The sequence below is a fragment of the Thermobia domestica genome, chromosome 10, assembly GCF_964235325.1.
Source record: "Thermobia domestica chromosome 10, izTheDome1.hap1.1, whole genome shotgun sequence".
NCBI classification, from domain to species: Eukaryota; Metazoa; Arthropoda; class Insecta; order Zygentoma; family Lepismatidae; genus Thermobia; species Thermobia domestica.
In genome coordinates, this window is record NC_137463.1 from 110,063,903 (window position 1) to 110,570,618 (window position 506,716).

Genomic DNA, 506,716 nt, shown 5'->3' on the forward strand with positions numbered 1-506,716 from the left:
GGGCTGTAGGACGGCTGCGGAAGCGTTGGTATGCCGACCTTGGTCAGGTAGCTGTTCACAAGAAAGGCGGTGTGAGCCGGGGCGTTGTCGTGGTGCAGCTTCCAGTCGGCTCCGATGTCTGGTCGGACCCGATTGACCCTTCGTTTAAGTCTCTTGAGCACTTCCACGTAAACGTTGGCGTTGACGGTTTGTCCAGGAGGAACAAATTCATGGTGGACGATGCCTTTGATGTCAAAAAAGACAATGAGCATCGTTTTCACTTTGGATTTGCTCATTCTTCCCTTTTTTGGGCGAGGAGACGCCGGCGTGTGCCACTCGGAAGATTGCCTCTTTGTCTCGGGATCATACTCAAAGATCCATGATTCGTCACCTGAGATTACCTTATTCAAAAATTTGGGGTCACTTTCACACATGTTCAAATTTTCTTGGCACAATTCCACTCACCGCAATTTCTGGTCGTCAGTGAGCACTTTTGGGACAATCTTCGCGCACACCTTGCGCATGTTCAAATGCTCCGTCACAATTTCATGAACCACAGTTTTTGGTAAATTTAACATCTGGGCAATTACACGAATACTTAATCGACGGTCTGAGTTCAAAACTTCGCGCACACGAATCACATTGTCGGTGTTTGTCGAAGTCGAAGGTCTTCCAGCACGGTCTTCATCGGCGACCTCTTCCCGGCACTCCGAAAAGGCCTTGTGCCACCGAAACACACCACTTCTTGCTAAAGCATCATCTGGGTAAGCCTGCTTGATCATATCAAACGTCTCTATCTCAGATTTACCGAGTTTAACACAGAATTTAATCGCGTACCTCTGCTTTAACGAACGCTGCATTTTCGGCTTATACCACTCACAGAAACACGTCGCGCGAAAAAGCCTGTCCTGACTCTCCGTGTGCTTGGAGACAACTGACCAGCCGCTCGTTCGTTAGCTAGGAACGCCCTCTATCGGATCCAGTCGGTGCGCGCACGCTCCAAAGTACAGTCATGGCGGAATAAAATCAGTCCTATTACTTCCCGGACAAACCCTGTACGCAAAACGTCAAGTATATTTGATTATTTGAAGAATATAGCCGGTATTAGACCAAGGGCCATACTCTCGAGACCCCTAAAAAGTGGAAATAATCAAGCCACAAGAACCAACATCATTAACTTGTAAAGTGAAATTATGTGGAAGTAAGACATCTTCATGCTCTTCTTCTGTACAGATAATTATACTCATATTTATTAACTTAAAAAGCAGAGATGGAAATGAAATAAAATCTTTCAATTTAACATCCCACGATAATGTTCTTTAAGCTAATGAGACGAATGATCAAAACGATTGGGTTATGTTGAATTAATTAGTGGAATGAAATGTGATAGAAACGGAAATATCCCGAAAAAAAACCATGGACACGATGTTGTCGACCACAAACTTGACCGGTTCTAGAGCCAGTAACCTCACACATCCAGGTGAGCGCTTTACAACTGAGACACAATCTCTCCCGAAACCAGAGATAAAAAAAATACACAGAACTCTAGCTAGAAGCATGTATGTATATTTATATAGAACGAATATTAACGAAGGAAATTCTGAAGTACGGTAGAGATTCTGAAATACATAATATTATATGAATGTATTTCTTGTTAAATCGACCGTTTCGTATTGGAAAATTACTTTTCATTGTATTGGTTACTGTATATGAAAAGATTATTTTCAATATATTCAATTACTTTCAATCAATTTTCAATTAATTCATCATAACCTAATTGTTTTGATCATTTGTCTCATTAGCTTAAAGAACATTATCGAGGGATGTTAAATTTACTATCTAACCCAATAGCTTATTCTCTATAGTACGGTTTCTTGTATTGTACATATTCTTTATTATTATTATGTTATTACTATTATTATTATTATTATTAATAATAATAATAATAATAATAATAATAATAATAGTTTTCATTACTATTATAATTAATGTCATACAATTATCCTCCGAGGCTAAGGTGAAGCTATATGCAGTATCTAACCTCAAGAAAACGGCATCTTGAAATTACCTCTTCTATACTTTGGCATATTGCGCTTTTGTTTTCTTTTCATAATCACAACACACACAAACTAGAGACTCTCCGAAATGTATACTCTCGGCACTCTGAAAAGTTGAGCCATATCCACAGATATATACACACTAGTCTATAAACAAAACCCATCAATCGAACTCATCCAATCTGGAATAAACTTTGCATAGTGAGAAACCTTGACCTCTTGTATAAGTGTCTCAAATATTTTGGTGTTTCTCAATTATGGCAACTAAATTTGAGATTAGTTGTAAAATATTATTAACATAATCTTATAATCATATATCATAAAATGTTTAAAACAAATATTCTCCTTTAAAAACTCAATTGAGGATAGTCTTTCTTCTGCAATTGGGAAACTTTCGTAAGCCTCAATAATAACTCCAACGAAAGAAAAGAATATTAATAACATCTTTATCCTCTTTATTTTTGCTACATATATAAGAAATTTATATTTATAAGGTATGCCTAAATTTGTTGTTACCTTCAACATCGTACAGATGTGGAACACAACCACACTGTTCAAGATAGGCATCTACTTTACATTCCATAATACAAGAATTATAAGAGTATTTTCTTGCCACTTTTAGTTTTTTCTCATCACTTAGAAGACATTTCCGTTGATTTGGCGTCAGTGATTTTGCAGATGGTGAAGTGATAATGGCAGTTAACGAAAATCTATCAGACAAACTTACAGAGTTTCGTTCAAAAGAAGATTCTATATCTCTGCTTGACTGAGGATACTCTATCGGGGAGTGAAGATAAACCTGAAACATACAACGTAATTTAAAAATGTTTATTCATTTAACAAGTTCACCTTACAGATGCGAAAGGTTTAAGTAGATTGTGCTTTATATTCAACAACAATTATTTATCAGTTGATAATATTAAATACGATAGTTTTAAATCATGAAATTGAGACTTGTAAATAAGATTTGTGTGCCTAAATATTGTCGTAACATGGTTACTATGTAAAGAATATCCGTTGCTTGAAGGCTTATATCTGAATAATAATAAAATCCAATAACACACCTATAATTTCTATACGAGTATAAACTACCGCCTACTAAAAATTCAAAACCCAAAAATAATATCTGTAATGATACCAAATTTAGAGGATGAGTAGAACAGTGTTCTAGCTGTAAGTGATTAAAAGCCCCAAGACATGGCGGAAGCATAGATCCAGCAGAGCCCTCTTTTGTATTAGTGTTGCGCCTTCACTGGTGGTAGTTTGCGCAACGCTCAGTCAGTAAAAAGCCATCAAATTAAGTGGAAACGGCAATGGGAATGGCAGTATGCCTCCTGGACATCAAAGAGCGTAATATCAGCATATTAGTGACTGCGAATGTTGGACAATGATCAGTCAATGAAAAACGCAGAGAGCGACCAATATATACACGACAACTCAATGCGACTGCAGCACATAATGATTATCATATCGTTCACATGACCATAGTGAACCGTACACTTTGATCTAGAGAGTGGTTCGACGCTGGATCATTCTAACGGGTTTGAATTTGTATGATTCAATAGTACAGTGGCATCCCCTACAGGCTGGACTAGTGACATCCATGTCATTTTCTCGAGTGCTACTACGTTCAACGAGAAAAGCTTCAAATTGCAATGGTCACATCAAAGTCGTTCTGGTGGCAACATGTAGTGCTTTTTGAATCCTGCTTCAACCTACCATACAGTTATCGTTACACAGTGTTATACGTAATGTAGTGGGCGCATTGTTACCTTGCATTATGCAGCGGCATAGTGGACAGAAACCAAGTGCGATGGTCTATGGCGCCATTCACTACAATGTCTGATTTAGCCTACTGCTTATTGCTGGCAGAATAAAAGGCAACGCCTGGATCAGGGACATTTTAGAACAATTCCTTCACAGAGCTCCGAATGCCATATTGAATAAAGGCCAAATAATAAATGAAAAGAAAGTTTCACCACATCCACTATATCGTACTTGATCAAGTAATAATTTTCAATTTCATTTACTAGGAGATTTTTCTTCAATCGTCTCCTCTACATCATAATTATCTGTTTTTCTAAGGTTATTCGTTTATTAAAGAGAAAATGTTTTAAAATGTTTTGTGCACAGTATTAATTATATACTCGTTACACATGTCTCCATTTCATTTTTATTATCATTTCCAGTTGTTCTTTACAGGAATTAATACAATTGACAATAACTTCATGTGCATCCTTTTTTAAACGTTGAATGTAGATGATATACCACTTGTTATCGCACTTCCAGTAGCTAAAGACTAGAAATGTACTAAAAAGACAGGAAGAAATGCATTAGTAAAACCAGTCGTTGCAGACAATAATTCTTATAAAGTGATTAATTTATGTCATCAAGTGATCAAGTATAATTTCTTCTTTAAGTTAAACTGTAATTTTCGAATGATGTCTTCTATTATTTTTTTATTTTCTTTGAACATTTATAGGTGAATTGGACTCATTCATTATTATAGAGTAAGTAATCAATACGATTGTGAAATTGATTTTACAATGAATTAATTAATAGTAATAATGACTTAAATGTAGGATTGGATGGTTTATAATACATAACTCCAAACATTAGAGAAAGAGGAAACCTATTACAATATAGTTAAAAATAATTACTATTTCAGAAGAGCAATTGACTTAAAGAGCCGTAAAGAATATTTAGAATCTTAATCAACAAATACAACATTATCAGAAATTAATAATAAAGATATAACGATAGGAAATAGAAATATTGTTCTTGGATTTGAGTTCGACCAAGATTACAGAAGAAAAATACACATATTGGAAATAATTCACCAAACTTTCACTTTTTCATATGGAGCTAAGTCTTTCTAATTCGGACTCCACTCATCCATATATCCTGTTAATCCGGATGGAATAAACAAAATAGGATTTGGCACAAAAGCGGGATTAATTCCTAAATTACATATTTTGGACGCCCTCAGTTGTAAAGAAATTAATGATTTTGTGCCAAAACTGTTGCCAAGACAGTCAAGGCAACAGAAGCACCTTAACGAAACCGAGAATAGAAATATTAGCAAGGTTTAAATGAAAATTAGATTATCTAAAAAAAAAAAAATCATGTGTTATGTGCTTTTTAAAGCAGATTCTGTTTAATTCAGACTTTGTGATTAGGTGAGGATCCGGTTCTATCTAGTCTGAACTAACATGACTCTACTGTAGCATTTAGTATGCTGTTAAAAATAGCGAATATGCTCATAGAGAAACAGGACTCACTAAGTTTGTTAAAAGGAGTGAATATGTTCAGAAATGTGAAGTTTCTTATGACATATGCAGAATTTGAGCAGAGATTTGTATATAAACCTTATTATTTATCCTTTTGTATAACAAGAGATAAAGTTGGTATGGTCGAAATAAGAACAATAGATGAGGATGATAATTGGATTGATTTTGGTGGAGAACTTACAACAGATTTAATGAGAACGAAGATTTTCTATTTAATAAGTGGAAAGTATTGAGAGATATAAATTGCTGTTTTACATCAAATAGATGAACATTAATAACTTGAGTCAGCCTAAAAAGACATTGAGTTTTAATTTTGATGACGGGAACGCGTTTATACATCCTTATACATTGTTATATGAAATTTAAAGATGTAGTGCATTGGCTGGAGAAACATTCTGTTCAAAAACACGATAAAACTGGTAGGTAATTGTTTTTGTTTTTCTTTCAAATAGAAATTCAAAGCATGAAATTATTTTGGATAATAAAGAACTCAAGGAATAACTCCAGTAATAAGTGGAACTTTGAAAATCTGTAAACCAGAAGCATCATACTTTCAAGCCAGTTTCGAAGCAATTAATAAGCTTGGATTAAAAAAAAATTACTGATCTTTATTTATTAAGATCTAGCTCTGGCTTCTTTAATTGATTATAAAAAATAATGTGTAAAGAAACATCGAAAATTACATTTACACACACTAAAAATATAAATAATGTTTTCTATAAATGGATATCAATATGAATCGGCCCAACTGAACCTCACGGTGTAAAAATAATGATAAACTGTATAGAGATAACAATACCAATAGAAGAATAAGAATATAATTATGAAAATTGAATATATTAACAAATACAAATATTACAATTTTCTTTTACACGTATCAATGTATTCAGAAGCAGTAACAGGCACTTTCTTCGAATTTGATACATCAAGACAATTTTATATGCCTGAATTTCTAATTGTAATATTTCAAAGCGATAGAAGTAAAAGTTAAAGTAGATATAATACTAAAATTGACCAGTCTAAACTAGGGATGGCCACATTTTCCGGAAAAACGGAAAACGGAAAATATTTTTTTCGGAAACCGGAAAATTGAAACTGGAAGACGGAAAATTTTCCGGAAAACGGAAGACGGAAAAATTTCCGGAAAAGCGTAAGACGGAAAATTTTCCGGAAAAACGGAAGACGGAAAATTTTCCGGAAAAACGGAAGATGAAAATTTTCCGGAAAAACGTAAGACGAAAAATTTTCCGGAAAAGCGGAAGACGGAAAATTTTCCGTAAAAGCAGAAGACGGAAACTTTTCCGGAAAAACGGAAGACGGAAAATTTTCCGGAAAACGGAAGGCGAAAAATTTTCTGGAAAATGAAAATGTTCACTTGGAATAGTAACATTCGTTCTCTTACATTAAGAAAAATAACGAAAAATGCTACGCGAAAACAAGTAAATGAGGCAATGCTTTTCACCATCTAGTGCTATAGAAACGCAACTCAAACTTAACAGTGGATAAAAGAGAAAAGGTCGAGTAAATCAGCGACGAAACATTCCTTCCTGCTACATCTACTTGTTATACTTCCTTAATCACGTACTTTCTCTGTTTACGTGAGGGCTTGCGGATCATTCGTTTGCACCGGGAAATTCCGATCATGCGTGTGTTTCGAAGAATCCCCGATTATGCGTGTGCCTGAGGGCACAATCCTGGCAGTAAAGAGAGCTGGCAGTGTGTTATTAGTGCAACTGGTATGTTTATATTCCAACCATTTCTTCATTGCTTATCATGATCACGGTGATTTGTCAAGGTCACCGACCCTGGGGGGCCGGGGGCAGTCCCCTCAAAGTTCATGTGGACCCCGCATTGTATTAAAAATATATAATATTTTGCATAATTTGAATTCAATTTGTCTTAAAACCCTCATATATGTCTTCTGCATCTGAATGGATCCCCAAAGTTACAGAGAAATCGGCGCCCTAGATTCTATAGAATCCGCATGCAGTAGTCTTATACCATTTCATGGGCGGGAGTACACTACGCATTCCAATTGAGCTCAGGCGTTAGAAAATCGGATTAACATTCAGAAGACCGATGTTCGATTCGAGCGCCCTACCGTCCCGACTGTTTTTTTTTTCTGTAAGTTTATTACTCAGTTACACTCGACCTGTGTCATAGACTTTTTAAACCCATAAGATAAATTCAATTCTACTGATATAATTCAATTTTACGCTGTACTCTAGTATTACGATTTTGCAACTATAAGCGTCACGAATTCCAAATACCGGTTCTATTGACTATACATAGTATGTAGCACTACTTCAAGCTAGTGCCAGCTATTCACATAATGATCTATTCCACATAATTCTCTTCATAACTTTTTCCGCCAATTTCTCTTAAACTGAAGGACGATTCCAGCTAGTCATCGGTACATCAATTCAGTTCTCAATGCTGACTTATTATCTATGTTTTTGTATGCATTTGAATGTTTTACTTATTATTCTACATTCATGTTTTGTTACTAAATTGTCAAATCCTAATGCAATACAGTGTGTATTTTTTTATTTCAGAAACGTAGATGATAATGTAGGTGATTCTACCTCTATATCTCAGAATATCGCTTCACGTGGTGCAAGCTCAAATGCATGTAAAGTAACAGAAATATCCCAGGAAAAATGTTTTACAAATAAGGGAACATAGTAGTGCGTAAGAAACAGAAAAGAATTCTGTCTTATCTCAGAGAACCTAAACCTTGTTCTCCCGCAAGAGCAGAGGTGCTTCATAGTAAAATAAGTAATATGGTACCAAAGGATCTTCTTTCTTTGCCTTTCGTTGAAGCAATTCGGTTTCTTGAATTTACGAATGAAATAGGACCAAGTTACCAGTCACCATCCACGCAAACTGTGACTCGCCGTATTGAGGCCTTGTTTTCTAAGGAGAAGTGTGGCTGCGAAATCGATTGCTTTGACAACAGATAGCTGGACTTCGCATGCTACGGAAAGTTATATTAGAATTACAGCCCACTATATGCTTCCATCTAAGTTTAATAAGTTCAGTCCTTCAAATAATTGAAATAGAAGTGAGGCACAGAAGGATAAATCCAACTCAGCACTTAGCACATGTTGCATAGTAGTGGAACATTTCAGATAAAATACATGCAATTGTCTATGACAATGCTAGTAATATCACAAGTGCGGTACGAGAACTTCCGTATGCAAGCATATGTTGCTTTGTTCAGACTCTACAACTCTCTATAAATAAAGGTCCTGCAATAGAAAAAATCGAGAAAATGTTAAGTGTTGCTAGTCGGATTGTTTTCCACTTTAAACATAGTAAGTTGGCAACATCAGAACTGGAAAAAACAGTAAAGGTTATTAAGATCGGCAGTACATTTCCTTATACAGCAAGTTAAAACTCGGTGGAACAGCATACACGGAATGCTTGAGAGACTAATAGAACAAAGAAGAGCTCTTAACAATGAATTATCGGATAGAAATGTAACAGTGGCGTCAGATTGCAAGACCCTTTAAGGATTTCCACTTTCAGAGGTAAATTTTAGACTTTCACTCAACCAGCTACTGCTTCCTTACTATTTATCGTAGGATCATGGTTCATACCTCGTTTTTCTTCAAGATAGAGCATACTTACCAACGGTACCACGTGTCCGTATCATAAAACTTAACCGGAAAAATCGGAAAAAAACGGAATTTTTCTAAAACAATTACCCCTTAATAACACTTGCGCCCCTCGGACCCGGCCTTGGTTTCACGTAGGGATCTAAAACAAATTGAAAAATACCCAAAGGTACACACAAACAATATTTAAAGTTTCAATCTGCTATCTTGAAAACTAAAGGCGTGAAAAAGTTTCGAAATTTGATTTAAGTAAAAACGTCAAGCCCCTTGGTTTCATTTGGCACCGCCAAATTGACCATCTGGTTTCAACACGCATCTGCGGTGTTCTTTAGTCCATCCCTGACTTGAAAAATAAAAAAACAATCCCGGCTTAAATACCTGCTATAGAACCTAAATAAACGGTCAAAGACGATAGTACGCCATGGTATATAAATATACCAGAACTGTTAAAAAGGTTAAACTTCCTACAGACTAGGGATGACAACATTTTCAGGGAAAACGGAAAACAATATAATTCTTCCGAAAACTGGAAAATTAGAAAGGAAAGACGAAAAATTTTACGACAAAACGAAAACGGAAAATTTTCCGGAAAAACAGAAGACGGTAATTTTTGCGCCAAATCAGAAGACGAAAAATTTTCCGGAAAACGGAAGACGGAAAATCTTCCGGAAAATATGAAGCGGAAAATTTTCCGGAAAAACCGAAGATGGAAAATTTTCCGACCTGTGCCATAGACTTTTTAAACCCATAAGATAAATTCAATTCTACTGATATAATTCAATTTTACGCTGTACCCTAGTATTACGATTTTGCAACTATAAGCGTCACGAATTCCAAATACCGGTTCTATTGACTATACATACCATAGTATGTAGTACTACTTCAAGCTAGTGCCAGCTATTCACATAATGATCTATTCCACATAATTCTCTTCATAACTTTTTCCGCCAATTTCTCTTAAACTGAAGGACGATTCCACCTAGTCATCGATACATCAATTCAGTTCTCAATGCTGACTTATTATTTATGTTTTTGTATGCATTTGAATGTTTTACTTATTATTCTACATTCATGTTTTGTTACTAAATTGTCAAATCCTAATGCAATACAGTGTTTATTTTTTTATTTCAGAAACGTAGATGATAATGTAGGTGATTCTACCTCTATATCTCAGAATATCGCTTCACGTGGTGCAAGCTCAAGTGCATGTAAAGTAACAGAAATACCCCAGGAAAAATGTTTTACAAATAAGGGAACATAGTAGTGCGTAAGAAACAGAAAAGAATTCTGTCTTATCTCAGAGAACCTAAACCTTGTTCTCCCGCAAGAGCAGAGGTGCTTCATAGTAAAATAAGTAATATGGTACCAAAGGATCTTCTTTCTTTGCCTTTCGTTGAAGCAATTCGGTTTCTTGAATTTACGAATGAAATAGGACCAAGTTACCAGTCACCATCCACGCAAACTGTGACTCGCCGTATTAAGGCCTTGTTTCCTAAGGAGAAGTGTGGCTGCGAAATCGATTGCTTTGACAACAGATAGCTGGACTTTCGAAGTTTCGAAATTTTACAGAAAAAGGGAAAACAGAAAATGGGATTTCCGGAAACCGGAAAACTCTTTTTACGGAAATGGCCATCCCTAGTCTAAACTAAATAGTGCATGCATTAGGAATAATAGAAATTGTCTTCAAGAAAATAGAAACTTAGAAATTACACATGAAACACTAAGTTAAAGAAAAGCATTTTATTTGGCTGTGAGGAATTTAAAATGTTTCAGGCTTATCGATTTGCTAAACATATGAAAATAAAACTATAAATGATATAATTAAAAATGAGTTGTGTATTAAATATACTGGGTTAAAAGATGATTAACTAACTTTAGAATTTTGTGTATAAATTTCCAAGATTTTCTAGTATATAATAAATGATAAATGTTTTCAGAATTATACGAGAGCTATAGTAGTCCTTAAGAACATTAATTTAGAAATTCCAGAATAATGCAAAAATTATGACATAACTATATAACAATTAATTCAAACAAAGAGAACTTATGAAAGAATATTAGTACATTCATATGCAAATTATAAAACAATATTACCGCAGAAATATAATGAGGGCAAAGAACAAGTGTTAAACGGAATGTACAGTAAAAAGCTTGTAATAAGATAAGAAGTTTGAAGGTTATAAGATGCGCCAAATCTTTTTTAAAAATGAACCTATAAGAAATTATATGAAGTCTACAAAGATTAAAAGAGATGGTAATACAGGATATAAAAAGGAAGTTTTACATACTAGTAGTTTGAATATTGTTGTTAAATACATTCAAGGCAATATCCAAATCGTATTAGAAATTATCGTTGAGTTTTACGTCCCACGGTTATGCCGGTTAGGCTAAAGGAGACGGTGATTATGAGAAATGAATGAAATTGTGGAATGAAGAAAGTGGGAGGAAACGGGAGAACCCCGAGAAAACCCACGCACACGGTGTTTGTCCACCACAAAGTTCACTTGGCGGGGGCTGGGATCGAACCCGGGACCCCAAGCACCAGAGGTGAACGCTCTACCACTGAGCCACCGCGGCCCCTTTATTAGAAATTAATGGATGTCTGGTTATACTAAGCAATAAGCAATGAGCACAAGTTAAAAAGTTATTATTTATAGTTAAGAACGAAGCAAGTGGAAGATTGATATTATCAATATACGAAATTGTTATTAACATGTAAAATTTAGATAGTTCTCTATAGTTAAAGCTATAAAGAATCTCTCCGATCTTATACATGATTTCATTCTTAGAAGTAATCAATGATTTATACGTAGGAGAAATTACGTTTTTAATTCTCTATTGATATTAGTTTGAATTTTGGAAATAGGTTTCAAACTTTTCGACACTACTAATCAAATATTTCAAGATTTTTACCGTTTTCGGGGTTATTTTCCAGTTTGCAAGGAAGTGCTTTTCTTTGAAAGATGTTAAAATTTCATGCAAATTATTCTAGTGTTATTTCCCTTTCAAACCCGATAGAAAATAGCGAAAGCTATTAAAATGTGTGATTTTATTGATAGAAGAATGAAACTTGCAATACATTTGCAAATAGAATTTTTAAAGTCCTATTTCGAAATTAATTTGAATTTTCTAAAATCAAATTGTAAATAAGTATTTTATAATATCAAAAGTGTAATGTTTAGGGTTGTTAGTCCATTTTTTGATTAGAGCATTTCCATAATCTTTGTTTTTAGAGGGTATCATTTCGAAACTTGTAAGTGAAATTTAACACCGTAGAAATATTAGGGGGGAAAAGTTATAATTTTCATCGAGTTCACTCGCAACACTGCTAACATTTTATATAATTATTCATAAGGTTTGTTAATAGTAAATGGACATTATAGAGTAATTACCGATTACAGGATGGGATATTGTTAGTTGTATATTTCATATGCTTTCCCAACACCAAAGGCTAAAAGAGGAGGCAGATCAGTCAGTAGTAAGTTTCTCCCATGTGCATTGTCGTTGTCGTTAATAGTGGAACTTACATGTAAAAGAGAGGTCATGTAAGTATAACATGAAGAAATCTTGCTGTCAACTTAATGCAATTCTTTGGAGTAGTTGCGTTTGGTGATAACTACAGAAAGGAAAATGAAGATCTACGATGTTGTCTCATTTGGTGAGAATACATTCTCGAAGAACGACTACAAGATTCTACTTTCATGACTAATAATTACATCATCGAAAAAACTTGTGTATGTGAAACAACTGAATGCAATATTCATACAATCCTCTTTGCATAAGAATGCTCTCTTGCCCTCCATGTAATGTTTTGATCTGATAAAAGTGAGTTGGAGTAGTGTCTAGTGGTATCTAGATGTGTAATGATCTGTCTAAATCATCTGTCTAAAATAACAAAATTAAGAATTTTATATAGAAAATTTGAGTCCGGATATCTTATAGTCATTCAAAATTCAATCGATCCAGTTGTCCAAAATCATTCGTCCCCGCCAAATGTATCGAAAAATTTTAAGCTTAAAATATATAAAACGATAGCCATCCCGGTTGTGCTGTATGGTTGCAAAACACATCGCTTTCTGTGAGGAAAGAACTTAGATTCAAAGTATTTGAGAACAAGGTCTTGGGAGAAATATTCGGGGATGGTGAATGGCGGAAACTTCATAACGAGTAAATGCATAATTTGTACGAATTTCCAAATATTGTTAGTACCATCAAGTCTAGAAGGCTTCGGTGGGCAGATCATGCAGCCTGAATGGAAGAACATAGGAACCCTTTCAAAGTTTTAACTGGAAATACAATCGGAAAACAACCATTAGCATGAATTAGGCGCAGATGTGAGGATAAAATTGAAAAAGATCACGCCGAAATAGGATATAAACTTAATCTTGTTGGTTAAGATCAGAAGGAAATGAAGATTTTTTGGGACAGCGGCACGTGATTTCCCGGTTCCATAGACCATAGATCAATTTAGATAGCTAGTTTAGCTAATTTTTGGTATCGTATTTTTCGTAATATGTGCTTGTGTAATACCTATACATAAATTGATTTTAAATCGGGGTTTTCAACATAAAAGTATATCTTCTTGCCAAAGTAACTCAGTGAGCGTGGCAGCGGGACGCGTCGAGACAATTACCCCCTTGATTTTCTAAAGAGGGCTAGTCCTTCGAGATACATGTAAAATGCACTACATTGCCATAATGGCTGGACACCACTAATAACATGTTCATGATACGCTGGTATAGCGTTACAGCGCTATTAGTAGACAGCGGAATGTCTTTACTAAACACTCCATCAGAAAAGACATCCTTATGAAATAGGTTGTATGATCGTTGTCTGGCGGGCGTCGGAATATGTTTACATTCTGGGAAACGACTTTGCTAACACAACAGCCAGGAACACCTTCTTAGCAGATATTGCAACGAAGCATTATCTCCCGCGATCGAAACTGAAGCTGTTTTCTACAATGTATCTATTCTCAGTGGCAAGCGAATTCCAACCGACAACAAGAATAAACTTCACTCTATAAAACCTAATTTGACAAACCTCGTCGCATACTGATAGCTGAAATGAAATTATTTTGAAGAGCTTGCACATCAGACACACTAAACACAGACGTTTTCATTTAGTGTTTGATATAAGCCATACGCATTGAAAATTATATGGCCTCGCTGATTACACAGGTCTGCAACCAAAAAGCTGTTTGCATAAGTTTCACTGATTTTTACGCTTCTTGCTGCACCGAAATTCAAAATGATCCCCGTTTCTTCCTGGGACGTGAAATTTTTGCACAATCGAAAAGTAACGTGGTCAAACAGGTAACTGGAAATCGCTAAATTACAAATGTATCACACGAAAATAAAAATGAGAATGGAAGATTAAATGTATTTGTGCCTCCCGAAACATGAAAGTACATGTATATTGGTCCCAACGGGGATCACTGACACATATCGTAATATGTCATGAATAAAAGTACAAGAAAAACAAAAAAAAAAAAAAAACAATAAATCTGTTCATAAAACGAATTGAGTAAGATTACATCTTAGATTTGTAAAACGTTGGTAAGTAATTCTGGCTACACTGTTTGTTGCTCAAATATCGACGAGTACGCCAGGACGAGGGCTTTGTTGGTCCTGATATTAGGAGACTCATATCTGACAAAGACATCATCAGTTCAATGACTCCAACTCAAAAAGAGGTTTGGGTTGCCTTTACTGTGGTCATTAAAAGGAACGAAAAGAACCCACAGCACAAAGTAATGGTGGAAACAATGTTGCACGCGTTCCGAAAACGGTTGCTCGATGAACTTGAAAGTCTATTTTCTCAACTCCCACCTTGACTACTTTGCTGACAATGTGGAGAGCAGGGAGAGCGTTTCCATCAAGATATCCAAGAAATGGAACGACGCTATCAGCCGAACCGGAGTGTTACGATGATGGCAGACTACTGCTGGATTTTGTTTAGGGACTTTTTGGCAGCCACCTACAAAAGGACAAGCTCCAAACGAATTTTTACCTTTAAAAAAGACGATTTCACAAACAATCTGATTGACGGTGGTATTAATTTTTTTGTCTTCACATGTGTGCGTGTTTCTGTACATTAACTTGTGTTACGCTGTTAATAGTGTTTCTGTACATCGCATATTTGTGTTCATATTTTTTTCAACAATGACCACCCGTTTGTTCGAAACCCAGACGTGGCAGGACAAATCGGTTGTCATTCTTGGATTCATCACACCCCAACACATACGAACCAGTTAACTAAACCGAAACAGCTTAGCATTATTTTATTTTTGCTGACCTGTGTTGTTCATCATGTTTTTATTATTATTATTTTTTTTAATGCACAGTACAGTTAGACCTCCGACAACGGTTAGGATTTTAATTTGGTTCTAGAGAATAATACAGTTTTGTCATAATATTTTCTTTTTCATTTGCGAGATTAAAATTCTACAACATTAGTGTTCACTGAGTGTTTCTTTCTTTTCAAATTTAATCACTTATAAGTTACTATTATTGATCTTTCCTTAGTTATTTTCTTCTTATATCTTTTGTTGTTTTAGTTTTTTAACCACCACTTTTTTCATTTTTACTGAATTTTCTTGTTTTGTTCTATTATTTTGTTCAACTTATATGTGATTGACTCTTGATTAGAAATCTTGTATTTTTAATAAGCAATATGATTCGGCCATCAGTGTTTTCGTGGGGAAATGAATAGTTTCGCTACTCTAACATCTTCATCAAATCTAAAACAATCGATCCCGATATGGACATTGAGAAGTTTGATGTAAGTGGATTTACGATATAAATTCAATGTTTCGTGAGCCCAGATCTCTGGGATAGCTCATGTTCCCTCAATGACAAGTGCTTATATAACTTACAATTAATTACGTCCCAAATTATCTTAGGTTTCACTCATTAATATAATTGACTTTCATAACCGTACGTCTGCTTTCTAAACCACTATGAATGTAACTCACTCTAATCACATGATAAGCACTCTACGCATATTACCTGTCCAGCTGAAGAATCTTCATATACTATTACTGCTGGAAGATCTTCACGTCTGCTGTAGTTAAATTTTATTAAAATATCCGTTCTTTCAACACCTTCTAAGTGTGACGTTTGGCTGTTAAAAGAGGAAAAACTAATAAGTGAAAACCTTAAGTAAATCATATTATATTCATTTTTCTATTAACTGAGTTTTTGAAATCTATTGTGAAATTTATTTCATACTTTGCTTATAGGAACTCAAATTTCTTTTTTCGTTAGTTACAATCTTTTCTAAGAATTAAGCATCTTCGAAACACTTTCCAACAAATGCAGAGATATAATGAAAGATTCCGACAAATGTCATACGCACATACATAGTATGCAATATTTTTCAATAGTCTGAGGGACTGAAGTCCCTCCAAACACGTCGATATCTGGAAATATTACAATCATATGTTCCGCACAAAAGTAATACGCACACACAAATATATTTATATAAAAAGAATACGTATAAAATAAGCAGGTTCAAATTTATTTTATTGCTTGAGAGAAAGTGGTATAAGTTGGAAAAGGTCATATAAATATTCATATTCCAGCGAACGTTGGTCAAAACAAACTCGTGTGTATTCCTAAATATATTTAGAACCCATTCTTCAAAATAGGATCTTGAGAAATATTGGTTAAAGGTAATTTCTGCAATTGCATGTTATTACTAAGCTTTAAGAGTTCAGAAGAACAGATGAAACACATCTAGAGAAGTTTTCAGCTACTTACATTATTTCCAAAAGTCTTATCTGTATCCTTTGTACCCTGTTAACTACTAATGCCTACGCAAAATTAATTACTATTCCATCTACTAGTACTACTAGTACAGTTTCTATTACAAAACAAATTCCTATTACAATCCGTAAAACTCTCAGGCCCTTCAGAAGGTATTGTACTGATATTTATTGATAGCTATCTCTTGATACATGGACAAAGAAAAATATTCACAATATACTTTCTTTTCGTTTAGAATGACACTTTGGGACTCGTCGGCATTTAGTCAATTTTTCCAGTTAAAAAACTAGTGATGACGCAAGGAACACTTGTACTTCTTATACATCTTTGGACAAGTCATTCAATGATAATATCTTATATTCAAGCACTTGCTATTTGATGGCGGAGAAGAGAAAAGGCAGAAGGAGAAAGTGCTTGAAAACTAGCAGAATAGTGTATTAGTGTATATGATAAACTTATAAGAAAACAAAAAGAAACATTCTATACTTGACAGTTTAGATTGTAAAGTGAACTATAATACGAATTATGAGTAATTGCTAAAAATTCAATGTTGATAATTATTAACAAATAATAATACATTAATTACTTTACTCGTTGAAAACAACACAACATTCATTTTACATATAGATATTGTAGAGTAATGAGGACAGAGGGTTGACATGATATACAACACAAGAAAATCTAGGCCTCTCAGTTGGTAGATTCAAAAGGACGAGGATGTTGTAAATGTTAACTTCCATATTTTGCAAAATTTTATAAAATGCAAAATAACATAGCCAGAAAGCGAAAATTTAAACCTTCACTTATGGATATACAAATTTACTTCCAGATATTATGAGTGAAACTCGAATTGTTTTTCGTTTATTTCGAAGTAAACACGTATGTCACCTCGTTCATAAAAATTCGTTGTGTCTTTCGAACCTTTTCAGTAATGCACTGTATTCAAAATGTATTCTGATTTTATTTGTGTAAAATATTCTTCGTGTTTGAAAGATTTGTATGTTCCAATAAATCAATTAGCAACCAATTAGTCAAAACAATTGGGTTTTATCAGCTAATAAATCCAATTTTTTATATTGTAGAGTATCGTGTTATTTATATTCAAAGGTACTATGCATATAGCACGATATAAAGCAGATATAAGGTGGTGTTGCGAAGAAAGGATGGCGCAAGTGTGTCTTACCTATCTTGTCTCTGTACCACTTACGCTAATAATCGATTGTTTAGACTGTTGTTTTGGACTTACACCTTTGGATTAGTTTCCCTTAGACTACTTAGTTTCCCATCGTTCGAACTTCCAAGTAAGGATTTTGTTAAGGCGTGATGCTGGGCAGAGCTTAGTTAGCGATTCTAAATCTGGGTTTGGAGGTGGAGATGAGAACGAAAGAAACGAATCCGGCACCGTAAGGTAGGTGTTGCCCGGACGAACAGGAATGTAAGGTTTACTATTAAATTACTAATGAGTGTTTCCTTGCAGGTGGAATAATCGGAACTGACTTATTTATTGTTGCACCTAGCATTTAAACCTACTGCACGCTATGAGGTAGAAGTGAGTAATTTCAAGTAATTATCTAGAGTAAATGTCGTTGTGTCGTGTTCTATTGTTGCTTGTTAATATGTCAGACAATGAGAATTTCAGTTTGCGGACATAGCTTAAAGCAGTCAATGAATCTAATAACTTTACCATCCAATTACATAAAAGTTGGAAGAAATATTTTAAAAATCATGTAACGATGTCTTGAAAGATTAGCAAAAGCTTTTGTTGAATTTTAGGAAGGTTTGGAAATGCAAACTTGTAAGCTTATTAAGACAACTGAAGTTGATTTGAACATTTTAAGTACAGGAGTCGAAGGTAAAATACAAAAAGAAGTGGGTAAAGTAAATCATGCTTGTTTAGATAATTTCGAAAACTTTTCTTTATAGTTTCAAAAACAAATTCATAATGAAAAGTAAAAAATACATGTAAAAGAGAGTGTAGCGAGTAATGTGATTAAAATTGAAGCTGTTGACACCAAAACTAGTCTTTCGGAAAGTTGCGTCCAGAAAGTAAATCACTTTGTAGAAACAAAATAAATTAGTGCCCAACAATTTAGGTATAAGGACAGTGTAACAAAAGAAAGTGTTACTTGTAAACTTCATTAACACAAAAAACCGAAAGGTAAATTTGAATTTTCTCTTAAAATAATTTTTAAAGTATCAATTACATTGTACATTGCACATAATTTTCAGGGAGATATAGTTAAAAGCGTTAAATTTTGGCATTATCTACGTGTGTTATTTATTTTGTTTCAACTTAGTTTCAAACACACTAACTACGCTGCAATCAGAGTTTTAGAATTGTTTTACAATTAGTACGATATAATTGCAATATCTTATGACGTTATATTTCAATATTAAGCAATTAAATATCGTTGTAATGCACGGTTTTATTCAAATTTATAATATAATCGTTTTCTTAATTATTATTGTTATTATTGTAATAACATATTCCAAAATAACTCAATTTTAAACCTTGCATTCTAATCAATCTGCTTCCACCTACATTTATTTTCATTGCTTCCCTTAATAATATTTTAAATCATGGTTGTGTGTGCATATAAATAACATATTTTCAATGAAATTGTATTTTGTTCTTCTACATACATTGGAAAAATACGACAAACAGTCAAAAACAGAAGCGAGGAGTATATAGGGTTAAATCAACCAGAGAAATTACCATTTGCTCAATATGCATTAGAGGAACGAGATAATATTTTGTTTAAAAATGGGTAGATACACTCACGAATATAAAAGATTATCAACCCTCGGAAGATTAAACTAATGCGCGTTTTAGGTTGGATCGAGGGGGGTTAAAACGTTCATTGTAATTTTGTTTTAAATCGTGGTCTTATTGGTCAATTATTCAACACATTGAACACTTCGCATTTGTATGTAAAATTATCTTGTACGCATGTTCTCTAAGAGCTTTGTCATCAAACCGAAAGGCTTTAAGAAGGCAACGGAATCTGCTCCGATTCATGTTTGCAATATAACCCCTTAGGCCATAAATCGTGATAATCAAAATTATTTTTATCAGGTGCTCCCATCAGACTCAGCACATCCATAAGCGCAAGAACTTCAATTCCATTAGTAGGTTCAATATTTTCCCTCGGTGCTTCCTCGATGGTATGTTTAACGATCTTTTAAACTACACTGAGAAAAAATGTATGTGGTGCACATAAAATCGTATGTTACATTTGTAAATCCTGTAATTTTTGGACTTAACACACAACAAACGTATAACTGAAAACGCGTGTTTTATAATATTTTCTGTATAAGTATTCCGTCTGTACGTACTTTCCGTATGAAACAAAATAGGTAGTTAGGATCTCACATACAAATATACCGTTGTCCAGAGAACGGATATTTCTCATTGTATTTTGTCTGTAAAAGATATCAAAAATGATACATAAACACTTGTTACAACATCGTTTGGATTTAGTCCAGGTCTTTCATGTATATTTTGCTTTGTTCTTTGTACGGGAGTCGGTGGTTTAGCAACGTCCACTGCCCGTTTTACTCATAAACTTTCCAGATACACTTGTTTCCTGAGTGTTGTTCGCAGTTGGAATATCCCTACCGTTCGACATTATAAATTATGAGTCACTCGTATTGTAAACTTCATCATCACAACCGTAAATGTCCTCAGTGTCAAATACATGTCTCTCAGAGTCAATTACCGCTTCTTCGAGACTACTTTCTTCTTCATCTTTACTCAAATCAGACAGTTTATTTGCTATTTTTCTTTCTGAGAAGTATTTACTTATTCTTTTGCTATACACACACTCAAAAGTTCCCAAAACTACTCGCAGTCTGGAAAACTGTTCTAGAAACTAGTACTATTCTCTATGTAGTTATGTAGACAGTCATTTGTCAACTATATATCAACAAGTCACCAGCTAAAGACTATAATTAAACAAAAAAGTCTTAAAATTCCAGATCCATAGTTGGACAGAGGGGCGTTACTTTGTGTCCACCATCGGATTTCCACATTATATTCAGAAATACAACGGAGGAAACACAATAATCGTACAACAATTTTCAAATTAGTGGAACTCTAGTCAATGTAGTCAGTGTCTTTGAAACGTGAGTTGAAAAAAAAATTAATAAAACATGGATGGAATATAGAAAATTGAACTTTTTTCACTATCAACAAACTTCTCTAAAATCATTGAAAACTTATTATATCCTATTCGATGTAGATATAATTATCTTGATCTCATAAAACATATACACGAAGGATTCAAACGGTAATAAATTTTGCACTAAAATAGGTATTTTATTACAAATACTTATTTTGTAAGTCTTTGTTTATACTTCAATTTAATCTATAAAAATGTTCTAATGTCTTCATATACTTTGGAATATCAATAAAATCATTGAATTACTCACCTTTCGTAAACCCCAAGAGCATTGTTATGAGTATAGCACATTCCATATTCATTTCTCAGGATCTTACCTTCGTAGTATTTTTTGTCATCAACGTTATACGATTGGCCTGATCCATTCTTTTTAACCTAAATAAACAATGAAACATAACTAATACATTTATTCGCTATGCATATTAAAGTATTAACATATTTTATTATATTATATGATGTAAATTTAGTTAATTACAAATATGAACATTACTACCCACTTAAACATTTGTATCATCTAAACACAAACACAACATAAATAATACCTTTTCCATATTCTTCAATATTACAAAGATATTACCTAAATCGGAGTTATTAGTGTCAAAGCAAAGCAATACAAAACGTTGTGAAACAACAGTAATCTTCCAAATTAGGAAAATTCAATATTGTAACCGGAAGTAATTGATTATAACTTTCGGATGCCACAGAGGAATAAAGTCAGAGATTGAGCCTGTTCCTCGGTCACTAAATCCATATGAAAAGCATGTCCTCGTTTATCTTTTATAACTACTACTATACCGGTATAATAACCAATACTGACTCCGGAAGTAGTACTAGTTTTTAGTGGTTTTGGTTTCAATAGATGAACGAGAAATGAGATAAGCTCACTGTTTTTGAAACCTCTTTAAAAAAAAACTATTTCTTGCCATTTTTCCGTTTTCGACCTACAGATATCAAGACTGAAGCGGAACGTGGTCACCTCTAGTCTTTTTTATAAAGAAATAAAGTCTAACCTACTTATTTAATATCAAAAAATTGATTCTCTTTATTAACCCGTTATGGCAGTGATCAGAATTGAAATCGAAGACTGTAGATTTCTATCACTTTCGGTTTAAATATAGCTTTAGTGGCATGAGTATAGGTATAAATGCATATAATTTATTATTAGTATACTGAATCAATATTTAAAGGAAAACATTGCTCTTTATTTCTTTTGCTGTTTGTGCCCTGTGAAGATCAATATTGAAATCGGGGGGTGCAGTGAATTACTAATTTTAAAATGTACAAAAAATGTATTCTTTTTGTGATGACTTCGTTTACACTGGCATTGGCTAAAATTTCGTGACCATTCTACATACTCATTATGGTACTTCCGCAGTATTTGACGCTCGTCAAAACGTCTCGCACATATTTTGGAAAACACGAAAAATCACAGAGTCCGAAGTATTTTACGCATGTACGTCAATGGTAAAAGGTAGTTCACAACTATATTGTTCATAAACGGCCTATCTGGAACAAAGTGATCAATTAATTGAACAGAGAGTCATACTCCATGATATATCCTATCCTCTAGTAAAAATAACTAACCTATAGACATGAATAAAGACAAAGCAGACACATTAGTCACAGCCATAGAGTTTCCAAAGATGCATTAATCCAATTACTTCAGTCTTCCATCCAGGAGACTTAAGAATCCAATGATCCTTTGACTCGGGAAGACACCTCCAAGTGACCTCCAGTCTGTCGCCAAACAGAAATGTACTACTGTCCCTGGATTTGATCAGATATCGTACAGACTCCTTATGGAATGTTCGATCATTCTTTTATTTTTCTGTCCACAGTATATACATTTACTTCTCGAACTGGTTTCTATTCTCTCGATTGGAAGGTATCTAAAGTATATATGTTTCTGAAGCCAATGAAATTGTAGTATTCAGTACAATCATATCGCCCAATCCAATTAATTTCTACATTGTATATTTTTAAAAAATACCTGTTGTACATTTACACCCGTATATTACTGATCAACAACTTTTACCTCTCCATTAAATTAAATTTTGACCTCATTACAGCATACATACTCAATTACTTCGCCTAAGTGCCATTATTACCAATAACTATAAAATATTTCTACCGTCCTCTCTCGTTTTGATGGACTTAGGAAAGACATTTGATCGAATTTTGTATTACGCAATATTTTATGAACTTCTTAATTTGGGTCTTCCCCTTTAAAACTTCCGAGTCATATTTTGTTTCACATTCAGTCACATAGTCTATGGCAGTATAAACAACTCTTTATCACATCCAGTTTTCCCTTACACAACAGTACCGAAAGTCTCTACATCAGTGGTTGCCAAACTTATGAAGTTTCTGACCTACCATACCGATTTTAATCCTACTGTGTGCAACCAACCGGAAGAACTACCAACTATTTTTTTAAAAAATCTTACATTTGTTTAGTGCCTATCAAATGTTGGAATTAAGGTTAGCCAAACGGAACGTTAACACGATCTACCGAAAATGTCCCAGCGAGCTAATAGTACCTCGCGATCGCGGTTTTGCGATCACCGTTCTAGTCTATCTTCTCTTCTATATACTTTATACTTCAGTTTCGCCATCTCCATCGCCGTTCACTAATCTTTCTTAATATGCTGATGATACAGCTTTCTTGACACTGGGAAACCCGATACAGCAGTATAATACCAACTTGCAGATTGCAATTACTGACTTCATTCATTCGTGTAGTTAACGGAGACTCTCAGTTAACGGAGTAAAACACAAATACTTGTTATTTTACATTCTTAATTCCATAGCAAAGTCCGGCCAAATACAAATTTACTACATATATAAATGGGGGTCACCATCACCGAGCTAAAACTGTAGGAGTTACGTGTGACAACAAGTTTCGATGGACACCTCAGCTTCAGAAACTTATTACCAATGTTAAAAACCGCTTACAAGTTCCTCGCCATCTTGTTAGTTACAACTGGGGTTAAATTTTAATTTTTTACTTAACACATACAAAGTATTTATGCGGAGTATATTTACATGTTGCCAGTTTATTTACATAGACTGGTACATAGATTCAAGGTTCAGTCCCTCCGAATTTTACATTACGCTTGAGACTTTGCCATTCGTCTTGCATTAGGGTGAAACTTCCATATCACAATACTGACTTTTATCCTAAAATTAGCTTTCCTTCGCTTGCTCAACGCGTAGCACACTTGTGTCATAAGTTCATAGCTACCAGCCTCCATAGTTGTACAGATTTTTTGGATACCATAATTACAGATTTACAACAAGAATCTCTTTACAAATACTGTTATATTCCATTCAGAGTATTGGTTTCCATATACTCTTCCAGCAGATCATCACCATACCAACTTCTCCTGTCACTAATTAATCCATCAGCATCTTTCTAATCTTTTTTCAATATAGCACTGTCTCTCTACGCCACTAATCAGAGCTTACTCCATGTTTCTCATTACTCCTGAGTCGTCCCGGGACAGAAGATTATGTGTTGTGGCGTTAAGAAAACCTCACTCATCCCCATTCATCCATTGTTACTTTTGCAGCACTATCATATTTCAAGAACTTCACTCGCACATTCTACTACCTTTTATTAATTTCATATTTGATACTCATATTATTTTCAGCACCTTTGCAATCTTTCGAATGGGCACCTCTCTTTACTAGTTTGTTGTTACTGAAATAATATTAGTTATGTTATTGATATTTAATTTCTTTACACATTTGATTATCGTTTGCGTCTACATAATATCAATGTTTATTTCGCAGATCCTTGGCCAACTTGAATTTATAAAGAGTAACTGATGCTCCTGCATCCCTGGTCGTGGCTGATACTTTGAACCTATTACTTTCTAAGTATTCCACCAATTTAAAATGCTTTTCCAGAAATTGATCGCCTTCAACTTCAGACTCAACACATGAAGTACGGCTAGCACCCACCCCTCAACAAAACGTCACATTTTAGAATAAAATAGCGGAAATGTAAAGGTATAGTACAGGGTGCGGCACGTAAAACCGGCCCGTAAAGTGAACACTAACTAACTAACTAACTCTATGGCCTATGGAACCCGGAGGTTCAGTGCCGCGTTCACAAAAGCTCTCCACTGACTTCTATCCTTAGCTAATTGCATCCAGTTTCTACTTTGTATTCCAATCTCTGCGAGATCCATCTTAATATTGTCCTCCCATCTGCGCCTAGGTCTTCCTAATGGTCGTTTTCCTATGGGTCTACCAGTCAAGACTTTGAAAGCGTTTCTACTTTCTTCCATTCTAGCTACATGACCTGCCCACCTAAGCCTCCTAGACTTGACGACCCTAACAATGTTGGGTAAACCGTATAAACTATGTAGTTCCTCGTTATGAAGCTTCCGCCATTCCCCAGTCTCGTTCCTCTTGGGTCCGAATATTCTTCTCAGGATCCTGTTCTCAAATACTTTCAGTCTATGTTCTTCCCTCAGAGTAAGCGACCATGTTTCACAACCATACAGAACAACAGGCATGATTATCGTTTTATATATTTTAAGCTTCAAATTCCTCGACAGAATTCGCGACGACAAGAGATTTTGAACCGAATAGTAACACGAATTCCCTGCTTTTAGTCGACATTTAATTTCTTCGTGAATATGATTTTCGTCTGTTAATATTGCTCCTAAATATTTGAAAGTATTCACTTTATCAAAAGCATTATTTAATATTTTAACGCCTCCACAATTTGCCGTATTACGGTCCCGACGCACTTCCATGTATTTAGTTTTGTCTGCATTTACTTCTAAGCCCATGTCCATGCCCCGTAAAGTGAACACATAAAATGAAATGTAATGTATTGAATATGATTAACTACAACACATAAATGAAATGTAATGTATTGAATATGACTACTCACCTTCACAGCAGGTGCTGAAAGTGTCCTCCGCCCACTTCAACACATATGTTAGCACGATTGAGGGGATTCATATATACCCTTGTCAGTTCCTGGGAGCATTTTGAACCGATCCTGTACGCCGCCTTTTTCAATCAATTCCTGAATGGTGCTTTTTGCTGGCACAGAACGTCCTGGAAATTTCTCCCGAAACAAATTCTTTGTTTTCACAAAAGATCCAGTGAGAATGAACCCTTCAACAATGGCAACACGCTCGGGTATCGAATACGGCATTATCACACACTGACACTCACCCGGCTTAACACAACGAGGCCTTTTTCTCAACTGGTTTCGACAAGTTTCACTGGCTGCGGCTGCACGTGACTGCTGCAGGTCACGTAAGTCGACCCGACCTCGACACGGCATCTCTTGGTAGGAAGGTAGATCATTTAAGTGTTGCCAAAAACACAATATACCAGAATATTACGACGGGCCGGTTTTACGTGCCGCACCCTATACTAATTTGAATTACTTGGATCGTGCATTTAGCATCAGTATAAGTTGGTATTGTAAGGAGGTATTACCGCATTTCCAGAAATGGGCGTAATCGCTTGGCTGCCATATTCATGATATCATTTTAGATCATTGCACAAATTCTATTTTCGGCAAGTTACAAGTTATTCATGTAAAGTACCCCAAAGTAGACTTGTTAGTCTCTTCAACAAAGTTTTTCTTCTGGTAGTTCCCAGCAGCATTAAGTTGTAAAAAGATGTGACACACGCGACTGCCAGTAAACTATTTGTAACATGGGGAATATGGTTAGAGGTAGTATATATTCCAATCACTTCATATCAATCCAAAATGTGTTAAGCGCTCTAGATTCAGAAAGTGCTGTTACGATTCAATCTGCTATATTTGTTGTTAGTGAACAGAAGTTGATTAATCGTACAGCATATCTGAATTAACACCTCTCCAGAATCAAAACGTACAACTGAATAGGGGCCTTGAGATAGTGGAAAATATTAACTAACACCTCAATTGTAATATTGGAGATGTCGCAGAAGTAGTGTGAGAGAAGTTCAACCCAGTGTTAGTAAACAATCTAAGTTACAGTGATGTAAGTGCAATCAATGCAATCTTAAAAGATAAATCAAATATAAAAATAGATGTAGATTTAACGCCTCAAGATATTGCTAACTTCTAAATTACCCTTTATTGCTTGAGATGTAGGACGATCGTTCAGTCAGTACAAAGAATAATGTGAGAAAGTAGACGAAATGTCACATTCAAAAACTTTAAACACTGTTTTGTAACGCATTGCTTTCAAATAGGCAATCCCAGTAAGTGATTTGTTACAATATATATTTGTAGAACCTCTAAAATGAACGTGAAATAGTGAATTTGTGCTTGCTTAAATAGATCACTAAAAGGAAACAAATAATTGAGAGTTACCAATGTGTGCAGCTATTTGTGTGCAAAATACATATTGATTTATTCATTTTAGAACTGACTGTGTACATAAAAAATAACAAAAACGAAAAGCATATGGAAAATATATTACATTTGCAATAATTGCAAATTTGGAGCGAAGCAATCGAACGTTATTAATTATTATTCATATAATTTCTTAGTGCGTAAAATGTTTTCGTGAACGAACACGACATACAAATAATTGAATTTGGCATATCAGCGAAAAGCATAAAAGCTGTGAAAACTTTTGTTCGCGGAACAAAACGAAAAGGACTTCGCCCTATTTCTTATGCTAAAAATTCTATTTTCCATTGTTTACAATGAGAATTCGCGCGCCAAATGCTTTTCCAAGGTTAAGGGTATGGGCATCTCATTATTCGGTGATTATTCCTCAATGGTACGTCCAATTGCCACATGTGACTCCAACGACTCTTAGTCAGCACTCTCAAATCATCATGTCAAATTTGATTAAGAATCCAAGGTTCAGGCATCTTGGAGGAGTATACGGACAAACGAACACCAAAATCGAGTAAAAAGGAAATTCGCTTTGAAAAATTGTGTTTCGAAAACAAAACCAAAAGAGCTTCTCCCTATTTTTAATCCTGAAAATTCTATTTTCCATTGTTTACAATGAGAATTCGGGCGTCAAATGTTTTTGCAATGTTAAGTCTATGGGCATTCCGTTCTTCAGTGATTATTTCTGAATGATATGTTCAATCGGGAAATGCGACTTTTTAAGGCACTCAGCGCAAGATCTCTAATCAGAATGTCACATTAGGTTAAGAACGGTTCAGGCATCTCGGAGGAGTATCGAACAAACGAACGCCTAACTCGAGTAAAGAGGAGCTTCGCTCCAATTAAGTTTCCAACAATGTACGTTTTACAATCTCTCGTATTTGTTATAGCACGGCCAACAAGAGATGGTCTCTGACGTTTCTTACTACATGTGGTGGGACATTGCAACCCCTACTTTGATACCAGCGTTACCAACCACGATCACTCTGTCTTATACCATTAATTAAATTGCCACTACAGTTGCACCGAGAAAAACCTTGACACGCGAGTAGTGGCAATGTCACTGCGAGCTGTCAGAGACGTTCTCTTACTGGACGCACTATAGGTAAGGTTAATTATATGTTGATTGACATTTTAAAATTAGCACATTCCAATAATAAATTGTTTATTTTTAGAAAACATCACATTCAAATTAGGAAATTACTGTGAAAAATCATTATTTACGCATCTGTTAGTCCGTATTTTGTCAAATTTCAACCCATATATATTTAAATATAAAGCCACTTATTAGTGCATATAATTCCTAGCCCTGATAATCATATCGCATAGAGAGATATATTTGTAAATAACAAAATGCACATTCAATATAACAAACGTATTATTATCTATATACTGTAATGGTTTAGCACTAAACAGTAGTGTATATCTTGTTTGTTTACATAGTGCCATAAATGGCATGTACTCATATGCAAATCAAACTCATCGTTCCCATTCATGTTTAAAACAAACGGGCTCATAAGCACATTATAATTCGACCACGTCGTTTACCCTTGAAAACATGGAAGATGAGTTACAAACATGTCTACAAGTGAATGTTCAGCAATGTTTGTGTGCAAGAAGTAAATCAAAGTGCAGTTAGTAGTCTATTCAAACTGATAAGGTAATATATTCCAAGTATTACATCGCTAAGAATATATTACTAGCTTGAGAGAGTTATTCAATGCTTCTCTAAATTAAACTACCTTCTGTCACTAATACTGATACAAATGACTTCAATACAAGTGTTAATCGAGTTGTTCTGAGCAATACTAATAAGTAAAATCGTCTATTATACATTCGTAGTGATGGTTTTCCATTCTGACAGGTGTTCCATTGCATCTTTAACACGCTTAATCTGTAATATAATATAAATATCATTAATTGGAAAGCGAAAAGCTTGATTATTGTTAATTCAAAATACGCACCCGCTGGATACTTAATTTTAAATAGGTACATGCATAATTTAGCTTACCTTGTCCCATACATCATACAATGATATATTAGCGAACTCTGGATATGCTTCAAACTTCTGCAGGCTCTTTAGTCTCCCCATGTTTAGATTCGCCACAGCAACAACAAACTCCTCATATAAAGACTTATTCGATTCATTAGCAGCTGGAAAGTTCCTTTAATAAAAATAAACAAATCCATGTTTAGTTATTCTACTTCTAAAATCTCGTTTGGAACAATTTTAATAACTAAATGTATTTAGGAAGTTCCATTACCTTGTTCGAAGCTAAAATTAAATCAGACAATAGCGTATAGTTTTCATTTCTACAACTTTTTCTTGTAGGTAAGAACTTCATTTTAGTGTAGAAGTAATGACTTCTAAGAAGAAACCAATGAATACATAAGTTTCTTGTGCCTGTGTTTCTTCTTAACATAAGTATGCACTTTGATTGCATTAAACAGTACAACTTCCTTAAGAATAAACCCAGGATCAGGATAAAATTTGTATTTTCAAACTCAGGCTAACTGTTTAAGTGATAAGTTTCTTTCGTTTGTTAATAGAGATATAAGTCACGGAGACGGAATTTACGCACAGGGTCTTTCAAACCTATACGTTAGAAAAATAGAATCCTATAGACTGAAAGATTGGTACCATTTCTAATCAGGAAATTAATATATTTCTTATGATTTACTGCACTTACAAATGTCTTATTAGATCTAGTTTTGTATCTGTCACTTTGTTCTCTCCTTACATATTCACAGTAATATGAAGAAATAGACATCATTTTTTGAATAATTTACTGCTACCCTTGTGAACCTGCCTCCCCCCCACCTCTCGGTACAAACGATTTCCGCATATCAATAAAAAGTACTTCGTTTGTACCGGTTTGTACCGCAAATATTTTTGTTTGTACTGTACTGCAGAATGAGAAATTAAGAAAACAAAGTGGGGGGCCAAGTTCACGCAGCCCCCCCACATTGTCCTAGAATCGATTTAATTGGCTGATTTGAAAGACTTTCGTTTGTACCGGATTGTACCGTAGTTTGTTTCGTTTGTACCGTTCTGGATTATGAAAAATTAACGAAACAAAATGTGGACCCAGATCAAACAGGCCCCCAAATCACGACTTGATCCACCGGGTACACATCATTTTTGTATATCATAATAAAGTACGTGGTTAGTACAGGATTGTACCACAAAGAGTTTTATTTTAGCCATAATAGATTATGAAAAATTAAGAAAACAAAATTGGGGGGGCTGTGTGAACCTGGCACCCCCACCACGTTGTACAAACGATTTAGTTGGCTCATTTGAAAGATTTTCGTTTGTACCGGATTGTACCGTAGTTTGTTTCGTTCGTACCGTTCTGGATTATGAAAAATTAACGAAACAAAATGGGGGCCCAGATCAAACAGGCCCCCAAATCACGGCTTAATCCACCGGGTACACATCATTTTTGTATGTCATATGAAAGTACGTGGTTAGTACAGGATTGTACCACAAAGAGTTTTATTTTAGCCATAATAGATTATGAAAAATAAGAAAACAAAATTGGGGGGCTGTGTGAACCTGGCCCCCCCACCACGTTGTACAAACGATTTAGTTGGCTCATTTGAAAGATTTTTGTTTGTACCGGATTGTACCGTAGTTTTTTCGCTTGTACCTGGTTGAGGAAAAGCTGACCCGGACAACACCATTTCTTTACAATTTGAATGAAATGGGACAAAAATTTGTACTAATTATGCACTGATTTGTACCATCAAAATCGAATTAGCACCCGCACCAATACTTAGAAGTTTGAATTTTTGATTGCAGTTCAAGCTGTCACGCATAACTTACTTTTCTCTCGAATAGTAATCAAAACGGTATCAAAAATTTGTAGGCAATATTTACCAATTTGTAGTCGCAAAATTTGAATATGTACGTACAACCACCAATTTTGAGAAATTTGGATTTAGGTTTGCGGGTTACACTGGCCCGCACAACTTATTTTTCATTAAAATTCAAATCAAAACGGTACCAAACATTTTTACCCTATATGTACAAATTTGTTCCCTCATCAATTTCGAAAAAATTGGATTCTTGATAACCGGTAGAGCAGAGTCGCTTAACTTTTTTCTTTCCAATTCGAATCAAAATTACACCATAAATTGGTACCCCATACTTACCAATTTGTACAACCAAAATAGAATTTGTACTTCCACCAATTTCGAGAAATTTGAGTTTTCGATGGGGGGCAAACTGGATTTCGCAACGTATTTTTCTTTCAAATACGAATCACAACGGTACCAAAAAATTGTATCCAATATGCGTCAACTTGTACCACCAAAAGTAAAATTTGTACAATCTACTTTTTTCGACAAAATTTGAATTTAATGAAGGACCAGTATGACGTCAACATGACCTACACAACACATATATTTTTTTTTCAATTCGAATAAAAACGGTCCTAAAACTTTGTAAACAATGTGTACCAATTTGTACCACCAAAACTATGATTTGCACACTCACCGATTTCGCGAGAATTGAATTTTTAATGGCGAGTCAAGTAGGCTTGCACAACACTTTTTCTTCCCAATTCAAATCAAAACGGTGCCAGAAATTTGTACCCAATGTGTACTAATTTGTAACACCAAAATTGTAATTTGTATCCCAAGAAATTTCGTGAAGCGTGGCAGGTCATGTCAGACAGAATTTTGTTGGCAGGTCAACTTGCCCACACAACTTATTTTCCTTTCCAATTTAAATGTTCAAAAATTTGTACCCGATATGTACAACTTTTGTCACAAAAATTAGAATTTCTAGCCTCACCAATTTCGAGGGACTTGAATTTTTGATAGCGGGCCAAACTGATCCACAAACACTTTGTTTTCAATTTTAATCAAAAACCTTACAAAAATTTGTACCCATTATGTACCAATTTGAACTACCAAAATAAGAATTGGTATCTTCTAGATATTGGTGCGGATGCTAATTCTAATTTTGGTGGTACAAAATGTTGGTCCCGTTTTGATTCGAATTGTAAAGAAAAATAAGTTATGAGGGTAACTTCGATCCGCCATCAAAAATTCACAATTCTCGAAATTGGTGGAAGTACAAATTTAAATTTTGTGGTACAAATTGCGTACAATTTTTTTGTTCCGCTTTGATTTGAATTGAAAAAAAAGCAAACTGTGCGGGTCAGCGTGACCCATCAAAAATTTAAATTTGTAGAAATTGGTGTGAGTAAAAATTCTTACAAATTTTTGGTATTGTTTTCAATCGAATTGAATAGAAAAATTTGTTGTGTTTGACTCGCCATCAAAAATTAAAATTTATCGAAATTCATGGGGGATCAAATTGAAATTTTCGTAATACAAATTAGTACATATGGGGTACAGATTTTTGGTGCTGTTTCGATTCAAATTAGAAGAAAAAATAAGTTGTGCGGGGCAGTTTGATCCGCCAACAAAAATGCATGTTTGTTGAAATTGGTGGTAGTACAGATTAGTATATATTAGATACAAATTTTTAGTTCGAATTAGAAAGAAAAGGAAGTGCGTTCCAGCTTGACCCGCCAATTAAAATTCAAACGTCTACACCCTGGTAATAGTACACATTCTTATTTTGCTGTTACAAATTGCCATATATAGGATACAATTTTTTTGTACCGTTTCCATTCGAATTCAGAAAAATATGTTTTGTGGATCAGTTTGACCTGTTACCAAAAATTCAAATTTCTCTTTATTGATGGAGGTACAAATTCTATCTTTGATGCTATAAATTGATACATATTGGGTACAAATCTTTGCTGACGTTTTGATTCGAATTGGAAAGGAAACTAAGATGTGCGGCCCAGGTTGACCTGCCATGCCAAATTCAAATTTCTCGAAAGTCGTATGTATCTAGTGTTTTAAAACTTGATTAGAATGTTTGCTTGAATTGGGCTCCCAGTTTGGTCCGTTAATTTTTCATAATCCAGAACGGTACAAACAGAACAAACTACGGTACAATCCGGTACAAACGAAACTCTTTTAAATGAGCCAACTAAATCGACTCTAGGACAATGTGGGGGGCTGCGTGAACTTGGCCCCCCACTTTGTTTTCTTAATTTCTCGTACTGCAGTACAGTACAAACAAAAATATTAGCGGTACAAACCGGTACAAACGAAGTACTTTTTATTGATATGCGGAAATCGTTTGTACCGAGAGGTGGGGGGGGGGCAGGTTCACAAGGGTTTTACTGCTCTTACATTTTTATCAAATCTAGTTTTATATAAGTTATATTTTCAGATGCTAAATATTTTAAATTGTTTCCAACAATCAGACTTGGTGTTTCTGGACACTGCACATTAATGCAGTGTTGTCTCTTCCTCTGAGACGTCAGAAAGGATTAATATTCAATCGGAACATAATGGTAGTCGAGTCGATAGAATGATAACTCTGATATCACAATTATATGTTGCTGAGCAGAATTGAAATCACATATGATATTTTGAAAATAAAATGAAATTAAATCTTTGAGTTTTACGTCCCACGATTATGCTGTCTAGGCTAAAGGAGACGATGATGATGAAATAATAAATGAAATGGTGGAATGAAGAAAGTGGGAGGAAATGAGAAAACCCGAGAAAACCCACATACACGGTGTTTGTCCTACACAAAGTTTACTTGGCGCGAGCTGGGATCAAACCAGGGACCCCAAACACCAGAGGTGAACACTCTACACTCAGCCACCGCAGCCCCATGATTTTTTGAGAATTGTAGAATATTCATATGAGATTTGAATGTTTTCATTTCTAACGTGAAGAAATATTGTTTTCAAATTTAGCTTGATAAGTTTATGGAAACGCTACACACTACTCTTTACAATTAAAGGGCTTTTTCAGGAAATATAAAATGCCCCTATCAACGGAGTTAACTAAGTTACTACCGAAGGATGTTTACATTGTGCCATGTTTCGGAAAAAAAAAAAAAAAAAAGATTGTACCTACTTTCAAGAATCTGGCTTTTAATCTCAACAAACTATATGCTCTGAAAATTTAGCTTAGAAATTTAGATTGATTAGAAAAATAACTAGCAACGAGACACAAAGATTAATTGAATCTTTAACAATCATATGGTGTGCATTTTATCTTCCTCTGCTTCGTTAATGTTCCATGTTTCTCAGGTTACAGAAATAAATGAAAGTGGATTATGAGCCATCGACATCTAGTTGAAGGAATATACAAATATTTAGGGGACAACTTAGTCTTCACGGCATCTTATTGAAGATTATTTTAATGTAAAGGTACCAACACTTTTGTCGGAACCAGGAAACTCCGACTCTTCTATGTTCTTCTATGTAATCAGGCTCTTCTATGTTCTTACTTGAAGCTTTCAAAGTGAATCTACAGGAATTAAAATGAAATATATCTGTGCCACTAACATAATTTTAAGCCGCTTTTAACACGAACACACATCATAACAAAAACTCTTGCAAATTAATGAATTTAGAAAGAAACGAAGTAGTCTTAAGCTATGTAATGCTCCGTAATAAGACACATGCATTACAGCTTGCTTTCTTAAGTCCTAGAGATGTTACAATATGTGATTATTTTATGTATTTGTTACATTCGCTAATTATTACTCAGCCTCACCCTATTCCTAATACAAAAAAAAAAAAAAAAAAAAAAAGAACTCTTGGGAGGAAAATCTCGTATTGGTAAAAATTGTTCAAAATAGTGAAGGCGTATCTAGAATAACAAGAAGAATACCATACACTGAAATTATACAGAATTTTTCCATTAATAGTTTTAAAAAAAGGATTGAAATTCTCAACTTTTAAAGTCAGTAAAAGCAATTATTTAAATCTAAAGACAGAAGACAGAAACTAAGATTACGATAAGACAGAAGTTTGTTATATTAATTGATTTTGTTGTGTTCAAGGAAAATCTTAACATCATTGAAAGTTCATCAACTGAATGGAATCTGAAAATAAGTGGAGATAATAAACATAAAGAAGTAAACCCACAATTGTTAAATGAATATCAAATAAATTTATTTATGAAGTTTTGTAAGTCTAATTCAAGTATCTTTTAAGTCTAATTAATTAACAGCTATCCTTTCGGTAATGTACTTAAACAGTGTTTAAGTGACAAGTGTTGGTAAGGAAGGTTTTCCTAATCGTTATTTAATAAGAATAGAAAGCATTATGCGAAGGAGCTATAACACTATCATTTAAAAGTGTTGTGACTGATAGATAATCAAACAAAAGTAGTAGAAACTGGAAAAATAATTGAATATAACAAGTCAAAAAGTTGGTTCCCTTCAAGAGCATGAAGATGTCGGACGAACAATTTAAACATTTTAAGTGATCAAATAGTAAAATAGATGTGTGAGTAGTACAAGTAACAAGAAAAAGTCATAGAAAACAATAATGATGCTGGTCGTATGAATATAATAGAAACAAATCTAATTCAAAATGATGGAAATGTTCCGGAAAATGAAAGAACATTTTCAGGAACAACAGTCTACATCAGGAACTAATAAGTGTGCCTACTTTCTAGGTTTGATTGCTCTAAGTTCTATCGAGAAAAAACATAGAAAGGTGCTATAGATTGGGCTGTTAACTGTCGAAAGAAAAATGTTAAATCACAAAAGTTTCTGCACAGCAAAAGGAAAGAAGTTTTATATGGTCTTACTTTCTAATGTTGAATTGTATTATTTGCATTATGAAATTATATTTTTAAATAACTTATTTACATGAAAATGTGTTATATGAAACTTATAAGCGAAAATATATTTATACAAAGCCATGTTGTTCTATAAAAATAGCAATGGAAGAATAGAAACTTTTGAACGATTGAGATATATTTTTCGTTAATTTTGAATTATTACATACATGAACAGTGGGCCACAGAAATTCTTGAGGTACAAAGTCCGTGAGTTAGGTAACCCGACTAACGCCTGCTAGAAGATTAATTATGCCTGGTAGAGTAGCTAGAAAAGCAGCATGAATTTGCCACCAACTGTTAAAAGAACAAATCGTAAAGTGTGTTTTTGTGCAGGAGTGAGGAGAAACGCTGGCTGACGAAATGACAAAAGGAAGCCTTTGGATACTTGTACTCACAGTAAACAGCACAATACCAGAAAAAAATATACGGACACCAGAGGCGCCAATGAGTAGATAACAGTCACAAGACTTAAATAAGCTTATAATTAACTCAAATGAGGGATTATAAACAAGCTAACTTAATTCAAATGACTATACATATATGCGTATTAAATAATATACGGACAGATTATGCGGTATATGTAGTACGATATTTTATTAAATAAACACAAGGCCTTGCGCTCACTTTTGAAACTATTAACAATAGTCCTAACTGCAAGTCAATTAAAATATGGATCGATAATTCGGGAAGAGTCCAGCCTCGGATGAAAATTTTGGGGTCTAACAGGGCCTGAGCTCCTTGGTTCCGGCTCCAGTGATTAATACGTAATACTACTTCGAAAGAAGAACTTGTCCGATTTCATTATGAATTTTGAAAATGTTAAATATTGGTACGCAGTAATTTATTTGTAAGGATTAAAAATGCAAAATTCGATAACACTCAAACGAGTTGGAGAACTTATCCGTACTAAGAGTATTTTCCTCTAGGTTGCAAATATAACTGAAGGTTCCTGATTTGTATAATATTTATGAAAATTTACACATTGAGACACAAGGAGAAAGGGGGAGAATACAGTGTCAATTAAGAACTTAAAAATGCACGAAATTTACAGATAATATCAAATATAGAATCATTAACAGAATTAACTCTGTAATTCGTTTTCTCCATTCATTTTTCTTCCTTTATTTTCAGGATTACATCATCACTGAATTTCTCCACTTGAGATTATCTTCGTTTAGCAGCATCCAACTGGAGGTCAGCCTTGTAAATGAAACATTTTAAAAAGAGTAAATTGTGAGGGCAGGAATCGAACCCGGGCCAGGTAATTGGCAAATCACAACGCTAACCATTCACCAAAAGCGTTATTTACTCTGGCTCGCCTAAATAAAGTGTATTTTCTGTTCCCTCAAAACAGTAGCTTGTTTATAATCAAATAGATTGCAAAAACACAGGAATATGTAATTGAGAACTCGCAGGACATTATATCATTGTATTCACTAAATGATTAACATTACAGATTTTTTTTAAAAAATACAAACCTCCTTTATTTTGAATCAACTACGGCGCATATATTATCCCTTTAATTGGCAAAACGTGAACGAGTTGTGTTTAAAATTTCAAATTTGGTTGATTTGCATATTTTAGATACAAAATCCAAAATTTAAGTGAAAATTAATTTATTGTTTACAATGAAATATGATACATTGCCCACAAGCAACCTTTCCAATTTGAGGTATCTTTTATGCCGTGTTACCTCTCTCACAGTTTGTGTATAATTTTTTTGATGGCTATGATATTATACAATATCAAGCAATTATTATATGTTCAAAATAAGAAACGAATTGATAATTAGAGCACAAGGTGTTACCCTGTTGTCATACCATGAGTATTCTGTTAAGACATCCGATTTAACTCCCTTTTGCAATGAAAGGATAATTATACAGAACGCTTCAGCGGAATACTCATGATGAGGGAACAGGGTTACCACGTCGTGATCTAAATCAATTCGTTTCCTATTTTGAAGAGATAATATATATATATATATATATATATATATATATATATATATATATATATATATATATATATATATACTGTATACACAGGGTGTAACATAAATGCATGGCCAAAAGTGACAAAGTGATTGAAGACATCGAAATAAGTAAAAATACTCCAAATAACATGGGTCTGATGCTGCTTCGTTTCCGAGATATAGGGTGTTCACATGTCAGGTCCCTACGTTGGCCCACTATGAAAACGTACATGGAAATGTTCAATATTACAGGAATAATACAATCAAGTGGAATTATGCCTGTGCAAATACTTTTATACTAACATAGAGAACGAAACTAATCAATATTTGAGCTTACTGGGTTTGACAATGTTGCCAACCTGGTACAAAATGTTATGTTTTCATAAAGCAGTAGACGTCCACAATTTAGCCTATAATTGCTGACATCAAAACATTCCTAAATATGGGACACTGCCTTCCGAACTTTATATTTGGCATAAACGAACGCTGCGTCAAAATCATCAACCGGCGGGAGTTCACGTGGTTCGGTTTTTACGTTAATCAATATGTACACGTCCCATATAGTCTTAGTGTTGAAAGGGACGTTAAACTCCAATCAACTCAACTCATTAAGAACATAGTTCTGAGAGAAATATCAACTTGAAACCTTACTTACAAAATGAAAATTATTCATGCTCCTGGTGTATATATATATATATATATATATATATATATATATATATATATATATATATATATATATATATATAGCCAGAGAGGGAGAGAGAGAGAGACAAGGAGAAGAATAAATATAGTTGTATTTTTCATAGGTACGTGGTGGCTTAGTGGTAGAGAGTTAACCTCTGGTGCTTAGGGTCTTTGTTCGATCCCAGCTTGTACAAAGTGAGATTTGTGGTGGAGAAACACCGTGTGTGCGTGGGTATAATCAGGGTCCCTCAGTTTCCTCCCATTTTTTCGTTCCATAGTTTTCATTTATTCATCATCATCACTGTCTCTTTAACTAGCTGACGTATGCATGGGACGTCTAATTTAAAGTTTTAATTTCATTTCATTGAAAAAATAGTATAATTCATAATCTCTATCCTTATAAAGAAACTTGAACAACAATATAGATATATAATGCTTCAAATTGAACTAAATCACAATTTTAATAATCTGTAATATCTTAGGTTTCTCATTTATTCACATCAAATGCTTAGTTATTTTATACTTTATAGCAAGAAACATAAAATGAAATCTTTAGATTTATATCCCACGGTTATGCCGGTTAGCCTAAAGGAGACGGTGAAGATGAGAATGAATGAAATGGTGGAATGAAGAAAATGTGAGGAAACAGGAGAACCCCGAGAAAACCCACGAGCACGGTGTTTGTTCACCACAAAGTCGATATTAGCTGCTATATAAGACACAATTACCTATACCTTTGGTGAGGGAGGCGAGACCTCATTTCGTTCGGATTCCATGTTAATCAGTAGGTCCCGTTTCATATAGCCTCGCTGCTGAAAAGGACGCTAAATTCAAATTCAACTCAACTAAACATTATCTATACATTGAATTTAGTTAGGAAATCGGTATTGTTATCATAAGAGCAAGTTTATGATAATGAAATGCATAATAATGGTTGTATATAAAATAGAGTTTGCGTAATGTTGTAATGCCCAACTACGGTTGCAATAATGAACACTTCAAACTGTTAATCCCATCATTCTAATTATTTCACATCAATGTTCATGTTCCAAAGTTGTGCCCGATTGATATGCCAACAAAAGCAGGCAAATAGTCGCTCCTCAGATGGTGAAATCATGGACTACTAACGAAGTCATTGACTCCGTGTACGAATCTCGCTGCGGTCATAATTGTTCAAAGACGGGATTCAATTGCTACGAAGCATATTTTTACTTTGCTGAAGCATTTAAATCTCTTCTGTTTCTAGCAGTAGCTTCTATTTCTATTAGTATGTGCAGTTGGTTGCTTCGGCAGCTCATAAAAAAGTATTTTTTATTTGTTAACAGCCAGAATCCACTCATTACATCTATATATGCTGTTTGAATTGAAGTGAGCACTGCACAACTGTTTAGTACTCTGTTCCAATTTCCTTCAGGCAATTTTTATACGTTAACAGACAATATTATTCTTAAACTCTACATGTTTAACATGTAATACTTCCCAAGTGTAACGGCCCGATTTTGATAAATTTAGCAAGTAGATATTACACATAAACGAATACGTGTTTTTTATTTTCTGCGGAAAATCAGTTTAAGGGGTTAAAACTCCCACCCAAAATTTTGAAACTTGACGTCTGAAAGGCAAGAAGAAGTGGACTGAAGTGAATCAAATTGTGCACAAATATTGTAGACATAAAATGAGGGAAATTGTGCTACACATTTTCCTGGAAAAAACAGTTGGGTCAGCCACGGACCATCCAAACCTTTGATAACGAAATATCAAAAGTGCTAAAAGCAGTTTGTCGGAAGTGCCTAAAGAACATGAAGAATTGCAACGAAACGTTGTATAGGGACAATATGCAAAAATAAACAAATTCGTTTTTTTTCTGTAGAGAGACGGTTTTATGGGCAAAAGCACCCACTCAAAAGTTTAATATTTGACGCTCGAAAGGCAAGAGTGAACCAAAGAGAATGAAATTGTGTACAGATGTAGACGTAAGATGGGAAAATATGTGATTCTAATTTTCCTGAAAATAATAATAATAATAATAATAATAATAATAATAATAATAATAATAATAATAATAATAATAATAATAATAATAATAATAATAATAATAATAATAATAACAGTTGATTAGAACGAAGCGTTGGGTGGCCGGGGAAGAGTGGACCGAAGCGAATGAAATTGTGTATAGATATTATATATGTAAAATAAGGCCTTTCTTGTTCAACATCTGTCCTCATTCGAGTTCTTCAAATTTGGTACATCAACACTAACCGCAAACAGCATAGCGTATTTTATAGTATTTCGGGAGGCGCCTTTAACGTGTTTTTTCCGCATAAACAGAAAGACGTGTCGATTTATTTCCTATTTACTGTTGACGTGCCAAATTTGAAGCAGATCGGATGCGGACACTTGGGAAAAACGAGAGTCCTTATTTAACATATGTAATATCTACACACAATTTCATTTGCTTCGGTCCACTCCTTCCTGCGCTACTACGCTAAATTTATTTTTTGGAAGGAGCGTTGGTCCCGAAAACAGTATTAGGTCCAAGGCCCCTCTGAATTACACTTTTGATATTTCGTAATCAACACTTTAGAAGATCTCTGTCCCGCCCAACTCCTCTTTTAAAGGAAAATTCGAAACAGTATTCCCTCATTTTAGGTTTACAATATTTGTGCAGAATTTCATTCACTTCGGCGCACTTCTTCTTGATTTTCGGGCGTCGATTTCCTAACCTTTGGGTGGAGCTTTCGCCCCCTGAAAGCGTTTTTCTGCAGAAAATAAAAAACACATATTCGTTTATTTTATGTGTAGTATCTACATTGCAAATTTTATCAAAATCGGAGTGTTATATTTGGGAAGTGTTACTTGTCAGACAAAATTAGTCAGACAAACCTGTTGTATTTTCTCCGCTCCTGCTTCTATATTTGACACCGGTCACTTCGTTCCAATCACCACGGGTTGTGTCTCTCTAACATTTATTTTCATCCTATATTCTTCACAAAGTCTTCTCAAGTTTTTAATATCTTATTGATTTTCTTTTTATATTCTGCAACAACAGCTATATCATCCCCAAACCGTATACACCTAATCATTTTACCTCCTAACGAAATAATATCTTCATTATGTACACTCCTCTTCGCTATCTCTTCTAGATAGATATTAAATAATGTCGGAGAAAGATATCATCCCTGTCGAACTCTCCTTCCAATTGTATCATTTGCCTATTGTGCATTCACCAGTGAATTTCCGTGACAAATCTTGAACAATTCTTATACTTTTATATAATATTTATGGACGAATATGTAATAGAACCTGTATCAATACATACATCATTCCTCCAAGTAACAAATACGGTGAACATAAACATACGATCAATAAACATATTACGTCAGGGTGAAATAGGCTTAATCTTCAGACACTTCAAAATACATTTCATTTGGTCTCCCTGCCGGTCTAGTGGCTGGCACGTGTGCCTTTGATGTACGGCGACCCTGGTTCGATTCCCGTGCGGAGAATTTTAACTGTCTTTGATGTTTGGTGTTTGTGTCCCTGTCGTTCATGATGATTGGAAATAAATGTAAAATGTTTATACCGAGTAGAAAAAAAGACACAAGTTACTGAGATACGTTGAGTGAATCAGTTAACTTAAAGAAAAGAAAAAATGGTCAAAAGCGCTTGCGCGTAGATCTTTCTTAAAGGTTAATTCGAGACCCATCGAAGTAAGATTTGTCTTTTACCTGTTCTCGAAGTTTCTCTTTGTGTTTCTATCGAATTCGTTTAAATAGAACTTCGAAAAAGACGTTGTGGAATTCATTTATTGACTAAGCCAGAAATTCTGATAAATATAACGACTATGGTTTTATTATTAATAATAAAATTATTATTATTATTATTAGTAGTAGTAGTAGTAGTAGTAGTAGTAGTAGTAGTAGTAGTTATTGTAGTATTAGTAGTTAAAGTTCACCATACATTTGCGAGTTTCCTTTAGGGAATGAAGTGTATACAACATTGAATAGTAAAAATATTACAATAAAAATATATTATTAAAAATATTGATTAAGTAATTGGAGTTAAACATGGCTTTCCAGTAAGAATTATATATAAAGAGGATTTGCTTTAAAGTGCAATCCACACGAATTTTCTGAGTTTCAATCCGACTAGAAATCGATAACTTACACGATAATATTTACTTCATTACTTCTATAATTCTTTATTCTTGTACGTATTATAATTCTCTTTTTAAGTTACGATTTTGCCATTAGAAACGTGGAACGAGAAATGAATGTAATATTTTATTTGTTAAGAAAACCTTTGAAAGAGTGATGATTTCAGGGGTGACCTGAGAAAGAATTTGAGACACTGTCGACCTAAAAAATTCCCCTTCGAAGCCATATCTTCGATCATGCTCAAAGTGGACTAATAGCTGTTTTGGCGGTTTTCCGTCCTTCATATATTGACAATCCCTCGGGAAGAATTTTCTTAAATCATCAATGGTTATAAATAGTTTCTCATTACAAACCAAAGAATAATAATGAAATATTGAACATACTTAATACTTTTTTTCTGCTATGGATTTTAGATTTGCAATTCATATAAGTTCCGTTCTAATCGAATTTGAAAGAAAAGTAGTTTGCAAATACTTATTCAAAGAAATGTTCTCAGTCCTCTGATGAAATAGGAACACACTTATAAAAAGACGGATACTACTTACAGTTTTTTCATTTTCTTTATTGCAGTAGTTACACATAAAACAAAATACAGTCAGATTACTTGAGTATCAGAGAACAGTTCATTGTTTTCCATTAGTAGGGTAACAGAGATCAGAATGCACAATTACATAGTGGTAAGATGTCCAAAGGTGAGGGCGTTAGTTATAAGCTTGAACAAAAGCTACATCGAGGAAATTTGCAAAGAGGGTTTTTCTTCTGGTTGGTGGAAAATGCCTATATCTGGTATACAAGTAATCCTGGTATTCGATGATACGGCGTAACTCAGGACTAAGGATATAATGAACAGTAGTCAATATTAACCACAGCACTGAGTTGTATTTAGCGCTGGGAAAGAGACGGAAATCAGGAAATAAGACGAGATCACTGATAACAGAAGCTGACACTGTATGGCAAATAGTACTGATCATCCTTTGAAACTTCGCTCAAATATAAACTTTATTACAACAGTATGTTAATCGATGTTCCAAATCATCGACACGACCACACTTGATACAAAGGGCGCTGTCACTGAAGTGTAAGCGATGTCGTTTAGCACAAGTGTTCACAAGGTCGTTCACCATAGCGTACCAACTCAAGATTGTCGGTCCACAAAGGTGAGAGGCAAAGATATTACTCCACACTCTCGTCCGTTCTCGTGTGGGGTGCTTTTCGTAGAGGCGGTGAGAAGAAAGAGAAAGTTGGCGAAGTAAATACTGATACAAGTCCTTCACTGAACTACGCATCGCAGCAGTCAGAGCTGTAAACATATACACACAGGAACAAGTTAAATCACTATAATACCTGTAAACATTAGGAATATCGCAGATATTAAGTGGAAATGTATATGAAGCAGTTTCAAGACAGTAAGAAAGAAGGGTATGGCTGATTCCCGTAAGGCTGGTAGTAAGGCTCTGGAAGCCTTGGAGCAGAAACATAGCCCGAGCTTTGAGACCGACGTGGATAAGGTTGAGACCACCAGCTTTTGGTGAGATATGTGAAGGGATACTTAACTCTAAAGACGTGACAATGCGAAAGAAACCAATTAACAACACTCGTATTGCGTTGAGCAATATCACTGGGCATAGGAAGCAGCTGACACACATACCACAATTTCGATAGATCATAAGTATTCGGAAAGTATATCCGAGACAATAAACACAACTGGCGTGATCGATGTGACTGGAAAACATGCCAGATACTGTTTACAAGTAAGTTATAGTTCACTTGGACTGTTTCAAGAATGGTAGAGGAAAATGTAATGCCCAAGATTTTTAACTGAGGAACAACGTTAGTGATAGTGGGATACTCAGAAGTGTGTATGCCAAGAACCAAAAGCTTAGTTTTCGACTGATTGATCTGAGTGCCAGATAAGGCGGTGTATTCCATCAAACAGGTATCAAGGATGCGAATATCACTGGAATCATGGATGCAAACTGTCACATCATCAGCATAACTGCAGACTCGTAAGGGATGACCATAGAAGAACGGCCAGAGACACGAGCCTTAATACTATAAAGAAGAGGGAAAAGAGAAATGGCAAACAAGCTCATACTCAGTGGGCACCCTTGACGCTCACTTCGTTTGATACGCACAGGCTCAGTGGGAAATCCAGTAATTTTGTTTACTTGGAGCATTGTCGTGCAAGATACGAATCCAGCGAATGAACTGCTCCCCTAAGGTGGAGAGTGTACGCCACGACGGACGAGGTCAAAGGCTTGGTGGAAATCAAGTGACAGGAGAGCATGACAGGCAGAAGAGTCTTCAAGGGTAGCAATAATGTCACAAATGCACTGTGAAAAATGGTAGATCTTGTTTTCAACACACGCATATTGGTGAGGACCCACTAACTTGGCTGAAAAGGGGCGCAAACGATTGTTCAAGCAGCGAGCGAGAATCTTGTAGTCAAAGTTCAGCAAAGTGATGGGCCTGTAATGGGAAACGGTAATAGGATGTGATTGCTTCGGTAAAACGATCACGGCAGCCGCTTTATACGGGGTTTGTGCAGCAGGAGCAAAATGTTCGTTCACCATAGCAGTTAAAGTATCGGCAATAAGTGGAAAGAAACGTTTGTACCACTCTGCTGGAAGGCCATCAATTCCAGGAGATTTTCCAGACGAAGCACCTCTTCATGCTGTTTGCACCTCTTCATTGGTGAATGGAGTTTCCAGTGATTGCGCTTCACGTTGACCGAGCACACATGGGAGGCGATCTAGGTTGGAAGATGGTATGTCAACGGTGTCCGATGTTCCATATAAACTGGAATAATAGGTGTGAAACGTCCGCTTTATACCTGCAAAAGCATGATGGTTGTTACCTTTGTCATCCTTGATGTTGAGGGTCGATGACTAGATTTGGTGTGGATTTTCGTTCCTTCCATTCGACGGCGACTCAGACACAACAGATTAGCTTGATACTGCTTCATGAGAGGTAAGGCAGAAGGGTTATGGGGAACAGCGCTTTTAGCATCAGCCAAACAACGATAGTAGAAATGGAAAAAGAGATCGGTGATCATGCTCCGCTCAGCACAATACCAGCAACAAAAGCTGACAACGCGTGGTTTGAGATCTTGATACCACCAGTCAGTAAGAGTCCAAAAATGTTTCTGCTGGGTTAACCACATGGCCAACTTTGTTGCAAAAATTCGCAAATTTAACAAAGAGGAGAAGTATTAAAATGCCAATAACCAGGCCCGCGTTCAACCTTGACATCACGTATACGCAAGGTAACAATATAAGCAGAATGATCGGAAAATATGGTAGGTACGATTTCAGCGTCAAATATGTTTCGGATCAGCATGGGACACATATATATGCGGTCGATGCGAGAAGCACTATTACGACGGCCATAAGTAAAGGTCTGACGACGTGGGGAAGTAGACAGCCAGCTATCTTGGAGTTGAAGTCCTTGTGTTAACTCCTGCAAGGTCCAACTATAATTAAACCCGGGAGACTGGTCTCCAGGATTTAAAACACAGTTAAAATCACCAGCAAGAAGAAGCATGTCACTGTTGGGGAGAATACAGGAAGCCACATCAGACGCAAAGAAATTGTTACGATACACACGTGCCTGAGAGCCACTAGGAGCGTATAGATTGAGAAGATGAATATTACCGAGCTGATCGCTGATAATACGGCCAGTTGGATGTAGCATTATGGGGAGAAATCAACATGATGCTGAGCAACAATTGCCGTTCTAGTGCAGTGACAGTAAAATTATTGTAAACAGTAAAATTAGGACCAAGGTATAACACTTTCAGCTCAACTTCTTGCAATAACGTGATATCAATAGAGAGCTACTAGGAAAAAGTCACGCAGCGAGAATAGCTTGGTACTACTATATAAATTATTAATATAAATAGTAGCAATCTTCAAGGTCATTGAAAAGAGAAAAACATACATAAAAACGAGAAGTATGCATGACAGACATGCCCACATCACAGAAATTTCAAGTAGGCACTACAAACAAAGATGGAGCACAGATATTGGAAAAAAGGCAAATAATAACACGTTTGTCACAATTTGCACTAAGCGTCAGCACTGCAATACACACACATAAAAAGCAAACACCATTATCATGACATGTACCAAAGGAAAACATGATTACCTATAAATATTAGAGCATTAAAGTTGATTCTGCGAGGACTCATCTGATTGAGACTCAACAGCAGCAGTGACAATTAGAATGTCAACATCAGGAAGGATATCAGCCTCTTTATTTTTCTTGAACAGTTTGTCACTGAGGTCTTGCCGCCTCGAATGTTTAATTCCAGACCGTTCGCCAGTACCAGAAGCAGAAGTAGGAGAGTTTACATTAGGGCACACAATTTGAGGTTCCACAACGAGAGGAGAAGGACCAGTAGCTACAATGGAAAGTGCAAAATCTTTATCACCATCGACACTCTCTGGGTTGCCAGATCCGAGCACGCAGGAACCCACAGGGACCGCCATAGAGCTTGTAGAAACTGGCAAAACATTCACAGAAGGGAACGTTAGTGCACTGAACTCACTATCACTAGTCGTCGTTCATGTGTTGGTTGAAGCAGAAGGAATCGTAGTGGCCAATCAGACCTCGGAAGTTGACGCTGGTGTAGCACAAGTATGCGGAGAATCAGTGAAGACCAAAGATGACAAGGATGAGGAGACTATCGGTGGACGATCATCGACAGATTTTGATAAACTGAGCGTTGAGAGAAACGGAGCTAAAAAGGCGTCATCCGGTGGGATGGCAACAGAGGGGAGAGGGGGTAGTCGCTGTCCTGAAGACGAAGTGCATGCGGCTCATGTAGATTATCTGTTGTTTGAGGAACAGTAATACACATGAAGTTCTGATGGGACAGAGGTGCCTCAGATTGCAATTGGTTGAGAACCCGAGACTGAGACGTGACTAGTAGGCTGGAGAATTGAGGAACAAAAGAATTCACTGCAGCATCCAAACTAGAAGCAGAAGGAGCCACTTTACCCTGTAACGAGATGTTTATTTAGAGTTTTTTTAAAAAAAGTAAAATCAGCTTCGTATTATAACAGCGCCCACAGCGGAATTTGTGCAAACTATCTTCCTACGTTTAATTTCTGTCTATAGGCAACAGCACTTTAGCTGTTGAATCCAAAGGTAGAAGTCTAAGCTATCCTGAGTTTCGAATTTTGTTCGAAATGGGTAAAACCCATTAATAATTAACCAGTTGTTAGTAGTAATAAAATGAGGCTTCTGCGCCACTGACCCTCTACCCACTTTCTCAGTCCCGCCTGAAGCAGACAACGAGTTTCCCAGTGCCGCCCGACACACTATGCCGGGGGACATATGGGGGATACGAGAAATCGAGCATCGTGAACCGTCAACCCACGGTCTTTTACGACCTCCATTTTAGGGGTGAATTTGTTCCCTTTTAGTGGGTGTACTCGTTCCCTTTTATGACCTCCATTTTAGGGGTGAACTCGTTCCCTTTTATGAGCATATTTTCCAACCCCTATGAACACATAACAGAACATAAGACTACGTAACATAACGAACATACAGCAAAGCAGATTCAACTCGTTTTCTTTTACGAGCACTTTTTCAGGGGTGAACTCGTTCTCTTTTATGAGCACATTTTAAGGGTGAACTCGTTTCCTTTTATGAGCACTTTTTCAACCCCTATTTTAATTACGAACACATAGAAGAGAAGATAACATATAACACTACGTAACACACAGCAGAGGAGATAACACATAAGAGTACGTAACATAACAAGGGTGTACTCGTTCTCTTTTATGAGCATATTTTCCAACCCCTATTTTAACATAGGAGATAACACATAAGATTACGAACACATAGAAGAGAAGATAACACATAACACACAGCAGAACAGATAACACAAAAGAGTATGTAACATAACAAGGGTGTATTCATTCCCTTTTATGAGCTTATTTTTCAATCCCTATTTTAACATAGGAGATAACACATAAGATTACGAACACATAGAAGAGAAGATAACACATAACACTATTTTAACATAGCAGATAACATATAAGAATACGAACACATAACATAGCAAGGGTGTACTCGTTCCCTTTTATGAGCATATTTTGCAACCCCTATTCTGAACATAGCAGATAACACATAGAAGAGCAGATAACACATAGCACTATTTTAACATAGTAGGTAACATAAGATTACGAACACATATAAGAGCAGAAAACTACATAACATAGCAGGACTCCATTTTAGGGGTGAACTCGTTCTCTTTTATGAGCATATTTTTCAACCCCTATTTTAACATAACAGAAATGACATAAGAATACATAACTCATTCCAACCCTTATTTTAACATAACGAGCAAAGATTACAATCGAACACCCACGGTCTACAGATAATCATTTTAGAGGGTGTATTCATTCATTCTCTTTGATGACCATTTTTTCCACCCCTAATGAAATTACATAGGAGAGCAGATAATACATAAGATTCGTTCCCTTTTATGAACACTTTTTAGGGGGTGAACTCGTTCCCTTTTTTATGATTACTTTTTCAACCCCTATTTTAAAATTTTAACATAGCAGAAATGACATAAGCATGTCCTCAAACTACTGACCATCGTGAACAAAGGTCAAACTCGAAAACGAAACAACATATCGAGGTGCTGTTTCCACATTTAGCAATTGGTCATCAAAAAAGTACTGACCATCAAGGTCAAAAATTAAAACTCGAAAAAGGAGCCACATTTAGTAATTGGTCATCAGGTACTACATGTCCCAAAATTAGTGGCCATCGAGGTCAAAGGTCAAAACTCGAAAACGGAACCACATACTCAGGTGCTGTTTCCACATTGAGTAATAGGTCATCAGGTACCACAAGTTCCAAAATAGTGGCCATCGAGGTCAAAGGTCAACATACTTAAAACCTAATTACTCGAAAATGGATCCACATATTGAGGTGGTGTTTCCACATTGAGTAATAGGTCATCAACTAGTGCAAGTTCCAAAATAATGACCATCGAGGTCAAAGGTTAAAATACTTAAAACCTAATAATTCAGAAACGGAGCCACATATTGAAGTGCTGTTTCCAAATCTAGTAACTGGTCATCAACTACTACAAGTTCCAAAATAATGACCATCGAGGTCAAAGGTCAACACACTTAAAACCTAATAACACGAAAACTGAGCCACATATTGAGATGCTGTTTCCAAATTTAGTAACTGGTCATCAACTACTACAAGTTCCAAAATAATGACCATCGAGGTCAAAGGTCAAAATACTTAAAACCCAATAACTCGAAAACGGAGCCACATATTGAAGTGCTGTTTCCAAATCTAGTAACTGGTCATCAACTACTACAAGTTCCAAAATAATGACCATCGAGGTCAAAGGTCAACATACTTAAAACCTAATAACACGAAAACTGAGCCACATATTGAGATGCTGTTTCCAAATCTAGTAACTGGTCATCTACTACTACAAGTTCCAAAATAATGATCATCGAGGTCAAAGGTCAAAATACTTAAAACCCAATAACTCGAAAACGGAGCCACATATTGAAGTGCTGTTTCCAAATCTAGTAACTGGTCATCAACTACTACAAGTTCCAAAATAATGACCATCGAGGTCAAAGGTCAACATACTTAAAACCTAATAACACGAAAACTGAGCCACATATTGAGATGCTGTTTCCAAATCTAGTAACTGGTCATCTACTACTACAAGTTCCAAAATAATGATCATCGAGGTCAAAGGTCAACACACTTAAAACCTAATAACACGAAAAGTGAGCCACATATTGAGATGGTGTTTTCAAATCTAGTAACTGGTCATCATCTACTACAACTTCCAATAATAATGACCATCGAGGTCAAAGGTCAAAGTACTTAAAACCCAATAACTCGAAAACGGAGCCAAGTATTGAGGTGCTGTTTCCAAATCTGGTAATAGGTCATCAACTAGTACAAGTTTCAAAATAATGATTATCGAGGTCAAAGGTCAACATACTTAAAACCTAATAACACGAAAACTGAGCCACATATTGAGATGGTGTTTCCACATTTAGCAATTGGTCATCAGGTACTACAAGTTCCAAAATAGTGACCATCGAGGTCAAAGGTTAAAATACTTAAAACCTAATAACTCGAAAACTGAGCCACATATTGAGATGCTGTTTCCACATTTAGTAATCGACCACTAACTAGTACAAGTTCCAAAATAATGACCATCGAGGTTAAAGGTCAACATACTTAAAACCTAATAACTCAAAAACGGAGCCACATACTCAGGTGCTGTTTCCACATTTAGCAAGAGGTCATCAATTAGTACAAGTTCCAAAATAATGACCATCGAAGTCAAAGGTCAAAACTCGAAAACGGATCCAAGTATTGAGGTGGTGTTTTCCAAATTTGGTAATTGGTCATCAACCACTACAAGTTCCAAAAATAATGACCATCGAGGTCAAAGGTGAATCTCGTAAATGAAACCACATATTGAGATAACGTTTCCTCATTTAGTAAATTTGTGTGATCTATTCAATTTTGTACAAAGCAGAAAAAAAGGTGAAGAAGGAATAAATTTGAAAACACAATTTTAACTAGCGCAGAATTTCTGTACCTTGTTGGGCTATTCAAAAGAAAGCAAAGATATGCCATATTAACTAGCTGAGAATTATTTAAGCAAAACGAAGAAAGGGAACATGGACCATTTTACTCAAATTTGGATGGAGTATTTATATTTGTATGAACCAGAAAAAAATGAAGAAGTTTCAATATTTCTGTACAATTTTGTACTATCCAAATAATCACAAGAAATTCAAAGAAGGGTCATTTGTGCTATTCAAATAATAGAGGCAACAAATTTCAGTGGTCTATTTTATTTTTGTACCAATCAGAAGAAAAGCAAAGATATGCCATTATCAGACTTGTATACCATTTTGTACTACTCCAATAGACGAAGGAATACCAATCAGAAAAAAAGAAGTGAAGATCAGGTGGATTACTTTCTTTTGTACCAACTGGAAAAGAGAAGAAGAGCTACTTTAACTAGCCCATTATGTACTGTTTAAACAAACGAAAATTGACCATTATGTAACTTTTGAAATACTGAAATGTTCTATTTTTGTATCAATCAGAAAAACCCGAAGAAGGATCATTTTAACAAGTTCATAATTTCGATGTTCCACTTTTTATACCAACTAGAAAAAAATGAACTAGCTGAATATACGAAAGAATAAATTTAAGTGACCTATTCAATTTTGTACCAAATGCTGAAATGTCATTTTTAACTGGTTCAGAATTTTACTACTCAAATAAACAATGGAATATTTAGTTTTGTACCACCGAGAAAAAACAAAGAATATTGTACCATTTTGGAGTTTTCAAATAAACAAAGGACTTATAATTTGTGTCAACTCTAAAAAGGATCATTTTCACTAGCTGAGTATTTTATATCATTTTGTATTATTTCAACAAGCAAAAGAAAAAAGCAAAAAAGGATCATTTTAACTAGTCTAATAAACGAAGGCATAAATATGAGTGAGACCAGAGAAAAACCGAAGAAGGCCGATTTTAACTAACTGAGAATTTCTGTACCTTTTTGTACTATTTAAACAAACGATGAGATAAATTTGAGTGACCTGTTTTTTGTACTAACCAGAAAAAGCGAAGAAGGTACCTTTGTACTAGCCCAATGAACGAAAGAACAAATTTGGGTGTTCTACTTTTTTATACCAAACAAAGAAGAACCATTTTGTACTACTCAAATAAACGAAAGAATAAGCGAAAAAAGACCTTTTTAACTAGCGCAGAATTTCTGTAACGCAAAAATTAATTTGGATGGAGTAACAAGAAAGAAAGCAAAGATATGTCATAGTAACTATTTAAATAAACGAGGGGATAAATTTAAACGATCTATTCCATTTTGTACCAAGGAGAAATGCCATTTTTATCTAGCGTAGAATTTCTAAACAAAACGAAGGGCTAAATTTGAGAAAGCGGACAAGAACCATTTTACTCAAATTTGGATGGAGTATTTAGCTTTGTATGAACCAGAAGAAAAAAGTAAAGAAGATCCGTTTTAACTAGTTCAATATTTCTGTATAATTTTGTACTATCCAAATAAACGAAATTTTATTTTTGACCAATCACAAGAAAATCAAAGAAGGGTCATTTTAACTAGCCAAGCAGAAAAAAAGGAAAGAATTAACACTTTGTACTAACCAGAAAATGAGAAGAAGGATCAGCATTCTATACTTTTTGTGCCATTTATTGGGGTGTCCTATTTCATTTTATACCAACGAGAACCATTTTTAACTGGCTCAGAATTTTATGCCTTTTTGTAAAATTTGTATCAAACCAGAAAAAAGCAAGGAAATACCATTTTAAATAGCTCAGCATGTTATAGCTTTTTGTGTTTTTGGTTTGCCCAGTTTCTTGACCATGCTGTACTATTTAAAGAAACAAAGGAATAAATTTGTGTGACCTATTCACTTTTATAGCAAGCAGAAAAAGGAAAGAATACATTTGAGTGGCTTAAGCAAAGAAGGTCAATTTATACCTTTTTGTGCTTGACCTATTGAAGAATGAATAAATTTTGTTTGCAATTAAAAAAGCGGAGAAGGTCTACTTTCTGTACAAACCAGAGAAAAACAAATTTGTCTAACCTATTCACTTTTATAGCAAAGCCCCGTTTAGTTTTATACCAACCATGAAGGTCCATTATACCATTTTTGTAACAATTAGAAAAAAGCAGCTCAGAATTTTATACCTTTGTGGTGTTACATTTTGTATATTTTTGTGTCATTAACTACATATTTGAACGTAAGATTTAACCAACCAGAATTGCGTCATAATTGTGTAGAACAGACTACATAGCAATTAGCGTTCTAAAGAAAACTGATGAATGACGACAAATCATAACAGCATACTTGTCTATTTTGAATCACAGCAGAAGAAGAGATTATATCAAAGTAAGAGAATTTTTCAAAGCTCCATGTTGCTGCGGATATTTAACATTTGTACTGCTAGTATAGTGAGGGTCCTAAGGTATTGGCTATTGCTCGACGATTCAATTATTTTTAGACTTTCCTTCCTCGTCTAAGAAAAAAAGACAAATATATATTTTTGCATTTATGTATTTTATTATAATGGAATATAAGATTATGGAGTATATTTTGAAATAATAGAACATACATCATGATGTTATATTGCTTTGAAACATATTATGAAACACGGAGAATGCATAGAATGTTTTTATTGTAGATATATAAAATTATTTATTGATTGGTTTTTGCTGAAGAGCAGAAAAAATGACTAGCATGGGAATTGTTTATGTTTCTCCTAGAGAAAAAGAAATTCAGCGTGAAAACGAAAAACCTATACTGTTAATTCACCCGTCTGACCCCGATTTGCCAGATGAATTACGTGATAAAGTGAGAATCATATATCCAACACAAGAAATAGAAGAAGTGTATTATTTTAGACGCTATAATAGATATAATGATGAAATACTCCTGGAAAGTGATGATGACAGTGTCTCAAATATTACCTGTTTTGAACTGGAAGCTAATGAGTGCGGGTGTACTAGTGAAAGTATTAGTCATACATGTGTTATACAATTATGTAATGAGTATACACCAAATTCAGTATTATTATGTAAAGCATGTTCTAAACATAATGAGAATGAAAAAGATCACAACTGTTTGCTGCAGTATGATTACGAATTATTGCAAAAGGTGTGGCCGATCTTAATTAAAAGTGAAATGAGAGAGAAAATCTATAAACTTTATTTAAAGAAGCATTTTAAAGGTCGTAATATTAAGAACACTTATACTGTGGAGAAAAAATTTAATCTGGTATATGAATACATTACAGAGTGTGATTATTATATCAACAAAATAGTAGAAATGTTTTTAGAGAAAGATAAACAATTATTTAATTCTGTAAATGAACACTGAGCCCACTGTAGCATATGCATTTGATTGTAAAAGAATAGAAGAGCTTGAACTGTTAACTGGATCAATTTGTAGTACTGTAATATTAAGAATTTAATAGATAAGTAACATTGGACTCTGGCAACTGAATTGTCAGGGAGAGTCAATTTAAATTGTTCTCTGGATAACACAAAAATATACAAAATGTAACACCACAAAGGTATAAAATTCTGAGCTGTTTTCTTCTAATTGTTACAAAAATGGTATAATGGACCTTCATGGTTGGTATAAAACTAAACGGGGCTTTGCTATAAAAGTGAATAGGTTAGACAAATTTGTTTTTCTCTGGTTTGTACAGAAAGTAGACCTTCTCCGCTTTTTTAATTGCAAACAAAATTTATTCATTCTTCAATAGGTCAAGCACAAAAAGGTATAAACTGACCTTCTTTGCTTAAGCCACTCAAATGTATTCTTTCCTTTTTCTGCTTGCTATAAAAGTGAATAGGTCACACAAATTTATTCCTTTGTTTCTTTAAATAGTACAACATGGTCAAGAAACTGGGCAGACCAAAAACACAAAAAGCTATAACATGCTGAGCTATTTAAAATGGTATTTCCTTGCTTTTTTCTGGTTTGATACAAATTTTACAAAAAGGCATAAAATTCTGAGCCAGTTAAAAATGGTTCTCGTTGGTATAAAATGAAATAGGACACCCCAATAAATGGCACAAAAAGTATAGAATGCTGATCCTTCTTCTCATTTTCTGGTTAGTACAAAGTGTTAATTCTTTCCTTTTTTTTCTGCTTGGCTAGTTAAAATGACCCTTCTTTGATTTTCTTGTGATTGGTCAAAAATAAAATTTCGTTTATTTGGATAGTACAAAATTATACAGAAATATTGAACTAGTTAAAACGGATCTTCTTTACTTTTTTCTTCTGGTTCATACAAAGCTAAATACTCCATCCAAATTTGAGTAAAATGGTTCTTGTCCGCTTTCTCAAATTTAGCCCTTCGTTTTGTTTAGAAATTCTACGCTAGATAAAAATGGCATTTCTCCTTGGTACAAAATGGAATAGATCGTTTAAATTTATCCCCTCGTTTATTTAAATAGTTACTATGACATATCTTTGCTTTCTTTCTTGTTACTCCATCCAAATTAATTTTTGCGTTACAGAAATTCTGCGCTAGTTAAAAAGGTCTTTTTTCGCTTATTCTTTCGTTTATTTGAGTAGTACAAAATGGTTCTTCTTTGTTTGGTATAAAAAAGTAGAACACCCAAATTTGTTCTTTCGTTCATTGGGCTAGTACAAAGGTACCTTCTTCGCTTTTTCTGGTTAGTACAAAAAACAGGTCACTCAAATTTATCTCATCGTTTGTTTAAATAGTACAAAAAGGTACAGAAATTCTCAGTTAGTTAAAATCGGCCTTCTTCGGTTTTTCTCTGGTCTCACTCATATTTATGCCTTCGTTTATTAGACTAGTTAAAATGATCCTTTTTTGCTTTTTTCTTTTGCTTGTTGAAATAATACAAAATGATATAAAATACTCAGCTAGTGAAAATGATCCTTTTTAGAGTTGACACAAATTATAAGTCCTTTGTTTATTTGAAAACTCCAAAATGGTACAATATTCTTTGTTTTTTCTCGGTGGTACAAAACTAAATATTCCATTGTTTATTTGAGTAGTAAAATTCTGAACCAGTTAAAAATGACATTTCAGCATTTGGTACAAAATTGAATAGGTCACTTAAATTTATTCTTTCGTATATTCAGCTAGTTCATTTTTTTCTAGTTGGTATAAAAAGTAGAACATCGAAATTATGAACTTGTTAAAATGATCCTTCTTCGGGTTTTTCTGATTGATACAAAAATAGAACATTTCAGTATTTCAAAAGTTACATAATGGTCAATTTTCGTTTGTTTAAACAGTACATAATGGGCTAGTTAAAGTAGCTCTTCTTCTCTTTTCCAGTTGGTACAAAAGAAAGTAATCCACCTGATCTTTACTTCTTTTTTTCTGGTTGGTATTCCTTCGTTTATTGGAGTAGTACAAAATGGTATAAAAGTCTGAGAATGGCATATCTTTGCTTTTCTTCTGATTGGTACAAAAATAAAATAGACCACTGAAATTTGTTGCCTCTATTATTTGAATAGCACAAATGACCCTTCTTTGAATTTCTTGTGATTATTTGGGTAGTACAAAATTGTACAGAAATATTGAACCTTCTCCATTTTTTTTCTGGTTCATACAAATATAAATACTCCATCCAAATTTGAGTAAAATGGTCCATGTTCGCTTTCTTCGTTTTGCTTAAATAATTCTCAGCTAGTTAATATGGCATATCTTTGCTTTCTTTCGAATAGCCCAAAAAGGTACAGAAATTCTGCACTAGTTAAAATTGTGTTTTCAAATTTATTCCTTCTTCACCTTTTTTTCTGCTTTGTACAAAATTAAATAGATCACACAAATTTACTAAATGAGGAAACGTTATCTCAATATGTGGTTTCATTTACGAGATTGACCTTTGACCTCGATGGTCATTATTTTTGGAACTTGTAGTGGTTGATGACCAATTACCAAATTTGGAAAACACCACCTCAATACTTGGATCCGTTTTCGAGTTTTGACCTTTGACTTCGATGGTCATTATTTTGGAACTTGTACTAATTGATGACCTCTTGCTAAATGTGGAAACAGCACCTGAGTATGTGGCTCCGTTTTTGAGTTATTAGGTTTTAAGTATGTTGACCTTTAACCTCGATGGTCATTATTTTGGAACTTGTACTAGTGAGTGTTTGATTACTAAATGTGGAAACAGCATCTCAATATGTGGCTCAGTTTTCGAGTTATTAGGTTTTAAGTATTTTAACCTTTGACCTCGATGGTCACTATTTTGGAACTTGTAGTACCTGATGACCAATTGCTAAATGTGGAGACACCATCTCAATATGTGGCTCAGTTTTCGTGTTATTAGGTTTTAAGTATGTTGACCTTTGACCTCGATAATCATTATTTTGAAACTTGTACTAGTTGATGACCTATTACCAGATTTGGAAACAGCACCTCAATACTTGGCTCCGTTTTCGAGTTATTGGGTTTTAAGTACTTTGACCTTTGACCTCGATGGTCATTATTTTGGAACTTGTAGTAGTTGACGACCAGTTACTAGATTTCAAAACAGCACCTCAATACTTGGCTCCGTTTTCGTGTTATTAGGTTTTAAGTATTTTGACCTTTGACCTCGATGGTCATTATTTTGGAACTTGTAGTAGTTGATGAGTTACTAGATTTGGAAACAGCACTTCAATATGTGGCTCCGTTTCTGGGTTATTAGGTTTTAAGTATGTTGACCTTTGACCTCGATGATCAGTATTTAGGAACTTGTAGTAGTTGATGACCAGTTACTAGATTTGGAAACTGCATCTCAATATGTGGCTCAGTTTTCGTGTTATTAGGTTTTAAGTATGTTGACCTTTGACCTCGATGGTCATTATTTTGGAACTTGTAGTAGTTGATGACCAGTTACTAGATTTGGAAACAGCACTTCAATATGTGGCTCCGTTTTTGAGTTTTGACCTTTGACCTCGATGATCATTATTTTGGAACTTGTAGTAGTTGATGACCAGTTACTAGATTTGGAAACAGCATCTCAATATGTGGCTCAGTTTTCGTGTTATTAGGTTTTAAGTGTGTTGACCTTTGACCTCGATGGTCATTATTTTGGAACTTGTAGTAGTTGATGACCAGTTACTAGATTTGGAAACAGCACTTCAATATGTGGCTCCGTTTCTGAATTATTAGGTTTTAAGTATTTTAACCTTTGACCTCGATGGTCACTATTTTGGAACTTGCACTAGTTGATGACCTATTACTCAATGTGGAAACACCACCTCAATATGTGGATCCATTTTCGAGTAATTAGGTTTTAAGTATGTTGACCTTTGACCTCGATGGCCACTATTTTGGAACTTGTGGTACCTGATGACCTATTACTCAATGTGGAAACAGCACCTGAGTATGTGGTTCCGTTTTCGAGTTTTGACCTTTGACCTCGATGGCCACTAATTTTGGGACATGTAGTACCTGATGACCAATTACTAAATGTGGCTCCTTTTACGAGTTTTAATTTTTGACCTTGATGGTCAGTACTTTTTTGATGACCAATTGCTAAATGTGGAAACAGCACCTCGATATGTTGTTTCGTTTTCGAGTTTGACCTTTGTTCACGATGGTCAGTAGTTTGAGGACATGCTTATGTCATTTCTGCTATGTTAAAATTTTAAAATAGGGGTTGAAAAAGTAATCATAAAAAAGGGAACGAGTTCATCCCCTAAAAAGTGTTCATAAAAGGGAACGAATCTTATGTATTATCTGCTCTCCTATGTAATTTCATTAGGGGTGGAAAAAATGGTCATCAAAGAGAATGAATGAATACACCCTCTAAAATGATTATCTGTAGACCGTGGGTGTTCGATTGTAATCTTTGCTCGTTATGTTAAAATAAGGGTTGGAATGAGTTATGTATTCTTATGTCATTTCTGTTATGTTAAAATAGGGGTTGAAAAATATGCTCATAAAAGAGAACGAGTTCACCCCTAAAATGGAGTCCTGCTATGTTATGTAGTCTTCTGCTCTTATATGTGTTCGTAATCTTATGTTACCTACTATGTTAAAATAGTGCTATGTGTTATCTGCTCTTCTATGTGTTATCTGCTTTGTTCAGAATAGGGGTTGCAAAATATGCTCATAAAAGGGAACGAGTACACCCTTGCTATGTTATGTGTTCGTAATCTTATATGTTATCTGCTATGTTAAAATAGTGTTATGTGTTATCTTCTCTTCTATGTGTTCGTAATCTTATGTGTTATCTCCTATGTTAAAATAGGGGTTGAAAAATATGCTCATAAAAGGGAATGAATACACCCTTGTTATGTTACGTACTCTTTTGTGTTATCTGTTCTGCTGTGTGTTACGTGGTGTTATGTGTTATCTTCTCTTCTATGTGTTCGTAATCTTATGTGTTATCTCCTATGTTAAAATAGGGGTTGAAAACGAGTACACCCTTGTTATGTTACGTACTCTTATGTGTTATCTCCTCTGCTGTGTGTTACGTAGTGTTATATGTTATCTTCTCTTCTATGTGTTCGTAATTAAAATAGGGGTTGAAAAAGTGCTCATAAAAGGAAAAGAGTTCACCCTTAAAATGTGCTCATAAAAGAGAACGAGTTCACCCCTGAAAAAGTGCTCGTAAAAGAGAACGAGTTCAATCTTTTCTGCTGTATGTTCGTTATGTTACGTAGTCTTATGTTCTGTTATGTGTTCATAGGGGTTGGAAAATATGCTCATAAAAGGGAACGAGTTCACCCCTAAAATGGAGGTCATAAAAGGGAACGAGTACATCCCCTAAAAAGTGCTCATAAAAGGGAATAAATTCACCCCTAAAATGGAGGTCGTAAAAGAACGTGGACTCACGGTGTACGGTGCTCGATTTCTCGTATCCCCCATATGTCCCCCGGCATAGTGTGTCGGGCGGCACTGGGAAACTCGTTGTCTGCTTCAGGCGGGACTGAGAAAGTGGGTAGAGGGTCAGTGGCGCAGAAGCCTCATTTTATTACTGTTGTTATTTTGTATCTTGAAAGCATAGTTCTGAAAGTTAAAATCTTATTACGTGATATTATTATATTCTAAGAATTCAAATTGAGGATCGGTGTATGTGTGAAAAAAGTTATAGTTATTTGGTGCTACGTTAAAAAAAAGTGTTTTTTTTTTATTTGATCCTGTTAATACATGTTCTATGTGAAGTTCCATGCCCATAGTATACAAATAGCAAGGAGGAATATTGTATTCAAAATATTGGTGAGTTAATTACTGTATTAATTAAAAATATAGAAATAAGTTTGATATAAGTAACTAAGAATCGTTCTGATTTGAAAATTCTTACAGATGATACGTAATTTTCTAATAGATTACTGTCATGAGCCTAATTTCAAAAAACAAATGTCTATTGAAGTAGCTTCTTTGGATGGAATTCTTCATCAGCAGTCATTATATGTATTACTTTATTGAATTTGTTATAAAGTTAATGAATAGAACAAAGAATATTATTTTCCCGATTAACCATACTATTAAGTATATTTATGAATAGTAGCTGCATTCGCTCTAATATTTTTGAACTCAGGATTACTATATATTTAATTAACATTGTTTATGCATTAAATAATTTAATTTCTGAACCTGCTATACGTTGTAAGTGTGGATGTGCCCGAAGAGTACATTTGTTCTACCTAACGACGGCTCCATTCAATCGTTTCTACGAGTAAAGGGTGGAGGTCGCGTTACAACCCGCATAACTATTAGAACTGCGAGGTGCGTTATTGGAATGTTGGGTAAAGTTCGAATGTGAATGCTGGGTACTGTGACACCGTATGCAAGTTTTCTCCTGTCAAGGATAAGTGACCTAGTAACGGTGCTGTTGAACCATTACGGAAGATGGAATCGCTTTCTTTAATTCCATTCGTATTAAATTCCTCCCAGTTCGAATTTGGTAAACATGGTCACTAGAATATAGTTCATCATGAATATTGTAAATAGTACCATACTGACTCATAACGTCCTTAATGGTGCCATTGGAAAATTTCATAGGAATTACATGTAAGCGCACAGTAACAACCCGAATATCAGCCCAGGTAATAAGTATATCATATATCAGTAAATTCAACTACACTACTAGCATCATTCAAAACTTGTTCACATAAATCACGAGACGAAAGTTTGAGGAAGATACACTTCCGGTAAATATCCAGTTCAAGACTCAAAACTTGTTCAACAGAAAAGACAAAACGATCATATAACCATTCATGAATTGTCAGAGAGGTAGGCCGCTGGCTAACCACTCCGAAATCAAATTTCAATGTATTCACCGACGTGTAGACATATTCAAGATATTCTCAGTCACAAACCACAAGAAAACACCATTACAGTGAATAATAACACGAAAAAAAAGAAAAATGCTTTACTTAATGGGTGAGTTTGACTCACTTCACACAAAACAAGTGTAGCAGCAGAGAGCACAGAAAACGGGTTTACTCGACAGCGTTCACAACGCGAATGGGTTTCAACACATAAACTTCTGATTGACAGATTATTCACTCAAACCACTCCACCATTTCACATGCCTTCAGAATGTCTGTTTTGACTTTTGTATAAGGTGGTTTTCTGCTCCACACTCGCTTTTGTTTATGTTGGTAAACTATGCGTTTGTGGTGGATATTTGGACGTTACAGGTCTTGCAATGTATAAAAGTCTTCTTCGTATGAATTACATTCGACTTTACGTCCTAATAACTTATATACAACAGGTTGAATCTGTGAAATGATTGGTGTTGGAGTGATCATAAATGTTTTCATAGTTATGGTTTGTATATGCAAACCCGTTTAACGTGGGGACTTAGTTATATGAAATTTGGTACGAGTATAATAGAATCAAAATAAAGAAATTCTGTATTTTGTTTTTTTTTTAAAAATCTGTAATGTTGATAATTTAGTGATTAATCTCTGAGTCCTCAATGGACATTTAAACTGATTTGTTTTATTGGTCTAAAAACAACTCCAGAGCTAGCTGATTACGGAGAAAACTTCCGTTCGCTCATGCGACGATTCTAACTAGTCGAAATTTGCGATTGAATTCCGGTCTGCTACTAGTGCACTTAAAACAAAGAGCACCGTGTTTGTAAGTCAACCGACGGCATTTTTGCCGATCCCAAGCGTTTTAGTATTCTTACCAATTTGATGTTGAGAACAGAACCCAAACAACCCCTGCGGGGCTTCTAACCTGTTCCTACTACTAATAATAATAATGCTAATACTAATACTGCTACTACTACTTTTACTTCTATTACTACTACTTTTGCCATGGATCACTATAGTAAAAGGACAAACTTATTTTAATGAAAGAAGTTTAATGAAATTTTTTAAAAAATAATCGTTAAATCACTATTTGACTATTTGAAAAGAAATAGAATTTAAGGTTTGTTTAAAAGGCAAACTATTTATTTATTTATTTACTAATTATTTGAATATACTTGAATATCTTAGGACAAAGTTGAAGTGTACTAATTTGCTATATTATTGATATTGTTCGAAGCCTGAAGTAAGAAACTAATTAATATTCTCATGCAAGGGCGCCGATTTCTCTGTAAATTTGGGGGCGGCATACACATGCAGAAGGTATATATATATGAAGATTTTAAGACAAATTGCACTCAAATTATGCCAAATATTGCATATTCACGGGCCTCATGAGCTTTGGGGACCCGGGCCCCCTCGGACTTCAGGATCGGCGCCCTTATTCTAATGTTTCGGTAACCGACCGACCTTACGAAGCGAATTTTATTCATTCTTAGGGGAAAAATCAACAATATAAAATCGTAGTTATTTGGTAGTAGAGTGCTAATTTCTTATATGCAAGTTCAACCAGGATTCGATAGTTATGCGCTCAGGAGGAAGCCCAAGGAAATTAATACATGAAAAAACATTTCTCTAACTAGTAAGTAAAAGTAATCTAAATTGTCTATTGAGTTCAACACTAGGGCGCACATGTTTACGATGATAATTATGTTCACGAGCATTCTGATAATTTACCAATGCTATTGTCGAACTACTTTACACATTACCAATATTACTTCATCATAATACCTTCGCGCGTATTGTAGTTTTCTTTAGAAATGGAACATACTCGTAAATTGTTTATATTAGTCCATGTGAACATTTTCAAATTGGCTGAAGTGTTTTGAGCACATGAGTTTATATCTAAACCTACAAATAAACAGATGTGGTATCACAGTGATGAAAGTAAACTAGTTATATTGGCTTATTACTGACTAAAATAAAATGAAGTTTTTACTTTTATGTTCCATGAATATGTCCTGTAGGGAAAGGAAACGGATGATTAATAAAAGTGAATGATTATAAAAGAATGTCCTGAAACTCTGGATTTGGAAGCAGGAGATATTCTTATAATCAAATATCAATACCGATTTCATAGGAGGCGAAGTTCACAAAATCGATTTTTGACCGCTTTTTCCGTTCCCGACCACTATGCGGCGCGTAGGTCAGAAGAAAAATTCTCGAGCACTTATCTTATTTATGATGGTCTTTCGGCAGCCTAACCATCTGTCTGCATCTATTCGCTACAGCTTCCTTCAGCTTTGAACCACGGAGTGACCACAAAAGCATTTCTCTTGTAGAAATATATGAAAGTAAAGCGATATATAATACGATTCTTGTAGCATTAAGATAAGAATAGTTGTAACAATGGTGTGGGGTGACCGATTGCTAATGTGCAGAGTAAATAGTAGAAAAATGAAAGGATGTAATAGAATATGAATATTTTTCTATGCATTAAGAGCTTTATGGTGCATAAAGTACTTATTTGTAGCCGTAGCATAATAGCATGAAAATTATCGACAAATCTTCAAAACAAAGGAAAGCTATATGACGGCCTAGATATTCACAATCTGCGCATGAACTGTTTAGGCTCTGTTTTTGGGGTAATACAATAGTAAAGTAATCCTCCTTAAGTGTATAATTATCTAAAATATTTGTAATAAAACAATATTACAAATGACCATTAATGTATTTCAAGCTATGAAAATAGGTCTTATTAACACTTTACGTTCATATACAGTAAGTGTATTTTGCTATTTTTCCTTTCACTATTCTACTAAATTTATTTGAAGTTTGCAGTGAGAAATTGCAGTACGAAAAAAATTCTCTGAAGCTTCCAATGCTACTCACAGCGCGCTTACGGACCTGTGACGTCACACCAAAACCCTTGTCTGTGTTGCCGTGACGTAAACAGCTCATTTTTCCATTGTTTCAAGCATTATATCTCCGTAACGAAGAAATATTTTTCTGAGATTTTTGGTATGTGGTATATTGAAGACCAGTTCTACACGATGGTGTCTTTAAATTACAACCTTTCGTCAAAAAGGAAATGTCCATATATACTCCTGTTGTTTGCCAATTAATTTGACTATTATCAAGCAATTACGTTGAACTAACTGAAAATGCTCTTTATTTAGGCAAGCTAAAATAAGTAACGCTGGGGATGAGTGATTAGAGTTTTGCGTTCCTAATCTCGCAGTTCGAGTTCGATTCTGATCCTCGACCACTTTTTACTATGTTTCATTTACAACGCTCAGCTCCAGTTGGATGCTGCAAATGAAATATAATCTGCAGTGGAGAAATTCAGTGATGAAATAATCCTGAGAATAAAGGAAGAAAATGGATGGAGAAAACGAGTTGCAAAGTTAATTCTGTCAATGGTTCTATATTTGATATTATTAGTTAATTTCGTGCATTTTTAAATTGTTGTTTATTGACACTATATTCTCCCCCTTTCTCTTTGTATCTCAACGTGTAAATTTTTCAAAAAATTATACAAATCACGAATCCTTAGTTATATTTGCAACCTAACGGGAAATATGTTAATATGGATAAGATCTCCAACTTGTTTGAATTTTGCACTTTAATATTTACAAATAAATTACTGCTTACCAATATTTATCATTTTTCAAAACTCATTTAACGAATAATGAAATCGGACAATTTCTTCTTTCGAAGTATTATTACGTATCAATCAGTGGCGCCGAAACCTAGGAACACAGGCCTTGTTAGACTCCCAAAATTTTCATTGGAGGTTGGGTCTTTCCATCCAAATTTTTAATTCACTTACAGTTAGGACCACAGTTAACAGTTTCAAAACTCAGCACAAAGCCTTGAGTTAGTTAAAAAAAAAAATAACTACCATATATACCGCATAATCTATCCGTATATTATTTGATACGCGGATATGTACAGTTATTTGAACTAAGTAAACTTGTTTGTATAATCTCTCATTTGAGTTAATTACAATATAAGATTAACTAAGTCCCTCGACTCTTATCTACTCATCGGTGGCTTTGGTATCCGTATATTTTTTCAAGTGGCTGTGTATAATTTTCACGTGTGTATCATACAAGCAAAAATTATTGTGAGTACAAGTATCCAAAGACTCCCTTTTGTCATTTCGTCAGCCAGCGTTTCGCTCCACTTCTACACAAAATCACTCTTTACGATTTGTGCTTTTAACAGTTGGCGGCAATTTCATGCTGCTGTGCTAGCTACTAAAAGGTGTAATTTATCTTGGAGCAGGCGTTAGTTGGATTCCTATCTCGCGGAATTTGTACATCAAGAATTTCTGTGGCCCACTGTACACATTTATACACTTTTTTCTATTTTGTCTTATAAACAAAGATAGGTAGCAAGTCTACATATTAAGTAGCAGGCACATTAATAGAGAAGTGTTTAATAAGGGAATAATATATTAAACAGTCATGACAATTGTTAATATTTAATGGTGGACAAGCTCGTGTGCATAGTTTTTTCTTTGTGTTCTGTCGTTTCCATCACTTCGCTTCTTACGCCATTACGTTCATTCTCATCATCGCTGTCTTCTTTAGTCTTATAGCATAATCATGAGATTCTATGACAATAGTAGCAATATTAGTCAAACCCTACTCACTGCTCTAGTAGCTTGGGCACGCGTCTTATTGCGCCGTATTTCAGGTTCAATTCCCTGTAGGACATCTTTCAAATTTTAACGCGTCACGTTGGTCAGGATTCCAGAAATCGTTTAGAGCTCCTCCGTGGCTAAGCGGTTAGCGTACGCGCCCTTGGCGCGGGAGACCCGGGTTCGATTCCCGGCGGGAGCTCATGTGGTTCGGATTCCACGTTCATCAGTAGGTCCACGTCTCACATAGCCTCGCTGCTGAAAGGGACGCTAAACTGAAATTCAACTCAACCACAAATCGTTTATCTATATCCCATAGCATTACGATGCGGAAAAGTACGTAAAATTCCAACCATTCATCTAAAATAAGCGAAGTCATAAATATGCATCATATCACAACAGTAGACTCGTCATTATTTCAAATTACCGCTTGGAAAATTATTTAAGGGAACAGTTAAACTTTGCCTCGATAACGAGAGGTATTTTGCTTAAATCCTGTGATCAATAATCTGATTACTATTTTTCCACCTCCTGCTTCAGTTTCACATGTACTGTAATGAGGTAATACCTATAATATCTAAAATAGAATCGACTACCTACCGAACTATTAATTTCATTTTAAGTTTTTTTAAAGATTCTCAATGCTTATATTTTCTTTAAAAAATCGTCATGGAAACTGCATCAAACATAAATCTACTAATTGCTTTACCATACAACCTAGTAACTTTAGGAAAGGCTTATCTAATTATCATAATTACGAAACTACCCAGACGTGATATAAATAATTAATGAATCCTACGTAACACTACGCTATTACTATCTTCAAATACTAACCTTAGAAAATAGACGGCAACGAAACAACAAAAACACTCCAACAACCGATACTTGACAAATAACGAACTGTATTAAATTGTAATGTTTGCATAAACTCATACTAGAAAGCTATGTTATGTAATTACTCAGGATATATTATTTTATTTTTGTTACTTACAAATGCAATATTCTGTCTTAATTAACTCATACCTTGTTTATTGTCAAGAATAACCATATAATATTGTTATTCCAACTAGTGTGTTCGTAATTCCTTTCGTGGTTATAATTGATAGTGATTATGTCTCGAATGTTCTTGGAATCTATTAAAGAAAAATGCAAATCCATGCAATATTAACAGTAGTATTGACCCTTCTATATTGAGCCGAGTCAGCAAAATTTTTTGTGACGTCATAGGTCAAAGATCAATGCACTTGGTCCGGGGTTAATGACCTAGGGGTACATACGACCATCTCCTCTAGATTTTAGTAGGGGTACCTTGGCCCACCCTAAATTTTGGCAGGGGTACAGAGAACCATCCCCCTTAATTTTTGGAAATTGCCAAATTTAAAAATTGGATATGGTAGCCTAGGACCAGGGTATGTACCTCTATCAGTATTGGGGGTCCATTCCCTTCCCTTTCATGGTTACAAAATTGCCAAAAATTCAAATTTCGGAGGTTCTTGACCTAATTTATCCCCTTTGATGAGGTGTTATTACCTTATATAGTTATATAGTTGTATACAGGGGCCCGTTACCTTTCATCAGATATAGATATATTAATGCATCCCTTTAAAAATTGGGGAGGGGTACCTTGGCCTACCCCTAAAATTTTGGAAATTGCCCAATTTAAACATTTGGTATTATAGTACTGGACAGTGATATGTACTATGATAAATTTGAGTGGTCCACCGTGTTCCCTTTCATGGGTACAAAATTGCCAAAATATAAACGTAAGCAATACGTTGTACCACATGTTCGGTTTTTGCCCTAATTTATCTCCTTGGATGAGGTCCTATTACTTTATATAGTTATATGGTCATGTATAGGGGTAAATTCTCTTTCATAAGATGTGGGTATATTGATGCACTCCCTTTAAAAATTTGGGAGAGGTACATTGGCCCAAACCTAAAATTTTGGAAATTGCCTAAATTTAAACACTTGGTATTATAGTACTGGACCCTAATATGCATTATGATAAATTTGGGTGGTCCACCTCGTTCCGTTTTAGGGGTACAAAATTGCCAAAATATAAACGTAAGCAATACGTTGTACCACGTGTTTGGTTTTCGACCTAATTTATCTAATGGGATGAGGTCCTATTACCTTATATAGTTATATGGTCATGTATAGGGGTTCAATCCCTATCATAAGACATAGGTACATTGGTACACCCCTTTAAATTTTTGGGAGGGGTACCTTGGCCCACCCTTTTACTTTTGGAAATTGCCCATTTTAAACATTTGGCATTACAGTATAGGACCCTAATATAGATCGCTATAAATTTGGGTGGTCCACCTCGTTCCCTTTTAGGAGTACAAAACTGCCAAATTATAGTACAACCACGTGTTTGGTTTTTGGCCCAATTTATTCCCTTTGATTAGGTCCTATTACATTATATGGTTATATGGTCATGTATATTGGTCCAATTCCCTATTACAAGACATTGGTATATTGATGCACCCCTTTAAATTTTTGGGAGGGGTACCTTGGTGCACCCCCTATATTTTGGAATTTGCTCAATTTCAACATTTGGTATCATAGTATAGGACGCTAATATGTATCATGATAAATTTTGATGGTCCACATCGTTCCCTTTTAGGGGTACAAAATTGACAAAATATAAACGTAAGCAATACGTTGTACAACGTGTTTGGTTTTGACCCAATTTATCCCCTTGGATAGTGTCCTATTTATATGGTCATATGATCATGTATAGGGTCCACTCCCTATCATAAAACATTGGTACATTGATGCACCCCGGGAGGGGTACCATGGCCAATCCCATAAATTTTAGAAATTTTCCAATTTAAACATGTACATGACCTCAACATGTATCATGATAAATTTGGGTGGTCCACCTTGTTCCCTTTCATGGGTAAAAAATTGCCAACATATAGACATAAGCAATATGTTGTACCACGTGTTTGGTTTTTGGCCCAATTTATCCCCTTCATGTGTTCTATTACCTTATATGGTCATGTATATGGGTTCATTTTCTATCATAAGACATGGGTACATTGATGCACGCTTTAAAATTTTGGGAGGGTATCTTGGCTCCTCCACTCAGTTTTAGAAATTGTTTAATATAAGCATTTGGTATCATAGTACAGGACTTTAATATGTACCACTATAAATTTGGATGGTCCACATTAATCGCTTTCATGGAAAAAGAAAGATCAAAAATCAAATTTGGAGGTTATTGATCCCTTTGATAATGATTTAGGACGTTATATAGGTATGTAGAGAGGTTTATTACCCTTATATGTTCATGTTCCCTTTTAAATTTGGGAATTATCAAATAAAAAGTTTGTGTCCCTCTTATTTCCAAATATTCACATTTTAAAGGTTATTGACCTATTTTATCTTTTTTGATACGGTTTTATTATTGAATGAGTACATGATTTACTACTTTTTCATAAGACACAGGTGTATTTGTGTACAATCTTAAATTTTGGGAGGGGTACATTTCTTATTGTTAAATTAATAATTGGTAATTGTTCTTAGAATTGGATGGTATCTCATTCTTTGGGTAAATCATTGTCAAATAATTTAACGTCAAACTTTATCCGGTTTTTAACTATTCGATTAACAAATAAACGGTTTTGATCACATTTATCAGTGATTGTAAAATGTTGAACGAAAATGTTCAAACCAAGATTTTTAAATGTTAAACAAAACTTAAAACTGAATGCAGCAAAGATTTGAAAAACAGAGACCAATCAGATTGCGTGAAAGATAGTGATCAACCAATCAGATTGCACGAAAGATAGTGATCATCCAATCAAATTGCATCAACAATAACTTAGCCAGTGTCAGATTATATCACCTTGTGACTAAATTTCAGTGTTGTAGCATGTATTGCCTTTAGACTATGAGTCATAAGATTCCATAAGGTTAGCTATCAGATTTCTAAAGCCCAAGGGCAAATGAAACACCACCAGTGATCTTAGACTATGAGCTATGACTAAAGTTCAAAGTATTAATTCAAATTTCGCTTATGTTAAAATTCTGTTTATCACAATTCCCAAATTTAAAGAATAGTTCTCTCGATATACCTAAGTCTAAGAATTAATCATACCATTTTATGTTCAATATGGTCAATCATGTCCGTAAATTGTTTACCTTAGTAGAACCAACCGTTTTCTAGAAGTGTGTACTAAAACTTAAAAAGTACCACAACAAAGGAAATGAATCCCTTTACACTACCTCATCAAGGTCAATCACATGGTACATCGTGTTGCTTACGTTTATATTTGGCGGGAATAATCAAAACAAATGACGTAATTTCATTTTAACAATTCTCAAATTATACTACAAATTTTCAATGTACCAATGTTGTGGACTGCTAATCCCATCATAGGTCAATAACAGATCACGTGACCAAACTCATATTTGAAATGATTTACCCAAAGAATGAGATACCATCCAATTCTAAGAACAATTACCAATTATTAATTTAACAATAAGAAATGTACCCCTCCCAAAAATTTAAGATTGGTACACAAATACACCTGTGTCTTATGGAAACGTAATAAATCCTGTACTCATTCAATAATAAAGCCGTATCAAAAAAGATAAAATAGGTCAATAACCTTTAAAAATTGAATATTTGGTCATAAGAGAGACACAACCTTGTTATTTGATAATTCCCAAATTTAAAAGGGAACATGAATATATAAGGGTAATAAACCTCTGTACATACCTATATAATGTGCTAAATCATTATCAAAGGCATCAATAACCTCCAAATTTGATTTTTGGTCGTTCTTTACCCATGAAAGGGATTGATGTGGAGCATCCAAATTTATAGTGGTACATACTAAAGTCCTGTACTATGATACCAAATGCTTATATTAAACAATTTCTAAAACTGAGTGGAGGAGCCAAGATACCCTCCAAAAATTTTAAAGGGTGCATCAATGTACCCATGTCTTATGATAGAAAATGAACCCATATACATGACAATATAAGGTAATAGAACACATGAAGGGGATAAATTGGGCCAAAAACCAAACACGTGGTACAACATATTGCTTATGTCTATATGTTGGCAATTTTTACCCATGAAAGGGAACAAGGTGGACCACCCAAATTTATCATGATACATGTTGAGGTCATGTACATGTTTAAATTGGAAAATTTCTAAAATTTATGGGATTGGCCATGGTACCCCTCCCGGAGTGCATCAATATACCGATGTTTTATGATAGGGACTGGACCCTATACATGATCATATAACCATATAAGATAATGGGACACCATCCAAGGGGATTAATTGGGTCAAAACAAATACGTTGTACAACGTATTGCTTACGTTTATGTTTTGTCAATTTTGTACCCCTAAAAGGGAACGATGTGGACCATCAAAATTTATCATGATACATATTAGCGTCCTATACTATGATACCAAATGTTGAAATTGAGCAATTTCCAAAATATAGGGGGTGCACCAAGATACCCCTCCCAAAACTTTAAAGGGGTGCATCAATATACCAATGTCTTGTAATAGGGGATGGACCAATATACATGATCATATAACCATATAATGTAATAGGACCTAATCAAAGGGAATAAATTGGGCCAAAAAACCAAACACGTGGTTGTACAAAAATTTGGCAATTTTGTACTCCTAAAAGGGAACGAGGTGGACCACCCAAATTTATAGCGATCTATATTAGGGTCCTATACTGTAATACCAAATTTTAAAATGGGTAATTTCCAAAATTTAAGGGGTGGGCCGAAGTACCCCTCCCAAAAATTTAAAGGGGTACACCAATGTATCTATGTCTTGTGATAGGGATTGAACCCCTATTCATGACCATATAACTATATAAGGTAATAGGACTTCATCCCATTAGATAAATTAGGTCGAAAACCAAACACGTGGTACAACGTATTGCTTACGTTTATATTTTGGCAATTTTGTACCCCTAAAACGGAACGAGGTGAACCACCCAAATTTATAGTGATCTATATTAGGGTCCTATACTATAATACCAAATATTTAAATTGGGCAATTTCCAAAGTTTAAGGGGTGGGCCAATGTACCTCTCCCAAATTTTTAAAGGGGGTGCATCAATATACCCATATCTTGTGAAAGGGAATGGACCCCTCTACGTGACGATATAACTATATAATGTAATAGGACCTCATGCAAGGAGATAAATTTGGTCAAAAACCAAACACATGGTGCAACGTATTGCTTACGTTTATATTTTGGCAATTTTGTATCCATGAAAGAGAACGAGGTGGACCACTCGAATTTATCATAGTACATATTAGGGTCCAGTACTATAATACCAAATATTTAAATTGAACAATTTCCAAAATTTTAGGGGTAGGCCAAGGTACCCTTCCCAAATTTTTAAAGGGCTGCTTAATATACCCATATGTGATGAAAGGTAATGAACCCCTGTATACAACTATATAACTATATAAGGTAATAACACCTCATCAAAGGGGATAAATTGACGACATTGTCACTGGTCCCCAAATTGTTTCTTGCGGTTTCTTTTCCATTAGCGTATTCACAACTTGACTACAATACTTTAGTTCGGAGCTCCTTCGTGGCTAAGCAGTTAGCATGCTCGCCTTTGGCGAGGGAGACCCGGGTTCGATTCCCGGTGGGAGCTCATGTGGTTCGGATTCCATGTTAATTAGTAGGTCCACGTCTCATATAGCCTAGCTGCTGAACGGGACGTAAAACTCAAAAATCAATCAATCAATCAATATTTTAGTTGTCACATCAGTTAAGACTGCCTAGGAAGATACCAAGATATTCCGATTTTTGTTCAACTGAAATGTTCCATTTTTATGAATAATCAGTTATTATATTTTACATAATGAGTGTTATTCATTCTTAAAAACTAATAAAGTTCACTGCTAACTTTTATAATTTAATGTATCACATATACATCCTCTACCAAAACCATGATTTTTTTTTTTTTAGCATTAATGCTATAACTACTCTGTAGTGGTGGTAAGGAAAGTCAAAGGATATTAAACGGAAACCATTGTTTATTATATTTATATACAACAATGTTTCTTCTAAGAGTTAAATGAAAGCTACAAACAACCAGCTGTTAGTAGCAAATGCCATGATATGCCTTTTGAATCAGCCTAATTGGTGTAATTTTTTCCTTAATTGTCATTCTGCGGCCTCTTTGCCTTGTGATCTCGGTAGTTTCTCTGCTTTGTCTCGTGGTGAACTTTCCTTTTTCATATCCAGTGGCTTAAAGTGGCTGGTATCTGTGATGATACCACAAAACGTACTCTATGACAATATTACATACTTTGATGTGGAACGTAATGTACAATTGGAAAATTTCAAAACAATGTTCCTATTTCATGCCCTGAAAATATTATTAATCTTCTTCTAGTTATTAAATGTATTTACGTTGTTAAAATAGACAGTGTGTATTTCAACAGAATTGTGAACACAGCTTTTCATTCCGTTTTATTTTATTTTATAGCTTACAATATCCGTACATGACATTATCGGAATTGTTAAATAGTAAAGGAATATTAAACGGATATAATGAGCTAGCAAGAAAAGAACACTATATTAACTGCTACGGAAAGAGAGCTTGATAAAGAAATTAATACTTTATAATCAGAATTATCAAAATAAGCTTAAAACAAATGTGACATTGAATATTACTCATTGAACATATTGTTCAACAGTATAATTTACTTTTCCTTAAATTTGAAATAACTTTTGTCAGTATGACGTCAATAGTAAATATAGTCGTACAATCAATACAATACACTGATACGGTCTGCGTTACAATTTTGCAAAGGTGGAATTTTCAGGAATTTAACAAATATTGAAAATATTGATATGACGATAATGTGCAAACGGGAGACCAAAATATTATGCACTGCGATTAATGTTGCTGATAAAAAAATATTCTGGCTTTATATTCAGAATAAATAAATAAATCATAAAAATTATTAATGTTACCTATTTGTTGAGCGTAACTATTAATGATTCTTACTTACTCTGCAATATAGCCAATAACTTTATCCGTATCTTCTACTTTCTTTCTGCAAATTGTTATAGCCGGGAAATCGAAATTGTGATCTACTGGAGTTCTGGCATATACTACTGTTGTAGGGTTTTCCATGTAACGCAATACAGAGCCAAAACCTAATATGCATCCACAAACGAATAAACTCAAATAGATTCCTATCCAAATGAGCCTAAAACAAAAATAAATAATTATTACAGCCTGTCAAGCAATCAGATATTTTTCCAATTTACATTTAGTGTTATTATTCATAGAATGAGATAGGAATCAAGGATGGATGGTTGACTGACATTTAACATCCTATTTTAGCATTTAGGCTACATGAGACGATGGGGCTCGTTGAAGCAAGTATACCGAGATTCTACCATTCGACTCAATGAGTGTGTCCATTTATCTGTTCCACAAAACCTGTAAATCTTACCTAACTCTAATGAAGTCTGATATGGAAACAATCTCCAATCTACTGAAATAACTTTATGGTTTCAAGGTTGCAACCAATCAAGAATAAGGCAATAAAATCCATTTCATGCTAAAATTTTGCAAATATACATTAAAACCCCACTGCAAACTACTTGAAAATATTCTTCGAATTTGTCAAACAGAATGTACGTTGACTATAGGAGATTCTAATGATTTCTGTTGATTGTGGCTCGAATTCGCCATTGATACATTTCTGAAAAGGGTAGGTTCATTATATCTTTCAAGTGTTTTATTTAAATAATATTAAAAAGACATTTTCGTCAATAGCTTTTGACAAAATTATTCGATCTCGATGCAATATGACTCATATTCCTTTGCATACTTACCAATCATGAAATTACAATGAGTGAAGATTAGAGAGGTGCATCGCGGAAGGTGCAGCTAGTTCCTTTAAGAGAATTCATTCCGGAATGTTAATCAATGAAGACTCTTAACGGAGAAAATGGGCATCATGTGTAATCCGTAATTGTAAACATTCGCCAATGTGGTGAGTGTAGAACGGGAAAATGTTTAGAAGAAGATCTACAGCAAAGAAGAAATCCAATTTTGAATGTAAATTGGAAAAAATATCATTCTTGTATTTCAGAAGGGTTTTATTTAATATTAAGATATCGTGCAAATGATGGTTAAAAAATTATATTAATAGATCGAGTGACATGTAAATGAAGTGCGAAGCCAATTATATAGTATGATGTAGTTCACATGGCATTGTATTCATGTTGATAAACTCAACAATTTTGGATGTTTTGGGTTAAAGGACATTTTGCAAGGTATGAATAATATACACATGCCCAAATTGCTCCAAAATGTAAAAGGAATGACAAGATTTCACACTTGAAGCTCATTCTGCAGTGCTTGACTAATCGAAACAACTATTGTTGTGTTTACCATGCCTAATAGTTCGATCTAATACTTATTCATTTAATTGAATGAGTTAGATGTGTGAAATATCTCCATTGGTGCCACGAAGATGTCTATTTGTTACCTACGAGACGGCAGGAAAAGAGAAATAAAATTTCCCAGACTCTTCTCGTAAGTTTCTGTTGAACTCTCGTCTCATTTACATTTTTGAAAATTTCTTTCTTGTATCATCTTCATTCTCTCCAATCTTCGCGTCTCGTGTTGAGAATTCCTAGTCTGGTATTGAACATTTCTCGTCGCGTTCCGTAAATGCATATCTTAATATTTAGAAATAGTGGAAATAGTAGTTTGGTAGATTAATTTAGTAATAGGATCAGCAGCAGCCCATGGCTAAATTCAGAATGACTAAAGTAACACAAAGTGAAAACTAATCATTTTCCTGGAGGTTTCCAAGCATATAATATCCTGATGGAAACCAGGATATTTCTGTGTCCTATTTGTTTGAGTTGCGTTAAATTAATGTATAAATTCAGATTCTTTTACTTTCAGTACCAGTGTCAATACAACAAGCTGGATGTTTACCTTGTTAATACCATTTGAAAGCTTATGTCAAGTACTATGTAGATATATACATAAGTCATACGAAATATCTGTGCATTCGTCTAATTTGATACCTGGGAGGGTAAGGAATCAAAGCACGATTTTCACAAAATACACTTGCCGTAGACTAAAGCACTTAAGACATTAGGTTTAATTTCTAAGAAATAAATAAGAACATCGTAAGAATTGTTTGTTGCGGAAATATAATACATCTTTATACCTACACAAAAAAGAACTTCTAAGTGACTGACTGATCAATGCCCAGGCCAAACGATTTAAGCTAGAAACTTGGTATTTTGGCAGTGCATGGGATTTTTAAAGTAAGGTACCACTAACGAAGAGTTTTAGTAAATTCGAGAAGAGGGACATAGGAGTAGCAATTATTATAGCAAAATGTTCATATCTCCAAATCTCTGAAGAGTACAGACATGAAATTTGGTGCACGAAATACCCATAAAAAGCAATCAGACACGTGTTTTCATACTTGTCCTACAAGGAAAAAATGTCGGGTAAAAAGAGGGTGGGGTTGCAATAGTCATAATAAGATTTCCATATCTAAAAAATTCCTAAGGTTAGACATGACATTTGGTGTTCAGATATTTTTCATTTAAAATAATTAAAGACGCTTTGTGCAGTGTTTGAACATACTTAAAACACTTTTTAGAAAAGATGTTTCATAATTGTTTAACATGTCAAAAAGTGAAGCGTATTGAAATATACTCCCCTCCAATAAGTGTACTTTTAGAAACTACGTTTGAATATTGTTGCGACAATCAAATATTATCAACACCGTTTAAAGTACCCAGTATGGCAGTTATTGACACCTTTTAGGTATCTGACATGAAATATTTACTTATTATTTATTTAGTTGCCATCAAAACAAGAGGCATAATCTCAATTATAGTGTTGGTGTATTACATAATACATTTACAATAGGTTTCTTAAACATAGACTTCATATTACATATGGCAAGTTCTTTGTGCTCTGTACATATTTGTTGTAAGTACAGCACAGATTGGTGATTTCAATAATACGTTGGCCTTGCTTTTTTGCAATTGAACAGGCCAGAGTTATCAGAACTAGTTTTGAGTGACGGGAAATGAAAATTTAGTGTTGATATGAGATCCGTACAAATAAACTCGTTTTGTACTACTTTATGCAGAAAAATCATCTATCACATTTCGCCTTTGTTCAAGTGTAGGAATACAGAAGTTGTCTATTAATATTAGATCATTTTCATAATATGGATAGATTCCAGTACTCTTTTACGTCAAGTATTTGATAAATTCAGATTGGATCTTTTCCAGTTGGTGTCGGTATTGCTGCTGTGATGAGTTCTAGATCACAGCAGTATATTCCAGTTTTGGTCGGACAGGAATAATATATTTTTGTTAATGTGGTACTATTGTAAAATTCCTTTCCAATTCTACCATAACATCTTGAGAGATTCATTAACTATGTTCTCTACATGGTTATTTAATGGCGACAGTTTCGTATCAAATGTAACTCCAAGATCTTTGACTGAATTTAATCTATTTGGTAAGATCTGATTCATTGAATAATTAAACTTTATATGACTTTTGTTTCTGGTAAACGATAAAATGTTACATTTGTTTATGTTTACATTAAGTTGGTTAGAATTACAACCATAATAATAATAATAATAATAATAATAATAATAATAATAATAATAATAATAAGAAGAAGAAGAAGAAGAAGAAGAAAATGAACAGATTTTAACTAGCTCTAATGTTTTACATTGGTGACATTTAGCTTGCGACTCTTTCGGGAGAGTAATACTCCTGAAAGTAATTTTTTCGCACGCTACCCTAGCCAGCTGTTTTAAGTTGGTCACAAGCAAGCAGTTGAGGTTAAAATTTATATCATGGGAGTAAAGGTGGAAAAAAACAAGCCCTGCGAGCATTCTAACCCGTTGTTACTCCTCCTCCTTCTACTACTACTACTACTACTACTACTACTATGGATCCGAATAGAAAAACTGCATGTGTAACGTAAGTAAATCACTTTTTTGAGTATTATTTTCATCTTATTTTAATGAAAAAAGTGTTGTGAAAATTTAAAAATTAAAAAACTTCCCTTAGGTCGGGTTTGAACCCATGCCAGAAGCTACTTTCATTACCAGCCCTCTCGACTACGAGGTGCAACAGCATCTGGCGTTTTCTTTCTGCTATATGTATGCTACGTGGCGAGAAACGGATAATACCAACCAATTAGAACCGTGTATTTAGTTCCTACTTTAGGAAGCATTACTTTCATAAAGGTGTATTTTTAGCCTTTTCATGACATTTTAGATCTTCATAATTAACTTTTAATGTCAAGATTAGAAAGATACCTTTAAACATACAAAGTAACAATTAGCATCAATTTTCAACCAAATTGTTCCATAACTAAAAGGAAATCTCTGAACATTGTCTAGGACTTTAAAATACAAACACAATTTTACTGGATACTCAAAATTATTATTATTATTATTATTATTATTATTATTATTATTATTAGTAATAGTAGTAGTAGTAGTAGTAGTAGTAGTAGTAGAAGTAGTAGTATTTGTAAAAGAAAAATGTAGCATTTGAACTAAACATAGAATGTATGTAGGTTTCAGAAAGATATGGAAATGTAATCGCTTGTGACAAGTCCAGCAGCCTCTCGCTTCAATCATTGTTGAAGGGGCGGTTTATCCTCGGTTCCCACTCTGGAGACACGATAGTTTATATCTAATCTTATCTTCAGTCTAACAATCTAATGATCAAGTTTGTTGCCTACGGAGCATAACACTCTATCATATGAATATTAGAAAATATGATACAATCTGTAATTCTGTTATTAGACATGAACTCACTATCCAAAGACATAACAGCAATTCATGAGCACAGTGTCTTAGTTTAGCAAACTTGTCACATTTAAGAACAAACTTAAACAACATTTACTTCCGTATTTATTGTTTTAGGTCTTATTAATTTTAATATGGACACAATTCTAATATTTATACAAAGGGAGGGGAAAAGTAGGAAAGGGGAATAGGATTCGTCCAGAGTAAAAATGTTTACCTTCGTAGCTCGTCACACTATCTATTACACCACTTTAACTCAACTGAAGCAATTTACATCCAAGCAAATATGTAAGTTTTCAAGCCGTAGCGCGTCCCTTCGAGCCTCAAGAAAAGTTTTTACTTTACATATTACTGATACTATGTACAATACTACAGTGTAATAAAACAAAATACTTAATTGAAATGGGAAAATGTATATAAAATAGGCAATGCATGAAGTGGAGTCAGTTTGAATATTTTTAGGATTCATAATCCAGTGGAGAATTTAGAATGTTTTGACTTTTACAATGCTAATGACTGGCTATGACTTTTAAAACTAGAAAGGTTTACAAAAAATATGTCAAAATGTTAACATGACGAAAAAATCATATAAATATTCCTGGATTCTCTTCCGGGTAGAGAGAGTACAATTCTAACGCCGAGACTGTTAGATTATTCATCGTTAGTGATTTCTACGCCGTCATTCTGTTAGTCAGAGTTCCACTCATCACCATTACCAAAAAGTAACTGATCATGTATTGTCAAGCCTAGTCTTAAAAGTCATACCAATCCTTGAGATGCTCTGTAATTATTTAATTATGTCTCTTATTTTCGAAACATCAAATTATTAAATTCTTCTTCTAAATCATCCCTGAACTTTGCACTTTAACTCTGAACTTTAATTTCCATGTTTATAGTCAATTCTGAACTACGTTTTCTACGCCACCAGACGTGCATTAATTTACATTACTTCTTCGAGAAACTGGGTAAACGTCAAAGGCATTCAGTAATTTCATATGCCAAAATGGTTTGGGGTTCGCATCCTAAACAAAGGTCTCCTTTTAGTATGCCTCCTGGAGGTTTCAAACTGTCTTTTCTGTACCATAAATGGTCACGTTTAATGTAGATTGCAAACTTATTATGTATATATATATATATATATATATATATATATATATATATATATATATATAATCTTACATAATATAATAAAATAGAGAGTTTGCTTAGTTACCAAGTAGACCAGTAGACGATGGGTTGCCAAATTTTGTTCGCCGGTACCTTGTTCCAGGTCCCTGACCAAGACGAAGCGTTTTTATTTTTTAAAATATGCGAACCAGAGGGGTCTCAGACGGGTCGTTTACCGGGACATGTAAAAGTAGTAGAAAATGGCCGATATTAGTGTCAAATTCACAGTTTTCGCGATCGCTAAGATCAATCGTTAACCTTCGATCGCATTAACTTCCACATTCACCCCGTTCGGCTGCAGGCCAGGAGTAACCGAGGGGATACAAAGACATGTAAAAATAACTCAAAAAGACCGATATTAACTAGTGTCAAATGCATTAGTAAAATAAGAGGGTATTTTTTTTCGTTGTTCAGTTTGTTTACATAGATATTTTATCTGACTCGTGCGAAGTTCGGGCACTTCAGCTATAGTTATTATGTATATTTGGGTACAAAATCTTAATTACGGAACTCAATATTTACTTGACAGAAAATATAGACACGAAGTTTGAAACAAGAAACGCTCCATTCCAGTTCTCTTCTACTTTACTGTGTTTCTTGGTGGTGCTACACTTTACTGGGAAATACATCAATTTTCTGAGCAATCGGCTACAAAAATTCCTGAAAAGTATAATTGTAAGGATATACTCAATCTATATATATAAAAGAGAACGTACAAAATCCTTTGTCCGCTCATCACGCTAATACGGCTGAACCAATTTCTTTCATTTTTGGGGGGTTATTAGGATTTGGACCCTAGGTGGTTTTTATCATATCACTTTAATTTTTAATTACCAGTGTCTTGAGATAATTGACCATTCAAGTGTCCATAACGTACAAATCCTTTGTTATTAGTTCATCATAGGTAAAAATAAACGTATTTATATGCAACCCGCATGACCGTGTCACTCGGCGGGTTAACATAAATGACAGGCGATATACAGCGGAAAATAGCTTGAATCTTCTGTTTAAAATTTTTTAATTGATTTGCTTATTTTTACAGACACTTTTACAATATGCCAGCACCGGGATGACCGCAGCGAAGCGGGGCGGGTTAACATAAATGACAGGCGATATAATGTTAAGATTTACTGCAATCTTCTATGGTTTTTATCATATCACTTGAAAGCGAAAAAGTAAAAATTATCTAAGTAACAAAGTTTATTGCGTTCCGGGGTGACCGCAGCGAAGCGGGGTGAACGCTGCTAGTCGAGATTAATTTTGTTTTGTACTTACAATTTTATTACTTTTTTAATATTTTGGTATTTTCATACATGGAATGCTTTCTACTGTCTTCACTTACTAATCACACAAATTTAACCAAGACGGAACAGTGTAATAATTGCGAAAAATCGTGAATTACGGTACAAACATTTTTTTACGCAGGAATGTTCATAAATATATGTGCATATATAAAAATTTCCAAACTATTACCTCTCCAGCAGAGAAATTCCATGTTTTACAAACATGGGAAACCCATGCAGATTTGTTTCTCTCATAAATTCAAATATGAAATCCATTATGATGAAATCTGTAGAAAGAAGATAAACATTAAGATGAATATCCTATTTTAAATATAGTTTCATAAACATTCTTAACACAAATTGTACTGCAGTTTTCAGTATGTGAACAATAATGATCAAATCATCACGAAACAAAATCAAAAACAATAGAAAAATCCATTTTTGTTCGATAACTAAAATCAAACATACACAGCTTTTTGTGAAAATTAAGGCACATGCGAGGAGAATTAAATTTATTAACAAATTTAATACTCAATATAAAAGGTTGATCATCTGTTCAGAAATGTACCATACTTCTATAAAATAAAAGATCCCCACTTTAAGCAGGTTTGCATATCCAGACATCTAACTACGAAAATTTCCAATTACTTCAACCTCAATCATTTCACAAATACAACCTGCTTTACGTAAGTTATTAGGATGTAAAATTGAACGTAATTTATTCTAAGAATACTTGTATACATTGCAAAAAGCCATAGCAATACCGGACTAAACAAAAGCGACTGTGGAACAGAAAACTGCTTCACACAAAAGTCAGAAGAAGGTTTGTGGCTGCAGACGAAATAGTCGAGTGGCTAGGGTCAACAGCCTTGTAATCAGATGTTTATATGTTAAAACTCAGTACGAAGTCTCTTTAAACTATGTCCCTATTTTCATCCAGAGACTGACAGTATTTCTTCGAATTACTCTTGGGCAACTCCTTTTGTTTCAAATTTGAATTGAACGGAATATGAATCGCAAATCTAAAATTCATAGCTGTAAACAAAATATTAAGTATGTTCACTATTCCATTATTATCCTCTGATTTGTAACGGAAAACTTATAAGCAGTAGTGATTTTAGATTATCCTCGGAGGTATTGTCAATATGCGGGGGGAACGCTGCTAAAGCACTGGTAGCCCACATTCAGCATGATCGAAAATATGGCATCGAAAGGGGAAATTTCTAAGTTTGAGTGGGGTCTCAAATTCTTCGTCAAGTCATCCTCTAAATTAATAACACTAGCAAACAGTGAAGATGTAACTGGAATTAAATAGATGTTTAACTATATCGACCACGCTGATAACGAAAACGACAATGAAAAAGTCGAATTAGCTCTCGTTTCCAAGTTAAAGATGGGAGTGCATTTAATTATAAGCACTATATTTTATTAGCATTCATTGTCAATCCCTTCCCATTAGGCTTCGAAATCTCGATGATGGTGGACAGACTGACTAAGTTTCCTACAGGCAAAAATAGCAATGTGTATTTTGTTGCTATTTTTAGCCCGGGCTCATAGCAACTAGGGAAGGGGAAGGAGAAGAAGACGGAGGAGCGGAGCATGTTTCCTTTAAGCGTAGTTTCAGTTTGTTACAAATTGTGTTCTGTTTGTGTTCTGGAAAAAGGTATTACTCAAGTGTAGTTAGTGTGTGTGGTCACTAATTGTTGTGACTCATTATGCCTCGCAAATATGTAAACAGTGCTGACAATTTTTGCTACAGAGCAGACAGGCTACATTGAGATCGCAAAGGAGACTAATAACGCCATATATTAGGAACGTGTACAGACCGTACTTTGGCTGTGAAATTAGGGACCACGACAAGCTATGGGTTCCTCAGGTATGTTGCAATTATGTGTCTCGAGTCTTCATTCGTGGTTGAATCGTAAAGGATCTTCCAAGGACTTTGCTATTCCCATGATCTGGTGAGAATCACCAAACCATGTGAATGATTGTTACTTTTCTATGACAACTCTATGAACATGGTATTTCTAAGAAGAGAAATCTTTCTTCATATATGCTGACATACCGTCGGCCATGCGACCAGTGCCTCACGCAGACGGACTTCTTGTTCCTGTACCAACTGCCTTTGTCAAAATGTCAACAAACTTTCCAGGAAGTAAGAGGGCAGGAAACTGTAAGGATCTGGTGGCAAATCTTTTGCACTGCTGCGGTAGACTGGGGAGGAATGTGTACTCGAAGTTACATTTCTTAGAATCGCAAAAGGACTTCTTTCCTAACGACTATGGTGCTGTAAGCAACAAGCATGAGGAACTCTTCCACCAGCAAATTTCGGACGTGGAAATGAGATACCAGGGAAAGTGGAGTGCATCAATGTTAGCCGATCACTGCTGGACACTAATCAGGGAATCACCAGCGGAAAACTACAAACGCCAGGCAAAGCGGTTGCGTTTTCAGTAACCTTTCTAAGTGGGATAATAACAAAGAAAGTACATGCATAAGTTTATATAGGCAATAACGTAAAGTTATCGTAACTTAAAAACGAGAGCTAATCTTGCATTTTCATTAACATTTTCGCTATCAGCATACCCGAAAACATAAAGATTATTTGCTTTTATGCCAGTTACAGAAAAAAGTGAAATTTTGTTGCCTAGTGTAATCAGTGTTTTCAAGTTTTTCTTGAGAAATACTCGTAAAATATTGCATTTCTTTCTCGTTATACTTTTCAAATGGCAAAATCATGACTTACAAAGAATTATAATAAAAGCGTAAAGAAACATTGTGCAAGTTACCGATTTCGGGTCGGATTAAAGCTCGAATATTTTTAAAGATTGTACTTTAAAATAAGTCCTCTAAGTAATCCTTGTTGGAAAGGCATGTATAACTCTCATTAATTAATTAATTAATATTTTACTAATATATTTTGTTTGTAATATTTTTACTATTTAATGTATAAGCTTCGTGTCCAAAATCAAAATCTCGCAAATGTATATTGCATGAGTGTGTATGTGCAGAAAAAAACCTTATCTTTATTGTATGTAAATGCTGGATCGCTTCGTTTGGAACTTCATGCCTTAACAAGTAATAATAACAATAAAATTATAGTTATATATTTATTACAAATTTCGGGTGTAGTCAAGAAATGAATTAAACGAAATCACATGCTACTTGTTTTCTACATATATATCTCTTTAGTCTATATTCGAAATTATATTTAACTAAATCCCCCAGAAACACAAATAGAAACATCGAGAACCAGCATTACAAAAAAATTGCACTCTAGGGTAACTCGAATTAACCTTTAGTGGTGCCTTACGATTTATTACTGAAGCGTTAGACCCGTCGCCTAGAGCAACAGCTTGCTATTGCATCCAACGTGTTTCGAGTAGCACCACTTGTTATAGGATGAAATGTAGTTTGTATTGTCTGAAGTTTAAGCCTATTTTGTCCTTATGTAATATGATTATTGAATCTTTTTATGTTTAAGGTATTCGTTACTTTTGCAAATGGTGTTTGTTATTTAAATAGGTTCTATTATATATTCGTTCAAAATAAGTATTATAGAACTTATCAAGATAATTTATGATTCTTCATGGATATTCATAATACTCACTCAGTAAAAGCAGGAACTTGTAACAGACTGTCAGAATGTCTCACTCAAAAGGAAAAGTTCCCAACCGTGGACGTGCAACCTCTTTCTGGGGAGACATGAAGAGGGAGTATGCGTGCGCAAGCTACTGGTAGAAATAAGCTGTGATATGAATAAAGTATTAACTTGTAACGACCCTTTACAATTTAGCTTGACAATTTTGTAATGATCATTTACAAGAAATAATCTTGCAGAACATCTGGTCGTCGGCTCTTGATAAACTGTTTAAGAAGGGTCTTATTATACTTGGAACTTATACGATGAATATTAAGAAACACTAACTTAAAGGAATTTACTGTTAGCATTCTAAAATTTCGCAAAAAGAAAACAAAAAGCAAATACAAAGGGGAAAGGGAATATTTCCCATGCACACTGTAATAAATTTACGTATTTTGAAACTAATATGACAGAAACTGATATATGTAAAAACTTCCCTTTCCGAGAACAAAAACAAACACTGTAATATAAAAAAACACAACATCCAATGCTGACAAAAACCTGGAAAACAGCTGTGAAGGTCAATACCGAAGGTTAAACACACCACACCTCAGCAAAGTTCTGGATCAGATATTGCCCGATGTTGTGATCGTAATTATCGGGTCTCAGTTTGACCTGCCTCGAGGAAAACATCAAGGACACACTGTTCTTTTATCGCGTAGAAGTTCTAGTCACTTTTCTCCTTTTTGCTGAGAAGAAAAGTCACATTGCAAGGAAGTAACGAGATCTTCAGTTGGAGACGGGGCAGGGTTGTCTTGTACTTCAGGTGAATAACCAATCAGAACTGTAAACACTTCCTGCGCCACGGACGAGAGCAATCAAGATTCATGACATTGACAGGCGCATCCTGTAAAGGCAGGGGTGCCAGGTTCACTTCGGGATCTCCCGTAACCTGCACCTTATCTGTTATGGATAAATTCACTGGCGGGTTCACACTGAAACAGGAAACTGTTATCAGTCAAAGAAGGTAACCCTGATGAACTCTGGGCGGGAATCAGAGGCAGTGACAGAGAGCGAAACCAATCCTGAAGAGGATAAAGAGCGTTGCACTTTGCCATATCTCTGACATCTGTAGAGGCGTCTGGTCAGGGGCGGCTGTAGCTGGTTTTGCGTGCTTCAGGAGACAGTTGGCGATAGTGTGAAAATTTGATTGACAGCGAAAACAAGTAATAGGCTGCCCCTCATAAGTCACATTCACTTTACAACCTTGAACTATGATACGCGACTGTATTGCTTATGTATTTCCATATAAACAATACGGATGTCACTGTCTATACCAGGGGAAAACGGGACACTTCATAACTGCGGTTCCACATTGCTCACTTTACCATAAGTTTTAAAAAAGGTCCTTCTAAAGGATAATCGTAAACACGGATCAATCCTATCGGTCAACAGCGGCTACGATCCTGACTGCGCTGGACTCCCCCGGAGCTCTGGGACACTGCCACCAAGGAGACCGATAACAATACGTCTATAATATAACAATAAATAGAATAGTACCATCAGTGCCCCTCCGGAATATTTTTTTCTGAAAGAACGCATGCTTCCCAGTCACGTGCGTGAATTCGAGAGAAGGAGCTGTTGCGGCAAAATGTTCACAGGATTGTAAATCTTTAAACTATATATATATATATATATATATATATATATATATATATATATATATATATATGTGTGTGTGTGTGTGTGTGTGTGTGTGTGTGATATGATTCCGCATGTAACTGGAGCGCACAAACATTATCAAATATACGAGGAAACTTATTTTCCAACTACTGATATACTTGGCTAGCATTAGGTTTGCAGCGTCTACATCTTCGGTCAAATATGAATTGAAATTGTAAGTCCTTCTTACATTCCATAGTAGAACAAAGTGTTAAACCGCAAAGCACTGTACACAGAAGATGCTAAGCACCAATCACACACAAAAAGCACCAAATTAGGGGAAAATCACAAGTCTTTCCAAAGAATGAAGGAGTACAGATATCAGGCACTCTAGCGGAACCAATACTACTCACGATGTTAACAGTTCGAGAACACAAGCTCAACTGTTTGCCTGCCTTCTCAGGCTCTTTTGACCTTTATGTAAAATGGTTTTCTTGCTCCACATTCGTTTTTGATTATTTCGGTATGACAATGAGTTTCCGGTGAAAATTTGGGCGTTACAGATCTTGCAATATATAAAAGTACTTTCCGAATAAATCACATTCGATTTTACGTACTAATAACGTATATAAAACAGTTTAAATTCTTGAAATGAATGTGGTTAGAGCGATCTTAAATACTTTCATAGTTAGGAATCTGGATATGCAAACACGCTTTACGTGGAGATTTACTTGAGTGAAATACGGTACTGTAGAGATTTTTCTATGCATATTTTCCGGTGCATTCAAAATGTTAAATAAATACGTAGTTTGATGCGTTTCCTGTAAACGTATCCTATGAAAAAGTTAGCCAAGTGACTTAAAGGATATATTATTAATGTGAAATTACGTTATTTCGAAACTACAGTTTTCTCTTATCCCATCTGCGATTTGCCAAGTGTTTATGACTTCAATTCACAAAAAGAGGAAATAGCACTTGGCTGACTTATTTGATTTCAGTACTTATCGTGGTGGTCTCTTGGCTAACGTTTTGACAGGTTCACTGTTTTTGATGGGATATCACTCCTTTTTGTAAGCTTGTATCGGCATAATGCTGATTATCATGTTAATTTAAATGGTCTTTTCCAAACCGAAAGCAATGAATGTTTACGTCATTTCTAGACAAGCAAGACGATCTACCGCATATATCGTTTTTGAATGCGCCGTACTTCAGTTAAGAATTAGATCAGTGGTAGAATGGTCGGTTGACATTCCAGCAGTCAGTGGTTCGATTCGTGGTCACGCCTCTTTATTTTTCTTCCTTTTCTGTACTAGAATAATAAACGCGCCGTATTTGATTCAGAATAAACAAGTTTGGTATTTTGTTTTAAAAAATTTGTAATGTTGATAATTTATTAACTACAATGATATAATGCCCTCCGCATTCTCAATTTAATATTTCTCTTTTTTGCCAATCAATTTGATTATTAACGAGCAACTGTTTTGAACGAACAGAAAAGGCTCTTTATTTAGGCAAGCTAAAATAAATAACGATTTAAATGATGGGTTAACGTTGTGGTTTCCTAATCTCCCAGGTTCAATTCTCCTCACCATTTACACTTTTTAAAACGTTTCATTTACAAGGCTGAGCTCCAGTTGGATGCTGCTGAACGAAGATAATCTCCAGTGGAGAAACTCAGTGATGATATAATCCTGAAAATAAAGGAAGAAGAATGGAAGAAAAATGAACGGAGAAAACGAGCTACACAGTTAATTCTGTCAATGGCTCTATATTTGATATTATCCATCAATTTCGCGCATTTTTAAATTGTTGTTTATTGACATTATATTCTTGTCTTTTCTCCTTGTGTCTCAAATTGTTAATTGTCACAAATATTATACAAATCAGGAACCCTCAGTTATATTTGTAACCTAAGTAAACTACGCTTAGTACGGACAAGTTCTCCAACTCGTTTGAGTGTTATCGAATTTTGCATTTTTAATATTTACAAATGGGACATTCCATGTCAAAACAACAAGTCATCAGACTTGACAATCAGATTTTTGTATAAATTGGTGTACAGCTTTATTACCCTGACAAATGAAAAAATCCCAAACATTATCTCTCCAACCCTGATTGTGTCCCCATACAGGGTGTTCAAAAATGTCCAAAAATTGCATTTTTTGTTACAGTGATTACTAAAAATTGTCATAAAATGGTTAATATGTGCACTAGAGACATGAAACAAACACCATTGGAAAGCTTAAAGATTGCTCTACAAGTTGTATTATATTGAAAAAACCTGTATAGCACTTCAAAAATAAAAGGTAGCACTTCAAAAATTCAAATTAAAATTTGAATTTAGAATTTGGCGTAGAAATGTCCCTTCTGAATTTGTTCAAAATTTTTCAGATTGTATTCTCATAGGTGTACTAAAACACCACAAAGTTGGATTTTGGGCACTCATTGGGATCCAATTCAAAATTCAACGTAAACCAAGCATTGCACGCTATTGACCATGTGAATATCTGGGTTCAGATCTATAACCATTTGCCTGGAGTTATTTACCTGCAGCATCAAAAGAATTTATATTCAATTTCATCTGTTTCTTGATGTATTCATTTGAATTTACACAATTATGCACCTTTCGAGTTATTTAGAGAGGTATTACGTTTCCGAATAGTACTCAATACAAGTCATTATTCTTGTTAGTCAGTATGGATGTTTCTAAATTTATATTGGCTACATTGAGATATGTTTTTTTCATTCCTTTGTTTCAGTATTGCTGTTACATACGGTACATGTGGAAGTGCATCATTGAAATAACAAAAAGAATTTATTGACTAAATGTTTGTGCTGAAAGTGTGTGAAGTGATTGTGAGCAGTGTCACTGTGCTTCATAACACATTTGATACAAATATTGTGAAAGGGGAGCAAATGTATCCCTCCCTTTCATAATATGTTCTGTAATAGCAATCCTGAAACAAAGGAATGAAAATAACATTTATCAATGTAGCCAACATATATTTAGAAATATTCATACTGACTAACAAGAATAATGACCTGTATTAAGTACTGTTTGGAAACGTAATACCTCTCTAAATAACTCGAAAGGTAGATAATTGTGTAAATTCAAGTGAATACATCAAGGTATAAATGAAATTGAATATAAATTCCTTTGATGCTGCGGGTAAATAGCTCCAGGCAAATAGTTATCGATCTGAACCCAGATATTCACATGGTCAATAGCGTGCAATGCTTGGTTTATGTTGAATTTTGAATCCGATCCCATTGAGTGCCCAAAATCTAACTTTGTGGTGTTTTAGTACACCTATGAGACTACAATCTGGACAATTTTGAACAAATTCAGATGGACATTTCCAATCGAAATCCAAAATTAAAATCTTAATTTGAATTTTTAAAGTGTTATCTTTTTATTTTACAGGTTTCTTCAATATAGCACAACTTGTAGAGCAATCTTTAAGCTTTTCAATGGTGTCTGTTCCACGTCTCTAGTGCACATCTTAAAAATTTTATGACAATTTTTAATAATCAATGTAACTAAAAATGCCGTTTTTTGGCATTTTGAACACCCTGTATGGGGACACTTTCTGAGTGGGAGAGGTAATATTTGGGATTTTTCATCTCCCACTGTAATAAAGCTTTGCACCAATTTTTACAAAAATCTAAGATCGTCAGGTGAGATTTTGCCATTTCATTGGTTGATTTCGCATGGAATGTCCCAAATATATTACTGCTTAGCAATATTTAGCACTTTCAAAAGTCAATTAACGAATAAGAAAGTCGAAAAATTTATTCTTTCTAAGTAGTATTACATCAGTAGTAGCAGTATTATCAGTGGCGTCGGAACCTAGGAACTCAGGCCCTGTTAGACCCACTAATATTTCATTGGAAGCTGGGTTCTTTCCCCAAATGATCCATCCATACCTTTAATTAATTTGCAGGTAGAACTACTGTTAATAGATTCAAAACTCAGCACATAGCTTCGAGTTTATTTTAAAAAATAACCTACTATATATACCGCATAATCTATCCGTATATTACTTGATACGCACATATGTATAGTTATTTGAAATAAGTAAACTTGTTTATATAATCCTTCATTAGATTTAATTATCAGATTAACTGTCCCCAGACTGTTATCTTCTCATCAGGGCCTCTGGTATCCGTATATTTTTCAAGTGCCTATGTATAATTTTACGAACGAGAAGTATTGTGAGTACAAGTGTTAAAAGACTCCCTTTTGTAACTTCGTCGGTCAGCGCTTCGCCCTACTCCTGCAGAAAACAGTCTTTACGATTTGTTCTTTTAACAAGTGGGGGCAACTTAATGTTGGTGTAGCTACTATCAGGCGTAATTAATCTTGGAGCGGCGTTAGTTAGGTTGATTATCTCACGTATTTTATACCTCAAAGATTATTGTGGCCCAGTATGCAGATGCCAAAACACTTCAGCTTGGAGGAATCTTGGCTTGCTACGATCCATGAGGAAAATGTTGTTTCACATTGTAGCATCCGACTTACATCTGCCAAAATTAAAATTTATACAAGGCAAAAAGAATTGCAGTAAATCGTTTATGCTTTACGCAAATTTAGATACTTTCCACTTAATTAGAAATTTAAAGTGTTCATAGTGCCAAATGCCTTATATCATTAAACACATAACCTGACAAAGTGGTCATATATAGAACACTACAATCTCTCTCTAGCCGAGTACAATTTTGACATGTCATACAGAAGGTATCAAAAACATCCAGCGGATATTATTAGCCGTTTAGAACAACGAAAATAGTAAGAAGAATAAAAAATCCAAGACGACACAGACTTAAAACAAGCACTTTAAGATCTACATGCCTATCAATCAAATACGTTAGATGAATTTCTTCAAATACATCAATAGAACAGATGGAAAATTTGCGCGAAGAACAAAACAAGGATGACTCATAGGTAGATATAATTACCTTTTTAGAAGGAAAGAATCTAAAATATTGGACGCTGAAAGTTGTTAAATGCTTCCACTTAAAAGATAACTAACTTTATCATACGGAAAGGCGTCCAGAATTAGGATTATTCCATTTTTATATATACCAAACCATTGGGCAGGTCATTTGTTCAATTTAATTCACAAACATCCGTCAGCAACTCATTTTGTCAATAGAAAAACGTACAAGATTGCTCTCAAAAATATTGTATGCCAAATACGAAGTCATGCACTAAGCTTTTAAAATTAAAGCATGTGAAGAATGTCAGCTACTCAAAAAAGCTACCGTAAAAAACGCAAACAGAATTCTTACATCACTCACCCGATATTATAGGAGAATGATGGATTTTTGAGCCTCTAAGACCATTTCTCACTAAAGAAGGAAAGGCTAAGTATATTTTACCAATTATCAGATTTGCTCTAAATACATTTGTACGGTGAGGGACGTAGAAATTAAGTTTCTTTTTTTTTTACATAGGTACGAGAAACGAACGATTTCTGACTGTCAACTACTAACAATTCCCCATTACAAATTGAAAGAAACCATCTAATTAAAATAAGATTTTAGTTAAACAATCTCTTGTAGATTCACGAGAAGCAAAAGAAATATTTCGACAGCAAACACACAGATTACCTTTTATCCTAGTCAAAAAGTGTTTCTTTACTTCCCTTTTGGGCGAAAACGCAAATGAGAACAACGGACGAATCGTCAAACAACAACGCATACAGAATTCAAATGCCTGAAAGCTTTAGAGATAAAATACAAGACATCTCGATTGACAAAATAAAGCCTTACTGTGGTGACGACGAACATACATAAAAAGGAAAAAAAGATTCGAAGAAAAAACTATATCTGTGGAAATAACAGCATAGTAACATGGGTCTATCATACTAACGATGTTTTATCTGCATCGAAAAAAAAACACAATATATGATACGGCCTATCTTTAATGATATAAAAATCTTGTACCTACCTCAGTATTCAGTAAAACTGATACTTTGCTTATCGATTTTTTCCTCTCCTTCCATGCCTCATTGCTATCTGTTCCTCAAGTTGCCTGTAAAATTACAATTCCATTCAACGAATAAAATTGCAACCTTAACATTTCCTTTTGTTTCCCATAAAGTTAAGTTCTTCCGCACGACAGCAACAACACTACCCCGATTCCATTGCTGCGATCTATATCGTTGTCAACGACACCATATTCTATAAGTTATATACATAATGTCCAGAAACTCAGGCCCATCATTTGACAAACTTTCTTCCAGGGTGAATGCACTACTTATACCAGTGATTTTAACAATCTTCATAGTACTTTTCCTTAATTGTTCATAGACGTTTCAGGAACTGACACGTAGTACAACCTAACCCTACCGTCGAGATCTCTAGGCCGATCCCAATGGAGTTATTTCGTTTAACATCTTTAATTGACATGCAAACCTCGGCACAATGTTCTACCCGAATACTATCAGTGACCTAGTGTATAAATATTAATCGAAAACGCCATAGTTTCGGTAGTCACTCCTCTGAGAGAGATGATGTACTGTATTCTACTGATCCTGCTTAGGACAGAGGACAAACTGCTGATCGCTTCTACTCTCAGCTTTATTTTTTGGTGGAAGTGTTACATCCAGTGCGGCGTAAGTAAACAGTGCTTCTTTATTTCGTACTCTCAGTGTTCAATGTCTTCTTTCCAATGCATACGGCAACCAATGTGCAGTTTCAAACAGAAACATAATTATGTGGCTTATTTTTATTTACGCCACGGGGGTGCAAAGTTCTACACATGTTCCCAACATGATATGTGCAGACTGTAAGCATACTTCAAACGACAACCACTAAGAAGGCATCGATATCCATCGTCAACGATTGGCAAGTGACGAACATTATTGGTCTGCAATATTTCTGGATAAAAGGAGCCAGAACACCGCAGAAGGCATCAATCTCCACCGATTGATCATTACCTCTACGCTCTAATCTCTGAGAGCTCCTTTATACATACTATTTTCTAGGATCTATCATCTCTAAGAGTTCCTTTTGCTAGGATGTCCGGTCTGTGCCAAACACCTCACCACTCCTTTGGGTGCATGGCCTCTGAGTTTTATCCTTCTCTCTAGGACACCTGGTCTCTGAGAGGTACATATACACACTCCTTGAGCGCACAAAGCCTTTGAATCCTGTCACTCTAAGACGGATAGTCTCTGGGTTCCTATAAACTGACCAACAAACCACCAAATATCCAAGAGAATCTTATATTTGAAGTGTATTTATTATTACTAATTCATATAAGAAGAAATTTTATAACAAAAGATGATCAGGAAAGTCCAAAATTCCCGTGTACCACTTTTAGCTCTACACTAAAAGACAAAATTATACATTATACACAGTAGTAAACGTTCAAAGTTAGGGTCAAATCGATCAGTCTTAAGATGCCACTGACGCCATCTTTGAATGTCCATACAAAAGTAGATATTTTGGGACGTTACATTTGCATATAAGGGAATTGTTTTCATATATTCGTTAAACAGAGTTATAAACATTAGCAATACACTATTTTTTTTCCTTTCTGATTCTAAACATTGCATTAAATAACAGTTTCAAGAGAATTTTCATATTAAGAACCGATTTCCGTCAAAAGTGATTTCTTAAAGACAAATTCGATTTAAAGCGGTTTGTTTTACGTATTTCATTAAATTCAGTTTTGAACTAATATTTTAAGCTTTTTAAAATAATAATTGCAAAACTTAGGAGGAATATAAACATTACTTCTAAGTACATATTCTTCTATTATTATGTACGTGTTCTTAGACCAAAATTTCATTGTGACATTTGAGGGGTAAATATTATGTTGCTTGCACTGCTTCATTTGGTTGCTTTGTTTATGCTTTTACATCCCGTTAAGCACGAACGCCATTTGAGACCTGGGTCTGCAGCTTAATGTTGAATCTAAAGCACATTGTAATCGTTCACTACTTCGCAGTTCTTAAAAAAGAATGCTGAATGAGCGCCGAACTCAGTTACTCCTGATAAGCTTAAAATTATGATTTGTCCTGAAAGAATAATAAGTATTACAAGCCTTGGTGAAGGTAATCTCTGGTCGGGAACCAAGTATGTTAAAAGAAAAATTTAAGGAATACCTTGAGTGGTCGGTCAGTTGGACATTTAAATACAGAGAGAAAAAATTGTTGAATTTTAAATATGGAGAGGCTAACATTCTTTTTTCTCCAAACCGGTAAATATCATACGTGCAATAATGTAAGAGGCGCATGAAAGATCAACAACCATATAAAGGAAATACGAATACGTTACTTGTGTTCTGAATATTTATTGTGTATATATCCAGAACACTGTATACAAAAACATGTCCTGAACATTTGCATGTATTAAGTGCAATATTATGATTATAAGTGATTAAAAAAATATGTTATCACCGTTATGTTCTTTCGCGGTTGTTCTCACACTTCAATCACTGAAAGACACTGATATATATACTTCACAAGGAGGAGTATAATTCGAGGGATCACAGGCGTAGGGAGATTGGCAATTATCCCAAACTATGGTGAATTCCACTCCATGCAACGTCTTGCCCTCCAAATAGCTTGGGGAAGAGTGGCTGAACTATTAGAATTGTCTCCGATATTTCACTCCGTGTAGCTATAACTGGCGAACAATGTAAGAAACGATTCAACTTTCCCGCAATGCAAAATATTAATCGCCGTTTCTGCGCATACTTACAGCCCTTTCTCATTTGGTGGCGAACTGCCGCGTGTGGCGGCGGCGAATTGCCGCGTAGGGTAGAAAGACATTGCAAACAATTGAGCTTTTCATATATGCGCGGCGGTCAGCGCAAATTTACGCGGCGAGGAAAATCAGCCGCCTCTCCCTGCTAAAAAGCGGCGCGGCAGATTGCCGCGTACAGCCAAGCGGGACATTGTAAGCAATAGAGCTCTTTACATATAGGCGGCGATCTGCCGCTTGGGTGTTGGAGGAGGGAGCAAGTTTTGCCAGGAAAGAGTAGAGAGGGGTTGCGATAATTTGTATGTTTGTATGTTTTGCGTATATATATGTGTGTGTTTGTGTATTTATGTATGTCTTTATGTTCTACCCTAGGACACCTCGAGTGCTTTTAACCAGATTTGTTACATACAATTTATAGGAAAAGATGGCATGTAAAAATAATCGAAAACGACCGATACTACCGAAGTCTCGAATCCAAAGGTCGTTGATTAAAACGTGTCCAAATCAATACAAATTATTTTTTTCTATGTAATAGAAGATTGGGATGTTTGTGCGGGCAGCGCTGGGCAAACGAGCTTCTAATTTTATAAATTTCTGGTACCCCAAAATTGAAATATGTACTATCAAATATTTCAACAATATTATATATTTTATAGTCTTTTGCTATATATATATATATATATATATATATATATATATATATATATATATATATATATATATATATATATATATATATATATATATATATATGTGTGTGTGTGTGTGTGTGTGTGTGTGTGTGTCGGGTGTCAAAAAATTCCACTGACAAACGTCGGAAGGTAAATCCTCTCATACGAAGAAACAAAAACGCTTAGTAAACATGGATCCGGAAACGCGTTGTTTCGGAGGTTTAAGGCGCCGAAACCGTGGGAAATGAATCTTCAAATGCATATATTTCAGAAACAATTCAACGTAGACGGTGCGGTTTGAAAACTCACCAGCGAAGTCATACCTGCTCTTGTTAAACATGCATGTTTCATCATCTTGCAATGCCTGCGGAAGGGATTCCCCAAAGGAGCATAGGGATTCCCGGATAATGTGCCGAGTGAAGATGGCTCGAAAGGGGTATGAATGGACGACTTCCTCACTTGTTAACAGTACTTCCTTGCACCAAGACGATAACTCAAACGGATAAAAAATGGTAAACACTTGTATACCTGCTGTGTGTGGTTGCATAACCGCTGCATACGTATGGTGCCCAATAATGAACTTCGGAATATGAAGTACTGTCGAAGGTACGTAGTGAGGCACGTGCGGTGTTGCTACAGCATAACACATAAAGCAGAGTGCTTGAGAGCTGTTAAAACTAGATGCAAACCCGCTATCAAAATGTACATAAATTATCGTGAACAAATGTATGTTATGTATATATGTATTGTTACATAAAAATTAGAAATCCGGATTTTAGTAATAATACCCTAACGTACCTTAGCAAAGCAAGAGAGAATTCATTACGTGATATTTGATAAATGTACCGTATTTTATTAATTTTATAACTATCTTAGCACTTCTATGGTTGTAATTTCTTGAATAGTCGTTTGCATTCAGGGACTAGAGCAGTGCTTTAGAGAGACTTGAGTCAATAGTCGGAACGGTTAAAACAAACGAATAAAACAGAATGCGTCTGTCCATTGCAACCACCACAATACGATAAGAGTCACAAGGTTTTGTTTCTTCAGTTGCACGGCAACCCTGCTCACATATCTATTATTCGCGGCAAAACGCAGCGTAATATGAAAGAGTACACTTCTCACGCGGCAAACTGCCTCGAACGGCGACGGCAAATCGCCGCTTCAATGTGAAAGAAGCGTTACTATTTGCACCACAGATAAGTGCTGAATGTTATTACACTATTTTGAAATGAAGAACAGTGTAACAAGACTTCAATATTGATGAAGACGCGAGTGCACGTGTCTCTAAAAAGATATAAAGTTTCTCAGTGTTGGACGGCGTTATCAGTAAACTGGAAAATCCTGGCAAAATAGTACATAAATATATAGCAAAAGACTGTAAAATATGTAATATTGTTGAAATATTTGATAGTACATATTTCAATTTTGGGGTACCAGAAATTTATAAAATTAGAAGCTCGTTTGCCCAGCGCTGCCCGCACAAACATCCCAATCTTCTATTACATAGAAAAAAAATAATTTGTATTGATTTGGACACGTTTTAATCAACGACCTTTGGATTCGACACTTCGGTAGTATCGGTCGTTTTCGATTATTTTTACATGCCATCTTCTCCTATAAATTGTATGTAACAAATCTGGTTAAAAGCACTCGAGGTGTCCTAGGGTAGAACATAAAGACATACATAAATGCACAAACACACACATATATATACGCAAAACATACAAACATACAAATTATCGCAACCCCTCTCTACTCTTTCCTGGCAAAACTTGCTCCCTCCTCCAACACCCAAGCGGCAGATCGCCGCCTATATGTAAAGAGCTCCATTGCTTACAATGTCCCGCTTGGCTGTACGCGGCAATCTGTCGCGTCGCTTTCTGGCAGGGAGAGGCGGCTGATTTTCCTCGCCTCGTAAATTTGCGGCGACCGCTGCGCATATATGAAAAGCTCAATTGCTTGCAATGTCTTTCTACCCTACGCGGCAATTCGCCGCCAGCGCACGCGGCAGTTCGCCACCAAATGAGAAAGGGCTGTTAGCAGTATCCTCCTTGAGAAAAAATCAATAAGTATTTCTAACGACTCACAATTTCCATTTTCCAACTAACTTCCATGATAAACGTAAGGAGTTAATTAATGTTTTATGTTAATATTAATCAACATTAACATGTTTTTTGTTAATATTAGGTTAACAAAATAAGGCCAGTTCGAGAAACAATAATAAATTGGCTATTCTGAATGTGTTATCGTTTGTTTTGCCGATTTGCCCAGTTACGCTTTGAAAATTACAAAATGTTATCGTTTCCAGGCACATCAACAGTTCGCTGGCGATAACCATCTGGAGAAACACCTTTCTTCCACAAAGATTATGTTGTTCGTTGAAAAAAGCAAAAAAAAAAAAAGAAAAGAAAGAAAAGAAAGAAAGAAAGAAAGAAAGAAAGAAAAAAAAGAAAGAAAGAAAGAAAATCAATGATTTCAGAATGGTTTAGCTTCTGTGTTTGTCACAGAAAATGAGAAATTTTACGAACAAATAAATAGCGGTTAAAATGTTTTGTAGACTCGGATAAAAATTAATGTAATTGTGGATCAGCTACAACATGAACTTCTACCGGTAATCAAACTCGGGTTTTCCGCCCTAATGGTGCGTAATTCACCTTATAGCTACGATACTGTTCTTGCTTGTATTGAATCTCGCTCTGTTTCCACCCACACTGATTTGAGGAAACAATCCTGCATTCGCTTTCAATCATTTAATCAGATTGTGCACATGCGCGTGAAAATGCACGACTAGAAAGGACGTAAGTAGAATTTATCTTACGGATTTCATAATAATCGTAAAATTTTTAGTATTCATATGTGGTGTTTTCTATAGGCTTTTTTTCTTCCTAGAGCTAGTGAGTTTACTTTAAAGAGAACATTCTGCTGAAGAAGAAAAATACATACAAACACGCAAGGCCATAAAGAAGAAATTGGCCTTTAGACCAGTGGCTCTCAAACTTGTTGTTACTGCGACCCACATTAAATAATAAAGAAGTATTCTGTGGCCCACCTACTTTTATTCAAATACACATTCACATTCTACGTAATGGTAGTGTATTCCAAAACAGTTAAATATCTATAACTTATTATTTCCTAGACTAAAAAATAGGAAAAAATACGCATGATATACAAAAAGTTATGGTATATCAAAGTATTTGTACTGCTGTTCATCATGAGACGCATGCGATGCATGTACTACTTGTTTTCGATATTTATTAAAAACTGCATTAATGTCCACGCTGACACTACGAGTTACTTTCAGCCGCAAGGAATTGGACACTTGCAGTCGATTTCTGTATTTAATCTTTATCCTCATGATTGTTGAAGACTCAACTTCAAATAAGTAGGAAGAACTACATAGGAGTAGCACTTTCAAAGCTTCAGTAAAACGTTGTGGATATGTTTGCTGAACTGACAGCCAAAACAGTGCCAGCTTCTTAGGGTTAAAATTCATATGAAGTGAGCTATCTTGTGATAGGACGATAGTTTTCCATCGGCCTTGACTGATATTCAAGTTGAAATGCCACTGACAAATGGGTTTGAAATCCACTTCTGTTGCTTACATTTTTCCATATCTTCAAGGAAGTAACATTCAAAATTTTCTTTCAATGCCTCCAAATGTGCGGGTATTCCAGAAATTACGGAATCGTCTGGATTCACTTCTTTTTCGATTACGAATGTTTTTGAAATGTTTAGAAACAGTCATAATTGTTGTTTTCAGTGTTACTCTTCCACAAGACTTCTCCAGGAAATTAAAGAATATTGAACTACTCATTTTAAAAATTAAAGATATTTTGTTTTTACAAACATTAAATTTTCCAAATTTGCTATCAGGAGCTACAAGGAGACAGCTGTATTTATTCCAGTTAGTTCAATAACAGGCCGTATAAAAGATTAACATGAAATTTATTTTGCAATGTTGTAAACACCCCGAGCGACCACGAATGTAGCAAAGTTAAGCTCGATGCTTATTTTAATAAAGCAAAATTTAGTTGCTTTCTTTTATCGTATTGTAATGTAATTTTTTGAACATAGTGGCCAAGTTGGTAGGAGAATATCAGTCGGTGATGATAGTGCAAGTGTAACGTAAATTTCTTTTTCAATAACTTTATCTATTATATGAAATTATACGCATGCGCATAGATGGTTAAAGTGCTTCCATGGAAAGAGCTAACACTACTTCCGACGCAATGCCCTTCCCTGTAACAAATTTTGACTCACCCACTTTCTTTCCATACTAACCCAACACTCTACTGACTATACAATAGGACAGGGCTTTGACTAACCACTTACTCTACAACTCATTAACAAATGCTTCCAATTTTAATTTTCTGAATAGTACTTTACATATTTCTCCATCAAAATAAAATTTTCATAATTAAAAGGAAAAACTTCTCGCGACCCACCAATCAATCGCGACCCACACTTTGAGAAACACTGATTTAGACTGCTTCGAACCCTTGACAGGCAGAGTGCCGTGCCGTGAGGGTAGAAAGCGGGGCTACTGCTCCGGGCACCCAAGTAAGGGAGCACAAAATTCAGGAGGAAAAAAGGAAAGAAAAGAAGGAAAAGTATTAAAAGTGATCAAGATCAAGGAAACGTTAGGTTTATTTTGAACATTTTCTTACGCAAATCATAGTGGCGCTTCACGACTTTTCTAGAGACCTCACTCATATGTATGGAAGCGCTGCCGTATGCTCTCGCCTGGGGCCCTGATTTTTCACGGCACGTCACTGAACAGATACTCATATTGATTGGAATCTGGTGATTCAGGGCACTGGATTATTTTTTAAAAGTTAACTAATTCAACGAACCTTCCTCAGTATGTTATGGTTACTATTTTTACGCGTTTTACTTAATTTTACGTTTTATTCACTTTTAGTATTTCCAGTAACTCTTTAAGAACAGGGACAAAAACACAGAAACATTGAGGACAGTAAAAATCACAAATACTATTCGCGCGTTTTTTCCTTGCCTGAAGTAAAACAACAAAATGGTGAACATATTTGGTGTTCCATCTTCTACGTGTTGTCAAATCTGTAAAACCAATATTAATACGCAAAACGTTCAACACCTAGCTATTCATGACATAACTATTACATAATCCGAATAATTCTAGTATATCCACAAATCATCATTTGTCATATTTTACCGAAATACAAAATGACTTTTCCGACAACCTGATACTTTAAATGTTATTAATACGCAAAGTTAATTGATTTCATCACTTATTCACTTACTCTCTTATGATCATCAAAACTTTTAGGGTACTTCCCGTAGATATAGAAAGGTGAAATGTAGTATCCAGGCTTGGTGTAGCATGCAAGTAAACAAATAAAAAGCAACAGGATGATATTTCCCTCCCTTAAACCTCCTACAATGGAGTGTGTTGATTATTCCACAAAAAGACTTGAAATCCAATCACAAAATTCATAAAATATAAAATATGTAGCCAAGTCTCGACTTTGCAATAATAATAATAATAATAATAATAATAATAATAATAATAATAACAAAGAAATAACAGAATTACAATATCAATTACATAAACAATACCTTACAGCATGATGTTTAAAGAACCTTCCTGCCAAATGTGCGATACTCAAGTAAATCTTACAGTTTCTGGGGATTAGACCCCCACCACAGCCTCTGTTCCTTGGAACCCTGTGAATGTGTGACACCTCTATACCCCCTTTCATTGCTTCCCCTTCAATTTCCTGAAATTACGATCCTGTCAAGAGAGCTAGACATCTTTTGCTTGAGGCTCAAAATCTGAAGAGCCGCCACTGATCAAAACAGGCAAAAAATACCATTAATCAATTATCATGTCAAGGAGCGTCTATCTGAGGAAATTTGGAAAGGATCCCGGCTACTGTTCAGGGCCTAGTAATCAGGTGTTAAGTAACTTCATCCAGCTGTATTCAATATACCTGATAAAAATGACGTTATGGCAGTTCTGTCCTTTGGGATTCATTCTTTTTAAAATAGACCTTTAGACTTCGCCTGTCAAAATGAAGTCCTATTGTTATTGGTACACATCATTTTAGGAGAGCGTAGCCAGGCATTCGATAAAACAAATTATAAGGGCCCATCTGGCCATGGCCGTACTCAAGGGGGCCATACCATGTTTATCTGTTTGCATGGAATTTGTTCTACTTAAGTGCTAGTATGTGAAAATAATAATAATAATAACATTTATTATTATTATTATTAAGTCACGGGGCCCAGGCGGAAATCCTCGCCTTTCCACCCGGGCCAATCTGCCCCTGGCAGCGATGACTTCGTTTTGGTCGCGCTCCTTTGATTCGTCTCCAAGAAAACCGAAGGGACCAATACGAACTATCGCCAGTCATGTTTGTGCGTTTATTATTATATATTACTTTTTCCAGACGAATTGTTTCTAAAGTGAGCTCCGGGGAAAAGAGTAACCTCTGCCTCTACATAATGAAGTAAAAATCTTGAAATGAGTGCGTATAACTGTATGAATTTCGATGGCAACTGCTGCCTATAATTAGCAAGTGAATATGGGAGAACTATGAAGTAAACAGATGTGCGTAATTTTATTATAAAATAATATGGCGAACGCATTTCCTCTGACCCCAAACAGTTATCGTCGAATATACATGGTCAGGAGCACTCAAATTGGTCAAATTAAAAAGAACTCAATGATTTATCTCTTTACATGCGATATTGCCTCCGTGGCGAAGTCGGAAGAACACGCACCTTTGGATCGTAAAGTTGGTGGTTCACACCCGCGTCGGGGTACTATTTTTGTGTTTTTAGAGTCACTGTAATGTAAATAAATCACTCATATAAGTTAGGAGATTTAACATATTTTGGGAAAGTAATTTTGTGATTCATTGGTGTTTCGTTGCGTCTCTGCCGCTGGTGGTATAATTTTCAAAACGGAAGTGGGGCCACACGGGATCGCCGCTGCGGGGCATCTAATTTTTGCCGAGAGGTGCTAGTTGCCCATCGCTGGTCTACCGACGCTTTCAGCATGGGATAGCTTGAGTTTCAGGTTGTTTACATTATCAGATTTCGTTTTCTACCTTTCAAAAAAAACTTACATACAAAATAACGTAATTTAACAGAAAAAAATATATAAAAAGTACGTTTGAGTGTTCGAGTTACCCGTCTTCGAGGGCCAACGGTTAGAGAGTTTTATTTCCCCAATATCGAGTAACCTGGATAAAACGTTGAACTCGACAATCTGCAATACATGTTACTGGCTCGTGACAGAATATAATTATAAAGAAATACTCGAAGAGACATATAATTAAACTATAGTTACACATAACATTAGCCTCGATGCTCAAGCAGGACGTTAAACTTCCACATATCTAAATGCTGCAACAACATGCACTAATACTACCTCAATCACTTATTTTAAACAACTTAGACAATTTAGATTTGAATTCTCTTGACCATTGTTTCTACACAACACTCTCTACTTTATTATGACCTAAACAACAGTTTTACAACATTGAAATGGTAAAAGTGTCCAATTTGTTTAAGACACTTCACACCAAGTTTTACCCCTCTTAATTGACAGCGATGTCTCAGAGTAGTGAAATAAGCGTTCGTTTCACATTCCAGTGGCCTTCGGTTCAAATTCCCGTTGGATAATTAAAGGAAATTTTTATCATTTTTAATGCTGATACCCGCAACATAAGATAACAGAAACTATTCAGTTTCTCTCGGTCTTATTATTAATACGACTTTCTTCAGTGCACTCGCAATAGAACACTGGTCTACAAGATGACATCAGTCGTATTACCTTGATTCGTACTGTCTGGGAATGTAACGTGTTTAGCGAACAATTGATGAATACGTAAGGCATATCGTTAATATAGTTCAAAAATACGACTGATCAAAAACAAAGGTAATAATTTCACATAAATTGCTTGTTTCTACTACTTCTTCGTCTTCTTCTACTACTACTACTGCTACTACTACTGCTAGAAATATTAATGTTTTAAGCAATTCACCATTTCAGATACGTTCCATATCAACAAATAGAATTCAAATAGAATAATCAAAAACTTTATATAATATAAAATATGTAGCCAAGTCTCAACTTTCCAATAATAATAATAATAATAATAATAATAATAATAATAATAATAATAATGAATTAACAGAATTAGAATAGCAATTACGTAAACAATACATTCCAATTAAGAAAAAACTGATTGCCACGACGGGATTCGAACCCTGTCTCTGCCATACGAGTTTCATAATTTGCCAATCTACCATAAATTCCTCATACAATGATAAGAAAATAAACTAGTAGTTACGGAAGATAAAAATTAAAACTTTTTTGCACGTTTTGATGCAATTAAAAAAATGCGAAAATAATGTCTGTCGGCTTTTCTTCTTTGGAAATTAGAAATAAAGGTGGGGAAGAATAGTAGTAATGTAAATCGGGACCAGTTAAAAACGATGAGGTAGCCTCAACTTGAAGAACATTTTGCGATATTTTCCTCATTGACAAAAATCTATATAACTTGTTTTTGAGTTACAGAAGGAAATCTCGAGTAAGTCATTGTGACCCTCATAAGGAACGTTTGCTTATACGAGCATTAGTATTTTGTGTATATTCTTCCATGCATCGATTTTAACTAGCTAATAATTTAGATAAAAAATGAAGTGACACGGTAAGAGTGGTTAGCGCATTTAACTTCTATTCGGCGGACATGGGTTCAAATCCAGGCCATATTCAAACTTTTTCACATATTCCAATTTCAATTTCAATACATACTCAGTGCGACAAGCAAGATCTCTCCTCCAGAAAGGAAAAGATGTTTGAATGAGGAGAATTGGAGAAGATCTGTCAGTGGAGGCAATCATTTACAAACTTATTTGCAGGATTCGTTCTAGATTTGGTATTTTCAGCTACTTTCAAGCATTTACTGATTCTTGCGTGCTCAGTATTTTTATTTCCCTAAACATACAGTATATAAAGAAATAATACAATACATGCACAGCAATGTTAAGATTAATATATGGTGTTCTTTGGAAAACAGGATTCGAACCATAGAGATTCATCTTAGAAAGGGGAAGTGTTTCGTTAATAAAATACTTTACAATTTTATCTGTATAAACGCCTGGATCAGGGCTACCAACTGCTTTCAGTGCCGAGAAAAGTTTAGTGTAAGTTGGGTTGTATCTATCTAGGCGTTCTTACAAATACAAATTACCTGAAAACCAAGTAATAGACTTAGAGCACTTAGGGGGAGATACTTTGGCGGTTCAGTGTACAACAAGAAGAATAAAAGAAGAGTGTCCAGTTTTGTAGTACCAAGAAACATTAATTGCTTAACTTTTCGCACATTTAGTCATTATATGTCACTTTCAGTTCTCAGACGTAGTGTCCTAGATGTAAAAGAGCCAAGTGTTACCGAAACTACTGGTAGTGTAGTAATAAACAGTGAGAAAATCAAGGAATGCATCGTCAATAATATCTCACAGAAGAATCGTGTAAATGATTCGATTATACAATTGAAATAAAGAAATACATTAAAATCGAAGATTAGGACTTTTCAAAGTTCTGTAATATCATTCAAGAGTAAAGCGAAGAACCTCTTTGATACTTGTAATTGAAAAAAAAAACAACAGAACTGTTCAAGTGCACTAACGAAATGTGTAGGAAAGTCCGAGCAACAGAGCATCGTTTTCTCATTGATCAGACACAAAAAACTTTATGGCAGGTTTAGGTACGTAAGTGTAGTATAAGATGATAAAAGAAACGAATGGAAAGAAAGGAAAGAAATTTGAAAATAATGTGATTCAGCCGGAAACTTGACAAGATGTAGAGTCAATCTACTTTATGTCTTCATCTTCTCAATCTCAAACTGAATTGGAAGGCTCTTACTTTGGCCTGAATTTAATGAACAGACGCCACCAGAAATTAAGGAGGAAATATATAATTTAGAGATACCTGATGCTACATCTCAAGTGCCTATTAGATTATTTGCATTTGCAAGTGCACGCGACTCGATAGGAATGTTTACCAGGAATCCATCTAAAACTGCAAGTTTCCTGTTAAAATACAAGGCGTTAACAGAGTCCATTAACTAAAGATGATCTAACGAAAGTGGATGAAAGAATTAAAGTACTAAGAAGGATGCTGACAATACGTTGAAAACCAATTTGATGAAATTCTCAACATAAAAGCTGCCTATTTTACTGGAAGGAAGAATATAGCTGGACAGGTGAAAGGGTTTGTAATGTGCCATTACAGTTAAGGCAGAAAAATTTGGGGGGACCAATATTTTTTGAACATACTGTGTATTGTAAATTTTTAACATCATTTTCGGTCTATGTACTAAACCCATCTGTTTTTTATATAAACCAAAATTGACGTAGGAGCTTCAGTATAATTAAGGAAAAATTATATTTCGGGGAATAATTTCTTTATTTAAATATAATTTCATCGTAAATTTCTGCATATGGGGATCTCAAATGGGATGATTATGAGATTATACATTTTATTGCAATCAGTGGCGGTTTCTCTTAATGTTTGCATGTTTGTACAAACCTCCTTCGAATATTTTCATTTTTTATTTGTGCTAAATCACTTTTCCTTTTTCTTGTCAATATCATCTTTTCTTAAACAAGTGCATTTGAAACGGGGCTGGCTAGTTGCTTTGTGCTTGATAGTTTGCCAAACTCCCCAGCTTTAACAGCTTCTGGGCCATTGAGGGGGTTGCGCAGTAAGAGGGGGTTATCACGCCAGGCACTGCCTCATAAGGATCCATATGCTTGCACATCTTTTGCAAAACAAATCTACCAAACAAAAACAGCCTTTCCAAAACATAACGCTTGGAACTGGAATTTCACTTCCGTCCCTCCCCCTGCAGTATTGGTTGACACGGTTCTTGCCTGAAGGGAAATAGTCTGTTCCTTTGTGACAATATTGCGTACCATAACCAAGTCGCTACAGAGAGAGCGAGAGAGAGAGAGAGAGAGAGAGAGAAAACTTGCGCCCTGCCTAAAAGTGAGATTGCCAAGTGGTCATAACTATTGGCTCTGTCAACCAAGTAACGTCAAGGCAGCTATGAAGACAGTAAAGGCGACCCCGTGAAGAGTGAAGACAAATTGAGGGTGTTGATATTTAATAGACTCGTGTCTAAATAAAAGGAATTTGGCAGCATAAATAAATGTTTTCCTTTTCATGTGTGCGTGAGTGAATGAGAAAATTGGAGGGCAGTTTTTTTTAGAAAAAGGGCGTTAATTGGGGAAGGGGTTAAATTTTAAAGCGGGTAGCGGGCTTTGTTGTGTTGTATGTTTGTGTGTGTGTGTGTGTGTGCCGGTCTTTGTTGTTCATTGGGATATTGTTGCTGTAATTGCATAATTACGTGTCTGTCCCTGATATACGTGAACTAGCAATCCAGTAGCAATGAATTCTGTAACGTCTCTTTTGAATTAGCCGTTTTCGAAAAGAACTTCAAAAGCAAACCTACTTGTGAAAGACATCGGAAGACCGATTCTGACTCTCAATATAACGCAAGTAATTAGAAGTCAGAAACGAACATTTACAAGGAAGTTTAATCTCAACTTGTATGAACAGCATAAGTGGTTATGTGAATGTGAAATTTAAAATGCTTTGTTTTGTTTTCCTTGTTTGTTGTTCCGGGCGGAGGAAGATGCATGGAGTAAAAAAAGGTGCGGATATCCAGCTCCGTACGGCAAAAAAAAAAAAAGTCAGGTCATATAAGACACGTTCTGATCTCACTGTGTTGGGAAACGTGAATATTGCTGCTCAACTAAATGCTGGTTATAGGCGGTCCATTGAGAATCACAATCGAAAAGTGACGCAAAACAGGTAGGCCTACGTGCTCAATATAATCAGCAATTCCATTTGGTTTCGTGGCACCTTCAAATTGGCTTTAAGAGGACATGATGAAGAACAGACTCGTCTTCAAATCGAGGCGTTTTTCGTAGATTAATTAATTTCAGTGCAGAACTTGACAGCGCTCTCAAGAGTCATTTAGAAAGCGCAATAATTTTCAAGACTACGTCAAAAATAATGCAAAATGAGCTTCTCCATTGCATGCTTGAAGCATGCCATGAAGAAATCGCTATTACTATTTATAGTAACTATCAGTGGCGTATTTAGGGGGGCTTCCGGGCTTAAGCCTCCCCTAAATCTTACTTACTATAGTAAAGTATATGAAATATCTTGCAGAATTTTCAGGCAAAGCCCCCCGAGAGTTAGCAAAGCCCCCCGAAACAAAATCGTGAATACGCCACTGATATTATTATTATTGTTATTATTATTATTATTAATATTATTATTATTAATAATAATAATATTATTATTATTATTTATAATAATAATAATGAAAAAGGAGACGTCATCTATTGTGCACCACCTAAAATTCAAAGCACCAGCCGCCACTGATTGCAATGTAAAATATAGGTCGATAATTGGACAGAATTTTCTTAATCTGTCCACCAATCTAATATTTGATAGAATAATTTAGACCCCCTTCGTCCCTCTGAGATACCCATATTCTCTTATAATCCGGTTTCATCCATTTTATACGATTTTTTATTCGTTTTGTACTTTACGCCGTGAAAATTCCTTTGCTCTGATTGGGAACTATTTTTCCGCCTTAGTAATCTGGCGCGTCTTCATGTTGTTCTTCGTGTACGACTGTCAGGGTCGTAGCTACTGTATTATCTTCGCTCTTCCAAAAGTGGATATTTGACAAGAAAACAAACCAGAAAATCAGGTAACAATGTACTAATCGCTAAATGAACTAGTTGGAAGGATCTAGAGTCCCAAAATATTGGAATCCTCTTCGAATACAGACTAAAATCAGTGAAATATGGATTTCCAAGCACAGCATCAGGATCGTCATATTTGATTACAAGAACAGACATGAAGTGAATCAACTTTCGGATTTTGTGTGAGCTGCAAATTAAGATTTGGTGTGTCAAAAACGTTTAGGATATTCCTTTACCCTTCCAAAGTCAACTATAGTGCGGTAGCCTGTTCTTATAGATAGTTCTGTGTACGTAGTATATGTGATTTTTTTAACATGGTGGTATATGACATAACTGTAATTAGGTTAATTCTTATTATGTTAAATTGTTGACAAAGTATCCGGATGACAAATTGTTAAAATGAGATTTATGTTTCATAATTCAGTTTACATACTTGCTTTGTAGTTTGAAGGTTCACTATTTTGAGATCATCAAAGGATATGAATGTTTACAATATCGCTCGGTTACTCATTCTTTATATAGTCGAATTTATTTTTGTTGTATGTAGTGTTGCAACCTGAGAATTTTACTGAATGGGGTAATTGGCTTAAAAGATTAAATGATAATTGAATATATGTATGTTGAAATATAAATACGTAACGAATATAAATGTGATGTTGAAGTAAAGTATATACTGTTAAATTACATGATAAATATGTTTAAAGAGTCTCACTCCCTTCCCCAAACGGTGAAGTTTATTGCCATAATTTTATAAAATTCGACTAATGTAAATTTAAAAGATACCGTCCTATGTTAAACATTATCCTTAATTCTTGTAATGTGGTTAACCTGTATGTGTATATATTAACATCTGTTATTGTACTAATCGCATGTGGCATGTTAAGGCTTGTTGTCGTAACCCTAAATTACCATTAAAATTATCCTCAAGTCCATAAACATAGAATCTCCTGTACTATTGTTTCCCATTTCATTCGTCCCTTACAACCTTTGATCCTGAATAGTGCTTTTCCAAATTAATGATTGTAGTCTTGATACGAAAGTGCTTACCCCGAATCCTCTCCAAATTCAGGAATTTTGTGTCTTCCTTGGAATGTTTAAACACTATAACTACCTATATGAGAGTCTAACGTGATATGATATGATAGTGATCTAAAATTTAGTGGATGGACTAGATAACGAAAGGAATCGTGAAATGAGTGATATATTCACAGAAAAATTAATGGCAACAGTTTGCTTTCGTAAGCCATGAATTGTGAAAAATGCATAAACGAATAATTCTACGAACTGAATATGTGTAATCCCGAATACATAAATATTATTTCATATGTGTGCCTATATAAAGTTAAATTACTTGCATGGACGCCAAAAACGGTGCATTATGGACACGAAATATAACATATTATCTGAAATTACGAGAAAGGACTCGTTTAACGGTCATATTAATATTTTTTCTCTTTCCTCATATGAAATACATTATGATGTAACTAAATTTTCAACACTGTGTTATATCGTCTTTTAAAATATTTTTCCCTTTCTTTATCATCATTCTGTTAATATTGAAGCTATAAATGTAATTTAAGATTCCATATAAAACTATATATCTAAATGTGTACTCATTGACATGTTACGAATATCTTTTTTGTGCTTATTTTAATAGGTGTAATAAATGTTGACAAAATGTAGTTATTGATAGTTTCCTTTAAAACTGATTTACCTATATCAATACATTGTCCTGTATGAATGCTGGTGTGTGCGTGAATGAGTAATAACTTTAGTTTTAAGTGGTAGCTTTTAATTTAGATTATGATAGTACTTATCATATGTGTGAATACTATAATATGTGTGTACTGGTTCGTGGCCGAGGTCATGAACGATAACTAACTCTAAATTAATCCAAATCAGCTCTGAAAGGAAAGCCGAAACAACAGAATGAGCTAGGATAACGACAGTCTCTTCAAGAATTTCGAAACTCCTATTTGTGGAAAATATGTAAATCACTTTGAATTTTTTTTTCTTGGCTAACTCAAACGGGTGTTCCCCGCCAAGTGAACTTTGTGGTGGACAAACACCGTGTGCGTGGGTTTTCTCGGGGTTCTCCCGTTTCCTCCCACTTTCTTCATTCCACCATTTCATTCATCACTCATTATCACCGTCTCCATTAGCCTAACCGGCATAACCGTGGGACGTAAAACTCAAAGATTTCATTTCATTTACAAACGGGTGTTCGATCTCTGCTATGGAAATTCAGTTATTGGATAAAGGTTATTCAACATTTGGAAATAACAGACAAACGATTAAATCAATACTTCTCATCATCTGGACTGGGCCAGGGTAACTCCCACTTGCGTAGTTGCCTGGATCCAGGAATGAGTAGTATGAGGGACCATGTGTCACATTTGGATCAATCCAGAATTGATTCTCTAACAATAAAATTCCGGTATGAATCATCTTTTAATATCTATTTGAGCACTTTCACTAAATTTCTATAGTTATCCACTACCTCTATATTTCTAGTTTCTTCTTTCTTCTATTTTCTCTCTTGACTTTCATATAACTTTTCTTTACTCTTTCTTACTTTTAAATAAAACTAAAAAGAGGTCGTGACTGGGAGTTGTCGCTATAGACACGGTCAATGAATTCAGTTGATCTTCTCTTCGGAAGTCTGATATTAATTAACGAATAACATAACATACGTATAAAGCAAAATTCCGAAATTCATTTTAATTTATTTATTAAAATTATCAAATTATCGACTCCCAACCAGGATTTTCGTCTACAGTTTTACGGGTTATGTAGTGTAGATCATATTTTCTTGTCTAGGTAACATCACATTTCTTTTAAACAAAACACTTGTTTCGTTTATCACTAGAAATTTCACACAGTCTCTGTTGAAATTTGCCACATTTAACAATGAGGCTCGTACTTACTTCATCCTTTCAGTTAACTGATTATCTAGATCTGGTTTTTGTGTCTATGTTTTCTTTTTCTTTGTTTTTGGGGGAGAGCAAAGTGGCTTCCATCACTGTAATTTTCACCCGTCCACCAATTAAATAAGTAAATACTGGAAGAACATTTCACATGCAGGAACGTGTTCTACTTGCAGAACCACAGTCGAAATACATTCATCACATTACATCGCTTTCTGTTACATCCATCGATATCAAAATCAGTATTATGGACTATTTAAAGGCTTTTAAAATGAAAACTGAAAATTTAAGGGTTCTTTGTTGTGACGTGCTGTGATAAATACAAGATTAAAGAGGCATACTATTCGGCTGATACTGTAGAAGAAGAGAAGAGAAGAAGGGGAACCAATACAATGGTACATTTGCAATGTGTTTGGGAATAAGCTTCCTCCTGCTGCATTGTCTAAATAGAAATTTAATAGTATCTTACTCAATTACATGCTTTGTGGATAAATATCTGAGTTGTGGTACAAACTGACGATATTCAAATTTGAAAAAAGTTCAGGGGGTGACTGGCCAGGGCTGCTAGGCTTCAATCGCAGCCTAGGCCCTCTCAGAAACAATTAATGAAAACAATAAAGAAAGAAAGAGAAAGAGAGAAAAGTTAAAACAGAAGAAAGCTAAATAATTCAGTAGATCACTGGTTATTATGCTGTCAACACATACCCCTCTTCAATCCTTCCATCAGTAAGTTAACTTTTTTAATAGGACCCTTTTGTTAACGGATTTGTGGCTAGGCCCATCTTTCACTATGGTCTTTTATTATTGGAAACTGTGATTTAGTTTGTGCCTGGGACCTTGGGTCCTTCTTTCAATATATTGGGTACTTGGGGCTCTTCGTTCATTACATTGAGCAGTTGGGGCCCTTTTCTCATTGTGTTATGCAGTTGGGGCCCTAGAACCTTTTTCATTATGTTGGACTATCTTTCATTACATTGGGCAGTTGGGGCTCTGGACCCTTTTTCATTATGTTGGCCCGTTGATGTCCTTTCATCGTTAAAGACTGAGGTCTCGTTTGTAGCTGGGTCCATATTTAAGTACAGGCTGATTGCTCCTTTTTGGATGTTAATACATCTTGTAGGTCTATAATTATTTGATATCTCAAAATTGGAAAAACAGCGCAATTTTTAAAAATGTATTTACTTTTGCCTAGTCCAAATATCAAGTTCGTTTAGAACATAAAACATGCTTCGTTTTTGGAATTATCCGCTGGAGCTTATGCTACAGTGTTGACAAGGATTTTTTTTTTTTTCGCCTGCATAAATACCAAAATTCTATCCAGCTCTGGAATAAAAGTGCGATAATGCCAATAAAGTATGAGATTGATTGTGTAGGTACAAGTACTTACTACAGTAGACCCAAAATAACGTGATTACTAATCAGAAGACAATGCACACCGTTTTAAAGTAGGGTCTACAGTGAGTAATGCTTCTTCCTTATCGGCCAAGTTATTATTTTTTCGCCTACTGTATGAGGTTGATCCATGTTACGTAACGAAAACTTCAAAAAGTTGGTTCAACACGATTGTGGAGCAAAAAACAAGGCATTGAATGCGATATTAATTGACAGTAACTAGTTTCGCTACTGAACAGGAAGCCAAGACGGGGACGACTGTCCATCATCATCAAGATTTCTTACATTTTTACTGTTCCTCAATGATGTGCATCACAGGCGTTTTGATGCGAAATCAAAATTTCAAGCTGAGATCTTGCTGAATAAATGGACAGAATTTAACACTCTAATGATGTGCTCTGCATATCAGTACTTGTTTACAGAAATGGAGCCTGTTTCAAAATACCTGCAGTCTCACGGATTGGACTAACTTACGGTCTGAAGACTTATAGACAATTTGCAGCAGCAGCTTCAGAAAAAAAAATAGAGGCAAAAGATGTCTGTTTAATGCTTTACGAAAATACAAAAATATTGTGAGAGGATAAATCAACAGCTTGCGCAATCTGGTGTTGAGATAGAAATGGAATAAGGCTTTCAACCCAAAAGAATTTCAAAGAATAAAATGCCAGGAGAGCTTGCCGCAGGTGAACTGGAAAAGAACTTAAATGCAAGTGAATATGATTTATTCAGAATAGAAAACTTCAATGCAGGCACGTAGCCAGGATCACACCAGGGGCTCGATCATTCTAAACTATTTTACTGGCAACATATATTGGTTCGTTTAGCCAGGATTTCGTAATGGGGGAGGGGGGATTGATATGAAACACTCTGGTTATCACACCAGGAGATCAATCAATCTAAACTGTTTTACTGGCAATATATATTGGTTTGTTAGCACAATAAAATGAGGATATGTGAGTAATTACTTAATAAAAACTACGAAGAAATCTCAAGTAAAAGAACAAAAAAAGTATTGAAAAAGATTTTACAATATCTACATTTCTTCCTCTGTTCATTCAAATATAACAATTTTCCTTTCATTATGAGCTCAACTATTATAAAAAAAAATATCCATTATTATAAAAAGTACATACAGTAAAAGCTCTTTATTCGCGGGGTGTTCCATAAATATGCCGCGAATACAGTAACCGTGAATACGGAATGGTAATTTATATGGGATTATAGGGGATACGTTCCTAGGTGACAAAATAAAAAAAACAAATACATATATAAAAATCAATTTACTGTAATTGAAGTTTTTGAACATATTGATTAATTATTATCTGCAGGCTTAGGCAATGGTTTGAAGAATTTTGTAATTTTTTCTTGCTTGCCAGTTTTTAAAAGCTCCTTCAATTCAGACTGATATTCAGCAGTGGCATTAGCAATTAGCCTCTTAAAAATAAGACTTCGTTCCATAGACGGATCAATTTTCATAAAGAAATCACAAAGCTCATTTGCTATTCTTAAACCTTCACTAAGATTTTTCAAATTAAATGTCACGTTTCCAGTGCTTGTTGAAGCCTCTTCTTCAATGGGCTGTGAATTTAACATTTCCTCCAAGTCAGTTTCAGTCAAATCTTCATCTTGCGATTCAAGCAATTCCTGAATATCACTTGATTCTATCTGTTGGAACCCATCTGGTCCTATTCCATTCGCAATTTCGGCTATGTTTGCAGTCAAAGTTTGAATGTGCACACATTCTTCGTCATTTTCCGCAGTCAGAGCAGGCCGCGATTTCTTTCAGCATGGCTTCAATGTGTGTGGCTTCAGTTCTTCCAATGATTCTTTTATGTTTACGATGTTTTGCTATGTCAAATTTCTTCCAGCATTCCATAACATTCATATCAGGATTACATTCCATATTATCCAATACGATTTTGAAGGTTCGTCTAATATAATAGAGCTTAAAGGCCTGGATTATTCCTTGGTCCATAGGTTGAAGCAAAGCCGTCGTGTTGGGAGGTAAACATGTCACTTTTATATTTAGATGCATAGTTTCAAGTTCGCGAGGATGACCTGGTGCGTTGTCCAAAACTAGAACTGTTTTAAAGTCTAAATTCTTTTTTTTAATAAGTTTCAACTTCAGAAACAAAACAATTCCGGAACCAGTCACAAAAAATAGCGCTTGTAACCCACGCGTTCTTATTAGCACGCCAAAACACTGGCAGGTCGTCCTTGTTTTCATTTTTTAAAGCCCGAGGATTTAACGATCTGTAAAGCATCAGTGGTTTAATGACACAATCTCCAGATGCATTAGAACATAGCAGCAGTGTAACTCTATCCTTTGCTGCCTTAAATCCAGGAGCAGACTTTTCGCAACTTCCAGGAGCAGACCAGGAAATTGGGTTGGATGCCTATTGGAATCCTTTTTATTATTATGTATGTACGTACTGATTAGATCCGCGAATAAAGAAATCTTTAGCCGCGAATATAGGAATTGGGTCCCATTTTTTTTTAATCCGCGAATAGTGAAAACGCGAATGAAGGAAGCGCGAATAAGGAGCTTTTACTGTATTCAATAATGTCTTGTAAAATATTTTTAAAATCTGCGTTCGTTTCTCTGTTGGTTAAAACGTTAACAGAACTTTCTTTTCACATAACTTTTTGTTTTTGTTATTCCGTCAACTTTACTGTCTGTTCCAAATGACAAGTTAAAGGAGCAGTAGAAAACTGTTTCTGAAATATCATGTTTGATACTGCAGAGAAGCGATGACAAAAAATTATGATAAAAAATATCCACACTGTTACCGAATGGCACTATGCTTTCGAAAGCTTGAAATTTCCCTTGACTAATAGCAGCAATTCTGAGAATTCCGTAACTTTTCTAGAAATTTCAAATTTCAGACTTTTCCAGGATATCCCGCTCATTCGCTACCGTGTATTGCAAGTAATACAAATCTCCCCATAAGAAAAAGTAACCAAAAGCTCGCTGTAGCTTTTATTTTTAACGTTGATTCTTATTTTCCTCGTTTGTTTTTGTTTCATCCTTCCTTAATTTTTTCATTTCTGGTTTCGAAGGAGGGGGGTTCCGGACTCCCCTTGGCTACGTGCCTGATTCAATGAAATTCTGAATACAGCTGCTACATGTATCACTGATAGATTTCAGCAACCAAAAGACTTACTGTGTGAAATTCAAATGCTGGATCCCAAGCACTTTCCGGAAATCAAGGAGAATGGTGTGCATGCAGGAGCTTTCAGAGTTGTTGCAATATATATGATTATGATTGTGCACCTGAGCCTGCTATGAGAGATGGAACATCTTTAGGCGGTATTCACGACAAGAGTGATAATGATACTGCAAACACCTTGTGTAAAAATTGTTTGTCAATTTGCAGAGAAAATTTTGTACCAATTTCTATGTCAATCTAGTTGTTTTAATAATTGATACATTGTATACAAATATGTGTTATCTTTACCATGCACACAAGTGACATGTGAAACGTGCTTCTCAGAGTTAAAATTGGTGTAAACAAATCTCAAAGCTAGTTTGTCAAAATACATTTTGGACACATTTTTACTAATGAGTATGGAAAGAGACATGTTAAATTTAGCATCCGAAGACGAAGTTATTTACAAACTCTGCAAATCATCATCTACACTGAGAAGAATCTAGGGGTGGGCGCGAGACGAGTCGAGACAGAATTTTTCTCACAAAATTCGAGTCGAGACAAAGCTCTTTCAATAGAGAAATATACATTTTTCGAGTCGAGACATCGCTTTTACAGCACATTTTCGCTTTTACATACAGCCTCAAATCTTGCCTCATGCGCATCCCTAGAAGAATCTTAACTTCTTAAAGTTATTAGTTGTTTAGTGTTTCAGCAGTGATTTCCATTTTCAGTAAAACTGTCATGTTCATTCCACAGTCAACAGTAAGCTGTCTTGTTCATAGCATAGTAAAATGTTATTGGCTTTGTGTAGTGTTTCAGCTACTATATGGTAATACAATAATAATTATAAATTATTCTTTCGAAACATTATGTTTCTGGAAATCCTGTGCTTTGCTGTTTGATTAAAACTTGCTGTGACATCCAATTTCCAATGATAAATCATAGCTTGCAAAAGCTACCAAGTAACAACGAATTTACAACTGCATTACGCGATGGCTCATTGCAGATGTTCATTGTACGCTATTTTAGAAATTCGTGTTATAGTCTGAGGGCCCTCCTTGGTAACTGCGGCCTAGGTCCTAATATACCCAGTCCGCCCCTGAAAAAGTTTAATCTCATTCCGATCTCATTCTATCTTGACAGGTTGTCTGATGTGAGTTCCGAGTTATTAACTCTTAGCTCTTATGTGAGATCGCAGTAGTACTAAATATAACTCTCAACGGATCAGCCATGTTGTTCAAAGTAGAGATTCAAATTAAACTCTGGTCGAAAGGGAGAAATTGTTGAAAGGGAAGAATTGTTGAAAGGGAGAAATTGGAGAAGTTTGTAGCAGAGAAGAATTTTATTGAGACATCGAACTGCTAATATTAAAGATGTGCAAAGCATGAGCGGTTGGGCTGTACATGGATAGATAATCACTTCTGTGTAGTATCTATTTAGAGACATGCTAAAAGATGTATAATCAAAGGATCACACAGAGATTTATCATTTGTAAATAAAGAGCTTTGAAACCTCCTGAACTCAGTATTTTTGCTTTGAAACGATTTTGACGGGAATAGAAAGTTAAAATAGCAATATTTTTGAAAATGTTACGTAATCAAACGTTTAGAACCAGAAAAGAAAAACTTTAGTGTATTGCTTATGGTTATAACGCTGTTTAGCGAAAATATAAAATTCTCTTGCAAAAATCTAAAAATGCATAATTTACATGGGCACCAAAATATGGTGCCGGCGACGCATTAAGATGTTGACTGTTTTGACGCAAACTTGGCACGTTTACTACATATCTGTACACAACTTTTCCGTACAAGGTTATTCTCAATTTCGAAAAAAAAAAAAAGTATTGAAAGTGCCATTTTCGACCCACCGTAACTGTCAAACCAAATTTATTGTCTTGACAATGTCCTAAATTTAAGCGTTGTTCAATGCACCCCTTCCCAATATTGAAGGGCTGGACCAACGTAACGATTGCAAAGATTTATAATTGTGATCGTATGTGACCTGAACCGCGACTATCGGGCCAGGGACCCAGAATAACTAATTCAAAAATTTTCAAATGCATCACGTCATCCACATGATATGGGCGGGGCCAAAAATGTAAATTTTAGTGCCTGAGGGGAAGGAACATGGGCTAATAGTACGTAACCCGTAACAACCAATCAAATTGCTTTAGTTTCTTTACTGACATGGCGAGATGGAAGCCAGGGAGTACTACCTTCGACCGAAGTAATCGCTTTAGCTATTACAAAAAGCAGAATTCAAAAATTTACGTTCATTTAAAAGTTATCGTGTAAAGTAATGGACGGACGCACTAACATTACAATCAATGGCGCATCTAACCAGGGAGCCTAGGCCCCTCAGTTTTTGAGTGACACAAATAATTTTATATTTAAATATTTTTAAAAGTGTATAGTAAATTCATGATATACTTATCATAGTGTGGCTTTTAGCTGGCTCCTTATTTTTACCTTCTAGATCCGCCACTGATTGCAATCTTGTAAGTTCCATTTGAGTGATCCTAATAACGATCATTTTCTATAGTGTTCCGTCCCTTCTACATCTTACAGATTAACTTACAAACAAATGTAAGGTATCATATTAACATACTTACTACGTTAAGCCTATGTAAGGAAATCCACATATACCTGTCTTTTGTACTACTTCGAGTTTACTGGACTTTAGTAATGACGAGATTCGTTTATCCAGTAATCAAAAAGTCCATTTTGAAGCAGTGTTTTGTATTATATCCTAATGAGACAGATTAACTACACACTTAGCTAGAGAATATAATATTGAAGATTACAGGTTTTGAAGAGCATATGAATTGACTCATACTTACTACACATGTATACTTCTCGAAACCAAGGTTCGTATATACACTACCTTTTTACGTATTTTGTATTTTACGTATTGCTCGAAACTACGTATTTTGTAACCCACGATAGACGTTGCATGGCCAGTGGAATAACGAGATACACACCATTTGTCACACATTAGAAAATAGGGTCGTTATAAAATTATTACTTGCCTCATAAAACACAAAGATTACTACCTTTAAGGAAATGCTGAAGCAAAATTACAGCTATTAAAATTAATATAAATAATTTATAAGGAATCGTTGATAACTGATCAACTCTTGTTGCCATGGTAACAATAGAAACAACGCCTACATTCAAAAGCAGCAACAAATTCAGAGTAAGCAACAATGGAAATTACCAGAAATTCTTATGTAGCCTATAATAACGCACATAATAATAGGATACATGATAATCAGATAATCACCAATGATTCTACACTGTTTCCACCAATTCAAATTTTGTATCACGAACAGATATTAATGACAAGCTGTAGAAGAAACTCGTATTAAAATTCGCTTCTTAAAAAAAAAAAAAAAAAAATCGAGAATTAAATTTAGAGAACTGCTTGTGCTGTATAAACGTCCATAAGGGAATTCAAGTCAATCAATATTTTCATTCTAAATTTAATTCTCCAGTTTCTTTTCTTTATTTACGACTTCAGCTCGTCAGCAAAATACAAAGACTTGTACCCTTTTTCTGCAATCTAGGCCGCTGTGAGGATATTATATAAATTAGACCTTGAAACACTATATCTCCGAAAATCCTACGGGCGCCCACCTATATAGGGCTATGGCGTATATATGCTTCCAGCTTGTGCCAAGTGAAGTTTGTGGTGGACAAACATCGGGTTCGTGGGTTTTCTCGGGGTTCTCCCGTTTCCACTCACTTTCTTCATTCCACCATTTGATTCCTCATCATCAATGTCAAGAACAATTAGGTAAAACATTACGCACCACACTATAATTTTTTTAGAAACCCAATTTCATATACTAGTTGTCTTCACAAGCCTTCGGCTCGCTGTACCCTATACGTTAAAATCATCCTTAATTAAAAGTTCTATACATTTAACATTTTTTCTTTTAAATTGCTCAATTAACTTGCAACTATAACAAATATTAATGCTCAAATCTAAAATATGGTTGTGATCTGTTCATGGTGGTAGGCCTATGTTTCATGTAGATTGTGGTAGAGTTTGTTAATTATTGTACTGTAGTAAAGGTAAATGGCAACAACTGTCTGTGGTTTAAATACTACGTTCACGTTGATTAGTTAATATATTCTATTATTTGAAGAGGAATAAATACTTAAAAGATTTTATATCAGTAATTCCAACCGTACTTACACTTACTACAGAGTAGATCCTTTGTCTTAAGAATAAACAGCAAATCATGTTTATGTTCTGCATCACCATTATCCATTTCAAATAAAGACAGACAGGTAAACGGGCAGCGAACATAACGGAGCGGCATTTGTTAACTATTAGGAATTAGCGTTACTCACAGACTGAGGTACATAGCTACGTATAGTAGACCATTTATCTTGATACCCCTTTAATGAATAAAAATTGCTGAAATTTCGTCCAATCAAATATTGACCCGGGACCATTGTTTGACATATTCAATAAAACCACCAAATTAACAGTAAAAAAATAATAGTGTAACGTTCCATGCTCATACTCATTGGACTAACTACGGATGTACTTGAACCTGAACCTGAACCCACAAAGTGGGGGTGATGTATATATTTCCTAAAAGCTTCGGTCAAGATAAGATCAAAACCGGTTACCAAAATTGGGGAGGACTCAAGCATTCCGCTTGACTGCAGCACGTTACTCATTTTTATAAACACATTTAAGCGTGTCTTAAAGTCCGTTGCAACCCCGAAAAATCTGAAACGGTGAGACAGATATGAAAACAGAAAAACATGTATTTCATCATTTCAAAAGTACAACGTATCAAAGTAAAATAAATTGTCCCATGGTCACCCGCAGGGTTCCAGACGGGGTCCAACTCAAAACTTTTAAATGGAAAGGGGATCAACTTGCATATCGTATGAAACTTGGGGTTAAATAAAAGAAGATAAATCAAGTCGCGACTCTCTATGATAAGTCTGTGCAAAATAATGGTGGGTCAAAATATCAACACAATCTTCATTGTAAAGTCTATGGGCACTCGTATGAATCTGAAACGGTGGAATAGGTGTAGAAACAAAAACACGGATATATCATTATTTCAAAAGTATAATGATTCAAAGTAAAAAAAAAAAAAAAAATGTTCCAGCTTCCCTCGCAGGGTCCTAGACAGGGTCAAACTCAAAATATTGAAATAGGAATGGGTTCAAATTGAGTATCGTATGAAAGCTTATGTTAAGTGAAAGAAGAGAAAACAAGTCTCGACTCTTGATGAAAAAGTCTATGAGTAAGAGACGAATGATTACTGAAAGTAAATATTTTGAAAATAAATTCCCGTCTCTCCCACCGGGAACCGAACCCAGCACCACGTTGACCAAAGATACACCTGCTAGCCACAGAGATCTGGGAGAACCAGATTAAAAATGTTGCCAACCCAACATAGTTATATATATTTTTTCAAATGTCACTAAGTCATTATAGAGTTGAAATCTACGCATAAAACCAAAAATTGCAATAGCAAGCTTATTATTCAGTGATACAAATTGCTAAAACTACTGTCGGAAAGATTCGAAATTTCAGTGCTCTACAACAATAATAACGCAAATGAAAAGACTGTGCAATCCAATCCAAGCAAACGATCGGATAAGAGCAGAAAAGAAATCTATTTTTTCTTATTTACTGTTGTTTAGCATATGAAAATAAGTGCTTAAGGAATTGAAATGATTTTATTTCGGAACAGTACTTACTAGGGATGGCCAAAACTTTCCGAAATCCGGATTCCGGAAATTTTGTTTTCCGGAATCGGAAAATTTACTTTCCGGAATTCGGAAAAAATCCGGAATTCAGAAATATTCCGGAATTCGGAAAAATTCCGGAATTCGGGAAAAATCCGGAATTCAGAAAAATTACGACATTCGGAAAAAAATCCGGAATTTAGAAAAAATTCGGAATTTTTCCGAAATCCGGAATTTTTCCGATTTTACTTTCCGGATCCCGGAAAGTAAAAATTCTGGAATTGGCCATCCCTAGCTAGTAGCTGTTAAAAGAGAAACACAATAATGAATATATATATTGTATTAGTTTCTTGTAGTTGGATATGTCTTTATCACTTACGTACACAATTGCTACTGCAGTTATTTATGAGAAAGGTCTTATTTTCACATACAAAAAGGTCGCCGGTATGTCTCAAACATTATCGCGTTCCCAGCTGCAGCTGCTCCAAAGCACTGCAAACTACTTTTAAACCAGGCGAAAGGCAGTGAAGGAAAAGAAATCTCAACAAATATTCTAATAACATTCGCTTATTGTCAACATACCTACAGTGAGCGCAGAAAGTGTTCGTACACCGTGCATACTTTATATTGAAAACAGCTAGCATGAGAACGGGAGGTGGAAAATATATATATAACCAGAATTAAGACTACACATTCATACATTTTATTTCTATATACAAGAGAAAGGCCAAACAAACACAATCACTGTTTTGTTCAGAAGAAAAGAGAGAATTCCTTTTTTGTAAATGCAAAAAGTCACCTACCTTATGCCTGAATTAATGCTTATAAAGTATATTACGTTATTTAATATTTTGTGGGATTATCCTGTGCGTTAATGATTGTCTGTAGTCTTCGTGGCAATGATTTCACCTGTAGTAGTTCGTAGTTCTGTAGCTTCGGGACTGATTATGTCCCATTCTTCTTGAATAGCTTTTCTTAGGCCTTCTTTAGTAGAGAAGCTGTGCCTTCTAATTCTTGTCTCCAGAACAGACCATAGATGTTCTATGGGGTTCATGTCTGGGGATTGGGGAGGTGTGCGAAGCTGTTTCAAGGTATTATAGAGTAGCCACAATCGAGTATTTTCCGCTGTATGTTTGGAGTCGTTGTCTTGCTGAACAATAAATTGTTTTCAAGAACCATCTTCTGCGCACTAGTATGGAGATTTTCCTTTAATATGTTAATATACACTTTGTAGATCATCACTCCATTGATAAGGTGGAGACGACCCACTCCTGAGGCACTCATACAACCCCAGACGAGCACGGACCCTCCTCCGTGTATTACTTTAGGGACGAGATTTTGAGGATTCATCTCTGTATTCACCTTGCGCCATACCATACGCCTCCCATTGGACTCGATAAAATTAAATTTACTTTCGTCCGAAAATATGACCCTATTCCAGAAAGAAGCCTGATCCCTTATCTTTATACTCTTTTTCAAACTTTAGTCTCTTTATACAATTTGTCTTGTTCACCCAGAACATTTTCCTGGCTATCCGACCATGATACCCTGCAAATATTCCGCACTGTACTGGCTGATACTTCAATACCGCGCGTTTCCAGATCCGTTGCCAATTGCACAGCACTACTTTTTCGAACCTTTTTTCTTTCCCTAATAATGTAACGTTTATCTTGTTCACTCAACACTCTTGGTCTTCCAGTTCTTTTTTCTTTTTTTCGCACAGTGATAGAAACATTATACATCGCAATTATTGTTTGTACTGTTGAACGAGGCCTGTCTGCAAGGTTTGCTATCTTTCTCAAAGACTTACCCTTCTTATGCAATTTAATAATTACTTTTCTTGTCTCCTCATTTGTTTCTGTTCGGTTGCTTCCCATTTTGACAGCCCACCGTGCAGTTTGTTCACTCCTATTTACAACTAAACTCATTCTGCTACTCGTCATGCTATACAGAGGTGTATACTCAGGTGAATACTAGTGAACCCCAGTTGTGGTATCTTTGTTTCGTATTCGTACGTCAGGTGTACGATCACTTTTTGCGTCTACTCTATACACTTTCTACGGAATTTATTTACTTTCTGACCATTAAACTTGTCTTTGTGGTTCTTTATTGATATATTCATAAAGCTTAGTTTTCATTATTCATATTGTGTGTGTTATTACACTTCTTAAATTTTCTGTTTCTTTTTCACAGGCATTCTCGTTTCAATAGCATAGGTGTACGAACACTTTCTGCGCTCACTGTATGTACAGTAAATACAAATTTATAATTTTTGACTTTACGAAGTATACAATGTAATTGTTCAATAATTAACATAAGCAGGCATTCATTAATTTATATTAATATAATAATTAATAAAACTAATAAGCGGGTGATTGATGATTCAGTGGTAGAGTTTTCATCTATGGTATTCTAACCCAGGACATGTGGGTTTTCGATGGCTAATTTTGTGTTCGAAAATTTTCCCGGTGGTAGGCCTACTCTTGGTTCCCTTTCTTATATTTGTTGCATCATAACTCATTAACGAATTTAGTTTATCAAAACCCTATAGCCATATATTCATTCTGTCCGTCAGTGAAACAGTCTCAAGAACTATCTGATGGATTACCATCAATTTTGGCCACGATGTACAGAGTCAATAGTTAAGAATCGAGTTTCCTGATGAATGTAATATTCAAACCGGAAGCGGTACAAATCAACCATTTCCGGTTTTAACGTTGATCATTAAATAGTAAATATGGTAATAGATAGCGAGAAGCGGTTTCCAGTAATCGACATATATAACATTCATGTAGATAGAATGTTATCCAATTTGTGCATCTGCTGAAAGTAATGAGCTTAGGTATTTAGAGAGCATTTTCCGCTTTAGAAAATGTGTGCTTGGTAAAGAATGTAGAGAATTAGCGGAGTCGGGCACGTAGCTAGAATATGGTAATAGGAAGTGTGGGTCTGTCACGAAATATTGTGGTTATTTACCAGGGGCTCAATCATTCTAAACTATTTTATTGGCAACATATATTGGTTCGTTTAGCCAAGATTTCTAATGGGGGGATGATATGAAATACTGTGGTTACAGACCAGAGGCTCGATCAATCTAAATATTTTACTGACAACATACCCATATTGATCGGTTAGGACAAGAAAATGAGAATATATTAGTAAGTATTTTAATAAGAAGCTATGAAGAAATCTCGAGTAAAAGAATATAAAAAAGTATTTAAAAAGATATAGTCTTCCGAGGTCATTCGAACGGTGTCGACAATTTTGCATCTGGGAAATTTGCGCCCTACCTCAAGAACAGGGAAAATTGCGCCTGCGATGTACCTCTACCGGGAAGTTTGAGCCCTGCGAAATAAAAGAACCTATTGGAGCTTACGCATTTGCTCGGAGGGGCTGACATTACAGCATAAACAATCCTCCCCCCACAACCATGCCATTTGTCATTTATTTTCATTGTGGCTATATAAGGCGAGAATAAACTTCAATATAAGCCAAAAGAACACAACGGATCAACGCAATCACTGCTTCTTCCAGAGATTATTTTGGGGGAACACTGGTCTCCTCAGAGCTCTCAGAGTGCGCCCTTGGAGGAGACCAAAATAATACGTCTATAATATAATAATAAATAGAATAGTACCAGCAGTGACCCCCCTCCGGAATACTAAGTGTGCCCCCCGGAACATTTTTTCTGAAAGAACGACTGAACGCAATTGTGTGTTTGAAGTGTAATTCCAGCAAGTAAACACACTGTACATAGTTTTCTTGATAATATTACTGAACTGATTTTACATTCACTTTACATTTTCTTTTCTATATTTTGTGTCCTGAAAAGCCAAACAACTCGCAAGGATTGTGAATAGAGATATCTGGGTAGAGCCAAACAGCCTTTTGTAAATTAAATTATACTCTTTGATTATATTAAAAAATAATTATATATCAGTCATTTATACTTTTATTGTAAATTTTGTAGTATAATGAAAAATTGTATTTCACTAAAGGATTGCCCTTTAGTGAACTAAAATTGTATTTTTTTCATTTGCTTGGAATATTATAACGGATGGAGTAACTCACTGAGACGATGAGAGGCAAGCCTAGTTCAAGTGTGAGTAAAAGTTACTTTACACAACACAAAAATAAGTTGAATTGTAGGGCGCTAACATCCCAGTGCAAATATATAGCCGGCGCATTTTCCCCTCTTTTTGGGGTAGAGCGCAAACATCCCAGTGCAAATATATTGCGAGCGCATTTTTTCCTATTTTTGTGGTAGGGCGCAAATTTCCCGGGCGCAAAATTCTCGCATTCAAGGAAAATATAATGTCCTTGAAGTTGACAAGCCACTTATGTCAGACTTCAATTTCAACTTTAAACGTCGATAGTGCTACGTTAGTGTTCGATAGTGACGCAAATCGTTAGTACTCCACAGATAACGTGTGCTTTTTAAATAATGGATATAAGTCTTCTAACTGCATGCCAACACGCCCACTTCTAAGAATCATCTAAAAAATAAGGTTAACCGTTAGAGCAAGTAAGTGCTCATTAGTGCCATTAACATTAACGTTAATGCCTCCATCGTACGGCCCTTTGAGTAATAATAACACCACGCTCTTTGCTAGTCTCAATGCGTCCCTATATTCTCGCGAACATTCTGACGTGCCCAAGTTAGTTACTTTTTTTTGCAACTATTGTTTATCTGTTATTGTTTATTGCTAGTTTGCAGAGTAGTCCTTACATTAATATGCCATTGTCCTTGATAAGCATTGCGTATTTACAAGCAGTTTATTATTACTGTTAGAAGATATCAAAAAACAACAGATAAAATCTACTACTTAACGGTTCATATTTTTCTTTTATAGTACTGCGGTTATGCTATGAGTTATCTATGATCTACATAGAACGGGGCGTACGCAAGAGGTTTCATAGCAATAACCAAAACTTTCTTAATAATCTAGACATCGATAAGTTGTACACCAATAAATTCGTCATTAATCATTTCGGTTGAAATAAAAGAATAGGATCTGTGGGGAATGTTTTTAATGTGTGTAGTTTTGATCAGTAGCGTCTATTTGAAACTTACCAAGCACTGACTCATGACTAGGCATTGACAAATATGAAACAGGTACATACCTTTTCTTACTGATGTAGTCTAGATAAGCAATATGATCCACACTAGGAACTAGGTGTTCCTCCTGATAGGTTTTCGAAGCTACTACTCCTGACTTTGGAAGAGCCCAGTAGTTTTGTTACTCGACTCGAGACGAGGTTATGGAACTTCCTGTACTCGTGGTGGAATGCGTAAAGACGTAAACCTCTGAAATTCACTTCTGTCATCATATTTGTCAATGCATGGATCTTACGTGTTGAATTGTGAAAGCTAGCTGACTTCAGTGCTTGGCAACGATTTCAAAGACGGAATTACATAGCAGTTTTACAGATAAAGAATTCATTAATTAAACACAATTTGATTTTGAAATACCCATCATTTCCTTTCGCTGTTCGTTGAATGTCCTTTGAAGAATATTGCACTGAAAGTACAATCACGGACAAAGTTTAACGATGATATCGATGAGCATCCGTGACACCCCCACCAGAAAATCTGGCGACACTCGTGCGACAGAAAAAAAATTGAAATACAAAGAGACATAATTAAAATGAATAACATACAGAATGAAATAAATTATAAAACGAGTAAACATGAAAAATCGAAATAAAATCCCATTATACAGTGAAATAAACAAAATTATTTGCAATGTTCGCTCATCAATTCTGGTAATCGACGAGATGAAAACAGAAGGCAATGTCTGGTCGCAACCAAACAAAGTCCACAGAACGCAAACAGACTGATGCTGAGTTCGCAGTTGACTGGAAGAGAGCGGTTACGCAACATACATTCATGTATCACAGCGTTTCCATCTGCCATTCTGAAGAATGTTGGGATAAGAATAATGACCACTACACAATAACACAAAATAAAGCACAAAATCCATAATTCAAATCACCATACGTCAAAAGATAATGAAATATTATATATATAAATGAATAACATATATGCCGCACTAAAGCACTAAAATAAAAAACACATCACAGTAGTAGAAAATGGATCGATCTGGATCAGTTTTAGCCAACTCACAAGCCCCTGGGAAAATGACCACCATGCACCGTGAGCCCACGGTCTTTTACGACCTCCATTTTAGGGGTGAATTTGTTCCCTTTTATGACCACTTTTAAGGGGGTGTATTCGTTCTCTTTTACGAGCACATTTTAGGGGGTGAACTCATTCCCTTTTATGAACACTTTATCAACCCTTATTTTAATATAGCAGAAATTACGAACACAAAGAAGAGAAGATAACACAACTACGTAACACACAGCAGAACAAATAACAGATAAGAATATGAAACATAGAAGGGGTGTACTCGTTCTCTTTTATGAGCATATTTTTCAACCCCTATTTTAACATAGCATAGAATACATGGAGACTATGAGCAGATAACAAACACAACCACCTCCATTTTAGGGGTGTATTCATTCTCTTTTATGAGCATATTTTCCAACCCCTATTTCAACATGACAGAGACTACGAAACATGGCGGACATAGCACAGGGGGTGTATTCATTTTCTCCACCCCTAATTGAACATAGCAGAACTAGTAAAAGAGTATGACTTATTTTTCAACCTTAATTGAAGACAGCAGAGAATAGATAATATTCAACCTCTATTGGAACATAGCAGTGAATACATAAGACTACGGGGGTGTATTCCATAGCAGAGAATGGGGGTGTATTCGTTTTGGATTCCACCCTTATTTGAACTTCGTTACCTCTTACGAGCATATTTTAGGGGTGTACTCGTTTTAATGTAACATAGCAGTGGGCCTATTTTTCCACCCTTATTTGAACATAGTCCATTTTTAGGGTGAACTCGTTTTCAACCCCTATTTCAACATGACAGAGAGTACGAAACATAGCAGAGGTGAACACACAGCAGATACATAAGACTTGTTCCAACCCTATTTGAACCCATGGTCTTTTAGGGGGTGAACTCGTTCCCTTTTCCAACCCTTATTTTAACATAACAGAGAATACACTGAGACTATGAACACACAGCACAACAGATAATACATAGCTACAGAGGGAGGATGTACTCGTTCTCATTTTTCAACCATTATTTGAACATAACAGATAATACATTCGAACCCTATAGCAAAGATTCTTTTAAGGAGTGAACTTGTTTTAACCTATATTTGAACATAGCAGAGATGATTATTTAAAGAATGCGAAACTTCCGTGTTTTGTTATCAGTTACATAATAACTTCCGCCATATGTAGATAATTCTCATTACGTCATTTATCCGGATTTGAAAAAACATTGACCTAGTTTTCTCTTTAACAGACAATAACTTGTCATTCAACGATAGGAATCCCTGAACGTAATGTAATCAATCACAAAGGTATAAAAAAAAAGAGGGGAATTCCCGAGGATGACTCATACTATTGCGCAATATGACGTAATCCTGTCAGACAGGTATAAAAGACTGACCGACATGTTTTTTTTGTAATCACTTCATGTTTACCGTGTGAAGCGTAAAGTTCAGATATTTTTTGTGTGTGTGCGTTTATATTATTAGTGTGGTTTATTAATAGTGTGGTTTTGTTTTCTTTTGTAAGTAAGACATTTTATAATAATACTATTAATATTATATTATAAAAACTCAGTTCAAAATTATTATAGTAACTTTGAAGAGTTAGTTTAAAAAAATGGCAACAAAAAAGGTCAAATCAAATATTATCAATTCTGATACTCTATTTAATAATAATTTAAAAAATTTTATTTTAAAATGTGATACTGATTTAAATGAGGATAGTGGATGTTTTTTAAAGAATAAAAGAAAAGACTGTTTAGATATATTACAACAAGAACAAACTAAGACATCGTTTAAAGTAAATTTTTCGTTGGCTACAACTTTTGTAAAACCAGTAGATTTAGAAACATGTCGATTCTTTGTAAATAGTGGTAACGAAATTATTTTGCCGAGTACAGATTTGAATTCTATAATTGAAAAACTATTTAATAAAATTTTAGTTGAACAAGAAAATAGGGCAATTAAGAAATCAGGGTGGTCTTTATGTTCTGAACCAAACCATCACTTAGAAATTAAAATCAGTAAATATGATCCGTTTTCCGCTTCTTCTTTTATAAAATTACCTCAATGGATTTTATCCAAAAAGAAATGTGTTTTAAATATTCAAAATAATGATAATAGATGTTTTATGTACTGCATTCTAGCTGCGTTGCATCCAGTAAAAGAACATCCAAATCGTGTGAATAATTACATACAATATAGTAATACTTTATTACCATTATTTGAAAAAACCAATATACAATTTCCCGTCGAAGTAGAACACATAAGCAAATTTGAACATATGTATAATTCTGTATTTCCTAAGGAACAAATTTCCATTAATATATATGGCATTAACTATGATCATGAAACTATTTTCCCGTTACGTATAAGCGAAAACACATGTGTAGGTAAACATATAGATTTACTGTATTGTGAAGAAAATTGCAACAGTCATTATTGTCTTATAAAAAATATCAATGCGTTATTGAAGAGTCATAAAGAGAAAACTTATGTAAAATTGCCTCAATGGATTTTATCCACAAAATGTGTTTTAAATATTCAAAATAACGATAATAGAAGTTTTATGTATAGTATTCTAGCTGCTTTATATCCAGTAAAAGAAAATACAAATCGTGTGAATAATTACATACAATATAGTAATACTTTATTACCGTTATTTGAAAAGTTTCCAGTCGAAATAGCACACTTAAGCAAATTTGAACATATGTATAATTCCGTATTTCCTAAGGAACAAATTTCCATTAATATATATGGCATTAACTATGATCATGAAACTATTTTCCCGTTACGTATAAGCGAAAATACAGGTGTATTTAAACATATTGATTTATTATATTTAAACTCTCATTATTGTTTAATTACAAATTTAAATGGTTTAGTCAGACATCAGTTAGGTAGTCATCAAACATTTATTTGTAGACGATGTTTAATATCTTTTTATAACAAATCAAAATTAGATGAACATGACAAATTATGTAAAGAACACATTCCAACCAAACTTAACATGCCGAAACAAGGAGAAGTTTTAAAATTTCGAAAATTGAAATTGTTATTACAGAATGATGTGATAATAATTGCAGATATGGAAAGTTTATTAAAACCTATAAATAAACAAAGTGGATCTCATACAATACAAATTCACCAACATATACCATGCAGTTTTGGTTATATTGTATGTTGGAGTAACAACTATATGAAATCAGATTTAGTTATTTATCGGGGAGAAAATGTATCGATGAAGTTTATGTCTGCTATGGAGAATGAATTAAGAAAAATCATAAACATATTAGATCAAGAAAAACCATTAATACCATTAAATAGTTCTCAGTTACAGGAGTTTAACCTATCCACTGAATGCTCAGTTTGTGATAGTAAATATACGAGTGACAATAGAAAAGTTAAACATCATAACCATTTAACTGGTCAATTTATTGCCACGGTGTGCAACAAGTGTAATTTACAAATTAAGCGTCAAAGTAATTTTATCCCTGTCTTCTTCCATAATTTGTCTGGGTATGATGCACATTTATTTGTGAAAGAATTAGGTTGCACCCCTGGAAATATTTCGGTAATTGCTGAAAGCACTGGGAAATACATAACATTCTCTAAGCACTTTAATTTTAATGGTAGACCTATCGAGTTACGTTTTGTAGACTTATTTAAATTCCTACCGTATAGTCTCGAAAATTTGGTGTCAAAATTAAAACCTGAGCAATTTGTCTGTACAAAGCAATATTTTTCTGATGAAAAGTTTCCTTTAATTCTCCGTAAGGGAATTTATTTTTATGAATACATAACAAATTTAGATACATTTAAAGAAACTGAATTTCCTGGAAGAGAGGCGTTTAGTAGCAAATTGAATGGAACACAAATTTCCGAGACTGATTATCAATATGCAAAACTGATTTGGCGTGTGTTTAAATGTGAAAATTTAGGGGACTACCACGATCTATATTTAAAATGTGATGTACTTCTCACAGCAGATGTGTTGGAGAATTTTAGAAAGACATGTTTAAATGCTTTTTGTATTGATCCGATTAATTGTTTTACTGCACCTGGGTTGGCATGGCAAGCCATGTTATATAGAACAAAAATTGAACTTGAACTTTTATCAGATATCAATATGTATATGTTTGTAGAAAAATCGATTCGCGGAGGTATTACTCAAGCTGTGTTAAGATATGCCAAAGCTAATAATCCTTACGTACATGATTTTGATGTGGAAAAAGAAAAATCTTATTTACTGTATATTGACATGAACAATCTGTACGGACTATCAATGATTGACTATTTACCATATGGTGGTTTTCGGTGGGAGGATAAAATTGACAATTGGCAAGACAAACATAAAATTATCAATTGGCCCACGGATAGTGAATGGGGATTTTTTCTAGAAGTGGATTTAGAGTATCCAAATTATTTACACGAATACCATTCTGATTTTCCGTGTGCTCCAACTAATGAAGTTCCACCGAATGGTAAATATTCAAAATTACTATTGACACTTAAATCGAAATCGAATTATATCTTGCATTATAGAGTATTACAATTTTATCTAAAACAAGGTTTAATATTGGTAAAAGTACATAAAATATTATGGTTTCGTCAATCTAAATGGCTTGCATCTTATATTCAAGAAAATACTCAACGCCGTGCAAATGCTACAATTGAATTTGAAAAAGATTTCTATAAGTTATTAAATAATTCTGTATACGGAAAGACAATGGAGAATGTACGAAAACGAATTGATATAAAATTAATTAACAATGAAAAAAAGTGTAAAAAATTAGTAGCGCAAAATCAGTTTGAAAATTGGGTAAAATTGGCTGATAATTTGGCATTGTTTCATATGGTAAAAAAATCGGTAACCCTTAATAAACCAATTTACGTAGGAGCGACAGTTTTAGAATTATCAAAATTAGCTATATATAACTTCCATTATAATATAATGAAACCGCGATATGGAGATAAAATTAGAATTGCATATATGGATATTGACTCTTTCATTTACCAAATTAAAACTAACAAATTAAAACGTGTTTATTTTGTATGCTATATAAAGAATTATTTTCAGGATAATTTGAGGTGTCAAAATACTCATTCATATCTTTTATATCGTTATAAATATTGTTAGTTTTAATTTGGTAAATGAAAGAGTCAGTATCCATATATGCAATTCTAATTTTATCTCCATATCGCGGTTTCATTATATTATAATGGAAGTTATATATAGCTAATTTTGATAATTCTAAAACTGTCGCTCCTACGTAAATTGGTTTATTAAGGGTTACCGATTTTTTTACCATATGAAACAATGCCAAATTATCAGCCAATTTTACCCAATTTTCAAACTGATTTTGCGCTACTAATTTTTTACACTTTTTTTCATTGTTAATTAATTTTATATCAATTCGTTTTCGTACATTCTCCATTGTCTTTCCGTATACAGAATTATTTAATAACTTATAGAAATCTTTTTCAAATTCAATTGTAGCATTTGCACGGCGTTGAGTATTTTCTTGAATATAAGATGCAAGCCATTTAGATTGACGAAACCATAATATTTTATGTACTTTTACCAATATTAAACCTTGTTTTAGATAAAATTGTAATACTCTATAATGCAAGATATAATTCGATTTCGATTTAAGTGTCAATAGTAATTTTGAATATTTACCATTCGGTGGAACTTCATTAGTTGGAGCACACGGAAAATCAGAATGGTATTCGTGTAAATAATTTGGATACTCTAAATCCACTTCTAGAAAAAATCCCCATTCACTATCCGTGGGCCAATTGATAATTTTATGTTTGTCTTGCCAATTGTCAATTTTATCCTCCCACCGAAAACCACCATATGGTAAATAGTCAATCATTGATAGTCCGTACAGATTGTTCATGTCAATATACAGTAAATAAGATTTTTCTTTTTCCACATCAAAATCATGTACGTAAGGATTATTAGCTTTGGCATATCTTAACACAGCTTGAGTAATACCTCCGCGAATCGATTTTTCTACAAACATATACATATTGATATCTGATAAAAGTTCAAGTTCAATTTTTGTTCTATATAACATGGCTTGCCATGCCAACCCAGGTGCAGTAAAACAATTAATCGGATCAATACAAAAAGCATTTAAACATGTCTTTCTAAAATTCTCCAACACATTTGCTGTGAGAAGTACATCACATTTTAAATATAGATCGTGGTAGTCCCCTAAATTTTCACATTTAAACACACGCCAAATCAGTTTTGCATATTGATAATCAGTCTCGGAAATTTGTGTTCCATTCAATTTGCTACTAAACGCCTCTCTTCCAGGAAATTCAGTTTTTTTAAATGTATCTAAATTTGTTATGTATTCATAAAAATAAATTCCCTTACGGAGAATTAAAGGAAACTTTTCATCAGAAAAATATTGCTTTGTATAGACAAATTGCTTAGGTTTTAATTTTGACACCAAATTTTCGAGACTATACGGTAGGAATTTAAATAAGTCTACAAAACGTAACTCGATAGGTCTACCATTAAAATTAAAGTGCTTAGAGAATGTTATGTATTTCTCAGTGCTTTCAGCAATTACCGAAATATTTCCAGGGGTGCAACCTAATTCTTTCACAAATAAATGTGCATCATACCCAGACAAATTATGGAAGAAGACAGGGATAAAATTACTTTGACGCTTAATTTGTAAATTACACTTGTTGCACACCGTGGCAATAAATTGACCAGTTAAATGGTTATGATGTTTAACTTTTCTATTGTCACTCGTATATTTACTATCACAAACTGAGCATTCAGTGGATAGGTTAAACTCCTGTAACTGAGAACTATTTAATGGTATTAATGGTTTTTCTTGATCTAATATGTTTATGATTTTTCTTAATTCATTCTCCATAGCAGACATAAACTTCATCGATACATTTTCTCCCCGATAAATAACTAAATCTGATTTCATATAGTTGTTACTCCAACATACAATATAACCAAAACTGCATGGTATATGTTGGTGAATTTGTATTGTATGAGATCCACTTTGTTTATTTATAGGTTTTAATAAACTTTCCATATCTGCAATTATTATCACATCATTCTGTAATAACAATTTCAATTTTCGAAATTTTAAAACTTCTCCTTGTTTTGGCATGTTAATTTTGGTTGGAATGTGTTCTTTACATAATTTGTCATGTTCATCTAATTTTGATTTGTTATAAAAAGATATTAAACATCGTCTACAAATAAATGTTTGATGACTACCTAACTGATGTCTGACTAAACCATTTAAATTTGTAATTAAACAATAATGAGAGTTTAAATATAATAAATCAATATGTTTAAATACACCTGTATTTTCGCTTATACGTAACGGGAAAATAGTTTCATGATCATAGTTAATGCCATATATATTAATGGAAATTTGTTCCTTAGGAAATACGGAATTATACATATGTTCAAATTTGCTTAAGTGTGCTATTTCGACTGGAAACTTTTCAAATAACGGTAATAAAGTATTACTATATTGTATGTAATTATTCACACGATTTGTATTTTCTTTTACTGGATATAAAGCAGCTAGAATACTATACATAAAACTTCTATTATCGTTATTTTGAATATTTAAAACACATTTTGTGGATAAAATCCATTGAGGCAATTTTACATAAGTTTTCTCTTTATGACTCTTCAATAACGCATTGATATTTTTTATAAGACAATAATGACTGTTGCAATTTTCTTCACAATACAGTAAATCTATATGTTTACCTACACATGTGTTTTCGCTTATACGTAACGGGAAAATAGTTTCATGATCATAGTTAATGCCATATATATTAATGGAAATTTGTTCCTTAGGAAATACAGAATTATACATATGTTCAAATTTGCTTATGTGTTCTACTTCGACGGGAAATTGTATATTGGTTTTTTCAAATAATGGTAATAAAGTATTACTATATTGTATGTAATTATTCACACGATTTGGATGTTCTTTTACTGGATGCAACGCAGCTAGAATGCAGTACATAAAACATCTATTATCATTATTTTGAATATTTAAAACACATTTCTTTTTGGATAAAATCCATTGAGGTAATTTTATAAAAGAAGAAGCGGAAAACGGATCATATTTACTGATTTTAATTTCTAAGTGATGGTTTGGTTAAGAACATAAAGACCACCCTGATTTCTTAATTGCCCTATTTTCTTGTTCAACTAAAATTTTATTAAATAGTTTTTCAATTATAGAATTCAAATCTGTACTCGGCAAAATAATTTCGTTACCATTCTTTACAAAGAATCGACATGTTTCTAAATCTACTGGTTTTACAAAAGTTGTAGCCAACGAAAAATTTACTTTAAACGATGTCTTAGTTTGTTCTTGTTGTAATATATCTAAACAGTCTTTTCTTTTATTCTTTAAAAAACATCCACTATCCTCATTTAAATCAGTATCACATTTTAAAATAAAATTTTTTAAATTATTATTAAATAGAGTATCAGAATTGATAATATTTGATTTGACCTTTTTTGTTGCCATTTTTTTTAAACTAACTCTTCAAAGTTACTATAATAATTTTGAACTGAGTTTTTATAATATAATATTAATAGTATTATTATAAAATGTCTTACTTACAAAAGAAAACAAAACCACACTATTAATAAACCACACTAATAATATAAACGCACACACACAAAAAATATCTGAACTTTACGCTTCACACGGTAAACATGAAGTGATTACAAAAAAACATGTCGGTCAGTCTTTTATACCTGTCTGACAGGATTACGTCATATTGCGCAATAGTATGAGTCATCCTCGGGAATTCCCCTCTTTTTTTTATACCTTTGTGATTGATTACATTACGTTCAGGGATTCCTATCGTTGAATGACAAGTTATTGTCTGTTAAAGAGAAAACTAGGTCAATGTTTTTTCAAATCCGGATAAATGACGTAATGAGAATTATCTACATATGGCGGAAGTTATTATGTAACTGATAACAAAACACGGAAGTTTCGCATTCTTTAAATAATCATCTCTGCTATGTTCAAATATAGGTTAAAACAAGTTCACTCCTTAAAAGAATCTTTGCTATAGGGTTCGAATGTATTATCTGTTATGTTCAAATAATGGTTGAAAAATGAGAACGAGTACACCCTCCCTCTGTAGCTATGTATTATCTGTTGTGCTGTGTGTTCATAGTCTCAGTGTATTCTCTGTTATGTTAAAATAAGGGTTGGAAAAGGGAACGAGTTCACCCCCTAAAAGACCATGGGTTCAAATAGGGTTGGAACAAGTCTTATGTATCTGCTGTGTGTTCACCTCTGCTATGTTTCGTACTCTCTGTCATGTTGAAATAGGGGTTGAAAACGAGTTCACCCTAAAAATGGACTATGTTCAAATAAGGGTGGAAAAATAGGCCCACTGCTATGTTACATTAAAACGAGTACACCCCTAAAATATGCTCGTAAGAGGTAACGAAGTTCAAATAAGGGTGGAATCCAAAACGAATACACCCCCATTCTCTGCTATGGAATACACCCCCGTAGTCTTATGTATTCACTGCTATGTTCCAATAGAGGTTGAATATTATCTATTCTCTGCTGTCTTCAATTAAGGTTGAAAAATAAGTCATACTCTTTTACTAGTTCTGCTATGTTCAATTAGGGGTGGAGAAAATGAATACACCCCCTGTGCTATGTCCGCCATGTTTCGTAGTCTCTGTCATGTTGAAATAGGGGTTGGAAAATATGCTCATAAAAGAGAATGAATACACCCCTAAAATGGAGGTGGTTGTGTTTGTTATCTGCTCATAGTCTCCATGTATTCTATGCTATGTTAAAATAGGGGTTGAAAAATATGCTCATAAAAGAGAACGAGTACACCCCTTCTATGTTTCATATTCTTATCTGTTATTTGTTCTGCTGTGTGTTACGTAGTTGTGTTATCTTCTCTTCTTTGTGTTCGTAATTTCTGCTATATTAAAATAAGGGTTGATAAAGTGTTCATAAAAGGGAATGAGTTCACCCCCTAAAATGTGCTCGTAAAAGAGAACGAATACACCCCCTTAAAAGTGGTCATAAAAGGGAACAAATTCACCCCTAAAATGGAGGTCGTAAAAGACCGTGGGCTCACGGTGCATGGTGGTCATTTTCCCAGGGGCTTGTGAGTTGGCTAAAACTGATCCAGATCGATCCATTTTCTACTACTCATCACCAAAATAAAATCACTGACACCACATGTAAATTTAAAAATAATGGAAGCACTGAAAACATCATCTGTAGCAAGGCAACTCGGCTACACAAATCAAATTTCTGCGGTGCTCAGCAGGGCGCAGAGGAGAAGACGAACGTTCCAGTGGATGGTGTCCGGAAACATTCTCATCCTGAGAACTATGTTGCTTATAGTTGAAACTGTCCGTCAAATGTCCTTGTAACTTAGAAAGGTCGTGCTGTGACAAATCCCCAAGAGATGGATACTGAATAGCACAACGTGGTTGTTGTGGGAAAACATCGGCGGATGGGACATACCTGTTACCATTTGAACAACGACCGATAGTCGGGAGGTCAGTACTTGGGTTACGTGGGAGTGTGCGTGTAACAGTGGCGTATACAGGGGTTGTTGGTGGGTCAAGGGTTTGAATATCAGATAGGGCGGAAATGCTCGAATTAATTGCGTCGGTTGACAGATTCAAAGGTTTATCATCTGTGTCTCTACTGAGAATGTCACTGGGATTATTTTCTCCTTTTACGTGAATTGGAATGTAATTGTATTCCTGTAATTCCAACGCATACCGCAGTAATTTGGACGATAGTTTGGGTGCTGTCTTTAAATATGTAAGAGCCTTACAGTCAGTATAAAGTTCGAATTCATTTCCATATAAATAGAAATTAAATGCTTTACACGCCGATAAAATTGATAGTAATTCTAGTTGTACAATATGGCGCGAACTTTCGAACGGTCTTAACAAACGACTGTAATAACCTAACGGCGTCCATTCTCCATTTTCCTGTTTTTGTAACAAACAACTGCCTATCGAAAGACTCGAAGCGTCTGTCGCTAATCGTAGAGGTCTATGTGGTACGTAGGGTGATAAAAGGGGTGCCTTCATCAAAGCGTCCTTAAGCTTCTGAAAAGCAGCTTCATGTTCTTCTGTCCACTGAAACTTTTTGCCTTTCCGGGTCATCAATTGTAGCGGCTGGACTAAAATAGCGTAGTCCTTGCAGAATCTCCGGACATAATTTGTGAGACCAAGGAAAGATTTGAGATGTTTAGGCGATTTAGGTGGTTTAATTGCGTTTGTTTTATCACTTACTTGGTAACCAACGGAACTAACTATGTGTCCTAGCGCAAGTATTTGTTCTTGTAAAAATTTGCATTTTTCTACTGACAATTTCAAACCTGAATTTCTCAATCTTTCAAATACAGTACCCAGAATGTCTACCATTTGGTGTTGATCGTTCCCGAAAATAAATACATCATTCATGTAGAACAAAACGTTTGCTGGTGCTACATTCGCTAAAGTAATAGACATTATTCTTGTGTAAACAGCGGGCACTGATAGATATCCCTGTGGTAAAACTCGAAGTCTAAAACTACCCTCACCTGGGATATTAAATCCAGTATAATCCCTAGATTCTTCACTAAGAGGAATTGTATAGTAAGCAGATTTTATATCGCAAATGCTGTACCACAAATGTCCTCCCATTGTTGATAGAATATTATGTATTGGTGGTAATGACGTGCTATGAAAAACTGCGTGATTGTTTAAAATGCGCATATCCAATACTGCACGAATAGAATTGTCTGGTTTCTTTATGAATAACATAGGACTATTGTATGGCGACGCGGCCCTCTCGATGATTTTTTGTTCTAACAGAATATTGAGCTGTTCTCGAACCAACGGCTTCAGAGCTATGGGGATTGGATACTGGCTACGATGGAAGGGAACTTTAGCTCTTAATTCTATGTGGTGTTCGTAATTTTTCACTCTTCCTATCGTTTTAAAATCCCACGCAAAAACATTACTATACTCATAGCAAAGATCTATCAATTTCTTTCTAACTTCAGGATCCGCCTTTTCTCCTATTATCAATTTGTTTGCATCAAATTTTAATTTTTCTCTTGCTAATTCTTCCTCTTCCGACTCTGACATATCTGCTATATTACATTGTTTCTGAGTGATATAATCCTCACCATAGCCTACAACTGTGTTCGCTTTTAGCGCTACTTTCTTGTCTAATAGGTTTGTTATTTCTAACAAATTCTGATCTTTTGAGAGTAATGATCTAGGAACTAAAATTTTATACTGATCTTCTAATTTCTTGTTTGGTTCCAACAAGTATTCATTTCCCGACCAAGAATGTTCTAATTTTACTGGTACGTACACTTTTGTCCTAGGTGGGAAATAGACGTTTCTACTAAGTACAAACTTAGGCACTAAACACGCTTTTAATATATTATGCACTGTTTCTGATACAGATACTGTGATACTATTCACTTGTGATAGCTTGGATGGTGGTTTTCCAAATCTATGTAAGGCTATTGTTTTACCTTCGTAATCTAACTTAACTCCATGTGGAAATAAGAAATCATTTCCAATCAATAAATCGTGTGAAAACTCAGGAATAACTCTAAAAGTATGATGGAATGTTTTCCCCACTACAGAAAACCTAATTACGGCTATTTTATTTACTGAAATGGAATTCTGTGTAATACCTTTAATTCTCGTTTCGATATTTCTGACTAGAGCTCCTGGCGGAATTAAATTCTTGTTAATAATCGATAACTGACTCGCAGAATCAATTATAGCTCTAACTGGTTTATTTTCTATATTTACAGTTAAAAACACCATGTCGTTTTCACACTGGATTGAGGCTAATATTTGTTTGTGTTTCTGTGCCCTATACGCTGTAAATGTGCCCCTTTCATTTACAGACGTTTCTAGTTTAAATTCTGGGATTGGCCTTGTCCTTGGCAGTTTTGACAATTTGGGCATGGAAAGGAACCTTGATTATACGGAACAAAAGGTGCTACATTGTAGTTTAAATTTGATTGAGGTTGTGGTTGCGCGTGATTCTGTTGGTAATACATTGGAACAGCCTGTGGATTCCAATTATTCCAACCTTGTCGTCCATTATTATTATTATAATATTTCCTACCTCTACCTCTGTTCGGATTATGATTTCCTCTACTTTGACCTTTGTTATGGGAATTCCTACCCTGATTCCAATATTGTCCGTTCTTGCCATTTTGATTTCGAAAATTCTTACGTTTACCCCCACGAGCACTATTTTGTTGTGGTTGTGATTGTTGTTGTTCTTGGCTATTAGTATTCTTGCTGCCTGACTTGTCATTGACTTGCATTTGACTTACCATTGAAAGTTTTAATTCCTCAAGAGTTTTCTCTATCCTAGCCATATATGAACTAGTCGACGGTTCTACTTTAATTTCTTTTTCTTCGGGCTTTTGATTAACATGTGATTTTTTCTTTGGTTCCTTTGCTACCACTACATCATCGTCTGAATCACTATCTGACGAATCACCTACTTTTACTGGTTTTCTTATTCTACTTATCAATTCCTGTACTGAAGTTGATTCTGAATTCTGTCTACCTTTAGCACGTTGTTGTCTACGTTCAATTTTACATTTATTCTTCTCCACCTTTAATAAATCTATAAAATCATCTAGATCATCACAGGATTTTGTCCCTACCTTGTCTATGCAATATGGCAAAAGACCTGACGCGATTAATCCTATCTTTTTAGTGTTTGTCATGTCCTTGTCAAACTTCTCTATTAATGCTAGCATGTCGTAAAGAAAATTTATTATAGGTTCACCCTCTTTTTGTAACCTATCTCTAATTCTTTCTTCTATGTCTAAAACGAAACTGGAATTTCGAAACTCATCTATCAGTTCCTTTTTCAATTCATTGTATGTTGTTTCGCCTATATTTTCCTGTCAAGAAAAATCTCAATCCACTGCCTACTCTGACCTTTAAATACAACTGGCAACAACGCTTTTTTTCTGTTGTCATCGTATCTGTTTATCTCACAGCAACCATCAAAGTCCTGAAAAAATGAAACTATATCCTTTCCGGATTTAATATCAAAACGCGGCAATTTACATAGTTCTGTCTGGACATTAACACTAACTGGATTTGCCTGCATGTTTGTTGAATTTTGCTCACCTTCGCTTCGAGAACTACCAGCTGATATAAATCGTACTCTCGTGTCAGGAACCTGAGTGACTGTGTATTTCTGTGCGTCTGCTTTTCTTTCTTTCCTTTGCCTAGGCGGTGTTACACATTGAAGTATCTGGTCTAACGTCGCATCTAATTCATCAGTTATACGTGATTGCTTTTGAATTACTTTCCTAAAAGACATGCCATTAATAAATTTTGTTTGAATCGAAAACAAAAAAACGAAGATGCATTATTTTAATTCTAATGGTGTTGGGATCGATGCTTGACTAAGATAATTAAAGAAAACTAAAATCGCTAAGTTTTCATTAGAAATTTTAACGCCTCCACCATGCGGTTATGCTATGAGTTATCTACGATCTACATAGAACGGGACGTACGCAAGAGGTTTCATAGCAATAACCAAAACTTTCTTAATAATCTAGACATCGATAAGTTGTACACCAATAAATTCGTCATTAATCATTTCGGTTGAAATAAAAGAATAGGATCTGTGGGGAATGTTTTTAATGTGTGTAGTTTTGATCAGTAGCGTCTATTTGAAACTTACCAAGCACTGACTCATGACTAGGCATTGACAAATATGAAACAGGTACATACCTTTTCTTATTGATGTAGTCTAGATAAGCAATATGATCCACACTAGGAACTAGGTGTTCCTCCTGATAGGTTTTCGAAGCTACTACTCCTGACTTTGGAAGAGCCCAGTAGTTTTGTTACTCGACTCGAGACGAGGTTATGGAACTTCCTGTACTCGTGGTGGAATGCGTAAAGACGTAAACCTCTGAAATTCACTTCTGTCATCATATTTGTCAATGCATGGATCTTACGTGTTGAATTGTGAAAGCTAGCTGACTTCAGTGCTTGGCAACGATTTCAAAGACGGAATTACATAGCAGTTTTACAGATAAAGAATTCATTAATTAAACACAATTTGATTTTGAAATATCCATCATTTCCTTTCGCTGTTCGTTGAATGTCCTTTGAAGAATATTGCACTGAAAGTACAATCACGGACAAAATTTAACGGTGATATCGATGAGCGTCCGTGACAGTACATAAACGATTAATAATAATAATAATAATAATAATAATAATAATAATAATAATAATACTATTCCAGCATAAGAGTTATCAATTGCATCACACTGGCAACAAGCGACGCATATTTTAACTTCATAAAAATTCGTTTTTCACGATTTTCTGGAAACCTACGTATGATAACATCTTCATTATGTCAAGTTGTTTATCTCAGTGTGATTTATGTCTTACCTCTGGACAATATCACAGTAAAACAAAAATTAAATATTAGGAGTACATCGTACTTTTGGACTACATCTCATTATCCATGGGAAGTAAGTTTCAGCTTAACTTGCATCATACATTCTTAGGATTACAAAAAGGAAATTTGTTCGTTTGCATTTGAACAAAATTCTTAGGATTACAAAAGAAAAAAATAATTTTTCCGAATTCCGGATTTTTCCGAAATCCGGGATTTTTCCGAATTCCGGATTTTTTCTGAATTCCGGATTTTTTCCGAATTCCGAATTTTTTCCGAAATCCGGAATTTTTCCGAATTCCGGAATTTTCCGATTTTACTTTCCGGATTCCGGAAAGTAAAAATTCCGGAATTGGCCATCCCTAGTACTTACACAATTATCACATCCAATCACACAGATGCTTTTTAGTAGACCAAACTTTCATAATGCCGTCTATAATCCTTGATCCTAATGTACCAGTTAATGAAATAAATTGTTATTTCCACATTATTTAACTATAGTTTGTATTATATCTTCTTTATGACACACAATACTTAAGGTTACCATTTATGTTAGACAGTTGAATTGAAAGTAGCTTACTATTGTCTGATGTTATTTTTTGTACTTCTCTTCCTTTCGATCTATGAGTAACTAAAACCACATACAGAATTTTAAAATACTTGCAATTGAAAATCTCGAAAGAAAACCAAATAATGTAGTCCTCTTGAACAATATTATCACCCTTATTGAGCACTGAATTGATGTTTTGGCCTTGCACAAACGGATCACCATCGTAAAAACCTTCACACAATATAAATTAACTCTATTTTTTTAATGCTAAAATAAATTTCAAGAAAAGCTTCGTAATTTCACATAACGTTGTTTTATGTTCATCAGAAAACTATTTAATACAACTGACTCAGACTGTTACAGCCTCAAGTAAGAATATAAATTATACATGTTCTACTCTTGTTATTCGTCTTCCGTAAGATTAAATGGTATTTAGGCCTATTCCGAAGTTGGTCGTGCGCTTGGTTTTCGACGAAAAGCGTGATAACAGCTAAGCAAATTTAAAAATCGTCAGTTTTTTAGGACTGTTTCAAGAGGGTATAATACAGTAGGGTAGAGTATAGTAGAGTAGAGTAAGGTAAGTATACATATAAATAGGGTAGGGTAGGGTTAGATTAGGGTTAGGGAATTTTGGATCCATTTTGTTAAAATTAATAGAGTGTACGTGGGCAACGTCTTAGGGGGCTTAACACAGGTGGGGACCGACCGACTCCCAGGATAAGGAGTCAGCTTCTACCAAGTGCCAACTGCCGGGTAACACTCATAAGTCCTAAACGGCATAAGACCTAAATATATAGGCACTAGTCCTAAATTTTAGGTCTTGTGCCTTTTAGGACTAATGCCGTTTAGGACTTGTGCCTTTTAGGTCTTATGCCATTTAGTACTTGTGCCGTTTAGGACTAGTGCTGTGAAATGATTTTTAGGTCTTGTGCCGTTTAGGTCTTATGCCTTTTTCATTTACCTGCTGTAGTTCTGAAATTCGCCACCACCACACGAAATTGCAACGACGCAGTAACTAGTTAGCAATAATGTTACGAACGTAGCTAATTCCGATGATAACAGCCTACTACTAAAATTATTATTATCATTATCTGTTCTGCAGTCATACATGAATTACATTATATAACCTATTTCATTCTAAGAATTAATTATGTAATTGATTAAGAAATTTGTGATCTGACATCCAGCGAAGAGCAAACGAACTTTTGCAGCTTGATTGTTGTTATTAATTGCCGATGGGTCCAACAGTGAACTTTCCTACTGCGCCGCGTTGGTCCGATGGACCGAACATTGTAATATTGAGTTTATGACTCTATTCCCAGCCGTTGGCCCACAACAAAAGCTACTTATTCGTACTGTCGAACCAATACGGCGCACGAAAGTATACCAGAACTAATGGTCTGTGAAAAAGTTTTTTGCTTAGGGCCATTCCATCGTCACGGGCAGGACATTTACACTACATTTTTGATGCTTTAAAGTTGTATATTTCTAAAAATACAACATAAATTCTGCTAATTGTATGATACATGAGCAGTACAGACCAGGGCCGTGCTGGGATACTAATGAGGGCGGTGGACAAGTCTACTAAAAGGACAAGTCTACTAGAGAAAAACTTTTTAGTTCCTCTAATAATATTTCTATCACATAAAAAGAAGCTAAATGTATCAACAACTTAATATAGCTCTATGACCTATGGACACAGGAGGTTCAGTGATGCGTTTACAAAAGCTCTCCATTGATTTCTATCCTTAGCCTACTGTACCCAGTTTCTACTTTTTCCACGCATCTGCGCCTCGGTCTTCCTAATTTTCGTTTTTTTTTATTTGGATTTCCAGTAGAACTTTGAAAGCGTTTCAAATTTCTTCCATTCTGGCTACATAACGTGCCCATTTGAGCCTCCTAGACTTGATGACCCTAACAATGTTTTTGTAAACGGTATAAAATTATGCAGTTCCTCGTTATGAAGTTTCCGCCATTCCCCATTCCCGTTCCTCTTGGAGTTCGAATATTGGTTTAAGAATCTTGTTTTCAAATACTTTCAGTCTGTGATTTTCCCTCAGAGTCAGTGACCATGTTTCGCAACCACACAGCACAACAGGCATGATTATCGTTTTATATTTTAAGCTACAAATTCCTCAACAGATTTCGCGACAGCAAAAGATTTTTAACTGAATAATAACACGAAATACCTGCTTTCAGTTGACATCAATTTTTTTAGTAATTATGGTTTTGGTCTGTTAATAACGATTCTAGATATTTGAAAGTATCCGCTTTGTCAAAAGAAAATATTATTTGGTATTTAACACATCCATAAAATGCAGTATTACAATCCCGACAAACTTCCATTTATTTAGTTCTCTCTGCATTTACTTTTAAGCCCATATCTCTGCAAGCGTTAAGTAAGATTTCTGCATTCATTTCTATTGTTCTATCATCCCCTATTAAATTTACATCATAAGCATACGCCATAACCTGGTAAATGCAATTCAGCTCTAGAACCTGATTCCTGTCTTTGATTTTCCTTATAGTGTTCTCCAGAATAAAGTTAAATAATAATGGTGATAACGAATCTCCTTGTTTCAGGCCATTCTCAACGTGAAAACTCGTGAACAAGAATTTCTCTACTCGAACCTTACTTTGGGATTCATTTAAACATACTTAATTAATCTACCTTTTTCGGTATTGCAAATTCTGTAAGCATTTTGTACAATGTTTCCCCCCTATCCTAGTCTAAAATCAATAATTGATGTGCCAGAATATTGTATTCCCATTTCTTTCTCAAATATTAGTTGAATAGTAAATATCTGGTCGATAGTTGATCGATTTTACCTACATTCGCTATGATAATCTCCAATAATTTCATCTGTGTATGGAGTCAATCTTGCTAACAGATTGTTTAAGAGAATTTATTGGATGTTGACAGAAGAGAAATGCCTCAATAATTATTAAATCAGTTTTGTTGCTTTTTTTCTGAACTGGAACAATGATTGATTCTTTTCACTCTTGTGGTAAGTCCTCCTTGTTCCAGATAAGGAGAATGAGTTTGTATATCTTGTTTCACAATTTTTCCTCTCCAGCTAAAATTAAGTCAACCAGAATTTCGTCTACACCCGGAGATGTGTGTTTCTTTATTTTTTAATAGCGATTTCTATTTCTGTCTGGTTAGCTTCTGGAATATACGGTTATGCTGTATGCATTTCAATTTCTCCACGCACATTAGTTTTTGGCTATGTGTTAAGCAAATCGTCAAAGAAATCTTTCCACCTATTTAAGATGCTATCCTGATCAGTGAGAACTGTTCCTTTAGTTTTATTTAATATATAAGCACGAAATTGATAGCATTTCTTAAGTCCGTTAATGCATTTATACATGTCCCGAATGTTTTTATTTTTACTATTATCTTCAAGTTAATTAATTTTAGCTTTCAAAAATCGCGTTTCTTTGTTTTAAAAGTTTTGGAAGTTTTCTGCCGGATGACAGTGAAGTTTTATGTAATTGTTTCGTTCGGATTTTGTAGCCAACGCTGTTTCTTCTGTTTTCTCTTCTCTGCTACTTTAGTGCATTCCTGGTTGAACCATGCTTTGTTCCTACGTATTTCTGTGTGTCCCAATATTTCTTTTGCTGAAATCTTAATGTTATCTCTAATTTCAACTAAGTATCCTGAACACTAGTGCACTCCCAACCTTCTAAAACCGAGAATATATTCGACACTTCAATCTGGCTCCTCTCTCACCTGACTCTCCTCTAATTTCTTTAAATTAAACCGCTTCCTTTTCAGATATTGAATATTTCCTTTATTCAACGATAGTCTCTCTCTTATTATCATAATCAACTCCTCTGAACGACTGAACATAAGTTGTGCTAGACTGTTTTCTTCTTCTACTAAAACGTGATCGATTTGATTATGTGTTTTTCCGTCTGGTGAGGTCCAAGTATATTTATGAACGTCGCGATGTGGGAATTTGTAATCATCACGATAAGGTTTCTGGATTTGCAAAGTTCACGAGTCTAACGCCGTTGTCACAACCTTCTTTATGTAGACATTTATTCCCTGTAATCGGTTTGAAAATACCCTCTTGCCCTACCTTCGCATTGAAACCGCCTAATAGAATTTTCATATAGTATTGCAGGAGATGATCAAATGCCCGTTCTAGTCTTTCGTAAAAACTTTGTTTATTGTCATCCTTATATTCTGTTGGGATATGTACATTTAAAACAATAATATTACACCACCGACCCTTAAGAGAAGTAAAAGAAAATCTATCATTATCAAATTCAACCCATGTAATTGCTGATATTACGTATTCGTTTGTGAACGAAAAGTCCTGTAGTTGGTAATTTTTAATTCGTTCCCCGTAAAAGAACGTAAAATTTCCCGACTTAACTCCTCTATTTCCTTCTAATCTAACTTCCTGATATCCCACTAGGTCCATCTTCTTTTCTAAATTCATTTGTTACACATTTTAACGCGCTTGCCCTATAGAGACTTCTTCCATGTTCCAATTCTCATGTCGATTTTACTTTGCTGAGTTCGTGCCAAGTTATCAGTTCTGATCTGAGGATTCTGCGAATATATCTGAACAAGCCTTTTTTTTTTTTTTTTTTTTTTTTAAGAAGATGAGTTGTTAGCCCCACACCAAATCCTCAAGCTGGAGGATCACCCCTTGTCTGTTCGCGACTGCTTATTCAGTATATTCGCAGCTAACCTCTATACCCCAGAGGCCTTCTCCTCGATCCACAACCAGAGAACGCGCCGTGCCGTGGTGACAGGAAGACCACATTTTACGGAAATTAATATAGCTATATTTTAGAATTACAATAGATACTGATTATCTGAACACTGATTTAAAACACACAGGAACAATTAGTATGCTCAGATATATGGATGCATATTAAACGCCCCTTGTGCCACCAGTGACCCACTTTATTTTTCACTACGTTACACGGGCTATATCATTCATTTAGCCAAACCACCGTTGTTCCACTTCAGGCACACTACCCGTTCTCTTGTTGTACGAATTTCGTTCAGTTTTCTTCTCAGGTTTTCGATGTAACACGGTATTGTTCAGGCAGTTGCTAACGAATAAAACTGGTCTTGGGCGTTTGTGGGTTAAGACTGTGAAAGCTTCGATGCCGTAAAAATCGTAAATTAGAGACTAGTGTCAGTGTAGTATTTCATGAATGCATCGTACGTTTGACTATCCGAACTATTCTTCATAAATTACATCGTTTCGTTTTATAGGTACATAACTTTATAATATTTTTGTAACTGATTATACTCTTGACCTATTCTCTGCCAATAGCAACTGCATGAATTTATAATACAAAACTGAAATACAGAAGAATATATATATATATATATCAGTGGTGCCCACCCCCCCTTATGTCCATGACGCACCCCCCCCCCAATTGTCTATCCGTAGGTGTTCTTCCATGAAAAAAATCTTCTTTTCGATTAATTTTACCCCCCCCCCCCCATCAAACATATTTATATAGATTTTTAACCCCCCCTCAAAATTTCAATGACGCAGTTTGCGTCATAGCCCCCCCTTGTGGGCACCCCTGTATATATATATAGTTATATATATAGTGATATTTCGCAGGGCATCTCATGTAAAGGGCGCCTTGTATTCTTCACAGCTTCTTTATTAACAATTACTATTCGAATTTATTATACAAAGCTGGCACACAGGATAACTAAACCACTTATCTATAATGTGATGTTTTGTAGGGCGCTTTATGTAGAAGGCGCAGTCTGTATGTGTTTATTGTACAGAACTGTAGTATACAGAAGAGTAAATAAATTCGTTCATCTTTGATGTGGACTCGCAAGGGCGCCTAATGTAAAGGGCGCACTGCACCTTTCACGGGTTCTTTACCAATAAAACTGTAAGAATTTATTACTAAATCTTGTACCTTTAACCCTCGCACTACGAAGGTATTTTTTGTAACGCGGACTACCAAGGGGGGGTATTTTGTGCCCACCTCTTAAGATTAAGTTTATCTCACTACAGCCTTGAATAACATCTATATTTTTGGACTTACATTCGTAATACACAATTACTAAACACATAGTACATAAATACTTCATAACTGTGGAAAAAAACGAGCAAGAAATATGTGGCATAATAAACATTCTAAAGTAGTATATACTTATTGTATAGCTGCTTTTGGACTGCGAGTTTTCCTCACGGTTCTACACATCACTGTCTTTTTTTTGGACTTACATTCGTAATACACAATTACAAAACACATAGTACATAAATACTTCATAACTGTGGAAAAAAAAACAAGCAAGAAATATGCGGCATAATAAACATTCTAAAGTAGTATATACTTATTGTATAGCTGTTTTTGGACTGCGAGTTTTCCTCACGGTTCTACACATCACTGTCTATTTTTGGACTTACATTCGTAATACACAATTACTAAACACATAGTACATAAATACTTCATAACTTTGAAAAAAAACAAGGAAGAAATATGTGGCATAATAAACATTCAAAACTAGTATATACTTATTGTATAGCTGTTTTTCGACTGCGTGTTTTCCTCACGGTTCTACACATCACTGTCTTCAGATTGCGTGTTTTGTTCACAGTTGTTACAGATCACTGTTTTCTTACTGTGCTTTCCACAAGTGTGTCTTTTACACAGACTACAAATAATTGTTGTTTTGTTGACTTTGTTGTACTTCATCTTCTTCGTAGGTGCATCTCGAGCGCACATATGGCACCTTCCCCTACCTCCACACACTTCCTTGCTTTGAGCAACTTGTGCCACCTTCCGATCTAAGATTTCCTCCATGGCAACAATTACCCTTTTCTGAAGACCTGTAGCATTATTTGATCTCTCTTCAATGGATGGCATTGTGAGTTCCTTCGCAAGCTCTTGAAGGTACCTAGTCTAGCCATAAATATTGTCACAAACATTTGGCTTTGACTGTAGAACCTGTTGAGCAGGTGGCAAGGTACAATTTAGCTCAAGGTCAGCTCTGGCCAGTGTGTGTCGAACAGGGAAAAAGAACGGGTGGATCTGCTTCGCTTAAACATGGAATGGAGTGAGTACAAAAATAGAGTTGCAGTGTTTGCCTTGCATAAGGGTGGAAATTCACCAAGTGAGATTTTCAAACTGCTGAAACTTCTGAAAATCAGCAAAAGATTTGTTTACCGCACAATCCAGCGGTTTGCTGAGACCGGCAGTGTACGTGGCCGGCGAAGGGATGGTCGTCCTCGCAGTGTGAGAACAGTGGCAGCTGTTAAAGCAGTGGCTGCTCGTGTGCGGCGAAATCCACTCCGGAAGCAGAAGATCATGGCACGGGAGCTCAGCATGGTCCCAAGATCAATATCCAGGTTACTTTCTGAAGACCTGAAGGTCAGAACTTATCGGCGGAGCACGGAGCATTTCTTGACACGACAGCTGAAGCAGCAGAGGAAACTGAAGCAAGACAGCTCCTACAGCGGTACGCCAACAATGGACATCGGCAAATCCTCTTTGCCGACGAGAAAATCTTTACCATTGAAGAGAGCTTTAACTGCCAAAATGATAGGATATATGCAGCAAGCTCTCGAGAAGCTCGTGGGAGAGTTCCTAAGGTTCAGAGAGGTCATCACCCCTTTTCAGTCATGGTTTGGTGGGGATGAGCTATGAAGGCCACACCAGACTTCACTTTTGTGAGCAAGGTGTAAAAACAAGTGCCAGGGTATATTTGGAAACTGTTCTGGAGCCTATTGTGAAGGACGTGAGTGACACCATGTTTAACAATGATCACTGGACCTTCCAGCAGGATTCTGCGCCAGCTCATAAGGCAAGGATGACACAACAGTCATTGGAGGCCAATGTATCAGATTTCATCTCCAGTGCTGAGTGGCCTTCTGGTAGCCCCGATTTAAACCCTCTGGACTACAAACTGTGGGCAGTCTTAGAAGACATGGTCTGCAAGAAAAAACACCCTTCACTTGAAAGTTTGAAGCGTTCCTTGGTGGCAGCAGTGGCGGATTTTCCGATTGATACTCTCCGTACTGCAATAGATGACTGACCCAAGAAACTCAAAGCCTGTGTGCGTGCCAATGGTGGACATTTTGAAGTTTGATAGGTGCCAATTTTAAAGAATATATGTGGTTATAACATATTAAAAGCAGATTGAAAAATCTCAAACCGTATTTTATATATTCACAAAAAAGTGTGTGACGGAATTTATGGCTAGACTAGGTACAGACGTCTCTTGTTGGATTTCTTCTCATTCCAAGATGGAAAATTGAGACGAAATATAGTGAAACCATTCACTCCTGCTATATCGACCAAAGTGTAGAATATGGACATAGGCCATCTTCTAGTTGAACGTTTTACTGAATATTTCCTTACCATTTGGTCAATTACATCCACACCTCCCTTCGTTTCATTGTAATAAAGATTGATCACTGATTTCTTCTTGGGAGCACTAACAGAGGCAATTGTTGCATCTGAATGTTGGGTAGACAAGAAAAGAAGCACCTTTTTTGGTTTCTCGCGTGGAATGTACGACTGTAATGTTACTGGAGGATTTCCAGTAGATGGATCCGTGAAATCAAACTTACTGGAATAGAGCTCCCTACAGGTTACTGTCTTTAATTCTTGAGGAATGTGTTTTCTATTAGACTGAAGCGTTCCCACGAGGGTTAGGCCATGGTTGTTCCACAATTCTTCGGCCAAGTCTACTGATGTGTAGTAGCAGTCTGTTGTAACGTTCCGCCCCGAGTTGTTTATTGGAGCAACTAAGCGTTTTACAACATCTGCCGAAGAATTTGATTGTTCGCAGTTCTTTCCAGCATAGGGCTCCATATTTAGAATATACCTTGTCTCTGAATCAGTAAGCATACGAATAAGAATGCCGTATTTTCCTGGTTTCTCTTTCATAAATACATTGAAAGAACAGTTGCCCCTAAACAGAGATAATATTTCATCAATAACTGTGTGCATACCAGGAGAGAAATAATGCGGAAACGTTTCGTTCATAGCCTCGAACAGTTCGCGAATAGCAGCAAATTTGTGTTTTGCTCTTCGAACCTCTCTAGTATTCCTGTCGTCAAATCGAATAATTCTGCATAGCTGCTGAAATCTGTCTCTGCTCATAGTAGCTATATAAAGAAATCTCCCACAGGCACTAGACCACAAATCAGCTACATCAAATCGGGTATCACCATTTGCTCCCATGTGAATGAGAAGACCTATGTATGCCATTATCTCTTTTTCATTCGTTTCAGGAATGTGCAGTCTTCTTGCTTCCTCGTTTGTATGCTGAACAATTATAGTAAGAATGCGCTTTGTAAAAAAACATTCGAAAGATTCACGAACTGTCTGCACTTTACCGTCAGTTCTTAGACCCTGACGTTCTCTCACAATATTTTGACTCACACTTCTCGTTTGGCGTGGAGGCTCAGACACGTATGTCCGGCCAGATTTAGCAATGAGTATGTCACCATGTAAACGGTCTTTTCTATACTCGTCACACAACGTGTCATCTAAGTCACTGAAGCACTCAGTGTCGGAACTTTCTCCACCGATATCTTCACGAGCCAGGATGAAATCTTCGTCTTCACTCACTGCTGAACCATTATCATCATATTCTGGTGCAGAATCAGATGATAGCTTTCTCAATTCTTCTTCTATTTCATGTGTCTGTAACTTTTTAGAAGCCATTTTGCCAAAAAATCTTAGAAGCTAAATAATTACTTCTAACAACGTACAGAAACTCTCACAACAACCAACAGCGACTAAGTGAACAGTACACGCGATAAGACTGACCGCCAAGTTCAGAAAAGGCGGGAAACGGCTATTTATTATACTGCCATCTGTACATGACAGTTTTAAATATGAGTCACGCCTACTACCAACGGGGGGGTACTTTGTGCCCACCAACATAAAAAAACAAATTTGAGACAAACTAACGCTCAATTTTCACCAACGCAAGCTATATGCTTTAGCTAAACATGCTCGATAATAACTTATTTTTCCACAATTTTAAAGTAATAATCAAAATAGTAATTACAAGAAACATAATGTGGTGGGCACAAAATACCCCCCCGTTTGTAGTGCGAGGGTTAATTATACTGTGATGTTTCAGAGGGCGCACCGGGACACGTCCCGGTGGGCCAGCACGGGCCTGGTACAGACTTAGGACTGTATGTAGCTCATGTTTTCAGTATTTTTTTCTGTTTAGAGTAGAAAATATTAATTCCTAAACGTCTGTCACGGGCGGGGACAAAAAAGAGAAGTGACTTTCGACACACCAAGTGAATGTTACAAAATTCTGTGAATTCTTAGCTCAAAATGTTTTTGTTTAAACGGAAATGTATAAATGATTAAATTTTTTACCAAACTTCACTTAAGAGAAATTTGCCAAATATTTATATTAATAAAAAAATTCAACTTTACTGTGTCACGGGCGGGACACATGGTTGTCACGGGCAGGACACCGTGTGAATCAACACACAAAATCTCAATAAGAATGATTTGAAAACTGAAATAAAATCGAAAATAAGTCAATTTCTGCTGTTCTGTTATATCATTGTACACAAATAATTCTATTTACTTTACTTGGGGTTCGCTTTTATCACATAAAATGAAAATATATAGTACACTTATTTCTAACCACCTACACTTTAGGAAATGGTTTTATTTGCCCATTTACACCCACCTTGTACGGAAATTCGTACAAAACACTGTCTAACAGTATATAAAATAGGTGCTGGTATCCAGTGCCCGTGCCGTGGAAAATCAGCGCCCGGGGCGAGAGTATACGACGGCGCCCCCGTAAATATGAGTGAGGTCGACAGACCAGCCGCAAAGCGTCACATGGTTGGCGACATGCGTAAGAAAATTTTCAAAAATAAATCCTGCTTTTCCTTGATTTTGAGCACTATTTAATACTTTTTCCTTCCATTTTTATATATCTTTTATTTTTTCCTCCTGAATTTTGCGCCCCCATACTTTGATGCCCGGGGCCGTCGCCCCGCTCGCCCCTTCCCCCCAACGCCACGGCACTGCTGGTATTACAGGTATTATTTGATTGAAATGCATGTAAGACACATCTTCAACTGTCTTGAAAATTTTACCGCGCTTACGGTCTTCATACGAATTTCCTTGACTTCTTCGTCCTCTTCCACTGGGCTATGTGCGATAGTTGCATGTCTATGCTTTCTTTTTCTGTCCACTAGACAAAAATTTCATCAACAAAAATGTTCCTTGTGTTATATCTTCAACAGCTGGCCTAACACAAGCCTTGTTAACATGCAAACCTAAGTCGTCGCTCAGGATACCTTCATGGCTTTCGGAATGATCATTTTCAGAATCTGATTAAAAGTCTGTTAGGAATTTAAAGATTTTATACGGATGAAGCTCTGATTTAAAAGTTCGACGAACTACTCAATTTTCGTTGTCAAATTGCAGGAAAAAAAAAAAGTGTTTCGATTGGAGACATTCAATTGAAAAGAACATTTTCCCACCTTTTATTCAAAGATTTTTTTTTAAATTTCTGCTGATGATACTAGTAAAACAGATATATGAAACGAAGAGCTTAAAGCTGCTACGAAATCAGCAGCACATTCTACAATTACTTTCTTTTGTTTCACAAAGTTCCATACTGGCCTTCTTGTATATACGTACTCCAATCCCATCTACTTCTCCCTTGAAATGAACAAAGAGTTGACGCTAATAATAATATTTATATGACACTTATTTTACGTTAAAATATCATACTGACAGTAATAGATAATCCTCTATTTAAGTAAATAATGTTCATGCTTAGAAAACGTTATTTTAGTACACATGGAATCATTTCCTATCATGAAAAACCAATGTACACAAACTTTCTCACCAATGACATGCCCACTGTCACGGGCAGGACAAGTTTTCAAATTGAAATAAATCGAAATATATCATTAGCATTAGTCCAAAATTTGGTAAATGTGAAGTACACATGCAAATTGTTACTTCTACTAAGTACGAACGACATTCTCGAATTTAGTATTGCAGTACAATAACTTTTGGTAGTTTTCGGTCACGGGCAGGACACTCAAGTTGACGTTCATATCTTTAATGATATTATGAACAATTTTTATGCCGTAAACACTTTTTCAACTGCAGCTTGTAGCAAAGAGAAGGATCTTGAATAGTTCGAAGTTACTTCAGCCAAACATGCACAAATTACCGTAAAATGTTGCAGATAACAAGAATAAAAAATTTCCTCGCAGCTGACAAGTTACAAATTCACAACTTAGATTTAAAATTTTACGTGAATTCTAAGTATAAATAAGTTTTTCTTTATGGAAAAGTAAATTTCGTTCTATTTACTTCATATATATATATATGTAAAAACGCATTGGTTTTGACAGTTTTCGAAAATTTGGGTTCAGGCTCACTTTCGCATGGAATGGCCCCTTACTAACTTTATGGGAGGAGGATTATAGCAACCAGTGAATATTTCAGTGAGAGTTACATAATATTGCATCAATGGCGCCTGGGGCCCAACCAGCTAATTTTGGCCGGCAGTTAACGTGTTAACTTTCTTCGTTTGACTGCAACACACTCGATAATATAGTGGAATATTTTGTTTAGAAAAGTATTTAATTTTACAGAAGTTGTCTTGTTTGAAGCAAGTGAAATGAATATAGAAGATATATCAAAAATTTTAGAAGAGTACAGTTTAGATCCCGTTCGGAAGGTGAGATTGACGATTCAGATTTAGATCCTGATTTCGAAATTTAAAAAGCAGGTGAATACATGGCCAATTCCGTGCTGTGGAAAGTCAGCGCCCGGGGTGGAAGTTTACGATGGCACCCTTCTCCCCGTACATATGAGTGAACTCGACAGACCAGCCGCAAAGCGCCACCATAGTTGGTGTGAAGCGAGAAAATGTTCAAAAATAAACACTGCTTTTCCTTGATTTTGAGCACTTTTTATTACTTTTTCCTTCCATCTTATATATATAGTATATCTTTCCTTTTTTTCCTCCCGAATCTTCACAATAACGGAACTCAGCGGTCAGTTCCCGCAGATTTCCCGCTCCTTATTACACACCATTGACACTGCTGCACTTCACACGCAGTGGGAGTATTATTTTTCTATTGTAAATTTTTTTTCGTCAGTTCAAAAAATACATATTTCAAACAGCAGTGTAGCGAACTATCTCTTCTAACATCACCTAATTATATATTCATAATAAAATCTAAAGTCCAAAAACTTGTTTGTAATGTTTTTAGTGTGCTTATTATTATTTGGCAATGTGCTATTTAAAAAAAAGCCTAAAAACCCCAGGATACTGGAATAAACAAGGTCAGATTAGCCCAGGATCAAAAGTGTTAAAAAAAATCCTCATTAGTCCTAGAACCTTCCGAAAGGTAGGATACTTAATAATAATAATAATAATAATAATAATAATAATAATAATAATAATAATAATAATAATAATTTCTCCTCCTTGCGTAAGGATAACAACTGGAGTATCTCTGTACACCTGCAGCCATGTTCAGAATACAGATGCTCGTTACTTTCCCACAGTCCAACCATGCGGTATCTTTGCTCAAAATAGTTTCCTCCGCTTGTCAAATAGCTCTATCCGCTTATAAAAAAATAAACTCAAGTTCCGCTCTCCTTATATATTATTAAGCTCACAAACGAGCAAATTATCAATTTCTTCCCTGTAAATTTTCGATTTTTTTCTAGAAACGGATGACCAACTTTGGAACTAAATCCGATTAAACATATCAGCCGAAATCCAGACACATCCATGATTTTCCCGCTTGACAATAACTATACTATTTATTTTCGGTATCTGATTTACTTATTATTGACAATGTTTGACCTTTGATTTTCCGGTTATTCCTTCCTTCGTTTAACTAGGAAACTTCACATTATCTTACATATAGGCCCTATATATAGCATTACTCGTGCAGACGGTTCTAACAAATTTTGACACATTTCTTACATTTTCAGGTTAGGTCAAAGATTTGTATTTCTTTTTAGCAGAACATATAAACTAAATGCGAAGCTCCATTACTACTTGCAGATTAACTTCAGGAGGGCTTAGTAAATAGTGTGAACATTTGGCATAAAAACTGCAGTGCATAATATGAACCAATTTGTGCTAGGTGGCCACTAAAAAGCAGAATGATACCTAACCAAGTCAGGGCAGTAGCGCAACAGGGGGCCCGAGCGGTAGCAAGGAGGGCACGTCCGTAGAAAGCAGGCGCGTCAGTGACGGGACTTTCCCGTAAACGAGGGTAGTGGAAGAACACACTTATACATACAAATATTTTTACAATCACTCAATATTCATTTCAATTTGTCAATATTCATTTCAATATGCTGTGCACTTACTTATATTTACACTAACTCTCATTCCTTCACGAAAAATGTTTACCATCGTATTTTACCTTTAAACTTTCTAACTAGTGGAACCATCTTCTGCTCGAGTGAACCCAAATATATATATATATATATATATATATATATATATATATATATATATATATATATTAGAGTGTCGGTCAACCGAACGACCGCTTAACCGAACTGTGTACTCGCTCGCTTAAAGGATTTTTTAAACGTTAATTTTGTGTACTGTGTGTATTCATGTAATATGTACATATTTTTGTTTAATAAACTGTACCACATACTATATATTCCTACTAAAGTTGCCTTTGTACGTTACTTTGTAATACTTAAAGAGATGTCTGTTTTTATGAATAAATTTACTGTACAGTACTTCTTTTTGGCAAATAAACATGTACAGTTCGATTATCCGAACAAACCAGTTTTCCGAACACCCATGTCCCCCAATTACTTCGGATAATCGACGCTCTACTATATATATATATAGGGAGAGAGAAACATATATAATAGCAAGTATAGGTGGAATATTGATTATCATGTAGTACGTAGCATTTTAAACTTAGTTGTTTTATTTTAGTGGCAATAACATTATTTTATGTTTTAATTAATTTCTTCTTCACTTTCAGGTTCGATGTAGATTCTACACGACGTCTCCTTCGAAAATCCGGTTAAAACGAGTGGTAGGTAGTATGTATAGCAAATGTACTCCTACTTCTTAATTAACGTACATCTCTTTTATTATAAGCAGGGATGTTATAAGTAGAGGATCTGCCCATATTTATCTTCATCCTATTAAATCGATAAAGCCAAAAAACAACCGAGCATCGGCACGTCTGATTGGCTACTCTCGTTTCTGCCATCGTATAATTGGCTACTTTCGTTTCCGCCATGATTGTTGGCTCAAAACATTGCGATCCTATTGGACGGAGTGGGCAGAGAAGGCGTGGCGAAACTGTAACGTATGGCTTCAAGATTTTGTTGTAAGAGCAGATCCTCTATTTTATAAGATCCTTGATTATAACTAGAGACCTGATGTTAGGCAAAATGCCTATTCTTTAATATTAAAGATATGATCAAAAGTAACGTTTTAAAGTTTATATGGAAGATTATAGTTTTGACCTAAGGCAATTTTATTTTGCCTATTTTGCCTATTTTGCCTATTTCGATCTTTACTGCCTAAATAATTGCTTTAGTGGCTAATATTGCCTATTCTATAAATTTTCTTCAAAATAAGCATTCATTGGGAAAATATGTAATTTATATAACATAAATAATACACACATATATAAGCATATTAGGTGTTAGTAAACACAAGCACGTGGTACGTTACAATATATATACAGGGTGAACTTCAAAGATGTGCACATACTTCGGGAGGTGATTAATGATATCAAAAGAAGACAAAAAGTCCTCTTGTATTTTGTCGAATTCCGTGTCGTGTACGAGTGACAGTGGTGCCAACTTGGAATCGAAAATCGAATCCTGTCAATTCGAACGGAACCATGCGCACATAGTTTGAGAGGTGATTCGTAACATGAAAGGAAGACAAAAGGTCCTCTTGAATGTCACGAATTACCTTCCGAAGTATGCACACACCTTTATGTCTCGTTCCAATAGTCAGGATTCGATTTGCGATTACAATTGGCCTCCTGTCACTCGTACACGAGGCGGTATGCCACAACATGCAAGAGGACTTTTTGTCTTCTTTTGATGTCAGGAATCACCTTCCGAAGTATGTGCACATCTTTCAGGTTCACACTGTATATATGGGATGCATAACAAGCTTCGTTTTTATATATACAATAAAAGAAGATATTAACAAACAAGTATGTTTCTGTCCGAGAAGTCCTTCCCTGATTACAGAAATTGATAACTCAGGCTAGAAATAAGATAGAAATATGAAACTGGTGTTGAATTGTTTACAAACTATAAAAGTTTTTGTCTGTGTTAGGTTTGTTCTGTTTCACCAAGTCTTTTTTTTTTTTTTTTGTTTTAGGTTTGTAGTACGTAAGTAAGAAGCCCAAGAAGCCATGCCAACCAACCAGGAGAAGGCACAGTGTGTCCTGTGGTACCATGAGACACGATCACCAACCACGGTGCAGAGACGGTTCCAGACAACATTTGGGAGGGCTCCACCTGATGTCAAGAGCATTAAAGCCTGGTATGAAAAGTTCAAGAACACAGGGTCGGTTGCTGACCTTCCGAGGTCTGGTCGACCAAGAACCTCAGCAGACACGGTGGAGGCTGTGCGGCAGTCTTTTCTGAGAAGTCCTAAGAAATCGGTGCGCAGGGCTTCACGTGAATTACAGATGCCAAAAAGCTCTATCCATGACATTTTACACAAACGTTTATTGTTTCGTGCTTACAAAGTGCAACTCGTTCAGGCCTTGTTGCCCGACGACGGTACACGTCGATATGACTTTGCGGTCGAAATGCTATCACGTATTGAGGACGATAATGGTTATCTCAGACGAATTGCCTTTTCCGACGAAGCGACATTCTTTGTCAGTGGAGTAGTGAATCGCCATAATGTACGCATTTGGGGTTCAGAACCCTCCAGGGAGGTCAGGGAGTTCACCAGAGGCAGTCCAAAGGTGAATGTTTGGTGCGCGTTATTGCACGATCGAATTATCGGGCCATTCTTCTTCGCTGAGGATACCATCACATCTGCAGTGTACCTGGATATATTGCAGCTGTATGCTGTTCCTCAGCTGCTTCAGTATCGCCCCGATGTCGTTTTTCAGCAAGACGGTGCACCACCTCATTGGGGTTTGGACGTCCGTGCCTATCTCGATAGGTCATTTTTTGGGCGATGGATTGGTCGTGATGGACCAACAGCTTGGCCTCCACACTCTCCTGGCATAACCACATTAGACTTCTTTTTATGGGGTTATGTCAAGGATGAGGTCTACCGAATACGTGTACCAGATCTTGAAACCCTGCAGCAACGAATAACCACAGTCGTTGCATCGATCCCTCCAGTGATGTTGGCTAATGTGTGGATGGAAATCGAATATCGCCTAGATGTGCTACGTGCTACCAAGGGTGATCATGTGGAAGTGTACTAATGTGACCAAAACTTTTATAGTTTGTAAACAATTCAACACCAGTTTCATATTTCTATCTTATTTCTAGCCTGAGTTATCAATTTCTGTAATCAGGGAAGGACTTCTCGGACACCCTGTACTTTGAACATTATCTATTACTCGAATCTATTTTTTAATGGTATTGAGTATTTATCTTCATTATTTCGAGATACAGTTTAGTGCCTATTTGCCTGCCTATTTTCCTGGTTTTTAGTGCCTAAACATCCGGTCTCTAATTATAACAATATTTTATATTTCTTTCTTTTCTTATACATATTAACTTTATTGCTCTATACATCATAATTATTATATTTTAACACAAATACACACACATATTATATATATATATATATATATATATATATATATATATATATATATATATATATATATATATATTCTTAATTTTTTTCTTTTTCTTTTCTCTTGTTGTATTAATTATGATAATATTTTATTGGCCTCATTCTGGTCAGACAACTTCCACTACATTGATAAATACGAATCTCCAGATAAATCAACGTAGGCCCTACTTGGGGTAACGAAACTTTTGTATAACTTACTTTATAAACTTAGGATTATCTACTTATAAAACATTACATCAATTGTTCAATGTACTACTCAGCTATTGAACTTAATTATATAGAGTGGCCCTAAAGCAGGTATGAAAACCTACATATGTAAGATATAGTACCTACTTTTGGGCTACTCTGTATAATAAAAGCTCAACTTGGTTATCTCGTATTACTGTTTATTATAGCCGATCAGAAACTCACTGCCATGTAATGACTCAGCATACCTGTAACCCAGAATTTCGGAGTTTTGATGAAAATATAAAATTCTGAATAATAATAATAATAATAATAATAATAATAATAATAATAATAATAATAATAATAATAATAATACAGAGCGGCAGATGGTTTAGGGAAAGGGAAAGTCTCTCCTGATCTAAGATTTGAGATTAGTGTTCTACAATTTATTATTGTCTTCTGCTACAAAGCAACACACACACATCACTGCTTTATCACGAAGTGAGTTATCAACTCTGCAGCAGATGATGGAAGTAGCCCCGTTTCGCCATGTTGGCAACAACTTCGCGAAGAGTAGAAATGTTCTGAGTGTTACTGCGAATATTCGTTTTCAAGTTTTGTGTAGTTCGACGATTGTTCTTGTATACCTCTTGCTCCCATAGAAATGAATAGCAGTGTTGCCGGTTGCATGTAAGTAAAAGTTTTATCATTATAATTTCAGAGTTTCTTTTTCGTTGTTTTCAGGAATTGCATAATGTAAACAGACCCTTAACGCATCTTTTCATGCACTGAAACATCAGCAGTGTTGCTAATTCAGAATATAAATTTATAAAAAGTACGATTTTCCTAGTTCCCCTTTACAGAGGAATCATCCGATTGGTTATTGGTGGAAATAAAAAATTCTTTTTCTGCTCCGTAGTTTCCAAGCTGCTCCAACTGAAAATTAACGGCAGAACATTCATACGTTTAAGCAGTGTTGGGTAAGTTACTTGTAAAAATGTAACGCGTTACAAGTTACTTTACTTTCTCTTAAAATGTAACGCGTTAGTAACGCGTTACTTCCCCCAAAAAGTAACTTTTACTTTTAGGTCCAAAACTTTAAATTTGTGAAAAAAAAGGACTTCAATTTTCCGTACTACTATTACTACCGCTATTATTATTATTATTATTATTATTATTATTATTATTATTATTATTATTATTATTATTATTATACGTTTTGAATCGCTTTATGTAAATGCAAGGACAAATTTTTACTTGATATATGAACATTTTCATATAATGTAACATTGATAAAATGCCATACTGCGTTACTCGTAGGGATGGACACGAGCGAGTTTTCTTTGACACTCGATTCGACTAGAAACAGACATCTTTGAGTTCGACCCGAGATTTGAGTTCGATTCGAAAAATTTCCTCCAACTCGACTACAATTGGGGTCGAGTTTCGAGTCGACTCGAGCCAAATCCGGTATGTACTTTCGAGTATATTCTTTAAGTATATTACATAGACAGTATAATTATTATCAATGACACTACTACTACTATAACTCATATTTTATTATTATTATTATTATTATTATTATTATTATTATATTATTATTATTATTATAACACTGTATAAAAAGAAAAATAGGCGGTTTGTATTTGAATACTAAAAAACTAGTTGATTGCCAACCTCGGTAGTCGTGAAGCCTAGGAGTCAAGGACATTGTTCACGAGCTTCTGAATTTGGGTTGAGGGTCTAGGTTGAGTATTCGGGCTCGAGCCAAACTGTTAAAAGTTAAAGGGCACTGGCCAAATATCTTCAAAACTGCTGGGCCCGGGTTTAGAATTGTCAACGACTCGAGCAGCTCAGCTCACAGCTCATTCACTATCGACCCGAACCGAGAAGTGAGCCGAGCCAACAGCTTACCCAACTGACTCGGCTAGTCCTCGGCTCAGTTGAGTCGAACCGAGCAAATGGCTCATTCCTACCAAGCCAGCTCGAGCCGATGGTTCACCCCAAGTGAGCCTGCTCAAGCCATCTTCTCAGTTGAGCCGAGCCGAGCTGAGCTTGTTATAAAAATCTCTTGTGGTCTCGCTATCGAGACGAGACGAGATGCGAGCCGTGTCCCCTCTCGTGAGCAACACTAAAAGTATTCCATATTACTGTTTAGCTTACATTTCTCATGGCTTTCGTTTTCCAGCGTAATCAGGCCATGATTTCAAGACGACTTAAAACGAACGAGCCATTTATCAAAGTCGACTGGACTCGAAACTCGACGCGAAAAACTAAATCGGCTCGGAACTTGACTCGAGGATATTAGCTTTGACTTGACTCGAAACTCGACTTGAATTCGAGTCGAGTCGAGTTTCAGCTTGACTCGTGCTCATCCCTATACGTTAGAAAAAATGGTTGCTTATTATTATTCTGTTAAACTAATTATATAATAATAACAATGTTATGTAAAATTAAAAATAAAGAATGTAGAGAAACATTACACTACTCTATAATCAACGGGACTCTAGGATAAGCAAACTGATCTGAAAGAACTCCAATATTACATACCATCAGCAAACTATTTTCTAATAATAAAGTAGGCCTGCTCATCAGAACACAGTTTATTCATATTAACACCTTACTGTAAATCGTTAATTATGGCACCCTAGTTGTTGATAAATATTTTCCGCCGCAGCACTTCAGACACTTTGCTTTTAAATTCTATCCACCATCATCCTCAGCTTTTAAGAAGAAGTATCTTTCAAATGTTCGAACAGTAAAATATTTTCGTTCTCCATCTTTACAAAAACAACACCAATCAAAGTAAAATAGACTACCGGTATCATTGCACTCTTAGTTCACTCACTGAATGTATTGATTTGGAGCTGTCAAAATCTACGACAAAATATTCCAGGTGCTTGCAATCAGTACACGTGATTTCACTAAAGTTGTCCTCATCTTCAAAAAACAGGAAGTGGCACTAAGAAATTATCTGTTTCTCTGTGTGTCTGTGACTGTCGGTCACTGACATACGTAGTTCATGCTCGATTGTTTCATTCTGAGAAATTCACTTACAGGAAAGAAACATTTGTTTCCGAAAAAATATATACATATATTGTAGTTACTCATCCGAAATGTAACGCGAAAAAGTAACGCAAACTAGGTACGTTACTTAAAAACTTGTAACGCGTTACCGTTACAGTTACTTTGGAGAAAATGTAACGCGTTACTAGGAAACGTTACTTAAAAAGTAACGCGTTACTTGCGTTACGTTACTTCCCAACACTGCGTTTAAGTTATGAGTCAATTTACGTGTTTGTAAAAGGAATTGATTTACACCTTCGGTTACATCTGGTGACACTGTGTGATTCCTAGTATACTTCAATTGTTGCTTTCTACTTTAGAAGTATATACATGAACAAGGCTTCATTTTGGTATAACCATTATTTGGGTATCGCTTCACGTTCAAAAGTTATATTATCCCAAACTCCGGGTTGCATATAAGCGTATATAGGTGCATATAAGTGCATGAAAGTGTATCAGGTAGGCCCAGTTCGCGTTCAACGTTCTGATTAGCTCCCTGTTTGTGACGTCTTGTGGAGGAACTTTTGCCCATCTTGAAACAGTACTATAATAATTAGCGTAATTGCGTATGCAGTATTTAACTTGTTCTCTTGAATGATACCTCGCAATACCCAAAGATGTTATAAAATAGAGGATTTGCCCACATATATCTTCATCCCATTAGGTAACTAAATGTCCGCTATATATCTTGGCTCAAAACATTGTGATCTTCATTTATAGACATGTAGCGTAAGGCCCTACACTACGAGATAAATCCTAGGAAATATCTTAGGATTTATCTTCGGAAAAATGTGACATATCTCGTAGGAAATCGTACCGTTTTGTGCCATACACGTGAATTTTCCTGCCTGACCGAATGACGTTTTTCAATATTACGAAATTGTTCTATTTAATAAAAGTACAAAATTGATGAATTCCTATGCTAACTACACTGCACATCCTACTAATATTAATACTGGACGCAATATTGTTAAATTGGATACCTCTACAAAAAAAGAGCATAAAAATCAGAAGGATACTGTGGACTTTAGGTGCACCACATTTTAGAATATTTATAGGTAAAATTCAATACTTTGCACGAAAAGACATATTTATAGAGCACAAATGTCTCCAAGCAATAGAATTAAATGTAAAGTAATACTCCTAGATTTCACATTTAGCCTACAAGTACAGATTTACTAGTGTAAAATCATTATAAATGTTTTACGACGGATAAATAAGTGAGGAACAATGTTTAGCAGAAGGGATCCAGATACTTTTTCCAAGAAATGTTACATTTTCGATAGTCTCCGTTCACATTAGTTTAGTTTAGGTTAGCCTAGGTCATGTTATGTTAGATTATATTAGTACAGGAGTCCAGCATAATTTTCAAAAAATACAGAATTTCGCTTTTTTCTATTAATATTAGGCTAGTTTATTTTCATTAGGTTAGATTTGGCTAGGTTGTGTTAGGTCTGAGTACTTGAATCTTCCATTTCTCCTGTAAATGTTGTATTTTTTACGTTCTCCTGGACGCATTCTGCGAAAGATTTACGTAAGTAGGTGCATATAAAAGATGACCGTTGATACTATTCCACCACCGTTGTATTTCTGTACAGTTTACAGAAGCTGTAATTTGTGTTTACAAGTGGAGTACTACTAGCATGATACCATAACAAGTGCTAAGCAAACTCGTACAATTTCCAAACTCACACGTTTTCACTACCTTCGCTGACGCGCCTCCTTCCTTCGAAAGCACTCCCTCGCTAAGGCTCAAGCCCGCGCCTCGCCCTGATCTGACTCGGTTAGGTAGCATTCGTGCTTTCAGTGGCCACCTAGCACAGGTTAGTTAGTTAATTTTGCACTATATTTTTATACTATACATCCTGATGCCGTGTTTATAGGCAAATCGTAAAAGAATTGTAGTTTTTCAATAATTGGTTTTGATGGACCCCTTGAATTTTATCTATGCCATGTGAGATATTTTCATGTTGCTCAGCGCAAATCATTTACGAAATAATAAGGAAATGAGTGACAAATTATAATTTTTCAACAATTATTTCGAGTGGTGCACCAAAAGTTAACCTGCACGATCAGAAGATAAATTAACAAAATATATATCAGTTGTTTTGTTTTCACTTTCTTTCACATGATGTCGCTTAAATCGAAGTCTTACGAATTTTCTTTTCGAAATAGAGCGTGCTCTAAACAAGATAAATCTCATAGGATCGTTCAGAACACAGGAAATGACATGCGATCTGATGCCATACTCGTTGAGATTTTGAGTCTAGGAAAAATCGTAAGAGATTTTCTAGGATCTATCCCAGGGACGGCGTTAAGGGTGGGCGAGGGTGGGCGACCGCCCACCCGATGGATGGCCTCGCCCACCCATCCGCCCACCCCAACAGAAGTAGAATAATGAAGGTGACCAGTGCCGGATTTAGGTTTGATGGGGCCCTAAGCTATTGAAGATAATGGGACTCTTTGTATTTCTAGCTTTCTTTTTCAGCGACAAAATTTCGCCTTTTTTTATTTGAATATATGCTATATGGTAATTTATGGACCTAATACATATCTAAATACGTTTTCGCATATATTTCGTTATCTTAACTTACTGTTTCGAATACATTACAGAAAAACTGTAAAATTTGTAAAATTAGCGGTAGTTTAATTTGGTCCCAATAAAGCCCCTTGCCGATCTTCTCTGTTTTCTTTTTGCACCAACTATGATCAATGCTGCACGCCATGCTTCTACAATATGTGGAGGCCGCATCATTTCTCATTTCAAGTTGTTTCTATTCAGTTGGGTAAAGTTTGAAACGTTTCCAGGGATCCGATGTAAGTAAATACAATCTGAATACCATCCAGGGTTGGTAATTACTGCCTGAAGCTCAACTAATCGTGTGAGCTTTTTCCAGGTCAGGTTACTAGAGTAACTCAAAATGGAATGCAACTCTCGAAGATTACACAAGGTGTAATACAACACAAATTCGCTGGAAGCAGAGGTGAATCTAGAAGGTTAAAACTGGAGGAGGGGCAACTAAAACCCAGATTATGATAGACATAATATGAGTTTACTATAAACTTTCAAAAATATGTAAGTAATGGCTTCAATTATTTCTGTCACTCAAAAAATTGGGAGCTTAGACCTCTCCGGCCCCTGGTTAGATACGTCTCTGGCTGAAAAACCTAACTGTTGCAATAAAATTATTATAAGTCCTATAAATGTAGGTAGCATCTTTTTACTGCGACGTGAAAAGATGTTGGTACCTTGCCTTGCTATGTAGTAACTAGTGCCGATAACCTAATGCATTCAGTCTGCTGCATACTAACTTACACAACGTAAATTCGGACAGTTTTGAACGTAACAATACATAAAATACTGTTAATATATACAAACGAACGACTCATATGCTTATAACGAATGGATTAAATCACTATGATTCGTGCTCCTATTTTTTCCTTTAGTCAGGGGCGGATCCTTCTGAATGTTTGGGGAGGCAGTCGCTCGAAGTCAATAGGTATTATTTTACGTTTATAATACAAAGGTGAAAATTCTTAGGATAGGTTTTATTTTTAAAATAAAAAATATTCAATTCTGGGGGGCGATCGCTCCCTGGATCCGCCCCTGCCTTCAGTGATCCATTATTGCACTCTATAGATTACTATAGGAGCTCGTCCGTGGCTAAGCGGTTAGCGTACGCACCTTTGGAGTGGGAGACCTGGGTTCGATTCCCGGAGAGAGCTCATGTGGTACGGATTCTACGTTAATCAGTAGGTTCCGTCTCATATAGCCTCGCTGTTGAAAGGAAAATCAACTCAACTCTATAGATCACTATGAAAATCAGTGCCAAGTTCTGGAAGTTATGAAAATACTTCTGCACACTACTTTTCATACTTACGTACAGCGAAATATCTATAATTTCGTGATATAAAGATTATTGCCGCTTAGGGCTGTAATTTCAATATATTTTACTATTATTTTGCCAGCTTGTCGTTTCATGTCTTCTTCCTATGCGTCCACTGTTACCAGACTCAATTTCTTGTCGAATTCCAAATAGTACGTGAAAGGGTAGTACTAGAGTTCTATCCGCATACAAGATACTGTATCACTTATGATGTGAAGTCTTATTAAAATAGTTAAGTGTAATGGCTGTAAAACAGGGTCCCGATTACAAATGGGGCTCTGAAACAAGATCCCCATTACAAGCGGAGCTGGGAAACGAGGGCTCCATTATAAGCGGGGCTGGGCAACAGAAATCCCATTGTAGGCAGTTTGGGAAACAGGGCCCTATTACTTGCTTCATGAGAGCTTAATACATAATAGTACAGAACACCGTTGTTGCATGTGAGTTTTATCTTGCTTGCTTTTTCATATTATTTGGAAATGACATTACAGCCATTTTTCTTTTTTTGGGGGGGGGGGCAAGCTCATACGTAAATCTGGCACTGAAGGTGACATCCTGTACTTCAAAAGCAATAGGTATTACTTTCGATTGAAATGTAATAGGTTCTAGGACTCTGTTTAACTCTGCAATGAACAATGATTTTAAGACAGATACTTGTAGTAATATAATGATGACAAAAACCGTGATAATTGAATTCAAGTTTAACACACACATACACAATCGTGCTATTGAAACGCCAGTGTTTGTATGTGCTGCACTGAAAAAAAAAAAAGGAAGTACATTTTAAAATTCCGACTAAATAATGGACAGGTGGCCAGTGTTGTCTCATTTCAGAAAGAGAGGGAGGGGAATAGTGATTTGTGTCGGCGCGATAGCTTCTTATAAAAAGGTTGCAAGTTGCAATTGTTTACAGCAATGTACCAATTACCACATGTCTTATCCGTGTGGCATTAAACAGATTTGAAAAAAAAAAAACTTATTACAGCATTGTTGAGGTGATCTCTGTTGCGTTCAGAAGTCTCGGTGATCGGTGCTTGTTCAGCTTATATGTCGAAAAAACTTATCAGCGATCTCTTCTCAGGCTCAGTGTCTTCCTTGTGTTCAAAGAAACGCGATTTTCAATCCGTTGACGTTAGTGATAATTCTTCTTCAATAGAGAAAAAGACAAAAATACAAATACATGTGACAACCAGGATTCTCAATTTGAAGTGTTCGATTACGAAGAAAGTGAAAATGAACTAGATGCTGGAGAGAGCGAAGATGACAGTATTGCTTCTGAATATACTGATTTATACTTTTTGTCTCTTGCTTTCTTGTAGTAAATCCCTCAAAGATAAAAATGTTTGCAGTAGCCTATTTTATCCTTGTTTTACTTTACCTACTTATTGTGTATTTTATGTTATTAACGAAAAGTAGAGTATTATCTGTTAGTCTGTGTTGTTGGAACCTTCTTTTATTTCTATGCATTCATGTGCATTCTTGGAGGGAGAGGAGTTAAAGCTGTCTTGAACTTCATCGACTACACAGTACACACCGTTATTATTGCTTAAAAAAAAACTGGAAGTAGAGGTAGCGTGTCTGCCACGCGGAATTCTGTAGGTCGAGCCTATAGCCCATCCTAAGTCCCGCATTTCTCCAGTCCCACCAGGCGAATGCCGAAATTGTACCTTCTATAAGGCCAAGACAGCTGTTTTCCACATCCTTGTTCCTCCCCAATTTCGGTCTGAGCCTTAACTAACTAAAGAGTATTAAAAAATGAAACTTAATTATTGTCAAAAAGATGTCTACATTGCCCAGTTCTCATTTCCATTGTCCGCCCACCCAGGAACTAGGTCCGCCTCTTTCCGCCCACCCCATCAAGCGTTCCTGGCGCCGTCCCTGATCTATCCTGTAGTGTATAGAGGGCCTAACTGTGGTTTATTTTTATTTACTGTAAGTTGTGGCTTCAGATTTATATTATACAATAGTTACATGTTACACGTATGGGCGTACAAATAGGAGTGAGAAGAAATTACACGAAATCTCTGCAGCCATTATTTTATGCGGAAAAATCGTACTACCTCATGGGGAATCAAACCAAGACTTTCCATTTGAAGTCTGGCACTTTACCACTACACCACCGATTGCTTTAGCCAAACTTCGTTTAACAAATGGGGTACTGTTTCTTTCTGAGAACGATAACACGAAAAGTGTATACTGCAGATCAATGTTGTGTTTGGAATGTCCTAGTAATTCCCTTGCCCTTTCCCAACCATCATTCGTAAATCGTCTCTATCACGATACAGATGTTTGCTTCCACATTCTTTTATATTGCTTGTCCAGAATGATAAGTCAATTCTTCACAATCATTTGCAAAAAAGTTAACTTTGGCGTGAACAGGATTTGAACTTACGTTCGATAGCTGTATTATTCCTAAGGTCATTAAGTTACCATACACTATCATGTCACCTGGAATTGCAAGTCAAATATTACTTACTTGAGCCCTAATCTTTGGAACGAACCAAAGAACACAACGAAGTTGACTTATTCCACGGTCTAGAGAAAAATTAGTGGCCACTAATAAAGGAAAAGCATACAATCCAGGAAAAATTACAGAATATAACATATTTTGCAGTAATTTCATCGTGCAAGTTCAAAAGTACGTGAATAATAATAATAATAATAGTAATAATAGTAATAATAGTAAATGTTCACATTCACAGTACAGTGGTCTATTATTATTATTATTATTATTATTATTATTATTATTATTATTATTATCATCAATTACCCGCTTCGTTGAGTTAAATTGAGAAAAAATAGTAATATGTTCCTTTGCTCAGTCACTGTTTAGGACTACTAAAGTGCTCTTTGATATCGGTCATTTTCGATGTGTTTTATATAACCCCCCACCCGATGTTATGGGGCACGGCATCTGCAGTGTCATTGTTGATTTCAGCGAACCGAAAAACTATGAATTCGACACTGATATTGGTTATTTCGATCATTTTATATGTCTCCCCTTCCTCCAAGTTGAGGGGCTGAATTTGGATTCAAACAGCATCAGATGTGTCACTGTTAATCTCAGGGACTCCAAAAATTATAAATTCGCCACTTACACCGGTAATTTTCCGTTCTTTTTTAAATGTCGCTTCCCCTCCTCATCTCTTAAGTTACACCATCAAAGTGATATGACAGAAACCATCTTAGGTTCGAGCTTCATCTCAGTTGAAAATTTGATCGAGATTGGTTTGGTGGTTCAACAGTCATTAAGTTTTATATATCTCCCTCTCCCATTCCCCTCCCCAAGTTCTCCCGTGAAAGTGAAATGATAAAAATCATCTCAGGACCGAACCTAATCTCTGTTAAAAATTTGATCGCGGTTGATCGTTTGGTTCAAAAGTTATCAATTTTATTTATTCTTCTTAACTCCTTCCTCCCCTCACAACTAAGTTATATCGTCAAAGTAAATAAATAAATAAATACCATCTTAGGCCCGAACTTTATCCATGTTGAAATTTTAATCGAGATCGGTTGGGTGGTTCAAGAGTGATGAAGTAACAAAGACAATCACTTTCATTTTCATTTTTTTACATATATATATATATCCCTCTCTCCGGTCCTTACGTTGCACCGTCAAACTGAAATGATAAAAGTCGTCCCAGATCCGAACCTTATCTATGTTGAAAGTTTGATAGAGATCGGTCTGGTGGTTCAAGAGTTATTACGTTTTATTCATTTTTATATATCAACCCTTCTCCCCTCCTCCTTCCCCTAAGTTTTACCGTTAAAATGAAATGATAAAAAAGCTTTCAGGACCCGAACCTTATCAATCTTGAAAATTTGATCGAGATCGGTCGGGTGGTTCAAGAGATTAGGAGTCACGAACATAGTTACTTTCAATATTATATTATTATTTGTGTACTCTTGAACTTGCCTGGAGAAATTACTGCAAAATATGTTTTATTTCTCTATCTTTTCCTCGATTGTATGTTTTTCCTTTATCAGTGGACACTAATTTATCTCTAGGCCGTCGAATAAATCAATTTCGTTGTGCACTTTGGTGCAAATAACGTTACAGAAAGAAGCCGGTTCGTTCCAAAGATCAGGGCTAAAGTAAGTAATATTTGGCTTCTAATTTCAGGTGGCATGATAGTGTAGGGGTAACGTAATGGCCTTATGAACAATACAGCTATGTGATGGTGACAGCGACTGTACTGAAACGGATAGTGAAATGGATCGTATTTGTGTAGGAAGTGAAGAGCCCGACGAAGCAGGCTTCGACAGTTACGAAAGTGACAATGACAACGAGAGTTCTGAACTGTCCAAGGCAGTGGTTCTGAAACTTGTTGTTACCGCGACCCACATTAAATAATAAAAGATATTTTGTGGCCCACCTACTTTTATTCAAATATACATTCTATGTAATGGTGGTGTATTTCAAAGCAACTAAATTTTGTAAATGATATCTCTAATTCCAGTTTGTTCACTAATAGTTCATATGAGTGATTAACATTTAATTTATTGTGGATGTTACAAAGTAGAGCTCAATGCTTAAATTTTAATAAATCAAAATTTAATTGGTTTCTTCTGTGTCTGTCGTACATATTTCACTTTCAAACTAAATTGTGATGTAAATTTATGAGTATAGTGGTTTGTACGAGAATATCAGTTGGTGACGATCAGGCAAGTGTAATGTAAATTTTTTTCTTAGTAACTGTATCATATGAAATTGTACAAATGCGCAAAAAGGTTTAAAGTGTTTCCATAGAAATGTAACAAAGAGCTAGCAATACTCCCGACCAATGCCCTTACCCCGTGACAGATTTTGACTCACCCACTCTCTTTTCATCCTAACCCAACATCTCTACTGACTGTATAACAGGGGACTGACTGCTCTGGATAACCACTTAGTATTCACCTCATTAACAAACGCTTCCAATTTTCGTTTTCTGAATAGTACTTCACAATACATGGTTCTACATCAAAATAAAATTTTCACAATTAAAAGGAAAAAATTCTCGCGACTCATCAATGGGTCGCGACCTACACTTTGAGAAACACTGGTCTAAGGTGGGTAATGCTTCCTTTGGAAAAGGTGGTGGTGTATGGAGTAAAGAATCTCCATTGCACGGAAAAGTCCCTAAACATAATATAAAATTACAAATGAATAACGTGAAATTGCCTCCTTGGAAAGTTGTTGAAACTCAGGCTGCTTCTTTTGAATTGTACATTTTGGATGATGTCATAAATATAATAGTGAAATATGCAAATGCTATGGCCGAGAAAGTTTGTGCTTCGGAAAGTTCTCCAGTTCGTTCGAAGCCACGTTATGGTTTGTTTTGCTGCATATCGTCATAGCACATGTAAAAATTAAGCACTCGAGTACAAGGATATTATGGAGTCGCTTATATGGACCACCTCACATATGTCATGAGATTCGTTGACATACTTGAGGCTTGAAGATGCAACAACCAGAAGTGTAAGGAGAGAAAAAAGAAACATTTTAGCTTTGAGAGATGTGTGGTAGATTGTAAATGTTAACGTAGGGAAGTTTTATCTACCCGGAATCTCATAATTGACGAGCAACTAGTGCCATTCAGACGAAACTGTGGGTTTCAGCAGTATATAAGGTCGAAGTCAGACAAATATGAAATAAAAATATTTTGGGTTTGTGGTTGTAAGACAGTGTATTCAATGAAAGGCATACCTTACTTCCGGAAAAATAAGAAAGAAGAAAGGAAACGTAATGTGCCTAAAGATGCAGCGTCTTAGTAGAACTGTTTCATGGTATAAGAAGGAATGTTACTTGTAATAATTATTTGCGTCGATTCCGCTAGCAAGAAAATTTTACAGAATGGTCCGACCATTGTAGGCACTAAAAGACAAGAAAGACATTTATATCAAAGAAGTTTCAACAAATAAAATCTTAGAAAAACAAAGTTTAATCTTGAGTTTCACAAGGCAATTCATGTTTGTTTCCTATGTGCCTCAAAAGAAAACGTCCTTAATGTTACTATCAAGTGTGCATCAATTCAAATTTGAAATGTGTAACCTTGATATAATGATCAAGACTAACATTATTCTAGTATTCTGTCACATATGTAAAGGTTCCTCAAAAGGAGTAATACATTCAAAAATGTGTTACAACGTATAGGGTGAAAATACAGGGTTAGTCAAGTCTGGACGCCTGCATAAGTTTGAAAATCGATGAGAAAAGTAAAAAGCGATGATGGGAACAGAGGTTTGATGAGGGGCCGCAACTTTTGGAGTGTATGTCATTCATGGCCGCCATCTTGGATTCAAGTCATTTTTTTAAAAAAAAAATGGGAAGGGGGTGTATGACATCAAATACCACTAGCTTGAGCTCAGGAATTTAGTGGTGTAGTTTTATTTATTTTTTTTTTCTATCTTGTGCAGTTTAGAAGTTATTAACGTTCAAAGGTGGAAGATTACCTTGATACTGAATGCTACAACACATTCTCTACGTGTTGTCCATCCCGTGCAATGCACAACTGTAGTCGCCGCAACCACTCTGACTGTACACGGAGGAGAATCTGAAATTTGGTCACAGGCTTGTTGGATGCGTTCCTCCAGGTGTCTCAAATCACGGATTGTCTCAGCATACACTATCTGCTTAAGATGTCCCCATAGATAAAAATCAAGGGGCGTGAAGTCAGGGGATCTGGGCGGCCACTCCATGGGACCAATCCACTTCCCTGGCAGTTGTTCATCATATCATTCACGGACACCAAGTCCATAGTGTGCAGGGGCTCCATCGTGCTGAAAATAAGATGGGAAAATGCCGTCAGCGTTCAGTATGGCAGGAAATACAAAGTCCTGCAGTAGCATCAGGTACTGTGGTGCAGTTAAGGTGTTGTAAATGAAAAATGGCCCAATGATGCGGGTGTCCCATATGCCACACCACACCATCACCTTCGCTGGACTATGTACTCGACTCGGGTCAACCCAGTTCGGATTTGCGTCACACCAGTATCGACAATTATATCGATTAACCTCCCCGTTCAAAGTGAAATACGCCTCGTCGCTGAACAGTATGCCCTTGGCAAACGCAGGATCCAGTTCGTGTTGTTCAGTAGCCCACATGCAGAACTACAACCGGCGATCAGGATCATCCTCGTTCAGTGTATGTTGCATGTGCAGCTTGTAATGATGCCACTGATTGGCGTGCAATATCCGGACAACGGACGATTGGCTTATTGCACATGCTAGGGACACACGACGGGTACTTCGTTTAGGACTTTTCACAAACGACGCAACAACTGCCGTTGCAGTTTCCTCATTGGTGGCAGTCTTTGGTCGTCCACTACGTGCCCTATCTTGAACAGAGCCCGTCTCCCGGTGAGCCAACGTGCTGTGTGATACCGGTTCTCTCTCTCTGGGTACCGTCTGTTGTAGTCAGCTGATATTGTTCGGTAGCTGCGTTCCCCTGATATAAGGATGATTTCGATCTTCTGTTCACGTGTCAGACCCATTTTAGATCACCTGGTACAAAGAGAGAACTGGGTCAGTATCAAGGTAATTTCCCACCTTTGAACATTAATAACTTCTAAACTGTACTAGAAAAAAAAATTACACCACTAAATTCCTGAGCTCAAGCTAGTGTTATCTGATGTATCATACACCCCCTTCCCATTTAAAAAAATTGACTTGAATCCAAAATGGCGGATTTCAATATGGCGGCCATGAATGACACTCCAAAAGTTGCGAACCCTCATCAAACCTCTGTTCCCATCATCACTTTTTACTTTTCCCGTCGATTTTCAAATTTATGGAGGTGTCCAAGGACTCTTGACTCACCCTGTATTATAAAATGTGTTGAAATAAATACTTACACAAAGATTACAAAGAAAATATAACATTGTTCTTTAAAAAGCGAAAGTGTATACTAAAATAATCATAAAAATTACCATGAGCCTCAGAGGCTTATCTTGCGTAAATTAAGGGGAAAAATACCTTGTGTAGTCTAGGGTTAAACATCGTTAGTGGGCAATACAGGTAAGTTTCTAAGTTTGAAGTTGGCAACTAAAAACCAGGCAGTTAACCACCTCCCAAATCCTAGAATTTTCATTTTAAATGTTTAAAAAAAAAAAATCATTCTTCGAAATTCTGATTTTCCCCCCGTCTTCTCTAATTCCCTGATATTTCCCATTTTCCAGGTTTGTCGACACTCTGCATATGAGATATTGAGAGCGAAGATTTACCGCCGATATAAGAATAATTACTACACTAATGTAACGAACACACACAACATTTTCAATTTTGCGTAGTTCTCTGTGTCGCAAAAGGGGGTCTCGGTCATATATGTGGAAGTATATTGACAGTGCCATAGTTAAGTTGGTTAAGTTTTATCCTAATACAGAAACACTTTCGATATTTGTTTATTTACAAAAGTCGATTTATTTACTTTTGTTTATAGCGTAAATAGAATTAAAGTTAAAATACAACATTTCACATACAAACTTATTTCATAGAATATGACGATTTGACTCGCATAATCATGACACTGAAGTAATCAGTTTTGCATTTCTAAGCAATAAATGGAATTTTACAAAAATGACATTAACTTTTCTAATATAAAATGATTTCCACAATTGGCTTAGATAATAACAAAAGTTTCTTCTACAAATACACCAATGTGCTCAGAAGTATAACGTTCGTGAAATAAACAGAAATACTGATACAATAAATTAGTTTTATTTCGTTGAGGAAACCAAATCTAAACCAAAGAGCAATTAACTATTTTCAGTATCCTTAAAAAGGGTAACTGTAGAAAAAAATATTCATGTCAAGTTCATAGTAATAATACAAGAAAAATATGCAGCTAAACTGTCGCTCCTTTCATAAAGAAAAGTATTGCGTAATAATGTAACAGATCTAGTGAATTAAAAAAAATGTACTTAGTATGCTGAATTTTCTTAAAGTAGTTTGTATTAATACAATGGTTAGAATTGAACATTTTTCAGTTACACTATCTCATAACAGTCCCAATCACATGTTTTAGATTTCGTTCAATATTCATAACAGTACGCATTTTACTGACGCTTGTGGCATAGTAGTAAGAATTATTACAGATTTTAGTCTTTTTAATCAAATATTTTTACCTCTTAGAACTCAAACAAAAAAGATTTAGTAAAAAATATATCGAAGAATAAGATCAGGAAAGATAATGAGTTCAAAGTCTACCTTACTTCACTCATTCGGTAAAACACACTACACTAAAGATAAAAAACACTCGCGCTCATATTCACACGCTTCACTGTCCTAGAACTTCATTCCTTTACGGAGAGAACTATACTGTTCCAATGCCAGGTTTACGATCTGGCAAAATTTCATCTTCTGTCCCTTCGAAATCCTGACACTCACTTTGGTATTGTTGGTAGTCACTATTCTCACCTGAGTCTTCCGCTCCGTATCCTATTCACCAAGAAAGAAAAAAAAAAAGTATAAATATTAGTTCCGATTGTATCTAGTGGCGGTTCTAAGTATCCTACGATGGAGAGGATACATACAGAAATCATAATACTTGGTTTCTTATAATCCAAAACTCTGTTCAGTAGTGGTTCCCAACCGGTGTGTCGCGGAGTCCCATAGGGTGTGTAGCGAAATGTTGGAACTTAATGAATCAATAGTTTCTAGAAACGAGTCTTGCACTATTAATAGCGACGTACGTAAGGAGAGTTTCGGAGTTTTAATCCCTTTGAGTAAGATATTATGATGAATGTAAAAATCTGGCTATATTAAGGCATACATACAAAAATCATTCGTGTCCTGAAAGAATCAGAGATTCAATGCTTGAACCTTCTCATGATCAAACTGTATACGCCACTGATTATAAAAAAGAATAAAAAGTGTGTCGCAATGTCGTTGGCGTACAATAAAGTGTCATCAGTTACACCAGATTGGAAACCACTGCTGTACACTGCAGACAAACCATTAGATCGGGAGCTTTTATATCTCACCAGGTCTTAATGATACTGAAAGGAACATAATGTACGTTTTAGGAGACATTGACTAAAAACAATAAATAAATAAATAAAAATAAAAAAATCCAGAAAGCTTAATACAAAATTTATAAAATGTTAAAATATGACTGTATGGTGTATTCGCCATGACCCTAAAAAGTTAGTTTTTATTCAAGTATTGTTATTTGTTAATATTTTACCTTAAAATCTATTTGTCTATTTTCCCCCTCAGTTCCGAGAAGTATCCTGTAACTATTCTAGCAGGCCTTGTTTCCATATTGTTAAAATAACATACCACACTGATCAAGGTTATTGTGATAATATAAAATTAACATAATCAGAAACACGTAGCAGTTTCAATATACTAACTGTGTCATCATCAGATTTTCCACTCCTCCTGATTCTTGGGAGTTGGTCACCTCTTATATGCCTCCCGGAGATTAACTTTCTACTTAGGTTCCTCTCCTTCATCAAAATAGGCATTTTTTCCCTTCACTTTCGCCTTGTTAACTAGCACAGGTGCCCAATCAAAAATATACTGTTTACTGAGTACATCCTTGGCCTTTAACTATTCCTGTTTATGGTTCCCTTATTCATTTGTCCTTTCTTCTTCTTTATGTAAAATCTTCTTTATTTATGGCAATTCCTCCATTCTAATTAATCCTCATCTCCTGCCTCCATAATTTTTACTGGCTCCTTTCTATTTTCTCGCTGAAGTCCTGTTTTCTGTTTCTATGACTTCTGCACCTCCCCATCCTATTCTGTGGTCTCTTTGTGATGTGTCTGTTTTCTTTTGATATTTAGATTATTTCCTTTTCTTCTATCCCTTTCTCTAATCTACTGCTTTCTATTCCATTCTTTTCATTCCATTCCTCTCCGTAGTCCTAAACAGTCATCTTCATAACTAAAAAAAAGAAGAAGCAGCCTTTCTTCCCCTCTTTCTATTATCTCCTTCTCCCGTTGACTCCTTACTATATCTGATAGTACTAGAATCAAACAAGATTCTGTGTTTAGTTCTTCCTTAATTTTTACATTCTTTAACCCATAAAATTGTTATACAGTATCCATTCTCCCACAATGCCTCTAATCCTTTTCTTACTCTTCCAATCTTCTTTCTTTTCACCCATCTATTATCTACAATATTTCTTTTCTCCTAACACTAGGAGACACAACTCTTATCATCAGGGCTAAATAACAGTGTACTCTCCCTTCTTTAAAGAAGTTTTGGACCCAACTAAGGCAAAACGGATATAATTAAGAGGATAGCATAAGAAGGAACATAGCAAGAAAGAGGGAGGAAGAGGAAGAAGGTAAGAACAGGAAGTGGTTTTGTATAGAGAGCTTGGGCAAAGAAACACTAAGAGAATATCTCGAAAAGCAGGAATTTGGATATACAGGAAAGGAGAAAGCAGAATTGAAGTAATCAGAAAAATCAAGAGAAAAGCAATAATGGAAAATGGTCAAAGCGGAGTAATAGGCCTATATAATGTGGAGTCCGCGAATAACAAAATTTACACAGGAGAGACAAAAAAGAAGACGGAAGAGAGGATAAAGAAGCACGAGGATGACGAAGACTAAAAGGAGACAACGCAATATACAAGCATCAGAAAGAGAGAAACCACAGAATAGGAGAGGGCAGAGCAAAAGTCATATAAGCAGAGAACAGGGCTTTGCTGAGAAAACTGAAAGAAGCCACGAAAAAATACGGAGGCTGAAGACAAGACGATGAATTGGAATGGAGGATTTACCATAAATAAAAAAGGGAAGATTTTACGTAAAGCAGAAGGACAAATGAATAAGGTATCCGGAAACAAGGATAATTAAAGGTCAAGGATGTGTTCAGCAAAACAGGTATTTTTATTTGGACACATGTGCTGCTTAACAAGACGAAAGTGAAACACACAAGTGTTCATTTTGATACAGGAGAGGAACCTAAGTAGAAAGTTGATCTCCGAAAGGTACATAAGAGATGACAGACTCCCAAGTAGCTAGAAGTCTGATGAAGACACAGTAAGTGTGTTGAAGCTATTACACGTTTGTGATTGTGCTTTTTATATTATCACATTAGCCTTGCTCAGTGTATTCACTGTTAAAATCATTCGAGTTTGTGGGATCTAAGAAGAAGTAATCAGTTTGTTATTTTAAAGAAAAAAAAATGTATTGGAACTCGAAAAGGATTCTGGAACGGCTTGTGTTCCAAGTTGCAACTGGATTACTCTCCTATGAATAGGTAAGTGCAACACACATTAGGTTGGTTTTTTTTTTTTTTTTTTTTTTTTTTTTTTTTTTTTTTTTTTTTTTTTGCGAAGTGCGCTGGTGAACAAATTTAAACTTATATAGCAATGAAAGTTTAGAAGTTTTGCATAGCAATTTAAGCAAAGAAAAATACTTATTATTCTAAATTACTACAGTAATGAAATAGAAGTCCTCATAAGTTTACAATTCTATTCATATTATTATTATTATTATTATTTAGCACAGATAAATTTTGGCACATTTTGTGTGGTGAGACTTCCAATTACTGCTTATTGTGTGTTCTGGGAATCCTAATCGTATTATTATATTCTTAGTATGATTTAGGCAACCCTCAGGCTTCACAAATATATTTATATTTTATTTAACTTAAGTCGCCTTTTAACAGAAAACACTAAAAATCAACAGTTTTTAAATTGCTGGTGCTCTCTACACCTGCACATTGACAAGTTAGTAGCAAACATGAAAATAATAATACAAGATGGCACTATTTAGACGTTTCATACAATTTAAAAAGTTACACTTTTCTTCAGTGTCAATGATCATCATCATCATCTTCATCTTTAACCCATAGGCAAATTGCATCAACTTCCATGAATCTGAAAAAATTGTTAACTATGAAATTTAAAATAATAGAACTTTGAGTTTGTGAATGATACTGTACATAAATCCCAATTCTTTTCGAGGTTGCCTTTGTCCAAATTTCATGCTGGGTATTTAACTGTAATGTAGTACGATATGAATATATTTCTTTTCCTTAATAATAACTTTGACTTTCCTTAACTTATGTTTGGCCATACCCTGATGTTTTGATAAGTCAGAAACAACGAATTTCTGAAGCTTTGCCTTTTATATGCTCGTTCACTCTAGCTCCTAAATTCCTTAGTCGTATTAATGTAAGAACTATAGGGTGGCTTAAAAGTAGGTATACAGCCCGGTATTGATTAACTCAAAGCTTTTATATAATTTCTTATTGCTATCCATCAGATAAACTTAGTTTCTTCATTACTTGTTCTTAAAGCCTTTTTACTTATATCTTAGGCTCAGAACAGCCGTGGTAAATTAACCCATAAGCTAGAATATTATATTTGGTCAAGCAGCGGTGTATACGTACTTTTGGGCCACCCTGTATTGCAGTAATAAATGGCCTGGTAGACGACGGTATGTAGTGTTTACAAAAGAATTTATGTAAGCATTTTTCAATGGCAAATTTGGCTGACCCAGGGTTCATAATACAGAGGGTAGCTAAATGCAATGAGGGTCAATTTCTTAAACTTATTTTCAACAAGTACATTGGTATTGTAGAAAGCATAAACAGGCATTAACGTCTCATTCTTCAGTTCAGTTTCAGTTATATCCCATTCGGAAGATTTATAAAGGAAGTCCCAGCCGTAGAGTCTTGTGGACTATTTCACTAAATTTGTTTTAAAGCGTTTGAAGTAAGCATATGTATTAAAATGGCATGAGCCAAAATGGCCGAATTTGCCTGTTTAAAATATAATTGTTTTTCCCACTGTTAATGTAATAATAAAGGATAAGCGGCGCACGAATATATTAAAATTGAAAAACAGTGTAATAAGATTGTCACAAATAGTAAAATTGTCAAAAGTAATGAATTATAAATAACAAAAATTGAGAGCAAAGCTTCCCAATACTTATTGTTTACAGCGCCCATGTCTCATTCTTTAGAACAAGAATTCAACGCAGTTTCCCATATCGCTACTAGGATACAAATATCTGGCATTGTAAGCTGATACTAAAGGCTGAGTTTTGATGTATTAGTCTCCACTCAGAGTGTTACCGGTCAATATCCAATGGAATTCATTGTATGTCCTGATATGGCACCATGCCTGTGTTCAGGTTAAAGTTCAACTAAATTAACGATTGTCACTATCCATCAATGTACTGTGAAAGTAGGATGGATGCAGAACATACGTCAGACGTATTAATGAAAATTTCATTTAAAGATAAGAGGTATATGTAACCTGAGAATATGAAAAATTATGGGTTAACAATGTACAAATGAATCTGATTTTATAAATTTTTATCCTACCTTCCCTCTCCTTCAAGCTACTCTTGGTATATTTATCCCCTTCTTTCCTTATTAGACGGTCGTCCAGTTGGAGCAATGCCTTCTGTGTCGTCTAATACATAATTTCTGACAAGTTAGAGCATCAAGTTAATGAAATGCCAATCACAAAAGAATTTGTAACCAGTTACAATCACCCTGTATATAGCTCAAGGGAACAAAAGGAATATTCTCTGTAACTTATTCCATAAAATCGTCAATTCAGTAACTACTTTTTACTGGTCTTGAAAGCGAACATCTTAACTTTCCGAAGTTCTTTCATTATTCAACCAAGATGTGTAATAGTCAAAATTAAGATACATGTGTGCAGCAGATCAAGGTACAAGAAATTTAAATGATTCCTATTATCCTAATATAAATTTTATATGCTCCAGCACCAGCGTAGTTTAGATTTTGCTTGAAATTTTCTTCTATTAGTATATTAATATACAGTTGTTAAAAAATAGTATTTCTCGAACTCGGGTGGGTTGCAATTTAGAAAGACTATAATGCAAATCAATATTGCATATATGTATGTATGAAACTTACTTAATACTCACTTTTACTCATGCAAATCTAACTCTCTACTAACCTTGTCCTCCATCGCCAGTCTCAGTCTCATTTGATGCTCCTTCATTTCCAGTTCCTCCTCCGTCCTGACCAGTGTCCCCGCCTTCCGGATATGTCTGAAATTTAACGTTTTGTTTAAAAATCCCCTCAAATGAAATACAGGCCATTCCGTGTCAAATCATCAAGGCCGGGGGGGGGGAGGGAATTGCTCGACTATCAGGTATGTATGTAGAGAGAGAGAGAGAAAGAGAGAGAGGTAGGTAGGTAGGTAAGGATTTTAGGATTTTCAGAGCCTGTAAAAATCCAGTTTCTATTCACAAGTAACATTTTTTTTTCTCCTTTCTGAAAAATTTGAAATTTTAAAATTATTTTCGAAGTCAAAAATTGGCATGAGGGACCTTAAACTCTAGCTATAGTTTGACCATTTCTGAAAACCCTTCTAGCATACGTCTTGTACGGAAAATCCCATCCTATGGTTTCAAATACTTTTGATTTTACATGCTTTCGAAATAGGCAAATTTTGTACTTTTCATGCTTGCATTCGAGACCTTGAACATACCTTTCACCAAACCATTATCCTGCCTTTATACAGAGTATCCGTAAAGTCAACCGTAAGTGAGAATGAAATTAAATTTCCATCCAGGAAAGGCATCCCTATGTGCATATTTTTCAGATTAAACCATGGGAGGGAGTGCGACAATAGTCCTCACGAATGTCAGAAACATATGAAAGTGATGTTTATTTATATACGAAACGTGAAAAATTACGAATTCGAGACAGATGTGGCATTGTTTGTAGACAAATGGGAATGTTACTAAGTTGGCTGGGTGGGAATGTATCGTTCTTTAACAAGAATGACACATTGACACCAAGTGCAGTCATAATCTACCTGGCCCTAGTAATGAATTCCTCAATGATCTGCAAGTTGGTTTGTTTGTAACGGTCTTTTCGCAGAACAGTTGGTGCCAGCTACATGTGTTAATATCGTCGGTGTTGTTATATTACGCCATAATACCAGATAAGATTTATTTTCTAACAAACGCAATTATAATGATCGTGGGAACTCAGCACATGGTATTAATGTCATTCTTGTTTCAGAAAAATACATTCCCATTTGTCCACAAACATGCCACATCCATCTTCAACTCGTGATTTTTCAAGTTTTGTATACATTTTCATCAGCTCCGTATGTTTCTGGCATTAGTGAGAGTCAATGTCGACCCAACTCTCCATGGGGTATCCTCAGAAATATCCAGACAGGCCTTCCTTAGGTAGAACATACAGTTCAAAAGTTCTGATGTTTCAAAGTTTGAGTTACGCGAATTCCGGACCCCCCCGTATATGTTTTATGAAAGATCAATATCTCTGCTTTCAGATAGTACAAACTTTCTATCTTTCATGGTAACCGTGTAACTGCTTGTTTTCTACACCACAGCAAACTTTAATTTTCATACGAACAGTGAAGAAAGATGAGTAAATCCTAGATGGCGACAGATGAAAAAGATTTGGTAATATTTCTTAATATGTCATTAATAAATAATTTTTGGTGAAAGTATAAAAAACTAAAAAAAAAAATATCTGATGATCGAGCAATTATTATATTTAATATGTAATGATTTAACATGGAATGCCCCACACATTATTTATACTGAAATAATACGAATAAATCAAGATTAAAAGTACGTTTAACGTATTTTCAATCATTAATTTTATTAATTTTTAAAACTATTTCCCTTCATTCATGAATATATGAACTAGTTTTAATCTGCTACAAATAATAACTTACACTGAACAAGCTTACTCCGACCTCAACACATTTTACTTGTACCGAATATATGTTGCTTTGTTATTTAGGGATCAGCGTAAACCCTTACATAAATATACATTTCATCAGAATTCCTTGCTCTGAATACAACAAAAGCTCAATGAAATATATCTGAATATTGCATAGAAACTACGAAGGTATGTTATTTGATTTAAAATTTCTGTATTGATTTATATAATCACGCTTTCAGCTACACACATTATATATTTTTGACAGTAAAACAAACGCATAAACTACAAGATTTATTGAATTAGACAACATGAAAAATACATTGGATTATTAGTTATTGTAAGGCACTCATTTTAAAATAATACATTTCTTCTTTCGAACAAAGTTATCCCTTGCAAAAATTCCTGAATTATACACTCAGAAAACATTTAGTGGTGCGTGGAGATAAAAGCGTATGAATATTTAAATAAAATTCTTATGAAAAAAAAAATAATAATAAAAAAAAAAATAAACCACGGAGTAGTGATCCATTGGCGTTTTGTGAGATAGTTGGACATAACTTCATAATGAAAGCATAAGTGTTGTGAGTTATATATTAATGGAGGCACATGAAACCGCCAAGTCCATTTAATTTATACAGGGTGCCCGAGAAGTTCCTAATCATTTCTGGGAAGGAGCACTTGAATTCAAATGAGGTTTGTATAATATCAAAGGAGACATCTCACCGTCAATACGCCAATGAAATCACAGCAATTCGACATGACGGCCCTTCGTATCCAAACAGATTTGCCATCTCTCTGCGGTGCTAGATAAGGCGAGCGTGCTACTCAGAACCGTGGTGAGCCTCTTCCAATTCAGCAATTCCTATGTTCAGGTGTATTGCAGAGAGCTGGCAACTCTGTTTGGATATGGAGGGTGGCCATGTCGAACTGCTGTGATTTCTCTGACTTATGATGTCTTCTTTGATATTACAAACACTTCATTTGAATTTAAGTGCTCCTTCCCAGAAATGGTTAGGGATTCCTCGAGCACCTTGTGTTTTAATAAATTATATGAGTGTTAACTTTCCTAGCCCGTCGGTTAAATTTGAGAATTTCTTTCAACATTGGGAATTCGGACCACAATAAAGCAGCAACAAGTGACCTCCCTCGTATTAATTCACAACCACACTTCAACGCTAACTCCTGCGTCTTGGGATTGAATGCAAGTAGACACGCCTAAACTGTACGCTGTCTCGGATTAAGTGGAGAGTATTAAAATTTGAATGTATTACGGAGGTCATCTCTTTCCAGCACAAGTTGTACGTCCACGTCTCGCACAACTTCTGTGCTGAAAAGAGATGCTCAAGTTCAACCAAGAAAAACGTAGACGCCACCGAGTGTTAACAAAAAACAGATTTTATTTCAAATATTGGACTTACTTCTATCCAAACATTAACACGTTCATACTACTTTCTGTTCATAATCGGCAATAGAACATCCTAATAATGAAACACTATACGACGTATGTTTAAATGAAATCAGCTTGGTATTTTACAGTACGTACAGTCATCTAGCTGAGTAGCGTCATATTTGTTGGGAAAACTTTACCTGGTAACTGCAACTAGGAACTGAACTCCATCCACAATTCCGTGTAGTTCGGTTCTTTGTATAAATGCAAAACTCTTTTTAAAAGATCGCCTGTAGGACGAGTGGTTCTACACTTCGCTAATCGTGCGAAGTCCCTCGTATTTAGACAACCTCAAAGGTCGGCGTTGATTCAATAATCGCTTGTTTGCAGATTTTGAAAGGATTTTTATGGTCACGTTCAATACGCAAGGATTATTATTAGAAAGAGGAAAGAAACATACGAAAATAATTACATGGAAATCATTAACCTGTTTTGATACAACACAATAGTGAAGTATTATATAAATTGATCCCCACACACAGGGCCGGCCTTAGGTGGTGCGGGGCCCGATTGGGAACATTTTGCGAGGCCCCAGGTTTACAAATAACTTGCACCAAGCTCTGTAAAATCACTATATATATCTATATCTATATATATATATATCTATATCTATATATATATATATATATATATATATATATATATATATATATATATATATATATATATCTATATATATATAATCTTGCGCTCTCCCAGCTGGTCTAGTGGTTATACCTATTTCCCATTATAATATTTTTCCATCTACAACATATTCTGGTGAAAACGATCATTGCTTATGACAGCTAACTTTCAGACAAATAACGCAGATGGAAACGCTAACAGGGAATGAATATTATAATAAATATTTCGCCTTTGTGCCTTGTAATTTTTCAAGAAGCTCTGTGCCAGTATTTCATAATTTTCTTCTCTTACAAGTAAACCTATCGATATGGGGTAAACTAGTTTTTTGACCAAACTTGGCAAAGAAGTGTGGAATACCGAGAAAGAGCATAAACAAAATTTAAAATGCTTCTGTCCGTAAAGATGGCCGCAGTGGGTAAAAAGCTGATTGATCAGAATAAGCCACAACAATGAAAAAAATCATTAACACAAAGGAATGAAAAAGAACAAAAATCATTAACCGACACCGGGAGCAAGTAGACATCTATTTGAGGGTATGCTTATCATGGCCGCCAACTTGAAATCAGCCATCCTTGTATCTCGCTCAACTTTTTTAAATACGAAGGGGGTCATGCAATATATCAAATTGGACTAGAATTACGAGAAATACAATGTTTGTATTAGTTTTTTTTTTATTTGAAACACATAATAAAATGCACATTGATATGAATTCGTCGGTTCAAAAATTTCTTAACAACTGTATCTTTTTGAAAATAATTCGTCAAGAAAACTTAATGTACACTAGTGAGCAGTGCAGTGCGGTGAGGGGCAATGGCATTTTCACACAAACTCAATGAGAACAATATTTTTGCGTCCAGGGGTGTATGGAAGGAAATTTTGGGGAGTGTTATTGGTGTGCAGAATACTTCCTAGGCATAATATCTATTTTTACAACAGAAGTTGTAAACGCGCAAAAAACTACTGCAACATTAAATTCAGAAAATATTTGCTTATGCCCGGAAACTTAATACAAGCTATTCATTAACTTGTTAGGGAGAAGCCATACCTTTCCTTGTGGAGTCCATGGATGTACATGCATGTCCAAAATGATTGTCGCGTATCTATAACTGTCTTCTTGTAAGAATATAACTTGATAATGATTTTGCAGGGTATTTTTAATAGTGATACTATGTGTATAATCGGGAATTGTATATTTGTGATAAATTTCATAGGAAAAAAATTATAAATACGAAAATTAGAATGAGTAAACCAAATGTTGCTAAATGGACAAAAAAGTTTTATTTTCGTTTTATTGTTCTTATTTACTGCTCTTTTGACATGAAATTTGCCACATACATGCTTTTGCCGATTATACACATATAACATTGTAAGAAATACCGGGCGAATTCGTTTTCAAATTATATTCCTACAACAACATATTTATAGACATGCGACAATAATTTTGGACATGAGTTTACTTGTATTGTAATATGTTGTTGTGTTTATTTGACAACCGAGAGTATCAGAGCAATCTTAACGGTACCATGGCCACTTGGCTGGGAGCCCGGTTAGCAGAGTGGCCTGTATTAATTACATGTATTAGGAGCAAAATTTAGTCATAGCGACCACAACCCATTTGCTTGCTCTGGGCCTAATAATTAAAACGGGACTGGAGATTAGATTAGACTGGGCAGTAGAGTAGACGACACTAGCGCGGGGCCCGATTGGAAGCAATCGGTCCAATCGGCTTAAGGCCGGCCCTGTCCACACAGTCGTGCTATATACAATGAACGGATGTTTGCTGAACATATGTAGCTTCAGTGTATGTCATCCAAAGGAAAACTAAGTGCAAATACTGTACAACTATTGCAAATACATATTCATTTACTTATTTGTGACTGATTATATATTTTTGTACTAAAGAAATATAAACCTTCCATTGTTTATCTAAGTAAAACATACCTAACCTACTCTTAATACAGGGTGGGCCATATTGATGGGACATATTTATATTTTGAATTGCAATTAATAACAGTTATGTATGTTTTTCATTTAACTTAACAGGAAGTATAAGGTTGGAAATTAATTACTAATACAATTTTCTTTCATTGTTGCAGATAATCATCGTGATGTGCACCCCCACTTAAATTTCGTACATCGTGGAGGCGTTCTTCAGTAGTGGAAGCTCCCTCATCACAGTACAACGGCGTTTCAAACAACATTTTAAGAAACAGATAGCACAATCATGAACGGTCATACTGCACGCAGTTCAAGGAATTATGTTGCATCATTGAAAAATGCAAGTACAGTACATTAGGTTCAGTAGTATAGACTAACCAAGATCAACGAAGATAAACTCCAAAAATCGGCCTTAAAGGTTGAACCTAGTTCATTCACTACTTAATCGAGACTTTACGTTGAACTTCACGGCCGCTTTTAGTCATTTACTTTAAAGTCAGCGACTGAGGGTTAAAGTTACAGCTCTCCATCACGCACCGTTCTTCCCTACTTGCTTCATTCATTACAAATAGCGAATCGAAACGTCGGCTGTACTGCAGTTGCTAATCTAATCCCAGAATGAGTTATTGAATATTTGTGTGTAGGACCATGTAAGTAAATATCCCCTGACAAAATATCGCAGAATTAATTGATTTAATTTCTTTTATCATTACATTTTTCCAAAATAACAGTTAATAATAAAATTAGTTTATTATATAACAATTTTTTATAAACGTAACGCAATATTTCTTCGTCTGCAGTTACTTACAATTTACAAAGCGATTATTGCCAAAACTGCTTTGAATTAAGTACATTGCACGAAAGATGACAGACAACACATTACCATTGTAAAGGTTATATTTAAGTGATGATGTGATGTAAATTATTATTTCCCTTTATTTAGTCATCCTTGAAGCATGAAATGTAAACTTGGAAACATTTTTAATATGGTAGTGGCTGTATTTACGGTTTCAGAACATACGAAACAATCCGCAATACGATCCGTAGTGTGAACCTGAATGAGTAGGGTGGGCAGCAAAAGAGAAGGATGACACTGTAGGTGAGTATGAGCAGCTAATTCTAAAGGATACAATACAAAGTTGGGAAAGATAATATAATTTATCAGAAATATGGGTTTCCATGATTTTTATAAACTTTGAAATCCATATTTTTATTCTTATTATTAGAAGATTCAGATGAAAACACGAGAGTTTACATTACAATGTCTTTTTTTTTTTTTTTTCATGGTTTTGGTTGAAGACAGAAATAAACCTGCTAGAAAACATTAAATAGAACATTAGTGCTTACGTCATTACAGGAACTGCTTGCAGTTGCTGCTGTTGACTGAGTGTCATCGTCATCATCATCATCTATTTCAATTGGTTCCACTTTTATACTCTGAAAAGAAAAAAAAAATCCACTTTTTAGGGTACAAACTTAATATCATTAGCTCAAAACTTACATAGAAATGTAATGACTTGCTTTTTTTCAGTTTTATGTCCATTTCAACACCTACTGGAATTATATATTTTATCTCGGGTTCAGATACTTGCTAAATACGATACTATCACGAAACAAATTATAAACACATTAAAAGGCCATAATAAGAATTTAAGTCCTGATGTATAGAACGAAACAATTCATAGTCTTGGTTCCCATTTACAACCTTACACAAAAAGTGAAACTGTCACAATCTTTGTTATTACTACTAACACATCCAATATACGTGGAGCAAAAGTCATTACAACTATTTTGTTTCTTGCATATAACAGCCCGGTTGGAAAATGCGACATATACATATGAAAGGACGAGGTAGGAACATGTGTGGACGTGGAATAACAGGCGAACATTGTGTCTCACATAAGAGGACAATACTGGTTTCAAGGTGCAAAATACGAATCACTGTGTTTTAGTAAGTATAGCACAGCATATGCACCTATTCTACGGTTGACATGACAAAATTGGGAGCTAAAGGCCTTCAAAGTCCCCTGCAATGATCACCGCACGCTGTCAACGACGTGGAAGGCAATGAATACCATCTGTATCTGATCACCGGTTGTCACACGTTCTTGCTGACACTTTCCTCCCGTGCTATGGTAGTACGTTATGGTAGACATGATTCCCATGGACTTCCACCAATTCACTGAGATATTCTCTCTCGCATTTCTCCCTCGGAGAATGGCTACCTTGATGTACCCTGCTCAACCAGGGTGTCTACTAAAATTCCAAAATGAAATTTCATGACCTTTTCTTTACCAAACCACAAAACTTTGTAAGATCCTCAAGTGCAAATTTGAGTGCAAATTAGGTCGAATTTTCATGCATGTGATATAAGACTGCTTTGCCTGCGATTTGGTAATATCTAAAGTTGACCATAGACATTTTTGGTGAATTTTGATGTTTTATAGAAGAAAATTTTCCAGTCTGTTCTATATTTGTCCAGATAAAAAAAAATCGTGACTCAAAAGTTAAATTTCTTGACTTTCATGACCGTCTTCTGATTTCATGACTTTTTCGTGACCGATAGACATATTGTCAACACGGGTCACTTCTATCTCACACGATGCTCGCCACAGAAGTGATTTCACAGAGTCCCTGTGCTACTACCAGGAATCAGTGCCATCTTTTGTTGTGCATACATACTATGCCTGCATGACTTTCACGCGACACACACCACTTTGTGATTCGCTCACATATCTGCATGCAAATAATAATAATAATAATAATAATAATAATAATAATAATAATAATAATAATAATAATAATAATAATAATAATAATAATAATAATAATAATAATAACTAACTAACTAACTCTATGGCCTATGGAACCCGGAGGTTCAGTGCCGCGTTCACAAAAGCTCTCCACTGACTTCTATCCTTAGCTAATTGCATCCAGTTTCTACTTTGTATTCCTATCTCTGCGAGATCCATCTTAATATTGTCCTCCCATCTGCGCCTAGGTCTTCCTAATGGTCGTTTTCCTATGGGTCTACCAGTCAAGACTTTGAAAGCGTTTCTACTTTCTTCCATTCTAGCTACATGACCTGCCCACCTAAGCCTCCTAGACTTGATGACCCTAACAATGTTGGGTAAACCGTATAAACTATGTAGTTCCTCGTTATGAAGCTTCCGCCATTCCCCATTCTCGTTCCTCTTGGGTCCGAATATTCTTCTCAGGATCCTGTTCTCAAATACTTTCAGTCTATGTTCTTCCCTCAGAGTAAGCGACCATGTTTCACAACCATACAGAACAACAGGCATGATTATCGTTTTATATATTTTAAGCTTCAAATTCCTCGACAGAATTCGCGACAACAAGAGATTTTGAACCGAATAGTAACACGAATTCCCTGCTTTTAGTCGACATTTAATTTCTTCGTGAATATGATTTTCGTCTGTTAATATTGATCCTAAATATTTGAAAGTATCCACTTTATCAAAAGCATTATTTAATATTTTAACGCCTCCACAATTTGCCGTATTCGGTCCCGACGCACTTCCATGTATTTAGTTTTCTCTGCATTAACTTCTAAACCCATGTCCCTGCTAGCGTTTAATAAGATCTCTGCATTTATTTCTACTGTTCTCCTATCATCCCCTATTAAATTGACATCTGCATATGCCATAACCTGGTGAATGCCGTTCAACTCTAGGCCCTGGTTGCTATCTTCGATTTTCCTTATGGCGTATTCCAGCACAAAGTTAAATAATAATGGCGACAACGCATCTCCTTGTTTCAGGCCATTTTCGACGTGGAAGCTCGTGGACAAAAACTTTCCTACCCGGACTTTACTTTGGGATTCACTTAAACATATCTTAATTAATCTAATTAGCTTTCTCGGTATTCCAAGTTCTGTAAGAACGTTGTATAATGTTTCTCTCCTAACCGAGTCGTAAGCCTTTCTAAAATCAATAAATAGTTGATGTACCGGGGTATTGTATTCCCACTTCTTTTCGAGTATTTGGCGAATGGTAAATATTTGGTCGATAGTTGATCGATTTCGTCTAAATCCGCACTGATAATCTCCAATAATTTTATCTGCGTATGGGGTCAATCTTGCTAACAGAATATTTGAAAGGATTTTATAGGATGTTGACAGAAGAGAAATGCATCGATAATTATTACAGTCAGTTTTGTCGCCTTTCCTGTGAATTGGAACAATGATTGATTCTTTCCACTCTTGTGGCAATTCTTCCTTGTTCCAGATAAGGAGAATGAGTTTGTGTATCTTGTTCCACAATTTTTCGCCTCCAGCTAAAATTAACTCAGCCGGAATTTCATCTACACCCGGAGATTTGTGTTTCTTCAATTTCTTTATAGCGGCTTCCACTTCTATTCGATTGGGTTCTGGAATATACGGTTCTGCGGTGTGTATCTCCTTTTCTCCACGCACATTAGTTTTTGGCTGCGTGTTCAGCAAATCGTCAAAGAAATCTTTCCATCTATTTAAGAGGCTATCCGTATCGGTGAGAACTGTTCCGTCAGATTTCTTTAATATATAAGCACGAGGTTGATAGCCTTTCTTAAATTCGCTGATCCCCTTATACATGTCCCGAATATTTTTATTTTTACTATTATCTTCAAGTTCCTTAATTTTAGCTTTCAAAAAATCCCGTTTCTTTGTTCTAAAAGTTTTGGAAGTTTCCCGCCTGATATCTGCGAAATTTTGTGTAGTTGTTTCATTCGGATTTTGTAGCCACCGTAATTTTGCCTGTTTTCTCTTCTCTGCTAGTTTAATGCATTCTTGGTCGAACCATGGTTTGTTCCTACGTATTTCCGCGTGTCCCAATTTTTCTATTGCTGAACTTTTAATGCTATCTCTAATTTCAATCCAAGTATCCTCGACACTACTGCACTCCGAGGCTTCTAAAACCGCGAATCTATTCGAAACTTCGATCTGGTATTCCTCTCTTACCTGGCTCTCTTCTAATTTCTTTAAATTAAATCTCTCCGTTTTCGGACATTGAATATTACCTTTATTCAACGATAATCTCTCCCGTATTATCGCTACTACCAGGTAGTGATCAGTGTCACAATCAGCCCCTCTAAACGACCGGACGTCAATTATGCTAGATTGTCTTCTTCTATCTACTAAAACGTGTTCAATTTGATTATGTGTTTTTCCGTCTGGTGATGTCCAAGTGTATTTATGAACGTCGCGATGTGGGAATTTTGTACTCTTCACGATTAGGTTTTTGGATGTTGCAAAGTTCACGAGTCTAAAACCGTTGTCATTACTTTTCTTATGCAAACTTTCGTTCCCTACAATCGGTTTGAAAATATCCTCTCGTCCTACCTTCGCATTGAAATCCCCTAATAGAATCTTCATATGGTATCGCGGGAGTTGGTCAAATATCCGTTCCACTTCTTCGTAAAAACTATCTTTTATATCGTCACCCTTATCTTCAGTTGGAGCATGTACATTTAAAACAACAATATCACACCATCGCCCCTTAAGAGTAATAAAAGAAAGTGTCAGTAGCAAATTCAACCCGTTTAATTGCTGGTAATATTCGTTTGTGAACGAAAAACCCTGTTCCTAACTGGTGATTTTCATTTCCTTCTCCGTAAAAGAACGTAAAATTTCCGGAATTCTCAGATCCATTTCCTTCCCCCCTAACTTCCTGAACTCCTACTAAGTCCATCCTGTATTTCTCTAGCTCACTCGTTACAGATTTTAACGCGCCTGCTGTATAAAGACTTCTAATATTCCATGTTCCAAATCTCATGTCCATTTGTTTTTGCTGATGTCGTGCCAAGTTATCAGTCCTTGTCCGAGGCTTTTGTGAATGTTTCTGAACAAGTACCTTTTTTTTTACAGGATGAGGGTGTTAGCCTTACCCAAACCCCCCAAGCTGGAGGACCACTCCTAGTCGTCTGTCCGCGACTGCTTATTCAGTATATTCGCAGCTAACCTCTATATCTAGAGGCCTTCTTCTCGATCCGCAACCTGAGGACGCGCCATGCCGTGGTGACAGGATTTTATAATAATAATAATAATAATAATAATAATAATAATAATAATAAAATAAAAAATAAAATAAAACAAAAAATAAAATAAAACAAAATAAAAAATAAATAAAATTACAATGACTTTTGCCCCAACCCTCGTACCTGAAAGAAGAATCTATTTAGTGCTGTCAATTGCCACTAGTATTGAAATAATCCTGGATGAACACAAATAATAAAATGACTTAAATCTTAATGAACATTTTATGAAATCTGTACAAGTCGCTGATCAAAGCGTCGAAGTGATTAATGCTTTAAATTAATTTAAGCTGGACTTGAAATGCTGCAGGGGGAGGGGAACAAGCTTATGACGAGCCGTTATACTGATGTAAACAGTAATGAAGGAAAGGTCGAATAGTCTTCCATGAGCTTTATGAAGATACTTGTCTCAGTGACAGTGAATCGAACTTTAACAAGGGGAAATAGTCGGTGAGCCGAACTCAGCAATTCCCGGCGTACAAAGCTGTAAAACAGTCTCTTTTGCTCTTTTTATCTATTTAAACATTAATTCCGATAGAAAGTACAAATAAAGTATCTCATACAAACCGAGCCTGTGCCTGATCGAGCTGGGCTACTAAATATAGCGATCCTTATTCCTTGAGCAATGGGATACTTGCACACCAATTTGCTTCAGATCGCGCCAGTACTTACCTGTGTCCCTGTAAGAGTTCGGACACAAAAATAACCACCTTTTATTCCTTAGACAATTGGCTACTCGTCCATCAGTCTGGTTTCGATTCGGCTGGTAGTTACCGATAAATTAAATACTACCAGGGGCGGCTCTAGGATATTTTGTACCCTAGGCGAAAAACATGTGTGCGCCTCCATAACCTCCTCCTCCCCCAAACCCAAACCAAAGTGAAGCCTTGTCACCCCCTGATATTTTCACATCATCACATCGTTACCATTTGTTTAAGTATAAAATAAGGTAAAATTTACCCCAATGCCTCTCTCTATGGTACTAATAAGTAATGTATACGCAAATTAAAAAAGCTGACATTTGGAATGAAATTTTACTAATATAACCACAGGGCAACAGGAAATTGAAGTTTTATTGTAATGTAAACCACATGGATGTCTATTGCATATAAAACGAAAGATCGTTAAGACAACGCAAAGATGAAGTTTCTTAATTCATTTTTAGTTATTTTGAACTTGTGTAATTATTCTGTCAAAAGCTGAGTAGATTAAAAATGTACACGACATTAGTAACCTGATTATATAAATTTGGTGCTCTGTGAAAGAAGGACCTTTGAATAATTGAGTCTAGGGTGAGAAAGGTGGGTATTTGGTATTACAAGGGTAGGAATGTGAAGGGATAATTCTTGTAGTAGGGCTTCAGACCTTAAGTTTCCATTGACTAACTTATGTAGAAATTTTCGGTCAGTGACAATTCTGCTAGCATCCGGAGTTTGGATATTCAGGAAATGCAGATCATCTTTAGTCAAAGCATGAATAGTGGAACACGGAAACGTACTATGGTCAGATAGATGTTCTCCCGCTCCATATAGGTGAGCAGTAATCGATCTTGGGTGATCCCACTTTTCATTAACCTCCTCTTCCTAAATGTGTAGGGCACTGGCGCACATACGTTTTCACTTATGTTGATAAACCGCACGTAAAAAAAATGCCTGCCATTCCGCCCCTAAATATTTCCGCCCTAGGCTGCCGCCTAGGTTGTATATATGGACGAGCCGGCCCTGAGTACTACCCTCACGTCATCCACCCTACACCTACAGCGAAACTACAAGCTCCGGTATGCTTACGCCGGAAGCTAAAAAATAATACCTACATTGAACTCTATGACATACAAACTTTTACAATCACATTGTCGATTTGCATCTCTTCGTGATGCAGTATCCATTTTTTTCAACATAATTCACTTCACTAACAGTAAAGATTATGAGTACACAAATATTTCAAACAACATATAGTTGTTAATATTGGTTCCTAGTTTCAGATCGAAGTAATTTTCTTTGTGAAACAGATGAAGCTGAAATGTGTTCCGAAATCTATGCTTAACTTAACAATGCTATTAATTGTGAAATACAAGTCATTGGCGTCTAGCTTTTCAGAACTTATTACTGTGTATTTGTTGTTTCTGACGCCTTATGTTTCTTGTCAGTTCTGTGAGAAATAGTTTTCGAAACTAAAATTAATAAAATAAATAATAAAGAAATGACATTAAGCACAATGGGCCAAAATAGATTAAGTGATCTAGCACTGTTTTCAACAAATGCGGACGAAGCTGAAAAAAAAAAATGGATGTACAGAAAGGAGGAAGAAGGAAGTCATTCAATTCACTCCTGGCATCCTTCATGAAGAGTGACGTCATTAACTGCGAAGAGGTGATTCCATCTTTTATTTTGAACCTTAATGAATAAATTATATTAACAAAGTGGTCCCTTAACGAATTTTTAGTGACTGCATGCACTTAACATATTCAGATATATAGCGAAGTTTGGTTCAGGGAAATGGAACGGGAAATGGGAAATGCTAATCTAATCTTCAGCAAAGGGACATGCTAATGGAGAGCGGTTGGCCCTGGGCATTTTCTTGCAGAAGTGTCCATAAAATGTAGTTACGCCTCTCGTTTGTTATTGCAATAATTTGCAGCACGAAAAATATATAGAATTGATTTTCAACAGCGTGATTCTTACAAGGGAAGAGAGGGAGATTACATATCGAAGTGGAAGATGGTTTATACACCAATCGAAAGCACTAAGGAAGCTGATTAAGAAACTATTTTTTTTTCCGAATGCACATACACTGCGAGTTATATAAATATACATGGTGTCCAGAAAGTCCGTTGCCACGCCTAGAAATTGCAAACGGTGGGACAGATGCCAAAACAGAAAAGCACATGTTTGATCACTTGAAAAATACAACGTACCAACGCAAAATTTATTGGCCCAGGGCCACCCGCAGGGTCCCAGGCGTGGTCAACTCAAAAATTTCAAATGGTAAAGGGGAAGGGTAGCATATCGTTGAAAAGTTGAGAAATGAAAGAAGACAGAACAAGTCTCTACTCTCTAAAAGTAAAATATGCAAAATGACGGCCGGTCAAAATGTCAGCAAAAATGTCATTCTGAAGTCTATGACCACCTACAGAAATCTGAAACTGTGAAACAGATAAACATGTGTGTGATCATTTTCAAAAGTACAATGATTTAAAATGAAAATATTTGTCACACGGTCCTCGCAGGGTCCCAGATGGGTCCTACTCAATTCTCGCATGCATATTATTTGAAAGCTGTTGGTAAATGAAAGCATATGGAACAATTCTGACGTTCCATGATAACATTGTGTAAACATCTTGCGTTTTAGTTGTTCTTTCTGTAGTCGGGTTTTATTTTGTTTTCACTTTAATTCGTGTACTTAAAGGGAAGAAATGCCCCTACTGTGAGATTCTGCTCTTTGGGCACAGTAATGTGTGAAGAAAGAACGAAAGAAACAAAGAAAGAAAGGAAAGAAAAAGTAACGACAAGAACTGAAAAACTAAAAGAGGCCGAGATTAATATATCGAAGTGGAAGATGGTTTATACACCAATCGAAAGTACTATTATGCTCATTAATAAACTAATATTATTGTTCTGAATGCATGTACTGCGCGAGTAATATGCACGGTTATGCCGGTTAGGCTAAAGTAGACGGTGATGATGAGTAACGAATGAATGAAGAAAATGGGAGGAAACGGGAGAACCCCGAGGAAACCCACGCACACGGTGTTTGTCCACCACAAAGTTCACCTGGCGGGGGCTGAAATTGAACCCGGGACCACAAGCTTGATAATAATATAGTTGTATGTTGCTGGAATTTTTTTGAGGAAATTACTACTATTATTTTCTCACATGTTAACTTTCAGCTACTAAGTTTTAATGTTGATTATACCATGCAAGCTTTATTTAGATTTGGGATTTGTTAATAATTAAGCCAGGGAATGATCTCATAGTAGTTGAATGTAAAGAACCAATGAAACAAGTAACTGATAGTATACATTTTGTTTAAGTTTTTCATTATTTTCATCCCTTGCAACCATATTACTGGTCTTTCCAGCTTTAACGGCAGCAGAAAAAATGGGTAGGCGGCGACAGATAGTAAAAGATGAAAAAAGATACGATGAACACAAGGTAAAACAAAGACAACATATGAAGAAACGTAGAGAAAAAAGAACAGATAACCAAACTAACAAAAAAGCAGCAGCAATAAAACAAGACGAAAAATCAGGGAGCATATTGCAAAATATAGAATGTTAGTAAAACAACGACAAGTTCAACAGTGTTAAAAACTCTCCGAAAGTACACCAATCTGCAACTTCTTTATTTCGAAGTTTAGCGTTATACATGTTAATACAGCAATCAAATTAAAAATTAAATAAATAAATTTCAAGTAAATTGCCGCACAATGTATGTCTATGCAAGTACCATGAGAATTTTATTTCTGCAGTGAATTCATTACATAATGTTGTACCACTATTTCCTAAATATAGTGAAACATTTTGGAACAAGCTTTTGTGCGAAGCACCTTCTGAGATGCCAGAACGATTACACATTGAGGAAAGAGCCAAAACTGCAAGATGATTTGAGGTGTAACAGTCTGTAATTCAAGTCCAGCGGTGGTGGAGAGGTCAACATGGGAAGCAAGCTGTTCTGGATGCAGAAAGAATTTAAAATTGCCACAGAAAATTAAGCGGAAGTGTCGTGGACACTAAGATATCAGGTAGGCCCTCGACTTCGGTATCGGAGGAAAAGGTGGCCATAGTGAGGGCGAGGTGCATTACACGCTATTCTGTGCGTACAATTCTCCACAGAGAGTTACATTACAGGTCATGAGAGCGTGATGCTCGCATGGCATATCATCCACACCTATTCGAAAAAATTCTGAGGAGTGACGAAGCTGTAATTGTCATAATAGCAATTATTGAGCACAATGTGATCCCAAAGAGCATTGAGGAGAGAAGAAAGAAAAAAAAAAAAAAAAATACAGGGCTAGTCGAAAGTGACAATGTGGTAAAGATTAACTTCTTTCCGCATTATTGTACTCTATCTATTGAGGAACACTATGAACGGTGAAAGATACCTGGAATGTTTTTAAAAAAATGTATGGCTTACAATTTCTGAATGGGACGAATCACGAACTATTATATATGCAAGATGGAACTCTTCATTACGCCGTACCTGTAACACAATGGCTCGATGAACGCTTCGCAGGTCGCTAGATAGGTCGCCGGGGTCATACAGAATAGGCAGCGCAAAATCTAGACCTCACCCCATAAGATTTCTTTTTATGGGGGTAGGTTAAGGAAGAAGTGTATCGCAGCAAACCACAAACTTTTGGTGAACTAGAGAATAAGATCTGTGAGGTCGTAAGTAGTGTTCCTGCTGAGGTCTTAAGGAAGGTCGTAGCAAACGTACCTGTTCGTTTGAGACAGTGTCCAGAAAACACTGGAGCACACACATTGAATTGTAACTTTTGGAAAGATAATGGTATACAATAAACTACATATGTGCAAAAATTGAGTTTATACATACAATATTTTAGGAGAGGAAAAAATTTTAAAAAACAAGGAGTTACTTTCCGCCCACTCTGAATTTTCACTGGTTTTGGAACCATTCACCGATTCCACGGAATGCACTGTGATAAATGCGTTCTCGAATGTAATTGGCTAGTAGTATTTTACTACCCGGTACGAACGTGGGACCTAGGTCAAAGACACGAAATGCGAAAATAATATTAGAATGATGCCAATTTAGCTTATTTCAAGAAATTTGACTTTAAGGCAAGGTACTATATTTGCGCAAATTTTTCCATTGGCAATATACCTAGATACATCAATTGAAAAGAATGAAAGGACAAGTACACTTGTAACTTAGAGAAAAAATATGACGGAATGTTCACATGTGCTTGCAACGCTGCTTCAGTGCTAATGTCAATCGCAACAATACTTAATCGTAGTGTAAATCTAAGGGAATTTAAATAATTTCAGACTACGGTACGTTATTTCTGTCTAGTTTGTCTAACTACGGTTTGTCAATTTTGTAGCATATATGTATACGTAAACATGCTTTCTGTATTCTTTGTTGCTTTCATTAGATACAGTATGTTTGTGTTAAACAATGTGAACTAAAGGCTGGGTTGTGAGTTATTCACTCACGCAGATGGGCGGAAAGTGAAACGGTTCTGTTGCTTATAGAAGGTAACTTGCATATTTGAATTACATGCTAATTTACTCTCCTGCAACATGTTCCTACAATTACCATAAATTCTGGTATGAACTAAATATTTTGGATAGGATACAAAATTGTCACACTTAAAAACAAAGTGCACCTTAAACCAATCTAAATAGACTAACTGTCCTTTTATTTCATGTCTTTAGGATGCTGAAATGCTTCTTTTTGTAAACCCTTAAAGACTTTTCACAAACCAGGGTTGGCAAAAACCATGGTTATTGGAAAAACAAAAACAAAAAAAAAACTTTTTTTTTGTTTTGTTTTGTTTAAATAATTTGCTCTATGTATTTATAATACATACGAAGAGAAGTAACAGGGTGTCTACTAAAATTCCAAAACGAAATTTCGTGACTTTTTCGTAACCTTTTCTTTAGCAAATCATAAAATTTCCTAATATTTTCAAGAGCGAATTTGGATGCGAATTAGGCCGAATTTTCCTCCATGTGATAGAAATGCACTTTGCTTGCGATTTGGCAGCGTATAAAGCCGACGATAGATAGTTTCGGTAGTGAAATTTGACAGTTTATAGCACAAAATATTTGAGTCTGTACTTACATTTATACAGTTAAAAAAAATCTTGGCCCAAAAGCTAAATTTCGTGACTTTCATGACCGATAGACACCCTGAATAAGTTTGTTTCGCTTTGGTGTTATTATGCAACAACAGGGTTATGCTGGGAGGGAGTCACATAAGCTAAAAGCGAAATCCAAACTGCTTCTCGGCTTATATCCGAGAAAAATTGCCCCCCCCCCCCCCATTTGAACTCAAAACCGGGACTAATTGGCCACAAATGCGATACGTTTGACAACTCGCTCACGAAGGACTCCAAGATAAAAATACGTTACACTGATCTTTACATACTTTTTAATATAATTGTCAAGTGTCATTTCAGAAGAACAAAAAGATAAACAACTGCACGAGTGAAACCATTATACAGAATTACATATGGACAATTTCAAAGTACTGCAGAGTACAGAAGAACTAATTTAGTTCAACTTAGTTCACTACGACTTTTATTAGTTTAAGTTAAAGAAATACGACGACTTAATTTGCGTATCAGTAAGAAAAGTGAACAAGACAAGAGTTATTTGAGTCCACTTTGACCCATTTATACATAAATAGATAGCAAAGATACTTCTGATTCCAATAAATGTCTCTCGCGGGGTTTGTATGACCCCCCCCCCCCCAAAAAAAAAGTGCGACATTTCGATGTGTTTTATCAATAGTAAACATTATTAAAACGATACAATATTTAGAATATTCCTTTTTTGAAACTGAATAACAGTAATAACAAATTATATATATATATATATATATATATATATATATATATATATATATATATATATATATATATATATATAAATCACGAAACATTCATAAACTGATAAAAATCAAAAGTTGCTTTTGTAGTATAATCTCTTTGAGTAATGAATGAGAAATATAGGTCTGAATATAATACGAATAATATACGGGGGTGAAACGTGATAACCCACAAATGTGTGTTCATCAAGATTTTAACGAACATTTACACTTTTACGAAAATTTTTCATTTTTTGATTTATAAACATTTTTTTTTTTTTGGTATGAAAAAAAAAGAAAGAAAAAAAAGAGCTGGTTTAAACCAGCTAACCCCGTCACAAACCAAGCAAAACTCCTTACAAATCAACCAACCACTAGCTTAAAACAGTTTATGAAACTAAACGTTGCCATATTCAATTAAAATTTTTTATATTGCACCCTTTTCTTGTATGTAATAAAAAATAAAGTTTGTACAAAACGTGATTAATGTAAATTGAGAGAATAGTTATTATACTTATAAATTTTCAATCCTTATTGATAAATTTGTAATGTTATCGAAATACTCAACAAATTACTTTTCTCAGTGTTCGGTTTAGTTTTTGGTTCTAATGAAATGTTGAAATATGTAAATACGTTTCTTTCGATTTAAGGATGAGATGAAAGGCAAAATTGTGGCGTCCCGAACTGTATGTCTACCAGGTGATTATAGGAACATGTCGCAGTTGTAAAATAAATATCATCATCATAGGTATTCTGCCCTTAATGCCAGGTCACTTGCAGCAGCTGAGAAGCTTCCATGCTCCACGGTCCTCCGCTAACATAGTCGGAACAATTTTCTGCAACATCTGCTCTGTAACCCTTGGTTTCTTAGCCGTTTTGTGTTCACGGTAACCTACTGCTTCTCCTGCAGCTTGCTGTAAGCAAAGTTTAATGCTCCCACCGTGCGTTACTATCTGAACGTATTCTCTCCCAGTTTGAATATTTTTCAACGAAAAGATTTCTTATTTCCTCGTTTTTCAGCTTTTCAGTATTCAACACTTTGTTACCTACTTTTCTTCTGTCTACATTTTTCAGTTGAATATCTACTTCGGCCAGCACAAGATTAGAATAAATATAGTTCTAATTTATTGTTAAAGGGAATGGATTATACAGGCAAAACCAAGGATATTTCAAGAGGCACGATCTACTTATTTATACCTTTACGTTATTATAACAATACCATATACCACTAAATAATAGCAATCATGAAATGAGATAGCAATTCAATCATTTGAAAACTGCCAAAAATATTTCTATTAAAGGTACTTTTTTTAAAAAATGAAAATTATATTAATTCTGCCCCCTTCCCCTGGTCATCCACCTCCAGTGTTTAACTAAACGGACAGTTAATACTGTATGCATTTGGATGTTTTCGAATTCCTACTTAACTTAAAAGTAACGGGAGTTCAATTTTTTACGATTTCTGCTTCTTGTTTATACATTTTTGTGATCTCGTTAAGAAAGCGGATATCATAGGTTGATGAACTATAAATGGAAACTGCAATTTCAATGGAAGGAGACGGGTCACACCGAGCGAATCCAGCTTATGGATCTACAATTTTTAGTTACACACAAGGTAAATCCTATGGAGGTTTTGTTTGCTTGTACCCAGTGCTCTGAGTAGCGCCATACAGTTGAAATCCTTTCTATTTTCAATTTTGGTGATTAACTTAATGACAATAATGAACTTCAGAAGCTGGGAACATACCACACCTACAAAACGCTATAATACTTGTTTATAGGTTGTCTTCGTATAGCCCAAAAATCTGGAGGCACAGTGTTTACCATTATTAATTACTGGGCTTCAAATTTTCTATACTACATGAAGATCTTGAAAGCAAAAATCAGTATATTTAATGACATTCCATATATATTATGCGGTGTACATTCTAAAATTATTATGTTTACTGATATTGAGCTACTTACAAAATAATAAGTAGTGGGGAGAAACTTCATCTGTCTGAACTAGGTAAAACTATCGGTCACTTTTATACAACAAAGATTCAGAAAATATTCCGGAAAGTAGCACTATATACTAAATCTATCACTGATTGGTTTAAGATACTTTCAAAACTACGAAATGAATGCTTTGAGTACCGAAATTATGTAAAGCAGAATCTACTGTTTAAATGTGACCACAACTTTTGTTTTATTTCAGGCAAGCACCGTGACTTAGCGCGTATAAAAAGTATGAAACAGCCACTTAACCAGACAAGGCGTTTCCTGAACTTTGATGTTGAATCCTAGGAAACCACTATTATTCAGTAATATTCCACAGAACTCAATGACTCGCACAACAATAGCGTGAGTTACCTCTGTTTTAAGAGAAGTATAATTTGTTCGGTAAAATGCACTTAACATACAAATCTGTAATGCTAAGATGGGTTTTCAGTGACAAAGAACTAACCTGAACATGTGTGACTTTAGGGGTGAATTCTCGTTTTTGCTTAGGTTCAGGAGCCCCTTCCGAAGATCTTACAGTCCTTTCAACACTTTGGTAAGCACTCGACGATGTTGTAGCAACCGGCCTGATTCTTGGAACTGGTGGTTTCACTGGTGGACTATTTACTGCCATCATGCTCGACGTATCTGGAAAAACCTTTCTCTTTCTACTTCGCTTTGACCGTAACTCTTCATCTATTGTCATACTTTGCTGCAGGGAGTCAACAGGATTCGTACTGCCTTGGGCAGAGTCTTCTTGTGAAGACGAAGGACTAGCTAATCCCTTAATTTGTAATGCCTCTGCTGCAAGCAATAGCGACGGCAGTTTATCTTGGGCTACATTAACTTCTCCATGATACATGAAATTTACAAGCGCTTCAACCTCCCAAAACTTCAAGTCCTTCATCAAAACTATAGGATGTTGACAGGGATTTTGACTCAAGAGCTCTTCAAAATAGGTGCTACATGCGGACAGCATCACCTGAAAATAAACACAAACAATATTAGTATCTAATACATATCAAATACCACAAATTAGACAACTACAAAAACTTTTACTTTCTAAAGACAAGTTACAACCATTTGCGGCTCGTAATACTAACTGAAACTATCTGAATGTGTAATAACTCGTAGATGCTCTAGGATGCATATATAACATAGAAAAGGAACTGACCTTACATTCAGTGCTTTTATATCCCTGTTGAAACTTCTAGGCCCGCGCTAAGGCTAGGGTCGCTAACAGAAATTACCGGGACATTATGTACTTTTTAGTACTGTAATAACGAAACATTCCAAGCGTTCACAATTCGAACTATGTCTATTCATTTTTAAGGTGTAAAATATATTCTTGGGAAGATTTGTCTCGTTTAAGATATTTTCAACTTCTCATTTGCACACCGCGAGGAAAATTAGAGAGAAGTGAAAATACCTTAAGGACAAATTCTCCCAAGAATATTTTAATGCTTCTTAGTGTTTCGTTGTTACAGAACTAAAAACTACATAATGTCTCAGTATTTTTTCCCCAGTTTGCGGTAGGAATGTTCGTAACACTGGCCCAACCGAAATATATAAGTATGAAGCTTTAACAAGAATACAAAATTACTGGATGCAAGGTGAGTTCCTTTTTTATATTCGAATGTCGTTTTATTATTATTATTATTATACTTCATTTAGCAGCATGACTCTTCACAACTGTCAATACATCATGATTCACACTAAACTTCTGATATTGATTTTCTTGAGTTTCACCGCTAAGTAAGCGAATTTTCTCTGGCCCATGATACCACTAACGCTATCATTTATGATTAGGTTTAGAAAAAATACTGCATTTTTTAAGAGGCTTCCACTATCCTTATAGTCGTCCAGCGCTCTCCCTTTTCATTTTTTTTAATGCAGTATAATATTACTTTCTTACTGTAAATACTTATTAAGAGTCAAACCTCCTGTATTTGGAGTACAATAAAACATTTCTATCTAATAATTACACAATAACGTAGTATCTCAACATTCTGAATACTCAAACAAACAAATAAACATAAAATATCATAATTTGCCTATCTGTTTAATGATCTACAACCAACAAACTTTTTGTTTTCTTCTGCAGTATCTATTTTTTAAAAAAATTTAATTTGTTGTTTATTCAAAGTTTGAAGTTTTAAGACATATAGGTGCTCCTCACGCTTATTTCTAAACATAATTGTCGTTTTACAACTTTTTATCTTCGTTTGGAATTAAGCAGCTGTACTGATTATTAACATTGCTTCAATGACAGAAACACTGAATACTTTCTTGGAATTTGATTACATTTTCCCTGACAACTTTCCAGGTGTGTCAGGACCATGAAACAAGTCAACCCATCAACCCTTGGAACTGATGGGTTTTTAGCTGCACGAAATGCAAGCGGCACGGTACAGCGCACAAACGAGAAAGTTGTGTCACTGAAGCAGTAGCGAGTGAAATGTCTGCTACCAAAACAGTAATGTTGTGCGAAATCTAACGGCAGAGAAGACGAATCGATTCTGGTAAGACTATTTGCAACACTTTCTGATACACACTTCGGTTGTTTCTGGGTAATTAAATAGTACTACGAACACGAATTCACGGTTGGATGATGCATATGCGGAGATATGCTACGTGACCTCCCCGGATTGTGTATCACAGACTACATCGCATTTAAAGCTATGCCAGTGAAACACAACACTAATGTTGCGAGGAATAAGAACAACGACAATGACGAAGAATCCACCAACATAGCGTGCAAGGTCACTTGGTTTCGTGTGTCCCAATCAGCTATCCATCCATCATGGCATTCACAAAAAGTTCTACCTCAAGATTGTCCATAAGGTCCACAAGTAAAACATGTTGTAGAACGGGAAAAAACTCCAGAAAGATGTACGAGCGCCACCTGGTGCAAGATCAGTGAAAGATTGTGGAAAGGTTCGAGAATTCTGTAAAGTGTCGTTGCAAAAGAACGACGCAACATCGTTCGTCAGTGTACCGAAAGTTATTCACGCGGTTTCATGGTTGCGGCTGGATTTTGTTACAGAAGAAATTAAAACTAAGTCGAATGATCAATGTTTCTCAAAACGTACAATCAGTTTCCAACCTTTGGACAGTTTCGACAGAAATGGAATAAAATACAACTTGTATACCTGCAAAGAAGTTTTCTCTAGTGGAAAGTGCAGTCAGGCAATTGTTAAGAATACTAGACGTCACACAAAATATAACGAGTGATGGAACTGTGAATTACATGTTAGTTTTCATTTTTAACCGTTCCACGGTTATGCTACGTGACTAAAGGAGATGGTAATGATAATAAATGAAATACTGGAATGAAGAAAGTGGAAGGAACCAGAGAAACCTCAAGAAAACCCACGCAAACGGTGCTTGTCTACCACAAAACTCAAAAGTGAATATTTCAGTCATCTATATGAATCTATTAATTACTCTATTTTTTAATTACTTTTCTTATTACTTTTTATTACTTTTAAATTATTATTTTTTTCCTTTCATAAATACCTGCTTGTTTTGACAACACCAACTGGAATAGTTTGACATAACAGAATGCAATGGATTATTTTTTCTGTGACTATGTACAGTCCGCAGCAAAAAACCTGCAACATGACCATGTAAGTTTGTGAAACTACGCCTAACAGCGCAGGGAATGAACATAACGTCTAAGTGGCACGAATCACGCCAGGAGAAACCTAGGCGTCCTCCCCTGCACACTTATTTTGGAGCAAAAGACTTTGCCGTTTCACAAACTTACATGCTCATGTTGCTTTTTTTTGCTGTGGACTGTACATCTGATCATAACCGTAAGATAGAACAGTGCAAGAACGGAAACTAGCTACATGCACAGTCTCATAATAATAATAATCAGAGTTGGAAAAACCATGTTTTTTATTGAAAAAACCCAAAAACTTTATTTTTTGTTTAAACCCGGATTTTTTGGTTTAAATAATTTGCTCTATATATTTATATCACATGTGGATAGAAATAAATTTGTTTCGTCTTGCTGTTATTATGCAACAACCGGGTTATGGTGGAAGAAGCCACATACGCTTGAAGCGGAATCCAAACCGCTTCTCGGCTTACATCCGAGAGAAACTGTCCCCCATTTGAACTCGAAACCGGAACTAACTCTCCACAAATGCGATACATCTGCCGACTCATGAAGGACTCCTAATAAAAATACGTTGTACTGATCTTTACATACTTGTTAATATAATTGTCAAAAGTCATTTCAGAAGGTCAAAAAGATAAAACACCTGCACAAGTGAAACCATTATACCGAATTACATATGGACAATTTCAAAATACTGCAAAGTACAGAAGAACTAATTTAGTCTAAGTAAGTTCACTACGACTTTTATTAGTCAAAGTGAAAGAAATACGACGACTTAATCTGCATATCAGTAAGAAAAGTGAATGAAGATACGAATTACGAGTCCACTTTGGCCCTGACCCATTTATACATAAATAGATACCAAAGATACTTCTGATTTATTCTGAAAACAATATTTAGAATGTTTTGTTCAGTGCAACTGCATAACAATAATAACAAACTATAACAAATCACAAACGAAACATTCATAAACTTGTAAAAAAACGAAAGTTACTTAAGAATTATAATCTCTTTGAGTAATGAATGGGGAATGTAGATCTGAATATAATACGAATAATATACTGGAGCGAAATGTGATAACCCACAAATATGTATTCGTATTCATCACGATTTTACGAACACTTCGTTTTTTTTTTTTTTTTTTTTTTTGTTTTTTTTTTGTATTTTTTTATTTTTTTTTTTTTAACCAGCTGGTTTAAACCAACCAACCCTGATAATAATAATTAATAATAATCTACCTGCTCCTGTTTGAAATTTTGTATCATTATGCAATTTTGAAATTAAACAAATTTGAATTTCCTTCGATCTGTTTAGACCTTTATTTCAAACCAAAGTACTAAAAGGTCCTACGTTCGGATATGAATAAAATAGAACAGGTGGATATTTTTTTCAACAAGGCTGGAACTATTTCCATTTTTTCTTTTTCTTCTAATTTAACGTCCCACTTTATGATCTTTCGGTTAAAGTTAACGGATGACAAATGAAAGTAAATGACTGCGAAATTTTTATGTTTTGTGCTCTTCATTGGGAATCGAACCCGGGTGAGGGCAGAGGAACTATTATTCTCAATCATGATTCACAAACGAACCTTTGATGTAGACCATAATTCACTAATTAGAAATATATTTATCACTTAAACGGAATGCTGTTATGTAACTGCATACGTACTGCATGATATAAAATGACAAATCTAATAGTAAAGAACAAATTAATCTTGCCTTGGAAATAATATCTAAAGCTATTTAAGTTAATCGTTTTAAAATTAACATTAATCACTTCAAAGATAATTACGAGAGTTATTTTTTAAGTAGGGTCCGACTGTCTATAGAACAAAGCTAGTACCGATAGTGTCACGCATTTTTGGTTATTTCCTCTGTACACATTAAGCTATTGTTCTACATAGTTACCATGTTTGTTTAAACATTTATAATGCGCATTTCGGCAGAAACAACAAACGTACCCAATAACTGCAGTGAAAACAACGATTGCAGATTAGCTTCGGTCACAGGCGGGTGATTTCTACGATGTGGCCATACAAAAATTTGTCGAGCGCTACGTGCGCTGTCTCCCAGCATGTCTTGGACATGAGGCGATACTAATTGCAGTCGTAGTGCAGTGTGGGCAGTTGAAATGTTTTTCGTCAACTTGTCCTGTCAAGTAAGATTCGATTTTGATAGCAAAGAACGTCTCAGCAGTGGAAATCCATCGCCAGATATGCGAGATGTATGGCCCGAATGCAGTGAGTGACAGTATGGTGTGTAAATGGGTGCGACAATGTTCATGATAAACCGTATTCGGGTCTACCTTCTGTAACCACAGATGAGTTGGTGCATGCAGATGACGCAAAAATCGAGGAAAACCGAGGTTTCACGATTTCCACGTTGTCATTGGAATTTCCACACATCTCACAGTCGGTGCTGAACACAATCGTTTCTGAAATATTGAAGTTCCAAAACTGCGCGTCATGGATTTCCAGACTGCTTACTGAGGAGTACAACAAAAAAACCACTCTGGCTTGTGCTTTGATCTTTATGACCCGATATAATGAATATAACTGTTGGACCACATTGTCACAAGGGACGAAACATGGGTTTCCCACATGACCCACATCTCTAAGTCAAATTGAAAGCCAAATAGACAATGTCTACACGCATGATTATGGCTACCATATTCTAGGATTGCCATGGTCTCCTGAAAGTCGAGTCTATACCACGAGGAACAACCATCAATTCAGCTGCGTACTGCGTGACCTTGAAAGAGCTTTGAAGTGCTATACAGTATATGCGCTGTGGCCTACTTTTCTAATGATTTATTACTGCCTAAGCATACACGCCCTCATTCTGGTGCTCAAACTCAAACAATCTGATTTTTGGATGGTAGCTACTCCATCACTCACCGTACAGCCCACAGCTTGAGCCGAGTATTATCATCTGTTCCCCTACCTGAAGTAGTTTCTCGCTGGTCATCGATCTGACTGACACCCATGACGAAATAACAACGGTTGAAGATTGGCCTCGGTCACAGGCGGATGATTTCTACGACATGGACAAAAAAACCTTATCGAACGCTGTAATAAATGTTTAAACATGGTAACTATGTAGAAAAATAGCTTAATGTGTACAGAGGAAATAACCAAAAATATATGGCACTATCTTTACTAGTTTTGCTTCTATTGATAATCGAACCTTACTTGAAAAATAGCCCTCGTATGTACGAATCAAGAATCTAAAGTAAAGAGGGTAGAAGTAACCATTTCCTAAATGAAAGTCTTAAATTTTCTTTCAAAGCACATGCTGATCGGCTTATTTTAAAAGGGTTAAGGACAGATTCTTGGTTATTTTCTAAAGAAGTCTTACAATTTCTTTCCTATATTGTATTCTTAACACTGCTGTGACAATTACAATATCACATCGACCACTTTCTTGCACCTGTGTATTTTGAACCATATTGAGGCAGATTGAACTGACTGAAACATATGAGAAATTTATTTCTTATATTTCAGTGTGATTACTCAGAGAAGATAGCGTGATGACAACGATCTCAGAGGAAAACTAAAGAAAGAAAAAGCTTCTACGAAGAAACAAAAAGATAAGTTTGTTCCAAGGGCGTTCAGTTACATGCATCTATTTACCTTGTGGCATTTAATACTTCGTCCTTCACAGGCCAGAGTTACGTCCACAAACTGTTCTTTACTTAGCAAATGTGGGAAAACTGCTTGGATATTGGATTGGTAGCTATTCCAACGTAGACACACTTCTGGAGGTGGTGGCGGTGGTGGAGCAGGCTGCGGAGCTGGTTGCAAACTTGGAGGAGCAGCCGCCTTTGCAATTTGCGGTGGGGGCTGTTGAGCCGACTGTTGCATCATCGACTGGGGAACTGAAATAAAAGACAAACAATTCGTCAGAAAAATAAAATAGACCTTCAGCCAAAGCTCATAATTACGTAAGAGTACAAATAAAACGTCAGTAATGTATTCACGAACGTATCCATGAACTTTCAATTATAAAGCAAAAGTCCGAAGTTTCGAGATACAAACTATGTAATTTTACTATTACACGTTTTCTATTTCCTGAAACTCTTGAATTAATGTTTCAATATACATTATTTCCGCTGTACTTTCCTTATCATTTAAAGTAGAAGGGCAGCAGTTTTATTACATACGAGATTTAGAATTAGGACTGTTTTCGTTTTCACGTACAAACACCAAAGGTTTCTTTCCATACACAACTACCGTACACCGGGAAAAGGATGAACTCTTAATAATAGTACTCAAGAACTTGATGGTATAAGAGATAGGGTACCGTATCAGACCATAAATTCATGAAGTGCTTGGATACAATCCTTAATATACCATTACACTGAAATTAATAATTGTAATCACAGTTAAGCCAAACACTACAAATGCACTTAATAGGTACTAAACAGAAATTGTGAAGAACACACATCGCTATTGTGAAATGTGGAATTTGAATTTTCTACAATCACAAACAAAACATGCAGAAAAGAAGTACGGCTGTAGCTGCTTTCACACTAGAAAATTGAATATGCACTGTAGTTCATATTCTAAAATTTATTTTATTAATTTCTAATACGTTAATGTTTTTATACTACTAAACCCTTGGAATACTAACTGCTTCGTGAAAATGCTATCATCGAAATATCTGTACTATTAACCCAGATAATGTTATTTTCAACTTGCATGCCAAATGAGTTAGTAGCTAATAGCAACTTGCAATTACGTACTATTTCATCAATATTCGGCAGAACCTGTTGTTTTCTAACGCAAAATAATTTTATACAGTTGATGTATCCCATATTAAGATTACACGTAAATGTAAAATTAAAGAAACATGTTCAAATGGAAAGGAAATCGGTGAAACAATGCAATATGTATATTTTTAAGAAAGTTTATTTCCTATTAAATAATAATAAAAATACAACTCACAGTTAGTATATTAGTACAATGATGTGGGAAGTACAAGGTAACAAACAAACAAAAAAAAAAAAAAAAAAAAAGTCCTTTCTGTTTCTGACGTAAATTAATCATGCGCTGAGAGAGGAAACGAAATGACGCACGTGCCTGCCAAGTGATAAGACGCTAGTCTGACCATCGAACTTCAGTAATACAGGTACGTTGCATACATATACAGCAGTCATAGCTCGTCCATGAAGCATTTCGTTCATGTGCATTTGTTGTATGATTAAAGTGGGCTTATCAGCTGCCACATATGCCGGGCATTTGGGATGAATGCCATGAACGAACGCACCGTCAGGTATTGGTTGCAGAAACTTCACAGGAGATGTGAGCCTTTCGGATGAACCTCGCAGTGGACGACCACATGTGCTGGATGACGAGACCATGAAAGCAATTATTGAAGAGGAAAGTAGTCTAACGTGAGATGAACTTGCAGATAAGTTCCAAGCTTCCGCTGAAACGACCAGACTGCACCTGCAAGGGATAGCGAAGTCTCACAAATTGAGCGAGTGGGTATTTCACACATTATCGGCAGCCAACAAGGAACGAGTGACAGCCTGTTTGTCTTTGCTCACTCGGCACCTGAACACTCACTCTTGATCACTTGCTCACTAGTGACGAAAAAAGGGTCCTATATGACTTCCAAGCGTACCAGACATTGGTTGTTGCCACGTGACCCTGTTCCTCACACCTCAAGACCATCTCTACACCCACGAAAGGTTATACTCTATATATGGTTGAAATGTCGGCAAATTGTGCATTACGACTCCATCCAACTGGTCACTGCTTACCTCTACTCTCTGTAGTTGCAAAATGTCTACCGTGCATTGCGAGAGGAGCCGGTATTGGTGAATCGCAGAGGTGTGTTGCTCCTGCACAACAATGCCAAGCACCATATTAACCGGACCTTGCGCTAACTGATCACCACCAGTTTCATTCTCTCCACAACCACCTCCGTGGGAGATCCGACGCAAATGAGGGAGATCTGTGGAGCGCACACACCAACTTCTTTGTATCCACGTCCGCCAAGTGTTGTGTGTTATGCAGTTGAAGGAACGTTGGCAAAAGGTGTTGAATACTGATGGAAATTACTTTGAAACCTAAAAGTATGCACAGTCTATTATATTGCTCTTTGTTTATCACTGCTCTAGAACGGCAAGAACACTCTTGTTTATCTTGTACCTTACAATTCTGACACATTGAGTCAGTCTTTTGTTCACAAGATTCAGTCAATGTTTTAAAATATATACATATTTTAATAATAAGTGACTCAAATTAATTCTGGGAACGACTGAATTAGTTTTACATTGATTCGTCATTTTACAACAACACGTTAGAAACCAACACAGTCTATCATCTTCAATAGATTAGTTATGCATAATTCTTTACAAAAATCACGGATCGATCATCCTTCATGGATTGATATTCACCTACATTGCACAACTAACGCCATCATCCACTACATTTCCTATTCAAAACTAGTAGGAGTTACTACCATAGCGCGAACAGTCGAAGTCGTAGAAGAACGAAAAATAAATAAATAAATAAAATCGCATCGGAATGTTTAAACAGAAAGCAAATACATTTGATCATCCATAATTTTCGAACTATGTAAAATTAGAGATGCTCCTAACCAGTAGTTCAGCCATTACATAAAATACAACTTCTGACAACAGTGTCACTTGATTCATCTCCAGCAAGTTAATGTCGAAATGTTCTATCAAAAATATTGGGCGGTGGGAATTTACTATTGGTCTTTCAACGAATTCGTACGCTGGATAATACAAGGAATATTATCCACGCAAACGCCGCCAAATCCCCTAACGTATGTCCGTTTATATTATGGTTTCATCTGACGTAAGTACTTAAGCTATTAACGCTGATAGGGTCAATAGCGCCTAGTTTGTGTATGTGCTTATGCATGCGGAATTTGTTGATGTTTCTTTTTGTTTGATATAAAAATATTTCCCACACATGAACTAGTAATATCTGAAAGCAAAAGTTTTACTTGCATACACAATCTTGAGTGATGACAGCTTAGTAATTTTAACATGGGATGTGATTTTCTACATTTTTACATTAATACCGATATTTCAACTTCAAACCAAACACGTATTACCATTCGTAACCTTTGTTTAGTAACTCGACACCATACTGTAGCAATTTTCTTCCTCCACTTTAACACAATTCCTTACCCAAGTCTTACCTGAAGATAAAAATTAATTATATGTAAAATTCTGAATTTTTACAAGAATGCCTTACTTCATCACCATTCAGTAAAGAAATCAAGCTGCAATAAGACTCCATGTTAGCATTTTACAAACTCTCGTATTTCGATTACTCGTTTCTTAGCAAAAATTATTGGCGTTCTTTTTTCTCTCCTCCCGGTCAAAAACTATAATTTACAAATCTTTTATTAATGAGATACTAACCCTGAACTCAACTTAAGCGTCCGTATTAACTTGTTCGTATACATTTCGATGACTGCGTATGATCATCATCAATACGTGATAATTAAATACTTCCGTCGATTCGTTGACTCACATAGTGGTAAATCAAACATGAAGGCGGATCAGTGATAGTTTGGGGTACAACATCTCGACAGATTTTGGGCCTCACAATTATTCTAGAAAGTCGTGTAACTGTCAAGGACTATAGAACAATTCTGAAGACTATTTACATCCTATGGTTCGAACACACTTCTCGGACGGCGCACAGTTGGGCGAAAACGCAAAAAGCTGGCCAAAAGTAAAAAACGAAAGTTAGTGATATAGGAATTTTTTATGTAGTTGGCTAGAGTGATGTTAGAAGGACCCAAATCCATAAATAGAATAGGATTTTTACTTTATTCCGACTACCTGAGCCACTCTTAAGTAGACCCTTCAGCAGATCAAACTATAGAGAACAATAGAAGAATTGTGGGCGTCCGTTTAAATGGTTTTAACTTTCGAACGCGTTCATAGTTTTTAAATCTGTAAAGTTTTCCTATATCGTACTGGTAAGTAGAATAAGTGTATGAAGTGAAAAATTAATAATAATGATGTAATAATTTATAATTTGAATCGCAAGTCAGGCAAAATTTTCACATCGTTTATATATTTTATTAACTTAAAGCGTTGAAAACATTATGTGCACCCTCGTGCACCACGTTCATATTTTGTAGAATGGTAGTCTGAAAATTAATTAATGCTGTCGACAAAAAAGTAGCTGCCAAAACGTGCCAATTACGAAGCGTGTTGATGTTAATTATTGCTCATTAATGTTACAGTGACAAGCCGTTGCAGTTATCATAACCGAATCAAATACCAATAATTTGTGTCATTTAAGTAATAATACATTTCTAATAAATAAGAACTTAAGTAACAAGTAATTGTTCATCAAAATATGTGAAAAAAGTGAATATTGTTCAAGATACATTGTGAAAATTACGAAGTATGTTGACATTCTTGTTTTTCCGCCATTTTGTTTTTTTCAACTTTAGTTGCAGAATTGTAATCAGCAACCCCAATAACCCCTTTATCGCCACTTTTGAGAATATTTCTATTACTTTTTCGACTTTTGCAAATTTTATTCCGCCATTTTGTTTTTTTGAACGTTAGTTGCAGAATCGTAATCAGCAACCTCAATAACCCCTTAATACTAAATTTCATTCAATCTTAATATAGTTATCATATTTTGGCCAGCTTTTTGCGTTTTCGCCCCACTGTGCGGCGGTGCAATGTTGCAGGATAACTACCCACCCACTCACACTAACAGTTGTGAAGAAAGAAAAAAAAAAAAACGCGAAAGTACAGAACAATGATATAATTTGAATACAATAGATATTTAAGTTCATGTGTAATAGACAAGAATATTCCAGCACGAAGAATCAAACTAACGAAGAATATGCAAATACCAGTAAAAGATAAGATTGACAGCTTCATTAGATATTCAAAGCAAGTCAAAATTTTTCCCTCTCATGCATATTTCGAAGGCTCATTGAAAGTTACCATTGAAATTGAAACAAATCTCTGAAAGGCGGTGCTGAAATCCGACTGGCTGGTCGACAAATCTAGTCGAAAACTGAAAGTATAAATTCAGTGTGTGATCCTTATTTCATTATTTTCAATAGTGTCATTAGCTGGAAGCACGCAGATGACTAATTCAACGCGAAGGAGAAAGAAATTGTGTTTCGAGGGTTACATGTATATCAAACATAAGATTTCGAGAGAAAGTATTCGTGGATATGTTGTAAAAGAGTTTTCAGCATCCAGAAAAATTGAATAGTGATTTGAATGTGCAATAATATACTGTTGGTTCATGAAAATAATCATAATAGATTCAGTAAAGGTTGCTGTTGAGAACAAACAACATATGTGAGTCCTGGAATAACAAGTTCAAACATCTGGTTGGAGTGGCTGATCCGTCAATCTGGAAATTAATCCAATGTATTCAGCAAGATGAAGCCCTAGTCTCCACAGTGCGTTTACAAATTGCCGTAAAGGAACAGCCAACCAAGAAGACGAGGCGAATCTATTAGCATTTGTAGAAAATATTTCGAAATTTATGATTGGTATACTATGCCGGACAAAAAGTATGGAAGTATTTTTGCACTATTTCTTTCACGCTGTGCACAACAGAAGTTAAAGGTGTACACAGAAAATGCAGTAAGTGGTATTATTATGAATGATGTGTTGTTGTAAATCACGTGTTATTGTAGTTTATTTATTAATTTGTTAAATTTTCGAGCGTAAATGTGTATTCTAATTTTTCTATAGTTCAATAATTTCCATGGAGCCAATTACTTGTTACTGTGTGCACTTGACAGTAAAAAAAAATTACACATTAGGGGATAATTTTGAGTTGCTTTGAATATCTAATGAAACTGCCAATGTTATCTTTTACTGGTGTTTGTATATTGTCGCTGGACCAATTCCAGTTTATAACATGTAACTTAAAACACATTTTTCTCTATTTTCAATTGCTTCGTTCCTTGGTACCAGGATTACCGGGTCAATACTTCTGGTGAAAAAAATTCCGTCTCTCATGGGAGCCAATTTGAAAATATATATGCATGTATGAATAAAATATGTTCGTTACGAACAAGAACTACTGTCTACGGAACTATTTATGAGAAGACAGTGACCTACATATAACTAAAGTGATATTATGGAAGTAATGGTGTAGATTGGAAATATGGGAGCCAAAATATGAAGAAAAAATTGCTACTTTACGAAAAAGAGTAATATCTCAGGAGGTCACCTCTGCTGGCGACTACCTACAACAAATTAATACGTTACTAGTAACATACTTAATGAAATACCTAAATCTCATTTCTGTGTAATCCATATTTACGGAAACACTTACAAAACTCATGAACTTCTAAATTTGTCACATTGACTATAAATATTGCTTCACTCAGGGCCATAACATTGCCACTCACCTGGTTTTACACTGAGAGTACCGCATTTCACACCTAGAAAAATTTAAAAATCGGCACCAGAATGAGAATTTCTGGAACATGAAGACTCATAACAGTATGTTCGTAGGTTGGGGTTTAGTATTAGAAAACTAAAAAAAAAAAAAAATAGTGTTTAAATACTGATCCTCTCATCCTAAATCAACACGGAATCAATTTCATTTTCATATAGCTTTTAATAAGGGAAGTAGGTCTACTACACATAGTTCAACCTGTATCTTTCTCTTTTTCGCTTAAAATGTGCAACCGTGAGACGACGAACCCAAATGTATAAAATTACATTAGATTTACTGGACGGATCCATATATTTATGAAATTTACAGGACAAATTTGTAGAATTTTTTAAAAAAATAAACTGGTGTGTAAATAATCGAAATATGTTATGTTCTTAATTGCGAGATGCGTATCTCCATAGAAATAAAAAGTTACATTAATAAAACCTAACCTTTAAGCATTGATTCGCCCATAAAAAGCCATTAATCACAGTATACAAAATGAAGTGGCGTGAAGTATCTAAAATCAGTGTGCTTACTCATAACGGGCAACCATAAACTTTTCCGAGTGTTAAGGGATTCACATTATTGAAGACTCGCTGTAGAAAACAATATAATTGCCAAAAACAACAGTAGAGACAAAAGATAAATTGTGCCCAAATGTCACAAAATAGAAAATATTATTGTTCAGAAACACAACCTGGCATATAACGAAGTGAAGTTGAATCGTGAGACAAACGTATTAAAAAAATAAAATACGTGAAACAATTGCAAGGTGGCACTTACATAGACTTCTACAGCGAGTTTTCAATTGTGAAATTTACGTTAGTAATGTGTTGTTATTTTGAAACACAAACGTGAGAAATAATTGCATATCGGAATATTACCAATGAAATCCTTAGTAATGTACAAATACATAAACTAACAAGTAAGTATATTCACCGTCGCTGACGCGCCTGCTCCCTACCGACGCAGTCCTCACTACCGCTCGGGCCCCTCCTGCCTTGACCGTTACATAACATTTGTGCCTTCTACTGGCCACCTAGCACAAGTTGCTTCACCGTCGCTGACGCGCCTGCTCCGTACCGACGCAGTCCTCACTACCACTCGGGCCCCTCCTGCCTTGACCGTTAGATAGCATTCGTGCTTTCTACTGGCCACGTAGCACAAGTTACTTAATGTCTTTTGCACGTTATTCCTTATCGTATATGTACATTGAAGCCATCTAAAGTAAATCTGCACAGACGGATCCAAGTCCAGATGCCAAAAACGATGTTTAATACAAAGAGTGTTGCAGATTTACTGAAAGAGCTATATAGGCTATGCAATGAATTTATATACCCGTACAATAAATTAATTATTTTCCTAGAATATTATTATGTGGAGGCGGCAGCAAATAATACCACTCAACACACTGACAATTTACTTAGTCAGAAACTCAGTGGTTCGGTTTCTACACTTTGTAAACTCCCGTCTCATATAGCTGCGTGCTGAAAATGAATGCAAAAATGCATCAACCAACTCACTCCTTCTCCTGCACTTCCTAAATAACACGAAGCAATCCCATCGTGCTGGTATGAAACGGTAATCGAACAAAATAGGTTTCGGCATTTTTCTATTTTAGGGATGAGTAAGTTTGGAAAATAAACAGAAGAAATATGTTACCCGATTTCTCAATTGGATCGTGTAAGTATTTAAATACTTACGTCACTTAAAAAAAGTAGAAATACGAAATGAAGAGCTGGCTCTTTACCACGCAATACTCCGTAAGAAAGACACGATGAAGTGAAGTACTAGGTGAAAACTTAGAAATTATCGCAAAGCCGTGCAACACTTTTTGTACCATATATAAAGTGTTTTCCATTATCTTTGTTTAGGTATACATCCGCCAACGCTGATATACCCGGTCCCTACGAACGCGCTTTCTGCTGCACTGCCCTGACTCTGTTAGATATCATTTGTGTCTATTAATAACCATTTCGCATAAGTCAGGGAGTATGTTTAGTACAAGGGGTCCAGAAGCACGTAAAAGCACAAATTTTACAGGAGAAATGAATGATGCAAGTACTTAGATTTAACTTAACGTACCCAAATCTAACCTAACAAACTAACCTGCACTAACCTAATGTTAGTAGAAATAAGCGAAATTCAATCATTGTTTGGAAAATTATACGGGACCCCTACACTAAACTAACCTACTCTACCCTAAACTAGCCGAAATTACCAAAATTGAGAAAAGAGCTGGACCCCTTCCGCTAAACATATACCCAAGTCAGTTTGTGAATTATACATTAATTTTTATGCCGCATTTCCAGACACTGTATTTATATTCAACCCTGGTAACATGAACCTGCACCTACTAATGAAGCCCTTCCCTTAAGAAACGCTCGGTAAGGCAGCAAGAGGACACTTCCTGCTAAAAGCTGTTCATTTCATGAATATAAGGGGTTAAGTTTGGAGGGGTAACTAAATTTAGGCCAATATAAGTATGCCCCATTAGTAGCGCGGAACTCACCAACGAATGTATACTCAAAATTGTTTTTTTTTTTTTTTTTTTTTTTTTTTTTTTTAAGGAACAACACAAAAACTGTACATATTGGGCAATGAGCCATTATTTCCATAGTGATCTAATTTGCTGTACTTTCCTGACCTTTTAGAACACAGCATATAATCAATACAAGCATCACTTACCTCTTAGCTAACATTGATTTTAATTTCAAACGTTCGTCACACTGATTTAATAGTAAACAAATAATCCACTGTGGACGTGGCCTATGAACGTATTTCTCCCCCCCCCCGCAAAAAAAAATACAAACAAGTACACTAGAGGAAAAACTGTACTGTATATAAACAAGGCTATTAAAGAGGATAAAAATTGGCAACATTGAAGTAACACTCGTTTCCACTCCCCTCAGATGAAACAACGAAATGTGTTTACTCGATAGCGTTTTCATTCTTTCCGCTCCGCAATACCTAAATGATAAAACAATGAACTGGAACGTTATATTTAACCAAATACACAACACAAGAGAAAATGCATTAACATGCTATCTACGAGATGTGCAGTTTGCGAAAAACACAATGCTACAACTAAGATGCAGATTTCAGTTTACCGAAATGGCGGCTTAGATGCACTCGTAGATTCGTTGTGCCATGGAATGACATAATACGACCACATATATTGCATGATACACTTGTATCTGAAATCCTAGTACAGAATTTCCACACATCTGACGTTTGAACCATTTCTGCACTGCTAGTAATGGAGGGCAGTAGCAGAAATCTTTTCTTTGATCAACAACAAAAATGAAAAGGGGAGGGTTGGGGGAACTGAAGTCCTCTGATCGACCCACTCGGGCGTCTCGTGCTGGTGCGGAGCAAAGACGCTTTCCGTAGCGGCATCATTACTTCTACTTACCATTTTTCTCCTCCCCCTTTTTTTAAGCTACGAAAAATATAAAGCGTGGGGCGCCATTATTAGACAACAATAACTTGAACTTTTTCTCCTTTTGATAAGACAAACAATTATACAGTACCTTCATCTTTAAAGAGTAGAACATCAGAAGTGAAGTAAGCATTTGTTGCAGCTGTCGCTGATGCGTCCATAAGATCCATGTCATGCTTAGATGTTAGATGTGCTCGCATGTTGGTAGTGTTTTGACTGTATTTGTATTCATTCCCGCACAAACGGCAAGCCACCATGTTCTCACGGCACAAATCGAAGTATTGCCATACCACTGACGACCTTCGTCTCGTGAAAAGAGCATTCATGCTTACGGAGAACGTTAAGCTAACAAACTCGGCCAACCAGTCACGAGCACGAACTGATACAGTGAATACGAACGAACGACTTCGTCTACAGTCTGCCAAGAGGCGAAGTCCGATAATTCTGAAAAATCAATTCGCACTATTCCAACATTCTTACAAGCTAACAGCTTTACTTCCTTACTTCCAACACGTATAGCCTGCTTGTTTTCTTACAATAACTTCCCTATATCTAAAGTCCCATAATCCCATGGGAATTTAGAGCTATGTATTGTTTCGAACAATTTATTTATTACACACAAAACCTGAAATCAGTAAAAGTTTCTGTATTATGATATAAAAAAAGAGAAAGTATTTCATCCTTACTATAAACGTCACTTCCCCGTTTCAATTTTAATATATAATGACAAATATTTTTCAAGTTAGCAAACGTCAATGTACGTGCAGAAGCCTTGCTAATCATAACTAGGGTTGCCAGGTGTGATTGTTTTTTTGATAACTGTCCCTGGGTTTTATTTCGCTATTCACGCGCCTATGGCAGATAGGTGGTCTACACCGACACTTCTCTATTATGAGAGATTGTTTAGTACTTGATCACTTTGGATCTTTGACAAGAACAGTTGGTTTTAGTTTTTATTCTTCAAATATATTTAAATGCATCTTATTTTCTGGAAATTATTTTGGTTTTGTACGGCCTCAGAATGTTAATATAAGTCAGATTTACTATAGTAAAAACAGTGGTGCCCACCCCCCCTCATGTCTATGATGCACCCCCCTAATTGTCTACCCGTAGGTGTTCTTCCATGAAAAAAAATCTTTTCGATTAATTTTTACGCCTCTCAAACATAATTTATATAGATGTTTAACCCCCCCCACATATTTCAATGACGCAGTTTGCGTCATAGACCCCCCTTGTGGGCACCCCTGGTAAAAAGTTAATCTTACTTATTCAAAACATAGCTAAAGGACTGGTGAACCGAAATTGCAACCTAGGTGCTCACAGTTCCGTCTGCTTAGAAAACTGGACTATCATAGTCTGAAATGCCAAACTACGGTCATACTTCCACCTGCATAGCTCGTTATATAAATAAGTCGCGTTATTTTATTATTTCCGTTCTCAACTTAGTACAAGGATCTAAAACTCACATTTTCAGTTCAAAACAATCTCTGCAAAGTACAAGGCTGCATTTTCGCCGATCCCAAGAGGTTCATCCAATACATGGTTGAAGTTGCAGTCTTAAGCCCGTCTCACACGGATCTGAAGTAAGGCCTCAACCCAGGCTACAACTTAACAGTGTTGCTTAACTCAAACTTCCATGCAATTTCTTTTATCCTTAGGTGATGTAGGGGTCTCAGACGATCCTTAAAACTAGGTAGGTTTTACCAGCAGAGCCTCTTGTGGTCGCTGTATCAAACAAACGAAAAAAGTGTTAAGCACAGGGCAATCAACATTAGTCGTAAATATTATTGTTTTTCAATTTCACAATATCAGTTCATCCGAAGAGATGAAATAACCATAGCAGCGATATCTGCTCCGTTCCTGACACAAAATCCGCCCCCCCCCCCCCCCAAAAAAAACGAGATAGAGAGAGAGAGAGTAAAAAGCAGCTGGTGGACCAGGGAGTGAATTCTTCAGCGCAATAATGCAAAGGAAAGCATCTTATTTTCAATGGCGAATAATGAACTACTTACAGAAGATCCTCGTTCCTTTAAAAAAAAAAAAAAAAAAAAAAACTACAGAATGGATTATTCAGAATTCCATATGCTATTGAAATTAGTTAACTCCGAAAATTCAGTAGCGAGATACGAACATGGGGGAGTTTGTGTCAACTGAAAAATGGTCTCTAGAACCTTGGATACATCAGACGTTAGAAATAAAAATCAAATGACCTGTCCAAATATGTAAATGAGGGGAGTTATCAGGCGCGGAAAGCTAAAATAAAGAAGAAAGAGCAATTTTCTAGCATAGGTAGAGTGCAGTACCCACAAAAAATGTCCACATAGTCCATAAAGTAAACTTATACCGCGACAGGAACCCAACTCATGCACTAAACCCGGAATTTTTGTGTTGTGCCAGCATTGCAGAATTGTTCCCTAAAATTTCACAAAAACCACATAACACTGATGACAATTAACTCATTGTTTCTGTTTTTCGCGCTGGTTTACTTTTGGCGCATCACATCTGAATTTTATGTTTACAAGTATAGGATTACTAGTCTAAAATTTACAAGTGCTTTACGACGGATAAAATAAACGAGTTGATATGAAAGGTGCCTGTATAGAAACTATTTTCCACCGGCGGTGAATTTCTGTACAGTTTACAGAAGTTTTATTTTATTTACAAGTGGAACGCTACTAGTATCAAACCATGACAAACGCTACTGAAACTCGTATCATTGACAAATTCACTCGATTTCACTACCCTCGCTTATGCGGATATCCACATTCGCTGACGCGCCTGTTCCCTTCAAACGCACCCCCTCTCTAACCCTCGGGCTCTACAGCTTCGCTCTGCTATGACTCGGTTGGAAAGCATTTGTGCTTTTTAGTGGCGACCTAGCGCAGGTTGTTTAATGTTTTTTAGGCTGTAGTTTTTATGCATGCATCCGGACGCTGTATTTATACGCAAATCGTAAAATAAATATAATTTTTCAACAATTGCTTATGATACCCCCTTGAATTTAAACTTTGCCATGTGGATATTTTCATGTGGCCCAGCATAAATCATAAGCAATAAGAAGGTAATTAGTAAAAGAATTCTAATTTTTGAACAATTATTTCGAGTAGTGGGCCAAAACTAAACCTGTACGCTTTTTTTTTTTTTTTTTTAACATGTTACATTTTTGTATACAAATTGCACAATATACTTAAATCACCTACTTTTATTCTTTCAAAAGATGTAGTTGCATTTGTTCACACCTGTAGTGTTCGGGCGGATACTTTCGCTGCATACCTTCTCTAAGGTCTTTGTTCTTGCGTTTTTTTAAATAATATAAATCGTGCTTCATGTTATACAAAAAGTCATATTTTTCGTATGACTATTAATAATACTATTAACGCTTCTCTTGTCCAGGCAGCATTGTTTTGAAATTACAGCGAGAAATAAAGTTGAATGTCGTCAGGCGCTACTCTTTCTGATTGGTAGTTGCATGCAAGTCCAAAAGAAAATATAAACTTCTATTTCTTACAAGTCAGGATCCAAATAAGGACAGCAGATAATTTGAACCTGAACTAGGGGCAAGTTACTTCTCACACGGTCGTTAAGTAAGGTCGTGAATTTTAGATCGTGAATCACAGCCTTACTCCAGTCTCCTCTGAGACAGGCTTTATTGGCTACGTACCGATGACGTCACAAAGTTCCTAGTTCAACCTATTACTATTTTATGTTTGTTGCTTTCGTTTCACTGTTTTCTGTACTTTTTATACGATACAAATATATTATCCTTAAATAAGTCTTCGCCCTTAAAAAAATTTTTAAAAACGCACTACACATGAATGTTATTACAGCCTATAATAAGTTTTAACATTTTCATTAGATCGCTTCACTTTTGTAGGTGGATTTTCGTTTGGAAAGATCCAAACTGTAGACTGGCGTTTATTTTCTGGGTCAAATTCATAGATCTAAGTCTCATCACCAAATTCATAGATCAGTAACAATGTTAGAGACGCGTCGAGAATTGCCTCCATCAAATCTTGCAAGCATTTCTTCACTATTCCACACGCATGCGCTTCTGCTGTTCAAAGTGTGAGGCACCCAAAGAGATGAAACCTTCCTGAGCCGAAGATGATCATGAAGATTTTTTGTTACTGCTGACGATCCAATGTTCACTGTTGATTCAATGTCCTTGAAAGTTGTTCGAGGATTTTCTCGAATCATTTAATCCACAGCGGCAATGTTTTCATCTGACACAGCTGTTGCTGGACGTCCAGCTCTCTCTTTATGTTTAAGCGATGTCCGGCCTCTTCTGAATTCACCAAACCACCGAAAAATTGTAGAACAGGAAGGAGCAAGGTCCCCAAATGTCCCCTGCAAACGGTCAAGGCTGTGTCTCGTTCAAACCACTTTTGAAATCGCAAAGGATCATTGCCCGAAAACATTACCTTTCGAGCTCCATTCTAGACAGCCGAATACTGCTCACATCAACAAACAAGTGAAGGCGATACGGCCACGCCGATAAGCGAGGCGAGTTAAAACTTTCTTCGCTCTGGATGCCACTACGGAACGCAATTGTTGGAATTCAAATACTGTGCCACAACAATGCGTACCTCAAAACTTTCGTAGTGATCCTCGTAACAGAGACTGTGAAAAAGAATATCTGTTGCATGTAACTAATATTTGTCTTATAAAATCCTTGTTCCAGATTGCAGAGTGGACAGAGCATTAAAAAGTGAAACGGACAAAAGAGCAAGTTTGAAGTGGACTGGGTCAGACACGGCAACCACGAAGGTACATGAATATAAAAAGCATTGTTCATGAGTTGTACAATCGTCCATTTCATCATAGCTTCTCTGGGTTAAAACTTTTGTCTACTTTCGGGAGGATTTAAAACGCAGGACATTATAAAATGTTCTTAAAACGTAATAATGCATGCAAATCATATTCTTTATTGTTTACAAAGTCAATATGGCAGCTTATAAAATTCCAAAATCCAGTGACAGCCCATACAAATTTAGAATGTACTTTGTAAAGCCTTTTTCTTTGTGCCAAATCAAACAGCTAAAAATAAGTTTTATTTTAATTTGTAAACGTTTCTCTCGTTTCTGCTACGCACTTCACGTTTTTTGCGCTTCACGTATAAAACTTTTTAAACGTCTAATTACCCTACTCTGTTGACAGTAAACATCTGCACTGATTGTCTGGTTACGTGGTAACAGCTCAAAATAGATTATCCCATGGACATCCCACCAAACAATCAACGTCACTTTGCAAGGTTGGATGTCCCGTTTAGACAGTTTCTGCGTCCCCTTTCTTTGGATACACACTGACGTTTGTGTATACTGTTACGGTAAAGAATCCACTTTTTATCTCCTGTCAGCATTATGTTCAGAAGTGGCTCACGTCTGATGGGTGAGCAACGAACTCAGGTGACTACTCGCTGCTGCTCATGTTGAGGCGGTAACGAATGGCATACCCATTTATCGAGTTTTAATACGTATTGAAGTCCCTGTAGATGACTATGGATGTCGAATGGGTGATATGTAGTTCATTGACCAGTTTTTCAACGGTTTGCACTGTATTTGCCTCCACCGCTGCTCACAGGTTATTGCTGTCCAGCTGCAACGGTCTCCCTTCTCGCAGCTGCGAGGATGGTGTCACCAGACCGAAACCTCTGGGACCACCCATCATTTCTGCATATCCATAGCACCCTGACCATCTACAGCATTAATGTTTCCTGACGCTGCACTGGTTGAATATTTATGGTAAAATTCATGCAGCATGATATGCTGTAGATATGTGGTCTTCCGACGCTACCACGATCAAACAGAAGCCACATTTCCAAAAGGTGGAGTAGACAATTCTTCTACGCACAACTGTACAATGAACTCTCCTATATTGCACGTGCTGTCTACTTCACTATTCGCTCGTCAGATGGTGTCCTTGGAGTAGTCATCGAATATATATATTACGTGTGGCATGAGTTGAGCAATGACTTGGACATCTTTAACATTGATTCATTGTTTTTGTACGAACACTTTATCAATTTATAAATTCTAAATAATGTATTATTAACACAATGTTTGAGATATAGGATTTGCGTGAGCTCGTATTGCCCACGAGTCATGAATTTTTTAATTTCGTGTCATATTTAAAACTGTACTTCACTCGTCTCGTAGGCAATACTAGTCAGCAGCGAATAAAGAATGGCGGGGTTTCGATTGAATGACAGACTGTTATTTGGCAATTCAAATAATTAATTCAATGCAAAATAAATGCAATACTACCATTTCCTGTAATAAAAGAAGTGTTAAAATCATTCACATCTCTCTGTCAGTATGTTTCTATGATTGGTTGGATTGAAGCTCAACGTTCCTTTAACATGGAGGCTATATGAGACGTGAGCCCAGAAGCTCAGCACGGGATCCAAATCACATGAGCTCCCATCGGAAACCGACCCGCGTCTTCCACGATAGAATAGAATAGAATACTTTATTAGTCATTAGACAACATAGTTGCAATAGACTTCGTCCAGAATAGTATTTAAATTGTAAAAATTATTGAAATGTAACAAAAAAAGAAACTATGGCTATTACTAATTGACAGTTAATAACTAATTGAAACTATTACTAACAGTTATAACACAATTTGCATTCTTCATATTTACATACTTCATATTTACATATATACTTCATAATTACTTCATAGAAGTATTACTACATATATACTTCATGGAATAAATATACTTCATATTTACATTGTTGGCACTACCACATATCAATAAACAAAAAGCCCATTATTACCATTATTAGGGTTAAGCCTTCTATTGAATTACATCTTTCAAATTTGGGTGAAGATCCGTAGAAGCAATAGCAATGGTAACAGTAGCGATAGTAGTAGTAGATTAGGTAATTGCAGGTTTAGTTGATTACTGCTACCATGTTTGAATCTTTTAAGGAAGTATGTCGTCTACGGAACTTTACCCTCACATTTTTACCAGCTATTTACATTTTATTGATTACAAATGCATTCCTCAAATTCCGTAATACTATATATACAATACTCTATTAATATATTACTAATGTGTTTAACAAACTGCTTGTTTTCCAAATTACGTACATGTAAAGGTAACAAGTTGAACAGTTTTATTGCATTATATTTAAAATTTTGCTGCGTCTTACATAGTCTGACAGACGGCGTTTCTAAATTATCTTTGTACCTTGTATTATAATCGTGCACGTTAGATCGCAAATTATAACTAGTTTGGTTTTCCTTAATATAAATTAAACTATAATAAATATTTATTGAGGGAACTGTCATGATTCGGTATTCTTTGAAAATATTCCTACAGGACTCAGTATCAGGTACACCTTTAATACAACGTAATGCCTTCTTTTGCCATTTGAATACGTCCTTTGCACCTGCAGAGTTTCCCCCATAGTAAATTACCATACAATAAATGAGAGTGAAAAAGAGCATAATATACTGAAATCATCATTTCCTTACTTACAGACCTTTTTAATTTCCGCAATACGTAAAGAACACGAGCGAGTTTCTTGCATAGTTCCTGAGTGTGAACTGCCCAGTTTAATTTTGTATCTAAATATATGCCTAACAACTTCACATAATTCTGGTTATTCAAGATACACGGTGGTTTATTTAGGTAAAAGAAATGAGTTTCTGTTTTTGTCGTGTTTAATACCAAGATATTTGTTTGGAACCATAGAGAAGAAGCCTTTAACATTTCTTTATTTTTAATGTTTACATTGAGTATGCTATGGTCATTTGTAATAAAAGTAGTGTCATCAGCATAGATTGTTGTTTTATACGGTAGACAACTTGGTAGGTCGTTCATGTACACTAAGAATAAAAATGGGCCTAGTACTGATGAAGTACGTTCCAGTATGTGTACATCATTCACAGCATGAAACATGTCCAGGAGATAATTTCACACTAGTCCCTGTCGAGCACGTCTGGCGTTAACTACCTTGCTGACTCTTGTTTTCAGATCGTTCACACTATCGATTTTGACAGTGTACTATGTCTTCGATAAAACTCCACACATACAATCCAGTGATGTGAGATCGGTGCTTTTTTGGTGGTCAAGAAATGGGTATTTGACGTCTGATTTAAAACTATCATCCAAAGCACGTGAAACTATATAGCAAACCCTGCTATTGTGCTATATATTGTTTGTTTCCTTCGCTTTGATTTCTGGGTAAACAATCAGTTCTAGTATGTCCAGGTATGATATGGATTAGGGTTGTTCGGCGAAAAAAAAAATGGCTCAATGATTTGATTCTTTGTCAGACCACATCAGATGTTGACCTTGGATGAATATCAATGTTCGCGAATGATACATAGTTCTTCACACCGCACTGCCTATTAACACATCCTTCGACATCAGAGAAGCGAATATGAGTTTGGGTACAAAACCTTGCATAGGATAAAAGCTTATCATCCAAAATCTTGCAGGGTGAAGTTTTGCCATAGTGATATCTCCAATGTAGAATGTTTAAAATACCGTTATATGTATATATGATATGGACACGGATAATCTTCTTCCCCTCTCCCCCCACGTTACTAACATCCCATTTTATCTCTACATGACGGACAGGAATTATTCTCAATCCAAACGTACTCAGCACAGAAAACTGCCTTTGTGCAATTTAAAAATAAAAATGAAATCTTTGAGTTTACCGTCCCACGTTATGCCTGTTAGGCTAATGGGGACGATGATTAAAGGAAGTGAATGGAATTGGTGGAATGAGAAAGTGGGAGCAAACGGGAGTACCCGAGAAAACCCACCACAAGCACAATATTGTCGACTACAAGCTTACTTGGCCGGGAATAATTTAAAAATGAGTATTGTAGTAGTCAGAAAATTAATTTCAAATGTTTAGCCGCCTTCAGGTGGTGATGATAGAATGTCGACTTGAATATGGAAGGAAAGCCATATAAAATGCCCCCTTTCCCCCGTGGTCTGAATTTTCGAAAACGCTGGGACATGTTTCCATGAGTTTTATCCTTTGAATTGAATATATTCGTTATGTACTACATTTTTCATAAAATTTGAACGCTCGATGGAATTCGCAGTTTACTCTCACCAATTAATTTAACTGATATAGATCGATTAGTAATATTTCTCCTAATTTGGGTTTACCAGTATATTAAATTATATATCCTTTCATTTTGGACCGTCGATTTTTTCACTTCTTGTGTATAAATTAAACATTTCCGGATTTTTCTTCCTCTTCTATTATTATCATTATTATTATTCTGACCTAAGAAACTTACATGTTGTTATGGCAACTCTCGTCCGTACAAGATTTCAGTCTGCGAATTTTAGCCCAACGAGATTTGGTCCGTTAGGTTTTCAGTGACGAGATTCTAGCCACGACAGATTTTGTCCGTGTAGATAATTGGTATCAACTCTCTGAAGTATGTCCACAGCATATTCACGTCTCCGTGGCTCATCTTCTGATTTTATTTCCTGCAAGAGTTGGATTTTGTACGCATGAAATCAAAAGTTCTCGTGAATCACGTCACATACTGTCGTGGGTGGAACACTAAATGGGTATTGCGGTAAGCAATTGACTTCTATAGACTATGCACATAAGACTATTATTTTCACGGTTTCCTCTAATGTACACGGCCTGCAGATAGAATGTTCCCTCAAATTGAACTAACATCGTATGTTATGCTGATGGCTTCTGATACTGATGCCGAAACTGTCTTTGAACACACTTATTTGTGTTCCGACAGCTGTGACACAAACGGGGTTTTTCATGCACGGTAGTCACTATTCTTGTTCACGAATACACTTTCCCCCAGTAGCACGCCGACGTGGGACCCATATTTGTTCCACATCGGCCAACGTCGGCGTCGTGGGATCTAAACTGGACCACAATAACCCACCAATTTCCCATATGAGATCTTGGTGGGCTTGCCGATGTTAATTTACCGATATGGGTCCCACGTGGGAACTTGCTAGGGTTCCCCATGACAGATTTGCCAATGTCGGTCCCACATGGGATATAAATAGGCTTGCCCACCAAAAAGAAAAAAAGCACGGAAATATGGTAATATTATACAACAGTTCCTTCTCATCTTCTGTGCACATGGATACTTCCTACTGTTGCACTACGTATATAAATAATTTTATAACATTTAGAAGTGGTAATAGAACACGCAAGAAACCCAGATCATGTTGTATTCACACTCCAACATGAAGTGTGAATAGACCGTGATCTGCGTTTCTTATGTGTTCCATTTACACTTCTACATCAAATAAAATCATTTTTATACGTAGTGCAACAGTAAGAAGCATCCACGTTCACGTGACATGCGATGTGTGTTTCAAATGCCCCACATATACACTACGTACAAGGGCACATTATTATTCTTCGAATACCATATAAAAAAAACATTCCTAAATAAAAACATCTAAGTACAAGGGCAAAATTCAACAATGCAATAAAAATAAGGGAGGGAGTACCTAGCGAAAACGCGCACACAATAAGTAGAAGGGCTATATTTTTTAAATCAAGAAATATAAAGCACTGTAAAAGTTAATGCCTAGAATGACCTACCCAGCAGCATACAAGTGCTTACCGGCCAAGTGATGACTTTTTAATATAATATTGAACACAATCTACACAAAAGAATTACTTATTAAGTAGAATAGAAGACTTCAAAGCACCAATATAGAAACAGATCAAAATCGTACACGTGGTACACGATCCACGCATAATTTATCACACCAGCCATTTTCTCCTTCGTCCTCATACTACTGCAGCATGCTGCCACCTACCTGGAGAGCACAAAGGACAAGCTACGTCAATGTACGCAGAACGATAAAAAAAAAATGGCACCTTCACGTAGGCGGAACCTCTGGCCAGAACTGCAGGACATTATAGGGCCACAAGAAAATTCCCGAAAATGCAAATTACCAATAAGTGGAAGTAAACAAGAAAAAAACAAACCGCGTTGCGTTCAGCTCACAAAAACATCTACGAAATGACACAAACCTCTACGGAATAACCCCCAAACCTTTCATTTCCTCCACAAAACCCGCTAGGCAATCACGCTAGACCTGCCACTACTGCATACAACTCTCAAACAGTTGAAGAGCGTTCGCCGTGAAAAAAAAAAAAAACAACAAGGAGTACGATCACAAAGGTGAATACACGTATGTTCTTTTTTATATTCGTATCATTAGCAAAGTTAATGATACTCGCTTTGTTACCCCATTTTCAAGTTCCTAGATCGTCAATGAATAATCCGTAAAAGACAGCACTTCGTGCGTCCTCGGTAACTGACGAGCACTCACGTATACTATTATCGGAAATATTTCCTTTTTCTAATGAATAAATAAGAAACACATGAAATTAACATTTTTGTGGTTCTGTGGCAATTATTTGAAAAAGCGATTTTTCGATTCGGCCTCGATCTGTGTCGAATCGATCCGAGTACGCACGTTGTTCGTCAACTGTCACAGTTTTAAAACCATAACACCGTATGGCGCCACAAGCTGTGCATGTTGATCTGTGGCGGTGCGAAGCGAGGGAAAAAGGAAAAATATGACTGTTGTTTGTTTTGGTTTCTCTTCAATTTGCTGAAATCGTATAAAAAAAATAGAACGGTGTAATTTATTTTTTTTTAAAAAAAAAGAAAACTATATTATTGAAGGTGTGTATTAAAATTAGTGTTTCTTCATTTCTAGAATGTATATTTTATCTTTGATTTGCATGAAGGATGTCGACTATAGATTAAGAGATCCATATGAACTATTCCAAATAAATTTTGGCTTGTTTATAGTCCGCGCTCAGTGCAGCTAATCTGGTACTGGTTTTGTTGTTACAGGTGCGATCATGTGCAGATATCACTGTTATCTTTAATCAAAGGAATACAGGGCAGTTTATTTTAGTTTTTTAGCTCCGTTCTTTTTACAAGGAACATATAGAGCTACATCGATCAACTATGGGAGCTAGAACGAAGATGTGCGTTCAGGGAAGATCTGGGTGGTTCAACATAGATCCCACATAGGTCAACTAGGGAGCTCGAACAACGATGTGGGTATGGGGCAGATCTAAATGGGCCGACATTGATCCCACATAGGCCGGTATTCTTCAACCAAAGATCAAGATCGGTGATGTTAATAAAAGGCAGATCTAGATGGGGCGGCATGGAATAATGTGGGGCCAACATTGATCTGGAAGAACCTACATGGGACCCACATAGATCAACATGGACGCCGATGTCGATCGACATAGATTTGCCGATCTTGGCCAATGTCGGCAAAATGTTTGCCATTCTGCATCGATCCACATCGACACCGACATCGATCCCACCAGCAAATCCCATGTTGATCGACATCGGCCCATCAATTGTGCTACTGGGGTCCATACAGTAAGCGTCATATAGTACCGCGCGAGTTGCTACTTAATTCACAGATGATAACGTATCAACAGTACAACACTTCAGTGATCATTCCAACCTCGACACTCGATGCTCTATACATATTTAAGTTTACGCTTGAGTTCCAAATACGTTCATGACAGGTAGCAGCAAACTATTTGATTTACCAAACAAAAGTGTTTCAATCAACCACCCACGTGCTAGCACACCTGCACACAAGCCAACGAAACCCCAGTACTTTTCTTGAAAACTGTACATATTTATGAGACACGGAAGAAAAAAGACAAAATTGAAACTGGACTAAGTCTCGAATCATACATGGTCCTTTTGGACTAAGAATTATCCCTTAGCTTGAGAGCGTCGTAGACGTTAAATAGAGTATAATAGTAGGAGTTTCTAAGACAAACAGGAATCGACAACCCAACAATAAGCACCTCAGTAAATTACTCTAATATACATCAGTGCTCAACATTTTGAGAACACATAAGGATTGAATAAAACTTTTTACATCTATGAACAAATTAAGAATCTTGAATAATTTGTAACAGCATATACTGAATGTCCCAAAGTAGTGTTACTCTTTCAATGTTAATAATAAAAATAAATGTTGACTTGGTGTATTTAAAACTGCAGTGTTTACGATCAATTGTGACCGTGTAGACATTTTGTTACATTTAAGTACCACCATAACTGAACAGCAGCGACGTAAATATGCTAGTTGTCGCACGGGGCTAGAACTCGACTTAGCGCCCATTTTGCACTCTCCGAATTGGGCGCCTGCGGTACAAGTCCCGTTTGCTTCCCCCCAGTTGCGTTATTGCTCAGCAGATGGCAGGCATTAACTTATCCGAAATGGAATAGACGAGCAATTTGCTTTTCATGGAAGGTAAATAGATTTTCGTGTTACTGCAAAACTGAAAATCGTGTAAGGCGACAGAATTTGATATTACTTCACGTATACCAATTACGAGATTACAAGTTTCAGACGGAAGAAACTGTCATGTGAAGAAAGGATGGCAACAGATGACTGTCATTGACATTCACAAAATTCATTGAGACGTCCGTACAGCAAGTTTCGCGTGAGTCAGTTGAGTCCAGTAGCAAGAACACTATGACAGGAGAAAGACTTTTAGGGGAACTTTCAAACACCTTACATATACCGACATACTGAAAAAAAAAAATAGTGGGCCTGGGGTAAGCTGTAAGTAAAACAAATGTCAATCGTATTTTGGTGTAATCAAAATGAGCCTGTAGAATCCCAGGTTCCTTGACGGTAGATAATAACCCAGGATGAGGTTTCGAATTTCGTTATGTAGATGCTAAGCATGACTTACAGGAATCATCATTTTTACTAAATTGTTTTATGACTTGACAAGGGCAGTTTTAAACTGAATGGTACTGTAAATTACAAAATTATTTGTACTTGTCCAACGAAAATACCACACATTGTGCAAGAAAGATCAGAAAAGTTCCTTGGGTTGCAGTTTATTTACCAGATTGCTTACATAGTAATTCTTTTAAATAAAAGTTACAGCGAGTGAACACTCATCGATGGAACAATCCCGTAAGGTAAATATCGACGAACGCGTATCGCACCTTAAACCAGATCTTCCGATTAAACATAGATACAGTATCTACTTGTGGAAAACTGAAAAGTAGTGTATTCGTCACGAATCCAGAGATAACCAGATGACAGACGTGCAAATTGAACCTATGTGGTTTCACGGGGAGGGAAGCATACATCTGCTACTTGAACTGTTTTATAGTGTTGCAGACTAAGTATTGCTGCTAATAGCGAACATTCTGCCTATCTGCAATTTTACTGTATGATATACGAAAAGAGACATATTTGGTGTTATTAGTATCCTGTTAACAAAGTTAAACCAGTGTAGCACTATTTTGGGACATTATATTTTACTGATAACTACAGAACACGATTCATACTTAGAAAAAATGTGAATTAAGGCAAACTCACCTATTCGAGACAAGGGTGAGCCGAGGGTTTTAGGACGATCTCTAATTGGCATATCTTCATGTACTTTTCCTTCAGTTGTTCCTTCTCTGAGAATTTTTAAAACTGTTCTCAAAGCAGGGTCCACACCTAGTGCATTCAAATCGGATTCTGTCTTTTTAGCTAACATCTTCATAAAAGCCCATTTTTGCTTTACTTCATCTGCTGTTCGCTCTACACCACAGACTTTGGTCACTTTACTCGCGATTTCCTGCCATATTTCCTGTCTGCGAGATCTGGATTCAAACCACGGTACATTCTCACCAAGTAAAATTGCTCGATGATCTCGAACCCCAGAAAGCAATGCGTCAACTTCTTCTTTAGAGAAATTGGCCTTTCTTCGTTTTAGAGAGAAAAGATCACGAATATCCTCTTGTCCCTCCATAATTTATGTACTTAGTACGTTGAAACTGTTCACACACACTAAGAAGTTACTACGTCAGGATCCAACACCAATTAGAAAATAGGACTGCAATTAACCGAAGTCTATTCAGGTACTGAGGTTCGTTAAAGAAAATTATATTAAATAAACTGCCAGAATACAACTGCCAAAATTATGTAGTGAAAAATGCTGAAGCACCATTCTTAATTAATTCTTTGCCAGTACTGACAATCAACTTTAAAGATTGTAATTAAACAAACTATTGTTCTATTCAGAACTTCAAAATGAACAAGAAAGACATGAAGGCCATTTGAGAAGTTCTCTAAAGATATACAGATGGAAATATTTAATGGGACATTCCATGTCAAATCACCAAATTACCAGACTTGACCATCTCAGATTTTTGTAAAAATTGGTGCACACCTTTATCACAGGGGAGATGAAAAAATCCCAAATATTACCTCTCCCCCCTGAAATTGTCCCCATATAGGGTGTTGAAGAATGTCAAAAAATGCATTTTTTCAGTTACTGTGATTATTAAAAATTGTCATAAAATGGTTAATAGGTGCACTACAGACATTACACAAACACCACTGGAAAGCTTAAAAACTGCTCTACAAGTTGTACTATATTAAAAAAAACTGTAAAATAAGAAATAACACTTCAAAAATTCAAATTAAAACTTGAATTTCGCATATGTCCCTGCCAATTTGTTCAAAATTCTCCAGATTGTAGTCTCATATGTGTACTAAAACACCACAAAGTTGCAATTTGGACACTCAATGGGACCCGATTCACAATTCAACATAAACCAAACATTGCACGATATTGACCATGTGAATATCTGGGTTCAGATTGATAACCATTTGCCTGTATATTTACCTGCAGCATCAAAGGAATTTATATTCAATTTCATATGTTTCTTGATGTATTCATTTGAATTTACACAATTATCCACCTTATTTAGAGAGGTATTACGTTTCCGGACAGACCTCAATACAGGTCATTATTCCTGTTAGTCAGTATGGATGTTTCTAAACTTATATTGGTTACATTGATACATGTTATTTTTATTACCTTGTTTCAGGATTGCTATCACAGACATGTGGAAGTACATAATTGAAATAGGAAAAAGAATTTATTGTCTAATTGTTTGTTCTGACAGTTTGTGAAGTTCTTGTGAACAGTGTCACTGCGTTTCATAACACATTTGATACAAATATTGTGAAAGGGAGGAAAATATATCCCTCCCTTTCATAGTAAGTTCTATAACTGGAATCCTGAAACAAAGGAATGAAAATAACATTATAACGTTATCGTTAAATACTTCTCAATCAACCCTCGTATTCGAAGAGGATTTCTTGGAACTGCTGCGCACAGAAACAAAAATTCTTACAAACCGAGATGCTGCGAACTTCTTTGCTCATATATTTCTGTGTGTGTGTATGTGTGTGTGCATCCACCCATCTACTTTCTTCTTCGTGCGACCAAATACGGATAAAAAATTCAACTCAGCTTAACATTCTTCTCCCTCCCACCGAAAGCTGAATTGCGAGGCTAAAAGGCAGCGGTGGACTAGAATATGCATTTTTTTATAATAATTAGTTATTACTTATATTATGTGTTTAAATGTAATTAATATGTTCCCAATAAGATCATATTCAATTAATCAAATTTTATCAGCAAAGAAATAGCTTAAAAACTAAGTGTTGTGTGGGAACTATTTTTTATTCTACTAGTGTATCTATACGCCTTCAGAGCGACTACAAGGCGTAACACGCAGGAAAGGCGCCAGGAGTTTCACCCTGGAAAAGGACAGCTAAACATGTAACTCTTCGACCGTCTCACAAAGTGGCTCATATTTTCTGAATATTGAAACTACTTGTGCAAAAGGTGGAAACAGATACCTCCAGTAAAATTTTAAAATGTTAATAACAAGTGCATATACAAAATAGGATTTAGAAATCATCAGTAACCAGAATAATTAGTGGACAAATTATACTTTTGCTACGTTAAAAGCCGTATAACAATGGAAGAACGTCCAAAGACTCTCCTAAAGGAATTGGTTCTCCAAACAACTGTGGAAGAATACGTATCTTGTCTTCAAGAATTGTTGCGTATTTCAATAAATTAGTGAAATCGTGACATCCGTGCGTCCTTATCGGCATCGTATTCGGGTCCGTTACAACCGGAATCTTGGGCCACTATTTCTCCATGAGAATACATGGTTGTTTGTGTTATACAAATGTGTTTGTGATTTCTTAAAGAATAAAATATATGGCTTGAAAATATTTATTGAGAGTGTTAATCTTCAAATCAAGTGGTAACACGTAATAGTGCAATTGCGCATATGTCATAGTGTTCTTTCTTTTATTTAACAATATAAGTATTGTCGTATATTGCATGCATGTTTTAATATTTCATTTTATTGTAGTCTCAATGCATTTAATGTAGCGCAGCGCAAAGGTACATTGGTTCCTATCTGCAACCATCCGGTGCTAATTTTACCTTTTGTGCTCCTCACGACTTTTCCTTTTGGGGCTATAGGAGACACTTGGAACCATAATAAAATCCATATGAGACTGTTGGTAACAAAAGTTCTAACCCATCTTTTGCATTGCGATTGGCCCGTCAGTAATAGTGAGTACACGATTAAGTCTCTTTATTTATTCAATAGCACCCGAACCTAGAGACGGTGATAGTGTATTGTTTCATCATCGGAACATGAACCCCGATACCATTATAGAATGGCTTATCCCAAATGGGAACACACGGTAATCGAATCACACTGTCATAACATTATCAATGTAGTCAATATAAATTTATACACATTCATACTAACAAGAATAATTACCTCTATTGAGTAATGTTCGAAACCGTAATACCTGACGAAATAGCTCGAAAGGTGAATAATTGTGTAAATTCAAATGAATACATCAAGAAACAAATGAAATTGAATATAAATTCCTTTGATGCTGCAGGTAAATAGCTACAGGCAAATGGTTGTCGATCTGAAACCAGATATTTCTATGGTCAATATCGTGCAATGTTTGGTTTATGTTGAATTTTGAATCGAATCCCATTTAGTGCCCAAAATGCAACTTTTTGGTGTTTTAGTACACATATGAGACTACAATCTGGACAATTTTGAACAAATTCGCAGGGACATATCTATGCGAAATTCAAAATTCAGATTTGAATTTGAATTTTTGAAGTGTTCTTTCTTATTTTACAGGTTTTTTTCAATATAGTACAACTTGTAGAGTAGTCTTTAAGCTTTCCAATGGTGTTTGTTTCATATCTCTAGTGTACATATTAACCATTTTGTGGCAATTTTTAATCACTGTAACTGAAAAAATGCCCCTTTTTGAAATTTTCGAACACCCTGTAAGGGGGCACTTTCAGGAGGAGAGAGGTAATATTTGGAATTTTTTCAACTGTAATAAAGTTGTGCACCAGTTTTTACAAAAATCTAAGATGGTCAGGTCATTTTTTTCATTTCATTGGTTAATTTCGCATGGAATGTCCCTAATGCAAACGAAGTACTTTACTATTATGAGCCATCTTCCGTTATGATACTGCATAACTGTCCTGATCGGTAGGGTTAGGATTTTATTGCGCTATAAATGTGCAGAAACTACAGAATAACAATGTATGTATACCTAAAAACATTTTTAAAATGCTCTAAAATGTTACAAAATACTCGAAAAGGTGCTTGTGAATCATTAAAATAATCTTCATATTGTTTTTATTTTCAGAAATGCGTTTTTTTTTTTTTTAATCGAAGTCCAAGGGGACACGAAAAAGGTTCGAATATCTAAAAGTATGCATTGCTAAATAACAGGGTTGGCTGGTTTAAACCAGCTGGTTAAAAAAAAAAAAAATAACACTAAAAAACGAAAAATGTTCGTAAAACTAAGTGTTCGTAAAATCTTGATGAGCACACATTTGTGGGTTATTATGTTTCACTACTGTATATTATTCCTATTATATTCAGACCTAAATCCCCCATTCATTACTCAGAGAGATTATAATACAAGAGCAACTTCTGTTTTTTTCTGTAAGTTTATGAATGTTTCTTTTGTGATTTTTTATAATTTGTTATTATTGTTATGCAATTGCAATCAAAGAAAAACTTCTAAATACTGTTTAGTTTTAATAATACAGTATTTACTATTGACACACGATTTTCTAGTAAATAAGAATTCGCAATTTCGTTAGAAAAATATGCATAAAACGGGATAAAATCGGAGCATAAAAATTCAAGGTAAGAATGCTATTTTCCTCGGCAATTACAAACAATTACCTTTTATTTCACCTTCATTCCCAATCATCAATCATCATGATATGAGCTTACACATGAGTATATTAAACAATATTTGAGTTTTTAAAAAATAACACTAAGCATTCTCAATGAATAAAAGTATCATTTAAAGAAAAAAACGCACACAGAACATTAATAGAAAAAAAAACTTTAGTGTCCAGTTTACTTATACAATTCGATGTTTTCTAGTGTTAAATTTGTTGCCCACCAATCAGCGTTTCTTTTCTGTGTAAAACAAGGTGACCAGACGTCCCGTTTTAGCCGGGACAGTCCCTTATATTCAACCGTTGTCCCGTTTTTTTCTGATTCTCAAACGAGACGCCTAAATGTCCCGTTTTTAAGCAAACATGACCCAGGTGTCCCGTAATTATTATTCAAAATATAAATGGTCAATGCTAATTCTACACACACTTCCGTATTAACACTCGTTGGGAAGGTTCAGCCGTGAACTTTTGAATTTTCAAATGGGAATTTAGTGTTCGTGGTTCAAGTGAGAATTGAGTGGGAATTCTGAGTTTTCAAGTAGTTAAAAATATTTTTGGGTAGTACTTATGTTAGAAAATCTGTGTTATAGCTCTTACTTGTTTATTTTGTAAATTGAAACACTGCTGAGTCCCAAAATGCAATCTGGAACTCAAATATTAAGCCCCCCCCCCTCCGTCGCCGATTCGCATGCGTCCCGTTTTTGCAAGTAAAAATTCTAGTCACCATGGTGTAACACAAAACAAGTTGTTCTTTTTAAGATTTTCGCTTTCATTCTGCTTCAGATACAAATCGTGTCGCTTCCAGGCTAGTCTAATATTACAAAAATCTATACAATTATTTTTTGACTTGCATCAGAAACGTGGTAACCATGATCTTTAAAATCTTGTGCTCTATCGAAACGTAATTATGGGCATTCTACCGCTTGCTTTGCCGCTCGGAAGTACACGAGGCAAATCTGGAACCATATTCGTTGCAGCGAGAAAACGGACAAACTGAGGGAGGGCCGGCGCCAGACATCCGGCAGTCCGATATTTCATTGTGGTAGACAAATGACGAACTAGTAGCATTTACTCACCGTCAAGTATGCAGAAGAGAGAAATAATGATAATGAATAAATCGTAAAAGCGTCGAAAAATTATCACTTTCGTGGAATATCGAGACTTGTTGCAAATTTCGCTAATTCGACAGAATTTCGCGTTTAATCGCGAGCGTTATATGGCCTAAGAACTAGTGAAAAAATATATATTTTAAATGTACATTTTCACACAAAAGTGATATATTTCGTGTTTTCGCGTGTCACAAAAAAGTATTAATAAAATAGATCGATATGCCGTACTTTTTAAGGCAAACCCCACGAGAGCCATTTATTGAAATCAGAAGTATCTTTAGTACGGTATCTATTTATGTATAAATAGGTCAGAGCCAAAGTGAACTCAAATAATTCCAGGGCTCATAGCGAGTCACTTTTTTTAAAAAAAAAACTAAAAGCTACTTTTATCAAGTTGGCCACCAAAAGTTACATTGTTTAAAAAAAATGTCACTAAAAGTTACTTTTTTGGGAGGTAAAGTGACTTTTTCGTCTGATTTATGTTTTGCATTGGAAGTTTTCTAAGAAAAATATAAAAATAAATGGAAAAGGTCAGAAACCTGTTACTCATTACTCTTCTGAAAGCTTCAGTACTTGCTGCCACATGTGAAACAGCTTTATTCTCACTTCAGCTTTTATTCTTTCTAAAGCACAGTGGATGGTTGGTGGATGCTTAAGCTCTCAAGCTGGGATTGAGAACCCTTCTGTGTCTATTCTTTCTTCTATCATAATAGTCTTTTAGTTTTCTCTCGTAATAGCTAACGCTCCGTTCAACGTCATCAATAACACTGATTTAGGCAGTTACTGCTTTAAACCAGAGTTCCAGGGACACAATTTTCTGGTCGACGAAAAAAATAAAAAAACATCGCTTCATATTTAACATTTTTCTTCATATATGCTTCTAAGTAAAGCTTACAGATTTGTTATGGTTGAATTCAGAACACTCCAAACTACTACTTGTAATATTCAAATGAACCACAAGTGACTTTTCAGGGCATGAAAATTTTGATTGAAACATTTTCCCAGTTTTGTTCAAAGTAGCCCCCATGTTCACAGTAGCCCCATTTGACGGTACTCTGCAAAATCATTATCAAATTATATTCTTACAAGAAGTTATAAATATGCGATAATCATTTTGGACATGAGTGTACATCCAGCATATACTCCTGGGATTTTGTCGTCACAATTTTCTTTGCATTTTGACCGCTTGGATTTAGTCCCGCCCTCGTTACTACAGCCATTTTATACATGAATTCCGATCTACATACCAACAGGGCCGTAACTTATGGGGGGCAGGAGGAGCAACTGCCCTGCCAGGGAAGCTCCTCGTCGTTCCAGGAGGACCCACTTTAAGACAAAATTTTCTTACTCCATGTACGATACGAACATGAAATTGTAAATGAATCATCACACAGGTTCTCTACATTACATAAACAAAACAGCGCACAAAAGGTAAATAAAACAAAATGAGTCGTGGGCCAATTTCAGTAAAAAAAAAAAAAAAAAGTTACATTTAGGGACCCTAGAAGTATATTTATTTGTATGGTTTTGAGATTTGTCAATATTGTCCCCTTAATTAATTTGTCACGTATGAAACGGGCCCAGGGACGTAACTAATTGCCCGCAGACTTTGCCGTGCGGGAGAGCCCACAGGCTCCGGGGTATCATAATGAGTAAGAGAAGGATGGAAGGAAGGGGCCCAAGAATTAAAAAAACAATTTTTCTAGGGGACCTAATACGCGTATTAATGCTTTCTCTCCCAGAAAGAAATCTAAGTTACGTCGCTGCATAGAAACACGCTAGGAGTCAAGCTTTTCGGTGCTGCATTTCCCTAAAAATTTCCTCTTCGCATAGAATTTCCTGTTTCCAAAGATTAGGCAGAACGGGAATTTCCGTTCTGCCTAAAGATGAGATTATTTAAAATATTTTCTACGAAGTCCTGGAGGGCCTTTAGGCAGAACGAGAATGAATCTTTTTAATATTGCACCCCCTTGTTGGGGGGTGTCTGGAATTTATTTCCTGGGGGTGTCCGAAAATTTTATGGGAATATTGGGGGTGTAGATAAATCTGGGGAATGTCCAAGTACAAGTTTATATTAGACACGTCTTACCTAAACGCAGCTAAGACTATCAAAAATTAATATTATATACAGGATGTTTGAAAAAGAAGTCCCTAGTTTTAAGTATAAATTTAATTGGGAAATGAATGAAAACTTACATCAATGAGTACATATCATGAAAGAGAATTCCTTCAAGTTTTGTTTAATGTTGGCAGACTTCAACGTGGGACCTATTTGTGGCCCTGCACACGTCGAGACAATATTCCACTTCTCACCACGTATTCACCAACATTTCGGGTGCAACTGTCCCAACCGCCGCGACGATTCTTTCCCGTATATGATTGGTGTCTGATATTTTCATTGTACACAACCTTTTTTTATGTGGCCCCAAAAGAAAAAGTCCAGTGGGGTTAAGTCAGGGCCAGCCCTGCCTATCCACCTTCCTGGAAACAGAGGAAACTAAACTGAGGAAACAGGAAAAAAACAGCACTGGTGCCGTCTCAAGGTCAAGCAGACCTACCAACTGCAGAGGAGCCAAACTTGGAGAGTTGATGAATCAAACACCACAAACTAGAAAAATGTATGTCACTTTGTACAGATTCTAGGACACATTAAAACTAGGGAGTTCTTTTTCAAACATACTGTATATATATATATATATTAGGCGTCCATCAACTAAAAATTGAGAGGAAACTATTACTTACACCAAATGAGTAAAACTGAAAATTCTAACAAATTAAGCCGAAAATGGAACAACCAGTTGCCAAAAATATGAACAATCGACTTTAGAAAGGTATTAACTTGAAAATGCTCGGACATTGCTGGAGTGGCTCGAAACATTATATACAATAGAAATTACTACATACTCTATTTATATTCACATGTTTACGAACCGCACCATACCTTCACAACAGAATAACAAAGCGTTAAAAATTATTTTCTTATTTATTTATTTAATTACCAGATGCAACTCGAAGGCCATTTTATACTGGATATCTAACAACAACAGCAATGGAAAGGGTTTGGGAAGGTATCGCCAGGGCCTGTTTAGTAGGTACCATCTCGGCATTTGCCTGGTAGGAAGAGGAAAGCCTTGAAAAACCCCAATCAGGATGATCGGCAGCGGGAATCGAAACCACGACCTCCCGAATACGAAGTCAACGCTATACCACTTGAGCTACTTTTGATATTTCTGTAAAATGCCGTATTTATTACAGCTATATTTCATATGCAAACGTGCTTGGTGACAAAATAAGCAGGATGCTATTTCGTTTGCTCACGACCAGGGAAGAAAAGCAACTGAGGAAAATTATTATGTCAGTGCGAGACAGAAGGTGCCGCGATGGAAATCACACTGCTGTATAGGTCTACTAAAACATTTAAAGTTCTGAGGGTGAGAAGAACGAAAGTAAACTACGATATATTCTGTATACGGCATGTTAATACTATGACTGAAAATGTTTATATACTGCATTACAAAGATAAAGCTGGCAACAATGTACTTCGAACCTCAACCTTCCCTCCACAGGGTCAAGGTCCAAGGCCAATCATCTTTAAATCCGACACGCATAATGAATACAGTACGGTTCAGTAACCTGATTATTTAGGTAATACTTATACTTCCTCTATAATTTCTCGATCAGTTTTCGGTAGAATCTACATTTTTTCGAAGTATTTCGAACTTTCGATCTACTTCTCGACCAATGTTTATTACAAACACAGTCCTTTTTTATTCACCACAATGATCGTCTCCCGAAACTTGGTAATATCCAATTCTTATTTATAGCCTATATTCTTCGTGTTATGAATTTCATGACCATACAAATAAACCACTTCCGTTTAAAATAGCACATACAATATGTTTTTAAAAAATTACTCTTGGTAACAATATTATCAATAACAATGAAAAGAAGTGAACAGACGTACGTTAGGGTGGAACGAAAAAAACAAGTTTTGATTTTTAATTTGTAATAGTGTTGAAAAGTTGCCTTTTGGTGTAGATAAGATAAAAATAAAATATGAAAAATATTAGAGCAAGTCTTAAGGTGCCGCAAGGACGATAAAGTTTCATAAAACTGCAATTTTCGCTACATTTTAATTTTTTTAAAAAGAAGTTGTCAAATATTTCTTTTTATTTCTAATACTGTCAAATAATCAATTTTATGTCAAAAAGTCACAAATATATATACCTATATATAATTTTTTTTGGATTGTCTTGAGGTGCCGCAAGAGCGATAAAATTTTGTAAAAACACACTTTAGGAGCTAAATTTAGCGACATTTTTGCCAATAGGAGTTGGCAACAATGTTTTCGGGTGATGACAAGCTCAGATAAGGTGTCAGTCGCTTTGTCGAGTTCAGTTCAGTTGGTGTCTATTGTGTAACAGAGCAACATAGTATATTGTTAGTTTGTGTGCTACTTTAATTTTGTGAGTTAAAATGGCTCAGTCTAAACAAGTGAATACAAGACAAATGTCGGAATGTCCTATTGTTGGAAGATACAGTGAATTTTGTGAAGTTGTACTGTCTACTTACCAAGACAATGAAGTGCCACTGTTTTATTAGACATAACCTGAAAGTTGCATCAGGGAAGGATTCTACTGTAAGTGAAATATGTGAAACTTTACTTCCTAAAATAGAACAAATATGGTTCTTCTATTCCCACTGTTTCTAACCTTAGAATTTCACAAATGATAAAAGTTAATCATGCTAAATATAGGAATTTATTAAGGTCTAAAAGTATAAAAGTATAAAAGGGTCTAAAAGTATAAAAGGATATTGCTGTTTGCAAGTGTCAAAACTTTGATACTTGTAGTTGTGAAAAGAAAGAAAAGCACCCGTTTTAGAACAAGATTTTCTAAAAGATCAACGCTCTACCAGGAAAATGGTTATGAGTAATGTTGATAAAGCTACCTCAAGCGCTTTGAAGAAGAAAAAAGCAAGGCAAAGTAAAGAACTACAGAGAAAAGTTAAGTTTAATCAAGAACGAACACAAAGTACTAGTGTAACAGACACGGTTACTGAGGACATTGACAGCACTGAAGAGCAAAAAAACTAGACTTTTGAAAAACACCTACCAGGTCCTTTAAACCTGAAAAAAGAGAAAAAGATAAGCACTCAAATGCGTATGAAATTGCCATCTGTAGCTTCCATTTGTGATCGTACCGGAATATCAGATAGAGCTGCTGCAGCTATACCTAGTGCTGCTTTACAGGACTTGGGTTTAATCATAGGGGAAGACAAAACCAAAGTAATAGACAGGATGAAAATTATACGAGCAAGATAAATAAATCGAAGAAATGTCATTAATGATAGTCTTTCTTATCAGATAATCGAAAATAGAGGATTGTTTTTTGATGGACGAAAAGACAAATCAACTGTTAAAGTAAAGAAAGGAACTAAGTTATACAAAAAAAGTTATTTTAGAAGAGCACGTTTCACTAATAGAAGAACCAAACTCAAAGTCTTTAGGCCACGTAACACCTAAATCTGCCACTGAAAAGGACATAGCCGAGAGTATACTGGAGTTTCTTGAATATAGAGAACACAACGAACAACTTTTGAACTTTAATGCTATTGGGTGTGATGGAACTGTTATAAATACTGGACATAGTAATGATGTGATTTCATCGACCTTCCTCTTTCGGAGAATATAACAGATCAGAAGTATTTGTTGGATATGTGTATCGCTGTATCAAGTGGAAATTGTTCGCTAGATTTATCTTTAAAAAATTCTGGAAAACTTGCTCACTCCAGGGAGCAAACCGTATGTTTAGATTGTATGTGGCAACTTGAAAATCCAACTGAAAACCTGAAGACTCTAGCTGAGTACATTTTGAAAGTGTATGCACCTGTGTGGTTTAACATTATGTTTAAACCTTCATGCACTTATGGTTCCAAACATTTGTTTCAGCTTATCTCATATTCACGCTATCACTCTGATGATTTCAAAAATGTTCTAGATCCAGTTATTCAAAGAAATGGATAGGCCTACTTTGCTGCTGTAGAAAAAGCTTCTTTTGTCCATGCTATGTGATGAGCACAAAAATGTAAGAGAACTCTGTTTACGACGGGTTTTAAAAGCAAGAACAGAAAATTGAGGCGGAGTCAGGAAGTTTAACCCATTTGGGACCAAATTATTTTTTTTTTTTTTTTATTTCTTTCACTTTAAGAATTCAACTTAGTTTATTATTGCCTAAGTATCACGAAAATATAACATTTTGATTTTTCCTGCGCATCGGATGTGACTTACGCCCTGTCCTATAAATAGGGCGCTGGTCCTTTCTGATATACTAGAAAGGTCATATTTCTAACTAATTGCATTCTATTGCTTGAGTGAAACAATTCAAATTTTTACCGCTAAGTGCTTCAAGGCATTGAGTGATCACGGCAGGTCTATCCAAGCACTAAGTCTTCCTGATTTATTTTTATATATATATATATATATATATATATATATATATATATATATATATATATATATATATATATGCATGCGTGTGTGTTTTGTATTGATGTTTATTTACCAAAATTATACAAAATAAGATATATGACACATAACTAAACATGACGTACAAATACCAGTATTTAGAACACAGTTACGTTTGAAGTTCAGATAATTGCCATTTTGTAATTTCGATCTACCTGTGCTAGTTTGTCACACGTGTTTGGCTTTGATTCAAAGTTTATTTTTCTTTGCCTTATTGGTATTTCACGAAACGCTTTGAAACACAATGTGACATAACACTTTTCAAAGTACGATAATGGTATTCAAGTGCATCTATTGGCGTCTTTACGTCTTCCTTTCCATAATGAAGTAACCACTTCCAGCGAGGCGTACATCATTCAATACATTTGAAGAGGTGACCAAGTTTGATATATATGATAGATATACAGATATGTTGCGTGTAAATGTCAGAAGATCCACATTGAACTGAGTTGGTTTCGTAAACATAATTATGAGTTTACGATCATCATGTTAATAATTTGTGAAAATATCACCCAATGCCACTTCTTGCATCTTATATCAATTCTAAGTTTTTGAAGCAGTCAACACCTCCCATATGGTTATTGTAGGATAACATGAGGCTGACCAATTCTAATATGCTCATGATGTATGTTGTCAGAATTTGTGCCAATTACAACAAGTCAATGTCATTCCATTTGGCAATGAGAACTTACCATCCCAGTCGAATCTGTATCCATATGAACTCCCTGCAAATGTATTTACTCAATTCTTGAATCAGTCAATGGATACTGAGACACACGATTGCTTTGCAGAGTACCGGTTCCTCTGAATCACAATTTACGAAGATGTATTAGCAGATCTCTACTTGCGAAAAAATTCTCAAAATATAGCAGATGACTATTCGGACCATTTACAATATCTAGCATATTGAAAACCACTCTGGAATCTTAAGAAAAATCGTCTTCTCTATCATGATGTATATTGTCGCTAGCACTCTCCTTTATTTTCATATCCTTTCCATAGCAGAGATCAAATTCTTATAACAAGTTTTATTACCGTACAACAGAAAATGATGATTGTTCTTTATATGTACATCATAACGAACTGTTTCCTTCGCTATAGCTATATTGCACTGAGTCACTGTTGAAAATACAAAAGAATAACTCTGTAGGTGGTTTGTTTACAACATTTTTCTTTCAGTTCGCTGAAGTTTCTGTCAGTTTGTACACAAACTTGGGGAAGCTTTGTGTATGATGTGTATTTTTTTATTTTTTTTTTTTTTTAATTTGAACATTATTATTCAGCAATTTTCTACCACTTATTTCTCTACTGTAGTTACACTAAAGCTTAGATGTAAATTACATTCAATTGAGAAAAGTAAAAAATTATAGTTTTTAAGTATTGAACAATGAATGATATGTGTAAAAACGCGAAAAATCAAGGGCGTCAGTCTATCTATACATTCGCTTTTATTACTTAGTAGTATATTGCTTTGGACCAGCGTCCTATTTATATGACACTAATGTTTCAATATCTATAGCACCGAAAGTAATAACAAAACTAAAATAACTTTTTTATAGTCTGATTGCCGCGTACCTATTGCTGCCTAATACATATAAATTAAATGCATTGTTTGTATTAAAAACAAAAAATAACGTTGCCGGAAACATACCCAAATAAAGTAACTTACACAGATAAATTTAAACGTCCGTCTTTTACAGAGGGAAAGGAAAAAAATGTATCAAAAAATTACAGTGCATTATGACAGGTCTCCAATTGCTCCCTGTAATTAGCAGAACACGAAAACGTTATTCTTCTTTTTTATAAAAAATAAAATATCAAGTGTCCTAAAAATAGGACATTGGTCCCAAATGGGTTAAAGTTTCACAGATAAACTTTGACGCAAAAGATTACATTGACATTATCCGATGGGCTGAAAATGACGTAACTGAACCCCCTTGGTAAAACATGTCCCCAGTAACTCCCTTAAAGACTTTATACGGAAGACATCTGAAGCTGAATCAAATAGTAAAGTGGACCCCCTTAACGACTTTCCCCGGCTTCCTTGTCTCACTCAAGCAGTGAAAAGAGTTGTGAAACTGGTGACCGAATCGGCTTAAAATGTCTGTGGTTTATTCGCAAGAGAAGGATATATAAGAACAAAAATTGACTCACGTGAGAACATGCCAAAATTTGATACAAAAAAAGTTTGTGTCAATGAAGTAGAAACAAACATTTTGCAGCTGTAACATTTGTAATCATTAAGGGTATTTTAAACGATAAAAAACGAACTTTCAATGTCTTTATGACATTTTTCCACGTGTATTCTATTAAAAATATATGTAATTTCTTTGACGAGCTTTTATTTTAACTTTATTTACTACTATTTGTAACAACAAAAATAGTCCCCAAAAGTTTCAAAATTAGCAAAAATTCAAACTTTTCCACAATAATGTTTTTAAATTATATCTTGTAATTAAATTGTTTTCCAATCATAATGCTTATATATGTATTTACAACTATCTTTTGTAGCATTATATGTACGAGAAAACCATAAAAAATAATTTACCAAAGTTTATAATTTTTCAATTTTTAATTTCTTTTTACAAATTTTAAGCTCTTTGCGGCACCTCAAGATGTTGTAGTATAACAACCAATTTTTTTTCTTCTTTTTGAACCTAAAAGGCAACTTTTCCCCACTATTACAAAACTTTTAAAAAAAAATAAATAAATAAATAAAACAGGCCATTTTCGTTCCACCCTAACGTACGTATATCTGGGCAGACTACTTGAAAGGTACAATCAGTATTTGCACTATGGAACTGAGGAAAAAATAGAAAAACTTAAGTGCGAATGCCACAGAATTTGTACATAAAATCTCCCGCCTGGGTAGTAAGATCTACTGTGCCCTATCCTCACTTTATGGATTAGGTTGCTTTTAGCGTACTGAGACAGGGTGCGATTTTTTCTGACCTATTTCAGACCAATTTTGAAAACTAGGTGCCACAATAACACAACTCTAATTTGATGCATAACCCTACAAGTTTTAGTTTTGTTACAGTTGCTAGTTAAAAAAAAAAAAAAAAACTGTTTACAATAAGTACAGGTTATTTCTTTAAAATAACAGCTATTGAAAGCATTTATACGAGGGTAACCACAAGTCAAGGCTTTTTTTATTTTTTTTTTTTTTTAACAAATATAGGAACGATGTAAGAAATTCTGAAATATGCAAATGGAAGGTTAGTACAAATCTAAATCTAGATTGCCACTTTACAAGAATCTTGTAGTTGTCATTAAAAAAAAAAAAAAAAAAAATCTTGCAAGGCTACAATATTTCTCCATGTCAACATACTCTTGAAAGGGACATACACAATTTTTTTCATTTTGAAAGGAGTCAAACCATGTTCAACTTTCTGGGTCGTCTTGCTTGCTACCTGCTATCGACCTCCCGCTGACATAATGGAAAACCCAGTTTGCCGCTTCCGAAACGACGGATTCTTTTGGAAGGGGAGGGGAAGCGTACCAAAATAAGTTTTTAATGAGGAGGTTCACTATTTGTGCACTAGAGTGCAATGCTGCATGGGTGGGGATATCTTTCCTGCTTTCAGAAAGTTGTAATGTGTAAACCACCGCCCGCTGGACGGAAGGTTCGCTCGTTGCTGTCATTCACTGTCTGCTCAAAGACCCTTTTTCCTAATGTTTTTCGAAGTTTGTGAAATACCTTCAGAAACTGAACTGAGGCAGAAGTGGTTGAAAGCAATATCAAGCGTTGTTTAGTGCTGTAAGAATGGGGAGTGGAAGCAATGACATGACTGATGCCAGAACAGCCCAAAATGCCATAAAAAGAAATGTTAAGATCTGGATTTATTCTGGCATGCAAATATTGCATGCCAAACAGACTGTGATTCTACCTCAGAATCCATCAATCTGAATTCGAATAATATAATGCCGCCAATATATGAACTACTAGGTTCGTTTCTGGTAATCTTAGAGGAAATTCAGGAGCCAAGAACGCCCCTTTAGGTAAGTCTGGAAACTGCAGTGCAGGCATTGGTTTCAGAATATTTGGTGCACGTAGCTGAGGAAAAAATAGGCTGCACTACATATGTCGAAAATTTTCGGTGCCACCAACTAGAACACCAATTAATGGATGTGAAATGCACTCAGGATAGAGGAGAACTTCGTTATCCCACTTCTCACTTTCTGCGAATTGTAAAAAATATCCACTCATTTGGTGAAGCGGCTTTACCCTATTACAAAAACGTCAGACTGCCTTTTCCAAACTTGAGTCATTATATAGCTCCAGCGTTATGCCAATCAACTGCGTCCAGATGCCCAAAAGATACAACCCACACATCTCAAGTCGTACCTATAGTGTTACATAAATTCGTAAAAATGTGCTCTTACAAACATTGGCAAGAGACAGTCGGAGAAAGTGACACGAATTCGTTTCAGATCAAGACCTCTTCACGGAAAATATTAAAATTGTGATTTGTGAACTTCAGAATGAATTAAAAAAAAAAATATGGAAACAACAGAATATCAAGTGTTCAGTGTTGTTCTTCATATGGGTCTTCTCAAGATCAGAACACGAAATTATAATGATACTCTCGAGTGTAAGTATGTTTCAAATTCTGAAAACATTATAAAATATGTCTATTTAGCAGTGGTGGTTTTAGCAGTAGGCCGAGTGGGCACGGAACTATCCAAAAAATTTGAAAATATATAATTATAAACGCTAAATGATACAATAAAGAGTAAATATATTTTCCACTACTTATATTAATAGCAGATAATTAAACATCAAACACTACTGTACAAGAAATTTTCTACTGGCATTGATAAGTTAAATATGTATATGTATCCATAACCAAGGGAGCGGGTCTACCCAAAATTACAATTCTAAAGCCGCCCCTGCTATTTAGGTATACATTAAACTCTTATGTGAATTTTATGTGAACTTTTGTGTAGATATTGCTTTATATTTGGTATGTGAGTTATAGCATCGTAAGTAGATGAACGCCGAGGCTTATTACCGGTCTGGAACGGCATCGCACGAAGGCATGTAATTTAGTATTTAGTAATTTAGATTTTATTAAAGAAAATAGAAACAAGCACACAAAATAATAAATACTTCGTCAGACGTAGCCTAATAATTTCACAGAAATTTCTTTGAAGTGTACCTTTAAACAAACATTCAAGAAATAACTATACTCAAACATTTAGAGGCCAGAGTTCTGGGGTAGAGATGTGGATCGGGTAAATACCCAGTGGGTAGGTAAATAAAAAATGGGTATTTACCCTTTTTGTATTTACCTACCCAAAAAGTGGGTATTTTACGAAAACTCAATTATTAAGAAATTTTAAGAATAATTAACCATACGGTGACTTTTTTCTGTATTTTATGAATTACTGAAATTGTTACAAGTATTGCACTACGGATATTTTACACCAAAATGCATAACATCCCTTAGTTTTATAGAGATTTTTTCAGTACTTTGTACTGTTGCAGAAATACAAGACCTGGCAACACCACAGCACTGGTTTGAATATCAAAAAGGAAAGATAATCGTTGCAGTTGGTCTCCGCCTTCAATACTAGTCTTGTACTGTGCTCTGACTGTTCTGCAAGATGGGATTGCATCAGTTTCTGTCTAAATTATATTCTTTCACTGTTATTTCAACAGGGGGCGCGGTGGCTCAGTGGCAGAGCATTCATCTCCAGTGCTTGGGTCCCTGGTTCGATCCCAGCTCGCGCCGTGTGGACTTTGTGGTGGACAAACATCGTATTCGTGGGTTTTATCGGGGTTCTCCCGTTTCCTCTCACTTTCTTCATTTCATTGATTATTCATCATCACCGTCTCCTTTAGCCTAACCGGCGTAACCGTGGGACCTAAAACTAAAAGATTTCATTTCATTTTTGTTATTTCAACAGTGTTTTGAAAGACTAGAAATGTAACACGGGAAGAAGGGTCATGCATGACATTCTTTAAAGCCAAAAACAAAGGTGGTGTTTGCAAGTTCTGTAGACCCTAATAAAGAATATAAACATGCGAATGTCAATAAAATGACCAATTATTTGAAAAAAGTATTTTAAGTGCCCAGCTCATGTGAAACGGCTTGAAGTGCTTTTTCGAATACCGTTGCAAGTACATCATTTGCGAAAGAGATAGCTGATTTATTAGAAATAGACATTCCTGATGCTTCAATGTCAAAAGAAATCCCTGCACCTCTATCGCTGGGTTCATGTGCAATACAACTACTAGTTCTCATTCAGGTAAATAATTGGGTTCTTTGTCACCATTTGTGAACCGCATGGATGCAATCACAAACGTAAGATGCAAACAGTCTAGTATAGCTTAATTTAGTAAGGTGGATATTAACCCTTATGGTACCAAGGGGGTGTTCGTGGAACCCACAACCAATTGCTTTTCGGCCCGAACAAAAAATTCAGCATTGTCAGAAGGAATGTTAAGAACAGAATTCAATTGCATTTCTTTCTCAGTGACTATTGATTTACCTTTCAAAACCCTACAAATAGGAATGGGTTCACGAACCTCTCTCCCCGTTGGCAAGGCATGCATTTGAGAGTGCCTGAAGCTTCAATGTGAGCTGATATATATATATATATATATATATATATATATATATATATATATATATATATATATAATGTTACATATACCTACAGGGCAGTGTCCAATCGATGTGATAACACCTGGGAAAAGAACAACCATCAACAAGAATATAATTTAATCAAGCCTTTGAATGAAATTGAGACTTGAATGAAATAAATATTTCACCCAAGAAATATAAGAAAGTGTAATGCAAACGGTTCTATACCGCCACGGACACCACCACAAAGATTACATTACATTACACTGAGTATTGTTGATGATTATTCTCTTCCCAGGTGAGGTGCTTTTACCTCGATTGGCACTATAAGTATATCTGGTAGATAACATTTATTTCATTATATGACAGCTCACAGTGAATCTTCAGGTACCATCAAATGGGGTACTTACGGGGAACTAATGGCAACTTGAACCTCATATTCATGCGCAGGATGTTGGATTCATATGAAATAGACACCAATATCAAATTTCACTTTGACCCAAAATGGGTATGGGAGTGTCACAGGCCACCAAATGGAGTCTTAGCAATTTTGGTGTCTTTGTAATTTTTTATTCATTCATGAGTAAAACTACAAAATAATAACAAATTAACCCCGTTCAGATGCGGTGCAGGTTTGCAGACAGTTTTGACCATGGCGCACCCGCGGTACAATTGTGGATATAATATGTTATTCTAGGGTTAACGTGGCATTTAAAACCTATTTTTTCATATTTTTTCTCGGAGAACTTCATAGGTAAAGAGATCAAAATATTGAATCGAATTTTTTGAAAGAGGGAAATTGTGGGGGTAAGCTGTTACATTTTTCAGACGAAGCCCTCGTGTACACCTATACATACATCTAAGTGTTCACAACATCGATCAAGCCTGAGAAATAATTCACATCACTTTTCCGATTTTACGTCATTGCTCACGAAAAAATCAGGGATTAATGTCTCCTGGGGGTACCTACAAGGGGACCCACTTGTCATCTAAAGATTGATTTGGGGCCATTTTACTATCTTACATACCCACCTATGCCCTTTCTTTACCAAGGTGTGAACGGATTTTAAACTTAGATTCGTTTCACCAAGACCTAAAAAATGAAGAAATCATAGTATGACTTCAAGCCTTAGCTTAGGTTGTATACATAGAAATCGTTTATAAACCTTATTTGTTTAACCCTAGGGTGACTTTAAATGTAAAGTCTACGATGATTCCGAATTGTGTGATGATTCCGACACTGATCTTAGGGTTGATTCTGAGTAGGACGGTAAAATTTGTTGTTGTTTTATAGTGCTCCAAATATGATAGAGGTTAATTGCTGCTCTATACTGAATAAGTTAAAGTATAAATATTACCTTCACTGAGTTACTATACAGCTTAACGTTGTTCATCACATTAATATTTTAAATATGCTATTCCAATAAAATACTTTCACAAAGCATTAGTGTTAAACCTCATTTAGTGAACACTCGAAAAATCAGGAATTCGTTATTTAAGTGTTTTACGAACTGTTATTCCTAATTTTATGGATAATTTTCTCTCAACGGCATATTTAGTAAATAATTTGATCGACCAATTCATTTTTAGTTACTTTGATTATTCTGCAACTTTCATAATCATACAATTACGTCTACAGAATAGCAAATTGGGTAAATGTGTAATTTGTTTAGTTTCTAAGTATTTTCTAGGTAATTACTTACTAAAGCCGAGTTTCTTTACTTTGATATAACTATATCAAAAATGTAGTTGTTACAATGTAATTTCTTAAACAGATTAAATTTATTAGTTCAGTAAACCAGGAGTAAAAGATAAGCAACTTATTGGTATAATTCTTTGCATAATTGACAATTCAATACATCTCATTATCTATAGATAAAATACCAAAAACAACATTATTTTGCGTGAAGAAAGTAACCACCTGTATCTGGGATATCAGTTCAGTTTTCTTAATTATCAAAAAACTTGTTTTTCATCTGTACTATTCAATTTTTTAAGGTAATGTTAAAAATATATATGTATAATAAAATCGTTGCAAACTTTAGATCCTCAAAATAGGAAAGTAATTATTAATAATTAATTTTCCGCCATTAATATATTTGGCAAACCAAAAGAAAACGTGTTTGTTTATTTTAGTAATAGGGATCCTTCTGTTATTTAAATAGTTTAGTTAGTGTCTTCATCGATGATTTGAAAAACTGAAGGTATTGGAAGATAAAAAAAATGCACTAGACTGAGAAAAATGGAGAAGCAGTTTTATTAGACGCGAACCTAAGGAAGAACCTGAATTACGTGTCATTAATACAGGAGCTGCTGGTAGGCAGAATACTTAATAATAGTCATTGGTTTGGTGACAACTGACTTCACTTTTGTTAGTCATCGTTATGTTCTATCATAAATTTTATATTTTCGTGTTGGTTTGGTCCACTATCGAATTCTACCGCCTAGCTGATTAGACGTCTCAGGGCACACTAAGGTAAAAGTTCATGGGATAGAATGGACAATTATTTTCTGCGAAGGGTAATAGAAGGAGTATTAGTAGAAAGAAAAATGATGGTGAGTAGCTAGGAAATCCGTATTCTGTTACTTAATAAATATCAAATTCATTCTTTAATTACTAGAAAAAATGATTAGTTAAGTGGTTATTTAATATTCCTGTTGCAGGTGATACAAATTACCATTATATTTTTCATTGACAACGATAAAATCCATTTATGGTTAATTAAAACATAAAATACCCACTAAAATACCCATTTTGGGTAAATACCCGGGTATTTACCCGCTGAAATAAATACCCAAGTATTTTACATCCCTATTCTGGGGTGGTGTAGTAGCGACGCCAAGCGGCGAAATCTGGCGCTACTCGTGTACGTGAAAACTCATGGAATGAGCGGGCAGTAAACGACGAGCGAACCTACCGTCTAGCGGGCGGTGGTGTAAACCGTAAAAGAAAGATCGGGTTTCAAGTTTTAATGACAGGTACAAGGCTCTTGTAAAGTGACAACCTAGCTTTATTGTTACATGTTGGAAGTTGAATGAACATACATTTCCCCATTAGGATATATCACGAGAAAGATGAGTAAATGAATCATTCGTTTCATATGTGTTTTACCTTGAACTACAATACAAACCATTACGAGCATTAGGTAATGTAATTAAAATAAACTGTATTGCATGATATTATGTATGTGCCAAAACAGTGAGAGGTTCCTTTTACTGCTTCTGCACATGAGTCCTAACAACAACCGGACAGATATACTAATGGTAAAATAATAGGAAAGACGAAACTGATATAGCCAAAGATCGGCGGTTAGAATCGACTCGAAGGAGAAGTATTTTTCTTTTCTTTCTTTAGTAAATTAGGAAACAAGTACAAATAAAAAATGTCTGATAATACCTAAAATAAGTTAAAGGAAACTGCAACACTGAAATAGCTATAGAGAGTAACATCACACACACCAAGAAAAACCTTTATGCGAAAATGTCACTTGTGTGGAACAATAGCTGTTACCGTTCGTCAGTAGGTAAAACCTAGGTAATTCTACGTCAAGAAATCTAAAACTTACAAATACATGTCTTACTCCATGAAAAATTTAGTTTCTTCATTGGAAAAACTTTCGACTGAAGTAAGGTATATTTTTATACAAACCAACAGAACTTCAAACTTATACATAAATAATACCTTTGTGTATAAAAATAAAAGTGGCCATGTTCGTGAGTTAATAACTCTTGAATCACCCGATCGATCTCGATCAAATTTTCAACATAGATTAAGTTCGAACCTGGGAAGTTTTCTTCATTTTACTTTGACGGCACAATGTAGCGGAGGGGAAGAGGGGACATATGTAAAATAAAATAAAAATAAATGTTTAACACATGACATTCGGGCCTGAGATAATTTTTATCATTCAACTGATCTCGCTCAAATTTTCAACATACATGACATTTGAGCCTGGGATAAATTTTATCATTTAACTTTGAAGATGCAACGTAGGGGGAGGAGATGATCAAATTTTCAACCACCTGATCGATCTCGATTATATTTTCATTAACCTAGATGAAGTTCGAATCTGAGATGGTTTTTGTCATATCACTTTTACGTGTTACTTACGGGACGGGGAGAGACATTTGAAAATGATCGAAAATGACCTATATTAGTGTCGAATCTATCGTTTTGGGGGTCGCTGAGATGAACAATGATACTTCTTCCGATGCCGTGCCCCGCAACATGAGGAGGGGAGAGGGATATATAAAAATCACCGAAAATGACCAATATTAGAGAGCGCTTTAGTAATAGTAAAGACGGAACACAGGGGTGCCCACAAAGGGGGGCTATGACGCAAACTGCGTCATTGAAATATTGGGAGGGGGTAAGAATCTATATAAATATGTTTGAGGGGGTGTAAAAATTAATCGAAAAGATTTTTTTTTTTATGGAAGAACATCTACGGGTAGACAATTGGGGGGGGGGTTGCGTCATGGACATAAGGGGAGAAGGCACCATACTATTTTTGCTTAGTTTAACCCAGCGAAATCAGGGTGCGTCTTAGATTCGAGGACGTTTTAAATTCGAGTAATTATCGAGACATTCTTAATTAAAGATGATATTAGAGTGTTATTAAAACTACTTTGCTAGCCATAAATATTCTTAATTTTGTATCATTTTCAATCATTATCGAGACATTCTTAATTAAAGATGATATTAGAGTGTTATTAAAACCACTTTGCTAGCCATAAATATTTTTAATTTTGTATCATTTTCAATCATTCAGACAACACTAGTGTTCTGCGCTTGCGCAGGACGTGCGGGTTTCCTAGTATGTATGCTACTATTGGAAAATGATTGCTTCCACGTAAGTTATCAGGAAATCCGCAGCTTGAAATGGCCTCCTAAACATTTTAAGCTTTTATAATGATTAGGATTTAGAGTTCTGCTCTTTCCGCATCTAAGGCCATTTAGCCCGTTACGTTTTGAGGGATGACGTCCCCGGCGAGCACACTATCCGGGGAAAGGGGAGGAAGAAAGGATTGGGGAAGGAAGGGCCTATAAGGTAGGTACGACCCCGGCATTTGCCTGGTGTGAATGAGGAAAACCTCATTCAAGGTGTCTGGCCTGAAAAAGCGTTTTACAGTTTTCGTCCGAGTGTCCCCACCGGGATTCGAACCCGGACCGTTCGCACTGAAGACGAGAGTATTAGTAACTACTCTAAGCGAGACCACAGTTTTTAGAATGAATCTACCATTTTTTTTTATCCAGACTTGAAGGTATTTTCCTATATGGCTATAGATAATATATAAATGCTTTAGACTACAATATAACAAGAAAGTTTAGTAGCAAATCCATTTCAGTCAATTTTCTGCAGATGCTTGTTTTTCTTTCTTTGATTTCTTTATTACTTCTTTTCTTCTTTTAAGGTTTATCTTTAATAAATCCCTTGTACATAAGCACAAAATTAAAGAAATATTGTTTAGATACCTTTGCTCAAATTTTGTTTGGTCAGATGGTTTGGAGTGAGCCTTTTCAGGACCAACCAATCATAAGATGTAGATCTACAGGATAAGTGAGATTCGAATGTGAACTTTCAGCAGTAATTGAATACTGCTCTCCCGAGCCCAAAGTGAGTATGCTCTATATATAGTCATGAGGAAATTCTACATATGGTTATAATCTACATAACCTATATTCAGTGTGCGAATTGAAAAATTTTCCCAGGGGGGGATGAATTTCACCCATATGCGCACCCAGTCCTCCCCCCATATTATATATATATATATATATATATATATATATATATATATATATATATATATATATATATACTAACAAGTACAAAACAGTTGAGATGTGAGATCTTTCATAAATTTTCACTCAAGTAATATTTAGGTTAGCTACGCAAAGTAGACCTACTTATCTTTATGTCCACTTAAAAATACTCCAGAGGGGGAAAAAGTTATCCCTGCCAGGGATAAAATTTTTCTTCTCCAGGGTGGGAAAGATTTTTGTCAGGGGGAAAATCCCTGGCATCCCCCCCGCCAATTCGCACCCTGCCTATATTTCACATACGAATTCTGTTTTACTAAGAGACATAAGTAACTTGGCGCTATATACGCTTATTATATTATATTTATGAAGACACAGATCCGAACTTTCATTAGCCTACAAGAAAGAATTATAAAGGATATAATATATCATATTCTTAATAATTCTTTCTTAAGGCTAATGAAAATATATTACATCTTACAACAGTTCAACTTACCTTCCATAAATTCAGTGGACCAGCATTGTGTCTCTGGATTTTCTACTTCCATCAAAATTTCGTCTTTCGTAAATGATTCACGTTTCAGTGATTTCAAGCTGGAACTTTCAGTTTTTATAGAGCACGAAGAATTATTTGTACCAACTGGCGGTAAATCTAGCAGAACACGACCTTCTGCCGACCTAGTTCTATGCTTTTCACTTGCGATGTGCTTATGAACAGAATCTCTACGCTGCCATGTTACTCGACAGTTGCAGTATCTGCACATAAGTGTTTTTCCATCCTGAGAACAAAGGCCTTGATCTGCAAATTCGTAAGCCCTGTCCAATGCTGAAACTGGGTTCTTCGGCATTTTCAACTTTCTTTAAAACGAAAACTCTTAATTTCAAAGAATTGTCAACATACCAAAGCATCAATTTCTGTTAAACATATTTACGCTAATTCTGTCATTTATGAAGTCTAAGTGAGTATAGAGTTCTTGTATTTCGCACCTCTCACTTGTCATGAATTTTAATATTATTCAGGCCCTACTAGTTACGGGACAAAATTGCAAGAAACAGAGGTAAGTGAAGTATGTAAGTTAGAAAAATGGAATCATCCATGTCATTCGTGGGAATAAGTTTCCAGTTAAAATGTATTTTATGAAAGCAATTTATTTTATGAGATATACGATCTCAAAGCCATATTTTACACAGAAATAGAATACTACCGTTTCTGAATACTTTGGAACATTCCTATGTTATAGATCAAATATATACAAACCATGTATGTATCGAAGACGAAATAACCCGTCTACTGCCTACTATAAGTAATCAATACTAAAGATGTTTTTCAGAACATTTTGAAAGAAAGTAACCATATGAGTGGTGGAATTTCCTATTCTTACCACACATCGTGTATTTTATTTTGACATTATTACAAATATTTAATAAAGTCTCACACTATTGAAACCGCCAATCCATTACTAAATCCCAATTCATAACTGTAGTTCCTTCAAAGCATCTGCCACTCAACGTAATGCGCTCGTCCTTCCTTCAGCGTCACTCTTGGGGAATACTTCCGTGAAGGTGTGTCAACGCAACGAAGAATTGGTTTTCAGTTTCCGATATTAGGCTCTGATGCTTGCAAAATGTCGACAACTTAAGGATAAACGAAATCACAGAGGGCGAGGGCGAGGCTGTACGGTGAATATGATTCAGCATATATTGTATCTTCAGCAAATCGCTACTACGTAACATATGGCCTACATGGAACCAAGCATTGTCGAAATGGATCTTTTATTTCCAAGAAAATTCCCTTGCTTTTCTGGTGTGTCATTTTACATTAACTATTGCAGAATGTGTCACATGTAGTACGAGGCACCGGCAGTGACAGCAATATCACTTGAATATACGTACAATATATCATTTCAATCGAAGGTGATAACTGACCGTCGCTGAGCTCTGTAAATTTTTTGGGGCCTAAATCTGTTCTAAATCTCAAGTTGTAACAATATACCCATGTCTCCTTTGGAGTGACCATGTTTTGCAACTAAATACTGATCTCTGTGATTCATACAATTCTGCTTTTGTTCAGAAGTAGCCGTGGTACCTAATGAGCAGAACTCAATGTAAAGTAAACAAATCTAAAGCTGTATCAAATAAACTTGCTTATTTGATGTGCATGGGCAGTAAAGCATTACAGAGTGGAGAAACGGAGTTTTAAATCGAATTTGTGGACCTAGAGCTTAATAGATCCGAATCATATAAATTCTCATCGGAAATTGAACATCGGTCTCTCGCGACGAATATTAAAAAAGGATCTCAAAACAGGGATAGTATAGTTATAGATATAGGCCTATATACAGTGAAACCTCTGAATAACGGACACCGATGGGACATGAATTTTTGTCTGTTATTGAGAGGTGTCCGTTACAGAGAGGTTACAGAAATTTAGTTTCTCACAACGGTTATTGTATGCTGTAATATACAGTAAATACATTGTGTATGAGTTTAAGTACGTAAAATTCAATATGAAATACTGTATTTAGTACGTATTTGAATCACAAGGAGAGATGAAGATGAAATTCATTTCTGTTAAATAACAATATAGCTGGGGGATGTGTTAATATATTCGTATACCGGTACTGCAAAACATAATGCGTGTATGTTAATTTTCTTAAGTACATGTCATCACCCTGTGTTTCTCATTTCTTTCAAATTTCAGAATCTTCTCTAAAGATGTTAGGAACCAACTAATTTGCTAAACTCTTTTGTTTAGCGAAAACGGCATACTTTTACTTCTACAAGGGTAATAAAACTCATTAGCAAGTGTCCTCTGAGAATCCTCAGTACGGTTGCGGAAGAAACATGTTTGTGTGTGTGAGTGCGTTTGCGTACTTGCGCGGTATCTTCGTTGGCGGAATGGATGAAAAGGCATATGGGAGTGCATATGTTTGTTGACCCAGCCCCAATCACAAAGAATATCCTCTAAGAGAAAGTGAGAAAGGAAGCCAGGAAAACGCTAACCCAGACTTGTTCCAGTATCATAAATAAAAATGTTGCTTTTTGAAATGTTATTGTAAAACAAATAATGTTTGTTTCTGATATCTATGAAATTGTAGAAAAGATACAAGGCAAAGAGGCAAAATTACTAAATTTGTTAGGGAAGGGAAGATATAGTTCACATAGAATTCTTGGCCTTACGACTGACCTTGCATGAGTGTTACCGCGTATTGGAGTTTTCTATGATTTCCACCAGAAAGCAGTTTAAGCCGTGAATTAAAATAAATAATAATAATAAAAGAATTTCAAGTTCAGCTTGAAGCTATTCTGCTTGATGGTTCACCAAGCCTAAACCCATGATAGATACGCTCAGTGTTGCTATTCTAATATTTTAACAACCGGTTCTCTCTCTCTCTCATATATATATATATATATATATATATATATATATATATATATATATGTAGTGGCGGATCCAGGATATGATCAAGGATGGGGCTAAACCATAGTTTGCCGCTTTATCCAGTGTAAAGCAGAATTAAAGTCCATTTTATCCAGTGTACACCTGAGCGTCAAGGGGGGCTATAGCCCCTATACCCCCCTTGGATCCGTGAATATGTATATAGTAGACGGATAGGTAGATAGATAAATAAAATTCTCTTGCGACCTACACAGCATACAAATGGTGTGACGAAATTATGTTGCACTTCGAATATCTTGGAATTATCCAAGATAGATAGTTGTCAAAAAGTATTTAAAAAGACCTTCATCCAGTAATGGAACGTCAATTGTTAATAATAGTATGTATGAGTTTTAAATATAAATAACCCTTACTGCTTCACTTATATGATCCCAGTTCTCATTCTTGATATCTGAGCATTTGAGATTAAGGAAGTTACTAAACATCTGTACCTTCTGAGAAATCGTACGTTTAACCTGTAGCTGTAAGAATTTCTAAGGACAGAGACACTTAAAATAAAATTTTACCGACCCCCCCCCCCCCCGGTCTCCATTAATCTTCTCGTATGTACAGAGCAAAGTAATGTTCTTCAAATAGGTCAATTCTTTCGGCTGTGAAAAATTTGTATTCTACAACCTCTCCCTTCCAGCTGACATTTGCAATGCACATATTTGCTATAATAATAGAAATACAAAAGATATACAAATCTTTGCATGGTTTATTTTCGATTGCCAATAATGGATTCTGCTACGTGAAGTTACCGCCGCCCATTTTGTGTTTGATATAAATTGTGTATAAATCCTGAACAAACGAAAATTTTATGAGAACAATCGTTAACAAACGATCTGCATGGTTTAATTTTCAAATTCTGAAAATGGGTTCTGCAAGGTTTAAGCACACACTTTATTTGGCTTCTTCCTTTCATGTTTGGCTTGATGATGTGTGTGTATGTAGGTTTATTTCGGTATAACAAACGGTTCTGCGAACTCGAAACCGGTTTGCCCGAACCGGTGCGAACCAGATGAATAGCACCACTGGATACACTTGTGAGAAATAATATATCGCAGAACCGAAAATAATTCCTGTCCGTTGTGAAAATGTTACTGAAACGTCTGGGGGGGGGTAAAGGAGTTTCCGCGTCCGTATCTGAGTGTGTTCGTAAAAGGGAGGGTTTTGTTCCATAAGGAAACATATTCTTGCCGGGACAATAAAATGTTTCCGTATTGTAGAGGTGTCCGTTAAGGGAAGTTTTACTAATCAACAGGAAAAGTAGATTAGTATGACAACAATGTTATACAAAAAAATGACAAATCTATGCAAGCGATAAATTAATAATAATATTGCCATGAATATTCGAAACACACCACAGGGGTCATTTTGACTCCTTTGCAAAATGAATTTTTCATATTTCGGAAAGTTTTGAATGTATTGGCGCTGAATGTCCTGGCTTCTCTTCAGTTCAAGAATATAGTTATTTCATTTATTCATACTCTTGAAAATTATTTTCGTTAACAAGATATGTCATAGAGTTACTACTTTTAACCCTTTGGGAATCCCATGGTACAATTTGTACCATACGGGGTGTTTCATGGTACATTGCGTTATAACTCTCCTATTTGAGCTTTTTCGTTTTTTTTTTTTTTTTTCCCAAGTCCAGAGGCATTGCAGAAGACATTACGGATGGGTTTCACACCTTCCTGTGTCGAGACATAGGAAGTGATGACGTCATAAGCCTAAAATTTGTATTTTCGTGTAATACTTTTTTGGGGGGTTATGTAAAGTATTTTTGTGCTGGCTTATTTTTGCACCTAGAAGATTGAAATTGTGCACAAACATTCAGTCCACCGAGTAGTATTTACAATTTTTTTTTCAGATTTCTGCGTTAAAACAGGGGGGTACAGAGGAACTAAACGTTGAAAAAGGGAAATTTTTACCAAAAAAATCTCTTTAACGGAATTTTCCCGCCTTAAATACATAATAGAGACAAATGAATTGTACCACCTGAAAGGCAGTTCTATTCTGAAGAGAATGATGGGCGAAACATGACCCTAGGGTAATTAGGGATGTCTCAGAGAATGTTTAAAAATTTCCCTCTGTATACGGGAATATGGGACATTGTCGGTTTTTTTTTTTTTGGCGGGCTTGCTTTTGCACCTGGCAAATTGGAATTGTGCATAAACATTCAGCCCACCGAGTAGTATTTACCAGATTTTTTTCAGATCTCTGTTAAAACAGGGGGGTCCAGGGGGGCTAAAAGTTGAAAAAAGGATATTTAGACCCAAAAAATCTCGTTTTTCCTCATTTTCAAGCCTTAGATACATGATGGAGACACGTGAGTCATACCGCCTGAAAGGCAGTTCTATTCTGATGAGAATGATGGGCGAAACGTGACCCTAGGGTAATTAGGGACGTCTCAGGAAATTTTTTACCTCAGATCATGGTGTTTTACGGTAATTTGGGGCATGATGGGAATTCCTGATAAAATTTCTCCCGCCCTTCGTATTCAAGATAGAAACTTGAAATTTGGCACACACATTCAGTATACCAAGTACTATTTATCAGATTTTTTTTTAGATGGCTACGTTCACACAGGGTCGCCGCAGGGGGGGGGGGCAAAGTGAAAGAAAAAAATTTCCCTCCGAAATTTTCCCTTTGACATTTTTCTCGCTCCTGGTATATGGTATGAGCATGCAAGTGGTATCATTTGAAAACCAGCTCCATTCTGAAGAGAATGAGGTATGAACCATGATCCTAGGATAAATAGTGACGATGCAGTAGCTGCTTGACTGAAAGTCTAAAAAATAGCCCAAAAACCCCGGATCTCTTAAGGGTTAACACTAGAGGGACTATTGGCGCCATTGTCTACGTAATTCCAGCTAGCAAAGCACAGTGATGCCAACCTGTGGGAAAAATCCCATATCGTGGGAGTTTTTGACCTTATTTTCTCGGAAAGGGATAATAAGCAGCATATATGGGATTTTTCGAGAACATAGAAATTTACAACTTATTCATTTAGATATTGTAAAAAGTGACTAACACAGAGAGATTTAATTTTTAATATTATAGCATAGTTTTAATTAGTATAACGTGATGGGATTTTTTGCCTCTCGACATGGGATTTCATATTGTTTCAGGTTGGCATCACTGGCAAAACGTTGCCAGTTGAGCACTCATTTGTTTTCTAGTTGTATAGCAAGAAGCGGTCAGCTGCTATTTGTTGCAATGTATAAGGGATGTTTTCAAGTAAAGATGCAAACAAGAATTCATGTTAAAACTAACTTAAAATATGTCACGTATGTAAGAACACGATGTTACCACTTGATTAAAACTACCATATTATCCGGAAACGAAATAATATTATATACAGTGTTCGAGGTGGAAAAAAAAGCAGGGGCGTAACGTTTTATTACGATTTTGACTCAACATAACTGCTATTTAGATATTGTCTTGATCAATGAAAAACCAGAGCCGGTATGGCATATCACCGCATACCGTCTCACTTCGATCACTGATTATATATATATATATATATATATATATATATATATATATATATATCGGGTGTTGCAAAATAAATGTTACAACTCTTGGTAGGTAACTCCTGCCACTGAGACAACAAAAAAGTTCTCTTGAACTTTCGGCTATCGGACATAGTTTCGGATCTACAAGATGCCGAAAGTGTGGGAAAATGACTTTCGGACGCCAATAGTTCGGAAACTATCCAACGGAAAGAGGGCGGGAAAAAATTCACTGAAGAAGTCATACCTGCGGTATTGAATTTTGCACGTTTCACAATCCTACCATGCACGCGCAAGGGATTCCCCAAAGGAACGGGAGTCCCGGATAATCTGCCAAATGAAAATTGGTCTAAATGAATATGAATTGATAGGGTTTCTACCAGGTAACAATAATTCGTTTGTATTAAGTCGATATCTGGAAGAAATACAAAATGGCGGACACCTTAATGCCCGTTGTGTGTGGCTGCATAATCGCCAGGTACGGATGCTGGCCAACAGTGACGTTCTGAGTATTAAGTCTAGCGAATTTTTACTCAAATGATCTAGAAAGACATCTGGAGTGTCGGTAAAGCACAATAGATGAAGCAGGGTGATTCACATGTGTGGAAACACGTAACGAAAAATGCCCATAAAAAATTCACTCATACTAAGTAAACGTGAATTCAAAGCGTCGGAAATGTAAGGAATAGCATCAAGAACATGAAAGCCATTGCCAATTCACCAATAATATTCCCTCAAACCGATGCAATATGTGCACGGTTGCATACCAATAAGGACGCAACAACTGAGGCCAAGTTGAAATTGTGCAAGGGGGCTCACAAAGAAACTGGGTAAACTCAAAGAATGCCACTAGTGGAATCGCGTGATCGATATTGAAATGTGTGTGTTGATAGGGAATATTATTGGTGAATTGGCAATGGCTTTCATGTTCTTGATGCTATTCCTTACATTTCCGACGCTTTGAATTCACGTTTACTTAGTATGAGTGCATTTTTTCTGGGCATTTTTCGTTACGTGTTTCCACACACGTGATCACCCTGCTTCATCTTTTGTGCTCTACCGACACTCCAGATGTCTTTCTAGAACATTTGAATACAAGTTCGCTACACTTAATAGTCAGAACGTCACTGTTGGCCAGCATCCGTACCTGGCGATTATGCAACCACAAACAACGGGCATGAAGGCGTCCGCCATTTTGTATTTCTTCCAGATATCGACTTAATACAAACGAATTATTGTTACCTGGTAGAAACCCTATCAATTCATATCCATTTAGACCAATTTTCATTTGGCAGATTATCCGGGACTCCCTACATTCCTTTGGGGAATTCTTTGCGCGTGCATGGTAGTATTGTGAAACACACAAAATTCAATACAGCAGGTATGACTTCAGTGAATTTTTTACCTGCCCTCTTTCCGTTGGATAGTTTCCGAACTATTGGCGTCCGCAAGTCATTTTTCCACGCTTTTGGCACCTTGTAGATCCGAAACTATGTCCGATAACCGAAAGTTCAAGAGAATGTTTTTTCTCGTCTCAGTGACAGGAGTCACTTTCCAAGAGTTGTAACGCTTATTTTGCAACACCCGATATATATATATATATATATATATATATATATATATATATATATATATATATATATATATATATATATATATATATATATATATTAGGCATGGCCATTTCCGGAAAAAGAGTTTTCATCACATTTTCCGTTTTTCCGGAAAATTCCGGAATTCGGAAAAATTCCGGATTTCGGAAAAAATTCGGAATTCAGAAAAATCCGGATTTCGGAAAAATTCCGGAATTCGGAAAAATTCCGGATTTCGGAAAAATTCCGGAATTCGGAAAAATTATTTTTTCTTTTTGTAATCCTAAGAATTTTGTTCAAATGCAAACGAACAAATTTCCTTTTTGTAATCCTAAGAATGTATGATGCAAGTTAAGCTGAAACTTACATCCTAAAGTATACACTACTCAATCTTCCCATGGTTAATGAGATGTAGTCCAAAAGTACGATTTACTCCTAATATTTAATTTTTGTTTTACTGTGATATTGTCCAGAGGTAAGACATATATCACACTGAGATAAACAACTTGACATAATGAAGATGTTATCATACGTAGTTTTCCAGAAAATCGTGAGAAACGATTTTTTATGAAGTTAAAATATGCGTCGCTTGTTGCCAGTGTGATGCAATTGATAACTTTTATGCTGGAATAGTCTTATTATTATTATTATTATTATTATTATTATTATTATTATTATTATTATTATTATTATTATTAATCGTTTATGTACTGTAAAAGAAAAATATGAACCGTTAAGTAGTAGATTTTATCTGTTGTTTTTTGATATCTTCTAACAGTAATAACAAATTGCTTGTAAATACGCAATGATTATCAAGGACAATGGCATATTAATGTAAGGACTACTCTGCAGACTAGCAATAAACAATAAACAATAACAGATAAACAATAGTCCCCCCCCCCAAAAAAAAAGAAAAAGTAACTAACTTGGGCACGTCAGAATGTTCGCGAGAATATAGGGACGCATTGAGACTAGCAAAAAACGTGGTGTTATTATTACTCAAAGGGCCGTACGATGGAGGCTTTAACGTTAATGTTAATGGCACCAATGAGCACTTACTTGCTCTAACGGTTAACCTCATTTTTGAGATGATTCTTAGAAGTGGGCGTGTTGGCATGCAGTTGGAGTACTAACGATTTGCGTCACTATCGAACACTAACGTAGCACTAGCAACGTTTAAAGTCGAAATTGGAGTCTGACATAAGTGGCTTGTCAACTTCACGGACATTATATTTTCCTTGAATGCGAGAATTTTGCGCCCTACCACAAAAATAGGAAAAAATGCGCTCGCAATATATTTGCACTGGGATGTTTGCGCTCTACCCCAAAAAGAGGGGAAAATGCGCCGGCTATATATTCGCACTGGGATGTTAGCGCCCTACAATTCAACTTATTATTGTATTGTGTAAAGTAACTTCCACTCGCACTTGAACTAGGCTTGCCTCTCATCGTCTCAGTGAGTTACTCCATCCGTTATAATATTCCGAACAAACGAAAAAAAATACAATTTTAGTTCACTAAAGGGCAATCCATACAAATACAATTTTTCATTATACTACAAAATTTACAATAAAAGTATAAATGACTGATATATAATTATTTATTAATATAATCAAAGAGTATAATTTAATCTACAAAAGGCTGTTTGGCTCTACCCAGATATCTCTGTTCACAATCCTTGGGAGTTGTTTGGCTTTTCAGGACACAAAATATAGAAAAGAAAATGTAAAGTGAATGTAAAATCAGTTCAGTAATATTATCAAGAAAACTATGTACAGTGTGTTTACTTGCTGGAATTACACTTCAAACACACAATTGCGTTCAGTCGTTCTTTCAGGAAAAATGTTCCGGGGGGCACATTTAGTATTCCGGAGGGGGGTCACTGTTGGTACTATTCTATTTATTATTATATTATAGACGTATTATTTTGGTCTCCTCCGAGGGGGCACTCTGAGAACTCTGGGGAGGCCAGTGTTCCCCCAAAATCATCTCTGGAAGAAGCAGTGATTGCGTTGATCCGTTGTGTTCTTTTGGCTTATATTGAAGTTTATTCTTCCCTTATATAGCCACAATGAAAATAAATGACAAATGGCATGGTTGTGGGGGGAGGATTGTTTATGCTGTAATGTCAGCCCCTCCGAGGAAATGCGTAAGCTCCAATAGTTTCTTTTATTTCGCAGGGCTCAAACTTCCCGGTGGAGGTACATCGCAGGCGCAATTTTCCCTGTTCTTGAGGTAGGGCGCAAATTTCCCAGACGCAAAATTCTCGACACCGTTCGAATGACCTCGGAAGACGATATCTTTTTCAATACTTTTTTTATATTCTTTTACTCGAGATTTCTTCATAGCTTCTTATTAAAATACTTACTAATATATCCTCATTTTATTGTCCTAACCAATCAATATGGGTATGTTGTCAGTAAAATATTTAGATTGATCGAGCCTCTGGTGTGTAACCACAGTGTTTCATATCATGCACCCATTAGAAATCTTGGCTAAACGAACCAATATATGTTGCCAATAAAATAGTTTAGAATGATTGAACCCCTGGTAAATAACCACAGTATTTCGTGACAGATCCCCCCCCCCTTCCTATTACCATATTCTAGCTACGTGCCTGACTCAGCTAATTCTCTACATTCTTTACCAAGCAGACATTTTCTAAAGCGGAAAATGCTCTCTAAATACCTAAGCTCATTATTTTCAGCAGATACACAAACTGGGTAACATTCTATCTACATGAATGTTATATATGTCGATTACTGGAAACCGCTTCTCGCTATCTATTACCATATTTACTATATAATGATTAACGTTAAAACCGGAAATGGTTGATTTGTACCGCTTCCGGTTTGAATATTACATTCATCAGGGAACTCGATTATTAACTATTGACTCTGTACATCATGGCCAAAATTGATTGGTAATCCATCAGATAGTTCTTGAGACTGTTTGTTTCACTGACGGACAGAATGAATATATGGCTATAGAGTTTTGATAAACTAAATTCGTTAATGAGTGATGATGGAACAAATATAAGAAAGGGAACCAAGAGTACCACCGGGAAAATTTTCGAACACAAAATTAGCCATCGAAAACCCACATGTCCTGGGTTAGAATACCATAGATGAAAACTCTACCACTGAGTCATCAATCACCCGCTTATTAGTTTTGTTAACTATTATATTAATATAAATTAATGAATGCCTGCTTATGTTAATTATTGAACAATTACATTGTATACTTCGTAAAGTCAAAAATTATAAATTTGTATTTACTGTACATACAGTGAGCGCAGAAAGTGTTCGTACACCTATGCTATTGAAACGAGAATGCCTGCGAAAAAGAAACAGAAAATTTAAGAAGTGTAATAACACGCACAATATGAATAATGAAAACTAAGCTTTATGAATATATCAATAAAGAACCACAAAGACAAGTTTAATGGTCAGAAAGTAAATAAATTCCGTAGAAAATGTATAGAGTAGACGCAAAAAGTGATCGTACACCTGACGTACGAATACGAAACAAAGATACCACAACTGGGGTTCACTAGTATTCACCTGAGTATACACCTCTGTATAGCATGACGAGTAACAAAATGAGTTTAGTTGTGAATAGGAGTGAAAAAACTGCACGGTGGGCTGTCGAAATGGGAAGCAACCGAACAGAAACAAATGAGGAGACAAGAAAAGTAATTATTAAAGTGCATAAGAAGGGTAAGTCTTTGAGAAAGATAGCAAACCTCAGGGGCAGATCCAGAGGGGGGCGATCGGGGCCATCGCCCCCCCCCACAAGAGGAAACTTTCTTATTTTATATATAAATAAACCCATCCATAACAAGTTTGGAGCTCTTAAAAGTAGCAGTATTACTGCCGACCGCCCCTTCCCCAGAAGTCCGTCCTGGATCCGCCCCTGTATAGAGTAGCCACAACCGAGTATTTTCCGCTGTATGTTTGGAGTCGTTGTCTTGCTGAACAATAAATTGTTTTCAAGAACCATCTTCTGGCACTAGTATGGAGATATTCCTTTAATATGTTAATATACACTTTGTGGATCATCACTCCATCGATAAGGTGGAGACGGCCCACTCCTGAGGCACTCATACAACCCCAGACGAGCACGGACCCTCCTCCATGTCTTACTTTAGGGACGAGATTTTGAGGATTCATCTCTGTATTCACCTTGCGCCATACCATACGCCTCCCATTGGACTCGATAAAATTAAATTTATTTTCGTCCGAAAATATGGCCCTATTCCAGAAAGAAGCCTGATCCCTTATCTTTATACTCTTTTTCAAACTTTAGTCTCTTTATACGATTTGTCTTGTTCACCCAGAACATTTTCCTGGCTATCCGACCATGATACCCTGCAAATATTCCGCCACCGCGTGTTTCCAGATCCGTTGCCAATTGCACAGCACTACTTTTTGGAACCTTTTTTCTTTCCCTAATAATGTAACGTTTAACTTGTTCACTCAACACTCTTGGTCTTTCAGTTTTTTTTTTTATTATTATTATTTTTATTATTTTTTTTTTATGGTTTCGCACAGTGATAGAAACATTATACATCGCAATTATTGTTTGTACTGTTGAACAAGGCCTATCTGCAAGGTTCGCCAGGGGCGGATCCAGGACGGACTTCTGGGGGGGGCGGTCGGCGGTAATACTGCTACTTTTAAGAGCTCCAAACTTGTTATGGATGGGTTTATTTATATATAAAATAAGAGTTTCCTCTTGTGGGGGGTGGGGTGATCGCCCCCCTCTGGATCCGCCCCTGACTCTATAATACCTTGAAACAGCTTCGCACACCTCCCCAATCCCCAGACATGAACCCCATAGAACATCTATGATCTGTTCTGGAGACAAGAATCAGAAGGCACAGCTTGTCTACTAAAGAAGGCCTAAGAAAAGCTATTCAAGAAGAATGGGACATAATCAGTCCCGAAGCTACAGAACTACGAACTACTACAGGTGAAATCAATGCCAGGAAGACTACAGACAATCATTAACGCACAGGATAATCTCACAAAATATTAAATAACGTAATATACTTTATAAGCATTAATTCAAGCATAAGTGTACGGTGACTTTTTGCGTTTACAAAAAAGGAATTCTCTCTTTTCTTCTGAACAAAACAGTGATTGTGTTTGTTTGGCCTTTCTCTTGTATATAGAAATAAAATGTATGAATGTGTAGTCTTAATTCTGGTTATATATATATTTTCCACCTCCCGTTCTCATGCTAGCTGTTTTCAATATAAAGTATGCACGGTGTACGAACACTTTCTGCGCTCCCTGTAGGTATGTTGACAATAAGCGACTGTTATTAGAATATTTGTTGAGATTTATTTTCCTTCACTGCCTTTCGTCTGGTTAAAAAGTAGTTTGCAGTGCTTTGGAGCAGCTGCAGGTGGGAACGCGATAATGTTTGAGACATACCGGCGACTTTTTTGTGTGTGAAAATAAGACCTTTCTCATAAAGTAGTAAATAACTGCAGTAGCAATTGCCTACGTAAATGATAAAGACATATCCAACTACAAGAAATTAATACAGTATATATAGCCTATTCATTATTGTGTTTCTCTTTTAACAGCTACTAGCTAAGGATGGCCAATTCCAGAATTTTTACTTTCCGGAATCCGGAAAGTAAAATCGGAAAAATTCCGGATCTCGGAAAAATTCCGATTTTTTCTAAATTCCGGATTTTTTCCGAAATCCGGAATTTTTCCGAATTCCGGATTTTTTCTGAATCCCGGATTTTTTCTGAATCCCGGAATTTTTCCGAATTCCGGATTTTTTCCGAATTCCGGAATTTTTCTGAATTCCGGAATTTTTCCGAATTCCGGAATTTTTCTGAATTCCGGAATTTTTCTGAATTCCGGAATTTTTCCGAATTCCGGAAAGTAAATTTTCCGATTCCGGAAAACAAAATTTCCGGATTCTGGAAAAATTTGGCCATCCCTAATATATATATATATATATATATATATATATATATATATAGAGAGAGAGAGAGAGAGAGAGAGAGAGAGAGAGAGAGACTGTATTTCTACTTCCCAACTTGAAATACAGTGAAACCTGTCTATGTTGGCCACCATCGGTTCCATCGAAAAGTGGCCAACTTACAGAAAATAAGTGTGATTTATGTATTTTTAGAATAAAATTTCTAGTATTACTTGATTGTAAAATTTTAATAATCAGTGGCACGACAGCTACTTATAAATAATGTATATAGAGTAATCATAAAAATATACAGTACTAGAAAATATTACTATAGTATGTTTAATATATATATGCATACCTTTCTCTTCCTGAAAACTAGTCTGTTACATTGGATTATTCGGATTGAAAACACAATAACACAAACAACCATGAAATAGAAGCGTGTGTACGCAGTTTATTGAAATTGATATTATAACACACTGAGTTATTCAGATTGAAAACAAAAAAAGCTAAGTTATAAATTGAGAAATTCATATGCAATTTATATGACTTATTTTTAATTGTTACTGAATGGTGGTTCATTCTAGATGTATTTGTTTTATTCTTTTTGGCAGATATGCACATTCTAATATTGTAGTTAACTACCTCTTGTTAATGAACTAGAAGTGTTTCCCTCGGAGCAAAAGATGTTTTGAGAAAATCTTCAGGGAATTCATACCTCAAAAACTCCGCTATCTTTTGACAAGCCGACAGGTGCCAATTGTTGACAATTGAGATGGTTAGTTGAGAATTTTCCGGAATTACTAAAGCTCCCCACTGATGAGAGGAGTTGATATAGCTAATGATTTTACCAAAATAGACAGGGTAAACAAATACGTACAACCATTTCCTGAATTCCTGTACGTGCTTTTTCTTATTCACACCTTCCTTCACCACCTCTTTACGAGGGTAGTGTTCTGGCCATTGACCTCCAAGAACAAATCGTGCGAATATATGCTTCTTTGTGTCGTCACAAATACAGAACATCTGCCTCTCATATGGGAATTCGAAAGAGTTAAGAAAAATAATAAAACTGTATTTTGCGTGGCCAAGATACACAGGTAAATTTATCATTATCATCATAGGGTAAACATTGCTTCAGTGTGGCCAACTTATAGAGTAGTAAGTAACGAATGTCTTATGAGAAAATAGAGGTTCAAGACGAACTAGGCCAAGATAAGCAGGTGGCCAACTTAGAGAGGTGGCCAAGTTGACAGGTTTCACTGTATTTGAAAATTTTTGGTTTCCGAAAGCTAATTGGAAAATGATAATTTGTTACTGTCTAACTTTCCAGTACAGGAATTGAATTTTATAGCTGAATGTGCAGTTAAATATAGTAGAAAATTTTCCACTTACCATCACTATACATAATATCCAAAATTGTCCGGATTATGAAAAGTTTTTTCACTTGTTTCTACATTGTGATGAAAATTTTCCGATTCATGAAAATTCCTTTCACTTGTTTCTACAGAGCAATAAAACTTTCCGATTCACAAAAAGTTGTTTTGCTTTTTGCTTCAAAATGATGAAAATTTTGTGACTCACAAAAAGTTCTTCAATTTTTCCATACAAGACAGAAAATATTTCGATTCATGAAAAATTGTTTCACTTGTTCCTACATAGTACTGAAAATTGTCTGAGCCATGAAAATTTTCAGATTCTTTAAACGATCTTACATTTTTTAACAATTTGTTTAAAACGGAAAATTTTCTGGAAAAATATAGAAGGAAATTTTCCATCTCACGTTACGGCTAAACAACGATGTAGGAATAAGTGGAGTATGATTTTGTGAATCGGAAAATTTTCATCACTGTGCAGGAGACCTTATTTCTTAATATGTCAATGGGTATGCGTGGCTTGAGATAAACTTATTACGTTATTTTCGTCAAGTAAAGTAATTATGAGCGAAACAGCTTTGCTTCTGTGGATATTCAGGTCCCATATCCCCCTCTAGTTACACCTATGATCGCTATAGATTAAATTTGCTTTCCCATCAAGATAAGAGGTAGCCTTGAACATGCCAGTTGCACTTTCTGATTCTGAATTTTAAACTTTTTTTTTTCTTGCATATGTTACTTCCATGTAAGATCCATGTAATAGCATTCCGGTATCCCGAGATATTTCGAATTTCAGTGCGAGTACGTGGGGGCTTTCCCCCAGCCCACACATTTGCTCGGTCTACGGCCTCGCACATCATACGAATGCAAACATAACAAATTTTTGTTCAAATAAGTTTCATTTCTCTAACATTCCAGGATTCTGAGATCTAAATTTTTTCTTCCCAACCCTTTTCTTCCCTTCTGGGCCACATGCGTAAGTTGAAATGCGTATCTAATTATTTTAAGTGAGGAGTCCAAATACCAAATTCCATGTTTCTAACGCTTTAAGTTTCCGAAATATATGCATATTATTATACTAACTGCAATTTCCACTTCTTTTTTTTTTTTTTTTTTTAATCTTCCCTGACCCTTCTAATTTAAATATCATAAAACACTTAAAGAAGTATCAAATTATTTTCAATGAGAAACCCAAATACCAAATTTGAAGTACCTAACGGCAAGAATCTCGGAAATATGGCCATTTTATTGAAATATTTTCCACCCCATTTCCCCCTTCCTCGTCGAATTTCCGGAAGTCCTTCCTTAGTGGTATCGTACGTCACAGATCCTATATACTGTCCAAATTTCAAGTTTCTAGCTTAAGCGATTTGGCCTGTACGGTGATCTGTCATTCACTCACTCAGTCACCCAGATATTTAAGAATTTGTGGGAAAGCCATGGATTTTGTTCTAAGACCGCCAGTGTCTTAGAGATGTAATAGCTTTGCGGTAAACTTTAATCAATCAACTGACTGATCTGCGTCTATATATTATGTAAAGTACCGCTTATGATATTTATTTTGCTAGTAATAAAAAAAAAAAAATATTGACGAGAATTCAAGTACATCCATGATTTTAGCGTAATGCTCCAGGAGTTCAGATCATTGGATTAATCATAAGAGCCGATTGTATAAGATAGACTACATTAATTTCCAATGTGGGGCAAAGAAAATATGCAGCATTACTATGCAGTTTTTCAACGTTATGACTCAATCTAAAAATATTATAGGTCTCACAAGATTCAAATTTTAATCCTAACTCGATTAATATATAACAAAAGGCAGATCTATACAACTACTGACCTGAGACGAAAGTGGCATACTTGTAGTACGTTTAAAGATATACTAAAGACTAAATGATGGGGTGTGCGCAACAATGGTCTAACCCCGAAAAATGTGAAAATGAGATTTTGATGTAATCTCTTGTAATTTAAATTGAATTGTCTTCCCACTGAGTTAGATAAAATTCACCCAGTAAATTTTATATATATTTTATACATAGGCCCTATGGATATTTTAGTTCTGGGTCTGAATCTAAGGCCTAAAATATTCAAAACAGGAGTCCGAATCTGAACTTCGAAATTTCGGATTCGGATTCAAGTTCCAAAGTTTCGGATCCGGATTCAAGATCAGAAATTTCGGATCCGGATCCGTCTGGCCATCTCTATTAGCGTCACATGCATGCTTGCTCGGAGCTAAAACGAACGGATCAACTGAAGTCTGAATAGGTGGAATGAAAATGCACGAAGAAACTGGATAATTTCCCGGAATTTCATAGATATGATATTGCCAACTATACTCACATACCCTAGCTTCGAATTACGGTCTCGCAACAGGGGTAGAGTTATCGCAAAGAGCAAATAAGCCTAAGGTTGTGTTAACTGAACGTAAAGTACTTTTCAGAAAATCATAGCCTACCAATTATAATTCATAATCATGGTTATAATTTTAGTTTGTAAACACCTAATATTTAGTATTGTATACAAAATGATTGCAACACGCAAACACTTCGGGTGTTTCTCAACTAAGTCTTCCTTGTATCACTCGTGTATCCTGTAAATGATTGCTTTTAATGAACTTGTTCAGCTTCAAGTTCATGGTCATGCCCTGTAGCCTAAAGGAGAGAGTTATACTGCAGTGAAATGTTCAGCTGGAATAGAAACAGGAATCCCTTGGACTAGAGGTGAGCGCTCTACAACTGAACCCGTAAACTAAAGCCCTGTACGCTGACTTCACGACTGTGATCCAAACAAAAGTGACATCTAGAGCAACGTGTTTAGTACATTTCCGCTATTGGAAAGGCATAACCGTATAGAACGTAACTTTCGAACTCACGTTTAGCAACTACTAGCAGCGTTCACCCCGCTTCGCTGCGGTCACCCCGGAACGCAATAAACTTTGTTACTTAGATAATTTTTACTTTTTCGCTTTCAAGTGATATGATAAAAACCATAGAAGATTGCAGTAAATCTTAACATTATATCGCCTGTCATTTATGTTAACCCGCCCCGCTTCGCTGCGGTCATCCCGGTGCTGGCATATTGTAAAAGTGTCTGTAAAAATAAGCAAATCAATTAAAAAATTTTAAACAGAAGATTCAAGCTATTTTCCGCTGTATATCGCCTGTCATTTATGTTAACCCGCCGAGTGACACGGTCATGCGGGTTGCATATAAATACGTTTATTTTTACCTATGATGAACTAACAAAGGATTTGTGGACACCTGAATGGTCAATTATCTCAAGACACTGGTAATTAAAAATTAAAGTGATATGATAAAAACCATCTAGGGTCCAAATCCTAATAACCCCCCAAAAATGAAAGAAATTGGTTCAGCCGTATTAGCGTGATGAGCGGACAAAGAATTGTACGTTCTCTTTTATATATATAGATTATGATGCTTCTGTCAATTCATGCAACGCACTTGTAAGCATGTGATTCCAGTCGCCCTACGTAAATATGCGCACAGAGAACAATCACGTTAGTCACTCAGTAATCAGCAGCCGATCTGCATTTTTTTTTTTTTTTTCGTGTGCTTTACCAGTTTAGGTATCCGTAACACATGAGAAAAGGATCTTAACTTTTTAACGTAACATCATCTTGTTTTCCACATCTTATTAGATTTACATGTTTAGACGCAATCAACCTCCATCATATTCATTCTTATACTTACAACATAGGGGGTACGATGACTCAGTGGTAGAGCACTTACCTCTGGTGCGTGTGATCAATGGTTCGATCCCCGGTGATATAAGTTTGTGGTGGACATCTCGGAGTACTCTCGTTTAATCCCACATCACTCTTCTCCTATATTATCATTCACTTGCCTTAGCCTAAAGGACATAATTGTGGGACGTTAAACGCAAATATCTTATTTCATGGGTATTTAAGAAGAAACGACACAGTTCTGTTTAATAAATTCTCTGACGGATGAAGACAAGTCTTTCCAAAATAGATTTATATATATATATATATATAGATAGATAGATAGATAGATAGATAGGAAAAATGAAATCTTTGAGTTTTACGTCCCACACTTAGGCTAAAGGAGACGGTGATGAGTAATGAATGAAATGGTGGAATGAAGAAAGTGGGAGGAAACGGGAGAACCCCGAGAAAACCCACGCACACGGTGTTTGTCCACCACAAATTTCACTTGGCGGGGGCTGGGATCGAACCCGGGACCCCAAGCACCAGAGGTGAACGCTCTACCACTGAGCCACCGCGGCCCCCTTAGATAGATAGGAAGCTATAGATAGATTTTTCAAGAACAATTGTACACAAGTATCTTCAGGAAAAAATAAGTAAGTCTGACAAATAATGTGCCCTACACCAAAAGTATTTTCATGAGTGTCTTCAAGAGGCCACTGTTACACAACGTAGAAATGTGTACACAAAATAGCTCTTCCCGCCGTCTAGTAACTAGCGTATGTCCCTTAGGTGCACGTGGTCCCGTGTTTGATTCCAGCAGGAGAGCATAAAAAATTAATTTCATAATCGTACATTTTTATTAACCATCCGTTCGCTTTAACCTAGAAGACATAATCGTGGTACGTTAAACTCCCTCTGTATACGTAAACAAAATAGGCCTACACAGCATTCAAAGATTCAATTCAACTTACCCATTTGTGTAATAGCAGGATTTGTATATCGCTGAAATGTTAACGAACACCGATGACGCGCGAGAGTCGACGTCCCTGTGCGTTGACTGTGGTAACGAAGGACGGAATCGCACATATCACACTGGACATAGCCACTATAAATCCCATCTCCTGTCACCAACAGCGAAAAATTTTCCCAAACACTACTTGCCCGGTGTGACGATTTTCTTTCCTTGCTTCTAAAAAGAACACCCTGCTGTACCATCTGTTGAACCAAACATTTACCAGGGGAATCTTGCCCTGGGAACAACACATTCCACTCTTTTGGTAACTTCCCACGATTCATCATGCTCACTTCACTTCAACCTCACGTATGTATCTGATGACATGGCAGCTAAGCAATTTTAGCTACGACATACAAAGCTTGATATTTCCAGCCCGCATAATTGGCTGCCGGGCCAACCAACCCGAGAGAAGCTTGCCTACTAACGGGCTCCTCCCTCCTTCACGTTGCCTAGCAACTGACCGCATATTCGGGCCCAGCCAGACTTTGCTAGCCACGGCTACACATGCGACCTACATTACGGTCTCAAAGTACAAACAGTATGAGGTCATTTCAACGGAATTTACACTACTTGTCACGCAAATAAAGTTGCACGTTTAGTTAATCATGACAACCATAAACTTAACGAACTTACATTTACTATCAATGAAACCGAAATGATAAAATCTACACGGCCCGAGTTATGACCAAAAACTCAGCACTAAGATTCGGATAATTCTGTCTCCTGTACTTTCTTAATAATGGATACCTTGCCCACCTACTCCGATGCTGTATTCACAATTATAAAATAATAGTAATAATAAAGAGGAGGAGGATAATGATGAGGAGATAGAAACTAAAAATACATACTGATGAACTAACTGAATACTTTATTGATTCTAACGAATTTCAGACAACTAGCTAGATGTAATATTTACCATAAACCGAAAGAATTTGTTTCTCTTGTTAATATCCCGGACCAAGACAGGAGTGTTACTAATTACATTATCTGCTGTTTCTTAGTTCAATTTCAGACGGTGCTTTATTTCCTGAAAATTTCAATCATGTTTCCCATTATCCAAGCTTTTTTTTTTTCTAGACCTAAATGCTGATTTAAACTAATCGACGAGCAAAACAATATACTTATTGTAAAAAGCATTAACGTATAACAGTTTCGCCAGCTATCCAATTTGGCTTAATCAGACACTATGAATCTCATACACAGATTTCATTTTTTAGAACAATATAATGGCTTATACAAGTGTAATTCACCTTTATTTGTTTCAAAAGTACGAAAAACGCACGGCATACAACAATTAATTTCGAATCCAATTAATGTAGAGATGCAAGGAAAAGTATATAAGCACTTGTAACAGTATACTGTTCGACTATTGCATTTATCATTTCGAGTAAATACAGGGTGTCTAATGTTTCATTTTCAAAATTCCAGTATATTTCCAGTATATTCAATACAACCATCAGCAAAATTCCTCTGCCTAATACAATGATTTTAGGAATATTCACACTCTTGTTGATTTCCGGTTTGCAATTGTTTTACCATCAAAAGAGTATTTTATTTTTCATAAATTTAGTTAACTCTGATTTTTTTTTAATTGCAATGATCTTTTAATATTTTTAAAAGGATAGCCTTCCACTCCACCCATTGCTTTAAATGTTTAATTACAAAATGTATACAACTCATGCTTTGGAAAAATTTACTATCACAATCGATACAAAATTGTTTCTAAGACTATTGAAAGTATTGTTGACAAATTACCAGTTTCATGATTTTTCCAGTATGTGGATTAAAATTCCAGTATATTTCCAGTATCAAAATTAAATTCCAGTATAATTCTCCGAAAGAGTTATGTTTTTCTCTGCAGAACAAATAGATGAAAAACAGGAGGAAACTAATTATGCGCAAGCAGGCAAAGTATTGCATATATTTAGTTATGCAGTCCTGAACAAAAGAAAATTATGTTTTATACACAAACAATAAAAAACATACCCAAAAAAAATGCTTGCTATACTCTTTCGCAAAGAACTGGACTCAAAAACGAATTTGGAATCATGCTACTCAATATATTGGAAATTTAACAACAAGCCAGAAAGTATTACTGCATTCACAAAGAATGATCGAAAACAATGGCGCTGATTTCTCTGTAAATTTGGGGGGAGGCATTCAGATGCAAAAGGTATATATATGAGGATTTTAAGACAAATTGCACTCAAATTATGCCAAATATTGTACATTCATAAATACAATAGGAGGGCCCACATGAGCTTTGGGGGGACCCGCTCCCCGGGATCGGCGCCCTTGTCGAAAACTAAAAGTAAATCATACTAGTTAAACTTTCTGGTCCAGAACAACAACGTACAGTAGGTAACAAAGTCAGGTATTTATCTAAATTTCTCAAAAGCTTTAAAATATAAGGAGAATTTGAGTCACTTAAACAAAAGCATGTCTCTCTAAATTTAGAAATGAGTACTTAAAAACTCGCCTTCATTTCGATGTTTCTTGTAAAATAAATTATGAAAGTAGGCACCCAATTATGTTGGCGGTAATTAATATCCCGAACTGAGTCCTTCCAGTTTATTTCTCCTTAACAGTCAACGACTGTGATCGTGCATGATTGAAGACTGCAGCACAGACGAATTGAACTCAGGTACACGAAAATCGAAAGTAGTAATCATCTTACAAATACAACTACTTGAAAGATCAACTGCATTACACTTTTAATAAGCATCTTATTCTTAACATATATTTAATTTTCGTGCACAAAATAATCACATATATATCCCCTCCCCTCCCACAATTTTTGAGGGACTGAATTTGGATTTAAATAGCATCAGAAGTGTCACTGTTCATCTCAGCAACCTTAAAAACTATAGATTCGACACTAATATCGGTCATTTTCGATCATTTGTAAATGTCTTTTCATTCCTTTAAGTTACATCGTCAAAGTGACATGGCAAAATCATTTCATGTTCGAACTTCATATAGGTTGAAAATTTGATCGAGATCGGTCCGGTGGTTCAAGAATTATTGTTATATATCTGTCCCCTCCCCGCCCCTAAGGACTAGGCCTACCGTCAAAGTGATATGATAAAAACCACCCTCGGTCCGAACTTCATCCATATTGAAAATTTGATTAAGATCGCTCTTGTAGTTAAAGCGTGATGAAGTCACAAAGACGGTCAGTTTTATTTTTTTTCTTTTTACATATATCTCCCCCTCCCTAGGTTGCACCGTAGAAGTGAAATAACGACAACATTCCAAGTCCTAACCTTATCTATGTTGAAAGTTTGATTAAGATACGTCCGGTGGCTCAAGTTATTAAAAATGAAATGAAATTGTTGAGTTTTACGTCCCACGATTATGCCGGTTAGGCTAAAGAAGACGGTGATGATGATTAATGAATGAAAAGTGGATTGAAGAATGTGGGAGGAAACGGGAGAACCTCAAGGAAACCCACGCACACGGTGTTTGCCCACCACAAAGCTCACTTGGCGGGAGCTGGGATCGAACCCGGGACCCCAAGCACCAGAGGTAAACGTTCTACCACTGAGCCACCGCGTCAAGAGTTATTGTTTTTTTTATAGATTTCTCCCCTCTCCTCCCCTAAGTTCTATCGTTAAAGTGATATGATAAAAAAACACCTCAGGTCCGAACCTCACCTATGTTGATTTTATTAAAGATCGGTCGGGTGGTTTAAGTGTGCTGAAGTCACAAAGATAGTCTTTTTTTTTATTATTATTAAGAAAATATCCCAGGACCGAACCTTATCTACGTTAAAAGTTTGATCGAGATCAATAGGATGGTTCACGAGCTTTTAAGTTTTACTTATTTTTACAGATTTCTCCCCTCCCCTCAGATCTACTGTCAAAATGAAATGATAAAAAGCTTCCCAGTTTTGAACTTCATATACATTGAAAATTTGATTGAGATCGATCGGGTGGTTCAAAAGTAATTAATTCACGAACATAGACACTTTTATTTTTATATTTGTTGATTTCTGTATATCTCCCCCGCCTCCCCCTCCTCTACGTTGCTCCGTCAAAGTGAAATGATAAAAATCATCCCAGTCCCAAACCTCATCTACATTGAAAATTGATCAAGATCGTCCGGGTGGTTCAAGAGTTATTAAAAATTTGATCGAGATCGTTCGTTTGGTTCAAGAGATTAAGAGCCAGAAACATAGTCACTTTCAATTTTATTATATAATATATATACTACATGCGTCCTTCAAACATTTAACATAAACCTATTGTTCCAATGTGAAGGAAGGACATTTGAACTAGTTTAAAATAAAAGTGAAACTCAGTTCAGGAATGTTATTCACAATTTGAACAGTTTCAGAGAGGTACCGATGCCTGTTCTTTATTTATACACTTCACAATTTACAATGTAAAAGAACTGGTTTAAATATCCATTTAGGAAACTAATGAACACTTTTCGAATTGATCTACCTTTCTTATCTGAGGTCTCACCAACAAAAACCCAAAACTGCACAATCTTGAATTTCATCACATGTACTAGAAACTTATTTTTTCTTAGCGTTAATTCATTAGGAATGACGGGTGTAGTATGATTCTCGAGGTAATCCCTGAAGCACTGATTAGTGAGTTCGTGAAGCGCAATATCGCCCGTAATGACAGCATCGCAGAAATCAGTGCTGAACTTTGATTCTACAGAAATTTGATTCGAAATTCTTGGTTCTGTCAAAGACAACTGTCCTTCTTTTGAACTTGCTGTTTATTTGTTATCTGATGTTTAACAGTTGAAATATGCTGTCGTACCACGGATACTTCAGTTTTACACAGGCAGCAAACCAGGAAACTTCCGTCAGTTGTTAACTCTTCGGTTTTGAACTGATACGTTAACTGTTAGGTTTTACAACTCGTTGTGATTAATATAGTAGCTACATTTTGAATGAAAAACAAGATCGACCAACACATGCGCTGTATCACCATCAATGACGTTACAGCATTATTGGCAATGATATTAGGGCCGTTTAAACAATAATACTACAATCGATTCTTGAAATTTACAATAGCAAGATCAAAATAATCTGCAAATATTACGTGTATATAAAGAAAGTTCTTTGTAAGGGGTTGAGATGAAAATGAATAAATACTCGAATTCTAAAACGATACATACGATTTTCTTACGAAACCAATTTCAGTGAAATTGGCTGAAAATATAGAAAGATTCTGTGATATTAGTCAGATCATACTGCGCACAGTTCACTGCAATTGACCGTATAGACAATGCAAGTGTTCAACATCAAAATAAAGTGTCATATCAGTACTATACACGTTGCAACGTACCATACAGTTGATCATTTTAGAAAATTCTCTAATTACATCAGTAAACTGAATGTCCTCATATTTAGTTCTACAAGAAAAGTTTCAAATATGAAGAATATAATTGTAGATTCGCTTTTGCATGTATCCAACGAATATAAGTACAGAGCTTCTAAATAGAAGAAGGATGTTAGTTATTATGTACATATTGTGCACGTAAACATTAGTCTCTTCACTGACATCATGGCTTCAGTATGTTCGAATTCTAAAACAGCCGTACGTCAGATATTACATCTCTCTCTGAAGCTCCATTTTACTGGTTTAGCTACTTTTCGAAACTTTTCTTACAGAAAAGTACGCTTTCTAACCTAGCTCTGCAGACTCCACAGGGATAAATAGTGTCAGTGAGCGTAATTATGAGACAGATTTCACAACTCTTCCACTTACTCACCTTACATTAGTTTTGAAAGCAGTTAACCTAGGTAGCAGATTATGGTGCGAATAGAGTAACAATCAGCTGCCAAGAAATTTCACGTCATCTCTTACGTTTATGTGCAAATGTCAAATTTGTGCTGTCTCATAACTTCCCTCCAAAAAGGTAATTATGAGACACCTGTTGTCCCCAGCTTTTTTGTATGTGATATTGAGGTATGAAGGAGTCCAATTGTGAGAGAAAGAAGTCTTCGTTATTTTGTGTTTATTACATAAAGACTTACAAATATTTGGCTGTTACAAGAAAATAACTAAAGAAAGTAGAAATACCGACTGATGTTATTGTAACATTTTTGTGAGTTGACTAAAATATGCCTGGTAAGCTAATAGGCCATGTAAGACAGTTTCAGGTTACAAAGCAGGCTTATGAAACAAACGGTTTACTAAAAAAAAAAAACAACTTAGACTGCTTCTATTTCTTTGTTTTAGTACAGTATATTTATATGCAGCCTAGGCTATTTTTAACGAAATAACGTACGTCTACAATTTCGAAAGTTATTAAGAAACAAGATTACAGGACTACCTAAACTAGAGAATACAGCTTTTTTGAAACTTAACGTAGTAGGATACAAAGACAGATTCCAGCAGATTCATGATTACCCTCCAAATAAGCAAAATGAAACAAAAAAAAAAAAAAAAAAAAAAAAAAAAGTAATACTGAAACAAAAGCCCAAGATACAATTCAACTTAACCTGTAACTGTTGGCCTACCAGGCTTCCACCAATATCCGTTCGTTTCACAATAGTGATATTACTGCGCGAGTAGATATAAAAGTTAGTGATAGGATTTCAAACTTCAAAACAATTCTTTTTAATGAGTTTGTTAAAAAAGTTGATACACCCAAACTTTTGTAAACTGAAGCTTAAAAATGTAGATACAGCATTGTGACAGATGTTACTAAATGTCTGTACTCTTAATTTGTATTTATCCTACAGGGTTGAAGAGCAGTGGGGGGTGTCTCTTAATTACTCTCACTGACCCTATAACCACGATTATTAATGATTCAGCTTTCTATTCCTTGTAAGAACTGTCAGATGGGCTTGCAATAAAAAATAAATACATAAATTTTAAAAAAGGCTCACCCACTAGAGATATTTGTGATTTTTAGTTATGTTTATGTAGACAGTCAAGTTATGAAGAGTCGAAACTACTACTGAAGTGCATTCGAACCACTACTTAGATTTATCCCAATCGTCGTAGATCCAGCTTGAACTTGCAAATACACGCACTGAAAGAAAATGCTTTAGCCAAAAGCAAACGAAGCCTATAATGTACAAGTATTTATTTCCCTTATCACAATGCGAATGTTTCTAATTTACTAAAAATATTCATGTTTGTAAGTTGTACAAATTGTGTTCTACCATGAAACGGGAAATGCCTTTGTCCAAAAGAAGTAGCACGTTGGAATAATTCTGCTATACAAATTTTTCAAAAAATATAAGAACTCTGATTTCTAGAGAAAAAGAAAAGTAAATAATAGAAATTCACTTTAACCTAAGAGATTGCCCTGATGATCATTTTGAAGATAGCTAGTGAGTAAAAAATAGAACAGGTATTACTGAAGTTTTACTATTTAGTTAATGACTGTATCTGTATAATAAATTACAATCATCGTAAGTACCTTCCTAACTGCTTGCTTTGAAACTGAAAAGATCCTATACACGCAAGTCTTTTACTAATCCAGGGTTCCCACAAAAAAAATTGAAGATCGATTTCCCTGACACAAATTCTTGTTGTCCCTGATAAATTCTTGAATATAAATGGGAAAATATGGGGTAAGTTCTATCATACACTTTTTGAACGACCTCCTCCATTCCCATACCCGTTCAACATACTCCTTTAATTACCATTTACATATTTGTAATTGTTATATACACAAAATTTAACATGTAAATATATAATAATATATGCATGATACAGTACTACATACCTTGCAAATTAGACTTTTTCTTGCTTGAAAAAACAATAAAAAGCAATATAACATGCAGTCAAGAATACATTGCCAACTCTCCCTGAGACCTATTACTATCAGTCCTAAAATGGAAAGAAATGAAGTCTTTACGTTTTACGTCCTACGGTATGCCGGCTAGACTAAAGGAGACGGTGATGAAGAGAAATGAAATGGTGGAATGAAGAAAGTGGATGGAAAACGGGAGAACCTCATGGAAACCCACGCACACAGTGTTTGTCCATCACAAATTTCACCTGGCGCGAGCTAGGATCGAATCAAGGACCCCATGAATCAGAGGTGAACGCTCTACCACTGAGTCACCGTGGCCCACTAACAGTCCTAATATTACCAACTCTGAGACATGTTAAACCTCACATTTACATTTTTAACAGAATTTTGTTTTGCTTTCAGTTCTTGAATTTGTTCTATGTGAGCGTGTTGTTCTTGTTTATAATATAATTCCATTTGTTTCTTCTTTGCTTGCAATTTCTTAACTTCAGCACTTAGTTTTCTTTTTTTTCCTTCGATTTTACTTTCATCTGCACTTTTGATTCGTTTTTGTTTAAGGTATTCATGATAACGTCTCGGAGCTGAACGAACTGAAAGAAGCATTCTTCGATCAATAGTAACAGATTCTACACGTCCATAGTATATAATTAATTGCATCATCCACCCGCCTCTGTGCTACCAGAGAATCTTCGATTTGGTTTTCTACAATAAGTTTCTTATTGACGAAGAACCCGCCCTCCAGTGAGACATTGCCGTGATGTGAAATTACACGTATTGCAACATTCCACAGATCAGAATATTCTTGTTTCTTGGACATTACCTTTGCAAAGATGTAATCTAACCTGATGCTGCTCATCTGCTCTTCGTATTTTCTGAAGTCATGAGACCAGTGCTCCAAGTGAGGCGGTATGCGGTTGTATGCCATACCGCCTCTGGTTTTTCACTGATGAAGGCATACTGCCTCTGGTTTTTCAATGATGAAGGCATACTGTCACTGGAAATACTTTTAATAAATTCATTTTTATGCACAGTAACTAATGAATAGCTCAACACGTGAAAAGATTTTATTTCCTATGTAGAAATAATTTCTAAGTTGACAAACCGATATTTTTATCATTTTCTTACTTTTGTTTTTAAAAATAAGATGTTTTTAAAGAAGTCCATCTAGTTTATGTTTTGATGTGCCATATTGAATTGTTTCTTTCTTATGTTGCTGTGACGGCAATCTTCCGGGGGTTTGGAATACCCCCTCAGTCGAGTGGGGATCCCTGAGTTTTCCAGCAGGAAATTGTTAATATAAAAACCTGTTTTTTCAGGGTTTTCGTGTATAATTCTCTAGAATATAAGATATTTCTTTTTAAGAAAATTGTTGGCAGGGAATCAGTCTCTCCGTGTCTGCCTCCGCAACTATAGAGAAGCTCTCCAATGATTTTCAGTCATTATGTAAATAGAAACGCGATCTTTTAGGCAACATACCTTTACTGTATTTCAATATTTCAATGGCCGGTATGTTGAGTCAAAATCGTAATAAAACATGCCGCCTCTGTTTTTTTCCACTTCGAACACTGCATGAGACCCATGAATTTCAGTACAGAAAGACATAAATTAACACAGAATTATTCTCAGCTACAGAATTAGATATTATGTTATGCTCATGCAGAGTTTGTGGGATGTGTATCATCCTAGACTGAGCAAGTTCCGGATTGTTCTTTTGTAGTCTGGGGTTCAAAGCTGACAGAGAACGGACCAGTTTGTATTTCAGATGGTTCCTTTACACAATCTTCTTGATTGTGCCCAGCAAAAGGATTCGACAGTCAAGCCTGAAAGCTAGTTTATCTTTATCTGATGTATTTAGTTCTATCAGTTTTACTGTCTTAAAACCGATGTCCACGAAGGCGACAAGTCATACTTCGATTTCTGCTTTTACATGATCAATTATTCCCCTCTGTCTCACACACAAATATATTGTATATATATATACACAGTACCTCACTCTCTCAGCACGAAACAGCACCACTGTCATCATGGGAATGCTGTATCATTGGGTTCTCTTCACATGTTTATGGAGCTGATAGACAGGAAACAATGTTTGATTGAAAGAAAGTTACACTTGCACATTTACATTCCCTGACTTTCCGTGACATTTTACACAAAATGCATGATTTCCCTATTTTCCAGAATGTGGGAACCCTGTAATCTTTTTTCCAGAATGTACTGTATATTACGATCTATTTTTCTATTCTGTATGGCGATTGTACAGGACCCAGCTTGCTCACTAGTACCAGAAGTTCAAATTTTTAAGCCATAACAAAGAGGATTCTCACTATGCTGACTTCATGGAAGGACTGTAATATTACGAATTCTAATTATTCTTTCATCTTAATCTATCTCCATCTCAAACTCGAATTCTAAAAATCTATACTTGAGAAAGCGAAGCATCATCCTTTACATTTCTCAGCAATTTCTAGAACTCATGTAAAACACTTATCAATTATTTATTGTGACCGGGCAGTCTCAATAGCATGTGCACCATGCCGAAGCAGAAGAGTACTTGCAGCGAAGATTATACAAAACAAAGGAAATATATTACTGCAGGACCTTTACATAGTGACGTTACGTGCAAAATATTCTACGTGAATTTTAATACTACTAACGGTAGAAATAGTCAATAACTTCCATCTTAATACAAGGGAGCATAAATTTAAGTCAACTTCAGAGAGTAATTCTTCCAAATCTGTCAGTTGTTCTTCTGTTAAAGAAGAACATCCACCAGAAGGAATTCCCATTTTACCTGCGGAACTAATAATGACTTTTCACGTTATCGGACACCATCAGTCCTTTAGTACAAGGACTGCACCTGATGTTTTTATATGACTCCAACGTTGAACAAAAGTTTTCGTGTGGGAGAGCAAAATCAATGGTATTAGTAATAATAATAATAATAAGAAGTTATAGGACCTCTCACTATGAAAAGAACAGTTCAGGACTTGGAACATGCAATTTAGTATAAAATTGAAATTGATGTCATTAAAGAATACCTGAAACCAAATACAGATCTTGTGGTCATTCCAGGACTCATGCCTTCGCAACTACAAGTGTTACATGTAATGGTGAATACGCCATTTAAAGATTATCTGAAGCAGCTTTACAGCAACTGGTTGCTTCAAGGTGGTCAAGTCCTGACCTCAACAAAGATGCTGAAGCTTTTAGTATCTGTACTTACGGAACAGATTGAGACTGGATACGCATATTTATTTATTTATTTATTTATTGAACAAATTCCCAGATACAGCATAACTTTGCCATTTTACACAGGAAAAGTTCACACACACACAAACAATAATAACAATAATATTTCAGTGAATCAATTGTAAACGGTCTTAAGAAGGGCAGATAAAAAATGCTTTAAATGGAACTGAGAACCCAGGAAACAATGATAATGTCAGTGATACTCACGATTCAGTGGACCTTCCTAATGAGAAAGACAACAGGATATCTGAATCTGTTGACTTTTCGTGTAGTTTTATTGTAATTCTGAAAATATACCTAGTACGTGCTGTGGAAACTTTTTAATCCCTTATTTAAAAACCAGAGAATTGTCTTTGATTCATAAATAAAAAATACATAGAAGAAGAAAAAAAGGCATTTCTTGGCACTGATTACAGAAAGTGTGACAAATGTACTCTAGTTTAGATTTTATGCATAGTCCTGGAAGAACACCACCAGTTGTAATACAGCTTATGTAGCAAAATAGCTGTACACCGACTTCAAGTACGAAAATATTCGACTCGTATGGTGATGTAATGGGCAGCACAGTGGTCGATGTACCGGAGCTTCGGTTTCTGTTGCAATTCGTTATTCTGTATTTAACTGAATTCGCGCTTATATAGGATATAAGAAAAAATAAATTCTCCATTTATTTTTCATATACAGAGTGAGGTTTGTTTTCCTTTTTTAATTTCATTTATTTCTAACATTGCAGACAGGATGCTGAGTGGTCTACGTGCAGTGAGCAGTGAAGGTCATAGTGGTTAAAACTAAACACACAGACACACAGCAAACCAGAGACGGTAGAGGCGCGAACTTTTGTGATACTATGCTAAGCCGATGAATAGCGTACGAAATCGCTTTTAACTGAATTTGTTGGTTGATCGATTTGGAGTTTCACGTGTCACCTTCAGTATCGCGGCTATACACGACGTGGACTTACTGTTTAACGTCCAATCCAACCACATAAGTTCCCACATCGAATTAAACTAGGTTCTTTCGTGACCACAAATAAATTTAAAGCTTGGGAACACATTGGCAATCCGGCGTGCAAAATGTACTCGAAAATGAATACCAAAACGATATTCAACGAAGAATATGTTAAACGTCGAAAGAAACAATCAGACTTGTTACAGATACGTGTGCAATGATCAGTAGACAAATTGATGCCTGTATTCGGAAACATGCCGACTACGTGCGTCAATGGTTGATAGCTTTTCTCTGGATATTAGTGACAGTTCACTTTCACATTACACGATGAATTGAATGAAAGAAACTCACACCTGTGACTGTTCCGTTTAGTCACTCAAATTTTAGCAGATTTTAACTCTCCCTTGTATATACTACGATTCTTGGTATTATCTGTGCCATTGTACATGTACTTATTTGGCGACAAGAATGTTAATAATCCAGCTAACGCCTCCTCACTGATTGCGTCACTTCTACTATATTTAAATATTATGTCATTATTTCTGGAATATATCTTTTTCTAACGCGAAAAAAGGAATTAGCCTATTTGGATTTCAAGTAAAATCTTAATAATTATACTATATTGTACAGTAATGAATATTTTTCTCCATGGACTGTCAGCTTCCTTCGTTTAGGAAAAACGAAGAACATTTTCTTCTTTTAGCCCCTCTCTTCAGTGCTAGCTGAGTGAACGCTGAATGTGTGGTGGATAGTGCTTATTAAACAGTGACTGAAGCAACAAAGCGAGAACTGTTGTTGCAGGAAAATTAAAAAAGGAAGAAAAGAAAAAAAAAACTATCTAAACTACATAAAAGTGTTTATAATAATAGCACCATATTGACTTCTTAATCAGTAATTAATCATTGCTAATTTCAATGTAAATTCAGTTATATATTAATCAAGGACAATTAATCATCATGGTAAGTAAAGTAAGGTAAGGTAAATAATTAATATTTTTCCGACCAAAGTACCGGTACGTTATTTTTTTTATTAAAGTAAGTCGTAGCAGTTTTAATAACGTAACGTTATCTTCATCAGACGTTAATTGACATTATTATGATTACGTTATTGAAACTGTTACGACTTACTTTAATTTTAATAAAGAATTACATACTCTGGTCAGAAAATATTAATTATGTAAGTAATAATTCCAGAGTCAAGATGGACGGAGTTACATGAAGTTAAGGTAAAGTAGTATGCCAATAGTGATAAAAAAAGAGTGAAACACCATAAGGCAACTGGCAGCGTGAAATGAACTTCCTGCACTTCACCTTTTATTAAGTACGCAATATATTTCTGCAAGATTTTCATAATCCTGTAGACGAACTGTCATAATATATGGATGTAAAATCACGATAATCCTTAAAAGACAGTGATTTACTTGCGTACTTAACGCACCTGCGACTACGTTTATGTTTATAGGGGTTTAATGCTCTTACGATGTCATACCATAAGATTGTGTTTCGTGTTTGTATAGCTCAATTCAGCTACGAAATAGATAAATGTACGAAACTTCGTCTTGTACTTATTCCCATACAATAAACATACTAATATGGTTATATATGCTGACTTTGCCATGTTATATCTTGGGCAATTGCATGAATAAGTATTTTAGAAAAGATTATTTAATTTTCCAATTGAAGTATATTTACAAAGAATATAAAAATGTTTTCTTTTATGTTTAGTATAAACTAAATTACAATGATATTATTTTTATTATGTTTTATATAGTTGGGTGATTAAAGTAATCTACCTCAGGTCATAGTGATCGAGTTAATTTTAACGACTATTTACTCTCGAGTTTTATCGACTGGAGCTAGATCAACTTAACCATAGTACCGGGATTCAGCCAAGACCTCAATGTAGGCCTAATTATAGTGGAACTTGAAAACAGTCAAGTCAAATACACGGTTCGATCTATTTGGGAGGTATTCTTATACAGCACATTTAAATAAATGACGAACCACATAGTGCTAGAATGACTTCTGATTTAAAGGGATATATCATAGAAGACAAATTACTGCGTCCAAAGGATAGAACCAGGGATCACACCGTAATACAACTGTATCTTCTACAGATGCAAATTCAATGAAATTCGACGAACAAAAAAGATGAAACTGACCATGAATCAAAATCAGTTCGGGTCTACAGTGCCGGTGTGCTAACGGCTATGCCATCAATCCACTTCCTGACCAGCTGCACATTTTCACTCTGAACCATGTCAATGGCTGAGCGCCAACTTTAATTCAACAGTCACAGATGAACACGAAAGCTTGTCAGGCACTGTAGACCCATTAATAAAGGTATACATGTGTATCTACGTGGTACTTATGGCGGATATGAACCAAATTTGGTGGACAACTAGTCGATCATCTAAGGAATAAACTCGCTATACTTAGTGACCGAGCTTGGCCAGGGACACGCTCCGTTCGGCAACAGAGGCTGTGTTGCACTTATTAATATATGGACTGCGTTGTTTAACAGAAAAGGAGTTATGGTATAGCCCTTGTGGTCTGAATGGCTGCACACTAGTGTGATAAGTAGGAATCGCTGTCAAATTTTTACTCTTGAATTCTCATGTGTTGTGTTTTACACCCACCAACTTTTCCGGGACTACCTGAAAAGAACAAGGCGTTCTCAAATCATTGGTCGATATTGTACAGTTATATGTTTACCAATCCTAAAGTGAAAAAAGTAAAATAATACCATTTGAAAGAATGAAGATTGTATTAGAATGTACGTGTCAAACATGCATAAATTTTATTTTAACATATAATAAAAAGAAAATGCTAAAATTAAAATGTCTGTGTTTTGTGAATAATGTCTGTTCATTACTGCCGATGACACGCTGAAATTAGAGGAGTCATGTGCAACCCAACTATTATTGATGTGTTCAATAGCAGCTTTCAACTCATCAAAAATTATGCACGTGGCCTCTTTCACGGTGTCGGCATACTTCCGAAGCGCTGGCAGAGTATCATTGACAATGACGGACACTACTTTTAAATATGGTGACAGCTCACTTTTGAAATAAATGCTTACGCACGTTTAAGTTGGACAACAACGTATAATTATAACGATTTAATGAAGTTTTTAATGAATCCTACGGGTATCCAATCGGTACTCCCATTCTTGATTCTCACTTTCGAATACACCGCCAGAATTCAAAGGCAGATCAAAACCAACTGCCCACAACGTCATTTAAGACAGGCTAGAGAAGGTTTCGCACGAATATTAGTACCGACTGGGTCATCTGTAAGGTATGCGTATGAGACGTACATTGAACGTTCTTGAATTCATTAAAAATTCCACAAACAAATTGCAAAGTTTATACTTTTCGAACGATTTGTATTGTACACTGCACAAAATAGTCTGCTAACGTGAGATGAGAGTGTGAAAACGTGATGGAAGGCGAGCAGCACAAAGATTACGAAGTTAAAGACGCTAGCAAGAGCTATTTGAAGGAAGTCGTATATAGCGGATAAATATATGTTGTCAAAGCTTCGTGACGATATATGTACTAACCGAAAAAAGTATGAAATTACAGAAACTTCATTCAGTCGTCCTCGCTGGCATCGTGGCTTGAGCGCGCGCCTTTGTTCGCTCAAGTTCGACTCCTTGTGGGAAATTTCTGAAATTCGAACACATTACGGTGGTTTAGATTACGGTTGAGCTCGAAAAATTGCGGGAGTCAGCTCGCTAAGAAATACTGAGTCTGAAGATTAGCTTCTTTTGACTTTGATATTTCCAATATTCACCTATTACTAGCTTCGACTTTTATACTTGGATAGATTAAATTCACACTATAATAAATTCACTATAAAGTTTAGCTTCAAATTTACCTTTAACATTAACATGACTCATTGGCAGATGTTAATCTATTCACAAAATTGGGCAATTCGTATTTCAACATTCAAACTACAAGAAATGGCCATAAGTGCCATAAAATGCATGCTGCTGCTTTGTAAAACTTCATTTCTATTGCCTTCAATTGCTGCTTTTTTTGAGAGATAATCTATAGATTAATCTAAGCTTGTACTTCTCAATCTAGTAACTGGAATTTAAGGCCAAAACATGAAAGCCCCTATATGTAAAATTATATTTGTACTATTGTGGCACTTGGTTTTCAGATCTGTCGCCTGTCAGACGAACTTTTTTCGAGTATGAACTGTAGGTCTACGTCTCATATAGCTTCAGTGCTGAAAAGTGGCGTTCAACTTCAATCCAACCAACCAAAACCCTGATTCAGCCTGAGGAGTTTACAACAAAGCTCTAACATTGGATTAAATTCCATGAATAAACGTGGAGTTCCAATGCCTACACGCACAAGTGTTTTTATTACTTTGAAGTGATGCCTGACCAGTTCACACTTGCAAGTACTTTTCATGTTCGTATTACAACTCTCCGAAAAAGATCTGCAATGAAGAATAGCTCACGTCTTACGTGTTTCTATTACTCTTCAACTATTTACCCGTAAAATTCTGCCCTGTCATTGTTTCACTAATTTGACCCAAAATTTAAGCTTGAATTTTCGTGTCCGTCCGAATAAATACTATTATTCTTTAAGTACACAGACTACGATAGTTTTTAACACAAGGTTTTACGTGTTAACTATGCTGGATCCATCTAGAGTAGGGGTCATACAAAAATACTCATCCATTTAATTGAAACAACTGGAAAAAGTGCAACTTACATGGCACTGGACCATCTTTCACCTCAGAAAACCTCTGATATGATGTGGAATGGAGCCCTAGAGGTCGCGAATAGTAGGAAGTGGAGTATTACACCATTCCGCGTGCAGTTTCGTGAGAGAGTTGAGGCAGAAATCTGCGCCAGATTAGTGTCTCCAAAATGGATCACAGATATTCAATTATATTCGGGGAATCGGCTAGCCAGTGGAAGTCTTCAATTTCATCTCGATGTTCCTCAAACTATGCCGCAACAGCTCCAATTGTGTGAAAAGAGCATGATCATCTTGGAATACGGAATCATTGCCAGAAGTAACTTAAAATGACGACATAAAGTCAGTGACGCGACCGGCAAGCGTCACACAGGTCTCTCTGCAAACCAGAATGTTGTGGCCTACAGCATCAGACAACTGCCGTCATGTTTGATGACTGGATGGAGACACTGCGGCGTCCGCCATACACAAACACGATTCATCGTCTGAAATGGGCTGAATGATGATTCATCCGGCTATATCAAAATTTCCCGGCCACCAGCAGTCCATGTGGCATGTTCACGTCCTACCAAAGCATTATGGTCCCTTATGAGCGGTTTCGCATGTTCAACTAGACTTTGTATATCCATGTCATACAACTCGTGGCGGACTGTGATTATCGTCACAGGTTGTGGAAGGTGCTGCTTGAGTTCCTCCGTCACTTGTACTGCAGTCCTAGAGCGGTTCTAAGGGCGGGGAGATTTGCTGTGGGGAAAATAACCTCTGGTTTTTAGTAAAACACTAGGTATTTGCCCCCGAGGTATTTTTGTGAAAACCCGGGGTTTTTCAGTGAAGAGATTTGCTCATTATCAACCGTGGGGTGAAATACCCAGGGTTTTTCTTGAAATCCACCGACTTGCTGTACATGTGACTGAAAAGTATTATTTTCCCTGTCTATCTAATCGAATAGAACCCAGCGAACGTTTCTTGCTTTCCTGTGAGCACGGTTATATCTTTCTTCTGCAGCGTTTTGAGCATTTGGAATAGGCGTTAACATGTAGCTTGTACAAGCATAACCACCGTCAGCTATTAATAATCCAGGAAGGTTTCTTTCTTCGGCTATGACTCTCAGGGAACAGTTCCTCCAAACTGTTGAATCGTGGGTGGAGCCAGGCCAACGTGCAACGATATTTAATATTTTCATATTAGAATCACAAATTAGCTGTGTATTGATACTATGTACCCCTTTCCTGTTTCTGTACAACTCTGCAGTTGGACCAGAGGGTGACAGAATTGGAATATGCGTGCAATCTATTGCTCCAAATGCACCAGTGAATTATGAGTCCTCATAGAACTTCACTTTCACTGCAGGCACTTCTGTTCCTGCAGGCATTTTTATGAAGTGGGGCCTTCATCTACAGGGTGTCTATAGGTCACGAAAGTCATGAAAAAGTCCCGAAATCAGAAAACGGTCATGAAAGTCACGAAAAAGTCACGAAATTTAGCTTTTGGGTCAGGATTTTTTTAGATCTGTCCAAATATAAGTACACACTGAAAACTTTTGTTGTGTAAAACGTCAAAATTCACCACCAAAAATGTCTGTGGTCTGCTTTTGACACTATCAAATTGCAAACAAAGCACGCTTCTATCGCGTGCATGAAAATTCGGCCTAACTCGCACCCAAAATTCGCTCTTGAGAATGTCACAAAATTGTATTGTTTGATAAAGAAAAGGTCACGAAATTTCATTTTGGAATTTTAGTAGACACCCTGTTCTAGCTATAATTCCAACTACACTGAAAATTTTTTCCTGCAGTTGTCCGATGCACATTTATCAAATCACCACCAACTCATTGAAAAGTGCCTGTGCGGAGAATGAGTAATGTAATCAACACCTGTAAATCTGCGGGGCAGTCATGCTTACGTACTGGTTTGTGTAGATCTTCTTTAATCAAATGCATTAATGCTCGGAAAGTTTCTTTGGTATAGCCGAAACGATCTCCAAATTCTTCATTACTGTAGACTGCCAAAGGATCTACTCTGCCACGTATTGTATAATTTCTATTGTGTGGCTGGTTCTAAATAACATCATCCACGTAATCGATGTGGTCTATTTCGTCCATGTTGATTACAGGAAATTATTTCGTCTGAAAAAACACTCCTACCAGTAGGATAAATTTCCCCCAGTAAAGTGCTAGGTATTTAAACCTTGGGTTTTTTCACTGTAGACCAAATATCTTCATATTTAAAAACCCAGAGATATTTAACTCTCCAGACGAAAAACCACTGGTGTTTTGCTGGTTTTTTTTTTTTTTTTTTTTTTTTTTTTTTTTTTTTTTTTTTTTTTTTTTTTTTTTTTTTTTTAACCAAAACCAAGGGGGCAAAAACCTCGGGGTTTCTTGACACACACAAGCCAAATCATCTCTCCAACTTTAAAAACCTAAATGAGAAAACCCAGGGGATTTGAAAACCACTAAGCAAATCTCCCCGCCCTAAGTGACAACCCGCTTTAATGCTCGGTCGAACCTACCCCTGAGGGATTTCTTCCAATCATTGATTTCTTGTACAGATGAGTATTTTTTTCGTGAGTTGGGAAGGCCGAAATCACCTTGGACACTGTCCCCGCGACACAACCCAACTGTCACTCGCATCACATAACCGAGCGTCAACAATTTGTCGTCTTCGGAAATCAGAGAGGTCGCATATTTTGCACTGTCACCGTCTATTAGTTCACTGCATATTATCGTTCTACTGCTCTTCGCTCTAACATACTACCAGCAACAGCCCGGCGGTTTTTTTTTAAAAAAGTCTTTTACATCTCATGTGTTTAACACCAAATTATCCATGCGAACTATGATTTCATTCATTATAAAGAATATTAGCATTTGCTGACTAATGTTCATTTTAACTCAACAAAGTCAGAGTTCGTACAATAAAATTAGGTTGTTGCTAACTGAAAAAGCTTTGTGCGTAGACCAGTGCCAAATGCTGCAAAATCCTATCATCGACACAATGCACTAAAATGTGGTTTACACTGTAGTGACGTTCGTATTTTAAACAAACAGACAAGTTCAATCAGCTCAAGAAAGAAAAGAGCTACAACTGACCGCTGGAAAGAAAAAAAGTTGCACATGTTCTTCAGCTCAATTCTTATTAGATGGCAAAACGAGTGAGCTGATGCTGCTGCCTCTTCAGTTTGAAAAAACTGCAATATGCTCTAGAATCCCCTACTATCCATGTTTCATGTACGAACGTTAGTACGTTGTAAACCACTTGTGAAACTTTTCGGGCGATTTAAGCAAAAAGCACGTTTACTTTTTAGTAATCAATATGCGAATTATGTTGTACATTCAATTCTGACTGTACTGAGTTGATTGAGCATTAGCCACAAGTGCTAATCCCTATTACAATAGATGGAAACGATAGTTCGCAGTGGAGTCAATCCATTCTAAGTGATCAAGCATGTGCCGCTCGACCATCTCCAAAAAATCAAATTTTTTTCATGAATGTTTATCCTGTATCAGGGTACTTCAAAACCACAATTAATTATTTTTCACATCCCATTGCGACACAGGGGCTGGCGCCATTTTACGTTTTACGATTTTAGGCGTTTACGTTGTTTTGAATATCTCAGCATACATTTGTCCTACCAAATTGAAACTTGCTGGACGTCTCTCCAACTCGTACAGAGCTAAAACTTTGATCTCTTAACATTTTTGCCTAAAACCATTTGAAGGGGGTGAAATCAGGGTCAGCAGTAGCAACATTTTTGGACATTGAAAACATGTTTCGGGAAGAGGAAACAACTGACGTAGAGGTTTGAATTTGTGTGTACATGTAGTCCGGGGACGTAAGTTAATACACAAAAATTTACAAAAATGTGGCTGCTCTAAAACGAATGCGGGTGATGTATTACTCCTATTGTCAGGTTTAACAATATTTATGGCTGGTATTGGTGCTAATTATGAATATGATTTAAAAAAGATTATCGCGTTGTCTACTGTAAGTTAGCTCGGTCTTATAGCAATGATTTTATCTATAGGGCTCCTTGTAATAGCTGTTTTCCATCTACTTACGCATGCTTTATTTAAGGCACTACTTTTTTATGTGCAGGAGGGATTATCCACGGGGTAGGGGATACACAAGATATCCATAGAATAGGTGCAGTTGTAGGTCAAATGTCCCTTACTTTATTTTGTTTGAATGTGGCTAATTTAGCACTAAGTGGAATACCATTCTTAGCGGGGTTTTACTCTACGGATTTAATTTTGAAGGTTTCTTCCTTGTCCTTAATTAATGTAGTTAGTTTTTTTTTATTATTGTTTTCTACAGGTTTAACTGTATGTTATTCTGTGCGTTTAAGATTGTATTTGATGGTAGGGTGTTTGGAGGAGCCATTATTCATCCTATTAGAGATAATGAAGGCTGAATTACATGTAAGGGTATGCTAGGATTGGTAGTGATAGCAATTTTGGGAGGAGCAAGATTAAGTTGATTAATTTTTTCTAGTGTTAATTGTGTTGTGTTACCTTTATACCTAAAAATAGGCGCTTTACTTGTCAGTGTGGTGGGCCTGTGGGTTGGTGTTTTGTTAGCTAGTTATTCTATTGGTCAATTTTTAGTATGTGCAGTTTTACTTTAGTTCTACAATTTGCCTTATTTTTCAACAAATTATGTTATTAAATTACCTTTACATGTAGAGGGGGGGGAGCATATTATAATAATAATATTGATCAGGGTTGAGGAGAATATGTTGGGGCCCAAGGTATATATATGACAGTTTTAAGGGTGGTTCAATGTTAATTCAACGGTCATGAATTTATTTTTTTTTTTTAATTTTTACTATTTTTCTTTGTTTCTTTATGTTTGTATATTCAGATAGCTAATATTGAAAGCATAGTATTGAAGATACTAAGAAGAAGTACATTCTCTGAATATCACTCCCGACCGATTCAATTTCAAATCGTCCAGGCAAACCACAATTGGTCCCCATCATAGTCTCAGATTTCATTTATTTTTTATATATGCGATCTACATGCAATATTATTAGACCCATATTTTTTCTTTTTGCTGAAAATTTTTTTTTCCTTCCATATACAGCCTTCCAAAATGGCTGTCTTCTCCTCGAATTGCTCGAAAAACTGAAAAACATGTCAAATTAAAAGTTTTGTTGTAGAGAAACGAGTGTACTTAGTAACATAATCGCAATAGCAGGAAGAGTATAAAGTTGTATGTTTCGGTGGAGGGCCAAAATTCGTCTATTGGTCCAATAGGAATCGCGCAATTCACTCGCGATGTTGCCAACTTTGGTGAAATTTTTGCTAACTTCAAACATTTTTTCCTGTCCTCACGAGCAATATCAACCATCTGCTTCTAGCATCGAAATCTACTCTATAAGGTCTCTTGAAAATGTAAAGGTCTTACGTTTCTGATTATTACATCCCACGTTATAGCATGATGAAAAGCTGAAAATTTCATTAAGACACCATGTTTGGACGCCATTTTCTCAAAAACCCCACCTTTTAAAAATCTGAATTTTTTTTACATGTATTGGAGAAGTACCTAAGTATTTAATTTCCGTTAACCGTTCATGCGGCTGCAGCCCCTAACGTTCGCAATTAATTATTGAAATTTCGATTTTTGTACTTGAAATGTAAATATTTTATATGGGCATTTACATCCTATACAGAAGGCAAATTGAAAGGGAGTATGAAAATTTTGAGAGATGAATCCTAACACCAAATCTAGTAGAAAAGTTCCTATAAACATGAGCCGAATTCCGCTTCGTTTCCGAGTTACAGGGTTTCCAACTCGGGGCCCAAAATCGGCCCGGGACAATAGAAAATAAAATATATATTTCGCGTTAAATCATAAACTGTGTGTTAAAGCTTTGATAAAGTTCAGAAAGTTGATTTGTATCAATATGATTTTTACATGCGTTGCGATTCGGTTGGCAGTGTTGCCAACTTGTTAGAACTTTTTTTTTCCAAATGACACTACGTGGTTTTTATTTGATATTTGGTATTCATTAATGATTGTAAACATCACATGAAGCACAATTTTCCCCACATCATCAGTTTTCGAAAACTTTCCGAGTATAGGGGATGGCGTAATAGACAGGTGGCTACGAATGTGGAACCAATAATAACATGTAGGCCATGAAAGTCTGTTGCTATGAAGAATGTTGATCCATATACAGCATCTGCAATGGTGAATGGGGCTTCGTAATATTCGTATGCTTGTAGGGCCGTAAAGTATAAACCTAAAAGGATTGTGAGTAGTAGGCCTTGTGTTGCTTGAGTGCGGTTAGCTTCTATTAATCTGTGATGAGCTCATGTTACGGTAATTCCTGAGGCTAGTAGAATTGCAGTATTGAGGAGGGGGAGGGGGAATGTATCGGGTTGAATGGCATAATTCCTGTAGGAGGCCAGAATGATCCGATTTCTACTGTTGGTGCCAGTCTACTATGGAAGAAAGCTCACAAGAATGAAATAAAGAAGAATACTTCGGAGACAATAAATAAGATTATACCTCATCGAAGACCTAATGTTATTTGAATAGTATGTAATCCTTGATATGATCCTTCTCGGGTCACGTCTCGTCATCACTGAATTATAGTTAGTATTGTAATTAGTATACCAAGGAAGAATAAGGAGGGATCGTATTGATGAAATCATTTAGTGAGACCTGCAGTTGTAATTAGAGCTCCTAAAGCTCTAGTAAGTAGTCAAGGGCTTTGGTCAACTAGATGATAAGGGTGATTTTGTGGTGCTGACATAAGTAACTTCTCTTGAATATAATGTGACTAGAACTGCGAATACATAGGATTGGATTACTGGGACGGCGGATTCTAATAATAGTAGGGTAATCTGACCAATTATTACTAGTGAAAGCATGGAGAGTGATAAGAAGGGCCAGTATTACCTAGTAGCGTTAAAAGTAGATGACCTGCAATTATATTTGCTATTAATCGTATGGCTAGGGTCCCTGGTCGGATAGTGTTACTAATTATTTCAATACATACTATGAATGGTATATGGGGGGGCTGGAGTTCCAGAAGGAACGAGGTGAGCAAATATGTGTTGAGTGTGGTTAAGTCAGCCGTAAATTATGAAGCTTAGTCATAGGGGAGGTGCTAAGGTTAGTGTAAAGGTTAAATGACTAGAACTAGTAAGTACGTAGGGAAATATGCCTATGAAGTTGTTAAATGAGATAAAAGAGAATAAAGAAATGAATAAGAAGGTTCTTTCTTGGTGAACAGTAGGCCCAAGAATGGTTTTAAATTCCTTATGAAGAGTTATATTCTATAGGATGTTTGGTCGTTCAGGAAGAAACCAAAATGGTATAGGAATAATCAATAAGCCAATTACTGTTCTAAGTCAACTGAGTGACATATTTATAATTGAAGTAGAAGGGTCAAAGGTTGAAAAAAGTTTCGTTATCATTTTCAGTATATATTAGTACTGTCTATAGCGGGGCACGGAGTGTCTTAATTAAAATATATAATGCATGCAAATAGGAGATAACATAAGGAAAATAAAATGAATAATACAAGTCATTTTAGGGGTGATATTTGAGGAATAGAAAAATACTATTGAATAGTGACTAAGCCTGACATGTTTATGTTATAAGTTCACTAATTTTTCCCATTGGAAGTAATTGTTATTTTACTATCTTTTGGTTTAAGAGACCATTGCTTACTTTCAGCCATCTAATGAAATTCTTGTATCAATTTTGTTATTCAGTTAATAAATACTGAATGAGGGCAGGCTTCAACAACAATTGGTATAAAGCTATGATTTGCTCCACAGATTTCTGAGCACTGACCAAAAAGGTCTGTACGTTAGTTGCTACTTGGTTCAAGCGTCCTGGTGTGGCATCTGCTTTAATTCCAAATGCTGGCATAGCCCATTCTGTACAGAAAGAATTCTCGACAAAAATTTTATCTTGCGGTAAAATATATGAATTGCGTACAGCGTGTCTGCCCAAACGTACTATTAGGGAAGGATGATTATTTGGGTCCTGTACACAGGGTAATTTCAAAGGCAGTATGAAAAATTATGAGAGATGAATTCTTCGCCGTAGTCTGTTTCATCGATGACGGCCGTTTTAATGGCAACACATTCATGTTTAGTATGTTAACTGTCTGGTTAAGGGTTTCCAAATCTATATTCAGAGGAACACATTCTTCATCTTGCTGGCGCATAGTTTCATCATTACACTTTCTTCCGTGGTCATTAAATCACACACATACACCGTTCTTCGTTATAAATATTCAAAGCACCCTTTACACTAATAATCATCCTCCTCTAATACTACGTTTGGACAGACACGCTGTGCGCAATCTATATATTTTACTGCAAGATAAATTTTTTGTCGAAAATTCTATCTGTACACAATCCTCTTATGTCTTTTAGCATAATCAACACATTTAGTACGGTCCTTACTGTAATAGGATTTCTCCATTGTTATTTACACAAACACTGTAATTAGAGCACTAGGAATGTCATATTACTAGTGAAAACGATGTTCATGCTTCCAGAGAACACTAGGATGATGTTCACGACACCGAATGACATAATGAACTGTTTCGTGGTTGAAGCAGAACTTCTTGAACACGTTACAATTTATCACAATATTGCGAGCTGTGATTAAATTCAATGAGAAAAAGCGGAAACGCTATTACTCACCGCAAAAAAAATATGTAGCAGAATTTTCTTCTACATGCAACAGGTAGCGCTTTCGGAAGATGCAACCCCCTTCTTCAGCCTGTGGTAGATTTCAAAAAGGATAAAAAACAGGGTGTCTACTAAATTCTAAAATTAAATATCGTGACCTTTTCTTTTGCGAACCATAACATTTAATCACATTTTCACATGCAAATTTGGGTACGCATTGGGCTAAATTTTCATGCATTAGATAGAAGCGTGCTTTACTTGCGATTTGGTAGTGTCTAAAGCCGACCGTAGACAGTTTTGGTGGTGAATTTTGACGTCTTATAAAACAAAATTTTCTAGTCTATACTTATATTTGTACAGATGGAAAAAAAATCGTGACCCAAAAGCCAAATTTCATGACTTTCATGACTGTTTTCTGATTTCGTGACTTTTTCATGACTTTCGTGAAGGTTAAAAAATTGTTTTTAAAAGGTAAGGATATAAAAAACAAATCTGTCAAACATTAAAACACACAGGAATAGAAACTCACTGACATTGTACATTGATGTTTACTGTTTTCTGTTCTTGCTTTCCAAATGGTGAAAGTATGTACTGAAAAGATTACTTCAAATAATATTTATTTCTCCTCTATTTAGGTTTAGTGAATTTTTCGTTCCGCTGCTGCTTTTGCTTTTTCAATTAAACATGATTCCACGATATGATGGTTATAATCTCTAAGATGCGTTGCTAGACCGGAGAACTGTTGCGGATTCCAAGATTTCGAGGTACGAACGTGCTCAGTTATTCTAGTACATAATCGTACGTGCTCAGTTATTTATACCTCGAAATCTCGGAATCCGCAAATTATCCGGTCTAGCAACGCATCTTAGAGATTATAACCATCTTATCGTGGAATCATGCTTAATTGAAAAAACAAAAACAGCTGAGCACGAATAACCTCAACCACATAAGTTTCCAAACGAATAACGTACAAATATGTACTAGAATAACTAAGCACGTTCGTACCTCGAAATCTCAGAATCCGCAACAGTTATCCGGTCTAGGAACGCATCTTAGAGATTATAATCATCATATCGTGGAATCATGCTTAATTGAAAAAGCAAAAATCGCGAAAAATTAAAGAATCATATTATATTCACAAAGAAAGGCCCTCACTAAACCTGGACAGAGGAGAAATAAGTAATATTTGGAGTAATCTTTTCAATACACACTTTCACCATTTGGAAAGTAAGACCAGAAAACAGTGAACAGCAGTGTACAATGTTAGTGAGTTTCTATTCCCGTGTGTGTTAATGCTTGACAGAAGATTTGTTTTTACATATCCTAACCTTTTAACCATTTTTTAAAGTTCCTTCATGTTTTTTATCCTATTTGAAGTCTACCACAGGCTGAAGAAGGAAGCTGCATCTTCCGAAAAAACTACGTGTTGCGTGTAGAAGAAAATTCTGCTATATATTTTTTTGCGGCGAGTAATAGCCTCTCCTCTTTTTCTTACGTTACAACTTGCCGGGTAGATATCACTTCGTTTCTTGAACAAATTCGAACTTGATGTGTAGGGTTACGAGAGGTTCTGTAATAATAATAATAATAATAAAATGTTCTTCTTCTTCTCCTTATTATTAATATGATAACTTATACAGACGTAATTTTTATTCGACATTTTGTTTTTTCTAATGATGGTAAACATCAAGTGAAATTCACACTCAACGTTGTAAGCTATCAATAACGCACAACATAAAACCTTATTAATGAAATAGATGTAAGTTTTCGAAAACTCTGGTGATGTTGGAAAATTGTGCCTCATGTGATGTTTACACTCATTAATGAATACCAAATGTCAAATAAAAACCACGTAGTGTCATTTGGAAACAAACACAAGTTCTATCAAGTTGGCAAAACTGCCAACCGAACTACTTAATCCTTACGCACGTACAAATCATCAAATCAACTTTCGTACGTACAAATCAAAATTGATACAAATCAACTTTCTAATTTTCATCACAACTTTTAACGCATAGTTTCTGATTTATTTTTTATTGTCGCGAGCCGATTTTGGAACCCGAGTCACTGTAACTCAAACACGAAGCGGAATTTGACTCGTGTTTATATGAACTTTTGTACTTCATTTGATGTCAGGATTCAACTCTCAAAATTTTCGTACTGTTTTTTAGATTGCCTTGTATACAGGACTTAAATGTCCATCCCAAGTACAAAAACCGAAATTTAAATAATTAATTACGAACGTTAGGGGCTGCAGCCGCATGAACGGTTAATGGATATTAAATACTTAGGTATTTCACCAATTGTTGTAAAAAATTCAGATTTTTAATTTTTTTTTTTTTTTTTTTTTTTTTTTTTTTTTTTTTTTTTTTTTTTTTTAGAAAATGGCGGGCAAACATAGTGCCTTAATGAAATTTTCAGCTTTTCATTACACTATAACGTAGGATGTAATAATCAGAAACGTAAGCCCTGTACATTTTCAAGAAACCTTATTGAGTAGATTTCGATGCTAGAAGCAGATGGTTGCTATGGCTAGTGAGGACCAAAGTTGGCAACACTGCGAGTGAATTGTGCGGTTCCTATTGGACCAACAGACGAAGTATGTTACTAAGTACACTCGTTTCTCTACAATAAAACTTTTAATATGACACGTTTTTCAGTTTTTCGCGTAATACGAGAGACGGGCAGCCATTTTGGAAGGCTGTATAACGAAGCCGAAATTTTTTCAGCAAAAAGAAAAAATATGGGTCTAATAATTTTGTATGTAATTTCTCATTGTAAAAAATAAAATAAATCTAAGACACCCTGGACGATTTGAAATGGAATCACTCTGATGAGTTTCCATTAAATTAATAAGGATCTGCGTATTTTCTATATTTTACTAGTTTATGCCTAAGTAGTAAAGACAGACTCCTACGATAAATATTTTATGGCACACATGGAACACTTTCTGAAAAATTTATATTTTGCAACAATATGTGTGAAATTTTGCTTTACGAGTTACAAAAATATTATAAGCTACGGCAAATCTCACCTACAAAACAAAGAATTTGATTTCTCCTACTTTTGTACTATTTTCACTCAGAAATCATTGTCCTTCTGATATGCGTTTCATAGTCAAATAGGCCTACTACATTACGATACGTAAAAATATCGACTAGCCGTCATTTAAATTTCTATATGCATACTTGAAACAAAATCTTACCTTGTACTTTGGACTATTTGCTGTTTATATCTAGTATTTAACTTCGGTCCATTCTGTAGTCATAAGCCTGAGAGCCATAAGAGTATGTAGTGGAAGTTAAATACTTGATATGAATAAGTCCGAATTGCAAGGTAAGACTGATTCCGAATAATGCACCCTGTACCAAACATACGCAATTATATACGTATACCTCCTAGAATAATGTCTTACTTCGTGTAATATACGCGAATCTTTCACCTGCACTAAGAACCGGAAGAATCAGAAATGGTATTTCTGGGATTCCAGCAGATATGGCCATTTTAGACCGTCACGAATGAGGGATGACGTCCCTCGGCGATCACACTACCCGGGAAGGTGGCAAAGGAAGGAAGCGGCTTAGGATCGTTATGCGCATTTGCTTGTGAATGAGGAAAACCCTGAAATAAACCTCACTCAGCATGGTCGGCCTGCAAAGGTTTGTAAGCCTTTCCGACCGAGTGTCCACACCGGGGGCAGAACCTGCAACCCTCGCACCAAAGGCCAAAGCGTTAGCTACTACACTACGCAAGGCCACTGTAAGGATAAAAGGATATCAAGAAATGGCAGTTCAGCTTGTACCACGTAAAAGATATAAAATATGGAATATTATCATTTGTATACTGGGGCTACACACCATACTGCGCAATCTTACAAGATGTAACTAAGATTAGAATTTGACTCTTGAAGCTAGCTAGCTAAAACGTTTGGTCGAATTAAAACAAAAAACTTCACATACTTCTTTAAATTCCTATCTTTATCATCATAGTGGCATACTCTAGAAGTGGTCCGAATATAACTAAACTTACAAACTTTGCTCCCAGATAAACATGTGAGTTTCAAAATGTCCTTTCATACGTTGCGGAGGAGAGAGGCCAAACTCAAAACACTAGAGTTCACTTCTGGATCCACCCTAGAGCTATTACCCAGATCCAACTTAATTCTTTATTCTGAAAATAGAGACTAAAAATACCTACTTCACGCACATACGACGGCGGAAATTGGGTCATTTTGAAAAACAGTAGCATAAATGTAACAGATATGAAATTTGTTCCACTTGACACCCTGATGAACACTTTATTTTATTTATCTGCCTTCAGAATTATTTCTTGTAAGTTTTGTTTCAAGCACGCAAATAATCCTAAGTTTGATCCAACAACCGAACCCTAGTATTTTACTTGGAAATTAACTCATCTTTTTCCGGCAATACAGAGTACCCAAGATGTGAACTTTTACTGCCTTAGAAAATGTCTTTTTTAAGGGAGTTGCATTAATAGCTGCCGATTGACTTCAGGAAGGCTGACTATAAATACAGCACGTGGACATGTGGCATAAAAACTGCAATACATAAAACACGAACGAACTTGTGATAGGTGGACACTAAAAACAAAACGAAGATAGTGAGAAGCACTTCACATGATATATAAAAAAAAAACGCATTGCGTGTGCCACATCATTGTAATACTTCTATGGTTACGAACAGGTCTAATCACTGGGTATACTGTCTTCATATAGCACTTCAATTCATTATGACTTGTTTATGGAGTTACGTGTTAAAGAACATACTTTCCACTTCATATTTCTACCTTAGTATACATACGAGAGTTTTTCTGAAATTCTAATGTTTTATCCCTTTCCAGTGTCCGCAAATTTAAACTTCTGCTTCAATTTTCTTTTGACATTTAAAATGACATCGCTGACTTCCGCCATTCCGTTATAATGTTTTCGGACATTATCATCATTCCAGCACGTTACTTCAGACCGCTAACTGGAACAAGTCAGACACCTTACGGATACTTCGAACATTATGGATCACGACTTATAACACTACATTTTATGGCCTCCCTGTTTAACAGTACACTCTTATGTGCTTACAAGTGCAGATCTTGTATTACATATTCTCGCATTTTATGCATGTCACATGTAAGTTCCACATAGCCTACATATATTTGATTGGGTTCACTCGAGCACATAGTTCTACCAAATAGAAAATTTATAGGTAAAATACGATGTGAAACATTTTTTGTGAAGAAATGAGACTGTGAATATAAATCATTCCTGTCAGTCCACAGCATATTGAACAGAATTCTGAATGAGAGAACAAATCTGAAAGCTCTAACTTAGCCCGAAAATGCAAGAAATTGTCAAAATTTGGTAAGCAGTAAAACTGCTTTGAACGTAACAAATGTTACCAGTATTTTAGAAGCTCTAACCTAACCTAAAGGTATAAGAAATTTGTCAAAATTTGCTGGAAGAATCGACTAATGCCTTTTGATTTCGAGTTAACTACTGTATCGCCAGACCAATTTTAGAAATTTTACCAGATGAATTGGAGAATTTATTTTGGCTTGTGAGGAAGAGTAAGAGAAAGTAAGGTAAGGGGAATAGTTGAAGTTAAGAAAATACTTGTTGTTGTTAGTTGTTTGTACGTTGTGAGCGGCACTATATATGGTGGCAGAAAGGACTATTTCATGCAGAAGTACATTTGTTATGATTAATGGAAAAGTGTGGAAATGGTGCGTACATGACAAAATTGTGTCACATCGTGTTTTATCAAGTTACACAAAAATAATCAGTGACAGTTGTTCAAATTGTGTAAACGGCATGTTCTACTAAACAGGCGAACAGTTTATCGTAAGTGTGGAAACAAATTGAAACTACAGAAAAGAATAGGAACATCCAACTAAACCAAATCGAATCTAACCTAATTTAGTACATTTTGGTACTTCTGAATAACACTTGTATCTCTCCCAAAGCTGTGCAACACAAGCCATGCATTCTATGGCATATAAAGTGTTTTTCCACTATCCTCGTTTGTGTATGCCCACCGCAACTGACGCGCCTGCCTTCTACGGACGCACACTCTTGCTAACGGCTCAGGCTCCCCTGATTAGATAGTATTTATGCTTTTTGATTGCCACCTAGCACAAGTTTGTTCGTGTTTTATGCACTAGTTTTTACGCCATACGTTCACAGTGTTTAGAACAATAGTCACTACCCAAGTGAACCAGGGTCACAACCTCGTATTATAGGGAAGAAACCAAATACTATTCCTTTTTTCTCGATTTTCGTATGATCCGGCGATACAGCAGTAATGGCTTTCATTTCTGATGTTTCTCTTTCGAAATCAGAATTCATATTTCCTCTTCCCACAAAATAAGATAGCACCAAATATTTTTAAAAAGTAATCATCAGGATGTAAAATGAAATGAATTTTCCCGGTTTTGTTCCATGTAGGCAATTCGGGACTATGTCCCTGTCGCAATACGGTGAAAGCTTAATGAAATATGGTTGTAAGTTTTATTCCAATTCGGTAATAGCACAAGTACAAATTTTGGAGTCAAAGTAAAGACTTGCCGAGTCAAATTCTAATTTTAGAGTCGAACTAATTTTAGCTTATTATACAAATACGAAATTACACATTTAATTATACATAATCAAACCATCGTTGATTTGGCGAAACCGGTGATATGAGCAAAAAAAAAAGAACTTCGTATGCCTACATAACGTTTTCGAATATCACGCATAGTATATACAAAATAAATACTACGGAGCCTCAATAACAATCATATTGACTTTGTGCATAGGTCTCGAATATACCGGTGTTATATCAACAAATCTTGTGTAATTTACAAATTATAACCCTCACAAAATTTAATATCTGCCAATATTCTCAGGATACGGTGTCAACAAAAAAAACTAATAGTGATGCAAAAGCGATATACATCTAAAACATAGAACCCCACACAATTTTCAACACAAAAACCTTCTCCAAAACACACAAACGTGTCCTTCGAATAAAAATGTAATGTTTATGTACACACGAAAATATCAACATTCACTCAAACCACCATTTACGAACTTTTCATGTTACCAGGTCATTCTCTGCATATATCAAAGGTGCTTCACGATTCGTGAAGGAAATTTTGGTGCTCGATAATCTTCACATAGCAGTAAGATTGTCAATGTTTCCGTATTATACGAGAACATTCATATTTGGACTAAATTTTCCACTTTCTCCCGATTTGATGTAATCCATGAGCTTTTATCACCTTATTAAAAATAATGGCAACAAAATGTTATTTCATTCTGAATATTCTGAGCATATTGGGCCTCAATCCATAGCAGTCTGCATCAACCCAAAAAACTTTTTCCCCGTTTAGCTTATGGCCGTGACAAAAAGTGCGCACTTCGAGAATGAAAGCTTGAAGTATACAATTGGAGTTCACACTAGATCCGCTAGCCTGTTTTTGACAACACGGTCGAAACTTTGCATCGAAGTAAACACATTTTCTTATACAGATAGAACTACAGATATTTCTTGCTTTGATCTTGTGAGGACAATGGTAATGTTTCGCAACCACATGTAATGTAAGTGGGAAAACCTGGCGTTTTCATTTTCATTAAGTATTTCCAAAATTTTTCTATGTGTACTATTTTTAAAATGATTTCGGACATTTATATTTGTTACTTTTTCGATGATCTGTATCTTGGTGCAAAGAGGCAGCATGTCTAGCAAGTCCCCCAGCGCGAATGTGTCCCTGATTTTCAATTTCCGATTTCCCATATACAATTTGCTAATTCTAAACAATAATTACACGATTTACATAAAGGCATTATTTCCTCGTCTTTGCAGTAACGCGCAGGACATGGGAACACTATCCTACAATGTAGGCCAAGATGGGGGAAATAAGTGCATTTTACGCTGAATAATTTACTGTATTTGTCTTAATCATTAAGTTGTTTAAATGTTTATTTTATTTGGTTATTTTCATTTAAAATCAAGCTTACACATTTCAACTGAAGAGAAATCTTATTTTTCTGGAATCGCGAACAAGATGTCAATCATTTGGTATATTTGTTGTATTATATTAAGTTACAGTTACAAATTTAATCATACTTTTCACAATTTTTAGGTCATTTTTCCATGTGTTTAAGGGAATTATAGATCATAGAGCTCTATGTTTTAGGTTATGAACTTTCGAGCCCAACTCATCACACAACATCAGAGAGTATATCGAGGCTACTAATGCAATTCTAACGAACATGATTCTCTCCTTTCTCAATGCGTTTTCACTAAATATTTAGACTTTTCATTTAAAATAATTAGACGTGTTTTAGTTTTTTTTTTTTTTTTTTTTTTTTAACATTTTCCCTATAAGGGTAGACAAAAGACGAGGAGAAAAAAAAGAATGGGAGTTTGCAACTGTTGAAATAAGATGGCGAATCTCGAAATCTTTTAAGATTAGAGACATGAAATTTGGTAATTTAGACTTTTTATTTAAAACAATTACAGACGTGTTTAAGCGTTTTTAGATATATTCCGTACAAGGAAAGAAGAAATGCGGAAAGGAAAAAGTACATTTCTATAACATAAAAATTCGAATACAAACTGCTTAAGCTAAAAACTTTATTTTTTTATATAGTACATAGAATTTATAACATAAAAAACCACCAAGGAAGGAATTTTGGAAAGTGGACGAAGAAAAGGGGAAATTGAAGGTGGCAATTATTATAGTAAAATGCCCATATCTCCGAATCTCTGAACGGTGCAGACTTGAAATTTGGTATATGGTCTTCTCATTTAAAATAATTTAGACATATATTTTAGCATTTCCTTGATACTTCTCCTTGATGGGAAGAAAAAGATAAAGAAGAAAAAAAGTAGGGTTACAATAAGATGGCCATATCTCGAAATCTTTTAAGATTAGAAATATGTTAGGGATTTGAAACTTGGTATATAAACTCCTTATTCAAAACAGTAGCAGTGTTTCAGGAAATTCCATTTTTAACGAGAGAACAGGGGCAATTTCTACCTTTTCTTGAATAATAGACTGAAATAGTGTGACGTCACATCCTTTTCGTTGCCATGGTGATCGCCATTTTATTTTCTATACAAACACGAGCGAAGGCTGAGAAATAACGCATAAATAGGTGATATGTTATGTATTTGATTGTAAGCATTAATGTAATTGAGCAGAAATGGAACAAGCAATATCCTAGAATTCTTTACTAAAGATTTTCGATATTCTGTAGCCAACATAAAATTTTTAATCGTAAACGTAAAATTACTAAGGCAAAATAAATGAGCAAATATGATTCGATCAGAACACACAATTGTAATATTACATGATACAGACAAATCAACACGATCTTTACATAAGGTTTGTTCCCCTTCTGTGCAACACATCGAGGCATTTATATTAACAAATAATGGATACAAACTTACCTCAACTTCAGTTCTTCAGGTCTGCCTCCACTCTGCCTTTTAAATATTTAAATTCACAATTTTACATTACGGAAGACACGTGATTTGATTCAGGAGCATTTTCGCCTTTTCCCACCAACTTTACTTCGTTCTCAAAGTATTTAAAAATTCTAAATAATTTCATAGCCATTGTTTACTCAACACCTCATTTACACTCTCACGTTTGTATAGAAAACAAAATGGCGATCACCATGGTAACGGAGAGGAAATGACGTCACCACTATTCCAGTCTATATACAGAAATGGCTTTGAGGTTGTCAGTCTCGTCATCAGGGGAAAGGGGAGACTGAATCATTTGAAATGAATTTTTGATCACTATTATTACTTGTGCAGATATGGGTAGTTAATTTCCACTTTGTTTGAAATACGTATTCTACGGCGGGAAATGGGTTTAAAGTTTTCGCAAAAAATAATGCCATAGACGCAGGTTTGCCGTGAAAAGAATGTAAATAAAGGCTGAAAGATGAGGTGAGGGCCTATAGGCTAAGCAAAATTGGGCGATCTGAGGTCAAAGTCTCCAGTTAGCCGAAGGCTAATATAATTATGGAAGGCAAATTTTTAAAAACTTGCCAGCTTTCACGGTTGCGAAATTCGTTGTACAAAACACGTATTATTCTGAAGTTGAAATAAAAGGAGGAAGGGCGTAAAGATAAATGAAGTAGAATACTTTAAAGGCAATTCCAATATATGTTATTAATGAAATTATCACAAACACATGTTATCTGTTAAATTATCACCTTTATTCATTCCAAATCACTGTGGGTTTTAACGACAAAGTAATTTTTGCTTCATTCGTGATTTAAGTTGATTTCTCAATACTTTAAAAAAAAAAAAAAAGTTTCCATGCAGATTAAGAATATAGGATTTCGCTGACTATACAACATTCCAACAGCACGTATCTTCATAGCTGTAGTAGTATTCCAATGCTTTCTTGATCACTGTTTTCATATCACATAACTATTAATTAAGTACAGATTTACAGTAGGCCTATAAACTTGCATGGCATAAATAACATTATTTTTACCGTTGCAATCGATGGTGATCGTGTAAATGAAAACAAGTGTGAAAAGTCTTTCACCAACCTCTTAAGTGATCACTACAAGCTAACTTTGCACCACTCACAGTTGTAAAGTAATGAACCACACGTTCTAGTGCGGTATCTATATTCATATATGCTTACATGTTTGGCGCAGGGGCGTCACTTGGAGCTGCAGAGAGGGGACAATTGCTTGCCTTGAGTTTGATATAAATTATATGTACAGGCCTTCAGCTAGCTGGGGACTTTGCCTCCAGCCCAAGCACCAGCATTTGCCTCGCACCTCTCATATCCCTAACATATGCCCTAACATATGTCTAATCTTCAGGAATTTCGAGATATAGTCATCTTATTATAACAAGTGCGGCCCCTCCCATTTTTTCTCTCCAAGGAAAACATCGGAAAACAGTCAAACAAGTCTCTTCTCTTAAGGAATATCGAACTATAGTATATTTTAACAATTACAGACCCCACTGTTTTCTTCCCTGCTTTTTTTTTTTCGTTGTAAGGAAAATATCAATAAACGCTTCAATATAGGGGAAGTCAGTTTAATATGAGCAGTAGGGTGAAGCGAAAAATTTTCTTTCGAAATTCGAATTTGGATAGGGGGCAAAAGTTGCATCATATCGTAGTACTTTACCGTATAAAATTTCAATTCTCTAAAATAATTTTTAGCCGGGGCGCAAGGGGCTTTAAGTTTGAGATTTTGCAAATCAATTTCCGTTTACTATGTAACTATTTAGCAAATCTTTGATGAATGTAGATTTTAATTTGTATTGTGGATAGAGGGCAAAAGATGCATCCTTTCTCAATAGATAACAACATGAGTTTTTAATTCTCTAAAATTATTTTTAGCCGGGGCGCAATGGTCCTGAAACTTGGGAATAATAAGACGAAAAGTGATCAACTATAAGCATTTTGTGAGTTTGTCATACAAAAAAGCTTCTGAATCTTAATAAGTCTTATTAAGTCTTCTGATATCCTACAATGAACTTTTGGCAGTATTGTTAATAGTATAATAGTTTGGTTGGTGGTGACAGTGACGTAACTAGGGGAGAAACGGGGCTTGTGCCCCGGGAGCCGAATTGGGGAGCGCAAAACTGGGCAAATAATTATTTTCACTATAAAGCAAGGAAAGGAGTTTTAACAAACTAAAGATTATAAAAAAAATTACCTCAGAAACTTAAGAGGGCAACAACGACTCACCAACCTTAGGATCATATCCATAGATCATAAGTTATCTTCAAAGCTATGTTTTGAGGACATTATAAAAACCTCTGCATCCAAAAGAGCCTGCAAGGTTAAATTTTAGTTCCAGCTTTCTGTGTTTCCATTTAACTTACATTGATTTAAGAGATTTGTAAAATGTTCGAGTATACTCAAAACAACAGCTTGATTGTTTTTCATAATTAAATATTCTTTTCTAAAGCAACAGACTGTTGATTCATTCTACACATATCCACATCCTGATATAATTCCAAAAACATTGAGATTTGCAGTTATTTCGTTAAGACTGTAAGAATGTGTCAAGCTTGCTCCTCTCAGATTATTTGTCATCAGTTACAAAGTAGTTTAGTGTTTTATCTTGTACTAAAAATTGAAATATGTACTACTATGTGAAATCAAGCTTTACCACTTGAAGAAAGAATGGAATAGGAGAACTACTGTCTGATGCCAATATCAGGTATAATTGGGGAGCCTTTTGGTTTGGTTGGTCGGGAAGTGCTAAGGCGAGTTCTTGCCCCGTGCGATAACTAGCCTAGTTGTGTTGCTGGGTGGTGAATAAAAATGATATTCGGTATTCGGTATTGTTGATATTACTTGGATAAAGAAATTCAAGAAAAGAGAACGAAGGAAAGCCAAATAGCGATCTTATGGTGAATCAACCAAAGAGTATTATACTCTACTATAGTTACATTATCGAATCTTCAGACTACTTGTCATCTTCGGAAACAAGATAGGAAGGCAATAAAGAACACACTGAAGCTGGGGGAGATCAATTTTAGTTGGAAATATCCTTTGAAGAAAACAAGAGAGCAAGCACAGATGAGAACGCAAATGAGAAAATTCGTCCCAACATTAGCAAAAGTGAAGGAGAAAACCGGCATGACTAGAAGAAAAATTACAGCAATTGCCACGGCGGTTTTGGAAGATTTTTAATATGTGAGTCTAGAGCAATCCCAAAACATAATTGACCGAAGTAAAATTCAAAGAGAGGTTGTGAAAAATGGTATAAGTGTAAGAACTAAAGAGACTGTTAATAAAGTGAAACCTCGTATCATCTATTTTGATTGGAAAAAAGACCAAACGCTCACGATGTCCGGAAGTCAGAAATATGAAAACAGAAGAACATTATTCTATCCGCATAGAACCGGGAAACAAATTTTCGGCTATGCCGGAAGTGCTTTGACCGGATCAGCATCAGCAAAGAATATTGCTAGTTTCATCTGCCGCGAATTACAAGAAAATAATGTGGACCTATCAGATGTGATAGCTATCGGCTGCGATGACATTAATATTAATGTTGGGTCAAAAGGAGGAGTGATTAGAGTGCTCGAAAACCATTTAGGGAGACCCTTGCAGTGGTGCATATGCTTATTGCAGTTCATTGAACTACCACTTTATCATTTACTAAAAGAAATCGATGGTGTAAGTACTTACACTTTACCCTTACACTTTCTTTGGCTCTATTGGTAGATCATTTGTGAATTGTGAAACAAATTCAATGTACGGCTTCGAAAAGATTTCTTCAGAACCTCCTACACTCCTAAATGTGCCTGATCTCAGTTATGATCAGAGGTACTTGTGTGAAATACCCCAATCTGTAATAAGATGAGACTGATAAAAGCCTAGCAGATTAAGAAACCTGGGAAACTTGGTTATATTTGCTGGTTAATAGTGGCTTACAGACTTTTGCGTCTATAGGTGTATATCTCAATGCCAAATCCTTCAGAGGAGCTCAAAACTCTATCAAAGTTTGTGGTAAAAGTATATGCACCAGTGTGGTTGAACATCAAACTGAAACCTCTTGTCAAATACGGAGCTAAACATTTGTTCCTGACCATAAAACTTCCGCGATGTTTGCAAGAACTATACAAGACTGCAGTCAATAAAGTAATTTCCAGAAATGCATTCTATGCGAATCCTCAAAACATTCATTGCCATGATTGATGTCGACAGATCAACTACACGAATCCTTGCTGCTGATAAAATATTCCAATCCAGAAAGCAGTATAAACCTTCTGAAATTCGTTCCTTCGAAGTGCCAGTATTAAACTTCTAGACTAATAATTACACAGAAATGATAAACTGGAATGAGTGTAACATAACAGAACGCTAATACTGACTCATGAGACAGATGAAAAATTGCAAGAAATTCACGCTTCAGAAAATACATGTATTGATATCCCTGAGTTGAAATATACGCAAGTAGTGGAAAGATTAGTGGAAATAATTAGTGAAACTTCTTTCAGTATGTGGGGCACGAGAGAGCTATTTCTTTATTCGTTCCAAAATTGACTCGAGAAAATACATGCCTACTTTTGAGACAAAGTCGCAGTATTTTGCAGAAAGACGTGAACGAAACTTATGAAACATTTAATCTAATGTTGGCGGGTGGGTGGGATTGAACTCGACGGCAGCCACCTCTTAGTGGTGAATTCTGGCTTGATGTAACACAGAATATGAACTTCGGTAGCCTTAGAAATTCAACTCGTGACGACAACGAATCTTAACACCCTCAAATTACAGTCTACTTCAAGCGAAAAGCTGTCTAATAATTACACAAATACACAACAAACGTGTATTTGTTTACAAAATCTACGAAACTTAAGGCCCATTGACCCCAGGCTAAGAATATTTTAGAGGATTAACATTTTACATGGTAGGCTAAAGAACTACGATATGATGCAACTTTTACCCCATATCCAAATTCGAATTTAGATTTTTTTAAAAAAGTGACCTCTTTTCACTTATTTGCATAATCTATCAAACTTAGGGCTCATTGCGCCCCGGATAAAAATGATTTTAGAGAATTGAAATTTTCCATGGTAAAGTACTATAATATGATGCAAATTTTGCCCCCCTATCCAGAATCGATTTTTTTTTTTCCTCTTTTCACTCCACCCTAATGAGCAGTCCGAAAATATGAGCAGCACGAAGCTTAAACTCACACAGCACACATATACCTTGCGCAAGAGTAAAATAGCGAAGTTCATAGCATTGTTGGAAGTTTCATGAATTTGCCAATTTCGTTCGCTGCAGTTGTTGTGAAATAAGAGAAGTTTACAGGTACGGAGAATAAAAAAGTGCAGATTTTTAGAGCTATAATTAAATCAGGGTGATTGATAATAAGCTAAAACTTGGTATCCATGCGTTGTATATAATTTGTGACTGAATTTATAGTCAGTTCTACCTAGGAACATAACGCCAGTCTTTTGTTCACTTCTTTTCTATAAACAGGGTTGTCAATCACAACACGTTAAAATATCATTAACAGTCGGTGAAATATGAGCTTTTGAATTCAGTTTAATATGGGCACACATTTTTTTTTTTTTTTTTTTTTTTAAAGTAATGAGAGAAATGGACGTGAAGAGCTTTTGCAGATGTTAACTAAAGTAGACATTCAGTAATAATATAATTTATAATAACATAGATGATATAAATTTTACAATTTTCAAGTTCATAATCAGCTTGGATACATTTCGTCAATTTCCAGTCTATCACCCCAGCCCTGTGTGGGATGGGTGTTGTCACAGTCTATACGTGCGGAGAAGGTGAACAAGCAGACGTCTATAAATAAATCTAAAGCTCGCAAATACCCATAAATAAATCTAAAGCTCGCAGACAGCCATAAATAAATCTAAACCTCAAGTGGATTATAATAATTTCATTGAAGAAAACGCCAGAAATGCTGCGCCAAGAAAGAGGACAGTCACATTCACATAATGTGAAGAGAATAAAAGTCTTTGCCATATTTGTGAAGGAAAGTTTACTAGAGACTCCAAAGGGTAAGAATGGATCAAGTGTGATATGCACCAAGACTGGTATCATGTTCTTTGTGTGAACGTTCAGTGCCCTGAGTTCTTTCTTTGTGATTATTGTAGCAGATTTAATGCCTAGATGTTTACGTCAAACCAATAGACAGGACTCTTGAAATGAAATGTGTTTTACGTGTATGTGCAACTATCTTTTGCTCGTTATTGTAATCATTTACGTTTAGTTCTTCTTTTGTACATTCTTTCGTACCTGCTTTGCATTTTATGTGAAAATATTAAAAAAGAAATGCTGCTCATATTTGCCCTACGAAGTGCTCATATTACCCTTGTACTACGGAAAATATGAGCACTGCGCACCTACCTTACTAACCTGTTTATTACGAACAAAAGTATGTATAACCTTGTACTTTTCAGCGTTTCTAGACGAAAGATCAGGCCGTCTTTTAATGAGACATTTTTCTTTCTGTAGTACATCATTTTTGAGATATATGAGTATTTTCATTAACTATGCTCATATTCAACTGACTTCCCTATCTTTTAAATTTAAAAAAGCCTAAATACCAAACTTCATGAATCTAACTTGAACAGATTGCGAGGTGTGGTAATCTTATTTTAACAATTGAAACCTCACTCTTTTTTTCCTACTCGCTATCTTCTTCCCTTGTAGGGCAAATATTTAAGGAAAAAAAAAAACTGTGAAACACGTGTCTAATTATCTTAAATGAGAAGTCCAAAGAAGAGTGCCGATGCTGGGTGGGCGCTAGCTCCCGGGACCCCCCAATGATCATGTAGGCCCCATGTATTTTTTATGAATATGTTGTTATATGTATTTGTTATGAATATACAATATTTGGCATAATTTGAATTCAATTTGTCTTAAAATCCACATATATATGCCTTCTTAGACCCTTGTCTGCATCCAAATACACATATGAATGCCACCCAATTGCAGAGGAATCGGCGCCCTTGAGTCCCAATACCGAATTGCATGTCCCTAATCTTCAAAGAGTCCGAGATATATACATCTTATAATTGTAATTCCCATCCCTTTTCCTTCTCATCCCCTTTTTCTCTCCTCCACATCGAATACTAAAAAATACTGGAACTCATTTCTTATAATTTTAAATGAGAACCTCATATACCGATTTTCATGTCTCTACCCTTCGGAGATTTCTAGATATGGACATTTTAAGATAATAATTGCAACCCTGGCTGCCACGTCGAATTTCTACTTTAAAAAAAAAAAAAAAAAATGTTCCTTAGTAAGACCTTGCATTACAAATGCTATGCGCTGTCGAAATTCCAAGTTTCCACCTTGAGTGGTTTGGCCTGGACATTGATCAGTCAGTCAGGACTTCTGTTGCATACAAGGTGGCCCAAAAGTAGGTATACACTCCTGCACTGATCAAGTATAACATTCTAGTTTATGGGTTTACTTGCTTCAGCTGTTCCGAGCTTAAAGTAAAGTTTAAAAAAAAAATAAGAACAAATAATAAAGAAACTCAGTCTACCTGATGGATAACAGTAAGAAATGACATAAAATGCAATGAGCTGATTAGTACGGTGCTGTATACCTACTTTTGGGCCACTCTGTATGTATAGAATGGACCATTTATGTTGATAAGCCCTTGTAACTTTTACATTAATGGACAAAAGTCGTTGACATTTTGTACATGCAAATTTCACCAGGGGGACAATATTAGGCATACTGTACGATAACACGAGGTTAATAGTGTTGCCGACCCAATATGAAGTTGTATTTTTTTTTTAAGTGGTACTACGTCAAGTTATTACATATTTCAAATCTACATGTAAAACAAAAACCTTCAATGCTATCCTTATTATACAGTGTGCACTGAAAAACAACAAAATTTTTGATGGGTCTACAACAGCAGTAGCACAAGCGAGACGGTCGAGGTAATGCACATTCGAAGTATAGGGTTTGTCCGGATAGTAGTACGACTTTTTTTTTTTTTTTTTTTTCTCGCCAGAACGTGGTGAAGGACGAGGATGTTACTGCGCTGGTTGGATGGTGGGATCTTGGCTACCAGCGCACCAGAAGCGCCTTCACGGAGTGTAGATCGAGGTGAACGTTTAAGGTAAACCCCTTTCATGGTGCTCTGTCATCCCCACAATGAATTGTTTGTTAGAGCAGCGTTATGCGGTGGTTTTGCGTGGAACTGGATAAAATTGCGAGTGAGACCCATAACATGATCACTGGACTGCTTATGGAGTGATCCCAAAAAACGCCTGCATGACTTTTTTTTTTTTTTTTTTTCCTGCAAAGAGTGGTTCACAGAGAGTTTGTACCGCCTATTCAGACTATGAATACTGCATTCTACATGGAAGTACTTGAAAGACTCAGAACATGGAGTTAGAAGTCTGCACGGGCTCGGGCGAGCCCGCGGGCTTACAAAACATATATCAATTCGGGCTCGGGCCGTAAATTTTTAAATATATAACCACATTTCTCAGGCCTAACTTTGTAAATATACTGTACAACGATATATATTGCACCGTTCTTTCTGGAAACTTTTAAAGCACAACTGCAAAATTAAACCTCTAATTGCTGTAAATAAAAATACAATTTTGAGTTACTTATTAAGTTTCTGTAATTCGGGTTCATTTGATCATCACACGACCTCGGGCCGGGCTAGGGCCTAAATGCTAAAACACATTTTGGACTCGGGTCGAGCCTCACATTGTAAATTTACGGGGCGGGGCCGGGCCCAGGCTAAAAATTCCGGCCCGCACAGACCTCTACATGGAGTCGCCCGCATCCGTCCAGCAATCGCTGGATCATGGAAGCGCCGACCGTCTTTGATGTCAAGACTTCCTGACCAAATATGGTGTCATACAGCTTCTCCAGCCACCCTAAGCCCAGATGACAACCTGCAGACTTCTTCCTCTTCCCCCCGACCGAAAAGTCATGAAAGGACGTTACCACGGTTCGGTTCAGGCCATTCAAGAGGCTGTAACGAAGGAGCTGAAGAGGATCCCAGTTTCTGAGCTCCAGGGAGCCTTCAGTGATTGACAGAGAAGCTGGAAACGCTGATGATGGAGGAGGGGCATATTTTGAAAACTATTAAGTCGATGTGTCAAAATTGTGAATAACTTTAAAAAAATCAGTGCTATTACTTTCCGGACAAACCCTGGACATTAATGTCAAATACCATAATCACCAAATGACTATTTCAAACAAGTAGAAACAAAATTATTAAACAGAATTAAAAATTTAACCTTTTTCAAATTGCTTAATCTACTTTTAGATAAATATCACATGAATTGCATACCTGGCTTATAACAGACAAAAATCATAATGCCATTTACAGCAATTTGATATGATTTGATATAAAGAATGTATAATTTGGTGCATATGAATGAGGAAAACTCGGGGAAACCTCACTCAGAATGGCTGGCCTGAAAAAGCATCGACTCTGTTTCAACCGAGTGTGCCAACCGGGAATCGAACTCGAACCGTTTCCACAAAAAGCGAGAGTGTTAGCGACTACGCTACGCGGAGCCACTGAATTATTCCGAATACATAATTTGAACATTTGGATCGAGACGGGTTTCCACCATTCCTTTCATTGGAATACACTGGACAGAATTACACATTCTAAAGAAAGGGGGAGAGAGAGTTTATAAATCCTTTCAAGTATTTCTCATAAACCTATTTCTCCTGCGCAAAAAACAGACGTTCAGTTAGATGTAAAAGGCAAATATGCCATTTCTATGATGGAATTTCACCTTATTTTAATGCAAGTGTGACCTTATTTCTTTCCATGTGATAGAAAGAGAAACCTCTACTAAATTAACGGATAAACTTCGCCAAAAAAAAATAATCTATGGGATATTTTCACTTAATCCTCTTCCTAATAATGAATAAAAACAATTAATTAGATACATTAAAACAGGAACGGAGCAAAGGCTCCCGTGTGGAGAAAGTACAGAGGTGGAGTCCCAACAGAATTTTTGTACTGGCTTTTAGTTTAGTCGAACTCCAGAGACAGAAAATTGTGTTGCATTATTTCGTTGTGGGAGGTCAGTCTTCTCAGAAAAAACAAATGGTCGGTTTAGAGCCTTTATGGTTTATATTACCCTGCGAAAAAGAAATTTAAAAGGGGAGGCGCGAGGACGTGACAGCAAGCGAGACACAGAAGGGCCCAAATATTTCTAGTCCCTGAATACAATTAACTGACTTCAAGAAGGAGCAAAGATTCACAACTCTCTGAATAGAAAGAAAAAGAAAAAGGAAAAGAAAAACAATAAATTGATTTCCAATAAAACTATATGTTTACTATTTGGTATTTTCGAAGTTTCTCGTCAACTCCTTTTTAAGTCAGAAGAGGAAATATTCCGTTCTCGATGCAATAATTATTACAAGGTGCTGGTACATATTACCGTTACGTACCGCCAAAAATAAAACTCTTCTAGTAGTATATTCTGAACACTATTAAATCGTCCGGCACCCTATCTGACATATCATCTTGCCACGAGGGAAGTTCTGTTTTATGATTGCCAATCCAAGCAAACATGCTCTCTTCACCTACATAATATTCGGAAACTCCTCCCGCCGCTATTGATTATTTTGAAATGGAGATGAATAGTCTTTGACAATAACACGCTCCGTCAGATTTACAGTTAATGATTTACGCGGTATTCAAAATATTCATCTCTAAAGTTAATTTCATCCAATATACGGAAGCTTGTAGTTCTTATATTGTGGGTTTCTGGATATGGTTCAGACTCTTTCTTGTGGTTCACACACTTCCTTATTTTGACATGAGGATTTTTTAAAAGTATTTTTTGCACTGTGTAGTGAGTTACTTTTTTTAATATTTATTTTATATCTGCATTATAGTTTTCATAAGAAGTGATTCTATACGAATATTACTTGTTTTCCTGCGTTATGTAAAACAATTCTTAAAAGGAACCATTTTCTGCTTCCAGTAGAACGCACTCATCAGAGAACTTTTTGGACCTCTCTTCACAGTTCACATAAAGATTTCTTTGTTTCTAAAGACAAAAATATAAACATAATTTATAAAAAAGAAAAAATAACGTTATATTAATATTACTGTTGAATTTCCTTGTTATTATTGGCGTCATTTTCTTTTAAAATTAAAGATTGTGTTCTATGATCTTTAATTACAGAAACTTTAATCTTTGTTATAATCTGAACGTTTTAAAAGAATGTTTCATTCTCTTTATATATGGAAGTTTTATGTTATTTTTAAAAAGAGTTCTTATCATGTTGTTACAGAAAGATATTATACACAATGGCTTCACTCGTTGAGTATTTTTTTTTTTTTTAAGTTTTTATGCTTATTCACTATTGTAATAATTACTGTAACGAAAATGTAATTTTACTTCCAGAACAGCGGTTGAGATTACACTCCCTCCTTACTCACAATCACATTTTTTCTGTTAGCCTCTACACATGCGCGTCATGTTTGTTTTCTTACATAAGGTGTTACGAGTTATCATAATAATAAAAAAAAAAAAAATACTTTGTGGATCAATTATATCCCAAATGATCTCTAATGCTAATACACGATCCTGGTCACGTCGTGCGAAACTGTTCACTCAAGCCTACTCTTGTACACGGTCCTTTATTTCGTGTTATATGGAACGTGGTTAACATGTGCAAACAACTTGCTTAAAAGGTCGCGATTTTTGGTACTCCTCGCTCTGACAGCCCTCTAATTTACTTGAACGTGTACGCTAGGTGGCGCATTCATATACGTAAAAAGATGGGCTTCAATGAGTCACCAGGAACAGTTACCCTTCATTGAGTGAACTTTGAATCAGCTCTAGCATAATCTTGGTACGGACTTGGTTTCTATACACAGTGGCAAGCTACACAGGCAGTGAGACTCTTGTTTAAGCCAGGTACTCTCTTATCCTGTAAAAGAATGAACAGGTACACCAGAAACAGAGGATCCATTGACGTCACTATTTGTTTGAATGAGTAATCTGATAGGTGCATTCTTATAAAAAAAAAAATTGCTAGCTACACCAGGAACAGCGGTCTTCATTGAGTCCCTTTGAACGAGGTCTAACATAACCTTCATAAAGACTTGGTTTCTCTAAACAATGCCAAACTGCACAGATAGCACGACTCTTACCTGAGCCAAAAATTAGATACTCTCTTACCCTACATTCTTGAATAAGACAGTCGGTTCTGAAAGAAATCTAGAAGAATTTTGGTTGGGCCTTCGTCTGTATAAACAGTGCCAAACTGTGCAGATGGCGAGACTCTCGCTGGAGCCAGATACCAAATCATTACTTAGCTTTTTTTTCTTCTTCTTCTTCTTTCTTTCTTGATGTCTGTTTCGAATGAGCAGAAGCTAGGTCGGGAACGATCTCTGTAAACAGTTCCTAGCTGAACCTTCACACATACTTCTCTTTGAGGTAGCGTTTTGCGAGTAGAATCTAGGTTGGAGAAATCTCGTAAACAGTGCTTAGCTGCAACTCTAACTTCCCCTGCGTGAAGAACCAAGGTTAGAGTGATACCATAAACAGTACCTAGCTCTGCACTGAATGAATTTCTGGGTTGAGAACATTGGGAGCAATTTATATGGAGCTCAAATACAGTACAACTGTTTTACAAGCCTTATCGAAAAATCCTTTCACTACCGCTGGAAAGAATAGTAAACTATTTTCTTTCTGTTTAATAACTTACCGATCCTTATAGTGAATCCTACAACTATTCCCCCAGTTATTATTTTTATTACTTTTACTGAAGAAGAAACACGTCATTGAGGACTTTTTCTTCTGTTTCTTTCTTGCTAATCACCCTGCTTTTGAATTTGTAACTGTTCTAAGATATGTAATAAATGGGGGTCTTCTGCAAGGAATTGAGAGTGATCCTCTCACCATATACAGTTTCTACCGAATCGTTGACTATGAATTCTCTGACAAGAGAACGGATTTATTCCTTTAAAGGTTGCTTTGGATCAGTGTTGGGTAAGTTACTTGTAAAAACGTGACGTTAGTAACGCGTTACTTGCCCCAAAACAGTAACTGTTACTTTACTTCGAAAGTAACGCGTTACTTTTAGGGCCGGAATATGTAAAATATGTTAAATATGTGAAAAAAATATTACTTCAATTTTCCGTACTATTATTATTATTATTATTATTATAACACTGTATTAAACATGAAAGATAGGCGGTTTGTATTTGAATACTAAAAAACTAGTTTATTGCCAACCTCGATAGTCGTGAAGTCTAGGAGTCAAGGATATTGTTTACGAGCTACTGAATTTGAGTATTCAGGCTCGAGCCAAACACTGTTAAAAGTTATAGGGCACTGCCCAAATGTCTTCAAAACTGCTCGGCCCGGGTTTAGAATTGTCAACGACTCGAGCAACTCGGCTCACAGCTCATTCACTATCGACCCGAACCGAGCCAACAGCTCACGCAACCGACACGGCTAAAGCCCTCGGCTCAGTTGATTCGAACCGAGCAGATGTCTCATCCCTACCAAGCCAGCTCGAGCAGATGGTTCACCCCAAGCCAGCCGGCTTGAGCCATCTTCTCAGTTGAGCCAAGCCCAACTGAGCTTGTTATAAAAACTCTCTTGTGGTCTCGCTATCAAGACGAGATGCGAGCAGTGTCCCCTCTCGTGAGCAACACTAAAAGTATTCCATATTACTGTTTAGCTTACATTTTCTCATGGCTTTCGCTTTCCAGTGTAATCAGGCCATGATTTCAAGACGAGTTAAAACGAACGAGTCATTTATCAAACTCGATTGGACTCGAAACTCGACGCGAAAATCTAAATCGGCTCGGAACTCAACTCGAGAATATTACCTTTGACTTGACTCGAAACTCGACTTGAATTAAAGTCGAGTCGAGTTTTAGCTTGACTCTTGCTCATCCCTATGCGTTAGAAAAAATGGTTGTTTATTATTATTCTGCTAAACTAATTATATAATAATAACAATGTTGTTATGTAAAATTAAAAATACAGAATATAGAGAAACATTACACTACAACTAATAAAATGAGAACACATGAACTGGGGGTGAATCAAAACTTGCCAGTAACTCAAAATCGATACATGCTTTTTAAAGGCAGTTCCAAACTCTATAATCAACGGGATTCTAGGATAAGCAAACTGATCTGAAAGAACTCCAATAATACATACCATCAGCAAACTATTTTCTAGTAATCAAGTAGGCCTGCTCATTAGAACACAGTTTATTTATATTAACCCCTTACTGTATATCGTTAATTATGGCACCCTAGTTGTTGATAAATATTTTCCGCCTTAGTACTTGAGACATTTACTTTTAAAATTCTGTCCACCATCATCCTCAGCTTTTAAGAAAAAAGTATTCTTTCAAATGTTCGAACGGTAAAATATTTTCGTCCTCCATCTTTATAAAAACAACACCAATAAACTACCGGTATCATTGCACTCCTAGTTCACTCACTGAATGTATTGATTTGGAGCTGTCAAAATCCACAACCAAATCTTCCAGATGCTTGCAATCAGTACACGTGATTATCCTAAGGTTGTCCTCATCTTCCAAAAACAGCAAGTGGCCCTACGAACTTAACTGTTTCTCTGTGTGTCTGTCGGTCACTGACATACGTAGTTCATGCTCGATTGTTTCATTCTGAGAAATTCACTTGCAGGAAAAAGAAACATTTGTTTCCGCCCCAAAAATATACATATATTGTAGTTACTCATCCGAAATATAACGCGAAAAAAGTAACGCGTTACTAGAAAACGTTACTTAAAAAGTAACGCGTTACTTGCGTTACGTTACTTCCCAAGACTGCCTTGGATGTAAAGCGCACGACCAAGTTCTTTCAAGTTATTCAATCCAGTGTTGTGATTTGCCACAAACCTGAATCAGTCGAGACGCCTTGCAGATTCCGAACTTTGATCAGCTTACTAAAAACTTTTCTGAAGAGTGTTTGTCTGCCAGTTCCTACAACCGACTGAACACTCACTCGTATATAAATATAAAATTTAGGACGTAATTCAAATTTATAACCAAGAGACATTTTGCTGCTAAGGCTAGTTTTAGACGGAAGCATTTATCGTAGCATTTCTCGTAGCAAAAATCGTATCATCGATATCCTACCGTGTAAAGTAGCAAATCCTATAGCATTTCCCATGCCATGGCATATCCTATGGCATTTCTTGTCGATAGAACCTGCTCTATTTCGTAGCATTTTCCCCAGCATTTCTGCTCCGATTGCAGCGCCGTGGTGTGTTAAAAGGAAGCGATGTGTGGGAAATTGAATTGTAGTAAAGAAAAAAGTTAGAGCAGGGATACTAGCCTATTATGTTGATGAAAAAAATATGAGGAACATCCTTGTTTGTACAAAGTTAAAGCGTGCAGTTTCACTATACGGATACATACAGAAATTCATTAAAAAAAACTTTCTCGTTTCATTTATTGGTGTGCTCTTGCATTCTCCGGTGCAGGTTCACTTTAACAGGTGGTAACGTGTAGTTTTACTATACGGATCCATAGTATAAGTAGTAGTAGTAGTAGTAAGAGGAGGAGGAGGAGTAAGTAGTAGTAGTAAGCAGTAGTAGTAGTTAGACTAGTAGAAGGAGGAGAAGAAGTAGTAGTAAGAGTAGTAGTAGGAGTACTTAGTAATAGTAACAGTAGCTGTAGGTGTAGTAATAGTAAGAGTAGTAGTAGTAGGAATAGGAGTAGGAGTAGGAACGGGTAGTAGTAGTAGTTGGAATAGGAGTAGTAGTGTAGCAGTAGTAGTAGTAGTAGTAGTAGTAGTAGCAGTAGTGGGGATGGGTTAGAAGCCCCGATGGGGATGGTTGGGTTCTGTTTTCGATACAAAATGGGGAAGTTACAGACCTGCCAAAATTTTATGGCACCTTATTGAAAATTACGTGCATTTCAGGTTCGACCTTAATTTCTATATTTCCACATAAATACGCATCTCAGATGTAAGTGCACACCATATTTCCATTACTTATACACTACTCTATTAAAATATTAGAAATTTCTTCTGTAAATTTTAAAATCTATGGATCTGTATAGTATAACTGCACCGTTAAAAGTCCTTTGTATCATAATAACCATATGCGAAAATGGGCTTTAGAAGAAATAGTGACTGAAATATCTGTTTTTAGTTTTGGAGCCATAATTGCGCTCTTCTCCAGTGATTTGTTTGCTACGTCACGACAAAATGCTTATCAAAATGCTACCATGTAAAAGCACAATATACTTTTCATGCCATAGAATATTATACGAGATTTTTGGTAGCATATCTGCTACGAGAAATGCTACGATAAATGCTTTCGTCTAAAACTGGCCTAACTTAGAGTTATTTCAAACCTAAAATGATGGTGTTTCATTTAGAGAATGATAGAAGAGTGTGGAAGATAACTTAGAATTTCAAATCAACGCGAAAATTGCACAACTTAGTACTCTAATACATACTGGTCAGTTAGGATACTACATATACAGAATAAAAGGCTTTTACTCTCAAAGCTGTGGATGCACATACCGATCTAACTGCACGTTAGACAAAGAAAACAAAAAAGGAAAGAAACAATAAAAGAAAAGAAAGAAAGAAACACTGACATGTGCGGAAATACAATTATGTTGGCAACTTCGATTCTAAATAAATAAATAAATAAATAAAATAAAATAAAGTTTCCAGAAATAGTTTAACAAGTACATTGTATGTACATTGTCATATCTATGTGGCTTAGTTAGCCTTCACACTAGGATCATGTGAGCCGCTTGCGTTGCGTGAGCTGCAGCTGCTAGCTTTACATTGTCTTAAATGTACGCCTTCAAACATGCGCTTCGGTGCAAGTGGGCCACGGCTCTGAGCTGCCATGAAGACACCCCGCCAGTAACTGGCAAGGAAGAAAATAACAGGCAATCTTATGAGAGCCCTTCACACGTGAGCGTGAACTTAGTTGGAATGGAGAAAAGTGAACATATATTTGATGTTGAAAATTTTCTCATTTTTGTGTTACTCTGAAGAAATGCACACTTTATACTATTATACAGTTCGTCAAACGAAGATACAGACTTCCTGAAGTAATTGATTTTTTCCATCTCTCAGTTCAGGAAACAGACTGTAAAATGAACATTCTTTCAGTCTTGATCGATTTATAGGATGAATAAACATTGTTCTACATCTTTTCTTTTTTTCTTGCAATTTATCGCCAAGATTAAAGCTGCAGATTCTTCTGGCTCTAGCATGGCTGCCACTTTGGTATCACGAACTTTTGAGCGGCTCACAAGCATTCAATGCCTTCACACTACAGGTTCATATGAGCGGCTCACGCGATCCTAGTGTGGAGGCAGCCTTAGTGTTTCCGATTTTATGTTTCCGTTATTTAAAAAACAAGCAAAATGATTGTCATGGGCACTTCTATTTATTTATTTTTTTGTAAGTTAGTAATAAAAATATTTTTAACTAAATAAACTTATTTCTCACATCGTTAACAACACAATCCAACGATGTAACTTAGTGTTCAGAGAGAAAGTGCAACAGGTTGTGTCCTTATCTTCTACCTAACTGGCACTTACACTTTGATCTTAGCATCTTAGCCTTCGTTTGTCAATACTGTTTCGATCATATCACAATTTCGATGGCTCGTGATATACTGTTGTCAGGGACAAAAAATATTATCGACTAATAAAAGTATAACGCAAAGTGGTTGTGATTCTCGGTATGTTGGGCAAAGAATTTTCTGAACATATAAAGAAAGGATGTGGGACTGTTAAAGAGATGCGAAGTCTTCATTAAAATACCATTACAAGGCTAAAAGGGTTTGTGTAATATATTTGATTAGGAGGATTTGAGCTTAGCATCCCTTTCAGTACTGTGGCCATATGAGGCGACGACCCGCAGCTTAACGTTGAATCCGAACCGGAATTGTAATATTATTTGTGCTTTGTGTGTTGCAACTGTCCCACTTTCTAATTAAAAGTATTCTATGTTTCTACGTATATGAAAGCTGTACGTGTTTGTTATATGTTTCTGAACCCTTTTTCTCGTTTTGAATTTCTTTTCTCCTAAAAATCACATAATCTTCCGTTTTTTTTTTTTTTCTTTCTTCTGAAAAATCTGGTGACCCTCACGTGGTTCCAGGTATGTGGTCAATAGTAAGTTTTACTGTATTTTTTCTTTTTTTGTAACATATTTCAGGAAAGAAAGTCCCAGACAAACTATCTCACTTACCCCAAAAACGTTTGTTATCCCTCGTAAAATAAAAAATCTAAATCAAAACACAACTTTATACTTACTTATTCAGTTGGTGCCTTTCCATTTGCTTAGAAAACGTATGTGATGCACATAAATGATATTTTCGCTTCACCATTTTCCAAAGAGAAACCGAGTACCTACACTATGTTTGACCAGACGTTCATTCTGATTTTAACGTTTGTTCATGTAATATTTTTACTACAAATACGGGAAAGTAGTGCGTTTGATCTTAATCGAAGATCAATTCCTGTTCTCGTGGAATGACTAAGAAACTTGACAGAAACTATCAAACTGAAAAAACGTATTCTTGCTTCATCTCCTAGAGAAATAAAGAGTAATATGTAGGTACTTACCACTCCAATCATTTGACTGGAACGAATTTCTTTTCCTGGATTCATTTTGGGAACCACGCTGATATAAATCCAAAGCCTGCATAAATGACGACGATGATGGACCTGATACTGGGCTTTCTGTATTTATTTCATTTCCACTGACAGTTTCCGAGACTTCTTCAAGAGGAGTTTCTGTAAACATGTGTAAAAGAAAAAAGAAAAACACTAATAAAATCGATAAACATCCAATTTCTATTTACAAAATTATTTCTATCACAAGAATGTTATTATGTAAGCAGGACGGGAAAGTGTTTCAGTTAATTATATATTTATATATATATATATATATATATATATATATATATATATATATATATATATATATATATATATATATATATATACAGTGAAACCTCTACTAACGGACACCTCCCATAACGGACATATTTTGTAATCCCCAAACACTGTAATAGGAAAAAACATATTGGCAAACCTCTCTAAAGCGGACACTCTCTAGTACGGACACGGACAGTCTTTCTTGTCTTTTATAGGTATTATTTACCTCCGTATTACGGACACTTTCTCTAGAAACAAGTTGGAAAGTGCAGTAAAAATACACTTTTAGTAATTCATACGTATGTCATCAAGGAAGAACATGTGAGTGTGACAACATTTTGCCTCCTCAACTGTCTGTTCAGCAACCCAGAGGAAGGGTCTCTGTTTCACAACACCCTTATATCCTTTGCTTGCATTCCACTCCCACCCCAACCTGCTTCAGAAACAAAACTGACAGTTGCCCACTGTTTGGAATAACACATCATTCTACTGTCCCGCTGGAATCTCTAACCAAACAGAAGACAAGTTTTGTTTTTTTTTGACCACGGGTACGCATATTGTATTTTTTTAAAAAGTCATTGCTGGACTGGAATTAACTCACAAATTAAAGTAACACACCGAGAACGTAGTAAGTAGCGATAAGTGTAAAGTGCAGAGAACTATAACATTTTATTCTCATGTTGTGCCTCGAATTGGATGGGGCAAGATAATGCAGGTACAGTAACATTTTGGTAATATTCATAAATACGTAATTCATGCAAAAATATTTTTTAATAATTGCATATTACCTTGTTTATTAATTTACGTAAGAAAATATTGAAACCTCTCTAAGGCGGACACCTCTCTATAGCGGACAATTTTTGATTCCCCACGGCTGTCCGCTTTAGAGAGGTTTCACTGTATATATATATATATATGTATGTATGTATGTATGTATGTTTTCAACAAGATTCTATGTACAACTAGTACGTTGCAACTTTAATCCTTAAGAATAAATTAAACTTACTATACATACAGAATGGACTATGTATCTTGAAATATTTAAACGATATGCAAAAGGACGCTCAAAAGTTTCTAGAACTACAATGCAAATATCAACGGAAAACACTGATTGACGTTTATAGAATCAAAATCGCTACATCTCAAAATCATAATAAAACATACGCATATCAATTAGTGCTGGTTAGTGCTACAACCACAACGTGAGTACGGCTATATACGAAAAGTTATTAACAAATTAAAGAAGGTCAAGCCACAGTCACCACTTTTAGAAATAAGCTTTGTGGAAAACGAAAAGGATGTCAATCGTTCGTGTTACACTTGTGCTGATTAGGGCAATAAGCACAACGGTAGTGCTCCTACCTTCTGAAAGTTATAAAGAAAGTAGAGTGACGAATCTAGCATGACATCAAGCGAACATCGGCATCTTTACAAATGAGCTTTGCGGAAAACGAAAAGGGTGTATCGCTAGTGTGAAAAGTTATTAACAAATTGAAGTGGAATCCTAGCAAGACGTCAAGTCAAAATCACTGCTTTCATAAACAAGTCTTTCGAAAAACGAAAAGAGTCATTCGTCGGTACGGGTAAGTATTGAGATCAAACGATAGTGTTTTAGGAACAGTGTTAGAGATCCCACATACGAAAGTTGTTAACAAATTAAAGCGGAGATTCTACCTTGATATCAAGCCAAAATCATCACTTCTACAAACAAGCTTAGTGGAAAACGAAAAGGGTGTCGACCAATAATGCTGCGTTAGTGCTATAAGCATAACGTTAGTGTTTGTATTTACGAAAATTCGTTAACTGATTAAAGTGGCAATTCTAACGTCGAACCAAAATCGCCACTTTTACAAATAACTTTTGGGAAGAACAAACGAAGAGTCAATCGTTACTATTACGTTAATGCTAGTAGTGCTAAAAGCACGGCGTTAGTGCTCTTATGTGAGAAAATTTATTAAATTAAATTGGCGATTCTGGCTTTACTTCAAACTAAAAGCGCAATATTTATAAATAAGCTCTGGGGATATTGAAAAGGTCGTCAATCGTTAGTGCTAGGTTACTGCTGGTCAGTGCTAAAAGCCCAACGTTAATGCTTTTACGTTCGAAAAGTTTTTAACAAATGAAAGTGGGAATTTTAGTTTGACGTCAAGCCAACATCTAACTTTACAAATAAGCTTTGGAGACCACGAAAAGGTATTATTTATCAGTACTACGTTAGTACTGCAAACACGTTACTTCTCATACGTAAGAAGATTTATTAGGAAATTAGAATGATGATTCTGGCTTGACGTTATGACAAAATCGCCATTTTTAAAAATAGAGTTTGCCAAAGCTAACACGGTGTTTATCGTTAGTCATTGTGTTGATTGGTTCTATAAGTACAACATTGAAGCTGCTGTATATGAAAAATTAACATATAAAAGCGACAGTCAAATCAAAATCGGAACTTTCATTTATAAGTATTGCGTAATATGAATAGGGTATGAATCAGTGCTCCAAGGTTATTATTATTAAGCATTCTGCCTTTCGGCAGGTCCTGGGACTAATGAGGATTTTTTTTTCCAATTTTAGATTTTGACGAAGAGTTATTAGCAACGTAAAGATCGCCAATTTAAAAGTCAGCTTTCGGAAGAAAATAGAGGTAAGTCAAAAGGTAGTGAATCATTAGTGAAACGTTAGTGCTAGTTAATGCTACAAATTCAACATTAGTGTTCCTTCGTACGGCAAGATATTGACAAATTGAGGGGCTACTAAGTTAAATCCAATACGTTATTCTTTCCTGATATTAACTTCCTGGAGAGGGAATACCTCACAGAACATTTTAAAGAAAATGATCATAGAACCTATTTTTGAAATTGAAGGGGGAGACTGGATTCACACTTTTATTCTTAACAGATTTTAACGTTAAGCTGTGAGGATATTCTCAACTCCATGAAAAAATATACATTAAATTTTGTCATAATCCAAACGGCAAGTCCTTTGTGCCGACCAGTGACTGAAACCGATTCATTTGACCTGTTTCCCGGAACAGCTCAGGAAGAACAGAACCCAAGCAACCCCTGGGGGGCTTCTAACCCGTTCCTACTACTACTACTTATACTTGTAGTCACTGGTCGGCACAAAGTAAACTCTTGCCATCGAAACTTTTTAAAATAATTTATATTGGAAAATAGTTTTGCATGTGCAAGAGTAAACTTGCTACAAGGGGTGGATTTTCCACGTTTTAATCCCTTTATACTTGATCGATTGAAATACCAAACAGTAAGTTGTTTTTACCGTAAGGGAGGGGGTACTTTGACATGTTTTGAAAAGTTTATTGAACATAACTCTCGTATTTATTTTCGATATTATATTGCATGTGTGCAGTTACACCAAATGGACCTTCGGCTACAAACCCCTACTAATAACGTTTCCTTACACTAAGTCTTACACCAAAGTATTCTGACTTAAATTGGTGACTATGTAGCCCCACGATTTGGGGCTAGTTTGACATGTTACTTCTTTTCATTTTAGGTCAAATTTGGGTGGCTTTTGGGGCTTGTTTAACACTTGATTTTATTTTTAAAAAACATTTTTTTTTTTTTTTGTTAATAGATGATAAAGGCAGATTTGGGGTGGTTTTGTGCTTTTATTTACCCTTCCTACATTTGACAACACTTTTAACAAATTTTGAAACTAAAACTTGGCTATCAAGCAAAGTGAAACAATAATAATATAATTAAAAACTTGAAATCGAAACTACAAAATGTTTTGTAATAAGAACTGGTACAGTAATGAGTTCTATTACATATCGTCTTGGCAATTTTCGCATTTATAGAACGGATCTCTGGATCCTTTGTTACATATCCCGCAGACCCACAACTTGCATGACACACAACAAATTCAATCTCTTCCTCGGTAATGGGCGAAATCGCACTTACAAATTGAACAAAGATTGTCGTCTATTTCCCTTTTCTTGGTCACATTGGAACACGCTGGCTCAGCCAGTGGGAAGTCATCACTTAGCACTTCAAGTTCTGGAAGTTCTTCAGATTCGAGTTGATTATTGTTCTTGTTGCTTTTCAAAGTAACTGGTGCTCCAGGTGCTACGTTCACTTTCTTTCCTCTTCTGTGGCGGATTCTCTCTTGGTTGAAACCTCGTTCTCCCTTCAGAAATTCCAAAAGGCTTTCATCCAAGATCCTTTCAGATGTACCACTATCACCGCCAGGAAGATTCTTGAGCACAGCCTGCTTATCGAAGGGATAAAGTCCAGTTGTTCTAAAAGCACTTTGGAGATTGCTTGGAACTAGGCTTGCCAACTCACAAGAATAGAATTTCGGGAGATTTCTATGAAACCAAAAAAAAAAAAAAAAAAGTATTGAAACATTATTTAGTAATAATATACTAAATTAAATCTATACACGCTTAGAGGTTATAACATCTACAACGCGTTTGGAAGATACACCATTACTGTATTTAGAGACTTCTGGAGCAAACAAATGAAATTTTAGTAAACCTCGTGAATCAAGCGCTGAAAAACAGTAGCCTGTATCTCTAATGAGTGGTCCAATGCAGCTCCATCTCTTGAAACCATATTTGGAACTAAACTCTTTGAATTAACATTAATTACATTTATTTATACTAAACACAGAGGATAAAACACGTAAATTTCACAGAGTAGGGAACTAGAATAACTCAACAGAAAGCATGTGTCGTTGGAGGATGAAACAATATTTTTTCTGGACAGAATATCACCTGTCTAATTATTCTTCTTGAACTTGTACTTCACGTCACTCCTAGCAGCATTCAAAAGCTTCTGATTCTTAAGTGCATATTTATAGAAATCACTGCAATCCATAGTATAATTTTGACATATTTGAAGTTCAGCTTTCAATAATCCCTCGCCCATGTTACGCCTTTCTTTGCAAAATGATTGGTTCATTACACTGAACTGTCTCTCGCAAGTTGCATTCAAAACAGCGACTGAGAGGACGAATGACACTAATTTAATTAACTCACTTCCACATCCTTGAGGTGTAACTTTCTTGAAAAATTCCACCCAACGTAAGTCTACTCTATCACTAGATTCACACAACGATGTCTTCCCTTCCTCACTAAACAAAAGTCGTCGTATAGTTTGTTCATATCGATCTCAAACTTCAAATTTTCAGAGACTTACCAAGTCATCCCACTTAATTGGCTGTTTCAAAGACAGAATACCCATGAGCTTGAAACTGGATTTATCAAAATCGTACCATTTCTCCAAGTATGAGATGCACTTCTCCAAGAAAATGTTAGCTTCATTTACAAACTTTGCTTTCTTGCACTCTTCCAGTCTTCATCCTATCCATAACTGACTTCCCAAAGTACTGATCTTCCTTTCTTTCAATGAGTTTCTTCCTCAGTAGTGCCATGATTTCATGTAATTCTGCACTTGATATGTTCTCGCTTTCCATGAGTCTAATGCTATTATTGAATATTTGCATTATGTTTTGGAGGAACAAACACAACATTTGAGCATATGATTCTTCTTCGTCCTTAAATGCTTCCCATATGATCTTAGAACATTCATCTTCTTCTTGTGATATAAAATATGATCGAAATGCTGGCCAATTCAGATGAAGACGTTCGAGAACAGACAGAAGGGACAACCACCTCGTAGGAACATGCCGTGGTACTTCCTTATATTCTTGGTTTACAAAGTCAAAAAATGATTTTAGTTCTTTGGTTCTCTTCGCATAAGCAGAGAATTCACTAAAAACTTTCAGCACAAGATGTTCCACATCGAAGGAAAACGCTTTCATTGCATGTTTCACACTATTATGCAACATGTGGCACTTACAGTTAGCTTTGATCAAATTAGGAGCGCGAGTTTTTAATTTCTCGTACACAGAAACATTCTTCCCGAAATTTACTGAAGCATTGTCTGCGGCAAATGAAGAAATGTTAGCAAAATTCAAGTTATTTTCACAAACCGATTTTTCAATGTGTTTGCTGATACTTTCGCTGGTTTCATCGGGGTCTTCATAAAAGTCCAAGAGACCGATTTTTATCCCCTCTTCCTTCGAAAAGTATTGCACTACTAAAGGGTACAATTTCAGATTACCAACATTCGAAGAATCCGTGGCCACCGAAAAGAATTTTGCTTCTAGCTCTTGAATTAGCTGTTCTGTGCTAATGGCGAAAGTACGTTTTCCACAATGCTGCTGGCTTTCGTGCGCCCACATTTAATCTTTTTTGCGATTGCTGAGTCACAAAACATAATACTTGCCACCTTGTTTGCACAATCCTGGCTGTTATAGCTAAGATGGTGCTTCACTCCATGATACATTGCTGTAATTTCTGCAGCCGTGACGAGATCCTCCTCCTTAGTGTTGGGCTTCGTAAAAAAAAGATGTAAGTACTACATTTTCTCTTCTCTCCTTTTCTAAACGTTGATGTTTCGCAGAACTAGCATGAACATTTACTGCACGAACGCCCTCAAACTTTATCGAAAACGTTTGGCGACAATCTCTACATTCCGCTTCATATTCACTCTTTTTCTGCAACCAATCAATCGTCATTAAATGTACAGTAATACTTTTTTCTTTTCTTTTCTTGCGTCTCCGAATCAGAGAGCTATTGAACGACAAGAACGCCTACGAAACCCACTTACTCCACCGTGACACTCGACGAACTAAATTTATACAGTGAACCAAAATCACGTAAAGGGAAACAAAGAAGTTTCGAGACTTCGACAATGGGTTTTCGTTTTTTCAGTACTTGCGTAAACTCTTAGCCGCAACAATGTGTTTATTTCCCCTCCCCTCTCAGTTAAACAAACGCTCTTTATTTTCACTAAATTTAAAACAATTATTGTACCTATGTATTTATGTAAATCAAACGAAAGGTGGCGCACAAATACATGTTTAACAAACATTTGTTTATCATTTGAACTTCTGGATATGGAGCGATTTGCCGACGTTATTGTTTACAAGGAAAAACTTAGTATTGCGTTAAATCTTGAGCATTGTTTTTAATTTCATAATGCATACCATACCAAAGGAAAACTAACTTCGGAACAGAATTAAACTTCAAAAAGAAAATTAAAACTCATTACTTTTAGGAAGGCAATAAAAACAGTGACAGCATTAAATCATAATTCCGGAAGATCCCAAAGCTTGTCCGGGAGGTCGGGAAAGTGAGTTCGATTCCGGGAGACTTCCGGCCATTCCGGAAGAGGTGGCAAGCCTACTTGGAACTTTAGCAGCCAAAGCATGCATTCCTCCATTTTTCCAAGATCTGTCTCCAGTGTTTTTTGAGGGGGGTAAATACTCCGACATCTAAAAGTTGCAGAAGAAGCGTTGAGCTAGACGGCAGACAAGTGAAATAGATTCCTTCTTTCACTGCAGCTTTTACAACATTTGGGGAGAAATGATATCCCAAGTTGTCTCCTATTACAACAATCTTTTCTTTTCCATCTTGGTGTGCTTGAATATGAGTTAACAATATCTTGAAGAACATGGTGTCAAAGTATCACCGAAAATGTCCAAGTTTTCTCCAAAGTTTAAGTAGCCCCCTTCTACGGTACACATGGAAGAAATGTACATACCAAGTACATTAAAATTGGATAAGTTTTACGAGAGTCATCGTGGAACAGACAGAGACACACAAATGCTAATTGAGTCGAAAAGCAAAAACTTCTAATACGCTCACTAATAACAATAATAGTGGTGTTCTGTATTGTTGAAGCGAGCGATCCTCCTCCTTCCCTCCAAACATGGGCGTCTCTGGCGGGGGGACGCATCCCCCCCCAATATTTTGAAATACGAAATATTCAATATTTTATTTTATTTTAATTTATTTAGATACTCACTAGCAGTTAGATCATTTCCTTTGATGTCCCCCCAAAATTTTACATGCCAGAGACGCCAATGCCTCCAAATAACTCCAAACTATATCTCGAGTACGTCTGTAATTTCCAACAAAACATCTACCATGATATTATATATATATATATAAACGTATATTCTACGCAATTATTTGGGTATCTATTAGGAGAAACAATCTTGAATATATGAACGCCCTATTGAAAGCAAGGAAAGTAATGTGAAGACCCTTATAAAGTTATCCCATATTCTTTATCTGCACAGAAAATTTCATCTTAAGGCATTCATACTGGTAAACATTAATTGATTTCTAAGAGTCATCTTTTAAGGGAAAGCAATTACCCCTAACTCCCAAATGTGCGCTTATTTTCAATATCCACCGATATAATAATCAGATCCATACTCTTATTTCGATTTCATCATCATCATAGGTATTATGCCCTTACTGGCAGGTCACTTCCAGCAGCTGAGAAGCTTCCATGCTCCACGGTCCTCCGCTAACCTTTTCGTCTTCACGTATGATCTTTCTGTTTTTATATCATCCATTAATTGTAGTCTCCTTCACCCTCTGCCTGTCTTTCCCGCCACCATACCCCATATGGCATCCCTCACGATACAATTTCTTTTTAGGCAATGTCCCAACCAGTTTCTCTTTGGAACATTTCTTTGGGTTCGATTTCTTAGCCATCGGTATCATGATCGTCTTCAGGAAGTCTTTTGGCCACTCCCCTGTCTAATAGTCGGAACAATTATTTCTTTCCTTTGTCTCCTATATTTTTAATGAATTCGATTGGTATATTATCTATCCCGGTTGCCTTTCCATTCCTAATCTCGGATATAGCCTTTTCAAACTCATCCCGAAGAATATTAAAATCCTTTATCATCCTCGCCTACTTCATTTTCTACTTCAACATTTAGGCTACACGGTCTCTCCCTACTCTCTATTTCGATTTAACAAAATTAAATATATTTCATTTTCTACTACATTTCGCTATATCTTTATTGAAATGTTGGTCATATTTTTTGAACTGGGGGCCAGAATATTTTTCTTAAATTCGTGCTTTCTTGCCATATTTTCTGTATTTTTTGATGGTTTAGGAAGGTTAGGTTAGTTTAGGTTATGATATTTGGATTTTTTTTGGGGGGGGGCAAAATGCTTTGCTTAAAATTCGTACATTCTTCGTATGTTTTCTGTTTTTGATGGTTTAGGCTAGGTTAGGTTAAGTTAGGTTAGTTTAGGTTATGCTATATTAGTAATTACACTTACGTAACGTCAACTCATTTGTCCTGTAAACATGGTGATTCTACCTAATTTTGGCCCCCCCAGATCCAAAATTATCCTAAATGCAGTGGTGCTATTCAGCCGGTTCGCACCGGTTGTTAAAATATTTGGGGTTCGCAGAAACGTTTGTTATACCGAAATAAACCTCGCAGAACCCATTTTCAGAATTAGAAAATTAAACAATGTAGATCGTTTGTTCACGATTGTTCTCATAAAATTTTCGTTTGTTCAGGATTTATACACAATTTATATCAAAACCAAAATGTTCGGTGGCAACTTCTATATTTTTCTATATCTTTTATAGATTTCTATATCTTTTGTATTTCTATTAGCAAAGCAAATGTATGTATTGCAAATTTCAGCTGCAAGGGAGAGCTTGTAGAAGGGCCATTCCACGCAAAAGTGAGCCTGAACCCAAATTTTCGAAAACTGTCAAAATCAATGCATTTTTACATATATATGAAGTAAATAGAACGAAATTTACTTTTTCACAAAGAAAACTTATTTATACTTAGAATTCATGTAAAATTTTAAGTCTAAGTTCTGAATTGTAACATGTCAGCTGCGAGGAATTTTTTTATTCTTGTTATCGGCAACATTTTACGGTATATTGTGCATGTTTGGCTGACGTAACTTCGAGCTATTCAAGATTCTTCTTTTTGCTACGAGCTGCAGTTGAAAAAGTGTTTACAGGATAAAAATTGTTTATAATATAATTAAAGATATAAACGTCAACTTGAGTGTCCTGCCCGTGACAGAAAACTACCAAAAGTTATTGTACTGAATTTTGAGAATGTGGTTCGTACTTGGTAGAAGTAACACTTTGCACGTGTACTTCACATTTACCAAATTTTGGACTAATGCTAATAATATATTTCGATTTATTTCAATTTGAAAACTTGTCCTGCCCGTGACAGTGGGCATGCTACTGCTGGGAAAGTTTGTGTACATTGGTTATTCATGATAGAAAATTATTCCATGTATACTAAAATAACGTTTTCTAAGCATGAACATTATTTACTTAAATAGAGGATTATCTGTTACTGTCAGTATGATGTTTTAACTTAAAATAAGTGTCATATAAATATTATCAATAGCGTCACCTTTTTGTTCGTTTCAAGGGAGAAGTGGATGGGATTGGAGTACGTACAAAAAGGCCAGTATGGAACTTTGTGAAACAAAAGAAAGTAATTGTAGAATGTGCTGCTGAATTCGTAGCAGCTTTAAGCTCTTAGTAGTAAAACAGATATATTTTGAAACGATCATCAGCAGAAATTAAAAAATAAAAGACGGGAAAATTCTCAATTCTCAATTGAATGTCTCCAATCAAAACAGTTTTTTTCCTGCAATTTGACAGCGAAAATTTGATAGTTCGTCGAACTTTTAAATCAGAGCTTCGTCCGTGTAAAATCTTTCAATTTGTAACAGACTTTTATTCTGATTCTGAAAATAATGATTCCGAAAGCCATGAAGCTATCCTGAGCGACGACTTAGATTTGCATGTTAACAAGGCTTGTGTTAGACCAGCTGTTGAAGATATAACACAAGGAACATTTTTGTTGATGGAATTTTTCTCTAGTGGACAGAAAAAAGAAACATAGACATGCAATATCGCACAAAGCTCAATGGAAGAGGACGAAGAAGTCATTGAAATTTGTATGAAGACCGTAAGTTATTGCGGTAAAATTTTCAAGATTGTTGAAGATGTGCCTTACGTGCATTTCGATCAAATAATACCTGTGTTATCAGCAGGGAGGAGGCGTGCCGTGGAAGGAAGGGGCTAGCGGGGTGATGGCCCCGGGCGTCAAAGTAAGGGGGCGCAAAATTCAGAAGGAAAAAATAATATATATAAAATGGAAGGAAAAAAGTATTAAAAAGTACTCAAAATCAAGGAAAAGAAGGGTTTACTTTTGAAAATTTTCTTACGCATTGCGCCAACTATGATGACGCTTTGCGGCTGGTCTGTCGACCTCACTCATATTTACGGGGGCGCCGTCGCGACGCGTCGTATACTCTCGCCCCGGGCGCTGATTTTTCACAGCACGGGCACTGAATACCAGCACCTATTTTATATACTGTTAGACAGTGTTTTGTATGAATTTCCCTACAAGATGGGTGTAAATGGGTAAATAAAACCATTTCTTAAAGTGTAGGTGGTGAGAAATAAGTGTACGACATATTATTTTTATGTGATAAAAGCGAGCCTCAAGTAAAGTAAATAGAATTATCTGTGTACAATGCTATAACAGAACAGCAGAAATTGACTTATTTTCGATTTTATTTCATTTTTGAAATCATTCTTATTGAGGTTTTGTGTGTTGATTCACACGGTGTCCTGCCCGTGACACAGTAAAGTTTATTTTATTTATTAATACAAATATTTGGCTAATTTCTCTTATGTGGGGTTCGTTAAAAAATTTTCATCATTTATGCATTTCCGTTTAAATAAAATCATTTTGAGCTAAGAATTCACAGAGTTTTGTAACATTCACTTGGTGTGTCGAAAGTCACTTCTCTTTTTTGTCCCCGCCCGTGACAGACGTTTAGGAATTAATATTTTCTACTCTAAATAGAAAAAAAATACTGAAAACATCAGCTACATGTACTCCTAAGTCTGTACTGTTCATATATCATACAATTAGCAGAATTTATGTTGTACTTTAAGAAATATACAACTTTAAAGCACCAAAAATGTAGTGTAAATGTCCTGCCCGTGACGATGGAATGACCCAGAATACAAATTTTTCACAGCCAAAAACAATTGACCTATTTGAAGAACATTACTTTGCTCTGTACATACGAGATGATTAATGGAGAACGGGGGAACGGTAAAATTTTCCGTTCTTACGAATTCTTACAGCTACAGGGTTAAACGTACGATCTCTCAGAAGAAGGTATAGATGTTTAGTATATTCCTTAATCTCAAATGCTCAGATATCAAGAATGAGAACTCGGATCATATGAGTGAAACAGTAAGGGTAACCCTTATATTTAAAACTCATACATACTATTATTAACAATTGTTGATCTATTACTGGATGAAGGTCTTTTAAATACTTTTTGACAACTATCTATCTTGGATAATTCGTTTCCAAGATATTCGAAGTGCAACATAATTTCGTTACACCACTTGTATGTTGTGTAGGTCGCTACGTGTCACAAGAGAATTTTATTTCTCTCTCTCTACCTATCCGTCTACTATATCTTTCAAATATATATATATATATATATACAGGCGCGTATCCAAGGGGGTTATAGGAGCTGTAGCCCCCCTTGATCATATCCTGGATCCGCAACTGTATATTATATATATATATATATATATATATATATATATATATATATATATATATATAAATTAGAATAGCGCCACTACCCAAATGTTGTATTAATAATAGAATAACAAATGCCATAATGATCTCCCAATTGTATGAAAAGAATAACTTAATTATATACTTTTACATTTATATATGTTATTTATTTAGGATATAGTATACAACAGTTCTTCACCATTTCCGGAGGACTCACGAAGTTCAGTCTTTTACGGATTATTCATTGAGGATCTAGGAAGCTGAAAATGGGGTAACAAAGCGACTTTCATTTACTTATCGACTGATACGAAAATAAAAAAGAACGAACCTGTATTCACCTTTGTTCTTCTTACGTGTTGTTTTTCTTCACGACTGCTGATGTTCAAATGTCTGAGGTGTACAGAGTATTACCAGGTCAAGCGTGATTGCTTCGCGGTGTTTGCAGACAGAAAGGAAGGTTTGGGGGTCATTCCGTACAGGTTTTCGTGAAGACCTGTACGTACCCGTTACTTTATGTGCGCCTCTGTAGTGCCCTTGTACTTTATATTTCACTATGTGTGTATGTGGGGGGGGGGCCTTGAACGCATATTGCATGTCTCGTGCTCGTGGATAGTTCTTACTGTTGCATTACGTACAAACGTGATGGTATTTCATGTAAAAGTTGTAATAGCACACATAAGAAAAGCAGATCACGGTGTACTCATACTGCATATTCCAGTGTGAGTACATGATCTGGGTTTCTTCTGTGTTCTATTACCACTTGTACATGACATACCACCATTTCTGTACGTGGTGCAAGAGTAAGAACTATCCTCGAGTACGGATCTCATTCTAAAAACAAGTATAAAGTTTCGTTTCATACATTTGTTGTCCAGGATCATTTTCCTGATGTCTAGCAAAATAATAATACCTTATTTTATGTCTTCTCGTCGGTAATATAGTGACTTTCTGTGGTAATCGCAGATTTGAGCTCTCCAAACTCGATTAACTTCACCCGATGCAGTGTTGCCAAATTCACAAAACGCAAAAACTGCATAATATGGGGAAAAAATCTCATCTACTTATCTATCATCACAACTGAAGTTATTTTCATCCACTGAAGTGACAATGTCACTACCTGTTAAATAAGAATTCTGTCTGAAGTATACACAATGGAATTTGCTATGTAGTTTACCTTATTTTAGAATGTGATGAAACTGTTACATTACATAGTGTCTCAGAATGGAATAAACTTATCGTGAAATTTCTTTCTTTTTTTTTTTAATCGGGAGGAGGAGCTTAAATACATTTTTTTATCCTTCACTGTTCTAGAAGGAACACTGTTCAATAAAGATCAATGCGTAACTCAAAGAAAATACGCGTCGTATTCGTTCAAACGATTTTTTTTTAAATTATCGTAAAACATGTTAATTGGCGGGAGAAATCCAAACTACAGTGTGTCCGTATTGCGCAACTCAAAGTTTGATTGTGTATATCTTTTGAATGAATTACGAAAAAGATAGAGACTTAAAACAAATGTAAGCGTGTACAGGGTGTCTACTAAAATTCCAAAATGAAATTTCGTGACATTTTCTTTACCAAATCATAAAATTTCCTAACATTTTCAAGAGCAAATTTGGGTACGAATTAGGCCAAATTTTCATGCATGCGATAGAAACGTACTTTGCTTGCGATTTGGTAGCGTCTAAAGCCGTCCAGACGCTGGTTAATTTTGGTGATAAATTTTGACGTTTTATAGAACAAAATTTTTCAATCTGTACTTACATTTGTACAGTTTAAAAAATCGTGACCCGAAAGCTAAATTTCGTGACTTTTTCGTGACTGATCAACACCCTGTATTAGAAATGTGAAGGGAATTTTTTGGTGATGACATCATCTCCGAAAATTTGTGGCCCTCCCGTTCTCTGTTTTAACATCACCTGACTTTTTCTTATGGGGTTACCTAAAAAATATGGTGTACAAGAATAACACCAGGACCATTGAGGAACTGAAGACCAACATTGAAACAGAAATTCAATCACCAGGAACACTCTTATATTGCTGTAAAGAAACTTGAAAAACATGTAAATTTGTGTTTACAAGATCGCGACAACTACTTCGAGCTCTTGCTGTAAAGCGCCCTTCTCTTTCTACGACGATTCCAGGGTTACCAGCTGTAAGTAATTTATCGCAAATTTTTGCATAAAAACTCAAGTTATTAATTATGTGCAAATTCTCATCACTTATCATTAATTAACCTAAAACACACCTGCTGCCGTAATTTTACAACAGTGTCGGCAGGAGCCGCGTTTCTGTCAAACAAAAAAAGACATCCATTTTACGAACTTGCATGAATTATTTTTACATGGCAACACTGCATCAACTTTATCATATTTTCGCACCAATGGCGAAATGTTGATGCGTCTGCATATATACACAGGGATTAACCCACAGGGGGTCAGTTTTCTGCAACTGAATTGATCATTTTTTACTTTTTATTATTTTACACTTTCGGTAATTTCGTTGCTACACAAAAATGTTATAAATTCCAACATTGGTCATGATCTCGAAAATATCTACAGGCTTACATTTGTTTCAAGTCTCTGGTCTTTATCGTTCTTGGTTCAGAAGATATACGCAATTAAACTTTGGGTTGCGCAACTTTACGGACACACTGTATACGAGAGGGGGTAAAAATTCGCCGCTCAATATTGACTAATTTTAATCGCAAGCACTAGGAGAAGAATCGCAAGCACTAGAAGAAGAATCAAAGAAAATGTAAGATATAAAAGCCAAATGAATTTTAGAAAAATTATCGCTGGAAACGGACGTCCAACTTTGGAACAACCCAAAGAACGCAATTTCTCGGAAAATGTGACAATGGATGAATCATATAACCCATTATTTAGTCCACAAACACATAGGCAGTCGATGCATGGAAACACAGACTCCCCTCCTTAATTCTGTCAGGTGGCATCCAATGAGAAGGTGCTGTATGCTATCTTCTGGGATTCCTAGGGAGTGATTGTTTCAACCTGGTCATATCACTACGGGCAAGTAGGGGAGAGAGGGATAGCCCCGGTCAGTTCGATATAGCGTGAAACGCTTGTCGTAAATAGAAGCAGAGGATGGCGCCTTATTGTCAGCTGTCAGATAAAGTAATTTTGAGAGCGACGCCATTGTAGGAGTGATAGGTATTAAATGAAGGTGTGCTGTATTTTTCGCTGCATTTGATGTAATATTAGGCAAAATATTCGACACTGTAAGTACTATTCCATTTGATATTTTTATTAAGTGACTTTTTAGATAAATACTATACTTATATAGTTCTAAAGTATGTTGGTGTTGACCGTGTTTTACTCAAAACATGAGTTTTGGGTAGCCCTGGTCAAACGGATGGGGTAATGGCAGTCAGTGACCGGGGCTTCCCGACATTAAAATAAACGATAATAAATAAGTTTTGACAGTCAACCCCCAAACAAAGCTCTTCAAATGTAGTCTAACTCAGAGGCCAGAGATGATGAAGTTGAACAAGGAACTTTCACTGGATCCAGGCGTATATATTCGTTTGATGATTTTTCGACGATACCAATAGATCTATATTTCAAATATATTAAGATAACTTCAATGAATAAGTAGTTTTTTTACATCTTCTTTACACGAAACTGCGGTTTATTATGTCCCTGTAGATACCCAGCTCTTCTAAAGTTAATGAATAAATTTGAAATGTTAATGGAGTTTTTTTTTTTTTTCGTATGTAAAGCATGGGGAAATCCCTGACTGGCATTACCTGACCGCAGGGGCGGATCCAGGACGGAATTCTGAGGGAGGCGGAGGGTTGTAATACTGCTACTTAGAGCTACTTTTAAGAGCTCCAAACTCTGTTTTATTTATATATAAAATAAGAAAGTTTCGTCTTCTGGGGGGGCGATGCCCCCTGGATCCGCCACTGCCCGACCGTGTGGGAAATATGGCCAATTGAGTATGCTCATATTTTCGTTTTTAGCTTGGCAATGAAATATGTACTTTGAAATTGGCCAAAATAATCTAGACAGAATTACCTATATGATCAACTTATCGCGGAACTTTTCGTACTTTAGGAGCTAGATATTGACGATTTTTGCTTAGGAGACCGCCATTCCCCCATTCTCCCCCTATCTTCGTCCACTTTTAGATACAGTATTTTTGCTAACTTGACTGAGAAACGACCACAAGTGGCAAATGGCAATTTCATCATCCACATGAACAACAGACTGCCACACCGTGCTAATGTTGCGACATCATTCTTGGCTGACCACGTTATTGAACTTTCTGCCACACCGACCCTACTCACCTAAATTAACCCAAAGTGATTTCTCGTTCCCAAATCTGAGGAATTCACTTCGTGGATGCCATTTTGCCCGTAGATCAACCTTGGGAAGTGCTATTTTCCAATATCTGAAACATGCCTGACTATGTCATATGCTAGAAAAAGTGGACAGAGGGATAGCATCTGTATATCAACGAAGAGGAACAGTTTGCTGAGAAACAGACACAGATTAGTTCCCTGTACTTCTTTGTTCTTGGAAATTAGAATGAAACGCCGCGTACTTTTGATGTGCACCTTGTATTTCAATTTTGATAAATATCACAATAGGGTGAATGTGCCTAAGAAAACGTTACGTTTTGACCCTTATCAATATGAAGCTTAGCTTTCAGACATTCATCCTCTACACAGCCGATCACATGTCACACCGAAATGTCACCTAATGTCGCAGCAATAGGTGGACAAAGATGCTATGTTGTAATGCGTGAATCTGCTACGTAAAAATAACAGATGGGATTTTTTGTTACATATGTATATTTGTTATCTAATGTAAAAATAATAAATATTCTTTTTATTTTTTAATTTGTATATATTAAGGAAATGAAAACAGAAAAAATATTTTTATAGATTTTGAGCATTTCGTTTGTATAGGGGGGGGCAGTACTGGATTTGAAAAATGAGGGATTTTCTCATAGTCAGCCCCCGGGGCTGAGTACTAGAATTATCGCATGTGTGTGCAATTTCGTCCATCACATGCCCAGACCAAGTATTCACTTCTCTTCTGTTAATAATATACAGCATGACTCACAAATCTTTGTTCTTCCAATAGTCAGCCCCGGTAGAAATGCAAAGGCCGAGTACTGGTGCCTCGAAAGCCTAAAGTCAACCCTGTTGGTAATTTTACTGCAATTTTAAATATCAACATCCAAATTTGCTAAAACCAGGTTCCCACTTACTCATTTCATGTAAGTAAATATAAATGAATGAAAAAGGAAGAAAAATGGAAGTTCAGAAATGAAAACGGTGGTCAATTCACCAGTACTTAGAAGAGTCTCTCTATAATGCACTGAGGGCTGTAGAAAATGGAATGACTATACGTGAAACGAGCAGAACATTCAATGTTTCTCGCAACACACTGCAAGATAGAATTCATGATCGAGTACATGAAAAGAAAAGGAAAATGGGACCAGATCCAGTGTTAACACTACCAGAAGAAAATAAGCTAGTTCAGTGAATTACTGAAATAGCCAAAGTTGGATTTGGACAAAAAAAATGGATATATTGAATACAGTATACAATATTGTAAAAAGTGACAATAGAAAGAAATCTTTCAAAGAGAGCTATCTAGGAGAGAAATGGTGTAAAGTGTTCTTACGAGGAAACCCAGAATTAGTTTGCAGAGTTCCCGAAAGCAAGAGCAACATTCACCGAAGAATTTGTTCGAAAGTGGTTGAAAGAAATCGAGGAGTATCTCCAAAGCATTAACGCATCCGATATTCTTCAAGATCCCACCCGAATCTTTAATCGTGATGAAGCTAGTTTTAGCCTTTGCCTGGAAACTGGTAAACTTATCGCATCGAAAGGTTTGAAAAATGTTTATGAAGTCCGACGTGCAATTGACAAAGAAACAATCACTGTTCTTCAAGTTTTCTCTGCAAACGGCGAAACTGTATTTCCAATGGTTATTTTCCCGTATGTTAGACCACCGCGTGACATCATAGAAAGTATGCCGAAGTTCTGGTTTTGGGGAAGATCAGAAACAGGCCTGGATGAGGATTGAAATGGTATAAACAAATAGCTGGAAGAAATAACGTTAAAAGACCAATACATTGATTTGTTGAAGGGCATCGCACACATCCAACTATGGAACTTAATGTGTTTTGCATCGAAAACTGAATAATTCCATATGCCTTACCACCTAATACAATACACATTCTTGAGCCAGCAGATGTTAGTGTCTTCAAATCCCTCAAGATAGAATGGAAGAATATAGTTAATGACTGGCAAAGCCAATCCAAACACATAAATAAGTGTGTAACAAAATCTCACTTCTCTTCACTCTTGTCAACGGTAGTAAACCGTTCTTTTCTCTCTGATTCAATTAGAAATGGTTTCAGGAAATGTGGCTTGTGCCCGTTCAATGCAAATGCTGTAGACTACTCTAAATGCTCTAAAAATAGCTTAGTGAAAAGATGTTTGGGAAAACATGAATGGAGAAATATAATGATAGCCAAGATCTTAGAACGAAAGATAGCAATTGAAGGTAAACAAAAAAGAAAAGAAAGAAAAAGAAAGAAAGAGAGCAAAGAAGAAAATTCCAACTTCGTGGAATTTTTGTGAAAAGACAGCAACTACAATTTTATTATTATTATTATTATTATTATTATTAATAATTATTATTATTATTATTATTATTATTTGTGCGAAGTAAATGTTTTATTTGCATTTTCTAACTTAATAAGAGTGTTCAAACAATAATGGTGATAAACTGATGGTTGTGACATATTTCTACTCTAGTTCTATGTGAAATATTCCTGACTTCGTAGAATTTTTATGAAGACATAATTCAATTTTATTTTTTATTATTATTATTATTATTATTATTATTATATTATTATTATTATTATTATTATTATTATTTTGCGTTTTCTAACTTTTAACTGGAGTGATCAAATGATATTGTGATATACTGGTCATGAAATTTGGCTATGATCTAACAACTTTAGTTCTATTTGAAATGTTTTAGCTTCAGGGTTGCTTATATTTTTACGAAGGGTCCGCTAAATACAATTTTATTCCTGTTTTTCCGAGAAATAAATGTGTTTTTTTGTTAAACAATTATAACGTAATGTTATATTTGTAGTGTCATGTAGCAAAATAAAAAACGCTCCACAATATTACATCCGTTTTTATCATTAGTTTCGAATTTTCTTGGCTGACTTTAGGTTCGTTAATGGCTGAGTTATAGAATGTAGTGGCTGAGTACTGGTATTTTTCGGCATTTTTAGGAAATTTATAAATATTGTTAAAATCCTAAAAATGACACTAAAAACATTCCTTTCATTGTAAACTAGACTAAATAATGAATACATATATCATGAAGAAGTCTCATTCTGTTCAAAATTAAAATCAAAAATGACATTCAAACTTAAAATTTGAGTTTGGAGGTTGAGTACTGGCACATTCACCCTAATTCTGTCGCTTCTATATCATTAGCATGAATGAAGAAAAATGTCGATATCCTGTAAAACAAAATGAGATTTGTGTCTTGAACTCACAACTACAAGAACTGTTCCAACCCTCAGAGAATTAGGGTCAAGTCTCCTAACTTTGTTGTATTTACATTACACTAGCTTTTGGACGATTATGTTATATGCCTATTTCAGCCATTTAAATGGTCTGTTTAAATGCTTTCCATCTCTATTTATAAGGAAGATATGAATAAAAACAACTGATATATATATAATTTTACAGAAACAAATAATAATCTAAGCAAGAAAACTCACACGTAGACCTTAACTGTTTTATGCAGAGTCGTTTCGAAGTGTGATTAACGTAATACTAAAGGCCTGACTACTGCAGGAAACGTATGTTAGCCGAACTCTTTAATATGACAATAATCACGAGTCAGAATGTATCTGCATAAGGCCCTAAAAGACTCTTAGGCCTCAATTTTGAAACATATACAGTACCTGTATACTTTGGAAAATGTAAATAACCTACATTGTCAACTTCATTACGAGACTTGCTAAAAGCACAATGTAACTAGTGCCTTCTGAGTCAAAATCTGAGCCCGGATCCATTAGAAAGGCTCATTTTTATATCTAGAAACCAGAGCCGTAACTTAGATTTTTTCTGGGGTGGCAAGTATTAATATCCGTATTTGGGCCCCCTAGAAAAGTTTTTCTAATTCTTGGGGCCCCTCTTTAAATCTTTCTCTTATTCTTTATGAGTCCCCCGGAGAATGTGAGTCCTCTTGCGCGGTAGGGTCTGCAGGGCCATTAGTTACGCCTCTGGACCTATTCCATACAAGAGAAATTAATTAAGGGGGCAATATTGACAAATCTCAACGAATAAGTATTACTTCTAGGGCCCCTAATAGTATACCTTTTTTAATGAAATGGACTCACGACTCATTTTTGTTTTGTTTACCTTTTGTGAGCTGTTTTGTTTAATGTAATGCAGTGAACCTGTTTGATGCTTCATTTATAATTTCATGTTCGTATCGTATATGGAATAAGAAAATTTTATCTTAAAATTCCCCCCCCCCCTCGAATGGCGGAGAGCTTCCCTGGGGGGAAGGGACAGTTGTTCACTGACACCCACAAGTTACGGCTCTGCTAGAAACCCATTTGTGCACTTTCCTTGTCATTTCACTGTCTTCTACTATAAATGGTTCATGTTCATTTAGGGCAAAAGGTCGAAAAAAATCCACTTTATTATATCACCATACAAAAAGTTAAGCTGTAATTTACAGATGTTTACAAAGACATACACATTCAGTAGCTCTTTGACAAAATTCCAGTAAGTATTTTTTAATTCATTTTCTTCTTTAAATTTTGTATTCCAGCTGAAAGCAAGGCTGCCATAACTGCACCATAGCATAACAAAATTGAGTACCCTAGTAAATCATCATTTATTGTTTAATGTAATTATTTATATTACGTAGGAACATGGCAAAATCACCCACATTACTTAAAAAAAAAAAAAAAAAAAACTTTTAAAGAAATGGGTAGTTTAAAAATTATCGTCAGGCATTATTAAAATGTTGACATCACCGTGCAGCGGAAAAGACTAGGTTTATTATTATTATTATTATTATTATTATTATTATTATTATTATTATTGCTTATAACTACTAAAACCAGCTTTTCTTTTTTTTTAAAAAAACTATGCTTGCCTTGTATAGATAGATGTTATGCTAAATAACGCATAGGGGAAAGTAGCCATAGTCGCACCACTTTTTAAATAAATGGTTTTAATTCGAAACTTTTGAAGAAATTTAAAATTATTTTTTGATCGTATTGAACTTTACAGTTTTCCAATTCCTTTACAGTGATTTCATAACGATATCTTATCATTGCCGTGATAAAAATATTTTAGAAGCCTGGGATTGGTGCGATTTACACAACGGGTTTCCCAAATCACACTATGTGAAGTCAAAATCGCACTACCATTTGAATATATGCAAATTTTACAGTAATGCATATTGGTAAAACAAATTATCATTTCCATGGAATATCGCATTGTTTTATTTATGTTATAGACACGATTTTGTGGTAAATAAAAATTCGCAATTTCGTTATAAAAAAATACACATAAAGCGGGATAAAATCGTAAATAAAAATTCAATGTAAGAACACTATTTTCCTTGGCAATTACAATTAGTTACATTTTACTTCACCTTAATTTCCACTCATCAATCACCATGATATGAGCTTATGCATGACTATATCAAACAATATTTCAGCTTTTAAAAAGTAACACTAAGCATCCTCACTGAATAAAAGTATCATGTAAAGAAAAAAACACAGAGAGAGAGAGAACATTAATAGAAAAAAAAACTAGTGTTCACAGTTTACTTATGCAAATAACACTTACGCATTGTTTCAGTGTTTTCTGGTGTTAAATTTCTTCTTTTGTCGGTATGTCATTGTAAGAAGAGAGAGCCCTCTCCACATCAACATTCGAAACTGATATGTACACTCATGTCCAAAATGATTGTCGCATATCTGACTTGTATAACTGTCTTCTTGTAAGACATAATTTGATAAAGCTTTTGTAGGATACTTTCAATACTGATACTATGTGTATAATCGAGAAATAAATACTTGTGGTAAATTTCATAGGGAAAGAATTATAAAGACGAAAATTAGTATGAGTGAAACAAAATGTTGCTAAATGTACAAGAAAGTTTTATTTTCGTTTTATTGTTCTTATTTACTGATTTTTTGACATAAAATGCGTCACATACGTGTCTTTGCCGATTATACACATACTAAAAATGTAAGGAATACGGGGCAAATTCGTTATCAAATTATATTCCTACAACATATTTATAGACATGCGACAATAATTTTGAACAGGAATGTACATTAGTTGGAGACACTTTCCAGCGATTTCTGAATGCTCATTTAACATACCGCGCAACACTCCTTCCACACTATCCACTTCACCCGTAGATACCGTTTGAAGCTCGCATGTAAAATTTTAAAAATTCATGCTGGTCTGTTTTCTCAAAAATGAGAATTTTCATCACATTGCGTTGAAAAATTGTCACTTTTGAGTAAATTTCATGGAATATCGGGACTTGTTGCAAATTTCGTTAATTCGACAGAATTTCGCGATTAATCGCGAGCGTTATATGGACTAACAAATGGTGAAAAAGTATATACTTTAGGTACACAACGTTTTCGCACGAAACTAATACATTTCGCGTTTTCGCGTGTCGCCAAAATTCGTGTCTCTAGGTATAATACATCTTTAAAGAGAAAAAAAAATACTGCAATGTAAATAACCGAGTACAGAAATAACACCTTACAAATAAGCTAAGTAGAAATGCAACCTACAAGAAAAAGAAATTTATATTTTTATGATATATCACATTCTTTTATCTGACCAGGGAAGGGTCCAAATGGGGCACTCGAGTTGTCTAACGAACGACATGTATCAGATATGAAAGAGGGTGTAAAACTATGTTAATATGCAAATTTATTGCGGCTGAGGGCAACATGGAAAAGCCGAGCCGAAAGAAATATGGCCGACCGTAAGGTCCAACAACAAAGAAAGCTAAGGAATAACTTGATCCGCGCGTGAATGGATACAGATATGAAGCTAAATGCTTAGTAGTAGATGCATAGAATCTGCTATATGTAATTAACATCATGGCCGTCATATTGAAAGTGGCCAAAATAGCACCTGAAATTTTACCAGGAATACATTGGTGTTAACTATTCTGTAGTAACTGTTGTGAGCGCAGAAGTAATATCCAAGGACGCATATAAACTGTATGATATAGATTCACTAGTATGACGCTAAAGCTAGAGCCTGGAGAACTCTGGTTTGTATACAGACCAAAGGAAAAGTGTTTTTATGCATAACAGTTGCGAGTAAGGGAAAAATAGTCATTGACGACAAAGAAAGAAGAGACTAAAGGTGAGTCCATGTTACCTACTGTGTGGCCGGTAGGGATGCGCACGAGACGAGTCGAGAAAGGATTTTCCTGACAAAATTCGAGTCGAGACACGGCTCTTCTAATAGAAAAATATACATTTTTCGAATCGCGACATATCTTTTACAGCACATTTTCGAGACGAGACAGCCACAAATTTTGTCTCGTGCGCATCCCTAGTGTCCGGTTTGCAGACAGAAAGTATGCGAGAAAGCTCATTAGCTAGTATCGGCTTTATAAGTGAAGTAGTCAAGTAAGATAAAGTGGTTGGTAGGAAGATAAATGTGCTCTTGGTCGGTGAGCCACTGTTGAGAAGTGCTAGAAAATGACAACGTATATCCTAATTCATCATATGGAAAAGTTATTTCTTCTTGTGGGCATGAATATGAATCTCCAGGTAGTTGTATCATTATTAGTGCGTGAGTTTGGGACGTACAACAATAATTCCTGTGAAGATCAGAAATGTAGTTAGTAGTGAATATTGATAGTGGCCGAAGAATATTCAACGTTATAGATAGATGATAACGTGTCAGACAGGGGCGGATCCAAGACCGACTTCTGGGGGGACGGTGGGTTGTCATACTGCTACTTAGAGCTACTTTTTTGAGAGCTTCAAACTCTGGGATGGGTTTTATTTATACAGGGTGGTAGGTAACTCCACCAACAAACTTTTGTAGGTGATTCCTTATATGAAATTAAAGAAAAAAAATCTTATAAACATAGGTCGAAAAACGTCTCATTTCAGAGTTCTGAACCGCCGAAAATTCGAAAAATCATGTTACGAAACGCCCTGCCTTAGAAACTATAGGATTTATAACAAACGGTTTAAGGAATTACACAGGAACTAGTATGTGAACTATCTAAATATCCATGTTTTACCATTCTCCGTTATCGGAGAAACGAACGCGTTATTAGTACTTAAAGGAGTATCCATATACCTCAATTTCCTTTTTACAGTTCGTTTCACCGATAACGGAGGATGGTAAACATGGATATTTAGATAGTTCGCATACTAGTTCCTTTGTAATTCCTTAAACCGCTTGGGATCGGTCGTGTAGTTTCTAAGGCAGAGCGCTTCGAAAAGTGAATTTTCGAATTTTCGGTGGTTCATAACTCTGAAATGAGACGTTTTTCGTCCCATGTTTATTAGAACTTTTTTCATCCATTTCATACAAGGAATCACCTTCCAAAGTTTGTCGGTGGAGTTACCTACCACTCTGTATATATAAAATAAGTTCCCTCTTCTGGGGGGCGATTACCCGATCGCCCCCTGGATCCGCCACTGGTGTCAGGTGAGAATAGCTCATGTGTTTTCATCACACTTATATTTATGTGTGTGTGCTGCCTCTCGCCAACACTATTTAATGTCTATCTAGAAGAGATAGTGAAGAGAAAAGAACACTTTTAGATAGTATTAGGAAGAGGAAGAGAAACTGGTTGGGGCATTGCCTAAGAGATTGTATCATGAGGAACGTACTAGAGGGTATGGTGGCGGGAAAGAGAGGGAGAGGGCGAAGGAGACTACAATTAATGGATGATATTAAAACAGAAAGATCATACGCGAAGACGAAGCTTCTCAGCTGCGGCAAGTGACCTGCCAATAAAGTCAGAATACCTATAATGATGATGACATATTTATGTGAACAGAATAGATACTGTTCACATAAACTGTTCTTCATAGATTGGTATGTACCTTTATCAGTATACTTGCTTATGTGATGATATTTATTTTCTTTGAGAAGAACCATGTCGTAATTGTACTGTAATCCCCAACCCTCCTTTGTGTCGCGTGTTTTAGTGTGACAACAACTATCCATCTTTTACACTGCAATATTATCAGCTCTTTGCACGTGCAAATGCACTTTGTAATCTTTTCCTAGATGTGCATCCTATGCCAACATTATTCCGACGGATTATTCCGCAGTTTGTTCAAATATCCCCTCACGACTTTCTTGCATTTTACTTCTCAACTCACAATAAAGTTGCTACAAATAAAATTTCAGTGCTATTTCATATGCCACATGATCCACTTTCTCTTTTACATTGTGAATCCGAATTCAAAATGGCCACTCAATATGGTGGCCATAATGTTAATTACAGATATAGCAGATCTTATCATGCATCTACTACTAAACACTTGACCTTAATTTCTGTAACCATTTACGCGTAAAACGAGTGATTCCTTAGCTTTCTGTGTTCCTGGGCCCTACAGTCGGCCATATTTCTTCCGCCTCTCCTGCTTTTCCATGTTGCCCTCAGCCGCTATAAATTTGCATATATATAGCTCCTACATAGTTTCACACCCTCTTTCATATCTGATACATGACGTTCGGCAACTCGAGTGCCCCATTCGGACCCTTCCCTGGTGAGTGTTATTAATACGAAAAAGAACATATCATTAAAGAAAAGAATATCCTTATTGTTAATCAAATGAGCAATATTGTTCATAATCCTATGAAACATAAAGTATCTATATGGAAAACAGACAGCTACACCTTATGTGCACAAAAGTTACATTGGAATTGCAAGTTCATCTTAAACACCCGCACGAGACTCGTGTATTCAGATTTTACACAAAACACTCTGTACCATATCTTCGACTAAATTTTGTTGACAAAGGACGCAAAATCAATCTTGTTCATTGATTTCAAAAGCCACATTTGAAACACTGCGAATATGTATTTTCTAACTCGGAGCATCGTGATTTGGATGTATCTACTTTTCGAGCACACTTTTTGGTGTTAAGGTTTTCTGAAGCACATGCAAACCTAGCTGACGGTTCAGAATGTCTGCGATATTTTGATTTCAGAACCGCAATTTATCAAATTACCTTTTATTTGTTTTCTGAATACAACACCAAAATTTGTTTCCATGATAATTATTTTATTTATTTTTAAATACCAGTCCTACAAGTAGTCCAACCTTTAACTACGACACTTTCTCACAAGTTAACTGAGAAGCATTTAAACAATACACGTTAAAAATAGGGGGGGTAGAGAAAATAAATTGTAGATCACCACATTGACCTGCTGTAGCCACGGAAATCAAAACATTCACATGGGAAGAAAATAGTTTTCTGAATGGGGAGCACTTTTTGATCATTTTCTTTCTCTGGCATTTTTTTTTTTTTTTTTACAAAAAATAAAAAATGAGCATATGTTTAAAACAAGTCTTAAAACATACACGTGTTTAAAACAAGTTTTAATCATTTGTTTTAAACAAAACAACCCTGATTTGAAAGATGTAGAAGCGTACGATTTGAAAGTGAAAATGACTGATATGGATGGATGAAATGTTATGGATGTACACTCAACATCATCCATCAACTTTATATCCAACAACACTTTGGAGTCACTTTACATTCCATTGGGAATGGATCATAATATACTAGTTTGGAGGATAGCATATACAAAGAAAACCATTAATGAAAACAGTTTTGTGACGCCTGCTACCGAACCTATACAGACGATAATTTGTTACATGTAGAAGACTTTGTACAATTAATTTCACCAACAGTTTTCCCTACAAATTGTAGATGTAAAATATGCAGTACATGATACTATTCTCATCTGAAATTCTGAAGTTATCCAAAAAATGAAAAACAGCATGATGTCAGACGGTGGACATTGTGTAACATTTTTTTTCCTCTTATCAAGGATGTCTACCCTAGATCGATCCCTAGTTCTTACGTTTTTCAACTAAAATGCCCGACCAACTTTTGGTACACTCTGTATACCTTATTTTCATTTCATTGTCCCTATTTAAGATGTGGCTTAATCATAGATCGATCATCTCTGGTGCGAGAGGACGTGGTTCGATCCCAGGAAATGTGAGTTTGCGGTGGACAACATTGTATACATGGGTTCTTCGTTTCCTTGAACACTCTTACTCGACCAATTCTTTCATAATGATTTATTTTCATTAATCAGCCGTCTCCTTTAGCGTTAGCCTATGGGAAATAACTGTAGGATATAAAACTGAAAATTTCATTTTTTGCCCCACTGCACCTACATCAAAATTCTCAATGTAACACTTGCCAAAAAAAAAAAAAAATCTTAAGAGCAGTCCGTCTTTAATCAAAAACCCAAGTAAAGTCCTTCGCACCTTGGAAGAAATCATTATGGACCCAAAATTTAAGGAAATATACATAACTACCAACCACTTAACTATAAAATGTTGCCACATATATGATGAGCTGGAACGCGTAAATTTTAGTTAGTTCTCCTTTAAACTCGATTTTTAAAAAATGAACTTGCTGCAGAGTGGAGCTAGACTATCAATGGATAACGTAAATTTGTGGCTCCGTTGTATATTTCTTTAAATTTTGTGTCTGTTTTTAGTTTTGTTGGTTAGTACCTCTAATTTGTAAATCAGCAAGTGCTCTTGTGGAGAAGGTCAGTTCTTGTGGTTGCCTATGTACACATCCTCTAAGCATTGCTCTTTCGAGTTGGAAGTGTCTTTTGCTACCCAGGTGCTCTTTTATCCTATCCGCTCTTGTATCAACTTCAATATAACAGAAGCGGCAGCGCATGACATAGACGATACGACCTTCCTTCACTTTTTCAACAGCTTCAAATACATCACTCCGTTCAGCGACATAGTCATGGACATTTTTACGTTTACGACCCATGGCTACGAAGAAACAAAAATGCACAGCACAGGATTCCTCGCACAGCACAATATTCAATTTAAAATTACTACGTCCTTTTTTCTCACTAATAAATAGAGTTTAATAAACTCCGAAAAATACTGGTTATACTCAAGACGAAGTGGAAGCTAACTGGTCAAAAATACAAAATCGGTAACAGCTGTTCTCCGTCTTAGATTTAGATAGATATATCGCAAGTGCACTGACTACAGCACAAATGTTCTGTCCTCTACCGCTCCACTCTGCATGTAGCTCGTTCGTAATCCAGTGAGAAACCGGGAGAAAATCAGTTTTTTCCTCTTTCTGCGAAACGACCGTTGCCATAGCAACACCAGTTCACTACCCCAATAAGGTTAGAACGCTATTAAAAACCCTGACATCCGGAATGTTCACAAGCACTGTTGCCACGTTGAACATTCTATTCTTTCATAGTAATTAATGAATCACTCTTTTAAAAAAAAGGAATGTGCTTACTTTTGTTATACTCACTTTGTAATCAATCCAGTTCACTTCTTTGTTGCACATAAAACAAAGATGTTACCAGAAGTCTGTTTTACCAGGACACGTACACTCTTTCCAACCCTAAAAATTAAAAAACTGACCTGTTTTGGAAGGGGGCAGTAAGAACAACAGAATCAACTTAAGGACTTATTGCAAGCATGGTGGCTCAGTAGTAGAGCGCTCGTCTTTGGTGCGAAGAGTGGTTTGATCCCAGATCATGCAAGTGTGGTAAACAGCATCGTGTCTACATTCTCCTGTTTTCTCCCACATTATTATTTCAACATTTTTTTCTTAATCATTCATTTCCGTTAATCATCCGTCTCTTTTACCTTAAAAGGCTATCATGGGGACGGGTTCTACTCCATTGAAGAGTCGTAAAATGGAAAGAAAAAATATAGTTTAAATATCAGTCTAAGAATCAAAATCTAAAAATAAATAGCATAAACATAAAAATTTACTTTACTTTCGTTACTGAACACCAAATGTTTAAAATTAAATGTATGAAGTGATATGTCCGTAGTCACTATTGCAGAAGTTTAGTTGTGTAAATTATATTTTCTCGTTGTGCTATTAAGAGGTTTATCGAGTAATATAAATAAATCTTGTTTTGTAAAGCTCTCACTTTTTCTTTCTTTTTTTCCTTAACAGTCTGTCACTTGATAACATTATAGAAACGTTAATGTTGTTTCAAGCTACCCTCCTTCTTCTTGTTTTGACTTATGGAGTAGAAAGAAAGGATCTATCTATCGTCTTTGTACTTTCACTACATTTATTGAGAAAACTTGCGAAGTTTTATAGTTTACGTCCAGGAAACAAAGTTACTCTTCTGAAAGACTTCAGTTTATACAGGTAATCAAGAAAGTTCTGTCCCCTTTTCATCCATCACCTTCGAACATCGATATGTCACCTAAGGTGTACCTCCTGGAAGATCAAAAATAGTCCCCATCAGCATCGACGACCTTCTGCCAACGTTCTAGAAGGCCACGGATTCCATCGCGGTAGAACCTGGTGGGTCGTGAAGCGAAGTATCAAGTGCATTTTTGCACCTCTACTAGGGATCTGAACTGACGTCCTCGAAGGTGATTATCCAGCGAATGGAACAAGTGATAACCGGACTGTGCAATGTCCGGGGAGTATGATGGATGCAATAATGTTTCCCATCCAAGGCGTAGAATGGTGTCATCCTAGCCACGTGGACATTAGCGTTGTCCCTGTAACAGGAGGGCCCCTTTGCGATTCAGAAATGCTAGCTCCAGAGTTTTGAGTTTTTCTTGAATACGGATCAACTGCTGACAGTACATAGTTGCATGTCTCTTACCAGCTAGTAGCAGTTCCCGATGCGCAATACCGCGAGCAATCCATCAAACACAAAGGAGGACCTTCTGATGCAGTGCTAATTTCGACTGTTTCTGAACCGGTTCATGGGATGCTAACCAATGATGACGGCACCGCGGAGCTTCGTACAGGACACACTTCTGATCACATGTCAACGCCCTGTAAATAGCTCCCTCCTCAGACGAGACAGCAAAGAAACACAGGTGTCTGCTCGTGTTGTCTTCTGGCCCAGAGTCAAATCATGTGAGACTCATCAACCCAACTTGTAGTGCTTCCCAAGTTGATGGGAGGTGCTGCCGAAAGCTTTCTCCACTCCCACTTAATTGTAGTTCCAGTTCCTCACATGTCTGGCCTCTGTTCGCCTCAATTGCTGCCTGAAGATCTTCATTTTGTGCATGTGCTGGTCTTCTGGCACATGGCGCGTCTTCGAGTGTTTCGTCACCTCCCTTAAACTTGTTAAACCACCGCTGCACTGTCCGCATTGTCACGACACTCTCACCAAAGGCCTGGCCTTTCTTCCGTCCCGCTGCAGCGGCATTTGACCCCAGTTTGAACTCGTACACCATACACGCCCTTATGACAATCTGTGGAAGTCCCACGTTCACTCTCTCCTTACACGAGTTCACGGTGTAACTGAACTGCCCCAACCAGGTAGTATGTTGGACATACCTACACCAACAACTGACCTTTGCCTTACCTCCATTTGCATTCAACTAACGGTGAGAGGCCAATGGAACACAGGCCTCCACAAAAAATCGACAGAACTTCCTTGGTTACGTTTATAGCAGATCTAGTCACTACAAGGCGCCAAAGTTCTCGTATTTTCCAGTTTTGAATAGCTATGGTGACATGGTCGACTTCCAGACTACTCATTAACCTCCATAAATTATAGACAAATAATATTGAATAATCCAGATTCAGATATAAACACTGTAATTCTCTCAAGAAAATTATTAATTGTGGTTTGTTCATATAGGTATTAACTGGGAGAGAGAAATGGGGAAAGAAACATCATATCTACTTGATAGTACAATGCTGTTTCCGAAAATTGCACTACGTAAGACAAGTGTTAATGAAATAAGTTTTATACTACAGATTCGTCACATGACATACAGAACTAACTACAATTTCAGAATAGCAAATCTAACCTAAATAAATCATATAGTATGAAGCTTAAACATCCTGCAGTCAGTCTTGATACATTTTGGCATCAAACCAAACAACTGTTGGATTATTCTTGAGAAATCACCTATCGCGCTGTTTATATGCGACTCCACAATACATCGACACCGTCAGCTGGAGGACCATAATGAACACCGTACCAACCAACAATATCCCACATGTTCGATGGGTGACGTGTCACAAAATCATGCAGGTCAGGTAGCTGCAGTAACCGTCATTCCTTGAAAGGTTGCACGTTTCGTGATATGTGGCACAGCATTGTCCTCCTGAAACATGGCGTCGAAACTGTCCGGAAAAAGGGTAAAATCTCAGCATTTAAAACTTTACTTATGCAGGGATAAATGGCAATCCTGCACTGGTAATCGCATGTTAGATCCAATGATACTCCACCCTTCACACTTACCGTTTGGCTGCTGACATTCAAGAATGTACGCTGGCAGATCGTGCTCACCACGATAGCAGCTAACCCGTATGCGGCCAACACTATTGGACAGGATAACGAGAAGCCTGTCCGAAAACAACACTCTGTCACTTAGCACTCCTGTTACGATGTCTACTACCAACTGTAATCAAGGTATTGATGATGACGTCAAGGCATTGACGTTGAAGTCCCGTATTCAGCAGATGCACTGGAACTGTCAATGGAGAGGCAAGTGCACACCAGTTACTGAGTTTAAGCATCGAGTTAACACTGAACAATGCTGTATGACAGTGGTTCTCAACCTTTTCTGACCGTCGACACACTTATTTGTTTGTGATTAAATGAAGATACCGGCAATAACAATATGTAGTGAGATACCTAGTGTACATATATTGAAGTTAACACGCAAGCCGCGTATTTTTCTAAATACAAGCAGCATGTTGAGCGGCGTCAGGGTAAGACAAAATAGAGTCTCTGGAATACCGACCAATCTACACCGGAAGTCCGGTTAATAGGGTGAGTGCGTCACTAGTCAGTCCTCGTAATGGGTAAAAAAACGGGAAAATATTAGGGTTTTTTTCATGTAAAGACGAGACACAATATATATATATATATATATATATATATATATATATATATATATATATATATATATATATATATATATATATATTATCTACAGTTATCTTTGTTTATAAGTGTAGCTATTTCTCTTGACATGGAAAAAATTGCACGTTCTTTCGCAATATAATAATACAGTTTTACTATTTTTTGAAAATTAAGAAATATTTCTCAGGACTTACCACTTACGATGCTTCTGAAAGTAATCGTAAATACAACACACGAAACAACAATAGTAGAATATGGACGTACCACGTGTCCGAGTCCCTAACAATAAGTAGGCCCTATGACTCAAAATAACTTAAGCCAAATGATTTTTGTGTGAAATAAGAGAACACCAAGTATGTTAATAATAGTATATTGTTTGTAAAGTTTGTAATTGTGTACTGACTGATGAAGTCCACTGTATCATAAAGTTGCTTAATGACTAATAAATAATCAATGAGGTCTAGCTACGGACCTTTGACCACAGATATCACTAATTTGGGGTTAAACTGGAAAAGTAGTGGTTGGCTGGCCCGCACTGCCATAACTTCTCGCTAGGTCAATTAAAATTACTTTGATTTAGTAAGAAATAGCAAAACAACCAAAACACTTCGTTAATATAAATACATTATTTTTTCCATGTTAGAAAAATAAATCTTAGCTGTACTTTTGATTACGTGAATTAGGTTTGGTTAGGTTGACTTGTTTCGTTAACGGTGCATAGGTAGTGAAAAGCCGATTATTATGTAAACTTTTGCAAGGATCAAAAAACTGGTCTACCATATGTATAAAACGGTAAGAATTATATAATTTTCTTATGTACAAGGGGCAAAGTGTTACTAAAATATATTTATCACATTATATGTATTTGTATTTTGCTTAAAAATACACTTACACCTAATACAAAACTGAAGTCAGTAATATGTAAGTAAGATGGACTAGTTTTTTTTCACTTTTCCTAAACTTTGATTCTGCTTTCCGCTTACCGTTTCTCCTTCAGCCATATCATCTATAAAAGAACGAATCTCACGCTCTTTTACTTCTCTCCCTCTCTTGACTCTCTTCAGCTTCCAACAAAGATATGGTTGAAGATTATCTTTGTTGCGGGTCTAATTCAATTAACTGTAGTGATGCAGTTCCACTCGAACTGCACACTAACAATGTACTAAAATTACAGATTGGTATAAATTTGGTAGCCTACTATTTGTATTTGTTTCTTGGTTTTGAATAGGCCTACTAAATAGAGAGATGTACGCTTCTGGCTTGTTTGGACGAGCGTTCTCTTTACATCTTGTGGAAACTTGTGGCACTTTAATATGTGGGCTGACATTTTCTCCACATAGGTCTTTTGGCAGAATTTAGATTCCACCGATGTATTTCCTATCTCTGTGTACGGTTTCCAGATAACGCCTTTACGCCGTCCCATTCTTAGAGCTAAGCGTTTATCAAATATCAGAAATAGAAATTACACTGACTACACAGTCGAACTTTCACCTCTCCTGTAAAAGAATAGCGTTTCCAGGGTCACCAGATTCCAAAGAAGTCAAGTAACTAAAATTGACGTAGATTACACAGGTAAAGATACGCATGCGATAACCGAACTATAATAAAATATAGTTTATTTATATAACTATGTACATACCACAACAAGAATTATAACTCTACCTGTCTCCATAGCTGAATGGTGGGGCTCCGAAGTTGACCATTTTCCATGTCTTCTACAATTCATAAATTGTATTCCCCGCCTTTGATGGACCATTACGTGGCGGGAATCTTTTTTTTTTGGGGGGGGGGAAATATGGGTCTCTTAAAAACATGTCTAGTAGCTATAAAAAAAAAGTTTCAACAATATCTGAGATGGTGATGGTACATGCTCTGCCTGAATTGAAATGGAAGGAACCAGATATTATATATATATATATATATATATATATATATATATATATATATATATATATATAGAGAGAGAGAGAGAGAGAGAGAGAGAGAGAGAGGACTTAATGACTCTTGAACCACCCAACCGATCTCCATCAAATTTTCAACATAGATGACGTTCGAACCTGTTTTTTTTTTTTTTTTTTTTTTTTAATATTTTCACTGATGGCACACCCTAAATGAGGGGGAGAGGAGGGAGAGATTAACATATATAAATAAATAAATAGAACGTAACTCTTCAACCACCCAACCGATCTCGATCAAATTTTCCAACATGGACGACATTCGGGCCTGGGATAATTTTTATCATGCTGTGTCCCGCAACATGGGGAATGGAGAGGGATATATATTTGGTCTAGGAATTAATTCGTGCGGGTGGACAAGAGATGGCGCAACGAACGGAGCGTCCCATAGTTCCTTGTATCCACACATGTGTTGCAAACCCCTGTCATTGCGTATCGTTCGTAGTATAGGGCAGTGGATTAAAGCGTCAACAACACCAGTTTGTAGTTAAGTGAACATGGCGCAATTTGTGCCTGATAAAGTGTTTTTGCGGGGTGTCCTGCTGCATTACTTCAACATGCAGAAAAGTGCGACTGAAAGTCATCGTATTTTGGTGGAAGTGTATGGTGACCATGCTCTAGCTGATTGAACGTGTCAGAAGTGGTTTGCACGGTTTAGAAGTGGTGATTTCGGCTTGGCAGACCAAGAGCGAGCTGGACAGCCAAAAAAATTTCAAGACGAAGAATTGACAGCATTGCTCGAGCAGGATTCGTGTCAAACGCAGGAACAACTTGCAGCAGCATTAGGCGTTGATCAAACAACAGTCTCCAAACGCTTGAAAGCCGTGGGAATGATTCAAAAGATGTCACATTGGGTTCCACATGAATTGAAAGACAGAGACGTTGAAAGACGAAAAAACATTTGCGAATTGCTGCTTCAACGACAGAGCAGAAAGGGGTTCCTGCATCGAATTAATACGGGTGATGAGAAGTGGATCCATTACGAGAACCCTAAACGAAAAAAGGCCTGGGTGAAACCAGGTGAACCAGGTCCATCACAACCAAAACGAGATATTCACTGTGCAAAGGTTATGTTGTGCATATGGTGGGATATGAAAGGTGTGGTGTACTATGAGCTGCTGCAACCGGGTGAAACTATGAATGGAGAACCTTATCGACGACAATTAATGCGTTTGAAGCAAGCTCTGCCAGAACACGACCGGAATGGGAGAACAGACATGATAAACTTATTGTTCAACATGATAACGCTCGCCCACATGTCGCAAAACCGGTCAAAACCTATTTAGAAAATGTCGGATGGGAAGTTTTACCCCACCCGCCGTATTCACCAGACGTTGCTCCTTCGGACTACTACTTGTTCGATTGCATCAACAACGATTTGATTGGACAGCGGTTTACTTCTTCAGAAGATATCGAAACATGGGTCTCTGACTGGATCGCTTCCAAGGATGAGGACTTCTTTCACCACGGAATCCGTACATTGCCTGACAGATTTGCGAAAGTGGTGGCTAGCGATTGACAATATTTTTCTTAAGGTATTTATGTATTTTGTGTTTGTACTACAGCTTCAATGTGTGCGTACCAACCGCACGAATTAATTCCTAGACCAAATAAAAATTACCGAAAATGACCAATATCAAAGAGCGCTTTAGTAATAGTAAAAATGGAACATATTATTATTTTTCCTTAACTGAACCCAGTGAAATAAGGGTGCGTCTTAGATTCGAGGACGTCTTAATTCGAGTAATTATCGAGAAATTCTTAATTAAAGATATTAACGTGTTATTAAAACTACTTCGCTAGCCATAAATATTTTTAATTTTGTATCATATTCAATCATTTAGGCAACAACAGTGTCCTGCGCTTGCGCAGGACGTGCGAGTTTCCTAGTTTTTTTTTAATGCTAGTTTCTTCTTCTTCTATTTGAAACGTTCCCTGGTTAGTTACTTGAGCATCATCTTTTACTTCATTTTTTAAATATACAAGGTGAATGAAAAAGTTCTTGATGTTTTTGACGCCCCATTAATCATACGCTCGCAAAGAAGAAACTAAACGTGCCTCCCAAGTGATCGGAAGTTAGTCTGACCATCGATCTTCAGTAACAATTACAAGTATGTTGTGCACATACAGCACTTGTACCTCGTCCAGTGTCGAAGAGAAAAAGAGGTATCGAAACAGCCTGTTCGCGTGTTTGTTGTATGACTTTATAGTGTGGCTATCAGCTACTGCATGAAGTCGCCGCATATTCTAGGCATTTGGAAAGTGTCGTGAACGAATGTAATGTCAGGCACTGGTTTTAGTATGAAGACCTACATCAGAAAACAGAAGTACCTAGAATAATAAAACAACTGTGTAGTGCCTTGCTTTTACGTTTTTGTAAGGAAAAATATAAACGAAAGTGAAATTCAAGAGTATTTAAAAGTGTTATAGGGGCCGCGGTGGCTCAGTGGTAGAGCGTTCACCTCTGGTGCTTGGGGTCCCGGGTTCGATCCCAGCCCCCGCCAAGTGAACTTTGTGGTGGACAAACACCGTGTGCGTGGGTTTTCTCGGGGTTCTCCCGTTTCCTCCCACTTTCTTCATTCCACCATTTCATTCATCACTCATCATCACCGTCTCCTTTAGCCTAACCGGCATAACCGTGGGACGTAAAACTTAAAGATTTCATTTCATTTCATTTTAAAAGTGTTATACTATGACTACCAATATTATGAGCTATGATCGAAAAATCCTAGTGTAAGAGTTTTCAGTTATATAAACAGTATAGTGTAAACAGTGAGGTGTTTCCTTTGAATGCTTCAAATACCCTAACAGTGTTAAATAATTATTTCTGATATAGTATATTCCGTTTATAATTAAGGATTTCATTTATAACTATTATATTGGACTATTATGTAGATAGTCGACTACTAATTATGGTAACTATTTTTTTCTTTCTTTTTCCTTTTTTTTTTTTTTTTTTTTTTTTTTACTTTGTTTCAACCGGGAAACAAAATAGAGGAATGTAGTATACCAAACTTTAAAGAAAAGAGAAAAAAGAAATACATATTGTAAATTATGAATATTTAAATTTTGTCCATTCACGTAAATAATTTAATGCTGGCTTGAGAACAAAATACCAACTGCCTGAATTGAACGGATTAAGTTAGAATTGTTTCCAAACCTTAATCCGGATTATTGAGTCATGCCCAAAACTTATATTCGTGGCAGTAGGCCTACCAATTTTAAATTTTATTTTTAAGTTAAATTTAATTATAACAACTTTACTTACATAATTAAACTCATTACAAAAAGCTACCACAAACATACTTCTTTCTACCTCTGAAACCCGAACTCAAAACACTTTACTGCACGTGGTTTTACGCCACGCCCACGAGCTATTAAATTACCAACTTCAACAAAAATCCTAATATAAAAAAATTAAATAATTTAAAAAAAAAAGGGGAGTTCCGATAAATCCAAAATACAATTTAGGTAATTCATAAAATTAAATCAATATCTCTATCTTTCATCATAAACATAACAACTTCTATCAAGTTTAACACCGCCGAAACAATGGGTGTTCGGCATAACCACTATATAACTAATCATCAATACTCTGTCTCCAAGATAATAATTCACCAGCAACTAAAACCACATCAGGGTCGAAGCTAAGCAGCAATCAATAGCATAAAAGAAAAAGTTTCATCCTTATCAAAACATACCAGGTATGTGTCAAAAAAAATCTGTTTATGATAAGCTTACCAAATGCATAAGATAATTCATTCACAAACACATAAATTCACATTAAAAATTAACTCTATTAAAACTCTTTTTAAATTTAATATATAAAATTTTATTATTATACCTCTCGCTATACACCCCCAAATTAAAACCTAAAATTAAAACAATCTCACATAACAATTATTCAATGAGCCATACATGTGAGGCTATGACAGGCATATGGATTGCATTCCTCGTTTCATATAAAAGGTCCCTCCGAATTCAGTCAACTGCACTACTTTTCAAGTTTACAGTTCAGTTCTAGACTTGCTTAGGGTTGGCGGACGTCCCGGTTTTCAATGAAAGAATTAACTGTTCCGAAAAAGTCTTTCGGGACACCTGTTTGCCCAGGTTTTCGTTCTTCAGATTTTAAAAATATATATATATATATATGCAAGAATTAGTATATCTCGCCTAAAAAGGGAAGGATTTTGAAAGATTAGTGTAGCCAATTAATTTTACTAAACAAACAATGAGGAGGAAAATCACACCCATTCTTTCGTCCTATGGTTTGTTTAACTTCCAGAGAGAGAGAGTGGGAGAAAAGAAGGATTTTAAAAATACAGAAGGCTGTTTCATCCTTATGGTAGCAATTTGCAGTCGCCACCAGAGGCGCTAGTATCGCGTCAGCACGCAGTACGGAGTAGCCAGACACTTGTGTACAAGCCGTGCAGAGGAGATACGTGTGTGAGTAGAATGCCGCATTTTCTGATATAGGCTATAGCTATAGCCGAATAAGAACGCAGTGCAAGAAGAAAGGTTTCACAGTGTCTGGTAAGGGAATTTATACAGTCATCCATCGCAATGCAAACCCAGAGCAAACCGTTGCCATGCGTCGTCAAAAGGGGCAAAAGAAGCAACCGGCTCCACAACGCAGTCAAAACGTCATTGCCAAGGTCCACCGGTTTGTGACCCAGGAGAATCCACCCACCCAACGTGACATAGCGAGGCGTGTTGGACGGTCAACTGCAACTGTACACCGAATCATACGCGAAAATTTGGGACTCAGAAGTGCACACAAACGGCGGGTCCATGTTCTGAAGCCAACGCACATCGCAGAATGGCGGGTGGCTGCAAAAGGCTATATGAAGGTTACCTGGCAGGTGACAAATGGCGTTAGGTGATCACCTTAGATGAAGCATAGGTCTATTTGACAGGATCCCAGCAGATGCGTGCAATTTACTACCGCCGCAGTGATGGAATCGATCATGCGAAGTGGGTTCGCTCCTGCAAGGAGAGTTTTCTAAAGGGATTTATGGTAGTGACGGGTTTCTGTGCAAACGAAAAGGTTCCGATACACCGGGTGTCATCAAATGTCAAGGTGAATCCAGCGTATTATGTCGAGCATGTACTGGAACCCATCTATCGCCAACATGCCCCGGCTTTGTATGGCAATGACACTGACAGAGTGTTCATCCACCAGGACAAGGCCAGCAGCCATACTGCCAAACGAGCGGTGGCTTACATGACACGTATGGAACAGGAGACAGGTGTAAAGGCTATCCCATTTCAAGACATCCCCGTCAAGTCACCAGATGCATCCCCTATGGACTTCTGTGCTTTCGGCCTCCTCAAACGGAACATCAATAAGCGTCGTCCGACTACACTTGGTGGCCTTTGGAAAATGTGCGAGGAGGAGTGGGCGAAATTGGATCAGACAGTGCTCAATAGAGATCTCCTTGAGTTGAAGCTACGATGTCGTGCAATCGTTCACCAACGGGGCTCTCACATCGAACGTGATCACTGGTGGAAACGGGGTTTTACGCCCTAGGGCACGGGTCTGTACTTCACTACCATAAGGTTGAAACAGCCTTCTGTATTCAAAAACTTTTTGTTTACTGGTCTGAATTTAGCGTAAATATATCTTTTCTTGCTAAATGCTAAATTTGTATTTCTTTTAGGGTAGTGTCTCTGACTGAGAAAAAGTATGTCTTTCGTCACAAATGGGAGGGTATGTCGTAACTGGCACAATATTTAGGACCTGTTAAAACACAATATATCTGAATTCGGAATAAGGGACGCCAGCCAGGCCGTACTCATGTTTCCTTTTCACATTCTTTATGCATCCCTTGTAGGACTCTTTTATGTTAACTGTGTATAGAATGAACTGGAAAATTGTGAGTAGTAACCTGGAAAAAAAGAGGTAATCAATTGATTCTGACCGAATGAGTAGGAACCCTGATCTTATATATAACCTGAGATTAGTGTCCCCGTTTTTCGTTTACAAAATCTGGCAACCCTGGACTTGCTATTCGTTTACACTTACGTAAGTCGAGGAGACGGGAGCCTACAAAGTTGACCTCAACTACTACAGAACACAATGTAAGTGCCTTTCTATATTAACCTTTTCTGACCGTCTTGTTCCTTGCTTCGTATCTCAAGCACAGCCTTCATACATGTTATGAGAACAGCTAATGGATTTAAAACCTCTTTATCATTATGTTATTAGTTTTATATTTTCTTTAATTCATTTCGTTTCTCTCTCTCGCAATAATTCTGTGAGAAATCAGTCTAAAACTTAAAGATCAAGAACTGGCAATTAGGGCTTTGATTTTCAGCTGATCCTCTTAGTCTTCAGTATTCTTCTCAGAATAACTATATATACGAGTGGAGCACGAGGTTCATTAGTTAAAGTGCAATGATCTAACACCTGGTTGTCCAGCTATTCCTCTTCTATCGCGAGGAGACTTTAGAAGAAGACGCTGAAACGTTCGACCTAGTAGTCGCCATTCGCGCCCTATGTCGCGAAAACGATGTGAGAAAAAGATTCGTCGAGAAGATTATGCAGATATGAATGGAGAATAAATCACATTGCACTATACCTGCGTTTGATTTGGAGAGAAAACTGTTATCAAAATAAACTGTCAATGCTAGCCAAACGAAAAAAAAAATGAAATGAAATCTTTGAGTTTTACGTCCCACGCTAATGCCGGTTAGGCTAGAGACGGTGATGATGAGTAATGAATGAAATGGTGGAATGAAGAATGTGGGAGGAAACGGGAGAATTCCGAGAAAACCCACGCACACGGTATTTGTCCACCACAAAGTTTACTTGGCAGGGGCTGGAATTGATCCCGGGACCCCGAGCACCAGAGGTGAACGCTCTACCACTGAGCCACCGCGGCCCCAAGTTAGCCGAACGCTGAAATAATATGATAAATATAAGTAATTTTGTTCGCGATGAATATCAGAGCAATAAAGCACTACTGAAATGACTTAAGCATCGATTTTATTGAAAACATATTTTGCTCGCTCAATATGCAGCGTAACAATAGCTTACAGAAGTGTGAAAAGGTGATTTGACTAGACCGGGATTCGAACCCAGATCTCCGGCATACCGTGCTGTTGTGTTAACCACTAAATCACCCGGTCTATTTTCCAGTTAGCTGAAAATCGGTTCCGGTCCAGTCAAATAACTTTTTCACTCTTTGTAAGTTTACTGAATTTGCACCTACAGAAGATTGTGGTGTGTTAAGTTTAAATCGGTTTCTTCCTTTCATTAATATATGCAGCGTAACACTGCATACCAATACGTGCTCAGACTCTCTTTGTCTTCGTAGCTACAACAGGAAAACAGATTAAGTTTATACCATGTTGAGGTAAGTGTCACTTTGTGTAATTTTTTAATTTTGCTTTCTAGCTATTCTTTTAATTTTGCTACAGAAAAATGTAGGTTAGTAGAAATCTTAGTATAGTAAATGTAGAGTAGATTAGTAAAAGAAATTTAGTACATAAGACATAGCTAAATTATTAGAAATTTTAGTATAGTAGAAGTAGTGAGGTCTGCAGTAGCTTTTATGCAGAATATTATAGCTTATTAGCTAGAAGAAAGTTGTTGTAGCTGCTGACTAGAAGTAATAAATAGAATGACATAGAAGGTAGTAGGAATTTCGAAGTAGAAATGTTGAAAAAAAAATAGATCACAATTTGCGTTCCTTTAGATAATTTACATTAATGTACTTAAATGAGCTCATGTAATTTGTTTCGAAGTTGTAAGCGCTTTCTTTAGGCGGTAGCTGAATTTATCAATTAAATGAGTAATAGAGCCTTTCTATTTCAAGCGTGCCCCTTCTGGCGCTGCTGTCGATGTGTTTTCTTGTACCTCTCTCGAAAGAGGAGGGACAAGTTGCTGCGGTCGAGATCTTTTAATTGTTGGATACGAAAGCATTGCCATAATAAATTATTTCATGGACTTCGCTGTGCTCTGTCTTGTTAGTCATCCTAAGTAGCCTGATATCTTCACTCGTCAAAACCAAATGACTGAATGACAAATTGGTAACACAGCTGAAGTTATTCACTTCTTTTCCTTATGTAAAAGGAGGGTTTCCTCCGTTAGAGGGTGACGGGAGTGGGGCCGGAGTATGTCTCGCATATTTTCCGAGGGCGCACCTGAAATAGGCTGTAATAATTATGATGATAAATATATACGATGGGGTAATAAAATCATAGAATGTATTCTTTTCTAGTTTCAGGTAATCCGAGTGTCGTACGCTGTGTACCATTCCTCCAAACGTCTTCTTCCACGGGGAAATCAAAGTGTAAATATGCATTAAATCGACGTATCAACGTGTACACACACACACAAATTTCATTATAACACATGCACAGTACTATACGTTTTTTACAAATGAACACTATGCTTATATCACGCTTTATATGTAATCTTCTTTTAAAAATATATTACGATAAACATCTTAATAATTAAATATTTTATTATTTTAGTTGTGGGTGAAGAGACGAAGAATAGAGTAGCAACAAATTTACATCACTTGAAAACTAGAATGAGTGCATGTAATTTAGACTCGGTTCGTTGCTTAAAATAAATTTATTTTGCATCAATCTGTACATGACACTTAAGCATGAGGATCATAACAATATAAACAAACAAATGTATGTTCGATTCCCATTGCAGTTAACTGGGTTTTATTGAAACAGCAGTAATTTCATAAATATGCTGTTCATTTTGATGGTGATGGAAGACAAAAGCCTCTCGAAGGGTGATCTACAGCCAATTTCTCTTCCTTACAAAAAGTGCATTAGAAATTTTTACCTTGCTGACAATATACTGCTTATTTACTGCTTTCCACAATTGTATCAGTTTTCTTCCTAACAAATGCATTGGTTTCCAAAGGCAAACCTGGCTCAAAGTCTTATGAAATTATGATAAAATATCAGTTTCAACACTCCATTGACTATACATTTCAAATACCTAGTCGTACCATAAATACTGACACAACATTGGAAGTGAATTATTATGAAAATGTTAAAGATACTTTAATATCCTTAATATATAGGTTACTTACAAGTCTAATGAACACATAGCACCAATTACTTTTCAAATTGGTCGCCTTTGACCTTCACGTAGTCCTTAAGTCTCTGCGTCCACTCATCTATATAATTACGCACTGTCTCTATAAGGAGACCCGCCATTGCCTTCACCAGGGAAAGTTTCAGACTGTCAATATTGACATGTCTCTTCTTATAGACTGTGTCCTCAAGCACTGACCACAACTTGTGATCCAAGTGGTTGAGGTAAGGACTGATAGCAGGCCAATCATCTGGAGCAATGAAGCCCGGGACATTTCTCCTCAGCCACTCGTGGCTTGTGTGTGCCTTGCTGGCTGGTGCGGAATCCTGTTGGAAGGTCCAGTGTTGGTTCCTGAACAAAATGACACTCAAAGGCTTCATACCAGACTTCAAAACAGCATTCTCGTACACTCGTGCTGACATGTTCATCCCTTTTCCACAAAAATGCATCTTCGTGGTGCCACGATACGCCACTCCCCACCAAATCGTGACTGAGACCGAATGATGACCCCTTTGGATCTTCGGGGGTTTTCTCCTGAGTTTCCTGGGAAGTTTAAGCATACACTTGGTCATTTTGCCGATTGAAAACTTCCTCAATGTTGAATATCTTTTCATCTGTGAAACGAATTCTCGCCTGTCCATTGTTTGCGCAATGCTGCAATAGGCGTTTCACTTTCATCACCCTCTGCTCTTTTTGACGCGCATTGAGGAAGTGACCTGCACTTCGTCGGTAAGCCCTTCAACCACAAGTCACTTCTGAACATACGAAACATTGACATTGTGGAAATGTTCAGCTCACGAGAAAACACTGACTGCTTTTATACAGGATTCTCTGAATACGGCCGTCCTTGGATGCACTAACTGTTTGGTTCTTACTATGTGGGCGGCCTTGCCTTGGGCGATCGTCAACTGTCTCAGTCTTTATTAATCGCTTGATGGTCCGATACACGAAAGATTTGCTAATATTCAACTTTTTAAGGGTTGTGAATATCACGGGGGCTGATTGATACAATTTGTAATCGGCCCGCTCCATAGCTACACTTTCACGAACACACTTTCCCTATGACAGCTCAACTCACAATGATCCACTCCACTCTCTTCACAAGTGGGTTGACTGCGACCTTAAAACTGGACGTATACCCTGCTCAAAACTTGTATCAATATATATGATATGACCAGGTATATTTTATTATATACTTTTACTGCCTAAATCATTCAGCTTTGGCGTTAAGTTTTACTTATTCTCTGAACTGCATTTCTACTTCGCAGATTGGGATTCTAATAACGACGTAACAGTTACATAATTTCATTAAACAATAACGTAACTGAAACAAATGAACAAAATATGAAGTGAAACAAAATTAATAAAATTGTAAGCAAGCAAATGTCTGGATCATTACAATATATACAGGGTGCACCTTTTATAATGTTCAATCGTGATAACGGTGAAACCAAAATAGGGAGAAAAGCGAAACTTTGCATGAAGTAACTATAGTCAGGGGGACACCAACCTACGTATTAGCTAACATTATTAGATGAACCGTCTTGCTAACCCAATATAAAGTTACGTTTTTTTAAAAATGGAATGACCTAAATTTTATTTCATAATTGGAATCACCAGTGAAAACAAAGGCAAAAGCGATGACACTCGCAGGTCAGTGTTGCAAACTTTTAGCAAAATAATGTTAAACAGGTATCAAGTTGAAACGCCTTTTGTAGTACTACTATTTCTGCACATTAAATACTGGAAAGAACTGTTTTAAGTTGCCTCCAAGTTTAAAAGGGTCAGAGTAGGTCAGATGTCATAAGGAACATTCTTACATTTATGTGAGATCGGTAAGTCGAAGTACTTACAGAGATATTCGGTACAGTAGCGCCTCCTGACGTGGATGTTAGGGCGTTGGCAAGAAAGGAAAAATATATTAACCCTCACAACCATAGGCGATACTAGAGGAGGAACCCCTCTTCCCAGGAGCAAAGATGGGCCACCCACATTTTTTTTACTGATCAAAAATATTGTGATAAATTTACCTCAATTTACGCATAACTATTTTAGTGGCATTCGCATTCAGCATACGAGTATTTAACGGTGACTATACTTTGCCCATCCATCGATTTCCTGAATATAGTCTATACCTGGAAGTTCTCGCAATTTTCCGAAGTAAGGAACCATGATCGTCACTGCATAATGTCCTATTTACGCCAACCTATAAATAGCAATTTACTTCTAACAATTTAGTCTGGAAATTATAAAGAGTAATCAAGGAGGATATTATAATAATTATAGTATAAGTAAATATATCCTCAAAATATGAAACTGAAAATCAAAAACAAGCAATTATTTACTTACAATTACGTGAATTTCAGCTCAAGTCGTCTTTCTTTCCGTAGAAACCTCTGAATTACTGCTTTAGAAACAGTAATAGGGGCCCGAAACCGTAAGTCTTGAGGATGACTCACTAACAACAAAGTAATTGAAAATTAGGGAAATAAAAAGGCAGAATGGAAAACCGTTCTGTAGATTAACGTCCAGGCTTTTTTTTTTTTTCATCAACTGACACTTCCAATACAACTTGGATCGAGAAAAAAATATCTTTCTTTTCACCGTACTCTTTACGCGTATTTTAGGAAGAAGTCGATTGCACATTAGCTTTTGAATTGGATGATATGTTTAGCAATAAAAAAGTGCGTAGATCATACCCCCTCTGCTCCCAAAAAATGTTTTCCGTATTGCTATAAAATATCTGTACATCCACAAATAAATCTACAGACTTGACAACGCTTGAGAGAAGCAGAAAACTCAAGACGTTGCTTTCCTAACCAACGCCTTGGATCACACAAGCACGAGGTGAGGAACACAAAGCGCATGCACAATCAGAGTCTTCGAAAGCAGTGAAAATTCAACCAAAGCGTTGCTAACGACTTACTTGCAGAGTTGCCTCCTCAAAAAATGACGGAGACCGCATAGCACTTCTGTTCTTTTGCACTTCAACAGTTGATTCTGTCTCGTTGAAAATAAAAAATCCCAAGTTCTGACGATCCATTTTATTAAATTAAAATACTCTTTTCTTCATTTTTCGTTGGGCGTCAACACACGACTTGCACACCCAGAGTAGACGCTACTGATTCGGTATCTTGTAAAAGCTGAGAATTTTGCACTGTAAAAGATAGCAATGTTACTTCAAAATTCCGTTTTACCCCAGCGTTGAAAAATGGGTAAAACGAAATACAAACACTGATGAATAGGTATACGATGAAATAAAACCCTTCTCAATTCTTGAAACGACTAATTAAGCGTAATATTGTGAATATAAATGTTTCTTGAGCAAGTAATATGAATTCACATCACAACAAGATGATACAAAGACGTTTAGAACAGTTTCCTCATAGCTACTTCTAGCTATTCCTCGCAACTTTGGGGAAGCAATACCGAAACAATTCATAAGGAGATGTACCCGCTGAAGGGTCACAATTTCAATTTTTCAAAATATGTTTCCTGGAAGTACGTTACTTCCACATTTCAGCCTGTAAATTTTATGAAACTATTAGAAGCCTGTGAGATTTTTAACGAAAGTTAGATTAAATTTTTGTGTAACTTGCCCTGTGTTCAGTTCTTTCAGGGTTCTTTCCTTATATTATTTTCTCTACTAAAAAGTATTTTTCTCGTCTGTTAGAGATGGTTGATATCATGAACTGGCAACACCTTCATTTCTGACTCTAGTCAGCAAATGCGCGTTAAATAATAATATTTCATGTGTGTTTGCACTGAACGTTGTATTCCTTTATTATACTCCATTATTTTTTCTATTTGGCTGGTGTTTACTTTACTGCGGTACTAGTTTCTCTCTTTTGACTATGGGAAGAAGTGCAAGAATATATAAAAATTATAAATTCTGTGAGAACAGATTCACATCGCGCTTGGTAGATAAAACAGTGTCCAGAGTAGCTTTGAAAATAAAGTTATTTCGGACGTGCAACTGCTTTCAGAAGTAAAGTTTCAGTGTTCGCGGATAGTTCTTCTGCCATTTCTGATTGTCCTAACAATGAAAATAGTTTTCGGCTCATTGACTTGAGATTGCTGTCTGCAAATATTCGAAATGCAAGTTTTTTTTTTTTTTTTTTTTTTTTTTTTTTTTTTTTTTTTTTTTTTTTAATAGTAACTCTGGACAGATGTCTTTAGTGGAGTACAAGTATAAGCGTTGTGTTATCGCATCTCTCTTAGAAATACAACGCCAAGACTGATTTCTCCACTTTAAACAAAATATCAGGCCTTGAGTCTAATATTAAATTCGTTTATAGAATGCGTTGCTTAAGTAAAAGACGAGAAGGTGCTCAAATGTTTTGTGGTATGATGAATATGCCTCCATCGAAGAAAAGAAAGAAAAAAAAAAAAAAAAAAAAAGCAAATCTCTTCTTTCAGCTCTTGAGTATATAGTAGAAGAAAATACGGAAGCAGCTTGCTCTGAAGCTATAGAAGCAAATGAACTAAATGAAGATGTGGAACGTAGGACTGATATTTGTGTAAGTGTAGATGGGACGTGGATGAAGAGAGGTCACACTTCAGTATATGGTGTAGTAACACTAATTATCGCATTAACACAGGCAAGGTTTTAGATACGCAGTGCATGTCGAAATACTGCCATACATGTTCCACTACATCAAACTTACATCAAGCGAATGCAGAATGGAAGGAAAATCATCTATCATCATACTTTAAAAACTAAAGTGGATCGAGTGGAGGTATGGAGGTTTGGGCTGTGAAGATGATTTTCAACCGTTAAAAGAAAAAAATTTGGTGTACGATATACAAAATATGTTGGCAATGGTGATTCTAGTGCGTTCAAGTCAATATCTGAGAGTAAATCATATGGCGAAGACTGTGAAATAGTGAAGTTAGAATGTATTGGTCATATACAGATAAGGATGGGTGGAAGACTAAGGCGTCTACTCAAATATAACAAAGGACAGAAACCTGAAGATCGAAAACTATTTGGGGTAAGAGAAGACTTACAGGAAAGGAAATCTGTTATTTGCAGGTATACTATGGGAAAGCCATAAGAGAAAACTTGCGTGATCTTCAAGCAATGCGGAAGCGATTCTGAAGGGCATTGATCTGAAACGTGTTCCAAAAGCAGACTTATCAATAGAACGACAGACAAAAGACTCAAGAAAAAGGAAAATAGTAGAGGAAAAAAAAAATTAAGAAAACAATGAAAAATATGGGTATGGTGCATTCTAACTGCTTCAAGTAACCGGCAATTTGTGAAAACTCTGCTAACCGTTACATGCAATTTTTCAGAAGCACATTTTTTTCATATATGTACCTTTTTCTCAGAAATCATACGGTCTATCGTTGTGAAATTTCTTGTGACGTTAGTTCTAGTAATAACAATGTTTGTAAACTAGAATTACTTTGATAGTTTAATACTGACTTTTTGATAGTGGTGGTTTGTTGCATTTCTTGTGTATTTTAGTACTACGTAAAATACAGCCCATCATTTCTCAACACACACTGAAACATTTCAATTAACTTTAGTTCACAACAAACATAATACCGTCCTAAACAAAACCTGCAAACTTGATGCAAATCCATTTATTTTTTTCTGACAAAAAGGTGGAAATAGTTTTTAGAGTTATTATTTTCTCTAATTATGTGTAATGCGGGTTGCATGCACTGCAGCTAATCACCACTCCACAGAAGGAAATTATGGAACCACCTATAGCTACAGGAAAGTGTCAAATATATATATATATATACAGTGAAACCTCTACTAACGGACACCTCTGTAAAGCGGACACCTCTCATAACGGACATATTTTGTAATCCCCAAACACTGTAATAGGAAAAACCATGTTGACAAACCTCTCTAAAGCGGACACTCTCTAGTACGGACACGGACAGTCTTTTCTATCTCTTATAGGTATTATTTACCTCCATATTACGGACACTTTCTAGAAACGTGCAGAAAAATACATTTTCAGAAATGCATACATGTATCACCACGGAAGCATTGTAATAATATTTTTCCTCGTCAACCGGCTGTTCAGAAACTCAGATGAAGCGTCTTTGTTTAACAACACCCTGATATCCTTTGCTTGCATTCCACTCCCACCCAACCTGTTTTAGTATCAAAAGTGATTGATAGTGGCCTGCCATTTGGGATGACACGTCATTTTACTGTTCCGCTGGAATCAAGCAGAAGACATGTTTGGTATTTTTTGTCCGCGTATTCGCATATTGTCTTAGTGCCTCTATTTGTAGACGGGAATCTTTTTAAGTCATTCTGCATCGAATAAGCAATAAGGTGTAAGTTGTTGTGGGCTTTCGAAATGCCACGAGAAGCGCTAATGTTAAAATCGAATTTATTGAATTTTCGAAGAATACTGAGGTGTGCGAAGGATAGCTGAAAATTTTTGTATCGGTAAAACACAAGCACTTTAGATAATATAAAACCAAGACAAGTTAATAAAGTTGTGGTGTGAAAATGACAATGAAAATAGTGTCTCATTGCTTTGAACAAAGTTGGTGTGCAAGTGAATGTTTTTATAGAGTGCGGAATGAAAAAAAATCCTGTGTTAGGGTCGATGCTAAAAGCTAAGAATTTGGAGGTAGCAACAGAAATGAATGTTTCAGATTTCAAGGTCTCGAACGAGTGGTTAGAGAAGTTTCGGATTAAACACAAAATTTCTTTCAAAGCGATTTGTGGAGAATCCGCAGATATCGACATGCCCACAGTCATAGAACGGTTTGATAAATTACCTTCAATAGTTTGTAATTACATATCACCTTATTTACTAATTTACGTAAGAAAATATCGAAACTTCTCTAAGACGGACACCTCTCTATAGCGGACAATTTTTGATTCCCCACGGCTGTCCGCTTTAGAGAGGTTTCACTGTATATATATATATATATATAAACAGTTGAGAAATTGAAATTTTCCTCGCCACCCTCTTTCTCGGATCCATCCCCCCTTAAACATTACCAACTTGTTACCAATCCCTGTTAAAAACACAAATGAATGAAATAGGTAATAGTTTGTTGCAACAGAAGCAATACAAGAGAGTAGTTTGCAAACACGATTCCTTTGGTCGAGTGGTAGCCGGTGGGTGTAACCAAGTAAATTACTCACTTCCTTCGCTTGTTAACACACATCTAAGGGGGCCATTCCGAAGCCGTGTTCAAGAAATTCTGCATAAAAGAAAGCAATGCAAAAAATGTATGAAATCATAATAACTGCTACGCCGATTATCGCTAACAATATTGCAAATTTTGCATTGAGTTGACGTAAATCATTACGGAATGTGCCCGTAAGTTTCTCGCAATAGCCGCTAGATCACGGAACAAATTCTTTTGTGGCATACTTAGTACAGGTAAAATTCATTTCGAACTTAGGGTTGAATCGCGTGAATTCTATAATGAAACGGTGCAAATTCTAACAATTATCCAAGTGTGTCTTTCAAAGATGTAATAAATTTTACACCACATTTCAACTGCAACAAAATATATGGAGGACGAAACAAGAACTGAGAGATCTGCAAAAGGAGAGTTTGGAAAACCGGATCCATATTATGGTCATCCTGTGAACGAAACATATTCGAATTGCACAGTCAGTTTGTCTGGAAGATAAATGAGACTGTTTTCATCACAGTGCCAAGAAAAAGAAACTACCACTGTAACAGATGCAAGAAAAAATACTGAAAGTGAAAAGACTATCCCGCAGAATTACAGAAACTTTCGCCATATGTAAGATGGCGCATTCAGTATTCAACATTAGAAGATCGAAACTATATGCACTACGACTTAAGTGAATGGTTACACCTAGAAATGTCTGTTTATATGTGTATTGAGTCAATTATGAACCTTGCGTGTCAACTTTCAAGAACTTAATTGAAAACGTGACATATGATACGTGGGACATTCCATGTCAAAACAAGTCATCAGACTTGACCATCTCAGATTTTTGTTAAAAATTGGTGTACAGCTTTATTACAGTGCGAGATGAAAAAAATCCCAAATATTACCTCCCCCTTCCTAAAAGTGTCTCCATCATACAGGGCGTTCAAAAATGTCAAAAAAGGCATTTTTTCAGTTACAGTGATTTTTAAAAATTGTCATAAAATGGTTAATATGTGCACTAGAGACATAAAACAAACACCATTGGAAAGCTTAAAGATTGCTCTACAAGTTGTACTATATTGAAAAAACCTGTAAAATAAAAAAAAACTTCAAAAATTCAAATTTAAATTTAAATTTTGAATTTCGCATAGAAATGTCCCCATGAATTTGTTCAAAATTGTTCAGATTCTAGCCTCATATGTGTACTAAAACACCACAAAGTTTCATTTTTGTGGGTACTCAATGGGATTCGATTCAAAATTCAACATAAACCAAGCATTGCACGATATTGACCATGTGAATATCTGGGTTCAGATCGATAACCATTTGTCTGTAGCTATTTACTTGCAGCATCAAAGGAATTTACATTTAATTCCATTTATTTCATGATGTATTCATTTGAATGTACACAATTATCCACCTTTCGAGTTATTTTGAGGTATTACGCTTCCATGCCAAAACACCACAAAGTTTCATTTTTGTGGGTACTCAATGGGATTAAAAGTATGCCATACACACCATGCCAATTGCTGGTTTTATCACAAAGTGTAAGATTCATTATATAACATACTTTTAGAAGCAAGTACAAGCATTAATAATGTACATAAAAATATTTCAGGTTAAAATGTGTAAATATAATAGTAATTGACATAGCATTGTTAATTACTAGATCCAGCATGTCAAACACTGGTGTTAGCTCTAGAAAATCACATTCAGAGGTTCTGCATTTCATCAAAAGTTATGAAAATGTATTCTAGCTACTGAAAATGTAAAACAAATTTACAGTCTGCACACAAAATATAGCCGTTTGAGTTCTGATTTCTTATTGTAGATCATATGTTGTAGTAATAATAAGCAGAGAAGTTCATTAATGTAGGAATTGTTTGTTAATGGTTTATAAGGAATTATGTTCGTGTTTATTATTATTATTATTATTATTATTATTATTATTATTATTATTATTAAGGTTAAAGGGGAGTTACCGTGGCCACGTATTTTTCAACTTTTTTTGGATTTTAAATAAAGATTTCGATGAACTGTGTCCAAAGGCATCACTTTTGATTTCTGGAACCGACAACTTCAAGGTCAAATTAGGGGTCAAAAATAAAAAGTGGGATCATTTGGGCAGTGTGGACCAGTGACCGACTAGCACGAAATGGGTGTCATTCTATTCATATTTACACGTACATGAATAATTGATATGCTATTTTCCCGAAAATTTAACGAAATTCCGGGATTTTGGGCAGTGCGAATTGGTGACCGACTGGGACGAAATTGGCGTCATTCGATTCGTATGCACACGTACATGAATAACTTGATAGTCCACTTTTCCTAAAAATTCAATTTTGACCCCGAAAATTTACAAAATTCTGGAAATTAGGATTTTGGATTTTCGGGGTTTAAAATATAATTTTCTGCAAAATGGCATATCAATTATTCATGTACGTGTGAATACGAACAAAATGACACCCATTTTGTCCCAGTCGGTCACTGGTCCGCATTGCCCAAATGGTCGCACTTGTTGACCCCTAATTTGTCCTTGAAGTGGTCAGTTCCACAAATCAAAGTGATGCAATTGGACACAGGTCATCGAAATCTATATTTTAAACCCAAAAATGTAAAAAAATATGGGGCCACGGTAACTCCCTTTTAACCTTTTTTAATTAGAAAAGACTGTCAATTACTGGGTTCAGCACTGTTAATTATTAGATCTTTATACTTTACACGGTGTCAATAACTGGTGATATTGCCATGTGTTAGTAATGATACTATAATTGAAAATACAAGAAAGATTTTTAACTGCATATAAGATAAATATATTCCCAGATGTGTCTTTCTGCAAACTGAATATTATGTAATAAATATTACTACAGAGCTGTCAGTAAAATTTTATTTGAAATTAAATGAAATGAAATCTTTAAGTTTTACGTCTCACGGTTACGCCGGGTAGACCAAAGGAGACGGTGATGATGAGAGATGAGTGAAATGGTGGAATAAAGAAAGCGGGAGGAAACGAGAGAACCCAGAGAAAACCCACGAGCACGGTGTTTGTCCACCACGAAGTCCACACGGCACGAGATGGGATTGAACCAGGAACCCCAAGCACCGGAGGTGAACGCTCTACCACTGAGCCACCGCGCCCCCTAAAGTTTTATTTGAGAAGCAAACCTTAATATGTCAATTACTGCAGGTGTTACCCTAGTTGTATACAGAAGTTGTATATATATCTCAGGAGTTTGATTCACGGGCAAATAAATATGAAAAACGAAGGATAACAATTTCTCCAGTGTAAGATGAACTTTTATCCGTTGGTGTGTTTTGCCCATATATCACTAACATCATAATTAACTGTGTATGTTGTGTATTTGCTTATTACATACTGCATGCAAGAAGAAAGAAAACACCAATCATATATGAATTAGGAACTCCAACCGGAAGTAGCCTCAAATCTTGCAAACGGTGCGAGATATTGAAAAAAATCTCCCCTTTATGATTCCCCTTGCCGATTTTTATAAAGACGTCCTTAACTTGCGTCTGTAAAGGGACATGTACAGATATTGTGAGGAATGGCAACGAGAGGTTCAGTTAGTCTATATTGTAAAATTGAAAGTGACTATGTTTGCGATTTTTAATCTCATGAACCACACGACCGATCTCGACCAAACTTTCAACATAGATGAGGTTCGGGCCTGAGATAATTTTTATCATTTAACTTGACGGTGCAACGTAAGGCAGAGGGACATATGTGTAATAATAATAATAAAAATGAAAGTGACTGACTCTTGAACTACCCGACCGACCATGATCAAAGTTTCAACATGGAAGTAGTCCGGGCCTGGGATGGTATTTACCTATTAAAAATAACTCTTGAACTACAGGACCGATCTCGATCAAATTTTCAACCTAGATGAAGTTCGAACCTAAGATGTTTTTTGCACCTAGTTATATCATAAATACTGTCACAAATTTGGAGTGGCACTGTAGGCATCTGGAGTGGCACAGTGCTGCCATCTGTGTATACAGCAGAAGATGCATGTAGTGTGTGTTTGACTGTTCATGACATACGTTGATATTGTACTGAGTTCTGATGGAGTGGGGCGATTACGAAAATCGTGTAGCAGTAATTGCACTACACAAGGTCGGGAAGACGGCAAGTGAGATTGTCAACCTCCTGAAACCCTTACAAATCACAAAGAGATTCGTGTATCTCGCCATACAGCGATACACCGAGACTGGAAAGGCAGCTGACCGCGCAAGGAGTGGCAGACCACGAACGGTACGAACCCAGCGGGTCCAGAAAGCGGTCACAGCAAGAATTCGAAGAAATCCCGTTCGAACACAGTGTGATGGCTGCTGAGATGAACATCAGCAGAAATTTCATGGCTCGTGTGCTCAGGAGTGACCTACATTTACGGGCGTATAAGAGGCAGATTGGTCACTTTCTGACCCAAACATTAATGTCGCAGATGGTCCTTAAATCAAAGAGACTGTTGCGGCGTTACGCCCACAATCTGCACAGAAAGATTCTGTTCACTGGCGAAAAGGTGCTTACAATTGAGCAGGCCTACAACGTCCAAAATGACCGTGTGTATGCCACGTCATCTACTGCAGCTGCTGAGGCAACTCCAAGGGTTCAGAGGACACATCATCCTGCCTCAGTGATGGTTTGGTAGGGGTGAGCTACTCAGGCACATCCCAGCTGCATTTTTGCGAACAAGGTGTGAAAACATCTGCCAAGGTGTACCAGGACACAGTGCTAACACCTATAGTGAAACCACTGTCTGCTACCATGTTCCCTGGAGAAAGGTGGACCTTCCAACAGGATTCCGCTCCAGGCCACAAAGCGAAAACAACCCAGGACAGGCTGGCACGGAACGCCCCCACTTCATTTCTACCGATAATTGCCATTCTAGCAACCCGGACCTTAACCGGTTGGACTACAAACTTTGGGCAATCCTTCAGGCAAAGCTTTGCCATAAACGGCATCCATCTGTCGACAGTCTGAAACAATCCTTGACCGAAGCAGTGAACAATTTTCCCATGGACGTCGTGCGTAATGCCATTGACCAGTGGCCGGACAGACTTGCTGCCTGCATCAAGGCCAAGTGGGGACATTTCGAAAAATGATTCGTGCGTCATGTGTACAACATATCAATGTAAAACATGACCAAAATAAATTGCCTTGGCGTTAATACTCTCTCTGTTAATCACATTCAAACTTGTGACAGTATTTATGATATAACTAGGTAATATCGCTTTGACGGTGTAACTTAAGGGAGGGGGAGAGACATTTAAAAAGATTGAAAATGACCAATATTAGTCGAATCTATAGTTTTTGGGGTCGGGGTGACACTTCCGATGCTGTTCAAATCCAAATTCAGTCCTGAAGCTTGGAAGAGGGGGAAGGGTAGTTATATAAAAATGATAGAAAATGACCGATATTGGTGCCGAATTATAGATTTCCAGGGCGCTGAGATGAATTCCGTTTAAATCCAAATTCAGCCCTGCGACTTGGGGAGGGGGAATATATCAAAATGATCAAAATGACCAATATCAGTGTCGTATTCATAGTTTTCGGTGTCGCTGAGATGAACAATGACACTTTCGATGCTGCACCTTGCAATATGAGAAGGGAAGGGGGAAATATAAAATCATCGAAAATGACCGATATCAAAGAGCACTTTAGTAATAGTATAATGTGACTGACTAACGGAACATATTACTACCTTCTCTTAATTTATCCCAAGCAAGCGGTTAATTAATGCTAGTATTATAAACTACTATGCAGGATCTGAACATTTGCTTGCAGCGGAAACCAAACTTAAAGAAAGAATACGGAAATAGCATGCAAAAATATGGCTCATATTATACAATGTAAGGTTGCAGTGACCATACAGCATAGGTTAGTGCATGTTTCTCGCAGTTTCTTGTTCACGCCCATACCTGTCATTAGCGTACTTGATTCCAACGAACGTACCCTGCTTGACTCATGCAGCTTCACCCTCCTGTAAATCGGAATACATGAAAAGCTGGACTGTAACAACCTAGCACAAGATTGTTGATATGGTTTTCCGATTTTCTTTTATGCTAAGTTGGTATAGATGTAACTAATGACATATGGTTGGATATAGGTGTACGCAATTGGTGTAAAAGGCGAAGAACAGATTTTAAGAACATTTTAATATAGAGAATACATATTTAAAACTTACAGGATGAGTATGAAATATGATGCTGATAGATGAGCATTTAGGTAGTAAAAATATGTGCAACCTTATCTATGGGACGTGTAGTTACGGTTGAATTGAGACTAAAAGAATAAAGTAATTAAGGCAGTCACCTCTCAATAAGTAATGCATTATACACAGTCTCCAAAGGTGAACCTGGTGTGCTAAGTAATGAAGCGGAATCACCGAAGTGTCGCAGAAGTAAGTACAAGTACCGGAAGATTATTTATTGTGCTGATGTTGGAATTCTTAGTAATGGTAGAAGTAATAGATATTGTGTACAAGAGTGGTACCGGTACGTCTACAAAGTACTACGAGGTAAGTTTTCTTCTTGTAATTTTTAAGTGAAAACGCAAATTGAGAGACCTAAGGCATGTTAATTTTATCGTAAATGAAGAGTCTACTACCCTTGTTTACGCGTACAGCCACCGTCGATGAGTGCTATCAACGGACGCACTTCCGTGCGGGATCCCTGCTGCACCCTTGCCCTGAGTGGTGTAGATAGCATTCAGCTTTTAGTGGTCAGGTAGCAAGAGCTGGTTAATGTTTTTTTCCACTTCAATTATTATGCCATACGTACGGTCCGCAGTAAACAACCTGCAACATGAGCATGTAATTTTATTGTGAAACTACGTCTAACAGCCCAGGGAATCAACATAACGTCTAAGGAGCACGAATCACGCAAGGGGAACCTCGGCGTCCTCCCCTGCACCCTTATTTTGGAGCAAAAGACTTCGTCGTTTCACAATGCTCATATTGCAGGTTTTTTGCTGCGGACTGTACAAAATGACCCATATTGCATAAGCCCTCCTGAAATGAATGTGCACCGAAGAATACAACTGGACCCACAAGAAATTAATGTTTAAGAAGGTTTACTCGAGCAGATGGTTCTACCAAGTAGAAAATTTATAGGTAAAATACGATATGAAACATTTTTCGTGAAGAAATGAGAATTAGAATATAAGGAATTTCTATAAGTACACAGCATATTGAAATGAATTTGGAAGAACCAACCTTAAAGCCCTAACCTAACCTGAAAAGGTAAGAAATCAGTCAAAATTTGGTAAGCAGTATAATCGTTTTGAAGGTAAGAAATATTACCAGTATTTTTCAAGCTCTAACCCAACCTAAAAATGTAAGAAATCTGTAATCGTTTGGTAGAATCGTCTGCTCAAGGAAAGGCCAATAAAGGTACTAGAGCTTGTCTATTCTACCTGTGCTCACGGAAACTATGCGAACTATACTTCGGCCCAACCCCGCCATCCTCTGACGGAGGAAACCCTCCCTTTGCTTAGGAAAAAGAAGTGAATTACCTCAGCTGTGTTGCCAATTTGTCATTCAGTCGCTTGATCTTGACGAGTGCAGATCATAGGCTATTTAGAGCGGCTAATAAGACAAACTACAGCAAAGCCCGTGAAATAATTCATCGTGGCAATGCTTCCGCACAGGGTTGACTGGTTTAAACCATGGTTTAAATCAGCTGGTTTAAAAAAAAAGCCTGGTTTAAACCAAAAACCGAAAAAGGTTCGTAAAATCTTGATGAACACACATTTGTGGGTCATTACGTTTCACTCCTGTATATTATTCATATCATATTCAGACCTAAATTCCCCATTCATTACTGAAAGAGATTATACTACAAAATCAACTTTTGCTTTTTTTTTATCAGTTTGTGAATGTTTTTTCTGTGATTTTTTTTAAATACTTTGTTATTATTGTTATACAATTGCAATCAAAGAAAAACTCTAAATATTGTTTCGTTTCAATAATGTACACTATTGATAAAATACATCGAAATACCGAACTCTTTTGGGGAGGGAGGGGTAGTACAAACCCCACGAGAGGCATTTATTGAAATCAGAAGTATCTTTGGTATCTACGTATAAATGGGTCAGAGCCAAAGTGGACTCAAATAATTCGTATCTTCATTCACTTTTCTTACTGATATGCAGATTAAGTCGTCGTATATTTCTTTAACCTGGACTAATAGAAGTCCTCGTGAACAAACTTGGACTATTACAGTATATTGAAATCGTCCATATATAATTATTTGTAATGGTTTCAATTGTGCAACTGTTTATCTTTTCTTTTCTTTCTTTTTGAAATGACTTGACAATTATATCAACAAGTATGTAAAATCTGTACAACGTATTTTGAACATGAGTTCTTCGTGAGTGAGTCGACAGACGTATCACATTTGTGGCCAATTAGTCCCTGTTTCGAGTTCAAATGGAGGACAATTTCTCTCGGATGTAAGCCGAGAAGCGGTTTGGATTCCGCTTTAAGCTTACGTGACCCCTTCCAACATAATCCGGTTGTTGCATAATAAAGGCGAAACAAACTTATTTGTGTCCATATGTGATATAAATACATAGAGCAAATTATTTAAACCAAAAAAAAAAAAAAAACGGTTTAAACCCAAAAACCGGGTCTTTTTTTTTTTTTTTTTTTAAAAACATGGTTTTTGCCAACCCTGCTTCCACATCTAACAATTGGGAGATGTCGGTGGCAGCAACTTATCCCTCCTCTTTCGAGGGAAGTACGGGAAATAACATCAACAGTAGCGCCAGCAGGGGCACAGTTGAGATAGAAACGCTCTAAGAGTAAATTTAACTGAAACGAAAGTAGCCTAAATATGAAGACACGTACGGAATCCTATTCTAAATCTTCACCCAAATCTTCTAGGCGGTTTTCGTTAATGTTGCCAAGGAATACGGGTTAAGTTTAGAGTTACCCCTCCGCTTTTATAGAAATCAGGAAAATTTACAGGAGAAATGAGGTAAGAAATGATAATTTGAAGTTTTTATTTGATGTTTAGGAATGTAAGTTCGACAGGAGAGTTATGTTTAATACGAGAAAAGATATGTGGAAGTTAGTACTATTTGCCGGATGCGGAAGGTTTCAGCAGCATGGTAGTTGTAAAATATGGCGAACAGGTATAACGGATGCGCAAAAATAATGAAGAAAACCTTTTAAATTTTTGTGAAACACACGGATTACTGAAGTTAAGTGAAATGTAACAATTTTTAATACTTTAAGCACTGCTTTTTGTATGTTACAAAGTCCAAGGGCAACTTCAGACTGGAGGGGCAACTCTAAACTTAAGCCAGGAATACAGTGACTATTGAGGAATCGTGCAGTTTTGCTATACGAATCCATAGTATAAGTAGTAGTAGGAGTGGGAACGGGTGCATTTTACAATCTGTGGATCCCTATAGTAAAACTGCACAATCAGAAAATTTATGACCTAAAGTTAACCTGCACTGAGGATATACAAACTCAATTTTAGTGGGATCCCCTATTGAAATCTGAACTCTGTTCACTTTGAAGGCTCTAACGAAAATACTAGTACACATTATTGGTCACAAACACGCATAGAGCCGATAGCTACTTACCACAAAATTCATTTGGATTGATATCCACATCAATTTCTGAACTTTGTTGGGCTATATTATCGTAATTTATTTCTGAATTACCGGTATTGCAAATCCAGAAAGATTTATCTGCAACCGATTTTCCCAGTGACACTCTATACTTTTTCCTGAACGAAGTGAACCATCTTTCAGAATATGGAAAATCAGATGGAACACCCATTTCCTGCCCAAGCCGTTGAGCTTCTGCTAGCATTATTTCTTTCGTAACCATAACATTTGGTTCTAGGTTAATAAGTTCAATGTACCTCTTGTAAAGAGCCTCCTCTAACTCTGTGCATTTTGCAGACTTGAAGCGCTTCATAAATCCAATTTCTGAACCAATATTAAGCCACGTGTCTTTAGTTCTAAGAATATCAAAAACCGTACTTTTACCAATTTTTTGTCCATATTTATCAAAAACGTATCTTGCAACTTGCTCCAAAGTCACATGTGGGTTTTCTAATTTAAAAATGCATATTTCTTTTTTTATGCCAGCTGGTAAGTCATTTCGCGATCGTCGCGTAGATGCTGGTACAGGCATCACAAACATTTTTACTACTTATTAATTACGTGTCAATATCACTTCGAAATAAGCAAAAATCAATTTCCCCGCTGAATGTAAACAAAGCTTGACAGTCTGCACCGCGTATACAAATAGTAGTCTGGCCACCTGGCGACGTCACCTGGAACCACTCGGAGTACCTCTGTACACGGATTACCGAATAATTGGTTGCACTAAAAATCTGAACAGTTGTCACGAATCAATTAGCCATGCACATAATCTTCCTCATAAACACTGTAATTATATTTCGTGCACGTACAAATCTTTTATACCTCTTACTAACGGAGATCTTGATAAAATATAGGAAATTACAAACACACACAAGGCCCACAAGTTTCAACATCCGGAGACACACACAGTTGCCAGCTCGATTACATTTCCTCGTACAATATCGATGATAAAACCCCATGCGCACGGCACATGCGATAAGTTTGTAGAAAAGGATTCAAATAAAACCAGTTTAGAATGCTCCAAAAGCATTGCCAGAACGAACTTAAAAAGAATGGAGAGTGGAGCGGGAACGATAACAGTGTTTGTTCCCTACATGTAAATCATCATCATCTGTTTCTCCCAACAATTCCCGAACAGTAGCGTAGGGAAGGGGGCCAGAGGGGCCAGGCCCCCCCAAAGCGGCCCGACAATGTACTTTGGTAATTTGATGTTTGTATTTTTTTATATATTTTTATGTTTATATATTTTTTGTTTGTAATTTTTCTATATGTACTACCATGAGCAAAATAAATGACGCGTCTCTTTATTTTGAAGTTTTTTGAAAATATCTCCGTTTTCTTTATATGTTCGAAATTTCGGAAGGTTTCCCCAGCAGGACAGGTTAATAACAAACCCGTTTTTAATATTTGTGTTAGATATTAGCTTAAAATAAAGAAATTAGAAGCAAAAAACATTAAATCGACAGAAATCTCGAGAATTACCAACTCTGCTAAAGTGGGAAATTTTCAAGAACGCGAGGGAATTCTGCAGTTCAACACGAAGCAGCGATATCTATGTCATTGAGAGAAGCGTGGATTAGATCTACAAACGAAAATTTTAACGAAATATTTCTAGTATGTCTTATTATATGCATTATCAGCGAACTCCAAATATATGAATCTATGCTAAGTATTAACGTATAGATAGTGCAAATAGTGGAAATTACCTATGGAAAAAGACGAATTGTTAGCCCAATCGTAATGAAAAATCGTCTTTACTGTAGAACAGGTTCAGCTTACGTAAGAGAGCAAATAGCTCAGTTAGGTAAAACAACGAGTTTGTATACCGAAGGTAGACGGTTCGAATCCCGTGGAAGTACTGTTGTCATTTTTATCACTAAGGTTATTTTATTTATTTTTTATTTGGGAAAGAATCAAATTGTAACATATGTGTAAAACTCATGACGATACCAAAAAAAAAAAAAAATAAGAGAAAATATCGTCGCATTTGCATTAGTGTCTCTAATTTTTGTTTGCAAACAGATTCGTAATTATTTCCCCTGTGCTCACTGATGCATAACGAATGTTTTCCAGTAAATGTTAATTCTAATTTGGAGAATTTTATAGTTTCACAATGTTTCTCACTACATAGTCTTCTATCTACGTGTTTGGATATTTTGATAACAGATTTCCCTATTAAATGTTTAATTTTCTCTATAAATATTTGTCTTAAATTGAAATTGTTTTGAATTTACTACATAAGCAAAGTTGCCCGAAGGAGGGGAGCTCAAGTAATAGATATTCTACGTAAAAGCAACCTATTGTAGAATGATGATGCTTCTTACCTTCAGCACATAATCTTAACGTTAGAGAGTCAGAGAGAGAAAAATCCTGGTTTTTCCTCCTCTATGACCACCCATCTTAAACCTCTACATATCATTGTTCGTCTCACATAATTTCGGCTCTCCAAAGACATTCATATTTATTATTATTATTATTATTATTATTATTATTATTATTATTATTATTAATGAATATGCCACCCTTACATAATGTTGTAACTTTACACATCTTAGTTTAAAGTGCTTTCTTTAGTAATAATTTGAGCAACCACGTCACAAAATTTAAAATGTATGAGGGGGCACGACGTTTTATTTCCCCTCCTCTCTTTTCAGCACCCTCCAACAGAAGGTATATAATTTCTGAGAAGCAGGGCAGACAAAATGAATAAGAAATATATTTAGAGCATCCTTTCCTCCTTCGTGAATGTAATATCACGTAGCATTTTTTATTCTACTGAAGACGACCCTAGGCCGTTATGGTTAGGTAACAAAAGAAATACCTAATATATTTATAGCGCCCCTTATCTGTAATATTACCTCTTCTTTATTTGTTCGAGGCTTCCTTACACAACCAAGGGTGACAAAAAGAATAGGAAAAGTGTCTAAAGATTACAAAAGACTTTATATTTTGTCAGAAACAAGGCAGTATATACACAACATTGCTTTGGTTAACAAGTGTTTCACCCTTGAGTCGCTTATAAAATTATGCAGAATAACTTTTGCCGATCATTGTTCTCGAGGGATTTGTCCAGGATGGTTTGGTGTCGAGCTAATAACGATAAGTATATTTATTTACATCACTGTTAAAGAAATAGCAAACTTTCTGAAAGGAACTTACTTAGGAAACAGATCTTCCTTCTACTTAGCCAGAGCCCACTCTGAAAAATTGCATCTGGCATTCTGAGTGAAAGTTCTATGAGACTATTAGAAAAATATATTCCCGTTTTCACGCTGATGGTAGAATTTCTTAAACAGTTATTGAATTACGTTCGAAGGGTAGGCGTAAATAGCGCCCCCGCAACAATGTGGCGTGGGGACCGCACAAGCTGCAAGGCCAAAAAATATACAGAAAGTACGCAGGGGCGGAGCAGGCCAAATTTTCACACGGGCAAAGTGACTTTTTGGCGCCCTTCCCCTAGTAGTAGCCTATATTTTACATTTTATCATAGTGTTTTTAATAGTTTAAACCAGGAGCGTCATTTCAGATTTTGCTTGGGGCGGGGCAAGACCTCTTGATATAAGTAAAATTTCGCGTTTTTCACTGATTTACCACTATTCTAATGATAAAATCTATATACATCTCAAACTCACGGGGGGCAAATGCCCCTCCCTGCCCTCCCTAAATGACGCCCCTGTTTTAAACCCATTTTCAAAAAGAAATCCATTACCTAGGAAAAGTTCACAAAGAATATGGCCCGCTATAAACAATACCAACTCCACCCCCCCTGGTCTAGTGGCTAGCACGCCTGCCTTCTGTGGTACCGGGTCCAATTCCCGGTGGATTACTGTTGAACGATAAAAGTGGTTCGGATTCCACTATATCTAGTATCCACATCTCCCTTGCCCATTAAGGCATAACCGTGGAACGCTAAACTCAAGCAAACAAACAAACAATACTTAATTCCCGGCACTCTTTATTCTACATGCCATCTCTCAATTTTTCGATACAGCCCCCTTAGTACTATGAAACTCTCTTCTTCCATAGTGAAATGGAAAAAGATCATATAATTGCCACTACTTTACAAGAATATAAACCAAAAACGTCAGTAGAAAGCACATTATAAAATTTACTTTTTGAGGCTCGTTTTGGTGCCCCTCTTTCTCTGGCGCCCCGGGCAGTCGCCCGGCCCTTAGTCCGCCCTTGAAAGTACGGACGCATAACTAAGGACTGCGGAGGAGAGGTTAACCTTCATGTTATGCCACTGGTTTGACGTGTTTGAAATGTTCAGTAAGTGATCAGTTGGTGAAATAATTTCGACGGTTACTGATGTTTAAAGTTTAGCTAAGACAAAGCTACCTAATCAAATACATTTGATATCGCGATGTCACAATTTGATTTTTCCTCACATAAAAAAGATAAAAACAATAGTAATAAAAACCCTTACTCGTACTGGGCTTTTAACTAACAACCTAATTCTTAGAGACTAGTTGCTCTGACCAACTGAGTTTCGATTTCTTACGCGAAAGAAGTCTGTTATATTAAGAGGCATGCTTTTCATTATCAAAACTGTTCGAGATAATACGAACAGGGCTTAAGAACAGAGACGGAACTGAATTACCACTCAATTGACCTTGAGGGCAAATCACCAAAGCGTAGCTATAAACACCTAGCTATAATCACCAAAGTTCAGCATGCATTTCTCTGGAGTTGTGTTCAGTATTCCTATCTGCCAGTCATGCTTGTTCGTAGGAGTAATATGTTACAAACCTAACCTTTCGATAGAGCACAATGACAGAGAATCAAAATTAATGAATTCTTGCCCTTGTGAACTTGGGATACCACCATGTGCAATAAAACTGTCGTGTCTTCTGAAGTGATATTTTATCGAAAATAACTCGTTTTCCTTTATATATCCGAAGTTTTTGAGGGTTTCAAAATGAGGAAACGTTACTGACAAACAAGGACGCATTTAGGGGTGGGTCCAGGTGGTCCGGACTCCCCTCTGAAATCCCAACTTCTCTGTAAATTTAGCCTAAATTTAAGGATTATCTTTTAAATTTTATTATAATTTATCCTAATATTGAAGTCGGACTTCTCCCGAAATAAATTACTGCATACGTGCCTGCTGACAATTTTCAATATATTCCTTAAATAAGTAAAATAACTAAATTAGGAGCAAAAAGCTTCAACACGGGCTAACTTTTGTCCACTGCCAATATTGTTAGAAGGGATATTAATAGCAAAAACTGCTAGGCAATGCTGAACCTTGGAACTTCACTCCGAACAGCAAGCTTATTATTGAGAACTACATATGAAACATTTTATCAAAACTTATCTAGCTTTTACCTGGCATGAAATTATTATATACACCAAAATTCACTCTCCTAAAATGTGTATCTAAACATTGCTCTAGGTATCTTCGAAGCAATGAAAATTATTTATCGAAATATGTGAGCAGGGAATTCTAACAGCCAGCCATTTTATTTAAATCGTAGTAAACCCTGTAACCGGGCGTTAACGTGAAGACAAAGCTTGGTCCATTGGTAAAGTGTTGGAAGAATATAAACTCAATGTTCGTAGGTTCGAATCTATCCACTCACCATAACATTTTGTTCTTATGTGTAACGATGAAATAAGAAAGAAAAAATGTATAACCGTTAAGACAAAACTTCAACCAAGTCTGAAGAGAACAATACTAAAATAGTAATACAATGACGTCAACCAAAAATTATTTCATGTAGCGTTTGGACGAAATTACAGCTGTTAACAATTGCAGAAATAAAAACAGGCTGTAATGCAGTTTAGACTTCTGAATGCATTTACTTCCTGAAAACTTCCCTCTCGTCTTTGGTATGCCGTTAATCATTGTAAAACCTTTCAATTGGAAGTGAAATGACACAAACTAAAACAGTTTTAAATCAATAAATGTCTATGTGTAAAAGTAGGTGTCTTTTATCTGTAGTTCTGAGTTCCTTTTACTTTGAAGTGACAAATGAGAGAAGAAAGTATGGTGTTCGAAAAAAAAAATCAAATTTGAGATTTCAACGAATTTACATGTATTATAGCCCCTAACACCGAAAAAGTTATTTTTCGATACATGTCCATCAGTTCGTCCGTCCGTTCGCTACACTTTTCTGTGCACTCGCCTAGAAGCCATACCTGAAGCCATACCTCGCCTAGAAGCCATACTTGAACATACCGTAAATTAGTTGAAAAATTTACGGTATGTTCAACTTATCTGCACCAAATTTTAGTTTAAGATTTTCATAGTATTTCCTATAGTTTTTTTTATTTCCCTCCTACTCCCAAAACAAGGGTAGTTTCCTGTACGATGAAAATAAAAAAAGATATTTTCTCATAACTGGCTCTAACGATCTTGTTTTCTTTCTTTTTTTATAAATCAATATTTAATTAGCAACCCTATTTTGTGGTATAAGGCATTTATCTGAGAAAAATCTACAAGGGGTAGTTTATACTAAGGGGTGAGTTTTTTCTCAGTGATTTTCTCAAAATGGACTCAAATGTTTTCGTTCATATTTCATAAATAAAGATTTCATTAATAACTTATCAATATGGCATAACTCGTTTGTCCTAAAAAAATTCGAGGGGTAGTTTATTCTTGGTGGAGTGTTGTCTGGGCAATTTTCTCAAAAACGACTCAAAAGAGTTTATTCATATTTCAAAAATAAATATTTCGTTAATAACCGAACAATATGGCAAAACTCGTTTGTCCTGAAAAAATATGCGAGGGGTAGTTTACTCTTGGGGGTGTTTTTCCTCCACGGTTTTCTCAAAAATGAGTCAAGCAATTTTGTTCGTACTCAGAAATAAATATTTCATTAAAAACCTAGTAATATGGAATAACTCGCTTAACCTGAAAGAATCCTCAAGAGATAGTTTCTTCGGGGAGTTATTTTTCCCTCACGATTTTCTCAAAAATTACTCGGACAATTTTATTGATAATTCATAAATAAGTATTTCATTAATAACCCTATATTTTAGTATAAGTCATTTCTATGAAAAACAATTACAACGGATAGTTTATTTTTGGGGTCAAGGTTTTTTCCCCGACAATTTTCTCGAACGACAGGCGATTTTGTTCAAATTTCGCAAATAAATATTTCATTAATAACCAAAAGTATATCTTAACTCATTGTTCGAAACAATTCACAAGAGGTAGGTTACTCCTGACGTGTTCTTTTTGAACGACTTTCCCAAAGTGACTCATTTGATTTTTTTCATATTTCATAAACAATGATTGCATTAATTGGTCTATTATATGTCTAATGAAAATGTGCTCAAAGTGTGAGTTAGTTTTGTAGTATGGATTTTCTTCAATCGAAGTTTTTTATTCGATAATCTGACATTCGATGTATTTGAATAATACGATAATTTTATTCGTATTATCCAAATACACACTTCAGTAACAACTGCGGCCTAACACAGTTAAGAAATTGAATTGAAAAAGTTTAGTGCGGTGGCCTGTAATTGAATATTTTTTGAGAAACTCCCTAGCTTTTTGTGGTAAACTCAGGCTTTTCTTTTTCGAGCAACAAAAGAGAGAAGAAAATATAGTGATTGTGAAAATAATATCAAATTCAGATTCCAACGGATTTACATGTTTCATGGCGTCTACATACCGAAAATGTGACTTTTCGACACCCGTCCTTCCGGTCCGTCCGTTCGGCACACTTTTATATGCACTCGCCTAGAGGCCATACCGTTCAACTTATCTACACCAAATTTTAAACTTAGGGTTTACTTAGTATTCTTACAGGAGCTTTTCCATTTTTTCCTACCACCTAAAATAAGTGTGGTTTACAAACAGCCGAAAATCGAAGAACGCTATTTTCTCAAAAATGGTTTTAACAATTTTGTTTATTTTTCATTAATCAATATTTAATTAACAACCCTATATTGCAGTATCAGATATTCTCTTAGAAAAATTTACGAGGGGTAGTTTATTCTTGGAGGTGACTTTTTCTCGACGATTTTCTCAGAAAAGACCCTGGCGAATTTTGTACACACTTCATAAATAAATATTTGACCTTACAACATGGTATAAGTCAATTGACCTGAAAAATATATGAGTAGTAGTTTATTCTTGGACTTGAATTTATTCCCAGTGAGTTTCTCAAACACGACCAGTTGGCAACCCTGTATCTCGACAACGAAGCTGAATTCGAAAACTGCAAGAGGACCATTTGTCTTCCTTTGATGTCACGAATCACCTCCCGAAGTTTGTGGACATCTTTCAGGTTCACCCATAATGAAGCTTCTTTTCGAAAAGTTAACTATTAACTTTAGGCATTGTTTATCTTTTTTTAAATCACAAATGTCGTTATTAATTTTAAGGCAGAGAACTACTTCTGAGAGAATAGATCTTGAAAAATAATTTTAAAACTTAGACTTCTGTTTTCGAGACATTCCAGACAAGACGAGACATTTTACAAGCTATCTCGTGTCCAAAACATTTGCCTCGTATTATCTTGGATGTCACAAAGCGCGTCTTGTCTCTTTCTCGAGACATGTCTTATCTCGTGCGCATTCGTTAACACTTGGGAAGGATTATCTTTCTATTCAAAGCATTGTTTTTATAATGGTTGCATATTTATGATAATTGCTGTCCACATAAATTACAGTCCTTTCAGTTGAATTAATTATTATTATTATTATTATTATTATTATTATTATTGAAATTGCAATATCTAGTTTAACGTTGGACAATTATGCACCTACGCTAAGGGAGAATGATGATGAATGAAATAGTGAAATGAAGAAAGTGGGAGGAAAATGGAAAATCTCAAGAAAACACATACCCATGCACACGGTATTTGTCCACCTCAAATTTCACTTGGCACGAAGTGGAATCGAGCCACGGACCCCCTGCACCAAAGGTCCCTGCAATGCTTTATTATTAATAATAATAATAATAATAATAATAATAATAATAATAATAATAATAATAATAATAATAATAATAATAATAATAATAATTGAAGCGAGCTTAACGAGTTTCAACCGTACGACTCAACCAACGTTTGGGTGCCTGTTCGTTCGTCTGCTCCTCTCATAAAAGACATTTCATTTTAATGAAACTAGTAAGTGCCTTCTTTTAGCTCTGCGAAGTAACTATTGCTTGGAATATGAATCTGCAAAACATAAGAGGTAAAATTAACCAAATGGTGCAAGTTTCCACTTATATATACAAAACAATTTTGCAATATCAACTACATGAATCTTGTCCCATAAAGAAACCGAAACCCCTACACCGAAGAGCCCTCCGAGATTTGATCATTGTCCACACGGACTGAAATTGTCATTTGAAGCCAAAACTTTAATATGAAGCCAATAATTTCTTTAAAATAGACGGAAAATTCGGAAGTTATAAGCATTTTCATATTTTTGCCTTTTCCCATAAGGGAGCCGTAGCCCATTATACTGAAGACCCCCCGGAGATTTGATCATTGTCCACTCGGACTGAGTTTGTCATTTGGAACCAACACTTTAATACGAAGCAAAATATTTCTTTAAAATAGACGAAAAATTCGAAAGTTATAAACATGTTAATATTTTTGCCTTTCTCATAAGGGGGCCGTATTAGCCTACACTGAAGAGCCCCACGAGATTTGATCATTGACCACTTGGACTGAAATTCTCATTTGAAACCAAAACTTTAATATGAATCCAAAAATTAAACTTTTACATCAATTTAAACTGACTGGGTTCCAGTTCCCCCCACTATTGTTTAGTTTAGTTAAGTGGTAATTTGTGACAGCTTCACATCACCAAACAATGTTTCACTTCCCCTCCCCTCCCCTCCCCCAGGAGTTCGTGCTGGATCCACCACTGGAATCAATAGACACTCTTCCTATTCTTTTTGTCACCCTTGATTGTGTAGGGGCTCCCTCGTACAAATAAAGAAGCGGTAATATTACAATCAAGGGGCGCTATATATTAGGTATTTTTTTAGTTACCTGCCCCTAACCGCACAGGGCCATCTTTCGTAGAATAAAAAATATTACGTGATATTCCAATCATGAAAGGGGAAAGGATGCTGTAAATATATTTCTTATTCATTTTGTCTGTCCTGCTTATCAAAAATTACTTTCTGTTGGAAGGCTACTGAAATGAGAGGGGCAAAATAAAAAGTCGTACCCCCTCCTACATGGTTGCTCAAATAAGTACTAAAGAAAGCATTTTAAACTAAGATATTTAAGATTTAAACTAGGAATCTAAGATATCCTACATTATGTAAGGATGGCATATTCAGGATTATTATTATTATTATTATTATTATTATTATTATTATTATTATTTGAATGCTTTTGGAGCACCGAAATTTTGTGAGACGAACAATGATATGTAGAGGTTTAAGATGGGTGGTCATAGAGGAGGAAAAACCAAGATTTTTCTCTGTCTGACTCTCTAACGTAAAGATTATGTGCTGAAGGTAAGAAGCATCATTATTCTACAATAGGTTGCTTTTACGTAGAATATCAATTACTTGAGTTCTCCTCCTTCGGTCTACTTACCTTATGTAGTAAATTCAAAACAATTTCAATTCAATACAAATACATTGTAAAACTTTTCCCTAATTAAACATCTAGGGAAAATTAAACATTTAATAGGGAAATCTGTTATCAAAATATCCAAACACTTAGATAGAAGACTATCTAGTGAGAAATATTGTGAAACTATATAAAATTCTCCAAATTAGAATTAACATTTACTGGAAAACATTCGTTATGCGCCAGCGAGCATATGGTGAGCAGTGAGCACAGGGGAAATAATTACGAAACTGTTTGCAAACAAAATTAGGGACGCTAATGCAAGTGCGACAACAGCATTTTTTCTTTTTTTGGTATCGTCATGAGTTTTACACATACGTTACAATTTGATTCTTTCCCAAATAAAAAAATAAAAAAAATAACCGTAGTGTAGTGATAAAAATGATAACGGCACTTCCACGGGATCGAACCCGCTACCTTCAACATACAGACTCGTTGCTTTAACTAACTGAGCTATTTGTTTTTTTACGTGAACTGAGCCTCTTCCGGTAAAGACGATATTTCATTACGATCGTCCTACCAATTCGTCCTTTTCCATAGATAATTTCCACTATTTGCTCTATCTTTATGTTAATACTTAGCATATATTCATATATTTGGAGTTTGCAGATAATGCATATAATAAGACATACTAGAAATATTCGTTAAAAGTTTAGTTTGTAGATTTAATCCACATTTCTCTCAATGACATAGATGTCGCTGCTTCGTGTTGAATTGCAGAATTCCCTCGTGTTCTTGAAAATTTCCCACTTTAGCAGAGTTGGTAATTCTCGAGATTTCTGTCGATTTAATGTTTTTTGCTTCTAATTTCTTTATTTTAAGCTAATATCTAACACAAATATTAAAAACGGGTTTGTTATTAACCTGTCCTGTTGGGGAAACCTTCCGAAATTTCGAACATATAAAGAAAACGGAGATATTTTCAAAAAACTTCAAAATAAAGAGACGCGTCATTTATTTTGCTCATGGTAGTACCTATAACAGCACTTGCGCCCCCCAAACACATCCTGGCTAAGCTACTGTTCCCGAAGTATAATCTCTCTAATGACTTGCGGTTTCCGAGATATGGTTCCTTAAATATCCCGAAATTCGAAATTATTTAGCCAACTTTTGGGGAATGGTGGCCAGTTGGCCAATAGCAAGTTGACCAATGGCCACCGGTTACTAGTGGTATCAAAATGTTCACCATCCTCTTAGATGTTGATGAACACCAGTATGGTCTCTCTGTTACTTACCGTTCCCGAAATATTGCTCCTTAAATCTCCCAAAATCGGAACTATTTAATGGCCAATATCATGGGAACGGTAAGCCATAGAGAGATGATATTGGTGCTAATCAATATCTAAGAGGATCATAAACCTTTTATACCGATATTAATTGGTGGCCAATGGCCAACGGCCGGCCAAACAAGTGGCCACCAATTACTATTTGATACCAAGATGTTCGCCATTCTTAGGTATTGATCAACACCAATATGATCTATGACTTACGGTTCCCGAGATATGGCTCCTTAAATCTTTGGAAATCGGCCATTTTTTGGCCAATATCTCGGGAACGGTACGACTTACGAGAAAAATTTAATCACTTTCTCAGATAGTTTTTGATGATCTATCGAATGCAGGGTTTAAAATTGAAAAAAAAAGTCTCAAATAACAGGTAGACACACAGACATAGAGAATTCAGTAACGAACTTTTTTTAAGTTCGTTGAAGATTATTGTTGTCAACGATTTGAATACGTCATATGTAGCGATGTGCGTGCAGCTTTACTGCATGGATCTAGTAGTAGGAGGAGGAGGAGAAGGAGGAACGGGTTAGACGCCACACAGGGCTTTGTTGCGTTCTGTTCTCGACATAAACTGGGCAAATTAAACACCTCCAATTTTTCCGTACATTTTATAATATATGGATCGTATAGTAAAACTGCACCGCGATCTGGACGAATGTAAAAGTAATTCCTCACACAGTGAGTAGTGTTTTAGTTCTGTTTCAGTACCGAAGGAACAAGATCCAGATTAGAGGAACACTTCATTTTCATTTTAGACTTCCAAACTCTCCTATAGATAAGTGAGAGAAGCCTTATAAAACAGCAATGATGTCTGTTTATCTGTTGGCAGTCATAGAACAAAACCAATAAGATACAGTGAAAAGAGTTTTTTTTTTTTTTTAATCGATTCAGTGTCCAAACAATAGATCCCATCTCCTAACTTAATGTCTATTCACACTAGCCATTAAACTGTCATCTAAAGCTCATATTCTTCAGTGTATGTGCACGATTTAGTCGACGTAATACGGCAATATACGCCGTACATTCTCTGCTTGATCACAGTAATTAGAACACATACCTCCTGCTTCAAGATTTATAGTACCTTTGCTTCATATATTACCTATTTATCGGTTCATGACTCAAGTGGTGACTCTATCACTTTCTTTTCTTTCCTATTCTTAGCAGCTGTTCAAGTATATCGATCCAGGGGCATGGGCGCCGATGCTGGGGGGCTGGGGGTCCGCCCCCCCAAAGCTCATGTGGGCCCCTATTGTACTTATGAATATGCAATATTTGGCATAATTTGAGTGCAATTTGTCTTAAAATCTTCATATATACATATTTTCTGCATCTGAATGCCCTCCCCCCCAAATTTACAGAGAAATCGGCGTCCTTGTCCACGGGTGTCATTTGGAGAAGGCAAAGGGCATCTGCCCTCTGAGTTTGAAAAACTCATACTTTTTTAAATAACACTAATATACTAATAAAAAACGTGAAACTCTTATGTCGGTGGCCAATTTTTTCTCTCCCCGTAAAATCTGAAATCACACTGTCACTGCCTTAATCATCGTCTCCCTTAGCCTAAAGGGAATATTCGTGGGACGTTAAACTGAAAGAGTTCATTTTCTTCTGGTACGTGCATTGAGTGCAATATTCTGTTCCCTCTCCCAGTGGAACTTAGCCACTCTGCGTACCTAACCCCGTCTATGTTATTGATGCAGTAATTTATATAAGGAGTACCAAGAAAATAGCAGTTTTAAGCCATAAAACAGTATTACAACATTCGTATTTTAATGGGATTACGACAGGCGTACTATAATGAATTACACTTCCTTTTTTCGTTCTAGGTATAGTGGACCACTTAACTTGACAAAGCAGTCACAGGCATCTAGGACCTAATCTACCAACTGGAAGCGTCACTGGCAAAGGAGACGACAGCAGCGCTCTGTGCAGCTCATTTCTTGAATCCCTGTGAGTTTAGGCCGTACCTCCCAGTGGCGGCCGGTGGATTGTGGTTTCGGGTGATGCAGTACAAACGATAAGAGACAGAAGATATAAAGTTGACTCATTGACTAATCAGCATAACTTTAGATGCAAATGTTATGTGACATATTAAATAAAATTATGTTTTTAAAAAATAAAAAATTCAGAACATTTTATCCGATTAATCACCTTAATTAATCAGTAAATTCATTCTCCTCTCTTTGATTGGAGCAAATCTATCTAATACATGCTGGTTGAACTCTGGTATTCTTATTGTCAGGTCTTTTTCGATGAAAAGCATAACCAATGGTGATAACCTTTCTTGAGACATTCAATTCCTTGAAAGTGTCGATTCTTTCTCATGTGGAAAAAAACTTTTAGTCTTTTGCTGACGCCATAGGTACAGTTAATATTAATTTCAGAAGCTTGTAGATTCACTAAATATTTTTTCTAGATTATTGCGAACGATTCATTCTAGCAAACTCAGTCCCTGACAGTGATCCGAATTCCTCTTCAGCGTTGACTGAAGAGAGTTCGTAGCAGAGATTAGTGTTATAAAAAAAATGTACATTGAACACACTTTATTCACAGTTTATCCAAAAAAAAAAAAATTAAAATAAATTGAGGAAATATATCTGGTGCAAACAACACTACTGCCATAAGATATCCTGTAAATTTAAACTGGATTTTTTTTTTTTTCGAACACACTCCTGAATTCCCCTTTCCTTGTTTTGTCTAAGCCTTAATTGCAAATTTTTCCTCAGTTGAAAGCTGGTCAATGTTTTTTGTAAGTTATTTACAGAAATCATGGTATACAATTCATTCAGAATTTGTAGGTTATTGACAGAATTAAAGCACGCACAATAAAATTAAACCTAATAATTAAAAACCAAAACAGCTGATACAAAATAGGTACTGGTATATGAATTCCGAATGTCACATATTCATACATGAACACACACACACATGTGCGTAAAAGAAAAAACTACATTCTAAATCATCCGTCTTGGTTGTTACGCAATGCACGATGAACACAATATAGTTCCACATGAGATGAAACAATGCTTACCAATGTGATATGTGCTGGAAAGGAAACCTCGAAACCCGCCAGATGAAGGATCAGCATGTGACAGAAGCCAAAAATCAAAGAACATCAAAACAAACAGCATTGCCAGTTTTATACCCAGAAATGTTAACTGGGAGGGCTCCAAAGTATTTGAGGGAGGTCCAATTCGTCTACATAATATGGAACCTGTCTTATACTGCACCCGAAAAGACGATAAGTAATTCTTACTTACTGTCATCTATATTTTTAGAAAAAATGGTAGAACGATTATTTTTATAAGAAAAGAAGAGTACATGATGAGGCTTAAAATAAAATATTTAGCCTACATCAATCGTTTCTCTGTTAACCAAGTATAGTTCGTTAAGAAAGTCTACAAATGTTAGTCAAGCTTTGAAATTTTTGGGAGTTCCAGACCCGGTGGACCACCCTCGTGGCTACGCCCCTGAGCATTGCTAACTAGTCCCAAATTCCCCATCATACAGTTTTATGTGGAAATTATCAAGAGTATAAAATATACATATTTTATAAGAGAAATATGTATATACTAAAATACTATCCACAGATGGGGGGGGAGTGGGTTCTACATTTTGACTTATTAATATTTCGTTCAGAAATTACTGTAGAAGAAGCCTTCATTACCAATATAAGCTAAGAATTAACTCGTAAATGCGGGTCTACTTTCATTTGTTTTCTCCTCTACTACATATTTTCTTTCTTATTTTGTAATTCTGCAGTCACCTTTTTTAATTGTCATTATATTGATTTGCTTCAGTATAAGTACCGTAATTTAAAAATATGAATGCATAAAAACCAATTCCATTTGCTAATTGCTAGTGAAAGAAAATTCAGAAATCTTATTTAGTGTGAAAAACGTTATCGTTCACTGTAAACCGTGCTGTGTTGCAGAAGCACTGCAACGACCAGTCCCTTTAACTTCTGAGATAGGGGAAAGGAGACTTAACATTTGCTCCAATTGCCGCGCTGAAGGAATCTGGTAGTTGTATGCTCGCTGCAACACAATATAAATTAGAGACTCTGTGACGGATTATTTTTCGCTTTTTAAAGCGGATTAACGGAACGGGCAGTTACAGAAGTAAAAAAGATGTTATTTAAAGTGTATATATGCAAGTATTAAAAAGTATTTTTTTCTGTTCTTTATTACTATTGATAATAATATTTTTTTCTTGAAATACTTTGGTCGTTGCGCAACGCTGCAACACTAACATTAGCCGCCACTGGTACCTCCATTCCCTCTGAATGCGAATGCGAATTTCCCAGCAGGCGTAAATAAATTGGAGTGCCTCGACTAGTTACGACCTGCGAATTGCGAAAACGGACAAAAAGATGCGAATACGAACGATCCCAACATGCTGGGATTGTTCGTTCGAATTCGTGCGAATGGAGAGTCGTCTGTAGAGGAATTGAGCGCTACGTGAGAGAAGAAAGTTTATTTTGTGTGAAAGCTGACGACGTTGCGAGGTGCGGAGATAAAATAAATAAATAAATAAATAAAAATAAAGATGGAAATAGATGTTGATACTTTAATATGTTTTTTTATATATATAAATTTCCATTGTGGAACCAAGCTCATTCAGATTACCACAAACGACACGTCGTGAACAAATTATGGGCAGACGTAAGCAAGGAACTTTGAGTGGAAGACATGTACATTTTCTATTGTTTTGTCTTTAAAATATGAAGATTTTATTAATACATGAACGCAACATTTTAGTTATTTGTTCCTCAAATAATGATTTTACGAATACATGACTGAAATTGCCCATGAAACATATTCTTCGATGCTTCTCCGCTTGAATAGATGCAAAAAAAAAAAAAAAGTGTGAAAAGCTGTGCTACAGATTTATAAAGCAAATTCTGAAGGTCGGCGTCATGGTACAGATCTGTACCAAAAGCCCCAAAGAGATAATCATGATCCCGAAGATTTCATGTCTAGGCTTGTGACTAGTGATGAGACCAGGATCCATTATCATAAGCAGATGACGCAGCAGCGATCAGTGCAGTAGAAACATCATGAAAGTCTACCGTCAAAGAAATTTCGAACACCTTTAGTTGGGAAGCGTATGGGTACACTGTTCCGGGACACGAAAGGCATTATCCTGATCGACTGGCTTGAATGTGGTGCTGCGATTAACAGTGCAGCGTATTAACAGCGCCATGTAATTCAAAGGAAGGGCCAGGAAAATGGGCAAAAGGAATGATTCTGCAACATGATAATGCACGTCCTTACACCAGTCGGAAACCACTGTCGCCATTGATCAACTAGGGTTTACAATCCTGATAAACCCTCACTACGCACCAGACTTGGCTCCCATGCGATTACCACCTGCTAGGGACAACGAAAAACCTTTGTGCAGTCGTCAGTTTGCAGATACTTATGAAACGTGAATAAGCTGTCCAAACATGGACGCGCAGAACTCCAAAAACTTGGTTCCAGGAGAGTCTTCTGAACCTGATACACTATAGGAAAAAGCGTATAAAGGCAAAGGAAAGTATGCTGAGAATATAGACACACCAGTTGTTGTGTAGCCTGTATGAATATGTCGGAAAAGTGTTTAAATTATTATAGTACGCACCTCGTATTAAAACATGAGCTGTTTTCCCTTTTGTCGTATACGTATGTATTTTTTACCAATCATAGATCTCTGCAAAATTGTCTATACACTGTGAACTATGTGTATTCACATCATATGCCTGCAATTATGTAGGCTGCCAATAGTCATGTCCACCATGTCTAGAGATCTTTTCCAAATGGAGGAGATCGTGGCATTATTAACATCTCATAATTTATAAAAGGTACATGGATTTGCATGTATGTATGTGTACCAGTAGCGTCTGGATGTGTGGATGTGGATGTGCAAGTAGTGTGTTAATGCCCAACGACAAATGAAGAAAATAATATTTTAATTTAGTTAAATGGATAGTCAGAACTGCATTCTTTTTATTTTCATCGAGACAGAATCAACTGCTGAAGTGCGGGAAAACAGGAAAATGCTACGGGATCTCCGTCGTGCTTTGGGGAGGCACCTCTGCAAAGTAAGTCGTTGGCAACGCTCTGGCTGCATTTTCATTGTGTCACAAGATTTATATTGCACATGCACTTCGTGTTTCTCTCTTCGTGCTTCTGTGATCCAAGACGTTGTTTAGAAAGTCAACGTCTTGAGTTTTCTGCTTGTCTCAAGCACTGGCGGATCCACGTGGGGGGCGGAGGGGGCGACCGCCTCCCCCCCAAAGGTCTTCTACTTCCAGCATGTATCGTTCGGAAATACAAATATTGTCTTTTCCCGGTCGATCCAATCTGTGTAACAAGCCTAGTAGAGTCTAATCAAAATGTGTGGTACTTAATGGTACTTAATACAGACATATTTGAATTGTGAATACTTCTGTCCGTAGTTCCTTGGGACGGTTACCATAGGCCGCAAACGAGAGAGAATGATTCATACGTTGAACGAACAGCTGTAGGAAGAAGGAAAGGCGGTTCTCTTTGTGAACTAAAAATTATATTTTAAAATTGTATCCTAGAAAAAAAATGTGGGGATGGAATTCAAAACCTGAAACTTCAATTACCTTCACCTTGAATAAAGAGAAATATAGAATATTCAGCGCTCCTTACTGTAAAGCTCTCTAAATCTGAGATGAGACTTTTAGGTTGGTTGCTTGGTTGATATGTATTTACGTCGTTCGTCAAAAGTGATGCTTTACAGAACGAGAACCAGAGTTTAAAGTTGGATCTGTAGTGCGTTCGATGTTCACTCACCGGGCATCAAAACACAGAACCTCATGCATCAAAGATCAAAGGTACTCTCGGTAGATACTACATCAACAAAGAACTGTGACTTTTGAGGTTCAACACGGAAACATTCATTGTGACTTTTAATGGCATTTCATCTTTTCTTGGGAAATAATACAAGCTACAAGCTGTTGTGGTTTTGATCTTCACACAGGCCAAACAACGTACGCTATAGCACGGCCAACAAGAGATGGTCTCTGACGTTTCTTACCACATGCAGTGGGACATTGCAGCCCCTACTTTGATACCAGTGTTACCAACCACGATCACTCTGTCTTATACCATTAATCAAATTGCCACTACAGTTGCACCGAAAAAAACCTTGACACGCAAGTAGTAGCAATGTCACTGCGAGCTGTCAGAGACGTTCTCTTACTGGACGCACTATAGAAACTTGAAATTCGGATAGTAGATAGGATTTGTGATCTAGGATAGCACTAAGGAAAGATTTTTGGGAAATTCAAAGAAAGGAAGGGGGAAAGGGGTGGAAATTATTTTAATAAGATGGTAATTTCTCCAAATCCCTTAAGGTTAGAGACTTGAAATTTAGATTGGGATTTCTAATTTAAAGTAATTTGACACGCGTTTCGACATTTTTTGATACTTTAGTAAAATGGGGAAAAAATGTGGAAAGAAAAGGGGCGGGGATTGCAATTATTATAATAAGATATTTAAGAATCTTTGAAGGTTAGAAACATGGAATTTGGTATATGGACTTCTCACTTAAAACAAATCAATACATATTTCAGCGTTTTTGTATTCTTCTTCTTCTTATTATTATTATTATTATTATAAGATGCCTATATCTCGGAATCACTTACGGATATATGAAAGTTGCTAGTTTGATTATTCATTTAAAATAATGAAACATGGATTTGAGCATTTTTTGCCACTTAACGTAGAAGGGCAAAAATAGAGGTGAGAACGTGAGAGTTCACTAAAATGTTCGTGAAGTGTTTAAATTTCGTGACAGCGTTTTAGCTCAATCCAATTCTATATGAAAGACACAGAAGGAAGAACGCGAAATATTGTGTCACAGTACCACGTAGAAGCATTTGCTATATTGTGCGAAGCCATATTCCGAAGAAATTGGGGTTCTGGGAGCGAAATCTCACCTAAGCGAAGGCTACTATAATATACTTTTATTGTTGTTGTAAGCATGACTATAATTATACAGGTTTCTAAATGCTGCTTTTAAGAAATTACCTAATAGAGCCAATTTCCAACCCCCTGTTCCTAATCTGGTCTAATGCGTTTTCTTCTTTACATACTCAATTATACCTAGAGATGCAAAAAAGCCGGCTTTTTTGAATCGATGGTTTTTTTCAAATAAAAAGCCGGCTTTTTTGGGAAAAAAACGAGAATTTTGGAAATTTTGGCTTTTTTCAACTTCATGATTTTTCTATCTAAATAGCTTTCGTATAGTATATTCTATAGTTAGATAAGAATTACATGACCTGAATGTGATATTTCGCTTTGAAATTCACCATCAAGATGGATGGAGCACATGTTTTACGAATTAAAGCTAACATGAAGAATGTAGTATTTGAGGGTAATTTTAGAGGCTTTTTAACTTTATTTTAACTTTTGAGTTATCAACATCTTTTTTCTTCTCTAGTTTGTCATCCGTGTTTCATTTCTAAGAGCTTTTAGTACTCTAGCTTCTAGCGCAAAAGTTAAACTTGCCCGTTTTTCTATTTATCCGTCAAAGCGTACGTTTTTCAATATATCCGTCAAACCGTACTTCCACATTTCTGTTATACTGTAGCTGTGAAGAGATTTAGCAATAATTTTCCGGACACAACCTTGAATACCAATTTATACAAATAATCAGTAGCGGATTTAGAAAAGTACTTTAGGAGGTTTTTTTTTTTTTTTTTTTTTTTTTGATTGTTTCGTTTCCTAAAAAGTCCTAATTTTATTTGGGAAATGCTTTAGCAATAATCTTCCGGATACAATTTTAAAAATCATTTTATACTGAGAATCAGTGACGGATTTAGAAAAGTATTTTGGGAAGAGTTTCTTACTAATGTTTAGTTTTTTTAAACATTCGTAATTTTTATTTGACGGGAGCTTAAAGTTTATGATTAAAGGCATAAATAATAGATATTTTGTTTGTTGCAGACATTCCGTAACTTCGGGGAACGGGCTTCAGTCCGAAAGACCGCCCCCCTAACCTTCGCAAAACCGTCACTGCTGGTAATTAGTAATAATAACGATTTAAAAACAATAAAAAAGGAAGTCGCCCAACTCACAGTACACGCACTATTTCTACATTCACAGATGGAATGAAGAAAAGCTTTGTCAGAATGGTCGAATGCTGGTTGAATCCCGGATTTCCCGATAGAAGCGCAAAAGCTAATCACTCAGTCATGTTTGTTGTGCAGTTGTATTTAGCTTAACTTAAATATATTCCGTAGTCTTCTTTTTTTTGGGGGGGGGGGAGTTCCGTAATGATATGTTGAATCCCTCTTGTTAAAAATTCAGAAAACTTGAGGATTGGGTAAACTGTGATTGGGTAAACCACAAAAATAAAAAGAATGAAAAATGCGAATCGTGTGAACTTCATGGTAACGTTTCCAGATATCAAACCACCTGCAATAGTTTTATTTCCCTTTCACCTTTTAATTAAGGTGTCCCATGTTCAATTCTCGGTCGAACCACAAACCTTCTTTCATGCGTAACCCAAGTAACGGTTCGGATGTCAGTTTAAGCGAAAGTCTTCTCCTTGATAACCTCGGTATTTCGTAAGGATGTTAAGCCTAAATATACGAAACAAACCAAATTGTATATTTCTGCATGCCTAAATGCGTGTTGTTTTATAAAGAAGCCAATATTGCTTAAATATATTGATAGAAATTAGCAAAATATATCGATTGCCTACGTAGCTTCCAACATTAGCTTGGATTGGACTTTCAATGATATCTACGTACCGGTACTAAATTTGTAATTTAATACCTCAGTTTTAGCGTACTGATTATGGTACGTTGACCTTTAAATTTTACATGCAAAGCAATAACAGGATTTTCCCGTTATTGTCTTACATTTCAAGTAATGACGGGAGTTTCCCAATGGCTAGGGCGGGAGATTCTCAACTTAAGAAATTTACTGACCGCACTTCTTTAAGCTTATGGGAGTTCTTCCGGCATAACCCCGCTGTTGCATAATAACATCAAGGCGAAACAATCTTATTTCTGTGAATATGTAATATAAATACATAAAGCAAAAAATCTAAGTCAAAAAAGCCTGGTTTAAACCAAAAAAGCCTGGTTTAAACATCCCCCAAAAAACGGGTTTTTGGCATTTTCAAAAACAACCATGGCTATTGCCAACTCTGCTTACTTTAGTATATAGGAGGTTAAAAAATTCTTATTATATACATTGGTTAATCCTGTGGAATTCATAATGTAAATATGTTGAATAAAAATTGTTTGAAATATTTTTTCGAAATTCATAGTTTATTTTCGATGTTTTATATTATTATCAGCATCAACCACTAATTAAATGATTTTTTGTGTTATAGAGAAGCGATACAAAGTCTGTTTTATCAATTTAAAGCAGAATTTTCAAAAAAGCCCAAAATTTCCCAAGCAAAAAAGCAAAGCAGAAAAACCGAGTTTTTTTTCCAAAAAAGCCGGTTTTTTTCCGAGCCCTTGCATCTCTAATTATACCACTGCAAAAGCGGAGTATTCGGACAAAATACCCTATACGGTGCTCATGGTTCCGGGTTCGTTCCCGGTAAGGGTACATTTTAGCGAAAAAGGTGGTTCGAATTCCACTATAATCAGTAAGTGCACGTCTTTTTTAGCCGTCATGTCATTACCGTGGAACGTTAAACTCAAGCAACAAATCAAAATACCCTATGTACAGAGGTCTATACTTTTGTAATAATGTCCTATATTTGTCTTCTTGCTCTCTCCTGTTTAAGTGGAAAATTCCTGGATGTACCAGAAATTGAATTCCTTACACATTCATCTTTAAATACATCAATTGAGTATAGTTGGGAGCTTTTATTGAGAAATGAACAATTCCATGGGTGTCAAAGTTTATCAGTCAGTGACTCCCCAACTCCTCGTGAATCCTGGGTTCTATACCAATCATAGAAATGTTTTCTTCACCTTTGATACGTCAGAAGATTTTGGTACAATTTATATAGCCGCAATCTTAACGCGCACTTAAGGAAATGTCAACAATGTTGACAAACTGAAATCATGGTGAAAAAAGAAACGTAACGCAAATTCAACATCTTGCCCTCAGGAAATGTTATTCGCATAGCGCCAGAGATCAAAGATGATGTCCCTCTCAGAGAGGCACTGAAAAAAAATGTCATGGATACGGATCGACGACCGGAACATACCCTCTCATTCTACTGGATAATGAAATTGATAGATTTATGTCAAGCTTCATGTTTTCTTGCGATCACTTTAGTGAAACAAAGGGAAGCTATATTTATATACACAGAGGAGAAATGGGACAGGCTTCGTGGCAGATAACAATTAACAGGATAAATACCATCGTCAATATAGCGCTTTCTTTTGTGTAAGTACTGTCCAATACAGCGCATCTGATAAATCGCGGTGACTAAGTGTGAAGTGAATTATGATACCGCCACGCCTCCGAAACGGAAGTGCGTATTTAATTTAAATCTAGAGAAAGAATATAATTTCATTTTTTAAAAGAACTTACAAATTCGGGTCATAACATATAATATGGGAATCAAGTTTACACCCCTCCTCCAGCCCCGGATTCATGTGTCCCATTTTTCCAAATTGCAATTCTGGTCACTTTGAGGCTATGCTTATCTTCCAGGAAGCGAACCGCCCCCTCCAAATGATTCTTCTGGATCCGCTAGTGGTCTCAAGCGTTGCCAAATCTGTAGATTTATCTATGGATCTACAGATTGTTTTTATACCAATACGGAATACTTTTTGGGGGGGGGGAGTATGATCTACGAACTTTTTTATTGTCAAACATATCGTTCAATTCATAAGTTAAGGTTACAATCGACTTCTTGCTATATATGTAAGGAACACGATGACAAGAAACGTCATTTTTTTTTCTCGATCCCATAAAGTTGTGTTCGAAGGGTCAGTTGATGCAAAAAAAAAAAAAAAGCGTGGACGTTGAGCTACAGAATGGCTTTCCATTCTCTCTTTTTCTTTCCCTAATTTTCATTTACATACTTTGTCGTTAGTGAGTCATATCAAGACAGGGCTTCCTACGGTCTTCGAGTGCTTCAAAATTCTAATTTAATAAAGCAGTAATCCAGAGGTTTCTACGCAAAGAAAGACGACACGAGCTGGAATTCAAGTAATGTAAGTAAATAATTGCTTGTTTTTCATTTTCAGCTTCATATTTTGAGGGTATATTTACTTATAAAATTGTTTAACTAAATGTATTCCATACGTAATAACATCCTCCTTGATTCATCTTTACAATTTGCAGACTAAATTGTTAGCAGAAAATCGCTATTTATAGGTTGGCGTAACTAGAATATTTTGCTGCGGACGGCCACGGTTTCTTACTTCCGAAAATTGCGGGAACTTCAGGCACTGATTATATTCAAGAAGTTGACAGGTAGGACTTAATAGAAGTCGGATTTAATAGAAGTTGATTATTAAATACTCGTATGTCGAATGCAAATGCCACTAAAATAGTTACGTGTAAATTGAGGTAAATTTATCACATTATTTTCGACCAGTAAAAAAAAAATGTAGGTGGGTCCATCTTTCTACCTGGGAGAGGGGGTCCCCGCTAGTTTCGCCTATGATTGTGAGAATTAATATATTTTTTCCTTCTTGCCAACGCTCTTAACATCCACGTCAGGAGACGCCACTTGTATGTACTGTGCATTATATCTTTGAAACCTATTTGGAAGTTCGTAATTTAATCGTTACTAATACTGCTACCTACCCTCTGCTGCTGCTACTGCTACTGCTGCTACTACTACTACTACTACTATGCAGATTAGGGTTGCCAACTCTGGAAGATAAAAAACCGGCACTCCCTCAAAATTCCCTATGACATAGGTCTAACTGTGATGTATCTCTGGTCGGACCCATATATGGGAAGGATACATACTATCGTGGACAAAAGTGCATTAGCACCTGCATTCTCCATATCCTTAGTACATTCAATAATAAGCTAAGTATATACACTGTGCTATATGTGAGAAACTGAAATCGGCAATGATCATTTTATTGTATTTACCAGTAACTGCCACTTCTTTAAAATTAGCGAAACAGGTGAACAAAGTATATTAATCGTTGATAGATGGTGAAAGATGATAGTTTTGGATTTACACAATTAAAGTTACTTATTAAATCTATACTTCGAACTAGAGACAAATTTGAAAAAAAAAAAAAAAGGTCATAAAGGGGTTGAAAGGAAGTTTGTACCGGTCACCGGCTTTAATCAAAATAACAGCAACACTTCCGACCAGTTGGAAACCCTAGATACAAAAATTTAAACATGTAGGGTCCGTACTTTTCCTTAAAGGAATACTTCAAGTTAAAAAAAAAACAAGTTTGATGCAATAGAAAGAGTTTTTAAAAAATGAGACATTTTCTTTTTAAATCTTGACAGGCCATCTCGTTCAGCTTCTACATGCATTTCTTTTTAATGAATCGCAAATGCTGACGTCACACGTGCGCTAGGGAGGAACTTAATGTGAATCAGCAACCACTCACTTGTGTGCAGATGATAAACCTTTAATAGTGCAGTGCATTTAATAGATCGTTTTGAATTCGTTAGCAGTTTTACTTTGTGTTGAATTCTTGAGGAACGTTTTTGTTAGTTGTATTTTTCCTACAGCATTAGTACAGAGGTTGATCAGCCTACGCTTGGCCAATTTAGTTCCTTCCCCTCCCGGGCAGAATGGACTAACCTGACCTAGCTCCTGGCGTCCTGCAGTGTTGTGCAGTGGCTTCCTGGGAACGGAGTTGTTTTTCCACGCGGACGATAATAACACACAAAACAGGACTATTGTTGTGTGTTGTGTTACATTTGTTTCCAAGTGTGTGCGTTTCCGCTCTGTGACCAAAATGCCGCCCAAACTAGCCGGTTTTGGGAAGGCTATGTTGCGGCTCTTTATGACGCCCACTTCAGTGTTTCTGTCATTAGAAAACAGTGCAAGAAGAATGATTGCAACATCAGTTTAAGTGGAATAAAAAATGTTATTAAAAAATACAAGGGCAACGAAGCTCCACCATTTGGATCACCAACGAAGTTGTCTAGGAAGCGGGAATGCACCAAGGCCACCTCCACCATGCAGAAGAAACTTCGCAAAATGGCAATGCAAGAAAATCCGCCAACACAAAGATGTATGGTTAATCGCCTTGACGTGTCTTTGGGAACTGTGAGCCGGACGTTACACCATCAACTCATGCTGCAAAATGTCATGAAAAGCTCGCGGCCATTTGCTCACGGATGCCCACCAAAAGGAACGAAAGTGTAACGCCCGGAAGCTGTACGAACGGCATCTGGCAAAGCAAAGGTGGATGTACGTCGTAACGCTCGATGAAGCATGGATTTACCTTTCCGACTGAGCAAACCGAGAGCCACCATGTACCGAGAGAAAGGCGCCAAGAACTTCAGAAGGTGAGTCCGTATCTGTAAAGAACCCTTCCCAAAAGGGTTCATGGTCGTTACTGGCTACTGTTACCGAGGTAAACTGAAGATTCGTAGGGCGGCGAAGGATTGCAAAATAAATTCGCAGTATTTTCAGGAGCAGATCATGCGGCCGATCTATGAGTATGAGATTCCAACAATGTACGGAAATGACGCCAATCTGGTGCGCACTCACATGTGCAAGGCCTCATCACATACCTCACGATCTTCCCTTGCATTCTACAGGGAGATGGAGGAGGCAAGTGGTATACAGGTGATACCTTTCAATGAGGTACCTGTTAAATCTCCAGATGCAAGTTCTATGGACTATTGTGGATTTGGATTGCTGAAGCGGGCTTTGGGAAAACGGCGTGTGACAACTGTGCAAGAAGTTTGGAAAGCTGTGCAAAGAGAATGGACAAGATTCCCCTCCCAGTTCTTCAGAGAAGCCTATTACAGTGGAAATTATGCTGTCGGGCTATTTTTAGAAACCAAGGAAAGCACATCGAGCACTTACGGACCCGGCGCCATGGATTCTTCTAAATTTTTAGGTAAGTCGAAATTGGCCAAATGTAGACTGAACAACCTCTGTATTAAAAAAAAAAAATAGAGAACAGTGATTACGTCGTAATGTAGTATGAAGCAGTGTTTCTTCCAGACATGCTTTTAGGTGGTTCACTGTCTCCCGGAGCTCTGAGATTGGCCCTCCGGAGACCAAAATAATACGTCTATAATATAATAATAAAAGTGCCTTCCATCTAAATTCAGGCAGAGCATGTACCATCACCATCTCAGATATTGTTGAAACTTTTTTTTTTATCGCAACTATAAATTGTTAGTTTAGTTTAGTATAAACTTTTTAGTCGGTACAGAGGAGGCCATGGATCATGTGGCAGAGTTCGTGACGATGTGTTTTGGTAGGTCAGTGGTTTTCGCTGGGTGGTGGGTCATGATGTGGGTAGTGGGTCAGAGTGGTCCACGGTGGGTGGTGGATCATGAGTCAGAGTGGGTCATGCTGGGTGGTGGGTCAGTGGGTCGTGGGTAAAGTTTTTAATGACCCACACCGTCTCTGATCAAATCTGTAAAACCAGACCAAACAAAGAGCAATAATACACAAAACGCTCAAGATCTTAGCTATTCATGACATATTATAACTATTGCATTATTTAAATAACTCTAGTATCAGGGGCGTCATTTAGGGGGGCAGGGAGGGGTATTTGCCCCCCCTGAGTTTGAGATTTATATAGATTTTATCAATAGAGTAGTAGTAAATGAGTGAAAAACGCGAAATTTTACTTATATCGAGGGGTTTTGCCCCCCCCCCAAGCAAAATGTGAAATGACGCTTCTGTCTAGTATACCCACAAATCCTCATTTGTCATACTTTACCGAAATATGTCATGATTTTTCCGACAACCTGATATTTTAAATGTTGTTAATACGCAAAGTTCATTAATCTCATCATTTATTCACTTACACTCGTATGATCATCCAAACCTTTATGGTACTTCCCGTATAGAAAGGTGAAATGTAGTATCCAGGTTGGTGTGGCGTGTAAGTAAACACATGAAAAACAACAGTATAATATTTCCCTCTCCCAAACCCCCTAAAGTGGAATGTGTTGATTATTCAAAAAAAGATTTGAAATCCAATCAGAAAATTCATAAAACAAAATATGTAGCCAAGTCTCGACCTTGCAATAATAATAATAATAATAATAATAATAATAATAATAATAATAATAATAATAAAGCAATAACAGAATTACAAAATCAATTACATAAACGATACCTTCCAATTAAGAAAAATGATTGCCACGACGCAAGGCTATAACTTAAAACAGCCACTGCCCCCCAGGGAAGCTCCACGCCGTTCGACGGGGCACATTTTAAGACAAAATTGTCTTACTCCATTACGATACGAACATGAAATTATGAGTGAAGCAGGGTGCGAATTGGCGGGGGGGATGCCAGGGATTTCCCCCCCTGACAAAAATCTTTCCCACCCTGGAGAAGAAAAATGTTATCCCTGGCAGGGATAACTTTTTCCCCCTCTGGAGTATTTTTAAATGGACATAAAGATAAGATAGAAAAAGGGAACAATTCTTACTTTGCGTAGCTAACCTAAATATTACTTAAATTTATGAAAGATCTCACATCTCAACTGTTTTGTACTTGTTAGTGTATATATATATATATGTGGGGGGGAGGACTGGGTGCGCATATGGGTGAAATTCATCCCCCCCTGGGAAAATTTTTCAATTCGCACACTGAAGTGAAGTATCAAATAGGTTCACTACATTACATAAACAGAACAGCACACAAAGGGTAAATAAAACAAAAATGAGTCGTGGGTCCATTTCAGTACAAAATGTCTACTATTAGGGGTTCTAGAAATAATATGTATTCGTATTTTATTGTCAGATTTGTCAATATTGTCCCCTTAATTAATTTGTCGTGTATGGAACGAGTCCAGAGGCATAACTAACGACCCCGCAGACCTCCGGGGACCCATAAAGAGTAAGAGAAAGGTGGAAAGAAGAGGCCCAAGAATTAGGATAACCACTTTTCCTAGAGGGCGCAAATACATGTATTAATGCTTGCCCCTCCCCAGAAAAATTTAAGTCGCTGCCTCGACGAGATTCGAACCCGTGTCCCTGCCATACGAGTTTCACAATTTGCCAATCTACCACGAATTCCTCATACAAAGTTAAAACAATAAACTAGTAATTACGGAAGATAAAAATAGAACTTTATTTTTCTACACGTGTTGATGCAATTCAAAGAACGTGAAAATAATGTCACGTAGTCAAGGGGTGGGTCTGGGGGTCCGTATCCCCCTTCGAGACCAGAAATGAAACAACATTAAGGAAAGATGAAACAAAAAGAAACGAGAAAAAGAACCAGTGTTAAAAATATAAAGTTACAGCAAGTGTTTGGTTACTCTTTCTTATGAGGAGCTTTATGTGGAGAAACAGGGGGACTCAAGTTAAAAATTGATATTATTGTAACGGAGCATTCTGAATTGCATCTAGCTGCATGCTAATCCTATGGACTACAAATGATGATCAGATAGTATCAGGTAGAACTTAAGAAATACCAATAATCCCCAATAATATGAGCCTGGCAACATACGTTCCAGTGACACTTGACAGAAATTTTCAATTTCGCGGCAACGCTAATCCATTTCGCGACAGGATGTTTTCACTGCCGAAAGAGATCTCGTTACTATCCGTAACGACATTAAACGAAGACAACAAAAAGAAGAAAAGACAAGAAGAACCGAGTTTGAAAGACCTCGGAAGACTATATCTCTTTCATTTTTTTAATATCCTTTTACTCGAGATTTCTTCATAGTTTGTTACTTAAATACTTACTAGCATATCCTCATCTATTGTTCTAACAAACCAATATGGGTACGTTGTCAATAACCACAATATTTGATATCACGCCCCCTCATTACAAAATCCTGGCTACACGAACCAAAATATTTTACCAGTAAAATAGTTTAGAATGACCCAGCCCCTGGTGTGATAACCTCAATATTCCATTACGGATCCCCGCTATTACGAAATCCTGGCTACGTGCCTGTCTGCCGGCTTGCATTTTCGCGGCTTCCAAGAATTTCAGATATCCTCTGATCTTATTGGCTGATACAGATAGGACATCAAGAGTCATGACCTACAAATAGCGAAAATTAAGGCCAACTGCTGTCATCGGCTTGAAATATTGTATAGGCCTATATCTCCAAGCGAGCGTAGGTGAGTGATAGGCGTGGGCTTCGTAGTCGGGAGAACTTGGGTTCAAAAATCGCGAGGCTGACCATCCTGACTGAGGTTTTCTATGGCTTCCTCAGTCTCACCAGGTGAATGCTGGAATGATATCTTTAAATATATAGGCTCTGGCTGACTTGCTTCCGAATTTTCCTTCCCTAGTTATTAATAGTGCTTCTGTGTAAAATATCCCTACAGTTGCTGTCTCTGAAACCTTAGTAATAAATAAATATTAAATAAAAGAGCAATCTTAAATGAGAGACATTAGGTTGCCCAAAACATCTATCTGTTATTCTGTGTACGAAAGAACTTAATGGGCTGATATACATTACAAATAAAGTTGTACAGGTTTTATGTTTTATGCGAAATTAACATTTCAGTGAAGCCACAAAAATTATGTGTGCATTTTAGCGTTTTCCTTTTACCTTCCTCACAATGTAGTATGATAAGACAAATACAGTCTTGTATGTAATGAATTTAGTGCTTCTTCCCTACAAAACGGCGTAACTCTAAAAAATATATATATATTTGCTAAAATTTAAAGATAATAATTTTCTTCCTTGCATCTGAACCTCGAATAAAGTGATTTGAACTATATCTCGAGTTCTATCAGTGAGTATTTTAGTTATTTTAATTTTACTGCACAATGTAGCATCTAAGCATGTGATCTAGTGCATCATAAGCATGAGATAAATTATTCCGTTCAGATGCTATTATACCAATACGTAAAAGAAACGACGTTCATGGTACTGTCCCAAAATAATAATAATAATAATAATAATAATAATAATAATAATAGAGCTCGAGAATAAGTAGCTTTCCAACTGACTAATAAGCAAAGGGGGGTTATCACGCTTAATTTTTGATGCGTACCATAATACCCTATAAAATACCATAATTTTGATCATTGTGCACAATAATCGCCAGCTACTTAGTTGGCAGTCCTGCATCATCCCCACAGCTGTTGAGCGACAGAGACGTTCAACGCAGCTTTGTTTCGGATGCTCTCACAATTACGATTATGCGCATCGAAACATTCACATTACGTTTGGTTAATGAAATTCTGTGTTAAAATCAAAAACTTTTTTAAAAGGAACCCGAGACATAATGACTACTAAACCATTATGTAGTGTAAAACTGCAATAACACGCATGTTGCTATCTTCCCAGTTACATTCTATTCCTATCATGCTCCTTGCAGGTCCGCTCGAAAACCCCATAGCAGTGCCAGAACTTAACCCAGCGGATTACGCATGCACTTTGCTGAACTTCCAACTTACCTTGAGGACGACGAACACGCGAGGAATGTAGCAAGGATGTACTAGGCCCATCACTCTCCGATGATTGACTGCAAATTAATCTAATTTTATCGAATAATGGATCACATTCTACAACTTCAGTCATTTCAGTCTCACTTTCTTCTTTTTGTCGGCGCAATGCTTCATATCTTCTTGCTTTAAATTTTAAATTCTTCCAACAAATTCTAAGCTGACGGGCATCTCTAGTCGACAGTCTGGGAGAGTACTGATTGAATTTCACAGCTATTTCATTCCACGCTAAATCTTTATTCTCAGTTGCATGGCTCCCGCCTTGCTGAGATTCTATTATATCCTTATATTGCAACACTAGATCCACAAGAACCTTCTTTTCAACATCCGAAAAATTCTCACTTCTAGGTTTATAAGACATTTCTTTTGTGTGATAAATGAAATGTATCACGTAATTAAAAGATCGAATTATTACAAATTTTCAACTTTATCGTATAACCTTGCATGTACTGTTACGATACCGTTTAATACTTCCCTGAGCTTCAGAGAACTGCTACGCTCAGCTAATCTTGCTGTGGCGGCTTAACACAATGTTGGCCAATTTATTTCTCACTAGCTGCCAAATATATTGACTGTCCGTTTACTGCCATATACTGAAGTAACCGCATAGATGTATTATTTTTAAGTTAATATACAACGCGTGAGGGTAAAATTTATCTCATGACACAATAAATTTGGTTTGATATTTACAACAGCTGGCAACATGGCTTTATATTTTTCTACGTTCCATCTTTCTCTCTCATGCCGCACCACACACACACACATACACATAGGGCATGAAGGGGCGAGAGAGGAGACAGAACTAAATGATACAGTATTGTACGCGAAGTTACATATTATACATGTGTACTTTTTTTTATTTCTTTCTTAATATATGGATTTCTCAGTTTGTAATGACTGAGATATTCGTATTTTTTCACTGAACACTGTCCTACATTTGTTTACAACAAATTATCATCCGACATCCGGTACTACGTATATCAAATACGAACTATTGTAATTTCGCAAACAACTTTTTGTCAATGGTGGAAACACAGTACTAACAATAAAAATAAATAATTTCAATTGAATTAGTTCAATGATATACCTATTAAAATAATACTTTTTTCGTGTATATTACGTACCTTCCTGCTTTATGTTAGCATCCACTGGAACATAGTGTATTTCCCGATCTTCGCGTGCAGACCGGCTACGATCTTTATACGAGTAAACGGTAAGCTCTTCTACATTAAGTGATCCTTTTTTCAATAAATTGCGAATATGCTCTCGACTTCGACAATGTTTGACACAATTATCTTTCTTCTCCCAATTCACTGTAACTCGACATAGCTTGCAAATTACAACGTTTGGCTCTGGACAGAAAAATCCGTGTTGCTTAAATTGTTCAACACGGAGATGCGGAGTTACATTTTTATGTCGCGGCATAGTCTTAGTTGTATATCCGAAACTGTATTAAGTTATGTATTTACAAAATCGTAACAGAAAATGTTATGCGATGATCACACGAGCTGAAACTACTATGCGAGCGAAAATACACGAAGATAGCGATTAATCGCTCGCTCATTCGCAGTGCGAATCGCACGAAAGCGATTGTCGCGATATTGTTATATTTCGACTTCCAATACCATCAGTTTTCTCTTAGTCTAAAAATGTTTTGCACAAAGCATCTATATGTCCATACTGCAATTGGTGCAGATGCAGAATAGTCTGTCAAATCACAAAACATTTTTGTTTCATTATTCCTGCTTCAAATGATGTCCTATGATCTTCCGGACTGTTAACACCCTGGCACATACCTGAAAAATTCCGTCCAGATTGATAATATGCGTACAAATTGATGTACTTCTTACCGGTATAAATACACGTCCGCACGTACGCCATAAAAACTACTGCGCAATAAACAAACCAACTCTTTAAAAGTAACAATGCCATCTAATCAAGTCAGGGCCTTGCGCAAGGGGTGCGTCCGTAGGAGTGGGTGCGTCAGCGATGGAGGGTCACATTGGTAAAAACACTTCTAAATGTTTGACAGTAGTAAGTATGGGCTATGGTTAGCAGAAGAGGTCAAGGACCAGGTAAACATACAAGATTTACAGAAGAAATGAGTTATAGGAAGGCAAGCATAATTGATTTGTTCCTTTGAGAACGTAATAAAAGTACATTTTGTATCTACTTCCCGGAAGACAGCAAAGAAATACGAATACAACGATTCAAAGAGTTAGTCGTTCTCAGATATGGCGGCCTCGAGTATCGGATGTGACATTTCCATTTTCAGCTTTCTACCGGTACGTACTTATGTTGGTAATGAAGAAGAAATATTAAGGTTTGTAGACACGGATTATTGAAGTTGAGGGAAGAGTGTGGATAGAGATTTGACAATGAAGATGATGTAAGTAGTTAACACTAACCTAACGTCATCTAACCTACACAAACCTAAATTAGCCTAATATGAACTGAAATCAGCTAATATTTTTTAACTAACGTAATCGAACCCAAACGTGTCCTAACCTAACCTAATATGAATAGAAATCAGCGAAATTGTAACTTTTTTTAACTAACGTAATTTAACCTACACTAAACTAATCTAATGTGAACAGAAATCACGGAAATTGTAATAGTACTTAGAAAAAAAATAGCTGAACCCCTTCTGCTAAACATACGCCCCATAACTATTTGTAAACATAAAATAAAGATATTCTAAATCGTGCAGAAATACACCGCCGGTGGAAATTAGTACTTACATAGTCTTCTTTAACATGCACTCATTTATTTTAAAACTAGTATAGTCCTTCTAATAATTTGGCACTTGTAACATTATACTTCTAAACATAAAACAAGTTTCTTACATTATGCAGAAGTGCTCTGACTGGAAATCAATATCCTAGAGAGATAATCGTCTTTCATATAGGGTCAGTGAGGGTAATTATAAGACACTCCTCATTTATCTTCAACCACTATAGAGTACAGACATTTAGCAATATCCTTCAAAATGCTCTGTCTACATTTTTAAATTTTTGTTTACAAAAGTTTGGATGTACCGTACTAATTTTTTAAACAAACTCAATCAAAACAAGTTGTTTTGAAATTTCAGATCCTACCATTAACTTTTATATCTACTCGTGTAGTAATATCACTGTTGTAAAACCAGTGGGTGTTGATGGAAGCCTGGCTTTGTTTCCCTTGGGCTTCCGTTTCCGAGTTACAAAGTTTTTTTGTTGTTGTATCTCATTTTGCTTATAGGAAGAGTAATTATGAAACGCATGCTAGATTAAGGAATTTGAAAAATACTTGGTATCTGCTTCTGTATTCTTGTATGTTAAGCTTCAATCAAGCTGTATTCTGTAGTTCAGGCAGTCACATCATTTTGTTGAAAATAGCCTAGGATGCATATCAATATATTAAAATATATATAAAAAAAAATTCGTAGCTCAAGTTGCTTTTTAGTGAACAGCCTAGAACTTGCTCTAAATTTGTTTCATAGGGCTGTTTTGTAACCTGAAAATATCTAATATAGGCTATTATAGTCAACTTACAAAAATATTAAAATAAAATCAGCAGCTATTCCCGCTTCCTTTCTAAGTTATTTTCTTGCAACAGCCAAATGTTTGTATATCTTTATCAGGGTTCCCACTCTCTTTAAAAAAAAAAAAAAAAAAAATCAAGGACAAATCACCAATTTTCCAGGACTTCGAAATAGGAAGGTATAACAGGATTGCAACTGTAGGTTCAAAACTCACAACAGTGAAATGAAAAGTACAGTAGCTTATGCATTGAATATTAATGCAAGTACAGTATTAATACACAATAATTAAATACACAAAGCGAAGCGTAATGTGCTGCTTCTTTGGGGGAGGGATGGCCTCCCAATTTCCCTTATAGCCACACGATGCACCCACATCCAGTACATGTATTTTCATTCTTTCTATATGACATTTTAATTGTGCACCGAACAAATTTACAAACAAGAATCTATTTTTCGTACATAACATCTTCATTGCATGACAGTGTGACAGATATAATTAAGGGATAAGAAGGAATTCTATTATAAGTTTTTTCAACTGAGTATGGAGTTGTGTGATTTCCTCATCTATAGACATAATCTCTTTCTTCTTTAGTGAAGCTGCTCCACGGACAGCATTTGATTTTGTAAAAGCAAGATTTCTGAACTGCTTCACGTGCAAGCTGGTTTGCTTTAGTCTCCAAAGGTTCACTTGTTTCCATCACTTTCCTTTTTTTTCTTTGTAGCTGCTGTACATTTACATTTATCTTTTTCCCCTTGCTTTGCACTTGACTTTCTCTTTCAACAGACCTTATTTTCTCCAGCGCTGCCTTTCATGAAAGGCATGATACAGCATTTCTTTCGTGATGTAGATTGAAGTAAGGTCTTAAGGGAAATGTTATCATACACTAATCTCAAACCAACCAATGATTTCTCCTTCATATTTCCAACAAACAGATCTTTATTTATGCTGCAGCCTCGCTCGACAGAAGACAAAACCAGAAGCTTATTTATGATTAGCAACAAAACTTTAAATTCTTCCAAACCGTCCAACAATTTTGTATAAAAACAATCAAGCCTCTCAGGGTCCAACATACAAATAAATTTTAGAGAGCTCCTAATGAAATCCTAATTTAAACAGTTTACACAATTCAGGAAAGTTTCTTTGGCATAGCAAGGAATTGAGTTTCACCTAGATATGACCTTGTGACAAACAGCATCCATATGAAATTTTACTGAAGATTAAGCACTGCTGCGAAAATAGACTGATTCTGGTACAGAGCAGAGTTTCTGCAGGATAGCATCAAAGAATGGCTTGACAGACTAGTGGATGAAAGAAGAGAAAAATTCTCTCAGCCAACCACCCTGTTGGGAGAAAGAAAGCCCACCAACCACCTTCACATGCAGGATCATGACAAACTGTTATTCAGCACAAAAACAGGAATAGCAAACAAAAATAACAGTCAATTAAAATCTTCATAATAATTATGAAAATCTGACATTCAGTATTTATACAAATTTCAAGGGCAGAAGTGCATTTTTAAGGACATTTCCAGAATGTTTCCAGGACAAAATCAATTCAAAGACATTTCAGGATTTCCAGGACGAGTGGGAACCCTGCTCTATGTAATAAACACAAAATAACGAAGACGTCTTTGTATCACAATTGGATTCCGTCGTATCTCAATATCACATACAGAAAGCTGGGGACAAGTGTCTCATAATTACTCTTCTGAAAGGAAATTATGAGAGAGCACAAATTTGACATTTACTCATTAACTTATGAGATGACAAAAAATTTCTTGACAGCAAATCGTTACTCTCTATTGGCACCATAAACTGCTGCCTAATTTAACTGCTTTCAAAACTAATGTATGCTAAGTAACGTGGAAAAGTTGCGAAATCTGTCTCATAATTACCCTCACTGACCCTACTGCACTCACTCACTTTAACCGTAAAATTACACTTTTTATGAGTTACTATTCTGCACCAGTATCACATCTATATTACATTCAAATATAGCTGTTCCTTTTAGTGTACACAAGTAACTTTTGTGCAGTATCCACACTTTGTTAATGTGTTAACATGTTTCCTGTAGAGTTTCATGAGCTGTCGTTTACTTGAAAAACAGTTTCACATCTGTTTCCTTAATTTAAATTATATTCTAATCAGGGTTGACTGGTTTAAACCAGCTGCTTTAAAAAAAAAAAAAAAAAAAAAAAAAAAAGTTTAAAACAAAAAAACGACAAATGTTCGTAAAAGTGTAAATGTCTGTAAAATCTTGATGAAGACACATTTGTGGGTTATCACGTTTCACTTCCGTATGTTATTCGTATTATATTCATACCTAAATCCCCCACCCCCCACTCATTACTCAAAGAGATTATACTACAAAAGCAATTTTTATTTTTTTATCAGTTTATGAATTTCTTTCGTGATTTTTTTTAATAGTTTATTATTATTGTTATGCAATTATGCAATTACAATCAAAGAAAAATGCTAAATATTGTTTCGTTTTAATAATTTTAACTATTGATAAGATACATCGAAATGCCGTACTTTGAGGAGGGGGGGGTATACAAATCCCACAAGAGACATTTATTGAAATCAGAAGTATCTTTGGTATCTATTTATGTATAAATGGGTCAGAGCCAAAGTGGACTCAAATAATTCGTATCTCTATTCACTTTTCTTATTGATACACAAATTAAGTCGTTGTATTTCCTTAACTTGGACTAATAAAAGTCGTAGTGGACTAAGTTAGTTCTTCTGTACTCTGCAGTATTTTGAAATTGTCCATATGTAATTCTGTATAATAGTTTAACTTGTGCAGGTGTTTTGTCTTTTTCGCCTTCTGAAATGACTCTTGACAATTATATTAACAAGTATGTAAAGATAAGTACAACTTATTTTTATCAGGAGTTCTTCGTAAGTGAGTCGGCAGACGTATCGCATCTGTGACTAATTGGTCCTGGTTTCGAGTTTAAATGGAGGACAATCTCCCGGATGTAAGCAGAAAAGCGGTTTGGATTCAGCTTTAAGCTTATGTGACCCCTTCCAGCATAACCCGGTTGTTGCATAATAACACCAAAGCGAAACAAACTTGTTTCTGTTCATATATAAATACAGAGCAAATTATTCAAAAAAAAAAAAAAAAAAAAACTGGTATAAACAAAAACCATGGTTTTTGCCAACCCTGATTCTAATAGAGTCTACTGTGTTATATTCTTTTGGATACCCAAATAATTACTTAAAAATTGATAACGCCTGCAACGTGATATACCATAAAAACTATACTCATGCGAAGAACACGAACCAATCTATCCTAGGATCTGATACTCAGAGCAAAAAATTGCACGGCTGAGGAGGGATTCGCGTCCAGTTCTGCGGCTTGCATTACCGAAACGTTAACCACTACGCTACTCAGTTCTTTCCCTGAACCAGTGTATATTCTATCAATCCTGAATCCAGTCCTTAGACTACAATGACTGTACCACAATTTCTGTGCTTGGCCAACCCAGTGTCTACATTACTGATGATTGGAATATAATATGTTGACAACTGGAGGAAATAAATTTAATGTCACATCAATCTCTCCTTAGGTAAGCAAAGAGTGAAGTTCAGTATCATAAGAATTGTATCTATTTCCATCAAGGTCAAAACGAAGCCAGCTGCCCAGGATGCAAGCCCAAAGCGACGATTGGTATGAGAGTAAACGAAGATTTACGTAGAAAACTATAGCCATTACCCACATTGTCATATTATATATATACAATAATTATTGAAAAATTCGCACCAATCTGGGCTAAGTGGTCACTACAAGCAAGACCTATTCCTATTCTGGGTACGGCGAAGCTAAGGGGCATTCTGTGCTTTAAACACAAAATACAGTTTTCTCAACTTGCGTGAATACAGCGGCGATGAAAATTGATATCTTAACATATCCCTCTTTCATGTGCATTCAGTGATCTTAACCGTAAAATTACAATGTTTCGAAAGACAGCTTGGAAACTGCACCTTATAATTTCCATATATATACAAAGCATCACATTAACTGCACACAAATCTTCCTTTCCTACGGATGCACTATTGCTCGGATTATCCAACTTCATTTGCCTTGAACCGACCTACCTGCAAACTGGCTTGGAGTGACTACCTAGTAGTACAGGCTGATGCATGTTTTCCGCACATATGTAAGTTACTCTCTACGTTATCGGAATATAGATGTTAATGAAAATAAAAATAGTGCACCCAAAAAGTATACTCTGGAAGTATAAAATCACTTTCATATATTTTGTATTTTTAATAAGTATTCTAATGTTTTAAGAACTCGTATTTTATTTACAATTTTCCATTTATATCACATATATTTACTCAAGAGTTGAAGTTAAAGTTAGTGAGAGGCAGGGTAATGAGTAACAGAGAGGGTTAGGATACCGAAAACGCAGAGACACTGCCAGTATAGTTGGTATACTTATAGATTGTGTCGTAGTGTGAGTGAAGATTAAGAGCCTGTGTGCGTGGAACATTTACCGACGAAATGTATTCAAGCGCAAAAAATAATAATGTCTAGGGCAATACTTATGAAAAGCTTACCTGATGCGTCTAAGTTTTATTTTGACCTTTATTTAACTCACACATGCCACCTTTTCCAAATCGATAATTCCTCGTAATTGTAAATGTTCCGTCTTATTAGTTTGAATGTCCTGTTTGTTAAGTGAAACCTGTAAATAATTCCACAATTTTCGTATCTTTTTTCTAATTTAATGTATCATAGTGCTTTGTAGTCCACAGTGTTTCCAAAACGGATGGGGTCTAAAAGTTTACAATGGATGGGATGTTAAAATGTGTGAGGAGGACGTAACATCAAACAAGAACAAATATCGATCTCATCATATCTAATCACGTACGAAGCCGTTTCTTTTAATGTTTCGTTCAGGGGGTGGTCAAAATGTATGCACGTTTCTCACTATTCCTTTAAAAAAAAAAAAACTATATGCAACCAACAGTGCATATTGATTGTGCGGGCTTACATAGCATTCGAGGATAAACGCCCGGGTAATGGAATATTATTATTCTTCCTATCTTTTCACCCACCCGCAACGACGGTTGCTTAAAGCTTATCCTTACTACGAATAAAACAATATGTGAGTGTATGTGTCTGTCACAAACATTTTGCGTAGAAAGGAGTTACCTAAACTCACCAAATACTGCATGCGTATGTGTGATCTAATCGCATAAGAAGCCGTTTTCTCGATTTTCTGCTCGGGGGGAATATCAAGGGTGTAAAAATTTATGGACCTTTCTGATTCCTTCTAACAATGTCTTGTCTGTATGCAACTAGTATTACATAGTTGTTATGCGGGCTTACAGCACATAATAAAATACCTCGACAGTGAAATTGCTGTGAGGTCGTTCCTTTAAGGAATAACTTTTTCTTCTTTTTATCCAGGTTCTCAATTAAGATCCAACACTAACGGGTACTTAGACCTGCTTTTTACATTTCTCAAACAATTACCATAGGAATTCTTTTGTTGGCGCAGTATAGTAAATTGCTGCTGAAAAGTCGTAATACGAACTGAAGCTTTTCTCATACGTAGGTAGTAAAAGTGTCTTTTTCCCAGTGCTTGAAAGAGTTACTGAGTTTTCCAGAACAGTTTTCACACACTTATTCTCTGACCTTTCCCAACAGGTTAGTTAAATCACTCACATATATATCGAATCATTTTCTGAAAACATCTTTTTATATCAACACACTGTCTGTAACATAAAAGGAAAACGACGTTGATTTTTAGTGTATAAAATAATTTATTGTAGTGAAATTACCTAGAATCACTTCTTTTCTTTTTGCATAGTTGATCAATAAAATGTTAACGTGTTCATTTTTTTATTTACGTTCTTGTATATTAACCCATTAAGGCCCATGATCCCCATTTGGGGATCGGTGATTAAATATTTTTTCTGTAATCCTCTTACCTTTGTATCGTGTTTTGTTTGTTCTGGTCTGTAGTTAAATATTACAGTTAACGTATGCAACCAATATTTGACATTATTATACACAAAATAATAACTTACGTCCTAATAAATTAAAACAAGTTCAAATTTTCGTTTTTGGAAATACACAATAAATTTATTTTATAAATAAGTTTACAATGAATGTAGATTTGTGTTTTTGTTTCACACTAGGGTACATACAATGTTTCTACATTTCACTAAACTGAATATAATTGCTCGACAATACTTACAATCTGAAATATATATGCAATTACATTGATCTCCATTTGGGGGTCATGGGCCATAGCGTGTTGTTTTTTATCCTGTTTGTAAAGTTTAGGAAAGAGTAGTATTTCCTTGAATTTTACTGTGATTTTCCACCACTGTTTTGAAGATATGGTAGATTGACAGAAAATAGCATCATAGATGGCAGCACCAGATAAGTTGTGTTGTAGGTGGCAGCACTTCCCAGATTATTTCATTTAGACTGATAGACAGTGATTGTAAGCTAATGTTTGAAGTATGGACGTTATTTTCGTGCTTTTGTTTGTGTTTTCGTCTAATGTACGCCAAATCAGTTATCAGAATCAACTAGTGTGTTTTAGTTTTGATCAGTTTCCTTGTGAACAAAACGAGTCGTCGAAAGTATTTGACATTCAAAGAAGTAGAAGACTTGCTTCTTAATCTTGGTTCCTTCGAAAATGAAGATTTAGAGGACGATTCTCCAATTGACATTTGCAAATTACCTCCTGATAATGTAGACTAACTTTCTGATATTGAGGAGGGTGACTATGAAGAATTAGTTGATATAGCTCCGCGCGATGTACCTGATTTTGTTGAGATTCATACCTCGGGCGGCACTCAGTTTAGTAGTGACTAAACTGAAAGTGTTTCAAACGGTCCAGAAGTTCCTCGCAAGAAGCAAAAAGCAAGTTCGTATAAATGTCGCTGGTTGAAGAAGGACGGTGAATATTCTTCTTTGCCTAAACAGACCAATACTTGAAATACCAATCGTGAGAAGGTCATATCTTGTGTGCAAGGGAAAACTCCCGTGCAAGTGTTTGAACTATTTTTTAGTGATGAAATCTTGAAGTATATTGTTCAAGAAAGTATAAAGTACGCATTTCAGAGTAATGACCACGTTTTTTCTGTCATCTGATAGTTTTCGTAAATTTTTTAGTATTCTTATTTTTAGTGGATATCACGTTCTCCCCCAACAACAGTTATATTGGTGCGAAGATGATCATATGAATGTAGGTTATGTTTGAAAGTGCATGATCAAAAACCGGTTTATGGATATTAAAAAGTACATTCATTTTAATGACAACGAAGATCTCGATGCTATTCCACTTATATGTCCACCAATAAAACTATATGTCATCATTTTACCTATCATGTATTTTTCCGGTAGCTGCATATTTTATTGTTTAGGTACGTTTACATAAATATATTTTCACATGCAGGTTTCTTTACAACTGCAGAGCTAACTCAGAAAAATGTAAGTGTATTGTTTTCAACAAAAATATCTTTAGTAACAGAAAAATTTACCCGTATTGTTTTCAACAAAAATATATTCACGACATGTGCCATGATCCCCATTTGGGGATCGTAGATAAATTGGAAGTTTTAATCACTAAAAAGGTTTGAAAAAATCTTATTCTTTTTTTTCTCACTAAAAACACTGAAACACGTCTACCAGATGAGTTTTATTTAAAAACAAAATTTGGGCCTTAATGGGTTAATGTATAATAATAAAAAAATAATATATATTTTCCTTAGTACGTCTTCTTTAATCTTTTTAGCCAATATTTCGGTGACTACTGTCTGTCATTTTTCCCGAGGGATGAAAATTTGACGGAAAAATTAGATTCCACCTCTTTGCTAATGAACGCTACAGAATACATGTTTGTAAATAACAAGAATTTTAGGAATGATCCAAAAAAATGGGTCAAAACATTGCGATCTTGGCCAATAATTAGTTTTTAAATCAGAGACCACAAAATTTCTGAACGGCCCCTGAATCGAGTTTTCGTATTTTTTACGGAATAAGCACATCATACTAAGTTAAGTGACAGTTTGGGTTTAGCTACACTATATGTAGTTGTCCAGATATAAGGCCTACAAGAACATTTTTGCCTTAAATATATTGGATCTTTTGACACAAAAATTGTATCATCCTTATATCCAGCGGCGCAAATGTCTTCAACATTGGGGGGAGGGGGGTAAGACCGTTCCCATATATATATATATATATATATATATATATATATATATATTTTTTCGATGTCAAAAATATTTATGAAGTTGAAAAACAATGTTGTGGAGGATCAGAGTTGTCTTCAATGTTGGGAGGCGGACTTATTTGAGTTTTATTCTGGGAGACATCAATTTCAACTCACGTTCCTTTGTGGCAATCGGACAAAAATCATCAAATTTCTCCTTAAAAACACATTTCAAATTGGATTATTGGGGGGGAACAGTCCTCCTCAGTTCCAAGATTGGAGGGGACATGTCCACTTCATCCTCCCGGAATTTGCGCCAGTGCTTATATCAGTACAGAAAGTAAATATTATTTCAGAAGTCTGCTACCTTCATCTCCTACACTACATTCATTGTAGATCCTGTTATCTCAGATGTATCCCATCAAAGATCGTCATAACTTGTAAGCTTGTAGAAAAAACAATTGCGAAATACCAGAAAACTGTGAAATCTTGTATACATCTTCAACAGAAATTTTTATGTAACGATTATCTATTAAACTGAGTAGTAAGCTGCCTTGAATGAAGATTCCATCTGGTTATATTTCTGTTTCTTCCCCATCATTCCTAGTTCACTACCTTGTTGCAACAAATGGATGCCAAGTGCTTTATGCTAGAGATCATCGTATTTTATGCTTGTTTACATTATTTGTACATAATATTACAGGAATTACGAAACTGAAATAAGGAATTCATGGTGTACAAAGAATCTACATAACAGGATAGTGAACTAGGAATGGTGGAAGAGAAAGGAATGCAACCAGTTCGAGTCTCGATTTTCGTGGAATTTTTGTCCCTTGTCAAAGATAACACCTGGGGGAGAAGCTGAACTCCCACCAGGTGCCTCCCCAGGTACCGGATAGAGGAAGGCCTGATAGATATAGAAAAAATTAGGAACGGATCAAATCAGCACTGCTGCCTTACAGTCGGTAGGAGGAGACCTACAAACGCTAAGGGATGAGGACCCTTACAGAAAATTCCTGGTCCTCTAGGTTGGGGGCTGGACGCAGGACTAACAACCTTGTCTCGGTAAAAACAAGGTGTTCAGAAAAAATAAAACTATTGCCTCGGATAGAACAGATGAACGGAAACGACGGGAGGAACAAAACGGACCTGATACTTGCAACCTGGAACGTACAATGTTAAAAAACTGGAAGAAATAGCAAACAAAGTCACAGAACACAAAATAGAGATCACCACTATTCAAGAGATAAGATGGCCTAACCATGGAAGAATAGATAAAAAGAACTACACAGTCTACTTCAGTGGCAAACCTACAAGAACAGGACACTATGGTACAGGCTTCATAATACGTAAAGAAAGCAGAAAAAGTGTATTGCAATTCAATCCAATAAATGAACGCATATGCACATTAAGGATCAAAGGAAAATTCAGAGATATAACTTTAATATCAGTATAGCTCCAACAGAAGAGGAAAGAACATGTAACAAGATAGCAAGATATATTTCTAGGAGACCTCAATGCGAAAGTAGGAAATAAAGACACGCTTGACAAAGTTACTGGAAAATATTCACTCCATGAAGACGATCACCAAAATCGAAACCTACTAAAAGAATTTGCAATATGAAACATAATTACCATTAAAAAAAAAAAAAACTGGTTTCCGCATAGTAGAATACATCTTCGAATATGGAAGTCGCCAGATAACAATACTATAAACAAAGACGGAGATCACACAAATATATAACTGCGACTCTGATCACTTTATAGTTAGTCAAACTGAAAGAAAAAATAAGCAAGATACAAAATACATATCCTATTTACGGATTATGAGAAAGCATTTGACAACGTGAACAGAAAACAACTAATAAAAGCCATGGAGGAATTTTAGATACGTGGGAAACCGATAAAGCTAACACGAATGACAGAGGAAATCTCAGCAAAAGTAAAAATAGAAGACAGGCTAAGCGAAGAATCAAGTACCACAAAGGAGTAAAAGAGGGTGACAGCTTATCCACAACGTTGCTCATAATAGCACTACAAACCGCAATCTACAACATATATAGAGGAGGAATAATATTCACGAAAACCATGCAACTAGAGAAAGAGGTTAACAAAATAAGACTGCGAACTAATATAAAGAATACAAAGTACATGGTAATAACACCGTACACAACTCAAAGAAACCAAAAATAGAAGGTAAAGAATTTAAAAAAGCACATAAGTTTAAATACTTAGGCCTATGAATCACCGGTAAGAACTCCATAAAAGACACAGTCAAGGAAAGACTACAACTAGGCAACAAAGCATAAAGTCGGGGCCATGGATAAGCGACTATTTTTCCTGGAAGAAGGAAGACTTTCCTCTACCCCCTGTGGCTTAGCAACCGCAAACTGCATTGGAGGTCGCGAAGGACTCAATGATGCCAGATTTCTAAACTGAATGAACTGGTTCCTTTCTGTTTTGAAGGTTTCCATTCCAGATTGTCATATGGGAACAGCAGAAGTAAAAACTTATTTTTTAGTTCAACCTAGACACAACTTGCATTATGTTAGTATTCAGAAGTTTTCGATAAAGTGATATGTTTATTTATTGCCCATAAAATATCTGTAGGGAAAATGAGCTAACGAAGTATCTCATTTTTCTAAAACGGATTCTATTTTCTTCGGGACGACATTTTTTTTAAGGGAAAAAAGTGTGGAAAGGGAAAAATTTACGCACTTAAAAGGTAAATATTTATTGATTTATTCTCAATTTCTGCAAGAGCCTAACTTTTGGCGCTATAGTTTACAACTTAAGGCAGGTAGTAGGGTGATTTTCCTTTCTTCCCTTTATAGTTTTCCGATGTTTGCAAGCCATAATAAAATGAATCATATATTTGTAAATTTAAGCATGACTTTTTTGAAGTGTATATATAAAGAAAGAAAGAAGGAAAAACAGTATGTCTTACGGCTTCATCCACGATTGAGTAACAACACAAAAAGAAGTTAAAACTTTTTTTGTATTGTTTTGCAAATTAAAGAAACGAAGAGAAGGAAGTGAAAATCTCAAAAATGCTTTCTCAAAAAATTTCATTCCTATTAGAACGCTTCAATTTATTGTTTATGACCATCAATGTTTTTCACAGTTATCAATTGGTAAGTTTTAGTTCTCTACTTTCCCTTGAGATTTTGTTCGATGAGATTGTAGTATGCTGGTGGTGTCTACGTATTTTCTTGCTGATTGGAAATGTCTAATTTCTTTCGGCGGTACCAGATGATAAGCAACCTGGTCCTTCTGGCCAGAAAAGTCTAAGTAATAAATAAAAGAATCGTGTACTTGGAAGTGAAGCAAAGCAGAGGAAGCAAAACATGAAAGTTTCAGGGGGCTGAAGGTGGTCGAAGCTACCCCTAGCTAGGGTCTGGTTTCGATATGAATATTGGTTAAGAAATCCGGGCGATATGTATCTTTTTTAATTAATGCTAATTATTCAACACTTATCCCCACAAAGCATTTAATTTTCTTATTACTAAGTGCAAAAATTGACGTACATTACTCTCAAAAGTCAAGGATATAAAATTACTTAAAAAAAAAAAAAAAAAAAAAAAAAAAAAAAAAAAAAAAAAAGAACATTTTTGAAAGAGAGGATAAAGATTATTTGAGAATCGAGACAAAACGAGACTTCTTCAACCTTAACAAGACGTCTCCTCTCGTGGACAACACTAGTCAAGGCTGAGTTAAATCGTTTTTCCGCGTTCCAAAACCAGTGACCTTACTTTAATCAAAGGAGATCACATATCGGAATAATATAAAATAATTCTAAACAACATTTATTTAATATCACCAGTTTATTGGCTTCAATGATGAAACCATACAGCCAGCCCACGTCACTAACCTTAGGATACGTTTTCATGTAAGATACTTGCACTCAATTGAATTACATTGATTTCAATACAAAAGTAAAGTATTTACAGATATAATTCTCAACAGCTTGTTTTCAATTTTATTTTAAGTTTCGGTACTGACAGATTTATCAACCGAGTGCTAATCAAATTTGCAATTTTACTGACATTTTGCATTAATCTTTGTTTCTAATTACCTGAGGATATTTCTTTAGTAAAACTATAATATTATAGAAATTGACCCCATTTCCCCTTCTCAGGAACAGAATTTAAAAAAAGAACAAAAAAGAAAGAAAGAAAATCCGAAGGTCGCGGCCTGTAATTTTTTGTAATGAGAAGTGTATGTGCCTTCTTAAGCGAATCCTCACATTCGGCATTTTCTAAACAAATAATCTGTAATTTGATTATTAATACAAACCCCCTCTTTTCTCCTATAGGAGCGAAGTTTTCGCAATCATTGAAACGTGTTTTCTGTTAATTTTAATGAAGAATTTATCCCTTAGTTCCATCTTCTTAACCTCAAGAATTTATGATATATTCTATTTTTGTAAAAAAAAAAAAAAAAAAAAAAAAAAAAAAAAAAAAAAAAAAAAAAAAAAAAACTCTGTCTCCTATAGGACATATATTTTTAAAATTGTTTTATTAGCCCTTGCCTTTTGACAAAGGAATATTCTGTACAAATCCATGTTTCTATCTATAATAGTTTGAGTAAGGTATTGATGAGTAAGTCACTTTAGATATAATCTTTTTTAATTTTTTTAAATATAATAGTGTATATATCTTTTTAAAAACTCATAAATAATTCGTGTTCAGTTTTGGTATTTTCGCCCTATTTGAATTTTGTTGGCACTCGATCATAACATTTTTCTTAGATCACTTTTTATTACACAATTCACGAGTCAATACGTTTCTACTACGGTTTTCTCAATGGCTCTCTCTAGAAGAAAGAACATATGGTGTCCAGACATTTTCAAGAAAAAAATGTGACAACCTTGTCCCTCAGCACGTGCAGAAAACACTTTTGTGGTCACTTGTGGTCATGCTTGTGGAAGGAGCTGTTTCTTACGAAGGGTATGGGTAAGAGTCGCTTAACGGTGGCCGCGACTGTACCATGCAAATATAAAGTTGCTAAAAAGTGCAAACATATGTAAAAGGAACAAAAATGAGAAATATACAAAACGTTAATAAGAACCGGTAGTAACATATGGCTCGGAAACATAGTCACTGACAAAAGAAATTGAGAAAAAACGTAGAACTTTCGAAAGAAGATCAGTAAGGAAAATTTACGGACCAATTAAAGAACAAAAAAAAAAAAAAATGAAGAATCAGAACAAACGAAAAGATAAACGACATAATAAAGAATGAGGATATAGTCAGGTTTAACAAATCGAATCGACTGAGGAGTCTAGGACATGTAATAAGAGTGGAAAGCGACAGGATATCACAAAATAATGAGAGAAAGAATCTACTCCAGCAAACGAAAAGGAAGCCCAAAAACCAGATGGCTGGACGGAATAGAAAATGATTTGGTAAAATTGAAGATTCGAGGATGGAAAGAAAAATGCAGAGATCGGGAAGAGTGAATGCAAATAGTGGAAGAGGTCAAAGCCCACCCAGGATTGTAGCGCCAAGTGGTAAGTAAGTCAAAGATAACAATCAATAGTTACCGAAATATTGGTAAAATATTAAATACGACATACTAATTTAAATATATTTTATTTTACTTCATTATTACACATAATTGTTCAAGGTCATATGTAAAATTACCTTAAAGAAAGGGAGAAATGGTGCCGAAGCTGAGCACCAGACAATTCCTTTCTATAGAATTTCGTTAAATCGTACTTTCAATCAAACTTAAATCTCCAGTCATCAAGAAATCTGTAGTAAGAGTTTTTTCTACGAAAACAACCCATTTATAAAGAGGCTAGTTGTCAATTGTAGAACTTAACCTAAAGAACAAGATGGTTTCATAAAGTGATTCGATCTTAATGTGAGTGTCTTCACAAGGCCGCAGAATAAGTGGCTGGAACTCTTCAGGAAAACCTTCGTAAGATGTAATACATTAGGCAGGTCCATACCTTTCAATTTTTTAAATATTTATCAAAATAATGCTCAAAAGTGGGACACATCACGTACGCCTTTTACAAAGTAGCCTCAATTCTGTATGATCTAACCATCAAGCACCTGCACATAGTGTGCATACCCTATCATCTTTAACCAACTTCCCCAAGGTATTTTAAATCACGAATATTTCAGCTAGCGCTTTTCCCTGTTTCTTCGGGCCTTAACTCTTTATGCTACTAGCCTCAGTTGATTTTTACTGCTCGCTTTCTCAGCATTCCATACTCCCAATTGCATTGTGAAACAAATCTTCTCAAGCAAGCAATCTAGCAATAATGGAAAGTGAATGGGCGGGTTCTGCTTCAAGACACTAGGCCTTAAAATATAATAGATTTTACACACAAAGTACTGCCTGTATTTACTTTAATATATGCTTTACATGTCTGCTGCCTTTGTAAGTTCCTTAAACATCCCGCGCTGTCGCAGTTACTAGCCATATCTTGGCCTAAACCGAAATAGATGTAAATCTGTTTCTAGTAACCATTTAATACAGGTTGATAGGCGCTTTTAGCACGACTCATCGTTATGATGTATGTTTCCAGATATATAATTTCGTACACACCTAATCATCGGCATATATCAAGAGAAGGACTAAGTACCGGAAAGTAGATCCAGAAATATGAAAAATACATAAAATTTACGAGAAAGAAATGGTGAATCAGAGATTTTTCGTGTAATTCATAGCCCAAACTAATCCAACCTAACTCAGTAACAGACAAACATTACTTAAACTAGCAATCTAACCCAAACGAACTCAGTAACAAAAGAAATTACAAAATTTTAATGTTTTTAAGCCTTAACATTTTGGACCTACTGTGAGACAAAGAAAATAAAACTCCAGAAAGCACCCGGGTATTAATGACAGCAAGAAAGTTATGTAAAATTATTTTATGAAGTGACCACGATTTCCTTCATCTGCACGTAGTTACAGATTTGCCGCTTGCGTAGTTGTCTTCCCTTTCCTTTTTTATTATTATTATTATTAATATATAAGGAAACTATAGATTTTACCTGGTTTTTATTTATTTATTTTAACGCTGGGCTGTTCTCAATTTGAACTCTATAGCATTTCCATTAAATGTTTCATATTTGCAAATGTAATAACTGGAAAGTGATATAGAAAGCACGGCAGGTGAATGATACGGGGGATAAAAGCACAAGGGCGGATGCAATTAATAATATGGAATAGAGCGCGGTTGTTTTGAGTACTCTATTGAAATTTCTTTCAGTCAGTATATGATCCTTTTAGACTCAAAATAAATTTTTTTCTCCTTCTAAAAGTCCATTCTCTTACCCAACATCGTTTTCTTTTCTTTTCCCACGTTATAGCTATTTTAATTTCATCTTTTAATTAATCTGCTACAACATAACATATTGTTCCAGTAGCTTTCCGCTCAGAAATCTGTTGAGTTGAAACCAAAAAAGAGCAAGTCGACAAGTAGCCTTCAATTTTGGTTTATTTAATTCAACCGAATCCAAAGAATCCAGGTGCTAGTAGTCGCTTCGATTTACTAGCAATTGCAGAGAAACGATTAGCCGTGCGACTAAGTTGAACAAGTGAATACAGGACTTAACACAGAACATTATTTATCTCGCACTACGTCGCGATTTAAATTCGTTGCAGTTGGCAGATACATAACCATTACAGAAGATTTTCTCGTCACACTATTCAATATATCGTGGCGGACATAAGTCTTTGACCATGTAACAGCGACTGCTTTGAAGCAAATGCAGAGTATGAGAATTAAATCTGTCATATCTGTAGTGTCGTGTGGAGAAGAAACTAACTTGTGAACCAAAGGTTTAAGAACAACTCAGGTTATTAATATAAACTTTGCCGAAGATTATTAACTTATATCATTACTAGCAGCGTTCACCCCGCTTCGCTGCGGTCACCCTGGAACGCAATAAACTTTGTTACTTAGATAATTTTTACTTTTTCGCTTTCAAGTGATATGATAAAAACCATAGAAGAATGTTAACATTATATCGCCTGTCATTTATGTTAACCCGCCGAGTGACACGGTCATGTGGGTTGCATATAAATACGGTTAGATTTAGCTATGATGAGCTAACAAAGGATTTGTACGTTATGGACACTTGAATGGTCAATTATCTCAAGACACTGGTAATTAAAAATTAAAGTGATATGATAAAAACCATCTAGGGTCCAAATCCTAATAACCCCCCAAAAATAAAAGAAATTGGTTCAGCCGTATTAGCGTGATGAGGTAACAAAGGATTTGTGCGTTCTCTTTTATATATATAGATAAAAGAAACACGAAAGGCTTTTTGAAACAAAGAAAAATAACATACAACTTTGGAACCGGAGGCAAAGAAAACTAACGTAACCAGACTAAAGACGAATCATTTACAGCGTAGTGATCGTATTTCAGTGGTCAAGGCACTTGGCTAGTAATCTGGAGGTTCTTGGATCGAATCTACGTTTTTTTTTTTTTTTTTTTTTTTTTAAAGGAATTTTGATGGCGATTGATCGGCGTTGCCACACGTTTTATTATATTCAAATATTTGAATACTCGGATGTTTCAATACTTGAACTATCAAATCTTCAGGAATAATAAAAGTAATAATTATTATCTCGTAGAAGATCAAAAATTAGAAACTTATTATCACCCAGGTTTTACTATTACAAGCAGAAACGTGACATTAGGCAAAAAAATATTTCGGTTTTGTTTAATGTTGCCCATAAGAGGAATTTCTCATCTCGCTTCTAAAACAAACCAAACAAAATCAGGATGAAACTTTAACATTTTACATTTGAGACGGGACAAGGCTAACTCAAATTATCCTCTCGCTTTGGAGATGAGAATCGAGATGAGACGACAAGTATCATAAACATTTCTCGTCTTACCTCGATTCTCGAGATTGTGTATGCCACTCTTTAAGTAACAATTGCTCTGTAGACTAATTCTTATACGTTATTTTGTTATTTTGTATTTCAGAGTTCACTGAATTATGGTATGTGTATATATTTTTGTAGCAAAGCTTTTATAATTACATCTGCATATTCTACAAGTTACTTTATTATATGCCTTACTGTTCAATGATATTCAGTTATTTTTATTACAATTATTTTCCTTAAAACGTACAGTAGAATACTTTCTACATGAAACTTCAGTGGAAAGCTTTCGTTTAAATTTGGGTAGTTGCAGAGGTGTCTCTTGAAGGTACGGAAACCCTTCCCCGAAATCCCTACGTTTAAGTAAGTTTTGCCAAATTTTAGGGCAACTTTAAAACTTTTAATACCATTATTATTATTATTATTATTATTATTACTGAAGTGTTGTTAACTTAATGGTTTACCCTGTTCGACCCAGTTCCCGCCTAGTAGGCATTGTGCTGAACAAACACCGTGTGTGTAGGTTTTCTCCGGTTCCGCTTCCTCCCACTTGCTTTATTCCAATATTTCTTTCACTCTCATCATCGATGTCTTCTGTAGCTTAGCCGGCATAAACATTACTTAACAAATTTTCTTAGGGCTCTTGTGAGTTCAGTATCCCTACTTTTTACATGAAATTTGCCTGGAAACTTTCCGTTTTAACATTTAGCTAGTTGTAGGGACGTATGCAGAGTATGTCCTGATGGTCCTGACACTTCTCTCCAATCACGACTAATTTGTAACTTTTGCCTAAGGCTAGGGGCGATTTTACAGATGTTAATACAATCTGTAATCGTACGGAATTTATCTTCTATATTATTATTATTATTATTATTATTATTATTATTATTATTATTATTATTATTATTATTATTATTAATAATAATAATAATAATAATAATAATAATAATAATATAATAAATATTTGAGACCTCAATATTACGTCCTATTCCAATGCAAATAAGCATACCGAAGTTAAGAAAAATGAAAAGATTTTTTTTGTTTTACCCTCTATAAGGATGAACTGCCTTATAAGATATACTTTGGAAAGAAAATATGGGGGAAAAGAAGGTGTCGGCTACTGAACAGTATGAAAATCGAACCTTCGGATGCCTTAACAGAAATTAAGTAGGATTTGTCTTCATCACGATACATAGTAACACCCTTTTTTTGGGTAAAAGACATTGGATTATGTATGCGTTATATTGATATTTTAACAAAATATACAAACATATATATATAAAAAAGAATAGTTTCTATTTACCCATTTTGGTTGAACGAATATATGGAACGTGTTGAAAATGGCGAACGAAAATATTATTATTTCTAGTAAGAGTGGAAGAACTTAGTAACAATTCCACAATGACGTTTCAGACAAATTTATGACTCACACTAGGCCTGAAGGATGACCCATGGAATAGCATTGTGATTAAGTGCATGTTTGGAAATTCGATTCTTTGGGCTCTCTCCCGGGAATCGAATATGGGATTATGTGCACCAGAGGCACACGCGCTAACTACTAGACAAGCGGAAAATGCTTAGAAAACTGTCTATATAAGGGAACTGTAATCTGCTTTGAGGAGAAATAAAGTATCATCAACGTATTTCAAAATATCATATTATATAACTTTACCTCTGGATCTTTTAGTTATATAAGTGCATGAATTGCAGTTATAATTCATCTTTAATAACTTAATTGCACTGATCGTAAACTGTAATGCACTTTTCATCAATGAACTGATTTTTCTAGACCATACTGTTGACACTAAACAAGAGGTTGATGGTTTGGCTCGAGAGTTCCTGGTTCAACCTAGTTACCGCCAAGTGGGGTTTGTAATAGACGAACACCTTATGCTTCGGTTTCCGTGGTATTCCCCATTTCTTCCCACTCTCTTCATTATCCCATTGTTTTCATAATTAACATGATCTATTTTACGCTCGAAACATAATTGTGGAACGTGAAACTAAAATAAATTAATCGCACTTACTCTTTACTTTGCGAAACTATATCGCTATTTTTTTCGTTCTAACTGCTAAATTGTCCGTACACACACAAAGTTCTCCAGCCAAGACTTTTTTTTAAATCTTTAACTAGTATACTGGAATCAATTTGAAGAAATTGTCAATAGATTGATGTCTAGTTAGGCTTATTTTCTACAATCTCAGTTGCAAGACCCTGTAGTATGCAATGTTGCCTTTGTTGTCTCTTATGTATTGCCAATTTTAAAGAGTGTGGAATGGAATTTGACCCCAGCGTGGCGGAAGTTAATCAACACAGCAGAAATTTAATTGCATCATCAGTTATAAAAAATAAAGTTTTTTTCAGGTCTATTTGTCGTCTTTTCTTTTCTTATTTATTTAGGTCTAGTCAGCCCAGTGCTAATATTTATCATATGTCAGTACCGGTAGTAGTTTATTTCAACAAAACAAGAATAAATTATATCAATGAAACGAATACTTATGAAAGAGATCAAATACTTGCAAAACAAACTCACCTAAGCAACCGTCTCTTCCACCCTTTATGCCAAAAGAATCGATGAATAATGAATGGTGATAACAATATGGAGGGTGAATGAACAATACAGCCATGCTTTGAGCCTGATTCCAACCTCCCAACAGGCAGGTCCTGTGATCGCCAGCCTTACCTTAGACCGATCGACCATCTCAGATGGTATCAAATGTTTTTCAAAATGTTTTCAATTAAAAGATACATAGGCTTTTATGTTCATATATCAAATGAGTACTGCTTTTTTACCTCATTGTAAAATACGATAAACTAGTAATGTTGGTCGTCAATCTTCCCTCCAATATTTTGAGTGTGACACTTGGCCACGTATCGTCAAGAGCACACAATGTTATAAGACTTTTCTCACAACGCATTTTCTTCTTCTTCTTTTTTTTTTTTTTTTCTCAACAGTGATAGTTAATGAATATTACCTAAATTTTATCAATATTTATGGTCGCATACCTTTCTCGATCGTTACCAATTGGTGTTACTATTTTATTATATAACGAAATATGTATGTGGCGCTAATATTAGTGCACTAACTTAAATTACAATCAACTTTCTTATTGGATTTAACTACTATGAAACGTAGGAGGGCATAAATATCAATAAAATTAACGCATTATTCCCACTGTTGAGACGAAAATAACCAATATAAAGATCGTGTTGTAGAAAAGAACTTAAGCCACTGTGTGTCCCTGACGATGAGTAGCCGACTGTCATACTCGAAATATTGTAGAAAAATTATCAAGGAACATTACTGAGTGAGTACTTTGAAGTATTACGATGTGTTCCATATACTTAGTCAGTAATTATACGAAGAAATAATATGTAGATATTGACTAAAATGCACCTTGTCAAGAAATTAAACGAGAATATCCATCCTTATCAGACACGAACTTGACAAAAGTCTACAGTAACTTAACAAAACAAATTATAAACGTTCATCTCAAAAATCAGATTGTAAAAATCATCAATAAAAATAACTCCAAAAGTACTACACTTTTTCCACAGACTCAAAATGAGTCTCCGATTTTCCAGATCAGTAGGCACGTTGTTATGCTTGAGTGCAGTGGATTTTGAGTTTAACGTCCCGTTCAGCAGTGAGATTATATGAGACGTGTACCTTCTGATTAACGTGGAATCCGAACCACATGAGCTCCCGCCGGAAATCAAACCCGGGTGTCCTACGCTAAATGCGTGTACGCTAACTGCTTGCCTCGAAGGAGCTCTTGTTACTCCTTGCGATTGTGCCTGATTATGTTTTATAAGTGTATACATACAATTTTAAATACTGTATGTTATATATTTTTATATTTTCACAATTAAATATATATATTTATATAAAGGTTTTGAAAGATTTTTATATTTTATTATTTTTTGTTTTTATTTTGACTTCACAAAAACAGAAAGTTCTCCTTCATTCTCCATAAAATTGCGAGAAGTTTCAAGATTTCAGCTTAATTCTTACTTGTATTCTCTACTCTTAAACTTTCCTAATTCTCTGAGAAAGGCAGCAAAATTAGTTAAGGAAATATTGAGTACTGATTCTCAATTCTTGACGAACTAGGAAATACTGCTCTAATTCTTCTTTTTGTTAGAATAAAAATTCTGTTTATAAAAAATTCTGTAAAAATCCAAAATTAAAAGCCAAAACAATATAGAAAATGGCTATAAGCGTTTATGACTGCTTTTAATGTTAACATTTTGTTTACTTTTTCCTCATTGGCAATTATCACTGTTCATTGTAAAGGCTGAATGCAACTACAACAATTCAGTGATTAATTTTTATAATCAATGCGCATAGGAAGTCTCAAAGTTCACTCTTAGCGTCAGACGCTTCTCTAAGCGTGCATCTAAAACGGAACTGATTGGAAAACGGCATTATCGGCGTTTCAATACTAAATAACACATTGATGTATGTGCCCTTAGAAGAATTTACGATATTATACGATAATATAAGAATATTAAAAATTTAGGAGACCTCGAATCCGACATCTTGGACTATAAATTTGTCAAATTGCATCTCGAGATTCAGATTTTTATCTTACCAGTGAACTTCCCAGTATGCTTTATGCACTGACGCTGAAAATTGGTACGACAATTACGCGAAGCCTAAAAGAACTTCAGTAAACCATTTTCGCTTCAATAATTGAGCCCTCTGAAACATTCCCAATTTCGAATGAAGACTAATTCTAGAACTCAGATGTAACAGATTCAGCAATGCAGAGTTTTTATTCATCAACAGACAGGGCATACAACTGAAGCTACAGATTACACGTGAGTAGATCAAATTCACTGTATTCACTGTACACTTTTGATGTTCCGCCGATTTTGAATGTAGTATTTTGTTATGAGTTTGTGTCCTACTAAAAAAGAAAAAAAAAAAAACTTGTATAATCATCTGTAAGTGGCAGTTCTATAAAGTTAAGCGTAACATTCGGGATCACCTCTCACAAACATGCTACGCTTTACAGGATAGTTTTAACTAAATTAATTATCTTAAATATGTGTACTTCTCTTATTTCTTAGGCCAATTACTTCCTGAAATTTCTCTTGGTCAGGTTATTACGTCTCAATATCCGAATTCAGACATTCGAATGAGGACCGAGGCCCCGTTGAGACGTTTTCCCCCTCGTGTCAATTAAGCTAAAGGATACTAGTCGACGGGTAACCGCCCATCAATATTGCACATATTGTGTTGGAAACAGATTCTATGAGGAAATAAAAGGAGGAATAAATGGATATGATAAGTTGGAAAAAAAAAAAGGATAGTGCCTAAGTAAATTATAAGAAAAAGCCTTGAAAAGAGGAACCATTAATATGTTTTTCTTTGGTTATAATAACTTGTCCTAAGGGACAATGGAAATAGAAGTTAATGAGACTTTTTTTTAATTGTAAACAAATCATGAAGTTCTTAATGTGAAGTTAAAGACTGATAAAATTTGGTAATAGAATGGGATCCAGGCTGACAAAGAAAAATAAAGGGAAAAAAATCACGGAGGCAACCGAGACGTCAAGGAAAATTATTTAGCCATGTGGAAAGGAAGGAACGTCGGACATTGGGTGAGAGGTTTCCACATTCTCCTGTGAGTTCAACAACTTCCACTATTTAAAACTTAGCTAAGAAAGACTATCTGAGCTATCATAGTTTGGTTTCCTAGCGAAAACCGTTTTAATGACTAGTAACTCAAATATTGTACAAATAATCGCATTATCATTATTTTGTACATGGAGTAAATAAAATTATAACTAAACATTATAAAGTAAATTAGGCTCTTTTACTTCACTTCTACAAAATAAATAAATACATAAAATTAAAAAAAATAAAACCCACCTCTCATGCACTAATAGCAACAGTGTAAAATACTGGTTAATACCAAATAATATAAACTAATATCATATACCATACCTAACTCAAATTATTTAATTAAGCATTTTTTTAATTAATATTATATGTGTTATAAGAATAGAATGTACACATAACAATTTGTCTATGTTCCATTTATAGTTACTCTTACATATTCAAATAATAGTGTTCTGAATCAACCAAACATAAAATTACACATCACTCTACACTTACCTTGCATTTCCACATAGTTATTCTTCGATCTCCAGCGCCATTCTGCAGATTTAGCATTATACATATCATTCGCTTGGACTGGGTGATTATGGTAAAGTATTTTAGAAGTAAATGCAAGTTTACGATCTGATGCTTTATAGCCAAGTGAAACAATTGCAGGACAGCCCTTTCCCAAGTACCTGAAACGTAAAATAAAATAGTTTTAAATACAGACAGACTAGACGCACTAAATGCTTGTATGTCTCAGTAGAGTGGAGAAAAGAGTAAAGAGAATGAAAACTAGTGACAACACTCTGGTTGGGTATCACAGTCACCCATTTTGAATTTAATGAACTAAAAGAAAAGTGGTTCACCTTGTGCCTGTGTGTTTTGTTTTGTTACTTTAATTGAATATTTCCTTCCTTTCTAGGAATATCATTAGCACCATTTTCATTACTATAGCGCCGAATCCTTACTTATACCTCCTATTGTAAGTTATATATATATATATATATATATATATATATATATATATATATATATATATATATATATATATATATATATATATATATATATATATATATATATATATATATATATATATATATATATATATATATATATATATATATATATATTTGGGGCAAGGTATCCAGTGACTTAATTTCAATATTTGGTTGCTCTTAATAATTGTCCCTGTACTTTCCATCAGTTCACTGTTCTTATAAATACTCTATTCTCATTAATAATTTATGCGGAGTTCTACAATATGTCTATAATTTGTGCTCTATGTGGTTGCCACTGAATTTATTTTTGACTTTTGGAAACATTAATTCCACTGGCAGATGTAACACTTTGCAAATTTTGTGACTTTTAGGACTAAGATGGTTGAACACTTATTTTGGCTTGGAGTTTATCAATGAGATTTCTTCTGAAAGCTAGTTTCACATTTTCGTTAGCATCAGGTGTGAATTTGTGAAATAATTTTCAACTGACAATTCAACTCCAAGTGAGGACAAAGTATTCACATCCAATTTTGGAAGTTATGTAAATATCCTCAGAAAACACCTGTTGATACTTTATTTAGGTTCCTTAATAAGACTGCTAAACTTAATAGTGAAGTTGTGTAAACTGGAAACCATCTGTTACAAAAATACAAATAATGTAATAAAATATAAATAAATATTGTGTATCAATTTTATGATTTACTTGAGATGTTGATTATACTGTTCTATGGAGGTCGCTCTTATCTAAGTTGAGTTTAGGTCTTTTGGTTCTGATGAAAAATGAACCAAAAACTTTTCTTTCTGTACTATTGTAACGCAGGTACAAAACCGTGGTGTGTTCTATGTTATGTCCTGTATCCTGCAGATATTTCAAAAGACCGAAAGTAGAGGGTTTTTCTCCCTTACCACTAACCTTCTTTAACCCTGGTTGAAATGTTTCTCTTTTTCATATCAATATAGCATTCATTCATTACATTCACACGAAATATTATAGATCCCTGAAGAACCCAATTCATCCTTGAAATAACTTTTGTATGTTGATAAGAAACTTTCGAAAGTGGTATTAGATTATACTAATAAGTTGATTTCAAAAGTATTGCCTATTTTCTTTAACGTTTCAGAAATGCCTACTCAGAAGGGTAAGTTTTTTTTTTCTTTCTTCAATTTCCTGTTGTTGTTTGTAGTATTCCTGTGCTGAACTTTTCCATTGTTCTCTCCTAAATCAGCCAATATTTCAATGTGTTATTAAATTTTGCTTCTTCTGTGAAATACCTGGAGGCTCTTGAAAAGAAGTTTTGCAAATATTTGCTTTGATGAGGTGCGAATGTACCGATTCTTTGCGAACAAAAAACAAAATAAGGAAAAAAAAACTGTTGTTTTGTTTCTGTAGACTGAAGTGCAGAATTTGTTGTGCTTCCTGTAAATATGGATGTCCAGAAACTTAATGCCGTTTTCGGACTCTTCTTCTGTTGTTGAGTTTTATATTATCGTGGTATTGAATTCTTTGACCACGTCTGAGAAAGTGTTGTTATATTTGTAGATGATAAAACAGTCGTCAGCATATCGATAGTATCTACACACGCCAAATTAAGTGTTCAACCACCTTAAACCTGAAATTCACAAGATTTGGCAAGTGTTACATCTGGCATTTCACAAAAGTCAAAAATAAATTCAGGGACAAGTACATAGAGCGTAAATTTAAGACATGTGGAATTTCACATAAATTATTAATATGAATAGTGTTTCTGCAAAAACAGTGAATTGGTGGGAAATACAGGGACAATTATTAAGGGCAATCAAAAATCGAAATTAAGTCACTGGATACTTTGCACTAACTGTTCTTTAAAGAAAATGAAAACTTACAATAGGAGATAAAAATAAAGATCCGGTGCTACAGTAATAAAAATTGTGCTGATGACGCTCCCAGAGAGGAAGGAAATATTCAGTTAAAGTATGAGGAGGCATAAGGCGAGCCAATTTTCTTATGAATGTGTACAGTATAGCTTCTATACGTATTTAATGAACTACAGTTATATGAAAGCGAGAAACGAACAGTATGGGAAGAAAATGTCTTTGTAAATAACAAAAATTACAAAATAAAATTTAACTTGTACAGGAACATCGTAAAGAAGATAAAGGAAAATAGTAAGAGAAAAAAGAAAAGAAGTGGTTGGAACAAGGAAACACTGACACACAAACAGATGAAGAAGAAAATCTGACGGTGGTCAAAAAGATAGGTTGATGAACATGTGATTCGAACAAATTATATCCAATATGGTCATAACAATCAAAAAGACAGAGAATAGCATACAACCGAGTAGAATGTTTCTCTAGCTTTCCTTTTCTTATACTCCGTTAAAGAATGATACAAGACCTCAAATTTCCGACTTTATTTAGTTCCTTACAATATCTCGTAAGTATTTAATATTTTGAATTCAGAAAGTTCCATTATGAATGAAAATTATGTTAAATTAATAGAGTTATTAAATATAAATTAATTTAAAAAAATAACAAGAAAGAACTTCCGGCATTTCAGTGAATTTTATTGTGTTGTTAAGTAAAAATTTTTTCTTAGAAATAGACAAACTGTTTTCCGTGTTACTTTCCTACCTAAGTTCCTTTTATTCTTGTTTTCTTTCCAGCGGAGCAGTAAGAGAACACGAGTGTTGAACAACTTCATGAGATCCAGGAAACAGAAATTAATTCGAGATTAGAGGACTCAGTCACATTAATTTGAATTTCATGCTACAAGCTTTTTAAGATTGAATGAGTTGATTTAGTTCGGAGAAAATACTCACTCCAGAATGTATCATCTTTGTTTATCACAATACCTATACAAATATTACCTAATATAATATGTAGAGGGTATACGAATGTAATGAGATATTGAAAACCAACATGTAGGAGTTGGATTCACGGTTGAAGCTCTAGTATATTGTAATTTTCACAAGATTACAGTAGTATGTATAGCCTAACAAATCTCCCCGATAGATACCACTTTTACATAGAGATATTCTATGAGTAGGGAGTATTGCATACTACAGTAAAATTTACAGGGTCCATTTAATTGTAGTGTGACATCTTCAAATTTGAATTTTAACTGCTCAGAAGTTTGTCTAGTTTTTGTCCATTTTTGCCCACCCAAGAAAACATGTACCATTCAAATTAACAAAGGAGGACCATTTCAAAATTTGGGCTACTTATATCATCTATAGTGCGACATCTCCAAATTCGAATTTTAACTACTCAGAATTTTGTTCATTTTTGTCCAACCAAGAAAAAAAAATCTACCATTCAAATAAACCAGAGAGGGTCACTTCAAAATTTGGCCACTTCGATCACCTGTAGTGCGACATCTTCAAATTCAAAATTTAACTAGTTTAGAATTTTGTTCAATTTTTGTGCATTCTTGTACACCAGTAATGTGACATCTTTAGATTCGAATTCTAACTAGCTTAGAATTTTAGCTTGTTTTGTGTCGATTTTTGTACCTCCAAGCTAGTTAAAATTCGAATTTGAAAATGTCTCATTAAAGGTGACCGAAGTGGCTACATTTTAAATGACCGTCCCTCGTTCATTTGAATGCTACGAAATATTTTCTTGGTGGTATATAAAGTACAAAAATTGGACTCAATTCTGAGCTAGGGGAGGCCGGGATAATAAGAGACACGGCCAAAAAATGCCCTAAATATCAAATTAAAATTATAAAAAAAAAATAAGTAATGGCAACGTCAATACCTTTACTTTCCTACCCCACTTGAACTTACGAACTAATATGAGTTTTTATATTGTTGTCACGCTATGAAAAAATACCTTCACTTTGAACTTACTATAGAAGTTCGTGACTCTTTTAAAATAAAATTTCATTGTGAAACGTGAGTTACAAATGTGGAAATGACTGCTATATAACTTTGTGACTAAGATTATGAAGATTGATGTGAAATTTTGAAAAATGCTGTAACATTGCATTTCAGATCAATTGCGAGCATGTCTCTTATTACTCTTTTTAGAAATTTTGAAAGGATAATAAGAAACAGCTGTCTCTTATTACCCCAGTTCAACTTTATGTTTATTTAGCACATGTGATGAGTATAACCTACTCTTTTTTGTATATAAAAAGTAAACAGGAAAATTCCTACTCTGGCAATTCAGTCAGAGTCTGTGCATAGATAGTGACAGTGGAGAATATGCTTTGGATCAACTAATTTCAGCATCAACTGGTGAAAGTTTGCCAGAAAAAATTACTCCAACCAGAGCAGAATCTTGCTTAGAAATGTATTACGCCGTGTACTACAATCTTGACTGGTATATTGGGAGGGTTATTGCTTTCCCAGATGAAGGATCGTGCAAGGTTAAATTTTTGAAACAAAGAACTAAGTGGCTTCAATTGGCCTGCCTATGATGACATTCAAACAGTAACATCCAAATTTGTGTTTTATGGACTTATCAAACTGGATGGAAATGGACCATACCAGATTTCCAGAGTATAGCTCCAAAAAATTCGTTGTGTTTATAGCAAAGTGAAAAAGGAATTTTGAAACCAAAACAGAAAGATTAAATATGACTCCTCTTCTTTTGGTAGGCCTAGGTGTTTGTAGGGCTGTTCTTAATACTTGTTAAACTCATGCCTATATGCCAACAGTTCTTTTTGGCCTATGCATTTTTCCTATGTTTGTTTAAGTGGTCCAGCCTAAGATAATTAATAAGGCCTATCTGCTATAATTATGTAGCACTAAAGTTTAAATTACATTTATGAGGTTTTTAAATGCTAACTTGGATTTTACATAGGCTAGATGACATTTCCAAACCCTTTTGCGCATTTTTCATATGATCGACTATACATCGTAAAAGGTTTAATATTCATCTTACATATTTTTCGAAAATGTAGTTTTACATAGGCTACATTCTACATAAAATTTGAACAATAGGTTTACAACATTTTTCAATGTTCTCTTCGTGTATGATTACAATTTAATAGCTTTTGCAATCCATTTAAGTTGGCTAAAACTACTTTTGAAATGCGGTGTTTTTCCTTCATTGAGAATTTAGGCACTTTTTAAGATCATTTTCGACATTCTCCAGGAAATTTCTTGTCAGCATTCTTTTTTTATTTGATAGTGTGAGTTTTATCCATGATGTAGTTTTATCGATTCCGTAAAACGCAACTATACTTTGTTTCAATGGTTTTTGATATTTAATACTCAGGCAAATAAATTTTCCGAACGAACTATTGAATTTCATTTTTTAAATCTTGATATTTCGGGAACATATGTACATATTTCAGATCTGAAAAAAGTAAATGGTACAGGATTGTCTGAAGATTTTTCCTTAAACCACTATCTATTCTCTATTCTTTGTGTATGAGTACTGAGAGCCCTTGTTCCTTATTACCCCTTAGGGGTAATAAGAAACACTGACTTTTACAAAATTTTTCGTGTTTTTTTTTTTTTTTTTTTTTTTTTTTTTTTTTTTTTTTTTTGTGTGTGTGAAAAAAAAGCAACTGGAAAAATGTGTTAATACATCAGCAGGTTTCATTTTTTTAGTACAATCACATATATATTTTTCTAGTTCCTCAAGAAATCAATGCAAGTGCAAGAATATTTTTTGTCTCTTATTACCTCGGCCTCCCCTAATTAAAATTCGAATTTGAAGATGTCGCACTACAGATGATCGAAGTGACCAAATTTTGAAATGACTTCCTTTGTTTATTTGGATCGTAGTACAAAATGTTTTCTTGGTAGTACAAGAATGTATAAAAATTGAACATAATTCTAAGCTTGTTAAAATTCTAATTTGAAGATGTCGCATAATAGGTGATCGATGTGGCCAAAATTTCGAAATGGCCCTCCCTCCTTTATTTCAATCATAAAAAATGTCTTCGTGGTAAAATAAAATGTACAAAAATAGGACAAAATTATGAGCTAATTCTAAACATAATTTGAAGATGCACTACAAGTGATCGAAGTGGATATATTTGAATGATACAAAAAATTTTTCTTGGTTGGACAAAAATTGACAAAATTCTGAGCTAGTTAAAATTCGAATTTGAAGATGTCACACATCGGTGAACGATGTAGCCAAAATTTTGTAAAGACCCTTCTTTGTTTATTTGAATGCTACAAAATTTTTTTTCGGTTGGTTAAAACTTGGACGAAATTGTGAGCTAGTTAAATTTCGAATTTGAAGATGTCGCACTACAGGTGATCGAAATGGCCCAAATTTTGAAATGGACCTCCTTTGTTAATTTGAATGGTACAAATTTTTTCTTGGGCGGACAAAAATAGACGAAATTCTCAGCTAGTTAAAATTCGAGTTTGAAGATGTCGGACTAAGGTGATCAAATTTTGTAGTAGTCCTCCCTTGTTTATTTGAATGGTTCAAATTTTATTTCTAACTTGCACAAAAATTGGACAGAATTCTGAGCTAGTTAAAATCAAGTCTGAAGATGTCGCACTACAACTAAATTGACCCAAATTTACAGGATTTCTGGCGGTAGATTGCTGTCAAACTGGTCAGCCATCAAGTATTAGTCTAAATGGAATAGCAAGACGAAGAGTGTCCTGGAAGAAGATAGCATTTCTGCAATAGTCAAGTTGACGGAAACCACAGTGATTGGTACGCCAGCTTGATGTTAATTTTAGATGTAATCAGAGAGACTTTAACGCTTGGAACACTACAAATAAAACGATTTCCCCTTCATATTGGGTCTTCAGCAGCTATAGGGAATCAAAATTCCCCTGTGTGGCAGCGTTGCAGATTAACTCGGAACCACTAGCATTGCTCCTCAAATTCATCAAGTAGTTACGCCGATTGTTACGCTAATAAGTGTTGTTAGCGTTAATGTCTATCGACTTTAACTGTCATCTGGAAAGAATCGATGTAACTATATGATGGATTTCTGAAATTCTTCATGTGCAACGTTGCTATATAGTACGATTCGCGTCTCCAGGCGAGGACCCGAAAGAAATACAATTTTATATGTATAAACGATGAACTACATAATTTATACGGTTTACCAAACATTGTTAGAGTCATCAAATCTAGGAGACTCAGGTGGGCAGGTCATGTAGTCAGGACGGAAGAAGGTAGGAACGCTTTTAGTCTTAAGTGGAAGACCAATCGGAAAACGACCATTAGGAAGACCTAGACGCAGATGGGAGGACATTAAGATGGATCTCGCAGAAACAGGAGTACAAAGTAGAAACTGGATCCAGCTGGCTAAGGACAGAATTCGATGGAGAGCTTTTGTTAACGCGGCATTGAACCTTCGGGTTCCATAGGCCATATGGGACTTTATGGCCTGTATATATATACACACGTGTATAGGGTGATTCAATAAGAACGAACCAGGCCTAAACAAAAAATTGCATTACTAAATCGTATGTGTAGAATGCAATAAAAATAGTAGTGAGACCAGTGGCGTCTCGTGAATACCTCCAAGGGGGGGCAACTTCAAAATTTGAAATGGAAAGTGGTATAACTGTTGGAATCGTTCGAAAGGACATTAAATATCATGCAACTTTTAGATGACAAACTTTAGCCGCTAGAGGCGTTGTTTGCAGACTTGTATCTGACTACCTGTAGCAGGCCTTTATCTCAGCTAATAATGCACATAGAGCCGTCAAACAAACAATTGAACTACCAAATCGTATGTGTAGAATGCAATAAAAACAGACACCAGTGGCGTATCGTGGATATCTCCAACGGGGGTCATCTGCAAAATTTAACATGGAAACGGGTTGGTTGTGCCTCCATTGAAACAAACAATGGGAGAAACGTCGAGAGGAAACATGTTGTCATATTTCTTCCTCGTTGGCAGCAACACTACTAGGTGAAAGTGAGATGGTGCGAGGGTGTCCCCAGTCACACCAGGCGAATGCCGGGAGGGTACGTGTAAACCATGCCCTGGCAAACAACCGCCGACGCCTTTGCAGGATTAACTCTGGGCCTAAGCCAGGGGTAGCCCAGACCTAAAATCTTGTGTGCGTACGTACAATATGAAATATCTCCCAAATTCGGGAGCATGTGTTGTGGGCTTGTTTGCCGTTGTTTCGAACAGCACACTCATTTATCTTTGCCAGTGATTGTGTGGTGGTACTCTTGTAGATCCAGTAGCTAACACGTACATGACCTTGCTCAAGACATAGTCTATGCGACCTCGAACAGGCAATTGCTGCTATGTCAGACAGAGGGCAGAAGGAGCGATGCTGTAGCCAAAACAGGTAACACAAGTGTGTAGAGTCCGAGAGTGATTAACCTCTGTAGTGAGTTAAAGTGGTCCATGTACTGGACAAGGTGTCGTGCATTGAGTTCTACTACCCCTGTGCATTACAAGCTCGTGACGGGACGAAGACGAAACTTCCACAAGCAGTGAAACCTCTTTGATTGTGTTGATGTTTGAGTGATTGTAGTAGGACGTGTCGGTAGTAAGTAACATTCATGCGGTATACGAATTTGGAGGCATTCCAAATGCTCATGATTTTAGGGGAATGCCGGGAAAATTACAGGGCTGCAGCTCGATTATACGCTGAACGCTATCCATAGCGACAAGCTATTTCCTACAATCTGCTGCGGAGATTAGCAGCACAGTTGCGGCAGACAGGCAACATGCGTGGACGCTATGGTGTCCGGAGAAGAGTCGTACAAAATGAAGACGTTGCCATTGACGTACTTGCCGCTATTGCAGTAAATCCTCATGTATCTTCGCGGCAGATCGCACGAGATCGTGGTATCAGTCAAGGTAGTGTCCTGCGTATTCTGTGGAAATCACATTTTCACCCGTACCACCTCTCTCTGCATCAAGAACTAAGTGATGCGAACTGTAATTTACGGCTTCTGTTCTGCAACTGGGTGGTCAATCGCGTGAGAGAACATCCGAATTTCATTCACTTCATTTTATGGACTGATGAAGCGACATTCTGCAGTGATGGCAACGTGAATCTCCATAATGCACATTACTGGGCAAAGGAGAACCCTCACTGGATGAGAGAAGTCAATCGGCAACACCGATGGCGCATTAATGTGTGGGGTGGCATTGTAGGGACTCAGGTCATTGGGCCATGTTTTTTTGCTGGTCATTTAACAGGTGCAATGTTTCATGATTTCTTGCGACACCATCTACAGCCGCTATTGGAAAAAGTACTGCTCCATATACGTCAGACGCTGTGGTTTCAATTAGATGGCTGTCCAGCCCATAATGCTGCCATGTGTAAGGAAGAGCTAAATGTTCTCTTTCCGCAACGCTGGATCGTAAAACATTCCAATCCACAGTTTTCTCCGCGGTCGCCCGACCTTATTTGTATGGACTATTTTTTCTGGGGTCGAATTAAGGATCTTGTGTATGTCAACCGACCAACTACAATTCGCAACATGCAAGACCGCATTCCGGCCCATCCACGTGGCCAAGTTGGAAGCCAAGTTATATGCGTGGAATAAATCGCTGTACTACTGTTCAAGGACATCACTGTGAACATTTGTGAAAGCCAGGGGGCGTCGACTACACTCCGCAGAAAGTAAGCTGATTCTTTAGCTCTTTGCTCATCTTTCTCCAATGGCTTGATTGCAACGCCTCAGCTTTCTGTCTCCAAGTTTTGTTCCATGCTTTGGCAACAGCACATTCGGTTCGTCTTTCTTCGTTGCAACCAATAGTTTCTTCTTCCGTTTTGTTATAGCATCGTACATTGTCCCTCATCATAGTTCTCCCCATTCACTGCGCTTCTATCGCAGTCATACGGAAACCATTCTCTTCAAATATTCCGTATGTCATTGGTTCCCTATTTAGAGCTTCATTCAACAGCAGCAAATGTACCTCCGCTTACTGTTACAGTATGTACCCTCCCCCCGTCGTGGTCTCTTGCTGACGCCATTGTCGCCACATACACGGTGTGATTCCGCGTATGTACAATTGTACGTTCCGTCCCTTTGGTTCTGCATGCAGAAACCCTAGCATCATCTGACTTTGACCTCGTAATGCGATCGTGTTGCTGCCACAGAGGAAGAAATATGCCAATGTGTTTCCTCTTGACGTTTCTCCCATTGTGCGCTTGTTTCAATGGAGGCACAACCAACCCCTGTTTCCACGTCAAATTTTGCAGATGACCCCCATTGGAGATATTCACGATACGCCAGTGGTGTCTCTACTATTTTTATTGACGTCTACACATACGATTTGGTAGTTCAATTGTTTGTTTGACGGCTCTATGTGTATTATTACCTGAGATAAAGGCCTGGTACGGGTAGTCAGATACAACTCTGCAACAACGCCTCTAGCGGCTAATGGGAAAGGATATGACAAAGTTTGTCCTCTAAACGTTGCATGACATTTAATGTCCTTTCGAACGATTCCAACAGTTATACCACTTTCCATTTTAAATTTTGAAGTTGCCCCCCGTTGGAGTTATTCGCGAGACGCCACTGGTCTTGCATTCTATACATACGATTTGGTAATGCAATTTTTTGTTTGAAGGCTCTACGTGCAGTATTAGCTGCGATATAGGGCTGGTACGTTCTTATTGAATCACCCGATATATATATATATGTGTGTGTGTGTGTGTGTGTATGTGTGTGCACGTCTACCCCCTCTTTTCTCCTCAAATATAAAATCCTGATACGTGCTTGTTGAGCACTGATTTTATTCGGTAGAATTATATCTCTCAAGTATATAATTAACAGTACCATTAAGCAGGGTTGGCTGGTTTAAACCAGCTGTTAAAAAAAAAAAAAAAAAAAAAAAAAAAAAACTTTTTTAAACCAAAAAGCGAAAAATGTTCGTAAAAGTGTAAGTATTCGTAAAATCGTGATGAATACGAATACATATATGTGGGTTATCACGTTTCGCTCCTGTATGTTATTCGTATTATATTCAGATCTACATTCCCCATTCATTACTCAAAGACATTATACTACAAAAGCAACTTTCGTTTTTTTTTTAAATAAGTTTATGAATGTTTCTTTTGTGATTTGTTATAGTTTGTTATTATTGTTATGCAGTTGCAATCAAAGAAAAGTACTAAATATTGTTTCGTTTGAATAATGTTTACTATTGATAAAAAAACATCGAAATGCAGTACTTTGGGGGGGGGGGGTATACAAACCCCACGAGAGGCATTTATTGAAATCAGAAGTATCTTTGGTTCTATTTATGTATAAATGGATCACAGCCAAAGTGGACTCAAATAATTCGTATTTTCATTCATTTTTCTTACTGATATGCAAATTAAGTCATCGTATTTATTTAATTTGGACTAATAAAAGTCATAGTGAACTTACTTGGACTAAATTAGTTCTTCTGTACTCTGCAGTATTTTGAAATTGTCCATAAGTAATTCAGTATAATGGTTTCACTTGTGCAGGTGTTTTATCTTTTTGTCCTTCTGAAATGACTCTTGACAATTATATTAACAAGTATGTAAAGATCAGTACAACGTATTTTTATCAGGAGTCCTCCGTGAGTCGGCAGACGTATCGCATTTGTGGCCAATTAGTTCCGGTTTCGAGTTTAAATGGAGGACAGTTTCTCTCGGATGTAAGCCGAGAAGCGGTTTGGATTCCGCTTCAAGCGTATGTGGCCTCTTCCAGCATAACCCGGTTGTTGCATAATAACACCAAGACGAAACAAACTTATTTCTATCCATATGTCATATAAATACATAGGGCAATTTATTTAAACCAAAAAACCTGGTTTAAACAAAAAAAAAAAAAACGTTTTTTTGTTTTGTTTGTTTTTTTTTTTTGTTTTTTTGTTTTTTTCAATAAAAACCATGGTTTTTGCCAACCCTGACATCAAATCACGAAAATGTCTGCAGTTCAAAATATTATCATGTTAAGAACTATCATGTAATCGTATGTAAGTTAGTATTTACAAGATGTATGTTATATATTTATTTCTAATTTGAAATAATAGAAATGTGAGTTCCTATTTAAGCTAAATATGAAATACTGTATGCGTAAGATTTAAATGTATAATCCTATATGCATACAATATTTTCTGACGTGTCCAATTCATACTTCAAGTGTGAATGATGTGTATAATAAAGGATGAAAATAAATATACTACAATACTACTAAATTTTTTTTTTTTTTTTTTTTTTTTTTAATGTTTGCCTTGCGTTCGTGTTATGCTAAAGAATACATATTATACTGAATTTATAGAAATTAAAAGCCCTTGCCCTAGTTCCCCCATGTCATGCTGCACGTTCCTATGTACAAATTTAACAAAGAAACCTGTATGTAACATTTCTAAGTTCTAGTTTGTAATATATAATGTTTATAGTGAGAACACGTCGCAGTCTACAGAAAATTTGAAATAGTATATGAGCCACAGTTTACAATAAATAGGAGCGGTTAAGATGTAGAGAAGAGATCGGAGCACCTACAAGCACACCAAGATTCATCGTATCGAAGTAGGAGGCAAGTTACGTTGAAGCTGTCATCAGGATATCTCTTAGAAGTGGGACACAACAGGTAATCTTCTTCATTGTAAGCAATCTGCTGTGTTTTTGACAAAAGTATATCAGACAATGGTAATTTTAAATATCCAATTATAGTACGAATCACTTCCGAAATTAATACTCTTTTAAGGGTTCTCATATTTAACCACTGTAACTACAGGACGCGCGTTGTGAAGGATATGGATCCTATGTAACAGGCCAGGAAAATACATTATAAAACATAGGACAATCATATACTGTGTATATATAGAGCATCTGGCATTGATGATTATTACTAGCATTCTGTCCGATAGTAAGCATATTTATCAATTTGGGCTGCTTCATCTACAGTGAAGTATGGGTCTGTGGAAAAACACTACTTCTGCCAATAAGCCGAATCAATTAAAGTGAAAAGCCTATAAACATTTACATAAACATTTAAAAGGTGAGATCGTTAGCCACATTCACTGTAGTTGTTCTCTTTGACTATGAAAAATAATCATCATCAACTGCAAATATTCACTACGGAATCTATTCTTCGGGTAAGAAACAAAATCTTAATTGTCGCATGTCGTATGTTTATGGTAGTGTACACGAGAAACAACAACAATAATAAAAAAATGTTCCCTAAAGTACTTTCTTATAAAGAGATAGAGTAATTCCATGTAGCATTCTTTGTGTGAGTTTTGCCTTCAGTATCCTGTTCCAAAAAAATAACACACTGACTGTCTGTTTTTAATTTATCTCTTGTAACCTAGACAATGGCGCTGCTTGAGGGAAGTCACATCGGTAAAATTTTATTTTTTTTATCTGTACGGCTAAAGGAAGAAAGTAATTCTTCTATACCTCTTTCTGCAGCATTATTAACCTTTCTTTCCGGGGAAGATTGGGGTTACAAAATCCTTCCATATACCCGTCCTTGCCACATTTTCCAAGTACGAAGAAATAAATATGCTTAAGCTACTAAAGCACTAAACTTAAACTAATTTCTTACTATTATCAAAACAAAACAAAAAATCAGAGAATAAATGCAGTTGGATTCAAGTTTAGAACGTAGGTTATACGAGACGTAGACCTACAGTTTAAGGTGGAATCATAACAACCGTAAACGTTCAACTGGGAAACGAATCCGAGACCCCGTGCACTAAAAGCAAGCATGGTAGTCTACAAAATGTGAGTGATGACGCAAGAATTGCAGGAATGAGAAGTGAGAGGAAAGGGGAGTACCCGAGAAAACCCACGAACACGATGTTATCTACCACAAACTTATTTGGCCGGGGATCGATCCAGGGTTCTCACGCGTCAGAGGTAAGCGCTCTATAAACTGAGTCACCGTGTCTCCTCCTAGTCACTAAAGCAGTAAAGAGGGCTAAATTAATAATCCATTTCAGCACTGAGGCTACAACGCATGGACTTCTAATTTAAAGGGAGGTCTGAATCACATGAGCTAGCACCGTGGATTAAATTTGAGTCTCAAGCGCCCAAAGCTTAAATGAAATCCATTTACAAACCCTTTGTGCGCTTTTTTTGGGGGGAGGGGTCCGTTTCCCCTCTCACTTCGTTCGTTACCATCACCATTTTCCTTAGGCTGAAAAGAATCCTTGGAAGTTCAGCTGAGGAAAGAGAAAGAAAAAAAGCTCCCGGCTATAGCGTTTCTGTCATCGCAACCTATACCACCTGCCTTCCTCCGTTTTTTACGGCTCCTACCGTCTCCGGTAAGCTACAAAATAAATGCATTTACGAAAGCACGCTAAACAACAATGGAAATTTACTAAGAAAACACGAGCTTTTGGAGCATTACGTTAAGATATCTGTGAAAACGGGTTAAGTTCCGTTAAGTCCCGCCGCGATAACTGAAAATTTTCAAAATTTACTGTGAACAATTGGCGAGTGTGGTTGTTTTAGTCTGGGATGGGTAAGAAATGGGTAGAAATTATTTATGAATATTGATAGTGAAGACGAATCTAGTTTGCGGTGGCGGATGTTACGGTGGAATAAGAAAACGGTAAAAATTATTATTACCGGTACTTTTGAATATTGTTGAGAGTGAAGATGGATCTCTTCTACTATAGCAGATCTTAGAGAGAAAGGTTACTTCATTGTGGACGGAGTACATTGAAAAGAAGACGAACAATCCGTGCGGGCTATGATTTAACAATGTTTAGTTAAATACCAACAACGCGAAAGATTTGTCGAAATTGTACGAAGACACGGAAGGATGCGATGTCAAAAGTGCAGTAAAGATGTTACGTTTTCAAATGTAATACAAGAATCAATGATGTGAAATATTATTGGGAAAAAAGCTGCAACATATATAACATTTCTTGAGTGAGCTCAATTGTCAATGGAAAGGGTGTTGTACTTTACTCCATAAGGAAGGCATGATGCAGTAATCATAGAAGTGACGCAAAGCTGTGGTAGACCCAAAGTATGTGCTTTTATGCCATATGAAGTGTTTCTTTACTATCCTCGATAATGCTTACACCAGCCTGCTTTATAAGGACGCACCCCTAGCTAGTGCTCGAGCTCCCCTGATGCGTTCCTGTCCTGACTCAATTAGATAGCATTCGTATTTGTAGTTGTCACCTAGCGCAAATTCGTGTTTTATACTTAGCCTCGCTAAAGTCAATCTGTACGCAGTAATGCCACACCTCAATAAACATTTACTTAAGGAAGGTAGTACGAGTGTATTTTGTGCTAAGACAATATTTCATGAATGAAAGTGTACTCCCTAAAATGGGATAGTACCGTAAAAGAAAAGTAACGTAACCTTATCTAACCTAATACCTCCGCCAGGCGATTTGTAATTTTTGACCACTTACTCCGGTTCATTAGCTGACAGGCTTAACGGAATAAATGCCAAAAACTATAGGCATATTTGTAGTGGATCTCAACATCATAGAAATGAAAAGTAGGTGATCAGGATATGAGTTTGCAAAACCTTAGATTAAAGTATTTGAAATAATAGAAAATGTTTGTGACATCCTTTCAATTCACTTACACTAATGAACGTCATAGCTGACTGGTGCAAGTATTTCAATAGATACATGATTAGCGAAAGAGTAGTTGATTGTTTACCACCCCGATGCGTAGGCTACGACGGAGCTCAATGAGAGGAAGGACTTTAGCTTTTACTGATTTGAGATTCTTTTTAAATAGGCCTATCTTTACTCTGCACGTGAAATAAGATATATTTTTTTCGAGGCGCATTTCCGATGCCATCTCCCTCTTCTCACAAACAAAATTTTCTAGAAGCGTGAATAGAACTGTAGGCCTACTCTTTAAATTAATAATGCATTCGCTTTAACAAAAATTAAATGTGTTAACTTATAACTAACCGCCTACTTCCCTTAGGCAGATAGTACAAATGAAGGTGTTAAAAGTAGAGCTAGTTGTTGAGGTAGGTAGTTGCGGTAAGGGGGTTACAGTGATTTCATAGTACTCATTATTTATTCATAACTTACATGTAATTGTGAGGGGTTCGTCCAGAGCCTCGATTGGAGCGGGCTCTTGCATCTCCATAATGTACGCAACAAAATATAACGCTAGCGTATCGAAATCTCTCGTCAATAGGTTCATTTCGACGTCTATTTTCTGCATGAACTGAAACCGATGACTTCACCCGAAATCTAGACCCTGACTCTTGTTGGAACAGTTTAAACAATCCCTCAAATTCGCTATAATTGTCAAATTTTTTCTTATCTCTGAAGACAGAATCAAATACATCACTATCAGACCACATTTTAGTCAATATTTACGATCTTTCATTAAATAATTATAAATATTACACTGGCCCGTGAAATTTTCACTGTGTAAACACAATTTTCACTCCCGTATACGAATAAGACAGCTGCTTTCATTGGTGCAGTGATGAATAGTTGAATAACACTGTTAACGAATGACCAATGATAGCTCAAGATCCAAAGGCTGCTAACGCATTGTGATAGTCAAATGTTATTACAGACGCTACGAATGTTGCCAGAGAAAACAATATTTCCCTTCTGCTAGTTACTTGGATAAATTAAATTTCAATAGTAAATTTAGGTGTACGAAGCATGATAATTTACTTCATTCCGTAATGGTTTCCTTATCTCTGTTTCTCAAACTCTTTTTTCATGGAACCCTTTCACGTAGAGATGCAAAAAAAAAAAAAAAGGCTATTTTAAATCTATGGTTTTTTGCACATAAAAAGCCGGCTTTTTTTAAAAACACGAGAATTTTGGAAATTTTGGCTTTTTTCATTTTCATGATTTTTCTAATTAAATAGCTTTCTTAGTATACTCTAAAGTTAAATAAGATTCCATGACCTAAATGCTCTATTTCGCTCTGGAATTCACCATCATGATGGATGGAACACATGTTTTATGAATTAAACATAAAGTACGTAGTATTTGAGGGCAACTGTAGAAGATATTTAACTTTATTTTAACTTCTGAGTTATCGACATTTTTTTCTTCTCTGCGTCATTTCTTTTTAGCCATCCGTGTTTCATTTTCTAGAGATTAGTAGGCCTAAGATCCTTGAGGCCTACTCTAGCTTCTAGCACATAAGTTAAACTTTTGTTTTTCAATATATCCGTCAGAGCGTACGTCTGTCAGTATATCTGTCAAAGTGTACTTCCACATTCTTGTTATACTATAGCTGTGCAATGATTTAGCAATTATCTTCCGGATACAAACTTGAATATTATTTTATACAAATAATCAGTAGGGGATTCGGAAAAGTATTTTGAGAGGTGTTTCTCTGCTTAATTTTTTTTTTTTAATTTCCTAATTTTTATTTGGGAGTTTATGAGTACAAGTGTAACTAATATTTCGAGTTTTTTTTTTTTTTTTTTTTTGTATATTCAGCAATAACCTTCCGGATACAACCCTGAATTCCATTTTATACTGATAACACTGGTCGACAGTGAAAAATTTTCTTTCATGAAACAAAGTGTTCCTTATAGTTTGCGAGCTGCTGAAAACGAATCTTATCTTAATTTTGGCCCTGTACCCTCAGATTTTGAAATAATGTCAGTTATAGTAGATTTTGGTTAATATTTTAAGGAAATCACAGAACTGCAGGTTTGAAGCCTCTCTGCTCCTTTCCTAACTATCCCAGAATAACAAATTATACCTCGTTGGAAAGGGTATGGAGCACACAATCCAACGGCAAACATTTAGGACCCATCTCGCTCAATGTGTAGAAGAAAAAGACAAAAAATATTGAAAAGAAACTGGGAAAAACGGGTTTTTTGAAGAAATTTAGAGAAGTTTGCAACACTAACAATCACGCTACGCAAACTAAGCTCAGTAACCCATATCCCATGCATTTAGGTATGTTATATTAAAAACTCAAAGACATAGCTCAAACACAAGGGGAGTAAAACAGTGTGGAAGTAATTTAAAAAGTAGAGAAAATTTAATATTTGGAGAAATTGAGAAAAGTTTGCAATATTACACTTACGATACTCACACATAAGCTCAGTAACGAATACTTAATACATTCAGGTAAAATACTCACAGATGTTACCTGAACAGAAGTTCAGAAAATTTTGATAAATGAAGTTACCATGTATGTAAATTGTCAACGATTGTTTTGTAAAATTTCAGCTTTTTTATGGCGAAAAGAAACATGGTCAAAATTTCTTGATTTACATCCAATATTCCAATTTGTGAGAAAAAAGTGGCCTATTGAAGCCTGGAAACATTGTATTTTTCTTCCCTCCCAGACACCACTCTACTGTTGCTCAGTCGTCTGAAGTTTTGAGCGTGGGGCAGGGAGTTCGTGCACGTCTTCCTATCGTGTAAGTGTTTTTGTGATTGTCGTAATGCCTCGAGATTGTGTTACTCACTCAGATAATTTTTATGTCTGTGGAAAATGCATAGTTAAGGCTAAGAGGGAAAAATTAACCCTTTGGAGATCTTGGCTTTTTGGGCTATTTTTGAGACTTTCAGTCAAGCAGCTACTGCATCGTCACTATTTATCCTAGGATCATGGTTCATACCTCATTCTCTTCAGAATAGAGCTGGCTTTCAAATGATACCACTTGCATGCTCATACCATATATACCAGAAGCGGGGAAAAAATTGTCAAAGTGAAAATTTCGGAGGGAAAATTTTTTTTCTCGAACTTTGGCCCCCCTGGACCCCCCTGTGTGATCGTAGCCATCTAAAAAAATCTGATAAATAGTACTTGGCATACTGAATGTGTGTGCCAAATTTCAAGTTTCTATCTTGAATAGTAAGGGCGGGAGAATTTTTATCAAAAATTCCCACAATGCCCCAAATCACCATAAAACACTATGATCTCAGGGGAAAAAAATGCCTGAGACATCCCTAATTACCCTAGGACTATAATCCGCCATCATTCTCTTCAGAATAGAACTGTCTTTCAGGCGGTACAATTCACATGTCTCCATCATGTATCTAAGGCGGGAAATTCCTGAAAAAAGGGATTTTGGGGGGCAAAATTTCCCTTTTTTCAACTTCTGCCCTTCTGGACCCCCCTGTTTTTACGCAGAAATCGGAAAAAACTTCTGGTAAATACTACTCGGTGGACTGAATGTTTGTGTAAAATTTCAATCTTCTACGTTCAAAAATAAGCCCGCCAAAAATATATATACCGACAATGCCCCATTTTTCCCTATATAGAAGTATATTTTTAAAAAAATCTCTTAGACATCCCTAATTACCCTAGAATAATAATTCGACCGTCATTCTCTTCAGAATGGAACGGCCTTTCAGACGGTATGACTCAAGTGGTCCTATCATGTATGTGAGGCGGGAAAATGACGACAAACGGGATTTTTGGGGTAAAAATATCCCTTTTTTTTTACCCCTTTGCCCCTCTGGTTCCCCCCTGTTTTAGCACTTTTTTTTATTATTTTTTTTTTAATGCTCAGATCCGCCTCTTCAGTTTCGGCATCTGAAGACTTTAACCGAAACGGGCTATCATCATCGCATTTTATTTTTCTTTAGCCTTTTTTCATCATCCTTTATTTGCAATAATTGAAGGGAAAAAGGGAACAAGGAAAAGGGTGGGAAGGACGGAACCACAACACTCAACATCAAACAACAATGAACAACAACAAAACAAAACATTTTGAAAAACAAAAAGAAAACGAAAAGAAAAACAAAATGGACTTGAGCTATCTCAACAATATTGCTAACTAACAAGAATATAATTACTATCTAATTCCTACCAAATTTTATTACCATAATATTTAACAGAATTCGATTGCTATCTAGCTCCTACCTAAATCGTCATGTATATTATGTTGATAATTCTTTAATATTTCCAAGATCTACAATTTCTATTTTCGTCTTATTGATTTTAGAGTTCATTAAAATAGCACGAAAAAAAAAATAAATTTTTTGTTATGCTCTGATTTCCAGTCAGATAATTTTGGTGTCTGCTTAATGCTGTTCTCTTCCTAATCTTGGTTTCTCACCTAAGTGATTTTCACCTGTGTGTGTGTTCCTCTCCTGTGTCATGGTTTCCTCTGTGTGGTTAATAATCACTATGTACACATTACTTCACTAAACACTGCACACACATCACTTCATTAAACACATCACTTTTCTGTAATGCACATGTGTCATGCTGACAAAGTTGGTTCTCTGATTTTTTTTTTAATTATGATTAAATTATGATTTTGGCTGTATTTGTTAATGTAGCTGTATTATTCATTGATCTCGGTTCATCCTGCACATCAAAAAAAAAAAAAAAAAAAAACTGTTTTAGCACTGACATCGGAACAAAAAATCTGGTAAATACTACTCGGTGGACTGAATGTTTGTGCAAAATTTCAATCTTCTACGTTCAAAAATAAGCCCGCCAAAAATAATGAACATAGGCTTAAAAAAGGAAAAAATACATTTTAAGATTATGACGTCATCACCTCCCATGTCTGGACGCAGGACGGTCTGAAACCATACGTAATGTCTTCTACAATGTCTCTGGACTTGAAAAACAAAAAAAGAAAAAAAAGCCGGACGAAAAAGCTCAAATAGAAGAGAAATAACGCAATGTACCATGAAAAACGCGTATGGTACAAAATGTACCATAAGATCCCCAAAGGGTTAATACCTTTGGCGAAGAAGACTTACGAACTATATACTTCGACAGCAAAATTGATTAAAATTGGAAGTGGGTACTTAGTATTGTCCAATATGTAATAAGTGTGCTTCGCATTTCCGGTCGTGGTTGAATAACAAACGTCAAGGTAAAATGTCATTTAGTGTTCCGAAGATATGGCGTGAGTCAACCGACCCTGTAAGTGACTGCTACTTCTGTGTTGTAAACATTCAAGGCATGAAAGGGAAGGACAAAAAATATTGTGACAATATTTCGATTGCAACAAGACCTGTCAAACACAGTGATAATGTTCCAATTCCTGTACCTCCAGCAAAATGGTCTCTGGATGAGGAGAAAACAAACGTAGCTTCTTTAGGATCAGAGAGCTCAGCGTCAGATTTTGAATTTGAAGAGAGAAACCAGCCACATTTTGTAACACAAAGGGATTTAAATGACCTTGTGCTAGATTTGAAACTAACTAGGGATGGCCAAATTTTTCCGGAATCCGGATTCCGGAAATTTTGTTTTCCGGAATCGGAAAATTTACTTTCCGGAATTCGGAAAAATTCCGGAATTCGGAAAAATTCCGGAATTCAGAAAAATTCCGGAATTCGGAAAAATTCCGGAATTCAGAAAAATTCCGGAATTCAGAAAAATTCCGGAATTCGGAAAAATTCCGGATTTCGAAAAAAATCCGGAATTCAGAAAAATTCCGGATTTCGGAAAAATTCCGGAATTCAGAAAAAATCCGGAATTCGGAAAAATTCCGGATTTCGGAAAAATTCCGACATTCGGAAAAAATCCGGAATTTAGAAAAAATCGGAATTTTCCGAGATCCGGAATTTTTCCGATTTTACTTTCCGGATTCCGGAAAGTAAAAATTCTGGAATTGGCCATCCTTAGCTAGTAGCTGTTAAAAGAGAAACACAATAATGAATAGGCTATATATACTGTATTAATTTCTTGTAGTTGGATATGTCTTTATCATTTACGTAGGCAATTGCTACTGCAGTTATTTACTACTTTATGAGAAAGGTCTTATTTTCACACACAAAAAAGTCGCCGGTATGTCTCAAACATTATCGCGTTCCCACCTGCAGCTGCTCCAAAGCACTGCAAACTACTTTTTAACCAGACGAAAGGCAGTGAAGGAAAATAAATCTCAACAAATATTCTAATAACAGTCGCTTATTGTCAACATACCTACAGGGAGCGCAGAAAGTGTTCGTACACCGTGCATACTTTATATTGAAAACAGCTAGCATGAGAACGGGAGGTGGAAAATATATATATAACCAGAGTTAAGACTACACATTCATACATTTTATTTCTATATACAAGAGAAAGGTCAAACAAACACAATCACTGTTTTGTTCAGAAGAAAAGAGAGAATTCCTTTTTTGTAAACGCAAAAAGTCACCGTACACTTATGCTTGAATTAATGCTTATAAAGTATATTACGTTATTTAATATTTTGTGAGATTACCCTGTGCGTTAATGATTGTCTGTAGTCTTCCTGGCATTGATTTCACCTGTAGTAGTTCGTAGTTCTGTAGCTTCGGGACTGATTATGTCCCATTCTTCTTGAATAGCTTTTCTTATGCCTTCTTTAGTAGACAAGCTGTGCCTTCTGATTCTTGTCTCCAGAACAGATCATAGATGTTCTATGGGGTTCATGTCTGGGGATTGGGGAGGTGTGCGAAGCTGTTTCAAGGTATTATAGAGTCAGGGGCGGATCCAGAGGGGGGCGATCACCCCACCCCCCACAAGAGGAAACTCTTATTTTATATATAAATAAACCCATCCATAACAAGTTTGGAGCTCTTAAAAGTAGCAGTATTACCGCCGACCGCCCCCCCCCAGAAGTCCGTCCTGGATCCGCCCCTGGCAAACCTTGCAGACAGGCCTTGTTCAACAGTACAAACAATAATTGCGATGTATAATGTTTCTATCACTGTGCGAAACCATAAAAAAAAATAATAATAAAAATAATAATAATAAAAAAAAAAGAACTGAAAGACCAAGAGTGTTGAGTGAACAAGTTAAACGTTACATTATTAGGGAAAGAAAAAAGGTTCCAAAAAGTAGTGCTGTGCAATTGGCAACGGATCTGGAAACACGCGGTGGCGGAATATTTGCAGGGTATCATGGTCGGATAGCCAGGAAAATGTTCTGGGTGAACAAGACAAATCGTATAAAGAGACTAAAGTTTGAAAAAGAGTATAAAGATAAGGGATCAGGCTTCTTTCTGGAATAGGGCCATATTTTCGGACGAAAATAAATTTAATTTTATCGAGTCCAATGGGAGGCGTATGGTATGGCGCAAGGTGAATACAGAGATGAATCCTCAAAATCTCGTCCCTAAAGTAAGACATGGAGAAGGGTCCTTGCTCGTCTGGGGTTGTATGAGTGCCTCAGGAGTGGGTCGTCTCCACCTTATCGATGGAGTGATGATCCACAAAGTGTATATTAACATATTAAAGGAATATCTCCATACTAGTGCCAGAAGATGGTTCTTGAAAACAATTTATTGTTCAGCAAGACAACGACTCCAAACATACAGCGGAAAATACTCGGTTGTGGCTACTCTATACAGGGGCGGATCCAGGACGGACTTCTGGGGAAGGGGCGGTCGGCAGTAATACTGCTACTTTTAAGAGCTCCAAACTTGTTATGGATGGGTTTATTTATATATAAAATAAGAAAGTTTCCTCTTGTGGGGGGGGGGCGATGGCCCCGATCGTCCCCCTCTGGATCTGCCCCTGAGGTTTGCTATCTTTCTCAAAGACTTACCCTTCTTATGCACTTTAATAATTACTTTTCTTGTCTCCTCATTTGTTTCTGTTCGGTTGCTTCCCATTTCGACAGCCCACCGTGCAGTTTTTTCACTCCTATTCACAACTAAACTCATTTTGTTACTCGTCATGCTATACAGAGGTGTATACTCAGGTGAATACTAGTGAACCCCAGTTGTGGTATCTTTGTTTCGTATTCGTACGTCAGGTGTACGATCACTTTTTGCGTCTACTCTATACATTTTCTACGGAATTTATTTACTTTCTGACCATTAAACTTGTCTTTGTGGTTCTTTATTGATATATTCATAAAGCTTAGTTTTCATTATTCATATTGTGCGTGTTATTACACTTCTTAAATTTTCTGTTTCTTTTTCGCAGGCATTCCCGTTTCAATAGCATAGGTGTACGAACACTTTCTGCGCTCACTGTATGTACAGTAAATACAAATTTATAATTTTTGACTTTACGAAGTATACAATGTAATTGTTCAATAATTAACATAAGCAGGCATTCATTAATTTATATTAATATAATAGTTAACAAAACTAATAAGCGGGTGATTGATGACTCAGTGGTAGAGTTTTCATCTATGGTATTCTAACTCAGGACATGTGGGTTTTCGATGGCTAATTTTGTGTTCGAAAATTTTCCCGGTGGTACTCTTGGTTCCCTTTCTTATATTTGTTCCATCATCACTCATTAACGAATTTAGTTTATCAAAACTCTATAGCCATATATTCATTCTGTCCGTCAGTGAAACAAACAGTCTCAAGAACTATCTGATGGATTACCAATCAATTTTGGTCATGATGTACAGAGTCAATAGTTAAGAATCGAGTTCCCTGATGAATGTAATATTCAAACCGGAAGCGGTACAAATCAACCGTTTCCGGTTTTAACGTTAATCATTATATAGTAAATATGGTAATAGATAGCGAGAAGCGGTTTCCAGTAATCGACATATATAACATTCATGTAGATAGAATGTTACCCAGTTTGTGTATCTGCTGAAAATAATGAGCTTAGGTATTTAGAGAGCATTTTCCGCTTTAGAAAATGTGTGCTTGGTAAAGAATGTAGAGAATTAGCTGAGTCAGGCACGTAGCTAGAATATGGTAATAGGAAGGGGGGGGGGATCTGTCACGAAATACTGTGGTTATTTACCAGGGGTTCAATCATTCTAAACTATTTTATTGGCAACATATATTGGTTCGTTTAGCCAAGATTTCTAATGGGTGCATGATATGAAACACTGTGGTTACACACCAGAGGCTCGATCAATCTAAATATTTTACTGACAACATACCCATATTGATTGGTTAGGACAATAAAATGAGGATATATTAGTAAGTATTTTAATAAGAAGCTATGAAGAAATCTCGAGTAAAAGAATATAAAAAAAGTATTGAAAAAGATATCGTCTTCCGAGGTCATTCGAACGGTGTCGAGAATTTTGCGTCTGGGAAATTTGCGCCCTACCTCAAGAACAGGGAAAATTGCGCCTGCGATGTACCTCCACCGGGAAGTTTGAGCCCTGCGAAATAAAAGAAACTATTGGAGCTTACGCATTTCCTCGGAGGGGCTGACATTACAGCATAAACAATCCTTCCCCCACAACCATGCCATTTGTCATTTATTTTCATTGTGGCTATATAAGGGAAGAATAAACTTCAATATAAGCCAAAAGAACACAACGGATCAACGCAATCACTGCTTCTTCCAGAGATGATTTTGGGGGAACACTGGCCTCCCCAGAGTTCTCAGAGTGCCCCCTCGGAGGAGACCAAAATAATACGTCTATAATATAATAATAAATAGAATAGTACCAACAGTGACCCCCCTCCGGAATACTAAATGTGCCCCCCGGAACATTTTTCCTGAAAGAACGACTGAACGCAATTGTGTGTTTGAAGTGTAATTCCAGCAAGTAAACACACTGTACATAGTTTTCTTGATAATATTACTGAACTGATTTTACATTCACTTTACATTTTCTTTTCTATATTTTGTGTCCTGAAAAGCCAAACAACTCGCAAGGATTGTGAACAGAGATATCTGGGTAGAGCCAAACAGCCTTTTGTAGATTAAATTATACTCTTTGATTATATTAATAAATAATTATATATCAGTCATTTATACTTTTATTGTAAATTTTGTAGTATAATGAAAAATTGTATTTGTATGGATTGCCCTTTAGTGAACTAAAATTGTATTTTTTTCGTTTGTTCGGAATATTATAACGGATGGAGTAACTCACTGAGACGATGAGAGGCAAGCCTAGTTCAAGTGCGAGTGGAAGTTACTTTACACAATACAATAATAAGTTGAATTGTAGGGCGCTAACATCCCAGTGCAAATATATAGCCGGCGCATTTTCCCCTCTTTTTGGGGTAGAGCGCAAACATCCCAGTGCAAATATATTGCGAGCGCATTTTTTCCTATTTTTGTGGTAGGGCGCAAAATTCTCGCATTCAAGGAAAATATAATGTCCGTGAAGTTGACAAGCCACTTATGTCAGACTCCAATTTCGACTTTAAACGTCGCTAGTGCTACGTTAGTGTTCGATAGTGACGCAAATCGTTAGTACTCCAACTGCATGCCAACACGCCCACTTCTAAGAATCATCTCAAAAATGAGGTTAACCGTTAGAGCAAGTAAGTGCTCATTGGTGCCATTAACATTAACGTTAAAGCCTCCATCGTACGGCCCTTTGAGTAATAATAACACCACGTTTTTTGCTAGTCTCAATGCGTCCCTATATTCTCGCGAACATTCTGACGTGCCCAAGTTAGTTACTTTTTCTTTTGGGGGGGGGACTATTGTTTATCTGTTATTGTTTATTGTTTATTGCTAGTCTGCAGAGTAGTCCTTACATTAATATGCCATTGTCCTTGATAATCATTGCGTATTTACAAGCAATTTGTTATTACTGTTAGAAGATATCAAAAAACAATAGATAAAATCTACTACTTAACGGTTCATATTTTTCTTTTACAGTACATAAACGATTAATAATAATAATAATAATAATAATAATAATAATAATAATAATAATAATAATAATAATAATAATAATAATAATACTATTCCAGCATAAAAGTTATCAATTGCATCACACTGGCAACAAGCGACGCATATTTTAACTTCATAAAAAATCGTTTCTCACGATTTTCTGGAAAACTACGTATGATAACATCTTCATTATGTCAAGTTGTTTATCTCATTTTGATATATGTCTTACCTCTGGACAATATCACAGTAAAACAAAAATTAAATATTAGGAGTACATCGTACTTTTGGACTGCATCTCATTAACCATGGGAAGATTGAGTAGTGTATACTTTAGGATGTAAGTTTCAGCTTAACTTGCATCATACATTCTTAGGATTACAAAAAGGAAATTTGTTCGTTTGCATTTGAACAAAATTCTTAGGATTACAAAAAGAAAAAATAATTTTTCCGAATTCCGGAATTTTTCCGAAATCCGGAATTTTTCCGAATTTCGGATTTTTCCGAATTTCGGATTTTTTCCGAATTCCGGATTTTTTCCGAAATCCGGATTTTTTCCGAATTCCGGATTTTTTCCGAAATCCGGAATTTTTCCGAAATCCGGAATTTTCCCGAATTCCGGAATTTTTCCGAATTCCGGATTTTTTCTGAATTCCGGAATTTTTCCGAATTCCGGATTTTTTCTGAATTCCGGATTTTTCTGAATTCCGGAATTTTTCCGAATTCCGGAATTTTTCCGAAATCCGTAATTTTTCCGAAATCCGGAATTTTTCCGAATTCCGGAATTTTTCCGAAATCCGGATTTTTTCCAAATTCCGGATTTTTTCCAAATTCCGGAATTTTTCTGAATTCCGGATTTTTTCCGAATTCCGGAATTTTTCCGAATTCCGGAATTTTCCGATTTTACTTTTCGGATTCCGGAAAGTAAAAATTCCGGAATTGGCCATCCCTAAAACTAACCTAGTGGCAGGCTGAAATTCTTGGATCCAGACTTAAACAATGGAATTTTCTTGACGTAAGTGCCACCGTTTGTTCATACAGGAAACGACATGCACCATTCAGTTTTTTTTCAACAGGAAGATACACTTTGTTTTTGTTCTGATGTAATGGTTTGTTTGCTGCTCTTGGTACGACACTGGCACGGGAATGGAGACTTTTTATAGACTTCTCAAAGAGCAGTCTTCAGGCAGTTTTAATACATAATGGCAATATCCTCCAAACTGTACCAATTGCTTATGACACACAGGTGAAAGAAACGTGTGACATAATGAAACTTATAAAGTTCAGTACAATGTTCTTAAGTGGCACATTGTTGCCGATTTCAAAGTTATAGGCATACTTAAAGGACTACAGGATGGATACACGAAACTTACTGTTTCTTATGCGAATGGGACTCTCGAGCCCGAGATAGTCACTAACACAGGAAAGAATGACCACGACGCAGTACAATGCAAGTAGTTGTTAAGAATGTTCCAACCCCTCTCTAATTAAATCTAAAGACATATATCTCCCTGCACTCCATATAAAACTTGACCTTATAAAATCTTTTGTGGCTGGAATGGACAAGAATTGAGCTGAATTGCAGTATTTGACACGTAAATTTCCAAATCTCAGTGCTAACAAAGTGAAAGCTTGTGTGTTTGTCGACCCCCAGATAAGAGATCTAATGCGGGACCATAACTTTGATGCAGTGCTTAGCCCTCTTGAACCGCAGTGTTGGGTATGGGTATCATTCAAGAGTTTGTGTTCCGGTTTCTTAGGCAAGACAAAGGCTGAGAACTACAAAACACTCATAGACAACTTGTTGAATAATTACGGAAAGCATGCATACAACATATCGCTGAAAATTCACTTTATACAGAGTCATCTAGACTTCTTTCCACCGAATCTCGGATACGTAAGTGATGAGCATAGCGAAAAGTTTCACCAAACAATAGCAGTAATGGAGAGACGTTACCAAAGTGGATGGAAACCGAATATGCTTGCGGACTATTGTTGGGGATTGGTTAGGGACACCGAAGACCCCACAGGAAGAAGGTCAAATGCAAAACAATGAAATAGGTGAATCATATGTAGTGTTCTTTGGTCACATATATACTTCTATATCACAATGTGAATATTCATATTGTACATATATTTTTTTGTTTACTCGAGTTAACCAACTTTTTTCTCGCCTAGTAAACAGCAATCTCTATGACTCCTTTAATGAATGTATTGGATGTGTGTTACTGAGCTTATGTGTGAGTATCGCAAGTGTAAGTGTTGCAAACTTTTTTCAATTTCCCCAAATATTAAATTTTTCCTCCTTTTTAAATTACTTCCACACTTGTGTTTGAGCTATCTCTTTGAGTTTTTAATATAGCACATCTAAATGTATGGGATATGGGTTACTGAGCTTATGTTTGAGGAGCGTGACTGTCAGTGTTGCAAACTTCTCTAAATTTCTTCAAAAAAAAACGTTTTCCCAGTTTTTTCAATATTTTTCGTCTTCTTCTTCTACACATTGAGTGGGATGGGTTCTAAATGTTTATCATTGGAATGTGTGTTCCATAACCTTTCCAACGAGGTATAATTTGTTATTCTGGGATAGTTAGGAAAGGAGCAGAGAGGCTTCAAACCTGCAGTTCTGCAATTTCCTTAAAATTTTAACCAAAATCTACTATAACTGACATTATTCCAAAATCTGAGGGTGTAGGGCCAAAATTAAGATCAGATTCGTTTTCAGCAGCTCGAAAACTATAAAGAACACCTGCTTTCATGCAGAATTTTTTTTGAAGTTGAATTTTGTCGAACAGTGTAATCAGTGGCGGATTTAGAAAAGTACTTTGGGAAAGTTTTTTCTTATTAATGTTTACTTTTTCTAAAAATACGTAATTTTTATTTGAGAAGAGCTTGAAGTTTATGAGTAAAGGCATAACAAATATTTCGTTTGTTTTAGAAATTCTGTAATTCCGGGGTACAAGCTTCACCTGTAAAACATCCCTACCCTAACCCCCTTCGCAAAACCGTCACTGCTGGTAATTAGTAATAACAACGATTTAAAAACGATAAGAAAGAAAGTCGGCCAGAACTCACAGTACACGCATTATCTCTACATTCACAGATACAATTAGAAAAACTTTTGTCAAAATGGTCGAATGCGGGGTTGAATCCCGGACTTCCCGATAGAAGCGCAAAAGCTAACAACTCACTCTCTCTCTCTCTCTCTCTCTCTCTCTCTCTCTCTCTCTCTCTCTGTCTATGACCTATGGAATCCGAAGGTTCAATGCCGCGTTCATAAAAGCTCTCTACACAAAAGCTCTCTCCTTAGCCAACTGAATCCAGTTTTTACTTTGTATTCCTATTTCTGCGAGATCCATCTTAATATTGTCCTCCCATCTGCCCCTAGGTTTTCCTAATGGACGTTTTCCGATTGGACTTCCAGTTAAAACTTTGAAAGCGTTCCCACCTTCTTCCATTCTGGCTGTATGACCTGCCCACCTGAGCCTCCTAGACTTGATGACTGTAACGATGTTTGGTAAACCGTATAAATTATGCAGTTCTTCGTTATGAAGTTTCCCTCATTCCCGTTCCTCTTGGGTCCGAATATTCGTCTCAGGATTGTATTTTCAAATACTTTCAGTCTGCGTTCTTCCCTCAAGCGACCATGTTTCATAACCATAGAACACAACCGGCATGATTATCGTTTTATATATTTTAAACTTTAAATTCCTCGACAGAATTCGCGACGACAAAATACTTTGAACTGAATAATAACAAGAATTTCCTTATTTCAGTCGACATTTAATTTCTTTGTGGATATGATTTTGGTCTGGTGATATTGATCCCAGATATTTGAATGGATCCTCTTTGTCGAAAGTATTATTTGCAATTTTAACGCATCCATAATTTGCCATATTACGATCCCGGTGAACTTCCATGTATTTAGTTTTCTCTGCATTTACTTCTAAGCCAATGTCGCTGCAAGCGTTTAATAAGGGGTCTGCATTTCTTTCTATTGTTCCCCTATCATCCCTTATTAAATTTACATCATCAGCATACGCTGTAATCTGGTGAATATAATTCAGCTCTAGGGCCTGATTGCTATCTATCATTTTCCTTATAGCGTACTCCGGACCGCGATAACGCATCTCCTTGTTTCAGGCCATTCTCGAAGTGGAAGCTCATGCACAAGAATTTTTCCGCTCGGACTTTACTTTGGGATTCATCTAAACACATTTTAAGTAATCTAACTAGTTTTTTCGGTATTCCGAATTCTGTAAGAATGTCGTACAATGTTTCCCTCCTATGCGAGTCGTAAGCCTTTTTAAATAAACAGCTGATGTACTGGGTAATATGTTCCCATTTCTTTTCGAGTATTTATCGAATAGTAAATATCTGGTCGATAGTTGATCGATTTCCCTAAATCCATACTGATAATCTCCAATAATTTCATCTGCGTATGGAATCAGTCTTGTTAATAGAATGTTAAGAGATTTAATTTTGTCACGTTAGCAGCAGCCTCAATAATTATTACATTTAATTTTGTCACGTTTCTTGTGAATTGGAACAATGATTGGTTCTTTCCACTCTTCTTAAATGTATTCCATAGTTTTTCTCTTTTTATTTTTTTAAAAAGGTTTCGTAATGATATGTTGAATTCCTGTCGTTAAAAATTCAGAAACCTTCAAGTCTGGGTAGACCGTGATGGTGGTTATAAGTCTAGGAAACCGCACGATCAGATGAACAGTCTATTACGCATATGATCCATTAACAGAAAATTTGGTACTTTCCCAATTCTGAACAAGCTTAAGGAAGTCAGTGCATTATAGAATTCGGAATTTTACCGATTTTGCAGATTCCAAGCACCTGATAGGTGGTAATTATTACGTATCTGATCAATGAATGAAAAAATTGTTCGAATATTCATATAATGTATATGAAAGTTAAAACTTAAAAATTTCAAGAATGTACAGAACCACCCGAAACCAAACTCTTGATGTGCAGCTTTTAAGATTATCATATAAATGTATTTCTCTCATGTTTTATTTTTGTTTCAAAAAGAGAGTGCGTGATACAGTAAAACCTGTCCTCAACGGACCCTTTATTAAACGGAAAACTGTCTTAAACGGAAATATTTCACGGTCCCATGAATTTTGGAGAACAAAACGTGTATAACCCCCTTCATTAAGCGGAAACTGGTTACGCGGACAACGGAAAGAAAAATAAATATTTAACGGAAAATTCTGAGTTCCGGATTACGGCGTTTAGATGATATTTAGACATTCTGTGAGACATATACATTACACTGTCTGCGATAAAATGTTCACGGAATGTCGGATTGAAGAAAACGAGATAGAGGAAGAAGAGGAATACAATACCGAGTTCCAAGAAGAGTGTAGAATAAATACATAAAGATTATCTCAGAAGTTTAAAGGAACTGCAAAAATTTGCCTTACCAAAACATGATTCTGATTCACTTAGTTTAATTTCCCAGGCTAAAGTGTATGCGGAAAGTCAAGCAGCCAAGCAGCAATGTACACAGAAAACCCTGCTTGGCTATCAGAAAAATAAAGAAAACATGTGCATAGCATAATTTGTATTCATTTTAATTTTTTGTGTATTTATTCGTAGAAGAAAGAATAATTGTAATCGAACAATGTACGTACAGCAATATATTTTCTCAGTATGTTCCTTTATAAGCATGTATTTTTTTAAAGAGGAAAAGTCTACCTCCACTAAGCGGAAACCTGACTTTAACGGAAATTTTTGCAAGTCCCGCTCGATTCCGCTAAAGACAGGTTTCACTGTGTTTTGAAGTAAAAATACTACATACAATTTTGCTAGTTATTTGTGTATCTTCTTTTTTTTTTTAAAAAAAAAGTACTTATTTTTGTGTATAAGAGGTTAATATATATATATATATATATATATATATATATATATATATATATATATATATATATATATATATATATATATATATATATATATATATATTGGTTAATCCTTTGGAATTCATAATGTAAATATGTTAAGAATTAAAAAAAAAATCTTTTCGAAATTCATGGTTTATTTTAGAGGTTCTATATTATTATCTACATTAACCACTAATCAAATGAGTTTTTGTGCTGTAGAGAAGCGAAACAAAGTCTGTCGTATCAATTTAAAACAAAATTTCGAAAAAAGCCCAAAATTTCCCAAGCAAAAAAGCGAAGCAGAAAAAAAACGAGTTTTTTTTTTAAAAAAAAGCAGTTTTTTTTTTCGAGCCCTTTCATCTCTACTTTCACGTTCAAAATAAAATGGCGGAACCCACGAATAAAGTATTAAATTATTCGACAATTATAATAGTAATGCCATTTATTATGCACTATCATTGAATAGAAAAGCATTTGTTTTAAGATTTGGTACTATTTTGTAAGTTAGGTTCACACTATTATTTTAAAATATTAATACGATGGACCGTATGCAGAGTCAGTTTGACGTATGATTAGCGTCATACTAAAAGTCTGACAAATACAGGAAACGTTAGTCTAATTATTTAGTATGGCACTAATCACGCTTGAAACGAGTCTGCATAAGGTCTAATAAATTTAAATTACTATAAATGTGAGCACTTTTATACGCACATGAAAGTGAAGGTTTTGATAAATACTTCAAAAATTTTAAATCACTGTAAATCTAAAACTGTATATGCCCACGAGAAATTAGGTTTTCATAAACATTTCAACATATTAAATTACTCTAAATATGGTCACTTTTACACTTTTATATGCACATCAGCTCCTACCTCCTACATGAAACGTAACATGAGAAACATTTTTCATACAAAACATACCACATGTGCTGAGACTTCAGTGGGAGGAGTAGGCTTGCTTTTTGTGCCTGCAGACAGGGACGGCGCCAGAAACGCTTGATTGGGTGGGCGGAAAGAGGCGGACCTAGGTGCTGGGTGAGCGGACAATGAAAATGAGAACTGGGCAATGTAGACTTTTTTGACAATAATTGTTTCCATTTTTATACTCTTTAGTTAGCTAAGGCTCAAATTGAAATAGGGGAGGAACAAGGATGTGGAAAACAGCTGTCTTGGCCTATTGAAGGTACAATTCCGGCATTCGCCTGTGGGACTGACGAAATGCACGACTTACGATGGGGGAGGATGGGCTGAGGGAGTTCGTGGCTATATGCTCGACCTAATGAATTCCACGTGGTAGACACACTCCGCCTTATGCAGAGTCGTTTCGGCGTATGATTAACGGCATACTAAACCACTGACTACTGCAGGAGACTTATGTTAGTCGAACTCTTTAGTATGGCACTAATCGCGCTTCAAAACGACTCTGCATAAGGTCCACTACCTCTACTTCCATTTTTTAAAACATTAATAACGGTGTGTACTGTGTAGTCGATGAAGCTCAAGACAGCTTTACTTCCTCTCACTCCAAGAATGCACATGAATGCATAGAAAGAAAAGAAGGTTCAAACAACACATTCTAACAGATAATACTCTACCTTTCGTTAATAACATAAAATACACAATAAGTAGGTAAAGTAAAACAAGGATAAAATAGGCTACTGCAAACATTTTTATCTTTGAAGAATTTATTACAAGAAAGCAAGAGACAAAAAAATACAAATCATTTATATTTTCTGTCATAATTATATTCTTAATTTGTGCACATTATATTTTTTGACGTGATCTCTATATGCAACAGCAAAGACCTATGTTACTAAAAGAATAGGGAAATTCGACAGCATGATTGTTTGATCATACCTTACACAGAAATCTTTCAAACTGAAACTCGAGTAGAAAAAAACTAAAACAATTATAAATTAGATAAAGAAGTAGGCCTAAATAGCAATTAACAAAACTTCATCATGATCCACAGAAACAACAATGAATTTTAAACTATGAAGGGCTGATCACATGGTACGAACAAGCTTACAATAAACTTTTAGACCTGCACTTTAATGAAGTGCAATGGGTCGATATTTGTGTCCAGCAATGAATGCGTATACCACATCCTCTACAGCAATATTCATTACAAGTTTTCTTTCTACTGAAAGAAAACAAAGATCGCTTAGGCGACCGTTTGCCATTCGATTTCTTAGATATATTTTAACCCATCTAAGATACGAGAAAGAACGCTTACATGATGAACTAGATAAAGGAATGGTGACAGCAATTACGGCTAATTTGTGAATTTCTTGAAAAGCAATTTTGAAACGATCCATCACTTAAGTAAACTGAGAAACGGAGGTAATTTTGCATTTCTTTTCTTCCTCATAACGTTTCAAAACTTTCGGAAGAAGTTTCAGTTCCATCTGTACACTATAGACATTACATCCATAATGATGTGCAAGTGGTTCAATTTTCTCAAATGAGAGGAGGTGTTCACTTTTAGGGTAAAGACTGCTTATCCCACATAGAATACCTGTATTTTCTGTAAAACGCCTATTCATTTTTGCAAGTATTCTGTCAAGTACAGGAAGAAATATCGTAAGTCTGTAGTCTTCTTAGCATTGGATATCTTCTTACTTAACCAATATTTGCTCAGTCATAATATACTAACGTAAATGACGGAGCAGTGATCATGTTCTGGACATTGGACCCGTTAGAGATATACCGTTATTTTCAGCAAGACTCAAAGACTCATTCCATTTTTTTTTTTTTTTTTCGAATTCCTCGACTGTGTTTCGAATATCAGTAAAATAATCCACTACACCCTTCGTAACTAAATCAGCATCAGCCAGTGTGTTCTCCTTATTTTGTAGATAATCCGACAATCTTTTCAACTTTCCAACATAAAGCGTGATAAGTTGAGTTTTAACACAAACTGAAAATTCACTTCGAAATCGAACACTTCAAATTGCGAATCCTGGTTGTCACATATATTTGTATTTTTGTCTTTTTCCCTATTGAAGAAGAAGGATTATCGCTACCGCCAACGGATTGAAATTCGCGCTTCTTTGAACACGAGAAAGACTTTAAGCCTGAGAAGAAATCGCTGATAAGTTTTTTCCGACATACAGTGAGTGTAACAAGTATTCATACAGACAATATTTTCGTAAAAAAAAAAAAAAAAAAAAATGCCGCTTCCATGATATGTAGATCCAACTCACTGGGCAATTAGAAAAAGGTGTCCGGAAAGGAATACTTGGGAGAAGTATAAACAACAAATGTTGAGTTGATTTTAGTTTAGTGTCCCGTTCAGCAGCGAGGCTATATGAGACGTGGACCTACTGATTAACGTGGAATCCGAACCACATGAGCTCCCGCCGGGAATCGAACCCGGGTCTCCCACGCCAAAGGCGCGTACGCTAACCGCTTAGCCACGAAGGAGCTAAACAACAAATGTTATTTTGACCTTGGTTTACAGACATACATGAAAAAAAAACAACTGAAAATTCATGTGCAAAAAGTATTCATACAGTACCACAACCCTCACAGGAATACCTCACTCTCCGTGTACAGAGATGAATAACAGGCTTGTAAAGGTACCCTAGTTTGTTCTACGTTCCCTTGGAGTGCATTCAAGTTCACAACATTATCACGGAGTTTAGAAGTGCGGCAGTATGGGGCGTAAAGATCGTGAAACTACAGAAGAGGAACGAAGAATTATAATTCGTCTGTATAACCAGTGTAAGTCACTTTGTGAAATCGCAAGCATGGTTGGTAGGCCTAAATGGACTATTCAAAGTATTATTGATAGAGTGGGACCGAGAAAAACGTTGAAAAATACACATAGAACAGGTCGTCCAGTGAAATTAAATATGCGTTGTCATTCGTTAATAGCTCGAAAAATAATAATAATAATAAAAAAAAAGAATCCGCGTCTGAGTGTGCTAGAGCTTGCAAGTGAGCTTTATAATGAACTTAAAGTGCATATCTCACATTCTGCGATTCGCAATTACTTGAGAAAGCGTGGCTTTCATGGTCGGGTAGCCCGAAGAAAATATTTTGTGAGTGAAGTTAATAGGAAGAAAAGGTTAACATTTGCCAAAGCACACCGAGATACACCACAAGAATTCTGGAACCGTGTGATACTTACGGATGAAAGCAAATTCAACATTTTTGCATCGGATGGAGAACCATAGTGTGGAGCAAAAGAATACAGTTTCGAAAACAAAACCTGAAAGCTAGAGTGAAATATGGTGGTGGTTCTATCATGGTTTCGGGGTGTATGAGTGCATCTGATGTAGGGTCGTTGCACTTTATAGATGGTACGATAAAACATTATCAGTACATTGATATTTTAAAATCGAATCTCCATTCACCTGCTGAACAAATGGGCATTAGACTAAACTTCATATTCATGAGGGACAATGATCTAAATTATTCTGCTATAAACATACATCTTTGGATCTTGAACAATACGCCAAAATACATGCCAACACCTTCCCAATCCCCCGATATTAATCCGATTGAGCTTGTATGGGACCACCTTGACAAACAGATTAGAAAACGACCGATTTCAAATAAACAAGACCTGCAAAATGCTCTGCAAGTTGAATGGCAGAAAATTCCTTCATCAAAGACCAAGGCTTTGGTAACGTCAATGCCAAAGCGTATTAAAGCTCTTATAGCAGCAAAAGGATATCCTACAAAGTACTAAAGTGGCCTAATCTGACGAAAACAAAGACACTAAGTGAAATGTATGAATACTTTCTGTTGATTGATATTTCCTTCTTTTCACTACCTTTTTGAATTTCCTGCACGAATAGTAGCTTCTTTGTTTGCTACAGTCCTAATTTGTTTCATATCAGTGTATTTTTGTGTTATGTTTCCTACACTTGAAGAAATAAAATACAGATTTTCAGTTCAAGTGGTGTTTGTTCACCGTGATAAGTTACATGTTGCCATTTTCCGAGGTGTATGAATACTTTTTACATTCACTGTATTAGCTGAACAAGCACCAACCGCCGAGACTTCTGAACGCAACAGAGATCAACTCAACAATGCTACACTATAAAAAGATGTGTTATTTCAACGAAATGCCTGTGTGTTAACACAATTGTGTTAAAATATAACACCAACAGATGGTTAGAACTGTTGGAGTTGTGTGTCCATTTGGAGTTGTCCATTTGGAGTTGTGTGTCAAATGCCGGTAGTTGAAATGACACACAATCTGTGTGTTAAATTAACACAAGTGTAGAATCTTCGGTGTTGTTTTCTGCGTGATTGCCAAATATGCTGGCCATCTAACTATAAAGGCTTATGTCTGAACCTACAGTCAAAGAGAGTAGAAAGCAATACTTAAACAAATCCAGGTATTCGAAAATTTCAACGTGCCAACTGCACGATTTATTCTCAATTGTTTTACATAATGTTTCTGAATAAATATGTCAACAGCGAGAAACAATGCCGTATTACTGTGTCACTTCTACACTGCACTAGAGCTTACCAGTCAACACCGGGGACTGTTTCAAACATGGCGGAAAACCAGTAGAAACACGATTAAGAGGCAAACATACTATAAGGATATAGGTAAGAGTTTCCTCTAATTCTTAAACAAGTTGCTGGTGAAGGTTGTGTTTCGAACAATCAAGAAATACTTCACAATAAGTGTTGGGGAGAACGGCAAAAAAGTTTATGAAGATTTTCTAAATGTAGTGTTCTGTAGTTTACTATTCTTATTTTAAAAGTAGAATCTTCGGTAATCGTAAGCATGCACACCACAAGCTTTTCGAACACAGAAAAATGGTTCCATCAACACCGCCCACGGAGTTATTTCAACACCGAAATAGGTGTCGTAGCAACACAGAACTGTAGTCGAACTAACACCAAAAACTGTGTTAATTGGTGGTCTGACCTTCAATTTTAACAAGCGAGCGTTGAATTAACACCAAAATAGTGTTACTTATACTGCTTTGCTCTTGAATTATGACACAGATTGGGTGTTGAAATAACAAGAAAATAATGATGAAATAACACAGGGAATGTGTTATATTAATATTTCACATGTAGTGATGAGTGCAAGAATCTTGGTCTTGCAGTTTTTGTAAGAGTCTTGCATGCAAGACCAAGACCAAGACCAGGAATCCCGATGCAAGGCCAAGACCATAGGTGCAAGACCAAGACCAAGACCAAGAATCTTGCACAAGTACCGGATCAGTGGTAGAGCGTTCACCTTTGGTGCTGGGGTCCCTGGTTCGATCCCACCTTGCACCATGTGAGCTTTATAGGTGGATAGAGACCGTGTGCGTAGGTTTTCTCGGAGTTTACCCGTTTCCTCCTACTTTCTTCATTCCACAATTTAATTTATTTCTCATCATCACCATCTCTCTTAGCCTCAGTGCATAATCGTGGCACGTAAAACTAGATATTACATCATTTCAAAATATTAATGGTGTTCTTCTAAAACTAAAGAGAAATGTAGTATTGAACATCGGTAATTCCGTACACCATGGGTGCCGGCTACATGGATATGGCCTTGGCTCCAAGGATCAAGCATCCGTTAGAAATTTTTAATGTGTGCTCAAAAAGTTAATATCGAAATAACATTTTCATGACATTGACAAAAACTTGTGTATGTGACCGTAAGTTTGATTTCATGGGCGGGTGCTTATAAGTTGAAGAATTGTTATCAATATAACTTTTAGCCTCCTTAGCTATATGGCACACGAGGATTGAGCAATAACATTATACAACAATAAATAATCCATATTTACAAGTGAGAGCGATTTTGTCCAGTTATTTCAAATAACTTGGAGTTTGATGCTGTGTTTTTGTATTTCTAATATAGGTCAAAAGTATTTGGATAAGTTCAGTTTACACAAAAGACATGGACAGTTGAGTCGTTTTCAGTTTTTACTCAAGTTATACTAAAATATTAAGAGGTTTCATTATAATCGATTCTATTCTGCCATTATTGGCAGATCACTTGATGCAACTCATAAGCTTCGATATACTGTGGTCCTCAGTTAGTCTTTCGTCTTGACATAGCAATTTTCTGTTTTAATACCTTCCTTCAACTACAGTTCCCTTTGCCCCTCCCTGTCTTTCCTTCCACCATATTCTCTAGCATGTCCCTCATAATAAAGTTCCTCCTCAGCCAATGTCCCAACCAGTTCCTTTTCCTCCTTTTAATTATATCTAAAATTCTTCTTCTCCCCTACTGCTACTATTTCTAACACCTTCTCATTCGTTTTCCGTTCAACCCAGCTAATTCTCTCCTTTTATCGAAAGCTTCCAATATTTTTTCATCGCTTTTGCGTAATATCCATGTTTCTGTTCCATAGAGTACATATTGGAATAAGTAAAATAAAATCTCAATATTTAATTGGAAGTTTGTTCAATACAAAGATTAGCTAAACTTAATTGAAAATAAAAAAAAAAATCTGACGCCTTTAGAGTGTAAAAATAATTTAGAAATTTATGGTATTTCAGTAAGCTGTGTCGTCTTGATTTTCTTTCATGCGTCTTCCCAATTTGGGAACCAATAGAGTATTGAATCTGTTAAAAAAAGAAAAAAAAACATAAAAATATAACGAAACATTGTAATTTATCTTATAAGTAGCGAAGCGTGGGGACCCATTGAAAAAAAAAATGAAGGTTATCACCTATGTTGTATACTATCATCATACTTACACGAAGGTAAACTATATTTCATTTAGAAACATACATTGTATTTCCGTTACTATTGGCGCATTGTAGAATTTATCCAGAGTAAAATTTACGTATGAAAAGCATAAGATTTCTTAAAAGCAAGACTTGCAAGACTCTTGCAGCAAGACCAAGACCAAGACCAAAACCAAAGATTTCAGTGCAAGACTAAGACCAAGACCAAGACCAAGACTGGATGTGCAAGACCAAGATCAAGACCAAGACCACCCAGGTCTTGGTCTTGGTTTTGCATTTTGCTTATCACTATTCACATGGTGTAATATTAACACAAAATAATTAACACACTACACACTATGTTACTTTCTTCGTGTTGGTGCAACACCGCCACAAGTAACACTCAACACTTTTCCCCACACTACCGATCCTGACATGGTATCGACCAACACCGAAAGTACTAACACAGATCCGAATTTAACACCGCTCAATACCGGTTGTGTGTTAAAAACGTAACACACCGCCTGTGTTAAATGCTAACACCGTGGGGTCTGTGTTGAATTAACACCGCATAGTGGTAGTCACGCTGGAACCACTGCCCTGCGTTAAATTTGAGTTGAATTAACACAACCATTTTTACTGTGTATAATAAGGGTTTTTACAAATATGTTTAATGCCACACGGGTAAGATATGCGGTGCATTGCTGTAAACAATTGCAAGTTCAATCCTTTTTTAAGAAGCTATTGTGCCAACATAAAGCACTACTCCCCTCCCTCTCTTTCTGAAATAAGACAATAGACAATACTACCCAGTCCTGTCCATTATTTAGTCGGATTTTTTAAAAAGCACTGCCTTTTTTCTCCAGCACAGCACATACAGACACCGGTGATTCAATAGCACGGTTGTGTGTGTGTTAAACTTTAATTCATTAATCACGACTTTTGGTATCATTATATTACTACAAGTACAGATGGTGATCAGAAAAATGGAAACACCTGAACGAAATTGCAACTTACCAGATTAATATGGTGTCGGGCCACCTTTCGCCTTCAGATCAGCCTTGATGCGACGTGGGATGGAGGCACAGAAGTCGTGAATGGTAGCAAGTGGAATTTTACACCATTCCTCGTGCAGGGCATCGGCCAGTTCTGTGAGAGAGGATGGAGGTGGAAATCGTCGCCGGAGTCGTGTTTCCAAGACGGAACACAGATGTTCAATTATGTTGAGATCTGGGGATTGGGCGGGCCAGGGGAGGTGTTGAACTTCATCCCGGTGTTCCTCAAACCACGCTGCAACAACGCCAGCTGTATGAATGGGTGCATTATCATCCTGGAAGATGGCGTCATTGTCCGGGAACAACATCCGGATCATAGGATGCAAGTGGTCTCTTAAAATTGCGACATAATCGTTGGCAGTGATTCGTCCGCTAAGTGTGACCACAGGACCCAATGAAAACCATGATATGGCGACCCACAGCATCACCGAGCCGCCGCCATATTTCACAGTTGGGCGGAGACACTTCAGATCATAAGCTTCTTTGGGCGTTCTCCAAACATAAACACGGTCCGTGTTTGGGAATAGGATGAAGGATGACTCATCCGACCATATCACACGTTTCCAGTCCTCAACGGTCGAAGTTGCATGGTCGCGGCACCATTTGCGGCGTTCGAAAGCGTTATGGTCCCTGATGAGCGGTTTGGCTCGTGCAACCCCACCCCGTAAGTTCATGTCATGTAATTCGCGGCGGACTGTGATTGTCGAAACAGGGTGGGGGAGGTGCTGATTGAGTTCCTCCGTCACTTGCTCCGCAGTGGCACGACGGTTCTGCGTGACAATGCGCTTTAATACCCTGAGTGACCTGTCACTCATGGTTTTCTTCCGCCCACTGTTCCGCTTCCCCGATGTGGTTTCCCCGTGTGTGTAGGCCATCATCACCTTCGACACTGTCCCACGCGACACACCAGAGATGGAGTGGGTCAGTGGGTCGGTGGGTCAAGTGGGTCAAGTTTTCTGAGTGGGTCAGTGGGTCGTGGGTCAATAGCATGTGACCCACCACCCACCGTGACCCACTGCGACCTACCACCCACCATGACCCACCGTGACCCACTGCGACCCCCACCCACCGTGACCCACTGCGACCCACCACCCACCATGACCCACTACGACCCACCGACTCAGTATGATCTACCGACCCTCTCTGCTCACTGCATTGTAGACAGTATCTTCTGAAGACTGGTAAATTTGTCTCCGTTTTACTTTCAAGACCTTCATTTCCCTTCATTTTCCACTTGTTTCTGTCTACTTACCTGAGGTGAGTATATCTAACTAAGTGAAAAAAGAACTTCAGGCACTTTTGGATATTGATATTTTTAATAGTAATAATAGCAATAGGACTTATACTACTACTTGGCTTTCGAGACCTGTGAGTTTTTAGAACTAACTACTGGAAAAACTACATTTTTGAAGCACTGTAATATATAAATTATTATATAAAAAATTGAATGTAACTATGTGTGCCTGATCATCACGGTCAAATTGCAAAGTCAAATGAAATTACTTTTGGTATATAGTTAGGCCTTAATCCAAATTGGGATGTTATATTGCTTTTATTATAATGCATAATATCCTAAGGAGGTAGTGAGGATCCGAATTTTTGCGAAAAAAAAAATGAGTATCTCGCAACCCGCTAAACTTACGGAGCTGAAATTCAGTGTATTAACTCTTTATTGAAAATAAACAGAATGTGTCTTAGCATTTTTTTAAATTCTCCTTTATGTGGAGAAGGGACACTTTCTATATATGGAAAATTGGTAGTGAGTTGGTTTGTAAAAATGATCGAAAACGATCGATGTTATTTAAGAAAAAAATCAGAAACAAAAAATAGTGCTTGGCTTCATATACCCATTGCTTTCTGCTATAATAATTGCTGAAGCTTATGTTTATAATATGGAGCGCTTACAGCACAGGGCAATCAACCCATAAAGTTGTGAGAACAATAGGCATAAAATTTGTACTGTAAGCTTAATTACACGGAAATTTGAAGTTTGGATTGTACGCATAATTGTGTGGAAAATTTTACACTTTTTTCCCTTTACGTTCGTCTACTTACTTTGATTTGGAACTTCGAAATTTCATCCTTTTTTCCACTGAAAACAAGGAAATAATTATACTATGATAATTTAATTGAAATTCATCGTAATTTGGCACATGGCAAACAGCAGTGTGGTAATTGAAGTTGAAGTAGGAGGGAAATTCCCATTCACCTCTGAACACTTTTCAGGAACCTCTTTCCTTTTCTCTTTCTAGACGGGGGAGGGAATTTGGTAATGGTATCAAACCTTCATGTGTAATTACAAAAATTAAATTTATAAACAAATAACAAATCATCAGTTTATCAGGCTTTAATTGATAATTTATGCACAAGATTCCCTATCAAAGGCGTGGTAGATGAAGTTTCTGTTCTACATGGGTCGACATTGCCAGCTGGCATGGTAGATATGGAAAAGATGTTGTATGGTGATAGAGAGATGATACTTCTTGCTGAGTATTTCAAACCTGACCAAGAAAAATCGTTTTCAGACTTAAGTCTAACAAGTAGATTGTCGATGAGGAGTTGCAGAAATTTCTACGTCGGATAAAAGTATTACCAATTTCCACGACAGAGTGCGAACGGGGATTTCCCCCTTATGAATTTACAGATGACTGATATTAGAAATAGACTAAGTGCTCAAACATTGTCTAACTTGTTGTTCATCAATGTTAATGGCCCGCCGCTAGACATGCTCAAAGTAGACGAGCTAGTTATTTCTTGGCTGAAGGATGGACATCATTCCACTGCGGATGATTTACCGCCAAAAAGTTACCAACAGGAAATAAATCCGATTTCAGATTTGTTTTAAGGTGGAAAATTACGAGTTACTGAAAATGTATACTTGTATTACTAATGGCTTATTTGTATTATTCAACTTTGTACCTAATTTTTAGTAAGTCTCTTCTTTGCTTTAGATAAACTACTTTGAATAAATATTCATAATAATTGCAATTATGTATATTTGTAACTTAAATTTAACGTGGGGTTTTAGTGATTACACAAATTACAATTATGAGCATACTTTATGGAAATGCTCTCACATAGGGTACCCGAGCCCATTTATACCCTATGAACAACTGATTTTTAAGTCTTTTGTGAGAAAAATACTATGAACTGAGAAACCCTAACCTTTTCCATATTGTACAGGGGTATTTTCCTGCGAATAGAAGTTTCTTGTGGAATGCGTTCAGAAATTAACACTTGCAAGAATACTCTCTTAGTAGTATACAAGTATATTTTAGGCACACACTAATTTCCCCCCACCTCGAACTGTTTCAATTTCCTCACTGACAAACACTTTACCATTTTATATCGTAACGGTCAAATTCACCGTTATTGTAATAGAGTGGTGCTTCAGCGATTGACTAGAAATTCCAACTCCGATTAGTGACAATTTCATACAAGTGTAAACTCTTTAGTCAGTTCAGAGGAGGCCGTGGATCGTGTTCAGAGTTGGTGACGATTGATTTTGGTGAGTCAGAGTAGGTCAAAGTGGAAGAAAATGGTTCATGGTGGGTGGTGGGTCAAAGTGGGTCACCGTGGGTGGTGGGTCATGGTGGGTCAGAATCGGTCATGGTGGATCGTGGGTCGTGGTGGGTCATGGTGGGTCGTGGGTCAGAGTGGGTCATGGTGGGTGGTGGGTCAGTGGGTCGTGGATCACGGTGGGTGGTGGGTCAGTGGGTCGTGGTTCAAGTTTTCATTGACCCACGCCAACTCTGCGACACACCTAACACAGTAGCCACTGCCGTCACACTCACTCCACATAACCGCTCACCAATAATTTGCCCTCTTTGAAAATCTGAGAGGTCTCCCATTTTACACTACCTCCGTCTGCTGCAGCCACTGGACACTGCTGTTCCACTGCGCCTGACGTAGTATGGAGACCGACCTAACACACCACCACCAGCGATCCGGCGCTGCGGGCGCCACGACACCACCGCCAACCCATACATCTGACGTATTGCCAACTACAGGTGTTTCCATTTTTCTGATCACCATCTGTATCTGTTTTAAAATCATTGTTCGTTGCAGAGTTAAACAGAGTCTTAGAATCTAGAACATTACAATCGAAAGTAATAACTATTGCTTTTGATGTACATGATGTCACCTTCATTATTCTACTTCTGTTGGGGTGGGCGAGGTTATCCATCGGGTAGGCGGTTGCCCACTCCTGCCTACCCTTAATGCCGTCCCTGCTGCAGAGTTCTTTGATATCAGGTTTTATGGCGGAAAGCTGCAGTCTCATATCTGGTTCCGCATTTGCTCATTTGCTTGAACCCTCCCTATTATGGCGACGGCGCTTGACTCTCATTGTTGTTTCGTCCGCCTCCTTTTGATGTAACTAGTGACAGCGGGACGTGTTTGAAATCGCCTCCTATGTCCTTTGTGCGGTATCTCCTATCGCGACCCGAGTTGTCCGCTTTATTTCTATTAATTTATTAGTGTTAATTTACTATAAATGTATATAATGTGATAATATGGCGGGCGGTATCCTTTTTTGCCATCTTGTTTCATGACTTCCGCCCGGGTTCGATGCTTTATTGCGCCACTCTCAGATTGAACGACTGACTTATTGTTTAGGCTTTAGCCTCTAACCTTAGAATCTAGATTTGTAATTACTTTGTATATGAGTATACATTATATTAGACTCCTAGTATCAAAATCCGCCACATCCATTTCGCTTAGTTTCGAGTAATCTCACAAAACGTGCAATGAAGCTCCATATACACGCGTACAAAGTCTCATATTTGAACTAGTTTTCTAGTATGAAATATAAAGTTTTTAAACAAAATTCTGTTTGCATGGAATTCCTTTAGATCAAACATATACTGTAACAATACGATATATAACTCAATTTCGGTAAAAATGGATTTGGCGGCTTTTGATACGTATACTAGGCGCCTCATATATAGGGATAATCAAACAAGTGCTGCGAATAACGATTAAAAATATTGGTATCCTACTAAGGCAGACTGAAAATCAGTGGCACTGGCGCCCTCACGCGGTTTCTGGAAGAGCTACGATTATGAGAGTTATATTGCCATGTAGTCATTCATGACGAGTAAGAAAGTCAAAATTTACCACCTCTTAATTCTGATAATATTCGTTCCGTCCAAACATTTATGGTGTAACGTGGATGGCCTATCTTGCAGGCGAAAGAACAGCGTCCTGGCTTTGGTTTCCCTCATTTTACATCAAGTTGCACCGAACATATCAAAACATGGTCAAAATATATTATAAGTGGGTTGATGCTGCTTCTATGGTGGAAAATAGAAGGTGGTCACTTACATAAGGCAAAAAGATTTGAATTCGAATATTTTCGACGCGCTTTTCGCTAGAAATTTGAAGGGTGAAATGCATTGTTTCTTGTTCCCTGTGAGTACCTTCAAGCAAAGTATATCCATATTTTGTTTCACCTTTGTAACTCAAGTCGTTCTCGAAATATGAACATTTTTTTTTATTTTCGAAGTTTCAACAATATTTTTAATATTCGAAGGATTTTCAAGTTGATTTCCTATCCAAAGTGATCTTTGGATTATGACACTTTTGGTTTAACCCACAAACGCCCAAGACCAGTTTTATTCATTAGCAACTGCCTTGAACAATACCGTGTTACATCGAAAACCTGAGAGGAAAACTGAACGAAATTCGTACAACAAGAGAACGGGTAGTGTGCCTGAAGTGGAACAACGGTGGTTTGGCTAAATGAATGATATAGCCCGTGTAACGTAGTGAAAAATAAAGTGGGTCACTGGTGGCACAAAGGGCGTTTGTGGGTTAACCGCAGCAATTCGTATAAGAGCACATTTCACCACCTTATCCGGCTATACACTTTCTATCATGAGTTTTGTGTAAATTGCTTCGAAAAAAGGGAGAGAACTGCATGTTTATTTACGGAATGAATAGTGTGTTTGATTAAATAAACCCAAAATTTCTATTTGACGGCCTCTGCTTAAATAATATATTATTTTAGAGAACTTTTATGGGGTTCTTTAAAATCAAGAAATTTTAGAATCTTTGAAGGTGACAATGAGAAACAGACTGGGCTCCCCAAATAATTTCGGCTTTCAGTTTATATGTACTTTCTTACTGCATATTTAAGGGAGCAGACTACTAAATATTTTTTCAAAAGCTAACAATTTTTCTTTTGCCTGTTTATCGTAAGTGAAAAGAGATAATGAAAGGTAACTTACCACATGACAGTGTGGCCAAAATTTGAATTACTCAAAAATCTTGGTTAAGTCAGAGACTAGAAAAATAAACTCAACGGTAATTGATAGCTTATCATGATATATGTGTTCCTTGTTAACTACTTTTTAAATAACAACTATATTTATTTTGTAATAACTTACATAAGTTTTTACAAAATAAATAAGTTCTTACAAAAGAAATACAAAAAATACTCAAGCATAATGGATAAAAAATGCCATAATACGCTGCTGAAGTCGTCTGCTGTGAATTTTACTGGGCGCAACCATATTGGTTACAAACAATCCGTTGCTAAGGTGGTTGTTAAGGCAGTTTCAATGGCGTTGTTGTGGCAGTTGTGAGTCTTATGAAAGACGAACTTAAAATTATGAATATGAGGCTACATATTTAACGAATAGCAGTGAATATATTTACTTTATACTTACAGAAAGACCATATTTATCATAATATGAAACAAAATTGCTCTACATTTTAATTCCTTCAATCGCCAATAACTTGCTGGACAAGAAGTGAATGAGAATCCCACGTATGTATATGAGCGCCCCTTAATAATAATTTTAGATTGAGTTCACTTAAAATTATTGAAAATTGTTATGCTATATACTTCTGTCATATTGTTTGTTTAGCTTAAGTGAAAATGTTTAATATGGAAGAAACTTGATTTTTATAAAATTAGTGATCAGATATTCTGAACAAATTAGGAACTTCAGGAATTAGGAACTTCAGGAGTTCCAGCAGTTTGTGTTTTAAGCGTTATGATTGATTAATATTAACAATAAAATACACAATGAAGTGGTGTAAGGGAGGGGGCCCAAATTTCGTCCCCTAGTCATGTTTTCGTACCTTGAGGCTGCAGGATATAGGTTAGGAGAGCCAAACTTGCACATTATCTATAGTGACTATTCCTTTATTGGGTAGCCAAGATGAGTTGCGTGTATCAGCATTTAGTTTTATTTTTAAAATATGATTTCAAAAGTATTGCAATCTGTCCAGAAACAAAAACGTGGTCCTAATTCCGTCCCCCATTAAAATTTCAAAAGAAAGTACAACGTTAAGGTTTCTTTCGTAATAAGCAGTTTTATTTAACTAGTTACAAAAAAATAGGTAGAAAAGTGAACATGTGTAGCTGACTATGATGATGTACTTTTAACTTTTACGTGTAACAAAGCAAACTACAAACAAATGAACTAAGGAAAATACAAGTAAAACAAGTGCAAATAGAATTATAGAAAAACTGGTTATCAGGATAAGATGAGGATTTAACCATTTAAACAATCCCGGCAAATGAATATAGCAAGGCGTTCAGCACCAGAACAAGCTTCATGAAGCCATGTAAGGCATTGCGAGCAGCGGATCCACGTTTCACCATGTCTATCTGTAGAATATTTCCCCCACAAATTGTACATTGAGCATCACTATCATCCTCACTAAAGCTGTCAGACGAGTCGGCATATGGAATGTCAAAGCTGGAGTCACTGTCGCTTGTCGTGTCTTCTTTGGCTTTGCGGAAGGATGGTTTCCCGCACTTTTGTTTGGCACTAGTAGGTTGAACACGTGTCTTCGAATGTCTCGAGCGATTTTTTGCCATACCTTCTTTAATCTTTCTCTTATGGGGCGAGCTGGTGATAACAGTTGCTGTACCTCGTCTCGTAGATGTTGATGGTTGGATCACTGGAACGTTTCTAATGTTTTGAGGAGTAACTGCTGGCTGCTGGTTTTGAAACTGCTTGCTGGTGGATGCTTGGTCAGAAGGACGGATCATATCGGGATTATTGCTTCCATCCTGATGTTTGGTGTCAGACTGTGCATGGCCAAGAAAATCCGCTTCACTAAAAATATTCGGATTGTATGGAATAATGCCTGTTTTGCGAAATCCGTTGACAGCTGTTTGTACGACTGCAGCACGCTCATATGCTTCATGTAACAAACCAGCTACCTGAAGATTGCCAACTGTGCGACCAGGATGGTTACTCAACCAACTTTCAATGGCTTGACCATAATACGTCTTAAAGGAAAACATGAAAGCAACATCAAACGGTTGCAGTTTCGATGTAGAATAAGGCAAGCAAACTATTGACACTCCATGTTCGCGAGCAGCATCTATTACATTGATGTTACGCGTGTGCGAATAATGTCCGTCTACAATTAACACAACGGGGTCTTCTTTTGAAGGTTTTGTGATCAACAAGAAATGTTGAAACCACTTCTCAAACAGATCGGCCGTTATCCATCCAGACGGGTGAACCGCTCCGATACTTCCTGGTGGTGCCACATCCATCAGTTCACTTTTCATTAGTTGTCTTGGGAAAATCATCATGGGGGGCACAAATTGCCCAGCAGCAGACATGCACATCACCACAATGATTAACGAACCGCGCTCAGCAGAGGACACTTTATGCACCTCGCATTTTCCTTTCATGGCCACAATTCGCGCAGCTTTGTGTTGCACGATCGAAATGCCCGTCTCATCAACGTTGAACACTTTGACCGGGTTAAATTGCACTTTTTCCAGTTCTGGCTTTAACAGAGCAAATTGAGGGGTGAATCCTTGAATCCGAGCAAGTGACAGAGATTGAGGTTTTCGAATTGAGATTTCGGGATGTCTTTTGAAAAATAGACGCATCCACTTACGTCCAGCTGTTTTATTTTGTACTGAAAACGGGTGTGGAATATTGTTCCGAATAGCAAGTTGATAGGCCATGCGTCGTAAATCTTTCAGTGTTACACCGTAAAAGTGCTTCTCCATGACCATGCAGTATTCAACAAGCTGTCTCTCCAAGTCGGGGGTCAGCACTGGTTTCCTGCCAATTGTCTTCGCTACCAACTTTTCTCCACTTAAATGTCATCCTTTCTTCACATAGTCTTTCAATGTCGCCCTAGGAACATTGTACATCTTACTGGCTGCTTTGTATCCCAACTCTTTCTTCCGCACTGCAGCAATCGCAGTCCTCATAGCATCTTTATTCCATTGTTTCCGGGGACCCATCTGAAACAAATGGAATGCATGTGTGAGTTCCTAATTTCGTCCCCTGGGAATAAGGGGACGAAATTCGGAACGTACAGGGGGACGAAATTAGGAACAACTTTCACGCTTACATGGCTCCTCCTACCTTCCTAACAAAAATACCTTATGACACTTAAACACATACAAATATTGCTATTGTCATCTACTTACACCACTGACATATGGACAGTACCAAACCAATACTTCCAACAAATACAATAGAATAATATGAACAACACTGCAAGAACTCACCTTCTCAAAAATCACACGTTTCCTCGTCAAACAACAGCACACGCGTCCTTGACCGCTACACTCTCACAACTGCCCCCGCTTGCCTTCCCCTGCACAAATGTTGCTGCACCGACAGCGCTCCTACCATCAACAACGTGAAATTGAAGGGGACGAAATTAGGCACGTGGACGAAATTTGGGCCCCCTACCTTATATCGTTTACAAAGTACATTATCAACATGGATGAATATAATAAGCGGCATTTCCGGTGAAATTGAGTTATAAGGTTAGAAGAAGGAGTTGGGATTGAACCACAGAACATTATGTAGGTAGTTTAATTTCGAGAATGCACCTCCAGATGGCAGGAGAAGCTTGTTTGGTATTGTGTCATTGCATTGACTTGTATGGGAAAGTTGAATCTTCTTTCCAGTTTACTCGAAAGCTGGAAAATGTGACCATTATTTTTCTCCAAAGCCGGTCATGTGTGTTTATAGTAAATCTCAAAAGCATGAACGATTTTACAAGAAATAAGAAAAAGCAAAAAAAAAAAAAAAAAAAAAAAGTAAACTGATCCATTACATTATAGGATTCCATAGCTATAACTTCATAGAATTCCCTCATTACAACACTGGAAGAATTGTAAGAGACCAATTGAGCTCGTCCAAGGTCAGCTTATGTTGTGTTCCCCGATAATTGATTCAAAAGGAGAAGGTGTTCTGCATATGACAATAATCAATGGTCTTCTGACCCCCCCCCCCCCCGAAAAAAAAACGCAACGAATGACCATTGTTCCTGTCTATTACTACAAGGCAAATGATTGATATTTTTAGTTTTATGTTCCACTCTTTGGGTTTTAGGATAAAGGAGGTGAATGAGTAATGAAAGTGACACTATTATGGAATAGTTAGTGAAATGATAATGTGGGAGGAAACTGCTGGACATGATTGTTCACCACAAACTTACGTTATCTATGATAGAACCAAGGACTTCTCGCGCAAAAAGTAAACGCTCTACCACTGAGCTACAGTGC

At 35.9% G+C, this 506,716-nt stretch overlaps 3 protein-coding genes across 11 annotated transcripts; 1 reads left to right on the plus strand and 2 right to left on the minus strand.

Moving 5' to 3' along the window:
• Positions 1-2,511: 2,511 nt before the first annotated feature.
• Positions 2,512-81,836, minus strand: LOC145662051 (sodium channel protein Nach-like). Its single transcript, XM_081727383.1, has 6 exons — positions 81,741-81,836; positions 74,280-74,480; positions 29,278-29,431; positions 21,147-21,271; positions 15,957-16,071; positions 2,512-2,835 (listed from the first exon to the last, which is right to left on the minus strand). Exons 1-6 carry the CDS (start codon positions 81,824-81,826, stop codon positions 2,524-2,526), a joined length of 993 nt encoding a protein of 330 aa, XP_081583509.1. The 5' UTR covers positions 81,827-81,836; the 3' UTR covers positions 2,512-2,523.
• Positions 81,837-177,651: 95,815 nt separating this feature from the next.
• On the minus strand, positions 177,652-471,630 carry LOC145662650 (uncharacterized). Of its 9 annotated transcripts, XM_081728436.1 has the most exons (8): positions 471,208-471,630; positions 454,828-455,006; positions 336,047-336,217; positions 212,739-212,983; positions 205,946-206,461; positions 191,264-191,353; positions 184,154-184,247; positions 177,652-178,692 (listed from the first exon to the last, which is right to left on the minus strand). In XM_081728436.1, the coding sequence occupies exons 1-8, from the start codon at positions 471,483-471,485 to the stop codon at positions 178,568-178,570; spliced, it is 1,698 nt and encodes a 565-aa protein (XP_081584562.1). In that variant the 5' UTR covers positions 471,486-471,630; the 3' UTR covers positions 177,652-178,567. The 9 variants fall into 9 exon arrangements, with proteins under 9 accessions (XP_081584562.1, XP_081584564.1, XP_081584563.1 ...); XM_081728438.1 differs by lacking the exons at positions 454,828-455,006; positions 471,208-471,630 and adding an exon at positions 429,250-429,627; XM_081728437.1 differs by lacking the exons at positions 454,828-455,006; positions 471,208-471,630 and adding an exon at positions 428,078-428,618.
• Positions 429,222-467,496, plus strand: LOC145662651 (uncharacterized). Its single transcript, XM_081728445.1, has 2 exons — positions 429,222-429,338; positions 457,958-467,496. Exon 2 carries the CDS (start codon positions 463,923-463,925, stop codon positions 464,748-464,750), a length of 828 nt encoding a protein of 275 aa, XP_081584571.1. The 5' UTR covers positions 429,222-429,338; positions 457,958-463,922; the 3' UTR covers positions 464,751-467,496.
• Positions 471,631-506,716: the final 35,086 nt, after the last annotated feature.

Excerpts from the sequence above, each read along its gene's own strand:
- LOC145662651 (XM_081728445.1), top strand. The coding sequence starts at position 463,923 with ATGCGTGGACGCTATGGTGTCCGGAGAAGAGTCGTACAAAATGAAGAC.
- LOC145662051 (XM_081727383.1), bottom strand. The coding sequence starts at position 81,826 with ATGGATTTCATATTTGAATTTATGAGAGAAACAAATCTGCATGGGTTT. Across the intron at positions 16,072-21,146 it reads GCTCTTGGGGTTTACGAAAG|CCAAACGTCACACTTAGAAG; the intron begins GTGAGTAATTCA and ends CTCTTTTAACAG. Across the intron at positions 2,836-15,956 it reads AAGATTCTTCAGCTGGACAG|GTTTATCTTCACTCCCCGAT; the intron begins GTAATATGCGTA and ends TGTATGTTTCAG.
- LOC145662650 (XM_081728435.1), bottom strand. The coding sequence starts at position 397,282 with ATGTTTGTGATGCCTGTACCAGCATCTACGCGACGATCGCGAAATGAC. Across the intron at positions 212,984-336,046 it reads CCAGTCAAATGATTGGAGTG|TTCCCCAGTCGATGATGCAA; the intron begins GTAAGTACCTAC and ends CTTTTATTTCAG. Across the intron at positions 191,354-205,945 it reads CTAAAGTCACACATGTTCAG|AGTATAAAAGTGGAACCAAT; the intron begins GTTAGTTCTTTG and ends TTTTCTTTTCAG.